Below are 527,392 nucleotides of genomic sequence, written 5' to 3'. Positions count from 1 at the left end.
GTGAATGTCCAGCAGAGGCTGCCGGGGCTCATTGTGGCAACAATCCCCTCAAGGGGTTTGCCTGGTGTTCCTGGTGGTATGGTCAACCAGACACATTTTCTGGCCCTCTTGAGCACCTTAATTGTTTTAAAATAAACTCTTTTTCTTTCTTTTTTTTTTTTTAAATAAGATTTTATTTATTTATTTGACAGAGATCACAAGTAGGCAGAGATGCAGGTGGGGGGGCGGGGGGAGCAGGCTCCCTGCTGAGCAGAGAGCCCAATGCTGGGTTTGACCCCGGGACCCCGAAATCACGACCGGAACTGAAGGCAGAGGCTTAACCCACTGAGCCACCCAGGCACCCCAAAATGAACTCCTTTTCGTCTAGACTACCTAAAGTGGACTGGTGATCGCACCTGGGAACCCCATCCCACACACCTAGGTTTCTTTCTTTCTTTCTTTCTTTCTTTCTTTCTTTCTTTCTTTCTTTCTTTTTTTTTTTTAATTAGTGTGTGTGTGTGTGTGTGTGTGTGTGTGTGTGTTTTAATTTCTTTTCAACATAACAGTATTCATTGTTTTTGCACCACACCCAGTGCTCCATGCAATACGTGCCCTCCCCAATACCCACCACCTGGTTCCCCCAACCTCCCACCCCCGGCCCCTTCAAAACCCTCAGGTTGTTTTTCAGAGTCCATAGTCTCTCATGGTTCACCTCCCCTTCCAATTTCCCTCAGCTCCCTTCTCCTCTCCATCTCCCCATGTCCTCCATATTTGTTATGCTCCACAAAAAAGTGAAACCATATGATAATTGACTCTCTCTGCTTGACTTATTTCACTCAGCATAATCTCTTCCAGTCCCGTCCATGTTGCTACAAAAGTTGGGTATTCATCCTTTCTGATGGAGGCATAATACTCCATAGTGTATAAGGACCACATCTTCCTTATCCATTGGTCCGTTGAAGGGCATCTTGGTTCTTTCTACAGTTTGGCGACCGTGGCTATTGCTGCTATAAACATTGGGGTACAGATGACCCTTCTTTTCACTACATCGGTATCTTTGGGGTAAATACCCAGTAGTGCAATTTCAGGGTCATAGGGAAGCTCTATTTTTAATTTCTTGAGGAATCTCCACACTGTTCTCCAAAGTGGCTGCACCAACTTGCATTCTCACCAATAGTGTAAGAGGTTTCCCCTTTCTCCACATCCCCTCCAACACGTTATTTCCTGTCTTGCTAATTTTGGCCATTCTAAGTGGTGTAAGGTGGTATCTCAATGTGGTTTTAATTTGGATCTCCCTGATGGCTAGTGATGATGAACATTTTTTCATGTGTCTGATAGCCATTTGTATGTCTTCACTGGAGAAGTGTCTGTTCATATCTTCTGCCCATTTTTTGATATGATTATCTGTTTTGTGTGTGTTGAGTTTGAGGAGTTCTTTATAGATCCTGGATATCAACCTTTTGTCTGTACCGTCATTTGCAAATATCTTCTCCCATTCCATGGGTTGCCTCTTTGTTTTGTTGACTGTTTCCTTTGCTGTGCAGAAGTTTTTGACCTTGATATAGTACCAAAAGTTCATTTTTGCTTTTGTTTCCTTTGCCTTTGGAGACATATCTTGAAAGAAGTTGTTGTGGCCAATATTGAAGAGGTTACTGCCTATGTTCTCTTCTAGGATTCTAATAGATTCTGAACTTCATAAAATCTATCTATGAAAGACCCACAGAAAATATCATCCTCAATGGGAAAAAGCTTATAGCCTTCCCATTGAGATGAGGAACACGACAAGGATGCCCACTCTCACCACTCTTGTTCAACATAGTATTAGAAGTCCTAGCAACAGCTATCAGACAACAAAGAGAAATAAAAGGTATCCAAATTGGCAATGAAGAAGTCAAACTCTCTCTCTTCGCAGATGACATGATTCTTTATATGGAAAAACCAAAAGGCTCCACCCCCAAACTACTAGAACTCATACAGCAATTCAGTAACATGGCAGGATACAAAGTCAATGTACAGAAATCAGTGGCTTTCTTATACACTAACAATGAAAATACAGAAAGGGAAATTAGAGAATCAATTCCATTTACTATAGCACCAAGAACCATAAGATACCTGGGAATAAACCTAACCAAAGAGGTAAAGGATCTGTACTCGAGGAACTACAGAACACTCATGAAAGAAATTGAAGAAGACACAAAAAGATGGAAGACCATTCCATGCTCTTGGATCGGAAGAATAAACATTGTTAAAATGTCTATACTGCCTAGAGCAATCTATACTTTTAATGCCATTCTGATCAAAATTCCACCGGTATTTTTCAAAGAGCTGGAGCAAATAATCCTAAAATTTGTATGGAATCAGAAGAGACCCTGAATTGCTAAGGAAATGTTGAAAAACAAAAATAAAATTGGCGGCATCACATTGCCTGATTTCAAGCTTTACTTCAAAGCTGTGATCACCAAGACAGCATGGTACTGGCATAAAAACAAACACATAGACCAGTGGAACAGAGTAGAGAGCAAAGATATGGACCCTCAACTCTATGGTCAAATAATCTTTGACAAAACAGGAAAAAATATACAGTGGAAAAAAGACAGTTTCTTCAATAAATGGTGCTGGGAAAACTGCACAGCAATATGTAGAAGAATGAAACTCGACCATTCTCTTACACCATACACAAAAATAAACTCGAAATGGATAAAAGACCTCAACGTGAGACAGGAATCCATCACACCTAGGTTTCTAAGCACGCTCGTGTTGTGCGGCCTCTGTCTGTGTCAGTCTCACTGGAGGGTTTCCGTATAGTTTGCATTTTCCCTTTCGCCATATTTTCCAGGTCTCAATTTTTAATGTTTTGGCCTCAACGATTTTGAACAATACGGTCTTTTTTGCTCTGTTCTGAAGCCTTGCTTTCATCTTCCAGAGGAAAAAATACATGAGGGGGTGGACATCTTTGTGTGTATAACCAAGACGAAACAAATGATAGACAGAAAAATGTGTTTCTTCAGTGACTTGAATGACAGCATCAGAGATCATCAGAGGCCGTGGTTCTAATTATCTTAGTGTATTTCACAGAATTAAATCACAGTTCTGGGTTCTGCTAAAGCATCTTTAATATCAAATGCATAAGGAAATACAGCTTTTTGAGGATTTTCTAAAATTTGAGGTTATCTTCTAGTTGGAGTATTTTATAGTATTTTCCCCACCTTTGGCACAGGGTGTGGCACATAAGAACAATTAATATTCCTTGAACTAAATTGTACTGGCTCCTGCTGGAGGGGAGGAAATAAATGCTTGTGATTCTGAGGATAGTGAATCAAAGAGACACTCAGCAAGAGACAGCTGTCAGGGGGACACCTACTTCCTCTATGACCTAGAAAGCTAAGGCTCATCGGGGATTCAAAATATATTAACTTTTGGGATGCCTGGGTGGCTCAGTCAGTTAAGCGCCTGCCTTTGCCTCAGGTCATGATCCCAGGATTCTGGGAGTCCCGGGTGGATCTCCCTGCTCAGAGGGGAGCCTACTTCTCCCTCTGCCTGCCACTCCCCCTGCTTGTGCTCTCTCTCCTGCTTTCTGACAAACTATAAATAAAATCTTTCAAAATATATGTAAACTCTCAAGAGGAACCACTCACTTGGATATAAGGTAAATGATTGTTCAAAGAGCAATGCAGGAAAGATTTTGTACTAAAATTAGGTGAGATGCAAAATCCTGGTCATTAAGGAATCTCAAGAGAGAATTTTTATGCATGTTATACCAATACTATAGCCTACGGTTTTTCCTGGGATCTTCCCATTGAGATGGAGTGTAGCTTTTTCTATTTTCCGATTCTTTCACTCTCTCATCTACCCCTTCATTCACTGAGCTATCAAGCGTTGACTGAGTACTTATTATGTGTCAGGCTTCAGGGATGCTCCTTGGTAGACTGGCCTTGCCTGAAAAGCTGCCTTGACAGCAATCGGGAAGGAGGCAGGTCAGGGGCGGGTGGGGGGCGCCAGCCGGAAGTCTGAGTGTTGGAGAGAAAGAGGATTACCCTTAACCTCTGGAAATGGAAGGATGAAACCACTCTCTGGAAAAGCTCCATGGAGAAAGATGAAGGAAATCCAGGGAAATGTTTGAGTGACAAGCAATGGACTTGGGAATTTAAAACAACTGAAAACATGCCTAGGTACAAGAAGAGCTCAGCTTTCTTTGTCTTTCAGTTAAATTCCATGAATTTATTATGTTCAAGAGAGTCACGTGATCTGAAGTATAATTTTGCCATCTGAATGCCATAATCATTTAATATTGTCAGTTTTCATCAAGTTCCTTCAGCAAGTAACATCTTTCTCAGGGGTGTAACAAAGGAGAGCAATTACTCCAGGTCCCCCTCCCTCTTACTCATTATTTCTACCACTTCATGGTCATGCTTCCAACACCCATTTGTGACTCTGCCCCGGATACGTCCATGCTATTAGAGATTGAACTCATCTTGGAAGAGGGTATATTAACAATGTGGTCTGCCTGTATGCCCCAAATGCCCAGCACCAGCCTCTCGATATTGACATGGAAACCAAGGAAAATTAATTCACTGAGCCAGAAGTTTTTTGCTTTTATTTGTGTCTAAGTTGGATTATACCATTCTCCTGCTCAAAAGCCTCCAATGACTTTTCATTTGACCTGGTGTCCCGAGATGCCCTCTAACCTCCTCTCTAACCCTGCCTCTTGCATTCTGCCCCCCTTACTGACTGAATATGCAAAGCTTTGTCCCATTTCAGGCCTTTGCACTTCCTGTCCTCTCTCCAGGGACATTTCCTCCCACACCTGCATTAGTCAGTATCTCTGCTCCAATGCCCCCCTATCAGCAAGGCCATCTCTGGCTTCCTTGTCGCAACAAGCCACCACCTCACCAGCTCCATTTCTCTTCATAGCACTTCCCTCCAGCACAGGAGACGTGTCTGCTGTCTGTCTCTCCAGCTCCTGAAGGGAATGCTTTGTTGATCTCACTGATGATCCCCTACACCGAAGTCAGTCTCTGGCACATACCAGTCTCTCAGTATAGATCTGAGAAACATATGACCACACGCAGGTTACTTTTCGAGGTCGTCTGCCAACCAAGTGAACTAAGCCAGAAAGTTCCAGGATGCTGGACCCAGCTCCACTTTGCTTCCCTCAAATCCGTGCCTTCCAATGTCATGAAGGAAAAAAAGAAAAAATGTTGACTGTTATATCCCGAAGGAATATTTTTTTTTTTCCTTTTTTTCCTTCCTGACATGGGGATGTATGGAATCATGCAACACAGAACCAGCTGCTCGGTCATTCCTAGGTAAAAGCTTGACATTTTCTGTGACACCCTTCTTGATTATGTAGGCGTATCACAGACCCACAGGCCGATTGCTTTAAAAATGATGAAATTACACTAACTTCCATCTTAACCCATTGCATTCTTCACTCATCTGGCTCCCTGAAGTAGAGCTGGTATTTTGGACAAGGGCCAAGGGAAGAGGGTGTCCACATGTCCTGCTGGGTGTGGTTCCACGTGGCTCCACGTGGCTCCACGTGGCTCTCATGGCTCTGCCCTTCAACCCACCTCACCCGCCTCCCACATTCTTCCCTCATGTTGCTCCAATTCTCTTGGAAACCATTCCCCACTCCCGTGAACCCTCTTTAAACTGTTACTTTATTTGGAAAACCCTTTGTTTAAGAACCAGCTCAGCCTTTGGATCAATACTGCATTAATCACTTGCGTTATGTCCCCCAGATTACCTTTCACAGTTGGTTTAATTTCAATTCCCAAGTCCATTTTATTTGAGAAACATGTTGGCATGATAGCAATTTACCATAGTCACCGCAGAGGCATATAAAGCAGAGTAGTGCTTCATCGACGTGTTTGCGGGAACACAGATCCTTAGACACGTGGGCCTCAAAACCTACAGATCTCACTTTCTGGGGACTTAGACACCTTGGCAGAGACTGGCGGAGAGACCTTAGGTTCAGGCTCAAAGTCTATTTCCTCTACTGTCGACAGGGATGACAGCCAGAGCTTCCACATTCCTCCCAAGTCTGTCCTGACATTTTGTTTTGAAGTCGCTGCACAGGGACCAACCTCTCAAAGAGAAGCAGAACATGAAGTGCCCTCCTTGATGTGTACTAAGAAGCTGGGAAGGTACCCTTCTATTGACACAGCATCGGATAGTTTCATCGCATTGTTGGTGTCATCTACACGCTGTGCTTTTAAAATCAGTTCACGTTACAAAGGATGAGTTCACGTTCAACTTGGAAAAGAATAGAAAAGTTTGCAGAGGCGTTGAAAGTATTTCATGGGCGTGTTACACGTGTGGCCTTGCCCGTGTCCCTGGAAAGCCCATCAGCTCCTGAATGTCTCCAGAGGCCCAGGAGAGATGATTGACTTTCAGGAGCTCACAGCTAGAGTCATGAAACAGGACTAGAAGTCTTGAGTCTCAGAGTTCCTAGCCTGTCTCTAAACACAAGACTAGCTAGCCTTCTTTTTGGAGTAATTGCTTTCATCGAATAATTTTCAAAAAGCCACCAGGGATGCTTTCACAGGACAAAGTAAGGAGGATCTACCCCACTTAAATATTAATCTTTGAGCAGCCCTGGTGACATGGGAATTTCTCAGAATGTTCTGAGGGGGCAGTGCCAGGAAGGTAATTAAAATTGCTGTCATACCTTTCGGCTACCGCCAAAGACAGGGGCTCCTGAAGGTCAATCAGTAAAGAGAGGTTCTATGCTTATAAAAATAGGTTTGGCATTCTTTACAGAATTACAAAGGGCAGTATGTGCTCTGGTTTAGAAATGCAGCTCATTGATTGAAAACTGCAGAGAGGGTGTGCCTGGCTGGCTCAGTCGGAAAAGCGTGTGACACTTGATCTCAGGGTTGTGAGTTCAAGCTCTGTGTTGGATGGAGAGATTTCTAAAAAAAAGAAGTAAATAAACTTAAAAAACTGCAGAGCAGTAACTTCCAAGTGCAACCATGAAAACCATGGGGGAATGTTAACCTAGATGTATAAAAATCTCGGGGGGGAAAAGCTCAGATATGGTTAGAGAGGCACGATTAGTGTATGTGTTGGGTGTTGGGCACGATGAGAATGCTGTGCGGGAAAGTGGAAGGAATCACGACTTGGGAGTAAAAAGGCCAGAATCTAAACCTTAGCTCCACCACTTAGTATCTTAGGGGAAGGTTATTTGACCTCTATGAGCCCTAGTTTCTCCATCCATAAAGTAGAGGCACTAAGAATAAGACAGAGTTCATAAAGAAGATGGCCCGTCACTAAGGAAATGCTGACTCATCCCTACAGTTAGAATCTCATCAATGCCAAGAGACAGGACTGGAGAGGATTCTGAAAGTCAGAGCTGTCTTTTCCACTTCTTATTTATATCTAACATTTAGAAGAATGTAGGAACCCTCTGAACCGAAGGGAATGGGACTCCAGCACCATTCTTTTGGAATCAAGTGCTTGAAAAGCAGAGTTGGTTTTTTGAGCACCAATAGAGTCCAGAAGTAATACAAGCTTTGGGAGAAATGAGAAAACCACAACAATCTTTGCAGTTTTCTGGGTTCCTTTTGTGCTCTTATAAGCTTAACAGTGTCAACCGATGTGATGTTTTCCATGTGGTGAATGAGTTTGAAGCCCGCCAAAGTCACCGCTGAGTGAAGTTCAGTTCAGGCAAGTTTCTAAAGGGTTTATGTGTTCCTCACAGCCAACTTGACTCACAGGCAAAGCCACAAGGATACAAATAAAAGGTGTTCTATGATTCAAGAACTAAACACCCCCATCTTGACATCTGGCTGTGATTGTGATGTACCTATTGTGTTCTGGGAAGGTAGTCAAAGGAGTCCCAGGCCCTTCTTGTCCAGATAGAGTGGATTCTCCGTGAACCTGTTCCAGCAAGCTTTCAATGTACTTTCCAGAATTCCCAGAGGATGTCACTGCACATTTATGCCACTATTGAGGGAATTTACCCATAAGGTCCTGTATAGATTGAGGACATGTCTTAAGAATTTGAGGCTACAGTTCATCCATCCTCACAACCCACACTCAAGGCAGTGATGCCATCAAGGTCTTGGTCATCCAAAATGACCAGATCACAGGGCGGTGGTCTGTGCATCTTGTGAATGTTGGCAATGGCAGCCTTAACACATGACAGGAAGCATGGCCAATAGTCTATCAGGTATGATGTGAGCTGAGGAAGCTAGTGGGTGACATCTGTCTCTTCCATTAACTCACAATCACTACATGCATTCCCCTTGTGGCTGGTTTGGAATCTTTGCAGTCACCATTAATTGACAAAATTCACACTCAAACTGAGCAGTGCAGCTGGCATAGACAGCTTCTGGAGAACAACTAGAAATTAAAGAGGATGAAGCTGGCAGTTGGATCAGTTAAGGAGAAGGTACGCTGGAGTCACTGGACCATATTCCTACCTAAAGCTTTTCAGTCCTGGGCTCTACTCAGTTAAGGATAACCGCCATCTTGTGTGACACTGGGTTTACCATGACACTTAGTATCTTCCCCCCATTTCAAATCCTACTCTCCCTTTTGTTTTGGTTGGGTTTTTTAAAAAAAGATTTTCTTTTTTTATGTGAGAGAGAGAGAGAAGGCACAAACAGGGGAAGTGGGAGAGAGAGAAGCAGACTCCCCACTGAGCAGGGAGGCCAATGCTGGGCTTGATCCCATCCGGGATCATGACCCAAGCCTAGGGCAGACACTCAACCGACTGAGCCATCCAGGCAGCCCCCTTATCCCCCTTTGATACAAGAATCCCTTGGTAAATGACCTAACTCTGAAAACTGCTTAGTTGCCATCCTTGATAATGTCTTTTTCTTTCCCCTCTCCATTCCCTTTACCAGCAGGTCCTGTCAACTCCATCTCTGAAATATATTCACCCTCTTGTCTCCATCTTCATGGCCACCTTTGGGTCCAGATCACCACTGTGTCTCCTGGATTCCTGTCATACTCTTCTCTTCAACTGTCTTCTCCACCTCCACCGGCTTCTTCCAATCCATCTTCCATCCAGCAGCAATACTCACATTTTAAAATGACAGTCACATCACATCCCTGTGATATGATTAAACTCTCATTGCCTTCTACAGCCAGAGTAAAACCCAGCCTCCTCAGGACAGCCAACACAGCTCTGCCCTATCTCTACAATCTCACTAGCTCCACTGCCCCCTTGTTCTCGCCTTTCTAGCGCCCTGGTCTCTCTGCTCCTGTCCACAGAGAGGCCCAAGCACTGCCCAGGACAGCAGAGAGCAGGCAGTATTTTACCATACATGTTGATGGGGAAAAAGAACAGGAAATAGGAACAGAAAAGTATCTTATAGCCAACCAATTTGTTTTCCTTTTATGGAAGCTACAAGAAGATACATGCTAATACGTTTTAGAATAAGTAGAAATCCTGCTTTGAAGATTAGCAAAATACAGGTTGCATATGGGCAAAGAGTATATTGATAGGTAAGTTCCCACTGTGATGGGGTGCCCTGAGCCTCTTCAAGCATTTGTGGTTGTCCTACAGCAAGAAGAATTTCCTCTCCTTCCAATCCAAGGATAGGGTCCTGGAGAAACTCAACTAATACAATTTAAAAAGGTCTCTTGGTCAGTATAGCTGTTTGCATTCAAAGGAAGTCACATTTGAAGCATTTCTTCCAGAATTCCAATTAGAGATTTAAAACATACCTGCACATAAATGGGAAAGCTTTAAATGGAGGTGTAGAACCATATTGAGGTTACTAAATACTGTTTGAGCCATCAAATAAATGTTCCATAGTACTTAGTTCATAACACATTTCAAGTTATGTCTGGGCTAGTTTGGGTTAATAGTCCCTTTAATTATTCTAACGAGGCTTACTTGCTTGCCAAGCTATAGTCTCATTCCATTTAACCTATTATACTACCATATATTTTTTGATGGGCTCCCTACAATTGGTGCTAAGGGAGTCACTTCTGTCCAGGGAAGAAGAAAGTTTATCTTTGTGATCTGAATTCATGCATTTATTCGGCAAAGATTTATGAGCACCGACTGTGTTCCTAGGCAGAGCGCTGGCAACACAACACAAACAAGACACAGTTTATACCCAGGTAGGGGTAAACAAGTGATTACTATGCAGAGTGTAACGAGCGACAGGCAGGCTTCAGGAGGGTTGTATGGAAGCTGACACACAAGGAAAAGTCAGCCTGAGCCTGGCATAGTGGGAGTGGGAGTCCCCAGCAGCGGAAACAGCCTGAGCAAGGACGGAGCCAGTGACCTTCCCTGGGTAGCTCACCTTGACCTTGTGGCCTTCTGAGTCTCTAGGATCCTAGATTCATCTTCATCTTTAGCCCAGGTAACCTTGAAAGTTCAAGAACCTGGGTTCCTTAGCTCAGGTAATTGAGGTCTACCTGGGCAGTCCACCTTGAGTTGTTCTCAGGTTTAAATTTCAAATGGGAAATCTTTGAGAGGCCACTCCCCTGCAAGTAATAATGTTACTTTTTGTGTAACTGAGGATAGATTCAGTTAAGAATGATATGAAGTGAAATGCACAGCCAATGAAAGTATAATTCAAAAAGAACTTATTTTAGTAACTGTATTGAATCACTTTAATCCTGGACTTAGGAAATAATTTGGGGCTTAAAGGGGTGACTTTAATTTTTACTTGTACTTTACTGCATTTTACTAGAGTTTTACTTGTACTTTATTGCATTTTACTACCAGGGTATAAACTGTGTCTTGTTTGTGTTTTGTTTCCAGAAACTTTGTTCTCTTCCATTGATGTTTCCTGAGGGCCTAGAATAGTGCTTGGTCCCTAGTAGGCACTCAATAAATATTTCTTGAAAGATATAGTGACTTTTATGGAGAAATTACATTCTCTGTAAGTTTCCTACATCATGGACTATAAAGGGTCCATGTACTCCAGTGAGAGGGGTTAGGGTTCCCTCAGAGTGAGCTACAATTGTTCTAACATTGCCAGTAAACCAAGGACGACATTGTTAAAAGGAGGGGGCTGTGGGGCTTCTGATGATCTAATCCAGGTTTTGGATAAAGCTCTCTTTTTTGGTGTACGTTGTCTATCGATGGCAGATGGACATGACTCTTAGTCTACAGTCCCAAGTGTTCTATAAATATACTTCCCAGCCTTATCTTGCAGGACTGGGAGGAAACTGGCCCTCACTCATTGTTGGGGATATTCACGCACAGTTGTGCCAATATCCTTGAGCCTTCCAAGGGTCAGACTGGCTACCAGTGAGAAGGCCATTGTTCCAAAAGCTTTAGTTTCCCTGGACGCCCCACACAGACATCCTCTCTGTGGTCCTGATGCCTTTAAGGGAGTGTGTGGCCCAGCTAATCACATGGTTGCCATGAATTTCTCTTTCAGCCTCTGGGATGCCCCTGAGTGCTTGAAGTCCCCAACCTCAGTCCTGAGCCTGTCCTCCCCTCTAGATCCCCTGCATTTCTCAATCTCAACCACTTCTGCTTTCTGCCTTGCAGAAAAATCTCCGAGGCAAAGAAATACAGTCTGGGCGTGGCATGCATGTAGAAGTGGGACAGAGAGAGCTTAAGAAGAACAAACAGATTGTCTCAATAAATTATTCTGCTCCGTGCAGTAGTGAGCGGCCGTTTCCATCATCCTTCATTCATAAGCCAGTGAAGAAAACACCTCCTGGAGAAGCCCATGCGTGGGGACACAATACCTGACTTTGGCAACATTTGCTCACTCTTCCATGACAGTAAATAGAAAGCAAGGAACGTTGGGCCCAGCACTCCTTGCTCTGAGCTCACTTTGGCTGGAAGGCAAGGAGGCTGTTTTTGCCAGCCCCAGTTTGAATGTAACTGAACTCCCCTGGCTTCTGGGCACCTTTCTGGTGTGTGAACCCTTCAACCTTCTGTCACTCCGAGGCTTTCTTCCATTCTCACCTCAAATCCCTAGGAAGCTTCTCGGAAACTTCAAAAGTCACTCACTCAGACACTGCTTTGGTGGTTGGAATATAAATGTTGAAGAGTCTTGACATTCTCTCTGGGGATCTTTAAAGAAGACTTCAAAGAAACAGCTCTCCTGCTTTGAGAATTTCCCACATAAGTAATAAATGAAAATAATTCCCCTTTCTATATGTCTCTGATCTCACCCTGAGGGATGGGTTTATTAAACAGGCCTGAGAGATTGCTAAGGAGTCTCTCCACGGGTCTCAGGAGCTTTTGTGGTCACTGGACTCACTGAACCTCTCTGAAAAGGCTCACGTGACAATATGTGGACACTGTCATTTGCAGGTCAGGCTTTATTTGTGGGGGAGGGGCGCAGGAAGGGGTGGATTTCACTATTGTTCCCCTTTCTCAAGTTTCAAATCAGTTTTTATAATAAAGGAAAAGTGCATCTTTCACAAAATTAAAATCTGAAACAATGTCTTACTTCTGGATGTGGCATCTTCCCTAATTCTACAGAGCATTTCTATTTAGCACACCACGTGTGGAGGGAACAGGACAATGTTGGAATTAAAAGGAAAAGCTGGGGGGCGCCTGGGTGGCTCAGTGGGTTGAGCCCTCTCTGCCTTCGGCTCAAGTCATGATCCCAGAGTCCTGGGATGGAGCCCCGCATGGGCTCTCTGCTCAGCAGGGAGCCTGCTTCCCCCTCTCTCTCTCTGCCTGCCTCTCTGCCTACTTGTGATCTCCGTCTGTCAAATAAATAAATAAAAATCTTAAAAAAAAAAAAAAAAAAAAGGAAAAGCTGGTAAGTTAGCTGGTGCCAACCTGTCTATCTAAAGATAAGGGGACACAATGGAAGGATTTTAACTTTTGTCCTATACCCTGCCATGGGGAAAGGATTGAGAAAAAATGAAGCAAACATCCTGAGGCTGATCCTCGGCTTCCTTATCACGAAAATGGAATCATTGTACCTATCTCACAGAGCTTTCCAGAAGGTTAAATGAAATCATACCTGGAAAAACAAAACAAAACAAAACATAGCCCAGTTACTGGCACACATGAAGTGCCTAATAAATGTTAACGGCGGAGGATACTACTGCGGCTCTGGCCCAGAACAGTGGCTCCCAGTCCCAGCTGCACATCTGAACTTTCTGGGATGTTGTTCCAAAAATACTCACGCCTGGGTCCAGCTGCAGACGTTCCCAGTCAATTGGCCTGAGGAGGGGCCCAGTTCAGGTGTGGTTGAGGAATTCACTAGGTGATTCTCAATGTGCAGCCAAAATGGAAACCCACTGCCCCAGGAGATCCAAGGACAAAGGAGAAACTATGTATCCTTAGCACTAGCCCATTACCAAGCAGGTGGTAAAAGGAAGAGCAAGAAGAAAACTTAGAACACCAAGGTAAGGTTTTCAAAGAAGTTTGAAAATGACATCTTTTGTCAATAGCAGGTTAGTGACCCACCTAGTTGAAATGAAGCAATTAGTAAGACTTCATAAGAGTCTTAGTAAAACAAGAGAGTGTCCCTCTGTCCACATGGCTAAGGAGACCCATCCGCCCACCACTGAAAGAAGACACACCCAGGTTAACAAGAGGGCAGCCATTTAATGCAGAAATTCAGTTAACAGAAAGAGACAGAGGTTAAACAACAGGTAAAACATCGAACAATACTGCATAGTGTCACAGATTAGCTCTTACGTGGTTGGTCTGTCTCCCTTAGGACCCGGATTCCAGTACGAAGACAGAGAAGAGACGCCAGTTGAAAATAAATAAATAAATAAATAAATAAGGCAACAGAAGGGGAATCTTCCTGTTGACAAAGAACATCCACGAATAATGCACGAATATTTGGTGCTGACACAACAAGACACCCTCAGGACAAGTTCCAAAGATACCGCATTAAAACTGAACAAGCGTGGTACGATGACAAGAAAATTATACTCGCTTTGTTATGAATCCTTTAGCAAATAGAAATGACTCTCAGGTAATTGTTATATACAAACTTTCTGAAATAAATGGCAATCATACAAATTTTTTTTTCCATTGCAATTTCCTCTGTTTTCTAAACCCAGAAATGTTCCATGGCACCGCTCCCTCCGTCTCACAGTCAAAGCATAGATAGTCATTAAAGCACTTGAATCCACAGTAGTCTTGTCCGTAGAAAGGTATGGAGGTTTTGCATGATTTTTTCTATCAGTCATCCAGAAAGGGCTGGCAGGCAACAGGTTGGAATGTAAAAAGACCGTTTTGTGCTTGGGATCCCGACTTGAACTCCACTCCGTTCCTCTCAGGAGCCGTCTGCATCGTGGATGGGCCACTGAGCAGGGAACTCAAGTGTGGACAGTCATACCGTGGAGTCCCTGCCAGACTTTAGATGTGCAATCTTGGTCCGGCTAATAAACGGATAAGCAATGCAGAGACCTCCAGCTGCCACAATAAAGCCTAAACTACACCAGGCACAAAAGATAGACCAGCTGTAGCCATGTTCCACATCATCAGGCAGGCTATAAATTAGCTTTGGGAGCCGGTTCAAATCATAGGAGATGCTGGCAGCATACGTGCAGAGGGAAATGGTGCAAAATATCCCTATAAATAATGCAAAGAGAACAGAATGATTGGTTACAGTGTTGCCTGCTACAAGGCACATGCCAGACAGGCCTTTGTGAAAACCAGGTCAACTGATGAGGTGGTCACTCCAAATTAGTAAAGGAGCTATAATGCTCACGCTGGAATTAACTTGAATTCGCTCAACAAACATTGGCAAAACCTTTATGCGCCAGACTGTACGCTAGGTATGGGAGGTGTACAAGTAAAGAACACAGGAGCATATTCTGATAACTTGAATTATTCAGGATTATCTTGCTTGGATGGTGATGTATATTTGAATTTATTTTTGGGTTTTGTTCTTAAAGCTATGAAATAAAAGTTCTATCTTTAAGGATAAGATCTTCTAGAATCACTCACATCTAAGATAAAACAGTCTTCTTTTCCCCTTGTCCTATACCTGATCTGACACATTTTTATATAGTTGCAAGCATCATATAATGTCTGTTTTGCTTTTCAGCTACCATTTTCATTAGTATTTGTCATGGTCCCTATAAATAATATTTTAAATGTGTTTCTCATGTGCTAAATTATGTTTTAAGGTTCAGAGCATGACACATGTTAAGGCCTCAACATATCACTGTATTTTTCAATGAATGAATAAAAGCTTTTGTTTTTTTCTTATTCATTATTTATTTGTTTGAGAGAGAGCACAAAAGGTGGGGAGGGGGAGGAGGAGAAGCAGGCTCCCCATTGAGCAGGGAGCCCGACGTGGGGCTCTGTCCCAGGAACCCAAGATCATGACCCTCACGGGAAGAAGACGCTTAACCGACTGAGCCACTCAGGTGCCCCCATAAAAGCTTTTAAATGATACAAATTAAATCCAGGATGTTGGGATTGAGGTAAAATAGCTGAGTAAGGAGAACACATACTTCAACCACTCAGAATACAGGAGATAATTTGGGTGACATAAAGAAAGCGGACCAATTTACTTTTTTGTACCAACACATGTATGTATAATTACCTGTCCTTCCAGAACACTAAAATCAGAACTCTGATAAAAATTTCCCAAACACAGTATTTTTAGTGTTTAAGTGACGCTCCAAGGATTTAGATGCTTCTGTTCCACCACAGTGGACCCCTATGGATGCTCCTTTGGGATGGCCAGGGGATCAGAATGAGGCTTTTGCCGGAGATGGGTCATGAAAGCAGAAATGAACACCTAGTGAAGTACTGGAGTATCCAGTTTGTTCCAAATCCTGTGCCTCTCTTCTTCATACTTTGGTTTATCCCACATACAACGGAGGTTGCATCTATTGGCTGGAAATTGCTTTGGGGATATATTGAGCATCTCTGTAGGTGACAGAGACAGATTTGGGGACTGAAAAGAGAAGGCCAGAAGTAACAGATTTCCCTTGATCCTTTTGATAGAGCTCTGGGGATCAGAAACACTAGCAGAAAAGCAAACTCAGAGAAGGCAGCAATTGGGAGGAAATAAAAACGACCTTAATGCCGTTTTTAAGTGTCAGAATTCCGCTTGCTCTCAAATCACATAAAGGCCCATGGCTTGAACCCTTTCCCAAATGTGCGTTCAGAAAAGAAATGTTTCAAATTAAAAGGACACTTGATCTGCAATAATTCGATATTTCCTACCCTTTGTCTAATTCTGTTTTTAAAATCTAAAGGGATTTTATTTTCCCAAAAAGGATAAAAATCTTATCTCGTGACTTCCTGCTCTAGATTATTATGGCAAACGTATCACTTTGAGTTCTCCAAAGATCATGATGGAAATAATTCTTTCATAAAGGAATGGACTCATCAAAAAATAATACTCCTCTGTTTTTTTCAAACCTTGTGAAGAGCAAATATTCCTACATTTACATCAGTGTTTTCGCTGGCACCACAACAAAGAAAATGTTTATATATAATAAGGTCTTTCTAAGGAATGCTGGTAATAGAACAATAAAGCAGTTAGAAAAAATTGATCTCTGGAGTATCAACAGGTAAAATATAATAACAGAACAATGACCCAATCACAGGAAAACAACTCTGTTTTGCATTCAACTGTCTGCACAGAGCTGAATGCCTAAAAGCAAGGCTTTTTACGAGTAATGTAGTTTTAATGACCTCTGAAAACTTGAGTTCAAACTAAGATTTTAAGCATCCTTTGATGTCCAAATGCACTAAGCTGAGAGGCAGGAAATGTGTATTTTGGTCCCCAGATCTGCTCCTAATCACTGTGTGACCTTGAAATTACCTAACCTGAGTCTTAGTTTCTTCACCCAGGGGGGAAAAAATAAAAATGGGGGACTTGGTTACTGAAAACCCTTACTGTGTCAAATTCTTGTGATTCTGTTATTCCAAAATAAGGCATGGAGCAAGAACATTCCCCCACCCAAACCCCACCAAAAAGAAGAAGAAAGCTGTGTATATACTATACATGCTCCCTTTGATTTTATACTAAACATTAATTTCATTAGCCCCTCTCCCCTTCCAGCTCCACAAAGGTGTTTTTGGTGAAATGAATTTCAGCGGAACACCACCAGTTCACACAGAATAGAAAAAGATTATAAGAAATAAGCTAACCTGAGGACTTAACCAAAAGGATGATTTTCTCTGCCCTCGGTGTCACGAATGATTGTGCCTTCCATCTGTGGACCTCACGGACACTGAGCTTGATGTCACTGATAGAAATTTCTGTCTCTGAAGGAGCTGCTGAAACTCCCTAAAGCTAATCAGCGGCCCACCGTGAGCAAGAGTTGGGCACTTCATGTCATGCTTTTTGCTACTGACCTCACCCTTAGAGCCATCTTGCCTCGTAAACCTGATTGCTCCTTTTTCTTACTTGTATCACTTCTCTCTGTTTATTTTATGGTGATATATAAGCATGTCTGTGCCACTTAAATTCTTTTTGGAAGAGGGCACTTGTCAAATCTTGAGAAAAACCTGCCTTATCTTCTGTTGTCTTTATGCGCTCTGCTTCAGGTCGGTGGGGAGGGTTACCATGAGCCCACAAACATGCCCCCATCCGCCCGCCCCCTTCCCACAGACTCTGTCATGGGGGTGCCGTTTGGTGACGTTTTTAATTCTTCCAAGACACTTTTGAAGTTGTTCTGAGAAAGAGGAAAGCAAGGAGTCACAAAAAAGCATATGCAAGAGTTCCTCTGTGTTAGACCCTCACGTCTCAAGAGTCGGCACACAGAGAGACGCCACAGCTGTTATTTGTGGGATGGGCAGGCCTGTTTCCGATTATTACCAGAAAACATACTGAGAGGAGAGAAAGCATTGTTTCCAACTTGCCCAACAAGATTTTGTAAAAGAGGATATTTAAAAAGGGGAGGTGATCCTCACTTCAAAGATACCAAGTGTAACTCAAATGAAGAAAACGTCTTTGTTGTAGCTGGATTCTTAGTCTTAAGTCAATGCTGATACTGAGGAATTCTCTCTCTCTCTTTTAAGATTATTTATTTATTTATTTATCTATTCATGAGAGACACAGAGGCAGAGGCAGATGGAGAAGCAGATTCCCCACTGAGCGGGTAGCCCAATGTGGGACTTGATCCCAGGACCCTGGGATCATGACCTGAGCCGAAGGCACAAAGGCAGATGCTTAACCAACTGAGCCACCCAGGCACCCTCCTTTTTTTTTTTTTTTTTTTTTAAAGATTTTATTTATTTGACAGAGAGAGATCACAAGTAGGCAGAGAGAGAGAGAGAGGGAGGAGGAAGCAGGCTCCCTGCCCAGCAGAGAGCCCGATGCGGGACTCGATCCCAGGACCCTGAGATCATGACCTGAGCCGAAGGCAGAGGCTTAACCCACTGAGCCACCCAGGCAGCCCTCCTTTTTTTTTTTTTTTTTAATTAAAAAGAATTTTTTTTTAATATACTGTGGAATTCTATTTTAGCTCTATATGCACATCTCCCAGTGCTTCTGTGTTTGCTTGGGCTGCCGTCACAAAGCATCAGAACTTTAGGTGGCTGAAACAACAGAAATTTTCTCACTGTTCTGGAGGCAAGAAGTCTGAGATCAAGCTATCAGCAGGGCTGGTTTCTTCCAAGGCCTTTCTCCTTGGCTTGTAGATGGTGGTCTTCTAGTTCTCTTTCTAATGTTTTCCCTCCATAACTGTGTCCAAATGGACTCTTCTTTTAAGGACACTGGTCATTTTATAGGATTAGGGCCCAACCTAATGATCTCATTGTACCTTAATCACCTCTTTAAAGACCCTGTCTCCAAAGACAGTCACATTGTGAGGTACTGACGGTTTAAACTTCAAGCCTAGGGGGGCTCCTGGGTGGCTCAGTGGGTTAAAGCCTCTGCCTTCGGCTTGGGTCATGATCCCAGGGTCCTGGTATGGAGCCCCGCATCCGGCTCTCTGCTCAGCGGGGAGCCTGCTTTCTCCTCTCTCTCTCTCCCTGCCTCTCTGCCTACTTGTAGATCTCTGTCAAATAAATAAATAAAATCTTTAAAAGAAAAAAAACAAAACTTCAAGCCTAGGGATTTGGGGAGGGACACAACTCAACCCATAACATCCTATGCATGTGCAATCAATGTAGGAAGTATATTTCTATTTCTTTTATGGGTCTTAGTAAGACTTTACTATTTTTAAATGTTAATCAGTGATTCTGCAATTAGTTATCAAGCATCTACTACATCCCACCCCGGGTCTGATCATCTTAGAGGTGGTTTAATGAGTCCTCGTTGATCACAGCTGTGATTGGTTTGATGTGGATGTGATCAGGAACCCCAGGTGCTCTTTCCAGTCCACTTTCCAGCATGCATCTCAGGGCAAGGTAAGAGACACCCCCTGGACTAAAGTTCCACATGGATCCTAGTAGTGCTGAGCACAGGGAGTCAACAAAACCAGCCAAACAAAACTGAGTTCTATAACACATTGAGTTCTACCGACCTCAGGACCGGGGCATCCAAAGTTACCCCCGTAAGACTTACCCAGGGGGCACATTAAACAAAAACCACATGTTTGTCGGTAGCAATCCAGTTCCTGCAAGGTATGCAGCGGGGGTACAAAAAGATAAATAAGGTACCACCCCTGCACTCAAAAAAGTTCAAAATCTAACGGTCCTTCATAAAGATCCATGAGGAGAGAGGTCACCTCTCCTCCATTCTTCTCCTAGGCTCTCCTTCCCTTCCGCTCACTCCCTGACCAGCCAGGAGTCTCCTCCAGTCCCCTGCAGCCAGCACTGATACTCTTTGGCCCAGCTTGAATCCCAGGCTGGGTCATGGTTATTGCCGGTAGCATCTTCAGGAGTGAAGAGTTACTGGTTCTGAAAAGCCCGGGATGCAACTACTTTTCTTATAATGTATTAAAAAGCTTTCCACCAATATTCTTAATTAGAAGATACAAGGATGTTGCAGAATTACAGGGTTGGAAGGGATTTTTTCGGATCAGAATGGAAGTAAATTTATGCAACCATCCCAGATCATCAACCCAATTTCCTTCCCTGAACTCCTTGAGGTGCCTGTGGCCAGCTGGCAAGCTGTAATTAGGGTAACTGGGCCCCCTCTTCTGACCCTCCTCCTTTGATGTGCTTAACAATGTGAAAGGAGTGGGAGCTGCTTCACCCCAGTTAGCCTGCTTGATAAATAACACAACTACAACACCCAAAGGCATAAACATTGATTTTTTTTTTTTTCCCAGTCCTTCAAAAGATGGCCTGCCCATCATCCTGGTCTCTTTGCTCTTCCAGCAAAAATGCCTCATGCTACTTTCACACAGATTGCTCAAAAAGCCATTCCTAAGTTGTCTTTCCTAAATGAATGGGCAAGAAACAGACAACACTTTAAGAAGTAAAATAGAAGATCCACAATGCACAATTACTAAAAAAAAAAAAAAAATCCCATCTTCCCCTGAAAGATCTCAGCAATCTTATTTAAAGCAAACCCTGACCTGGTGTGACATGAGGCTATTTATAGTCCTTATTGATCCTGCTTCGTGTGAATATTCATATGTTTTGCTGCAGAAATGTTAATGGATTTGATTTTAGACCATGCTGAGTGTGTTAGATAGTATAAGATCTATGCACCATATTTACCTTTCTAAAATAAAACTTAAAAATCCTGAATTCCAAAACACATCTGGCTCCCACTCAGGCACTAAGGTCCTGTGGTTTTAGGTCATAATCAATGGATACCCTAGATAATTCTATATACCTACTATAGTGGCTTTTTGTTTTTTTAGTTTTGTTTTTTGTTTCTTTTAGGTTTTTTTGTTTTGTTTTGTTTTGTTTTTTTTAATGTGTTGAAGCAAAAGAAGGGATAACCAACCATGGCTGTTGACTGTCCTGAGCTTTCTTGGGCAGCCTGGGCCCTGTCACCTTTCTGTCTGCTGTCACAGTACTCAATGGACAGCCCTGCCTGGGCAGGGGAATGGATCCAGTGGAGAGTGAGGACCCCATGAAGGGAGGCCCAAGCTATAACTAATTTTTGAGACTCCCAGTGTTTTAAAAGATAATAAAACAAGAGCAACAGTGACATAAACATTATACTTTAAAATGTTTACATTGAATAAATGAACACTTTCAAATCTTTGTATACATAACTAAAATTCTAATCATTTGGATTATAGCACCATGGCAATCTAACACAATCTGTCATCAAACGTTGATGGCAAATGCTTTCATAGGCCAACGGCAGATGAGCTGCAAGTGTCTTACCCTCTCAGTCCTCTGCCTATACCTCTTCTATATCGTGTGTGTGTGTGTGTGTGTGTGTGATCTCAGAGGTCACGAAGTCCAAGGGCCACCTCTGGGGCCCCTGAGGGATATGAAGTCCATGGCTGGCCCCGCTGGAAGGCCCTTTGTGAGGCCCCAGGGGAAAGGAAGGGGGCAAACACCAGCACTGCTGGCCCACATGTGGGTAATCAAGAACTGTCTGCAAGCAATAAGGCAGAAGGAGGAAGACTGTTTCAAAGTTTCCATTTTAACATCTCAAACTGTCACATCACTGACGCTCTTCATTGAAGGCTTGGCTAATAGTTCAGGCGGAGAATGGAGATGCCAGCACATTAGAAGCAGCTAAGTTTAGCATCAGAAATCTGTGGGAGAGATGCTGACAAGGGCTGCCGAAGACACTTCTGCTTAATTAAAATCAATTCTTTTAACCCTTTGCTGCTCATCTCTGCAAGCTACTGCACGTGAAGAGCCTCCAGCTAATTTATCTCGGGCAATGGATTCATGTCATTATATGGGGTTTGCAAAGGAAAGGTAAAGGCAGTATTTGAAACCGCAAAAAAATAAAACAAACCTCTCTAAACCCAACAGTAACGGAACAGATGAGCACGACATAGCAGATCCGCCCACGGCAAGGGCCTGCAGCTCTCCAACATTATTGAAAACCACCGAGTAAAACAGCGTAACAAGCTTATGGTGGGAGAGTAAATGGAAGCCCAGAAAACTAAGTTCTTTAATGGGATGATGGTTGTGAACTTCTTCTTCTTCTTCTTTTTTTTTTTTAAGATTTTATTTATTTATTTGACAGAGAGATCACAAGTAGGCAGAGAGGCAGGCAGAGAGAGAGAGAGGAGGAAACAGGCCCCCCCGCTGAGCAGAGAGCCCGATGCGGGACTTGATCCCAGGACCCTGGGATCATGACCTGAGCCAAAGGCAGAGGCTTTAACCCACTGAGCCACCCAGGTGTCCCTTCTTTTTTTTTTTTTTTTTTTAATGAGGCAAACTCATCAGTGAGATTTGATTCAGAATAAGAAAAAATATTTAAATCACCTAATTTTTCAGGTGGTGGGGACGACAAGAGGATTTTCCCCTTTATTCCAAAAATGTTGCTTGGCCAACCAAAGCAAAGAAAGCAAAAGAACGTTAGTTTGTATCTGTTAGTCCCTTAGGACAGGTCATCAAATGTCAAGTTGATAAGTTTGGGTTTTTTGAGGTTTGGGGGGGGTTTGGTGGTTGAGGGGTTTGTATTATTGTGGCTATTGTTTTGTTTGTCTTGTTTTTGTTTATCAGTTGCACAGGGGTTTTTGATGATAAATTCTGAGGATGTCTGAGCCAGTATGGCCCGGAGTTACAGTCCATGTGTGGATCAGAAAAGAGGGCTGAGCAGGGAAAGGCAGAGCTGGCAGCTGGCCACCTGGTGGCTAGCTCTCCTCCGTGCCCACCCCAGGTTCAACAACCACCCTCCGTTCATCTAAAACCAGACCGGCCCACGACCTTCTCGGGAGCTCTCACTACCCCTGGCTTTTATGGCCCAGTGATCTATTTCCTTGCTAATAATTGTTTATATCTAAGAGCATTCTAAATTATTTATGCTTTATCCATATTAAAGTATGTTTTTAAACCATCACTAAGGCTTTCTTGTCTGTAGCTCCCCTCATTTTCCTGACAAGGGGACGTGATGTGGGCCTCTCCAGGGTTGGGGGAGAGTGAACCTGCAGTCCTTTGACACAAGTCAGGAAAATGGGGGGCTCAACTATTAAGAAGGGGAAGAAGATGGACAAGATTTTTAATGACTCTTATGGCCCAGCAGAGGCTTAAAGGAATCTTCTGGGCAGAAACAGGCTCTCTCTGCTTCTTTGCTACCCTGACCCACTCATTCAGTCATTTGGGTTTTAAATGAGGCACCCGGTGGCTGGTCTCAGGGTTCAAATCCTCCTCCAAAACCTCAGGAACTAGAATTTTGGCCTCCCTGTGCTACAGTCTTAGTGTATTCACCAAATTCTGGAAAGCTTAAGTCAGTTTTCTGCTCAGACTCTACAGGGGCCATATGATTTCGGAATGCTCTGTCCGCGTGTTTACAACAATGACCCATGTTACTCACAGGGAGAGAAAGGCGCCCATGGCCATCAGAAGGAAGGGTCTCTGCCTGTGACTTGGGTTACTCAGGCCTCAGACTGGCTGACCAGAAAGCAAAGCGCCACCTACCTGTCAACCCTGAAAGACTGGCACACAGAAAATGGCGTCAGCCAATGGGAGTCAGGTACAGATGCCTCCAGTTAACCAACGCAGGCGTGCATGAGGGCCCTTAAGTGAGACGTGCTGGCAAACCCAGTCATGGTCACTTGAAAACTGAACTTCAGAGAAGCAGAAGTAGGCTTGTTCAAAATGGCTGCATATCCAAAGTCAAATTAGCTCTGATACTGAGTATGCTTGTGAAACTGTGCATTTGACATTCACTAATCACTAATACGTTAATTTTTGTTTTTGTGAAGGAGCAGAAGGAAAAGATTTCTTCCCTGTCACCACCTTTAGTATTAGCTGTCAGCTCAGCTCCTGACTCCTTCACTTGCTAATCAAAAAGACCACAGACATGTCTCCACACATCATCCTCCTTCCAATCCCCTGCTTTAAGATCAAGTCTCTCTTCTGCTTAAAACCTCCCAGTGGTTGGAGTGCCTGGGTGCTCAGTGGGCTAAATGTCTGACTTTGGCTCAGTTTAAGATCTCAAGGTCCTGAGATCAAACCCCAAGTCAGCAGGTAGTCAGCTTGTCCCTCTGCCCCTCCCCCACAGCTCATTCTCCCTCTCTCTCTCTCTCTCTCTCTCTCTCAAATAAATAAATAAATCTTGAAAAAAAAAAAAAAAAAAACACAAGGGGCACCTGGGTGGCTCAGTGGGTTAAAGCCTCTGCCTTCAGCTCAGGTCATGATCTCAGGGTCCTAGGCTCTAGTCCTGCATTGGGCTCTCTGCTCAGCAGGGAGCCTGCTTCCCTTCCTCTCTCTCTACCTGCCTCTCTGCCTACTTGTGATCTCTGTCAAATAAATAAAATCTTAAAAAAAAACAAAAACAAAAACAAAAACTGGTGGCTTCCATTACCCTTAGATTAAAATTCAAACCACTGTCTGCATCTCCCTGCTCTCTGGCCACATTGGTAGGTCTTCTTTCTGTGGCTCAAAACACACCAACCATCCCTGTCTCTAGGGCTTGGCATCCCTGCCCCTAGGGCTTGGCTCACCCCTAAGCACACTCCCAAAAGCCGGATGCTTTTCCTAATTCAGCCTGGAAATTGCCACCTCAGCAAGGTGTTCCCTGGGCTCCCTACTCCACCTTGTTTGTTTTCCTCACAGCTTTTATTACCATCACACCTTATTGTCTCCTTCTCCTCTAGACGAAAATGGAGAAGGATTTTGTCTCCCTTATTCATCGTGTCTCTAGTACTTAAAGTAGTGCCTGGTACATACCGAGTCCTCAGAAACTATCTGTGAAGTGAAATGAATGAATGTTTTGTGTGTAAAAATGACCCCAAAGACACCGTCACTAAGAGAAGTACTTGGAGTTGACTTTCAGCTCAGGGGGGTGGTTTTGAGGATCACTCTCTCTCCGGGCACGCTCCTGATAAACAATGGCCCATGCTCCCCAAGAGTCCAGGCCAGGGCTAGGGCCGGGCTGCAGAAACGAGGTCTGTATTAGGAACACTGTTGTCTTCTTTACATTCTCTATGACCCACCAAACCCAATGACCCCTGGCTGCTTTCCTCACAGGTGCAAGCAAAATTAGCAGAGCAAAGCTGACCACACGCAAAGCAGCCTTCCGTTCTGCCCAGAGAGGTGTCTGAGGTGTTCAGCGTACCTGTCATGAGGAAAAGGAGTCCGGCCACGTGTTGGGTCAAGCTTTCCTCCCAGAAGAAACTGACCGTGGCCACAATGCAGCCGCAGAGCAGGACGGCCACTGCCATGCCCAGGAAGCCAGCCGTGATTCTTCTCAGGTCTACTCTCGAGGTACAGACATTCAGAATGGGAAGCAGAAAGAACAGTTATTGAAAACTAGAGAATGAAGAGCTTTGCGTACATTGCAAACACTAGTCAGTGGCACAGGCAGTCTTGGGGTCTGCAGGCTTGGGGTTGTTTAGGGAAGTCTCTCCCCAGGTTTTCCACCAGAAGATAGATGGGGTCAGAGTCTACCTTTGCTGCGTGCACGGAGACATCTGCACCACGCAGACAGCAGAGCAGAGGACAATGCCCGAGTAAACCTGGCTCATAGATAGCAGTTACTTAGGAAACAGCGAAATATCTCCACTGTCGTTAAAAGAGCAACGGGAATGCAGCTTACCACCGCTGCGGGGCTACGATTAGCCCGGCTTTGGAGAAAGAGCCTACAAGCTATGCTGCATGGAAATATGGTTTTACCTGAGCACCACGGGTGCCAATTATTTTATTTGTCTTTGTCATAAAGACACAATCGTGATCCTTAGGACAGAAGCCCAGCCATTCCCCCACCTCCGATGCAAAACCAAGACACGGACCGATGACATGGACCCAGATATATTTTTACTGCGCTCGCTGTCCTAAAGCAGCACTCTGATTGCCCAACCTCTGCTCTTTTTCTTCTTCTATTTCCTTCCTTCCCTTTCTTTGGGAAACGAATTGAATTTTAAAAATTGTTATCTAAATGTCTGTGATCCTTCTTAAAACAGTAGATCCCAAGCATAGATGAGCTGCCCCAGAGGCCAGTCCACAGCTCTGGGCCCACATGGACCATTCCTTTCTTTTAAAGGGATTTCTCATTTCCAGCTCAGAGCATCTAAATGAAAGCCAGTTGCCTAGAAGAGGAAGTGTAGACACCTCAGGCCAAGGGCGGTGATCATTTAAAGGGGCTGAGTTTAATGTTAAGGGAATAAGTCATTTTGCAACATCCATATCTGAGCAGGGGAAATGTCGTCATAGGTCAGCCATTGTTGTCTCAATTTCCTAAATTCCCTGTGGTTTAAGTAGCAGTTCTATTGTCTACAACCTTTAAAAGGCGCGAGGTTCAGATATAATCTACATGGGATTTGCATTAGTACCAGGCGTGTTAAGCTTATCTGGTAAACCTGGTACACATCCACAAATGTCACAATCTTAGAAAGAGCTATGCATGCAAATGCTGGAAGTGTCTTTCCTCAAAAAAGTGTCTTTCTGAACCTCAAAAAAGATCAAGAGAACACTCAAATACTGCCTTGCTGGGCAACAGCAAACCACAAACTCCTCGAGTAAAGAGGTGAGGTTCTTTCTCAGGCTCCCACATTGATCTTTTTTTCACTGGTCTTAAAACCAGTGACTACAGAGCTTTCAGGACTGTTGATTAAGACAAAGAACTCCAAACACACTCATAAAAAATTCAGATGTAAGAACACTTAGACAAAACTGTAGCTTAAATCTGCTGAGAAATCCTTGTTAAGATCAGCCAACAGGAAAGAATTTTCAGGAAGTCGTACCATTAAGAAATAAGCCACATTTCAGACAATGATTTTCCAAGTCCTAAATTTGCCAAAACTAATATGTATAACATGAGACCACGGCTAAACTAGTGTCATAAGAACTTCCAAGTCCATGTTTGAGATTCAAAACAATATTTTGATCTGCAGATATTGCCTCACAAAATGAGATTCTGCTTGGTTTTCTGCAGTGGTTTTGGTCACCAAACAAGATCCCCAAAGTTCTTGCTGTTTATTTCATTGGAAAAGGACGTCAACCTCTGACTAGGGTCTAGTTTTTTTGCTTTCTGAGTCACCTATCACTAGGCAGCATGAATCAGCAATTTTCAGGCAAATATCAGCCCCCTTTAGTGTTACATTGCACGATCCTTTCTAGATTTTCACATTTTCCTGACTGTGGAAAAGAGTGGTTCCCTTTGTCGAGATATCCTCTGATGACAGACATCCTCTAAGAAAATTGCAACATACACTCATAAAGATATTTTAGCAGAAATACCAAGGCCTGAGGTAGACATGTGGCTAAAATGAATATTGTATCAACAAAACAAAATTGAGAGTACCTAAGATACAATCTCCTTGGTTTACCAAGACTAGTGGCAGAACAGGTCCCTGTGCCAGATGACCTGGTAAAGAAAAGATGCAGGAGGCCATCATGTACGGAGGCCATTTGTATACAGATGCCGCCAGGGCAGAAACACACAAGCCTCAGGCCTGATTTTCAGACATTCCATCTGTAAACAAGTTGTGGAGCATAGTGAAATGACTCTCAGAGTCTCTGACCAAGTTGGATTTGGCCCACAGGCCCACAAATGCTCAGCACATCTCTCGGTTCAAACCTGAGAGGGCTGGTGGGAATACTTTTTGTTCAGAAAGACACCATTTCCTCTCTGACCCTTTCCCAGAAATACTCACGAAGCAGGTGCCACTCATCTTGCTGAATTGTCTTGGTTAAATTGAAAGGAATGTTTCGTAAGCGGATTGGCTGAGAAAAGTGGTACTTGATAGCCGTGCATCTCTGTGCAATACCTTGAAGGAAATAAGAAATGGGATTTACTAGTCTGGGCATTTGTAACACCATTCTGGAGACCTAAGGCAGAGTAATGTGTCCCTAAACTGAGTTGAATGGGGGAAGGGATAGGAATCTCTTGATGACACACAGTAACACGGGCAAGTTGGAGCAGTGAACACCTAAAACATGACATGATTTTTTAAATCATGCTTCACTCTTGAATGTGTTAAAATTGATAAGGATCTAAACTCTCCTAAGTGTTTTTCAACACTGAGTTTGTGTTAACTAAACACAAAACTCCACAAGGAGAAACGGCCCAAAAGTACACAGATGGTTGGGGGAAATCAATTTAAAATTTTAAGTTAACCCAGATAAATTACATGAGCCTGAACTTGATCCAATCTCAAACTCTCAAATGGGAAGCATCAAAAAGATCATTAAGAAGTGTGTTATTTGGAAACCAGAAGACATCATTCCATGAAAACAACCCTCCTGTTGGTGGTTTAGGTGGTGATTCAGTGACCAGAGAACCTTCAACAGGCTCTTTAACCCCAGGGAAGCTGATGTATTCCCTTAACACAAATTTTACTGACCTAAATTCTGGTCCCCAAGAGAAAGAGTAATATTAAAGGTAGAGAGGGGGAAAAAATAAATATAAAAGTAGAGAAGAGAAAGAAAAAAAAAAAAAAACTCTCCCTACCTTTTCTGGTTGCATGTCCTAGGTGCAAAATTTTGAAATGGGCAAGAATACCCATTGCTTTATGTGGTACCTTCTTCTACCCTCCCTCCCAACCCAGGCTTTAATTGCATAAATAAATATGAGTTTATTTTTCCCCTGAAGTCTGAGTCCCATGATTCAGCCTGAGTCCTATAACCCTGGCAGCAGCTTAAAAAAAAACAAAACAAAAACCACACACACACACACACACACACACACACACCACCACCACCAACAACAACAACAACAACAAAAAACACCTCATAGATGCAAATAAACCTCTAATTGATGGGATTTGATGAACTATAGAAATAAAGCAAATTTTTTAGAGGGGGAAACTACTATTTGATGGATTATGAGCCCATCTGTGAAGTGTAGGCACCTATAGGATCATCTTCCCTAAAGAGATTTTCACACAGTAGTGTGCATCAAGAATCAATGGAAAGCTAGTTAAAAATGTAGATTCCTGGATGGACCCACCCAAAGATATTCTAAATCAAAAGATTTGGAGTGGGGCCAGGAAGCTGAACTTTAACAAACATCTCAAGTAATTCTGAGACAAGCAGTCCTTGAATCTCTTTTGAGCAACACTGCCCAAGACTCTCTCTGCTTTGGGGAAGCTTTTTAATTTTTTTCCCTCATGAAAGCACAGACTCTTCCAAAGTTCAAAGCTCTTTTATTTTATTCTTGTTTTTTTTTTTCCCAACATGAGCTCATGGCAGCAGTTATGTGGTCTAAGGCATAGGAATTAGCTGTTTATAAGTCAGAAAAGGCCTGTGCTTACAAAGAACAAACAATCTGGTATGAGAACAATAGCAGATACCATGCTGCAAATGTATTAATAGCTTGCATTTGTATTTTTCAAAACTGTCATTCCACTTGATATTTGTCTTCAGGGTGACCTTGGGGCTCCTGTAAGCAGGGGCTGAAGACTAAGGCAAAACTGAAGACATGCCCAACATACGCACAAAGCCCATCAGCAAAGACTGGGACTTATTAGCTCCAGGCAGCTAAGGACATTTCTGTCCATTAGCTTCACACAAAGCTAGTCAAACAGAGACTTCAGGGACCACATATGACAAAGAATACAGACTTTACAGAATTAGTTAAAGAAAGACACTAAAAACCCAACAGCAACAGCACAAAACAATACCAAACCCTGGGGAGGAGGAAGAATCTAATTTCCCGAGTTGCTACATAATATTATTTTAAATACTCAGTTTTTGGGACACCTGGGTGGCTCAGTGGGTTAAGCCTCTGCCTTCGGCTCAGGTCATGATCCCAGAGTCCTGGGATGGAGCCCACATCTGGTTCTCTGCTCAGCAGGGAGCCTGCTTCCCCCACCCCCTTCTGCCTGCCTCTCTGCCTACTTGTGATTTCTGTCAAATAAATAAATAAAATATTTTTTAAAAAAATACTCAGTTTTCAATAGAAAAGTACAAAACATGCAAAGAAGCAAGAACATACGGCCCAGGCATCAGGAAAAAAACCAGCCAGTAGAAACTATCACTGAGGAAACCAAGATGTTGGACTTACCTGACAAATACTTTAAATCAACTGCTTAAACTATGTTCAGAGAAGTAAAGAAAATCATAGTCGAAGAACTAAGGCAAGTATGAGAATGATGTCTCACCAGAGAATATCAGTAAAGTGATAGAGAGTATAAGAAGAAGGAAAAAAATAGAAATTCTGAACCTGAAAAGAATAATAGCTGAAATGAAAATTCCACTAGAGGGGCAGAAGAAATAATCAGCAAACTTGAAGATAAGTCAAATGAGATTATCCAGTCTGAAGAAAATAAGGGGAAAAGTGTGAAGAAAATAAACAGAGTCACAGAGATCTGTGAGACACCATCAATCATTCCAATGTAAGTATAGTGAGAACCTCAGAAAGAAGGAAAGAGGAAAAAGGGCCAAAAAGAATAATTGATTAAATAATTTTCAAAAACTCCCCAAATGTGATAAAAAACGTACTTTCTTACATCTTACATCTAAGTTTGATGAACTACAAGTAAGACGAACTCACAGCAAGCAGCACCCAAACACATCATAATCAAACTCCTGAAAACCAAAGAAAAAATTTTGAAAGAAGCAAGAAAAAAGCAACTAATCACATATAGGGGTTCCTCCAAAGAGCAGGAGAGTTTCTCATGAGAAACTATATAAGTCAGAAGGTAGTGAGATGATATATTCAAAGCACTGGAAGAAAATCAGTCAGGAATTCTATAAGAAGCAAAGTCATCCTTCAGAAATGAAGAAAAAATTAAGGCATTTCCAGTTAAACAAAAACTGAGAGAGTAAGACTCTAGTCACTAGACCTATCCAATAAGGAACACTAAAGGTGGTCTGAATGAAATGAAAGGACAGTAACTGAATCCACATGAAAAAATAAAGATCATTTGTCAAGACCATGACATGGGTAAACATAAAAAATGGTATAAATGTATTGTTTGTGTTTTCTGTAACTTTTTTTCTCCTATCTGATTTAAAAAACACAAAGCATTAACCAATAATTATAAATCTGTGTTGAGGAACATACAATGTAATTTGTATGGTAATAGCTGTGCAAAGGACAGGACACGGAATGGGGCTATAAAGCAGCAAAATTTTATATACAAATGAAATCCAGTTGGTATTAACCCAAAATAGATGGTTATAAATTAAGATGTTAATTATAATTCACAGGGTAACCACTAAGAAAATAACAAAAAAATACAAATAGAAAATAAAACAAAAGGGATTTTAAAAGATTACCAGAAAACATTTATTTAACACAGAAGAAGATAGTAATGGAAGAGAGTAGAGGAACATACAGAAAACACATAGCAAACTGGAAGACATAAGTCCTCCTTAATGAGGAATTACATTAAATCTAAACAGAATAAACATCCCAATCAAAAGACAGAGATTGGCATTATAAATAAAACAACATGATCCGCCTATATGATGTTCACAAAAGACACACTTCAGATTCAAAGACACAAATAGGTTGGAAATAAAAGGATGGAAAAAGATATGCCACGCAATCACCAAAAGAGATAGGAATGGCTATCCTAATATCAGACGAAATAAACTTCAAGACAAAAATATTTACTAGAGACAAAGGCATTTTAGAATGACAAAAAGGCCAATCCACTGGGAATTTATAAAATTGTAAACAGATGCAAAATCCCAAATCCCCCCCAAAATCTAGGAAGCAAAAACTGGAGGAATAGACAATTCAACAATAACAGTTGGAGATTTAAATATCCTACCTTCAATCTGGTAGAACAAGTAGACAGAAGACAAACATGGAAACAGAAGACTTGAACAACACTCTAAAATTAGACAAAACAGACATCTACAGAACACTCCCCCAACAACAGCAAAATACACATTCTATTTGAGCGCACATAGAACATTCTCCAAGGACACACCACAAATCTCAATAAATTTAAAATTATTAAACTCACAATGTGACAGAAAGTCACATTAAAGTCATAATGACCTATAAAGTCATATAATGTCAATGTTTTCTGACCATCCTACAATGAAATTAGAAATCAATAACAGAAGAAAATTTGAGAAATTCCCAAATTTGTGGAAATTATGTAACACACTCCTAAACAACCAATGGATCCAAAAATAAATCACAAGAGAAATTTAAAATCACCTTAATGAAAACAAAAAACAATGTCACAACATACCAAAATTTATGGGATGTTGCTAACATGCTTAGAGGAAAATTTATAGCTGCAAATGCCCATGTTAAAAAACAAGATGTCAAATCAATAACCTGTCTACCTTAAGAAACTAAAAAAGGAAAAGCACATTAAATCCTAAGCAGAAGAAAAGAGATTATATAATTATAGTAGAAATAAATGAAACAGAGCATAGAAAAATAGCAAAATAAGCAAAGCCAAAAATTGGCACTAAGATTAATAAAATTTACAAATCTTGGTCTCCCAGTTGGCTCAGACAGTTAAGTGTCTGCCTTGGGCTCAAGTCATGATCTCCAGGTCCTGGGATAGACCTGCCCATCAGGCTCCAGGCTCAGCAAGGAGTTTGCTTCTCCCTCTCTTCCCTGCTTCTACCCCCAACTTGTGCGCTCTCTCTGTCTCTCTCTCTCTCAGATGAATAAAATCTTAAAAAAATAAATAAATAAAATAAAATTGGCAAATCTTTAGTTGGACTAACCATAATAAAGAAAGGGAAGACTCAAGTTACTAAAATCAGGCATAAAATAGAGGACATTATCAATAATCTTATGGAAAGAAAAAAGGAGTTTAAGAGCATACTATTAAAAAAAAATGCCAACAAATTGGATTATACAGGCGAAATGGAAAATTTGTAGAATGCCACAAACTACCATAACCGGCTCAGGAAGAAATAGAAAATCTGAATAGGTCTATAATAGGTAGAGACTCAGTTAGTAAAGAACTCATTAAAAATCTTCCAATGATGGGTCACCTGACTGGCTCAGTCAGTAGAGCATGGATCTCTTGATCTAGGGGTTTGTGAGTCCGAACCCCACAATGGATATAGAGGTGATTTAAAAATAAAATCTTTAAAAAAGAAACCTTCTAATGAAAAAAAGTCCAGGACCATATGTTTTCAATGGTGAATTTTACCAAATATTTAAAGAATTAACAATCATTCATAAAATCTTCAAAAAAAAATAGAATTCCCAAATCATGGTAGGAGGCCAGTATTACCCCCCAATACAAAAACCAAAAACATCATAAGTAAAGAATAATTCAAAGTATTCCTTATGAATAAGTATGCAAAAATCCTCAACAGACACTAGCAAACTGAATTCAGCAACATATAAAAAGGATTGTACATCAGCACCGGGTGGGACTGATGTCATGAATGCAAGATTGCTTCAGCATAGGAAAATCAATTCATATAATAGACCTTACAGATAGAATAAAGCACAGAAACCACAAGCTCATCTCAAAGATGCAGAAAAAGCTTTCGACAAAATTGATACTCACCCACAACCCTACAAACCAGATTGAGAAAAAGAAAAGTAGGATTCACTCCATTAAGTAAGTGGAAAACTGAAGTTCAGAGACATCAAGGAACTAGCCTAAGGCCACAGTGCAAAGCAGTAATTGAGCTCTAAAACATGTGTTGTTACCCAAACTCTGTATTCTACTCGTGCAGGAAAATGAGAAATCCTAATGTTTTAGCAGTGCATCTTAATTCCGTGGGTGGTTAGAACTGTATTATTAAGCAAACTATCAATGTGAAGTGAAAAACACATTTTGTTTTCTGTTTAGTAACAACATACGCTCTTTTGGAAACAAAACTGATACCTAAACAAGGCTTCTGTCCATATATTACCCCCATCATTCTATAACAGTATTTGGAGATGGGCTTGGCTCTGTGGCTGACTCAGGGATTCCATCCCACCTGCATCTCACAGAAGCTGCTTATGGCTGGAAATGGGGTGTGCACTGGGGAGAAACCATTCTCTGAGAGTCCGAGGGGCTGGCCTTAGAACAACTTCTGTGCTGGGGAAATCACTGTGGACATTCTCAGGGCTCCTCTCCTCAGCCCCTTGCTGGGAACAGGCATGATCTCAGGAGGAAGACAGCAGAAAGGAGGTAGGCAGCAGGCCAATGCACTCTTGCTTCCCCGGGGGCATCTGGCTTGTGCCAGGAGTGAGGTAAGCCGCACACACAGAGCCAAATTACTTTTCCTTCCCCAGTGGCTCCCAGGCTAAATTTAAACTGCCAAGAGCTCTGAAATGAGAAGAGAGAAAGGAGTGTGGAGAGGAGCAAGGTCTGGACTGGACGGTAACAAGCCGTTCTCCACGATCCCACGCATCGGGAGCCCGGTGGTGAGCCCAGAGCTTCTCAGCTGAGCTGGCAAAAAAACAGTCTACAGCTCCCGGCTCCAGTCCGTTGGAAGATGATTAGAGACTCCAGGCAGGATTAGGAGAGGAAGTGGGAGTGAAGGACGGACCAGCAGCAATGTCAGAGGCCTGCGTTAGCGGCATGATTTCCTTGTTCTTAAGGACCGGATCCGCTGCTCCAGCAAAAAGTCGGAGAGATGCAAAGGGGTGAGTATTTTATTAAGGTCGGCTTCCTACAGCATACACTTTAAACTGACAAAATGAAACTAGACTAACATCACACAGGAAAAGACCTGGAGTTGCCTGACAGCTCACCAAAGACAAATGAGGTCGTTTTGATGAAACGACAAGTGTACGCGTCTACGCGGATGGTGGTAAAGACGGAGGTTCCCTGCGATGTTCTCTGAAAGAGTGATGCTGTGAAAGTCCACAAGGAGGCATTCGATTCCAATTTTTTCAAAGCCGTGCATGCAAACTTTGAAATTAACTGCCTTTCTGGGTAGAGAGAGCAGTGAAGCTGGCTCCCTGAAAAGGAACACAGAAAAGGATGAGCTCATAGCACCAGATGGCATCACACAATGGGGGGAAGAAACATGCAGAGGGTTGAAAAGAACAAGTTGTGATCTATATTTAGTGATTAATTAGCTTCTTAAAGGGCCAAGTAGAGCCACATTAATGATGATACAAACTACAGAAGAAGAGACATAAATATGTTGCACAGAGGTTAGGAATGGGGCTTAGGGTCTGGTGAATTTCTATTGTCTCTGGTGTTCAGAGCGAGGAATTGAATTCTAAGCTAAGTTACAGAAACCCATACGCTAGGTTAAGTGAGAGAAAAACATGAGAAACCGAAGATGCTGTAAGAAGTCCCTGTGTACCAGTCAATGACAAGGCAATAGGTGTGGTGGCTAAAGGCTGGGCAGTCAGACTTGGATTTGAATCCTGGCTGTGTGACTTTTGGCAAATCACTTAACCTCTCTGAGCCTCTGTTCCCTCATCTGTAAAAGAGGGGGAAGAATGGCAGATATTTTACTCTGTTATTGCAAGGAATGAAAGAGGTCATTCAAGGACGAAGCATGGGATGCAGCCAGTCACAGCACTCAACAAATGTCAGCATTTGGTTATGAAATATCTCTTGGCGTCTGCTCCCATTCGCCATAACAGAACTATTGCCACACGCTAACAGTCTGCACCCTAAATGGGCATCGCAGATTAACCCAAGTGTGCAGAGAAAGAGACAGACACAGGTAACGGCTGCCTGAACACCAGTCTGCCCAGGGGCTCGCAGGTGTCATCTCTGCTCATGCTCAGGGCAAGACTCCCACCACTTCACTCCTGAATGGCTGGCCAACTGGCCTCCTTGCCATTGTTCTCTCCACCCTCCAACCCACCCTCATGCCTCTGCCAGACAAATCTGCTGTGTGAAGATCTGGAGCCCCCGGGGTCTCAGCTGCCCATCTGTAACGCAGGATGTGGAAAACCTTGAAGATGTTTGCCATGTCCACCTATCATTTCCACTATCATGCACTTCCTATGTTTCTTTACATTGATTACTCTCAGCAGGACACAGTTTTACTTCCCATAAAGTAATTTTGTATTTATTGTAGAATTACATATTTATTTAAAAATAAAGTACCCAGCACATAGTAAATGCCACATAACAGCTTATTAGATAGGTTTAATGCTGTGCCCATGTACTGACTTCCACACTTGGGCAAACAGAAGATAAGAAAATCTCTGGTGCACACTTAGAGCAATAAAGCCTGAGGTTTCCATCCTCTGCCTCTGTCTTGCCTCTATCCAAGGACATACCATAATCAGACCCAGGCTCTAGACCCCTGTCATCTATCCCTGCCATCCAGCTAAAGCGCAACTGGTCCCCAGGGCTATCCCCATGGTGTATCTTGGCAAGGTAGTGGCCATTTCTTATACAGCTAGATGGCCATCATCTTGGGACAACCCCAGACACCCTGAGCACATCCGACTCCCCCCTGTCCCAGTTGAATGCCTTCATTCAAAATGCCTTCCAGAAGGAACGCAGCAGCCCATGCAGCTCCCTCAATTCTCTGGCTTTGTTGTGATGTCAGAGGCTGGGCCTCCCAATCTGGCTCCTGATCACTAAGTCTCTGTCATTTCATAATAGATCAGAAACTCTGCCTCCCTCTGAGTGTCCCAAGGTCCTGAAGAGTCGAGGCTGTGACTTCTTTCTGGGTCCCTGACGTTTAAGACCTCGGGTAGCCCCAGCTGCTGACAACAGCAGTATAATCTTTGCTTCATTCATCCAGCGTATGAAACGGTCAAGGAACAGTCTGCGTTGTTTCCTGGAACCCGGCAAAGGTAACCTGGAATTCCATACCCGGCCCGTGGGCAGAAAAATAAAGAACTTCCCACTGGCTCTGCCTGTGCCCCTCCTGGTCTGAAAGGCAAGATCCAACCTGGGGTCACAGGGCAGCGTGGCTGCCATATTGTCCTCAGATTTCATTTCAGAGGGAATCAGGGGCTAAGCAGACAAAAGAAAATGCTTTCCTCGTCGCCTCCTGTAGGGGGTATAAACAGCCTTCACTTAGATCAATGAAACAAATGCAGTGAGTGTAGTGGCCCAACACTGACTTTTAAGCCTCAAATGGACAAAACCAGTCCTGAAGTCAAGCCCTAAGGGCAAAGCCATCATCAGGACGCCAGAAATGAGAGGAGAGAGATTAAAAATTACAGACAGTGGAGGGGCACTCTTCCAGGAGAAATACCGAGAATCTACAAGTCACAGAGAGAATTTTAAATTGTCTAATAGCCACGCTACAAAAATAAAGAAGTAAGATTAATTGTATTATATTTTGATTTAATATACAATCAATATTTTGAAAATTATTAGTGAGGGGTTTTTTTTTAAGTTTATTTATTTTTTTAGTAATCTCTACACCCAGCTTGGGGCTTGAACCCACCACCCCGTGATCAAGGGTCCCACACTCTTCCAGCTGAGCCAGCCAGGAGCCCCTATTAGTGAGACAGTCTACATACTTTTTTCACACTAAATCTGTGAAATCTGGTGTTTTCCACTTACAGCACAACTCCTTCCCTATAAGTCTCATCCCAAACGCTAGTCTCATGTGACTGGTGGCCACTGTACTAGAAAGAAGAAAGCTCCAGATGGTGAAGAAGACTCCAAATAAAGTAAAAGCCACTGAGAGCAAGTGCTTGATCTAGGAAGTACTTGAAAGGTGTGAACGTCGTTTTGTGTTTAGACTCTCTCTGCACAACCTACTAGCCTGTTCTGCTACCCTTGTTTCTTATCAGTAATGGACAATCAGCTTCTCACTTGTGTGAAATTGTCTGTCTGTTCACTCCATATTCTCTCTGAAGCAAGACAACCTGGATTTGTGTTCTGGCTTCACCACTCATTAGCTGTGCATCCTTAGCAAGCTTCTAAACCTCTCTGGGCATCAGTTTCTTCAACTGTGATATATGGACAGAGGTAGTCTGTTTATCTCAGAGGAGGATTAAATGAGACACATCATACTGTTAGTGTTAGCTTCCATCATCATCGTCATTATTATTATCATTATTATTAGTGCTGCTACTGCTCCTTTATTTACCTGAACAAACACAGACCGCTGGACTATTCTTTAAAGGCAAGACTCTGGTGATTTCCTTGAACTGTAAACACATGAACTCTAGGGGCTAAAGAGGGAGGGTTCAGTGACAAGCCTGACAGATTCAGCCTACCACAGAGAGTAAACATCACAGGAAGTTGAAAATGGGAGGGGCATTGGAGCAAACCAGAACAAACAGTGCTCCAGAAGCATGATCTGGAACACAGGTGGAAACTTTCATGGGGTTAATGCAGTGAATGACTACCAGTTGGCTGAATTCATTTTTAAATTTCCTTTAATGGAGTTACTGTGTTATATCTACAATAAAAAGTAATACAACTTGGAAAAATCAAAACCAGGGATTCTCGGATTCTCAGAGCCATCATGGCACGGCTCTGAGACAAGTGATCGTGGGTGATCATGGCTGATCATGGCTGGTGATTAGCTGGTAGGACAGGAATTCATGAGTGGAGATCAAAGAGAGGATGAGATTTTATGTGATTTATGGGGGATTTCAGCCCAGCTCAGTGCACTCTGCTTCTCTCTCCCTCCCCTTTCTCCTTACCTTCCCTTTACCTTCTCTCTCTCTCTAGCAGGAGGCAGCTTCTATTCCTTCTTTTTTGCTCAGAGTTGCCAATGTGGGCAAGGGGGATGTGACTATCCCCCTGGCAAGAAGCCAGACACCCTACACCATTATCTTGTACCCCAGGGTCTGATTCTGAAGCTCCAACTCAGTACATTGTGGTATTTTCCTTCCCACAGGGGATACCATGTTACAGGCACAGCCCGACAGTTACTGCTAGTTACTCTTGGCTCTGGTCATGACATGCTGACCTCAGAGAGATCAATACAGTCTGAACAAAACCTGTCTTAATAGTACATGAGTCTAAAGCTGTTGTTAATACACACCTGAAGTTCAAATCTCCTGGATTCTGGAAGGCGTCCAGTCAGTGTAGGAAGCAAACGTAAGCTTTATTTACTCTCCAGTATGACTTTTTCAATTAGTATGGACATCGATGAATATGATTTTTTTTAATTGGGAGGGTAAGCCTGTATACTCCCAAATATGGGGAAAAACTTGGAAATATAGGGTTTTGGGTGTGTGTGTGTGTGTGTGTGTGTGTGTGTGTGTGTTACATTTAATATGTGCTTATAAGAAGCAGGGTCCTGGAGTAGAAAGGAGAATACTGGCTTTGGAACCAGCTGTGTGACTTTGAGCAATAAACTCAACCACTCTGAGCCTCCATTTCCTCATTTGTGAAGGAGAGATAATACAATCTCACAGACTTGTTAATGAGGACTGAATGAGATCCATATATACCAAGTGTCCTAATCACATCTAGTCCACAGAGACAGTGTCCTTCCACTCCCTCTTCCTGCTGTCTTTCTAAGAAGGACCAGAAAAGTGTGGGTCCTGACCTGAGGAACTGCAGCCTACACAACTTCATCCTCACCTCCAGCATCTGGAAAAAATTGGGGGGCCAAGTGTCAATCATTACCTTTTGCCACCAAAGTCAATTACACCATCATGTAATCTTTCTTTCACTCATTCATTTATTCATTCATTCAATAAAGATTTATTGAGCGAGTGCCTTTTAGACAGAGGACCTACTTTCTGAATCTAGAATATGGTTCCACAAAAATGAGAAACTAATGACTTGAAACTAAACCATGAGTCTGAAACAGGGAGGGTGAAGGGAGAGTGGAGGGATAGAGGAGAAAGAGAGAGAGAGAGAGATCTCCCACCTGCCACATGGGGACCCATGAATGCTGATGGCTTTAGCAATTTCCCAAATACTCAGAAAAGAGCAACTTGCTGGAGAAAGATGAGCCATTGTGGAGTGAGCTGACCGTGTTCCAGGGCAAATTATCCTTAAAAACAGAGCACCCTTGGCCCCTTCCAGGTGGCTTGATAGACTCTTTCTAATTGAGCTACACTTGCAGAAGTTTGTCTCCTTTATGAAAATAAACGTTGGATCAAGCTGAATTGACTAATTACCAGCGTAAATGGAGATTAGGAAAGCAATGTTTGGTAGAGCTAATTTATGATGGTAGAGACAAGGGTAATAGCTCTGCTCAAACTGTGAAAAAATTTAAACATATTTGCTACCATGAACAATGTTCTCGTGTCCCCTTCACCAGATGGGCTGCTGGATTTATGATGAGACGTGTCACAGATACACATCAAGATAAATGGAAACTGGGAGCCCTTTAGAGCCAGCCTTCGGGATCTATAGAGAGTGCCTGTTCCATTGCTCGCTCGATAATTGATAGAGCTGTCCTCCTGGGCCTTGGTAGGCTATTGGAATCAGTTTCAAAAAACAATATAAATTGATTTGAAACAATATTTTCAACGTTTTCCAAGCAATGATCAACTCTAAGCAACGATCAAGCAAAACTGACAAGTCTGCTTTCATTTCCTTTCTCTCCCCCAGCCCCCACGTAGTTCGGTGGACTGGCAGACCCCAGAGACAAGAAGTGAAGGGGGATAAAGTCTCCAAATTGAATGAATTACCGAGGATTCACTGGAAGGAGAGAGGAGCACTCACCACCTTCCAGCGGCAAGAAACTCATGGTAGAGGAAGAAGCCAAATCCCGAAGCCGTTTGCGGCAGCGGTAAGAAGACGGCAGTCCAGGCAGGACCCTCTGTCTTTGGCAGGCTTTGGCACCATTTCCTGTGTATGCTGATTCCTCCAGCAGCCCCACAGGCATGCTAAGTCAGGGCATTAATCTGTAGCCAGACAAGCACCCTTGTGAGGCCACCGACATGCTTGAGCGTGGTTATAGGAAAATGATAATCAAGCTTTTATTTATTACGTAGCATGTGACACTGTGTTCAGAGTGCCTCGCCACACATGCTTGTAAGTTACATAAGGAAGACATTCTGTTCCTTTTACAAATAAGAACATGGCACAGACCACTTACGTGGCCTGCCCATGGCCACATACCTAAGTGGTTGTGATAATAATTTACGGAAGGCTTGCTGCATCCCAGGCTCTGTGCTCAGAGCTCTACTCACATTTCCACCATGAGACAGGTGCCATCATTACCTCTGTTTTACAGAGGAGGAAACTGAGACTGGGTGAGCTTAGGTCAACTGTTTGCAGTCCCATGGCTAACAAGAAGCAGAGCTGGTATTGAATTAGCATCTCCCTCCAAAGCCAGTCTTTGATATGTTAACAGACTTTGTCAGATGAGAATCACTATGACTACACCTGATCATAGCCAATTAGGCCTCTTACAGGGACAAACACAAAGCCAGCAGGCATGTGCTGACATGGAGCATTGATGGGGCATTGCATTTATCACAGAATTCTTTTATACTTCCATCCCCTTTGCTCTCACACTGCCCTCTACCTACCAGGAAACAGAAAGAAAGACTCAAGGAGACCACTGTCCAAAGGGTTTCTTTTCCTGCTTGCTGAGCAGGTGGTCAGGCCTTGAAAACCCCAGACGGGGACTGAGGAAAAACAGGAGGAGGGACAAAGGAGTGGCTGAGGAGAGAAGAAGGTGGGAAGGATGGAGGGGGTGGGGGGAAGGACCACGATGGGTAGAGACCAGAGCTGGCATCGCTCTGTAACCCGAGAGCCCCGGACACACATGAGCCCCAGACTGACGGCGGAGGCGCTCACTACCTAAAGCCAGGGTCCCATTGCAAGGGAAAACCTCCCCCTTGACCAACCTCCCCCTTGATCCAGTTGGAACTGCCATCCATTTGGGAATCTCTGCGTGGGGAGAGGCCCGCCCCCACAGCCACACACTCCAAAGTGAAGTCCCCACTGCTCATCCTACCAGAAACTCACCCACCTACCCACACGGTTCCAGCCGTCAAAACAACCATCAGGTGCTTGAGCCCAGTTCCAAGGACAGCGTGCAGCCGAGCTGTACTTCTCTTTCTGACCACCTGTGCTGATCCGGTGCAGCCCCGGGAAGCCTCGTCTGAGGACACGGAAGATAGGAAGAGGAGCCGCGCCTCACGGCTGTCCCCACTGGATCCAATCACACACGGACCCGCCACATTCCAGCCCACATCTCATCAGAACATGCCCACGCAATGTTTCCAGCCCTAATTTTACATCAAGCAGCGTGAATGACAGAGACAGCCAGACGGGAAATTTTTAAAAAGTGCCAATAAGCAGTTTTGCGAAGCATCACTTCAATCCTCTATTTGAAAACACAGTGTTTGGAACCAGGGAGCAGGCAGGGCCTATCAGAAAGCACAAAAATTAAAAATTAATGTTCAGTCCCCCCGACCCCCACTTCACCTGGTGGGGCCAGCCACCTTGCCCTCTTTGGGCAGGGAGGAGGACAACCGGCAGGCCCTGAGCTGCTTATCTGTTCCCCACCCTGCCCCCAGGCCTTGTGCTCAGTGCGGCCTCTCCCACCAGCTACCAGCCCAGCCCAGCTACCAGCCCAGCTACCAGCCCAGCCTGAGCCCCAGCACATTAGCATTCCTGACACTCCCCACAACCCAAGGGAAAAACTTGCAGCTGCCTACTACTTATGCATCACCCTGGGCACCAGAAGCCTCAGCCTGTGCATAACTGACAAGGAATATGTTGATAAGGAATATGTTGATAAGGAATGGGACTGTTCCAAGTTTCTGAAGGATAACTAGGTAATTAAAAGGAAAACCTAATTTAAGAAAATCCTGGAGAAATTTTTTTTAAACTCTCTGGCAACATCCTTTCTGGATTATTCTCCTTTGCCAGAAGACTTCTGTTTTCCTTTGTTGGGTTTTCAAAGCCCGAGGCTAGATATCCAGTGTTCCAGGGATCCCACAGTTCTCAGCCTCCTAGGGCGGTGACTTTAAAAAGCCTTGGACCAGAAGTAGAAGTGTTTCCTTCAAGGGCTCCTGAGTACCTGTTCTCCCAGTCTAGAGACTTCCTCCCTGAGGCTAAGCACAGGGTCCTCTGAGGATCCCAGTGCCCCAGGCCAGCAGCTGCCCCCTCTCTTTTGTAGGGCAGCACAAAAGGACTGGGACAACATCATTCATTGCCAGGGGCACAAATGTGAAGAGAAGAAATCAGCCTCTGCAGGGCTCCCTGCTTCTGGCTGTAGGTCTTTCGCGGCTGACTGGTTTCCTACCACGCGATGAGTCAGCCGGCTGCCAAAAAGCACCCTGAGACACACAAAGAGAAAGGGACTCCACAACGTACACCAGGAGCTCCATCATTTCTTGGACCGGACCTGTCCTTCGTGCCACCTTGCCCTCCCCCTCCTGGAGGTCGGCCTAACATTAACTCAGGGCCCTCCCACCTGCTACCTTTATGACATCCTTGCTGTCTTAGTTCATCTGTAAAATGGGGCAGATCATATTGATTTCACAGAGTCTTCCTAGGACTCTAAGAGCAGGCACTTTTGTAAATGACCATCTTCAGTCCGCAGCTCCCACACTGCCCAACTAGGTCCGTCTAACTGAACCAGTCTTCTCCAGCCCGATCTGTTGACAAGTTTGTTTGACCTCGGCTGTGGGACGTTGTTATCTTCCCCCAGTCCAATCCCACCTCTACTGTGCATGAAAACAGACACCCTGCCCTCAGGAAGCTTAGAGTCTACTGCTAGACGCTGGCATTATTGAAATAATAGCACAAGTGATGGCAAATGACAAGACTAACATAAAGGGGACCCCAGGGCTCTGAGACCATTGAACAGGATGCCTGAGCCGTGAGGGGAAGAGGGAGCCAGTCCAGGAAGGCTGAGGTCTCAAGGATGGGCAGGAATATCCTTGCGGGGCAGAAGCAAGGGCATGGACAGGGCTTTGAAGAGGAAGGTCTGCAGGAGTGGGGTGCAGAGTGTCACTGGAGAGGAAAGTGGGGCTAGATCATGGAAAGCCTGAAGGTGGGCTGAAACTTGCTCTTTATCGTAAGCCTCAAAAGAAGTCACCACAGATTAGAAATGATAATTGAAGACATGATCAGAATTGATTTTTTTTGGTTTTTGAAACAAACAAGCATAAAACACTTCACCCTTGCCTTAGTGTGGCGAACGGACTGGAGGGGGCCGGGAGTCATCTCCGTGATGCAAATACAAAAAGGCTCCTACAAAACTGCTCTGGGGGGCGGGGGGACATATTCGGGGGGAGGGGGGAGTCCGAGAGGCCATCCTAGGTTGAATTTTAAAAGTCAGTCTGAATCAGCCAGGTCCTCGGTGGTGACATTAGGGGGAGGAATGGGCATTCCAGACAGAAGAGCAAAAAGCGTTAAGTGCAGAGGTAAGGAGCGTTTCCAGGGACTGACGGACAGGAGGTTTGAGGCTGCGGAGCATAAAGCGTGAGACAGTGAGTGAGGAGGAGGATAAGAAGCTGAGAGGAGAGGCTCGCAGAGAGCAGCAGCCACCGAACACCTTCCCCCCACTGCCCGGCCTCATCTGGGAAGTTATCAGGAGCCACAGAAGGGTTTAAGCAGGCCAACGATACGATCGAGTTTCATTTCAGATCCATGATCCTGTCAGTTGGGCCAAAAAAGAGATATGAGGACATATGAGAGCCGGAAAGAGTAAATTAACTAGAAGGCCAGACAGCCACAGGTTAAAATATTATGCTGATATTAAAAATGAGGAAATTTGCAAAATTCTTGTGACTTAATGCTGGATACAAAGCAGGATATATTGTGTTCTCTCAAATATGTCTTTGTGTATATATCTGAATAAAGATTGGGTGAAAAGAAATCAAACTTTCACAGGCTTATATAACTAAGTTGCAGGCTTATAAATGATTTTTGTTTTCCTCTTTGTAGGTTTCTGCATTGTCTACAATGAGCATATGTTTATGAAAGTTCATAATGAGGAAAATGTAAGGATTTAAACAACATAAAGTCAGCATGAATGGTCCTGTCAAACAGGTAGCAACGACTTCCATTTTGCTAGTGCCTGATATCCAGTGACCCTAAATCTTCAGCCACAAGATAATATCATTCTCTCTGTGTTCACAGAGAGGAAAATCAAAAACAGGGAGGCAAAAATGATTCATTTAACATGACACAAAGGGCTAGAGGAAGAGCAGATAGAAACCAAGGACATGTGTATACACTCTTGAGCTGGTTCAATTCTTTTTGCTGAGAAATTATTTGAACAGAGCAGATCATGCACAATCCAATAATTAAAATAGCCGAAATAATTAGAAACAGTCCAACAGACTGAATGATTATCAGCCCAAATCAATAAAGAAGAAGTCAATCTGAAACCTTGGATAAATAAGGCCGCAGGCTATACTGTTACAGGGACTGTCATTCCAGAATCCGGAGCTCAAGTAGGACAGTATTTTTCTGGAAGTGAGGAAGGGCCAGCATTAGTCGAGAAGAAAGCAGAAGGTGCTCCCACACTGTGTCCATCATCTCCCACGCTGATTGTTAAAAAGGAGGAAAAACCTAACCTGGGAGGCGGGGTGGGAACACAATCGCTGCAAGCTTGACTTCCATGCCAGAAGGGATGGCCCAGGCACTCCCATTTGTCTAATGACTGTTCATCTCAGGGCTTTTCCTCCACACCTCCCTATCGCTCTCAGGAGTTACAAAAACACCAACCATCCTGGATGAAGCCATCCACACAGCTCTTAGACCTTCCTGCTTCCCCCCTGCCCAGGATGGGCTCCTGGTCCTCCACCTGGGCAAAGGAGCTGTGGTCCCAGGAGAGCCCCAAGTCTGACTGCTTCTCTGACTGCACCCACAAAGCACAGCAAAGAGAGCCCCAGGAGAGACTGACCAATGTGATGCTTATTAATCAATTAATTAATTAACACCAGAAAAGCTTAAAGAAACCCAGTGGTATTTTGCAATATGCTTCCCATTGCCTAAAGCAACATTCTTGGCTTTGTCAGATGGTGAGGTGAGATTATGGGGAGGGGGGAGGGGGGAAGTAGGAGGCTTCCCAAAATTGCCAAGCTTGCAAGATTAAACAAGTGCAAATTAGTCAGTGTCCAAATTTATGCTGAAATGGAAGATACTGTACTTTGCAAGGTAATAAAGTGGCATTTCCATGTAAATACACAGCAAATGAATCACCAATTTACATTTTCTTAATCTACTACAAGTGGTCTCCAGGATCAATAGAATGACAACTAGAAGTTCAGCATCTCATGGGTCCTAATTGAGCCTTGCCAAGGCCAATCCCAGGCATCTGCTTTATCTAAAGGAGGGAATAATGGGCAGTCATGGTAGCGAATGGCGGGCAAGCCAAGGCTGTGAGCAGGATGATTGTGTGGGATGCCCTACAAATGACAGGCCATGCCTGTCTGTCACCCAGACACTGCCACAGACCTGTCCACCCGCCCTCCTGGTGACCCCTTTCTATTTCTGAGTCCTTCTTGGCATTCTTGCCTTGTCACAGTTCTCTATTTCTTTGTAGAAAGAATGGTCACAAACTAGACAACATTCCATAAATAGTACCTTCATGCTGTACTTCCGCAAGACTTGCTTCTTGCCACACAGAAAAGAAACCCCTCCAAAAGTGTCCTGCAGTGACAATCACGTCCCACAGCCTCTACCTCCCGAAACCTTGTCTAGAGACTATTCGCTCTAACTTCACACCTAATTCCTACCTGCTTCATCTATGGCACCCCTGTTCCTAGCCCATTAGAAGCAGCAAAGTGGAATATATAAAAGGTCAGCTACAGGCAGACCACAGAGGCAGAAGGAAGTGATATTTAGAAAAGCAGCCGGTGTTAAAAAAAAAAAAAAAAATCAGAGCAACCACAGTTTTTTTAGAGAATAGTAGACTGTGTTTTATTTAGTTTTGAGGCACACGGTTCTACATACCTCTGCATGCCCTATGGTACCTAAGTATTACATCATCATTCATCATGTTGACCTGAATCATGACGCAAAAATTAAATTTGGTGCTCTCTGTTTCAGAAGGCAAGGATGGGCATCACCCATTGAATAAATACATCCATCCATGGAGATGCACAGAAAGGTAGGTTTTAGCTCTCTGGAAAACTCACCCTGACTTCCTGATGCTCTATCTAAATAAATCATGAAATGTAATAATTTGGAAAACTCTTAGAAATCATGAAGTCTGACCCTTTACTTTGGAAAACTACCAAGAGGGATCTAGAGAGGTTTACGTGACTTGCCAAGGTCCCACAGGTAGCAGGAAGAGCCAGGCCTAGGCCAGGAGCTCCTGGTGCTCAAGTCTCCTCATCCCACACCCCCCACAACCCCGGCCCACCCCACGCTCCACCCCCCAACCCCTCTCCTCATTCCTGCCCCCCCCACCACCACCACATGGACCACCCCTGCTCTGCATACAGATGGTAATTACCAGCAGTTCCAATGTCCTTCCCCTGGACCACCTAGGCTTACTCAGGGTACATGTGTCCTTTTTCTCCTTGTCAAAAGCTGCTTTGAGGGAAGTGGAAGGAATGTGCTGTGTACTTTTAAGGTGTTCTTTTATACTCCGTGAGTATCTCATTCCTTGTCATATGGCTACTACAGAGACATTTCACTTACTTAATTTATAATCTCCCAAGGATTGTGTAAAACTGTTGTATTGCGGTTTGTAAAAGGAAACAAAGAAACAAAATCCCAAAAGAATGAAGAAACTTTCTAAGAAATATTTTCCCAAACCAAGAGAGCAAAATTAAGACCATTATGTGATGGCTCGCCTCTCCTTTTCTATGGACTTGCTTCTCTCCCATCTTCCCCACCACCATTTAGGGTAGGTTAGTTAACCTTCTTCAAACAGTTTTATTTTCCTCCTCTTAGATAATCTTCTAAGTAAGTCTTCCAAAGAGCCCAAGGTTTAGGACAGGGGCAAGGTGTGGTGTACCTCCTCAATACCATAGACCACATAGAGTCTGTCTTCTGGAAGTCACACTCTGGCTCCCTCGATAAGAACCAGCCTGACCTTGATGGAGATGATGCAGAAGATTGGCCTGCCTACCTAGTCTCTGGCTTGCATGGAAGGATTTAAGTAAAAACAACTGGTCCCGTCAAGGATCGGAAAGTTGCATGGCGAAGTGACCATTATAATCATTGCCATGGACGACCAAAGAGGTCATGAAGGTATATCCTTTCCTCTGCAAAGGAGGAAACTTGGGGTCAAGGCAAGTCATATCACGTTCAAATTTTCTGAATGAGGCTTTCAGGAAAATTAACTATTATTCCAGTTACAATATGTGGCAAGCCACTGAAAATATCATTTGAAGGGGGAAAAGAGAAACTGAAATGAATAATCAGGATTCGTAATATGAATTAAATTAAACTGATCGAATATAACTTCCGGGTATTTAACACAATGGATTATTAAATTCAGAGAGCATATCTTTAAAACTTTTGAACAAAATGAAGCATCACACATAATTGTAGACTTCCCATTGACTTCACATGGATTATGAGTATTAAATACTCTTTGAAGCAAAGAAAGAATAAAGCTGGAATTTTTCCTGTAGTAACAAAAAAAGTATATGATTTTTTTCTTTCATCAAAATCTTTTCAAAACTTCCCCAAAGACATTTAAAAATGAGCAAGTAAGGCAAAATTTAAATTGTATTATGCAATTTTCTAAAGGGTACTCCCTTTTGTTCTCTTTTATAAACTCTGACTCCAGTCCCTAAAACCAGATCTACCTTATTATTACCAATTCCTTATGAAATCATCTAAGAAGAAGAAAAAAGTAATACAGTTGAATTCTTCCAACCAAATGGCAAATATTGCTCCCACAGAAGAGACTTCCTGGAACAATATAGAAAGTCCTGCTTTCTCCTTTGAAATCCTCAGGAAACGAAAAAGAAAATTAAGCAATAAGAAAGCCTGTCACATTCAAAAAAGCAAAGAAAAGACATATGGGTGAACAATTTGAAAACAAGAAAAGGCTCTCAAATTTGGATTGTCCTAATGCTTGCTTACCTGCTTCTAGAAAGAACTGACCTTTTCCTCTCCTTACACTTTGCAGAGTTAATTAAGCTGCTGTTTTCTGGGCATCCTATAATTACAGCCAGTTAATGCCTGAAAAAGACCCACCAGGTTACACGGATCCAATCTCTGTATTTACCAATAAGAAAATGAGGCTCTGGAGAGGTGAGGTGACTTGCCCAAGGTCACAGAGTGAGTTAATCACAGAGTGGAGAAGATGCCCCAAGTCTCCGGACTCCCGTCTCCTCAGAAAACTTTTGCAAAATAAACTTGCTGGAAAGATCACTTCAGAACATCAGCAAAGCCACTGGTCTCTTAGAGAGCCACTTCTGCCAGAAAAGCCCTAGGGGAGCACTCCTGCATTGCATCCCCCATGATTCTGTTGGGGGGACGGCTGTTCCTAAGCAATGAGCCCGCCGCAGATGAGCAACCAAGAGTCTTTCTGGAGTGTGTTCCAGCTGTTCTGCCCTCTGGCAGAAGGAAGTATGTAATTGGACTTGCAACAGTTTTACCGGGAAAGAAAAGAGTATTTAATATACCAAAATTGTACAAAGAAATACTTGGAATGAACTTTGCAAAACACTATGTATGTACTGCGTTCCCAGTATTTCTAAAGCCCCCTACTAGGTCCTGGGAGAGAACAGAGACAACAGAACGGTTCCTTAAAGGTAGAGACTTCCTGCGGAGATAAGCAAGGAGACAAGAAAACCTCAATGATAACACAATCCTTTAGTTCGGGATTAAGAACACTTTCTGAGGAAAATCCCCCAGAAGGAAGCACCCTGTTAATTTTACACTGATTCTTTGAACACTTCAAAAGGAAAGCATAGCATAAATGTTTTTGTTTTTGTTTTTGTTTACATCTACTACTATCACTACTTTTTAAAAAATGCCAAGGACTTTGTCTTTTTGAATTAATTATTAGAGTCCGATGCTTTGAAAATGGAGAATAATTCTCCCTTCTTCTTAACCTTGAATTGAACAAAAAATGATGGAGTGGGGGACAAGAAAGCAAACCAGATAGGATGGCCGTGATACGAGTCAAGCCAATGCAATTTTTTTTAGCAGCCATTCTATGGAAAGATCGCCATGTGCCAGATACTAATCAGGTGGCACCTGTCCCTGGCCTTAAGGCAGGGAGACAAATGGACAAGGAAATAAGCCACAATACAATGTAGGAAGTACTGTCATAGAGGTATAGATAAAGCACACTGGGGTCTCAGCTAATAAAGTAATTAACTTTGCAGTGTGAGGGGCTGAGGCGCAGGTCAAGGAAGCATCTATGGCATGAAGCTTTCAAGGAAGAGAGCCCAGATGGACAAGAGGGCATGGTATTTCCAGCAGAGGAAACAGAATATGCAATGACACGGACAGTGAAGGGCATTTGTATGGAGAGAAGAGCAAACAGGCTGGGGTAGCCCGATCCTGATTTCACTGAGGAGTGGCTGGGTAGATCACTGGAAAGGGAGTTAGAGTTACACAGGGAAGATTATTTTATGACTTTTAGGATATGCTGAGAAGTTGAGACTTAGAGCTGTGAACAGTGGGAAACCATCCAATATATATATATTTTTTTTACCCTTATAACCATTTTTAAGTGAATAATTCCATTTCATTTAGTACACAGTATAGCCATTGCCCCTTTTTTCAGAATATTTTTATCAAGCCAATAGAAAACCCATTAAGCAGTCACTACCGCTTCCTCCCTCCTTGGTTTCTCTACGGATTGGCCTATTCTGGACATTTCTATAAACGGAATCATACAGTACATTGCTTTTTGTGTCTGGCCTCTTCCGCTTAGCCTAATGGTTCCATGATTCAGCCTTATTGTGGCACAAATCAGCATATCGTTCCTTTTTTATGGCTGAATAATGTTTCATTATATAAAATGCCACATTTTGTTTATCTGTTCATCAATGAGTAGGCATTTGGGTTGTGTCCACATTTTGGCTCATGTGAATAGTGCCGCTATGAACACTTGTGTAGAAAAGTCACCAGATAGCTGCTCATTTGTTCCTTCCTGCTTTCTTTTCTTTTCTGCCTGTTCTCCTGCCTTTTTTTTTTTTTTTTTTTGAACCTACAAATTGGCATGCAATCTGGTGGTCCAAATATATGTCCGCCCACATACCTTGCAGCTCTACACCATCTTCTGAGGCTTCTGTGCTAAAATCCTCCTAGCTCATCCCATCTGTAATGGTTCAGATTGTTTTCTTGCTTTGAAATGCCTGCTCTAAAGAGGCATCAAGCTTTAATAATCAGGACTCTCAGTTTCAAATGAGATGTCCAAGAGGAGCCTAGTAATTCCATCAGAAAATGTGAGGTGCCCTGGAGTGGGTTGGCCTGCTGAGATGACCGGGGTTCATCCCAACACAGTCTCCCTCCACCCACTCCTTCAAACCCAAGATCACACACAGCCACCAAACAACTGCTTCCTCACGTGGCCTTCTGGGTTTGCAATTTTGAAAGCAAACAATTCTTCACAGAAATATCATGGCTTATTCAAGCCCTAAAAGACACTAGCAACATGTCAAATTGGAATTGGTTAGTTTCTCAGGTTTTGAAACTGGGCCTCTACCAGCACATCAGGACACAGACAACAGCTGGGGGAGGGTTGCTAATTTTCCTTCTCAAGTCGTTATAGTGATAGATGCACTTTGTCGTTGTAATTACGGTCACTCAGGTACCAGTCAAGGGATGAGAATGAAACATATGATTGTCACTGTTGTTTTCCTACTGGAAATTAAAACGAGTCATTCTGTGGGGTGAACAGATTTTTATAAACCAAGCTGGCTTGGGGGTAGGTGCAAGGCCTATTCAGAATAATGATCTCCACAGAGCTCTTCTCTGATGTGCACAGAACTTCTGTGTAAGTTGCAGGCGGGGGTGAGGGGAAGGGAACAAATGTTGTAAATGTTGTATAACCAGGAAGCACTGAAACACTGCCCTCACCAAACCAGTGTGCATTGAACTTATAGCAACAGCACTATCAGACCTTAGGATACATCTATATCCCCTAAAATGCACAATTTTAGACATTTTACATTCCATTTTTTTTTAAAGATTTTTATTTATTTATTTGACAGAGAGAGATCACAAGTAGGCAGACAAGCAGGCAGAGAGAGAGAGGAGAAAGCAGGCTCCCTGCCAAGCAGAGAGCCCGATGCGGGACTCGATCCCAGGACCCTGAGATCATGACCCGAGCCGAAGTCAGAGGCTCAACCCACCTAGCCATCCAGGCGCCCCTTACATTCCATTTTTAAAAGTGTAATTACCAACAGTAATTTAGAAACAACCAGAAAGAATTAAAGATTAGAGATTAAAGAACCACAACTAGCTCCTTACAAAGGCACCAGGCTTTCCAGATACTTCCATGTGTCCAAAAAAGGTAGTAGAATATGCTATCTTCAAATATGTCACTTTTGCATAAGGATTATTATGAACTGAAAGCAACTGAGAAGTAGATTTAAGAAAACTTCTCTGCTCTCCTCCTTCCCCTCTCTACCACAAAAGATAGAAGCCAATCACCAGAGAAAATTCTAGACCCTTATCAGCCCAGAGACAGTATCAGATGATCGACATTTAAAAAAAAAAAAAAAATCACTGAAACTAGTCCTTGTTTATCCTTAGTTTTCCTCATATATTTGCCTTCCCACAATCTGTCAGTCCTAGAAACTCAAAGTCCTTTTCCTTTGTATGGTCTCTTCTTAAAAAATGTATTATTCTTTCATTATGATACTATAGAAGCTTAAGTTCTAACCACCACTTTGAGTTACTTATCTCTTAGTGCTCCCATGTGCATGAATCATGTACATGTTAAACTTCTGTTTGTTTTCTTTTATTAATCTGTCTTCTGTCAGTCTGATTTATAAGGTCCCAACCAGAGAAGCTAAGAGTGGAAAGGGAAAAAAGATGTTTTTCTTCCCCTGTACCCGTCAGGGCAGGATGTGGAGAGAGAACACTGTATATTTGGAAAAGCTAGTAGTAAGCTAGTAAAAAATCTGGGTTTTCAGTCCTGCTCTACCTGCACAATGATCACAGGTAGGACAGGACAGCATTTGGAGTCCCTTGTTGTGGCAGACACTATGATTGTATACACACCAGCCAAATTTCCTTAGCTGACAGAGCCCAAACCTTATTCACCTGTCAAGCAGCCAAATGCTTCCCTGGGGAGACTTGACCCTTCCCCAGGGCCAGGGGAAAACTTAATTGGTCTAAGGGAATTAGGATAATTCCATCCCATTTGCCAGAGATTGGTTTAGGAATGGTCATGTGACAATGGTCCCACCAATGACACCAATGGGAAGTCTGCTCTGAGACCTTTGGGAAATTACCCTTACTATAAAAAAAGGTTCACAAAATGGGGCATGGCCTCCCTTTCTTCCTAGGCTTTGAACATCACGGTGTAAGGAAGTGACTCGTGGCTCTGCTGTGATCAGGAAGAGACAAGCCTGAAGGCAAAAACACCCATGTTGGGACGACTAAAGCCCAATAGCACTGAATCTTTAATCAGCCCTGCATACAGGCTTCCTCCAGACATCTTGATATGGGAGATAATACGCTTTCCTTATAGGTTAAGACATTTTATTTGGGTTTTCTAAGAAATCCTTAACTGATAAACCCACCTATGTAAGTAGATGTTTATCATGCACTTTATTAATTGCATTTTAAAAAAATTAGACCCACAGCTCAAATTATAATGTTTCATACCTAATCAGAAATGCTGCTGTACCTGACCTTTTCAGAAATAAAAACAACTGTAGAAAACTACATATATGGTGGGGGGGACAGGAGGGGGAAGTCTGCCATTTTAACCTGTAAACAGAACTGGAAGCATGCTAACACAAAAACTCTGTCATAGTTTAGAAATAGAAACATGCTCTAAAATGTACCCCTGCCACAAATTTCCAAAATGAAAATCCAGGGCCTGTTAGTAAGAAGCACTCAATTTCCCCCATGGCATAATCATAATATTCTTGCAGAGTCATCTGTATGTGTGTCTTGGAGACTAGGGAATGACTCTGTTTAATGCTTCTCAGGGGCTCTCAGACATATTTATTTCAATAACCGTGCCACATTTGGAGGGCATACAAAACTGTGACCTTTTATATGCTTTTTCCTATCATTTTAAAAAATTTTTCCCAAATCAGGTGTGTTGGGACCAGTTCAGAAGACAAAGAGGTAATGAGTTCTTTATACATCTCCCAATTTTCCAAATCAGTGGTGGTGTCTGGGGAGGACTTTGGGGGACCGAAGCACCCATGCATACGATATCCGTCAGCCTCCCTTACAACTCTCCACCCCTAAAAAAATTATAGACGAAGCCCCTATCCCCACTGCCAGTCAGACTGGTGACTCCAAGCTTCTTCTATACAAGACAGAAGGGCCTCCCTGATCCAAATGATAGACTCTGTCTTATTAAATAAAACAAATTTAAAATGATGCTGAAGACAACATCCCCTCCCTCCCAGGCATTCTAATAAGACGCTTTCAGAAAGAAAAGGAAGGAATTGGCCCTAGTCTGCTGGAAATTGATGGGCACTGGAAGCATCATGAGCATCACAGCAAGAAAAGAAGGTGAGGATCATTGCTCAAAGTTCCTTTCAACTCTGTGGATCTTTGATTCTATATGTGCTCACCCATTTTCCTCCCACCAACCTGAGTTTCCTCCAGAAAGAAAACGTAACACTTGGGATGAAAAAAAAAAAAAAAGGAAAAAATTACAATACGACTTTGATGCTGCTTCAGCGGACATCTTCTGGCTGGATGTTATCTTTTACTGTTGAATAGCAAATGCTTTCCTTGTGTCTTTTGTTTTGTTTTGTTTCCACACTTGAACAAAAGACACTATTTTTCAGAAACGTTCATGTTAGCTGTCACTGTCACTTTCCTGCCACTCCTTACTTCAGCTTATCTCATTATTTGCTGAATACCTGTGAGTTTCAGCTTCTTCAACAGATACTTCCATTCTCTGAACACCCAGGTGTCCTCCAGTATGTTCCATGAGAAGAATGAAGTGACCTGGCCCAAGGGATTCTGAGGCATCAGTGGCATAAAACAAATACTGAGCCCCAGTTGGCCTCAGCTCTATTTTTGGTTTCTTCACCCCTACGGTTGTCTCCTGCGACATCAAACTGTCACGGCGATGACCAGTATCATAATTTCTCAATCACATGACAGGTGATCACTTCTGTTGTTTTTCAGGATAACTCCACTGAGTGCCATTTAAGGGGATGCCCACGCTTAAGACTCCATGACAACTGTAAACATCACTGTAAGCGGTTTTCAAAATTGTGAGAACTTAAGAAATGGCATTTAAAGTCAAATTTGTCACCTACCCAGACTTCCTACCTCGTTGCTCTAGGTATGGATAGGGAAACACAACCCCACAAGACGGGAGGACATAGAAAACCGTATTTTTCACTAAGCAGCCTCTTATCACCAACCACATTCGGTAACATTGTTGACTGACTGAGTGATACAAATGCTCACATCCCCCACACCAAATAAAAATTCCTTAAAATGTAAACAAAAGAGATCAGAGCCAAATATAGCCCTCCCTCCCCTCCCCACCCCGCCTCTTCCACTGTGATAGACCCTAAGCGGGCATTGGCAGATGGAAGCATCAGTGTTGATTTGCAGTAGAATGACCTGTTGCAAAGGGACAATTAAGCCTCCTGGAATTATCGATACATTCAGAATTTCCCACTTACAATTCTGGAACCTCTCCCCACGTACCTATATAGCATCAAAATACTTGGAGAAAACCAAAAGGAAACACAGTAGCACCTTTATGTCCTTTGAGGAGAAATTAGTGGACTGATTTTTACCTGTGAACAGAATATCAAAAAAAAAAAATCTGAACACTGGGGGACATCTAGCAAGTTATAGAAAATAATCCCCTGTGTCCTCAGTCATTTGAGATAACAGAAACTAAAACATGGCTTGTATTGTTCCCCCCCCTTTTTTTTTTCACTTGCTAATGCGTTCTCTGATGGGCGTTCCCAAGACATTATTGTTAGGTCTGCAATCAGTTTATCTGGCTGAATTTCAAGAAAGAAGGAGTGCAGCACAGAGTTTCCAGTTACCCTGCAGGAAACAAAGGCTGTCAGCCTCAGACACCGACGCTGAGTCGCTCATGCTCCAAGTTCAGTTACATCCTTTTAGTTAAAACTAGCAATAAGATAGATTAATCACTGCAATCACTTTTAACCACAGGGAAACACTATAAGAAAGTGAAAAAAAATCAACTGTCATAAATTTTATCAGCTTTTGAAGATAAAGCCCACTTTCTATTTACAGTTGCCTATATTTTGATAACAATCTTTACAACTAGTTGTGTAAAGCTTTAGACAATGTCAGTGTGGTGCTGGTTTTTTGTGGGTTTTTTTTTTTTTTTTTAAATAACAACTGTAGGAAAACTAATTTTTTAAGCCTGAAGCAAGTCTACATGGTTCAGATGCTCTTGGCTGAACTGCCTTGAAATGGTGAACTAATGTTTTACTCCAAAGGAAACCTATCTGCTCTTTGAAGTTTCTGGAGTCCTCAGTTTGGTTGTTTTCAACTTTTCCTTTCTATTTTACCAGTTGCTTTTGCAAGGGGCTGGCAAGCGAAGAGGATGACCAAATCTCATATTTTTATTCTTTTAGCCAGCAAATAGTACCAAAAAATAGAACTCAGATGTCCACGTAATTGAGTATGAAAGGACAGAGGAAGTTCCCTGGGAGAGAGGGTGAACAGGAGAAAGGTGGGCGGAGGGAATCAGGAGACAGCCACACCAAGGTCACAGCTGGCTTGGCAGAGGTCACAGATCAATAATCTGGGGTATACTGCCCTTCAGGTGTAACAGAGATGAAAGGCAAGTTCATCCTTGGTTAACGGTTGGGAAACCCTGTGACCTGCCTAAATTTCTTCAATGTTCCCACTCCCCCTGGGCTCCAGTTTAACATCTGGAGTCTCCCTTTCTCCCTCAATGGATCTTAACGTCCAGATGCTCCCCTAACAAAAGCTTATCGCCTACAGCAATCAAGAACACTTGCAATTACCGGTAGTCAGCCTGATGGGGTTTGAGGGCTTTTTCTGAGCACTGGAGAAGAAAAATCAGTAACTAAGGAAAGAAAAAAAAAATCACAGCAAGTTGGATATAATTGGATGTGAACCTTCTATGACATAACAAAAATTCTTCCCTTTTTTTTCCCCTCAAAGCCATTGCTAAATGTTATCCATGAGACATGGTAGATACAAATGTCATTGATTCTGGCAATTCTGATCCCAAACCACTTAAAACCCCACCCACTTTTGTTGTTTATAAATGACTTTTACAAGACAATTCCTATGTGCGGGTGGAAGGATTTAAGCAAGTGTCTTTTTCTGAGAGCAGAGTGGCGAGTAAGAATTTAATTTCTATTCAACATAACCTTCAGGAGCGTTAGCAATAGAATGTGTTGAATCATAAAGTACTACTCTTGGCTATGTTCAGCCTCAAAACACTTTGCAACAAAACCACAAATCTAGTCATTAAGAGTTGTGTAGTATGAGCTGGCAGTTGGTTAATCAAAAAGGGCTCATTTAATCCTGTGCCTAGTGTCAGAAAGGATACAGAAAATCAAATGTGTCTCTCTCCACTGTGCAAGATGAATGTGTGTGACAAAACAGTGCACCGGGAGGCCCCCCGTAAAGTTCAGCTGAGGGACGAAAAATCCCTCCTTTTTGGCTCAGATGAGAACTTGGCTCTGCTAATGAGCAGTGAGAGAAGCCCTCTTCAAAGTGGAGTGAGCACACGCCAGGGGGTATACAAGCAACCTTTTGGAATGTAGGGTGAAAATAGTTCAACTTGTGTTGATATCTGTTACCACCCCACTTCCAAATTTGCTTTTGTCTGTGTTCTATGATGCATATGTTCGTACGGTCCATGCACATAATTTAAAAATGAGTAAATATAAATTATAGAGAGTGAGGCTCAAAACCATTTCAGAGACCACTTGCTTTCCAAGTAAAAAAAGAAAAAGAAAGTCTTAATGTTATCCCCAGCACCCCCAAAGCTGACGAATTCCTTTGCCAGCAGCATCTTCTGGTTCAAGACAAGATCTGAAAACTGTATGTGAGCCAATGGGTCAGAGAGGAGAAACAGTGCTGGTCTCAACTGTCCTAGATCATCGGCTCTTGGGCGATAATTATTCTAAAACAAATAATACTTTGGTCTACAAATGAGCTGAAAAAAAGCATCAATCTACTTCTGTGTCAGGTAGAACTTGGTGGGTCCTGTACAGACTATTAATTTCATGGAAAATAAGCAACAGGGGAAACAGATAAATCATTTGCAGAGTAAAGAGCAGATCCAATGAATTCCTACCAATTTTCCTACTTTCTTTCTCTTGCAGAGAAGCAAATGACAAAGTATATGTGTCCCACTGTCTTTGATATCTCTGTTTATCTCATTAGATGAGAAATGCTTCTGAAACCACAAGGACAGGTTTTATTTCAGGTTTCAAGAATTCAATCCCCAATGATTTATACACGTTAACATTATGCATACAAAATTACCATCTTAAAAAAAAACAAAATTACCATCTTCACATTTCTGAAATTCTACCCCTTTAAATTTCATAAAAACAAAACCCTGCAACACTAATATTCCTTTTGTTTATTGCAGGCCATATGTAATATTAGGATTTGATTTACAGCAACAAGGTACATATATTTGAAACGTAATGTTAATTGCTTTTGAAGAAAATTTTTAATTAAAAAATTTTAGAAAATTTAAGTGAAGCCTAGTAAGAACAATTGGAACTTTTGATACAATTTCAATGACTAATTCCCATTCAAAATTAATTTCTCCGAAGTTCTACATAATGGATTCACAAGTCTCATCAATGTTTATTTATTAAAATGAGTGTTTTCAGTAACCGAAAGTAGCATTATATAATGTTTTCAACTGAGTCTCCTTCCATCTGTCCTCCTATTTGAATGTTCATCCAGTAGTTTAAACAGAAGAGCTGTACTTGGAACAGAAGGGCCGGCGTCCCCCAAAGGGCAGAGTGCTCTGTCACTCAGCACATCTCCTCCATCATTTGCCCACCAGTGCTATCAGCCCTCCCCATGTCCTCCTCCCGTACCTACTAAGGGTGGTTCCTACATTACTCACTAGAAACTCCACCACTTGATATGAACTCTATGAGGACAGACATTTGTATCCTCTACACCTAGAGCAATACCTGACACCCAATATTTATTTGTCGAGTGAATAAATCAGATGAATGAATGAATGAAGAACCTATCTGTAGGTCGCCTCTTCTCGTTTCCAGGGCTTCTTGCGTAATCCACGCCGCGTCCCCTGCTCTACTGGTTTTCCCTTTTACATGGACAGGTTTCTTACAAACCTCTAACAGTCCCAGTGGCACAGAGGAGCCAGAGCTCTGAGCTCTAAGTCCATTCTCCCAAGTTCCTGCAACTCGGCTCTCTCAACTTTCAGATCCTTCTGATTGCTCAGTGGGGGATGCCTTCATTTGCATACAGCACTCACTTTGACCAGGGCAGCAGCTTCCTTAGCATCAAAAGTTAGCTACAAGAAGGAACTATATGGAAGAAGCATTTAGAATCAACTGACCAAGTCAAACACAAAAGAACCCCATGGGCCACATCTTCCTCATGACTTGGCATATAACAGGCTTTCAATGGGCATTTATTGCACTGGATAGTAAACTATGGGAATAGCGTGTGAACCTAATCTCACAAAAGATTTTGCAGGTTATCCCATAGGGCAAGAAAGTAAAAATGTGGACTGGCCAATGTAGTGTTAGGAAGAGGACTTGCAGCTGGAAAAACACCTGTAATCAAACCATGCTGGTGAATGGTTCTTTGTCAGTCTGGTCGAGTAGCACGGGGTTCTAGTCTTGGCTCTAAATGCATTTATGAATAGCTCTGCCACCATTCTAATCAAAGGTCCTACTCAGAGGTCCAGTCTAGACCTTCTAGAGTCACTCTGGGCTAGAAGTGAACTAGAATCATAATGAAGGGTGACGATTAGATTTTGGTAACTTTTCCCAAATACTTGTTCCATCGAGATGGATGCTTTTCTGGCTCATGAGATTTCTCTTAAGCAGATTAAGAAGAGCTAGTCTGTACATTTCATTTCTAAACTAATTTTTCATTGTTTACATGGACTGTTTCTGTCTCTGCTACATCTCTCAGAAATACTCCTCTGGCCTCCAGTAACATGAGATTAAAATAATTCCAACTGTGAGAATGCTTTCCATATTACAAACTCACACTTTCTTCTCTGCAACTTTTACTCACCTCCAGGCTTTCCTTCTGAGTCATATGAAGAACAGTTCATCTCTTTTTTTTTTTCTCAAAAGCTCACTAAATACCCCAGGTGGTTCTGGGGTCCTTTCCCACCTCACCCCACTCTCCCATCTGAAGCTATTTTTCTTCTTTTCTGATGATTAAAATTGCTAAATGTTAAAACTCTTAAACAAGGTAATTCAGAGAAGAAAGTAAAAATAGACCATAAGACCCTATTTATCTAAATTTTTAAATTAGATGCGATGTCAACCGCTGGATACATATGACTCATTTAAGAAATTCATGCCACAGCCACTAACGTCAGATGCTGAAACAAAGGTAATGATCAAAATCAAATTATTCATGGAATTATAGAATTTTAAAGCTGTTCATTTTGCCTATTCATTTCATAGGTAATGAAATGGAGATCCAGAAGGGTTATGTAACTAGCCCAAGGTAGGCTAGTTGCAATGTTAAAAGTACTTGAAGCATTTCTGGCCATCTCCCAAACAACAAATTATGATCCTATCATGTAATGATATCTGTCATTCTCTCCAAACCCCTCATGTCATAATAATGTCAGCTCATTAACTTCCCAGAAAGCTAAATTTACACTGTTATTATTACAACAATGTTGAATTTTAGAACTAGAATATTCCCCAAAGAAGAGTCAGCTTTCCTAATACCATAGACAAGAAAACTGAAGGCCACTGAGGTCTGAACACTTCCTGGAGGGTGCACTGCACTGAGCAGTAGAGCTAGCAATGGAGCCCGTGTCTTCTGGTTACAGCCTAGAACCCTTCGCTCTTCTGCACAAATGATTAGCTAAACACTACCAATATGACAAAGCTGATATTGTTTTAATCTAAAACACTGCACTCATGATGAAAAAAAGCCAATGAATTTAACTAGTATGGGAATCTTATGGAAGTGTTCGGCTGGACAAACATTTGCCAGAAAGACTATAGAAGAAGGGATTTTGAACAATAGGTGGGAGACTGATTCAATGACCTCTAAAGTCCCTTTACCTTTAAGATTATTTGATCCTGGACTACCCCAGAGCTGGGCACCTCAGCTAGCCAGGGCACTTCCAGAGGTGGGGAATGTGCAGTATCCTGTGGGGGTCCCTCTCCTGCTGTTGGGTTAGACTCTGCCCTGCTGTTTCAGGCATTCCTCTATATGCAATTTACATGCAATCAACTACTGTAGGCATAGAAAGAGTGTAAGGCAATGCAGCTCTGTCATTTCCAAAGACAGACTACACTGCTTAGCTTTCAAAATTGCCTTGCCTAAATGAGCATTCCATAACGGAGCCTCCAAATCCAGCTTTTACAGTTTGTTCATGTACTATGCTACTATCAAAATTAATTATGCAGCATCTTCATGAGGTGAAATCAGATCTGGATGTGAGTTAGGAGAAAAAAGAAAAAGGTGCACTTCCCAAAGGAAGGTTACTGTATCTTATTCCCCCTAAAAGAGCTGGAGTCCTTCCATGCACAGACAGATTTCAGATGGCAGTCCCCAGCTGAGCTAGCCATGAGAAGGAGGAAGTTGACATGTATGAGAAATGAAGAATATGCCAACTAACAAGACTCTGAAGGCCAAAACGTTATTAACCCCCTCCTTTCTACGTAATCCCATTCCACACTGCAATTCCACACCAGTCTGTTCATTGGCTTTGCTGAACGGCTACTAAATACTAAAATGCAGTGATTTTAGACTTTTTCTTTTTCTTACAATAATGAGTCCAAGGAAAAGAAAAAAGTCCCCCCCCATTTCCAGAAAAAAAGAATTGATATTAAGAGTGGGGCTCTGAAAGTTAGAAGGAAACTTCACCAATGGGATTGTCACTTGAATATTTTTACATGAATGAGACAACCAAAAAAAAAAAATCAAACTTCTGATTAGCCACACATGGCAGCCAGGTGTTGCATAGATTTCAGAAGAGCAAATTGTTGCTCTACAACTCGGGACCAAAACCAAAACTACCAAAAAAGCAACCTAACAAGGTATCACACAACAGAGATTCCATGCCAAATCCAGAGAGAAGCACTTCAAAGGGTTGGGAAGCTTCTCTCCTCCCCACACCCCGGTGTGCCCAGACATTGAGGATGGAGTGTGGAGTCACCAGGAAGGTTGGGAAAAAGTAGATATCCTATCGGTGTTCAACTGCCTCTCCAATGAATTAATGCTATCTGAGGTCCAATCAACAGGAAACCCTGCACTTTGGGGTTGGGAAGAAGGTCTTGGGCCTTCTTAGCTTCCCTTTAGCCTGCCAGGCTGGGATGGCCACACCAGTTCCATCTAACGCCAACATGAGCACAGTATAAGAAGAAGCCCCTTGCCGCCTCTTCTGAGGCTTGCACCACTTTTCTTCCAAAGGTATTTCTAAAAGGAAAGCACAACTTGAGAGGTGCCCAGCTGGGAAGGGTCTGGGCTTTTTTATTGTTACCTCCGTAGGGGAGCCGTGTCAAGAAAATCTACACCTGCATTCCAAGTGAGGCAGGTGTACAAAGACAGGGAAGGACGAGGGGAGAGGAAAGGAAGGAGGGAAACCGAGGCAAAGGAAGGAAAGAAGCAGATAAAGGGGGGAGGGGAGCGCCTAAGGCACAGACTTGAGGGAAAGGGGAGGAGAGGGAGAGCAGGATGAGAAGGAAAGAAAAAGAGTCATGGAAAGAAAGAAGAGCGAGAGAGGGAAGAAGGGAGGAAGGGGGTCGTCAAGAAAGGGAGAGATGAAAGAATGAGCCGGGAAGGATGAAAGAATGAGCCGGGGAGCGGAGCGCGGGGACGCGGCGGGGAGGTGGCCGCGGGAACCGGCGCGCCCCTGGGGAGCCGGGGGCTGCGCTCTCCGAGCGGGCGCCCAGGGGCGCAGGGCGCACCTGCCGCTCACCTTTCAGGATGAGGGTGTCGATGTCCCGGTCGATGCCCAGGAAGTAGCACTTCCTCCAGAGGCCCGAGTAGGTGGCGAAGAGCGGCCGGCCGCACTCGGCGTCCAGCCCGCCAAGCCCCAGCAGCGAGCGCCAGGACTCGGGGTCGGCGCGCCCCGGACCCCCCGGGAGCAGCCGGCGCCCCAGCGGGGGCGAGTCCCGCAGCGGCAGGTGCGACAGCGGCATCAGGCGGTTCTTCTGGTCCGGGGGGTCGGCGCCCGCGCGGCTGCGCTCGCAGCTCTCCTTGTGGCGCCGGGGGTCGGTCTCGTACCAGTGGTCGGTGAAGATGGCCGTGACGAGCAGCCCCAGGGAGCAGAGGCTGAGGCCGAGGCTGAGCGCCGTGACGAGCGCCCGCGGCTCCATGGCTTCCCGCCCCGCCGCAGCCGCCGGTGGGCTCGCGCGCCGCCGCCAGACACAATGCACTTGGCCTCGGCTCTCCTCCGCGCTCCCTCTCGCGTTCCCCCACCTGCCCCCCACCTCCCTCCCGCGGCCTCTCCGCCCTCGGCTCCCGGCCCAGCTCGCTCCCGGTCCCCCTCCCCGGCACGGCTCCAACTGCCCTCCCGGCCCCCCGGCTCCTCGCCGCCCCTCCGCCCCCCGCGCCTCTCGCACTTTCTAGCCCTCCGCCTCCTCCCCAGCCCCTCGCCCGCCTCTCGGCGCCCCCCCACCCGCTGGGTCCCCTCGCCTCCTCTCCGCCTCCCGCGTCTGCTGTCCGCCCTTCTCTCCAGCGATCCCCCTTCCCTTTTAAACCCTCCCTGCCGCCCTCACTTTTCTCTCCTATCCTCCTCTCTCCCCTAACCCTGTCCCCACTTCCCCCTACTTTTCTTCAACTCTTCCTCTCTCTTTTCCCCACTCGTTTTGTCTCGCTGTTTGCGGACTCCGCGTCCCTTTATAGCCCTGCCCTGGGCTCGAAGCTTCTCTCCACCTACCCCTGAGCAGACTGCCTCGCGTCCTCTCCCCTCCAACGACCTTAAAAGACATCCACCGACATCAGACTCGGGTTTGTCACTTGTCCAAGTTGATTTTGATCAGTGTCCCGTTTTGTACCCAGAAGCAAATCCCATCCAGATCGGGCTGCGTGGTAAAATTTAACTCTTTGGAATCGTGGTCTGGAGCCGAAGACCCTTTCTCTTGACGCCTGAAGGATGCAGCCTCTTAGACCCCTTGGCAGCTCTCCGGCGGTGCTCTCTGCCTGTCCCTTGCCCACCGCCACCTCTAAGCGTTCTCTTTCCTCCAGCCTCTCTTCTGGAGGGAAGGGGGAAAAAAAAAAAAAGGCACCGAGTGTCACTGAAGCGTTAGAGAGATGGCTGGGGATTTTCTCCCACTTACCTTCAGCCTGCTCTGAGACTGAGTTCTTTTTTGTTTGACCACCTCCATCTCCGGGCAGAGTGATGGCCTCCTGGAATTTCTAGAAGAGCACAGGATCAATAAACCCTTGCGATGGCACCTGCTCTGTGAGGTGATTATTGCATTTGAATAAAGAAAGCCCCCGGTAATAAATCAAAGTAATGATTTTCTCCTGTGCAAGTTTCTGGCATGGAATGGGAGGGTCAACTAGAAAGCAATGCTACACCACAAAGTCCCCATCTCAGCTCCCTTCTGTTCTTTCAGGGCGCCCGCGCAGTCCATAGATGTTAATTAGGAGACTGACAGATTCACATTCACTAAAATGAGGAAATGTTAGAACCCAGGGTTACTGGAAGATTCAGCCGCTTATGCTGTGTAGTCTTACAACAGAGGTGCAAAACCCTTGTGCCACTTAATGCCCTTGGGGCCATGTCAGGGACAGAGAACCATGCTGCAGGAGCCCAGGATGCCAATCCTTGTGTTCTTATGCTATAAAATATTAACGATCAAGAGATTATGAGGCATTCATTAGATGCTAAATGTCATTACTCCATGATTTAATGGGACTTATTAATTAGTGCCCCACATCAATTGGTATTAATGGGATTTATATACTTCCTCTGGAATGACATCTGTAAAGGTGGAATGAGAATCTTGCTGGGATTTATTTTCATTGCTGTTTGTGCTCGGCGTCTTCAGAGCATGTATTTCCGCTGAAGGTTGTAGACCTCTTCTGAGCTGTTTAGTTCACAGATAGGTCACCTAAGCGAATCCTTCCGTCGTGTCGGACCCCTGTGCCCGTATCTGCTGACCTGACAGTGTGAATTATTGCTTGGGTTTTCTCACAGCTTCAGCAAGATCTATGGGGAGCTCTGGTCTAATTAAGGAAGACAAAGAATTATAATTTTAGTGTTTCTCTCACCTATAAGCTTTTCCTTAACAGGAAACGCTAAGCTCATCAAAGGAGTCTTATCTGGATTTACACCAAAATGACGAGACTTAGAAGCCTTCTTTTATTTATACGCTATAATGTGTGTAAAACCCTAGATCTTTACGGATACGCAGAGAGAAATACCTTTAACTGTAAGCCTACAGTTGACATCTGAAATTCACTCAAGTTGTCATGTGTCCTGCTATTTAAAAACAAAACAAAACAAAAAAATGCCTCTTGAGAGGAGGTGATTACAGACCTTGCAAGCCTCAAGGGCGATCGAAACTTTGGCAAGCCCTCACCCCATTTTCATACACCAATGCCCTACAAGACGTAAACAGCCTGCCCCATTTCAGAGCCCCTCGATTATCTTCACACAATAACCCTGTCCCCAACAGAAGTGGACGGAGGGAAACCTCTTTTTCAGGCACTTTTGTTTAACTTTAAAGAGCATAATTCTGCTTTATTTTCCTAGCCACAACTCTTTGATCATACCCTTCTTAGAGAATAGCATTATTTTCGAAGCTCATTCATGGCTCTGGCTAAGACCGGCCTCAGCATATAATCCAAAGGTTACTGTATGATGGATTACCCTTGATAGTATTTCATAAAAAAAGTGTCACGCATTACAAATATGGGCCAGCAGCATGTAATGAGAGCGCTGCCTCTGCTGGTGCAGTATCAACAGCCTCAGTGGGGATGGGACACATGATACGCATACAGGCTTTGCTAAAGCAACTGCATGGTGCACCATCCGTGTCCTTAAAACTTCTCTTTTGGATATTTCACACTACCAAGTGTCACCCACTAACCCCCACTCTGTTACAGGAGTGGGGGTACGAAGATGAATGGATAGTTCCCATCTTCAAGATGCTCCCAGTCTAGTGGCCAGAGACGGTCACATCAACTGCTCCATGTGCTGGAGCAGAAACGACAACGAAGTGTTGTGGGAACAAGGACAAAGAAAAAACTTCCTGCCCGGGGAGGCAGGCAGGCTACTTAGAGGTTTCTGAGTTAGCGCCAAAGAATGAGGTAAATTTCACCAAGAGGATTAGATCAGAGATATTGGCATTACAGTCAGAATAGACTGCTTTGATTTGTATATCTACTTCACAAGCTTGGTGGCTTTCCTATTTGGGGCCACCGTAAAATAAGAACTTTTTTCTACATTTTCAAATGGTAAATCTGACAGGTTCTAATGCCTGACAACAAGCTAAATTCTTGTAGGTGACTGGAAGCAGAAGCAGAAGCCAGAATACAGTCAGCGGATGAGGGCACTTAGCCGGGCAGAGACTCAGAATGATAGGAGACCAGATACCCCACCAGAGCTGTGTGGCAAGTCTCGGTGGTGGCTGTGCTGTGACCGCGCTGGTTCTTTGCCTGTCTTCAATTTCCGCTTTGTTGTCCCCAGGTCTGATCTTCCCCACGCATCCCCCGGAGAACCACAGTGTCCAAAAATGACAGGGTAGAGCCAGGGACACTGCCGTGTCTCACTGCCTTACTGAATTTCGCATGTCCAAAAGCAAACCCTTCTATCTCCCTGTGTCCAGCTGCTCCTCCCCGCTTCTCCTTCCTTGGTGTTGACAAATCATTCAAGTTACTCCAACTCAGTATTTTAGAATTATCTATCACCTTCACAAAAATCATAGGGATTTTTCCTTGGAAATGCCTTTCATAGCCAATCCTTCCTCTACATTCTATCACTTGCCATCACGATGTCTCCATCACTTTACAAGTGACTATCATTACAGCCTCCTCCTTGGCCCCCACGGTTCCGGGAGCAGCCCTGCCTGCCGTTACTTTGATTATGTCATCCTTCAGCTTCCAACTCTCCTTTCTAAGTTGGAGAGAATCATCCGCTATGTAACTCCGGAATCCTTCTTTATTCCCATAACATTTAAACTTCCCAACTGACATGTCCGCCATGTTTAAATATTTAGAAAACAAAATGTTTTTGTCTTCTGCAAACACACTTATCATAATATCTAGGAGCTTTGTGACATTCATTGTATTTCTCTTGGCAGTCAGGAGGTTCTTAAATAAATATTTCCTTATAAAATGTCTGTGTGTGGGCACCTGGGCGACTCAGTTGGTTAAGCCACTGCCTTCCGCTCAGGTCGTGATCCCAGAGTCCTGGGATGGAGGCCCGCATCAGGCTCCAGCTCCACGGGGAGTCTGCTTCTCCCTCTGACCTTCTCCTCTCTCATGCTCTCTCTCTCAAATAAATAAATAAAATCTTTAAAAAAATGTCTGTGTGTGTGTGCACATGTATGTGTGTGTATGCACACACGCACAGATCTCCAATCATCACAGAACTATGACAATGATTTATTGACATATCTATACTAAGCTACCCATGCTAACCATGAATATTTTTTTTTGCTCCAATGCTGAGACCAAAAGCAATATCTTCCCTTATTTCAAACATTTAGATTCCACAGGATTTAGACAATACCATTTCACCAAAACCACACTCTGGCTTTCATAACAAATGGGAATATATATATATATATATATATATATATATATATATATATATATGGATGGTGTCAATTATGTTATTAATCTACAATATGTCATTTCTACCAATAACTGAGGTTGAAGTCACCACCCTATATTGTTTCCGTGAAACAATTTCATTTTCATTCAAAAACATATATATAGTACCTCCCAAGTGAGTTATTGCTCTAGGTCCCACTGGTTTATGCAGACATGAAAAACACCACAGACTGTACCCTCAAGGAACACTAGGTCAGTGGAGAAGAGAGATAGAGACCAAGAGGCTACAAGGAAGGACTGCCTGGGATGAGAGCCATCACAGAGGTTCACACAGGAAAATCTAGTAATGAGGGATTCATTTCCGTTGGGAAGAATATAGGTAAGCCAAGTAGAATAGATGCTTTCTCAGTTGGGCCTTGGAGGAGAAGGGAGATTTTCTGTATGTGTGTCAACTCAGTCCAGGGCAAAGCCAAAAGTAAATTTTAGAAGCAGTGCCTACCACAGTACTCCTGTCTACCCCACGTATGTGGTTAAGTCATCTTGGCAGTGCCATTTTGTCACTAACTCAAAGCCTGGAACCATAAAATACCACAAAACCCCCAAAATAGATGGTGCCTGATAAGTTTCTCATTTCAGTGACACACCACAGAATGTCACCATTCTTTTTCACATTTCTGGATTAAGCTGTTTCCTTTTTGGAGCCTTTAAACACATATGGTGGGGAAAACGCGCGCGCACACACACACATTCAAAGAAACCCATAACCATGTTAAATCCCACTCGGAGTGGGATGTTTTAGCAGATGGTGGCTTATTAATTGCCATACGTAGCTGTATTCCCCGCCTTATCTGTGTGTGTGGATACTGGGTTTTGAAGTTGAGGTCTAATGCAGCTCATTTAGGCCATGTTTGACAACCAGCAGAGACTTGGATACAGCTAAGATACTCAGTCTCTCCAGTTCATAGCAGCCTGAGCCGCTGTCCACATGAGCAAAAGAGTTGGTGTTTCCAGTGTCTCCCCTTTTCCTTACCCTTGAACGTTCTTTCAGCTGGGTCTGCTCTAAGACACCAGGACCTGGGAACCACACAGAGGTGCTGGGGTCAGACCACCTGTAAATTCCAGACGGCTACTTCCTACCTGCTCACTCTTAGCCAGTTACCTAACCTCCCCAAATCACCTAAGTTTGGAAAAACAGGGATATCAATACCTACTCCACAGGATTCATGATGACCACATGTTAAATATATTTCCTCCCAACCCCCACTCCCTTCTCGTCCCTACTCCATTCATGTAAACATATAAACATGCTTCAGAAAACCCATGGCCTAATTATATTAAGCTCATATTATTTATATGTCATAAATACAAATGGCTGACTATATTATTAATGATGTGATTTTTTTTAATATTGCTTCTATTATTCTTGTAGGAGAGACAATCTATTGTTCTCATTTGTTCAGTTAACATTATTGAGCACCTATGAGCCAGGGAGAGAACATTCCAGGTAGAGGGAACAGCCAGTGCAAAGGTCCTGAGGCATGAAAGAGCTTTGTATTACTGAGGAACTGAAGAGAGACCACTGCAACTAGAGAGGAGGGAGTGAGGCCACGAGTGGTATAAGGCTCAGTTGCAGGGTTAGTCAGGGGCCAGATCGTATGTGGTCTTGAAGGCCATGCTATGGAGTTTGGACTTCAGACAAAAGAAAACCTTGGAAGAGTTCTAAGCAGGGAGGAGCATGAGTTAATCCACATTTTAAATGTCAGAAGACTATGTGAAAAATGAATTGGCTCTGGGTGTGGCAGACGCAAAAGCAGGGAAACCAGTCAAGAGTCTTATTACAACAGTCTAGACACGGCGTATTGTTAGTAGCTTAGACTAAAGAGACAGCAACATTAACAGAGAAGTGGGTGGAGGTCAATGTCACAGAATTACTATTAGTCCAGAGGAGGCAGGGAAGAAATCAAGAACCATGCCTCCATTTCTGGTCTGTTTGAACTGTGGTATCATGTATGGAATGTCAGGCGTACTTGGGGAGAAGTAAAAATTCTGTTTTAGACTTGTTAGGTGTGAGATGCCATTTAGAAATCTCATCTGGCTCTATGAGCCTGAGAGGAAGGGAAGGAGTCTGGAATGAAGATTTAGATTTTAGAGATGTCAGCATATAAGTGTTATATGTATGTTGATATTTAAATTCTCAGGACTGGATAAGACGGCTTAGGGGGAAGTGTAGCTCGAGGAACAGAGAGATTCAGGTCAAGGCCTCCTTGTAGGCACTTAAGCATCAAGACCATGCATGTCCCCCCAGCCAAGGCAGAGCAGTCCAGTAATGATGACACATAGAGAAACAACAGAGTCTGGGATGTGGAGTCAGCCAGACTTGGGCTCAAACTCTAGCATGTTGGGGTTTTGTTTGTCTGTTTGTTTTGTCTTTTGTTTCTTTGTGGGGAAGAGGGATTTACATCGCCTCTCCAAACCTCTGTTTCCTCATCTGTGCAATGGGGAATCCAAGGAGTAATTATTCTTCTTAGGGTTGCTATAGGAATCAAATCCACAGTGAATACAAAACACTTAGCGACATAGCGTAAAGCCTGACCTATAGGAAATGCTCCACAGATGAATGGTAACTCTTGTCATTTATCATCTCCAACAGTAATATTTGGTTACTGCTCCCATTTGCAAACCATAATCCCAGTTACAGTACAGACCATCACTCTCCGAAGGACTGTGCCTAATGAAAAGCCCAGAGACCTACCATAAGGCCCTGAAAAACATAAATCGCCTATAGTGTTGGTAGAATGATGGGCACTCAAAAGTGCGAGAAACCATTATGCTCTTTCAATAGGCTCTTCTGTTATGAGCCCATAAAGGAGGTTTAATGCTATTTTGTGAATAGCCAAAATAAGCTGCAGGAGTACAATAAGGTATCTCCATTTCTCAAGGTCTTTAAATGGGCTGGATAGAAATGCCTCTCTAGAAATCACTGCCCATAGTTGCTGCATTGTATGGGTACCAATCATGTTAGGAGAATGCAGGGTGTGCCTGGACCTTCCCCTCCCTCAGCAAGGGGGCCGAGGAAACCCAGAGAGGGCGAGAGGACACTAAGCCAGCAGGGGATAGCATCTAGAGGAGAGAAGTAAAAGAGACAGACTCCTTAGAAGGCCCGGGAGAAAAGAGCAAAGACTCGAGAAAGACTCGAGACACAGCCAAGAAGCAGCTGCTAGAAGTCGGAAGGAAGTTCTCTACCTATGATGAGAAATCCAAGCTTGGCTCACACGAGCTAGGTCAGCGTTCCAGATTCAGACTCTCAAGACCAGGAGATAAGGACTGAGTCAGATGTGCCTGAAAAGGGTGAATTCAACACGGGTCTGTAGGCAGCTGCCACCATCTCAGAGAGCTCACCATGCTGGACAACTCCTTTCTTACCTTCAATCTTGATTTGGATAACCCTCTTGAAATAGTTATTTGGGTCCAAGTAATTGTTAGCCAGAACACGACTAGCTGTCAGGAAGGAGATCCTCTGGAGAACACGTAACAATATGCTATATGCTTTAGGGTTGTCAGCATGCCAAGGATTTCATCCAACACAGTGGAGTGTAATCATCTGATGTGCATGGTGCTTGGAGAACCATCCCATGCTTTTGGAAGGAGTAACCAGGTCGGCAGGACTTGGCTCACACCTCCCCACAGCTGCACCTGAGCCCCTGTAATGAATGGGTGCCACGTGGAGCTGAGAGTCACTTGAGTGGAGAAGCAAATGAAACCTTGAGGACAAATTACCATCTCACCTCTGACTGCTGGTCTGGAGAGGTAGGACCTTGTCAGGGTCAGATTTATGAGGCTGATTAAAAAAGAGAGAGAGGAAACGCACCAATGGCCAAAAAGGATTCCAAGTAGGTAGCTTTGATGTATGAGTTCCATCTGCCTAATTTATCTGGTGTCTACAATCTGTATGTGATCAAGAGCCTTGGACTGTGTGAGTGGCAAGTCAGGGAGGGGGGGTGGCAGTAGGGGAGATGTGTCTTAGTGTTTTCCCTCCAGGTTACCATGTGCCCTTGTGAATCCTGCTAAGACAAAAACACACCAGAAAGGGAGTCTCTCCTAAGCATTCCAATTTTTAGCTAAAAAAAAAAAAAAAAAACCCTCTGAAGTTTTTTAAAACATTGAAGCTTAATCCCAATTTCAAGCAGTTGCTTTCTGGATATTGAGGGAAATTCTTTCATTTCTCAAGTTCTTTTACTGTCTGATTTTTTTTTTTTTTTTGGACCTGAATTTTGTGGGGAGAGTTGTCATTACTTACTTTTCCCACTCTCACTCAGCACTCTACCCTTTTCCATTTCATATCAGCCTCTTTAGCCAAGAAGCTCAGGTTCTTTGTGTCAATAAAACGGAACTTAAAATGGCTCTCATGACAGAATTGTTGACTGAATTTGTACAGCACCCTTTTAAATGTTATATTTGGTAGCAACGACAGCAAACTAGATATGGAATCTGGAAAGGGGGAGATCAACCCAGTATATAGCCAGGATCAGACCAAAGGCTGAAGTTCCTGGCAATTCAAAGGAAGCTTGGAGAAGAGGAGCTATAGAAATTGCTATCAAGAAGCAGTGGAAAAAGAGGCAACAATAGCAAATAGTACACAATCAAGAAATGTTACCTATGTACTACTATTCTATAAATCTATAGATTTATAGAATAGTAGTACATAGGTAACATCTACTATGTAGTAGTACATAGGTAACATCTACTATTCTATAAATCAATAATTCCCAAGCTTGGGTCAGTGTGGGTTTGGGTGCTTAAATTTGGATGGCTCATGCTTAGGAGAATGGCCATTTCCACGATTCCCCTGATTTTCTTGCCTACTACTACTTTTTTTTTTTTTAAGATTTTATTTATTTATTTATTTTAGAGGTGGAGGAGGGGCAGAGGAAGAGAGAGATTCTCAAGCAGATTCCATGCTGAGCACAGAGCTGACTTGCAGCTCAATCTCAAGACCCTGAGATCATGACCTGAGCCTAAATCAAGAGGTCAGACATTTAACCAGTTATGCCACCCAGGTATCCCTAAAGATAGAAATTTGGGAGCAAACAAGATCCACATACCGATGGCATGTTAAACCATGAGATTGGATGGTGTTACCCAAAGAGGGAATGTGGATAGAAAAGAGAAAAGGGCTGAGGATTGAAACAGGGAAAACTGCTACAAGTTGGGGTCTAGGAGATGAGTCGGAGCCAGCAAAAGAGACTGAAGGGAGTAACCAGAGAGATAGGAGAGTGTGGCATCCTGGAAGCCAAGTGAAGAAAGTTTCAAACAGGGGACAGTCATCAAATTCTCAAAGCTTCTGACTGGTTAAGCAAGATGAGAAAAGAGAATTGAGCATTGGATTTAGCAAAATGGAGGCCTTTGGTGACCTTAATAATAGCATTTTCATCGGACTGTTGGGTACGTAAACTTCACTGGAATGCATTCAAGAGGGAATGGGAAGAGAGAGGTTGGGGCAGTGGATATAGATCAATTTTCCAAGGAATTTTGCTATGAAATGAAGGAGAAAAAAAAATGGATACTGGGAGAGTTTAGAAGTGAGATTGAGAGAGGGTTTGTTTTATCGACGATGAAAAGATAACAGCCTATTTGCCTGCTGATGGGATTGATCCAAGAGAGATGGAGAAATTGATACCAAAAAAAAAAAAAAAAGAAGAAGAAGAAGAAGAAGAACAGAACTCCTGGAGCAAAGTCAGTGAATGGCCAAGAGTAGGTGAGTGGAGAGGCTGTCTTAGGTAGGTGAATGCAGAGTTCATCCCTAGTAACAGTGAAAGGAATTGAGGACATGATGACAGTTGCAGGAAGATGGGTGGGTGGATGATTGGACCTTATGGAAGTTCTCTGCTGATCTATATTATGCTCAGAAAATGTTAATGTGTTCAGAGGAAGGAGAAATCTTATAAATAGAGATGGCCAAAGAAGTACTGATGAGGAAATTGGGACTTGAGCTTTGAAAGATCTATGGGAGTAAATTGGTAGAGAGGAAGAGAATATTTTCAGGGATGGAAAACCACGTGCACCCAGATATAGTAACAAACAAGGTTATGTTTCTGGGACAGTGAGCATCCTGGTCCTGCTAAAATGGAAAGATTGTGATGAAAAGTTTAGGATAAATTTGGAAATATTGATTAGATTCAGACTGTAGAGGCTTTAAACAACATTAAGATCTTAGGCAATGAAGAAAAGAAGAATGATTGATGGAGGAAGGGAGATTAGGAATTAACTCTAGCACTGGCAGTGAAGTCAATGGTGGTGAGAGTCAGGATGGTGGCATTGGACACAAAGGATGAGATGCCAGAAATATTATGAATGAAAATGGTAAATAGGTCAACCAAAGCGGAAAAAAAGAGACACAAATCCTGGAGATTCAAGCCAAGATGATTAGGACAACGATGGATCTGTTGCTAAAACAAATAAACAACATTTAAATTAGTAAGTAGGTAAATAAATCAGGAGGGAGAATGGATTTGAAGGCTTAAGCTCTGGCCATTTGTGTTTGAGAAGACAGAAGGACATCTGTATGGAACTGTCCACTGGCTAACTAGACAAGTAGATTTCTCAGGTATCCACGTAGAGGTGACTATGCTGAGAAATCTGGTGGCTGGGGAGAGGGTACATGTAGAAAAGGAAAGCAGGGGCTGTGTCTGGAGGCCAGTGAGAGGCGGAGGACAAGGAACCACGGTCTGGCAGCCTGCTGTGAATGAGTCAGGAGAGCCACACAAGCCAAGGGCAGGGAGTTTTGAAAAGGCCTGGCCAGTGGTTAGAGAATTGTAGGCACATCCAGCAGTCAGTAGAGGGACAGAAAGGGTCTCAGTGGCATGATCCCTGGGGCCTTCAGTGGGTCAGTGTCAATAGAGAGGTTAAGGAAGGAATAAAATTTCCAGGTGAAGTTGAAAAAGTTGACAGGGAAGAAAGGTAACACAAGTTGAATAATTTTTGTAGAACTTTGGCAGTCAAAGGAGGGAGAAGAATCATTCTATAACTAGAGGCCAGAAAGATTAAAGCCTTTGAAGGCAGAGAAAGGTCACGTTTGTATGAAGAAAAGACATGGAGAAGGAGAGACCAAAGTTACCTCTAAGATGGAAATTAAAGAGATAATTTGAATAAAGAAAATGTATGATATCACTAATATTATTATTGCTTGCATTTTAATAAAATTTCATTTGTCACAGACTGATTTGATGTCAAATAGGGAATTAAAAAAAAAAAATCTATGAATATCTCATTAGACCTGAGGGAGACAAAAAAAGGTAGGTCCAAAGGTAGAAGTTTCCTTTTTCTACCACAACTTTGTGGTTGTGGTAGGACAGAATAATTCCTCTCCCTGCTTTTGAACCTAGGAATGTGTTCCCTTACATGCCAAAAGGGACTTTGCAGATGTGATTAAGGATCTTGAAATAGGGATATTATCCTGGATTTTCCAAGTGAGAGCAGTCTAATCACCTGCATTCTTAAAACCAGAGAGAGAGAGAGAGGTATACAATGAGAGCAGGGTTAGAGAAATGTATCATTGCTGGCTTTGAACACAGAGGAAGTCGACCACAAGCCAAAGAACGCAGAAGTCTCTAGAAGCTGAAAAAGGCAAGGAACAGATTCTCCCCTAGAGCTTTTAGAAAGGAACTTAGCCCTGCCAGTGCCTCGGCTTTAGCCTGGCAAGACTAATTCTGAATGTCTGACCTACAGAACTGTAAGAAAATAAATTGTCTTGTTTTAAGTCCTTAAGATGGTGGTAACTTGTTATAGCAGCAACTGGAAACTAATACAGTTTTCAGACAGGTAGCCTATAACTCACCACTACTTCCCCTCTTCCTTTACCCTGTTCCCTCTTTGGTCATCCTCCAAGGATCTACTGAATTCCAAAGAGAAGGTAATTGAAATTCCTGACAGCTGGAGATGGCATGCCTGAGCCAATCCCTCTGAGCTCCAGGCAGCCATTTTCTTCAGGCATGTACTTGGGCGGAGCACTCCTTCCCCCACCCAAGGTGCTGGTATAGCTGCCATCCAGGAATAGGAGAGGTTTGACAGTAAAGATAGCGGATGCTCCAGAAAGGAACAGAGAAACCTGAGTGCAAACGATTGTCTGTTACCATCACATCCAGTGGGTTCTTCAGATATGCGTAGACCCATGAGCAGTTTCTGGTCTCAAACAGCCGGGAAGATCCTTTCAGCATTCTGTTGACCTCAATCATAATGGATGTCCACTGGGTGTTTAACAGAATGAAGCATATGTAACTATTGCCCCAATTACCTAAACCCAAGTTATCCAGGCCCTAGTAGTTGCATCTGGACTCTAAATATTGACTCCGAAAAAGGACCCAAGTTTCTTGAGAGTGACTCTTAAGGCAGGTATATACTGGGTGAGTAGTATTGATTCCGAGGAGGAATTTACTATACAACAGGAAGGAAAGACATCAAGGGTAACCAGTAAAAATAAAAGGAGCTAAATTAATAAATCCAAGGGAATGTGGACAGATCGTGAATATTTACGGAGAAACAGCCCAAAACAAAAAACAAAATAGGAAAGAGTTTTGTAGGGTGACAGCCGTTAAGAACACTGATCGTGGTGAGCATTTCCTAAATGTTTGCAACTGTAGAATCGCTATGTTGTACACCTGAAATAAAATTCTGTATGCCTACTATACTTCAAGAAAAAAGAATCAAACCTTTAAAAAAAAAGCTATCATGACAATAAGGATAATAGGAAGGAGAAACCAAAGACTGTTAATATTCTTAACACTATAAAAGTTGAAAGGTGTCAAGAACACAGTTGGGCTACATGTGTCTAATTGGCACCATCTGGGGAGGAGATCTGAGTAGGGGGTTGGAGGAAGGGTGTGTTGAAGTCATAAATGAGATAATGAAAGAAAGAAATTAGTTACGAGTCTATAGGATTGACTTGGAGCCCTCCAGCAGAGAGTGCTCCTGGCCCAGAGACCTGTTTCCTCTCTGGCTGAACCAGCAAATGGGCATAGGTATTTAAAAAAAAAAAAAAAAAAAAAGGTGTTTGTATATAAACATTGTCTTGCTAGTCCTACGTGGAAGAAAATCCTCAGTACATAGACCAAGAAGCACTTTGACCCCCTTGTACTCTGTGACTTAACCTGCCTCACCAGTGTTCCAGAGGGTATGCCCACCCAGGTGGGTAAATCGAAGAGAATAGAGTCAGTGGCACTAACCATTCATTGTAAAAACAAAACCAATGTTCAATAATGTATGTGGGCTCATTTTCGATGTAGGCTTGCTTCAGGGTACCACAGGTTACAGCAAACAAATCCATTGATCCTGATAATGTCTTTACCTATGTCATTCCTAAAAAAATGGATGATGTGTGCTTATTTGTACATTTTTCAGGAATCTTTTCTAACTAGAGAAGGGGAGGGGCAGGTGTTCGTGGGTAGAGGGGCAATAATATGATAAATCTTTTGCAACTTTAAGATGCATTTTTGTTGACATTCCATGGTAATTAATATTAAGGTTTATATTTTAGCTTCCGGGTACCTTGTTAAAAGGTAGATAGTGAGAGGTGTGCGTATCTATATCAACTTGCATACACCCACACACATTTATAAACATATAGCTCCTCTCAACTTGACAAGTGAGTTAATATACATCTGTATGTATATTAACATGTGTAATATACATGTTACATGTGTAATATACATGTGTATGTATGTATATTAATATACATGTGTACGTATAATGGACCGGGGAGAGGAACCAGAAGCTCCCACCACTAAGAACCCACTGCCACCTGGTAATTGTATACCTTAATTGCAGGGAAACTGAAAAAACAAGCTAGCTCACATGACAAAGTAATCTAGTGGTCTTGGAGGAAAAAAACATATGAGTAAGCCTTCCCAAATAAATAAATAAATAAGCCTTGCCCATATTTATTAATGCCAAATCAGGGATCGGCAATAGAATAGTCATATGTCAGTACACATTATATGGAGTGATAGGTTATAGATCCAATTTTATCAGCACTCCTGTTTGCCAATTCTTTGCTTCTTTTTTTTTTAGAAAGAGAGAGAAAGCACACAAGCAGGCAGAGAGGGAGGCAGACTCCCCGCCGAGCAAGGAGCACGGTGAGGGACTCGATCCCAGGACCCCTGGACCATGGCCCGGGCCAAAGGCAGCGGCTCAACCCACTGAGCCACCCAGGCGTCCCTCTTCGCTTCTTTTTGAGGCTAACCTAATTTATGTCTTTTTATTCTGATGCTTTGACTGCTGGGGCTTTGTTGACCCTGAAGAGATGACCCCTTTCAGGGCTAACCAGTTCCTGGAGGGTAAAAACCTCACCTGGCTTTCATAGGCAGACCAGCCAATCCAGAGCCACACCTAAACCACCTCCTTTCCTGGGGTTCCACATGCTGAGCCACTGTATCCTGCCCTAATCACCCCAGCGCAAGATACCCAGCAAGTAGAGACAGCCCCCTCTATCCCAGAACTCACCGGAATTATTCCAACTAGCCAATCCTAAGCCTCTTTACCCTGCCTCACCTGTTTCTTCCTGTAGAGACCATAATAAAAGCTGTGTTTTCCCCTCGTGCCCTCTGCCTCCTGGATGACCCTGGTGCTTCCCTGTGTCACGTCCCCCCCTCCCCCTCCATGGCATGGCATGGCTTAGCTCTGACTCCTGGGAACCTTCAGAAACAAATTACTTTCTCAGTGGCAGTCATCTCTTCATCTATTGGCCTCCCCATGCTCAAATAAAAACAAAATCTGCATCTCAAAATACAGCCCTATGAAAAAAACAAACAGGTAAGCAAAAGGACACAGCCCTCTGGGTGTAAGCTCATGAAAACTGTGTTGATTAGTAAGAGATGAGGATTCGGGTGTTTGAGAGGATTAATAAGACTAAGGTGATAGTTCAGTCATAAGAAAAGTCAATTCTTTTACTCCAACCTAAATTTGCCAAATATTCACATTGCAAATTCAGTTATTTAGCAAATATTTATTTAGATCTACAGTGTATAAACTAGATCTGTACAAAACCATCTCTCTAGGGGCGCCTGGGCAGCAAAGTACAGAGAGCGTCTGACTCTGGATTTCGGCTCAGGTCAGGATCTCAGGGTCTCGAGATCCATCTCAGACCTCTGAGCCCTGTGTGGGGCTCCAGGCTCAGTGGGGAGTCTGCTTCTCTCCCTCTGTTCTCCCCCGACCCCATCAGGCTAGTTCTCTCACTCTCTCTGTCTAAAATAAATAAATCTTAAAAAAAAAAAAAAAAAAAAAAACCCTCTCTACTCTTATTTAGGTGGAACCCTTATGTAAGCAGCTGTAATTCCCAAGATCAGGAGAGAATAATTCATCTCTGGTGGGCCAGGACCACCTGAATCAGTAGAGATGCTCACTCTGCAGGTGCATCATGATTTCCCATCTGGGACACCTGGCAAGGAGGGCCACAGCAGAGATAATAGGACCATATGACCTTGGGTTCCTTCCAACGAAGCTGTAATAATTCGTCCTTTAAATCTCTTTACGAATATCTAGATTTTTACTCACACCTAAGTATGCTAATGGAGGGCATGTCTGCCATGTCTTTATAACACAATTATCTTTGAACGTATCCATGGAGTCGTCCAAAACTAATTGAGGGTGGAGGGTAGAAGTGTTTACTTGGTTTCATTTAAATTATTGTATTCTCTTAGAAAACTTCCCCAACTTGATCTTATAGTTGAGAAGACTGAGACCTAGAAAAATAGTGATTTATCTAAAATAAATGGCTAACTGGGGATAGAATCACTATCTGACTTCTACTACAATTGTACTCGAATTTGTGGTGTGATTTAGAGCACATCAACTAACTTTCCTAAACCTCAACTACTCTTTCTGCAAATATGGATAATAGTATCTCTTCCCAGCTTCGTTGCATTATTCAAGATGTGAAAAGTGCTTTGTAAACTGTAAACTAGGAAATGAATAATGTATATTATTAATAGTATCGTTAAAGTGATGGAATAAAAGGGCCAGATCAATAAATGGCTTGGACTTATAGTTCCACCTTCTCTCAGAAGACAGAACCCACATTCTAGAAACACACTGGGATGAAATACTTCGACCGGTAGCCTGGAGCTACTGTAGAATCTCTGTTTGTAATTATGGATTTATTCTTCTTGGCTACTGTGTAATCCCAGGATTACTTTGGGAATCTTGACTGAAAAGCTTTTAAATTATTTAATCTCCTTTTGCAAATATGTATTTAGTTACAGAAGTAATACATGTTAATTGCAAACTTTCTAGCAACACAAGAACGTAGGAAGCTCAAGCAATCATCCCTCCCTCACCTTCCCAAACTCCAACCCCCAAAGGCAACAGTGTTACACACATAGTTTTTAAAACACAGAAATGGTAACAAATCAAATATGTGTGTGTATATATATATGTATATATACATATATATATACACACGCGCACACACACACACACACATATGATATACGTATATATGCCCTTTGGTATGTTTCCTTCGGCAATCTATGGTGGACAGGCAGAATGGCTAAAATAAAAAACACAAGGGTGCCTGGGTGGCTCAGTGGGTTAAGCCTCTGCCTTCAGCTCAGGTCATGATCTCAGGGTCCTGGGATTGAGCCCCACGTCAGGCTCTCTGCTCAGCGGGGAGCCTGCTTCCCCCTTTCTCTCTGCCTCTCTGCCTACCTGTGATCTCTGTCAAATAAATAAAATAAAATCTTAAAAAAAAATAAAAAGCATAAGAAACAAGTGTGAGCGAGGATGAAAACTGTTGGTGGGAATGCAAACTGGTGCAGCCACTGTGGGCAACAGTATGGGGTTTCATCAAAAAAATTAAAAATAGAACTACCCCATGCTCCAGTCATCACACTACTGGATATTTACCCAAAATATATGAGAACACTAAGTAAAAGGATATATACAGCCCTATGTTTGTGGCAGCATTATTTACAATAGCCAAATTATGGAAACAGTCCCAGAATCCCTCGATAGATGAATGGATAAAGAAGAGATGGTACACGATGGAATATTACTCAGCCGTAAAAGAGAATGAAATCTTGCCATTTGCAATAACATGGAGCGATCTAGAGGGTATAATGCTAAGGGAAGTAAGTAAGTCAGAGAAAGAAAAACACCATATGATTCTACTCATATGTGGAATTTAAGAAACAAAACAAATGAACAAAGGGAAAAAAGTTGACAAACCAAGAAACAGACTCTTACCTAGAGAAAACAAACTCGTTACAAGAGGGATGCTAGGTGGGAGGATGGGTATAAGAGGTGAGGGGCATTACAAGTACCTATCTTGCTGAGCACTGATGTACGGAGCAGTTGAATCACTGCATCGTACACCTGAAACTAATACAACCCTCTGTCAGCTCCACTGGAATGAAAATACAATAAAACAAGTTTTTTTAAAATGGATGGTGGACATCGGTTGCCATGTAAAGCTGCCTGGCTGCTTTTCCCAGCTGCATACTGCTCTCCTGCATGCCCCCAGCATCATCTGTGGCGCCCTCCCATTTAGGTGGTTCCCAATTTGTCATGCCTATACACAATTCTGTAATTAGCTTCACGGTGTATGTATTTGGGGACACTTGTTGGAGTACTTTTGCAGAACTGATTCTGCAAGCCAAAGGGTAGACCCTTTGGGAGGGCTCAGAGAACCCAGGCTTGTACGTTTTCACTTGAAGTAACTGTGCTTTCCTCGCGCCTTCTTTACCAGCGACGCCTCGGGGCAGACAATTGTGCAGAAGCCCAAGACTGCGGCCGTCTAGAAGGTGCAGATCTGGTAGCAGGACCAGAATAGAGCCCGTTGCGTAAGAGGGGTTATCTGGCGTGCTCTGCAGAGTGACTCAGCCCTCACATCATGTGCCTCTCTCCCTGTCAAACTCGGTGTTCCTGCCGACTCCAGGCATCTGTGTGGATAATGAAACTTTTGACAACGGCAGCCTAGGGTTGCTTTAAATATACCAAGGAGGTCACGTCAGAGTTAGTGAGCAGTCATAAATAACTTCCTAATGAATACAAACAAGAGGACACCGAAACTCCAGTTCTGCAGTAAGGTCAGACTCATTCTCCATTTGAAGACGGAATATTGATCCCTCATCAGCCAGGCGAGGCTCTGGCCCGCCCAAGGCACACTTCTACCCAGGGGGCTGCTCACAACCCAGCCTCTCTCAGCTCCCACAGTCCCAGTCTATGCATCTCAACTCCAACTTCTGGGAAAATGCTGGAACAAATCCCAACTTTCTGAGTGATCTTCAGCTTCGAGACAATATTTTCAGGAGTCCAGTTGTATTTCCTGAACATTCATGGACAAATTCCTAATGCATCCAATTTTCTAGACCGACTATAATTCACCTGTTACGTTTGGACTCTGGGCTATGCTATAGTTTTCCTAAATCAAAATGTTTCTTATGCTTAAAAGTCTCCCTGGTGTTCCAAAGCAAAATTGGTTTCCTATAAAAACTTGGCATCACTATCATTAATTAACAGAAAGCAGAATGCCTCTGTGTGTTTACCTTCACCAAGTGTATCCATGCAACACATTTCTTTCCCAGAGGCACAGTTTATTCCTATAGACCCCAAATTAAGAATGTATTAAAAAAAATAAATGCATGTCTTTCACCAGCAGGGAAGTTTTGAGAAGTAGACTAATATATTTCATGAACAGACATCAGACACAGGGTTGTGAAAATTAAACAGAGCCTCTCACTATAAGAAAGTAAATTATGTTAAATCATCCACTTTATCTGAAGCTACTGTGCTGTGGCTTGATCCAATTTGCCCAACAATGGGCCAGCCAGTCATTAGCTGTCTGTTGGCCAGCTTTCTGTCTGATCCAACTGATTAGCGACACAAGGTACAGGTGTGTGTGCCCATATGCACCCAGGTGCATGTGATTTTATTAGTAGTTTTAACAATAGGTACTCCCAGAACTTTTGAGCTTGAAATTAGAATTCTTTGAAAGACTGGGGACTGGAAAGGAAGACTTTAACAAGGGTTCTCCGTATGGTTTCTTTTCAGTTGGCATAATTCGAGTCATTGTACATCGAAATCCGGGAACCATATTGGAGTATTAGTTAATTTCTACATACATGAGACGATTTCACGGCATAACGACTTCTGGGTACACCCCTGAAGGCTGGAGCCACATTTTATATTTTTGCCTCTGTGACTTTTATAACGAGGTGAGGTAGAATACCGAACATTAGACATTTGATGAACACTTGCCGACTTTAATTAGAGATGATCTCTTCCCTCCACTATTTATGTCCTGTGATTGAGAACATAAAATATTTGAATTCAAAAATCCTTCTCAGAACCCTTCAGGCTGTCACTCAGAAGACGTGGGAAGCGCGGTGGGACTCGCAGTTGAAGGAAATGGCCTCGTTGGCAGTTCTCTTTTCTTCTCCCCTTCTGTTGAAATCCAGGCCCGAGCCAAACGGAGCAATGCCATGTGTCCTGGGAGCTCTGAGTAACATCAATTCTATTAAACTGAAAATGGGACAGAGCCCAGACTTAGGCAGGCAGGAGGCTTGCTGGGGCCTTGGCAGCAAAGGGCAGGCAGGAACGGGCAGCGTGAGGCAGAGTCAAAGCCAGGCCAGATGCAAACTTAAGGTTTCTGAGTCCCGTCTGACAGGTGCTCCCGCCCAGGCCGGTACGGAGGCCACAGGGCCTGCAAGATCCACTCTTGCCCTCCCTCTCCCTGCCAGAGCCCTGCCTGCCCAGGGGGCTCCCCAGCCATGCACTTCTGCTCCATGCACTTCTAGCTGGGCACCCCGGCCATCCGTGTTTTTGGTAACCACCCCTCACCTCCAGTGATGATGTTTCTTCTTCCTCCTCATTTCAAGATTCTCCAAGTGCTTTTCTAGCATCGTGAGCATCATGACCCCTCAAGCTTCGCTTCAGGACTTACTCTATGGGAGTAGAGTAAGGGCTCTACTCCCTTGATGGGCTGCCTGCTGCCCCCACAGGCAACAGCAGACAGCCCATCATCCCAAGCTTATCCTTTGCCCTTGGCTTTGGGCTTAGAAAGGCTCAGACTTAGGCTCAAGGTGCAGTTGTCAAAAGGGATGGTGAAGTCAGCCCTGGTTCAGAGTTTGTGGATACACAGAGCTTCAGCCCAAAGGGAAGAACCCAGTAGCAAGAGATTCGTAGGGCAGCCTCCGTTGGGACAGAGGGGGGGAGGCGGCCGGTGGGAATGGTAGGAGAGGCAAGAGCTCTCGGGGCCAACGCCAAGACTGACATTTGTAGCCATGTCACCAGACACCCAGGCTGGGAATTGTGAACTAATCCTCAAGGTGAGGCCACCTGCCAGAATTGCTTGTGGAATGGAAGTAGACATGAGGTTGGAATTTTGTCCATTTTAAAGCCAACTTTAAGGAATTCAGGAGGATGAAACAGGAAGAGAGAAAAGATACATACAAGAAGGAAGTGATATGGATACTTCTTGGAGGAGACACAGACTTGAAAAATGACTATTTATAGTCTAGGAAGACAGACAAAGATCTTTTGTTTCCACTAAAAAGAACTGCATCTGAGAGAACTTTCAGGAAGAAAAAAAGGTGGCATAGTTAACAATTTTAGGTTTTCCAAACTAAAGAGAAAATGGTTATGATAGTAGCTATAAATTTACTCACAAACCAAGAACATTTCCTTTCGGGGGGGTCTGCACCTTGCTGAAGGAAAAAGAATAAATTTCCATTTCAGAACTCACAAGTTCCAAGTTAAACGACAACTTTCTCAATAGAGGAGGCCATTCAAAGTCAACGTTCAGACTTCAAGGGGCCTGCTGGTTATAAGGTCACATCTGAACCCACACACCTGGATCCCAAGACATCCTCCCAAAAGTATGTGTCAGTGAGTTCATTCTCGCCACTGCGTCATCCAATGAAGTCAAGGCAAGTACCAGGGCAGCAAATCCTTAAACATATGCTTCAAACCTGGATAACTGCCCAGAAGTAAAACACATCCAAGGATCTGATATTCTGACATTTAATAAAAGTTTGAATTATATTTGCAGTCTGCCATGAATTTTCTTGAGTTCAATATTTAATAAAACATGGGGCGCCTGGGTGGCTCAGTGGTTAAAGCCTCTGCCTTCGGCTCGGGTCATGATCTCAGGGTCCTAAGATCGAGTCCCACATAGGGCTCTCTCTGCTCAGCAGGAAGCCTGCCTCCTCCTGTCTCTCTCTGCCTGCCTCTCTGCCTACTTGTGATCTGTCTGTCAAATAAATAAAAAAAATCTTTAAATATTTAATAAAACAATAGAAAATTATTAAAAGTATCTTGTGCAATTCAGAAACTCCTGGATAGGAACCTGATTCTGGGGTCAGATTGAAAGAGATTAAATACCAGTTTAGCCACGTACTAGTTGCCCGACCAGCGAATTACTCAACCTACCTGTCCCTCGTTTTTCCTCACCAGCAAAGCAGGAATGATTACCAAATCGACTTAACATGGCTGTTGTGGGGATTAATGAATTATTATATACAGAGAGGTTAGAGCACTGCCGGGCCCGTAGTGAGCATTCAGCCTAAGTTAACCAAGTTTATTATTTTTTAAAGTGGAAGCAGGCTAAGGGCGACTGGGTGGCTCAGTCGGTTAAGCGTCTGCTGGGTCATGATCCCGGGCTCCTGGGATCAAGTCCCATAACTGGCTCCTTGCTCAGCAGGAGTTTGCTTCTCCCTCTGCCTCTGCCCCTCCCACTGCTTGTGCATGTGCACGCGCATGCGCTCTCTCTCTCTCAAATAAATAAGTGAAAGTGTTGTGGGGAAAAAAGTGGAACCAGGCTACTCGCTCTTCTCATTTGTTTGCTTGCTCATTTGTTTCAAGTAACTGTACAACATCTGCGCGTTTTCTCAGTTTGTTTCAAATATTCTTCCAAAGAAATTCTTCTTAGAGAGAAAAGAATTGTACTGATTGCAGATTTCAGCACAGGGAATCTGGGGTTGTGGGGACACATCTGAACCAAACAGGATCACAGAGAAATCTGACTTTAGGGCACTAGCCTATTTGAATTCCAAATTCAAGAGAATTTTCACGAATCACAGGGAAAGAAAGACATGGTGAACAGGTAACACACTTGAATTTCTGGTGGGTTGTTTCAATGAATGAGATTAAAAATGAACCATAGCCTTGATATGCAGCTAATAATGCGTCCTTTCTTCATGCGCGCCAGCACTGCGTCAGGGCAAAGTACTTGTGAAAATCATGCTCGCTAGCGACAAGTGTTCTGCTTCATTTTTCTATTAAATCTTGTTGGGGGCTTTTGTTTTTCTTCCTGGATCTCTGACTATTTAGGTAGAATAGGGTATAAAGGGTAACAAGGACATATAATAATAATAACTCCCATTTGTGGAGAGTCTAAATTGTGCCAGTCTCTATGCTAAGCACAATACATTTAATTTTATAAGAAGTCTAGGCTGTAGCTATTACTATTACACCAGTTTTACAGATGGCGAAATGGAGAACAGAAAGGTTATATAAGTTTTCCAATATCACACAGCTAATGGGCAGCTGACCTAGCCTTGAAACCCAGCTTTATCTGTTTCCAAAAGACCCTGCTTTTAACCACTGCTCTGCATTAAACTTTCTTAAAACCACAAACAGGGGGGCGCCTGGGTGGCTCAGTGGGTTAAAGCCTCTGCTTTCGGCTCAGGTCATGATCTCAGGGTCCTGGGATGGAGCCCCGCATCAGTCCTGGGATCAAGCCCCGCAGCGGGCTCTCTGCTCAGCGGGGAGCCTGCTTCTACCTCTCTCTCTCTGCCTGCCTCTCTGCCTACTTGTGATCTCTCTCTCTCTCTCTCTGTCAAATAAATAAATTAATTAAAAAAAAAAACAAAAACAAAACACAAACAGGTTAAGGACTCTGGGGCCAGAGGTGTGAATGTCTTAGCCAAATACCACCTTGTTCTTCAAAGGCAGAGCCTGGGACTTGTACTTAAGATTCCTGCCTGACAATTCAAAATGCTTTCTTCTGTACCTAATTACTACCTTTTTAAGAAAAGCAGTCCTATTCTAACTTGGGTAAACTTCTGTTTATCCCTTTACTGAATGCTAAAAAGAATTTCCCTTATGGGAATGACTTACCCTTCTTTCATAAACTCAGTCAATTCTTTTATAATCCAAAAAGAAGCACCACGAAATAAATCCCACAGGTTAGTAGTCCAAGCACTCATAATTTTTTTTTTTTTGTTCTTTCTCCTGCCTTCAAAATTGCCACTCATGCAACCTGTCACAGACTCTTCCGGGGACGGTGGCTGATGAAGGAAAAAAAGAGGAGAAGACGAAGACCAAATCTATTTTCTCAATCAGATCTAGCATTCACCAGATGATTGCAAAGTAAGAGATGTGGGTGACAGCAGTCACCTGATGAGGTCTAGCGTCCTATCTAAGACCCCATTGTGTCCAATCCATGTGTTAACAATCCCCGCACTACCCCAACCATGTGATGATTAGGCATTGTTCACCAAACCAGGCAATAGGACTGACGTTTAAGAAAAAAAAAAAAAAAAGATACCATACATGGAGAATGCAAATCTGATCACAGCAATAATAATGCTCTTTTTAGTTTATACAGAGATGCTACCCCAGCCTCTGTACGAGCTGTTTCACTCTATTAGCATCATCACAGTGAGGTTCCCACACTCACTTCTCTGTTAAGAGGGTATCCTCTCAAGAGAGGGAGGGGAAAGGATCCAGTTTAGGGATATAGGACAAGGGGCAATGGACATGGGATCTATTCAGTCTCTCTGGAATCACCAGCAGAGCAACAGAAGGACCCCCCTTAAAATTGTCCTTTTCACATAGTTAGTGTGACAAAATGTTGGTAACTATTGAATCTGGCGATTGGCAAAGGGGTCTATTGTTCTATTTGTGTGAATGTGAAAACTTCACAAAAAAAACTCATTTTTTTTTCCTCAAAGTAATCTTTTCCTTGAGAAGAATCTTCCTAGAGCCTTGTTGCAGTGAAGATGCCCACCCAGAAAGCACGGAGTAACAGAGGGCACTGGACTTGAACCCAGAAGCCCAAGACCTGTGGTAGTCCAACTGCCTCTCTGGCCCCACACCCTTGAGGGTCCAGCCTTCCTTGAATCCCAGTCTATCTTATATTCTCCTTTCCATTTGCTCTTGTCATACTGCTGATTGTCCTTGTCATATTATATTTCCTTTGTTTTCTCCCCCATTCTCCCAGGAATAGGAGAACTCCTTGAGAGAAGGGGTCACAAGCTATCTGACGTTGAATACCAACACCTAGTACAATGTCTACATGCAAACAACACTCAGTAAATACTTGCTCAGTCAAGGAAGAAAGCAACTGACATTGAGCTCACTTAGCACAGTGGCTGGTGTGTAATAAGCACTCCACTCGTTTAATGGTAGCTCCTATAATAATAATAATTCTTATTATTACTGTCATTTTTATTACCCACCTAGTGTATGCTGTCTAATCATCACCTGAAAGGTAATGCTCAGGAAGTTCTCAATCACACCATCACTAGGTAGCAGAATTCAAACTTAAAACCATCTGTCTCCAAAACTCATGTTCTTACCTCTGCATTATTCTGATCTATTTCTCGTGTCACTGACAACTCTAACAAAATCAGCCTGTAGATCAGCCTGCATGGAGCCTAAGGACCTCAGTTGTGGATTATCCCCACTGATAGGATGTCAGCTTCCAGAAGCTAGACACCTGGCACTTTCCATGGCTGAAAGGAAGAGTCATCAAACGGTTCCGGGCAGCTTAAACTCAATTTAATCCCTCAGTGAACAGAAAGAAACAAACAACAGTCCCTATAAGTTCATGTGGTTGAAATAATGTATATTTCACTGAAGTCAGCAGTTTTCTCCCCAAATATGCATTAGTGTTAGTTTACTGTGCATCTGCTCTTCTTCTTTAGACTGAGTTTAATCATGATGATATTAAATCATGTGGGTGCTGTGCACCCAACAGCCCAGCTTTGGGTGAAATGTGAAGAGAACACTGGACAAAAACCATTTCCCTTTCCTTTATCTGCATTTGAATTTCCCCTTTTCTAAGGAGCTGTGAACGGCAGCTGTCATATTGAGACCAAGTGTGAGGGCAGACGGGCTGTGCACGGCATGCGCTAAGAGATGATCAGTCTATTAGCTCTGCCTGCTTCGCTAACTTGGTGATCTCAGATGAGCCATTGTATGTCTTTATGCTTCTGTTTGCAGGGCCATAAATGAGAGAAACAACACGCAGAGGCAGTGAGATTGGGAGTTCAGATTTGCAAAGTACCCTGAAAACCTACATAAGAGTTAACAGAAAGGAATTTATTCTAATGCAGATCATGCATTATGTTAGACCCCACATTAGAAAGGTATTGAGAAAGCACAGATTATCTGAGCTTCACTCTCCCATGCCGTCCCAGCCCCCAGCTGAAGAGCCAGTGCCAGGGGTCAGAGCCAGCCATTCACAGTCAGAATGCAGCCTAGGGGTCCTTTTGGCTCCAAGAGATCCGCTATGTCCTCCTGGCCATGTAATTTCCCTGTGAACTCAGGCAGGGATCCAGGCTTGGACTTCCAGGACCAGCCATCTAGACATCTCTTTTCTAAATCTTTTCGGATCATCAGATAAAAGTATAAACGTGTGGAACAACCTAGAGGAAGCTCACACTTGTAGCTTCTCAGGACCTTAGAGTAAAACTCAAAATGACGTGCCTGGCAAAGGAAGGGAAGCCCTTAAGACAACAAAAATGTATCACTAACATGGTGATACAAGGTTAAAGGCAGGAGTGCATCAGATCCTAGAAGTTTGCCAATACCTAACTGTCAGTGTTTCACCTCCTCCTGCAAGTTTGGGACTTCCCTTAAAGAAGAGCAACATGGGGCACCTGGGTGGCTCAGTGGGTTAAAGCCTCTGCCTTTGGCTCAGGTCATAATCCCAGGACCCTGGGATCGAGCCCCGCATTGGGCTCTCTGCCCAGTGGGAGGCCTGCTTCCTCCTCTCTCTCTGCCTGCCTCTCTGCCTACTTGTGATTTCTGTCTATCAAATAAATAAATAAAATCTTAAAAAAAAAAAAAAAAGCAACATGAGAGATCTTAAAGAAATCCCAAGAAATCAGACATTTCCTTTTATGACAGCAAGCCTGCCTCCCACAAGCTCCACGCACAAAATAATAAATAGGAAAATAGTATGGGAAACAGGAAATAGTAGCATCAAAGAAGACTAAAGGTTCAGAAAGCAGAAGAGAACCTTCAGTTGGTTTAACAACTCTTTGACTCCACGGGTAAGTCTAGAAATTGTAATCAAAATGGAACCCTAAGACAACTTCCTGAAGGAGTCCATAAGCCCTTTCATGGTGAACAAAGGGGGAACAGCAGCTCAGGATGCCTGGGAGAGGTATACACCCAGCCCTAAGAGTTAGGGAACCATTGCCAAATCCCTGTTGAGGAAAAATTTGTCTTACCCTTGTGTCCTGGGCAAAGGGCTAAACATAACTAGTTGTGCAATGAGTAGACTGGATGAATGAACACATGAACAGGGAATCATCTCCATCGAGCACATTGAGTTCTCTTCAAATAACCCATTCATGTTTTTAAGTTTCATTCAAAAATCCTAACCAGATAGTGTTTTTAGCCATGAAAATCTGAATCTGACAGAGCCCAAGTACTACCTGACATCCACACCGGTGAACAGATCATCCTGAATTGGAAATACCTGCACACTCACCATCTCGAGGAGAGATGGTGAAAACACCACGTAGAAATGACAATAGCCAGTCTTCATGTTTCCATATTGGTCTCTAAACCTGGTACTCGGGCTCCTCACCTAGTCTGCCCCTCCTCACCTCACCTGAAATGCCACTCCCCACAAATAACACTCCTATTCCCTCAGTTTGCAGTAATCTGGTTAAAGTAATTTATATTAAATTATGAGCTGTAATCTTTCCAGAAGCATATGCATTTTTAAAATAGAAGATCCATTAACAAACTCCAATTGATCCTCAATGCAAAAGTTTTAGTTAAGTGTAGGCGATTTAAGAAAATATATATATTAAAACATCCTGGTCTTGAGATGCAAGTTATTGAAAGCAAATCAAGCTACTTCAAGCCAAAAGGAACACTCTGTTTCATTCTTCTCTCTCCTGTAGACCATTTTAACTGCTTCTTTAACCACATAGCCGAATAAAGTCATCCCATGTTCTAAAGATTCCATGTTACAGTTCTAGAGACATACTGCCCATCCCTAAAAACTGTTTCTAGTTTGTGGAAAGAAAATCTCACTGGTACAGCCTGGCTCCCTTCAGGGCCAGGGATGTGGGGGTAACTAGCTCAAACATGAATGCTCGGTTCCTACGTATGGGTGGAGAGTTACGTTAGTTGGTATCTTATTATCTGGATGGACATCCTAAAAACGATCTCCTAAAGAGGTTTTCCTTCAGGGAACCCTTAAAATCAGTGTTTTCTGAACTTCCCTGATGGTAGAATCATCAGATCCTCACCTTAAGAGTCTGAATTAATGGGTCTCAGATGGAACCTGCGACTGTCTGTTCGTAGTAAATGCATCAGATCATCTTTATTATGAGAGAAGCTTAGGAAACCCTTGATGACTCAAAACACAGAGGCTCCTGCCTATACAGAAGGACATTTGTGAGCTGTGCACCCAGCCCCGCCATTCCACAAATCTTCTCAAAATGTCTAGGCTTAAGATTCTCAATGAACCTACTCTGTCCACAATCAGATATCTTGGGAATCCTCTATCCTGAGTTATCTCAAAGTCTTGGGAAGTGATTGTTAAGAAGACTCAAAATTAGGGGTGACTGGGGGACTCAGTCGGCTGAACATCCAACTCTTAATCTTGGCTCAGGTCTTGATCTCTTGATCTCAAGGTCATGAGTTCAAGCCCTATGTTGGGCTCCATGCTGGGCTTGGAGCCTACTGAAGAAAGAATAAGAATAAGAATAGGAATAAGAATAAGAATAAGAATAAGAATAAGAATAAGAATAAGAATAAAAGGAAAAAGAAGAAGGAGGAGGAGAGGAAGGAGGGGGAGAAGAGGAAGAAGGGAAAGAAAGAGAAGGGGAGGAGGAGAGGGGAGGAGGAGGTGGTGGAAGGAGAAGGAAGATGAAGAGGAGAAGAAGAACAAGAAGAAGGCTCAAAATTACCCAGATTTCAACTTCAATTGGAGATAGGGGTCGATTCTTTCAATGCTAGATATAAGGCAAGGATTTATGAAAAAGAAACAGCTTTCCATACAGATTTCTCACTTTTCTTTAGAGATCAGAGTGATATGAAAAACTTTCTTCCCTTAATAACTTCAGCTGCCTTGGGAGTAGATGAACTTGGCATCTCTCACATTCTCCCTTCACTCCAATGCCATCATTACAGCCCACCTGGGGATTCTGGTCTCGGGCATTTTATCACAGAGCTTGGAAGATCAACGCCTCTCCTAGAACATCCCCATAAAGGGCTGATGGGACAGTGATGGATAGCAAACTACAGGCATAGATTTACCTGTTGTTTTAAGACTCAAATAATATGATCCTAAGGCATAATGATGCTGGGTTATCTTTAAGTGGGAGTAATCAAAGAAAGCAAGCCACTAGTTACAACTAGAGTAAGGATAAAACGACAATTAATGACAAATGCTAAAATCCTTTTCCTGGGTAAAGTACAGTTGAATTTTTAAAAAGAAGGGTATTGGGGCACCTGGATGGCTCAGTGGGTTAAAGCCTCTGCCTTCAGCTCAGGTCATGATCCCAGGGTCCAGGGATCGAGCCCCGCATCAGGCTCTCCACTCAGCAAGGAGTCTGCTTCCTCCTCTCTCTGTCTCTGCCTGTCTCTCTGCCTACCTGTGATCTCTGTCTGTCAAATAAATAAAATCTTAAAAATAATAATAATAATAATAATAATAAAAAGAAGGGTGTCACAAATAAGAAATACAAAAGGCCAATGAATGTACGAAAAACTGTTCCACTCAGTAGGTACACAAATTAAAAGAACAATGAGCTTCATTTTTGCCTATCAAATGGGCAAAGTTAAAAAAGAATAATCCTCAGTTCTGGTGAGGCTGTGAGAAGGGATAATACATTGCTGGTAGGAGAATGAACCGGTACAGTTTTCTCAGAAAGTAATTTGAGTATGTATTTTGAAAGCCTTTAAATAAAATGTATACTTGTTAACCTAGCAATTTGGCTTTTTAAGAATTTATCCTTAAAAAAAAAATTCAGACTGGTCACGAAGATTTTGGACAGGAGTGTTCATAACAACGTTTGTGCTCATGGCAAATGTGTGGAGGAAATTACACCTGGCAATAGCAAAGCAGTTGGGCAAACTGAGGCAGAGGTTCACACAGGATGCTGCAGTGTGAGTAACACTAATGAGGTACAATCATATTTATGGACGGGGAGGTATGTTGCCAACATATGAAGTGAAAAAAGTAGTTACAGGAGGCATGATCTCATTTCGTATCAAACAGTTGAGGTAGATCTATCTGAGCATGCTTGCCTAGTCCACGATCCATGATTCAGAATTAACCCATACCTAGAATCCTTACCAAAAGGGGTGCCCTGGGTCACCTGGGTGGCTCAGTGGGTTAAGCCTCTGCCTTGGGCTCAGGTCATGATCTCAGGGTCCTGGGATCGAGCCCCACGTCACGCTCTCTGCTCAGCAGGAAGCCTGCTTCCCTCCCCCCACCCCCCCACCCCCGCACCCCCCGCTCCCGACTGCTTCTCTGCCTACTTGTGATCTCTATCATATAAATAAATAAAACTCTTAAAAAAAAAGGGGGGGGTGCCCTGTTTTAATAACAACTTGACTTTGGCTGATTAAAGCGAGAACCCAATTAATAGCCTGGAATTCTCTAAGCAGCAATTGACAAGAGACACAAAGACCGTGTTCCCATGATTGTGAAGGATATTGTCAAATTAGGGCTGGCTGGCCATCTTCAGTCACCTGCGAATGGAATAGGAAGGAGAGAGCCTTGTCTGCAGAAAGGAGAGGAGTAGGACAGGAAAACAGAGAATGTGTGCTTTGTTACTTTGATGGGTAGAGAGAGGGGTCTCATTGTCTCCCTCTTCTCCCTACTTTAGAATAAGTCCCCTTTAGTTGAACTATCTTGAGTCATGTAAGAATAAATCTTCAAATTTAACATATTATTTCAGAAAGATGATATTTCAGATCAATTTTTTGGTCTCACTTTTGCTTTCAGTATTTTTTTTAAATTGTAATATGAAAGCCTACTCTCCAGCCAGGATTATGCCATTAACTGAATGACTACTGAATGTCATTCCACTGTCTAGATTCTGTGGATATTTCAAGCAGGAAATTCTGGGCTTCTTGGAAAGAAGAAGGAAAACTCGTGGGGATAAGACCAACAGAACTCCGTATCTGCCCACTTTGTAGATAGATGGCTCAAAACCTAAGTAAGAAAGACAAAATAATGACTTGTACTTATAAAGCCAACAAGTAGCAGCCTCGAGGTGAATCTTAGTTCCACGACATAGTGTGGGGGTGGGGAGGTTGGGCAAATTGCTTAATGGTTTTGTATCTCAGTTTCCTTATCTGTAAAATGGGATTAATTTTTATACTACTGTCCAACTGGCTGATGAAGGATTAAAGTGAGATGGATCATGTAAAGTTCTTAGCATTGTGTCTAGAACATAAAATAAACCTTTGTTTTAACTCCCAGAGCCAAGAGACTGTGGACTCTGAGAAACAAACTGAGGGTTTGGGAGGGGAGGGGGGTGGGGGGTTGGGAGGGAGTGGTGGTCGGTATTAAGGAGGCACGTATTACATGGAGCACCGGGTGTGGTGCATAAACAATGAATCTTGGAACACTGAAAAAATAAAATTAAATTTTAAAAAAAGAGAGAGAGAGAAAAAAAAAGAGGATTTCTCCCTTTCCAAGAGCTACAGTCCACCCCGCCCCACAACACACACACACCAGGGTTTCTCAAACTTCAGTGCCTATGAATCCCACCCCCAGATATTGCTAAAATGCTAATTCCATTCAGTAGGTCTAGGATGGGACCTGAGAATTTGCATTTCTAAGTAGTCCCAGTAAACCTATGGGCCACTCTGCCAAGCTGGTAGTGTTAACAATTCTGCCTCAAAGAAAACCTAACACATAAAAGCCTTTCATACCTGTTATCAGTGTGCAAAAGAATCATCAATTAACTGGGAAGCTTGAAGAGTGGAGCCTTTTGGTTACTTAGATGTTCTAGTTAAATTGGGGTTAATCACTACCACGTTTTCAGTCTCAGCTCCCAGAGCAACTGTTTCTAAAATATATTATTAGTTCACTTTTTTGGCTTTGGTGAGTCTGGGATATAATTTAATCTTCCTTTGATGATTTGTGAGGCACTTCAGGCTTTTACAAAGCCTCAGGTCATTATTTAGAACATTCATTCTCATTGCCCAGTTCCATAGACACGGGAGTTAGAGGATAAAAAATTGAACTGAATTTGTTCAGACTCAGAGCATAGGCTGAAGTCTGTGGGAACGTTTTCACGTGTTTCTACTAACTCTTTGGAGTAAGAGTCTTTTCTTGCTGTAAACTGAAACGAAGGGTGCTTTTTTGGTTATGGAAAGGGCCCATATGTTCTCTGCATCGATGATTTATACACAGTGAGACATTATCATACCAAGCCAGGGCCCCCCTTAGGCCGCCCTGACAGACCTTCTGTGGAGAGCGCTCAGGGAGACCTCCATCGCAGACCTCGAGGAACCCAGAAGCCATTTTCCCTCACCACTCACCCAAATTCTCCTTCCTCCCTAGTTTTGTCTTCACATAGAATGAGGGTAGCTTCCAAGCCATTTCTCAAATACATAGACTCAAGGCGGCTACTACTGAACATTCAGGAAACCTGTGTTTTTCCTCAGCTCGTGGTCGTTTTACAGAGGATTTCTGCTGCGTGGGGTGGTCATTTCTCAAGCTGTTTCAAGGACAACATCAGTTAGAAACCACATGGACCCTGTCTAGTCTTGCCCACCTATTTTTCTCAATTCAGTTCCATTCCATTCCTTCTCTACTATTCCCCTCCTTCCTTTCTTCTTTTCCTGGCTCTCCTCCCTCCCAGCCCTTGTGACTGAGGCATGACACTTGGTGGTCACACTCACCCAGGAGGCTACATCTTCTCTCCAGGGTTCACCCTTAGTTTCCGACCCTTGCCCTCTGAGCTTTCTCTGTTAACACTAGTTCCATTCTTGTAGGAAAACTTGGTCTCCTTTTGACACATTTAAGTCAGACTGCATCTCTCCTGGATGTTTCTCTGATCCTGCATGCCTGCTACTCTCAGCATATGCGCGTGCTGACCTCAGAGTGCTGACAAATGCTCCTTTTGGAGACTGAGACAGATCAAGTCTGACCCTCCCTTCCATTTTGGTCCACAGTAGGCACGGAGGTGAAGGTCTGCTGGAACCACCCTGCACCCCCACCCCTACCCATCCAAAGTAATCCCGAATCTAACCCCAGAAGCTCTGAAGGATGACGCAGATTTGTTGTACCCAATAGAAATATAATGTGAGCCACAGATGTAACTTCCAATTTTCTAGTAAGCTACATGTTTAAAAATAAATAAATAAAAAGGAACAGGTAAAACTAATTTGAATCATGTACTTCAATCTAATATACGAACAATAATATCATTTCAACAAGTATTTGATGTAAAGAGTTATCAGTGACACCAATGTTTTACATTCTTTTTTCCCTACAAATTTTTCAAAATCCCAGGCACATCTGAGTTTGGACCAGCCACGCTTCAGTGGCTCGGGATCTGCACGTGCCTCCTGGTTGCCACGCTGGAAAGAATGGACTGTGGATATTTAGTGATTTTCATAAAGGAGCAGGGTGAGAGGTTTTTCCACAGCCTATCATAAAGGCTACATCCTTAAAATCTTTTTTTAGATAATTCCCTGCGCCCAAGGCAACTCTGAGACTCTCTCTCCCTACTTACCCCCATCCCCTCCCTGCTGGGTCTCACTCTCCCTTTCCCCTCCTCCTTCAGAACTTGCCATGGGTGCCCAAGGGCCCCGATACCACCAGAAACTCTGCTGTGACTGCGTTTTCTTTTTCCAAAAATTCGTCCTCCCGGAAATGTGGTGAATCCAACTGTCTGTTTTGTTTGCTGATTCTTAAGCCGGCCCCGCTTTCTGGTGGGGGCCATGCCTGGGGAAGCACTGGGGCTCCCCAACCAGGAGCAGATGAGCCGTTCTTCAGATGCGTGGGGACTTCACCAAGGCAACGGAATCTGCCTGTGGTGAAAATGCTCCAGCTCCCCAGCCCACTTTCCAGAGCCCTTCCAGGACGGCTGCCAGCACAGCTCTGACGGGAGGGTTAAGGGCAAGAGCAAGGATTCTGCTCCAATGCAAACACCGGTCGCTCCCTGCAATGCCTGAGGACCTTGGGAATGAGAGGGTAGGGGGACACGAGGCAAGAGCAGCCCTCCCTAGACCTCAGTTTTATCACAGGCAGCTGTAGGGGCTACAGAATTCATCATGATCTGTTTGTACAGCTTCTCTGTTGACACCAATTACATCTACTCTCTGCTTCTCTAAGACTCAGATGTGCCATCCCCCAATGACATGGAAGTTGAGTTACAGCTTCCTGTGGTGGGAATGGATTTGTTCATGTTCCGTTCTATCCCCCCCGCCCAAGATTCCTTATGAAACACACAGTTTTACATCATTAAGTTGGGATGAGATGGCAAACTCTGCTGATAAGATTGGATGCTCTATCTATGGAAAATAGACTCGCATAATAACATCTAGGTAAGCAATCTTGACCTTCTTAAGACATTGTTGGAGCGACTGAATGAAGCCTTGGTAATACTCTATTCCCATGAAAGATATAATCGGATCATACAAGATCTACCCCAAAATAAGCCAAATTATCACAAGAATCAGAATTTTCTCAGATTCTGCAAAGTCATTCAGATCAGGAGAGACCTAAAGCTAATCTCTTGAACCCAAGAGTTTTCTAAACCAATGCAGTATGGCAGAAAGGAGTCATCCAGGCAGAGAATGGATTTGACCTGTGTTTGGTTCAGCATCTTTCACCACATATCAATCTCTCAGGGAAACCTTGGGCTTCAAAGAAATCTGACGACTCTTCATCAACCCTCTGTATCTAAACATTAAAAATATCTAAGAAATATCGATTGTTCTTTTCACTTTTCCCTGCCTGAATTGAGTCATGCCAACATTGAATGGCTTTTTAATATCTTTGACACGGTCCTCCTCCTCTGTCTGCCAATAATATAATGCATTATTTGGCTGGAGAGTTTTCTCATTTCTTTTCTCAACTCAGCAGCCAGAACTGCTTCTCTCTAGTTGGCCAAAGTTGAGGATGTCCACTCCTGCTGACTTTTGTGCCTGTTCCTTGCCAAAAATCTGTAATATTTAAGATTTTTAAAATTTTTCTCAGCTTTTTTGGGAGGGTATTATCTGTGGCCAGAAATTCAATGTTGCCTAAATTTGCTCTATGATTAAAAAGTACCTACCACAAGTCTCGACTTCCTTGCAATCCTCAAGAACTATTTATCAAGTGAGACAAGTTAAGCAAGAATTTGTATAGGGGCACATGCACCCGAATGTTTATAGCAGCAATGTCTACAATAGCCAAACTATGGAAAGAACCTAGATGTCCATCAACAGATGAATGGATAAAGAAGATGTGGTATATATACACAATGGAATACTATGCAGCCATCAAAAGAAATGAAATCTTGCCATTTGCGACGACGTGGATGGAACTAGAGGGTTGCTTAGAGAAATAAGTCAATCGGAGAAAGACAACTATCATATGATCTCCCTGATATGAGGGAGAGGAGATGCAACATGGGGGTTAAGGGGGTAGGAGAAGAGTAAATGAAGCAAGATGGGATTGGGAGGGAGATAAACCATAAGTGACTCTTAATCTCACAAAACAAACTGAGGGTTGCTGGGGGGAGGGGGGTTGGGAGAGGGGGGGAGGAGTTATTATGGACATTGGGGAGGGTATGTGCTATGATGAGTGCTGTGAAGTGTGTAAACCTGGTGATTCACAGACCTGTACCCCTGGGGAAAAAATATATGTTTATAAAAAATAAAATTTAAAAAAAACAAAAAACAACAATAACAAAAGAATTTGTATATACAACCCCATTAACTGAAAGAGGTCTTGTTGCTGTTTGTAGGTATAGGAGCACGTCCTTCTGGGTGTGGTACAGAGCGAGTTCATTTATGATAATTCTCTCTGCTGGTCTGCAGGATGATAATTTCAGAAAAGTTTAAGAAGATTGCCATGCAGTGGAAAAGGTGTCAATGAGTTGGAGCCTGCCACTAGCTAGTTGTGTTCTTGGAAAGTCACTCAATATCCATGAACCACATCTATCTTTGTCTGTTAAAATAGGAGATTAGATTAGATCAGTGGTTCCCAAAGCACAGGTCTCATTTTGGGGTCCTCCAAATCCCTGAGCTCTCCAAATCCATGTGTACCCCTAGTACTATACTATAGATGAAATAAAGGACATGCTTCACTCATATAAGTATAGTTATTTGTTTCAAATAGATGTAATTATTGTTCTGATTCATAAAGTTTATTTGTTTAATATTTTATTTATTTGAGAGACAGAGAGAGGGAGCATGAGTGGGGGAGTGGAAGAGGCAGAGGGAGAGGGAGAAGCAGGCTCCTCACTGAGCAGGGAGCCTGACACAGATCTCCATCCCAGGACCCCGGTCATGACCTGAGCCCAAGGCAGACACTTAACCAACTGAGCCACCCAGGCACTCCTAAAGTTTAAATTCCTGTAAATGATTATTGAATTCATAGGGATATATTGTCACTATGCACCTTCTCTATCCACGGATGTTATAATGTAAATCCTACTGAACGAGAATCCAAGATATGTTGAGGTCAAAAAGGGGTTCTCGCAATTGAAAAGGCTTAAGAACCTCTGTGGTATAATGGTCCGTAAGATCTCTTGCAGCAACAAAATTCTGTAGCTAAACATTTCTATTTTGACAAGGAGTTTGTCCATGTTCTAGTTCAAAGACCAATAAAGGAAATAACTGAGTGTGAAGTAAACTTGGAATAACTGTCAACTCCCACCATGCAGACCAGACCTCCCCTGGTCACCCTGCGCTCTAATTAACAGCAAAAGCTCTTGAGGAGGAGAGGAAAATTCCAGATGGGGGTTATTGCTGTCTTAAAAGATTCCTTGAGGTTTTTTTTTTTTTCCTCTTCTCTGTTGCATTTAACTGTCAGCTCACTTCCTGCTCTATGTTTCTGGAATAGTCAGTCTATATGAATTACAGCAGCCAAACATAAAGAAAGTAATCTACTCTCAATTATAGCCAAAGTGTTTTAACTTGAAACCAAGAAGTCTTTTCAAAACAGGCACATGCAAATAGTAAGCAAATTATACCCAAACCACAAACCACTTCTGGGAACATCTAATTATTTTTTTTCACCTTAATATAATGAGCCTTAGGATAATTCTGATGGTGAGAACTATTCTAAGGGTATAGGACTATATAATCATTTATGTAAGAAGCCAAGTTCAATAATTATAAAAATAAAAGGATATAATATCCTTTTAAAATTTTAGTTCCAATATAGTTAACATACAGTGATATATTCCTTTCAGGTGTACAATTCTATACATTACTCAGTTCTCATCACAATAAGCATACACTTAATTCCCTTCACACATTTCACCCATCCCCACACCCACCTCTTCTCTGGTAACCATCAGTTTATTCTCTATAGTCAAGAGTCTGTTTTTTGGTTTGTCTCTTTTTTTCTGTTTGTTTTGTTTCTTAAATTCTACATATGAGTGAAATCATATGGGATTTTTCTTTCTCTGACTGACCTATATGACTTAGAACGCTTAGAATGCTTTCTAGATCCATGTGTGTCACTGCAAACAGAAAAAGTCCATTCTTTTTATGGCTGAGTAATATTCCATACAAATTCTATTATATATATATATATATATATATATATATATATATATATTTTAACTATTCATTTGTCAATAGACGCACTTGGGCTGCTTCCATAATTTGGCTATTGTAAATAATGCTGCAATAAACATAAGGGTGCATATATATTTTTGAATTCGTGTTTTCATATTCTTTGGGTAAATACTGAAATTACTGGATTGTATGATAATTATATTTTTAAGTTTTTGAGGAACCTCCATGCTGTTTTCCACAGTGGTTGCACCAGTTTGCATTCCCACCAATAGTGCATGAAGGTTCCTTTTTCTCCACATCCTTGCTCACACTTGTTGTTTCTTGTGGTTTTGATTTTAGCCATTCTGACAGGTATGAGATGATATCTTATTATAGTTTTGATCTGCATTTACCTGATGATGAGTGATATTGAATCTGTTCATGTGTCTGTTCACCATCTGTATGCCTTCTGTAGAGAAATATCTGTTCATGTCTTCTGCCCATTTTTTAATTGGATTATTTGGGAGTTTTAGGCATTTTATATTATTTATATTTATATTTATTATATATATTTTATTTATTTATTTATTTATTTATTTATTTATAATATAAACTCATTATATATTTTGGATCCTAACCCTTTATCAGATATGTCATTTGCAAATATCTTCTCCCTTTCAGTAGGTTGTCTTTTAGTTTTATTGACTGTTTCCTTCATGGTGCAGAAACTTTTTATTTTGATGTAGTTTCAATCATTTAATTTTGCTTTTGTTTCCCTTGCCTCAAGAGAGGCATCTAGAAAATGTTGCTATAGCTGATGTCAGAGAAATTACTTCCTATGCTCTTCTCTGGGATTCTTACGGTTTCAGGTCTCACACTTAAGTCCTTAATCCATTTTGAGTTTGTTTTTGTATATGGAGTAAGAAAGTAGTCCAGTTTCAGTCTTTTGTATGCAGCTGTCCAGTTTTCCCAACACCATCTATTGAAAAGATTGTCTTTCCCATTGTATATTCTTGCTTCTTTTGTTAAAGTTTAATTGACCACATAATTGTGAGTTTATTTCTGGGCTCTCTATTTGGTACCATTGATCTATGTGTCTATTTTTGTGCCAGTACAATAATGTTTGGAATGCTGTGGCTTTGTAGTATATCTTGAAATCTGGAACTGTGATACCTCTAGTTTTGGTCTTCTTTTTCAAGATTGCTTTGGCTATTTGGGGACTTTTGTGATTCCATACAAATTTTAGGATTGTTTTTTCTTGTTCTATGAAAAATATTGTTGGTGTTTTGATAGGGATGGCATTAAATCTGTAGGTAGCTTTAGGTAGTATGGACACTTTAACAATATTGGTTCTTCCAATCCATAAGCATAACTATCTTTCCATTTGTTTGTGTCATCTTCAATTTCTTTCATCAGAGTTTTATAGCTTTCAGAGCATAGGTCTTTCATCTCCTTGGTTAAGTTTATTCCTAGGTGTTTATTCTTTTGGTGCAATTATAAATGGGATTGTTTTCTTAATTTCTCTCTCTGCTACTTCATTATTAGTGTATTGAAAGGCAATTGATTTCTATGTATTGACTTTGTATCTTGTGATGTTACTGAACTTATTTATCAGTTCTAGTGTGTTTTTGGTGGAATCTTTGGGATTTTCTATATATGGTATCATGTCATCTGCAAATAGTGAAACTTTTGTCTTTTCCTTAAATTAGAATGCCTTTTATTTCCTTTTCTTGTCTGATTGCTGTGGCTAGGAATTCCAGAATTATACTGAATAAAGGTGGTAAGAGTGGATTACGTAGCCTTGCTCCTGACCTTAGGGGGAAAGCTCTCAGGTCTTCACCATTGAGTATGATGTTAGCTGTGGGTTTTTCATCTATAGCCTTTATTATGTTGAGGTGTATTCCCTTTAAACCTACTTCATTGAGGGTTTTTATTATGGACGGATGTTGTACTTTGTCAATTGTTTTTCTGCATCTATTGAAATCATCATATAGTTTTAATCCTTTCTCATTAATGTAATGTATCTCACTGATTGATTTGTGACTATTGAACCACACTTGCATTCCAGGAATAAATCCCATTTGATCATGGTGAATGATTTTTTTAATATTGTTGGATTCAGTTGCTTATATTTTGTTGAGGATTTTTGCATCCAGGTACATCAGACATATTGGCCTGTAGTTCTTTTTTTGTTGTATCTTTATCTGGTTTTGGTGTCAGGGTAGTGATGACCCCATGAAATGAATTTGGAAAATTTCCTTCCTCTTCTATTTTTTAGAACAGTTTGAAAAGAATAAGCATTAACTCTTCTTTGAATGTTTCATAGAATTTACCTGTGAAGTCATCTGGTCTTGGACTTTTGTTTGTTGGAGTTTTTTGATTACTGATTCAATTTCATTGCTGGTGATTGGTCTTTTCAAATGTTCTATTTCTTCCTATCTCAATTTTAGGAGGATAGGAATATCTTTTAAAGAGATAAGGAAACGATAACTTGCTTATTATGTGTTCCTTGAGTGATAAACAATCTTATTTATCTTTGCATCCCTGAATACTAACATGTGTTTATCATTGTTGTTGTTAGAGATAAATATTTGTTAAATGGTGAATTTCCTGAATTCACCATTAAAAAAAAAAAAAGCATTAGAATTGGGAGAGGATCTTGATCACCCCACAACTAAAGATAGGATTAGAAATTATCAATCACAATTTATGAAATTAATATAAATGATACAGAATTGAAGATACTAATGTAAATGTTTTCTAAGGGCTTGGTGAAAAACAGGCAATAAGCCAATAAAACATATCACTGTAAAGTGATAGGTATCAATTTTCCACTATCTTAACAAATGACTTCTCGGGACTGATGTATCAGATTACATGTGGAGTTAGCAAACTACTGTGACAATATGAAGTGACTAAAAATGTCAGAGGAATGACCTATAGGGGCATTTTCTCCAATCTAAATGTGCCAAAGAGTAGTTGGCAGTAAAATTGTTAGAAAAAGAATGAAGAAAATGATTAAAAAGAGAGGTGGAGAGGTGCCTGGGTGGCTCAGTGGGTTAAGCCTCTGCCTTCAGCTCAGGTCATGATCTCAGGGTCCTGGGATTGAGTCCCACATCAGGCTCTCTGCTCAGCAGGGAGCCTGCTTCCCCCTCTCTCTCTCTCTGCCTCTTTGCCTACTTGTGATCTCTGTCTGTCAAATAAATAAATAAAATCTTTTAAAAAAGAGAGAGAGAGGTGGATCAAGGTGCTCAGGAAAAACTAAGTTCAGGAAAAAACAAAACAGCTGACTTAGAATGTTTCAAAAGAGAGAAGGCATTGGGGAGTTTGTGACACGCGGCTAAGTTGTTACATGACAACAGAGAAACTCCAACCAAGAAAGATTTACAGGAATAATAAAAGTGGAAACGAACATTTTGTTTTAGTAAACACAATTCTAGCCACTTTACTTTCTCATCTAATTCCATCTTCTCAATTCTGTCAGGTAGGTATGTGCAATATGATACCATTTTATAGATGAAGTTAGAGAGCTTTGCCCCAGGTGACCCAGCCAGAAAATGGCAGGACCGGGACTCTTTGACATGATTGATGTTCGACATTATATGGCTCCCATTAAGGATCCTAATGGAAACCAAAGGAAAAACAGATTTAAGGAGCAAGTGTAGAAGCACCTTTGACTGTGAAAAGTTCAGTGTTGACTTGTACTCAATTCATGAGAAAAGCATAGCTGCACACAGAAGAAAGTTGAAATGGTCCACTCTACAAAACAAAGGGTCTGAGCATCATTTTAAAAGGAAGAGAAGAGGGGTGCCTGGGTGGCTCAGTGGGTTAAGCCTCTGCCTGCCTTAGGCTCAGGTCATGATCCCAGGGTCCTGGGATCGAGCCCCACATCGGGCTCTCTGCTCAGCAGGAAGCCGGCTTCTTCCTCTCTCTCTGCCTGCCTCTCTGCCTACTTGTGATCTTTGTCTGTCAAATAAATAAATAAATAATCTTAAAAAAAAAAAAAAGGAAGAGAAGAAAGGTATTAGTAACAGAGGCCATGACATTGCAAGACACTATTTACAAGATTTTTGTACAAATTCTGCTGCTATGGCTGACAAGAACAGCCAAAGGCAATGATATATACAATCTGACAATCTGCTATAGTGAGGCAGGAAAGAGCTGACAGTTTGGGTCAACTTAAAAGAAGTCACAAAGAGGGAGTGGGAAAAAATTTACTAGATTTTGAGCTAGAAAAAAGCTTTTTGCTCAGATAATACAAATCATACACACACAAACTAGACAATACCACAAAACAGTGTGATATCAAGAAGCATGGAACTATTACTTGTGATGTAGACTATAAGAAATATAGGAAATCAGATCTTGGTACTTGATACCATTGTGTATTTTACCATAATTTTTTAAAAAGATAATCCTAGACCCAAATTTGAAAAGTATTTTTAATTAGAATTCAATTAAACAAACAAAAACCCGTAAGGTTTCATTGAATAACAGAGGAAGTACTGAATTGAAAATCTAGAGATTTAATATAATATTTTTAAGCAAATACCTTCACATTTCTAAAATGTAATTTCCTCACTGGTAAACAGGCTATAATAATAGTAGGAGGCTCTGAGGATCTTTGTGAACATTAAATGCAATGGGGTGTGTGAAAATTGCCAGTACTATTTGGTCTTCATCATCATTATTATTATTCCTGCCCCAGTCCTACTTAGCACCGTGACCTTAAACAACAGTAAAATGGAAGTGGAGATGGTGGGTTAGACTAGATTATCCCCTTAAACTCTTACATTCTTTGCTTATAAGAATCATCTCTTTCTCTTCAAAATTACATCAACGTATTTTGTAATAGATAAGCAATTAAAATATGTAAGAACACAGCATCCCCACACCTAGTGGGTAGAAAGAGAAATTAAACTGACAAGAGAAGCGAGCTGCCCATCTAATCCCATATATTTGTTGTAATAATATTTTATTTAACCAAAATATTCTCATCTAACATATAATAAGTATAAAAATGATTAAGGATATATTTACATTTCTTTCTTATTGAAGGGCAGCTGACATATTTTTACATGAGTTTCAGGTGTATAACCCAGTGATTCAAAAACCTCTATACTTTATGCCATGCTCACCACAAGCGTAGCTCCCATCCGTCAGCATGCAAAGCTATTAGAGTACCACTGACTATATTCCCTATGCCTTTTATCCTCATGATTTATTCATTCCATAACTGGAAGTCTGTACCCCAATTCCCTTTCACCCATTTTGTCCATTCCTCCACCCCCTCCCCTCTAGCAACCATCAGTTTGTTCTCTGTATTTATGGGTCTGTTTCTGCATTTTGTTTATTTGTTTATTCATTTGCTTTCTGCACATACAATTTCAAAAATGCCTCTTCCTAATGTTTGTCCAACTAACGTATAACTGACATCACATTAACTCCCAAGAGAGACAACCCAGCCGCACATCTTCGCATCCCAGATCTCTGAGTGATGCACACATTGCTTACATTCAGATATGGCTCCTCTTAATCCAAAAACCTGTAGTTTAAATAATCAGTGTAATGATCCCCTACACCTCCTTGACATGGTAGGGGAAAGAAAACAGTGTATCTTCAATTACAGGTCTATTTAGAAAGACCGACATGACAAGTACTGCAGCATATACCATACCCTGTAGAAGAACTTAAAATTTTGGCAGTAGAACCAATCTGACTGCTCAGGTTTTGCCCTGTACACAGATCACCCAAATTCATTATTCTCCAAGGCATGCCTGAAATGAATACAAGACAAAATTTCTTCTGGAGGTCTTGCCCCTTAGTGTCCCTTTTGTATTTGGTGTTTTGACAAGGACCTGAGGATTGCCTTAGAAACCTAAAAATCCCAAGCTTTTTGAGGTTGTCATTTCTCTGGCAAGTCAATACTTTTTTTTTTTTTTTTTTTTTTCATTTGACAGAGAGAGAGAGTGAGAGGGCACAGAGGGAGAGGGAAAAGTAGGCTCCCAGGGAGCCAGATGCCAGACGCAAACCCAGGACCCTGGGATCATGACCTGAGCCAAAGGCAGACATTAACTGATTGAGCCACCCAGACGCCCCACAATTCAATACTTTTTAAATCCTAGTCATCTACTGATTGGAGCCTACTTCTGTAAGTGAAAACTAGAAATCCTTTCTTATCATGTTCTTGATTACAGACCAGAGTCTTTTGCATATCTGTCCCTTAGCAACAGGTCTTAGCTCTCAGCTAAATGACTCCTCAGCTAAATGATAGCCCATCAGTTCTGTGCCCAAACTGAAGGCATTGGCTGACTTTTTGCTAGAGAATGAATTATTGCTTCACCGCCAGCAAATGTTCAGCAGGATAGTTTGGGAGAAGGGCTTAAAGGATCAGGCTTCCAGATTTCTCAAATTCCTCCTAAGTCCCATCATATCCCCTCCCTTGTCTCCCATCTCCCCACTTCTGCCAACAGTAACTTCAGCTTGGGGCACAGTTATTGGCTTTTGTAGTCCCGTGAGGTGCCTGATTATCTGAGCCACAGCAGGCTTGGGTTACCATTCATATCCAAATAGAGGAAAGGCATCACTTAACAAAGTTATATACTATTTCCTTCCTTCCTTCTTTCAGAGGGACCAATTTATGCTTAAGCTTTTTCTTTTTTTGGAAGATATGCAAGAAGCAGGCAACGTCCTAAAATTTTGATGAGTCTTCTAAAGCTCCAGTCTCAGCAGACATGTGGTCTGAGTCCAAAGAAATAACAGGTGACCCTTTAGCCATATTTTTCAGAAGAGCATAACAGTGTCAACTTTCCCGCCCTTGGTATGGAGGGTGCTCTCCATCCTGTGCCACACTTAGACTCATCCAAATCCTCACAATAGAGCCTATCCCCAGAAATGCCATATTCCTAGTACCAGTTCTATCCCTTTTTAACAGTTATAAAGGACAGAAAACCAACCCAAACTATCTTAAGATAAACAAAGGAAATTTAGTGGGTTGTGTGACTAGAAAGCCCAGGAGTAAGACTTCAAGCACAACTAGATCAAAGATTTTAAACAAGTCACCTGGACCCTTCTTAGTTTCTCATTCTCTCCCTTCCCTTGTTCTTGTTCTCACTCTGTGTCTTTCCCTCTATCTCTCAGAACTGCCTGTTTCATTTTATTTATGGTGGCTTCATTCTTCTGTCTTGTTATAGATGGACTGTTCACATGACAGGAAAGATGGCCACTGGCATCCCGTACATCCATATGACTCGTAGTCCATATATGTAATTTAACCAAGGGAACTCATAGGCCCTATTTGAATTCTATGTCCATCATTTGCATAAATCATTGTGGATGGGTTATCACAACGAACCAGGTCTAGGTACCTACTCACTCTGAAGTGATAATTGCACCAAAAATACTGGGTTAGAGGAATAAACGTTCCTCAATCAAAAAAAAAAGACACTGAGAGGAAAAGCACAGCAGATGTTCTATCAGTCTGAAATTCTTGTCTTCCATGCTTGAGGGCATTCCCAATATTCATGGGATCATAAAATACACTCTCCATTTATCTTTTTTGAAAAATATACTTGAAGAATTACAGATAACCAAAATTAAGATATAAGAAAGAAGATGTCCAGATACGTAAAAATACTGGTGTGGTCACTTTCCTCAGTTTTGACCCTAGAATTGGAATTAAGTTTTATTTGTGTTGTCAGATAGATCCTGTCATCCTAGAGTGAAACTTCTTCTTTTTTTTTTTTTTCTTGTCAACTTTGCTTCTTCTTGGCTTCTTTCCCAATTCCTAGAAATCTGATTTTCATCAGACATTTCAGATGACATCTCTTACTGGATTTGACCAGTGAAATATCATAGTTGGTACATAACTATTAGGATGGCTAAAATCCAAGAATACCAACAATATCAAATTCTACCAAGTATGTGAAACAACGGGAACTCTTATTCATTGCTGGTGGGAATGCAAAATGGTACAGCCACTTTGGGAGACAATTTGGCAGTTATTTACAAAGTTAAACATAGTTATACCATACAATCCAGCAATTTACCAACAATCCAAATACTTCTAGGTATTTACACAAATAAGTTGAAAACTTATGTTTATAGCAGCTTTATTCATAACCGCCAAAATTTTAAAGCACTCAAGACGTCCTTCAGTAGGTGAAGAGATAACAAATTGTGGTATATCCATAAAATGGAGTATTACACAACAATAAAAAGAAATGAGCTACATTTCTGTTTCCATAACACAACCTTCTGAACCAGACACACAGCAGAGAAGTACAAGTCATTGACACCTTGACGAGGATAATCCAGTGAGATCCCTGTTTTCTGCTATTACATTAAATTCAGGACAGCTCCAACAGCCCAACGACTACCCAGATTCAGTCCTAACCAGAAATAAGCTTGACGGACCCAACAGTCATACCTACTTTGAGGAAGGTAAAATGATGTGGGTTTTAGGATAATTTGAAAAGGGGAAAAAATAATCCTGAAATTTAGAGATTCTGAGGAAAGAGTCACCCTTAAATAATTTGTCCAAGTTACAGGGAATCCTGGGAAAAATTAGCCTAGTTCAAGGGAATTCCTGATCAAGAATCAGGCAAGTTGTATAGACTATCCCACAAGCACAACCAAAGATATTGATCTTGTCTTGATATAGCTATAGCTTCTCAGAAATACTGTTAGTTAATATTTCATTTCCCTCCAGCCTGGTATCTTTCTTCTAGTTATCCTTTAGCTATCCATTGCTATTGATTTATTCCTGGATTGTGCTGTGCTTAAAGTATGTGGTCTGTAGATTACAAGTTCTTGACATTTATTGAGACTTGTTTTATAGTCCAGCACATGGACAGTTTTTGTAAATGTTGCATGACATGCAGGATTCTATATATTTCATGAAATAAAACTCCTTAATGATCTGTGAAGCTATGAGAAGACATAGAAGAATCATAAATGCCTATTGCTCAGTGAAGGAAGCCTGTCTGAAAAGGCTGCACATTGTATGACTCCAACTATATGACATTCTGCAAAAGGCAAATCTATGGGGACAGTGAAAAGATCAGTGGTTACCAGCAGCTTGGGGTAGGGAGAGGGAGGACTGAATAGGTTGAGCACAGGGACTTTTGGGACAATGAAACTCCTCTGTAATAGTTAATACATATTATGTATTTGTCAGAACCCACAGAATGTACAACAGAAAGACTGAATCCTAATTTAACTGTGGACTTCAGTCAATAGTAATATAACAACATTGGTTCATCAAGTATAACAACTACACCACACCGATTAAGATGTTAATAATAGGGGAAACTGAGGCAGGCATATAGGACTTCTTATTCACTTTTTTTGCAAACCTAAAACTACTCTAAAAAATAAAGTCTAATAAATTAAAAAATAAACATAATCGGCTGAAGCATCTTTTGGTGTCAGAAATAAGAAAGTGTTCAAAAACAAAATGTGGGTATGTCAAAAGGACACAGGAGCCAATCTAAAAGAGCTTCCAAATCTAGCCAAGGCTAGATCAACCCATGTAACAAAATAAATGATGGTAGTATGGGCTGATAATCCAAAGAATAAAGTAAATATTCAAAAGTCCATACTGATGTATATAAATAAGTAAGTAAGATGACACCTGAGTGGCTCAGTCGGTTAAGCATCTGCTTTCAGCTCAGGTCATAATCCCAGGGTCCTGGGATGTAGTCCTTTGTCAGTCTCCTTGCTCAGCAGGAGACTGCTTCTCCCTCTGCCTGCCACTCCCCTGCTTGTGCGCTCACTCTCTGGCTCTCTCTCTCTGACAAATAAATAAATAAAATCTATATAAAAATATAAGTAAGTAAATAAAGAAGGGACAACTCTTCCTTATGGAAGAATTCCAATTAAGAAATATTTAAAGAATCAGGGGCATAGGAAATCACCATTAGAATACTACAGTGGTAATTGCTACCTGTCAGATCTTCTGTTGAATGCTCATATTAGTGGGTGAAAGTGAAGAGAAACAGGATATTTGTAGAGTCTCAAAATATTGCCCACAAATTATTTATTAATAACAATGGAGAAGACAGTAGCTGTACAGTAGAGAAACCTGACAGACACCACCTTCACTCAGTGATCAAAGTTAATATCACTAGTAATCAAATATATTGACTCATGTACCCACCAATACGGTGCACTGAGAAGGGTATGTAACACCTGTAGGACCCTTCCCAAAATGCATAATCACAATCATGAGGAAACATGGGAAAATCCCTAACTGAGGACATTCTAAAAAATATCTGATCAGACTCCTCGAAACTATTAAAGTCACAGAAGACCCAAAAAGGCTGAGGAACCGTCCCACATTGAAGAAGACTAAAGGCAACGAGGTCATGGCTGGTTCCTGGGCCAAGAAGGAAACACAGTGGGAAAATTGATGAAATCTGCATAAAGTCTGCAATTTAGTTATTGATATTAAACCAAAGTCAGTTTCTTAGTTCTGATCATTGCATCATGATTATGTAAGATGGGAGCATTAGTGGAAGTTGGACGAAAGGTATATAAAAAGTGTCTGTGCTGCTTTTGTAATTCTTCTGTAAGTCTAATCCCAGAACAGAGTGTTAGAGGCATCTGTCTGGCTTGGTCAATGGAGCCTGTGACTCTTGATCTGGGGTTGTGAATTTGAGCCCCACATTGAGTGTAGAGATTACTTGAAAATAAAATATTTGTTAAAAAAAAAAAAAGACAAAACTTAACAAAACAGAAAGTTAAAAATAATGGTTTTGGTGTTGTTCTGTGCTAACATTTGTTACCAGTATCTAAACCATTCCCAGAACTGGGAAGACTACTAACTAAAAGCTTTGCCTTTCCTCAAAGATAGAGTCCTATAAAACATGACAATCATGCTCATTGATGAGAAATCTGAAGAAGTTCTATATGTTATCATTTTTAAAGATTTATTTATTTATATAGAGAGGGGTGATGTGGGGGGACAGGGAGAGAGAGTCTTAAGCTGCTGAGCTCAGAGGATCCAGAGGTGGGTCTTGATCTCAAGACCCGGAGTTGACCACCAGAGTAGAAACCAAGAGTGGGAGGCTTAACTCACTGTGCCATCCAGGAGCCCCTGAAGAATTTCTGTATTTTAAATGTTAAAACCTAATGGGTCTAATCCTTTGCATGTTATCTTCCATCTAGCCCATGGGTTTGCCATGAGGACTAAAGAGGTCATTACATGTAAAACACCTACAAAGTGTCTGGCCCATAGTAGGCACTAAATCAAAAACAGCTGTTGTGATGGTTGCTATTCTATAAACCACGCAGAGACTATCGCTTGGTTTTAGAACTTCAGGTGACATAGATTAGTCTTTGTAATTTTCTGTACTTTTCAGATTTGCTTTAATACTCTTATGATAAAAACAATGGGCTTCTAGAAAAGAGTCATACCAGCTGTTTGTAATTTTTGTTAAAAAAAAAAAATTACACCTATAGTCATATAACTTTCCTCCCTTCCTACCTCCTCATTGCCCTCAAGAGAAGCCTGAGTCCTTAACACTAAAAAGGTCTGCTAGAACCTGCCCCTTCTTTCCTCTTCAGCCTCAGTTCTCATTCACAACCTCACAATCCGGCCGTAATTCATGTCTTTCAGCTACTGAAATTGCTGCTTTCTGTCTCTGCCAAGCCTTTCTATTCTGTCTCTTTCTTGGACACTTTTCTTCACCTTACTGTACAGGCTAACCCCTTCTCATCTTTCAGAAGTCACTTGTTGGGGTGCTCATTCACTGACTTCATTCACACCACAGAATTTTGTTGAGTTTCTACTTTCTGCCAGGACTCTGGGGTAGAACAGTGAACAAACCAGGGCCCTCTAATATCAAGGACCTAGTGGAAATCAGACAACATGCTCACATTACGTAGTTTGGGTGGACTTTAACACAGGGATGATTTAAGAAGGCGTAGGCAGGGTGTAGAGAAACCACAAGGGATGGTCACAGTGGACACCATTGGGGCTGAAGGGGCAAAGGGAAGAAGTAGCTAGTGGAGCCTGGAGAGAGAGCTTGGAGAGGCCGCTTGACAGGCTTGTGACTTTCAGTCAAGGCCAACAGCCTCCTGATGTGACCCCCTCACCCAGAGAGGGAACCAGAGGAATAAATTCCCCAACTCACCCCCACCTCAGTCCAATCTCCGGCTGGCGTTCCCCATTAGCAAAGCCCAACCTATTACCACAGGCAAGCACGACTGACAGAGACACAGTCTGCTGGGTCAGTGTGTAGGACGGAGAAGGCAGAAGATGTGTCTGAAGGAGCGAATGGAAGACCTTCAGCACAAACCTTGCTCTCACACAGTCTCTATTCTGGTGGAGGAAGACAAATAGTACAATAATAGCCAAAATTCAGCAAACCCTAACAAAGTGCCAGGCACATTCTAAGCTCTTCAGCAGCTGTAACTGACTTGGTCCTCACCATAACTAATGACCTCAAATTGACAGATGAGGAAACTGAGGCACAAAAAAGCCCTGGAGGCATCAAATCTCTTGTCTTCTTGGTCAGTCGCATTTTCTCCTTTTCTGTTGGAGGTCAACTCAGGAGCTAGGGCGATCATTCATCACAGTTTCCCAGAACTGTCCGTTTTCCCAGGATTTGGCATATTCAGTGCTAAAACTAGAACAGTCCCAGACAACTGAGATAGTAGGTGGCTGTGGCTTTTTTAAAGCATTTGTGAAATCCAGGTTCGCCCCCAGGATCCTACCCACTTCCTTCAGGTACGTGACAATCAGACATTCTTGATAGATGGACAGATGAATCCCTATAAAATTCAAGAACAGGGGCACCTGGGTGGCTCAGTGAGTTAAAGCCTCTGCCTTCGGCTCAGGTCATGATCCCAGGGTCCTGGGATCGAGCCCCACATGGAGCTTTCTGCTCAGCAGGGAGCCTGCTTCCCTTCCTCTCTCTCTCTCTCTCTCTCTCTGCCTGCCTCTCGGCCTACATGTGATCTCTGTCTGTCAAATAAATAAATAAATAAAATCCTAAAAAAATAAATTAAAATTCAAGAACAGAAAATAGGGCCGCTTGGACAGCAAGGTCAGTCACGCTTTGATTTCAGTTGAGGTTGTGATCTCGAGGCCGTGAGTCAGAGTCTGGCATTGGGCTCAGCACTCAGCAGGGAGTCTGCTCAAGACTTTCTCTCTCCCCCTGCCCTTCCCACCTGCTTGCTCTCTTTCTCTTTTTCTCTCTCTCAAATAAATAAATACATCTATAAGCAAAAACAATAGAAAAGAAACGTACCTAAGAGACCTAATTTGAAAAAAGACCTAGTCACATCTAAACTCTAAATAAACCATGGCAATGTTTTGGGAGACTACAAATTAATATTTGGGGAAGATGGAAAATGAAGGGAAAATGAATATTATGAGTAAAAGATAGAGGTTTTTTGTTTCTTTTTTAAGTAGTAAGATAAAGCACTAAGACTAACGGTCCTAGGGATACACTGAAATACAGTTACCAACGCGGGTGTAAAAAAATGTCAAAAGAGCTGGATCCAAAAGGAAAACACATTATAGAAAAAGAAAAGAAAGAAATAGGAGAGGGGAAAACAATATTGAGCATATTCTGTTAAACAAAATTAATACGCAATTATAAGTATTTGAGTATTCATACTATGTAAATGCCTTTTGCAAATGAGATTATAGCTTTGCTTGCAAACAGTAAGCATGCTAAATGAATGTAAGGTGCTATTATTTAAACAACAACCACAACAGCTAGTGGATGGTATTGGCAGCAATCCGTACAGAAGCCTCAAGCCTCCAGTAAGATACTGTCTATAAGGAAATGGGCACCGCTCACAGCACCTCCACAGCTAGACAGAGGTTAACAAATGAGAAATAAAGCTTTCTCTCTAAAGTCTCCTATGGATTGAAGTTGATTGGTTGGTTGGACAATAACATGGGGAGTTTCAGGGTAGATGTTCAGGGGACAGAGTCCTTGGGCTTATGATTGCCGGACAAAATTTCTTTGTGGGACAAGGGGCAAAGTCAAACAGAGCCTTAGCCCAAGTAGATGATGCTCCAGCTGTGGTGTTTGTAACTGTGAACACATCTGTGCTCCCACTGTCCACTCCAGTGCCCTCCTCCCCCCTCAAGCCCAGAGCCAAGGAAGCACAGGGACCACAGGGGAAAAACTGAAGTCACTGCGTGTTTAGATCAATTCTGCAGGACACAGCAAAATCCGAAATGGATTGTGACCTGCTGATAATCTTTCACAGCGAACTAAGTGATCATTGATTAAAAATAGCTTTGAACACGTATCACACATCTATTTCAGGCCTCGTTTTATTTGGAATGCAGAGAGAGCTGGAAGCCAGAGCTCCATGAGCAGCAGCTGGAAATCTACTCAGACATTCTAGCCAATTCACGTCAAGCCCAGTTGGCAAAATTAATGCCATTCTGCGGTCTCAGTGAAAGAGAGATTGTTAATTATGCCCCACTGCCCAGTGGTTTCTATTATGGACACATCTGGACGGAAAGGCTCATTTGAAATCCCCAATTTCACTGCTTCCCGGAGTCTAAACCAAGTTTAAAAATTGATTTGTGAGGATGAGAGTGGAGTGCACACAAACCACCTTGCCCACAGACTCCAGGTGAGCTCTAATGAAAGTCTGTCCCGGTTTCAAAGGCTCTTTTATGCCTTTGGTGCTCATATTTCCATCGGTGTTTCCTGCCAGTTCCTAAAATGCAGTATTTGGACAGGTTTCTCAGTAAATAATAAATAAAACACACACTCCCATCTCTGTACCTCAGGGCTAAGGAGTCTTGCGTCCATGTAACCTCCACCACGGCAGGCGCACATTCTCATCTCTCGGATAGAAAGGCAGGCTGGGACCTCGTCTGTTTTGAACAGAAAGCCTTCTAAGCAACATTTCTGCCCTGCATCAAGAGACAGCCGTTTGTTTGGAAGAAAACTTCCTTCCAGATGATTGCTGGCTCCTGTTTTTGCTGCAGGCATGGTAGGGGGTGCAGGCACGGTTGGAGGTGCCGTCATTGAGAAGAGAATGAAAACAGATCCTCTGTGAAACCCAACGTGCCATTCAAACCCTACAGGGCTTGAAGTTCTGCAAACCGGCCACTTGCTGTTGTGCTTAGATCTCAGATAGCACAGGTCCCTATGCTCGGTTCCAACTTCCTGGAGACCAGCAGTGTTCACAGAGCAGAGAGCAGCACTGGACCAGGTAGCAGCCCCAAGGTGGAGGTTCACCTTGCTGAGTCGGGTACCCTACGTGAGGTGAGATCAGAAGCTCCAGGAAGCTGTGTTCCCTTCCCCCACCCTCCCTCGAATGGCCTGATGACTACAGTTCATTTTGAATTTGTTCCTTTACATCAAGCCTTTCAAAGCTTCATCCTTAATAAATAGTAAATGCTCTTAGAAAGGGGCGGTCATGCCTTGTCCATCACTTACACCGAATGGTGGCTGAGTTTCCAGACTTCTCCTGACAGCAGGGATTCTGATGGAGGAAGAAAATTTCGACCAGGGAAGGTAAAGCAGAACTGTCCCCTAAAGGAAAGCAGCAAGACTAACAACATTGAAAATAGGCTCCTCTGGAGACTCTATTGATATGTTTGCCTGGAACTAACCTTGCTCAGGCTGTCCTAATTCACATAAATGACTTGGTCGATGGATCAGCTTGATAGAAATCAGTCTTTGATAAGACTGAGGAAAATCTGTCAACAGAGGGACTGAAAATTATAGAAAGCAAAATATAAGCTTAATTTTAAAAGAGTTTCTGAGCTACGGGGCTGCCTAACAATGGGCCAGTGAAGATGGAGACAGAGCTGCTCCATCCCTGGGAAACATTTTTTTAAAAAAGATGTTATTTATTTATTTATTTGAGAGGGAGAGAGAGAGCGAGAGAGCGCATGAGTGTGGGGGCAAGACAGAGGGAGAGGCAGACTCCCTACTGTGCAGGGAGCCCAATGCAGGGCTGGATCCCAGGACCCTGAGATCATGACCTGAGTCAACGTCATATGCTTAACTGAATGAGCCACCCAGGTGCCCCTCTGGGAAGCATTTAAATGACGTTTGCATTCATTCCTGACAATGGTGCCACAGAGGACAGTTTTGCCCTAGACAGATGTTGGAACTAGATCAAGCTGGAGGTCTATTCCAATCTAAGGGTCCAATGGTTTATTTAATCAGCTCAGGGAGACACGTGATTCTGACCAAAGGAGCCAAAGTCAGTGTGACATCACAACAGCCAAAGCAGAAATGCAGGTGCACAAGACTCAAGGATTAGGAGATCAGACCACAGCTCCTCTGCCCCTCTTTGAACTGCCTCGGGATGGAAGAGGGGACTGCAGACTTATCTGACCTAGACACAGAGATCCTTCAGAGGCAAGGTCACCGTGCAGGACTCCTGGCTCTGGAAACAGCCTCACCGTCAGCTGCCCACAGCCTACAGGACAGAAGGTGGTAACCGTAGGGTCAGCCTCCTACATTTCTCTCCCATGAAAACTATCCTAAGACTGTGAATGTTTCTTCCAGCTGGAGCTAGAGAAGCAAGTCAAAGAAGGGAATGACAGGTAGGAGTCAAATTTGGAAACTAGGTGGTATCCAGATTTACTCTACACCAAGGTTAAGGGTAGATCCCGGATTCAGAAACATAATGGAAGAACAAGTGATTTGGAAGCAAACAGATTTGCCTTCAAACTCCACATATACTATGAGATTTTCGGCAATTTCCTTATATTTTCTGAGCCTCAGTTTTCTTGATAGAGAAAATGGGGCTAACGATGCTGCCTTTAAGGAATTGTATGAGAATTAAGTTAGATAGAGTTTGGGGAAAAAAGAAGAAGCTAGGCTCATAGTGGGCAATCTGTAAAGGTTAATTACCCTGCTTCCTACTCTCTTTACACAGCAATTCTCCCCGCTGGCTGCAGAATCAAATCTCCTGGGACATGTTTTCGACCATTTCCAAGCCTGAGCTTCCCTTGCCTCAGAGATTCTGATGTAACTCATCTAGGATGAGATGCAGTCATCAATATTTTCAAATATTTAAAAAATCTAGGGCACCTGGGTGGTTCAGTTGGTTAAGCACCTGACTTTGGCTTAGGTCATGATCCCAGGGTCCTGGGATTGAGCCCCACATTGGGCTCCCTGCTCAGCGGGAAGCCTGTTTCTCCCTCTCCCTCTGACTGCTCCCTTGCTTGTGCTCTCTTGCTCTGCCAAATAAATAAAACAAATCTTAAAAAAAAAAAAAAAGTCTTCCCAGGAGATTCTAATAATTTCCCAAGATGGGACTACTGCCCAAGGATATCAGAATAAGTATCATCCTTGGTTTTGAAATTTTCTATTATGGTTTAGGCAAATATTTTACATCCCTAAGGCTTAATTTATTGATTATTTTAAGAAGGGGAGTAATATTCTGATTTTATAGAATTGCTTGAAATATATAGCAAGATATATTTAATAAAACTCCTTAAAGAAGTAATTGACAATAGGTGCTCAATAAATATTCATTTTCCCCCCTCTCTTTTCTTGTTATTAATCAGGGAACACATGTGTTAAAATATTAATAAATGAATAGGGACAACAGACATGACATAATACCAATCAGACAGTTTTGAAATTAAGGAATTCCTAACTCCCTTAGGCAAGAGTATCTTACCTATCTCTTTCTCCATAATGTTAAATCCTAGGATAGGGATGGCAAACATGGTGTCCATTTACCCCATTCCTCCCTTCCATGCTCATGGTGGACATCACTAGTCTATTATAACACCCTTTCCTATCAAGCCCCAAAGAGGTGTCAAAGTGCTTTACCTTACAGCTCTCTAAAGCCTATGCTAATAATTAATCAGAGCTGGCATTTGTATTGAAACAGATTTGCCCTCCTTATTTTAGGTCATTGGTTTCCTCAAACCTGCAAATGAAGACTGTTTCAGAGATGGTTAAGTAGGTTCCCTGGTAAGTGGAGAGTGTATGGCCAGAGATGAAGGCAGAACCTGAGAGTGGCCAGCTTTATGCAATCTGATCTACACTGAGCTAAAAATCTATGCTTTTTGGTGAGTTTAGGGAATGCGGTTGGGTGGGCGGTTGGGGGGAGGGAGTGAGTAAATACCAAGCTAGAAAGAAAGAGCTGGTACCTGCGTGGTGTTTGGTGCATTCAAGATGTGCTTACGTCCTACAATTTCCAGGAAGGGCTATCAGATGGTTTTCCAAACGCCAGATTGTTTCTTGGACTTGAAAATGTGAAACTAACTATTGCACTATTTCTCCCCTAAGGTGATAGGCAAAGACTCTGATGGGAAAAACTCATGAAGCTCCAGTCAGCGGGGGCAAGGCAGGGGGTGGGGGAGAGCCCGACATTGGTGTCAGCAGGCTTGTCACAGCTGAGACCTCACAGATGCCAAGGACTGGTGCGAATGGCTGGGGGCCTTCTCTGCTGTGCCCACCCAAGGACAGCCAACACTTTAACAAATGGAGGCTTCCGCTGATATTCCTTATTACTGATTAACCCCTTTGTGGGTGGTAAGCATGTTGGCTTGTCACAGAGCAGCATCAGCCCCTGCTGGGTGACCCTGTGACAACTCAGAGCTGACACCACAGCAGGCACAAGTTATGATTCTGATAGACTGATAGAAAGCCTTTTTTTTCAGGACCTTAAATAAAACTGTAACTTGCTACACTCAATCTTTCCCTTATTGTTTAAAAGACCAAGTGCTCCCCTTTGTGCAAATTCAGGGCTAGGAGCTGGGAAATGGAGAACTCCTGCCCATGCAATAGAGGGTGGGTTTTGTTCATTTTCATTTTTTACCTCCAAAAAGCGCTCCTGTCACTTCCACTTCCAGCATGGAGAAGTCAGCAGAGTGACTAATGTCACAGGGCGGTGACAGTCTTTAGGAAGCCATGCAGAAGCATGGACAGGGCCCCCGAGACCAAGGATTCGGGGCAGGGAGAGGAGAGACACCAGGCAAGAAGGGTGTGGGATGTGGAGCTGCAGAGTAGAAGAGACAGCTGGTGTGGTTGGGAGATGGAGCAAATAGGTAAATACACTGAGGATCGTCCGAGCCAAAATGCTCATTGCCAGAGAAGATATTTATAAACATTGAAACAGGAAGTTTAGGAAGAACTCTGAGGTGTTGGATTGGAATTGAGGTATCAGTGTGAACTTATGTTTTTATTATTGTGTGTATGTGTATAAATATATACAGATACACAGATATAGAAATAGTCACAGATATATATGTGTGTGTATATGTATATACATCCATTTACACACACTTACACATGTATAGTATATGTGTCCTATCTCTGTCCACTGAGTGAGCCTAAAAGCAATGGCACCCCAGTACCAATTAATAAATTGAGTGCCTAGATCTTGGTTTCTAAATATCCTTTATAAACAAAAACTAGACATCCTTGAGAAAATGGCTGATTCCAGGGCTGCAACAGAGAACATGTAAGTTGACCTTCAGTTATCATCTTAGATCAGGAAATGAGGAAAGGCTCAATGAACATGGGGATGTGCCAAAAGGACACAGGAGCCAGTGTGATAGGGTCGCATCTGGGGCAAGGAAACACTTCAACAAGAACAGTAGGAATGGATTACAATCCACTGAATAAAACTGGAAACCATGCATGCATATTCATATTCATACTGAATGAACAGTTGAGGGAAAAGAAAAGCTTCCTAACAGAATTCCCAACTCATTAAAATGGAAGAAGTGATGGAAATACTCACCATGCAGCAACCTTGATAAAGGTGGTCGATTCGGTCAATGGAGGGTAAGGGCAGTAGTTTGAAGTTTAACCGGGAATTGAATATTGACTGATCTTGGAATATGTCCCCATTAAACACTAATCAATTCCAGAAGCCAAAATATTCAATTTAAGGTGGAGAGACTCAACAGACAACAACATGATCGAGTGACCAAGGTTAGTGGTGAGAAGAGGTGACAACATCTGTCTCCTGGTGTGAGGCACTGGGGAGAACATGCGTCATTCCTGCAAAATTACTGCCCAGGATGCATGACCTCAGCATATATATCCTATGACCAAGTAATTGCAGTCCTAGGTATTTTCCCGAGAGAAATGAAAGTATATGTCCACAGAAATACTTGTATAAGAATATTGGGAGGAGTTTTCATCACAAGAGAAAAAAAAAAAAAAATCACAAAGATCCCAGGTATCAATTAATAGGAAAATAAACTGTGCTGTATTACAATGTAATACTACTGAACAGCAAGAAATACAAGTAATAACATAGAGGAATCTCTATGCTGAAGAAAGTGTTACATGAAAGACATACTATATCTTTCCATTCATAGAAATTTAAAACAGGTAAGGATGGGGGAGGGGATCAGAACAGTAGTTTCCTACAGGGGATGGATAGACAGGTGGGAAAGGGCCCCAGGGAAGAGAAAGGAGGGAACTCGCAGTTATGGCAAAGTTCTCTCTGACTAGAAGTTCGGGGTAAGCAAATGGAAGGATTAGTTACAGCTCATCAAATGGTACACTTAAGATTTGTACATTTTTTTGTGTATCAATTTTACCTCAAAGGGAAAGAAAAAGAACTATAAATGAATATTAAACTATAGCTATTGATATGTATACAGAAGTATTTAGGGGTCAGTGTATTTATTGACTGATGTCAGTGACTTACCTTGAAATGCATTCCCAGAATGAGATGGGTCAGTGGATGGGTAGAGAGAGAAACAGCTGAATGATAGAGCAAGAGTAGTAAAATGTTATCCAGTCTAGATGGTGGCTGTGTGAGTGTTCCCTGTAAATTTCTTTTATCTTTCCTGTTTGTTTTAAATTTTCCACAGGTAAGTGCTGAAAATATACTTTAAAAAAAAAGGTTGCTGTGGACTAAAATAGGAGGAATGGAGTCCCAGTGGTGAAACAGCATGATGCTAAGAGTTGGGTCAGCTGAAAAGCCGGGGCATATCACACCAAAGTAGGTCTCCCTCATGTGTGTGCTTAAAGAAACAAGATATAGGAAAATCTATGGGTCAGTTTTTCCTATCATCCGTAATGTCACAATCACGCAGTATGTCCTATCTATTTGACCACTAACTGAAAGAAGACTCTAGAACACCAAATCAACCTGATCATTTTAATTGTCTTCTTCTGAAAGTGTTACCAGTTAACCAAAGTGCATGAAAACAGCTTATTTGATACAACGGAATGTCCTTCCATTTCTGTGCTCTGTCAGTAGTTATCTCCCAGGAGTGTGCATCAGAATGGGTGTCTTACTTTTTGTGGTTAAAGTATTATCCTGGGGACACCTGGTGGCTCAATGGGTTAACTGTCTGCCTTCAGCTCAGGTCATGGTCTCAGGGTTCTGGGATCGAGCCCCGCATTGGGCTCTCTGCTCAGTGGGGAGCCTGCTTCCCCCTCTCTCTCTGCCTGCCTCTCTGCCTACTTGTAATCTCTCTCTGTAAAATAAACAAATAAAATCTTTAAAAAAATTAAGTATTATCCTGGCAACACATAATATATTACACTAAATATTCTGCTACATGTTTTGTGCCTCTTATATCCCTGGACAGCGTTCCATGTCCATACATATAAAACACATCTTCTGTAAAATGGGAACATGATAGTTATGAAGGCTAATTTAGTGAATAACTTACAAATAACCTAGAACAATGTCTGGCACATGGTAATTGTTTAGTTAATATTAACTATTGTTATTCCATTGGACAGGTGTTCCATAATTTGTATAATTTATTGATGTGCTGGTAGGTTGCTGCCCTTTTTTCCCTATTTAATACAAATAATATGGAATTGAAAAATCATATACATGTATCTTGATACATATAATATTACTTGGATAAATTCCTAAAAATGGAACTACTAGATCCCAGGAAATGTACCCTGTGCCAGTCATAATCTGTTTCTCTCAACCAAAGACCATGCTCCCATACTTTGCTTTGTGACCCTGGGGTGGGAATTTATAAACTGCCTTTCCCAGGCTGCCTTGCCAGCTGACTTCTTTTTTGGTTTCATCCAGGAAGATACTGCCTAATCAACCTCCAAAATGGTTGCTTCAATTTGAATTCCCACCAACAGTGTATGAAAGGACCTCTTTCTCGTTTTATGGAGTGTTTTATTGTTTTCTTTAATACAACCTTAGGGCCCCCATCCAGACCTTCTTAGTACGAATCTGGAGGGGTGGAGCCTGGACTTCTGTGTTTTTCTAGGAGCATCACAGGTGATCAGCACAGCCAGATAAGAACACTGTTCTAGATCTTTGATTCCCAAAGTGTGCTCCCTAGATCACACCTGGGAGCTTGTTAGAAATGCAGGATCTCAGAAACTACATTTTAACAAGCTCCCCAAGGAACTCACATGCACATTAAAGTTTGAGAAGAACTGCTCTATAAAGGATGCTCTCAGATGAGCAGCAACACAGCCAGATTTTGTGGGACCTAAAACTTGCATCATTTGGGAAACCTCTCTTTTTTTCTTTCTTTTTTTTTTTAACCAAAAGAGAATACAAAATTACAAACAAAAATTGAGTACAAATTGAATATTTATTTACAATGAAGGAATAAATCATAATAAAATACTAATTTCCAAGAGCTGGAAAAGTCACAAACATCACAGAGTCCAGGGGGGAAATAATAAAAAATGTTTACAAGTGAACTGATAACACAAATCTTTATTATTTTTCTAAATTTTTGGCCATTTCATTACACGATAAGCAATGGTTCCTGTCATCTTTCTACCTATAGAGAGAGGGAAAACATAATTCAGTCTGCAAGAAATGGTTTTTTATTATTGATCATTTAGGGAAGTTTTTCTCAGCTTCAAACTTGTTCACTATCACGTTAGATTTTCAGAGTTTTGTCAAATCTGGGATAAGCTCTATCCAGTTTCCTTCAGCTGTGAACTAGAAGAGTCATGGCATTTCAGGTTCCTTGTGCAATGGTTAATTTTAAATACCCTTTTCATCAATGATACTCATTAACCTTTTTGTAGTCCATGTCCTTAAGTGGACCGTTACTTTCATTTTCCTTCTGCTTTGCCACACAATTCACACAAATTTCCTTCTTCAGTTATCATTTTATCTATATTTTCTTTGCTATCATGCTATTTCTTGTCTTCATGATTTTTTAAAGTTTATTTACTTATTTTAGTGATCTCTACATCCAATGTGGAGCTCAAACCCATGACCCCAAGATCAAGAGTTCATGCTCCTCTAACTGAGCCAGCCAGATGTCCCTTGTCTTTGTGATTTTGGCCATCAGAATTTTTAGCTTCTGTTGTGATAAAGTGAAAAGCATTTTGAAGTTTCTGCTAGTGTTCTTCATTTCAGTTTAGAGTTTCTTCCCTTCATACTTAAATTTGAGTATAATCAACCATTCTGAAAATTGATACAAATTAATCTGAAATTAAGACATCTACAAGAATATGTCAAATACATTTTTAAATTGTGTCTACAATATATTGAGCTACATAATAGAATAACCAAATTACTCTTCTACTACATCAATTGCCTTACTGATGAATATAGGAGCTCTGTCACTAGAACCTTTGTTTCTTTGAAGCTTTTTAATGCAGTGTATCAATATTACATGCTTTGTCATCTAAAACCAGAATTCATCTAGACAAGATGAGTCATCTATGCTAAGAATTATTTTGAGATGCATAAAACCTGCAACCTCACAGACTTATATTTGTAGTATTATTAGAGGTTTTCGCTCTTACAAATGCAGGCATTCTGGTAAATTCTACTTTGAGCCCTTATCATAAAAAAAAAAGAGAGAGAGAAAAAAAACCCAGTGTGTTTATAATGGTATATGCTGCGTTACTGAGTATATTCTTGATGGAAGAACATTTCCTTTCTTTCCTTTTCTTTCTTTTTTTAGGCATCCTTTAGAACCAAATCCTCCATTTACCTTTATATGTTTGATGATTGCAAGATTTCTCGACAGACCACCTTCTGGCTCTGCACATTTCAAGCATTGTCTCCCTCCCCTTCCCCACATGCATCCAGGGCCAGGTGTTGTAGGATAATTTCATTCCATGACACGATGTGTGACTTTGTATCTTCATGCCACAGTAGGTGGTAGAGATATTCGTGGAAGCCATACTTACATGAGAAAGGCAAACAACAGTGGAACTACCATAAAGACCTATCATTAAACTCAAAGTCAACATATCCCCAACTCAGCTTCCCTTTATCTGGATCCAAAAAATGCCTGCCATCTCTTCAATGTCCCCCAACATCTAGGGAATTGTAATGAAGTGGGGGAGGGGTAGAAAGAGGCCGCTGTCTCAGCCGATTTCAGCCAAAATATTTTTCTTTTGAAACTTTGCAAAAATTTATGGCCATGTAAAAGACTTTGACGGGACCCCTCCTGGGGTTTTTGGAAGGAATTATGCAAGAAAAGATTCCTGAAACTTAAGCTTCATTAAGGTCATGGTCCATCTGTCCCTTCAGAGGACCACACAGGATCAAAAGGACAGAGCAGAGAAATGTCTTCAAAGATCCCTAGTAGAGGCTCCTTGTTACAAATACTGGGAAACTGAAGCCCTCAGAGGTTTTGTCACTTCTTCAGGACCACACTTATTGCCCTATTTGCCACACACCGGCACAGGATCTCAAGAGGTACCTTCCAATAACCATCTCATGTAAACATCTGGAACCAGACTCCTCAGGGCTGGGTAGCCAGCCAAAAGCCTTCCCTGCCTTCTTTCAACCAGTTAGTAACAGAGTCAGGACCAGAAACTTGACCCCAAATCCAGTATTCTTTTTCTGGAGTGCTTCTAACTTTGTGGTTTTTCCCCTGAAGATCTCCAGACTCTGATTCCCCTGAAGAGCTTTAGTCCTTCGGACCTAAACTGATGCCCAGGGTGTACTAAAGGAAATAAGTCATTAGAAGAGGTGTCACTCCAGATTTCATTTAGGCAAAGTAGCAAATAAATACCCCCCACTCTGTGATCAGTCTCACAGCCTCTCACAAGGTACTTGCCAACAGAGATATTTTGCTGACCCATTGAATCTCACGTGACAAAGAAAAAAAAAAATCCCTTCCATAAGTCATAGTCACAATGTATATATTGACGAGACGTGGTTTAGTACCAAATAGGCATTCTCTGCCTCAAAGAAAGAAGGATTACTGAATGCTGATACTGACGCTAATGTTAGTCTATTACAAGTGTTTCATGCTGTGGCTCTATTCTGATTTGTGCCTTGAGATAAAGATTTAATATCCCTCATTTAAATTACAGTATCTATTGGATTTTTATGGGCTGCAGTATGCTCCTATACTAACATTTCAACGCAGTCATTTCCACCCAAAGATTTATTTGATCTGACAAGTCACACACGTCACACAATTAAAACAACTGAAACATCAGCTCGGTGGGCCACATTCTATTGTCTTTATGCATGCAATAATTATTTCTTGAATGCCCCCTCTGTGACAGAAGCTGTCACAAGTGGGAAATAGGAGAGGCATGCGACGTTGAAGGGGGATAGAAAGATGGATGATACAGACGTATGTCCTCATGGAATTCCTAGACAAGTAGAAGAAATAGACACCTGGCAGCCCAAAATTTACAATGCAACACAGTAGAGTCTGAGACCACAGAGGAAGAGAATATATTTTTGGTCAGGGGAGAGGGAAATATGAGACAACTTTGAGAGCTGACATTTGAAGGAGTTCTCAAAAGACAACATTGACAAGAGAGCACAGAGGCAGGATATTAGAAGTAGGAGGTCCAAAAATGTACAAAGTTTTGGAGATGTAAAGAAGAAGTTTTAGGAGACAGCTAGCATTTGATCTGGGCTACACCCAGAGTGCCTGGGAGCAGGGAGGGGATTCCTAGAGAAAAGTTGAAATTCAAAGAGGGTAAGTTCTGTGTACCCTGCTTAGGAGAGAGGACTTGCTTCTGTAGAAAATAGTAAGATTCAGGCAGTGTCATGACATCATCAGGTCTGTGTTTAAGAAAATCAAGTATAGGAGGGATGCAGTTACAATGCTGTGTGGCAAAGGTCCAGGCAAGAAATAAGAGCCTGAGCTATGAAAATGCCACCGCTATAACTGGCAAAGGATCTCAAGAGGTACCTTATGATCACTACATTTGAAGGGGCATGTGCACCTGAATGTTTATAGCAGCAATGTCCACAATAGCCAAACTATGGAAAGAACCTAGATGTCCATCAGCAGATGAATGGATGAAGATGTGGTATATATAAACTATGGAATACTATGCAGCCATCAAAAGAAACAAAATCTTGCCATTTGCAACAACGTGGATGGAACTAGAGGGTATTATGCGAGCGAAATAAGTCAATCAGAGAAAGACAATTATCATATGATCTGAGGAATTTGAGAGGAAGGGCAGGGGGTTGTGGGGGGTAGGGAAAGAAAAAATGAAACAAGATGGGATCGGGAGGGAGACAAACCCTAAGAGACTCAATCTCAGAAACTGAGGGTTACAGGGGCAGGGGGGTAGGGAGAGGGTGTTTGGGTTATGAACACTGGGGAGGGTATGTGCTATGGTGAGTGCTGTGAAGTGTGTAAGCCTGATGAGTCACAGGCCTGTACCCCTGGGGCTAATGATACATTATATGTTAATAAAAAGGGAGGGGGTTAAAAAAAAGAGGTATCTTCTGATAACCTTCTCATGTAAACATCTGTAACCAGAAACATCAGGGTTGGGTAACCAGCCTTAAGCCTTCCCCGCCTTCTTTCATGCAGCAAGCTATTATTTACAACATAAAGTTCTCAGACCACTTCTGTAAGAAGACAGGTGTCTGGATGACCCAGATCTGATCCCTTCCTCCTCCCCCAGCCTAATGATCTCACGTGCCATCCACTTCGCTTTTGCTTTTTCTCCCATCAATGAGGCTGGATCTAAGTGGGCCAGTAAGTCTGATTCATAGACACAACAATGATGTAAGAGGCTTGGGACCTCAGTCTCAAAGCTCCTCCCTTTTAGGCCAAATAGGAAAACATAGAAATGAACTGACCCACTTGGAAAGAAAGTATTAGCTTATTAGTAAGCCACCAAGCACCCAATAATACCCCAAATGCACAGTTCACTGGTAAAAGGTAACTGAGGAAAAAAAGGCTAAAGTTTAGGACAAATGGGGCCTCTGCTCCCATCCCAAATGCATACATGGGGGCCTGAGCTCTCAGAATGCCCATGATGAGCCCTCAGAGCTGACAGCAAGTTCACTCTCTCAACCATCAGAAGGGCTGAGGTCTGCAGTAGGCAGCGGGAAAAAGGTAGAGTTTCCTACGGCTTCCCCTGCTCTAGAGAGAGAGAGGGGAAGAGAGCACTTAGCTCTTGTGTCTAGCCAGTGAAAGCCTAAGGAGAAACCAGAAGTCTTGCCTTAGTCACAACCATCCTTGTCACTCAGTGGCCAAGGAGGTCCCAGAAAGAGGATGCAGCAAGGCAGAAACAACCCCCTGCACAGTGAGAGGGGCAGAAATATTTGGTGAGAGGCAGTTTGCCAAATAAAACACAAAATGCAGGGTGCCTGGGCAGCTCAGGTGGTTAAGCGTCTGCCTTTGGCTCAGGTCATGACTTCAGGGTCCTGGGATCAAGCCCCGCATCAGGCTCAGCAGGGAGCCTGTTTCTCCCTCTCCCTCTGCAGCTCCCCCTGCTTGTGCTCTCTCTCTCACATACACTGTTCCTCTCAAATAAATAAAATAAAATAAAATTTTTAAGTGATTTTAAAAAATAAAATAAAATACAGAATGCCCAGTTAAATTTGTATTTAGGACAAACAACAAATAGCCTTGCAGCATAAGAACATCCCAAGTAGGGACCCTGGGAGGCTCAAGTGGTTAAGCATCTGCCTTTGGCTCAGGTCAGGATCCCAGGATCCTGATGGGATCCCACATCATGCTCCCTGCTCAGCGGGAAGCGTGTTTCTCCCTCTGCGTGCAGCTCCCCCTTGCATGTGCGCTCGCTCTCTCTCTCTCTCTCTCTCTCTCTCTGACAAATAAATAAATAAATAAATCAAATCTTTACTTAAAAAAAAAAAAAAAGAACATCCCAAATATTGCATGGGACATGCAGTAAGAAATGTGTTGTCCATGTGGAACTGGACACTCTACACTTCCATCTGATAAGTCTCATCCCCAGTGGAAGAGTCTTCCTTGGTGGCGGAGATACTCACATCCCCACGTCTGCTTGCGAAGCCCAGGGCTCTGGCCATGGAGAACTTTACCATCACGCGGTCCATCAGCTGACATTTGCTCGTGATGAGAGCGAGGAGGCCCAGAGAACTGCGAGAAACGGCCCCCAGTCCCGCTGCTCACGGAGGGCAGACCAGGCAGCAAGATACACCTGCAGATCCCGCCACCGGGTTCTTTCTCTTTGGCCACCCTAAGTCCCCTTTGTCCCTTGGCTCACCATCTCCTGGACTAGCTGAATGTTCCCTCAGGGCAAACAGAATTATTTTGTCATACCTTCTCGCAATGCCTAGCGCGATGCTTTACGAGCCCCACAGGGTCCTCGATACCGTGGAGTGCCGGGCCACGTGGCTAAGTTACCTGGACGGCTGCCACCTCTCTCCTGCCGGCCACCTCCTACGAGGTGCAGCTGCCCCAAGGGCTGCTGGGAAGCTGGCCCGGCCTCCAGCCAGGCGTGAAAATGGTCTGAGCCCTCTGGAGAGGCCATGAAGTACCACCCTCTGGGTAACCGACGGCCTTGTGGGGGGACATCCTCTCTGTGGGGGTAAGGCTTCAAGGAAAACGCAGCTGGGACCTGCTAGCTGTCGGGAAAGGCAGTCTTAGGTACATCAGGAGCTTCATCCTCCTCCACAGCAAACCTCTGGCCAGAGCTGCCAGCAAAGAACCAGCTGGACTTTGAGGATTTCTTTCTCTCCTTTCCCTTGCCTCCCTCTTGTGGACAAGCAGGCACGCAGTTAGCACAAATGCCGTGAGGAGAGGACGAGACCACCACCAGCGGGCACAGCCAGGCTGAGGTCTCTGCCAAACCCAGCCTTGTGGGGCGGGACACTGACAACTTGATCTTCCCCGAGGCGATCTTCCCCGGCCCACCACACTTCTCACAAATCACACCCCACTGTCCTCTCCCTGTTCCCAGCACCTGCGGGTTCCCATGCTCTCGTGACTGAGCCAGCCAGATGCCCCAAACACAGGCTTAAGCAGGATGCCCACATGCTTTGTGAGGCTAGTAATAGCATTTATTTAGTGCTTAGTAAGTACAAGCTTCTTTTTGCTAAGCATTTGACACACGTTGTCTCCTTTACATTCATAATCTTCACAGCAAGTCACTGAGGCTGAGGCTTGTGCCCATTTTACAGATGAGGAAACTGAGGTTGGGAACCATTAAACAAGACACAGAAGCTTTTCCTCTACATGGCAGAACTGGGATTCAGACTCAGAAAATCTGATACGAGCCTCTAGAAAGCCCTGCCCAAAAGAGGACTTTCTACAGTAATGGACATGTTCTGTGTCATCCAGAATGGGAGGCAGTAGCCACAAGCAGCTACGGAGTGTTTGAAATGGAACTACAGCAACTAAATTTCAAATGTTATTTAATTTTATTTATTTCTAACGTCAATAGATACAGATGACTCGTGGCTCTTCTGTTGAACAACACAGCTTAGACTATAAACCCCTCTGTTATTCTAACCACTCACTTTCCTCTTCCCTACACGCATACGTCCATGCCTACCCTGAGTGGGTTAGGGAGATACTCGGTTCACATCATTCCCTCAGCCCTCTCTTCACAAAGTAGACTCCAACTAGAAAATTGATAATTGACGTGTGTCTGTCCTTGTTGACACTATAAGGCAAGGAAAAGCAAATTGATGACATAAAAGACAGGAGCTCTTATCCTCCCTCTCCTAGTGACAAGTCACATAATTTCTCTGGGTCTCGGGTTCTGCCTCTTTACAAGGACAGAACTGTACTCCATGATCACAAAGCTCACTTCCAGTTTTCACCTTCTGCAGGTGGAAAGGGCTTCCAGAAGCCCTCTCTGGCTCTCAGGGGGGTACATTTAAACCAGGCGCCCCAGGTGATGAGTCTGGCACCAACAGTGATTACCTGGAGGCACAGTCAGCGAGCATGCTTGATTGTGCACATCTAACACTCCATAATATATGGGGTTCTTTTTTTAGAACCCTAATCAGAGACTCCATTTACATAATTAACATCTTTAGGAATAATTGCAAATGACACATCTGTTCACTATCACCTCCTTGGCAAACTATGTGTTATAAACACAGTTTCTTGAGCTCTGTAAACACTTGGTGCCTGTCCTTTGCTTTTCGTGTGCGTCACTTTCCATCTTGGTGAGAACCCCGCGTGACCTAACGCTGCATGGTTCCATCCCTTCTGCCCATGGTACTCAAACCAGAGCAGGACCTGCTTGCAGTAACTACCTGCCCTGACTGGCTACAGAGCATGAGCTCTTGACCTTGGCTTCCCAGACCAAGTCTTCAGAGGAATCATGAAATGTGATAAAATTCTACATGTCTGTGGTTGTGCATGTCTGTTCTGGGGATAGGGTTCATGGCTTTCAGTAGAGTTTCAGTGGGTTAGAGAAATGTGCCATAGACTGGGAGTGCCCATAGTGAGCCTGGACCCTCTCTGTTCCCAGAAAGCCTTGGATAGGACCAAACATGGCTCCTTTTTGGAAGTAAGGCCAGCTTTATGTGGGGCCTCACATGGGATATAATATAATGGAATCAAGAAGGCTGCCAAGGCTTCTCGAACTTTAATGAGCATATGTGTTAGTTGTGGATCTTGTTAAAATGCAGATTCTGATTCAGTAGTTTGGGGATGGGCCCAAGATTCTCCTGGTGGCCCAGCACACACACTAGGAGTAACAAGGCACTAGACCAAAACCATGTTGGCATCCTCTCACCTCTCCTGCATCTTCGTGCCGTGTAACTACTTATGACACTACTTAATTTCCTGAGATATATATAGCCCTGGGTATACTTTATTCCTAACTAGGACTTTCTCCCCAACTAATTTATCTGTTGCCTTGCTCTAGTGAACTAAGCTGAACAACGTGGAATCCACAAGGGCCCCCTTTATCCTTTTCCTTTCAAGACTAAGTCAGGCACAGCCCCGGTCAGCTCATTAGTTTTATTTCCCCTCAGCCCCACACTGGCCCAATTTAGCCCTTCGGAATGAGGTTGTTTCCCACAAATGGCATTCCTAGCTCAAATAGAACTTGGACAAAGTAAGTTGCTCCATCTATGTATCCTAAATGTGAATTTCCTTTTACTCATCCCTTTTACTCATCCAATGTTTTGTTTCCCCAATACTAGCTAAAGAAGCATGGGACTCTGATGTTTATTTTGAACTAAGAAGGTATTCATCTGAAGGGAGAAGGCTCTGGGTGGTCTATATGAAACAGGTTGCCCAGGAAAAAATCAGGACCCCTTCACTAATCTTATTCAAGGTGAACAATGGCAGAGACGCCATAGCAAGGATTGAGTGATGTAGTCCACTGAAAAATATGGCCACAATATTGTGCAACAACTCTCCTCATGGGGTAGAGTCTGCTTCTCTGCCTTGAGCCTGGGCTGCATCTTGTTTTCATCAATTGAATGTGGCAGAAGAGTTCCAGAGCCCAGCCCTCAAGAAGCGTTGGGGCTTCTTCCCTCTGAAATGCTGAACACCATGTAAGGAACCCAGTCTAGCCCACTAGGAGGGGAGGCTGCATGGAGAAAAATGAGGCACTGCAGGCCACACTCAGGACCATCTTCCAGAACATGGGTGAGGCCACTTTGGTTCCCCAGTTCAGTACAGCCACTTAAGTGAGCCCTGGGGGAAAATAGCAGAGGAACCACACAGCCAACCGAGAATGGTGGGAAAAAATACATCACTGTCATCGTAAGTCACTACATTCTTTCCATAGGTAGCTTTTATTAGATTAAAAAACTTATTTTCTATTTTGAATTAGCAGGATCTTTTTCATAGTGAATAGCGGTTGAGTGTGATCAAATCGAAGTCACTACATTTTGAGATGGTTTGTTATACAATAGTAGATAACTGAAACGGGTGGGATGCTGGCATAGACCATCTGAACACTCTTCAAATGGGATTCTGTATTTTAAGTAATGTTGGGCAGGGGGAGGAGGGGAGGGAGTAGATTAAGCTCCAGTCAAGCTTGTTCTTCTGGGTCTCTACAGCTCTGTTCTCCATTCCCAAGTCTGGTTTCTACACAGGCTTTTGTTGCCAACCTACCCTGTGAGAAACAACGAATGTCCTCCCCCACCGAAAGGTGACTTCGGATCTTTAGTGATGCTAATAGAACAGGGTATCCTGCTTGAACTGCCCCAAGGATTTAGATAGGCTCCAAGAAACAAGAAGGTCCCACCTCCCCACCAAGGTCCCATCTCCCCACGGCCACAAAGTGCTATGCCTGCGGGCTTTGAGATTTAGAGTGCGGCCATGGGGTGCCTCAGAGGAGAGCTGGGAAAGTGAGGTGACAATGGCAAGGATGGGGTAGTGTTCTCCGCACCCTGACTTCAAATCCATTGCAAAGGACTACTTTTGAATCTCATTAAAAAAAAAAAAAAAAAAAAAAAAAAGGAATGGTGCCAGAAGCTGAAGGAAGAACTTGAGGAAATGTAGGCACACACACTCTGCCTCAGAGCCCAGGAGACAGACCTGGGGATAGAATGTCTCCCTTCCTCACCGTGCCCCAGCTCCCGTGTACAGACCCAGCAGCTTTGGCTTCCTTGGAGGAGAAGACTATGGATGGACATACCACGGTCCCACCAGCCAACCCACACAAGGATAAGGGCCCCTCACAAAGGAGTCAATGCACAAAATGAGCAGCCAAGAGATGTCAACTCTTTGGGGAACCTCCTTGAGATAAAGAGGAGAGCCTCTGGGGAGAAGGAGAGGGGGTCTAGGGTGAGCACATGAGGCTCTGTCTGTAGCATCCGTGAATGTGTCCACACATGGACTCCCAGGCTGGTTGCACAGCAAAATTAAGATCTTTTTCAGTTTCTCTTCCTGATTGTCAGAGATTCCCAGGACCTGCACCAGATGCTCCGATCTCATCCAGGTTCTTTGTACATCCTCCCTTTCTGAAGAGCTGTTCTCCTACAGGTGTTTTAGGTTATGTACAAACTGAAGCTAATATCCCCAGCTGGGTTGATACTTCAACTAAGTTTGAAAATAAAGTTAGGGAATGAAAGTTTGGAGCTCAGAAGGGGAACTTAGGACTTCTTATCCAGCTACTTGCCTATTGTTATTTATGGAATATGGAGAGATATCATATACAGACAGAGAGAATATACATATAGAGATACATAGATATATATATGGTAATCCACGCACTATTTCACCTCAAGTAGGATACAGATTGCATTATATTCTTATTTCAAGAGGAGAAATCATGTATATAATGGACCAGGTTACAGAGAATAAACCAATTGACCCGATTCAACTAGTTTTTGTTATGTCTTGCTATATTGATTTCCTACAGCTTATTCCTTTTTAGTCATTAGGAGAATGCCATACAAACTGGTTGTTTTTTTGTTTGTTTGTTTATAAGATTATTTATTTATTTATTTATTTGTCAGAGAGAGAGAGAGAGAGAGCGCACAAGTAGGGGGAATGGCAGGCAGAGGGAGAAGCAGACTCCCCAGGAGGAGGAGGGAGCCCTATGTAGAACTTAATCTCCAGACCCTGGGATCATGACCATGGCAGATGCTTCACCGACTGAGTCACCCCGGGTGTCCCCATACAAACTGTTTTTCAGTGCCCAGTTCAACAATTTGGTAATAGCTAATGATATTGAAGAAAAGCTTCCCCTGTTACCCCACAATTCCACTCTGAGGTTATATCTTAGGCTATATACCCTAAAGAGAAAATCTCATACTTGGGTCTGAGGACACCTCAACAGGAATATCCAACATAGCATTGTCTGTGGTAGGGAAGAGTATGTTTATCAATAGGGGAGAATGAAATAAATTTGGAAAGCAATACAATGCCACAGTTAAAATGCTTGAACTAGACCTACCGATATCAGGATGGATAAATTGCAATATGATGTCAAATATAAAAAATTCAAAAGGATACTTATAGGAAAACCACAAGAGTTAATATTAAAAGCTCATCTCCAAAGAGTACTACATATTCTTTCTGTATATATTCTACATAGCGAAAGTAATTTTAATGAACAAGAAAGATAAAATCTGGTGTTGTGATAACAGTTCTCTCTGGAAAGAAAAAGAATAACACAGTGGAGTGGAAATACAGAGATTTGGCTACACAGCTACATTTTATTTCTAAAGAAGAAGGAAAGGAGAGAGATATGAGGAAGGAAAGAGAAAAGGTAGGGAACCAAAATTAATATGGCAAAATGGCAAATCTCTGTAGTTAGTACCTGAATATCAGTTACATTCTTTTTCAGTTTCCTTGTCTATTTAAACTCTTTCCTTTTTTAAATTTTAAAGATAACGGACAAATTACCAGCAAAGGGTCTCCATTCCCTCTGCTTTGACTAGAGGAACTTCCCGGGTTTGCTAATGATCCAGGTACAAGAAAACGCATCCTTGGTTTACACGCCACTCCTCATCTCTTCTCATTCTCATACCATTTTTCCTTACTCTTATATACATGCTTTGCCTTTGGTTGCTCCCCAATGACATTAGCCCCAGGAGACAGGATAAGAGGGAGAGAGGTTGGAAACACAAAAGCCAAGCCCTTGTAAGACACGAAGAAACACTTACTCGATACAGCCCACTGTGGAACGCTCAGTGTTTCTGTCACCTTGGGCATTCGGATTCATTCTGAGCATCTCCTCCAGACACAAGTCATTTAGCCAGCCAACAGGAGGAACAATTACTGCTGGCTTAAAAGATTGGTTGATTTCTCCAGCGTCTATTTGCCTGCAGTTCTGGCTCCCTGACAAATCAAGTCAGATCAATTTGTACCCTAAAGAGTAAATGGGAGGATGTGATTATTTTCCGGTTCAATAGAAAAGCATTTCATTTCAAAGGGCTGCTGCATAGCATTTCTTCTGAGATTTACTAGGAACAGGTCAAGTCCCTAGAGAGTAAATGATGGGTTCTCAGGAGGACAGCCCTGCGGTGCTGCTCACCTAAGCTTTGGGAACAGAGGCAGGATGTGGAGGTGAACAGAATGCATTCTCCCCTGAGAGCCTTCTACTGCCTAGTAGGTCCAGGCGGTTGTAACAAAATACTATAGATGATGTGGTTTGTCAACAACAGAAATGTACTGCTCACAGCTCTGGAGACTGGAAGTCTGAGGTCAGGGTGCCAACATGGCGATGTCCTGGGAGGGGTGCTCCTCTAGCCCTCTGATGGCTCTCTTCTTATTGCCTCATCCCACAGCAGAGAAGAAAGCTAGCTAGCTCTCTGGGCTCTTGTTAAAAGACCACGAATCCCATTCCTGAGGGCTCCATCCTCATGATGGAATCATCTCCCAAAGGCTTTACCTTCAGATACCATCACACTGGGATTAGGGTTTCAACATAAACATTTGGAAGGACACACATATTCGGTCCATCACACTCATGTTTAAGGAATATGTTTCTTGCCTCCTGAAAAGGAGTGAGTCTGTAAGAGTTAACGAAAACATGTTAAAGATTCAAGAGGATGGAAACCTAATTCTACTGGTGGTCAAATCAAGATCTAGAAAATTACCCCTGAAAAACAACCAAAAAAGTAGAAATGAACCTCTGAAGAACAAGAGGGAAACAGAGGGGAGAGAATATTCACACCAGTTTGGTCCTTGACACTTCGATACCCTTTACTTGCCTGGTAAGAGATTGGTTCACTGAGACACGGTGTTGGGATTAGAAGCCAAGTAAGAGAACCTTGGTTGGTTCTGGGTTCCTGTGACTGCGGGCTTCCCCTTGCCCTCTGCCTTCTCAGAGGTTATCTGACCCCTGAACTCAATCTTCAGTGTCAGATTCAACCCCTGCTCCTGCACTGTTTTCATTCCCTCACCGCACTGACGTTATAGCTGACATGGAGGTATTGGAATAATGTCACGGAAACATGTGGGCTTTGGGGGCAGGCCGCTCGGGTTCAGTTCTCAGCTCTGTGGTTTATGAGTTGTGAAACCTCGACAAATGACGTCAGCTTCGATTCCCTCATCTGTAACACAGGAACAGGAATAGCCCTTTCTTCACAGGCTTGTTACAAAGGACGGTGGGTATAAAGTTCTTCCACAGTCCCTGCCACAGATTAAGCACTCTACAGATGTTCATTATAATTATTGCTGTTATCATCTACCACCTTGGGTATGTGATGCTGGTGGGCTTCCTATGAAAGACTTCAAGATTTTTAAATCCAGATTTAGTGAGAATATGTCTATGACATGAGCATCAGGTCTGTTGGTCACAGTGGGCCTCTATCCTTAAGGGTGAGCTAGAAGTTGCCTCTAGGTCATTGTTATCCGCCATGGAATTATCATCCTTTTTCCATCGATCGCCATGGCAATCAGATATTTACCAATGCTCCCCATCTCCACAACCTCTACGTAAGGTCAGTTTATTCACGAGAACCATAGTGTAGCAATGTACAAGAAGTCAGAAGGCCAGAGTTTGGGCTCTTTCCATGGCAATAACCAGTTGTGTGGGGGAGATTTTTATCTATCATCTCTGCCTCTTGGTTTCCACAACTATAAAGTGAGGATCGTTTTTCATGTTCTATTCACTTCACCAGGTTGTGGAAAATTGAAAACACGAATGGGAAGGTATGTTGACTTCTAAAGGGTGAAGATGAAATGTAAGAGATCATTGTTGGCTGGTCATCGATATTTTGCCATCTGTGTGTCCTCGAATGCATGAACCTAACAGAGTCTAACACAGTAATGTCTAGAACACAGGAAGTACATCTACCAAAGACTGCTTAAATAAGCCTCATATCGGAAACAGCATATTTTTACAACTAGGCACTTCATACATATTATTGATAATAGTGGGTCCCTGAATCCAATTTAAAATTCTTCAGTATAAACTCTAGCATCTATCAGTAAACTGATCATGGCTGTCCCATACTACATACACTTAGCAAATGAAAAGCCTTCCATCCTAAAACAAGAAACTGACTGAGCACACTTTCTGGCAGGTTTATAGTATTTGCATCTGAATTTTATTTTTATTTAAAAAAAATTTTTTTTTTTTTTTTTGGACAGATAGAGATCACAAGTGGGCAGAGAGGCAGGCAGAGAGAGAGGGGGAAGCAGACTCCCTGCTGAGCAGAGAGCCCGATACAGGGCTTGATCCCAGGACCCTAGGATCATGACCAGAGCTGAAGGCAGAGGCTTTAACCCACTGAGCCACCCAGACGCCCCTGCATCTGAATTTTAAATGTCTCTTTTCATCAAGGAATGGTAAGGGACAAATAAATTTTCAGTTTGTTTCTTTTTAAGAATACAATTGTTAAGTATTAACCAATTTTGTGTTTCCTGACTCTATGGTGAAACTCCCTAGAACCATAGCCAAGCCGATTAAAAACTTTGCAGCAGCAGGAAATGACCGTGAATATTTTCTTTGGGCCTTTGTTAGGACTGGGCTCACACCTACTGCTACTGTTATCTGATGCATGGTCCCAACAGAAATGATGTTCACAAAGTAAATTGTAAACAGTTTATTTGCAACAAGCATTTCCTGCTGCTAAAGACTTTTGAGCACCCTGCTTCATATCCTTGGGCAATTTGGAAATGATTAATCACCACTCCTGCTTAAAGAATGCAAATCTAGGCAACTAGGGAAAATACGTTTATTGATATTAATGGGATTTATTTCAGATTTCTTTTTAAAGGGTACAGTCCCCATAGGACTGAGAGCTGAGCTCTCAGGACCTTTGTTCACAGGAAATCACTATGACCTTCTCTTCATGCCTTTGCTCATACTGTTCCCTCAGCCTGGATGTCCCCGTTCTCCCACTATTTCTTTGTCAATGTCCTTCCATACACCCCCTTGGTCTGTGGTACCTCCTTCCCACTCCAGCCCCAAACTAACTGCTCTTTCTTTGCGATGTCAGAACCATGCCCCTCTCTGCAGTAGTTCTTCTGCTTTGCTTTTAACTCCTCATCTCACATAGGATATTATGTTTCTTGAAGGACATGACCCCATCGTTCAGATTTTTATCTTTTTCTCTTTCAAAACGCATGCATATACAGCAGCTACATGACACTTTGCCCATAGTGAACACAAAATAAATATTAACCAACAGAATCCTAACAGTCATAACATACTCATTCAATAAGCATCTATTAAGTACTTTCTATGTGCAATGTTATGCCGGACTCTGCAACTGGAAGGGGATAACACGGATAAATAAGACCCAGTCTGACAGAGGAGACAGACATGCCAATAAAGATTATATTTGGTAAATGCTCAGATCAAAATGTACAAGATAAAATGGGTACACAAGAAAGGGAGAGACTTACTCTATCGGCGCCGGTGGAGGGGGTGGGGAGTGTCCAGACAGGCTTCACAGAAGAGGTAAGCCTTGGTCTTCAACAAAAAGCTTGAGAGGAATTCACCTGGAGCAAGGATGTGATTGGTCTGGAAGTCATTAAAAGAAAAGGGAATCATTTATGAATAAAAGTCCTTACTGTGGTAAGAATGATGGGGGCGACTAGGACTAGAGCCTGGGCATGCAGTATAAGTGCAGGGGGACGGGCTGGAGAGAGATGGAGCCAGATTGGAGTTCACTTTGACCCGGCAGGCAGGAGACCTGCCCCAGGTTTTGTAGCAGGAGAGAAGGTGGGCCAGAGCTGGGTTTTCGGATGATCGTGCTGGTGGCTGGCAGCTTAGTTGGCCATAGCTTCTGGCCCTTGTTTTCCTTTCCTGCCCTCAGCCCTGGGGCTTCACTGCTCACTGGGGAATTTAGAACAGAGGATGGTGAGTTCCGAGGAATTGTTAATTCCCTTTAATGGCATTTTTTCAGTCCAAAGCAGTCACATTCTGAGAATATAAATTTACTTCTGCATACTTTCAAATAGATAATCACAGTAAAATAAATGTTGTTAATTAGTGTTGGTCTTAAAGACTAACAGAATTTAATCCCCACCCCACCCCACCACTGAAATAGCATTGCCTTCATAAGGAGTCAGAGAGGAAGGGCATGGGGCAAGTGAAATGTATGAATAAAGCAATCACAGTAGTTTAATTAAGTGAAACTCAGCCAGTTCCTGTGAATGTGACCCCACAGACTTATTTTGTTTGTATTTCAAATCATCCTTTCTAGAGAAAGGGAAGAAGCGTGCCTAGTAAGAATCTTCCTACATTCCTCACGCCCCCCGCCCACACCGCCCAATACACACAGTTTTAGGCAAGCCTGATCTAAATGGAATCATTTTCCAGACCCACAGTAAGAGACAGCGCGAGCAGTTGACAGTGACCCTCTGAGTCTTTCTAACAGCCCTCAAAATGCTTCACAGAGCCTGTAGGGAGTAGAACTATCCTAAAGCCTCAGGAAAGGAGGAGTGGGGGTGGGGGAATGCTCTAATTCTCAATTGGTTTTACCACCCTTTGTTTAGTCTTAAAGAGCAGGGAGGGGCCTGGCTAGAAGCTAAGAAAACTAATTTCTCAAATTAGGCTCTGTTTTGGGGGATCATAACCTTTAGCAGCCCCGAATGGGAAGATCTCTTTCCAAATAGCCACTGTTTCCTTTTTCCAGTCCTTTGAGGGGTAACAATTAGCCTGTTCATTTCAACCCTTGACTCATCCCTAGCCAGTGAGAGCAACAGTTCAAGTCTGGGCTTGGGAACAGGACCTCCCAGGTTCTGATCTTTGACCCACAGCTTTCTGTGAGCTTTGGGGCATGTGACATACTCTCTCTAGGCCTGAGCCTCTCATCTGTAAATGAAAGTAAAAAAAGCATCTACCTTGGGGTGCCTGGGTGGCTCAGGCTGCTGAGCCTCTGACTCTTGGTTTTGGCTCAGGTCATGATCTCAGAGTCATGAGATTGAGCCCTACATCAAGCCCCATGTCGGGCTCCAAGCTCAGTGCCGTGTCTGTTCGAGATTCTCTCTCTCCCGCTCCCTCTGCCCCTCTTCCTGTCTACTCGCTCTTTCTAAAATAAAATAAAATAAATAATAATAATAAAAAAAAAAGATTTTATTTGTTTAAGTTGTGAGGATGAAGTAAAATAATGGCTGTGTCTGGCACTGAATAAGGCCTTCATAAATGTTAGCGTCATCAGCAAGTGTCAACAAAACCTTCTTACCTATTGCCTCCTATCTGGGAATACGAATTCATGGGAATTGGTTCATCACACTCCTTTAGAAATAGAATTGCAGAATCTGGGTTGCAAAACGTCAAAGAACATCAAATCTGATGTTTCTACTCTTCAAAGGAGGAGACTGATGTTCAGTGATCTGTCCTAGAGCTCTACCTCTTTTGCAGTCAAACTGGGACCAGAACCCAAGGTCCGCAGTTCTAATTAAGAGCTTTTCCACCATGTCATGCTTTCCTCTGTAAGGATCTGAAACCTCTCAGCCTTGCTGAGCACCTGAGAAGCTGATGGCCCGTTTACAGAGCTCCCAGATCATGCTCCACCTTGGGTTAGGGTGACCAGCTGTTTGAGTTTTCCCAAAATGGAGGGTTTCCTGAATCATAGAACTTTAAGTTTGAAAACCTGGACAGTCCCAGGTAAACTCAACAGTTTTTCAGCTTACTTAAGGCTGATCCTCAGAAAGTATTAATTTTTTCTTCTTTTCTTTTTTCTTTTCTTTTTTTTTTGGCACCTCCAAAGTCCTTTATTGCTCTGGCAAAGCCAGGAGATGCCCTTGGAGTGGGGTTCCAGTCCCAGTTTGGAGTCTCCAGGTCTATGGCACCCCTACCCCTGTTCCTGACTGGGGCAGGCGACCTCCTCTGATAGATTACTCAGTTCGCTCCCTCCGGTGTTCCCGGCCCTCCTTGGAGGCTTTGCAGCCCTTAGAGGGAGCCACCAATGGAACCGACATCACTAAAATAATGCCTGAATTCCAGGTGTCACAGACGGGAGTTAAACTTCGGAGGGGCTGGGAGTTAAGGTATCATTGGACCAGTCTGCTCACACACATACTGGCTGAACTGGTAGTACACGGCTGGAGGGACTACCTCCTCAGCCTTCTGAAGGACAACCTGGCTCTTATCACTTGGTCCCAGCAACTCTTGGTCATATACCAGGCAGATGGCACCCCTAGCCACACTGCCTATGATGAGGAACTTCATCACTGACCAAACTCAGGGCACCATGGTCACTCAGCACTGTGGGCAAGGACACTTGACTCGCCCAGGAGAATGTCTCCTGAGAACCGAGTTCTCTGTGTGAAGGTGACTGGCCTAGGAGAGGAAGACCTATGAGGAAGGGAGAAAGGAAGGGTCTGGCCCCTTGTCAACAATGGGAAGTCTGGTTTGCCAGAGAATTATATCTTCTTGGTGAAAAGGACGGTGTCTCAAAATGGATCCTTAGTGAGAAAAGAAAAATCAAAAAGTAAAGATGAACCACATCTTTTTTTTTTCCTTTTATCTAAAGGAAGAAAGCCAAAGGTTAGTTAATAAAAGCCACAAACAGGTACAGGCTAGCCCTGGTTCATTTTCCCTCATGCCCCCATCCTAGCTGAGGACTTGGGAGTGAGGCTGGAACTCCCTCTCAGACGCGTCCCTATTCCGGGGGAAAGAAACACGACCTGGGTCTACATCTCTAAGGGCTGCATGGAATGGGAGACCCTAACGGAAAAGAACATTTCCGACATGGAGAGGTAACACCCTGTGAGAGAGAGAAATGGAAGGACAGAAGAAAAACTACAGCCGCTAGCCAGCTACTTTCAGAATAATTGAAGGATTGAAGGCAACCCAGAAGGACAGTCAGGAAGCACAAAGCCGTATTTGAGGGCCCAAGACTTTGCTATGCGTAAACATCTATCACTGTCCCTCCAAAACAAAATGGTAATTCCCAAAATCTAGTGCTTCATTAAACTAGTAAAATAAGTGCCTTTCTGCCCCAACTTCCTTAAAATTGCATATTGGCAATATGGTCTTTGCTCAGTGAGTTAAACCTTGAAACATATGGAAGAAATTTTTTCCCTTTTTAGTAATAATAGTTTAGTGCACAAACTCCACCTGATGGTAAAAGGTAATAAACATGCTCACTGTTCATTTCTAATTCCTTTTTGGAAAGTTCCCACTTCTGCCAGACACTCTTTCAGATGATCTTGGGTAAATCACAGCCCCTCTCTGGACCTGACCCTTTTCCTGGACTTGGTGAGTTTAAAAGCTCATTTCTGTTCTTCCATTCTATGCTATGACAACATAGTAACAGAGATATATTGCTTATACTCCCAACACAGCTTTAAGGTTCTGAGCAATCTTAGACTGTACTTGGAACTGGTCATGAGAAACAGACCCAGAGCAAGGTGACTGGAACAGGTGCCTTAAGACTCTGAAAGTGGGAGTTTAGGAGTCCAGAGACAGACTTGCCCAAATTAACCAAACTAACCTACAAACACCAGACATGTATCAAGGGGGAGAGAGGTTACCATACACCTGGTCCTCAGCCAATAGCTTTACTGGTTTCTGTTGCTAATTCATGCATAAGTTATTCCTGCAGCTGGACCGAGATCATTGAACCTGAAAGCACAAGGTCCATATGCCCAGTGATGAAACTTGGCAGCAAGTCTGGGATCTCCTTCCTCAACAGGGCTGTGCCATAGATACCTTCAGCATAATATCAACTAGCTATAAATACATCTGTTGTTCATTGCCACCCCCATCAATAGCATATTTTTCCATATCTGTCACTAGTATTCTTCCTACTGCCTAATTAGGGCAATGTGTAGTAAACAAAATTTAATAGAGATGGAATCTTCCTGAAAGACACCTTTCATTTCTTCTTAAACACCCTGACATGGTTTTGGCTATGCCAGTTACCTCTTTCTGCTCCATGGTCAACAGGCTACCACAACCTGGGCACCCCAGCTATAACTGCCACTTCCATGCTATTATTCTCTAGACCTTTCTGGAACCACATTCTTTTTTTGGAGTTTCATCTCTCTCTCTCTCTCTCTCTCTCTCTCTCCTATTTTTTTCAGGGCCTTTACTGCCAACACACTAATGAATCTTAGTTAATTTAGGAGCTAGAAAGGGATTCTTGTACTTTTGCACTTTATGTCCTTCACTTTATTTTTTTAAAGATCTGTCCATCCTCTTAGAGAGAGAGAGAAAAAAACTACTCGTGTGCGGGGAGGGGCAGAGGGAGACGGAAAGGGAGAGAGGCAGACTCCACAAAGAGCTGGAACCTGACCCAGGGCCAATCCCACAACCCCGACATCATGACCTGAGCCAAAACCGAGAGTCAGACACCCAACCGACTGAGCCATCCAGGTCTGTCCTTCACCTTGGTAGGATGAAGCAGTTCTATAATAGTGGAAACAATGTCTCATCTAAAATGCTCTTCTAAAAGTAGCAGGACTGAGATTCCAGGTAGTCTGAATCTAGGTCCAGTTCTCCCACCATTGTGAATGGATGAGGCCGCACTCAGAGATACTTTTCTTAAAGATATGTTAGCATTTTTGATCTGATGTCCTCAGTCTGTCTCTAATAATAACTTATTTTGAGGTATGCCATCAAGCAAGAAAAATCTCCTAAGTCTTCATGACATTCTCTGATGGAATTCTTGGCTCACCATAGGAGATCTATGATATAAAATAGTGCCTGGCTCCCATTGCTTTTATCTGGAGGGTCAGTCACTGTACTATAGCAACACCGAATAATAATCATCTTTCATATCTGCTTGCGCATACTTCTCTAGATCATATCCCAGGAGTCTTAATAAGCCTAAGGACTTCTGAGGACATTTCCAGCCAATTGAGCAGAACATTTCCCAGACTGTCATATGAAGTTGTAAGATACCAGGACAATTCGAATAAATAATTGTAGACAAATAATTTCTGGCTCCCTAAGCCATGATGGCAGAACAGGATCACAGTGCTCCCTCCCCAGCTCCTCGAGGCTTTCTCTTGGCCACCAGGGTCCCAGAAGCCAGATGCCAGGCTGTTTCAGTTGGAAAGAAGTTTGGCAAATTGGCAAGTGCTGTGGTATGAAAGAGAAAGCAGAGTCTGGTTTAAGACGGTTTGGGGACATTTATCATTAAGAAAGACACAGCTTACGTCTTGGAACAAGTTGTTTTGGTTTTCTTTCCCCCTCTGTATACAAAGTACTAATGAATTACTTCTAAGGAAGAGTATGAGACTGGGGTGAGTGACAGGGAAACCATTCTGTAACTGTTCCTTTTGTCCTTTTCCATCCCCACTTCAGACTTCCTTCACTTCTTGTTCATTAGAGATAGGAAAATTATTTCATATAAATCTAAAAGAACCATTCAAAAGATAGATACAAGTATTTTGTAGAAAATCTCCTTCAATGATTATACAAAATATGAGAATGCTATGCAAATGGTCCAGAAGTCAGGGCAAGGGAAGAATCCGGTTGGTAGCAGGATTTGTTACCAACTAAAAATCTATGAGTCAAGAGGCCAAGAGATTAGCACAAAATGGGAGGTGGGGTGGAGAGTGTCAGTGGGTTGCTGTGGTCATGAGCAAAAAATAGAATCAAAAGGTCAAATGTAACAGGAAGGAGTGAGCAGCTCCCATGGGTCAGGACAGGTAAGGGTTAGGATTCCGGAGGTCAGGGCCATCCAGGGAGGAGCACTAGGAAGTAGAGAGCCCACCCCAAGTCAAAGGTTCCGTTGCACTTTACTTAAAAATCCTGCCTTGGTAGAACCCAACCTGGGAGTTAAGCCAGTGAGCCAATGGATATTTCCGATAAAGAAAGAACAGGAAACCAAGGGGGGAAAAAAAAACAAACACTAAACTCCTGAGGCAGACCAGACATTTAACATACTCAATTTTCACAACTCCTTGAGAGATAATGTAGGTCATCTTTTCCAGTTGCCTCACACCTTTTATGCATTTTGCTATGTTTGGACAGTTCCCTGCCTTATGAGTTCTGCCTCCCTAAAGTCAAGTCGGAAAATTTGCTCCCCTAAAGACCTTGGCAGCTAGAACACAGGCATAGAGCCTAAGATCTGCCATTAACATGTGCCCAGGCAACAGTCTAATAGGAAATGATGAACCAGAGGAAGGAGGTGATGCCTGGGACCCATCTGCTGAGAAGGGTGGCGGCCAAGGCATCCAGTTTTCTGGGGTTCCGGGTGGATTCCTGGCCCAGAAATATCAGTGCTGTCAGAGTTCCAGCAGAGCTGAGCTCCTGGCCGCTGACCTGTGCTCTGAGGGAAAGAAGGCTCAGCAGCTTCATTATTGGGTCATCCCTGCAGCACTTTCAGGCCTTGACCCCAGAAGCTTAGCTTCAAGCCTGCTTCCCTCCCTCTCAACTGCCCTGTGAGCCACCCGATATCCGTCCTGCTTAATCAGCTGGAGTCAGCTGCTGGTGCTTATAATCGGGAGCCCTGAGTGTCTAGAGTTAAGGATTGTTGCCGTCCCTTCTTAGCGGAGACCAAAGAGGAAGGAGGAGGAGAACCTGAGATAAAAGAAGCTAAGAAACCTGCCCAAGGACATATAGCTTATACGTAGCAGAGGCAGAATTTGAACCCAAGACTGTCTGACCACAAAGCTGGTGTTGCTTGCAATTTATTGGAAAAAGATCAAGGGAAAAGTACGTAGGTGGGGTGCAGTAGGGAACGGTCCTGGGAGTATCCTGCAACTCCAGCTACCTTTGGAGTTGGGATGCCTTTTTGTCTTTGTTGTGCTCTGTTCCTTTCTGACTTAACTGTGCCAGTAAACAGATGGGTGATACTAAAGATAAGCTAGCACGGCTGAGTCCCATTGCTACCTTCAGATATTGCCGTTCACAGTTTGCAAGGGGTGGGACCACTGTCTGTAGATTGCTGAGGAGGTGGCCAACTGTTTGGGTTTTGTTTACCACTGCTTTTGATGAGTCACAGAGAATTATGCATTATTCATAAACTGGTGGTTTGAAGAAAGTTCCCGCGTGCAATTTCTGCTCCTTGGCTCCTCCAATCCAGGACTGATATAAATAGCAGCAGGTAATGGAGAATACAGCCCAACCTATGCTTTCACACTGTGTGAACTAACACCCCGGGGAACTGGAAAGAGAGGCTGGAAGGGTGAGTTTTAATTCAGAGTCCTGCCACGTGTACTAAAAAATGATAACAGAGCATAGGCATAGATACACAACAAATTAGCAATAATCTTAGGCACCTGAAAATTCCAATATCCCTTAAGGTGAATAAATGAAAAAGAAAAAGGTCTCAGGCAAGTGCTAGGAGTCTGAACAGTTCTAACCAAAATGGAAAGTAGCAGAAATCTGTCCTAGAGATGTGAACCCCCATTCTTTCCTTTTTTTTTTTTTTTTAAAGGATTTTATTGGTTTATTTGACAGAGAGAGCACACAAGCAGAGGGGAGCAAAGGCAAAGGGAGAGGAATAAGCAGACCCCTGCTGACCAGGGAGCAAGAGGAGGGGCTCAATCCCAAAACCTTGAAATTATGACCTGAGCAGAAGGCAGCAGCTTACCGACAGAGCCACCCAAGAGCCCCCCCAACTTTTTTTTTTTAAGATTTTTACTTGTTTACTTGACAGAGCAAGAACAAGCAAAAGTAGGCGGAGAGGCGGGGGCGGGGTGTGGAGAAGTGTCCCCTCTGGGCAGGAACTAGACCATGTGGCGCTTAATCCCAGGACCCTCGGATCATGACCCAAGCCCAAGGCACGCGCTTAACCAACTGAGCCACCCACGCGCCCCTAGGTGCCCCTCCTCCTTTATTTCTAAGGTGTTCTTAATCCCTCCTCTTCTCAAACAGCTGAATTAAGTTCTCTCTCTCCAAACTCCATTCAACAACCTACTCATTCTCCTTCAAACCTAGATCCAAAAGACAGCTGCTTTAAGAACTACTCCTTCCACAGTCATTTGCACTTGAACCCAATCAAAATCTCAACTAAAAGGGTTGCATTCTGTGGTGGATATCAGTTGTACTTGACCAAAAACTCGTTTTATGTATCTTATGCCAAAAAACATAATATTTGATATATTACATAAACAGCAGGTAACCTATATTGTGGTAGTTCAGTTTGATGTGTCAAGTTGACTGGGGCACGAGGTTAAGCAGTATTTCTGGGTGTGTGAGGGTACTCCTGGGTGAGATTAGCATTTGAATCGGTAGACTGAGGAAAGCAGATGGCCCTCCCCCTGATGGGTGAGCCACTTGAAGGCCTGAGTGGAGTAAAAAGCTTCTAAGAAAGAATTCTTATTCTCTGCCTGCTTTTCTTTGATCTGGGGCATCAGTCTTCTGCCTTCAAACTCATACTGGAAATATATCGTTGACTCTCCTGGGTCTCTCGCTTCCCAACCACAGATCTTGGGACCTCTCACTCTACATAGTCCCATGAACCAATTCCTTAGATTTCCCTGGAGAACCTAAACTAATACATGCATGCATTCATTATAGTACTAGAAAATAATGGATACTCATGGACTTACCACCCAACCCAAGAAGTAGACGGCTATTGCTCTCCCTTTTCCAATTCTCCAGCTTCCTTACCAGATGTCCAGAAATGTCTTGAACACTTTTTAACGTTTTGATAGTTCCCCACTCTAGATCCTGCCTTCTCAACAATAAAGTAAAAGGAAATAAATAAAAGATTGTACTTCCCAGTCCTCCTTGTGCTAGGGTGTCTAGGGGGCTTGAGACTCTGCCAATCAGATGTACCCATGTTGGACTGATGGGGAACTAAAGTTTGTGGGGTTTTTTAAAATTAACATATAATGTATTATTTGTTTCAGGGGTACGGGTCTGTGATTCATCAGTCTTACACAATTCACAGCGCTCACCGTTGCACTACCCAAGGTCCTTCACCCAGCTACCCCATCCCTCCCACTCCCCTCCTCTCCAGCAACCTTCAGTTTGTTTCCTGAGATTAAGAGTCTCTTATGGTTTATCTCCCTCTCTGGTTTCGTCTTGTTTCATTTTTCCCCTCCCTTCCCTTAGGATCCTCTTATTTCTCAAATTCCTTACATCAGTGAGATCGTATGATAATTATCTTTCTCTAATTGACTTATTTCACTTAGCATAAAACCCTGTAGGTCCATCTGCATCTTTGTCAATGGAAAGATAACATTTTTTTATGGCTGACTAGTATTTCACTATATACGTATATACCACATCTTCTTTATCCATTTTTCTGTTGATGGACTTCTGGGCTCTTTCCATAGTTTGGCTATCATGGACATTGCTGCTATAACCACTGGGGTACACGTGCCCCCTTCAGATCACTGTACTTGTATCTTTGGGATAAATACACAGTAGTGTAATTGCTGGGTCGTAGGGTAGCTCTATTTTCAACTTTCTGAGGAACCTCCATATAGTTTTCCAGAGTGGCTGCACCAGCTTGCATTTCCACCAACAGTGTAGGAAGGGGAACTAAAGTTTATACAGGAAAGAGCCAGGGCATATTTCTATTCATATTTTTAGCATGAACTAGAACCAGCACTTTGGTGGCTTCCTGATCATAACAGATGCTATAGCTCCCTTGGAAGGTTATTTTGGAATGTGGAAGTACACACTGGGGTTATTCCTGGAAGATTACCTAGAATCAGTTTCTTTAACCTTTGTAACAATTCTTTAAGCTCTTTGTCCCTTAGCAAATTCCTTTCTGCTCAAAGTAACCAGAATAAATTCATTGACCACATCTAAGGAACTCTGGCTAATACAAAAACTGAACTGTAAGTGATTGCAAACAGCAGACTTCAAGGACATGAAGCTTAGATTGGCTCTCTGACCTAGCCAGATTTGAAGTTTTGGGGTATTATTAAGTGACGGGACACTAGTAGCCCATGATACGTAAGGTAGGAAAACAGCAACTTAAATGATTACCTTTTGTCATTTGGAACAAAGTATCTACCGAAGCCAAACTTTTGCTTTCCCTTTTGATTGCTTCCCTATAGACATCATTATGTGGTGCTAAGGAATAAAAGAGGCATGGGTTGAGAAAGCTCCCTCTGTTGCCATCGGTGAGCTTCTAAAAGGAAAGACAGGATTTAAAGAATTTAAATTCTCAGACCAAGACATCATTAAAGTTTCTAGGAGTCCTCTAAAATAATTTTTTATCTCATAGTCACAGGACTGGCATGGCCAAAAAGCAAATGCAGAGCCAGATTGAGCCAGCGACTGAATTTCACTGTAGGCTGAACCATACCCTCACTACATAGCTCATATGAAAGTCAGGAGATTATTTGGGAAAGAAGGAGCCACAAAAATTGGAAGGAGAGAATGTGGGAAGATCTAGATGATTCTGAGTACCCCTAGAACTTCACTGCATCTTCCTTACTGAAAAAAGCCGTCCCTCTTTCTACAGTGGAAGATGCTGGTCTGGCCCCTGCTTGAAGACTTTATACTGACCTCATCTGAGACAGCTGTCTCATACAGGACTTCTGGCTCTCCTCCTGCCCTACACCTGTGACCTTTCATTTCCACCTCACTTAAAACTAGCTCCAGATCAAGCATGTCCCTGGGGCCCAATTTAAAGTCAAACATGGAAGGGAAAGATTCACATGTCACAAGAATTGCAAGATTTTGCTAAAACTAATACTGACAAAAATCTGGAGACTATACTGGGTATTCCACCAGAGACATAATTTTATGGACCCAATTATTGGCCTGGATACACTAAACCAGAGATTCTGGATTCACTTTTCTTAGCCTGAGGCAATTACTAACTTGGTTAGTTGACTGAAATCTGGATCGTACTATGGTCTATTGCTGAAGGAAGCTGAAATGTGTGACTCCAGAGGTTCAGAGCGATAAGAATGCTGGAATGGTTTTCTCACATACATCTAACATATACCCAAACTAAGCCTGGAGAACACTCCCTTTTCTAAGGCACTGAGGAAAACATTAATGAAGAGAGAACCAGGATCTTGAAGAGTACTTCACTGAATTTCTTCTGTACTCCAGAGATGAAGGTAGGAGATATTGCTATTTAAAATAGTTGTCTGGGGGGCCTGGTGGCTCAGCCAGTTAAGTGTCTGCCTTCAGCTCAGGTCTTGATCTCAGGGTCCTGGAATCTATCCTTACACCAGGCTCCCTGCTCAGTGGAGCATCTGTTTCTCCCTCTCCCCCTCTCCACTGCTCATGCTCCCTCTCTCACACACTCTCTCTCTCAAACAAATAAAATCTTTAAAATTAATGAATTTTTTAAAATAAAATAAAATAATTCCCTGATTTCAGTAGGGTTGGTGGACACCCAGAAGTGCAGACATGACATAGTAGGATTTAACTTCCAGAGACAGAGGGGATGTGGTTATTATAATAGCAGAATGAGGGGCACCTGGCTGGCTTAGTTGGCGGAGCATGGGACTCTTGATCTTGAGGTCCTGAGTTCAAGTGTTAAGTATAGAGCTTACTTAAAAAAAAAAAATAGAACAATTTTACTTGCAGGGATATTTTGGTAATGGCTAATTGATCATGATGTTTCTTTTTTTTTTTAATTCAACAGAGGGAAAGAGGGATCACAAGCAGGCAGACAGGCAAGCAGAGAGAGAGGGGGAAGCAGTCTCCCTGCCAAGCAGAGAGCACGATCCAGAGCTTGATCCCAGGACCCTGAGATCATGACCTGAGCTGAAGGCAGAGGCTTAACCCATTGAGCCACCCAGGCGCCCCGATCATGATGTTTCTAAAAGTGAACTAGATGGGCAGCCTATGAAGAATGTACTTGAACTGTATAACTGAAAATAAACCTACACTTAAGTAATCATATCTAATTTAAATCATCACTAGAGAGTCATGGCCTATCTTTCAACATCTATACTCTCAATTCAGTAAATGAAAGGGAGAAACTTGGAGGAAGGCCATCATAAGAACCTACCTGAAAATCTTCCTCTACCCCTTCACCAAAAGTACCTGCATACATTTACCAAGATAATTGTATACTAGAGAAAGGGATACATCTATACTTTCACAAATTATTGGACATGGCTTTGAATTTGTCCTAAACCCCAGTGACCCAGAACATCACTGTTTCTCTACACACACACACACACACACACACACAGAGCAGAGCCTTATCTAGGGGGATCCAGTGATAAATGAAGCTTGAGTCCAAATCCACTTCCTGATGGGCACAAAGTTTCTATCATTCCAACCCTTGGTAATTTGTCCCAGTTCCTGAATTACAGCATGAATGAATAATAAATTCAGTAAAAGCAGAATCCTCAAATTGGCTTCCTGACCCAAAGTAAGCACTATTGGGACTGTCCCCTCCTTAAAAAAAAAAAAAAAAAAAAAAAAAAAAAGTAAACCAAAAGCAATGCTATGTTTTTAAGAATTCTGGGACTCTTCATGTCATCATCAAAGAAAATTAAGTGTGGTGATTTCTATTACATCCCCATTTAACTCACCTGCTTAACATGTGCAGTGAACAGATGGATATCAGAACTTGATAATGAATTATCAAAATCTGAATTAGTAACTTCTGTTGCTGCCCCTCTTCCTCTAGTTCCTCTGTCCTGGAGTAAATTGACACCATTCTGGCCATAATATGCACTGATTATGTCTACAAATGCTTTATTTCTGGGGCACCTGAGTGACTCAGTCATTAAGCACCTGCCTTTGGCTTGGATCATGATCCCAGGGTTTTAGAATCGAGCCCCGCATCAGGCTCCCTGCTCAGCAGGAAACCTGCTTCTCCCTCTCCCACTCCCCCTGCTGTGATCCCTCACTTGTTGTCTCTCTTTGTCAAATAAATAAATAAAATCTTTTTTAAAAAAATGCTTTATTTCTCTATCCTAAAAACCCTAAAATACCAGAAGCAATTTGCTTTCACCTGACAGGTACAGCACCCCATGTCCTGCCTCTGAGCTACATCAATTCTCTGTGTGTCTTTTACATGTGAGAAAAATGAACTTCTAGCTGTGTAATGTTGTTATTTCAGGTCTCCTGAACTACTGGCTAAACAAAATTCCCCGCAGAAATCCAGACAATGTCAAAATATGTACCATAGTCAGTGAATGTGGAAAGAAGGACTGGGGGATATTTGAGCCTTTCCTATTTAATGCCCAAGAATCAGAATTTAGAATCTGATTATCTTTCTCAAAGGCTGTTAAAAAGACTCTCTTAATTATAATAATCCACCTACTGGTGGTCCACATGCAGTCAAGTTAGTAAATGAATCAAACATTCTAAGTTAAAAAAAAATCCATCGAAGTGGTGATTGGGCTAAATTGACCAGTTATTCCATGAGACTAACAAGTCAATTCTAATCAACAGCCCTGAACAGATTCAGTCTGTGAAAGTCAACTGCCTTTGATAAACAAAATAGCCTCCTTTCTACCATGCAATAGCAATTTTTTTTAAGTTTGTTTTTGTTGTTGTTGTTTTTATGTAGAGATAGCCACAAATCTATTCCTTTTCTTCTGTTCTGGAACCAATACAGAATTAGCTGGTTTGACTGAAAGCTTAAGCTCTGTAGACCTTAGTAGTGAAAGAATAATAATACTACATTCCCCATAAGTTTCAGAGTTATGAAGATGAATGAAACTATATTGAGCCAATTTCCTATTTTATGTAAATCTAAGACAAAGTCAGAGTCATACAGGATTAGAACCATAGGCACTGTTTTTCAGATTCCCAGAAGAAATTCACTTTATCAACATAAACTTGGCACAATTTCAAAACACAACAACATCCATCTTAGCCCATTGACTGGTTGTAGTAAGTTGCGGTATTTTCCTTATTATTTTATGCCCAGAGCCACAGAAAGATTAATGTTATGACAGGTAAAACAGTGTGATATTTAGGCTTTCTCTGGTGGTGAATACTAAAGTTCTTTCCTAGCTCTAGCTTCCGGAAGACCACAGGAGAAGGTCACCCATGTGCTGTGGAGAGAGTCCATGCACTTTCCATAATGTTCAGTCTGCAGATTAATGTCCATGTTCAAAAGCAAGAAAGACAAGGAAAAACTGCCATCTGACATTAAAAGCCAGGGTATAGAGTGATGAATCAATTTAGAGAACATACTGTTTACGCATAAGAAAGAAGATCTGTACCCAGCTCTGGGTCAGAAACAAGCATTGATTTTATAGATGAGAAAGCAGCAGTGAAATATCACTTCCAAAGGGACCTGCTGGCTTCTGGATTTTCAAAATATCACCTCCATCAAAGAGTCTTGTTGAGAATGTCAGGTACAGGCTGGAGGCTACAAGAGCAACTAAGGCCCTTGAGAAGTTCTATTTCTGTGGCATCAGAGAAGAAGGGAGTGAATCCTAGGTGACACTGTAACCTGAATATCATGGGACCCTTTCAGTGCTGGCAGCATAATGAACACCTGGACTGCAGGTTATCCATTAAGAGTCAGATATGCCATCCCAAAATATGCCACTTGACATATTGATTATTTTGAACCAAAGGCAATTGAGAAGTAGATATAAGAAAAGTTCTCTATCCTTCCCCTATTTGTCTAAAAGTAGGACATAAATTTTTAAAGATACCCCTTTCCCTCTCATCAAAAAGACAGAAGTCAATCATTGGAGCCAACTCTAGACCCTTCTCAGCCTAGAGAAGAATCCATGTAACAAACTTTACTAACTAGCTCTTATTTTCCATTATTTCCCCTGTATATTTACCTTCCCACAATTTGCCCCCCTAGAAACTGAAAGTCCCTTTCCTTTGTCTTGTCACTTCTCTAAAAACGTATTGTCCTTTTGTTAAGATACTATATAAGCCCAGGGGCGCCTGGGTGGCTCAGTCCATGAAACGTCCCACTCTTGATTTTGGCTCAGGTCATGATCTCAGGGTCATGAGATTGAGCTCCACATCAGGCTATGCACTGAGGGTGGAACAAGCTTAAGATTCTCTCTCTCTCTCTCTCTCTCTCTCCCTCTCCCTCTACCCCTCCCCTCTGCTCACACACATGCGAACTCTCTCTCTTTAAAAAAAAAAAAAAAAAAGTTTCCTTAGGAAAAAAAAAAAAGATACTTATAAGCCCAAGTTCTAACCACCTCTTTGAGTTATTCATCTCTGAGTGTGCCCATGTATATGCACAATGCACATATTAGTGAACTTCTGCTTTTGTTTTTCTGTTGTTAATCTTTCTTTTGTCAGTCTAATTTGCAAAGCTCCAGCCAGAGAATCTAGGTAAGTAAAGAGAAAGAGAGTTTCCTCCCCCATGCTTGAATTAGGCCACCAGGAAGACAGCTATCATGTACATCTGAACAGTTACCACAAATCAGAAACTTGACTATGATTGAAGATACACATGGGGTAAAACATGAAGTCTTCAATGAATGCACAATCCAGTAGAGGAGAAAAACATGCAAGCTATCCACTAACATCTGGGAGTTTTCAGGCTTCACCTATCATCCCTGCTACATAGAAAATTCTGTCTTTCTCTACCCAGTGGGTCCTCCCTGGCCCTTGGAGAAGTAGACAGCTTTCCCAGACAGTTCCAAGACTTGGGGATGCTGTCTTGGAAAATGAAAAGTTAAAGGCCTAAGGAGGGGATCTGTTTATAAAAGAGACTGGGCAGATGTACCAATAAGTAGAAGACTGGAAAAGAGGAGAGAGATGGGGGAGGAGGTGGAGGAGAATGAGCACTTTGAATCTGGAGTGAATTGGAGAGGAAAGATAAATGGTCTTAAGAAATGCTGTTGGGTGTTCTGGTCTTGATTCCTTTTTGTATTGTTTGGTGACTATAAGGTAAGATAAGGCTTCCTTTTCATTGCTTTGGGCTACTCGGGCTCTTTCTTTATATTCTGTGTCCTTATAGAGATTGGACCATGTGGGACCTCAGGATCAGAACTCAAATTCTCCCTGGATTTAAACCCTCTATATCTGAGCCCAGAGGGTACTTTTCACCAAAGTTGCCAATGAACAATAGAGGTTGAACAGGCTTAAGCCATAATGGTTATTTGTAGAAAACTAGAAAGCCAAGTAAACATTGAGAAAACAAGATCATAATCAATGCTACAAAAAAATAAGCAAATGCATAGTGAGAGAGGCCAACCAGGGAACAAGTCTGGGCAGTAGAGCACCTTCTCAAACTGTAACCAAACACAATCACCTCCAGATATGGATTCTGGGGGCACCTGGATGGCTCAGTTGGTTAAGCATCTAACTCATGAGATCAAGCTCAGCAGGGAGTCTGCTTCAGTCTGTTTCCTTCCTCTCAAATAAATAAATCTTTTTAAAAAATGTGGATTCTGCTCATCATACCATTTAGGGTGGCTACAATGAAAGAACAAAAGAAAGAGAAAAGGAAGTAAGGGAGGGAAGAAGAGAAAGAAGGAAAGAAAGAAAGAAAGAGTTGGCAAAGATAGGAGGTGGAACCCTTGTGCACTGTTAGTAGGAATGTAAAATGATGCAGTTACTATGGAAAACAATATAGCAAGTCATTGCACTTCTGAATATACCAAAAAGAAATGAAAGCAGGGTTTCAATGAAATATTTGTATACCCATGTTCTTATCAGTACTATTCACAATAACCAGGTGGAAGCAACCCAGATGCCCACCCATAGAAGAATGGATAAACAAGCTGTGATCTATCCATACAATGGAATATTGTTTAGCCTTAAAAAGAAGGAAATTCTGACACATGCTACAACATGAATGAAACTTGAGGACATTGTGCTAAGCAAAATAAGCCAGTTACAAAAACATAAATATTGTATGATTCCACTTATATAAGGTAACTGGAATTCATGGAGAGGAAAAGTAGATTAGTGGTTAGCAAGGCCTGGGGGAGTGGCAAGGAAATGGGAAGTGGTCTTTTAAGGGATACAGTGTTCAGTTTTGCTAAAATAAAAGGAGATCTAGAAATTGGTTGCACAACATTGTGAGTGTACTTAATATGACTGAACAGTACACTTAAAAATGGTAAGATGGAGGGAGTCAAGATGGCGGAGGAGTAGCAGGCTGAGATGACATCATGTCCCAGGAGTTCAGCTAGATAGTTATTAAACCACTCCAAACACCTACAAACCCAACAGGAAGAAGAGAAGAGCAGCAATTCTAGAAACAGAAAATTGACCACTTTCTGAAAGGTAGGACATGTGGAGAAGAATCCGAAGCTATGGAAAGATAGACCATGGGGGGAGGGGCTGGCTCCCAGTGAGCAGTGGAGCAGCAGAGCACAAAATCAGAACTTTTAGAAGTCTGCTCCACTGAAGGACGTTGTTCCAGAAGCTAAGCAGGGTTGGAGCCCTCACGGGGACAGTGTGGTCTCAGATCCCGCGGGGTCACAGAAGGATCGGGGGTGTCTGAGTGTAGCAGAGCTCACAGGTATTAGAGCAGGGAAGCCGGCTACAGAGACGGAGCCAAGGAGTGAGCTCTCAGCTCAGGGTTACTTAAAAGTTTTTGTTTAATTGTTTGTTTTTAAAGATTTTATTTATTTATTTGACAGAGATCAGAAGTAGGCAGAGAGACAGGCAGAGAGAGAGGAGGAAGCAGGCTCATCACTGAGCAGAGAGCCCGATGCGGGGCTCAATCCCAGGACCCTGGGATCATGACCTGAGCTGAAGGCAGAGGCCTAACCCACTGAGCCACCCAGGCACCCCTCAGGGTTACTTTAAACCAAGATCCGCGGCACAGTCGGGCCACTGCTCTTTAAGCAGGGATCCCACAAGTGGCAGATCTGGGGAGACTCGCCTTCATCTGCTGGAAAAGCAGAGTGGCAAGATTCTGCTGGGTTTGGAGACTCCAAACAGGGCTGTGTGCCAGAGACAGAAATGCTCCGTCACAGGCCGGGTGAGCTCGGAGCATGGCCAGAGACCAGGGAGATGGGAGTGATTGAGCGCTTTTCTCCCAGGGCGCACTGAGGAGTGGGGCCCTGAGCTCTCGGCTCCTCTGGGTTGGAGATTGGGAGACTGCCATTTTCATTCCCATCCTCCAGAGCTCTTTGGAAAGCGTTCAGGGAACAAAAGCTCCCGAGAGCGAATCTGAGCAGAATACTTAGCCAGGCTCCTGGCAAGGGCAGTGCAATTCAGCCTTGGGCAAAGACATTTGAGAATCACTACAACAGGTCCCTCTCCCAGAAGATCAGCAAGAACATCCAGGCAAGCCCAACCTCACTGATCAAGAACAGCAGAATCCCAGAGGAGGGGAAAGCAAAGCATGGAATTCATGGATTTCTCCCCATGATTCTTTAGTCCTAGAAAGCTAATTAAATTTTTTTAATTTTATTTTTTTCTTATTTTATTTTATTTTTTTTACTTTTCCTCTTTCCTCTCTTAATGATTTTTAACTACTTTATCTTTTTTAAAAATTTTTTTTTATAAACATATAATGTATTATTAGCCCCAGGGGTAAAAGTCTGTGAATCGCCAGGTTTACACACTTCACAGCACTCACCATAGCACATGCCCGCCCCAATGTCCATAACCCCACCACCCTCTCCTGACTTAACTAGTTTATCTTAACAATACCTTCCCCAAAAAAATCTTTTTAAACCTTCATTATTATAGTCATATTTTATCCTTCATTGTATCTAACTTTATTTTTTGTATACATATAGGGTTTTTTCTTCGAAAACATTTTGGGATACAGTTTCTTCTAATAGATCAAAATATACCCTAAATCTAGCACAGGGCTTTGCTCTAGTCTCCAGCCTAAGGAAATTCTCTCCACTTTCTTTTTCTTTCTTTTTCCAACCAACTTACCTTATCAATTTTTTTAATTGAATTTTTTTAAATTTTCATCTACAGTCATATTTCAGCCTTTCATCATGTTTACCCTTATTTTTGTATATATATAAGTTTTTCTTTCTTTAAAATTTTGGGAGGTAGTTTCTTCTAAGAGACCAAAATACTCCCAAAATAAAGTGGGTAGCTCTGTTTATTCACCAGTCTAATTTATATATATATATATATGTATGTATATATATATATATATATTTATATACACACACACACATACATTTTTTTTTAATTTTTTAAACTTTTTTTAAACTTCTTTTTAACCCTTTTCTTCTCCCTCTGATTTGTGGTCTCTTCTGATTTGGTTAGCATACATTCTTCAGGGGACTTTGCCACCCTTTTAGTATTTTATTCTCCCATTCATTCATATATATATATATATGTATATATATATATAATATATATATATTATATATATATTATATATATATTATATATATATATAATTTATTTGACAGACAGAGATCACAAATAAGCAGAGAGGCAGACAGAGAGAGAGGAAGGGAAGCAGGCTCCCTGCTGAGCAGAGGGCCCAATGCAGGGCTCAATTCTAGAACCCTGGGATCATGACCTGAGCCAAAAGCAGAGGATTTAACCCACTGAGCCACCCAGGTGCCCCTCATTCATATATTCTTATCTGGATGAAATGACAAGGTAGAAAAACTCACCATAAAAAAAAGAACAAGAGGCAGTCCTTAAGGCTAGGGACATAATCAATACAGACATTGGTAATATGTCAGATCTAGAGTTCAGAATGACGATTCTCAAGGGGCTAGCTGGGCTCAAAAAAGGCATGGAAGATACTAGAGAAACCCTGTCTGGAGAAGTAAAAGACCTTTCTGGAGAAATAAAAGAACTAAAATCTAACCAAGTTGAAATCAAAAAAGCTATTAATGAGGTGCAATAAAAAATGGGGGCTCTAACTGCTAGGATAAATGAGGCAGAAGAGAGAATTAGTGATATAGAAGAGCAAATGATGGAGAATAAAGAAGCTGAGCAAAAGAGAGACAAAAAACTACTGGACCATGAGGGGAGAATTCGAGAGATAATTGATACCATAAGATGAAACGATATTAGAATAATTGGGATTGCAGAAGAAGAAGGAAGAGAGAGAGGGGCAGAAGGTATATTGGAACAAATTATTGTAGAGAATTTCCCTAATGTGGCAAAGGGAACAGGCATCAAAATCCAGGAGACGCAGAGAACCCTCCTCAAAATCAATAAGAATAGGTCCACACCCCATCATCTAATAGTAAAACTTACAAGTCTTAGTGACAGAGAGAAAATCCTGAAAACAGCCCAGGACATGAAGTCTGTAACATACAATGGTAAAAATATTAGATCGGCAGCACACTTATCCACAGAGACCTGGCAGGCCAGAAGGAACTGGCATGATATATTCAGAGCACTAAATGAGAAAAACATGCATCCAAGAATACTATATCCAGTTAGGCTGTCACTGAAAATAGGAGAGATAAAAAGCTTCCAGGACAAACAAAAACTAAAAGAATCTGTAAACACCAAACCAGCCCTACAGGAAGTATTGAAAGGGGTCCTCTAAGCAAACAGAGAGCCTAAAAGTAGTAGACCAGAAAGGAACAGAGACAATATACAGTAATAGTCACCTACAGGCAATACAATGGCACTAAATTATTATCTCTTAATAGTTACCTTGAATGTAAATGGGCTAAATGCCCCACTCAAAAGACACAGGGTATCAGAATGGATAAAAAAACAAAACCCATCAATATGCTGTCTGCAAGAAACTCATTTTAGACTCAAAGACACCTCCATATTTAAAGTGAGGGGGTGGAAAACAATTTACTATGCTAATGAACATCAAAAGAGCTGGAGTGGCAATCCTTATATCAGATAAATTACATTTTAAGCCAAAGACTGTAAAAAGAGATGAGGAAGGACACCGTATCATACTTGAAGGGTCTGTCCAACGAGAAGATCTAACAATTTTAAATATCTATGCCCCTGACATGGGTGCAGCCAACTATATAAACCAATTAATAACAAAATCAAAGAAACACATCGACAATAATACAATAATTGTAGGGGACTTTAACAGCCCCCTCACTGAAATGGACAGATCATCCAAGCAAAAGATCAACAAGGAAATAAAGGCCTTAAATGACACATTGGACCAGATGGACATCACAGATATATTCAGAACATTTCATTCCAAAGCAAAAGAATACACATTCTTCTCTAGTGCACATGGAACATTCTCAAGAATAGATCACACCCTGGGTCACAAATCAGGTCTCAACCAGTACCAAAAGATTGGGATCATTCCCCACATATTTTCAGACAACAGTGCTCTGAAGCTAGAACTCAATCAAAAAAGGAAAGTTGGAAAGAACCCAAATACATGGAGGCTAAAGAGCATCCTACTAAAGAATGAATGAGTCAACCAGGAAATTAAAGAATTGAAAAAATTCATGGAAACAAATGAAAATGAAACACAACTGCTCAAAATCTGTGGAACACAGATGTATAGATATGTATATATTATAGCAATACAAGTCCTGTTTCTTTCTCAAGAAACAAGAAACGTCTCAAATACACAACCTAACCCTACACCTAAAGGAACAGGAGAAAGAAAAGTAAAGAAAGCCTAAAGCCAGCAAGAGAAGAGAAATAATAAAGATCAGAGCAGAAATCAATGAAATAGAAACCAAACAAACAAAAAACCAGTAGAACAAATTAATGAAACTAGGGGCTGGTTCTTTGAAAGACTTAATAAGATTGATAAACCCCTGGCCAGACTTATCAAAAAGAAAAGAGAAAGGACCCAAATTAATAAAATCATGAATGATAGAAGAGAGATCACAACCAACACCAAAGAAACACAAACACCTATAAGAACATATTATGAGCAAATATATACCAGCAAATTTGACAATCCAGAAGAAATGGATGCATTCTTAGAGACATATAAATTACCAAAACTGAACCAGGAAGAAATAGAAAACCTGAACAGACCCATAACCAGTAAGGAGATTGAAGCAGTCATCAAAAATCTCCCAACAAACAAGAGCCCAGGGCCAGATGGCTTCCCAGGGGAATCCTACCAAACATTTAAAGAAGAATTAATATCTATTCTCCTGAAACTGTTCCAAAACATAGAAATGGAAGGAAGACTTCCAAACTCATTTTATGAGGCCAGCATTACCTTGATCCCAAAACCAGACAAAGACCCCACCAAAAAAGAGGGGCACCTGGGTGGCTCAGTGGGTTAAAGCCTCTGCCTTCGGCTCAGGTCATGATCCCAGGGTCCTGGGGTCGAGCCCTGCATCAGGCTTTCTGCTCTACAGAAAGCCTGCTTCCTCCTCTCTCTCTGCCTGCCTCTTTGCCTACTTGTGATCTCTGTCTGTCAAATAAATAAATAAAATCTTTAAAAAATAAAAAAGACCCCACCAAAAAAGAGAATTACAGACTGATATCCTTGATGAACACAGATGCAAAAATTCTCATCAAAATACTAGCCAATAGGATCCAATAGTACATTAAAAGGATTATTCACCACGACCAAGTAGGATTTATTCCTGGGCTGCAAGGTTGGTTCAATATTGGCAAATCAATCAATGTGATAAAATACATTAATAAAAGAAAAAACAAGAACCATATGATACTCTCAACAGATGCTGAAAAAGCATTTGACAAAGTACAACATCCTTTCTTGATCAAAACTCCTCAAAGCGTAGGGATAGAGGGTACATACCTCAATATCATCAAAGCCATCTATGAAAAAACCACAGTGAATATCATTCTCAATGGAGAAAAACTGAGAACTTTTCCACTAAGGTCAGGAACACAGCAGGGATGTCCATTATCACCACTGCTATTCAACATAGTACTAGAAGTCCTAGCCTCAGCAATCAGACAATAAAAAGAAATTAAAGGCATCCAAATCAGAAAAGAAGAAATCAAACTATCACTCTTTGAAGAGGACATGATACTTTATGTGGAAAACCCAAAAGACTCCACTCCCAAACTGTTAAAACTCATACAGGAATTTAGTAAAGTGTCAAGATATAAAATCAATGCACAGAAATTAGTTACATTTCTATACACCAACAACAAGACAGAAGGAAGAGAAATTAAGGAGTTGATCCCATTTACAGTTGCACCCAAAACCATAAGATACCTATGAATAAACCTAACCAAAGAGGCAAAGAATCTGTACTCAGAAAACTATAAAGTACTCATGAAAGACATTGAGGAAGACACAAAGAAATGGAAAAACATTCCATGCTCATGTATTGGAAGAACAAATATTGTGAAAATGTCTATGCTACCTAATGCGATCTACACACTTAATGCAATACCATCAATTTTTTTAAAAGAAATGGAACAAATAATCCAGTATGGTATCGGCACAAAAACAGACACATAGATCAATGAAACAGAATAGAGAACCCAGAAATAGACCCACAACTCTATGGTCCACTAATCTTTGACAAAGCAGGGAAGAATATCCGATGGAAAAAAAGTCTCTTCAACAAACGGTGTTGGGAAAATTGGAGAGCCACATACAGAAGAATGAAACTGGACCATTTCCTTACACCACACACAAAAGCAGAATCAAAAATGGATGAAAGACCTCAATGTGAGAAAGGAATCCATCAAAATCCTTGAGGAGAACACAGGCAGCAACCTCTTCCACCTCAGCCGCAGCAACTTCTTCCTAGAAATATCACCAAAGGTAAGGGAAGCAAGAGCAAAAATGAACTATTGGGACTTCATCAAGATCAAAAGCTTTTGCACAGCAAAGGAAACAGTCAACAAAACCAAAGACAACTGAAGAATGGGAGAAGATATTTGCAAACGACATACCAGATAAAGGGCTAGTATCCAAAATCTATAAAGAACTTATCAAACTCAACACCCAAAGAACAAATAATCCAATCAAGAAATGGGCAGAAGACATGAACAGACATTTTTGCCAGGAAGACATCCAGATGGCCTACAGACACATGAAAAAGTACTCCACATCACTCAGCATGAGGGAAACACAAATCAAAAATACAATGAGATACCACCTCACACCAGTCAGAATGGCTAAAATTAACAAGTCAGGAAATGACAGATGCTGGCAAGGATGGAGAGAAAGGGGAACCCTCCTACACTGTTGGTGGGAATGCAAGTTGCCACAGCCACTCTGGAAAATAGCATGGAGGTTCCTCAAAAAGTTGAAAATAGAGATACCCTACAACCCAGCAATCGCACTACTGGGTATTTACCCTAAAGATACAAATGTAGTGATCCAAAGGGGCACATGCACCCAAATGTTTATAGCAGCAATGTCCACAATAGCCAGACTGTGAAAAGAACCTAAATGTTCATCAACAGATGAATGGATAAAGAGGATCTTGTACACACACACACACACACACACACACACATATATAATGGAATACTGTGGAGCCATCAAAAGTAATGAAATCTAGCCCTTTGCAACAATGTGGATGTAACTAGAGGGTATTGTGCTGAGCAAAATAAGTCAATCAGAGAAAGACAATTATTATATGATCTCTCTGATAAGAGGAATTTGAGAGGCAAAGTGGGGGGGCGGGTTTAGGGGGTAGGGAAGGAAAAAATGAAACAAGATGGGATCGGGAAGGAGACAAACCATTAAGAGACTCTTAATCTCACAAAACAAACTGAGGGTTACTGGGGGGGGAGGGAGAGGCTGGTTGGGTTATGGACATTGGGGAGGGTATGTGCTATGGTGAGTGCTGTGAAGTATGTAAGCCTGAGGATTCACAGACTTGTACCCCTGGGGCTAATAATACATTATATGTTAATTAAAATAATTAATTTTTAAAAAATGGTAAGATGGGGGGTGCCTGGGTGTCTTGGTTGATTGAGCATCTGACTCTTGATTTCACCTTAAGTCGTGATCTCAGGGTTGTGAGATAGAGCCCTGAGTCTGGTGCCATACTCAGTGGGGTCTGCTTGGGATTCTCTCTCCGTTTCCCCCTGTGCACCCCCACTCACTCTTTCTCAAATAAATAAATCTTTTTTTTTAAAAAGGTTAAGATGGTAAATTTTATGTTATTTATACTTTACCAGAATTATATTATTTTTGATACAAATTCTGATTCTGTAGATCTGGAGTGGGGCTAGAGACTATGCATTTCTGAGGGATCTTTTTAAAATCCCAAAGCCTAGGGTATACCCCATACCCATTCAAATACAACCTGTGATGGCAGAACCCAAGCATAGGTGGGTTTTAAAGCTCCCCTGGTGATTCCAACGTGCAGCCGTGCTTGAGAATCTCTCTTCTCCACTGAACAGGTATTCACAAGTAGAATCCATCACAGTTCATTCTAATAATGAAGTGATTAGACAGCCCAGAACAGAGTTTCTCAATCCAGGCTTCACTTTAGAATCATGTGAAGAACATTTAAGAATATTTGTGCTTTGGGAGTGCCTGGGTGGCTCAGATGGTTAAGTGTCTGCCTTCGGTTCAGGTAACAACCTCCCGGTCTTGGGATTAAGCCCCGCAATAGGGCTGCTTCTCCCCCCAACTCCTGCTCTCATGCCCTCTCTCTCTCAAATGAATAAATAGAATCTTTAAAAAAAAAAAAAAAAGGATGGCTCGGTGGGTTAAATCCTCTGCCTTCAGCTCAGATGATGATCCCAGGGTCTTGGGATCGAGTCCCATGTCAGGGTCTCTGCTCAGCGAGGAGCATGTTTCCTCCCCTCTCTCTCTGCCTGCCTCTCTGCCTACTTGTGATCTCTGTCTGTCAAATAAATAAATCTTTAAAAAAAAAAAAAAAAGAAAAGAAAAGAAAACTTGTGCTTTGGCTCCAACATTTCCCACCTCCCAAGAGATTCTAATTTAATTGGTTAGGAGAGAGGCTCAGGCATTGGTAGTTTCTGAAGCTTCTCAGGTGATTCTAATTGAAAACTCTTAGCTGAGGTGCTGCCTGTTAACCCTGGCCTTCTGGTCACCCTGCCTCTCTGCTCTCTGATGTAGCCTGCCTGCTCAGACGCCAGACCTTGTCTGTCCTCTGTGTGAGTCCCAGCATCCCACACTCTGATGTTGTTCTGATTATCCATGTATTAAAGGGTGGCTGATGATGAAGGGAGCAGAGTAGCAACTGATCAAGTGAATCCAGCAGACGCTGAATGTTATCAGAATCACCAAGTCACTCCTTTTGTGCCAAATAGCTTCATGCCCGGGAAATTCTGATCTGTGGCCATAAGGAACGCATCTGTGAGGCTTACTTTAAGCCTCACAGATGCATGTCATTCATTACAAACGAAGTCAGGAGAAGGGTGATTGATTCACACAACCTTTCCCCCTATGGGGGTGGTGTGGGCAGGGCATTCGGAGAATATGGGTGTGATGGTTAATTTTAGGTGTCAGCTGATCCACAGGGTGTCCAAATATGTGTTTAATTATTTTTTAGTGTTTCTATGAGAGTGTTTCCAGATGAGATTAACATGTGAAGGGGTAGACTGAGGTAAAGCAGATGGCCTTCTTCCGTGTGGGTGGGCCTCATCCAGTCCACTGACGGCCTAAATAGAATAAAATCCTGAGTAAGAACAAATTTTCTCTCTCTGTCTGACCATCTTTGGGCTGAGGCATCGATCTTCTGCCTTCAGACTCAGACTTGGAATGGAACTTACACCGTCAGCTCTCCTGCTTCTCAAGGCCTTCAGACTGGGATTGGAACTCTACCTCAGCTCTCCCGGTCTGGACTTCTCTCAGCCTTCACAATCGTGTAAGCCAATTCTTTAGAGTTATGTATATATACGTATATATATGCTGCATGTGTTTGTATACATAGGTATGTGTGTCTGTGTGTATATACTATATCGAAATGTATTTAAGTAGACACTATATATTTATACATTATATATTTATAAATATAAATAAATATATATTTATGTATTATAAATATTATAATACATAAATATTATATTTATGCATTCATATATAATATATTAAAATATATTTATATATCTAAATATATTTAGATATTATATATAGATATATATATGCCCAACACGTATATATATATTTCATATATATTTTTTATATTTATATAAATATATTGTATATATCTAAATATAAATATATATATTTAGATATTTTATATATATATATACATATATACATACCCAACACGTGTACACATTCTATTGGTTCTCTCTCTCTGGAGACTTCTAATATAATGTGCCCTAGTAGTATTTCATTCATTCATTCATCATTTAAAAATACATATTTATTGAGAACCTACTATATGCTGGCCACAGTTCGAGGTGCTTGAATAAAATCAGCATGTCCGGGGCACCTGGGTGGCTCAGTGGGTTAAGCCTCTGCCTTTGGCTCAGGTCATGATCCCAGGGTCCTGGGATCGAGCCCCGCATCGGGCTCTCTGCTCGGCGGGGAGCCTGCTTTCTCCTCTCGCTCTCTGCCTGCCTCTCTGCCTGCTTGTGATCTCTGTCTGTCAAAAAAAAATTAAAAAAATAATAAAATAAAATCAGCATGTCCTCTCCCAGCTGTGGATGATAGATACCCTTTCCCAGGTTAGTATCAAAATCCAAAGACCGGTACCTTGGACACAATAGAAGATACAGGTTCTGTGCAGACTAGTGTCAGGGCTTATTAGCAGAGCTTTGACAATCAGGCCACGTATTAAGTCTCTAGCTGCCATCTGTAACGTTAGACCCAGAGCTTTAGGCAAACTCAGGGGCACAGTGTCACGCAGGGCTAAGGAGAAAACATACTTTACAAACATTGATTGCTTCTTGTTACACCTTGCTAATGTAATCTGCGTTGCAGATCAGAATTAGCATAATATTATGGGTAATGCCAGTAAAAATGGCCTGAGCTGCAGCGTTGTTTGCAGCTTTGGTTTTGTTCTTCAGGAAATTGCTTTAGGAAGGGCAGAGCAAGACCTTGTATTTTCTGGCCAGAGTTTTAAGGGCGAACAAGTTCTTTGCCCTTTCCTTTTTCATATTATAAATCATGAGTAATAGGCTACATCACTGCATCGTTTATGATTGCTCCTGGCCAAAGAACATTTAACAAAATTCTGTTAAATCACAGGGTTTGTGGGTTTGGTTTTGTTTTGTTTTGTCAGTTCCCTTTGACCTTTCAGATCGAAGCTGTGACTAACAACGTTTGTGCAAATTACGTTTGCGGTGTGCTATTTGTAAAGAACCGAAGCCATGGGCTTTCTAGAAATAGGTGCTTACACACTACACATAAGTACAACTCGTCGGAGTACTAGTTTTCTGCTGATTACATGTTGGCCTCTCTCGTCTGCCGTATTGTACTATAAATCTCTTGCGGGCAGAGGCCTTGCCTGTTCAAGAGGATATATTTCATGCCTGCTGAGCTGTTGGACTTCTTGTGGCTTTTTGATGATTGTTCACTGACTTCCTTTAATACCGAGAAAGACGGACTCCAGGAGGGACCTCAGCCACTGATTCTCCAGGCAACCAAGGATGCAAGGGGGTCAATGGCATTTTCTAGGCCTGGGAAGGATTTCCTGTTGGGGGTTGGCAAGATGCTTGAATCCCCTCTGCAGCCTTCACCTTGATCTCAATCTCTGGGCACTGGACATGGCTCATTCTCTCACACTCCCCTGCTGGCAGACAACCCACACTTGGATGTCTGCTTGGACATTTTGAGCTGAGTCCCCACTTCAGTTCTCTGGACACCCCTCACCACAAGATCTCTGTCCTGAAAAAAAAAATTTTTTTTTCCTGTCTAGGGTATTCATTCTCATGTCTACTCAAGAGTAAAATAGGATCATTGGCCAAAGTCTTCATTAAATGTGTAATGTTTCCAAATTTGGTAGGACCAAAAGATGAAGCTGTGGTTTTTTGTTTTTTTTTTTTTGTCTCCAGCAGAGAAGCAAGAATATGGAGATCACTGTGTTCTTGACCCACTCTGACCCTTTAGAAAACCATTTGTCTCTATGAGGTAGATTGGCGTTGACCACAAATAACCCTTATTAATCCAATTTTCACTTTTTCCTGATTTTAGACATTTCCATCATTGCTATCACACCTCTCCAGGTTAATTATAGAGAAAAGCGATGAATTTAAGTGCTTAACTCAAGGATGGTTCAAATTTTAAACTTGCAAGTACTTGAGATTAGGAAACATGAATTGCATGCAAGAGAACTTTATTTTGTGTAACTATTTTTGTGTTTTCCTCAATTAGAGTATCTTCATTCTTTTTCTCTGAATATAAAAATAATATTTTCACATTATAAAAAATTTAGGCCATATAGGAATGAATGCATGAAGAAGTGAAAATTCTTTATGATCTCACCATCTAACGATTTCTGTGAATCTTCTTAAACTGAAATATAGTTTACACACCATAATATTCAGCCTTTTAAAATGAACTATTAAGAGGTTTTTAGTATATTCACAAGGTTCTGCAATCGTCAGTACTATCTAGTTCCAGAACTTTCTCATTATGCCAAAGAAAACCCCCTACCTATCAGCAGTCACTTCCCATCCTCTGTCCCCCCAGCCCCTGCAACCACTAACCTGCTTTCTGTCTATGGATTTCTCTACACTCTAGACATCTCTTTTTAATGGAATCATACAACACGCAGTCTTTAGTGACTAGAGCCTTTCACTTAACATAACGTTTTCAAGGTTCACCAACGTTGTAGCATGTATCCGTATTTCATTCTTTTTCATGCCTGAACAGCATTCCACTGTCTGGATATACTACATTTTCTCACCCCATTTGTCATTTTTTGATGAATATTTGGATTGTTTCCACTTTGGGGTATTATGAATAATGCCGCTATGGACACGGAATGTACAAGATCTTGTGTGAACATATGTTTTCAATTCTTCTGGCCTAAGAATATTTTAATGAATAACTTGCAGACTTTTTCTATGCATATCCATATTTACAGATAAATATATGGTTCTATATTGTATTATTGTTCCTATTTATTCCCCTTTACTATAGGAGATTCCTATAGGCAATCAGATGGCTGCCAAATGACTTGCAACCTAACTATCCCTACCTCCTCATCATGCCCAACATTTTCTTGCCTTGGCCAATGGCCTGTGAGTGGATATAACATGCACCCCAATCAAGCAGAAGTTTTAGGACCATTGTGCATCTCTGTGAGCTTTCTCTTTCCCTCTGCCACAAGTAGGAGATTCAAAATAAGTCAGACCCAGTCTTGTTCCGGGTCCCAGAATAAGAAGAGACAGGAGCTGAAATGTAGCTTACTGTAGTCATTAACATATATATGAAAGAGGAATAAATTATTATTTTAAGCCACTGAGATTCGGGGGCCATCGTTTCTGTAGCAAAACTGCCTAATGCATAAATAAATCATTTATAGCTTCTTTTCCCACCTAAGGACGTAGTGCGGACATTTTTTACAGATGTGAACGTGTAATAGTGATGCTACCAAAACTGAGATCCAAACAGATTAACTGACTTGTTGCAGGTGACAAAATGAAGAAGCGAGACAAAGTCAATTTTCTATCCCTGTTCTGATTTGCAACCTGGTTTTCTAATCAAAGTGAAGAAAAGGGTAATCTCAGACATTTTGGGGAGATTATAGGAGGCTTATAAAGATCCTCCTGCAACTGCATTTTTGTTGGGCTGAAAATTCCCAACTCACTCATGCTGTGCTAATGAGTTAATACTAATTAGAAAATTGTATAAAGCTGAAATATGTGTGTTATGCTTCTTGCAAAAAGTTTTTTGAAGCAGGAGAGTATGTCCTAAGAATTAATCCTTATTCTTTATCATTGCAGGCTTTGTGTCTGGGATGGCTTGCTACTGACAAATAAGTAGTTTTCTGCTTTCAATTCATTTTGCATGCCTCACCAAACTGCCACTCCATTTTGCATGATTTAGCACAATTGCCTGCCTTTGCCCCAGAGGCTGGGTACGTAGCCGACAAGGGGCTGTGGATAGAAAGGAATCTTGGCCAGCATCTGCCCACACTCCGTCTGGTTTAGAGCAGTACTTTCATCTCTTCTTCTATCTTAAACTCATAAATAAATAACAGTTCTGCATGACTTATTTTCAGAAAGAAAGGATTTTGGTAAATTATCACTAATGTTTAATAATATCTGACCCCCTTACAATCACCACAGTTGGAGGACTTGGTTTTCAGCGCTGATGTCTCTTAGAAGGGACAAAATAGCCACTGGTGGGCTTGAGAAACCTAAACCCAACAGGCCTATACAGGAAGAGTTTTCCTTCCTTATATTATACTAAATAGGCAAAACTCTGTGAACAATAACTGGTTTCCGTGCTTTAATAGAGGTAACAACGGGGCGCCTCGGGGTTCAGTCAGTTAAGGATCCTCTTTCAGCTCAGGTCATGATCCCAGGGTCCCGAGATTGAGTCCCACATGGAGCCCAGCATCAGGCCCCCCACTCAGCCGGGTGTCTGCTTCTCCCTCTGCCCCGCCCCCCGCTTATGCTCACTCTCTTTTTCTCTCAAATAGATAAAATCTTTAAAAAAAAAAATAGAGAGGTGGGTTACCTGTGTGGCACAGTCGGTTAAATGTCTGCCTACAGCTCAGGTCATGATCTCAGGGTCCCAGGATCAAGCCCGCATCAGACTCCCTGCTCAGCGAAGAGTCTTCTCCTCCCTCTGCCTGTCCCCCGCTTGTGCGCACGCACGCACACACACACACACTCTCTCTCTCTCTCTCTCTCTCAGATAAATAAAGATTTTATTTATTTATCTGAGAGAGAGAGAGAGAGAGAGAAAGCATGAGAGGGGAGAAAGTCAGAGGGAGAGCAGACTCCCCATGGAGCAGGGAGACCAATGCGGGACTCGATCCTGGGACTCCAGGATCATGACCTGAGCCAAAGGCATTTGCTTAACCAACTGAGCCACCCAGGCACCCCTAAATAAAATCTTTTTTTTTTTTTTAAATAGAGGTAAGAATGGCAGAAGAAAGAAGTTTTTTTTATCAATGTCTTGTTTCTCAGACATATATATTTACACATAGAAACATGGGTATATAGCATACTCCCAGAATGCTACAGGTGTTAGCTTTTTTTACCACATCAATTTTCTATTTATTATGGCATAGACCTTTAGAGATCATATTAGTCTAATCCCCTCAACTTATAAACAAGAAAAATAATACCCTCAGAACTTGAAGGGTATTTCCTAAACCCCCATCTCCTGACTCCTCACCCAGTACTCCTCTCACTCCATGCCACCTTCTTAGCAAGTGTATAAGCAAGAGGCAATGGCTCAGACCGGTTCAAGATGGGAATAAGATGTCACCATTGAATCTGCTAGAAAGCTGAACCACCAATGCAAGGTGCCCTCTCAGTAAGCAGAAAAAACCCTGTCAAGGACTAGAAACAAAGAATTAAAGTCTTCGCTGGGCCCACCACAGGCTTTGTCTGATGGCAGAGTTATGACAAAGATTCTCCAATGCTCACATTGCCCTCTCCACCTCCAGTGGGACAAGGGCTGGTCAGAGACAGCATCCTCAAAAGCAGTAGAACAAGCAGAGAGGCTGCTGTTGTTAAGACAGTGTGGATATATTAACCGCTGAGCCCAGCAAGATCTGGGCTTCCTCTGTGAGAGGAAAGAACAATTGTGGTGCCTCTGGTTCTCGTGAGGTTAACGGAATTCTCTTCATCCAGCCAAGACCCTTCAGGGCCTGGAGCCAATGGGAGATCAACATTCTCTGGCCAGATTCCCCACAGTGTCCACATTTTGCCATGACCATGTCCTTTGGAACTGGGAGAAAGGTCAGAGGAAGCAAGATTCTGACACAAGGGGGCAGAGGAAAAACTAAACTCAGCAAGTGACCCCGAAATACAACTACGGACTCTGATCCAAGATCAGGCTTCCAAGGGGGAATTAGAAATGCCCTTCATGGGAGGCTTACATGGGACTTAGTCTATTTGTTTTTAAACCACCAGGTTATTCTTAGGCACAGTGTTTCATAAGGTCCCCAAGATAAGCCAGTGTTTGGAAGGTCAAAAAGCTGAAACACCCAGGCTCAGTAATAGGACTTATGGAAAAAATTAGGTCATCCATGGTTCTAAGGCCCCAGAGGGCCAACAGTCTAAATGGTTTTCTTTTTGAGCTTTCAACAATTGCTGGGGCAATGGGGTGGGAGAAGCCACTCAAACTTTAAGACAATGTGGAAAGCAGACCTGGTGTGAATAATCTTAATAGAAAGATCTTTTTTTCTATAAGTAGGAGGACTTGTGCATCAGTAGAATTTTTGGTAAGAGACCTCTACATAGATTATTCTTGGCATTTTAAATTTCTTTCCCTTTTCTCCTTTCCCTCAACTCCCCCAAATAGCCTCTGCTCACTGAGAAAACAAATTCAAAATGCCAAATAAATCTTCACTCTTACTAGAAAACTCCAATGTGCAGGCATTCTGTCACTGCTTGTTATCAAGTGATTTGTTTCTAAAATGTAATTTTTTTCTCCTTTTTTCCTTCTTTCAAGCTTCCCCCACCTTTGGTGCTCCCAATCAGCTGTTTTTGAAGACTTACCTATTAGGCAGGTCAAGGAGAGTTTTATCTGCATACTCCGCTGGAATGCAAAAAGGGAGGTTAAGTGGCAAGATCAAGGACACAGAACCAGCCAGGAGCAGAGCAAGAGCCCGGAGGCCCTACCACCCAGGGTTCTGTGTGCCTCGTTATTACACAGCCTCTCCAAAACCCGTGCTGAGACTGAGGTTCCTTCAGCTTTTATTGTCACCATTAAAAATATTAATGGGCCAAGAATCCAGAAGCCCAACTAGAATCTTCTTGAAATACCTTACCATGGTTGAGGCACATTCAGTGGGACGCATCATTAAACTGCACTGCCCATGGACCAAGCAAGATAAAAAAAAAAAAAAAAAAAACAGAACCCTACTTGTGAAACGAGGGGTGTACTCAAGGGCATCCCCATTATGGTCACCCCTCTATTAACATGGTGCCCCCATTCCCTTAGCACATTGGTGTCAGCCTCATTATTACCAGAGGCAGAAATTATATCTGAGATGTTAAGATATATTGAAGTGCTGGCTTTTCTTCCCCGGGAGGACATGGGTAAAGCACTCCTCTACCTCACCACTCCCTTGCCTTCTATACTTTACAATTTTTCCTCCCATATTTGTGATGGGAGCCCACTGGGGACCACCAAGGGTTGGATTCAGAAGGATCCTTCTGTTCCCAGGAAGCCAAGCTAAGTGGGCTCCAGGTGTGACCCTGCACTGGGCCCTGAACCTAGGAGAACCTCCCATAACCATTGTCAGCAGTTGGTCTTCCTGACCATGAACGTGCACTGAACGTGTCAGAGCTGCTGCCTGAACCTCACGAGTCAGGGCAAAATGGGGCGTGTTCCCGGCCCACCCAAGCTTACTAGTAAGATATCTAGCAATATAGCAACACGACACCCGATTTAGAGCACAAATCTGGTGCTCTAAATCAACATTTGGACTGTTCACGATGAGAAACCGGGGGCTCTAATTTTAAATTCTAATTTTAAGGATTCATACTGAGATGTTTGTTACCAAAGTAGAAAGTCCTCAAAGGTCGATCCTGGATGACATTAACCTGAATCTACCTGGTAATAGCATGCAAAGAAGGACACCTGCTTTCTAATCTCATTTCCATCTGTAGCTAGCCTTGTGACCAAGTCACAAGGCTTCTCTCGGCTGTGGGACTTCCTTATCTAGGGAAAGGCAGTGCCTCCCGTTTGAACCACAAGTGCTTGGAAATGACATTACGCAACACGAGTGAAAACACGCGGTGAAACGGGCAGCTCTGTGTTCAAGAGGGAGACAATTATTATGTCTTTCTTCACTTGTGCTAGCATCATGCCTTATGAAAACTTGAGGACTTGAAAACTGGTCGGCCAGAGCCAATGTCAGCCAGATTTTAATCATCCCCAGCGTATTCTAAAAGCTGTCCATTCTAAGCGTCGTCATATGGTATATTTCTTCTCTTTTTAACACCAATAATATATTTGTCTACGTCTTCATAGTGTGTGTGTGTGTGTGTGTGTGTGTGTGCCCGCACACTTGTATCCTTATCTAAACCTTTCAATGACACAGGAATCCGTTTTCAAGGAATTTTTTTTTTTTAATGTATTTCCTGCTAAGGACGTCTTTTATTCTCAGACCTTCTCTCCAACATCCACCTAAAATTAAAGGCCGTTGTGCAGGCAGCCTTTTCTTTAACCCTGTCTTGTGATGTTAGGGATGGAAATGCACGGGAATTGCTGAGATGACAACTGTTTGGTTGGGAAGCAGCCCGGGCTTAGAACACAGAACAGAGGCCTCCATTACTCAGCCTAAAACGTGGCCATGGCCTCTGTATGTAAACAAAACCAAACAATAAACAAACAGCAGCAACTACAAAACCAAAAACCTACAGATTCTCAGCAACTAATTTGCAGTGGAAAAAAGAGAGAGAAAGATGAATAAAAGAGATTTAAAAAGGGACTTGAAGTCCTATTTTTTTTTAAAGATTTGCTTATTTATTTGAGAGAGGCAGGGGAGGGGAGAGGCAGAGGGAGAGAGAATCTCAAGCAGACACCCTGCTGAGTGGGAAGCCTGACATGGGGCTCAGTATCACGACTCTGTGATCACGACCTGAGCCAAAACCAAGAGTTGGACGCTTAACCAACTGAGCCAGCCAGGAACCCCAAAAAGAGACTTGAAGTCATATTGATACATAACGTCCATGAAAAGGACACTTTACCTCTGTAGTATCCTTTCCCCAAACCCATAACTTCAGTCTAGATAATGAAAAAACATCAAATAAATCCCAGCTGAGGGAATTACTAAAAACTACCTGATCAATATCAAAGTCATGAAAAACAAGACCAGAAGCTGTCACGTATTGGAGGAGTCTGAGGACTTGTAATGACTAAACGCATTGTGGTGTCCTGGATTCGATCCTGCAACAGGAAAGGGCCTTAGGAGGAAAACTAGGGAAATCTGAATAAAGCCTGTAAGTTAGTTAGCGGTAATGGACCAGCGTTATTCTCAGTTTTGACAAATCCGCTGTAATTATGTGAGAAACTGGGTGAAGGGTACATGGAAACTCTCTGTACTCTGTTTGCAACTTTTCTGTAAATCTGCAATTACTCCAAAATAAACAATTTATTTTAAAAAGGAGAGAAAGAGAAATGTAATAAACATTCCAAACAAGATTTATTTGAATCTGGACCAAACTATTTAAAAAATCCGTTCATGAGACAACTAGAAATTTAAGCACTGGGTATTTGATTATATGAAGAAATTGTTAATTACTTTTAGGTATGCTAATGGTATTATGGTTTCATATACATATTTTTTTAAGGAGTCTTTATTTTCGGAGAGACAAACTAAAATATTTATAGATGAGATAATATAATGTCTTGAATTTGCTTCAAAAATAATACAGAAAGAGAGAGTTGGTGGGGATATCAAACAAGCATGAATAAATGTTGAAAATGGGTGATGGGTATATATAATTCATTACTCTACCTTACCTTATTTGGATATGTCTGCAGTTCTCTAGAATTAAAAATATTAATTCCAATTAAATATAAAATTATAAAATTCATTATATATTCTAATTAATATAAAAATATTCATTTGGAAAATCCATAATCCTTTTGGGTTTTGGTCATTTTGATCACACAGCATTATCTCTGCTGCTGTACTGGCCACCTCAACCACTTTCCAGTTAATTTCCATTCAGCCTTCTATCCTCACCAAACCCACAGGCCACCTTCAGGGTCAAAGTCCCCTCTGGATGCGTCCACTCACATGGGCTTCTGGAACTTGCTCAAGGATGCTGGAACATCATCCTCCAGCTGCGAAACCACCCCACGAACCTGAAAAGGTTTTCCTGCACCCCGGGAGCCATAGGGGCCACAGAGTCCCAGAGTGAGGAAATGGGGTGTTTATCATGAGTCTTATGGCAACCCCATCCTTCAGCCAACCCTAGGAACAGAGAGATTCCTCTTCTCTCTTAGTGATGATTTTGACATTTTCATTCCTTTCAACCTCAAAGCAAATTGAATCTGAACGGAGATGAGCAGGAAGAGAAGTGACGACAAGTCAATGCTTAATTTTAATGCGGAACTTTTTTCTTCTCTAGTGCAGAAGTCTTATTAAAGAAACAGCAGGATGCTGACAGGAAACTGTTTGTAAGTAGAAATAACACTTATTATAACAAGTCAGAACAGCAGGCAGATAGGTTTGTTTGTTTGTTAATTATATCTGGTTTTATTTTCTAATGAGTGCCTTAAGAAAGGGGGGGAATCATTCTGACAGCTGTTTGAAACCAACTTTTAAATCCTCTTAGAAAGACGATAGGGAACGGGAGCATCAGATTCTATGAAGCAAGAGGAGGTCTCCCCCACCCCCTTTTGTAGATCAGATCCGTGAAGCTTAATGACTTCTAATCCCGTGAACGGGTATCTAAATTCCTGCTTTAGCTGATGCATGTGTCAACAGATAGAGAAAGTTTTTGATCAAGATATACATAGAATGCATATGTAATTTGCCCTCTTAATGAAGAGTAATCTAGAGGCCTCCTCTGTGTATGACATTCCCAGAGAGAACAAAGTAAATGTGCCTTTAGAGGAAAGTGTTAACTTTATCCAGATTAACTTGAACTAAATGCCTACACACTATGAATCACAAAAGATTGATAATTTTTAAAATGAGGACTCAAATGAGAAAGGGGAGAAGAACTATTTGGGGGGCAGGGTTGGAAGCAAATTAGCTGGCAATAGTGTTTTTAAGTCGTCCTCGGGGTAAATTAAACCATCTGCTTTTTTGCCAGAAATGAGTAATTACTAAAAGGAGGCAGTGGAGTTCACATCTTGGCATTTTTATCCAGAGTTAAGATTTCACATCATACAGTCGCACTCTTTTCTTTTTTTTTTTTTTAAGACACTTTATAGTGTAATAGTAAATTACCTGCAAAACCAATCGAGGATACCTTGGAGATCAGATGTATGCAGGCAGAGAGGTCTGAATCATTTAAAGTATAGAAAAAAAAAAGAAAAGAAAAAAAAAGTGAAGGATAAAATACAATAAGGGAAAAAGCAGGTTTGACTAGATGATCCAAATCATCATCTCGGTTCCCAGAGGGACTGCCCTCCCTCCTTTTCCCTCGGCATATCCCTTGCCCCAGACCACCTTCACTACTCTGCTTTGAAGGATGCCTCCTACAGAAAGCCCTTCCTGGCTAACTGACTGATCCTTTCATTCTACTCGTTGCTCCAAGAAGCATGTCTGTATTTCACATTTGTCCCTTTTCAGCTTGTTTTATGTCATTATTAAAGTGTTCCTCTGCCTGCCTGTGTGTCTTTATTTTATCTACCTGCTTCTGGAGAAGTTCCTTTTTTTTTTTTTTTTAAGATTTTATTTTTTATTTATTTGCGAGAGAAGTTGCGCATGCGTGTGCAGGAGCAGGGGCGGGGCAGAGGCAGAGGGAGAAGCAGGCTCCCCACTGAGCCAGGAGCCCCATGCAGGGCTCAGTCTCAGGACTCTGGGATCATGACCCGATCCCCCGACAGATGCTTAACCAGATGAGCCACCCAGGCACCCTGGAGAAGTTCTTTAAGTACCCCACTGTGTCTTCCCTTTTTCTGGGTATTTCCCAAGGGTACTGCTCACTGTTTGCAAAGAAGACTCAAGGACATTGCCTGTGGACTTTGTAGCGCCAGTATCAAAGGTATGGCTTGGGCTTGGGCTTTGAGTCCCCTCTAAAAGTTTTGGAGGGAAAACATGCAATTATATAAATAATTTTAATTAGATTCTTTTAAGCGTCTTCAAACCTGTTGTTTTGGGGTGTTTTTGTTTTTAAGATTTAATTTATTTATTTTAGAGAGAGAGCACAAAAGCACACACACGGGCAGGGGGAGGAGCAGAGGGTGAGGGACAAGCAGACTCCACGCTGAGCTAAATCTCACAACCTCAAGATCATGACCTCGGCCGAAATTAAGAGTCCTCCACTCAAGGGACTGAACCATCCAGGTGCCCCTAAACCCGTTTCTTTATCTGTTCTGTAAGGATAATGTGAAATTCCCCTCCCCTCTCTCCCTTAAAAAAAAAAAAAAAAAAAAAAAAAAAAAAAAAAACCTGGCTCTTCTTATTTTCAGTGAATCAAGGGTTTCTTCAGGCTTGCCTGAATTTCACGAATAAACTCAAAAAACCCACCGGTGGACTTGATGCAAGGCTGGGTCAGTGCCGATGTGGAGCTCAGGGCAGTCCTGCCTCCTTCTCCAAAAGACTGGCTTGGCCACATTCTCAAGTTAATGCGATGACTAGGGCTTAGGGAAATTTGGCACAATAAAGAGGTCTGAATTCCTTTAGCCACTGACCGTGGAGTCCTTCTGGAGAGAAAAAAGGAAATAGAATTATCAAATTCTCGAGTCCGTGGAATTCTGGCAAATCACAGCCAAGTTTCATTCAAGGTGGGAATGAAGTGAAGTAGGGCAGGAGGTTGGGAACTGGTTTCCTAGGGATGGAAGTAATGATATTTTGAAAAATTCTCCAAACGGAATTTTTCACCCTCTCTTTACTAGCATCCAGCCCCCTCAGGAGCCTCTCCTGAGGCTGCTTTAGCAAAGACATTTAGGCTTGCCCTTAGAATTTCATTTATGTTGGGATTCGGGAAGGGAGGAGAACTCAGTGGGAAGAAACACATCCTTTCTGGCACGGCGCCAGGGAGAGCAATCCGGTCTGCAAAATGTCCCTTCTTAGCTTTCACTCCGCCCGCACCTTGCAAACCTTCTCCCCAGAGTTTTTAAGAAAACCAGTGGAAGAGGTCGTGCTGACAAAGAGAATAACTCTATGCAAAAAAGCTGAGGTATGGAGGTAAGAAAGAAATCAGGCTAAGGGTCAGACAACTAAAGAAAAGCGGCAAAAGGAGAACTTGCCATGCACAGCCCCGGTGATGTTCCCCAGCTGCCACATCATGGTTATGCTGGGTAGCGGGAGAAGCCCAGCAGAGAGAGCCGTCACCAAATGTCCAGAGAGGGAGTTCCAGCCACATGGCCAGCACTCATCAGCTATGGCCTGGCTGCATCTTGCTGTGCCTTCTAGAGCTTGGTTCCCCCATCTGGAAAGAAGTAAGGGCTGCCTTCATAGGCGTGAGCGTGCTTTAAGGCTCTGCTCTCACCATCTTGAAATTGCTGAAATTCACCACATTTTCATTTTGCCCTGGGCCCCACAAATGTTGCCACCGCTCCTGAAAGTGAAGCTGGGGTCTTAGTGGTCCTGGTTAAACTAATTGTTTCATTTCCCTTATTCGGCTTTAAGTTGTCTGTAAAAGGATCCTATGAAATCAGTGAGGAGAGGATAAAAACTAGAAAAAGCACACATTTGACAATAAATACGCCGTACTGGCAAATGATGTGGTCTTAATCAATCAGCGGCTCCAATGAACTGATAAGGTTAGCTCTACTCCTCCATGTCGACTAATTGTCATAAGATACGGAGTTACATACTAGCCCCTGAAATCCATACTGAAAGTATTTGAATCCTCTGGCTTTCTCACTGCCAGGGAATGCTCATTCTAAACCGTAATTCTCATTGAGAAATACGACGTAGAAAAGGTGTGGTTGTTTTGGTTTCTGGTCAAGATTATAGTAACATTCGTAATAAAAAACTTTTGCTAAAAACTGACTTTGAGTGGGGATCTTTCCTGACTCCAGGATTTCAGATTTCAGATTAGGATCCAAGTCAGGATTAAAGTTAGGGGTTAGGATTACGGTTAAGGGTGGGGATTAGGGTTAAGGCAGAGTACCTGACCTGAACACTAGAATCTGGACAGACTATTCGTGTATATAAATAATACATACACACGTACCCACACTGAGATACAAGAGCAGAAGGAAGAAGTCTCGGTTAAGGGCCAATGAGACTCAGAGTCACAGAATGTTGTAGGAGTTCAGGGGAGGGGACTCATAGGAAGCAGGAAACCAGTTCAAGCTATCATGGTCCCCTGGGTGGCAATGGGGTGCACCCCATTGTATCATCTGCTATGGGGTTCCATAAGTTTGGGTGTCACCATCGAATCAGTGACTGTGTGGTGAACACCCATTTCCAGGAGGCAATGGCTAGTTTTATGGAGATACAGAGGTGACCAAGTTAAAGTTCTGGCCTCCAAATCGTTCCAAGCCAAGTGAGTGATGAACACAGAGGTATGACTGAAGTCTCACCATTGAGCCACCAACCCCGCCCCCTATCAGCTGAGTGACAAGAGGACGAAGAGAAGATGAGTCAATAGAATTCTCTTTGCATTATTGATTGAGACATTGAGTTGAAAAATGAGAAAAACATCAATCAGGGAAATCAAAAGAAGCAGTCTTCCATCAGGAGAGGTGCTCCCAGAAAATGCGGCTAAGGGGAGAGGCTCTAGTTTTATGCATTAGCTCCCTGTCTGACATTCCCAAGATTTTCCAGACCCTATTTGCTCAGGGCTACAGTCATAAAAAATAATGTTAGCTACTTTTCTAGAAGTAAATAAAGATACAGTGTAATTTTGTCATGCTTTAAGCAACCCTGGGTTTTTCAATCCCAACAGATAGATCACTGAAGAATTCTTGACTTTATAAAATCTCTCACCACAAGATGGCCTTAAAAAGTAAACTCCCATAGCAGTACAATTTAGGTACTTGCAAAAAGAGAATTTCTATGCAACACTGAAGCAGCACAACTTAAAATCAGGTAACCTTGTACTTGATCCAAAATCATAAATAAAATAAGAAACAGTCATTCTTCACCAGCATTATTCAATTGAGAAATCTGGACGAGCAATCTAAACCATCTTCCCATCAGTGGCCATATTATTAGACCGCAGCTTTCCAGTTTCCTGTGTGTTGACAGGAAGCTGGTCTCCTTAGAAAGAATAAGGCAATATATACCCGCAGGATCATTTCTTCAGCCCCATTAAATATTACCCAGGCCCAGTTTGTCTACACACAGCTGCTTCCTCTGCAGGGAAAGTCTGAAGTAACAGATTGGCTTACAGTGATTTCCAGGCAAGTTCTAGAATGGAGACTTTAGATGCTGATTGGTGAGCCCTTAGAAATTAAGAAGTGATCACTCAGAGTCAGCCTGAGTTCACTGAAAAAAATAAACAAAAATAAAAATGATAAATAACATTTTTTTCTTTTGGAGCTACTTACTATATCAGTAAAGCTGAGGAGTGCTATAGATGAAACTCGAATTTCAGCAATGTATTCAATTAAGTCATGAAATTGTCAGGGACATAGTGAAAAAAGAAGTGTGGGTTCAATGAAAATGCAATTATGTGGATTTGAATTTTCTTGAGCAACTGTACTCAGTGGTTGATGAATAGACCCTTGTGAACCTGTGGGGAGGACCCTAATGGTGTATCCCAGGGCTCTCTGCGGCTCTGCATTTTATAAACATCTGGAATAAAGATTTTAAAATCCTCATCACCAAAATCACATAATATACAAAACTGGAAGGCTAACATATTAGATAGAAAAATCTGGATTCAAAGAGTTTTAGTAAGGCAGAAGAAAAATCAAAACCAACAAAATATAGTTAATAAGGGATGAATGTAAAATTCTACATCGAGGATTCTATATAAGATGAAAGACAAGATCTGGCTTCACAGAAGGATGTGTGTTGGAGAACCAGGTGTTTCAACTGGCCACAGGTTTTATATGGGCCCTTAATGAATCATGGGTATTAAGAATAACAACAAAAAAGCAGATAGATTCTTGGCAGATAACATTTATTTTCTCCTTGGTTATCAAGGATTCTTATTTTCTTTATACTATTTGAATTTTCCAAATTTTCTACAGTGAACATCTGTTATTTTTATGAACAGAAAGAACTACTCTTAGTATTTGAAAATATTTAAATGGCTGTCTGTGGAAGTTGGAGCAGACCATTCTGTATAGTTTCAGAGGCTAAAACTAGGAAAAATGACTTGACGTTACAGAAGACAACTTTAGGCCAAGTATCCAGCTTACAGTGGAGTGAGTGCCTAACCCTGAAAACGTCCGTGTAAATGCTGGCTAATTACAAAAGTAGCATAGCGGGGCGCCTGGGTGGCTCAGTGGGTTAAAGCCTCTGCCTTCAGCTCAGGTCATGATCTCAGGGTCCTGGGATCGAGCCCCGAATCAGGCTCTCTGCTCAGCGGGGAGCCTGCTTCTCCCTCTCTCTCTCTCTGCCTGCCTCTCTGCCTACTTGTGATCTCTGTCTGTCAAATAAATGAACAAAATCTTAAAAAGAAAAAAAAAAAACTTAAAAAAAAAAAAAAGCAGCACAGCATAGCACAATGGTTAAAAACTCTGACTCTGCCAAACTGAATGGATTTAAATCTTGACTGTGCCATTTACCACTCAAATGACTGGAGCTAGGCATTCTGCTCTCTCTCCATTTATATAAGATGCATGATGGTGACAGTATTTAAATCGTACTTTCCCATATGGTTGTTAAGGACTAAACGCATTCATCCATATAAATGTTCTTAAGGCAGTAACTGACCTGTGCTCAATAAACATTAGCCGCTATTATCTGTCATGAGTCATATGGAAAGGATTTCTGCTTTGCTTAAGAAATTACACTACATGATTAGTAATATTCCCTCCAACTTAATGACCTGATTGTTCTAGGTAGCAGAACACCTTTCCTCAGGTGGTACTCTCATTATCTAAGCCTGAAGTGAACAGAATCCTAATAATAACAAAATCATTCTAGGAGAGCTAAAGATACAACAAAGGAGGATGTGCTCAAAGGCTATACAGAATCTCATAGGTTTCATTACCAATAATAGGAAGTAGGTCCAGCTGCCCTGGATGTATAGACCAACTCCATGAACTAAAGCCTTAATGATGTACCAAAGGATAGGACATGGATGAAACAGCCAGAAGAAGAGAGCCAAAGAAATTAGAGAAGACAAATGTCTGTATTCACTCATTCATTCATTCATTCATTCATTCAAGAAATGAATTTGCCAGGCACTCTGCTGGCTCTATACACAGAAAACCAGACACAGTCCTTACCTTGATAGAGTTTCCACTCAGCAAGAAATGTATTTCAACCAAATAGTCACATCAATTAAAAAAAAAAATTACAGCTGTGATCAGTGTATGATCAGGGCCACATGGTAGAAATTTGCCCCAGGCAGAGAGGTCAGGGAAGATAGCACTGAGGAAGCCATGACTGAGCTGAGATTTGAAGAATGGATGGAAGTTACAGGGTGAAGAAGGGGGAGGGCGCTCTGGGCAAAGAGTAATTAGTGAGAGGCAGCACACTGAGTAAAAGGAGCTGAGAGAAGGCCCGAGCGGCTGGAGGGCAAAAAGCCTGGCAGTGCATGGTTCGAAATAAAGCTGGATGGGTGCAAGTCATGTTAAGGAATACTGTATCCCCAAATAATGGGAAACTATTCAAGTAAACATTTTTAGGTGGGGTGACAGCAGGACGTGAAGTTCAGACGAAGAAATCCCTCTGGATACATTGTAGGAGGTGAAGATCAAACTGGCTGCAGACAGACACATAAGGAGGTTTTCACAGATAAGAGATGATGGCAGCTTGGACCAGAATAATGGGAATGGAAGTAGGGAGAAGAGTATGGGCTTACGAGAGGTTTAGAAGGCAAAATTAAATGTGAAGGCTAAGGCAGAGGGAAGGGCCATGGTGACTCTAAGTTCTGGCCTGCTTTACCATTCAGTGAAACAGGAGCCACTGACAGGATTGGAAGGAAAGTTCAAGCTTTTGGTTTTGGATGAGTTACATTTTGAATGCCTGGGAGATTTCCAAATGGAAATGTTAAGTAGGAAGTTGGACATGTGAATCCAAAGCTCAGAGGAGAAGTCTAGGCTGGGGAAACATTCTGGCATGAATAAAATATGGAGTAAGAAAAAAAAAAAAACATGTCTAGGATTGAAACTTGGGTATTTTAATATTTCTTGACCTGGGAAGAATAGATAAAGCTGCAAAAGAGATAGTAAATGGGCTGTCAGAGAAGATAGAGGAAATGAAAAGGATCTTGTGTCAGGGAAGCCAAGAAAAGACTGTTTCAAGGGTAGGGGGGTGGTCATCAGTGCAGACTGCTTCTGAAAGGTCAAGGAAGGTGAATGACCTTAGCACAAGCCAGCACAAACAGACTGTTTGGTTGGGTTGGTGGGGCAGGAGCCAACCTGAGAGTGACCTGAGGATTGAATGAGAAGTGAATAAACAGAGCCCGTAAGTACAGACATTCTTTCTTTAAGTCTCTGGAAAGAGGAAAAGAAAATGCAATAGTCTGAGGAGAACATAAGGTTGGGATAGTGTTGTCTCCACTCAACCTACCCCACTCCCAAAGGGAGGCTTAAGTATTCTTTCAAGCTAACAAGAAGAATCCAGTTGACAAGAAGAGATTGAAAATGAAAATATATGAGGGATAAGGGATTGAAAAGGATAGATGGCTAGGAGACTTGCCTTTGGGTCAGGGAGATGAGGCAAGTAGAAGTGCCTGGTGGCCAGGTGGTTACAAATGGCAGGAACTCTGTCAATGGTATGAGCGCACTGGCCAAGAGTGAAGCCCCTGGCGTCAAAGCTCCATGTCGCTCCCTGGTTTAGGATTCCAAACACAGTATTTATGAGAAGTTGGTGAGAGACTACCAGAGAAAATCTATCTCATCTATCTCAGAGACTGGGTCCTCACCCAAAACTGAAACAGTAGCAGCCCCTAGGGGTGAGCGTTCTCAGCAATCTCTCCTGAGTTGAGATCCAGACCAGTCATTTTCTGAGGAAATAACACCAGGTATGTGTCCTCAATCAAGGCCCAAAATTATTTCCCAAAACCACAGTGTTTGACAAATAAGGGAACTGAGCTCCGATCCTACTGTGGCTCATCTCAACCAGAATAGAAGAATTTGAAATCTGCCTGCATTCGACTTTCCAGTGTTTTTGTTTTGTTTTGCTTTTAAAGATTTTATTTATTTGAGAGAGAATGAGAGAGGTTTTTTGTTGTTTTTTTTTTTAAGATTTTATTTATTTGAGAGAGGGAGAAGGACAGAGGTTTTTTTTGTTGTTTTTTTTTCCCCAGTGTTTCTAAAATGCAAAATATCTTCATGGCATGAAGCCATCATCTGAGACGATGTCCCACCCCCAGGTCTCGCAAAGTTGCAGCTGGAAAGGAAATACACTTGGGAAGGAAATCTTGAGTATCTGCTGGGTGCCAGGCTCTGCGTCCTTGGCCTTCTTGGACCACTGTATAATTTAATCTCTACAATACTCTACAACATGTGGATCTGAGCTTCTACCCGAGATGAGAGAAATCTGCTTAGCTGCAAGCTCCAGGCTGGTTCCTCTGATCTCCCTGGTGGCCTTCACATATGACCCCAGGCTAATGGGGCCCGCCAGGCCCTGGATGAGGTAGGTGTCTGAGTGGATGGCATTGCATTTCCCTAGGCACTTCCATACCTCTCCCAGCCAACCCGACTGCTGGGAAAGCTTTGTATTTTTATCTTCTCAACTTTCCTTTTTTCCAAGTTGTGTTCCAGACAAATATTTGTGGTCATTGCCCAATAAAACAGAAGGACACAAATGTCATGGGCTGAGGGGAAAAAGAAAAAAAAAGGCAGGGAGGATTTTTCTGCCTACTTACCAGGGACCTAATACATTATTCTTTTTTAAGCCAACAATCTCAACCCCAATGCCCACTGCCAAAGCCCTTCTCATCTCTCGGGAGACAGAAATGGAGCAGACCCCTGAGAAGGGCTTCCAGGAGGAGGTGAGGTTTCCAAGAAATAGGAGGTAAATCTCCCTGCTCCGTTTCTCAGCTGTATATTCCGTATGTTTTTGCCACTAAGGACACTTAGGATTAAGTTTCCTTGTCACTTGTCCCGCTATCATAATGCAATACCTCCTGTGAGAATATCTCATTATTCAGCTTTGATGTTCTGGCTTTCTATCAATTTTTCTTGGTGTCTTTTTTTCCCAGCTTCATAGTCAGGTGATAGCAAAAGCCTAAGTAGAATGCCGAAAATTGATCCCTCGACTCATAAAAGCAGTCCCTAAACAATTTGCTCCTAAGAAATCAGCAGCTCCAAACCCAGAGGACCTACACTGCACAGGGCAAGTAAACACAATGCGTCCATAACCACCCCCCGCCCCCAGCACCCTGAGGATTGCTGAAGTGGGTCAGAGATTCAGAAGGCGGGAGAGGAATTGCTACTTCCTTGCCTCTCCAACCTTTGTCCCCCTGCTCTGTCTTCCCCCACACTCCTCCACGGAAGATCAAGGAGACTCTCTTCCCACAGGTCAGCACAGGCTGGTCCCCAACTGAATTCAGTGATGAATCAGTCAACAAAAATTTATTGAATATCAGCTACACGGGAGACTAGATTCAACGTCCTTTCATTACCTGTATTCTGTGTCGTTCATTAAGAATGAGGAACATAACACTTTGAAAACACGTATTGTAGAAATGCTGAATGATAGAGGTGACTAATAATAACTCATCAGCCTGGGTGGAAAGCAGATTTCACTAACATGGATAAAATTACCTGAGGAGTACAATGCATCTACTCATTAGAGTGAGTCAGCACCCACACACTTGTGCTATTTGTAAAAGTGATATTCTTTATTCAGCTTTTAAGTCACACCTGGCATTCAAAGCCTATCTGTTTCTCAAACACAAGGCCCTAGAAAGCTTTTCCTTTTGAATATACTGTGGCATTGTCTTATTCACCAGAGTGAGTTCAAGTTATGGGCTCTTTTCTCCAACACGATGAGAGAGGAAGAAAAACGTTGATGTAAATTTATTGTGGGTTCAGTTCATTGACTTATCCATTCCTCCAGTGATGTCAGGTACCGAGACACCAGGGTGAATAAGACACAGCCCTGCTGGTGAGATGCTCACAGTCCAGCAGGCACCTACACAAATTACAGCAATTAAGTGTTACGGGCGCCATGACAGGAATCTGTAGTCATTATCGTAGGGAACCCCCCCAAAGCCTTACAATGGTTCTAACCATGGAAGGTCATAAAAGACTTCACAGAAGAGATGAAGAGGGATGGCTTGGCCAAAAATGCATGACATTTCAGGTTCTCATCCAAGCTCAATGCATTTGTCATTGCGTTCTGTTCTATACATCCTGTCATTAAGTGACTAATCTTTCTAGAAACAAAAGAATTTGTTATTTCTGGCAGTAATGATAGACACGCTTAGGAGCTATGGCATTCACTCAGTCAAAATGTGCGAGATGTTTTTAATTAAGGTTTGTGGTCTCTATATTCTTCTGCAGAACAATCCACAATTACTGTCAGACTTCTTAGTCCTCAGCTGACTCAACTCCCAACATGAGAAAGCAATGATCTCAACCCATTCTGGAAATATTTTCTAGCCCAGTAGCTACTAAAGTCACACATTCTAGAGTTGTGACTTCACCATTTAAAATATACATGGTGAAATTTGAATCAGCTCTGTAGTTTTGTTAATAGTTTTGTACCAACGTCAGTATCCTCATTTTGAAGAATGTACTATGTTTATAAAGATGTTAAAATTGGGGAACTTGGGTGAGGGAATATATAGGAAATCTCTGCATTCATTTTGCAACTTTCTGACAAATTTAGAATTAGCTCAAAATAAAAAATAAGTAAATGCATGTGTGTAAATATGCATGCATGTATGTACGCATTTACATTTTTATGAGATCAGATCTAAGTCTTCTTATATCTGTCTTCTAAAAACACTTAATTGTCAATCAGATAAACTAAATATGGAAACTGAAAGCAGGTATTTAGAAACTTTTATAGCAATTTAACATTTTCACAATATTTAAGCATATGATCATTTTCTTAGAAATTTTTTTATTGCATTTTTAAAGTATCGATCTACATTAGTTAGCATTCCCCAGGGAAATAGAACCAAGAGGGGTACGAGTGTGTGTGTGTTGTGTGTATGTATATATATGTATATATATATCTATATATATATAGAGAGAGAGAGAGAGAGAGAGATCTATTTCAGGGAAGAGTTGTAGTCCAAAGGCAGTCTAAGAATTTCTCCTTGCTCATGGAAGTTTTGTCTTTATTCTGGTAAGACCTTCACTTACTTGGGTGAGGCCCACCCATGTTATAGAGGTAATCTGCTTTACTCAAAGTCTGCTGATTTTCATGTTAATGTCATCCCAAAAAACACCTTCACAGGAATATCCAGAATAATGTTTGACCAAATATCTGGGCACCATGGCCCAGCCAAGTTAACACACCCCAAAAAATTAACCATCACATAACTCCATTGGAAATTGGAAGTTTAAAAAAGGAAAAAGAAAAGAAAAAAGAAAAAGAAAGAAAAGAAAAACCTTTCACTGAAGATAGCTTGAGAAGCATAGTATAAAATAACTTTAATAGTTGGGGCACCTGGGTGGTTCAGTCAAGTGTCTGCCTTCGGCTCAGGCCATATCCTCAGGGTCCTGGGATCAAGCCCCAAGTCGGGCTCCCTGTTCTGGAGGAGTCTGCTTCTCCCTCTGCACCTCCTTCCCTGTTTGTGCTCTCTCTCTCAAATAAATAAAATCTTAAAAAAAAAACAAAAAACTTTTTTTTAAGTCTACCGAATAGTTGCACTAACAAAAAATATTCAGACTAAGAATCCATTTCATGTAGGAACAGGGGGAAATACTGGGAGTAATGCCCTAGCTGAGATGTGGAGGAGAATAGAACCACTTTTTTATTTTCACCAATGAACCTAAGCCCTTAAATTGCAGCTTGCCCCTTGATACAGTTTGTATTACTCTCATCCAGAGGTTCCCCAACCTTCTCAATTCATAGCATCTTAGCAGCTCAGTTGTTTTTTTTACAGAGCCCCTAGCTCAAAAGAAATACAACAGAAACATTGTTTATCCAGTAGTTAGGTCCCAACAATCCAGCTGTTTGAAAAATAATAAGACACATAAATTATATATATAATATACACATATATATATGTGTGTGTATATATACACATATATATATATATATATATATATTTACTTTCAAAAGGAAGTATATGCCAAGTGGACCCTGCAAGCCTTCCTCTCTTCTTCCACACTGACTTTCACTTGGTACTTGCATTTCGTAACAACTGCTGGAAACCCAGCTTCTCAGAGACGAGATGTCTTGGAGAAGAAGGGAGCACAATCTACTTTTGATCCCATGAATGACCCTGACCTCGTCGTTCCCATGGTGTCCCAAAGGGATCCATATCCCCATGTTTCCCTCCACACTTAATGTCTGCCGAAATGCCCTTGTGACTTTGCTGTGGTGTCTGGGGCACCTGGCATGTAGTTTGGGATTCATGGCTCTATTCTTCTCCCTTTTTGAATCTGTTCTTTCACTTGCAAAACCTAAGCATCTACTTTAAGTGCCTAGCGACCACCTCTATTAAACCTGGGGTTAAGCGTCTGCTAACTTTTACCTCCACATTATGGCTCTGACCTCCCACTGCTGCATTCCTCCCTCTGTCTTTTGTCTGTGATGAGGGCTATAGATGGAAGGCCTCCAACGGCTAGGCACCCCAAACAGGTACCTCAGAGAGCACCGCAAACTCTTTTGCTCTGCTACATATTAACATAAGAATAGTTTTTAACTCTATTTTTAACAATTAGATCAAGACTGAAAGCAGAACAAAAACAGGTATACATTTGATACCTTTCTCACTAATTTTTAGCCATTCTCAATCCCATCTTTATCTAATCCTGATTTTTCTATTCGATTATGTTTATTTCACTCACCCCCAAATTCCTCTAACTCTAGTGAAAAGTCCCTTGGATCATATAAGTGGCTCTAACGTAGTGTCTTCGGGCTCAGGTGTAGCTTGAAATCAAGCGCCTTCTCCCCCCCCCCCCCCCCCCCCCCCCGGCTCCAAATCTGGGTCAACACCATCTCTTCATCATTGAGGTCATTGTCATCATCATAATATAAACTATTTATCCTGTGTGGCTGGTGTCAAGAGTTAGAATGGTGCCCCCTCCCACCCCCGTCTCCTGTTCCTAGTGTTTTCCTGGTTCATTGCTCACAGGCAGAGGCAAGAGAGGGATCCATCCATCTCTTATTTTACCTTGTTGCTAAAAGATTGTCTCTCCCTCTTTCTCTCTGTTTATGAAGATCTTCTAGGTTCTTTTCTCTCCTGTTTACTACCAGTTACATACAGTTGGTACAACCTACCTCTGGTATGAAGCTACTGTCTTATAATGGAGACTATATTCCCTCGCTAGGGACAAAGCCAAGCTTACCAGAACACACTATTTAAAACCTCTTTCGGGGGGCGCCTGGGTGGCTCAGTGGGTTGGGCCTCTGCCTTCGGCTCAGGTCAGGATCTCAGGGTCCTGGGATCAAGCCCCGCATCGGGCTCTCTGCTCGGCGGGGAGCCTGCTTCCCTTCCTCTCTCTCTCTGTCTGCCTCTCTGCCTACTTGTGATCTCTGTCTATCAAATAAATAAAAAAATCTTTAAAAAAAAATAATAAAAAAAAAATAAAACCTCTTTCGGGGCTAAGGGGGTAGGAGAAGAATAAATGAAACAAGATGGGATTGGGAGGGAGACAAACCATAAGTGACTCTTAATCTCACAAAACAAACTGAGGGTTGCTGGGGGGAGGGGGGTTGGGAGAGGAGGGTGGGGTTATGGACATTGGGGAGGGTATGTGCTATGGTGAGTGCTGTGAAGTGTGTAAACCTGGTGATTCACAGACCTGTACCCCTGGGGATAAAAATATATGTTTATAAAAAATAAAAATAAAAAAATAATTTAAAAAAATAAAAAATAAAACCTCTTTCATGGGCACCTGGGTGGCTCAGTTGTTAAGCGTCTGCCTTCCGCTCAAGTCATGATCCCAGCGTCCTGGGATCAAGTCCCCACATCGGTCTCCCTGCTCAGCGGGGAGCCTGCTTCTCTCTCTCCCACTCCCCCAGCTTGTGTTCCCTCTCTCACTGTCTCTCTCTCTCTCTCTGTCAAATGAATAAATAAAATCTTTAAAAATAATAATAATTTTTTTTAAAATAAAACCTCTTTCATTATAAGCAGCACGCAATTTTGGGTAGCGGCACAGAGGGGTGTCGCTCTCCAGGATAGGCATTTCCTGCCAGAACACAAGAGAGCAGTGTCCTCCGCCGCCACTCCCGTTTCCCCAACCTGAAGTTGAACATCCCCCTGCTTTCTTGCTGGAACTTTTTTATAAACCAGGTGTCGACACATATATTGGATTCTTTATACTTTAATCCATGTCCCATTTTGAAAAGGTTGACAGAGATGGGCACATTATTCCTTCAACTCTAGCTCCTTTCCGATGACCTCAGGGGGATTAGCGGGTTACCTGTTTGGAGCAAGGTTCCCAGAAGCCACCTCGCTGTGTTTGGAATCCAGCTGGCACACGGCCTCCCGTGGGAAGGCTGATGAATGATGTTCAGCCAAAATTAAAAGCCTTGTAAGAGTACAGGCCCCTGAGCCAGAACAAAGCAGCTGAATGATTGTTCCTTCTGGGGACAGAGGTGGGAGCATTTTCTTGCCCTGCTCGTGGGGATAAAAGTGAAGTCCAAACTCTGGGTAACAGTGACTCATTATCATGAAAGGGCCTTCCTACTCTGGCAGAGCTCATTACTTGAGTGGTAAATGAAGGATCACTTACGGGGTGCCTGGGTGACTCAGTGGGTTAAAGCCTCTGCCTTCGGCTCAGGTCATGATCCCAGAGTCCTGGGATCGAGCCCCGCATCGGGCTCTCTGCTAGGCAGGGAGTCTGTCTCCCCCTCTCTCTGCCTGCCTCTCTGCCTACTTGTGATCTCTGTCTTTCAAATAAATAAATAAAATCTTTAAAAAAAAAAGAAGAAGAAGAAGAAGAAGAATTAGAAGAAGAAGAAGAAGGGTCTCTCACAGTGAGAGCTGATGGAGGTGGAAAAGTCCAGCGGAATCCCTAACCATGACCCGCATTGTGGAACGGGAGGGAGCATTCTGAAGCGATGAGAGAGACCAGCCCACCCCCAGATCGCCCTCGGCCACGTTTTCTTCCTCCCTGACTCATCAGATTTCTTCGGGGAAAGCCTGCAGAGAAGGGATTAGGAAGCAGGCAAGGGAGCCAGGCTTTTCTGGCGTCGTGGGCATTTTGATTTCAGATTCTGCAAATCTTCGAGAACAGACTGTGTGCTAGCATTCTAGGCTCGAGGCCAGCAGCTCGAAGCACATCAGATGGTCGGCGCCACCGGCAAGAGACCCAAGGACTTTCCTGAGGGCTGCCCCTCTCCGGAACTTAGAAGATGTCAGCACAGGTTTGCCTTCTTGAAACGTGCAAATGTCACCAGCCGGGAGTGGCAGATGCCAAGAGGCGTCTGAAAACAAATCTCCATCTGGTAATGGGTTAGGCTTCCTGGTACACAGATGAGAATAGTTTGAAACAAAGTGACGGAAGCACCGGTTTGGCTTTTCACATATTGTTACAGGCTCTGGGTCATTTCCTGCCTTTGCAATTTATTTCCTCTCCAGGTTCAACAAAACCTGCTGAAAGATAAGAAAGAGGTTAGGGCTTTTCTTTGCCTCGGGCCCAGTGAAGGGGCAGCTCCATGTCAGTGAACTTGTTTCTCTGCAGGGGCAGCTTCTTCCCAGGCTCCTGCCCGCTCACGTGGAGCCTGGGAGTAGCGAAGCTTCGAGAATAGAATTAATTAGGGAAGGGAGCCATCTCCAGTTGAGTCAGATGAATCCTCTTGTTCCTCGAAAACCATAAGGATTGGGAAGGAGGGATGATGCCTTCCAGAGGGGACCTCTCTACTACCGTGACTCCACACAGGGATGCAGCCCCCCTGAAGGAAGGAGGCAGAAACCTCCTCCACACGGCTGCACCCCAACCTCCTGGAGGCAGCCAGGGAGCCAGATGGATACTGCAGACCGGGACATTTGCGGCAAGAGTGATGACCTGCTTTGTTTTATTTTACTAGAATTCATTTCCCACCTTGTGCCAAAAAAGATTGAAGATAGCAACAGCTGCCTTCCTGGCAACATTTTTGTGCTCATTTTGGGCATTTTGAAGGTGATGTGAAATCCTTATTGCAAAATCTCTCTGCAGTCCCCAGGACACCCTGGAGACCCTCTGCCATTCAGGGCGGGGACCCTCGCAGGGGCCAAGGGGAAGCCCCTTACTCTGGGGGCTACAAACTTAAAAAAGCAGAGACTGCAGCCACTGCTGTTCCTCTGAGTCTGGAAAGGCTTGTCTCTCTGCAGAGTGACCCACGGTCACAAGTTCCTTCTGCAAAGTCAGTTCATGCAAATCTTGCTGTCAGGAGGAAGCTCCTGAAGTCTGTTCCTGTGTCCAGAGCCCATCTCCCTCTAGACTGAGAGGTCCGAGTTCACAGCCTTCAAGACACGGGTAATTTTCACCCCACGCCTCCTTCTAGACACAGCCATTGTCGCAGTAAGCGGTCGGTCAATGCCAAGGAAGTGGCAGCTGGCGATCCCTGTATCCTGGTGCCCCCAGTCCCCAGAAACAAAATCCAAATCTCCCTCCCCTCCCCCTCTGCCTTGACAGGAGGCCAGGTGATTACCGCGGCTCAGGAGAGAATCCAGCTGACCTTTCCAAAGCACGCCGTCTCATCGGGTGTCCACAGAAACTGTCTCCTGTGACCTTCACAGAAATGTTTCCAACATTTAGGAAGTTCCAGGGGAAGGAAGGAAGTATCGAGGGACAAAGTTGGCTCTGTAAATAATGCAGGGTCAGAAATACCTGTAGGGTGTGATTTTCGAACCAAGAAGACTTCTGCCCAAGGGCCCCAACCTCACCCCACGAAAGAGCACTTGGCGGATTCAGGCATTGTATTTCCGTGTTAAATGTGACCTGGGACTGGGAACTTTGTAAGCCTTTGCCTTTCAACTTTAGAGGATCTGAGTGCACAGGTCTGGCAGGGAGCCAGGAATCTGTGTTTTTATCAAGCCCACCTTCTGACGCTGGTACAGGGGGCCTGTGGCCCACACTTTGGAACACTATGCTGAAAAGAACTGTGGGTCATTGTCACATTAGAATGGATTAACTGGTAATACAGGACAGTGTTGCTTGTGGATTGCAGGCCAGGCTTTGGCCCGCTGTGTAGCCATGGGCAAGACAATTTAATCCTCTAAGACCGAAGGCCTCTGGACCAATTGGTGATCTCTAAAAATCGAGTTGGGGATGGGTTTCTTAATGATGGCCCACAAGTCTGTGAAGAAGCATAAAGCCTGGTCCAAAGGGTCATGGCCGCCAAGCCTCCTCCAGCATGTTCTAAATACTTAGTGAAGCTCTGTGGTGCAGAAAGCCCCAGAGGCCAAGGAAGACCCTCTTGCCCCCAGAGCTGTAGTCCTGGCGCCTGAGGTCTCGGGGTGCCGGACCCACCAATAGATACTTCTTTGCTCCCTGCCATTTCCAAATAGGGAAAAATGAAAGGGAGAAGATTAAATTCATTCCATGCTTTGTCTGTGTGAGAAAGCCGACAATGTTGACTCCATCTTTAGCCCTCGCTCCTATTCATGCCCACACAATGACCTCTGTCCAGGCTGCATGTTCAGGGCCCCATGGAAGCTAATGGATGCCCCGACCGGAATGCGGGAACATTCATTCTTATCTTCCCTAGAGTAGTGCAGGCCCCACTTCAGGTAACAAGTAGAGATGAGCAACACACCCCAGGTCTCACTTCAGATAACTACCTTGTGACCTCACCACCATGCCCCTCACTCCATAGAAACTGGGGGTTAGGGTCCAGATGAGCAGAGAACAGCCGTGTGTGTCCTGCCCTGGGTTGTCTGTCCGTCCTCCCACCTGCCTCATCTCCCCTGTCAGTAAACTCCCCTGCCTAAAACTCTCTGTAAATGGTATGGAGTCGCTTGCTTCGGCTCTTGGTCTGAAAGTGCCTCGTCAGACTGACCCTCCTTCACCTTCAAAGAATATCCATTACCTTTTAATTCTCAAGTAACCTTAGTATTAATAGTTCCATTTTGAAGATGAGAGAACTACAGACTACAGAGGTTTACTAACTTTCCTAAATTCCCAACATCATGTGGCTATTGAGTGCTTGGGTATTCAAGATTTTATCTATTTATCTGGTACAGAGAGAGAGAGCGAGCGCACATACAAGCAAGAGGGAGGAGCAGATGGAGAAACGGACTCCTGCTGAGCAAGGAACCCAGTGCAACGACGGGCTCCATCCCAGAACCCTGGGATCATGACCTGAGCCGAAGGCAGACGCTTCACTAACTAAGCCATCCAGAGGCATTTGTGTACTTACTGACGTAAGAGCCCTCCCTCCACCCATCCCCCCACCCCATCTCTTCTCAACCCAGGGCAGAAATGCACAAAACCTGGGTCAGCCAGCGCCCTGCCATGAAATAAATGGTACCCCCCGCCCCTCCCCGCAAACGTCAACATCCTAATAATAGAGATCATTCCGGGATGCTGGGCACCCCCTAGTGGGAGGAATGAAGAGAGAAGGCAGCCGGTGTCGATGCTGTTCTCAGTCATCCATCCACCCCCAGCTTCCTGCCCCTGAGCCACCTTCGCCTTCCAGGCCTTTCTCACCGTTCTTGGAATGATTCATTCTTCCCACGATGATTGGGCCTTTTGCCCCATAAAGCCCTCCCTGTCTTTCCAGACATAATGAACTAAAATTAAGCAGAAGGCGACTCAGGCAGAACAGCAGGGAAAACTTCCTATTGGGAGAGCTCTTGAAACCCTGAAATCCCTTATAAGGCAAACCGATTAAGACCCAACTGCACTGGGCAAAACAATAGAGAATATCTTGGAAAGATATTTTTGGAAATGAGGAGGTTAGGGAAAGGCTAGCTTCCTGGTTTCAAGATATATGCTAATGCCCACATCTGACACCCTTAGATTTCAGACTTACATTAATTCCCTGTGCTGTCTTACCGCCTTCTAAGGTCAAGAGAACACCCAGCATTTACCTATTTTGGAATAAGCAGATAAAGCCCTGTCCCAGCAGAGGGATAGCCTGTCTGTGGACTGGGCACATTCCAAACTTTTGTCACTATCACTTAACTCTTTAAAGACCAGGGCCTTAGCGCCCCACAACAGGGCATGAGCCCTATCACATTATAATCAACAATTTTCTGAATACCTACAATATACAAACTCAGGCAGGCTGATCATAAGAATCAGCCTTGTGCGTTTTTAAGATCTGCCTGCATCTACTTTAGTTCTTCATCCAAGAAAGGATCTTAATAAAAAGACAGAAAGAGCTAACATAGTTGAGTCCGTGCACTAAGAATTCGGAGTATATTCACCATCCATATTTTAGCTCGATACCTGATCATTTCGCTGGGAAGGGGTTCACCAATCTCATCCTGGGGCCCAACGCCTGTCGTTACAATTACACAGAGCACCCCACCTCCCTGCAGCTTTGGTTGCTATGGTCTGACCTCCTGGATCCGAGCCATCAACTCATCAGTGCTCATTCTCAAGTTGACCTTCTCTGATAAGTTCCCTGAAAACTTACAGTTCCTAATGCTGGCAATGCCAGTGCAGGAGCTTCACGGCTATGCTTCCTGCCTCCTCTGGAGCCTCGTCCCTCGGACAGTCTAATCTCACAACCACTGTCAGTGTCGATCGCTTTCATCTTTTCAGTCATTTGATGATGTTCATCTCCCTGACCACCAAGAACTTTGGAAGACTCTCTCCTTCAGGCACATCCATTTTTGGGTCCAGACTCACCAGAGGCCTCGCAGAAGGCCATGCTGTGGAGGGTCAGAGGACAAACTACACAAGTTCACTGGACATCTGGGAGAAAGAAGGCAGGGGTCAAGGATGCTCCAGCTTGGTCAGCGTCACACGCCAACAGCAGAAGCTGTTGGGATTCCTTCCTGCCTAACTTGGGCTTGATGAAAGGCAGGCGTTCTTTGGTCTGGAGACCTCTGGCCTCATTCTGAATGGGACACTCAAAGGGCAGAGCAGGGTTCTCAGCTGGCAGGAAGGACACACGGAGCGCCTTCCTGGGAGACACCAATGCCATGGTGACTTAGCTGAGCCACCTGGAGTGCTTCTGTCAGTGTAAGCTTTCCCGCACCGTGCGAGCTGGCCTTGACTTTGTAAGAAAGGGTAGCGATGTGTTTATGTGCTCAGATGAGAAAACATGAAGAGAGAATGAGGATTAGAAGGAATGAACATGAATGGTGGCTGCGTTGGGGGGGGCAGAACAGACGCAATCCTGAGCAGAGGCCCCAGCGCTGACAGATAAGGGGACTTTCACTACTTCTGTTTCTGTTTTCGAAGAAATAAAAGCCAAATTGTAAGTCTAAAACCATAGGTGCATTCATGTGGGGAGAGGAGGAAACAAGGTGTCGCGTTCCAAACAGATATTAGCGCCGCAAAAAAAAGAAGCCTTTTAATCTGCTAGTAGAAGTGCGTCTTTCCTGAGAGTCACCATTGATTAAACACCAAAGAGAAGGTGACAAAAAATTCTATTTCATGCAGACGTAAGAAGCAATCATTCAGGCTGTCTCTAGTGAGCTGGATTTCTAGCCCTGGAGGCTTTCCAGGAAAAAGTGAAAGGGGAGCGACCTGAGCAGTTATGGGAAATTCAGGTGCTGTTTTGTCAGTAAAGATGAGGAGAGGGTGCTTCCGCTGGTCCAGAGCCCCACAACAGATCCATGGCTGTGGAGCTGGAAGGATGCCCTGAGGGGAGGGAGCCCCTGAATCAGCCCTTTGGAGAGCAAACATCGAGCCCCCTAAACAGTGCTTGTAGGTAGAAGGACAGGTAGAAGCTCTCTGCTTCCGTGCCTACAGCAAGGTCCAGATGCGTTATCTGCTAATATCCCTGAGGGAAAGGAGTTCGGCGCCGGCTGGAGAGCTCCCAGGAGGGACAGGTATGCAGCTCTTGGATGACGTCCAAAGAAACCAGGTGAGGGCTTGAACTCTGGTGAGGGAAGCGGGGTGTGTAAGACCTGAGGAAGCTGGGCAGGAGTCATTAGGCCTACACTCAGGCTGGGGAAATTGGGGTGTGGTGCATCCTGGAAGGGTAGTTGTGAGCATTCCAGAGCCTACATAATGTTTATGGAAGAAGCTTCAGTCAACACAGAATACAAGTCACTTTGGCTGTCCTCAAGCCATTTCTGCAGCTGAGTTTCTGACTCCTTTAAAAGCTCCACCTAAGGAAGCTCTCAATAAAGGCAAAGCTAAGAGGTAGCTATCGATGGGGGAGACGCCAAATCTGTCGTGGAGCGCCCAGGATTCCGTGCAAGCCCTTTGACTCGAAGTAAACAGCTATGTTTGTGAATCAGCAACTGAAGTTAGAGGGAGCACTCTACGCCATCAACTGAGTTTTTCTTCCCTCACTTTTGAGAAAGGCGAGAGACCACTCTACAGTATCCTTTCCGCTCTTTAGTTCCTTCTTGTCCTTTCTCCCAGTTATTTCCAGTGCTGTGCTGGATGGAGCCCATTGTACCCCCTCCCGACTCTGTGTTCAGTTAACGTCATGGCGGCTTATAGCCGGCCATGATGGCACTACTCGTGCTAGGGAGATCGGCAAACTCTACAAATTAGAGCTTTATATTTATTTCTGGAGAGCCAGATGTGAAACATTTACTGGTGCACCATGCCTGTCACTGACAGTTTGTCCACGAGAGAAAGGGCAGTGAACTGAGGGTAGGAGTTTGGGAACGGGAAAGTCAGGGAGGACGAAACCCAGAGGGGTTAGGAGGAAGTGGCAGATGGCCAAGATTGGTTTTACCTCCCTCCCAGATACACAACCCCACCCCGAACACAAGCCTTCAATTCAATATTTAACAGTTGTTCAGTGAGAACCTGCTCTGTGTTTACAACCACACATAGACATTGTCTTCTGTTGATTTGGGGGGGGTATCTACCCACTTGAACATTTTTTGAGGTTTGTGGTGCAAAATACAATAACATAGGTGTAGAATGTTTTTCCTATAGTACATTTTCCTAGAATGAAAGTGTTTCTCATAGATTCAATCCCACTTTTCCTCTTCCAACCCCCCCAAACACACACTCACAATAGTGTGTGTCCCCTGCTCCTATATGTGCTTCCCATTGACCTTTGGATTCAACATCTTAAGTCCTGTAAAAATCTGAGCTGGGTGATTATTACTCCCTCTAGAGGAGAATTCTTTAACTTTGATGTACATGCAAATCACCTGGGGAATCTTGTTAAATGCAGATTTGAGTTCAATGGGTGTGGCTGGCGCTCCAAGAGCCCCCACTTCTAACAAGTTCAGGTGATACGGAAGCTACTATTCTGCAGATCATAGCGTTAGCAAGGCTCTAGACTGGACTGATCCTTTATTCTGCCTCCCACAGCTCTCTCTCCCTTCTACCTCTTCTACCTGAAGAAATCCCATGAATGCCTCTAGAAGCGACAGCCCCTCCCAGGAGATTGGACCAGGAGTGGTAGCATAACCAAACAACCAAATTTATATGCCAATATGGTTAAATTCTCTTTCAAAAATCTGTACTAGAGGGATGCTTGGGTGGCTCAGCTGGTTTAGCAGCCAACTCTTGATTTCAGCTCAGGTCATGATCTCAGAGTCCTGGGATGGAGCCGTGAGTGGGGCTCCACGTTCAGCGGAGAGTCTGCTTCAGGATTCTCTCTTTCCTCTGTTCCTCCTTCCACTTACTAGAACTTTCTGTCTCTCTTTCACATAAATAAATAAATCTTAAAAAAAAAAAAAAAAAGATTTTGTACTAGAACGCTGTCCCAGTCTGGGATTCCCCCCAGAGCAGAGCCAGAGCTAGAAGTTTGCATGTAGTAATTTATTTCGGAATCTCAGAGAACAAGCATGCAGAATATGGGAAGTAAAAGAAGGAAGAAAAACTAACACAAGGATGTGTTATTGAATTAACACATGGTGAAGGGCAACAGGTGCTCAGTCCTGTGGGACCTGCTAATGGACCTTCTGATGATGCATCTCAGTACTATCTCCATTTATCCAGGCTTTCCTTCAGAAAATATCGATTAAATGTTTGATAACCCTTTATTTTCCAGTTTTCAAGTGATGACTTGGTTCTCTAACATCTTCTAAAAGACCCCAATAAATTGTATTTTAGTATAAATGTGAGTCATGGATTTACATATATTTAACATACTTCAACCCATTGCTGTTATTATTCTAAGTGGTGCTCCAATTATCCCATCTTCGGTCAATAGGATATTGACTTATTTGTGTTGGCTCCTGAGTCTTTTTGGTATAACCCCAGTAGTCTTTGATAGCTTCCTTCTTTTCTGGTATAAGCTCTTCTAGAGCCACTCCATCCAGTAGAACTTTCTGTGATGATCAAAATGTTCCATGTCTGCACTATATGATGCCCTAACTACCAGCCACATGTAGCGATAAATACCTTAAATGTAGTTAATACAACTGAGGAACTGATTTTTAAATTTTATGGAATTTTGATCAATTTCATTTTAAATAGCCACGTGTGGCTAATTGCCCCTGGACAACACAATTCTAGAGTTTACCTATTTGAATTTACAATTGAAGAAAGCTAGGTACAGAGAAGCAGAAGGACTTGTCTATGATGGAATTCAATCTTTCCTTTTTTAAGATGTATTTATCTGGAGGGAGAGAGAGTGTACATGAGAGAACATAAACAGGAGGAGGGGTGGAGGGAGACTGAGCAAGGAGCCCAATGAGGGACTCCTTCCCAGGACCCTGGGATCATGACCTGAGCTGAAGGCAGACACCCAACCGACTAAGCCACCCAGGCGCCCCATCAATCTTTATCCATAGAATATTGCAGGAAGTCAATGCATCTGAATAATCTGGGGAAACTTTGTGAAATATTGATCTCTGAGCCCCACCTCCAGATGTTCTGATTCATTATGTATGAGCTGGAGCTCAGGAATTTGTTGTTTTATTATTGTGATTCTGATGAGCCGCTAGGTGCAGGAGCCACTACGTGAAATAGCCAGGATGTGACACTTATGTTATAGCTACGGTTCATTGAAAAAATCACTCCAATGAATCAGCTGTACATCTTTAACACTTTCTAGTCAGTTCTAGAACTTCTCAGAGGACCATACCACTCTGCTAGTTATGCAATCAAGAGCTACAGATTCTCACAAAGGCTTGCCTCTCTCTGGCTTCAACACAGGTCTTCTGGCCTTAGTCTGTTTAGGCTACCATAACCTAAATCCCATAGACTTGGTGACTTACAAACAATGGAAATCTGTTTCTCTCAGTTTTACTGGGAAGTCCAAGATCAAGGCACGAGCATATTCAGTGTCTAGTGAGAGTCTGCTTCTTATATGGTTGTCTTTTCACTAAGTTTTGTTTCTTTTCATTTTTGACTTGATTTTTTCGATTGAGGTGAAATTCACATAACATAAAATTAAACTTTTTAAAGCATTTCAGTGGCATTTTGAGGCCTCTTTTATAAGAGCACTGAAGAATCCCAATCTTTTATAATGAGCTGCAAGCAAACTTGCCCAACTTTGCCCCAGAAGGAGGCATGATCTGTGGGATAATAGTGCAGCAAACTAACCTTCCCTCTGCTCCAGAGGGAAACACTATCTCTATCTTCCAAGGTGTTCAGTATGAAAACATAGTCCCCAACAAAAGGCTGCCAACGTCTTTGCTTAAAGACACACAGAAACATGAGAGACCCATGGAGAATAGTGTACACCCAGAACACTATTTTTGGTCTACCCTTAGCATGGTGAACCCCTAGAACCTGATCCGAGACTAGAGTACTGATATAAAAGCTCTTCCCTCCCAGCTATGTTAACTTGGGACTTGGCTGTGTCCCTTGGCAGGAGGAAATAATGCAAAGTGGTTAGAAGAATAGTCTCTAGGGGCCCCTGGGTGCCTCACTCAGTCAACAATGGGACTCTTGATTTTGGCTCAGGTCGTGATCTCAGGCGGGTGAGATCAAGCCCTATGTGGAGTCTGCTTGAGATTCTCTCTCTCCTTTCCCTCTGTCCCCCAACCCCCATCCTAGCTCTCACCCGGCTCCACCCCTGTGCTTACGCACCTGCACACACACTCTCTCTCTAAAAGAAAGAAAGAAAGAAAGAGAAAATGAAAGAGAAAGAAGAAAGAAAGAAAGAAAGAAAGAAAGAAAGAAAGAAAGAAAGAAAGAAAGAAAGAAAGAAAGAAGAAAGAAAGAGGAAAGGAGGGAGGGAGGGAGGAAGGAAGGAAAAAAGAAAGACAGACAGACATCTCTGAAGTTAGACTGTCTGGGTTCACACCTCAGCCATGCCACTTACTAGCTGTATGTCAGTGGGAAACTTAATTAGCCCCTCCATGCCTCAATTTCCTCATCTACAAAATGGGAATACAATAATATCCACTCCCAGATTATTATAAAGATTACATGGAAAGTGTTTGACACAAGTTACAAAGCAAGTCCTCCGCAAACACCAACCATTGCTGTTATCACTCTTTAATTGTTAATGTATTCTCATGACTTTTCCTATCATGGTGGACCTACTTGTTCATATGGAAGCCCAGCACAGCCCGGCTTCTTTGGGTTGAGTTAAAATTCCCGATCCTGGCTTACACCTTCCCACGGCCACCTGAGAGTGATCTGACACCCTATTGGGTTTGCGCTATTCCACTGGTGGGCAAACTATAGCCTGTAAGCCGAATCCAACCCGCCACCTGTTTTGTTTTGTTTTTTTCCAAAGGGTTTTGTTTGTTTGTTTTTTGACACATTACAGCATACACTCATTTACATATTATCTCTGACTGCTTTGGTGCTACAGCTCAAGTTGGATGGTAAAGCTGAAAATAATTACTATTTGGACCTTTAAAGAAAAAGTTTGCCAATCCCTGCTCCATGCTATTCGGACTGTATCCCAGCCCCATGCAACAATCTTTTGATGAATTATCGATTACCAAGGAGACCATGTAAGGTTGGAAATGCACCACTGTTGCTTCTTTTCATTAGAAAAGCAACACCAGAGGACTGTTAGTAGAGAAGGGGGCAACAGTGTAACCTTTTAAGAGTAGTGATTTATGTTGTTGTCCTTCTCTGAACTGGACTATTTACATAGTCCATCACTTGACTAATGTCATTCAACAAGCAAAACATCAATAAACTTTGTGTAGGGTTATTAGTTTGAAAACAGAGGACTATTTCTAAAGGAAACTTCCCTTTATTAAAAGCCTTTTATCAAAGAGTACTCTAAATATAAATTGGGCTTTCAAATAAGAGTAAATATAGATGGAATGGATCACTTGCATTTTCTCTATAAATATCTTTGACATGTTAATAACCACCTAATGAAGACAGACATTAGATGAATATTTATGATGGTCTTGGTTGGTGAATACGATTCATGAACTGTGCATTTAGTACTGGACTTCAGAACGGAGTCCTGAGATATGTGTAGTCATAACTGAATACACAAGGAATGACCACTTACATTAGACCCTCCACAATGAGAATGCCCGTACCCACGTAGAAGTTTCAACATCTTTCATGAAATACTACTTCAGGGCAGAGAGACAAAAAGTTCTTTGAGAAACCCAGCTCTGATCAAGGAACACAGATGCTTTTATTATGATCAGAGGTCCGGCTTCAACAAACTTCTGGAAACAGCCCAGACCGAAAATCCCAAAAAGACTGAGTGGGGAGGGAGTGTTTGGTAATTAGGGTTGTTTTTTGTTGTTGTTATGAAGACAAAACAATATTTTTTTAATTTTAAAGAAAAATGTCCTATATCTTTGTTCCTAAGACAGCTGTTTTCATTTTTGTTTCTTCTGATGTGGACTCCGTCCAAATGCACACACATGTTCACAAACAGCTAACAGAGTTTGTCGTAACAGAAACAACGTTTCGATATGCACAAAGGGTGAGGATGGTGGAGGTATCAATAGTATTATTAGAGCTACAAGTGCCTCTCAAACCTGACTGCATATTGGCCTCACTGAGACGGTTTCTTAAAATACTAACCTTCTGGGCCCACCTGTCAAGCATCCTGATTTAATTATCCTGAAGTGGCCTGCAGGTGTTGAGTTTTACTGAAAGTTCCCCAGATTCTGCAGATTCTTAAAATGCGGCCAGGTTGGAAGCCATTCATCTAGCTGGCATCTTCATTTTACAGGTCAAGTATTGAGGCCAAGAAATGTCCTTCAAGCCTGCTGCCCTTGCTCCAGCCAAAAAAGCTTCCCGGGGACCCTGACATCACAGCAAATATAAAGCCGGAATGAAGACCTTCTGTGGAAAGGACGATGCTTGGGGCTTTCCTTGGTTGGGCTGATGTGGGCGTGTTCCAGGGTTCTGAGAAGAAGGATTTGGACCTTTCCAAGGACAGAATAAAACTTTCTTGAAATAGTCCAGGTCTACCTTCTGTAAATAGGAGATGTGTTATCATGCCTTAATTGGAGCTGTACTTTTGGCCAAGTTAGTACTTAATGTCCCAATGTCTGGGATTGTGTTCCCTCAACTATCCACGTCCCAGTGTCATAGTCAACAGGTGGAGAATTCCCCGGAGAGCAGCCTCCAAAGCTGGAGACTTAACATGCTCCTTCCGCTCGGTTGTGGTTCAAAATGCCGCTGGGCTTCCTCCCCCTTTGGGAATTTCCTCTGGAGCCGTAGATTAATCATTATGCTAATGTTAAATACTTTGAAAGTTGGAGAAAGGAAGGGAATTTTTTGAAGCACTTTCGTTATTATATCTTAGGAGAGATCACAAACAGCTGTTGGGGTTGACCTGCACTCAAGTTCTACTGTGCAATTTGTGTGATATCAAATTATATATATGTATATGTATTTTTTTCTATTCAAATCTTCTTTAAGATTCTATGTACTTTTGGGGCGCCCGGGTGGCTCAGTCGGTTAAGCGTCTGCCTCTGGCTCAGGTTGTGATCCCGGGGTCCTGGGATGGAGCCCCTGCATTGGGTTCCCTGCTCTGTGGGGTGTCTGCTTCTCCCTCTGTTTCTGCCTGCCCCTCCTCCTTGCTGGTGTTCACTCTCTCTCTATCAAATAAATGAGTAAAATCTTAAAAAAAAAAAAAAAAGATGTATATGTACTTTTGCCAAAACCTCTGGTTTCCCATAAATATCCAAATACATCAACCATCACCCAGGCTGTTTGTGTTTCCTCCCAGACTTAAGGGCCATTCTGGGAAAAGACAGATTAAAACATTTTGCCCTTGGAATGTGAGTTTGACTGAGATGTTATTTAGATTTTTTAAATAGCCTAAATGCCTGGGGTGATCTGAAAGGAAACGCCGCAGAGAGTCATGTTGCCTAAGAAATAGGGCAAGTCCTGCTCACTCAGGCATAGACTGAAGGGAAAAACAAAGTCCTTTCTCTTATCCTGAAGGTCAAAACTTCTTTGGCTTCTCTTGTCCTAGTCTCTTCCTCTGTGTCCTCAAGGGTTTCTAAATAATAAACCGCTATTTAATAACTTTTTTATATTAAACTTTTCCTGTTCAGATGATGGTGGGCTTTCTCCCTCCTGTTCTGATCCATACTGACACCAGGCCCTTCCGAGACACTGAGCTCCCCAAGAGCACAGGATGGTCATTGCTGCAGGGCTGGGATGAGGCAAGCAAGGCTCATGGGTTCTTGAAGCTGCGGGGTTGTCCAAGTTCAGGGAGGGCACGTGAGGATGGCTACCTCCTTGCACGCGGAGCCCTAGGTCCCTTGCTTGCCTCGCCCTAGTCCAGACCTTGCTGTGCGGTTTTCTTTTTCAGAGTTCTGTCCAGCACATTCCAGAGAATTCATCTACTGAAGCCCTTACCGCCGCCCCTCCCCCCAGCCGTGATGGTATTTGGAGGTGGAGCCTTTGGGAGATAATTAGCTTGATGACAACAGGAGGGTGATGCTCTTATGATATAATTAGTGCCCTTATAAGAAGAGGAAGGCAGAATGAGAGCTCTCTCTCCCCCTGTATTCGCCCAGGAAAGGTCACGTGAGCACACAGAGAGGCCAGGAAGTGGACCTCTCCAGGAACCGAATCTGCAGGTGCCTTGACCTTGGACTTGCCAGCCTCCAGAACCGAGAAAGAGATACCCGTTGTTCAAGCCACCCCATGACCACGCAGCATGTCCTGAAAGGCTGAATCACCTTCTCTGCCTCAGAACCATCCCTCTCATGCAGCTTAAGCAAACAGTCAAGTCTCTAGGCAGGGTAGCATGATATTTGAAAGCCAGACTCTAAAGTCTTGTAGACCCAGGCTCAATCTTAGCCTTACAGCGACACCAGTCTAGTCACTCCTTCTGCCTCAGTTTCTTTAGCTGTGAAATAAGCAAAATAATAATACCTACTCCATAGGGGTGTGGAAAGGATCAAGTAAGACTGTGCACACACAGACTTAGCTCAGTGCCCTCAATAGCTGTACTGTTAGTAGTAGGCTGAAGTCACTACCCACTATATTAACCCCAAATTCCCCCTAGTCTGAGTCACAAAATGATGAAATGGAGTCAAAATCCAGTAGGTCAGTAATTAGTCACTCAGAGAGGGTTGAAAGTCTCAAAGTTGAACGTTGCCTCTCTCTGTCCCAAGAGCCAAACAGCAGCCAAAGTAAACAAGGTTTAGGAAGGAATGTAAAAAACAGGGAAATGGCATCGATCTCCTTTCCCATCAAAGGAGATTAGATTAGAATAAATACTCAATCTATTCTTTTTTGTTTCCATTTCAAAAAGTCGAAACTTTATTCAAACCCCATTCATTGAGAATGTTTGGTGCCCCTTCCAGGTTCCAGGAATCATGCTAGTTAGTAAAGATATAAAAATAAGATACCCTCTTTGCTCTCCAGCCGCTGAAGGTCCTGAGGTACAGAGATAAGCATGCAAACAAAGCAAAGGTTGTTTTGAGTGTGGGTTACTCTCACTGAGGTGAACTGGGCTTAGCAGGAGGGAGTGGGCAGGGAGCTGGCAAGGTCAGTGAACCTTTTCCACAGGAGAAAAAGGTACTCTCCATTATCCATATTGCTATAGCCCTGAGGAAGTGGAAAGGGAAGCATGGAAGCTAATTCCTGTGATAGAAATAGTCTCACCGTGGCCCAGTCGCAAAGGTTCACCATCTGGCTTGCACAATTCCTTTGTATCTAACATTCAGTTCTCACAAGCTGATAGGAACCAACTTCAGAACATCCCCGTGGAGGTACTCTAAACCATGAGTAAAATTGCTCTCAAACTGTATTGAGCATAATTTAATTTCACCTTGATAATCCTGGAGAGTACTTCATGGCATTGTAGTTCCTGAGAGTCAACATGGGGAACATTAATTACTCTTGAACTGTGTCTGTGCCGAGTTGCTAATCAACAGCATTGTGGTAGCTAGCTTGCAACACTGAGGGGCTGAGAAGGGAAAGATGCAACAGAGTGTCTTGTAAGTTGTCAGTGGTATGGTTTTACTCCTTAAGCAGCTCTGGAAGGACTCCAGTAGAGGCTATCACCTTCCTTAGGTAAATTTATTACTGTATAAATAGTAATAACAGCGACAGAAATCATAATCATTTCCTTCCAAAGGAATAAGGCTTTATAATTTTCAAAGTGAATTGGACTTTCACCTTGAAGAAAATAGAATAGAGGCTTTATCTCCAGAAACAAATGGAGTGTATAAAATTCCATCTTTCTCGTCAGCCCCGTGCTACTGACTTCTGAATAACGTTCCAGTTGTATGTATCTGGGACTTGGGAAATTTTCCTAGCTCTTGGGAAGGAAGTTAACTAAAACATATGACATCTCTGGCAAGAGTCACAATTTCACACAAAAACTTTCTTGCAATAACTTCACATATTGCTTCCCCTGGTGGAATCACCGTCTCTAGGGAAAGCTTGGGTCTAAAATGACAACTGTTTAATGGGAGTGAGAGCTGAATGCTAAATCCAGCACATTCCATTTCTCACGAAGATGTCTTCATCTCAGAATCACTCGTATGGATGACGTTATGACAGAGGGAAGTTCTTCCAGATTTTTTTCTTCTTGTTTGTAGAACACAGAAGCATTTTTAAGCTTCTTGAATGAAAAAAATAAGCAAATATGGTTACTACTCCTGCAAGTCAACAGTGTCTCCTGTAGATAAAATATTACGGAGTATTTGCTATTTACGTGAAATTGGGGGGTGGGGGGAGTTGCCACTGCAAAGAGGGTTAGCAGAGATTGGTGGTTGTAAGATTTCTTCCTGAATTAGACTAGTTATGGGAATCGATGCTTTCAAATTTCAAAATGTGCTAGATATGGCAAATATATATATGCCTTAAGGAAATAAAAGCCAGATAGGTATTTGTTGTGCTTGCTAGTAGAGGAAAGTAAAAGCATTTGAACATTAAGGGATGAGGTTACCCCTTATGGTGGTGGCGTATGCTCTTTGTGGTCCCGTGCACACAAGGGCCGGTCTCTGCACTGCAGACTTTCTGATGTTGGACTGCAAGGTGTGCATGCGAAAGATTTTCAGGACGCATTTGTTGATAGTCACAGTGCGGAGATGGTGTGAAAAGGTTGGGCAAATGCCTACTGTAGGCAACATGTTCATGACCTAAAGGAAGGGGAGAGTCAGAGCGAGGAGGGTGAAGGTCTAAGTTTATGAAGCTTCGGTCCCGTCAGCCACACTGAGGAGTGACAGGGGAGGCTATTCAAGCCCTCTGGCAGCCCCAGAGACTTTGAACTGTCAGGATGAATAATTTGCTATGAGCTCAAAATCGCAAAACCAATAATCAGTCCTGATTTTGCTACCGTATTGACTAATTATTTGACTATTTACGATTGACTAACTATCTATATCTTGTGGAGAATTTAAAGAAAACCTTCATGGTGTATATTTTCGTGAACCCAAAAGTTACTTTCTTCCATCTGTTGAAAGGCTGTGAGAACACAAATGTCTCCCTGTAACAATTTTAACTAGCACTTTCCCACAAATGAGCGTGTTCAAGAACCCCTGAAAAGAGTCTAATAATCAGACGCCAAATGTATGAGGTAGTAGGAGGAAGAAAGAGACAGTATGGAGAAATACCAATCCACAGATAACCCGTAACGCAATCTCTTAAATTAGAACATTTAATTTCAACAGCTACACCATGAATTCCATAGCATGTTCTTGCTCTTGGATAAAATCAGTGACAAAAAATGAGATGGTCAACCAATAGCAACAAAAAGATTAGGAGAAGCAATGAGTCTGTAATATCCCCGAGCCAAAGGAGCACTAATCCCTGAATAGTGAAAGGAACATGGCATGGTTTTGGGATTAAGATATAAACTGATGTTGGAATTCCTGTTGTCCACTTAGAAGCTGTGTAATAACCTTGGGCAATTACCTAATTCCTCTGGGCCTTATTTTCTTCATTTCCTAAATGCGATAATTATACCAGGCATAAGATTTTTTGAAAGACTTATACTAGAAGCTCAATTCTAATTATCATCCAAAAGGCCGAAGAGTTTGCTGTGTGATTGTCTTTGAAGTTGTGAGTGAGTGGATATGGATTTCTCTAGCTGATCTGTGCCAGGGGATATGACTGTGCCGGGAGACAGGAAGTGTTGGAGGTGTGCGAAGGCTTCCACCTCCCGTTCTCCATGTGCACGCTTTCGTCACCACTGGTGGAGTCGCCTGGCTGTGGTTAAGTCTTCACTGAGATGGTTTGCATGGTTCTCGTTCCCATATGGAGAAGAAAGCCTTGGAATGCTTTACCACCGCCCCACAAGTCACCTGAGGGCCAGGCATCTTATGGCAGCAGGAGGTCTTGAGGCTGACACCGCAGGTTCTTCCGCATGTTCTATGTATCTTGTCCTGACAGGCAGGACCAGGCCAACATACACTGAGGATGCTGAGTGCTATCTCCATACCATGGACTGTTCTAAAGGCTTTGTGTAACTGAGTTCATTTCTCCCTTCAACTCTGTGAAGGATTTTACAAGACAAGACATAGAAACTGAAACACAGTTTCCATTGCTTGCCCAAGGACCCACAGCCATATTGGTCTGGCTCTGGGTCCATGGGGTGAACTATTATACAACCTGGCCTAAGAAGAAGAAATGAGATAACATACATACAGCTCCTAGCACCATGTCTGGCTCTTGGAAACTGGTCTGTCCAGGGGAGCCGGTGTAGCTATGGTGCATCTAAGACTTTGTGAACTCTTCTTGGGTGGCCACCTGAATCTCTGTTGGAGCTGTTCACAGCCCTTCATGTTCTGACTTATCAGTAGATAAAGTCACAGTGCAGATTTTGGGGGCCCTCCTGGTTGAATTCTTTCAACACACTGCAAATTTCAAACAGCTCAACAGATCAGCCAACAGGACCAGCAGTAACTGTTATTCATCCTCTGGGTAATTTGGCACCTAATCTCACCAAACTATTGAGAAATCTGCTTTCTTGGCAAGTAACTTCAGAACTGGTGAATCTTGGCAAAAATGTGACCATCATTTAGGTTAATAAATGTTTCCATGTGATAATCATCTATGTGAGTTATAAATTTGGTTATATCATTGGAAAGGAAATTCCTTTCTGTTAATTGTGTGTGGGAGCAGGAGGGATGGGAGGACAGAAGTGAAGTTAGTAGGTTAGTTCACAGTATCATTCTGCAAATATCTCAAGTGGGGAAGGAGAAAACCATATGGCAAATAAAGGAACTATTAAGGACAACACAACTGTATTTTAACTGGACATATTTTTATCACTATTGAATCCATGTCTTGCAGTTTTTCTGAGAAGTCAACTATCAAAGTGACTGTAAAGTAATTTCACTTTGCATCAACTGTTTTGTAGAGGAAAAGAACAAATGTTCTTGAAGATTGCTACCAGATGGGCTAGGATTTTAATATCAGCCTTCATACTTACCAACTGTGCAAACTTGGGCAAGTTACTAACCAATCTGAGCAGAAATTTCCTCATATCTAAAATTCACCCAACAAATTTGCTGTAGGGTCTAAAGTATGTAAAATTTTTGTCACACAGGAGATGCTCAATAAGTGGTAATTAATGTTATTATCTCTAGTTTTTCTTTGAATAAATTTCTGTGACCCAAATGAGGGAGCTTATTCAAGGCATATACCTAGATCTTTATTAGAGGGATTTTTTAACCCATAGGATACATATCAAATTGTTTACTTGAGCAGAAGAAATTCTAGAGTGAGGAATTAACTTTCTAATGACTAGACAAACTTAGTTGAGTAAATTCAGGAAAGAAAAAGTAGGGCGGGAGACTCAGAGGTTGTCTTTCTCTGTCTATTGGTTCAGTTTATTGCTGTAAGCTTCTTTTTTGGGGGGGCAATGGAGACATGGTGATTCCATTTCCATAGAACTCTATATTTATTAATATATTATTTTTATTTTAATTATTTTAAATTATTTTTTAATTTTTAAAATTATTTTTAAATTATTTACTAAGTAATTTTTTAAACTCACTACCCAAGATCATGAGTCGCATACAGAACGCTCTACAGACTGAGCCAGCCAGGCACCCCAGAACTACATTTTGAAATAGGGACAATTGGATTTAGAAAATTCCTTTTGTACAAATATAACTCATTTACAGCTAGTTATTCAAATATCCCGTGACAGAAAAATAAAAATGTGGGACTTTCATTTAATTAAAGGCTCCAGTATACTCTTCCCTGAAAATAGTTGCTCACATTAGGAAACTGTTCTCTTTCGTGTATTAAAACAGCATCTCATAGGAAGACGGTAATTGATTAAGAAGTAACTTGCTGATATGAAATTGCTGACGTGATTTCAAAATGTCTTTAAGATGAATCCAGCTCAACGAGGCTTATATGCATAGATTGGAGAAATAAGGAGCTTATCATAGGATTTTCATAGCCACCTCAAAATGGTAAATGAAGATAAATTGCAGAAATCAGAACTATGTGTTGTAATCAAAGAGGAACCTTGCCCACAGACTGAAACAAACTTGGAAAACAAGTGAATGGAAGATTAAACAATGAAGTCTGAGTAAGATTACTTGTTCCCCTGTGATTAAAGCCCAACAGGCTCCATGAGTCAAAATGTAAACACATACTAGTTATGGTGGACCTCGCTGGTTTACACTTTGGCAAGCCATAGCTGCCTCAAATTTACCATTGAAAAGGTGTCTTTGGGGAAATGAAACTAGCTAATGCCTTCTTTCAAGCATGTGATCTGTTATTCATGATAAGGAATTCCTTCGATAGGAGTAAGCCTTCTTATAATATTCCAATGACTTTCCTACATTTTGAAAAAATATATTCATAATATTTAATACCCTTATGTTTTTCATACCTGATTCACAGAATATTCAAGAATTCCCCGCTATATGCTTAATTTTAAGGTCTGAATTTTGAAATGCCTTCCTTTTTCTGAGATGGCAGCTTTACTAATCAAGGTACTACCAAACATATGGATGGACAAACAAACACATACCAAGAAGCACAAATGAGAGGAACCTAGGTATGAAACCAGCCAATAATAGTAAAGCTGATATTTATTCAGTTACTTACTGTTTGCCAATATCGAGCTAAGCACTTTGGAAGAACTATTTCTTTTTTTTTTAGATTTTATTTATTTATTTGACAGAGAGAGATCACAAGCAGGCAGAGAGGCAGGCAGAGAGACAGGAAGGGAAGCAGACTCCCTGCTGAGCAGCGAGCCTGATGCAAGGCTCAATCCCAGGACCCTGGGATCATGACCTGAGCCGAAGGCAGAGGCTTTAACCCACTGAGCCACCCAGGCACCACAGAACTATTTCTTTTAACCAGCAATCCTAATAAAACAAAATCCCAGTATCCCAGATTATAAGAATAAAGGGTTTTGAAAAATCTTAATTGTTGATAAAGAATTAAATCCCTAAATGAGAACAGAAAGCGTTTTGCAGGTGATTTCTTGGTAATTTGTAAAACTGAAGCTTTCCTAAAATTAAGTGTATACTGATGCTTATGAATCATGCACTGCAAGTGTCTACAGTCAAATTTTAAGTGGTTTCTCTGCTTTATTAGTTATTTTTATTAAAGCTTATATGAAACTTCCGATTAAAGTTCCAAATGTAGCCAAAAAGATAAAATCTTTTCCCTATTGTAAGTTTTCACTGAAGTACACTGTCAAGAGAAACAAATGCTAAGTCTAAAAGATCTTCCATGATTTGGACTTTTCATTCATTTTTTGGGCTGTGTTAACTACCTCCTGTGCACCACACCTTGGGGACACAAATAAGACAAGAACTCCACCCTAAAATAATACCCAGCCTATTAAGAGAGGCATGTAAACAAACCACAGCAAATATAAAACACAGTACATCACATAATAGGGGTAGATAGAATGGAGGCCCAAAGGAGGAAGTAGTCAATTTTCACAGAAAAAAAGGAAAATTCTAAGAAACTTTCATGACAAAAAGGGTAGTTTTTAGGGGCACCTGGCTGGCTCAGTCAGTGAGCATGCAACGCTTCATCTCCAGGTTGTGAGTTTGAGTCCCACACCCGGTGTAAAAATTACCTTTAAAAAAAGACAATGTGGGGCACCTGGGTGGCTCAGTCAGTTAAGCATCTGTTTTCAGCTCAGGTCATGGTCCCAGGGTCCTGAGATCCAGACCCACATGAGCTCCCTGCTGAGCGGGGATTCTGCTTTCCTTCTCCCTCTGCTCATCTCCCCACTGCTTGTGCTCCTACACTCTCTCTCTGTCTCTCAAATAAATAAATAATTGAAAGAAAAAAAAAGATGATGTACTAAATGTAGAGGAAAATCAGTGGCTTTTGGTAGTTGTTCCAGGTACTTATGTGTTCAATCTACTTTTTTTGTCAAAAGATGAATTACTTAAAAAAAAAAAAAAAAAGCATAGAATTCTATCTCAGTCTCCTACCATTCCATACTATTTTATTTCCTATTCCTGACATTCTGTTTCTCCCAGGACTTCATTTTTTTCTTTTAACTAACTAATCAGATAGTTTTCCTATCAAATGAAAATTCATCTCAGCACTTATAACACAACCTAGTGACATCACACGTACATATAGGAGACAGGTACGAGCATGTTTATTCCCACATTGTTTATAAGAGAAAAATATGGAAACCATTTAAAGATGCATCAGTAAGAGAATGGGTAAACTGTGGTCTTTTGACACAATGAAATACCATGTAACTGTTTAAATGAACTGGAAGACGTGTATTAATACATGTTGAGTAAAAACTTGAGAAGTGTAGAATATATTGTTTTATAAAGATGGAAAATGGACAAAAACCATTGCTGTTTATGGATACATTTATAGCTTAAGCATAAAAAAACACAAAAATTAAACCTCAAAAAAGTCAGGGGCATGCGGCTGGCTCAGTCAGTAGAGCATGTGACTCGTGATTTCAGGGTCATGAGTTCAAGCCCCACATTGGGCATGGAGTCTACTCAAAAACAAAACTGAACTAAACTAAACTAAAAACAAAACAAAACTGCAAAGGATGCCTAGGTGGCTCCATCGGTTAAGCATCTGGCTCTTGATTTCAGCTCAGGTCATGATCTCAGGGTCTTGGGATCAAGTCCCTCATCAAGTTCCCTGCTCAGCAAAGAGTCTGCTTGAGATTCTCTCTCTTCCTCTCCCTCTGCCCCTCCCCCCCACTCGCACACTCTGTCTCTCTCTCTCTAAAATAAATAAATAACTCTTTAAAAAAAAAAAAAAAACAACCCTCAAAGTTCAGGCTAGGTGTTAACTCTGTCAAGAGCAGGAGAAGAATGGGGGCAGGTTGGTTATAGGGACTTTACATGTGTAAGGTTTTAACTTGGAGGGGAAAAGGAGAGGAAAAGAATAAGGGAGGGCGGGAGAAAATAAGGAAAAGAGAGATCAGGAGCAAATAGGCAACATTTTATTATATGACTGAGCTGGGTAGGAGATCTATGTTTTGTTTTTTGGTTTTTTGTTTTTGGTTTTTTTTTTTTTTTTGGCTACATTATTCTCTGTACTTTTCTGTATGTTTGAAATATTCTTGGGGTGCCTGGGTGACACAGTCAGTTAAGCGTCTGCTCTTGGTCTCAGCTCAGGTCAGATCTCAGGAGTGTGATCTCAGGTCATGGGATTAAACCTCAATACAGGCTTCACACCCAGCCTGGAGTCCGCTTAAGACTCTCTTTCCCTCTGCACCTTTCCTGCATGTGCACACACGCACACTCTCTCTCTCTCTAAAATAAATAAATAAATAAATAAATAAATAAATAAATCTTTAAAAGAAAGGAAATAGTCTATATTAAAATGAAGGACTGGTAAATCTCTATAATAGTAATCCACAACGTTACTGACCAAATCTAATAAACAGTCAAAAATTTTTAAAGTAAAAAATAAGCAAACCGCACATATAATTTTTAAATGCTAGTAAAGGAACTTATTTGCTTCTACGGGAGATAATATTTTTACATAGCTTTGCTGCTTCTCTTCTAGGGCATTCTCAAAAAAGACGTGAACGTCTTGGCATTATAAAGGAGGTACTGGTGCTTATTAGCTTTTCTGCTGCAAACCTATCTATGGTAGAATAAAGGGCTCCTGAGAGACCAACAAAAGACTAACAATCTGTCCAACACTTATTTATGTTTCTTTTTTTCTTAGGTCCTCTGAGGATTTTTAAGAAAGAGGTTCAGAGTTTAGCAGGCCTCCAAATGAAAAAGCATAATATGAATTCATTTGCTAATAACCAAATGACTAGTTCCAGAGGCAAAATTAAAACCTCAGCCTGGTGAATAAATCAAGGTCAAATTTGTAGTGAGTCTCTGACACCAAAAGAGGATAAAGATTTGAGGGGCTATATGCAGGGAAAAGGAGCCAGGGCTGGGAGGATGGAGACCTAGCCCCGGGATTAACTCTGTCACCAACTACACGAGTAGGGTGACTTTAGAGCAGTCACTGTACCTCTCTCTGAACCTTCATGTCCTTGTCTGTAAAGTGAAATACTGGATTTGATCATTCTAAGATCCTTTCTAGGTCTCAAAGTCTATAATTTCGTATCCTAAATCATAGCAAGATATGAGCCCTTGGTTTAAACCATGGGTAATAAAAAAATTCACATTAGAGATTTCTGCGAGACTGATAAATGAGGTAGAAATAGGTCTCTAGACCCAAGCTTAAGCAAATCATATCCCCCCACTCCCCAAAAGAGGAGGTAGGGTTGGAGAATATATGTGATATAGAAATTAACATGAGGTTTTGTAATCTGTGAGAAATCATGGAAAACTACAACAGATCCAGAAAGTGGCAAGTGTGAATGCAGCCATTCCATACTGCTTTTCTGAAGCTGTTGTGTGTAAGGCACAGTTAAGCACTAAAGGATGCAGTCCTAGCCCTCAAAAATCTCAAGGTTTTTGTAGGGAAGATGGAAAAACAGACACTAAGTATTGTTAACAGAGGCATGTACGATATGTCAAACTCAGATAAAGCACATCATCCTCACTAGGGAAATCAAGGAAGACTTCCTAAAGGAGGTCAGCTTTAAATTCAATAGTTTAAATAGATAAATAGGAATTAGGTGAGGAAGTCACAAGTAGGAACCTCACACGAGAAAGCAGAGATGTGATATGAGAACATGGTTACTTCAGTAAAGAGCAAGTAGCACGGTATGGCCATAATTCAGAGTAGAGATATATGGCAGGAGATGAGAGTGGCAATTTAGGCAAAGGTCAGATCACAAAAGGCATTGAATGTCAACAGAAGGAGTTTAGATTTTTATTAGTGGTAATGAGGAACCACTTTAAGCCACGGATAGAGACAAGAAACAATGCAAATTTCAGTTGAATCTTTCTGAAAGCTCTGGGGATGACAGATTGTACATGTGAGAGACAAGTCAGGGGGACCACTTGTAAGACACCAATACAGTAATCTAGGTGACAATGAGGAGGGCCTGGGGGATGGGTAAATGTTCTGATTCTCAAAAGGGCAGATTCTGGACACTATAGATTGGTGAACTATATTTTCCTCTCTAGAAAACTCTCCAAAAATCACCCAAAAGGCCATTGAGGTGCCTTAGAAAATGCATTGATCGCTAGGAACTACTAGCAGTTCGCCCAGAGGCATCCAGACCAACCTTCTCTCCTTTGCAAGCCAGATTGAGAGATCGGAGAAGAGTTTGATGGTCAGTGCACCATGACCTCTCCACACTAACCCCACCCCATGCTTTGTTTCTGCCCTTACCCTTTATCACAATAACCTCGATAAAGGTTTCTCTGTAAGGATTGTTAGGACCTCAGTGAGGCCCTCACAATTCAGAGATGGGCCTTTAAAAAAAAAAAAAAAAAAAAAAAAAAAAAGGCCAAATAAAAGATGCTGGGACCTGCAATTTTTCCCAATTTCAGAGGCTATGGCAGCCAACCACTCATGAGCCTTGATACTCTGATATGTCAAAAATTCAACATGATACTCCAGTTGAGAACCTAACCAGGCTGTCGAAGCCAATTAATTTTGTTTCATATTGATTATTCTCAGCGTTAATCCCTACATCCATTTGTACCCATTCCCAATGGATAAATATGGGTTCCCAAGATCCTGCCAGCCTCTCTTCGATTCCCACCCTTGGGGGTCTTTGCACAGCTGGTTCTTCCCTAGAATGCTCTCTTGCCATGCTTAACCTCTCTGATTTTAGGCCCCAGCTGAAGGCTTTCTCTGGACACCTGACCTAAAGCTAGGATGCCCCTTGGTTTCACCATCTCTGACCCTTGTTTTCTTCCTTTAGGACATTCATTACAACCGGCACTGATTTCTTGTCTGCTTCGGTTTGGTTTTGTCTTATCAGTCTCCCACAAGAATTAGAATCCCCTGAGGGCAGGGACCAGGTCTGTCTTATTCATCACTGTATCACCAGCAGGTAGCATGGTGTCTGGAACGTAGTAGGTTGTCAATTAATATTGAATGAATGAATGAATCTGTCTGCCTTGATCCAAAATTGGCTCATATAGGACTCCAGTTTGCTTCCTTAGCCTCTCCACTTTGCTTTGGGCCCCAACCAGCCACCCACGTTCTCACCCATACAGTATCCTACTTCACCCTTCACCTCCCCTGGTTCAGCACTTCCAGCCAGAGCTCTCCCCTCAGGCAACACAATGAACAATCTGTTTGTCTCAGAGCCATTTCTCTCACTGCCTCATTGATCAGCTAGAGCTGTTAACCTCAGCTGATTCTTGCTGCCTCTCCTTGACAAGAAAATAAATAAATAAAAATAAGCAACAGAAAACAGCCCAAATCACAGCTGCCTTGGGATCCTTCAGCCAATCCTTGAGTACTGGCTCTAATCACCAAATTTACATCAGGCACAAAGTTGGCAGTGTGGCTAATATAATGGTGAATCAGTGTCATGATGATCTGGAAAATCACAGCTTTGGTCAATCACATCATTGAAACACTATTTTCAAGCTTTCACAGTCGAAGGGGGAAATATTGAAAACTTAAAGTATGCCCAGACGAAGATGATAAGTTTGTAAACTGTTGAAATAGGAATGGAGGGCACCTGGGTGGCTCAGTGGGTTAAGCCTCTGCCTTTGGCTCAGGTCATGATCTCAGGGTCCTGGGAAGGAGCCCCGCATTGGGCTCTCTGCTCGGCAGGGAGCCTGCTTCCCCCTCTCTCTCTGCCTGCCTCTCTGCCTACTTGTGATCTCTGTCTGTCAAATAAATAAATAAAATCTTTTTTAAAAATTAAAAAAAAAAAAAGAAATGGGAATGGAGCTTAATATGTGGATTCTGAAGCCAGACAGAGTTTGAACCCTGGCTCCACTACTTACTATGTGATACTTACAAATTAATTAACTTTGTGCCTTGATTTCCCCAGCTGTGAAATGGAGCTAATAATAGCACCCATCCTGTAGAGCATTATGAGGATCAAACGAGTTGATATGTGCAAAGCAGTTAAAATACTATCAGGCACATATTAAGTTTCACTGTGTCACTGCCTGATAGTATATGAAGCATGGGGAAGAAACTGGTACGGTATTTGATACTTTATTCCTGAAGACCCTGGCTACTGAGAGTGGGGTCTGAGGATCTACAGCCTTGGCTTCGCCTGGGAGCTTCTTGGAAATGTAGAATCTCAGGCCCCAGCTTGGCCTACTGAATCTGAGGGGGCACAACAGGAACCAAGTTGGGAGGGGGGAGAGATACAGCCAGTAAGATGCCAATCCCATAGAACAAAAATAGATTTTTTCATTCTTCTCTCTTCCTCTCCCACTCCCCCATCTCTCAGGGTTTTTTCCTTTTCCCTCCAACTCTCACTCTCTTTCTCTATTTTTTTAAAATTTCCTTTAATAATGTATTTAAAAAGAAGAAGAAGGAGGGGAGGAGGAGGAGAAAGAGAAGGAGAAGGAGAAGAAAGAAAAAGGAGAAGAAGGAGAAGAAGGAGAAGGAGAAGGAGAAGGAGAAGAAGAAGAAGAAGAAGAAGAAGAAGAAGAAGAAGAAGAATGGGACACACCAGCCAGAGAGAAGCAGAAACAGCTTGAAGTCTGTGTCCCCTACCAACTGCAGCACCATCCAGGCCACTGCCCCAGATCATCACATGAAAGAAGCCCCAGACTGATGCAGCCATTGGGGCTGTCTTCCTTCACCCACCAGAGAGCAAAGCCCAAGAGTCAGAAGTAGGCCAGCAGAGGGCTGAGGTTGAGATGGGGTGGGGGGGGTGGGCCAGGCCTTCTGCCAGGCAGGAGCTGTACTGACTCCTCTTCTAGCTCCTGAAAGGAAGAACTTCCCAAAAGGTACAATCCCAGCTTGAGCAGCTCACTGTGACCAACATAGCCATTCACTGGAAGGTCCTTACTCTGGGCCAGCCTCCATCCACCTGGGGGAAGTAGGAGGAAGCAGCCATGAAGAAAAAAAGAACCTTAGGCTGGTTTAGTTGGTAGAACATGTGACTCTTGATCTCAGGGTCACGAGTTCAAGCCTGACGTTCGGTGTAGAGATTACTTAAAAAAAAAAAAAAGAAAAGAAAAGAAAAAGAAAAACCAACCTCAGGCCACATGCTGCATGGAGGGCTTCACACTGAAGCAGCAGGAAAGAGTGTGTTTGAGCCCCAGCCATGAGACGCCCCCATGGGAATCCAGTCAAACATAAATGGCCCATAAGATCCCCAATAAAAACCTAGTTTCTGCCTCATGGAGAATTGTCATATGAGAGAGGACACAAAGAAGTTGCCAAACAGACTGCAGAGATGTGCCAAGGAAATGTGGGAGAAATGGCTTCAGGTTTGACTCCTCTGGGACACCATCTTATTTTGAGGGGCCACAGTAAGAGAATCTTTGGCTGTGATGGGAATGCTGTGGAAAACCAAGACCACTGAAAAGGAAAACAGTTTCATCTCGCTGATGAGATGAAGGAAATATGTTGTTGTATACAGTTTTTTGAATCATTTTCAGTGCATTTGAGTTCCTAACTGGCATATAAGACACGATATGTCAGAGGCTGTTATCTTTTTCTTTTATTAGTTTCCTCAGACAGAACCTAATACACTTGTTGCATGCATTAGGTGCTCAATAAATGAACAGAATTTCAGGAGATGCTCATCTCACCAGATGTAAATTAATTTGACAATAATCAGATGATGAAGAACATTAATATAAAGTAAATCTATGGCATTTAAGGACCAGAGTCTGCCACAATCCTCTGCTTCCTGTGTTAACTAGGTACTTACACAGAAGGCAGCAATGGGAATTATCAGGCAAAAGAGTAAACAGATAAGGATTAAAATTCCTGTGCCTCTAATTTGCTATGTGAGTTCTGCCCTTAAGTCACCTAACATTTAGTAGGGCTTCAATTTCCTCATCTGAAATGAAGGTAGAAGACAGGAGTTATTACAGCAAATAAGAATTACGGGGCTGAGCATTAAAGACATGACTGGGAAGAAATTCATTTCTGTCCTGTTTCCTGGCAGAGAAATCCCTGGTTTCACGTTGGCAGTGTCCCAGACTTCCCTTAGTTGTCCCTCATACCTGAAAAATAAAAAAAATTAAGGTGGTCAGCGAGGTCTGACTAATATTAGGAAAAGATTCTAAATCCATCAAGATTCACAGTCAAGCTACCCCTCATTACAAACTCCTAACCTGCATTTTAATATAGATGGAATTACACAGAACTTTTCTGGGATGGAGTAAATGCTAGCTTTAGAGTATTAAGGGGTTGGGATGAGGGAGCAAGATTTGGAACCAACTGGTACAAGTACCCATTGGTGTAGGGTATCCAAGCAGTGAAGGTCCCTCTCTGCCAAGTGAGGCGATGCAATGGTAGTATGGAAAACAAGGGATCCATATTGCCCTGATCCCCTTCTCTTCACCAGACAAGGTCTCCCTATATCTCGGTCCATTCGAGCTGCTATAACAGAATACCATAGATTAGGTGATTGTCAACCACGGAAATTTATTTCACACAGCTCTGGAGGTTGAGAAATTCAAGATCAAGATACTAGCAGATCTGGTGTTTGGTGAGAGCCCACTTCCTGGTTCACAGATGGCGATTTTCGGCTGTGTCCTCACATGAGAGAAGGGGCAGGAGCAGCTCTCTGGGGTCTCTTTTATAAGAGCACTAATTCCAGTCAGGATAGCTTCTCTGTCATGACCTAATTAACTCCCAAAGGCCCTACCCTCCAAACACTATCACATCGAGAATTAAGTTTCAGCATATGAATCTGGGGGACACAAACATTCAGTTCATTGTACCATTCTTGAATGAGTAAAAGAGGTTCATTTTCTCCCAAGACTCCTCATTACTAAACCAAGGGTCAAGAACAATAAGTAAATCCATTGCTTATTGTTCTAAGACTGCTTGGTGGCTTAATCTTGGTTCAAAGAGAATGAGACCAGCTGATGTTTCAATGTCAGAACGGTAGCAAAAAAAAAAAAAAAAAAAAAAAAAAATCTGGTGCCAAATATGGAAGTTTATTATATCCATAGTGGGGTGGAAAGCAAAGAATCAGCAGGAACAAAAGTAACACATATGCCCCCAAATCTTCAGTTATCTCATGATGAGTCATTTGCTGAAAGCAGTGGTTCAGGAGGGCTACGCCATATTTTGAAACTATGCTAAGTAACGGAGTGAAGAGGATGAGAAAGGAAATAGAATCTTATCAAAAAGGAAATGAGCCAAGCAAAAGCAAAAGAATTTCTGGAATACTTGTGAAGTAAATCTATTTAGAAACCTCAGAGCCCCATAACCATTTGGGGGAGGAGAACCATGAATGTAGGCCCTTTGTGGTTTACCATTTACAATTCTGAAACTTGGCCAAGTCCAGTCAGAACTCCAGAATTGTATTGTTTTAGACCTCTAATATTATTGGAACATCAGCTTATTGTTGAAAAAACGACAATTCAACTGAGCAAGATGAAGATCACGTGAAATCAAATACATCATTTAGAAGTACATTGATTTCTAATGCAAATGTTTCCATTCCCAGATGGAGATGATTACCTGCCTCAGGAATATTATCCAGATGATGAAAATTGAGGCCAAAGACGTAACTTACTTTATTGGTAGGTGGTTCTTCAGGTGGCTTCGGGAAATAAAATCAAACAACTTTTCTACCTACAGTGAGAGTAATTTACATATATTGGATTCTCTTTACCATGTAATTATTAGGTTTCCTAATTTACTGCTTGATTGTTAACTCTTCATTTCAAAAACAATATTAGCTTCTCCAACAATATTCATCCATTCTTTCAAGCTACAATTGTAGAAATTTCTTCACTCCTGAATTCCACTAATTGCCATTAGTTACCATTAAATTAGTAGATTAAACTTTAAGATCTTTTTCAATTGAAACGTTTGTTAATCTAATTCTGCCATTCTCCTTAGGGGACTATTAACTCAGAAATATTTGTTCTTTTGTGTTTGTATTTCTGTTTACTCTTCTCCTCTCTCAAGTTAATCATTGGGGAACTTTGTTTTTCCAACTTTGAAATGAGTACATGTATCACATAAGCTTAATATTTTTTTTTTAAGATTTTATTTATTTATTTGACAGAGAGAGATCACAAGGAGGCAGAGAGGCAGGCAGAGGGAGTTGGGGGGGGAGCAGGCTCCCCACTGAGCAGAGAGCCCGATGTAGGGCTCCATCCCAGGACCCTGAGATCATGACCTGAACCGAAGGCAGAGGCTTTAACCCACTAAGCCACCCAGGCGCCCCTAAGCTTAATATTAGGAAAACATATTTTAGCACCTATAATAAAAGTGACCTATTTGCAGAAAGAGAAAATGAACTGGTTTAAAAGCTTTCTTTGTTTTTACATATAAGCTATAAAATAATTATTAAAAAGTAAAATTCAGTCTCTTTTCTTCACTGAAGATCAATTCCATCAGGGTCTTAGAATTACTGAAGTCAAAGTTCTTACTATTTAGTGACATCAAATTCTCTGATGAATAAGCTTCTGTTCAATGTTTACATTTTTTAAACAAGAACAGTGTTCCAGATTTCTTATATATTCATTTATATTCATCATGTGATACTGGAAACCGTGTGTATTACATTATATTACAATGAGTCATTGCCACTAGGCCAACAGGAAGTAACAAAAAAAGCCAAAGAAACAATGTGATCTTTTCAGAATTAACTGAACGCTAGACATTTTTTAACATAGCAGCATTTTCTTTCTACAGAATAGACAAGAATGCCAACAGACATACGTGTGTGTGTACTATATGCATAATACATAGCATATAATTATATACACAAAGGCATACATATGTAGATGTACCCATATGAATAAACACATGTGATTAAATTCCAACACAAATACATTGCTCTCCTTTCCTCAGTTAAAAAAAAAAAAAAAATCTGGGGCGCCTGGGTGGCTCAGTGGGTTAAAGCCTCTGCCTTCGGCTAAGGTCATGATCCCGGGGTCCTGGGATCGAGCCCCACATCCTGCTCTCTGCTCAGCCAGGAGCCTGCTTCCTCCTCTCTCTCTGTCTGCCTCTCTGCCTACTTGTGATCTCTATCTATCAAATGAATAAATAAAATATCTAAAAAAAAAAAAATCTGTATCTTAAGGTTGAATTTTAAAAGCCGTTATAAAAAATCATCTTCATACAGTATATCTAATCTATATCTAATATGTGGTTCTTTGTCTATTTCTGCATCTAGTATGGTTTTTCTTACCAAAGTTTAATTTTCTCTCAATTTTAACACATCACAAAGATGATCACATATATTTCCTGCATAAAATTTCTTTTCTTTTAGCAAAAGATAAACTATGAAACAATAAGCAGATTGATTTAAAAATCAACAACCTTTAAAATGAGCTTTTAAAAATGAGACTCTTTTTAATCCCGGTAAATTACTGCATTGTAACTGATCCTTTTGCACAGTGTTTATTCAATGTAGAAGGGTATGACAGTGTAATCACTGTCCTACAAATTATTGGCAATAAAATTAGATACTCATTTCTGTTTTACATTTTTTTCCAAATTAAAAAAAAATTCATTATCCTTATCCCTACGTCTCAAATTCTGGTAGCATCTATAGATCCCTAACTCTTGGCAGGTGATACCTCAGACAAACATATCCCTTAAAATTTATATAAAGGAAGAGACCTCCCAAACCTTTCTCCCTGTCTTACATTATTTCAAAAATAAATTCAGGGCCCAGCAGTATGCATTTATGGTTACTAGAATTTTTTTTTAATTTTCAAAGAAATCATCAAACTCTCGAGTTGATTATACTTAAACAACAGAATCATGGAGTTTTAGAAAACAATCCTTCATTTTACCTCTGATTACCTCTGACTTGCCCAACAACACATAGCTCAGCAAACAGAAGGCTTGCACCAGAATCCAGGTCCCTTTCCCAGGTGGGTAATCCCCAGGGTGCGTGCTTTAAAATACATATAAGTAATGTGTTGCGATCTTTATTGAAGAGAAAATGAGAATCAGCAGTCTAAAATACCATTCAGTTCCACAGGATCCCAGGCTATTCTAGCCCTGTTCTAAACAGATAGAAATTTGTAGATTTTATAAGCAAAGCCAAATTTTCAAATAAGGGAATAAGGCAAAAACAGCAGCATAGGAAGTATATGTGCTAAAAAAAGAATGTGCCTGTTCTTATCTCAGAAATACTGCATATACATTTTCTTAACTTGAGAAGTCAAGCTAAATTTGATTAACCACATTTCTACATATCACATGAGCCTACCACTAGTATAGAAGAGGGTGGAAACCAAAAGAAATGTCACAGATTTCATGGTGTGATTCGGTTTCTTTCCAAATGACACTTTCTTTGAAAAGGCATATATTTGGAATTTGCCTTTTAGAAAATGCTTCTTTTCAGGTGCCTGGGTGGCTCAGTCAGTTAAGCATCTGCCTTGGGCTCAGGTTGTGATCCCAAGGCCCTGGGATCAGCCCACACGGGCCTGAGTAGGGAGTCTGCTTTTCCCTCTCACTCTCCTTCTGTGCTGTCTCTCTCTCAAGTGGATAAATAAAATCCTTAAGAAGAAAAGAAAAGGAAATGCTTCTTTTCCATTTTCAAATATAATTCTAGTGTAATTAATCTAATCTGCATTTCAAAGTTCTTGAGCTGAGCTTTCCACCAAGCATGAGATCTCTCTTTATGGACCAGAACAAAGAACAGTATATTGAACACAATCCAGAACAGTCAACATGGTGATAGCCATAAGATGATAGAGCCTCCATATGTCATCAAAAGCATAGTCTTTCCAAGACAGCTTATCAGACATCTGTTTATCCTTGTCCGTGTTCAAGTGCCCAACAGACATTTTGTTGCCATACAAATCCTGCAAAGTAAACAGAAACTGTGCTGAGAAAAACCAACAGATAAGAAAAAAGATGAACTTTTATGGAAGGTGAGCCTGAGGATGAGGTCTACTTAAAATGCTTGCATCCAGGGGCACCTGGATGGCTCAGTCCATTAAGCATCTGCCTTTGGCTCAGGTCATGACCCCAGGGTCCTGGGATGGAGCCCTTCATTGGGATTTCTGCTCAGGGGAGAATCTGCTTTTCCCTCTCCTTCTGCCTGCCACTCACCCTGCTCCCGTTCTCTCTCACTCTCAAATAAATAAAATCTTTAAAACAACAACAATAATGGGGCGCCTGGGTGGCTCAGTGGGTTAAAGCCTCTGCCTTCAGCTCCAGTCATGGTCTCAGGATCCTGGGATCAAGCCCCACATCGGGCTCTCTGCTCGGCAGGGAGCCTGCCTCCCCATCTCTTTCTGCCTGCTTCTCTGCCTATTTGTGATCTTTGTCTGTCAAATAAATAAATAAAATCTTAAAAAAAAAAATAAAACAACAACAACAACAAAACCACTTATATCCAAGGCAACCATATGAGGTAGAGACAGTTAATTGCTTACTTAAGGCATTTCAAATTCCGAACTTTATTAACCCAAAGTAAAGTGTTTACCCTGATTTGACACTAGACATGACACTGGGGAAGAAGAAAAATGGGGAGCCATTGGCCAGTGTTCTTAGTTCTCCATAGTCCTGTGTTTCAGAAATCAATAGTTGCTGTATTTACAGGGAATGCATCAGAGATTAAAATAGCAGAAGGAAATGGAGCTGCTGTTTGAGGAGGAACTAATCTGATTCAGAAGATTTGGAATGATGAAATTCAATCAGACTTTTATGTAGCTGTTCCAGAAATAACGCCCAAGCTTAATCCATTAGAGAAGGAAATGGGAAAAAAAAAAAAAAAGATTTCCAAGGCTTACTTGGAATTCCATTGCTTGTGACATCCCCAAAGTTCTTGAATTATTTAAAACTGGATATGAAATTAAGGTAGATGAAGAAAGGGAGAACATTTTCAAGACCAAAATAGCAATAGTAGATATGGCAAGTGACCAGATAGCTGCCAATCTGCTAGCACTGGGTCTGTTACTAACGTAGGCACAGACTGCTGAATTTGGGACACTTGGTGCTAGGTCCTTTCCCTGGAAGTCTGTGACCAAAGATGGAGCCATTGTTGCCTAAAGTAACAAAAAACAAAGAAAGTAACAATGAAGCTGCCTAGAAGTATTGTGCTATGAAATTTTCAGTGGCTTAGGAAGCAATAGAAAATTCTGAAACTGTAATTTAAGTGTCTTGTTATTTCTTGATCATCATACTTGAAAATGAATTTTAATGCTGGAAAATCTTATCACACTTTCAAAAGTAAGAAAAGAAAATGTTCTCTATGTCTGGGGAAAAAAAAACAGTGTCTTGAATTATTAGATAAGTTTTTGTTCTTTCCTTCAACTATTTACATGAATTATTTGGACTTTGTATGGATGGAGCTTTGAAATATTCAAATTCCTTGAAATATTTTATTATATAAGGTTCCTATTTATTAAACCCTGTAGGATGCACTTTTCTGGGGAAGTGAAGATTCAATTCAATTATCATTTCTTCAGTACAGAGAGTCCACAGAGCAGAGTCTGGGGGATAGAGGAAGCGCAAAAATTAAGTAAGCCAGTCTTGAGAGATTTTACCCATCAGGGAAAATCCAAAGTGATAAAATACTTGTAAACCACAAGTTAGAGAGGTCCTAAAAAGAGGTAACTGCCAGAGGTGGCTGGAGGAAAAGCTTCAGGCAGAAGCTAACATTCCAGATGAGTCCTAAAGGGCCAACTGAGGAGTATCACAAGTAGGGGGGCAAGGAAATGAGGGGCTGAGGTGTCAACTTGACTCCTGCTCTCTTTTTCATTTATAAAATCCCTTTGAGGTATGATAATCACACAGTCATCTTCACGCCATGGTGCCAGCTCCTTTGGTCCAAACTTTGGTGCTGCCTCCCCACTGGGCAAACATATTCTGACACTCCCAGGAGCCCCTTTTCTGTGGGCTGCCCTGCACTCCTTCTCCCAGAGAGACTCCCCTGTTCAGCAGTTGTGCCGTTCACAAGCAGCCCAAAAGAAGCAGTGCAGATTACCACTCACAATCTCATCAGGACCCCCAACCCATAGCCATTCCCCCTCTTTCTCAAGTCCTGCCTGATGAAAGATGCTATCCAATCCAGCAACCTGGCCACGCATGTGACCTCAGCTCCACTTTCCAATGCTTTCATGACACCCCAAGTGATAGTCCTTGACTTGGGATGAAAAGCTTTTCCATCCAGCTTCAGATCTCCCCTGTCCCTCACTCACAGTGACTCTTTGTAGACTCTGCTATACAGACACACACAGACATAGACAAGCACACACACACACACACAGACACAGAGGCCTCATATTGTTTCACCTTTCTGTTCTGTTTGTGCTTCCCTCTCTGCGTGGAATACAAGCCTCTCTTCCCTGGGTTGCCTAAATACTTCCTACTCATCCTTCAAGTCCCAGCTTGCATGAATTTTCTTTTGATAAGGTCTTATTCTTTCTAATATAGCCTTGTAGCCTTTCTAAACTAAACCCATTACTCAGATCAGCACAACACATCAATCTTGATGTTTTGTCCATTCAACAGAGGATTCTTCCTCCTTTGGAGTGGGAGAGGGATTAAAGGTACGAATATTTATGTTGTTGTTATTGTTTGGTGGGATGGCTAAAATAACAAATTTTGACACAAACTCATCAAATTATTGCCACATTAATCTATCCTGCTTTGTTGGGACAACGCTGAAGTTGCCTAAAAGAGGAATGATAAAGGATCACAGCAGACACATGAACAGGGCAATGGCAAAAAGAGAAAATTCAAGGAAAAAAAGAGCAATAGAAGGTATAATTAACTGGCTCTGGAGAAAATAAGAATCAAGAGTGGGTATGAGTTTGAGTCTTAGAAACTAAGAGGAAGATAATATCTGTGATGGAAACTGGAAGGTTCAAAAGGGGAAGGAATTTCTTTTTTAGAATTTGTTTACTGAAGTGTAATTAACACAGAATGTTATATTAGGTTCAGGTGTACAACATAGTGATTCCACAACTCTATGCATTACTCAGTACTCACCATGTTAAGTGTAGTCACCATCAGTCACCATACAATGTGAGTTCTATGTTATTGACTATATTTCCCATGCTATACCTTTCATCTGGGTGACTTATTTATTCCATAACTGGAAGTTTGTGCCTCTCAATCCAAAAAGGGAAGGAAATTTGATGGCACAGCAGGACATCAAGCAGATGTACCACAGCAAATTTATAGCTATAAAACTCAAGGGGGAAAACATCCTAGGATAAAGATAGGGAATCATTTTAGAGATTACCAAAGACATGAGAATAATTTAAAAAGAGAGGGTAAAACCAGAGTTCAAAGGCCGCGGCCTTGTGGGACACCTACAGTCACAAAATGAGGGAAGGAAGTGAAGGTAGTTTAAAAAAAAAAAAAAGGAAGAGTCAGAAGAGGGAGTGAACCAGGACAGTACAGTATCCTATCAGCCAACGGCAGAGAGGGAAAGAGGAAGCGAGGTCATGGGGCGCCTGGGTGGCTCAACTGGTTAAGCCTCTGCCTGCCTTCAGCTCAGATCATGATCTCAGGGTCCTGGGATTGAGCCCCACATCGGGCTCCCTGCTCAGTGGGGAGTCTGTTCCTCCCTCTTCCTCTGCCCTCTGCCTGCTTGTGCTCGCTCTCTCAAGTAAATAAAACCTTAAAAAAAAAAAAAAAAAAAAAGGAAGAACAATCAACATTATTGGATGCTACCAAGGAGTGAAGGAAAATGAGGACCAAAGAAAAAAGCCATTCAATTTGGTGACTGGGACATGACAGTGGTGACCTCAGAGAACACAGCTTTCAAAAGAAAAGCAGGAGAGGAAACTAAACCACCGACAGCCAAGAACAAATGGGAGTGGACTTAGAGCCACGGTGGTGTTTGGAGGACCACTCCAATCCAAAATGATAGTGATAACAGATGGAATATAAAATGGGAGAAATGTTAGACATGTTCACACTTAAAAACACCTCTGCAGCCCAGAAATGGAACAGAAACAATATGGTGAGTGGCTGGATTCTGCCAAAAGCAAACAGAGGCATTCAGGAGCAGGATTCATTCAGGGCTTCGGAGGCTAACCATCTCCAGGTGAGGCAGAAGACCCATCTGAAACCAAGGGCTGGGATCAAAAGTGAGGAGCTGCCTAGGGCTACAGGCTTGTACAAACCGAGCTATCTGGGGGGCGGGAGGGAGGAATCAGACACAGTCTCATGGCCAAAATCCGATGCTGGAGAAGAGATTGGATGTACAATACTCTACGATAAGACCAAGGTCTGGCCCGAGAGTCCCAGAAACAAGATGGATATAACCCCAGAACTGCTAAATAGGGAAAGTTGAGTTCAGAGGGACAGAAGAAGGAAGAAAGGGAGGAAGGAAGGAAGGAAGGAAGGAAGGAAGGAAGGAAGGAAGGAAGGAAGGAAGGAAGGGGGAGGGAGGAAATCAGTGCTTAGAAAGAATGCCCAAAATAGAAACAACAACACTGAGAAGAGTTCGCTCCAGACAAAAAATGGAGGGTCAGGTTATAAGACAAAGAAAAGAAATTGGAGGTTTATATCTTGAAATATTGAAAGACGTTTAAATATGGTGGAGAGGACAGCTCTTGCTTTGTGTCTCCAGCATCAGTTTCCCTTTTTCCTAATGACAACGCTCCAATTTTCCTTGGAGAACCAGACTCACTCCCTGCCTACATGCATAGTCTAACCCCCAACTAAGATGATTGGCTCAGAGATGAGCATGTGAGCAAATCAATGAATTAGAACCAACACTTAAATTTTTGTGGGTAACAACACTAAACATGAAGCAGGTTTCCTCTGGGTATTGCTGAGAGACTAGGATGTAAGCCTGGAGGTTCTGGCAGACTTTTTGTCACCACACAGGGAGATCCCACCTAGATATGGAGCCAAGAAGACAGAGAAGTATCTTAGAGAGATGGAGAAAGCAAGACCAATATCTAATGACCATGTTTGATATCCTGGATCCAGTCATATTTGTTTCTTATCAGTTGAGTGAGCCCATGAGTTTCCTTTTTTGATTAAGTTGGTTTGAATTATGTTTCTATTATTCTTACCTGAAAGATTCCTGACAAAATAAAAACCAAGAGGCCCACAGCCATTTCTATTAGCAGATAACATGAGCAGCTACTTAGAAAAAAATAAGAGAAAATCAACTGAAAAACTTTCAAAAAACTAATGATGCAAGATCAAAAAAAAAAAAAGTCAACAAACATCATTTTAAAAATAGTGTGATATGAAGAAAAAAAACAGATTCCGTTACAATAGCAACAAAATTAGAAAGTAATCACCAATAGCACCATATCTTGCAGTATGTGCAAGAACTACAAGAAAAAGGGGAACCTGGGTGGCTCAGTCAGTTAAGTGTCTGCCTTCAGTTCAGGTCATGATCCCAGAGTCCTAGGATCGAGCCCCGCATTGGGCTCCATGTTCAGCAGGCAGCCTACTTCTCCTTCTCCCTCTGCTTGCCTCTGCTTGCTTGTGATATCTCTCTCTCAAAAATAAATAAATAAAATCTTAACAACAACAAAAAAAGAGAAACTTATTATTTTTTTTAAAAAGTACAAGAAAAAGATACAAAACTTAGACAAAGACCTGAATAGGAGGACTTAATGTTGTCAAGATAAGAATTGTCCCCAAATTATTCATAAATTCAATGAGTTTCCAATAGAACAAGAATTGATCAATAGCTCAATGGAGCTGAGTAGAGATCCCAAAGACAAGCTCAAGTATATGAGAATTTGGTATGTTATAGGAGTACTATTTCAAAATAATGAGGAAAAGAATGAACTCTTCAACAAATGATGTTGAAACAGTTGGCTATTAGAAAAAAATTAAGTTACTTGTTTACATCATATGATTTATTAAAATAAATTCTAGGTGGATTTAGGTAGGAAAACAAAAATATTATCAAACGGTTAAAAGAAAATATATAGAAGACCATGTTTATGACCTTGGGGGTAGGAAAAATCTCCTAAAACAACATGCAAAATGCAAAAGCCATAAAGAAAAGGATTGGAAAACTAAATAAGTTTTACTTTACTAACACTTCAAATCTGTTTAACAAAAGAAACTAAATTAAATCGAAATTCCAGTTGTAGACTTGGTGAGCACATTATAACGAATATAGCAAAGGACTTGCTCTTCTATGTCCTCAAGATAAAGATACACATAGGGGCACCTGGGTGGCTCAGTGGGTAAGCCTCTGCCTTCGGCTCAGGTCCTGATCCCAGGGTCCTGGGATCAAGCCCCACATCGGGATCTCTGCTCAGCAGGGAGCCTGCTTCCCCTCTCCCTCTGCCTGCCTCTCCACCTACTTATCTCTCTCTCTGTCAAATAAATAAAATCTTAAAAAAAAAAAAAAGATGCACAGAACAGAAAAATAGACAAAATAGGCAATTCACAAAAGAGGAAACATACAAGATAAACATTTGAAAAGATGCTCAGTTTCATCAGTTTGGGGTGGGGGAGGTAGAGAATACAAATAAAAACCAGGAGATACCATTGTTCCACACATTTGACTGGCAATAAACAAGACAGATCAATAGCCAGTGTGGGCAAGCATTCCAGGAAAGATGTGCTCTCTTCTGGTCAAGCTCTTTTGGAGAACAATTTGGGCAGTGGTCCTTCCAACTTTAGATGCATCTCTCTTTTGACTCAGCAATCTCATACTTTGGTATCTGTAAGGGCCTACTTAGCCAGAGTGAGCCATTTTGTTGTTTATGCAGTAAACTTAGATTGAACCTGCCCCTTCCCCCAAGAGGAAAGCGCTTAGAAACAGAACTGGTGAAATACGGCCAAATAGCCCCCGATAATGGAGTCCAGATTCAAGGATGTGTCCGGCCAGATGGAAATGTCCAATCCAGGGAAAGCGCACGTATTACCCGCCAGGGAGTGTGAGCCCCCGCCTTTTGGGCACCAGACGAAGGCGCCAATTCTAGCCAAGGTCATAGGCTGAATTAGATGACTATCATGGGGTAGAATGTAATTCAATTGGCCACCTGTGTGTGGCCAGGTTCAACCACATGGCCTTTACTCTATAAAAGTTAGTCTATGAGACTGGGAGTCATCGCCTCTTTGCAAGAGACGGCCCTGGCCAGTCAGTGTGATTCTCGATGCTTGGCGCGAAATAAAGCTTTGCTTGACCTTCGCTTTGTATCAGTCTCGTCCTTTTGTCTACAGACCCTTTCAGTATCCACCTTTCAAAAATAATACTTGCCAATGGGCAAAAAGAAAGCAGGGACAGGGTTGCTCAATAATGTATTAAAAACTTACAGCAACCTAAATGACCATCAGGAAAGGGACAGTTAAATAGCGAGGCATCTAGTTACATAAGCATATGCGGTGGTTAAAAAGAATTAGAACACATAGACACAGAAAAATCTCCAAGAGACAGGGCTAAATTAAAAAAAAAAAAAAAAGGAATTGAGGAACAATCCACACTATAGGATATGCAAAATTCTCCCTCTCTCTCTCTAAATCTCTGTGTGTCTGTGTATACCGACACACACAGATGTATATAAATACATAATATACTGGTAAATAATGTAGATATATAAATATCTGAAAAGATACATTTCAAATTGAGCTCAGTGTTTGCCCAGTTCAGGAACCTGAAATGGTGGGAGGTGGGAGGAGGGGTGGGAAGAAAAATGTTTTATTTATCCGTAGTGTGTGATTTTTTTTTTTAAGTCCTTATAGTTTTGTGAATGTAGGTCTTCTGTCTGTTTAGGAAAAGGCCTTCCCCTTTCTAAAGTACTGCTCCGCGACAGGCATTGCGGGCCCTGCACTGCATTCCAGACTAGCCACATTCCTGGTGAAGCTGTGAGTCAGCCCAGGGCGCCCCGGGGCCAGACCCGGGTACAGCAATTCTGTGCTTCGCTCCCATGTCACATTCACAAGGACCTACCTTGGGCAAATCGGTTTCAGTTCCTTTCTCGCCTCCAGCTCGTTTTGGGAACAGATATCACAGAATGGGGTGAAAAGGAGGGTCGAGCGAATCCCCACTCTGAAAGCTGTCTCCTCCCGCCTTCTCAGGGCGTCTGGGAACCAGCCAAACCCGCCTGGCAGCAGGGAGGGGGAGATCTCAGGGAAAATGCTTGTGGACTTTGGGCACTGACTCACAGCAAAAGGGCAAGCTGGGGATCCCACTGCTGGAAATTTTTCAGTGCAGTCAAGTGTTCTCTGGCAATCTGGCCGACTGTACAGATTTTCTTGCACTCTTTTTGGATAATTGTTGGACCCTTCACGCGGCAACAGAAGCTCTGGAGAGATGAGCCATAGACCACAAAGACAGGCTGAACTGGGTGGGGGAACCCTAGTGCTAGGAGCAGCCTCCTAAGGAGAACGCCATAAATAAATTCCTTACCGACCAGTCAGGGGCATCAGAAAAGGAGAGGAAGCGGGCATGTATAAAACAGCTGTGTAATTTCTGAAGCTTACACGGTACGACCAACCTTATCATGCTACTTCTTAGTCGCTGGGTTCCCTCCTCCTTTCTCCTCTTATACCCCAAAATAATCTAAAAACAATCATCAAACTGGGGGAAAGGCAAACCATTCTGGGAAGGAAAAAATAGCAGCTGCTCTAGATATCTTTTTCAGAGTTTGGCTAAGACTGTTTAAGTTATTTCTCATTTTCTTTTCTTTTGGCTGCCTTGATAGCCCTTCAGGATTTCAGCTGGCTCCAAGCGCAGCTCAATAAAGATTATTCCGGAGAAGTTTCATATTCCTAAGATTCCTTACATTTCTTTCTTTAATTTAGGAAATGAGGTTGAAAAGGCTGAAAAACAGCCCAGATTGCACCATTTCCTATGCAAGTATCTTGCAAAGCAAGCTGTGCCTCCCCTTCCAGCAAGAACAGAGAGAGGCAGTTCTGAATGGAAGGTGGGCGGTGGGTCCTCTGGAGCAGTGGTAGGACTCTTTGCCTTTTGATAAGGCCCAGCAAGCCCACAGGCTGTCTGAAAACTTTTTGTAAAGGAGGGAAGGAGGGGGGACAAAAGGGAGGGAGGGGGGACCTCTGTGTGCTCAGCCATTGAAAAATGCAGCAACTGCACTGTGGACTTCATTCACCAAACGTCTCCTTCACATCTGTGGGGAGCCAGGCTGTGTTCTAGATGCTGAGGGTAGAGCAGTGAAGACAGCCAAGGGTCTGATCCCTTCAGGGCATGGCTGTGCAGGGGGCTGCCCCATGGGGACGGCTGGAGGAAACCCTCTCTCCCTGGCCGTTTCCTCTCAGCTGGGGCATGCTGTTCCTTCCCTCCTTTGGGCTCTCCAGTCCCTTCCTGCCCAGCGTCCTTGGTTTATTACACCCTTTACCTTTCCCCTTTATAATCACGTGGCCCTTTGTAAACATCAAAGGAAAACAAGCAGGACCGGGCCGCGGATGAAAACGCCACCCATGACTCAGAGGAGGATGTTTTTCTATTTTTCATTCTGACAACTCTCCTCCCGGAAGAATCTAGGAGCCTCTTCTTTATAAGAATAGTTTGGGGGCGCCTGGGTGGCTCAGTGGGTTAAAGCCTCTGCCTTCGGCTCAGGTCATGATCCCAGAGTCCTGGGATCAAGCCCGGCATAGGGCTCTCTGCTTAGCAGGGAGCCTGCTTCCTCTTCTCTCTCTGCCTACTTGTGATCTGTCTGTCAAATGAATAAATAAAATCTTAAAAAAATAAATAATTTGTCTTTCCTTTAAGTAGAGATTCCTCGCTGCTGCTGTTGTTGTCAAAGTCTACTTAAGTTCAGCTGTCCGCTGCTTATCGGCCTACAACTCACCTGGGCCCTCAGTGTAGCCTGGCAATCATTTCTTGTTTCCTAACGCAGCTTTGGTGTTTTTCATCCTTCCTTTATTCTACTTAAAACAAAACAAAAACAAAAACAAAAACCTCCATATTCCTCAGAGTTCCCTACCCACGCCCCATCCCAGGCTCCACGCCTGCGCAGTCAGCCTCAACAGATGACGGCGCTTGGACTTTGGAGAGAACATAGGAACCATCCGAAGAGGACTCCTTTCCTTTCCAATCATCTCACCTGCGCAGACTGATTATTTGTGTCCCCGCCCCCCAAAATTCATATGCTGAAACCTAATCCCCAAGGTGATGGTATTTGGAGGTGGGGGTCCGGGGGAGGTGATTAGGTCGTGAGGGTACAGCCATCACGGCTGAGATCATCGCCCTCGTAGCAAATGCCGGGAAGAGCTCCCCTCACCCCAATCAGGACACAGCGAGAAAACAGCCAGGAAGCAGGCTGTCAGGAGACACTGAATGTACCATGCCTTGATCTTAGATTTCCCAGCTTCCAGAACTGCAAGAAATAAATTTCTGTTGTTTATCAGCCACGCAGCCTATGGTATTCTGTTCGAACAATCTGCCCTGCAGACATTTTCTCCATCTTGCACAAAGAAAGGGTGTCCTATCAATTAAAGTGAGCCCCTGAACCACATTTTTGTAGCTATCCCCTTTCCTCTTCTCAGAGACAGCACCCCATCAGTTATCCACCCCCCCCTTCTTCCCCTCTGCTGGATCCTTTCCTTCAGTCCAACACAAGACCCTGGCCTTTCCTCATACGAATTTCCTGATAAAAGCTGGTCCAGAAACATCCAAGGACAGATAAATAAAAGGAACCAGGATAAGGGCTACATAAAAATACTATTGGATCTTTTGGAATCACCCTTTATGTCTCTCACCTTCTATATATATTCTACTTTCTGAGAAATTTTTTCAATTATCTGATCTTTCCAGTGAATTTATTTCACCCATCATACTTTTCATCCCCAGGATTTCCTCCTATTTCTGAACATTCCTATTATAGCACTCTTGCTCTTGTTTTAGGCAGGTAATAGCTTCTCAAATCTCTGAAAATACTAATTAGAGGTTTGTTTGTTTTTAATTTCTGTTCCCCAAATTATTTCTCTGTGGGCTCTTCATCATTAGGCATATGCGGCTGAGCACACACGTTTATATTGCTGCTCTAGGTCACACTCCTGAACTCCAGGTTTATATCTTTAATTGCCTAATGAATGACTCTACTTGGACATTCTAAAGACACCTCAAAATGAATTCCTATTTTCCTTCAAAGTTTTCTCCACTCCTTACCCAAAGGGTGATTCCAAAATCCCAGATCTGATTATCTCACTCCCACGTTTACAACTCTTTCCTGGGGCGCCTGCCTGCCTTAGTCATTAGAGCATGTGACACTTGATCTAGGGGTGATGTGTTTGAGCCCCGTATTGGGCATAGAGATTACTTAAAAGACCAAAAAACAAAACAAAACAAAACAAAACCCAAAAAACAAAACAAAACAACAACAAAAAAACTGTCCTGCTTTCCCCTTACACTCAGGGATAGATCTAACCTTAATAGGGCTGAGAAAGCCAACAAGATTTGATTTAAGCTCCCTAGTCTGGTCTGATTCTCTTCTCACTCCCTTACCCTCCACCTCTGTACTTGATGCTCCAACAGGAGAAAAGCCAGTGGTTTCTTGACTCTGTAGCTTTTAAAATATTTCCTCAGATTAGAATGTATTGAACTGCTTCCTTCTCCAATCTCCCTCACATGAATGTGAGCCTCTTGGGAGCTGGGACACTTCCGTGTTCTTACAGCAGGCACTCAACAAATATTAAATGAAGGCATGAATGTATCTGGAAAGGACTTATGGCCTGTTGCATGCTCACTTACTAGCAATGGCCAGTGAACATGGAAAAATGTTTAACCTTACCGTTAAAAAGGCACTCTGAAACAAGGAGATAGAATTTTTCACCTAGAAATTGGCAGAATTACTAACAATAATACTTAAGGCTAGCAAGGGTGTGGCAAAATGGGTACTTTGATACAATGCAAGCATCTGGAAAGCATTTTGGCAATGTGTAACAAGTCTTAAGATGCTTAAACCATGTGCTCTAATAATTGCACATCTAGAGATCTATTCCATCTACTCAGAGACAGAAGTAAAATTTATACATAAAATATTTATCATAACATGTTTTTTTTGTTGTACTCTTATATGCCCGTATGTCCTGTAATGGGTCTGTTTTAATTTAAAAAATCAGCAAAATGTTAGTAAAATACTGGTAGGGTTAGAGTGGGGATTATAGCTTGTGGGAGTCAACCTCCAGGACAGCCCAGTGATTGTTGCTTCCTGGTAAGTCACCCCCCTGTGTAGTTTCCTCTCACACTGTTCAGAGTTGATCGGTGTGACTAATCAAAGTTGACAGAAGTGATGACACACAACTTTCCAGATTAGGTTATAAAAGACTCTATAGCATCCATGTTCATCTCTGTCTCTTTGCCTCAGATCATATGCTTTTAGGGAAAGCCACTCGTTATGTCATGAGGGCACTCTGTGGAGAGACCCACATGGGAAGACATTGAGGCCTCTCGGCAAAACCACACAAATAAGTGCCGAAGCCCAAGTTGAGCTTCCAGATGACTACAGCCCTACTGACATCTTGACCACAACCTTCTAAGAGAACCTGAGTCTCCCAGTTAAAACTCCTCCTGGAATCTTGATCCAGAGAAACTATGAGATAACCAATGTTTATTGATTGAAGCCGCTCCATTTTGTATAGGATGATTTGTTTTCTAGCTTTTACCAGGACTGAAGCGTTTCCTTGGGATATGGAATTGTTAGTTCTAAAACCAGAGAAGTCTGAACAAACTGGGATAGTTGGTTACCCTACTATCTTTTAAACACAGCTTTATTAAGATATAAATCACATACCTTAGCATTCGCCCATTGAAAGTTCAGTGGTTTTAGTATATTCAGAGATGTGCAACCATTACCACAATCCAATTTTAGAACATGATAAAAAAAAAAAATCCTGGGGGGAAAAAGAAAGAAAGAAAGAAAAGAAAAGAAACCCTGTCCTCTTTAGCTATCATCCCCAATCCTCCCAGCCCTAGGCAACCATTAATCTACTTTGTCTCTAGGCACTCTAGTTTTGAGGGTAATTTGTTAGGCAGCAATGGATAATAAACACAAGGGTATGGAGAGTGGGATAAAGGATGCCTGCTTTTTCATTACTCTTTTACTATATACTTTTCTAAATCACGCAAATTTTCCACACTAGGCATGTTTTCATTTACTCTAAGAAGAAGATAGTAATATTCTGATTTATGGAAAAGCTGATTAAGATTTCATGGACCAGATGCTTTCTCCACCCAGCATCTTTTGGCTCTCTGTTCACCTGGTAACAACATTACCCTTATGCCCCCCTTAGGAAAGTGCCTTTCCCCAACTCCAGGTTGTTCTGAGATGGTCGCCAATCAAAGGACAAGGTGGATACTTGACTCAGGCTAGGACAATCAGATTTTGTTTCCCTGTAATTTGAATCTTGAATAGAGGCACACAGGCACAGAAGGCATTTAAAACAGTCATCAGGAGGCAGAATACTGGAGAACAGGTTACGGAATTTAGATTCTAAGATCTCTACAAACTTCCTGGCTCTTCTTTCTTCTTGGGCATTTAGTTATTCCTTTGATTCTGTAAGTTGCTCTTCTACAGCTCCATAAATCTCTCTTTTTTAAAAAAATTTAAGTTAGTTTCTATTGCTTGCAACAAAAAAACTCTGACCAAATAATAATTAAGACTATGCGTGGAGAAGAGTGCCCTTCTACTTGTTAGATAAGATGCTGTCCCATTCATGAATTGTTTAATAAGGCCAGTTAGGTCTTCAAAAAGAGAGAGAGAGAATATTTATAGGGAATGGAGGGAAGTTTACCCCCTCAAAAAAAAATCCATATATCTATGACTCCAGCACAAGGTTTTTATATTTTCATCTTACTTAATGGTTCAGCTCTATGAAGTTAGTATCATGGTATACATATCATCTTACATTTAAATTTTGCTACCTAACATTATACCTGCAAAAATTTTTAGTATCTCTATAAAGTCTTCTATACATCATCTTTAATGTATGTTATTTTCTTGTACTGGCATATCATAGTTTATTATCTCTCGATCCAGTGGTTGGATATTTGAGCTTATTTTAGTGTTTTGCTGGCAGACATCATGTTTAAAATGAACAATTTCACAACAAGCTTTGTGTGTTGAGTTCTTTCTTTCTTTAGGATAAATTTACAAAATTGAAAAATGGATCCGCTATGGATGTTATCCTTGTTCCTTTCATGCATTTGATGTTTTGCTTTGTAAAGTGAAAGGTGCTTTTGTGCTACAAGTACTTTTCTGTTTTGTATGTTTGGATTACCATTTATAAGATAGTCTTAGATTGGGTGAACTCAACAAATAGAATTTACTAGGTTATAAATCGTGCTCTGTGTTATGACTGTTATACAAGTATTCATGTGAGTATAACTTTTTAAATAAACCTCTTATTGAAAATACCATAAATAAATAAAATGGTTCAAATCATAAGGGTAGGATCTCAATGAATTTTCACAAAGTAAACACACCCATGTGACTGACATAAAGATCAAGGAGGACTACTAACTCTCTAGAACCCCCTTATGCTTCCAATCTCCAATCAATTACAACCTCCTGTCAGATAACCAGAGTCCTGACTTCTATCACAGTAACCTAATCTCTTCTGGTTTGTTGGGTTTTGTTTTGTTTTGTTTTTTGGATTTGTGCCTTTTATTTTATTTTTTAAATCTAATTTTATTTTTCAGTGTTCCAAAATTCATTGTTTATGCACCACACCCAATGCTCCATGCAGTATGTGTCCTCAATACCCATCACCAGGCTCATGCTATGCCCCCAACCCTTTTTTTTTTTTTTATATTTTATTTAGTTACTAGAGAGAGAGAGGGAGAGAGAGAAGCAGACTCCCCGCTGAGCAGAGACCACCCCCCCGCACCGCCCCCAGCATGGGGCTCCAAGTGCAGAGTCTGCCTGAGATTCTCTCCATCTCCCTCTGTCTGTCCCCCAGCTCTTGCTCTTCCTCTCTCTCTAAAATAAATAAGTAAATATTGGAAAACCCCCCACAAAAACCCAAAAAGGCACTCTCTCTAAGAGCACATCTGCACTCAAACTTGCAGCCCGGCTCCATACTCTTTGATGACTGTGATAGCAGGGTCTTCTAGAATACGTTTCCCCATCTCTGGCAAAACCTGGTGAATTCCAGTTGGTGTTCAAATTACCCTACACAAAACATTTTTCACTCACTCAAACATTTTTCACCCCCTCCCCTCCAAACCCCTCAGTTTGTTTCTCAGAATCCACAGTCTCTCACGGTTTGTTCTCCCTCTCCAATTTCCCCCAACTCACTTTTCCTCTCCTTCTCCCAATGTCCTCCATGTTATTCCTTATGCTCCATAAGTAAGTGAAGCCATATGATAATAGACTCTCTCTGCTTGACTTATTTCACTCAGACATAATCTCCTCCAGTCCCATCCATGTTGATATAAAAGTTGGGTATTCGGGGCACCTGGGTGGCTCAGTGGGTTAAAGCCTCTGCCTTCGGCTCAGGTCATTATCCCAGGATCCTGGGATTGAGCCCCACATCAGGTTCTCTGCTCTACAGGGAGCCTGCTTCCTCCTCTCTCTCTCTGCCTGCCTCTCTGCCTACTTGTGATCTCTGTCCGTCAAATAAATAAATAAAATCTTCAAAAAATTTGTTTAAAAAAAAAAAGTTGGGTATTCATCCTTTCTGATGGAGGCATAATACTCCATTGTGTATATGGACCATATCTTCTTTATCCATTCGTCTGTTGAAGGGCATCTTGACTCTTTCCACAGTTTGGCGCCTGTGGCCATTACTGCTATGAACATTGGGGTACAGATGGCCCTTCTTTTCACTGCATCTGTATCTTTGGGGTAAATACCCAGTAGTGCAATTGCAGGGTTATAGGGTAGCTCTAATTCTAATTTCTTAAGGAAATCTCCACACTGTTTTTGAACCTTAAACAAATGCACCATGTTGTGTACTGTTTCTTTCACTCAATACGTTTATAAGTCTCATCCATTGGTAACAGCAGTTCATCCATTCTCATTCTGTGTATCATTGGATTGCACAGATATATATAATTTATGTAATTATTCTACTATGGGTGGACATTTTCACTGGTTCCAAACTTTGGCCACTGCAAATAGAACTGAAATTGCTGGCTTCTAGGTTATGCACATATTCAGTTTTCTTAGGAACTGCCAGTTTTCCAAAGTGGTATACCAATTTACATTCTCACCAAAAGCATTGAAGAGAGTTCCAGTTGTGTCACATCTTCTGATTTTAACTTGTACTTATGCTATGTTTATTGGTCACTTGGATATTCTCTTTTTTTGGAGTACCTGTTCAAGTCTCTGACCCATTTTTAGAATTCTAACCAATAAATATATAAGGAATGATTAGATTGGAAATAATTATTTTGTTATCAGAGTAATTGTTAACTCAGGAAAGAATCATCAAAAGATGTTAAAAATTAGTGAGTGTAATTTAATGAAAAACAAGATGTTTATATAGTCTCAAAACATCTCCACTTATAATACTTTTAGTTACAAAGAGGAAAATGTAATTTTACAACAGAGGAACCTGATAGACATCACCTTAACTGGGTGATTAAAGTCAACATTACCAATAGTGGGACAAACCAACACCATGGGCCTCCTGATGTAATACACTATCACAGGCATAAAACCACTTCTTTGGTATTCCTGCCAAAAATGCATGATCTGAATCTATTCATGAGGAAACATTAATTGAACCCAGTACAGGTACATTCTACTTAGTAACAAGATTGTACTCTTCAAAATGTCAGGGTCATAAAATAAAAAGTAAAGGTAATGAAGTATTTGGGATTTTAAAAGACGAAAGTGACATGATAACTAATGTACTGTGTTTTCCTGGATTGGATTCTGGACCAGAAAAAACTTTTTTTGTTGTTGTTATAAAAAAATAGTATTAAGAAAATTGGTGAGATATAGTAAGGTCTATAAATTATATTAGATAATATATCCCAGTTTTGGTAATTTTACTATGTTATATAAGAGGATTGTCCTTTAAAAATACACACTGAAGTATTTTAGTGATAAAGAGATATCATGTCTTACTCTTTAATGGTTCAGGAAAGTAATATAGACAGAGTGGCATTAATAAAACAAATGTGATAAAATGTAAATAATTATAAATCTTTGTGAAGGTGTTATAGGAGTTCTTTCTCTTTTTTGCAACTTCTCTAGAAGTCTAAAATTATTTCAAAATAAAAGACTACCAAAAAGAGAGGAAATTCCTAGTGTGTTAAGAGTTTTAAATCATGAATGAATGCTGAATTTTATCAAATTCCTTTTCTGTATCTACAAGGATGAATATATATATACTTTCTTTTATACTATTAATTGCATGTATAATGAGATTTTATGCTTGAATGCTTGAAGTAAGCACAATTTTATGTTTAATATATTACTGGGTTTGTTTTGCTGATATTTAATTTAGAAGTTCTTCATCTTTTTTTTTTTTTAAAGATTTACTTATTTTACAGAGAGAGTGGAGGGAGGGACAGAGGAAGAGGGAGAGAGAATCTCAAGCAGATGCCCTGCTGAGTATGGAACCTAAAACGGGGCTCAATCTCATGACCCTGACATCATGACCTGAGCCAAAATCAAGAGTTGGATGCTTAGCCAACTGGTCTACCCAAGTGTACCCAGAAGTTTTTTCATCTTTGATAACAAATAGACTGGTCTGTAATTTTCCTTTCTTGTAATGACCTTCTCAGGTTTGGGGATCAACATTTTATTGACCTCATAAAATATGCTGATATTTCCTTTTTCTGTTCTCTGAAAGAGTTTATATACAATTGGTGTTACTTCTTCCTTAAGTATTTGGAAGAATACACTGGTGAAATCATCAGAACCCAGAGATCTATTGTATGTTGTGTACCTTTACTAATTTTCATCTCCTTATTCTTTCAGACACTCACAATATATTAAATCCTCTTGCTGTGATTGTAGATTTATCCATTATTCCTTGCTGTTTCTGCAGTTCCTTTGCCTTACATATTTTGTAGTTTATTGTTAGTTGTATACAAAATTAGAATTGTTATAGCTCCCTGATAGGTTAATATTTTTATTGTTGTGAAATATCACACTTTATTTTTAATAATGCCTCTTTTCTTAAAGTCTACTTAAAGTTTACTTTAAGGTATAGCTATACCAGCTTACTTTGGGTTCGTGTTTGTATAAAATGTCTTTCTTTCTTTTACCTTTACTTTTCTGTGGTATTATTTTTATTTATTTATTTATTCATTCATTCATTCATTCATTCATGTCTAGGATTTTATTATTCTCCCCAATATACCTGTTTTGGAAGATTAAGACAAAAAGGTGCAAACTCACATTAAATAACCATGGTGATCAATCAGTTCTACTAAATCTATTTTATAAAAGAGATAGCAGTGGGCACAAACCAGAATAAGTCAGGGAGTCCCACTAGGAACTGTAAGAGAACTTGGGAAGATATACACATGCCCAAAATACTGACCCTGTCCTGACCTCTCTCTGTTTAAAGGACAGAGCCCAGCACCACCCCCATCCAGAGGCACTACAGCTCCAAACTGGGACTATGACCACGGAAATCTGATGGAAGCAGCTGGTCTGAAGGGGCATGGCACTCTCTTGGGTACTTCTGTGGTATTATTTTAGATTGTAACTTTTATATCTTTTGAAAAAGAACATATATATTTATTACATTATTAAATATATATTTATTTTTTAAAGATTTATTTATTTTAGAGAGAGAGAGAGCATGCACATATAGACCCTGCATGCATGAGCAGGGGTGGGGCAGCAAAAGGACAGGGACAGAATCTCAAGCAGACTACGTGCTGAGCATCGAGCCTCATCTCACAACCCTGAGATCATGACCTGAGCCAAAATGAAGAGTCAGATGCTTAACTGACTAAGCCACCCAGGCACCCCATATATTTAAAAGCAGTATGGAAATCTTTGGTTTTTAGTGAAATATTATGACATTTATATTTATGGTAAGTAATGATATATTTGGATTCATAGCTAACATCTTACAATTCTGTTTTCTATTTACCCTACTGGTTACTTGGTCCTTTTTTTTATCTTCTTTCTTGCCTTCTTTTGGTTTCATTAACTATTTTTTAAAAAATTATTATACTATCTTCTATTTATGCATTATGTTATTTATACATAATATTATTATTCTCTTAATAGTAACCCTAGAGTTTATAATATGTACCCTTGACTTGTTTCAGCTTAGTATTATACTTTTACTACTTCTGAGACAAGATATCCTTGCTGGCATCCTCTTCAGAGGTGTATACCATTCTGATCTGTTATCTGGGAGTAGACATAGATCTTTACCTTTTCTGGAAACTGACTTTTGTCTGGTTCTCTCTCCTTCTGGGTTCAACAGATCCAAATTCTCCTGAAGCCAAGGCATCCCCCCACCTTTTTTTTTTTTTTTTTTTTGGAACACTTTCTCTGCCAGATAGTTGTGTTTTCTATCTCTCTGAGGCTTTAGAAAATCACCATCTCAACCCTCCCTCCCTCCCTCCCTCCCTCAACCCAACCAATTTCCCTCTAGGCTGGAGAAGGGAAAAATATTTCTCATTTTTCTATGATAACTTTATAGACAAGAGAATGAGATACAATTTCTTAATCAACTATCCTCTCATACCTACTTGTATTGGGTTTTAAATCTAATCGTAATCACAGTATTTCCATGGGAAATTAATTCCAAGTTACAAACACTTATCCTTTAGGGAACTTCGAAAACCCAATCTATTAATTACATATATTATCTGTATAAAAGAACTTTGTTTACTTCACTTTATTTAGGGAAAGGAAAAATTGCAGAGACCATTACTATAGGAATACTCTGGTCACTTTGCTTCAAAGTTTTGCTTCAATACTACATTTACAAATGAGTGAAAATGAGGGAATATATGATCTCTTACCAAACTGCAAGATATTTTTGTGCCTTTAATTGTCTTCACTAGGATTCAAATGACATAGAGATAGAGGAGGGTAATAATAGATATAATTCCCTGAGGTATACTGTGGAGTTAAAAAGGCAGTCACATATACATATGTAGGTAAGTTTTATTTTAAAGAATTGTATTTTGAGTGTTACAGTACTTAGGCCAAAGAACCACAAGACAGTGGCCTGGTTTAATAAAATATTACAAAGTTTCATAGGAAACTCTTCAGACACGATGTGGTAGCAGTTTTGACTAAACAGTTGCTGCTTTTACGAAAAGTAACTGTACTGATTCTTACATTTATGTCATTCCTCAATACCCAGCTTTTGGTTCTGAGGAGAGACAATGTAGTCCAGACCTCTTACCACTCCCTATGCGGTTTAGCTTTAATCCTGGGCTCATAGAGACCAACATTTTTCTCAGAGGTTTCGAGTACCCTGGTTGACTCAAGGACCAAACACCTTTTACAAGACGGACTAAGGGTAAATTAGACCCAAAGTAATTTGTTTTTCTCCAGAGCCCTTTCCTGATCCCACAGTTGGAACACCCTTTGTGTTTTAGTTTCCCTGGACCACCGTTCCCAAGTGTAGTCCGATAAATATTGGAATGAAGGCAGAATGACAACAAGGTATATTGTGCGTGGCTATGTAGTATATCATAAGAGGAAATGTTTTTCCAAAATAATTCATAAGTTTGGCCTGGGATCATCTGAAAACTGGAAATGATCTACAACACACGTCCATAGTCATAAAACAAATTTTTAAAATCTGCTGTTACTCATAAGAGATTTTCCACACTTAATCATTCAAGAGCTGATTATCCAGAATGTGTAAAACACAAACCCGTTCTTTCTTTCTTTTTTTTTCCCCCCTTCTGCTGCCCGAGTTTTGGTCATTTCACAGCTCATTACTATTCTCTCTCTGGGAAAATAAAAGCAAATGTAGCTCCAACTAGTATTTTCAACTTTCTATATAAAGGTTTTGCAGGGAGGATAATAATTATTGGTTTATGCACCACTTTTCATTACTAAGCATTTGGTTAGGCTCCACTGGGCACTAGGGAAGAATTTTAAAAGTTCAAGACGTTGTCCCTGCTCCTAAGGCTCTTAAAATATAATTGGAGAGACAAGGCTTGTGTACAATACAGCCAAATATTAATGCAAGGCAGTATATATTTAAACAATAACATGAAAGGATTCTGGCCATACAAACACAGTGTATGAGAGAACTTCATTTTTTTTCTACTCTTTCTCAGTACCTAGTAGGTAGCTTCAGCATACTCAGAAGAATGAAATTCATTTTGATAAAGTCATCATAGAATATAAGAAAAACTTATAGACCTACAGAACTTTATAGAGCATAGTATAGACTGACAAAACTGTCACAGAATTTCTCAATAAGGTAGTGAGACTTGAGTTAAATACCATAGAATGGATGGAATTTCAACATGAGAAAAGGAAAAAAAAAAAGAAATTTCTGCACAAAGGAAAAAAAAATCCAGAATTCCAGGGTTGAAGACCCCTATATACTTCTAAGTGAAATATTTCAAGCATATAAGGGATACAAAATAATAATATGAACTCACCTTTCCCACCCAATTTTTTTTTAAATAAATTACTTTTTTTTTTTTTTAGAGATTTTATTTATTTATTTGCCAGAGAGAGAGAGAGCGCGAGCACAGGCAGGTCGAGTGGCAGCAGAGGCAGAGGGAGAAGCAGGCTCCCCGCCGAGCAAGGAGCCCAATGTGGGACTCGATCCCAGGACGCTAGGATCATGACCTGAGCCGAAGGCAGCTGCTTAACCAACTGAGTCACCCAGGCGTCCCTCCCACCCAATTTTGTCAATATTTACTTTTTGCATTATTTGTTTCTGATCCACTTTTTCAGGGGGGAAAATACAGATTTGGCTAAAGGCTTCTGCCTATGCTTTCATTATCCTTCTTCCCCAGAGGTAACAACTCTCCTGAATTTGGAGTTATTATTACTGTGAATATTTTTTAAATGTTTATCACACATAGAAATATGTACCATTGTTTCATGGGTCTAAAGTTAATGTAAATGGTAGCACGCTTTATGGATCTCCTGCCACTTTATTGTTTTCGCTAGATATTTTATTTTTTGAGATTGATGCGTATTATAGTTCCAGTTCTAGTTCACATATTTTAACTACCAGATCATATTCCTCTCTGTGATCATACAACAATTTACTTAACCACTCTCAGGCTGATGAACATTTAGTTTGTTTCCAATTACTTTTCTGTTATACACAATACTTCCCTGAATATTCATTTACACATTTAAGGGAGTTTCTTGGGTATATATAGTGAAGTGGAATTGTTAGATTGTAAGATAAGGGCATCTTTCGTTTTAATAGATATTGTCAAATCGCCTTCCGATGCAATCGCACCAATTTCGTCTCTGCTCAGTAATGCATAAGAGTTCCCATCTCTTCCTTATCCTGCAATTCTGATGACCACGTCACAGGCATGGCATGGCCAGAGGACTCTGGAATTGATTCTTTCTGGAACCTTGCTGTTTGTGTCGGTGATGCTCTGAGTTAGATCTCTTTATGAACCAAGTCCAGGCTGAGAGGAGATATGAGTCCTTTCAGAGAGAACTGGGAAAGAGTAAAGAAAGAATGGCTGAGGATGGCATGCACATTTTTACCATTTTTACATCTCCAATATAGAGCACAACCTGAATTTCAGTCAGCAAGGCTCAGCAGATGTTCAATTGACTGGAACTAATCATTAATCCTGATCTGTTTCTGGCTTTCACTTCTCTAAGTTTCAATTTCCCCATCTGTAAATTATGGATGATAATAATTTAAGGAATCATTCCAAAGGTAACATGAGATAGAAATGTGAAAACATATAGAAGCTCTAAAAAGCAATGTAAATTAAGTTATAAAAGATTTGAAAGCTGTTTTTGTGTCATGACTCCTTAGTATGAGCAGATAACATTTTAGCAATTCGGAACCATTGCCAAATTTCCCATTGGCGTTTTTCTTGTGACCCTAGCAAGTCCTGGAGTCCCGTATATCTGAGCCTCTGCTCAGGATCACAGTAATTTTAAAAACCTATTCCAACCTTTATTTACCTTTACTGTTCTCAAAGAACATTAGAGGAATCCATTTATGGTTACAGAGCCCCCCTTGAGTTCCATTCTATTTCCTCTAGTCTCACATAAAACCTTCAAACTCTTTCTTTAGAACCCAGTTTATTAGGCTTTGGGTCATCTCCCTTCTCCCTTTCTTCCAACACTTTAAAGGTTGACTTAACTCCTTTCTGGCTAACTTACCCCCTTCTCTTCTCACTTTTCCACTCATGTCTACAATCCACTCACCTTAAATTCCACATCGCAAATGTATCAAACTAGGACAGGCTAGAAAACCCTGCCTGAGAGAGAATAGATATTCTTATCTTAATAATCATCCTGGAATGTAAGTTCTTGTTACAGCAGTTAGTAACACTATTTTCACTTTGAGTGTTCTAAAAATAAGGTTCATAAACATTTTCTGCTCCTTATAAGTTGTTCTTTTATTTTTTTTTCCCTTCAGAAGGGGTATGCAGAGGAAGAGAGAGAGACTCTCAAGCAATCCTGTCGCAGGGCTTGATCTCATGACCCTATGATCTCATGACCAAAGCCAAAATCAACAGTCTGATGCTTAACCCACTGAGCCACTCAGGCACCCCTAAATGGTCCTTTAAAGAAGAAGAAAAAGAGGAGGAGGAGGAAGAGGAGGGAAGGGGAGGGGGAGGAGGAGGAAACAAAAGAGGTTGCTCACCACTACTCTCAGACTTTACACTTGGAGATCCCATGATTCTACCATCTTTATTTCTATGGCTTGCATTTATACATCATGATGTAATCACATTTTGCACTTCCTCAATCTATGACTGTCCTTGTGATGTCCCCTCCTTAATGCCCTTTCATCTCCTCAGACTCAATATGCTTCAAAGTGAACTCACATTCATTCCAAATTTAGCTTCCCTCAGAACTTCCACATTTCCATTGCTGGCATTTTAAGAGACATGTTTATTGCCCAGGTGTAGTATTATCAGAAGAGGAAGAGAATGAGGCCAGAGAGACTAATTAAGAGACTTGCAACACATACCAGAAAACAGACTGCATTCAGATTTGCAGACATGGTGTTTTGGATTTATTTGGAGTGACTGGAGAGTGCTCTCCTTAAGTGAGAGGTAACCCTAAATATTGGCATCAGCAACCTAAGAGTGTTATACTTTCTGGTATTAACTTTCATATGGGGACTGGGGAGATGGGGTAATTGGGTGATGGGCATTAAGGAAGGCATGAGATGTAATGAGCACTGGGTGTTACATAAGACTGACAAATCACCGAACTCTACCTCTGAAACTAATGCTATACTATATGTTAATTAACTGAATTTAAGTAAAAAAATAAATAAAAGTTCATATAAACATTTTCAGATATTGGTTCCCAGTTAGCAGTTTTGAGGCTGACACAGAGAAAGACTGCCTGTATGCAGCACCACATTTATGCTTGAAAAAGGCTATTCACAAGTTTCATATAGTGGCTTAGCAATTTATTAACAAAAAACAAAGCAGCAGGGAAATGTTCATGAGTTTCCTTCCTTTTATGATACCATCAACACATGTTTAAACTATTCTGATGGTATCAGATGTTGAGCTGGGAATGTTCATACTACCAGATGAGTCCTGATTTAAATATGTATGTATATATATATATATATATATATATGAACATATATATATATATATGTATATGTGTGTGTGTGTGTGTATATATATATATATTTTTTTAAAGTATCTTTAAGCAACCCAGATGATCAGATTCCAGATGGAAGTTTTGACTCTAATACTGAGAAGAGGCATACCTTGATCCAAACGGGCTTTGTTATGGGCTCAGACCCAGCAAATGGATCCATCCCTGGGGCAGTGATCTGAGTCAGTCTGAGATTTGGGTTAGCTTTACATCACCTTGAACTATGAGCAAGGAGTAAGGAAAATTGGAAAACTCTTGGCATGTTATTCGGATTATTTAACAGCTTTTATTTCTATTTTTTGTCTGTTTTGATCAAGAAAACAAAGCTTTGGTCCAGGTTTAAACCAAATTAGAGATTTTTTTTTTCCGAAGTGATGAACTTTCTAGATCTATAAGCAGATTGATTTACTACAGGTTTTGTTGGAAGTAGGGGTTGGAGTCCTCTTAAGGGAGTAAGAGTAACTAGAATAAAATAAAACTTCCTAAGGAAAAAAAAAAAGAGGCCAGCAGGATAACACTCTGGGCAATAATCTACTTGGGAAACAGGGTTATGTAACCACATTTATTCTGGACCAACTTGAACTGGTCCAACAGTGGCCTCACTCTGTATTTGGGAACAAAGGTACAGGACAACACCCTTTAACTGGGAGAATATAAGGGGAACTGTAGGTTAGATATTATGTAAAAGAGAACCAGGCAAACACTATGCTCTAATCAATCATGGATAAAAGATTAATAAAATCAGGATTTTCATCAATAAGATTATCTCAGCAGCTCTTAGTCTCTTACCCAACCTTTATTCCACCTGTACTTCCTTGTAATCCTTTGATACTTTGTTGCCTATTTTTTACACAGTCTGCACCCCTCCACAATTAGTTAAGTCTAAAAAGGCATCAGTTACCTATAGTGCTAGCCAAAGCACCCCCTTGGAATCCTGGCTTCTCAAGAAGACTGGAAGTTCTTGTCTATCTAAACAAGCTTCTAGGCTTTGGTTTGACTTGTGTTTGCAAGATGTCACCTGGAAGCAATATTGGGTAGAGATACTCTGTGCCCTGTTTTGTTCATGGTGTTGTTATATATGGCCTGGTGATAAGAAGATGATATCTGGTCTGATCAACGGCTGGCAAGGCAGGAATGTTACAGTACGATTCACGAGACCAGTCTCTTCACCTGGAGTTTTAGGATAAGGAGGGTTCAAGAGCACCTCTCATGATCTGATGCAGAGGGGAGCAAATATGGATTTTGGAGATTTAAAAAATCAGGACCCAGGGGCCAGGTTGAACTTGAGGATTATATAATCTGAATGGCATCCCCTGACGTTGAGCAGTACCGTGGCCCTGGGTTTTTTGTGTCTATAAAAAAACGGAATCAAAGTGTAGCCTATAATAGAGTGTTCAGATAACAGGTAGTTATAATCTCCCCATCGTCAACATTGACCAGACTGCATCTGGCATATGGAACTCACTTCCCAGTGCCAGAGTTTAAAAAGATATTAACAAATTCAATGACTTCATAATGAGGGAGTCTGGATGAGACGTATGAAGATGAGAGTGTATAACAAAAAGTTGAAGAGGATCTGGGAGAATATAACTAAGAGGAGACACAATTGCAGAAGAGGGACTATGAGCTTCAATGGTTAGATTAGCACTGACCTCCATCATGACAGAGCTGATATAACTTTTCTGTCTCCCTCCTACTTAGTCTCCTTCTGGCATTTAACACAGCTTGATCACCCTCTTAAAAGTCCCTCCTTTGCTGCATTGATATCAATTGTACTAGTTCAGCAGGTGGAAAATTGAATTTGAAATGCAAAATGCACCTGTGAAGGATAAAGAGGAAAGGGAGCCAGAGTAGGAAATAAGACTCTCAGACTGCAGTGCATGCCTTAATACTTGTGAAAGGAGAGAAAGAAGGAAGAAGGACTGGGTAGAAAGAGCCTCTGTCTGTAGGGATGCTCTGAGCCTAACTCAGTGATGCCAATGGGGTACCCCAGAGCAAAGATTGCCCTTTAGAAGAAATTGCATTGGGCAAGAATGGCTGGTTGTGTTCAGTCATTGGTTGGGAGCCTCTGGGGAGACCGAGACCTCCCCATGAAGGCTGTGATGGATCCCAAAGGCATGGAAGCTAGAGGCTGTCTGTGGTTCTCACTCCTTACAACATGTGCTTCTTTGAAGGGAGTCCTAAGTAGTGAACTCCTATGGCTCCCCTATCATTCCATTTCCACATACCATATTGGAGCCTACCCTTCCTAGTCTCCTTTGCTAGATTCTCTGCCTTTGCTCACAGTCTAAATGTTGGGGGTTTCTAAGAACCCATTTTCTGCCCATTCCATTGATTTCCTCTCTGAAAATTCATCTCAACTCACAATTCAAAAACATGACTGAATGTTGATGCCAAGGCCATATGTTAACTCAGACCGTCATTTTCTCCTACCTGGACCGCTACAATGGCCTCTGAACTATTCTCCTAACTCATCTCCAGTCCTGCCACCTGAGTCCAATTCATTCTCCACCTGCAGCTGGTGGAGTATCTCTAAGGAACAAATGAGATCATGCTACTCCTGTGCCGAAAATCCACCAATAGCACCCTTTTGTTCTCAAGAAGAGATGCAAATTATTTAATACAATTTCCATGCTCCTTAATGGACTGGTCCCTGCTTACCCCAGTGGCCTCATCTATTATTCTCCTGAAACAGAACTACCTTCGTTTCTTTGAATGTAACCACTATACCGTTGGTATGGAGTATACCTTCTTGCTTGACTAACTCTCTATTTGTCTTTTAAGTCTGAGCCTAGAGGATCCCTCCTCTGTGAAGACCTCCATAACCTGCAAAGACTAGATTTGGTCCCCTCCTATGTGACCCCAGGATCTATGTGATAAAGAGCAGGTGGTCTCTTGGCTGTACATATACAGAGAGCAGTGAAACCCTCTCCAAGCATTCGAAGTAAGAGGGACAATATTCTACATATCAGAACTTGTCTCAGGGAATATTCTATATGAGATAGAAAGGAATACTAGGATAAACAGTTTGCTGTGGGTGACAGGACACAATAGATAAACATTCTCAATCCAGTCACCCCCACCTCAGCCCAACTCTAGACATTGGGAAATATGTGTGGCTATTTTTGTGGTTGATGTCAGTGCGGCTGGGAGCAATGCTGAAGCAGAGGACAGCCCCACACAAGGAAGAATTGTCCTACCCAAAATGCTAATAAAACCTCCACTGAGAAACATGGTGCTGGGACATATGCAAATCTGGGAGCAGAATTGAATTGCTCAGAATATCATGGTGGAACCTGAAAGCTGACACTGAGGACATCCATCTCCACCAGCTCCCATACAGAACTCCTCTTGACCTGTAAATAAATGTTGAATACATGCCTTAAAAAAAAAAATATATATATATATATATAGATAGATGTATGAAATTTAAAAATATAAGTTGGCTTGAAAAAGAGCCAAATTATTAGCCTAAGCAGCACCTTATATCTCCTTCTGGCTCTGCTTCCCTGCACCTCAGTACTCATCTCCTTGTAACGGAATTATCTGAGAATTTGTCTGCAGCCTGACTTGAATTCAGGGATCATGCCCTATTGCAGTGTTGGAACCCAATATAGTGTTTGGCACCTAATAGATAATAAATATTCCTAAACTTTGATTCTCAACATTTAGAAATTAACAGATAGGAAACAGAATTATTTACTTTGACCCAACCCTAAAATCTTGCCCCAGATAACCCTAATACCTCCTACTATGGCAAATACTATCATCCTCTTGGGACCTTCCCATTGGAAAGTCTGTATGTCACCCATTGTTTGCCTGCTTCCTCACACCACCAAACCTTCTTCAATTCCACCTTCTAATGATCCTTGTGTTCTTTCTTTTCTCTGTCCTCAGCATCCCTGGCCTTAAATCAGGTTTTCTTATAAACCTGATTTATCACATTTGTTTCCTAATACCTCTATTCCCAACCCCATGACTGCCACCCTTCAAAATATTCTAAAATAGGGGCTGGGAGACTGGCTTAAATTCGTGATGGCTAAAATAGGGGCTGGGAGACTGGCTAAGGAATATACTTGTAGTGATGAGCATCAAGGGATGAATGGAATGGTTGAATCACTATATTGTACACCTGAAACCAATGTAACACTAAAAAAAAATAGTTACACCGAAAGGTAAAAAAAAAAAAAGTTCTAAAACATACTACAAATAATAGTAATTAATACTTTGTGGGCTTGTTGTGGTCTAGGAGCTGGTGACTTTAACACGTATTTTATTTATTCTTAAAAATTTATTTATTTGAGAGGGAGAGGGTAAATGAACACGGGGTGGGGGTGGGCAGGGCAGAAGGAGAGAATCTCAAGCCAGCTTCCTGCTGAGGACAGAGCCTGACACAGGGCTTGATTCCACAACCCAGGAGATCACAACCTGAGCTGAAACCAAGAGTTGGATGCTTAACCGATTGAGCCACCCAGGCACCCCTTAACATGTATTTTAGTTTTGACTCCATAACAGCCCCATTTTGAAATATCTTCCCAAGGTCATTCAGAAGGGGACAAGGAGACAAGATAGGAATCCCAGTAGCCTGGCTCAGTGCTGTGCTAGGCTAGGTTGTATAACACCCTGGAACTTTCTGTCACTGCTTCACATATGTCTGGGTCTGATTCTCCTCCTCTTGTAGGGTCTTTTTTGAGCTAAGGCTTGCTCAGTATTCCTTTCCTAGAGCTGTTTGCAAACTGAAATGTGAGTGGTGATTATGAGGTCAGTAAGCCGAAGAAGTGGATCTGATGGGTGGTTAGACAAGAAGTCCTGAGGCGAAAACACAGAGTTGGTACAGATACTAAAGAATCCCTAAGCCACAGACCCACAAAGGATGGGCCAAGAGAAGGGTGATCTGGATACACTGTCTATTTTAGCTTTTACCTGCTCCCTACAGTGTGATGCTTACATGGGTGGGATCTTTAAGGGGCTAGGGCTAGGTGGCCAGCCTGGAGTGTATGACTTCCCCTTCATTTCTCTGGCTAACTGCAACACATTCTTTAAGATATTTCTTTAGGAATCTCCCTGTATCTTCCTGTCTGCTTTCCTGCCCCTTTTCTGTGCTTCTCACAGTTTTGTGAGACTGCAAACTCCCCAATGGCAGGCACTGTGGTTTTCTTCTCTGTATTCTATACCACTAGAATTTAAGAATTGTTGACTCTAAATGCATGACAAGGAGGCAGATTTTAGCTTAGCATAAGAGAAATTTTATTTTATTTTTTTAAAGATTTTATTTATTTGAGATGGGGGAAGGGGCAGACGAAGAGGGAGAAGCAGATTCCCCACTGAGCAGGGAGCCCAATGTGGATCTGTATCCCAGGACCCTGGGACCATGACCTGAGCTGGAGGCAGATGCTTACCTGACTGAGCCATCCAGGTGTCCCAGCATAAGAGAAATTTTACAAAGTATACCTAAAGCAAAGTATAGATTAGTGATTAAGTATAGATTAGAGTATAGATTGGTGGTTAGTATAGATTCTGGCCCTCTGGGGGGCCCTGCTAAGCGGGGAATCTGCATCTCTCTCTGCCCCTCCCCGCCTTGTGCTTGTTTGCCCTCTAATAAATAAATTTAAAAATCTTAAAAAAAAAAAAAAGTTTCTGGCCTTCATGTCTTACCGCTGTTCAAATTTCAGATTTTTGTTACGTTGAGCCAGCTTAATCTGCCTGTACCTCAAAAAATTATGATAATAAAACTTATGTCATCAAGTTGTTGTGAGAATTAAATAACACATAGCAAGTACTTGGCTCAGTTCCAGGCACCTTGTAAGCACCTGGTAATGTCAGATATCACTATTGTTTTTATTATTGTTATGGTCGCTCCCTAGCACAATCTCAAACACAGTGAGTGGCTTTTGGAAGCAGTGAGTTTCCTTTTCCTGAAGGTATACACATAGCAGTAAATTCAGGAGAGATGCTGTAGAAGCAGTTCTTGAAAAGATTAGATGACTTCTAAGGATGCTTCTAATCATAGAAAAGGGAAGCTATTTCTCAGATTCAAAGAAAGTGTGATCATTAGTGTTACTTCTAGCAAAGTTGAGGAGCATTGGGAAGAGGAAAAACAAAGACATCAGATTTGGCATCTGCATGTATATATTACAAAGAACAAAATATTTTATTCTTTGTGAGCAGTTAATTGCAAAAGCCCTTTTATTTATGCTGTAACCCACATGGCAAATCAGGCCCTTACATGAAAATCAATCCTTTTTCAAAAGGAATAGCTTGGTCCTGCCAAAATGGAACCAACAAAACCTTAAAGACTCGTTTGAGCCCTACCGAAATGTCTTTCCCCTTTGAAAGAAATCTATTAGTGATGCAAATGCGAAGTTATCTGCACAGATGATAATCCTAGTAAACAAAACAGTGAAACCATTACCAGGTTCTCATGCTGAGAATTTGGCTTTCCAGCATTAAAAAGGCAGAGAAAGAGAGCAGAACTGATTCCTGTTTGGGATAGTTTATTAGGTCTGCTTATCTGAATCCTGGACTCATTATTCTCATGTTTTGCTTAAAGAGGCCAAACAATTCTCCAAATGTGGACAAGCTGAAGAAAGACCTGCAGTCCGGGTCCCCAGCAAGTGCCGTAAACAGAGAAAAGCAGGAACGGAATAACATTTATATTTAGGAGTTTAATTCTCAAGATACCTGAGCCTTAAGGTGAGATCTAGCTAGAAGAAATCCAATGATAAGCACTCACGTGGTAGTAACTTAAGAGATGAGCACATATTACTGATGCTTTAATTCAAAATTAGACAATTGGGGGCACCTGGGTGGCTCAGTGGGTTGAAGCCTCTGCCTTTGGCTTGGGTGGTGATCCTGGGGTCCTGGGATTGAGCACCCTATTGTATGGGCTCTCTGCTCAGCAGGGAGCCTGCTTCCCCCCCTTTCTCTCTCTGCCTGCTTCTCTGCCTACTTGTCATTTCTGTCAAATAAATAAAATCTTAAAAAAAAATAGACAATTGGAAGGCTACTTGTATAGGTGAAGAGGTGGTCATTTTCCAACATCTTCTAGTCAATACCTACTCAGATAAACAACTTATTTGAGAACTTAACATGCAATCTTACTGGAGGCAAAAGGACTGAAAACATAAAAATGTATGAGACAGTTAACTGTAAGTATAGTGGCTTGACTATTATTTGATTATACTTATTTTATTCTTAAGTTTGACAAGACCTAGTTTCTCAGGAGCCACCAGGCAATTGGGAACACTAGTGGTCAGAATGTGTGGTGCCTATGGATATTAAGAAAGTATTTCTGAAGCAAAACTCAAGATAGTATCATCCAAGCGGCCATCACGTATTTGGTTAAAGCTTTTGGAAATACCTAGTGGGCAATGGGCAGTTTCTTGAGAACAGAAAATTAACCCTCCACTTCTTGGACAAGTATTAACAGTTGAGCTGGTGTCCACATAGATCGGATGTCATGCTCACAATCTGGGTCTCACGCCGGGTGGGGCTTTAGGTGGGTAAACTAAAGAGCTTCCGCCTCATCATGTGTTTACATTTCAGGTGCAGGATGAATCTTGCTCACGCTCCACCCTCCACCACCTCTCCTTTGTAAGGTTGCTCCACGGCTTGCACTGTCCCCGCCCGGGTCTTTGATAATTCAGCGTCTCCAGAGAAGGTCAATCCCTGCTTCAGTTCTGGACTCTATATGCTTGTTTCCCACGCCCTCCACTCGGACTGGTGGGCGGCCGCTCAGCGTGTTTTTCCCCCCGAGTTTCCCACGCCCTATCCACCCCACATGCCTCCTGGCTGCTCTCCAGTCCTGCCCTCTTTTGCACCCCGGCAGGCCAGCTCCAAGGGCTCCTGTCCGGTGTCAAAGCAAGCACTTTCCTCAGGGCTACCCCTTCTCCGCAGTCCCAGAAAGTCTCTGGTAATCGGCTGTGTCCTGTGTGTAGGTGCTTCTGAAAATAAGTTGGGGACACTGGCTGCCTTGCAAATTAAAACTACACTACCTGCATAGGGTCGGGACGTGATACAGCAACGTCCAACTTTGCCGTTCGGGAAATGAGAAGTGAATACGAGCTACTTTCTCCCCTCACCCCCCGTCCTTCCCCGACCCCCAGATCACCGCGGACCCCGGGGCAGTCACGCCTGCCCAGCAAGACTCGGCGGCTGTCAAGTGCGGGTCGGCGGCCCGGGAACGCGGCGCGAGTTCGGGGTCGGGTGCTGCAGTGCCGCCCGCCCACGCCCGGCAGGCGCGCGGAGCCGGAGCGCGCACGGAGCCGCACGCGCGCGGGGCCGAAGAGCGCTCCCTCCGGGATCGCGGCTGCGCAGTCGGGCGGGAGCCGGGAAAAGGGGGAGGAGGGTGGAGGAGCCGGAGTAAGGGGAGGGGGAGGAGCGGCGAAGGCGGAAGCCATGTTGGAATTGCACCCCGAGCGAGGGGCTGCGAGTGTTCTCCTCTCCTTGTGGGTGTGACCCGGGTTCGGCGCGGCGGCGGGCTGCGGGGGCGGGGACGGTTAGCCCGGGCGGCGGCAGCGGCGGCGGCGGCGTGAGAGGAGCGGCGGCGGCGGCGGCCGCAGCGTGGAGCCGGGCGATTGTGACCGCCGGGGGAGCAGGGGGCCGGCCGCGGCTCCCACTCTCCGTGTGGCCCCCTGAGCGCCCCCCCTCCCCTGCCCGGGAGGGAGGCGGGGGGCACCCGGGGCCCGCCATGAACCCCGGCTTCGATCTGTCCCGCCGGAATCCGCAGGAGGACTTCGAGCTGATTCAGCGCATCGGCAGCGGCACCTACGGCGACGTCTACAAGGTAAGGGCGAGGGGCCGCGCGCCGGCGAGGCCGCGGGGTCGGGACCCGCCGCGGGGAGGGCGGGGGGCGCCGCCGCCGTCTGGGCGCCCGCGTCTGCGCTTCCCCTCTGCAGGAGACGCGGGCGCCCGGGAGCTGGGGGGTGGGGAGGAGCGGGCGCCCAAGGCGTCGCTGCCTGGGAACGAACAAAGGGCCAAACGGGTAACCCCGAGACCTCGGAGCCCTTACCTGAGCGCTCCGCTTGGACGCGCGGTGCTCGGGAAGGGCTGGACGCGAGCCGGCCGCTCTGCTCAGTACAGCGCGGAGAGGGTCTGGCCGTTTGTTGCATTGGCGGGGTCAGTGCGACGAACCAGACCGCGGGGGTTTGGCGTATGTCAGACCTGTGTTCGTCAGACGGACCTGGGACGGTCCGCTGTAGGTCTGGCACTGCAGACCACCGGACGGGGCGGCAGTTACTACTCGGGGCAGCCTCCACCCACAGCCCCCCAGCCTTTCACCTCTTAGCATCCGCGTACCATCTTCTTTTGATTTTCCGAGTACTGGCTTTCGTTTGTAAAAGATACCTAGTTAGTATGATCACCCCTGGTTTGGAGGAAAAAGCAACTTTGTTTCTTCCTAATCTAATTGGACTATGATGCGTCATTAAACTTGCTTTTGTCGATGACACATAAAATTCAGCCCCCCCCCCTTTTTAAGTGAATTGAATACTCAGGAAAGTATTTGACTAGGTTAGAATTCAAAGTCCATTAGTAGTGCAGCATTCCTGTTGTAGACGGACCCCTTCTAAATGTGGGAGATAAATCACTGTTCCTTGGCCAGTTCAACTCTTGGCCTCGCAGAGACTGCCAAGAAGCGAATAGTGCCAAATGTGGCGGCATCTTGATTTAGTTGTGTATCTTCTTACTGGTGACTGAAGTGGAGCTCGTCCTGTTTCACATAACATCTGAGGATGCAAAGAGAAAATTTTACTTTGGAAAGTTTAGTTCTAACTGAACTTTCTGCCCATGTTTAGGCGATAGGGTTTTTGCTTTTACTTCAGTGCAAGATGTATGGTGACTCACAGTGCAGCAAGGATTCTGCATTAGTATTGTTTTGTGTATGATTTTGCTGCCTGTCATCATTTGTCTCATCAGTTTTGCTTATAAGATAACACAGGTGTTTTGTGTACACCTATTAGGTATAAGGTACTGGACATCGAAGTACTTGGGTTGTAGCAGGCAGGAAAAGGTAGACATATTCCTAAATCTTACCTGGAGTTTATATTGGGGGAGGGGGGAGAGGAACACTAAACAACCACTTAGATTATTTTATTGCAGTTTATTTTGTGCTGCCCAGGAGAAAAGAGGATTAAGATTAGGGTTATGAGAGCATGTAACAGGAGGAGCTGATCTCCTTTTGGGAGTCAGAGGCAATGGGGAGAGAAGATTATGCCAGATAGAGAGAGCATAATCTGTGAAGGCTGTGAGGCCCCAAGGAACAGGGGTAAGGATTTGAAAGGCCTCAGTGGCTTGAGCAGCCAGAGAAAGAGAATGGCCCTAGATCATACAGGCCCCTTAGGTCTTTAAGGCGGACAGTTTTTTCTTTAGGACAATGGGGAGCCATTGTAGGGTTTTATGTAGAGGAGTAAAATTGAATTTAAAAGATCTACCTGTACTGTGGTGTAGATTGGAGGAGAAAGAATAGTTAGGCAGCAGCCACTGCAGTAGTCCAGATAAGAATAACGACTGCTGTGTTTTGGAATTGGTGGTGATTATGAAAGTTGAAGTGAATGGATCCAAATAGATCAGAAGTGTTAGGGGAGTCTAGTTATATTCAGTTGAAAAGTTAACTAAAACTTTACTAGTGGCTAAGTCTTAGGTGGCAGTGTGTACAGTAAGTTCTTTTCGAGTTCTTTACAAAAATAATTGGTTGTGTATTTACTATATTTAGAAAAAAACAGCTGGTAGTTAAGCCACATGATTAAAAAGTAAAAAAAATTGGGGCCTGTAATTTCCTAAGGACATCTAAGTGCAATACAGGTATAAGTTGATTACTCTTGTCATCTGTTTAAAGTAATGATAATGAGAACTAACATATATGGAGTGCTTATTATTTGCTAGGCACTGCTCTTAAGATTTTTTCATGTATTAATTTACTTACTCCTTATAGCAACCCTGTGAAATAGGTGCTGTTATTAACTCCATTTTGCATTTGAGGAAATTGAGGCACAAGGGAGTTGTAACTTGCCCAAGTTCATAAGCGGCAAAGCCACAGTTTGAATCTTACACTTTAGAGACTGAATTTTTTATTTTATTTTATTTTACTTTGAGAGAGACCACGAGTAGGGGGAGGTGGAGAAGGAGAGGGATGAGTAGACTCCCCGCTGAGTGGGAAGCCCCACATGGACTTGATCCCAGGACTCTGAGATCATGACCTGATGCCAAAGTCAGATGCTTAACTGACTGAGCCCCCCAGGAGCCCGGAGACTGCATTCTTAACAGTAGCACTACTGACTCTGTAAAGATAGGATATGGGCATATAACATAAATTTCTCCAGTGGAGAAATTAAGGCACATCTTTAGTTCAGTATGTGAGTTGTAGCCATACTCTATATTAGAGTGGATCTTTAAGTAGTAATTGGAATACCTAACTCCTGCTGTGCAGCCAGGCCTCATTGTTTTTGTAGAGTCTGCCAAGTGGACATCAGATAATAGACGCTTGATCCCCACCTGCCAGACTCTGCCCATACCAGGGGCCCAAAGCAGAGAAACTCCATGTGGTTTTGGCAATATACCCCCTGCTTGCTAAATAACTAACCCAAAGCTTAAGCTGTTTGTATTTTTGTCTGTAATCATGTCCACGTGTAAAGATAATGGATTTTTTTATATTTGTTTTACTGTTTTAGATTTTTCTTATTTATACAAATTGTGTTGATTAAGGAGGAGTGCATTAGAGGGTTTGTTTTCAAAAGCCAGTATGTATAATTTGCTCCTTAATTTGTGTTTAGGTGCTAAAAATGGAATGATCAGATTAGGTAAATAAGTTAGAGACCTAATTATTTATGGTCACTCTTAGAAGGTGGGTGTTTCAAGGGATTTTTATTTTAAAAACTGTATCCTACCCAGTGTAGTAATATGCCTATCCAGGGTGTCATGGCTAGTTAAAAAGCACTGAAGTAGAATATGGAAGATCTGGAATTTATTAGCTCTGTGGCCTCTTAAAATCATTTAGCCTCTCAGCTGTTTTGTTGTGAAGGTGTTGTTATCATTATATGCCCTTCTGTTTATGGTGTTAGATAAATGACTTGAGTTTTAATCACCCAGTAAGTTTTCATGTTTTCAAGGCCAAAAAATATAAGTATATATTTTCTGTGCAGTATCTTAAAGTACATGGAAAATATAGTTTTAAAAAAGTCATACTTTTAAATGTCTTGTAACTGTATGGCTTTCATCTGTGAGATGAAGTGTTTGTAGCCAGGGTTACCTAGGGACCTAGGAAAAGACTAGAGAGCTCAGTGGGTGGGCCCCAGGAGGCCTGTGAAGCCCTCTGAAATTAATAGGTTTAGTATTGTGTGTGTGTGTTTTTCTGTAGAGATAGCTTTATAGCATTCATTACATTTACCAAAAAGAAAAGAATGAATCATCTCTAGGTTTGTCATTTCAAAGAGTTCTCTTGGAGAAATTTGGTGGTTCTGTACAAGATCACATGATCAGTATCTGTTAGCATTAATAGGATTTTCACACTCATTTTTCAGTTGGATTCACCTTATTCCTACCCCAGGTCTTGATGTTTTTCTAGACCTATTGCTGGAGATAAGCTGAAGATATTAAAGCTGGAGATGGGGTAAGGCAAGGGTGTTTGAAAGACCAGCTCTTACTACTGTGTTTCTAAGGAAGTATCTTGTCTAGTCTCACGACTTAAGCTTGATCCCTGTGAATGACCCCCATGCCTCCAGCTTGTGCTTCCTCCTCAGCTCCTGAGCCCATTGTCTACCTGACCTCTTCGCAGACTACATCTGCCTCCAAATGGGCCTTTCCTTGTATCCCACTTTTGTCAAAAGCTCCAGTTTTGGATAGCTTGCTAAGATTTGGGACCTTGGAATCATTTTTTATTCTGGACAGGACCTGGTAGGCATTTCAAAATTGCTATGAGTATACTGAAGATGGAGAAGTCACATGGTAAAGAAACCTGTTTAATGTTGCTTAATCCAGCAAACTCCAAACTTACTTGACTGTGGGATTCTTTTTCTTCGTAATACATATTGCTTGTCCTTAGAATTAGTGTCTTGTAGAGAACATGCTTTGGAAATGTTGATACTGATTTTATCTGTATGTGTTTGGAAGCCATTCCCCACGAAGCAGAGGCTGCAATGTTGCTAAGCTCCAAAGCCATTCACATGGTAGTCTATGTAAACAAACTCTCTGAAGGCCGACAGGAGAAAAATGGAAGATTGGGCAGTGAAATGAGGAAATTAATTTGTTCAAGTATTTAGTGAATTGTGTTGGCTTATTTGTAGTTCTGTATCTTTCAAGGTGTTCTGATTAGTATCATCAAAGACTAATTCTTTCATTGTAGTCAGTGTTTATAAAACAGGAAAACTCCGTTCTGAAACCTAACTTCTGTTGAAGAACATGAATATCTTAAAGCATTTAGAAAAGAATGGCTGAAGGTAAAGCATGATTGTCTGGGATTATGCTTATTTTTTTGCTTTCAAGGAAGACGAAGTCTAGAGGGACCTGAGGAAAGGGTCCTAAACTTCAGAAAGCTTGTTTGAGTATTTAAGGTAAATTAAGGTAGAATTTTCCAGCCTCAGTATTTATTTGGGATGGAAAGTGACAGTGGAACAGATTGTGGGATCATTTCTCCTGAAAGCTTTAAAAAAAAACCCAGAAGAACAGATTATCTGACTTTAACATGGATCTGATCCCCTAAAGGAAGTGCTCACCTCCAGGATTTGGTGTGTATATGTATTTACCTGTGAAAGAACATCTAATAGGTTATTTTGCATGGAGAGTGAATAGTTGTTGGTTCTCTCTTAAGAGTACATTGAACAACCGTCCTACACTGAATAGCTATAATATGGAAGGAAATGTGTTAAAGACTGAGAGGAAGAGAAAAATGACAAGACTTGGTGCTTGGTATTTATAAGGACATAAAATGTGTACCTACTTTAAGCTATCATAGTTTGAGATCAAAACCTTGTTGATTTCTTCTTTTGTAGCATGTTAACCCTCTTACTGGCTGAAAGATTGTCTAGACACTCCATAATCTGGATAACCGACCTCTACATAGTTGAGCAGAGTGGTTTTAGAGCTGGGCTCTGGAGTCAGACTGCTTGGTGTGTTCACCACCGTTAGCTTACTTTACTTACTTTACTTCACCACCATTAGATTACTTTAATCCTTTCCTTTGTGCCTCAGTTTTTTCAACTGTAAAGAAGAAATGCTTAGAATAGTGTTTAGGACTGTGCCTGACACACAATACTCTGTAATTATTAATTGCTGTGGTATCACTTATTATTATATATTTCTCCTGCTACTGTCCTTGCTTCTCATGCTCCTGCCTCAGGGTTTCTGTACTTGGTGTTCTGGGCCTGAATTCTGCCCTCCTCCAATAGCTGTATGGTTTACTCCTTCATTTCCCTTGGGTCTCAGCTCAGGTGTCACCTTTAAATGTGTTTGTTCCTTATCACCCTGTAGGAAACTGAACCCTACTCTCATTTTCTGTCTTTAGCAGGGATGAATCCAGATTTTGTAGGGCTTGAAGTTTGTGTAATTTTGGGGGCTCTCATTAAGTAAACAAGTAAATGAGAATAAAAAGTTTGGTATGAAAGTGAATATTTACTTAGAGTGAAAAAAGATGTCCCAACAAGATGCTGTAACCTTAGAGTCAGGTCCTTTTCGTCTGAAGTTTCTTTAGGCATTTACTCAGAATTGCTCTCATAAAATGCTCCCAGTTAGCATCCTGGCTGCTACTGGTCACCTTCTATGGCATTCTGCATGTCCCAGTAATTCTCAGCACTCACAGAGACTCATGTGAGTGAGAGAGGCCGAACTTGGAGATCTGTTAGCTTTATAGACAGTTTACCTCTGCTCTTCACCTCATTTTCATTTTTATTATGACATCTGTCACCTTCTACTTAGTTGTGTATTACCTTTTTCTTCCCACTAGAGTGTAAATCCAGGAAGCTGGTGGTTTTGTTTTGTTCACTGCTGTGTCGTAGACCCTGGAAGAGTACCTGGCACATATTAGACTCTCAGTACATATTTGTGGAATGAATGAATGAACTGACTTGAAGGGGGACAAACCATATGCAACATGAGTTTAGAGAAGGGAGATCATTGTTTCTGGTTGGGAGAAATCATAGCAGGTTTTGCAGAAAAGATGGTATTGGGCTTAACTAGAGTTCTGCCAGTGGAGGGTACAGAACGATTTGAGCACTGTGGATTATTATTAGGCCTAAACTAAATCAGCAGGCTTAATGTAGCTTTTGCATATTAAGTGATGTCATTCCTATTTTGTGCATACGAAGATAACTCTGTCACTTTAAACTAAAGACCTTAAGTGACTAGTGAATATTTGTAGCTGTTACATATTTGTTTTATTTTGTTTTTTTGTTTGTTTGTTGGTTTTTTGTTTCTAATAGAATTGGGCTTTTAGGAAAGATTTTGTTCAGTACCAAAAGACCCTATATTCAAGAGATGAGAACATGTTTGTTTTTTGCTTTAGCTCTGTTTTTTAGCCTTCTTTGTTCTGGAAGATGCCACGTTTCCGAGTTCCAGGCTGCCTTGACCTGAGATTATAGGTTTGGATTCCTAGTGTGACAATGTATTTTTTACTTTTGTCCTTAAACTCTGTGGAAGAATTTTAGATTTGACTATGAATTTTAGTTATGTTCAAATAAGATATTTATTTTGTTTGATTACAGTCTTCTTAGAAGTTTGAGATGGTCATCCATCCTCTCCTGGTCAAAGAATCTTCCTACATTGCCTGTAGACTAAAGTACAGTCTTGTAAGCCAAACATTCAAGGCCCTGTCCTTTTTGCCCCCTGGCCTCTAAGAGTAAGTTAAGTTTAGGTGGCTGGGAGGGATCAGGGAGAGAGGGAAAGTAGGCAGAGAAGGGAATGGGGGGGATGTTGGTATTCCCAGGTGTCTATAACTACAGAGGTGGATAAAGTCTTGGAGCCTAACACAGAAGGCTTGTGTTGGGGAGCATGGAGAAGTAAGATGTACTAGATAAGATAGGGCCACTTTATAAACTTGGAAACTAGATAAAGTCATTTAGATATGACATGGTAGGATGTTGAGAGCTTTTTTTTTTTTTTTAAAGATTTTATTTATTTATTTGACAGAGAGAGACCAAGCAGGCAGAGAGGCAGGCAGAGAGAGAGAGAGGAGGAAGCAGGCTCCCTGCCAAGCAGAGAGCCCGACGCGGAACTCGATCCCAGGACCCTGAGATCATGACCCGAGCCGAAGGCAGAGGCTTAACCCACTGAGCCACCCAGGCGCCCTGGATGTTGAGAGCTTTAAAGGTTTCTATAGAAGGAGTAATGTTGGAAGGGCTCAGGATCATTCTGATAATCATGGTAAGAATGGATCAGAGAGGAAAGATGGAAATATCTGCTAAATAGAATCTGCTATTCTCAAACTTTTTGGTCTACGGCCGTACCACCCTGAACGCTGCTGATCTCAAACTTTCTGGTTTCAGAGCCCCTTTATACCATTGAGAACACCAAGATTATGTATGCTAGTTATATCTGTTGCTATTGACTTTATTAGCACTTACACCTGAGAAGTTTAGTACTTGGTTAACTAGAAGACAGATTCTCAATTCTACTTTTTTTTTTTTTAAAGATTTTATTTATTTGTCGTGGAGAGAGAGAGAGGGTGCATGCGTGCAGGTATACGCACAAGCGGGGGAGCAGCAGGCAGAGGGAGAAGCAGGGTCCCTGCTGGCAAGGAGCCCGATGTAGGACTCGATCCCAGGACCCTGGGATCATGACCTGAGCTGAAGGTAGATGCTTTAACTGATTGAGCCACCCAGGTGCCCCATCATTAGTTCATTTTCCATAAAATGTCAGATATCTAAGCATGAATAACCAATTCGTCAGTTCTTTCAAATAAAAATGGTCTTGTATGGGAAAAGTGGCTAGTTCAGTTTGCAACTGAAAATCACACATGCTGTTCTTTGAGCCCACCATTGTACTTTGGTATGCAGTGGAAGTGTTTTATGTATTTTCATAAAATAGGATAACAAATGTCTTGTATTAAGGGTTAGGAGTTAATAAGATTAATAATGTTTGTGCTTCAATAAGGACATTCTTCAGTTTCTTCAGTGAAACTGGCTCCCCCCCCCCCTTTTGAGTGCATGGCCGTGAAGAATACAGTGATTGGTCGTGCATTTTGGGGCCACTGCTTTGATTGATGCCAAGGCACCAGCAGTTTTATCACCATTGCTTTTGCTCTATTGTGCAACTATCAATACGGTAAAATGGGGCAAATAACATTTTCATATTGTCATGAAAATCATTTTGACCTTTCAGACCTTCAGGAAAGTATCCTAAGGGCTCTCAGGGATTCACAGAATTGTGCTAGCTTATATGGAGTAAGCAAAGGGTGCGGCAAGTGATGATGGAGCAAACAAAGTGAAAAGCAGTAGAGAATGGAAAGGAAGGGATTGATGAGAATCATCCTGGAGAAACATATGATGGGGCTTTGTGAAGAAATATGATGGAAAAGTTGATTTGAAGAGAACTTCAAAATTTTAAGCCCAACAAAGGAGCACATAAAATAATTTGTTCAAATAAGTTAGTGGGAGATTGATGTTAGCTACAAAGACAATATTAGAAAATATTAGAAAATAAAGAGGTATCTGTGAGATTTTGTTTAATTATTTTCTTGCGGTAATTTCTTTAAGGAAACACTAATGTAACTTTTCCTTTTTCTGTGGACTGTAACAATTCTTTAGCAGTGTCTTTAGGACTAATGGAAATTGATAAGGGTCAGTACCGTTCTCTCAGCTCTTACTGATGGATTACCAGGAAGACCTGCAAAGATGTCTTCCTGTCAAACAGTGCTACAGATTTGGAGGGTAACTGATGTAGGAATTAGTGAGTGGAACACAATATGGGCTGGATAATTTTACTGTGGCATACATTTTTTTAAAAGATTTATTTATTTTTTAGAGAGAGCACCGTGAGATGGAGAGGGACAGAGGAAGAGAGTGTCTCAAGCAGACTCTGCAGTGAGTGCAGAGCCCAGCACAGCCTTGATCTCATCACCCTGAGATCATGACCTGAGCTGAGTCGAACACTAAACTGAATGCACCACCCAGGCACCCCTATCATGGCATACATTTTTAAGATTTTCTTGTTTTGTTCTTATTATGACATATGTATTATGTGTACATATACCTTTTTAAATAATAATAATTAATTTAAGAAATAATGATTTAACTCTCAAGAGCTAAATAGTATTTTGATGTACTTTCTTCTGTCTTTTTATAGACAAATATTTTATAAAACTTGTGTGCTGTTATATATTTCTAAAATAAAATTATAGTTTACTTATGGTGAAATGGATCTTGTTTCAGTTAGAAGAGTTTTGACATACATAAAACTGTGTAACCCACATCCTTATTAAGGTAGAACATTTCCTTAACCTCAGAGTTCCCTTGTGCCCCTTCCCAGTCAGTCTCACATCCCTCTTACCCGTAGCGATCACTGTTCTGATTTGTTACTGTAAAAGCTCTTTTAGAATTTCATGTAAATGGATTACAAAGGAATTGTCTTTGCACCTTTGAGGATACATACATGGGGATATTCTGGACTCTGTTCTCTTGAGCTGTATGGCTGTACTTCTACCAGTGCCTCACTATCTTGCTTACCATTGCTTAATGGATAGTCTTGGATTCACTTGGACTCACTACTCAGGTAGTGAGTTCTCCAGCTTTGTTCTATTTTTTCAAAATTGTTCCATTTATTTTAAGCCCTTTGTTTTTTCCATATGAATTTTATTTATTTATTTATTTTTTTAAAGATTTTTTATTTATTTATTTGACAGAGAGATCACAAGTAGACAGAGAGGCAGGCGGAGAGAGAGGAGGAAGCAGGCTCCCTGCTGAGCAGAGAGCGCGACGCGGGACTCGATCCCATGACCCTGAGATCATGACCCGAGCCGAAGGCAGCGGCTTAACCCACTGAGCCACCCAGGCGCCCGTCCATATGAATTTTAGAATCACTTTTCAAATTATATAAAAAAGTCTGCTGGGATTTTGTTTTAACTTTTTATTTTGAAGTAATTATAAACTCATAGGAAGTTGCGAAAAGAGTGCAAAGAGGTCTCGTATATACCGAACATCCACCTTCTCCCAATAGTGACATCTTTTTATATGACTGTAGTGCATTATCAAAACCAGGAGCTTGATTGCCATGGTGTAATTAACTAGACCTTAGATTTCACCACTTTTTGCATCCTCTCATTTTCTTTTCGTGTCTTTGTGCATAATTTTGTGACATTTTATCACGTAGATAGCCTGCTGGGATTTTACTGGAATTATGTAGGATTTGCAGTCAGTTTGTGGAAATTTGAGATCGTAACAGCATTGAGTCTTCTGATGTGTGAATATGTTATTTCTCTACATTTAGTTAGATCTTCTTTATCTTACCAATGTTTTGTTTTTCTTTTAACTTCTAAATTTTATCCCTAGCTTTTTCTTCTAATATTGTAGTAAAAGATAGCTATTATGTAATACTTCTTTAAGATGGTATGGTAATCAGAATGTGGGGCACATATTCAGTTTTTATTAAAATCTTTACTGTATTAGTGATCTCTGACTTCCTTTCACTTGACCTTGTATATTTTAGCTCTGAGCATGTGGACTCCTTTTAAAATTGGCAAAAGTGAAAAAAAAAATAAAATGGGAAATGACTATTAAAATCTCTTCACTTTAGCTTTCTTGTCTAAAGAAAACAAAGTCTTTAAAAACCCAAGCTATTTTTATATATGAGATATGTGTTTTTGTGTGCATATTTTGCATATTTCATGTTTTTTTGAACTTATTGAAGAAAAATAACTTAAAGTTTGCTTCATCCTTAAGTGAATAATCAACACTGTGCCAGATTGTTTAGGAGATCCTAAAAAAATTCTTTCTGATTTTGAGGAGTTTGTGTTCAGATTGAGGAAACAAAATATGCCTAAATGGAACATTTAAGGAACATTTCTAAGGCAGGATTTTAACTATTAAACAAGCAATGACATATTATAAATTCTGTAGAAATTCAGCTTAAGGCTAAGATGAGCTGGAATTAGCCTGGTAAAGACTTCCTGGAAGAGCGTATCTTGACCTAGGACTTAACGAAATATTGGGTTTGCATTTGTAGAGAACTGAGGGGAAAAACAATTCCAAAAAAGAGTAAATATGGGTAAAAATACTGCTGGGCGTGGGGGCGGTGCCTGGGTGGCTCAGCTGGTTGATTTCAGCTTGGGTCATAGTCTCAGGGTTGTAGGACTGAGATGTGTGTCAGGCTCCACACTCAGTGGGAGTCTGTTTAAGATTCTCCTTCCCCCTGTCCTTCCCCCTGCATGCACTCACACTCTGTCTCTCTCTCAAATAAACAAACAAATAAATCTCAAAAAAAAAAAAAAAAAAATACTGCCGTGGGACCAAAGTGGGCAGAGGTTACAGACAGTTATTCTGACAAAGTAAGGATCCATATTAGGAAATGTGATAGATAATGTTTCAGATACCTAAGATACACACAAATGAATGACAGCTGAAGAATATGAATTCATTTGATTTATAATATAAAAATTTTCCAAATTCATTAGGGCCAATCTTGTCTTTCTAACCTGCTTAAGTCACTATTTGGATGGTATTCAGTGTATTTTCTTATATTTCCCCCTCTTTTTCCTCTACTGAGTTGAAAGTTACACATTTTATTTTTACACTTTTGGTGGTTTCCTTAAAATTTCAACATGTGTAGTGAAGTTAATCAATATTTCTGTTTTGGGGATGCCTGGGTAGCTCAGTTGGTTAAGTATGTGCCTTCAGCTCAGATCATGTTCCCAGAGTCCTGGGATTGAGCCCCATATTGGACTCCCTGCTTAGCAGGGAGTCTGCTTCTCCCTCTGCCTGCCTTTCCCCCTGCTTGTGTGCACACACGCTCGCTCTTTCTCTTTCTGACAAATAAATAAAATCTTTTAAAAAATAATAATGTAAAAAAATTCTGTTTTCTTTCTGGTAAGTACATGGACTTTAGAATGCCTAATTCAGTTACCTCCTTCCTTTTTGTGTTGTTTCTTATTTTGGTTCTACTTTGTTTTATATCTCCATGATTAGTGTTTATTAACTATTTTATACAGACAGTTCTCTTTTACATTTACCCATATGTGTTTTTTATTTCATTGCTAACCATTGTGTCTTGGCATTGTATTCTTGCATTCTGGGTTCAATATTCCTCCTGCTGAGCATTATTTGGAAGTGTTCTCTTTTTCTCTCTTTTTTTTTTTTTTACCTTCTTTCTCTTTCTTTTTCTTTCAAGTAAGGGATGGTGTAAGGTGAATCCAGTCTTTTTTATTTCCTCTCGAAAGTATCATTATTGTGTCTTTACTTTCAAATCAAAATTTATTGTGTTATAAAACTCTTAAGTTGACAGTTACCTTCTCTCAGAACTTTGAAAATATTCTGTTGTCTTCTGGTTATCTGTTGCTGTTGCTAAGAGGTCTATTGTCATAATATACAATGATAAAAAAAAAAGTCTGTTATTGTTTTTTGTAGCTAATCTATTTTTTCTCTCTGATTGACTTTTTAAAAAGTATTCAACAAGAGAGAGGATATTTCTTCTGTTTCATCATGTCCTGTAATGTCATGATTTTTCCAACTCTTTATCTGTGTCTTGTATTATGGTTCATAAATTTAGTATCTTTGTGTCTGTGTATAATCTCTTGTTGCCTTTAAAAAATCCTTTTTTGGGGGGGAAATAATTGGAATTAATAGGAAAATTGTAAGAATAATGCAAAGAACTCTTTTACACCTTTATCCACATTCACCAGTGGTTAACACTTTGCCACATTTACTTTATCACATTTTCTCTGTATGTACATACTATTTTTCTAACCTGAACCATTTGGGAGTAGGTTGGAGACATTATGCTCCTTTACCCATAAATATTCAATGTATATTTCCTCAAAATAAATATAGTCACTTCAATAAAACCACAGTACAGTTATCAAAATCAGAAAATGTTAATATTAAGACAATACTGTTATCTGATTTATAGAGTTTATTCAGATTTCTACCAGTGGTCCTAATGATGTCCACAACAGCATTCTCTTTCTAGTCCAGAAACCAATCCAGGATCATACATCACTTTTAGTTTCCAAGACTTTTTAGTCTCTTTTCATCTGGAATAGTTTTTCAGCCTTTCTTTGTCTTTCTAGACACTGACACTTTATAGGAGTACACATCATTTATTTTGTTGAATGTCCTTCATTTTGGTATATCTGGTGTTTCTTTTGTTCAAATTCAGTTGTGCGTTTTGGGCAGAAATGTATGTAAGTGATGTGTCTTCTCAGTATCAGGAAGCATGTGATGCTCACTTGTTCCATTATTAATACTAGTTTTGATCACTTGGTTAACCTGAATCTGCCAGGTTTCCTCAGTATAAAGTTATTATATTTTCCTTTTGTAGTTAATAAATAATTTGTGGGGAGATATTTTAAGACTGTAAAGTATCTCCTTTCTCATATAATTTGCACCATTAGTTTTAATGGCCATTGATGAATAATACTTGAGTTATTACTGTCATGGTGTGAAATGTGCTTTTCTAATTCCATTAATTTTTTCTGCATTTATTAGTTGACAGTCAATTGTGATGAAAAGCTTTTACTTTATTTTTGGACTTACAGATTTTTATTAATTTTTTTTTTGTTAGGTTCTTATTCATCACTACCATTTATTTTGATGTTCAAGCTATTTCAGTTTTGGTCATTTGGAGTCTTAGTTCAGGCTGCCAAAATAAAATATCATAGACTAGGTGGCTTAAGCAAGAAAATTAATTTTCTCATAGTTCTGGAGACTGTCTAAGTCTAAGACTGGGATGTGCCAGCACAGTTGATTTCTGGTGATAAATTCCTAATTTACAGATGGCCCACCTTCTCACTAGAGTGACATGGCAGAGAATGACAGAAGCTCTCTGGGCACTAACCTCAGCATGAGGGTCCCCATCCTCATGGCCTCATCTAAACCTAACCATATGCTGAAGCCCTGTGTCCAAACAACATCACTTTCATGGTTAGGACTTAGGCATACAATTTGGTGGGTATGGGATGGAGCACACTATAGTTTTTTTGTTTTGTTTTAGAGCCCAGTGTGGGGCCTGAACTCACAACCTTGAGATCAAAACCTGAGCTGAGATCAGGCGTTGGATGCTTAATCAACTGAGTCCCCCAAGTGCCCCTTTTGTTTTTTAAATTTTAATAGTTCTATTTCTGGAAGCCCTGTTTTATTATTTTTCAAGTCTGTATTTTTTTTTAAACGTGGTTTCGTGTTCTTAGAATTTTGATTCCTTTTTTCTAATTTAGATTATTTTAACATACTTAACATTCTCTTTCAAATTACCATTCTGTCTTCTCAGATTTTGAGGATTTTTAATCTTGCTGTTTGTTGTTGTGTTTGCTGACTCACTTATGGTAGATTTTTATTTTAATTCTGAATTCATCAGGTTTTTTTTCTGTAAGAATTTTTTGTGGCTCAAATTGTGGGGGTGTCTTTCCAAAACAGTTTTGCTTTTGCTTCTTCCAGGAACCTCATGAGTCTCTTTGGTCTGAGACTGATCTTTATGTTAATTTCTCTGTTTGCAGTTCCCCACACCTTATGGATAGTGCACATTTGAACCCCAAACCCAAGTGAGCAGCTGGGCTCTTGGTTTTGAATTCTTAAGGGACTTTTTTCTTTCTTCCTATTCAAAGCCCAAGCAGAAACAGATTTTTGTTATCCTCCTCCTGTGCTTGTGAGTTGCTTTTTTGGTTTGTTTTTGTTTTTACTTTACTGAAGGCATAGTCCTTTCCAGGCCTCTAGTTTTATCTAGGGTTCTCTGTTCCAATACATTGTTTTGAGTTGTACCAAGATCTGTTCACCTGTCCTCAAGTAATTTTAAAACCTTAGACATTTGGTTTGCAGAGGCTAATTTCTCCTCTTCCCCATCACTTCTATTTTTATCTTTGTGCTACTGTTGGTGGAAGCCTCAACCCTCCTTTTCCATTTCCTTTCATTTATGGTACCCAGGGTTTTACTTCTGTTTTTTGTGGGCTCATCTGTTTTTAGGTTTACAGAAAAATTGAACGAAAAATGCCGAGTTCCTGGGGCGCCTGGGTGCCTGGGTGCCCCGGTGGCTCAGTCAGTTAAGTATCCAGCTCTTGGTTTTGGCTCAGGTCATGATTGGAGGTTTGTGAGATTGGGCCCTGCATTGGGCTCCACCCTGGGCATGGAGCCTGCTTGGTATTTTCTCTCCCTTTCCCCCTCCTCCCTCTCTAAAAAAAAGGTACAGAGTTCCTATATACTCCATTAATATCTTGCATTAGTGTAATACATTTGTTAAAATTAGCGAAACAATATTGATCCACTGTTACTAACTAAAGTCCATTACATTAATGGACTTCAGTTAAGTTTACATTAGGGCTTGCTTTTGGTATTGTATATGCTATGGGCTTGGACAAATGTTTTAGACATGTATCCATCATGGTATTTTATAGAGTATTTTCACTGCTTTGAAAATTATCTGAGTCAGCCTCTGCCTCTACCCCCACCCTCACCCCACCCCTGCAACCACTGATCTTTTTACTCTCTCTGTAGTTTTGCCTTTCCCAGAATGGTGTATAATTAGGATCATAGGTATGTAGACTCTTCTCTTTTTTTTTTAAGAATTTATTCATTTATTTGAGGGCGAGTGAGATAGAGTGATAGGGCCCCAAGATCTAGATAGAGATAATCTATCAAGAGATAGAGTAGGGCCCCAAGATCATGACCTTAGCCAAAGGCAGATGCTTAACCCCCAGAGTCACCCAGGGCCCCCACTATGTAGACTTTTCACATGGCCTTCTTTCACCTAGCAATATGCATTTAAGGTTCCTTCAAATCTTTTTGTAGCTTGATGCAGTTCATGTGTTTTTTTATTATGGAATAATATCCCAGTGTATGATTGTACAATAGTTTACATATCCATTTACCTATTGATTAATATCTTAGTTGCTTCCAAATTTTAGCAGTTATGAATAAAGCTGTAAACATCTGTGTGCAGGTTTTTGTGTGGACGTAAGTTTTCAACTCATTTGGGTAAATACCAAGGAGTGCAGTCGCTGGATCGTGTGGTAAGACTGTTTAGCTTTGTAAGAAACTGCCCAGCTGTCTTCCAGAGTGCCTGCACCATTTTGCATTCCCAGCATCTAGCAAATCCTGTTCCTGTTGTTCCACATCCTTGCTGGCATTTGATATTGTCAGTGTTGTTGGATTTTGGCCATTCAGATGGGTGTGTAGTGGTATCATTGTTGTTTTAATTTGCAGTTCCCTGGTGACCTGTGATGTTGAGCATCTTTTCATTTATTTTCCATCTGTATATCTTTTTAAATGAAGCGTCCCTTCAGATCTTTTGTCCTTTTAAAAATTGAATTGGTTGTCTTATTGTTGAGTTTCAAGAGTTCTTTGTATATTTTAGGGATGCCTGGGTGGCTCAGTCTATTAAGCACCTGCCTTCAGCTCCAGTCATGATCCCAGTGTCCTGGGATTAAGTCTTGCATCAGGCTTCTTGCTGAGGGGGGAGCCTGCTGCTGCTTCTGGCCGCTCCCCCTGCTTGTGCACACCCTTTCTCTCTTTGACAAGTAAATAAAATCTTTTTTTTTTTTTTTTTAGATTTTATTTATTTATTTGACAGACAGATCACAAGTTGGCAGAGAGGCAGGCAGAGAGGAGAAAGCAGGCACCCTGCTGAGCAGAGAGCCCGATGCGGGACTCGATCCCAGGACCCTGAGATCATGACCTGAGCCGAAGGCAGAGGCTTTAACCCACTGAGCCACCCAGGCGCCCCTAAATAAAATCTTTTAAAAAAGTTGTATATTTTGGATATATATTCCTTATCAGCTATGTGTTTTGCAAATATTTTCTCCCACTCTGTGGCTTGTCTTTTCATTCTCTTTGTAGTGTCTGTAGCAGAGCAGAAGTTCTTTTTAATTTAGCGAAGTCCAGCTTATCAGGTTTTTTGTTGCTGTTGTTGATTATATCTTTGGTGTTATATCTAAAAACTCACTTCCAAATCCAAACCAAGGTCACCTAGATTTTCAGTTGTCTTCTAGAACTTTTATAGTTTTGCATTTTATATGTAGGTCTTGGTCCATTTGGTTAATTTTGGGAGAAGTATAAGGTCTATATCTAGATTCTTTCTTTCTCTAGGTTGATCCTTCCTTTCTCCTTCCTTATGTGGCTGTCCCCACATGTGTCCAGGTGTCCAGTTGATGCAGTACCATTTGTTGAAAAGTCCATCCTTTTTCCATTATTGCCCTTGCTCCTTTGTGAGAGATCACTTGACTGTATTTGTATGAATCTGTTTCTGGGTTCTTGTATTAATTTGTTAGCGCTTCCTTTTTTCTTCCTTTTTTTTTTTTTAAGATTTATTTATTTATTTATTTGACATACAGAGACCACAAGTAGTCAGAGGGGCAGGCAGAGAGAGAGAGAGAGAGAGGGAGAAGCAGGCTCCCCCCTGAGCAGAGAGCCTGATGCAGGGCTCGATCCCAGGACCCTGGGATCATGACCTGAGCCGAAGGCAGAGGCTTTAACCCACTGAGCCACCCAGGCGCCCCTTTTTAGAGCTTTCTAATGAAGAATCACTGACTGGCTGGCCTAACCAATGAAAGTTTATTTTCTCAAAGTTCTGGAGGCTAGCAGTTTGAGATCCAGGTGTCAGCAGGGTTAGTTCCTTATGAGGATTCCCTCCTTGGCTTATAAATGACTGTTTTTTCTTGTCTTTTTCCATGGTCTTTCCTCTAATTGTTCATATTCAAACACAGGTAGTTTGAGATTAATAGAAAGTAGAGTCACATACATCAGAGGGCTAGGGGTGGTAAGTACTGGGAGACTAGTGAGTCTAGTTAGGAGAATATATTTGCTGTCTGTAGAGTCATTTTCTTGAGAGGTTGGAATGGTTGGCAAAGAATCCTGATTGCAGGTGATTCAGAAGCATGAAGTAGGCATTGTTGTTATTTCCAGTTTATAGATGTGGGTACTGAGGCACAAAAGAAGTCAAGAATAGGCCCAAAGTCATCCATCTAGTAAGTGGTAAAACTGGGATTTGAATTCAGGTAGTCTTAACTCCAGAACCTATGCTTTGTAGTCACTGTTTGCTCTAGAGAAGTAATTAAGACCAAAATATGTCTTGAGAAACTGTCTCCAGGGTACAAATTAAATATGATAAAAATAAGGGAACCGCTGAAGATGTTTGAACCAAAGTGTGGATAAGGAGCTACTTCGTGGCAGGGACCACTTAATCCTGTGGTGGATAGGTGGGTGTGATGTAGTGTGGACATTTAATCTTTAGTTTGATATTTCAGATTATCTGGAATGTCTTGTACCCATCCAAGAGTGAATGGTAATGACATAACTTCACTTAACAACCAGGGAAGTTTTGTACATAGATGGCTTAGAAGTTGAGTGAAGAGAGATGTGGAGTTAGATTTTGGACAAGTTGATTGAGATATAATATATATTTAAGCAGAAAGGTGTCCCATCCTCTACCCTTGAAGTGGTAGACTAGCTGATTTGAAGGGACAGGTAGCGACATATAGTTAAAGAGCACATTTGAAAACTGGAGCTATTCAGTGATGGGAGCATAGATAAGGGACAGCTTTTGTCCTTAATTTTCAAAGGAAGAAAACCTCTTTACTAACTTTCTTTTCACTTTTAATGTCCAAGGAATTAAAAATTTGTGGTTTCAAGCTTTCTTTTGAGGCATATTTAAGTGAATGAATGAAATATGATACAAAAGACCTGTAAGGTAAGTATACATGTTTGTGGAAGTTACAGTCTTCAGGAAAAAGTTTGGTATTACAAGTTACTTTTATATTTTTTATATTTTTATATTTTTTAGTTGAAACAGGTAAGAATAATGGAGTAAATACAGGTAAAGATTACCCACTGTTGTTATCAGAGTTTTCTTTCAACGTGTGTACATCCTTAAAATCCATTTTAAATCCTTTAAAATCCATTTTTGGATTCCTGTTGTCCTTACAGTGCCTCAGGAATAAATAGATGACTTATGATCTCTCACTATCCCTATGCAGTCCTCTCCCTCCATGTCAATCTTATGAGGTGACAAAGTTGACAGAAATAAGAAAGCATTGAAAGTGCTGAGTGATAAACTGGATAGACTGTGTCATTATTAAAATCTGTTCATTTTTCCCTTCTCTGTTGCATGCTCTACCATCCTTTCTCCCTTCAATAAAAACTTAAACCCCAAACCTTCAAAGAGCATGAAGTAGAGACTATTAAAGCCTTGTGCAGAAACCTGCCACATACACAGTTATGTTAAGTTTTTGGAATATTATTCAGCTTGAACAGTAATGTCAGTCATTGTCATTTTTATTTCAGTCATTGTGTTGACATTTTTCTTTTGGGGTCTCCTATTTCTGGTTAGTGGTATGATACTGATTCTCTAACACTACCGGAGCAAGAAGTTTTCATTTAGAATGTTGAGATTTTTTTTTTTCCCTTCACTAAACTGTGGTTACATGAGGTTCCGCAAACTTTTTTTTCTTCAAAAACCAAAATTGAAGGTTTCTGTTAATTACTGGGCAGGGTTGCTATTTTTACGTTAGATTTTAAATTGTTTGTGTTGAGATTTCTTAGCTGTTTCTACATGTTACCATGCAATATTTGAACTAAAATTTAAAGAATATTTCTATAACAACTTTTATAGGAAGTGATCACATAAAACATGAAATTTAATTAGACTATGTTTTACAAGAGTTTAGGCAAAGTATTTTAAAAATATAATTTAACTGATTTCGGTGGTTCTTAGAAAAGTCTGGAAACTAAGCTTATGGGTTATAATTTTTTTTTTAGCAACAGTGTTTGCAGGAATTATTTATTTACTAGATATGAGCAGCTGTTTTGGGAGACAAATACCTTTTTATTTATCAGCCAAGATTTAAAGTCACCTTTTTAAACTCATCACATTAAAAAAAACATTTAAATTGTTTAATTCTTTAGTTAAGATCATTTGTTTATTTTTTAAAGATATACTTATTTACCTGAGAGAGAGCACACACACACACACACTCGCGCAGCAGGGAGGGGCAGAGGAAGAGGGAGAAGCAGACTCCCCATTGGACCCTGAGTTCATGACCTGAGCCGAAGGCAGACACTTAATTGACTGAGCCACTCAATTGCCCCTCTTTAGTTAAGACTTTTTAAAAATAAACTTTATTTTAGAATAATTTTAGATTTATAAAAACAAATCACAAAGATACTAAAGAATTTCTGTGTACTATTCACCCAGTTTTCCCCTTTTGTTAACCTCTTACATGACTGTGGTACATGTGTCACAACTAAAGAACCAGTTAGTGTGTCACTGTCGGCCAGACTCCACAGCTTATTTGGATTTCAGTAGTTTTTCCCTAATGTCCCTTTTCTGTCCCAGGATCCCTGCAGGATAGCACATTACATTTAGTCATCATCTTTTAAAGCAGAATTTTCTGGTCTCTGGCAGTTTCGCAGACGTTTTCTTTGTTTTTGATGACCTTAGCAGTTTTGAGGAGCGCTGATCAGGTATTTTGTGTGTGTTTCTCGGTTTAGATTTGTCTGGTGTTTTTCTCCTGGTTAGACTGGGTTATGAATTTTGGGGAGGATCAAGTATCCATGCTATTAACATAACATCACTAGTGATGTTAATTTTTGTCACCTGACGGTGGTAATATTTTTTAGGTTTCTGCACTTTATATAAAGTTTTTTTTTTTTTTTTTTAACCTTTCTACGTTGTGCTCTCTGAAAGCAAATCACCAAACTCAGCCTCATACTTTGGGAGTTAAGCTCAATCTTTTTGAGGGAGGAAGTGACTGCATAAATTACTTGGAATTCCTCTGTATGGAGATTTGTATTTTTGCCCTTTAGTTATTTCATATCCCATAGATTTATGGATATTTATTTTATACTTTGGGTTATAATCCACTAGTCAGGTTGTTCACATTATTTCAGCTTAGCCATTGGGAGTTCTTTTCGTTGTCTCTTGTGTCCCTTTGTTGACGGACATGGTTTTGTTTTTAGCACTTCCTGACTTTCTGGCAATATAGGTGTACAGGCTCATCTTGTATGTTCCCTGCCCCAGCCTTATAACCAGACATTTCTCTAAGGATCCTTGGTTCTTTTTAGTGGAAATAGAATAAGAAAATGATACAGGCTCTGGATGTATTTATTGTTACTGGTGTGTTGTTACTTCTAGGCCCTCTCAGTGGATAGAGCCAGGAAATTACTAAATTCTTGTAGTACTAACCTAACTAAATATAAATATATATATGTAAGTAACCTCTGTATACATACATATATATAATTATTTCTGTCTCTAACAGTATCTGTTTTAAGCCACGTGAGTTTATACTGCTGTCTCCAAATCTAATCTACTTCCACACGGTTCATGCTAGCCTTCCTTCACTGCTTATCTGTAGCCGCCGCCTCCACGAGTGAGAAGCTTCGCTCCCACCATTTGCCATCCATTTACGTATTTGTTCAGCCTCAGTGTATCTGTGTAGCTTTTAAGGAATTGTCACAGCTCTGTAAGTTTTCAAACCAAACTGTTGTCATACTTTTTAAGTTGCTAGTTCACTCTTTGAAATAATAATAGTAATTATATACCACGTGTGAAGTGTTGGTAAGACCCAAATTGGTAGTAAATTAATCCGTGGTACAATGTAGGAACTGTAATTGTCCCTTCTTTACAAATGAGAAGAGAGGGGCACAAAGAGCTGTAGTCCACGAGTCCCCAGCTTGTAAATGGCAGACAGCAGTGGAACCCGGGCGGTCTGCCTGCAGAGTCCACGCATTTGGCTGCACTGCCAGCAGTAGGTGAGTGAACATGGAGCTATACCTCTGTCATGTTGGTTTCTGATCTTTCAAAAAGTATTATTTTTTGCCAAGGAGGGTCGGAAGTAATTCAGCGATAATCAGAAAAATCCCCAGAGTCTTCCCCTGAACAAGAAAGGGGACAGTGGCTAGAAAAGAGTAAATTTGCTTTAAAAGGCCACTGTGGAGAAAAGGATCTTATACTAAAGAGAGAAGGTAGTTTGTTTTCTTCTGGTTTTTGATTAGATTGTGCTTGTGAGGAGAGTAGTTGATGCTATTGAAAATGTTCTGGAATTAACAGCTTTTTTCCCCGCTAAACCACCCCACCACAATTGCCAGAAGATTATTTTTTCCTTCTGGTAGAAGCATGTGGTTCTCACCCTCTTCACATATGTCTCTTGTACAGAGGGGAGAGGAGTGGGTCAGGATTGCAGTTAGCAAAGGCGTTTAGCTGGCTGCTGATCAAGAACCAAATCAGTTGAAGAGATTTCTTTATTAACATGCCAGAAACATCTAATCTATTCTGTTTCACCAGAGCCTGTTTAGCACTTGGGTTTATTGGTCAGTTTATATAGAAAAGCTTAGTTATTCTGGAGCCTTGTTTTCAGACACTGCTGTCCCCATCTTCCCAGCATCTGACTTAAATTGTAACAGCTTTGTTGAGAGAGAATTCACATACCATACAATTCACTCATTTAAAGTATACAATTCAATAAGTTGTACAACCAGTCTGATTTAAATGTGAGTCTTAAAATCAGAGACAAGATGTGATAGTTGGAATTTATTCTTCCAAATGTTGATTTATAATTCTGTTTTTAATCTTAACTGCTATTACTAGAAACCAAAGGTGACTGTTTCTGCCTGACATTATTAACTTGTAAAGATTGGAGAGACATTAAACCCTGAAATTATCAGAATGTGGTTTAATTCTCATTGAAATAATGCACACAGTTGCCTTGTTTCACCATAATTCCGTTTTCCCTTCTCTTCTTTACTGTCTCTTTTTCTCCCATTTGGCTTTAAGGGTATTTAGTCTCATAAACCCTGTTTCAACTAAGTCATAATTGAGTCAAAACTAGATTGTATTGATTGCTTGTTTACCAGTAAGTGCAAAGGGAAAAGATCTTTTTTGTGTGTTCCAATAAGTCCCATTTCTTTAGTGTGGAGCATGTTAAATTTCTCCTGTTGCCTAAGCAAAGTCAGATCACTTAGTGTAGAAAGTGTAATTTTAATCATTAATTTTGATGTATCTTCAGTTGGACCACATGATTCTTAAATGATGGCGATACATTTGGAACTGTTTGAGAACCATAACTCTAAAAAAGCACCCCACTTCCTGGAGGAGTTTGGACTTTACCAAGTACAGGCTGTCATTTGACAGAAAAGAAAATCTGGTTGTGAACCATACCCAAGTTAGAGGCCATTGCACTTGGCTTGTGGGGTTGCGCATAGCCTCTTGAACTTCTTAGTTCTTCCAAAAATTGTTGGCAACAGTAGTCATGATTCTTTATGAATTTAGGTCTTAATTTTGGATAAGTAAATTAGCATTAATGAATTACCACTTACATAATAATGGTATCAGATATGTTGTTTTTGCTTTGCTATTCTTACCAATACCAATATAAAATAGTCTCACCACTGATCCTGTACTCAGTTCAGTCTATCCTCTGTGATGATCTGGTCCCCATCGTCAAGGCCTGAGGATAATGATGGAGAGAAATTAAGGTTGGTTCTGCTCCTGGCTCTCTTGTTACTTAGGTAAATGACTGTGGTTTAGTTACTTAACCACTCAGGGCTATAGTTTTCTTCTTCTCATCCAAGGAATTTAGCCTGGGTCTTTTACTGCCACAGTGTACTCTTTGATGAATTTCTTTTTAGGCTAGGTAAATCTGGATGTCAGGATGCAGTTTCTGCTTTTCCTGAGGGGAAGAAAACATGTATAATCAATTGCTGGGTCTCTTTGCTGGTGACTTCAGGCAGGTAGACAGAAATTAGTTATACATAGTAGACATTGAGAAGGTGGAAAAAAATCTTTAAAATTATTGCAGTGGCTGTTTGGTATCTGCCAAGTAATACTGCTTGGTCAGACAGCCAAATAGGAATTTATAGTCTTGACCTAGATTGCTGCATTTGAATTTAAGCTCTACTGGTTTTTAGCTTTGTGACTTTGAGCATCTAATTTAACTTCTCTATACCTCAGTTTCATTTGTAATAGGGGAATGATTAATAATACTACTTACTTCAGAAGGTTATCATGAGGTTTAAATAATAAAGCACTTAAATCTTACTATAGTACTCAGCACATACTAAATACTTCATAAGTGTTAACTGTTACTGTGAAAGTATTTGTTCCTGTTTTTGTTTTTTCCTTTATGTAAGCTCGGCGCCCAATGTGAGGCTTGAACTCACAACCCCGATATCAAGAGTTGCATGCCCTACCGATTGAGCCAGTCAGGTGCTTCTGTTTGTTCTTGTTCTTTGTTGTTACCTAAGTTTGAGCCTGTAGTCATTCATTTATGGGTTTTTTGGTACTGTCAGCCTGACTCAGTTATATTTTCTTTACAACATCATCCCCATTTTTGTTTTCCCTGCTGCACAGCACTAATCGATCTGATGTTTTCTTGTTTTTATGTCCCGCAACTGGAATGTAAGCCTTGTAGGATCACTGGACCTTCTCCATACTATTCCTTGTTACATCTCTAGCTTTTAGCATTGTGTCTGGAACAATGTAGTCACTCAGTAAATATTTTGGAGTAAGCCATTAATTGCTGCATTTAGTTCAGTGTATATATCCAAGGGAGGGTGGCATTGACTTTGCAGCCAGGTTTGGTGGACATTTTGGCCTTCTCAGGAGCTATTTTGTGGTCTTTTTTCGAGGTCTCTGACCTTCTGGCTATCAATGTATTTTGCCCCTGGAAATATTTCTCCTCTGATTTGATTCTTCTTCTTTTGTTTGGTACATTAGTGTGGTTTCCAAGTGTTTGTTTTCTGGAACATTAGATGCTTAAAATGATACTTAATGATAATTAAAAGATTAAAGGATTCTGTGATCAAATGAGTTTGGGAATTGATACTATTCCCTTCTTCCACTTAGAGATTTGCATTATATATTAGCATAGTGAAGGCTCTGAGAAGTCCTGTAGTAGATGTACTTTTAACTTTATTTTCCTAAATTAGTTGATCATGAACCTGACAAATTCATTTATTTATCCTTTTACCTAATGACTATAATATCCCAGTTCCACACAATGCAGTTTGGGAAATGCAGGGCTAGCTGGTTTACCCTCACTAGTTCCTTTCCATGTAAAATTATAATTTCAGGAAAATTAAAATTAAAGTGAAATAGTGTGAAAGTACTTTGAGAACTCTCTAGAATGCCGTAAGGCATTACTTGTCAGGCATTTAAACCTACTCCTTTTAGCCACCATGTAAATGTAGTAGCAGATATCCTTGGAATCTGATGGCGTTCCATTTCCCTTTCTGGAGACCTCACCTTTTTTTCAGTGCTAATAATCCCACTTCTTCTTACCCATAGAATTACTTTTTGAACTCTGGAAGACTTCTGTGCTCATGTGTAGAACAGAGATACTTGGTATACCCCAAACTGGATGAATGATGAACCCCTTGCTAGATCAGAGTTCCCTCGTTTAGTACACTTTCTACCAGTCTCATCTGGTCTTCCAGGGGAATAGACTTCCAGAATTCTAACATTGTAGTTTTACCATATATCAAAGACATAAAGTGTAAGCTAATAATAGCTTTGTGTTCCGACACCTAGTACCACACCTGGCATGTAATTGGCTCCCAATAAGTATTTAATAATTGAAAAAGACACTGAAATCATTCGCCATTCTCTTTTACATAGTGAAATGGACTCACCTTTAAGAGAGGGAATGTAATTTGGTATATTCAGTTTGGATTGTGCACTGTAACTGTGTGGTATCATTTTAAAATAGGAAAAATGCAGGCAGAACATCTGCATTTATGCCAGCAGTAAGGGAGTCAAATCTACTGGCCATTTCTCTGTGCTCTGCTTTTAACTTAGATCTCAAATAACAGCTTTCACTAAAAATAGAGGTCATGAAGACTTGCTTCTTGGATGTAGATGTCCATTTTCTAGTACTCTCAGGAAATTCCCTCTCAATCTAAGGCATTAAAATTATATAGAGTATACCTTACTTTTAAAAATTAATTTTTAATTATTGTCTTATATTTAAGATGACATTGGGCTTTGTTCATTTATGTACAACTTTAAGTAAAACAGTATAATGACATCAAAATTTTTGGTTCTTTTAAGCACATTTAATCATTTCTAGAAGATTTATTTAATGCCTATATATGTTATATGGTATGGATATATTTCATTTGAATGAAAAATAATGTAAAAGAGCAATGCTACAACATTAGTATTAATAACTATGATATATATGTTTCTGTAATATCATTATACCACATAGCTCTTATGCATTTCTTTTTTTTTTTTTCTTTTTTAAGATTTATTTACTGAGAGAGAGAGAGAGAGGAACAGTGCTTGCATTTGTGCGCACAAGGTGGGGAGACAAAGGGAGAAAGAGGGAAAGAAGCAGACTCCCCACTGAGCACGGAGCCTGGTAGGAGGCTCGATCTTATGACCCTTAAATCACAACCTGAGTTGAAATCAAGAGTCGGATGCTCAAATGACTGAGTCACCCAGGTGCCCCAGCCTTTATGTATTTGAAATGACTGTTTTGTATATTTTCATTTAATTGCTAGGTAAGAAAGTTTCACTTGTGAGAAGTTAGAAAGCTTTTCAGGTTTGAAAAATTTTTTTAAGTTTCCTGTTATTAAAAGTACTAAGTTATAATCTTTAACCAAAGACCTTTTTTTTTTCTTTTTTAATTTTTTTAAACTAGAAATAGAGAGGGAGAGAGCATGAGGGCTGCGCAGAAGGAGAGGGAGAAAGAGACTCCCTGCTGACAGGGAACTCAATGCTATTCAATGCAGGGATGGGTCCCAGGACCCTGGAATCATGACCTGAGCTGAAGGCAGATGCTTAACCGACTGAGCCACCCAGGCACCCCCAACCAAAGACCTTTTAAAAGATGATCTTTTAAATACTATATTTTTAGGGGCACCTGGGTGCCTTACTTAGCCCATGAGGGATCTCACTCTTGATCTCAGCTCAGTCTTTTTTTTTTTTTTTTAAGACTTTATTTATTTAAAGAGAAAGAGCACAGCCAAGGGGAGAGGCAGAGGGAAAGGGAGAAACAAACTCCTTACTGAGTGGGGGAGCCTGATGCAGGGCTTGGTCCAGGAACCCTGTGGTCATGACCTGAGTCTAAGGCAGATATTTAACTCACTGAACTACCCAGGTACCCCTCAGCTCAGGTCTTGATCTCAGGGTGGTGAGTTCAAGCCCAGCATTGGGTTCCATGTTGGGTGTGGAGCCTACTTAAGAAAAAAAAAATGTCATTTTCATTATAAGTAAATTAATGCTTGTGTCTTGAAGACAAATTCTATTTTTCTTCATATACTTGTGTGTTCTAAAATGATGTAATAACGATTCTTGGCTGTTACAGTTTAATGAATATAATGTCTTCAGTAGAATTTGTTATTATAATGTATGGCACAGAACCAAACTTTATGTAGATACACAGTTTTAAAAAAATTCTAAGATTTTTTTTTCAATTATTACCGGTTGCTTTGTTGTGATTATATTACTCTAAATTATTAAAATTGGGCGCAGGTTGTTGCATGAATAGAATTCTTGATTCTGGCTGTTTGTGGTGTATCATGCCCATCCATCTAGGATTCTTCTACCTCTTTTACTTAAATAATGCAACTGGCCTGTTCCTGAACTAGAAATCAGCCTTCTTGTTAAAAGACAGATTAGTAGGCCTTCTCCCATTATTCTAAATTACTGTCCTCCCACCCAGACCTAGGTGTAACTGAAACCAAAGAGATTAGCCAAAGTTCTCTCTGATATAATCAGAAAAACCCAAAGAATATTGGGCATTAACCTATGTAGCATTTTGTGTCTCAGCGACATGGAGAGGTTTTCACAGTACCTTTAGCAGTAGAAATGCCTCTCTGCTAATTTCAGTGCATCGTTGGAACTAGCACTTCGAAACTATCTGCTTATGAACTATCGACCCTCTTAAAGCTATTCCTTCCCTTAACCACACTGTCTTTATCTTAGTGCCTTTGAATTAGAGGTTTGTCTTCACATTTATTATAGTATGTGGTAAGTAGGCATTTATATAGACTAACATAACCACCCATCTGGATAATCTGTCTGTCCATAGTGTTAAATTGCTCTGTCTTCTTTAGTTTTTACCTCTGAGTTTATCTCAGTATCTACTTTTTCTTCCGATTTCTGCTCTTCCCACTAAATTTTTCTGGATAAATTCACAGACTGGCTTAGTGTTTATACTGAAACATTGAATCCAGTTTCAAGTGAATCTTTATTGAGGCTTAGCAGTATTGCTCATCTTTGAGTCCCTTTCATATTTCCATCCAGTACCTATTTTCAAGCCAAATTTCATTTACTCAAGACTCTGCATTTGGTTTTTAAAAATTAGGCATAAATTCAATTAATTGTACATGTATGGAATACTAACTATGCATAAGCAATACTCTACTATATCTTGGGTATAAAAATATGAATAAGACATTCTGGGAGCTCACAGTCTTAACAGGGAGGACAGACATACAAATAAGCATAACAACTGTGGTTTTAAAGATTTTGTTTATTTATTTGACAGACAGAGATCACAAGTAGGCAGAGAAGAGAGAGAGGAGGAAGCAGGGTCCCTGCTGAACAGAGTGCCCCATTCGGGGCTCCATCCCAGGACCCTGGGATCATGATCTGAGCCGAAGGCAGAGGCTTTAACCCATTGAGCCACCCAGGTGTCCCACAAGTGTGGTTTTATTTTAGAAGTGTGTTCTAGGTTCTGTGATATGGTATGGATACAGATTCTGCCTGAGGATGCCAAGAAAAGTTACAATGTTGGAAAACATTGTAGTTTCCTTTTTTCTTTTTAAAAAATACTCTGTGGAGGTATAATTGACATACAGTAAACTGCACATGTTTAAATTGTGTGATTTAAAATGTTACATATGTATATACCTGTGAGCCATCACCTCAGAATAATAAATATATGCATAATCCTCAGAAGTTTCTTCATGCCCCCAGATATTCTTCTTTTTGTCCCTAACTAGTCTCCAGGAAACACTCATTTGCTTTTTGTCAGTTTAGGTTAGTGTGCATTTTCTAGAATTTTAGATGCATGGAATCATAAGATACGTGCTTTTCTGTTTGGCTTTTACTTAATTGTGAGATTCGTCCTTATTAAGTTGCATGTATCAGTAATTTTTTATTTTTTTTTGCAGAGTATTGTTCCTTTGTAGGGATGTAACACAATTTGTGTATTCACTCATGACTCTTATTCATGCTATATTTGTTGTATTTAAGAAATAACTTGCCAAACTCAAGATCACTAAGGTTATCTCTTATGATTTCTTCCCAAAACATACTTTTAGTATACTTTTAGTTTTAGTTTAGTTTTAAAACATGCTTTCAGTTTTTCCAGTTTTTAGTTTACAAATCCTGAAAATTACCCAAGACTTCTTAATACAGACAGTATTAATAATAAAGACTGTATTAATACAGATTTACACAGTTGTGTTTCTTAAAAACAAGAAAGAACAAAAAATAAAAAGGTTAGGCATTCGCCCCAAAGAATCAAAAAAAAGGGCAGAGTAAACTCATAGGCATTGGAAAAAATGTAAATAAAAAGGAGGGGCAGGAATTAAATAGCAAGAAAACTTTTTATTTTATTTTATTTTTTTTTAAAGGTTTATTTATTAATTAGAGAGAGAGAGTGCGCGTGAGAGAGGGAACACAAGCAAGGGGAGTGTGAGAGGGAGAAGCAGGCTTCCCACTGAGCAGGGAGCTTGATGCGGAGCTCCATCCCAGGACCCTGGGGTCATGACCTGAGTCGAAGACAGATCCTTCACCAACTGAGCCACCCAGGCGCCCCAAGAAAACATTTAAAAAGTTGATTAATAAAACCTAAAGCTGTATATTTGAAAAGATAATAAGAAAGATTAAGTTTCTAACAAAATCACATAAGACATAAAAAAGAAGGCGTAAATAGTTTTTATTAATTATTATTAGGAACAAGAGAGGGCATACCTACCAATATAGGAAATATTTTAAAATATTTGTTAATATTTTAACATTCATAAGGCAATGTTATGAACGGTTTATGCTAATAAAAGTGAAGTCTTAGATGCAGGGATTGTAAAATCAAGACGGTCTAGGCTGGAGACTGTTAGTGTTGCAGAGAAGTGATGATAGTGGCCAAACTCCACGGTGTGAGGAGTGGAAACAAATAAAAGGACATTTATGATTCTGTGAAGGGGGTGGGGAATGGTAGAGAAGGGTTAAAGTGTTAGGTTGAGATATATTGTGGGGCAAGTGGGACTGTCTGGTTGTGGGTCTTGAACTTATAAGAGAAGTCTGTGTAAGGGGTCTGCTTATTTTGCCACAAGATTGGGTTCTTTTTTTTTTTTATGATTTGATTTGATTTATTAGAGAGAGAGAGAGAGGGAGAGAGCACAAACAGGAGTACCAGCAGAGGGAGAGGGAGAAGCAGGCTTTCCATCAAGCAAGGAGCCTGATGGTGGCGCTTGATCCCAGGACCCTGGGATCCTGACCTGAGCTGAAGGCGGACGCTTAACTGACTGGGCCACCTAGGCACCCCAGGGATGGGGTTCTTGTTTTTAAATTCACCTGCTTGTTTTTCTTTTTATGAGCATGCCTTTAAGTGTCCCAGAAATAAAAATACCTTTTTTAAAAATCAGATTAAACCCTCCCCCATATAAATATTATTTACCCAGCTCGATCTTAGATATGAGAACAAAGAGCCTACTTAGAGAGTAGTCTCTTGTAATAAACACTAAAACGTATGCTTGTAACAGGAGCCCTTAACTTCTTGGCACAGTTTCTCTGTAAGTACTCGTATTTCTCTAAGTGATGTGGCTGCAACTTAGATTCTGATTCTCTGGAAGTCACTGCCAGGCTTATCTGACCCGCTTGTAAGGAGCTGGAGCAGCCTCTACCAGAATATAGCCCTTTTGTCTTAGCTTTCACTTAACCAATGAAGTTCCTAAAATGGTTTTTAAATGATCCACTTTCACTTATGTCAGTGAGGTGCAAAATGTTAACTTCTATTTCCTCCTTCTGGTCCTAAGCGAAACTTTCAGCCACCCAAAAATGGAAGCAAGGTGATTCCCATGTCCTTTTTTGTTGTATTAGAAGAGAATGTGGCAGGTACTGGAAGTGGGCTTCGCTTGTACGCTTTCATTCCTTGGCAGGTTCTAAGGCTGCTGTTTAGCAGTTTTAGCGTAATCCCAGCCTGACCTGCACTGAGCTGGCTGTTATTAAAACCTTTACATTGTCAGAAGTATTTACTCCCTGTCAAAGTGTTTAGCCCTCTTGCTGACTCTGTTGACCTATAGAGTGCAACTGTAAACTTGAACAAGGTGAACATTATGCTTTTTTGCTACACAGTACGACATGAGTTTTCAAAGTTAAAGCTGTTCTTTAGTTTTAATAGGTTGGTTTAAAATTTGTTGTGAACACACAGACAAGTGTGATTTTGTGATATTGATGTTTCACACAGTGATTATTTTGTTGTAATTTCAATTACAACAATTACAACGTAGTTTGTCTTTTCCTTGAGATGTCACTCAGTCCAGTAAATTCTTTTGACCAAATATCAACAAGGTCACCTTTTCAACTTATTATTTCAAATTTAATTGTTTTTAACTTACTTTTTGAATAGGGGATGTATGTATTTACATGGTTCAAAAATCAAAATGCTATTTTTTAAAAAGTATTCTCTGAGGAGTCTTGGTTCTGCCTATCCTCATCCGTTCCTCCTCTCTAGCCTAGTACATGTCCTTATTTTTACTAATTTCTGTGTATTCTTCCAGATTTTGTGCAAATAGCTATTTCAAATATATATTTTTATTTCCTCCTCCTTTTAGTCGAATAATAGCATACTGCTGTTCCTCACCTTGTTTTCTTTTTCAGGTTTATACCTTGGAGCCCTCTCTCCAAATCTGTACATAAAGATAAACCTTTTTTTTTTTTAAACTGGGTAGTATTCAGTTGTGTATAGATGCCACAGTTTATTCAACCCATTCCCTGTAGCCAATTACTTGAATGTGTTCAATCTTTTGCTATTACAATTTCATAGTCAAAAACCTTGTTTATGTGTTATTTTTTGTTGTGGTGTCTTGTATATTAGGTTCCCAGAAAATGGGTTGGCTAAGTGAAAGAGTAAATGCATCTATAATTTGGAATGTATTTTTATATTCTCTTTATAAAAAGGTTGTACATTTTTCCACCAGCAATGTGTGAGGGTCCTTGGAGTATCCATTTCTCTACAGCTTGACTAGAGAGTAGTTGATTTCCATCAGATTTTTGCCCATTGGATAAGAAACACTATCTCAGTGTATTTTTTGGTTTGCGTTTATGTTTTCATGAGTTAGGTTAAACATCTTATCTGTATGTTTAAAGACCATTTGTATTTCTTTTTTCATGTAGTCCACTTTTCTATCAGATTGTCTTCTCTGTTTCTAGAAATTCTTTATATGGGTCTGTTTCTGGACTTTCTATTTTGTCCCATTGGTTTCTCTATTTGCCACTTTGTTTTACCATTGAGGCTTTATGAGAAACTTTTATATCTGTTAGAGCTATTTTCTCATTGTTCTTGTTCAGAGTTTTCATGGTAATTATTGCTGTTTATTTTTCAAGAAGATCTTTAGAATCTGTCTGTCTAGTTCCTGGAAGGAGAAACAAGTTGGCATCTTTATTGGATTTGTGTAAATTATAGATTACCTTAAGAGTTGACACATTTGTGATGTTTACTCCATCTCCAAGAATACAATTATAGCTTTTTCTTCATTCAATTTCACTTTCATTTTTTTAAAGAATGATTCTTTTTATTTTATTATTTTTTTAAGATTTTATTTATTTATTTGAGAGAGTGTGAGAGAGCACAAGCAGTGGAAGGAGCAAAAGGAGAGGGAGAAGCAGGCTCCCCACTGAGCAGGGAGCCTGATGTGGGACTTGATCCCAGGACCCTGAGATCATGAACTGAGCTGAAGGCAGATGTTTAACTGACTGAGCCACTCAGGTGCCCCTCTACTTTCATTTTTAAAGGTATTTAACGTTTTCTTCATAAGCTTGCATGTAAGTAAAAGTATACAAATATTTTATTGTTTTGGTGCTATTGGAAATGAGACTTTTCCTCCTTTAAATCATCTGTTGTTGTTTACATACATATGTATTGTCTGTTGATTTCTGTACATTCATTTTATAGCCTACTATCTTAACTGATTCTCTTAGATTGTGTTCAGAATTTTAAATACTGTTTTAAAGCACATTTAAAAGAGTTGGTAGGTGTTACATAGCTCACTTTTTTTGTGGGGGGTGGGGATGCTAAAGTCTTGGTTGAGAGACCTTATTTATTACGCTATACATTTTTCCTGGTATAGTTACATAGTATGATGAACCCTAGCAAGTTGAAAAAGAATAATTTCTTTGATTTGAAATGTGAAGGTTTTTATTTGGTGAATGTGTTAAGGGTGATATGAAGTCCAAACATTCACTAGTATGTGATGTAATTTAGTTAAGTCAAATAACTGAGTTGGTACATGTGCTTTTGAATAATTTAGTAATATTTTTTATAATATATTTTCATAATATATCTCATAGAAGCTTAATTGGGTGTAATCAAGTTCTTATTTTTTTTCTTTATACAAATATTAAGTATGAGGAATCGATAAGACTTCACTAGTTTGTTTCTTGGCAGGTTTATAAGAAGTATAGAGAGGGATAGTATGTTTGCTGAAATTATTTTATGAAAAGTGCTCTGGTTTTTGAAAAATTTGGGGCTTGAAGCTAAAGCATGTTGTTTTGAGTGAAAAAATATTCCCAGAGTTCAGAAACATAAACTGAATTGTCTTTTATTTTACCCAGGGGGGCTTTCAGTATAAAAATACTTGTATTTCCCTTCCTTGCTTATCTGTCATCCTGAACTTTTTAAAAGGCTCTAGTCTTATGGATACTATACTTTTCAAGTTTTAAATAAAGCATATAAGGAAATATTTTGAAGAGTAATTGAACTCTCAGTCCTTTTTTTTCTTGTTTTCTTTTTTAAGATAAAAGGGGAAGGAATTATTTGATCAAGTGTTTTTCTTTATAATAGTGTTCTTGGGTTTCCGATTCTTAGATGGGTGTGAGAAAAATAAAGAAAATTGAATATTGGAGTAAGTATAGAATGCCACGGTAGATTTTAGTAAAAAGTCTTAAATCACAGTAAAATCCAATGGCTCTTAGTAGTGAGAAAAGAAGTCAATTGTGTAGTCTAGCCAAGTTGAATTATATAATTTCTTTTTTGTATAAGAGAATAGTTTCAGAGCCATTACATTTTCCTTTTTTGATGTAACATAGTTATGAAAATCTGATGGCTGACTGTATGTATTGATTGACAAAGTGAATAAAAGCCAGTATTGTCAGGTATGGAAAAAGCTACTTGCCTTAATAAAACCACTATGAGTTAAAAATATGTGTGAGCATGTATTGTTTGGTTAAATCTCTTTTATATACTTGTTTTAGATTTGTCAACATTAGGCTATCAAGTTTCTACTCTTAATCTCTGTGGAATTTTTCACACATAAGACCCTTGCGGATGAGACAAGTTTATTGCCCATTATATTAGTGCTTCGTTATGAGTTGGTGTTATTTTTTGAAAGGAAACAATGGCATTGATCTTTTTTTTTTTTGGACTGGATATTAGAATAGTAGAAAGTTGTTTACTTTCATGAGTGTGTGAACTACTAGTATTTGCTCTTACTGCTAACTCAACTGATAGATTCTAATTGCTATCACAGTAGAATCATTCCTTTGTTTTATTTTTGCTTCAGATTATTGAGAGTTAAGAAATAAAAATGTTTTGTATTTGTATGTGTTTATACTTCACAGGCACAAAATCTTGGCCAAAAAGCATATATCCTACATGTAATATCAGATCACAGTTGGGTCATCAGAGAATCCTTACCCGACTTCCTTTTACCTAAAGATCTCCTCATAGTTTTTCGTACAGCACAGTATTATGTTTCCAGCCCTGTATTTGTTTTTCTTCTACATTAGACCATCTTCCCCCAAGAGCTCATTATAAAGAATGTCTTGCACAACTCCTGGCACTTAGTATTTGTTAAATGAAGCAATTGGTGACTTTATAAGCATTCTCTACTGTTTTCCTCAAAAATGAAATCTGGGCACAAGTGAAATTCACAATTAAATCTTTAATTTTATACATGGCAATTGAAAGTGTATATGGTATCTACATAATGAATATTCATTTTCAAAGAATTTTTTTTGAGTAACATTCCTGATTATGGTAACTTGTTGCTTAAGAGCATAGCTTTCTGGAATAAAGACAGTCTGGGCTTAAATTTGTTATTTTCTTGGAGTGCCAGTTAGGGATTCTATAAAATAGGTGTAATAATAATGGCCTACCTTATAGGGTCATTGTGGAGTAAATAAGCTATACACATAAAGCTTCTGGCACAATCCCTGGCACATAGTAAGTGCTTGGTAAGAGGCAGTTCTTTTGTGTTTATTGCTTGTGTGGTATCATCAACATTATCATTTTCTGAGCAAGTACGTTGGCTCATAACGTTGCTGTAAAATAACATAAAATTAATATTTTGCTGCATTAGGGTGCTAAAAATATACTGTCGATTATGAGTTAATATTTTATTGAAGATAACCTAGCTTGTTCTAGTAATTAGTAAATATACTTTTTTGAAGGTTATAGGATATTCATAATCATCAAAGATTGATTATACTTTTTGAGCCCTTATGATATTAACATACATAAAAGAGATTGCTGGTTTTCATCTGCTTCACACTAGGAATTGCTGCTAGAGTGGAAGTTGGCAGGGATGACTGAAAGAGCCTGGTGTTGGTGTTGCAAAACTGTTGAAGAGGTAGATCATGATCCGAAATGAGGGCTCTGACAAAGTAACGTAATGCTGTCAATCTCGTGAATTGTTGTTTGCCTTATACTGTTTGATCTTTATTTATTTTTAAAGGTTTTATTTATTTATTTGAAGGGTGCCTGGATGGCTCAGTCATTAAGTGTTTGCCTTCAGCTCAGGTCATGATCCCAGGGTCCTTGGGATCAAGCCCCACATAGGGCTCTCTGCTCAGGGGGGATCCTGCTTCTCCCTTGGCCTCTGCCTCTCCCCACTGCCTGTGTTCTGTCTCGCTCACTCGCTCTCTCTCTCAAATAAATAAAATCTTTTAAAAAAATAAAGATTTGGGGTGCCTGGGTGGCTCAGTGGGTTAAAGCCTCTGCCTTCAGCTCAGGTCATGATCCTAGTGTCCTGGGATGGAGCCCTGCATTGGGCTCTCTGCTCAGCAGGGAGCCTGCTTCCTCCTCTCTCTCTCTCTCTGCCTGCCTCTCTGCCTACTTGTGATCTCTGTCAAATAAATAAATAAAATCTTTAAAAAAATAAAGATTTATAAAATTTATAAAAAATTTTATTTGTTTGAGAGAGAGCAAGGGAGCAAGAGAGCAAGCATGAGTTGGGAAAGGGGGAGGGAGCAGGAGAAGAGGCTCTCCACTGAGCAGGGAGTCCCACATGGGCTAGATCCCAGGACCCCAGGATCAAGACTTAAGCCCAAGGCAGAGGCTTAACTGACTGAGCCACCCAGGTGCCCCAATATTTAATCTTTAAGTATGTTTACTTTGAAATGCTAGGATTCCTACCTAGGAAATGCATATGGTTTAGCAAAGTTGCATTCCTTATATAAATCTTTCAATGAGAAGTCTTAGGGACATTCTCTTGTTTACATGGGAAACCATTAAACCGAAATCTTTGCTTTTTTTTTTTTTTTTTTTGACTCCGTGCATGATATGGTAACACTGTTTAAAGCCTTCAGAGATTGAGAATCAACCAACACTTTGAATTTTTTTAGCCTAAATCATAGATGAATCACATCCTCAGTTTTTTGTGTATAGTTTTTTAATGTTGTATATGGATTATTGTAGTGCTTTAAAAAGCTACAGCTTTTTAACAGTTTCGCTTTGGTGATAGTAAAAATCATTCCTGTAAAAATTATTCTTCCCGGGGCACCTAAGTCGCTCAGAACACTAAGTATCTGCCTTCGGCTCAGGTTATAATTCCAGGATCCTGGGTTTGAGCCCCGCATCTGGCTCCCTCAGCCTGCTGCTTCCCCTACTTCTGCTCTCTCTCTCTCTCTCTGTGTCAAATAAATAAAATATTTTTTAAAAAATTATTCTTCCATTACCTTTCTCATGAACATGTGTGGATATCCATTTTACTTCTGTTGTTTCCTTTCATTCATGTCATTTATTCAAGTCATTAATTTATTTGAATTTTGCCAAACTGATATGCCAAAACATATTTTTTTATTTTAACTTAACATTCTTTGATTTTTACTGAGCTTGATAATTTTTTGGTAATATTTATTATTTATAGTTCTTCTACAGAATGCTATTTTGTATCATCCTTTGCCCATTTCCTACTTATTTTGCCATGTAGAATGCATATTTTGTAAGTGGTCAGATATGTTGCTACTTTTTCTGTGATTTCCAGGTTCATGTTAGTTTTGAGAGTCTCACTCTGTGATTATCAAAATGCATTATCTTTTTTCTAGTACTTCAGTAATTGCACATTTTATATTTAAGTCTTAAAACACCTTATTTAATTTTTGTGTATAGCAAGAGGAGTCCAGTGTTTTTGCCCCATCTGAATGGATACTTCTAGAATGGTCTTTTTACTACTGATGTTGAATTTTTATCTTTATTGTTTTCTAAATTTGGACTCTTTTTATTCCATTGATATTTTCTATTCATGTGCCAAAAACATACTTTTTTAATTATTGTGACTTTTTCATATATTTGGTATCCAAATGTATTTTAGAATGCTCTTTGCATATTTCTAGACAAAATTCACAATTTGTACTATGGGATGGCATGCCCTTTGCTCTTTTAGGTTGTGAACATATGACTTTTTAGACTCTGATACTCTGTGCTTATACAGTAAAGCTTTGGCCATACTGCCCTCTGACTTATTTCCTGTGATTATTGTCACTGTCACTGCCTCTTACCTTTTCTCTTGGCTACTCTGCTCTCTCAGCTGCTTACCAATATGAGAAGCCACTTTATTGCCTTCTTTGCCTCTGCTCTTCAGTATTGGTATAGAGCATCTAACCTTTTGTCGCTCACACTAGCCAGTGAGAATGGAAACGATTGTATTACATCAGGTTATGACTTTGGATTTCTTCATTCTCAGCCCTTTCATTGTTGCTGGCTGCTTAGAGTGAAATGCCAAATACACCTTTTTTTAAAAAAATCATGCTTTTGGAGCTGTTTCATTTGTTCAGATTTATAAGAAGTCTGTTCTTATACTTGAGATACTATTGTATAATTATTATGATGGTATGTTTGTGTCATGCACAGTTTGAGATAACGTACTTAGTTGCTTTACTACCCTTGCTCTAGCCTTTTGGCTAAGTCCCTCAGTGTTGTAGTAGGATATACCATGTCAACATAATCGGACCAAGTTTGGAATTCACTGGCTTGATTAACTATAGCAGTCTCTTATGTTAGATAACGGCTTCATGTAAGTTTGCATTTCTAAAACAGATAATTGTAAAAGATGATTTTTTACTTTATATAATGATTATTTGGTTTGCATAAATGTCATCTTCCTATATACACTTAAGCTCCTGCTTGATTTTAAATGCCTTTCTTAACAGAAATTGGAAAAACTATTTTTTTCTGAATATAACTAGCATCGTTCATTTTAAGCAGATTCATGTAGATTTCTCAGTATTTTCTTGGTTTATCCAAATTTTGAGAAATCACTTCATTGAGTTAAGACAGTGGAAAGGTACAAAAATCCTATACTGTGTCTTTAATGTTAGATATGTATTGAAATTGTTTAAATTTTTAAATAAGATTTTTTTCTGGTTATAAAAATATTTGTCTGATCATATTTAGGAAACAGAACATTGTAACAAAGAGAATAAACATCTGCCCTGCTGCAAATTTAAAATGAAATTTTATGCATTTATATGTAGGTTTGATTAATAATAGAATAATAGTTGATAGTAGATACTTAGTGTTTGACTATTCTGTTCTAAGCACTTTATAAGTACTGAGTCTCACAACTACCTCATTATTTAGTTTACCTCATTTATTATCTCCATTTTACAGATGAAACCGGCACATAGAGGTCGAAGAACTTGTTCATCGTCATACAGGCTAACAAATTTATTATGTGTGTATTTATAATAAATGATGGAGATAGGACTCAAACTTCTGGAATATATGCATAACCACTATCTTTATTGCCTTTGTATATATTCATGTTTGCATGCATACCCATATCATGTTGCCTGCTTACCTGTTAATCTTAATGGAATAAGGGTTTCTGGAGGGATTATCCTAGATTGTCCCTGGGGTTAAGGGACAAACAAACATAAATAAAAGGAGGATCCTTGTGAAATGTTCACTTTTCTAATTTAAAACAATAGATTGTTAAAAAGACTAGAGTTGTGAATTCATAGATACTTGTTCTACACTATGAGTTTCCTATTCTGGGAGGATAATTAGAGAGATATTACTCAGCAGTTTTAATGGATTCACATTCCATCTGACTCACAGAAGGTCCCTTTCCAGGCAAGACTGACTTTGAGAGACAGTCTATCCTATGAAAATGTTGTACCTGAAGATTATATCCAGTGGCACCGGGGAGATCAGTTCCAGTTATTTATTGTTCGTGATCTGTGTATCTTGCTACTGCGATGACTGTCTGGTTAGTCTTCTCTTTTCTCTTTGGCCTCATGACCACATTTTCCCTTGTCTTATTCTGTGAACTGGTCTTCTTTTTTCCATAATCTGCTCTTATATTTCTTTTTTTCTGTCCATCTGGCCAAGCTGTTTCATAACTAACTTGAGGACTGAACTCAGGTCCAGCTTCATTGGAGAATGGCCCAGCTCCATTGTGGCCCCTCTTTTGAAGACTGTTCTAGACAACTCTGGGTTGAAAGTGCAGTAGAAAACATAGCTGCTTATTCCTGAAAGTAACTGCTTAAGCAAATATAATGTGACTCTTGACAGTTTTGGCTCTGGACACCACAAACTGGAAAATGTGAGGTAAAATTTTAATCATTTTTGTCTGTTCCCATTAAATTACTTCAGTTTCAGTGATCATCATTTTAGGCCTTCTCTAGTGTCATATAGTCTTAGTTTGTCCCACCTTCCGGGGCTCCTCTGTCATCCTCTGAGATTGTGGTAATGTAACTGAAGTAAAAGCTGTGCGGTAACAGAAGCAAGTGAGATGCATTTGAAGAGCTTTAGGAACAGAGGAGAAATGTGAAAAATGTGGTATTCATATTGGGGGTTCTTCTGTAATAATAGGTAAATTTTTAGTGAAAGGAGGAATAATGGTAAAAAAAATTTCATGTTGTATAATATGTCTCTAATATCGCTAGGAGTGCTGTATGAAAATAACATTCATTGATTTGATGAAGCTAAGTGAGTTTGTTTGTCTTATAAATATATTTAAGTTTGGAATTCTGTATCATAAAAAAAGCATATGTGTGTCCCTCTCATATCACTGATTTTGGTGTTGTATGTTTTTTACATATTTTGGATACTAACCCTTTATTGGATATGTCATTTGCAAATATTTTCTCCCTTTCAGTAAGTTATCTTTTAGTTTTGTGATTGTTTACTTCTCTGTGCAGAAGTAATTTTAATTTTGATACAGTCCCAATAGTTTATTTTTGCTTTTTTGTTTCCCTTGCCGTAAGAGACATATCTATAAAAACGTTGCTACAGCCAATACAACCAATGTTAGAGGAATTACTGCCTGTGCTCTCTTCAGGTCTTACATTTAGGTCTTTAATCTATTTTGAGTTTATTTTTGTGTGTGGTGTAAGCTGTTCAGTTTTCCTAACACCATTTGTTGAAGAGCCTGTCTTTTTCCCATTACATATTCTTGCCTCTTTTGTCAAAGATTAATTGGCCATATAATTGTGGGTTTACTTTTGAGTTCTCTGTTCTGTGTCATTGATCTATGTGTCTCTTTTTGTGCCAGTGTCATACTGTTTTGATTACTTCATAGCACATTTGGAAATCTGGGATTGTGAGACCTCTAGCCTTGTTCTTCTTTTTCAAGATTGCTTTTGCTTCAGAGTCTTTTGTGGTTCCATACAAATTTTGGGATTTTTTTTGTTCTTGTTCTGTGAAAAATGCTGTTGGTATTTTGATAGGGATCACATTAAATTGGTAGATGGCTTTGGGTAGTATGGACATTCTAGCAGTATTTATTCTTCCAGTCCATGAGCGTGGACCATCTTTCCATTTGTTTTTGGTCATCTTCAATTTTCTTTCATCAGTGTTTTATAGTTTTCAGAGTACAGGTCATTTACCTCCTTGGTTAAGTTTATTCTTAGGTATTTTAATATTTTTGGTGTAATTGTGAATAGGACTGTTTTCTTAATTTCTCTTTCTGCTACTGTAGAAATGCAGTGGATTTCTGTACATTGCGTATCTTTGGCCTTACTTCACTTGTCAGTTCTAGTAGTTTTTTGGTAGAGTCCTTAGGGTTTTCTATATATATAATACATCATCTACAAATGATGAAAGTTTTACTTCTTCCTTACCAATCTAAATGCCTTTTATTTCTTTTTCTTGTCTGATTACTGTGGCTGTAACTTCCAGTACTATGTTGAATAAAAGTGAAGAGAGTGGACATCCTTTCCTTGTTCCTGATCTTAGGTGATAAACTCTCAGATTTTGACCACTGAGTATGAAATTAGCTGTGGGTTTTTCATATATAGCCTTTGTTTTGTTGAGGTATGTTCCCTCCAAACCTTTGTTGAAGGTTTTTATCGTGGCTGGATGTCATACTTTATCAAATGCTTTTTCTTCATCTCTTGAAATGATCATATGATTCTTTCTTTTGTTGATCTTATGTATCATGTTGGTTGATTTGTGACTATTGGACCACCTTTGCATCCCAGGAATAAATCCCATTTGATCTTGGTGAATGATATTTTAAAAATATTGTTGGATTCAGTTTGCTAGTATTTTGTTGAGGATATTTGTATCTGTATTCATCAGAAATACTGGCCTGTGGTTTGTTTTTTTTGTTTGTTTGTTTGTTTGTTTTGTTTTGTTTTTGTTTTTTTGTCATGTCTTTATCTGATTTGGTATCAGGATAATGCTGGCTTCATAGAATGAATTTGGAAGCTTTCCTTCCTCTCCTATTTTTTTGGAATAGTTTGAGAAGAATAGGCATTAACTCCTCCTTAAATGTTTGGTGGAATTCACCTGTTTAGTTATCTGATCTTGGGCTTTTGTTTGTTGGGAAGTTTTATTACTGTTCAGTTTCATTGAGGTAATCTGTTCAAATTTCCTTTTTCTTTTTGATTCAGTTCTGGCAGGTTATGTTTCTAGAAATTTATGCATTTCTTCTAGGTTGTCTCATTTGTTGGCATATAATTTTTCATAGTATTCTCTTTTAAGCCTTTGTATCTCTATGGTGTTGATAGTTATTTTTCCTTTTTGCTTTTTTTTTTTTTTTAAGATTTTATTTACTTATTTGAGAGAGAGAGAACACAAGTAGGCAGAGCGGTAGACAGAGGGAGAGGAAGAAAGGCTCCCTGCTGAGCAGATCCCTGGGATCCTGACCTGAACCAAAGTCAGACGCTTAACTGACTGACCCACCCAAGCCCCTCATTTTTCCTTTTTCTTTTCTGATTTTGTTGAGTTTTGTTGAGTTCTCTTTCTTCTTTTTTATGAGTCTGGGTTTACCAGTTTTGTAGCTCTTTTCAAGGAACCAGATCCTGATTTCGTTGATCTGTTCTATTATTGTTGTTGCTGTTTTTTATTTTCTATTTCGTTTATTTTTGCTCTAATCTTTATTATTTCCTTCCCCCACCCCCCTTGGTTTTAGATTTTGTTTTCTTTTTCTAGTTTCTTTAGGTATATTTAGGTGGTTTTTGAGATTTTTCTTGCTTCTTGAGGTAAGCCTATATTGCTAAAAACTTTCCTCTTAGTACAGCTTTTGCTGCATCCCAAATATTTCGGACCATTGTGTTTTCATTTTTATTTGACTCCCAGTATTTTTTTAATTTCCTCTTTGATTTCTAGTTGACTCATTCATTGTTCACTAGCATGTTATTTAACCTTTATGTATTTGTGTTCTTTCCAGATTTTTTTTTTTTTTCGGTTTTCTAGTTTCTTAGTGGTGTGGTCAGAAACAGTGCATGGTATTGAATTCAGTCTTTTTCAATTTATTGAGACTTGTTTTGTAGGCTATAATATGTGATCTGTTCTGGAGAATGTTCCATGTGCACTTGAAAAGAATGTATCCTGCTGTTTTAGGATGGAATGTTCTGAATATATCTGTTAGCTTCATCTGGTCCAATATATCATTCAAAGCCACTGTTTCTTTATTGGTTTTGTGTTTTGATGATTTATTCATTGATGTGGGAAGGGTGTTAAAGTCCCCTACCACTATTGCATTACTGTTGATTACTTCTTTTATGTTTGCTGTTAACTGCTTTATGTATTTGGATATTCCTATGTTGGGTTCATAAATATTTACAGTTATATCTTCCTGTTGGATTGTTCCCTTTATGATTATATAGTGTCTTTTGTCTCTTGTTATAGTTTTACTCTTTGTTTTAAAAAGTCTGTTTCGTCTGATGCGAGTATTGCTACCCTTTCTTGTCATTTATGTTTGCGTGATAAATGCTTTTCCATCCCTTCATTTTCGTTTTGTATGTGTCTTCAGGTCTGAAATGAGTCTCTTGTAGGAAGCATATATATGGGTCTTGCATTTTTATTCATTCCATCACCCTGTGTCTTTCGAATGGAGCATTTAGTCTGTTTACATTCAAAGTAATTATTGACAGGTAGTTCCTCATGCCATTTCATTACTTGTTTAATGGTGGTTTTTGTAGTTCTTCTCAGTGCCTTTCTTGGAGAAGTGGCCTCTTAACCTTTGGGTTATGGACACTTTTTTGAGATGCCTGGTGGAAGCTATATAATTTTTTCCCAGAAAGAGACATAAACATGTTCTCATTTTGCGTTCAGTGATGGGGGATTCTTGGTTTCCTTGAAGCCCATCCTTGGGCTAAATCCTGGGTTTAGTAAAGGACAATTAGCTTTACATACTTCTATAACCTTTAAGAACAGTTTATGACAGTTTATAGGTACTTGACAATATTGAGTTAATAGAAAATGCTAAATTTTGTGCCGCACATTTAATAAATGTACTGTATTTCCTTGATCGGAAAAAATGTACACTTTTCATTTAACATTTATCCCATTATCTGGAAAACTCAGTTTTCATTCCTCAGGGGTAGTGGGTTGTAAGGTATTACTCTGCATTTGCATAAAATAAGCTACATTTAGGATTTTAATCATTGATGTCCTGGAGCCTTTTTGTCCTAGTGAGATTATGAGCATCTCTTTCCAACTCCCTGTTCAGAGATTTCAAGTTGGTAGCCATGGTGGGAGTGTTTACAATGCTGAAATACCACCAATCAAGGCTTGCTCTTCCCTTTCCCCCAAGCTGATTTTTAAACATTTACCAGCATGCAGCTGATTTTAATTACTCATTCAGCAAACATTTTTTTGAGAGCCTGTTGTGTTTGAGACACTGTCCTAGGTGTCAAAGATACAGCAGGGAATAAAAAGCATTTACTTAAGTGAACATCATTTTCTAAATCTTAAATTTTCTAATGAAAATGAAGAAGAATTGGGAGTTCCTTTTAATCAAATCATGGTGGGAAATTTGGAATCAAAAGCAAATGGATTTCCTTACTGTAGAATCTAAGAATCTTTTAATGTACTTTTATGCATTGTTAATTTCTAGGAAGAGAACATAGTGAGTATTATATCTTTCAGAAATACTATTCTGCTGCTCTGAGTCAGTCACATCCCAGACGTTAGGAATTGGTGACTAAAGGGCATTTACTCAAAAGAGTGTAGGTCAGAATATGACTGGGACTTCTGAGACAGACCTTCCCACCATCTGTTTTATCGGTGGTTTATTTGTAGGTTGTGGATTGAATTGTTTTATTGGTGGTGTCCTGATTCATTCTGTTATAACTTCATTTCTAGTAATTAAAGGAAAAAGCATTTTCTGTAATGAGAAAGCACTGTTCTTGTTACATTGTTATTAATTTTAGAAAAATCTTTTTTTTTTTGATCTGCAGTCCCTTCTGTGAACTTCCGCCACCAACTTCTCTCTGTGGCTAGATTTCTCCTCAGCAGTGGGCAGCTCTTGCTCCAGAGCTTCTCCCTATAATGGGAGTCTCTAAATAGAACCTCCTTCATCTGCCACTTCACCCTCATTAGGCTGTAATGTTTCTCAGAGTGTGGTTGATGGACTGTTGCATCACAGTTGCTTGGGTAGGTTTTAAAACTATAAGTTCCTGGGTCTCACCTCACACCTCTTGATTCGGAGTCTGTTATTTGTGCAGCCCATGAATTTATGCCTTAAAGCACGTTTATATTTCCATGTTGAATTATTTAAATTCCATTTTTGGGTAGGTGTATATATTATTTGATACTGTTGTAGGGCTATTGGCATTTTGGCCAGAACTGTCACTGTGTGGCACTTTTTGGGCACAATAGGACATTGAAAATCCTTGAGTCCTACCTACCAGATGCCATTATCATCCCCAGTTATTAGTGCAAGCAGAATGCCTTCACACATTTCCGGACACCTCCTTTTTACCACAAAGGGCCAGTGTCCTCCCTAATCACATCATTGCTATATCCTACTTATGTTACTCTAGAAGTTACACTTAATAATTTAATACATATATCTAATCTAAGCCATCACATTACTCACTAACTCTACACTCTTCCTAAACAATAAAAGTTCCTTAGAGCACTTTTTTTAAGCTAGGCTCCATGCTCATAATTTCCAAAACCTTTTCAGAAAAGTTTAAATGGGTGGGCCTTAGCAAGAGTCTCATTCATCACTGAGTCCTGGGGCTGGGGAAACCAGGTCCTTGATCCATCCAAGGTGATGTGAATTAAACTTGGGTCTCTCAAGTTCTGTAGCTCTTCAGGAGGACTGTGGAATGAGACCCTGGGACCAGCAGAATGGCAGAGCAACTGGCTTCCCCAGGGAAGAGAACATCTTTCTCTCTAGGTTGTAAAAGGGAGGGTTTTATGTGTATTGATGGGGACAAGGAGAGCCTGGCCTCAAGGAGTCAGCCAGCTAAATAAGGAATTACAAAAAGAAGACAACATTCTCAGCCCAGCAAATGGTAGACTTTCTTTTCTTCAGTTCTTCACCCTCCCACCTCATAATACGCCAAAAATGGTTAGTTTATCCTGGTGTATTGCTGGGATTCCTGCAGTGACACTCTCTGTATCTTGTCTGCCTGGTTGTCCTTTGTTTCCTCCAAAATAATATCTTATTTCAAAATGATTTTCTCTTTGATTGGGAAGATAAATTAGATTAAAAAAATAAATAAACTCGGCAGGGAGCCTAGTGCGGAGCTTAAACTCAGGACCCTGAATCAAGACCTGAGCTGGGACCAATGGTCAGATGCTTAAAGGACTGAGCCACTCAGATGTTCCCCCTTAGAGCACATTGTCAATCACACCTTCCCATTTACATGCCATTTGTTTGGTATTTGAGTTCTAACTAAAAATTTAATTACTAACTAAAAGGTTTCATAAATTAGACATTATTATTATTATTATTATTATTGCTCTTTACAGTCTCAGTGTGTGTTTAGATTGATCCAAGATTGCCAAATTACTTTATTTTTCTTCCTTTTTGCATTTAGACTTTCCTTCTGTGTCTTTTTTTTTTTCTTTTTTTTTTAAATCTTGAACTGTACCTTTAGAAGAATATATTCTATGCCTCTTGGTGGTTAAACTCTGTTTTTGTTTGTAAAAGAGTCTGGGGTTTCTTGTTTTCCTGTTTTTTTTTTTTTTTTTTTTTTTTAGTTTTAGTTTTGTTTTTTTTTTTTTAAGATTTTATTTGTTTATTTGACAGACAAAGATCACAAATAGGCAGAGAGGCAGGCAGAGAGAGAGGAGGAGGCAGGCTCCCTGCTGAGCAGAGAGCCTGATGTGGGGCTCAATCCCAGGACCCTGGGATCATGACCTGAGCTGAAAGCAGAGGCTTTAACCCACTGAGCCACCCAGGCGCCCCTACCTATTTTTTGAATGATGTTTTTACCTAGGTGTGCAATTCTAAAGTGACTTAATTTCTCTCAGTTCAGTATTATTTTGACCTTTATTACTTCTCTGAGAAGTCTAATTGTTTATTCCTTTGTAGGTAGTCTGATTCCTCTATCTGGTTTTAAAGATCACCTCTTTGCCTTTGGTGTTTTGCAATTTCATATGATGTATCTGGTTGTATATTTCTTTTTTATTTATCCTTCTTGTGACTTTTAGTGTCTCCTGAATACAAGGTCTTCTTTTCGTTCTGGAAATTTTTTAGTCAGTGTCTCTTGAAATATTGCTGTTTTCTCCATTTTTTCTCCAATTTTTTCTGAAATTGTAATTAGATGTATGAGATGATTTGAAATGATTTTAAAATGTCTCTTAATCTTTTTTTCTCTTCTTTTTCTTTATTGATTCAGGCCTGTCATTTGGTTTACTAATTCTTTCTCTGTATCTCCTCCAATTACGTTTTTAATTCCAAGGATTATGTATTTTTTTTTTTCCAGAAATTCTATTCAGTTCTTTTTTTCCTGTCTCCCAAGTCATTTTTTTAATCTCTTGTTTCTGGCCTATATATTTAATATTTTCTTTTATTTCTGTAAATCTTTAAAGCAAACTTAATTGTAATTTTATGTATTATGTATCTGTTAATTCCAGAATTTGAACTTCTTGCAGATTTAATCTATTTTGTTTTGTTTTTAATAGCTTTTGCTGCCATTGTAGTTTGTTTCCTTTTGATAATTTTGTTTTAATCTCATATTTGGCTAATAGTGATATGTATGTAGCTGTCTCCTGGGAATCACACGGGTTGAAGGTGTGTTTGACTTCACACAGAATTTGCTTCTCTCTCTGACAAGTGCCTTTCATTACCACCAACCCAGAAACAGCTTAAATTCATGTATTGGCTTGAGGCTCCTCATCCTTGCAAGAAGTGCATATTTCTGCTTAACTGAGAACAGGCTTGCAGTAATTTTCAGTGGGCTCCATTCCAATGAAGGCCTGATTCATACAATATTTTGTTTGTTTGTTTTTTGTTTTTAATTTGTTGCCTTTGTCAACAGACATTCCCCCATACAGGCCTACCCATTCACTGAGGCGTATAACCTTTCAAGGGCATTGCTGGTTTTATGCAGTGGTCTCAAGTCCACCTTTTATCACATCTAATAAAAATCAAAATTCAAGTCTCTGGATTCCAAATTTAAGCTGAGATCATGGCTTTAGTTCTTGCTTACCACTCTGATTTCATTAAATAAACTCGTTCAACAGATAGGTTTGATTAATTACTTTTTTCTCTGTTTTTGCTGCCTGTGGGTTTCTTCTGAGTTCAGTGCATTTAAAAAAAGATTTACTGTATCTTATCTGCCATATCTAGGTATTTGTAATGGGAGGGATTCCCATACTTCACCTAACATATTTCCAAAAGTAAAACCTCAGGTAATTTTTATATGCACTGGAGTTTGAGCACCACTGGGCTAGAGATACTGCTGCTGTTGCTTCTGCAGTGGGAAGTTGGAATTTGGTTACCTGAACCCTTAGGTTTTCCCAAACTCAGTGCCACTGTTAAGTATTAACTATGTTATTAGTTAAGTTGACATTTGTAATCTGTGATTTAAAAGTGTTAATGATCTAGAACAAGCCCATTTGAAAAAAAAAAGTTTATGGGGTGCCTGGGGTGGCTCACTTCGTTAAGCGGCTGCCTTTGGCTTGGGTCATGATCTCTCTCTCTCTCTGTCAAATAAATAATCTAAAAAAAAGATTTTATTTATTTATTTGACAGAGAGAGCACAAGTAGGCAGAGAGGCAGGCAGAGGGAGAGGGAGAAGCAGGCTCACCACTGAGCGGGGAGCCCAGTGCAGGGTTCTGTCCGAGGACCCTGAGATCATGACCTGAGCTGAAGGCAGACACTTAACCGACTGAGCCAGGCAGGCACCCCTGAACAAGCCCATTTTGAACTGTAAATTAAACCTTGAAATATAATTTATTGATACATTGTCTTTTATCATTCACAGACTGTTCTCTGCTATATTCAATCATTAGCTAAGTGCATTAAGAAAAAAGCATGATAGTCTCAATCTTATTCCTTTTTGAAATAAGCATCATATGGGGCAGCTGGTTTGCTCAGTCAGTTGAGCGTCAATACTTCTGCTCAGATCATGATTTCAAGGTCCTGGGATTGAGACATACAATTGGGCTCTGCACTCAGCAGGGGGTCTGGTTCTTCCTCTCTCTCTGCCCCTCTGCTCATGCTCTCTGTTTCTCTCAAATAAATAAAATCTTAAGAGAAGTGAGCACCATATAGTCCTAGAAATTTAGATCTTTAATCATCTGGTTTCAGGAAACAAAGAGCCATTTAAGGTAATTAAAGAAAAAAGAGGCTATTGCAAAGATATATCTGATACGGAACTGGAATGTTGTCAGGAACTCAAGGCAGCTTTGGAGATCTGTTCCTTTCTCATGAGCTCTTACAGTTTTTTCTGTGCATTTGTTCTGTTCTCTGCTCTTTGACTGTCTCCTCATTGTATCTTTCCTACTTCTTCTAATCTTCACTTTTCCAAAGGTCTTGATTGCTAAGACACAGGCACAATTTTATGGCCTAGTTTTCACACTGGGTTAAATTGCATGGTGGTACTGTTTTTCAGTATTTCCAAGTTCAAACTTTTTAAAGCTGCGATATCCAATACAGTTGTCACTAGCTACACATGGCTATTAAAATAATGTGTTGGACCTGTATGCTGTTAACTATAAAGCGCTGGTGAAAGGCACACAGAGAAAACCTAAATAGAGATTAGTGTTCATGGATTGGAACACTCTACATAGTAAAGATGTTAGTTCTTCCCAAATTGATAAATAGATTTAATGTAATTCCAAACAGAATCCCAGCAGGATTTTAAAAAATATATAGACAAGTTGATTCTAAAATTTATAGGGAAAGGCTAAAGACCTAGAATAGCTAAAGCAACTTTGAAAAAGTTGGAGGAATCACAGTAATTGATTTTTACAACTCTCTCTAAAGCTGTAGTAATTGAGACTGTTTGTAGTAATAGTAAGGGATAGACATAAGATTAGTGTATCCATATAGCATCCAGAAGTAGAACCACAGAGGTATGGCCAGCTGATTTTGACAGACGTGAAAGGCAGTACAATGCAGGAAAGATCGTCTTTTCAAGAAATGGTATTAATTGATAAACCCCTGGCCAGACTTATCAAAAAGAAAAGAGAAAGGACCCAAATTAATAAAAATCATGAATGAAAGAGGAGAGATCACAGCCAACATCAAAGAAATACAAACAATTATAAGAACATATTATGAGCAGCTATATGCCAGCAAATTTGACAATCTGGAAGAAATGCGTGCATTCCTAGAGGCATATAAACTACCAAAACTGAACCAGGAAGAAATAGAAAACCTGAACAGACCCATAACCAGTAAGGAGATTAAAGCAGTCATCAAAAATCTCCCAACAAACAAGAGCCCAGGGCCAGACAGCTTCCTAGGATAATTCTACCAAACATTTAAAGAAGAATTAATTCCTATTCTCCTGAAACTGTTCCAAAACATAGAAATGGAAGGAAAACTTCCAAACTCATTTAATGAGGGCCTCAGCATTACCTTGATCCCAAAACAAGACAAAGACCCCACCAAGAAGGAGAATTACAGACCAATATCCTTGATGAACAGGGGTGCAAAAATTCTCACCAAAATACTAGCCAATAGAATCCAACAGTACATTAAAAGGATTATTCACCACGACCAAGTGGGATTTATTCCTGGGCTGCAAGGTTGGTTCAACATCTGCAAATCAATCAGTGTGATAAAATACATTACTAAAAGAAAGAACAAGAACCATATGATACTCTCAACAGATGCTGAAAAAGCATTTGACAAAGTACAACATCCTTTCTTGATCAAAACTCTTCAAAGTGTAGGGATAGAGGGTACATAACTCAATATCATCAAAGCCATCTATGAAAACCCACAGTGAATATCATTCTCAATGGGGAAGAAATGAGAGCTTTTCACCTAAGGTCAGGAACACGGCAGGGATGTCCACTATCACCACTGCTATTCAGCGTAGTACTAGAAGTCCTAGCCTCGGCAATCAGACAACACAAAGAAACAAAAGGCCTTCGAATCGGCAAAGAAGTAGTCAAACTCTCACTTTTTGCAGATGATGTGATACTTTATGTAGAAAACTGAAAAGACTCCACTCCAAAACTGCTAGAACTCATACAGGAATTCAGTAAAGCGTGAGGATATAAAATCAATGCACAAAAATCAGTTGCATTTCTGTACACCAACAGCAAGACAGAAGAAAGAGAAATTAAAGAGTCGATCCCATTTACACTCACTCCCAAAACCACAAGATACCTAGGATTAAACCTAACCAAAGAGGCAAAGAATCTGTACTCAGAAAACTATAAAGTACTCGTGAAAGAAATTGAGGAAGACATAAAGAAATGGAAAAACATTCCATGCTCATGGATTGGAAGAACAAATATTGTGAAAATGTCTATGCTACTTAAAGCAATCTACACACTTAATGCAGTACCATCAGTTTTTTTCAAAGAAATGAAACAATCCTAAAATTTATATGGAACCAGAAAAGATCCCAAATAGCCAGAGAAATGTTGAAAAAGAAAGCCAACATTGGTATCACAATTCCAGATATCAAGCTCTATTATAAAGCTGTCATCATCAAGACAGTATGGTACTGGCACAAAAACAGACATAGAGATCAATGGAACAAAAGAGCTCAAAAATAGACCCTCAACTCTATGGCCAACTAATCTTCGACAAAGCAGGAAAGACTGTCCAATGGAAAAAAGACAGTCTCTTCAACAAATGGTGTTGGGAGAGTTGGACAGCCACATGCAGAAAAATGAAACTGGACCATTTCCTTACACCACACACAAAAATAGACTCAAAGGGGATGAAAGACCTCAGTGTGAGACAGGAATCCATCCAAATCCTTGAGGAGAACACAGGCAGCAACCTCTTCAACCTCAGCCACAGCAACTTCTTACCAGAAACATCGCCTAGGGCAAGGGAAGCAAGGGCAAAAATGAACTATTGGGACTTCATCAAGATCAAAAGCTTTTGCACAGCAAAGGAAACAGTCAACAAAACCAAAAGACAACTGACAGAATGGGAGAAGATATTCACAAATGACATATCAGGTAAAGGGCTAATATCCAAAATCTGTAAATAACTTCTCAAACTCAACACCCAAAGAACAAATAATCTAAGCAAGAAATGGGCAGAAGACATGAACAGACATTTTTGCAAAGAAGACATCCAGATGGCCAACAGACACATGCAAAAAGTTGAAAATAGAGCTACCCTACAACCCATCAATCGCACTACTGGGTATTTACCCTAAAGATACAAATGGAGGGATCCAAAGGGGCACGTGTACCCAAATATTTATAGCAGCAATGTCAAATAGCTAAACTATGGAAAGAAGCTAGATGTCCATCAACAGATGAATGGATAAAGAAGATGTGGTATATGTATACAATGGAATACTATGCAGCCATCAAAAGAAATGGAATCTTGCCATTTGCAACAATGTGGATGGAACTAGAGAGTATTATGCTGAGCGAAATAAGTCAATCAGAGAAAGACAATTATATGATCTCTCTGATATGAGGAATTTGAGAGGGCGGTATTTGGGGGATAGGGAAGAAAAAAATGAAGATGGGATCGGGTGGGAGACAAACCATAAGAGACTATTAAACTCACAAAACAAACTGAGGGTTGCTGGGGTGGGGGGAGTAGGGAAAAGGTGGTTGGGTTATGGGCATTGGGGAGGGTATGTGCTATGGTGAGTGCTGTGAAATGTATAAGCCTGATGATTCACAAACATGTACCCCTGCAGCAAATAATACATTATATGTTAATAAAAATGAAAAAAATAGTACAGGAAAAAAAACAGTTTTAGAAGAGTTGGACATATTCAGGCAAAAACAAAAAACAAAAATCTCAACCTAAATGCTCCACCTTAAACATTAAATCAAAATCTAAATGTAAAACTTGTTTTTTTAGAATAAAGTATAGAAGAAAAATCTTTGACTTGAGATTAAGCAAAAAGGTTTTGGACATAAATGAAAACAGTTGATAAATTGGACTTTATCAAAAGTATAAACTCGTGCTCTCTATATTAGTTTGCTAGGACTGCCATAACAAAATACCACAGACTGGGTGGTTTAAACAATTGAAATTTTATTTTCTCACAGTTTTGGAGGCTGGAGGTTCAAGATCAAGGTGTTGGTAGAGTTGGTTACTCCTGAAGCGCTCTCCATGGATTGCCGGTGACTCCTGTCTTGCTGTGTTCTCACATGGTCTTTTCTCTGTGTGTGCACATCTGTGGATCCCTTCCTTTTCTTACAAGAACACTAGCCTTACTGGATTAGAGGCCCCCCCACCCTGCTCTTTTCGTTTCGTTTAACCTTAATTACCTCTTTAAAAAGCCTGTCTCCAAATACAGTTACATTCTAAGGTACTGGGGGCATTAAATGAATTTTATGAATGAGTGCACACAATTCAGCCCATAACACTCTGGGAATGATGCTATTAAGAGAATGAAAAGACGAGCTATAGGCTGGAGAAAAAATATATTTGCAAAAATAAATTTGCAAATTTGCAAATTGATAAAGAACTTGGATCTGGAATATATAAAGAACTCTCAAAACTCAACAGTAAGAAAATAAATATCTCAAAACATAGAAAAAAGACCAAAACTCATTTCACCAAACAATAGCAAATGAGCATATGAATAGATGCTTGACATCATTAGCTATTAGGGAAATGCAAAATGCCACGAGATACTATTGTACACGTGGTAGAATGGCCAAAATGGAAAGTACAATACCAGTGACTGGCAAGGATGCAGAACAGCTGGGACTGTCATACACTGCTGCTGGACATGAGCAGTGGTACAGCTACTAGAGAAAGAATGATAGTTTTTTACAAAGTTAAACATATGCCTGTCATAAGACCCAGTTTCACTCCTGGGTATTTTTGTAACCTGGACTCAGATGTTCATAGCAACTTGATTCATATTTGCCAATAACTAAAAGCGACTAGTCTGTCCTTCTACTGGTAGTGGATAAACAGTGGTATATCCATACAGTGGAATACTGTTCAACCATGAGAAGGAATAAACTGATGGTAAATGCAGCCACCTGATGAAAGAAGATAGTCTCAAAAAGTTATATAATGAATGATTTAATTTATATGAAGGTCTTGAAAAGACAAAACTATAGTGGCAAAGATCCAGTCAGTGGTTGCCAGGGGTTAAGGTAAGGCAAGGATGTAACTTCCAAGGGAGTTTTTGCAATAATGAAACTTTTCTGCTTCTGGCTGGTGATGGTGGTTACCCAAATCTATACATGTGTTAAAACTACCAGAACTTTATTTTTTTTAAGTTGATTTTTTTTTAAAGATTTTATTTATTTGACAGAGATCACAACTAGGCAAAGAGGCAGGCAGAGAGAGGGGAAGGGACGCAGGCTCCCTGCTGAGCAGAGGGCCCGATGCGGGGCTTGATCCCAGGACCCCGCGATCATGACCTGAGCAGAAGGCAGAGGCATTAACCCACTGAGCCACCCAGGCACCCCTAAAGTTGATTTTTTTTCCAGTTATAGGCTAAATAGATCCTGGGTGGTAATGTACAGCATGGTGACTCCAGTCATAACAACACTATATTGTATATTTGAAAGCAAATGAGCATTCTAATGAAAGATGCTGAGAGAATAGATCTTAAAAGTTCTCACCACAAGGAAAAAGAATTTTTAAGCATGTGTGGTCATAGATGTTACCTAAACTTATTGTGGTCATCATTTTGCAGTATATACATATATCAAATTATGTTGTACAACTAAAACTAATAAATTTTAAGCGTAGTTATATCTCAAAAAAATGAAAACTCCCCAATTTAAATATTTTATTGCATACACAAACTTCTGTTCTTCAGCTGTACTAGCCATATTTCAGTTGATAGATAGCTACATGTGGCATGGAGCTACTCTGTCGTACAGTGTGGATATAAAACAGGTCCATCAGTGCAGAAAGTTCTCTTGGACAATGCTGTTTTAGAGTGGGGGTCAGCCAGTTTTTTCTCTAAAGAGCCACATACTAAATACAGGTACTACATATGGTCTCCATCTCCATCCAAGTAAATAATTACAGGTACTGCATATGGTCTCCATCTCAGCTACTCAGCCATTGTATTGTGAAAGCAGCCATAAACTGTACTTAAACAAATGAACATGGCTGTGTTCCAGCAAAACTTTATAAAAAACATCTATCTCAAATTAAAAAACCAGACTCTTTTTTAAAAAAATTTTTATAAGATTTTATTTATTTATTTGACAGAGATCACAAGTATTCAGAGAGGCAGGCCGAGAGAGTGAGAGGGAAGCAGACTCCCCACCGAGCAGAGAGCCTGATGCAGGACTCGATCTCAGGGTCCTGGGATCATGACCTGAGTCGTAGGCAGCGGCTTAAACCACTGAGCTACCTAGGCGCCCCTAAAAAACCAGACTCTTAACTATAGAAAACAAAGGGATGATTATCAGAGGGGAGGTGTGGGGCGGGGATGGGTGAAAGGAATTAAGAGTATATTTATCAGTGAAAAGCACTGAATGATGTATAGAAGTGTCAGGTCACTGTGTTGTACACCTGAAACTGATGTAACACTGTGTATTAACTATACTGGAATTTAAGAAAATGGACATGTTTGCTGACCCCTATTTTAGAGAATCTGGCCTATATCTTTTTCGTGTCAGCTCAGGGTTTACTGGTAGAGTGACTTTATGCTTTATCATCCAAATTAAATAAAAATTTAATTTTAGGAACGAGAATGAGTAGGCACTGTTAGAATTCCACTAGGACAGTAGGCATAAACTAGGAACGTCCTGAGCAAATGAGGGACGGAGGTCACTGGATCAGTCTTCCTGTATATTTAGTTGCCCTTGTGGTAGGCTCACACCCAGTTCAAGTAACTGTGGAAAAGCAATCCAGACTATTCCTTCAGCAGGGGCTGTGGGTTACCCATTTCCCTCTGAAAGGGAGTATTTATATGGGAGGCACCCAGAGGCTTGGCCCATCATATACACTCAAAATAGCCTGTGTTTTCTGTCCCTGTGCCTTTGCTCATGCTTTTCTTTTCTTTGCTCTTTCCCATTGCTCTTCTATGTTTGTTGTAATCCAGTCCATCTTGCAAACATTTGCTTAAATGGTAATCTCCTTCATAAAGCCATCCCTGTAACACTCTTTTCAGACTTAGAAGTTAGTATTTATATTTTATAAACCTCAAATGGCATAGTGCCTTACATCAGGTCCCCAAACCTGACTGAACATCAGAAACACATCAGTAGCTTTAAATACAGATACATGGTTCCTGTCTTAAATCTGTTGGTTGAAAATCAGTGGTGGTGTTTTTTTGTTACTCTTTTGTTTTTAAACTCCTAATGTGATTCTTATATAACTAACCAGCTGGTTTAGTATTTGGAATCTGTTAATTTAGACTTACATGATTTGATATAAACACTGACTTTCAGAATTAGGAACATTAGAAATAGTCTTTTTTCACTTTCTTGTTTTTAAGTTGGGGGGAAGGAATTGGGAAGAAGACAGAAGGGAAATTACTTGCTGAGCTCCTACTGCTAGTTACTGGCAGAGCCGGGACTAAACTTTGTGTATCTTCACTTTCATTTCTGAACCTTTCTTCATATTAGTGTTGCACAGACCCTTGTAAGTAGTAAGCTTTGAGTACGTGAGGGTGTTTGGTACATAATTGATAGATTATTTTATTGGTAGTGACTGTCTCTAACTCACTTTATATTGTATGGTAGCACAATTTTTTGCCTTTTAATAATTGCTTCTTGATGTTATTTACTCCCACTTTCACACTGAAGAAATACTTTTCTGATAGTTCGAGATAATACAGTAGTCAGCATGAAATCATCTTGGAAAAAATTCTTTCCCAAATGAGTTCTAATATGAATGGCTTCTAAAGGGCTGACTGAACCAAACTGACTAATTAGCTTTGAATCATAATGGTTTGCAAGAGCCCCTCTAAACTGAGACGAGTTCTAGATACGCAGGACTTTCTTACCCAGGCCCACTCCCATTTGGGAAAGGTTACCCAGGATCTGTGGGAGTGTGTGGTTGTGCGATGCCTATGCCAGAGTAGCAATAGGGAAAAGGCTTGTGGGAAGTGATAATAACCTGAGTTGTGCTTTAAAGGATTATCTGGGAGTTAGGCCCAGGAAGGAGTTTGTGTGTTTGTCTGGGCAGTATGTTCCAAAGAGCAAACGTATGGCTAATTTTGGGAAGTGGCAACTTGTTTAGTTTGGGTGCAGCATAAAGTGCAAATTAAGAAGTGACTGGAAAGACAGACTGGGGCAAGATAGTGAAAAGTTTTATTGTTGAAATGCTGTATTTTTCAACTAGACAGCCACATGCAAAAGAATGAAATTGGAGTCCTCTGGACACTATATAAAAATTCACTCAAAATGGATCATAGACCTAAATGAAAGAGCTAAAATTATAAAATGCTTAGAAGAAAACAGGACAAAAATCTTTGTGACCTTGGGTTAGGCATTGGTTTCTTAGCTGTAATACAACGAGCAAAGCGACACAAAATAGACAAATTGGACTTGATTAAAATTAAAAACTTTTGTACTTCCAAGAATACCAACAAGGAAATGAGGACAGTCCGTAGGATGGTATTAAATATTTGCAAATCATGTAACTGATAAGAGACATGTCAGGATCTATAAAGAATTCTTCTAAGTCATTGATAACACAAAAATGAGCAAAGAGGTGAATATGACATTTTTCCAAAGAAAATATTCGGATGGCCAATGAGCAGATGAAACGATATTCAACATCAATAGTCATTAGTGAAGTGCAGGTCAGACCTCAGTGAGAGATAGCACTCCACATCCACTAGAGCAGCTAAAATAAAAACCATAACAGCAAACATGGGCAAGAATGCAGAGAAATTAGAACCCTCCTATATTGGTGGTAATAATATAAAATGGTGCAGCCACTTTGGAGAAAAATTTGACAGTTCTTCAAAAGCCAAACGTAGAGTTACCATGTGATTTGGTGGTTCTACTCTTAGATCTGTCTGTACCCAAGAGAATTGAAAATAAAAATGAGTACACTAAGGGCTGCTGGGTGGCTCAGTCAGTTAAGTGTCTGCCTTTGGCTCAGATCATGATCCCAGGACCCTGAGATCAAGCCCCACAACGGTGCATCAGGCTGCCCGCTTCTCCCTCTTCCTGCCCCTACCTCCCCACCCCCACCCCACTCATGCTTGCACTGTCTCTCAAATAAAATCTTTAAAAAAAAATGTGTATGCCAATGTTCATAGAAGCATTATTCATAATAGCTAAAAAGTGGAAAAAACCTAAATATCTTTCAGCTGATAAATGGATAAAAAGAATTTCCATACAATTGATTATTATTCAGAAACAAAAGGAGTCGAGTACTGATACATGCTACAGTGTGGATGAACCCGAAAATGTTATGCTGGGTGAAAGAAGCCAGTCACAGAGGACCACATTTTTGTATGATCCTATTTATATGAAATGTCCATAATAGCCATATCCATAGAAGTAGAAAGCAGACCAATAGTTCTCGGAGTGGGAGGGGGTGGAATAGGGAGTGACTGCTGAGTGATCTGGGCTTTCTTTTTGGAGTGATGAAATGTCCCAAAGTTAGTTAGTAGTGATGGTTACGTAACTGTGAATATACTAAAACCACTGAATTGTATGTATTGAAAGGGTGAATTTTATGGTATGTGAATTATATCGCAATAAAAGCTATTATGAAAAGTGCTATATATTTAGTGAAAAATTTAAATTCTCTGACAAGGAATTTTAATTTTGTCTTTAAAGCAATGATCTATATTCCTGAAGAGTTTTCAGATTAAGAGTGACATGATCTGAATATCATTTTCAGAGCAAGTCAAGAACCACTGGTCAAACCAGTGAGGTGGCAGAAGGCTCAGAGGTCTAGATGCTTAGAATATTTATCCTTAGTTTTCTGCCCTGAGCAAGTCTGAGAATTTTATGTTATTGATACTGAATTTTAACTTTAGAGGCACCTGGTGACACAGTCAGTTAAGCGTCTGACTCGTGGTTTCAGCTGAGATTCTGATCTCAGGGTTGGGAGATCAAGCACCGTGTTGGGATGTGTGCTCACACGGAGTCTGCTTAAGACTTTCTCTCCCTGTGTGCTTTCTACACTGCCTGTGCACGCTCTCTCTCAAATAAATCTTAATAAATCTTAAAATTTTTTTAACTTTATACATGGCAATATTTTACATTATTTACCTTGGTCTCATTTTCTTACTAACAAATTGCTCTAGGTGATGGCTAAGAGAATAGTAGTTGCAGGGTGGATCAGGTCGGTTAAGCCTCTGCCTTCGGCTCAGGTCTTGATCCTGGAGTCTTGGGATTGAGCTCCGCATCCGGCTCCTTGCTTATTAGCAGGGAGCCCGCTTCTCTCTCTGTCCCTTACCTCTCTCTCTCTCTCTCAAATAAATAAAATAATAAAAAACGAATTTATTTATTTTATTTATTTTTTTTTTTTAAAGATTTTATTTATTTATTTGACAGAGAGAGATCACAAGTAGGCAGAGAGGCAGAGAGAGAGAGAGAGGAGGAAGCAGGTTCCCTGCTGAGCAGAGAGCCCGATGCGGGGCTCGATCCCAGGACCCTGAGATCATGACCTGAGCCGAAGGCAGCGGCTTAACCCACTGAGCCACCCAGGCACCCCAATAAAAAACGAATTTAGACACTATTAATTTTTGTTTATCTCAGTGAGTAATCTTGACCATTAAATTTAGAGACAGCAAAATATGGTTTAGCCAAAATACCAAGATTCTTATGAATCATAATGCTTTAAAGACTTTTCATTACGGGGCTCCTGGATAACTCAGTTATGCATCCGACTGTTGATTTTGGCTCAGGTCTTGATCTCTCAGGGTTATGAGATTGAGCCCTGTGTCAGACCCCACACTCAGCAGGGAGCGTGGTGGAAATTCCCTCTTGCTCTCCCTCCTGCCCCTTACCACACACTCTCTCTCTCACTCTCTGAATACATAAAAAGTAAAATCTTAAAAAAAAAAAAAGTGGAGGCGCCTGGGTGGCTCCTCCTGGGTTAAGCCTCTGCCTTCAGCTTAGCTCATGATCTCAGGGTCCTGGGATCAAGCCCCGCATTGGGCTCTCTGCTCAGCAAGGAGCCTGCTGCCTCCTCTCTCTCTGCCTGCCTCTCTGCCTACTTGTGATCGCTGTCAAATAAATAAATAAATCTTTAAAAAAAAAAAAGTGTATAAGACTTTTCATTAACAAGGATATTGATGCAGGAAAGCTCAGAAATTCAACTTGCTTAGGGTTTTTATCGTTTTTCTTCCCTTTTTATTAATTACCTTAATTCTGTCGAGTAAGTTACATATTGGAAAATATTTCACTAGGTAAAAAAGATTAGTAATTATTTTGGTTGTTTTGGTTTTTTGTTCATTCTACAAAATTGTAAGTTTAAAAACTCTTGTTATCTTCAAGAAAATTCTGGACAAAAAAAAATTCTGGACTGATTTAAATTTTGAAAAATTATAAGTCAAGCCCGTAGTAGTAAATATGACATTAGTCTGATAAGTGCTACTGATACGTTTCTTACTTTCACAGTTTTTCTGTTAAATATGTGCTGGTGTTAACTATTAGTAAATCTATTTTTACAAGAGTAGTACATTGTGTATAGTAGCCATTTTGGACACTTTGTGTAACTTGCGTTGTCTGTAGTGCCCTCTTGTGGTCAATTAGGAGCCAAATTTCAGCTAGAAAAAAATCATCCTGGCTTTCTTGGAGTTCATCTTATCTCTGCTCTTCCATAGTGGAATCAGCCATACTCTGAACTTCTTTTCAGTAAACAGAAAACAAAACCATGGCAAGATTTTTAAGTGGAGAATTGAGAATTGGGGAGAGTAGCATCTTATTTTATTTGGACAAGTACTAAAAAAGATGAGGGTTAGAAGACAGAGCATCTAGACGTCAAAGTTCATGCATGAAGTGTAAGGAGAGGCAAGCAGTTGTGATAGTGTTTGAGGAGATTTGTGAATCATGTTTATGTGATATGCCTGAATATTTTACAGGTACACTCTGTCCCCCTTTTCACAAAATGCTCCCAGAATGATGTTCTGATTTTATTTCTCTTTCATCGTGTGTGTGTGTGTGTGTGTCTTCTTATCCTAGGGAAGGGAATGAATACTTATCTGGCACTATATTTGAAATACATATTTATTTATTTATGTTTAGAGATTTTATTTATTTGACATTAAGTGAGAGAGAGGAGGAGCACAAGCAGGGGGTAGGCAGAGGGAGAAGCAGGCTCTCCACTGAGCAGGGATCCTGATGCAGGGCTTGATCCCAGGACACCAGGATCATGACCTCAGCTGAAGGCAGACACTTAAAGGACTGAGCCACCCAGGTGCCCCTGAAATATGTAATAGAAATTAAGTTTAGTTGGAATTAACTGTTCAAACCTGTTTTGTACTGCCAGTAATAAGTTGGTCATGATAAACATTCATTGGTTATGGGAATTTCTTTCAGAAGGAATGAATTTTCCCTGCCAATTTAATTTACATTTTTTTTTTCTTAATTTGTATGGGGAGATCTTTTAAAAAAAAATTATTTAAGTAATCTCTATACACACTGTGGGGCTAGAACTCACAACCCCAAGATAGAAGAGTCACATGTTCTTCTGACTGAGCCAGCCAAGCAACTTGATATGGTGGAGAACTTTTAATACCTTTATTCTTGGGGGCGCTTGGGTGGCTCAGCCTCAGCTGCTAAGCTTCTGCCTTTGACTCAGGTCATGATCCCAGGATCCTGGGATCAAGCCCTGCATTTGGTTCCCTGATCAGCAGGAAGCCTGCTTCTCCCTTGCCCTCTCCCCTGGCTTGTGTTTCCCTCTCTTGCTGTCTTTCTGTCAAATAAATAAATAAAATCTTTAAAAAAAATACCTTTGTTGATCTTTGAGTTAAAAAGTTAAATTTTATATTGCAGCAGTGGCTCTGTCCCATATCTACCTTCCTAGATTGCTATATGATGTTTTTAATACTCCGGTATTCTTAGAAGGATTCCACTGTTAACGCTGTTACCATTCCTTGTGGGTGATTCACTGATCTTCATCAATCCTTTCATAAGAGTATTGTGGGGTGCCTGGCTGGCCCAGTCAGTGGAGTGTGCAACTCTTGATCTTGGGGTTTTGAGTTCAAGCCCCATGTTGGGTGTAGGGATAACTTAAAAAAAAAAAAAATATTGTGACTAAGAGTAATCCTGCCCACAAGACTGTATCTTTCTGTGATCAGGGAATTGTACATACTGATCTTCATTGCTTGATATGAAAATCAAGTTTCAATTAGCAGTTTAAATATTATGTAACAGGTATAATGGTTTGAAGCATTTTGGAAGTTCTGATCCAACTGTAAAACATTTTAAGTTGACAACTACTGCCATATTCATACAAATTGAAAAGATGGCTTCTGCTTACTTACACATCATTACAGTTGTAAATACCAGCAATCAAATATTATGAATTGATTTTTTTAAAAGATTTTATTTATCTGTTTGAGAGAGAGAGAGAGAGAGCGCGCATATGCCCGCAGGAGGGTGGGGAGGGGCTGGGGGGGGGGAGTTGGGAAGCAGACTCCCACTGAGCAGGGAGCCTGATGCGGGTCTCAATCCCGGGACCCTGGGATCATGACCTGAGCTGAGGGCAAATACTTAACCAACTGAGACACCCAAGCGCCCCCCACATTCTAAGATTTTTAAGTTTAAAAGTTTAAGGCTAGTTAATCAATTCAAAATTTTACCTCACCTTTGAATGCATGGCAGTAGAGTATAATGCTTAAAAGCTCAGACTCTGAAGTCAGGCTTGTTGGGTTGGAATCTTGCTGCTATCACTTACTAGCATTATGGCTTTGGCAAGTTTTTTTAACTTCCCTGTGCTTCAGTTTCCTCCCCTGCAACATGGATATAATAGTTGTACCTACCTCATAAAGATTGTCGTGGGGAGAAATGCATTACTGTAAAACATTTAGAACAGTGCCTGGCACATACAGAAGTCTCTCTGTGTGTTAACTTATTATTACCATTATTAAATTTACAGTTGAATTAATGTTGACATTCATTGTGAAAAATATACTATTTTGTAATAGAAAACCCATCTGCAATTCTTGCTTTAAAAAAATGTTTCTGTATAACTGAAAATAAACAGTAAACTAAAATTACATTTCATAAAGTTTTTTATGAAAGCTCTTTTTCACAGTTATCTTTTCTTCTCTTTTAGGCACGGAATGTTAACACTGGTGAATTGGCAGCAATTAAAGTAATAAAATTGGAACCAGGTAAATTGAAATTTAATGTTTCTTATTGCCATAAGCACTGGGTAACTTTAAAGCTGATTTAAATGATTGGTCAGCATTCTCTGTTCTTTTTTTTCCTCTCTCTCTCTCTCTCTCTCTCTCTTTTTTTTTTCTCTCTGTCTCTCTTTTTTTTTTTCTCCGATTGTTCTTAACATCTGGAAAATAGACTGGGGTTTGGTCTTTCCTCCTCCTCTTTAAGACCTATAGACACATGGCCCAGTTCTTCCTTGAGAAATAACTCTTAACTGGGGGAGGGAGGCGACCTTGTGTAAAGTCTTTATTCCTTCTGAACTCAATTGAGCTAACTTGTCACCAGTCACTAGTGTTGTTTTTCCAGATAAACCCTGTCCTGTGGTGAGGGCAGTGTGATGCACGGGAAAGAGTTGAACTGAGATTGGGGTGCTTGGAGCCCAGTGCTTTGTGTGTCCCACATTCTTGCTGTGTGAACTTGGTCCAGTAACTTTTCAGAGCCTCAGTTTTCTCAGTAGACGTAGCCTTCACATTTTATGGTTCATTAATACGGTATTGTAGTTACCTTCCAACTTAAGCAGCTTATTGTAGAGCTTCTAGGATGACTCTTTTTTCCCTGCTTCACCTACGTTTTTTCTTTCTTTCTTTCTTTCTTTCTTTCTTTCTTTCTTTCTTTCTTTCTTTCTTTCTTTCTTTCTTTCTTTTAAAGGATTTTATTTATTTATTTGACAGACATACAGCAAGAGAGGGAACACAAGTGGGGGAATGGGAGAGAGAGAAGCAGGCTTCCTGCTGAGCAGGGAGTCCGACATGGGGCTCAGTCCTAGCACCCTGGGATCATGACCTGAGCCAAAGGCAGACGCTTAACCGACTGAGCCACTCAGGCGCCCCATCACCTATGTTTTCTCTCTGGAATCCCCCACCCCTTGCAATGTCTTTCTGAGTAACTACCATAGTCTTGTTTACTCTCTCTTAAAAGTCCTTTCTCTCTTTCTGGCCACAAGCAAGCGGTTGTGCTAGTGCCTAGACTGAGTTCCACAGTGGTGGTAGTGCCTTTCTGATGGCTTCCTCCGCTCCAAACTGATGATACACGGATTTGGTAAAACAGGTTTTATCCTTGGTGTGAGCAGAAACCCATTCCATAGTTTGTTTTTGTGTTGTTTTTAAAGGTGGGCAATTTTTTCTGAAAAGTCCAGACAGTAAAATATTTTAGGCTTTGTGGGCCACATGTGGTCTCTGCATACAGTTTTCCCTCTTCCCTCCCCATCTCTCTCCTTTTTCTCTCTAAAATTAAAAAAAAAAAAAAAAAAAAAAAAAAAAAAAGAATTCTTAGCTAAGAAACCATTCTTAGCAAACCAGGCCACCTGCAGCTGTGTTTGCCCACCCCTGGTTTACATCATCAGTAGACTTTTTAGAAGTGCCATTAAGATGAAATTTAAGGATTTGTTGACAGACTATGACCAGATCACACTCAGATATAATGAATAGAAAAAATACTTCCTCGGTTATACATATTTACAGATTTTGTATAGTACAATTAACACTTATAAGACAGGTTTTTCTTTGAATCTCCTGTTTTAAGGGATATTTGAAGTTGGTGAAATCTGAGGTTTAAAAAAAAGGAAGATTTGGGGGTTTTATTTAAATTCAGTTAATTAACATATAATGTATTACTAGTTTCAGAGGTAGAGGTCAGTGATTCATCAGTCTTATATAATACCCAGTGCTCATTATATCACATGCCCTCCTTTAATGTCCAGCACCCAGATACCACACCCTGCCAACCAGCAACCCTCAGTTTGTTTCCTATGATTAAGAGTCTCTTATGGTTTGTCTCACTCTCTGATTTCATCTTGTTTTATTTTCTCCTCTCTTCCCCCATGATCCTCTGTTTTATTTCTTAAATTCTATATGAGTGAGATCATACAATTGTCTTTCTCCAATTGACTTATTTTGCTTAGCATAATACCCTCTAGTTCTATCCACATTGTCGCAAATGGCAAGATTTCAATTTTTTGATGGTTGCATAGTATTCCATTGTATATCTATACCACCTCTTCTTTATCCATTCATCTGTTGATGGACATCTGGGCTCTTTCCATAGTTTGGCTGTTGTGGACATTGCTGCTATAAACATTCGGGTGCACGTGCCCCTTCGGATCACTACGTTTGTATCTTTAGGGTAAATACCCAGTAGTGCAATTGCTGGATCATAGGGTAGTTCTATTTTCAACTTTTTGAGGAACTTCCATGCTGTTTTCCAGAGTGGTTGCACCAGCTTGCATTCCCACCAACAGTGTAGGAGTTGTTCCCCTTTCTCCACATCCTCGCCAACATCTGTTGTTTCCTGATTTGTTCATTTTAGCAATTCTGTCTCCCTGTGGTTTTGATTTGTATTTCCCTGATGCTGAGTGATGTTGAGCATGTGTTCATGTGTCTGTTGGCTATTTGTATGTGAAGTTGGTGAAATCTGAGGTTAAAAAAAAAAAGAAATACGATTTGGCATTTGAAGTAGGGCCTTCATCTGTAATCTTTAAGAAGTGGCTATGTTATTTGATGAAATTGTCTCTAACTAGAAGTAGTTTATACATACACCATTCCTTCAAGTCAGTTTGGTGCCTTCTCCTTCAGGTCTTCCCTGCCCCTGGTCTGAGTAAGAGGACTCCTCTGCAGGAACAGCTCCCTTGTAGCATGCACCGCAGCTGTATTATCATTCTAGAACTGCCTTTCTTTGTTTCTGGGCTTTCACCAAGTTTGTGTCCATAGCACTGAACTTTGTTCTGGTGTATAGTACTCATTCAGCACCTCTTAATGTTTCCTTTAAAAAATTAGGAACTTGAAAAATCTTACTGTTCATCAAGTCATTTGTTTTCTGATTAATGCAGTGTTTGTGTTGGTATGTTAATCTTGAAACTCTCATGCATTTATTGATTATTGTTATAAAAGTAAAACTACAACTAAAAGAAGAAAAATAATATTCTACCATCAGAGATAACAAGGGTATTATTCAATATGTGCTATGAGATATATCCTTAAATTTAGTTAACATTGGATTCCCTGCTTAACTCTTCATCGAAGCCACCTGAATTTTAGCATTTAATTTCTTTGTTTTAATGTCACATATCACTTGTTGGTAAGCTTGGAGTATACAGCCTGGTGGTAAAGAGCAGGAGTCTGAAGCTCCGATACTTTGACTATAGTCCTGGGTTGACCACATCGTTTAACCTGTCTGATTCTCCCAAGTGGAAGTAATAATAGTAGCTTCCTCTTGAAGGTTATCGTAGGGATTAAGTGAGCTAATATAGCTAAAGCCCTTAAAATAGTGCCTGGCACAAAGTACTATAGTATGTAACTTACTACTAACAGTATTATAGTTTTCAAACTATGACCAACCTTGTTTGATCTATACTTATTACCCTCCTTCCCCCACTTGTAATTTTGAATCCGATCCCAAATATCCTATCATTTGCCATCACTATTTGCCATAGTGACCCAGCAGTTCCACTCTTGTGCATCTGCACACACGGCTTTCGTACACCAGTTCGTGGTAGCATTATTCATGATAGTCTGGCATTGGAAACAACTGCCTGTCAACTGGTAAATGAAAAGACAAAATACGTTCACACAGTGGAATATTTTATTCAGCAATGAAAAGAAACAAACTGCTGATGGATACAGTGACAAATGAACCTAAAAATGTGCTATGTGAGAGGAGCCAGACACTAGAGACTGCATACTGTGTGATTGTATTTATGTGAAATGTTTAAAAGATGCATATCTGTAGAGTCAGAAAGTGTATTAGTGGACTGGTGTGGGAGAATGTAGTGATTAACAGTTAATGGACATGTGGGATCTTACTGGGGTAATATTCTATAACTGGTTTACAGTGATGGTGGCACAACTTGGTAAATTACTAAAAAAAAACCCTGTTGAATTGTACACTCAATCTGGATGAATTATGTGATTTTAAAATATGCTGTAACAAATGATAAAAATACATACCACATTCCATTGTTCTCTCTCAACAGTATTAATATAGCTTCCGAGCAACAAGTAAGTTCCACTTACTGCAGTTAGTCGATGTGTCTCAAATTTCTTTTATGTTTGTAGGTTCCTTCTTTTTATCCTCCTTTTTGTTTTTTATATCTCTTCTTTTTCCTTGAAGTTTTTTGTTGAGGAAACTTGGTTATTTGTTGTGTAGAATTATTCTGTTGGTTTGGGTTTCGCTAATTGCCTCCTTGTGGTATTATTTACTCTGTTCTTCTCTGAATTGGTAGTTAGCCTCAGAGGATTGATAAGATTCAGATTTGATTTGGAATGTGGTGAAGGGAGACAACTTCATGATGGCCAGTCTACAACTTTTTGAAAAACAAAAACCAGATCTGAAATACTTTTAAGTGTGATGTAATGAAGAATTTGCATCTAAAGTTTGTTATTTTGTTCCTTTTTTTTTTTCCTTAACAACTGATACCTAATTTGAACCTAAAGCTAAATTAAAACTTATTCAGACATGAGGACAGATTCTTTTGTTTAAATGTGAATTTAGGGGCGCCTGGGTGGCTCAGTGGTTAAATCCTCTGCCTTCGGCTCAAGTCATGATCTCAGGGTCCTGGGATCGAGTCCCGCATCAGGCTCTCTGCTCAGCAGGGAGCCTGCCTCCTCCTCCTCTCTCCCTCTGCCTGCCTCTCTGCCTACTTGTGATCTGTCAAATAAATTAAAAAAAAAATCTTTAAAAAAAAAAGAAAAAAAAATTCTTTAAAAAAAATGTGAATTTAGTCTGCATATGTCACTGGAACTTCCAGTCTTACTCATGTGGCTTTATTTATTTATTTATTTATTTTTTAAAGATTTTATTTTAGGGGTGCCTGGGTGGCTCAGTGGGTTAAAGCCTCTGCCTTCTGCTCAAGTCATGATCCCAGAGTCCTGGGATCAAGCCCCACATGGGGCTCTCTGCTCTGAGGGGAGCCTGCTTTTTCCTCTCTCTCTGCCTGCTTGTGATCTCTGTCAAATAAATTAATTAATTAAAAAAAAAGATTTTATTTTATTTTAAATGATCTCTACACCCAGCATGGGGCTCCAACTTACCACCCTGAGGTCAAGAGTTGCACTCCACTGACTGAGCCAGGCAGGTGCCCCCATGTAATTTTAATTTATATTTGGTTTTCCCAGTCATCCTTTAATTAACCAACAGACTATAATTTTTAAGTTTTTATTTGAATTCCAGTTAGTTAACATATAGTATATTATTAGTTTATAACATTTTAAAACTTAAATAGCAAAGATTATGTTTGGTCATTATAATAAAAGTAAGAAAAATACAATTAAATAAAAAGGAAACTAAACATCATCATTCTACCAGCTATATGAACACTGTCAACTTCTGGTGATTTTTCTCCAGATTTTCTTGTATGTTTATATACATACATCCATATGTACATATACTATATATGGGGACACACACAATTATGTAGACCGTAAAGGGCTGGTTGGAGTTCAGAGATTGGCAAGGATACATACTACTGAGCTCAGCTTAATTTGCTTGCCTATCACTGAGCCAGGGAACAAGCATTGCAAAGAATAAATAAGGATGCGCTTGAGTGGGCAGCGCTCCAAGGGTATCCCCGGGTCCTCACAGAGGTGGTCCAAACTGGTGTTGGTGCAGTGAGTAATTTGTCAGCCACAAAACCTGGTTTTTGGGTAAAAGAAAAACACGAGTTCAATTGCTAGAATTCTTATACTTTGTGGAACAAGGTAGTGTTCTAGCCTTTTGTAGGCTGCCCATTCTAGTTTCTGGAGAAAATGGAGAAAAGCTTTGATTATTTGTAAGATAAAATCAAAACAATCTCATGACAAGCCAGTTGGTCCTTTTTTAAAACTTTAATTTCAGTATATTATAACATACAGAGTTATACTAATTTCTGGTGTACAATATAGTGATTCAGAAATTCTGTACATTACCCACTGCTTATCATGATAAGCGTATTCTTCTCTTAATCCTCTTAACCTATTTCACCCATCTTCCACCCACTGCCACTTGTAACCATCAGTTTGTTTTCTATAGATGAGAGTGCTTTTTGGTTTGTCTCTTTTTTTCTTTGATTGTTTCAGATCTGTCTTTTTCTGTGTTTGATCTAGATCTTAAGTATGTACATAGTCTTAGAATTAAGTCTGTATCATCTAAGTAGCATGGATAGGCTCTGAAATGCTGGCAGGGAAAACACAACTGTCATACTGGGTTTGTTTTTTCTGTGTCAGAGGAGGTACAGGGAGAATTTGGCAGCATAATTCAAGCGGGCCCAGAAATCTAGGAAACGATGATGTGCAGAACTTGATTTGACAGGAATTTACTTTCTTATTAGTGTTTTTTTCAGATGGTGGAATTTTTTTCCTGAGATTCACATATCCACGTAACAATAACAATAATGGTGATAAAAGTCACAGAAGCCACTTTTTGAACATTTGCTTAGGGCTGCATGTCAGACTCCATATTCTTCATATATGCATCGTCTCAGTCCTCACAATAATACCTTGCAGTAGGTAAGGTATTATTATCCCCATCCCACAGATGTAGAACAGAGGCACGGAAAGATTAAATAATTTGCCTTAGGGCTATGTAACAGTGGAGCAAATTCAAATCCAGGTTTATGTTTTTTCTAGAGCCTATGCTGTTATGTGTATTGCCTTACAGATGCTTCATGGGATGTTCAGAATAATTCCTGGTTCTCCAGCAATGCTCTTTGAAAGTTTGCCTCTCTACTGTAGAACCCATATTCATTTATTTTTAATTTTTTAATTAAATTTAAGTTTTTGCATTTTTAAGGTAATTGTAGACTTTAGAGAAAAGTTGAAAGAATAGTACAAAGAATTTCAGTATTTCACCCAGTTTCTCAGTACTTGATTTATTATGTTTACTTTATTCTTTCCTACACTAAAAGATACCATCTTCCCCTGAATACTTTAGTGTGTATTTCCTTTAACAATAAAATGTCATTGTCTTACTTAACAGTACTATGATCAAAGTCTGGAAATTAATGCTGATGGCGATGTTATTATTTAACCCACAGACCTTACTCAGATTTTGTCAGTTGCCCCAATAATACCCTTTAAAGGCAAAAGAAAATCCAAGATCATGTGTTACATTTAGTCTCTTGAGTTTCCTTTAATCTGAATGAGTTCTTGAGCCTTTGTTTTGGTTTCTAGGTGCAGTTCTTGCTGCTGAAGCGTCCTTGTTATTAGGCTGCCTTAAGGGATGGATATACCATGTATGTGCACACGTAAATACACATTTACCCATACCTCCCCTGTGCCTCTACCCATCTCACTGTCTAAAACCAATACTAGTCTAATAACACAGGGTTCATTCTCTCTTTTTTATATTTGTAACTCTCTTCTCTAATAGGGAAGAGCTTAGTTTCCATTAGCCACAATATATTGGCTATTTCTTTGCTTTATCTTGAATACAAAAGTAATTTCCGAATTGTTAATCCATGCCTCTGTGAGAAATCAGCTACTAACTAAAGATCATTGTTTAGAGTTCTGTTTATCTTTAGAACATACACTGTTCTAATGTCTGGTTCCCCACCTCCCTTACCCTCTCAAAAGTGTTTATGTTATTCACTTGCTATCTCTATGGTGTATTAGTTTCCTAGGGCAACCATAACAAAATACCACAGACTGGGTGGCTTAAAGCAATAGATATTTATTCTTTCACAGTTCTGGGAGGTTGGAAGTTGGAAATCAAGATGTCAGTAGAGTTGGTTCTTTCTGAGAGCTTGAGGGAGGGTATGTTCCATGCTTCTCCTCCAGCTTCTGGGGATGGCCTGCAGTGCTTGGCATTCCTTGGTTTGTAGAAGGCTCCAGTCTCTGCCTTCGTCATCACACAGTGTGCTTCCTGTGTCCAAATTTCCCCCTTATGTAAGGCCTAAGGCCTAAAGGCCTCGTCTTGACTTGATTACTACAAAGACCCTATTTCCAAGTAGGGTCACATTCACAAGTACTGGAGGTTAAGACTTCATCATATCTTTTTGGGGGACACAGTTCAACCCATGACATATGGCAAGTTCATTTGTGTCTGAATTCATTTTGGGGATGCCTCCCTCATCTTTGATTTTGTTTTTGTTTAGAGTGTTTTTAAAGTATGTGAAACTTAGACATGATTCTAAAAGGCAGAACTATACAAAAAGGTATATTTAGGGAAGTATTCTACTTGTGTCTTTTTTACCCTATTCTAACCACTGTCTTTGGTCTTAGGTTTTCCTTTCCATGTTTTCTTGTTGTAATGTTTCTTTTTTCCTTTCATGAAAGGTAGCATACTATAGGTACCTCTTTGAATTTTGTTCTTTTCACTTAGCAGCATGTCTGAGAAATCACTCCACACTAGTTGCTAGAGATCTTTCTCATTCTGCATAGTGCTCCATCATATATACATACCATAGTTAATTCAGTCCCTGTCCTATGTGGGAGCATTTAGGTTGGTTCCAGTATGTTGCATTTACACATAACGCTGCTTGTAAAATTTTTGTCCTCCATATTGATAAATGCTACAAGGAGGCACCTCAGAAACATGCTATAATGCAAGAAGCCACACATAATAGGTCTCATGTTATATGATTCCATTTATATGAAATATACAGACTAAGTAAAACCATAGAGACAGAAAGCAGATTTGTGGTTGCTGGGGAAGAGGGAGGGAATAGGAAGTAACTGCTTAAGGGTATAGGGTCTCCTTCAGGGCTGATAAAAATGTTCTAGAATTAGAGGTGATGGGGGCACAGCATGATGAATGTACTAACTGCCAATGAATTGTACAATTTGTTATATGGATTTTACCTCAAAAATTTGTCTTATCCACATAATTAAAATAGGATGTTGGTGCTTTGACATTTCAGCCCATGGAATGGGCAGTGCATCTTCAAATGCTTCCCTCAAGAAACCCTGAGGTTTATCATTTTAATGACAGTGTCTGTAAAGTATACTTTGTCTCCTCACACTTTCTTTTGGTTGCTTCATCAGACTTAAAAGTAATTTTCCTTACCTTTTCTCTCATTTTGTAGAAGTTTGGATTATGTTTTGTTTTTCTTTAACACGGGAGAAAGCTGAGGTCTAATGATGCTGGAGCTTTTAAGTATCCGTGTGGGGAACTGGGGGTGTGGTCAGGGATGGGAGTGGGTCATAAAGGGTGGAAGCTAGAAGGATATTAAGGCCAGATTGTCTACCATCTTCTGTGTTATGCCAAAATGTCTGGAGCTGTGAGTCATAGAAGGTTATTAGGGAGAAGACTAATATTTATCCTATGTTTTAAAGATAACTGACAATAATGTGGCAAATGTACTGAAATGTAAGTTAATACTGGAAATAGGGAGACCAGTTAAGAGTTATATGGAGAAGGGTGTTAGGCTTTGGGTTAACTGCAAAAGAAAGAAAATCCAAAATAAAGTGACCTAAGTAAGATAGACATTTATTTCTCTCCATATAACAGTTGTGAGGTGAGCACAGGTTGGTACTTTAGTGCTGTTCCATGAGCTTATTCAGGGATGCGTGTTCCCTCAATTTTACGTCATCATCCAACAGTGCACACATTCATCTGCTGTTGTTAATCTAGGTCATTGGTGTGTCCATCTTTAGCAGGCGGGAAGAGTCATTTTAAGGCAAGCAACGTTTCTTTTAACAAGTGAAGTTGGAAGTCACCCACCAGTTCTCATTTTCCATTGCTGGGAACTTGCTTTCATGGTCACACAAATTCATGAGAGGGTGGGACATGTAGCCCGGCTGCTACATGTCCAAGAAGGAAAGAATGACTACTGGAGGCAAAAATAGCAGTCTACCCGAAGAGGCAATTTGAGTGTTACGAGGATTTGCACCAAGGTAGTTATAGTAGGGTGGGAATTAAGAGATATTTAGGAGGTAGGATGAAAAGAGAGTATATATTTCTATTCATTTGAGACATGTTGATTATGAGGTGTGTAGAGATTGTGTAGATATGTACAGTTGTCAATTTGATCTAGAGATCTGGAGCTCAGAAGAGAGCTACCCTGTCTCCAAGACCTGGCTGGAGGCATGGATTTGAAAATCATTGTTCAGGTGGTAGTTGTAGTTGGAGAGTTACCAAAAAGAAGGAAATGCAACTTTAGAACTGATAAGAAAAAAAGAACTGATAAGAGGCCTTGGATTAGGGCCTAAGAATGATGTGGAGCTTTTGCAAGAGTAATTTTAGCAGAGTCTTGGGGTGAAAAATAGATTGTAGTGGGTTGAGGAATGGACGCAAGTCATGAAAAGGAAACCAAGCTGAGACTACTCTTTGAAGAACTTTGGCTGGGAAAAGCAATAGGGAGACAGGTTTAATAGGGGAGAAGGTTAAGGGAAAGTTTTTACTTTGAAGTGAAGTTGGAGCATATGTGTAGGCTAAATGGGAAGGAGTGGTGGTAGAGATGAAGGTATCAAAGAAAATACAAATGATGAAGCACCTTTCTGAGAGGGCCCGGAAGAGATGGATCTGGAGGTACCTCTTTTGCAAAGGAAGAGAGTAGCTTTTGTGGGATGACATCTTTGTAAAGGGCCTGGAGCGGGCACAAATATAAATTAGCTTTAAGGTTGAGGAGAGGGTAGTAAAAGATCTCTACAGTGGGTCTCCATTTTCTCAGATGGAGGAAGCTTGATCCTTAACTGAGATGTGAAGTAGAGGCAGGTGGGTAAGCTATCTGAAGAATAATGGAAATGACTTTTTATTTATTGTTGTTTTAGGATCCACTGTAGGAAACAGAAGAAGAAACTGACTAGTTACCAGCAATGTGGGGCTGTTGCAGAGTGTTACATGCCTAACTGAAGTTAGAAATAAACCATTTTTTATTGTTTCCATTAACATAGCTATGTTACTGTTCAAGAACTATGATTAGAACATTACCTGAAAACATGAGGTCATCAATTTCCAGCTATTAAAAGTTTCTATCTTCTCTAGGTATTAGAGTTAAGGGGAAATTAGTGTTAAGGGAACTAGACAAGGTACTGCTCCCAGGTAGGTAAACCTGTGTCTTTTAAGAACTGCTCATTAGTGAAATTCCTGTCCCTGTCATGTTAATTATGCATCCATGCTACCTGTTCTCCAACGTCTCAGAGGATAACAAGCATATATTCATAATTTATTTTCAGCCTTACTCATAAAGTGGGTAAAAAAAAAAAAATCTCAGTAATACTAAAACAAATGTTTAATGAGAGGGAGAAGTACTTTTTAAAGAAAAGAGAAATGTCACTCCATAATCTCATCCTTTTGCATAGTCCTCTTGATTCCAAATGTGTCATGCAAACCAGTGACTCTTTATATTTAACATGAAATGCTGCTAACACAAATTTAATATTTATTGCAGTCTCATATACCAGTATAGAAGAAAGTCTAGTTTCCTTTTAAGACTATTGCTTCTAACAAAGCATACGTTTCCTTGATGTGTGATAAATGGAAATTGTAGTCCCAGAGGTCTTCACAATAAAATATTGACCCACACTTGTTATCTCTTGTCTTTTTGGTGATAGTCATTCCAGCAGATCTGAGGTGATACCTTGTGGTTTTGATTTGCATTTCCCTGATGATTAAGTAGCCAACAGGTACCTTTTCATGTACCTGTTGGCTGCTTTTATGTCTTCTTTGGAAAAAATGTCTATTCAGTTTTTCTGCTTCTTTTTTCAGACTTTCTTTTCTCTTAACTTCTGTGAGTTCTTTTTGATGTGAACACCTTATTGGTTATATGATTTGCACATACTTTCTCCCATTCCATAGATTACCTTTTTGTTGATTGTTTTCTTTGTTGTACAGAACATTTAGTTTTTTATCATAAAAAAGACAAGAGATAAATGTTAGTGAAGATGTGGAGAAAAGGGTACCTTTGTGCATTTTTGGTGGGATTATAAATTGGTACAGTTACTATGGAAAACAGTTTAGAGGTTCCTCAAAAAATTAAGAATAGAGGGGCACTTGGGTGGCTCAGTCGGTTGGGCATCTGCCTTCCGCTCAGGTCACGATCCCAGGGTCCTGGGATGGAGCCCTTTGTTGGGCTCCCTGCTCAGCGGAGAGTCTGCTTCTCCCTCTGCCCCTCCCCCCAGTTTGTGCACTTGCGCTCTCTCTCTGTTTCTCTCTCTCTAATAAATAAATAAAATCCTTAAAAATATTTTTTTAAAAAAATTAAGACTAGGAATTCTATACTGTCTTGCAATCCAGTTTCTGGTATATATCCCAAGGATATGAAAACAGGATATTGAAGAGATACCCACACTCTCATGTTTACTATAGCATTATTTTACCATACCCAAGATTTGGAAACAGTCTACATGTCTGTTGATGATGAATGGACAAAGAAGATGTAGGCTGTGCATACACAATGGAATGTTATTCTCTCACCAGAAAGAAGGAAATGCAGTCATTTGCAGCAACTTGGATGATCTTTGATGGCATTATATTAAGTGAAATAAGTTAGACAGAAAAACACAGATACTACATGGTATCACTTACATGTAGAATCTTAAAAAACAAACCAATAAAAAGTCATACTCATAGAAACACAGAGTAGAAGAGTGGTTGCCTGGTGAAAAGGGGTGGGGAAATAGGAAGAGGTTGAAAAAAGGGTATTATAAAAACGAAACAACATTAGCTCACAATGCAAATTCTGTATATTGTTAAGAAAAACAGTAGAAAACAATAGTTGCACTTAACACCAAAGCCCCAGAATATATGAAACAAAACCAACAATTGGAGGGAGAAATAGACAGTGAAACAATTAAAATTGGAAATTTTAATATCCCACTTTTAGTGATTAATAGTACAACTAAGCAGAAGATCTATAAGGCAATTAGACCTATTATAAAGCAATTAGACCTCATAGACATCTATAGAGCACTCTACCCAGTAGCACAGAACACATATTATTCTCAAGCATAATAGGGTATTTTCAAGAATAAACCATAAGCTAGGTCATAAAACATGTCTCAGTGATTTTAAAAGAATAAAAATCATATAAAGTATATTCCTCAAGAGTAGTATTAAGGTTAGAAATTAGTGACACAAGAAAATTTGGGAAATTCACAAATATATGGAAACTAAACAACAGTGTTTTAGTTAACTAATGACTCAGAAGAAATCATAGGGAAAATTAGTACTTCAAGAGGAATAAAAATGAAAATACAATATATAAAAACTTATGGTATGTAGCCAAAGCAGTGCTTAGAGGGGAATTTATAGCTGTCATGGCCTGTATTTAAAAAGAAAATTTAAAAAAAAAGTTTCAAATTAATAAGCTAATTTCTACCCTAAGAAATGTAAACCAAAAAAAAAGAAAGAAATTTAAAAATGCCAATTATACCAAAGACAAACATAAGGGAAGAAATGATAAAGATAAAATTCGAGATAAAGTATAGAACAGTAGAGAAAATCAGTGTAGCTGAAAGTTGGTTCTTTGAAATGACCAACAAAGTTGATAATTCTTTAGTTAGTCCAACTAAAAAAAAGAGAGAGAATACTAAAATTACTAAAATCAGGAATGAAAGAGGGGACATTACTGCTTATCTTAGAGAAATAAAAAGAATTAGGAAAATATTATGGATACCTGAATGCCAACAAATTAGATAATAGGTGAAATAGACAAATTCCTAAAAAGACACATCATCAAAACTGATTCAAGAAGAAATAGAAAATTGAATAGACCCATAACTAATTGAAATTATATTAATAATCAGAAAACTTTTCACAGAGAAAAACCCAGAAACGTGTGGCTTCACTGGTGAATTCTACCAAATGTTTAAATGAGAATATCAGTCCTTCACAACTCCCTTCTATCCCAAAAAAGGGAAGGAATACTCCCTTACTCATTCGATGAGGTCAGTATTGCCCTGATATCAAACCAAACAAAGACTTCACAAAAAAACTATAAACCTCAACAAAATCATAGCAGATCACATCTAGCTATCAATGTATAAAAAAGATTGTACACCATGACCAAGTAGGATTTATCCCAGGAATGCAATATTGATTTAACATCGGAAAATCAGTTGCTATAAAATACCATATTAATAGAATAAGAACAGAAATCATCTCAACAATGCCCAAAAGGCAGTTGACAAAATCCAAAGTTCATGATTAAAAAAAATAAAACAGATAGACTAGAAATTGAAAGGAACTTCCTCAACCTGATAAAGTGCATATATAAAACACCCACACTTAATGATGAAAGACAAAGATGGCTTTCCTCCAATATCAAAGGAATTATATTTTCACCATATTTTTTCATCAGTGTGTATCTTCCTAGGACAGTTAGGCAAGAAAAAGAAATAAGAGGCATTGAGATTGAAAGGAAGATGTAAAATTATCTGTATTTGCAGGTGATATAATCTTGTATCTAGAAAATCCTAAGGAATCACCTGAAGTATTACTACAACTGATAACAGATTCAGTAGGGTTACATGATACAAGATCAATATACAAAAATCAATTTTATTTCTATACACAATGACATTCTGAACATGAAATTGTAATTCTAATTACAATAGCATCAAATTAAGATTACATGCTTAAAAACTAAGGTTAAAATACTTAAAATTCAGGTGCCTGTGTTGCTCAGTGGGTTAAAGCCTCTGCCTTCGGCTCAGGTCATGATCCCATGGTCCTGGGATCGAGCTCCGAATCAGGTTCTCTGCTCAGCGGGGAGCCTGCTTCCCCCCCCCCCACCCCCGCCTGCCTCTCTGCCTGCTTGTGATCTCTTGTCTGTCAAATAAAAAAATAAAATAAAATACTTGAAATTCAACAAAAGAAACAGAAGATTTGTTCACTGAAAACTATAAAACACTGGTAAAGGAGATCTAAATGGAAAGACATCCCAAAGTTATAGATAGAAGACTTAGTATTCTTAAGATGGCAGTACTCCTAAAATTGATACACAGATTCAACACAATTTCTATCAAAATCCCAGCTTGTTTTTTTTTTAGCAGAAGTTGACAAGCTGACCCCAGAATTCATATAGAAATGGAAGGGACCCAGAATTGCTAAAAAGAGAAAAAGAACAAAGTTGAAGGGCTTACTTATAATGCTCCATTTTAGTATTACAAAGCTGCAGTAATCAAGACAGTATGGTCTTTTTTTTTTTTTTTTTTAAATATTTATTCATTTGTCAGAGAGCGAGCATGCACAAATAGGGGGAGCAGCAGGCAGAGGAGGAAGCAGACTCCTGCTGAGCAGGGAGCCTGACATGGGGCTCCATCCCAGGGCCATGGGATCATGACCTGAGCCAAAAGCAGATGCTTAATGACTGAGCCACCCAGGCGCCTCAAGGCAGTATGGTCTTGACTGACATAAGGATAGACTTGTAGATCAGTGGAATAGAATTGAGCATTCAGAATTTAATCCTTGCATTTATGGTCATGATTTTTTAGAATGTCTCCAAGACAAGTCAATGGGAAAAAGAATATGTTTTTTTTTTAAGTAAGTGATGCTGAAAATGAAGTTGGACTCCTGCCTCACACCATACACAGAGATTAATGCAAAATGGATCAGAGATCTAAATGTAAAGCTAAAACTATAAAACTTTTAAATGAAATCATAGGAATAAATGTTTACAATCTTGGGTTAGGCAGTGCTTTCTTAGATATGACACCAAAAGTATGACAAAAAAAAAAAGATAAGTTAGATTATATCAAAATTAAGAACTTTTGTCCTGGAAAATGACTAATAATTAATAGTGAAAAGATCGTGTACAGAATGAGAGAAAATATTCGTAAATTATATTTCTGATAAGGGACTCTATCTAGAATATAAAGAACTCTTTCAATTCAATTAAAAAAAGAGACACCCCCCTCCAAAGAGGCAACCCAGTTGAAAAACAGAGGATTTGAACAGATACTTCCTCAAGAAGGAATGCAGATGGCCAGTAGGTACATGCTCAAAAGATGCTCAGTAGCAGCACTTGTTAGGAAAGAGCAACATTGAGATACCACTTCATATCCATGAGGATGGCTGTAATAAAAGAAAAGACAGTAACAAGTGTTGGTAGGATCATGAAGTGATTGAAACCTTCACACATTGCTGGTGGTAAGGTAAAATGGTGCAGCCACTTTGGAAAATAGTTCGGTAACTCTCCAAAGTTGTTAGTGTACATATGACTTAGCTTTTCCACTTCTAGGCATGTATAGAAGATAAGTGAAAATCTGCATTTACACAGAAACCTGTACATGAATATTCAGAGCAGTATTATTCATAATGGCCAAAAAGTAGGAAAAAACTAAATATCCATCAACTGCGAACGGATAAGTAAAATATATATCCACAGTGGAATATTATTTACCAAAAAAAAAAAAGAGAATGAAGTATTGATAAATGTACAGTATGGATGAATGTTGAAAAGTTCATGCAAAATAAATTAGTCACAAAGGACCACAAGTGGTCTAATTCTATTTATATGAAATGTCCATCAGAGGCAAATTTGTATAGAGAGAAAGTAGATTAATGGTTTCCTAGGGTTGAGGGAGGAGTGTGGGAGGAATGATGGGAGGAATGAGTGGGGAGTGACTGCTAATGAGATTTGAAAAATTTCTAAGATTGCAGTGATGGTTGTACAGTCCAATGAATTGTACACTTCATTTGGGTGAATTATGTCTCAATAAAGCTGCTAAAAAATAATATCCATTGCAGTATTAATACTAGAAAGCAATGCTTATTGCTATATTGATACTTAAAAGCAGCTAAAAATAGAGACTTGGGCTCTTATCAATTATAGGTATGTAACTAATTATACTAGTAGGACTGCTGGGACAGCTGATTTTTTCACTTTGCAAAAAGATGGAGAAAAGGTGGTAACTAGGAAAGGGTTGAAAAAAATGCAAGAATAGGAAAAGGGTATGATGTTTGGAATTGAGAAAGAAGTCTCCTAATGGAGTTGCAAATGATAAAATATCTGTGAAAAGAGCATGGTATGAGTTGGGAGCAAAAATAAAGAAAAGTAGGGAAGAAGAGTAATTAACCATGCTGTCCTTTGGAAAGCTCTGGAGGTTAAGGTATCCTAAACTCCATAACCAACAACCTGGAGGGAAGCAGGAAGAAGGGCACCAAGCAGAGAGACTCAGGATGGACCTCAGGAGGAACAGTTGGTGTTGAGCAGGTACTTACCATAGAGGATGTTCTTGTTTAGTTTTTATGGTCGGAACTTGAGAAACTGTGAAATTTTGGTTAGCCTTTGTTTTTTATTTTATCTTTAACATGCACTTGTACTTACTGTACTTTTCCAAAACCATCAGCTCTGAGTTGATGACCAGTTTTTCTCATTCTGCATGGGATTTTGTCTACTTTTAGTACTGAAAATGCCATGTTCCAGAAGTCTTTTCAGTCTTGGACAGAGAATGTTAGTCACCCTCGTTTTAAGATCTGCTGCTGATTTCTTTTCTTTCTTTTTTTTTTTTTTTTAAAGATTTTATTTATTTATTTGACAGAGAGAGATCACAAGTAAGCAGAGAGAGAGAGGAGGAAGCAGGCTCCCTGCCGAGCAGAGAGCCCGATGCGGGACTCGATCCCAGGACTCTGGGATCATGACCTGAGCTGAAGGCAGAGGCTTAACCCACTGAGCCGCCCAGGCGCCCAGCTGCTGATTTCTAATAGCTTTTTTGCTGTGTGTGAAATACACAGGGACGAGGGAGAAATACACATTAAATGTATTTATCAGTGGTAAAATTCAGTTTGGAAAAAAAATGAACTATAGAACCAAGAATTAGGGAAATGCTACAAAGTATTTGTTGACTCTTCTGTTGTTAAGACCTTGATAGTTAGGCACTGGAGCTATCAGCAACAAGATGTGGTCCTTGTCCTAAAGAAACTCACTATCTAATAACAACAGTTTTTGAGGAAATGACATCTTTTCCTCAGCAACAAGGGTGTGTTTTTAGTAGGAAACAATTGAAATAATTATTGGTAAGAATGTGTTGGTCGTGAAGTCTTCACAAGACTGTAAAAGGGCAAACTTCATTTTCTTTACCATGAGATTCCCAGTGCTTGATAAATTGCCTGACACCTAGTAAACACTCACTAAATATTTATTGGATAAACCAAAATAATGAGGAATATGTAGAGACTTGACAGAGGATACCTTAGAGATTTCTTAGAGATGCATTGGTTTAAACCAGGACTCTTTGTTTTTTTGCTAATACATAGCTAATGATTCTAACTTCGTGCCAGGCTCTGAATGAAGTGCTGTTTGTTGACTCATTTAATCATTATATTAGTGTCCCTTTGTTTAATAGATAAGGAAATAGAAGCACTGAATGTTTAAATAGCTTGCCCTAATAGTGTAGATCTTGGATTTGCACCCTGGCCTTGGAGCTCTAGAGCCTGCTTTTCCCCTGCTCTCAGGAGCTGACAGCGGTATGGAAACTGCTCTCAAGTTCAATTTCCATGTTTACTTAACCTAGAGCTGGTAAATGAAAACCTTACGTGGTGGAGCCTCCACTTAACAAGCTAAGTAATTTCTGTGCATGTTAAATGAGTACATGCACTTCACTGGGGTAAGATATAAGTGTTTCTTCAAAACATGTATATCTGCCTGAATTGGATATCTTCTGTGGAGAAATTAATGCATAATAAACAAACCAAAAGATAAACCAGCAAATAAACTCCTCTTTCTAAAAAACATCACGTAGACAGTTTAATTAGCAAGTTGTTCTTCACACTCACATGAAATGGAGACGGGAATCTCAGGTAATTAATGAAGAAAGTAAAATTTGCCTGCCTATTTATCAGGCTGGAGTAACACACAGATTAAAGCCTCAAACAATATTACTCCCAAGAATGGTGCTGTTGGAAAGTGTTGTAACAAACCCTGTCTATGAGTGACAAAGCTTGCTTATATCCTGAGAGACTTTATTCTTGAAGATCGTGGACCAGCAGAAACATGGCTGTGTGTAATTATATCAGCAAGAGTAAAACATTGCACTCTTGTCTGGAGAATCTTAAGTCATTTTGACATAGAGAAGCAATCGTTTTACAGCCGAGATGCACAGCTTCAGATAAGGGGTATCTGGATGTAACACCAGCATGTATCTTAACTTGGTACTTGCTAAGGAAAGAGGATGTTGGGTTCACTTTGCAGTCCAGTCCTAAAGTAGGGACCCATTTACGTACAGCTCTGCTTTGCTTTGAGCCTGTCATAGCACTACTGCATGTGAATTTCACCTACACTCCGTTCCTCCCCAAGTCTTAAAATAACTGTTATCTTTTCCTTTGTTTTGTAAGATGGTTCAAGATTCCTCTTTTGTGCAGTTTTCTTTATTGCAGTGCATCAGTAAATCTGAATATCAGACTAGAGATTTATTCCTGTGGTCCTTAAGCTGGTTGGGCTAGCACCCTGCCAACTCTTGGAGACTCATTTTAAAAGAAAACTAAAAATGAATCAGAGCTCGGCAGAGCTTGGTAGTAGAACAACTACCTGCATTGTGGGTCTCTTGAGTGTCTTTTTTTTTTTTTTCTTTGTGTGTTTTAAAGTCAGTTTTAGAGCCATAAGCAGCTTTTTAGAACTTCTTTCTCATTGGTTGTCGGACGTTTCACAACTTTGAAAACTTTTCTCAGAGAAAAGATGTGTTGACCGGGAAGTACTGTTTGATAGTCTCTTAAGCCTGGCTCACATTTCCTGCTGTGTGGAAGGAGGCACTGCATTTGTAATGGGCCCAAACTCACATATCGTATTTGTGGATCAGATTCCTCTGATTCTTAGCCCATTGTTTAGTTTTTCCACACTAAAAAAATGGGATTTAATTACAGTTACTTCTAATGACTCATTTGTGCTATTGCTTGCAGTGCTAGTTTTTAAAGTAGAATGTAAATGCAGATAACACTGATTAATTAGGTAGGAACTCAGGGGAAAATCTCATTTCTTCCAAATGGGGAAACTCATTTCTTTTCCAACACAATGAAAAGTATAGAGATTGATGAGCAGGGAAATTCATAGTAAGAAGAATAGGATTTCTGTTTTGTTTCCATGAGAAACAATTACACACAACATTTATTAAATGGAAGAACAAAATTTTGAAAGTGCGAACGGCACTGGGAAGACCCTCACTCCACTAGTTTTTCATGGCTTTCTGAAGTTACATCTTACAATTTTTTTTCCTGTCTCCTTTTTTTTTTTTTTTTTTTTTAATTTTTTTGTTAACACATAATGTATTATTTGCCCCAGGGGTACAGGTCTGTGAATTGTCAGGCTTACACACTTCACAGCACTCACATAGCACATACCCTCCCCAATGTCCACATTTTTCTGTCTCCTTTTGTCATTAGTATTTTTCTTTCCTGAGAGGTAGGAGAGGTGCTTTCTTCTTTTTATTTTCATCATAGAGTGGAAGACACCAGGGGAATTACTGATCCGGTTCCTTTTCCTGTCTCCCTGGAGCGCTGTAGTAGTCCCATACGGCCTGTTGTTTACTCTGAGCGTTTACTCTGAGCCGCACTGTTTGTTGCCATCATGGAGAGAGTCATTGTTACATCATTTAGGATAGTTACTTCTCAAAGATCAATCATGGAGTGCTTAGCCGCTCTTTAATATATTCAGGGCATGTTGTGGGCTTGAGGCTGACTATACTGGACAGTTTAGGTATTTACACGTTGAAGGGTAATAATGCTCAAAAATAAAAAAAACAGCAGAGGACTTTTTATTTAATATATCTGCCATTTCCTCTTCATTTCCAGTCCTGAGTGTCTGTTCAGTGGATTTAACTGTATGGATATTTATTTAGTACTCAGTTCAGTTAGAATAGAAGATACAAAGACAGGGATCCTTCCTGCCTTCAAGGAGCTTGTTACCCTACATGAAAATTAACTGGAGTGTTTATGTAGCAGCCAGACTACAGGGATCCACTCTGAGCCAGGAGTGTCTATTTATGAATTCTGTTGGCAGGAAGGAATGGGTGTAGCTGTGACTAGAAGAACCTAATCAGTTCCCAGGTCAATGAATAGCTGGCTTTGACTCTTTGCTCTGTGAAATGCTCTAGACAGGGAGTATCTAGGCAAGATGCTCTGTGAGAGGACACTAGTAGAACAGAGTAGCTCATATATCTTGATTCATTTAGTGGGTTCCGTAGAGGTTGCGAGGTTCATTTCACTGGTATAATTAGGAAAGGAACAGTTGAGCTGAGCCTCCAAGGCTGGCTAGGACTTTGCTACCTATAGGAGAATGGAGGGTGTTTCATATGAGGATGGTGTGAAAGCAAAGGTGGTGTTCGCCTACTAGACCTGTTTGGGAAATAAGATAAGTGATATGCTCTGTTTGGGTATAGTGGGAGATAAGATGTGAAAAGTAGATTGATGATAGTTTATGGAGAACTGTATGTAGTAGCCCAAAGATTTAGACTTTACCCTGTGGACTGGGGGATTTTTTTTTTTTTAAACAGGTTGGTAGCGCGATCAGTGTACAGATTGAGAAGAGAGACCCTGGGGGTAAGACCTATTATGCATCCACAGTTGAGTGGCATGGAAGGCAGGGCTGAGCGCATGAGATTTGAGGGTGGAAGAATAGGACTGAAACATGACTGGTAGTTTACTAGGGGAAATGGGGAGGAACGGTGTACACCCAAATTGAGGTTATGGGGAGAATAGTTTTGCTGTATTGTTTTGTTTTTAGGGAATGCTCTTAAGTTTTATTCAGCTGTGGTTTATGCCTACATAGCCTCAGGACCAGGAGCCACTAGAAAAATTGTATTTTTAAGTCAAGCCTTCTGAGAGAAAAATAGACTGTCAGTTTCTGTTGGAAACTCTTTTGATATGCCAATCAGGACATTTTTGATCTCTTACTGTTTAGTTGGAGCAAGGAAATTTCTTTTTGATCCTGCTGAACCCAAGGTCAAAGTTGATTTCTAGCAATTTATGCAAATCTAAGTGATACTTACCTTAAACATTGTTAATCATGAACACTTAGGAAAAGATGGCCAAACAAATAGACAGACTGTATTTATTTTCATTAGATGACATATTTAAAGAGTCAGAATACTAATATTGCTTTCATAATTATTTTTTTCATTTACATTGGAATATCTAGAAGACCATAGGATTATTAAATACTTCCTTTATATTTCTGTGTGGTACTAATTGTGATTTGAGTTTTCCTCCCAAAACTAAAAATTGGTTACTTTTTTGTGGTTTTACAAAAAACTATTTTACAGTGTTATAAATTGTAAGTGCTTAAAGTCAATTTCCTATCTTTTTAAAATCATTTGTTGGATTTTATGGTCCTCTGGTAGTTTAAAATGGTAATTGGATTTCGGTACTTCTTGGTACTCTGGTAGTTTGAGACAGTAATTGACAGCTTTTTAAAAAGAATAACAGCTCTGGGAAGTGAGCCATGGATTACTGAAATACTGTTAATTCCATTTATTGTTTCTATAATATGAAATGCAGTTTTATAAATTATGTATTTGGAAAGGTACCAGATAACAAAGGTAAATTAAAATTAGCTATGAAATACTTTTACATATAACACAGATGGACATTTTTTGTGTTTAAAGTAGAATGGAAGCAGGAAGTTTTGTGAATGAAGTACCCATAAGATGGGCATGGGAAATCTCATTTGTTTCCTATAGTCTTAAGTTTAAATTTTTCTCTCTGGCCATAGGACATTGTGTGTGCACATGCATGTATGTGTGTGGTAAAAAATGCAGATTTACCCTTCTTAGCAAATTTTTAAGTGTACAGTACAGTATTGTTAACTATAAACACAATGTTGTATGGCAGATCTAGAACTTTTTCATATAATATGATTAAAGCTCTATACCCATTGAACAATAACTCTTCATTGCTGTCTCAGTTCCTGGCAACCACCATTCTGCTTTTTGTTTCTGTGATAGTAGACTACTTCCCATACCTCACATAAGTGGCGTCTTGCTGTATCCGTCCTGTGACTGGCTTATTTCACTTAGCATAACGTCCTCAAGGGGCATCCATGTTGTTGCATATGACATGATTTTCTTCTCTTTACTGGTTGAACAATATTCCACTGTATATATCCCCACATTTTCTTTATCTCTTTGTTCATCAGTGGACTTTTAGGTTGTTTCTACCTCTTGGCTATTGTGAGTAATGCTGAAGTGAACACGGGAGTTCACATACCTCTGTGAGATCCTGATTTCAATTCCTTTGGGCAAATATCCAGAAGTTGTATTGCTGGATAATATGGTAGCTCTGTTGTTTTTGTTTTGTTTTGTTTGTTTTGTTTTGTTTTGTTTTGTTTTGTTTGAAGAGCCTCTATTCTATTTGCCATAGCACCTTTATCATTTTACATTCCTAGCAGCAGTTTACAAGTATTCAAATTTCTCTACATTTTCTCCAACAATTTTTTTTCATTTTTTCTTCCCCCCCCCTCCCTCCTTTCCTTCCTTCCTTTCTTCCTTCTTTTGCTATTCTAACAGGTGTAAGTTGATACTGCATTTTGGTTTTGATTTGCATTTACCTGATGATTAGTGATGTTGAACATTTTTCATGTGTCTGTGGGCTATTTATATGTATTCTTTGGAGAATCTATTCAATTCCTTTGCCCATTTTTTAAAGATTTTTTTTTTAAGATTTTATTTCTTTATTTGACAAAAAGATCACAAGTGGGCAGAGAGGCAGGCAGAGAGAGAGAGGGGGAAGCAGTCTCCCTAACGAGCAGAGAGCTCGATGCGGGGCTTGATCTCGGGGCCCGGAGACCATGACCTGAGCCAAAGGCAGAGGCTCAACCCACTGAGCCACCCAGGCACACCCTGAATTCATTTGTTAGTGCTTACAGTTGTCTTATGGAATCGTTAGGGTTTTTATTTACTTATGAGATCATGTCAACTGCAAACAGATAATTTTACTTATTCATTTCCAGTTTGGATGCTTTTTATTTCTTTTCCTTATCTCTGTGACAGAGGATATTTAATGTGATCCAGGGTAGATAAAGAATCAAAAAAGATGAGAATTCTTCTGGGTATATCAATTGTTAAATGAGAGCGACTTATTTTAAAGTAATGCCAATTACAACATGGTTCTCCCATGTTTATTTATTTTTTTTAAAGATTTTATTTATTTGACATAAAGGGATCACAAGTAGGCAGAGATGCAGGCAGAGATGGGGGAGGGAAGCAGGCTCCCTGCTGAGCAGAGAGCCTGGTGCATGGCTTGATCCAGGACCCCGGGATCATGACCTGAGCTGAAGGCAGAGGCTTAACCCACTGCCTTCAGAACCCACCTAGGGTTGTTGTTTTTTTTTTAAGATTTTATTTTTTGTGACAGACAGAGATCACAAGTAGGCAGAGAGGCAGGCAGAGAGAGCGGGGGAAACACTCCCATGGTTATTTATTTATTTTTTTTTATGACTATAACTTTACGGATTTTAAAAAATTGTTTTTGGTTGTTTTTTCAATTGATTTTGGTTTGCTTGCTTTCCAGGAACATAATCATATATACTACAAATAATGAGAATTTTGTATTTTTACTATTTACCCACCTTATTTTTTTTCTCTTGTGGATTTCAGCTGCTTAGTACTCAAAGAATAATTCACTGATACATTAATATTCACTGTTCTATTATGTGTTAGGAGACACAGTGACTAAGTACACATACGGTATGTTGGGTATGGTAAGTGTTATAGAGAAAAACAGAACAGTAAGGGTATTTGTAGAGTTGTGATTGCGGGTTGCTGTTTTACATGGGGATATCAGAGACAGTCTCACTGTGAAGGCAGCAGTTGGGTAGAGCCCTGACAGAAGTGAGGAAGCAAGCCCTCTGGGGGGAAAAGAGTGGTTTAGTAGTCTGAATAGGAAGTGTAAAGGCGGGGCGCCTGGGTGGCTCAGTGGGTTAAAGCCTCTGTCTTCGGCTCAGGTCATGATCCCAGGGTCCTGGGCTCAAACCCCACATCCGGCTCTCTGCTTGGCGGGGAGCCTGCTTCCTCCTCTCTCTCTCTGCCTGCCTCTCTGCCTACTTGTGATCTCTGTCTGTCAAATAAATAAATAAAATGTGAAGTGAAGAGGGAGAAAAGTAGGAGAAAAAGGTAGAATTACAAATAACAATCCTACTGCGTAGTAATAATAGCAGATAATAGTAATGAACATGTGTGAAGACTTGTTCTAAGTATTTAACTATTCTTTCATCGAATCCTTAAAATAACCTTAAGAGGGGGAGACACTGTTTTCTCCTTTTTATGAGCAACCTGAATTCAGAGAGAGAATATGAATGAATTTGCCCCAGATCATACAACTAGAAAGTTGTGAGATCAGGTTTCATAGATCAGTATTTTGATTCCAAAAGTACATATCCTTAATCATGACACTGTGCTAGATATGGGGAGTTGCTAAAGTATGGTGAGTCCAGTAGCCAAGTATAGATTTGATGTTTTAGAAATAAGGGAATTACTGAAGGTTTGACTTTAAGCCTTTACAGTTATTATAGTACAAATTTTATGTCCCCTCTAAGTTCCTTAAAGTCAAGGAGAGTCTTGTTCATTCTGAAACTCTACCTCTAGTCTCTAGCACATTCTCTTATATATTATATTGGCTGCTTAGTGTATGGTGGTTGTTGAATATATTCTCAAGAGAGATTATGCAAAGAGTAACTATTCGCCTTTATCCAAATTAAAGCATTTAGATATTTTCATAAATAACATATATACACAAACATACACTCACATATCTCTTCACAGAGTTATAAGCTGGAAGGTAAAACAAGTTGAGAAAACTTGCTTTTAAAATCTTAAGAAATAATTAAAAGCATTTTTTTAAAGATTTTATTTATTTGACACAGAGAGAGAGAGAGATCACAAGTAGGCAGAGAGGCAAGCAGGGAGGGTGGGGAAGCAGACTCCCTGCGGAGCAGAGAGCCGGATGGAGGGCTCAGATGGAGGGCTCGATCCCAGGACCCTGAGATCATGACCTGAGCCTAAGGCAGAGGCTTAACCCACTGAGCCACCCAGGCACCATGTAGTTACTGTGCTAAATTACTGTTGATAATGCAAAAAATTATTTCATTATATGACGTTGTCAAACCATGTCAGCTTATTAGGGTTGTGAAGATGTTAACATTTAGAAGAGAGACCTAAAGATGACCAAAGGAAAGTAAGAAAGCAAAGAAACAAAACAGGAAATAGGAAACAAAGTAAGAAGACAAAAGGAAATTGAGGATGACTTGTAAATTTGTGCTTACTTTACAGGGGACAGAAAGGAAATAGGATACGCAGTTTACAAATAGACTAAGACTTGATTCCCTGAATGTTGTTCTGTTGGCTCAACTCCCAATACAGATAATCTTTAAAATTTTCCCGGTTGGGTTTTCAAATAACCTCTACTTCTTTAGTGTGAAGAGACATGTCAGCTGCCTTCATACAATGACCTGGAATTAGATGCATAACTTGTTACACAGAGCGAAATGACAGTTCTGCCTCGCAACCATTAGTTCTGTTTTGACAGCTTTACCATATTTATCCAAACAATAGTACTCGTGTAATTATTTTTTTAATATAATTTTATTTTATTTTTTTCAGTGTTCCAAGATTCATTGTTTATGCACCACACCCAGTGCTCCAGGCAGTATGTGCCCTCCTTAATACCCACCATCAGGCTCACGCTATGCCCCCAACCCCCTCCCCTCCAAACCCCTCAGTTTGTGTCTCAAGAGTCCAGTCTCTCATGGTTTGTTCTCCTTCTCCGATTTCCCCCAACTCACTTCTCCTCTCCTTTTCCCAGTGTCCTCTGTGTTATTCCTTATGCTCCACAAGTAAGTGAAGCCATATAATAGACTCTCTCTGCTTGACTTATTTCACTCAGCATAATCTCCTCCAGTCCCATCCATGCTGATGCAAAAGTTGGGTATTCATCCTTTCTGATGGAGGCATAATACTCCATTGTATATATGGACCACATCTTCTTTATCCATTCGTCTGTTGAAGGACATCTTGGTTCTTTCTACAGTTTGGCAACTGTGGCCATTACTGCTATGAACATCGGGGTACAGATGGCCCTTCTTTTCACTACATTTGTATTTTTGAGGCAAATACTCAGTAGTGCAATTGCAGGGTCATAGGGTAGCTCTGTTTTTAATTTCTTAAGGAATCTCCACACTGTTTTCCAAAGTGGCTGCACCAACTTGCATTCCCACCAACAGTGTAAGAAGGTTCCCCTTTCTCCACATCCTCTCCAACACTTGTTGTTCACTGTCGTGTTGATTTTGTCCATTCTAACTGGTATAAGGTGGTATCTCAATGTAGTTTTGATTTGAATCTCCCTGATGGTTAATGATGATGAATATTTTTTCATATGTCTGTTAGCCATTTGTGTGTCTTCTTTGGAGAAGTGTCTGTTCATGTCTTCTGCCTGTTTTTTGATGTGATTATCTGTTTTGTGTATGTTGAATTTGAGGAGCTCTTTATAGATCTTGGGTATCAGCCCTTTGTAGTGTCATTTGTGAATATCTTCTCCCATTCTGTGGGTTGCCTCTTTGTTTTGTTGACTGCTTACTTTGTTGTGCAGAAGTTTTGATCTTGATGAAGCCCCAAAAGTTCATTTTCGTTTTTGTTTCCTTTGCCTTTGGAGACATGTCTTGAAAGAATTTGCTGTGGCCGATATCTAAGAGGTTACTGCCTATGTCCTTCTCTAGGATTTTGATAGATTCCTGACTCACATTGAGGTCTTTTATCCATTTTGAGTTTATCTTTGTGTATGGTGTAAGATAATGGTCAAGTTTCATTCTTCTATACACAGCTGTCCAATTTTCCCAGCACCATTTATTGAAGACTCTTTTTTCCACTGTATATTTCTTCCTGCTTTGTCGAAGATTATTTGACCGTAGAGTTGCGAGTCCATATCTAGGCTCTCTACTCTGTTCCACTGGTCTATGTGTCTGTTTTTGTGCCAGTACCACGCTGTCTTGGTGGTCACAGCTTTGTAGCAAAGCTTGAAATCAGGCAACATGATGCCCCCAGTTTTGTTTTTCTTTTTCAGCATTTCCTTAGCAATGCGGGGTCACTTCTGGTTCCATACAAATTTTGGGATTGTTTATTCCAGCACTTTGAAAAATGCTGGTGGAATTTTGATCAAGATGGTATGGAAAGTATAGATTGCTCTAGGCATTATAGGCTTTTTAACAATGTTTATTCTTCCAGTCCATGAGAATGGAATGTTTTTCCATCTTTTTGTGTCTTCTTCAATTTCTTTCATGAGTGTTCTGTAGTTCCCCAAGTACAGATCCTTTACCTCTTTGGTTAGGTTTATACCCAGGTACCTTACAGTTCTTGGTGCTATAGTAAATGGAATTGATTCTCTAATTTCCCTTTCTATATTTTCATTGTTAGTGTATTAGAAAGCAACTGATTTCTATATATTGATTTTGTATCCTGCCACATTACTGAATTGCTGTATGAGTTCTGGTAGTTTGGGGGTGGAGTCTTTTGGGTTTTCCATATAAAGTATCATGTCATCTGTGAAGAGAGACAGTTTGACTTCTTCATTGCCAATTGTTGTCTGATTGCTATTGCTATTGCTAGGACTTCTAGTGCTGTGTTGAACAAGAGTGGTGAGAGTGGACATCCTTGTTGTGTTCCTGATCTCAGAAAAGGGAAGGCTGTCAGCTTTTCCCCATTGAGAATGATATTCGCTGTGGGTTTTTCATAGATAGATTTTATGAAGTTGAGAAATGTTCCCTATCCCTATACTTTGAAGCGTTTTAATCAGGAATGGATGCTGTATCTTGTCAAATGGTTTTTCTGCATCCATTGAGAGGACCATGTGGTTCTTCTCTTTTCTCTTATTGATTCGTTCTATCATATTGATTGATTGTGTAGTTATTTTATTGAATGTTTAGTTCTAATTTTATTAAAAAAATGAGTGGGTAGTTTATTTTCAAAATGCGTATGTTAATGTAAGAAGAGTAGCATTTATAAATGTCCCCAGTTTACACCAGTGAAAATAATTAGGTATACCAAAATTGCAGTCAGTTAGATATGCATTTGACTTAAGATTATATGTTATTTTGTTGAAGAAAAACTCAAGAATTTTATGAAATGTTGGAACTACAGTGATTGTCCGTTTATGTCTAAAAGGCAAGGAGGTATTAAGGATTCTTTGTTTTATTATAGTTTTCAGGAAAAGACCCACCTCCATGACATTCAAGTTTCCTCTTTTGTTCTCACACATATGACTAAATATAGACATTTGCAGGAAAGCATTATATACCAAATAGAAATGCCTATAATCTGGTTCTGTTCTCTATTAAATAGAGGGACAATATCTTGTTTGTTAATCTACGAAAACATTTGTGAAGCACCTATTGCAGTTTGGACAACCTTTTTTAACAAATGGGTGGTAATTATTGTATCAGCATAGGATAATACTTACTGTAATAACTAAACTAGAACATATGAGTGGCTTAACATAATGAATTTTATTTCAAGTTTATGTACTAGTTTAGTGCAGATGCACAATGTGTTGGATGACTTTCTTCCTTTTAGTGACTCAGGAACCCAAACTTCTTGCATTTCCTGGTGCCTCATGGTGTCATGTAGTTTGCTAATAGAGAAATAAAGAGTGGAACAAGGACACAATACTTTTGCTTACTTTGCATTGGCAAGAACTAGTTTCTTGGACACCTTAGTGTTCACCCTGAGGGAAATGTTGTCTTTGACTAGATGATTGCCTCCCACCAATAACTTCTACACAATGTAGGGGAGAACACAGATTACTTGTGAATGGCTAGCCAGCTCTGTCACAATAATAATAATGTTGATAGTAATACTGTATTAGTTTCCTGTGGCTACTGTTAACAGATTACCACTAACTTGCTGGCTTGAAAAGCACACATTTATTCTCTTAAGAGTTTCGGAATTCTCAAGTGCAAAGTGAGTTTCACTGGGTCAAGATCCAAGTGTATACAGGGCTGCATTCTCTCTGGTGACTCTAAGGGGGAATGTGTTTCCTTGTCTTTTCCAGCATTTAGAGCTCCATTCCCTGCACTCCTTAATTCTTGGCTTCTTCCTCCCATCTTCAAAGAAAAGCATCTTGCTTCTTTACCTTAAACTCAAGTCTCCCTCTGATTCCCTCTTACAAGGACACTTGTGATTACATTTAGATAATTCAGAATACTTTCCCCATCCCTTAATTTCATCACATTTGCAAAAACCTTTTTACCATTATGAAGTAATATCACAGGTTTTAGGGATTAGGACCTTTCTACCTTTGGGGCCATTTTTCAGCCTGCTGCAAAGAGTTAACATATATTGAACATTTACTATGTGTTATGTTTATTCTGAGAACTTCTCAAGTCTTTTCATTTGTCTGTTTACTTGGTTTATTCCTGATCTGCTCTGCTTGCAGGCTTGCTGTTTTTCTCAGTTAGGGTTTCTTTCTTTCTTCCTTTTTTATATCTTCCTTCCATCCATCCCTCCTTCCTCCTGCCTGCCACTTTTTGGAAGACGTGTTCTTCACTTTAATGTCTAAAAATTTTAACAAAAATCCTAGACTCTCAGAATGGGATATTATCTAGAGATTATCTAGTCTAACCATCCTGGTCTGCTAGGATTTGGGATGGAGGTACCTGTTCATTCTTTGGTGTGTATTTCTCTGGGGCTTTGGAGAAAGTACTTTAAATCTATTGAGCTCTTTTAGATTATTGCTGTATAGAAACTCTTTCCTTTTTTCCTGCCCAAATCTGGCTTTTTCAGTTAACCTTTAAAATTGAATTGTGGTTTTTTTTTTTCTTTGCATCCTTTTTTCCCACAAAAATGTTGAATTTAACTTGGCCATTCTCATAATCACAAAGAAAATGACTTCATAGGAAAAAGGAGGCCCTTTGTTTGGTTTAACACCATTTTCCAGGACTTAAAGCCATTCACATGTTTTGTAAAACAAAGGAGTAGCAAATAAGCAATTAATTATATAATATACGGTAATAACTGGTTGAAATTAAACCAAAAGCAGACATTCTTGGTTTAGAATCAGCATATAGAGGAATTATGTCCTATCATAGATTCATTCAGGCACCAGTTTTATGGATCACGTATTAGTTGTTAGGGATACAAAGATGATTAGGGCATAATCCTGTCCTAGGGGATATAATATTCTAGTGAGGACATAGACACAGACATTGACGCATTATTGTAAGGGGGATATGTACAAGGATGTTATGTTTATAGTTGTAACAGAAACCACAACTCAAGGTAATTTAAACAATTCAGGGAATTTATTGATCATGTGTTGGTATATCGGAAGCTTACAGAGACAGAGGAGTCTTGCTACAAAGGCTCAAGTAAGCCTTCTTCCTTCCCCCTTTTTCCTGTTTCTCCTCAGTGCTTTCTACAGATCAACTTTATTCTAAAGCTGGCTCTCTTTGAAGTTGTGCAGTGACCATCCCCAGAAAGAGAGCTGCTGTCTTCTGACCATCAAACTAAAGTCCTGCGGTTCGTTCTGACTAGATGAACTTTGATCTTCTGTAACCCCTTCACTGGTTTGGGGAAAGTACAGTGGGGAGCGAGGTGAAAAAGAAAAATTTAGAACTTTCCAAGTATTTAGTATATCCCTGAAAACTGGTATTAGTCTTACTTGGTTTTATTATTTCTAATCAGATTTTTAAAATTATTTCTAATTGGATTTTTGTTAATATAATGAAAATCAGGAATTCTTAATGGTGCGAAGTAAACTCAGAAGAGAATCCTACTTCAGTGATTTTCTTCTGAAATTTTGGAAGCATAAATATTAAATTTCCTGTTTTTCTTCCTTTGGACATCTTTGACATTGTATTCATTTCATTGCAGAAATTAAGAACCTGACATACTGTCTTTTCTCTGTTACTGCTTCCCTTGTAACTGGGGCAGTAGGGTGGGTTTTAACACTGGGTTCAAATAGTTCATGGCTTGGCCACTTTAAGTTTCACTTACATTTATAGTAGGAAAATGTCAAGGCGAGGAATGTCAGGGCTTGATGACATAATGACCTGATTCGATTTGAGCTGTGACTTAGGAAACCGGTTTCTTTGCCACCAATATACATTTGGTTAGGCTCTTCATAGTATATAATGCTTCAAAAACTGAATTAGTAATGCACAACTACTTTGATTTGAATGTAAGTACTTGCATTTGTTCTTTCTGTACAGTCTCTGGTTCACCACATTTGCATTCACTGCAGTTCTGTTTCTCTCTATCACAGTGTTCTTTCAGGAGCCAGAGCATGTGACACTGCTATAGGATTGCCAAATCTTATTTTGAAGAATTTGGGCATGAAGGGAATAGAGGAGAGAGATTATTTACTAGTAGTCCAACAAGGCTAAATAGAATCACATTCTGCATCCCAATACAGTTGGAGCAAGGCCCTTGAATCCAGGAGAAGCCTGTGTACGTGGGCCATCTGGTAATCCAGTACTGCAGGAGTGTAGGCCTCTCAGCTCAGGAGCCTATGGAGGTGTATTCAACACTCCTGGTGGATAAAGGTTCCTGCCCTGACTTAAAAGAGAATCACCTCCTTGTGCTTAAATTGTATAAAATTTCCTTTATTTGCTAATAAAGGAAAAAAGCCTTGTGTGTTTTCTGGTGAATTATATGATGATTATGTCCAACGCATAATATTAATAATAGCAAATGGTTTTGTAGCCCTTACTGTGTATCAGGCACTGTTCTAAACATTTTACATATATTAGCTCATGTAACTTCTCCAACAGCTCTGTGAGACAAGTTCTTTTTATCCCCCTTTTGTGGAGGAAAAAATTGGCACAGAAAGGTTAAGTAAGTTGCTCAAGCTCCCACAACTTAGTAAGGGACAGAGTTCGTATTTAAATCTAGATTGTCTGGGACCAGAGTTTTGCTTTTAGTCACTATACCTTCTGTAAAGACTGTAACTGTAATTAAATATAACATCAGTAACATTATTTATTATGTTTTGAAACAAGTTGACATTTTGAAACTTACCTACTAAATATTCAACATGCTTGTTTTTTATTCTAGGAGAAGACTTTGCAGTTGTACAGCAAGAAATTATTATGATGAAAGACTGTAAACACCCAAATATTGTTGCTTATTTTGGAAGCTATCTCAGGTACATTGTTTGTTTCCCATCACCTGATTCATTTAACAAAATAAAATCAGCTCTAACTGCATGTTTTGTAATTTTCTTCATGCTTTGAAGATAACAGGACATTTTCACATGAATGAAATTTTTATTTCTGACCTGTTTATGTTAATTCTGTGACCAATATTGGAGTCTGTGATTTGTCTCTTGTACTCTTGGGAATTCTGGTTGTGGTTTCAGTGAGGAAGCTGGTGAGTAAAAATTAACTTTTATGGTTAGTCTTCCTGTGGTAGACTAGAGATCTAAACATGCCATTCCATGGCCCCTTATTTCTGGACTTGGATGGATTTAGAAAGTCAGGAGCACCTCTAACTGCTAGGATTTTAGTAGACACTTTTTCCTTCTTTTGTGCTTCTAGCCTCAGGGTACTGTATCATCCTGTCCCTTCATTTTGACCAAAGGAATAGGAACTCTAATTATTTCACTGACTTCTTACTTTTCCAGGTCGTAAAGTTAACTTAGACCATGAATTGGTGCCCTCTTTGGTTTGATAGGACCACGCCAGTTTCCCCAGGTCTTAGTCCATAGGGGATGAACCCAAGGTTAAATCTGTTTTTCCATTCGCTTCTGTGTGTAGTTATGAGCTGAATGCTATGACCTAGTTGTTTTTAAGGTTACTCCCAAAAGGAGGATTGGAGAATGTTTTCTTTCTTTTTTTTTTTTTTTAATGATTTTATTTATTCATTGGAGAGAGAGAGAGAGAGAGAGAACTTGAGAGAGGGAGGAACGTCAGAGGGAGAAGCAGACTCCCAACTGAGCAAGGAGTCTGATGCAGGACTTGACCCCAGGACTCCAGGATCATGACCTGAGCTGTTGCTTAACCAACTGAGCCATCCAGGTGCCCCAAATATGTTCTTATGTATTAAAAAAAAACTGTTAACATTTTATTCTGATATACTGTAAAAGATAGAAAGAAGTAGCTTATTGCAGCTTCCCTTGTCTTGTGGTCCAGGTGCCAAAAATCCCACTTCTCTCTTGGGGTGCAGGCACAGCATATGGAAAAGACAGGACATTTCTGCCCTCCCTTCTTTCCAGCTTGTGAAAAGCCAACCAGACCAGCTCTTCTTGATTCTAACCTCTCTTGAACAGCTTTGATTGCCCCACCTTCATCAAGATTGAAGAGTAGGTTTAATGGAGACTTCAGTTATCATGGGGACAGGTAATACTCCCAGGTCAATGACTGTTAATACATTTTAAATGGGTTCTATAACAGCCAATTTAAAACCACTTTAATGGTGAGTGTTTCAAACAGTAACCTAACACAGTTTCTGCATCAATTTTTATTTTATGGACAGACCCAGCACAGGCAATTACTATCTCAGGTCAAAGAAACTGTCTCTCTCTTTTTTTTTTTTTTATTTATAAAGAATTTATGTATATGAGAGACAGAGTGAATGGGAGAGACAGGGAGAGAGAATCTGAAGCAGACTGTGCTGAGCTGATCCCAATTGGGGCTTGATCCCCTGACCACAAAATCATGACCTGAACCTAAACCAGTTGGGTGCTCAACTGACTGAGTCACCCACCCAGGCATCCCAGAAACAGTCTTTTAAAATCAGTTAAGTTTGTGATAAAAATAATCGATTGTGCCAGTATGTTAAAATCATCACTTCAGAGCAATTTTGCTGTTACTGGTCCTGATGAAATGACCTACTTATCCTCAGTTGAGAAGCATAACAAAATGTTTTTCTCCCCCAAGAGCAAGCAAGTCTTTGATCTAAGAGTATTTCTCAAACATGGTCTAAATCTGCTGGAACTATGGGACCATTCTAAGCTTAATGTATTGTTCCAGGATAGCCCCATCCGTTTATATGGCAACCTTGGTCTTTTTGCAATTGAGACAATAGCGTATTCAATAGTTAAGAGCCTTTGAGTACTGAAGTCAGATTGTTTGAGTTGGTTGAGTCATGACTCCATCATTTATTAACCTAATGACGTATAACAAATTACATAACCACTCTGAGCCTCCATTTTCTCATGTATAAAATGAGGATAATAATAGGTACATTACATGATAACTATGAGGATAATGGGTAAATACATGTAAAGTGTTAAGAACAGTGGTTAAAATATAATACTCCATAAATACTAACCCCTATTACTACTACTTTTGCTACTATTATTATTACTCTTTCTTAACCGTTTTTAAGTGTTATCATGTTAGTGTCTCATTTGATCTTTTCAACAACGCTGTTACTAATACTACTCTGGTAGATACTACTTCCATTTTATAAATAAGATGCTTGAGAGAGTTTAATATCAAGTATTATTTTACAATCTGATTTCAACTTTTTGACAGAGTAGAGTTCTAGTTCTTTCTGTAATACTGTGCTCATGAATGACATGACTTTTGATGTAGTCTTTCTCTTCCTTGCCAAAGAACTGGAAATAAACTGCCAACTCCCCCCCCCCCCCACCACCACCAAAAAAACCCCACAAAAAACCCTAACACTAAACTAAAACTGGACATTGGACTGTCTAGGTTACTTAGGTACGAGTCTTCCTACGCAAGTTAGGCAGCAAAAGATTTTTTCTTGTTACCCACCAAAATGTGAATTCTTCTTGAGTTTGTATCTATTTTTGTTGATAAATCTTGGTTTTGGCTTGGGACAAATAGTGCAGCTCTTTACACACTCATTATTTTTACTTCTAGACATGCGTCAAGAGAGCCAGTTAGGTTATGCGTAACAAAAACTCTACTTACTTTTAGATTCAGGAATTGTGTCTTCTGACTATATTCTGAATATCCTTTTTAAAGTAAACTTTTTATTGGAGCATAAGGTACATACAGAAAGTACACAAATTTATGTTTTGTGTATAGCTAGATGGATTTTTTTAAAGGGTACTTTTAATCCAAATATAAGCATATGCAGAGCCAATTGCCCAGAAACCAAAGTAAAATGACAAAATTAAAATCATTTTTTCGGTAGAGCTATCTGTGTTAGTTTGGAGTTGTATGATCTAACGCAGGAAATGCTGGTTTAAATAGATTTTATTCTGTAACTGGCATAGCTGATGAAAGTGATAGAAAAGCAAACAGTAGTATGACACAGAACAGCAATTAATCCTCTTTCTCTAGCTCTTTTTTTCTCTAGTGATTCTTCAATTCTTTCCTAATTAAAGTTTAGACTCAGCCAAATTTAGAGTGTGGAATACTAATGATTAGACTTGCAAGGTGTCAGAGCTGGAAGGAACTAAGGGTTTTATCACTAGGCCCACTCTTTTTACTGATGAGAAAATGGGGTGCTGGGTCAGTGACGCCTTTAAAGGTCATCCAAAAATGGATGGATCTAAATCCAGCTCTGGTTTTAAACTAGGATTTAAACCAGGCTGTATAGATCCCTGGTTGGCTGCCTTTTTGGTATGCCATATTACTCAGCCCAGGAAGGCCAGATTTCATCTCAAAGGGAACATGGTTTCTTGGATTCCTTCTCATTACCAAATGATTTTACAAAAGACAATGAGCTTGTTTTTTCAAACTTGATACAAACCCCCTAAAATATATAGTGTTCTTAGCAACTTCTTCCTTGTTGTTGCCATTATGCCTATTATAACAAATTTAGACCAAAAATTTGAGGAAATTGAGCTACTGTCGTTTTACCATTAATAAATTTCCCCTTCAAAAAATCAAACTTATCCTTTGAATTTACTGAATAGATGACCAGCATATAACTCAGTTCAGAAGCCTCTTTTATAATAGGGTAGCTATGCTCATTTCCTGAAGAAATACTGAAACTGAGCTCCTGAAAAACAAAATACCCAGTGTTATTCTTTTTTTTCTTTTTTCTTTTTTTTTTTTTTAAGATTTTATTTATTTGTGAGAGAGAGAGAGAGAGAGTGAGCACTCACAAGCAGGGGGAGCAGCGGGCAGAAGGAGCAGCAGACACCCCACTGAGCAAGGAGCCCTACGTGGGACTTGATCCCAGGACTCTGACGCTTAACCACCTGAGCCACCCAGGCGTCCCCACTAGTGTTATTCTTTTTTTTTTCTTTCCCACTAGTGTTATCCTTAATAGGGCATTCGCTGCTCATCTCGATATCATTAAAAGCGTTAAGTACCTATACTGTACAACAAGGACTGGATAGACAAAACTTCTCTCTGAAGTTTACAAAAGTAAATAATCCTGGTTTGGTGTGAATTTTTTCTGTAGATTTGAGTTTATTTATAAAACAACAGATTAAAATCATCATAGACCTATTCTTTATTCCTAGTAGAGCTTAACTATTGCTTCTTTTAAGTGAATGATGACTCTTAACTTCAGGTTTCTGCTAAGCATTCCTGGCCCAACATATCCTTTCAGAACATATTCAGAAAATTGAGACAGTTCTGTCCAGTTTGAACTCTTAAAGTTGCAGTTGAAAAACAACAAATGCTCCTCAAAAGATAAGCCAATAGATCAGAACCGTACAGTGAAAAGTTTCATTTGGATCAGATATTTTATTGTTTTTTTAAAGATTTATTCATTTGAGAGAGAGCATACAAGCAGGGGGAGAGACAGAAGGAGAGGGAGAACCATGCTCCCTGCTGAGCTGGAAGCCCAACATGGGGCTCGATCCCAGGACCCTGAGATCATGACCTGAGCCACGCAGGTGCCCCTGGATCTGATATTTTAAACCTTTGAAATCAAGAGCACTAGTTTGGATGAGCATGATGTATCTCATAACATTTGTAAATCACCACCATTATTCACAAAGTGTTTTTACATTTCTCAGGATGTATAAAGGGCTATACTGGTTTTTGGAGATATGTAAAGACAGATAAAACACAGCCCTTGCCTTTAAGGAGTTCATAATCTAATAGAAGAAATACACATGAGCAAATAATTACTTTTGTCAAAGTGAGGGAATCAGAGAAAGCTCTATGAATAATGTGATTCCTAAATATTGGATGTTAAAGTATTATTAGGTGTTTACTGTAGCATGTGTATGTGTGGAGAAAGTTGTAATTTCTAGAAAGGAAATACATGTGTGAAAAAAATCATGAGTTACGTAGGAGATGACTGATAGTTTCATATTAGAGCTGAAAGGGAAAGGGAGTAGTTGCAGTAGGTAAGGCCATGGAGATTTGCCAAAAAGACACTTTTATCCCTTAATTAGGATGTGTAGGTATTGAGGATACTTGCTGAAGGCTTAAACACAGAGTATATATTTTGTGAAGGATGGACCTGGTGTGTAGGGGATTGAGAGTAGGCTCATTGTTCATTTTATTACAGTACACTTGTTACGGTAATCCAGGAAAGAGATGGCTATCTCTTGAGTTACATAGAAACTGGGAGAAAATTTTTTCTAGAGCTAGAGGTGAGGCTGGAGAGGGAAAGAAACCACAGGATCTTAATAAATGGAAATGCTGTTTTGAATGCGCACACTATGGAAATACAGATTATAATTAAGTTCACTTTATAACCAGTTACCATCTTTTTTTTTTTAAAGGAAGCTTTGAATTTTGGAATGTATTAGATTTACATTAAAGTTGTAAAGATCGTACAGAGAGTTCTTCTCCGTGTTCCCTAATGTTGACATCTAACGTAACCATGGTCTATTTGTCAAAACTCAGAAATCAACTTTAGTACAATACTATTAGCCAAACTAAGATACTTCATACTGATTTCACCAGTTTTCCACCAGTGTTCCTATTTTGTTTTTAGTGTTTTGGTTATACTTCCACAAGCATCATTTGTTTCCTTCAAGTACAGTAGGAGGAGGAGTAATAGCAACTTCTAACCCCCTCTATGTGATAGTTAGCAATGTCCCTGGCCTCTACTGGATGTCAGGAGCACCTCCCCGGTTGTGACGATCCAGAATGTCTTCTACATTGCCAAACATTCCTTGAGGGGCAAAATCACCCTCAGTGGAGAACACTGCTTTAAGCAAAAAAATATGGTGGAACTCTCTTATGAAAATACCTTCTTATACCAGTATTGCTAGGGTGTTTCCTACAGAACATTTGGTCTGAGGGATGCTAATATGTGATTTGAAACAAATAGGTCTATGGAATAAATAATTTGGGGAAGTAGTAAACTAAACAAAATTAGAGAAGTTTCTTCTTCCTCTCCTTTTTGTAGTAAACTAAACAAAATTAGTTTTATTTCTTCTTCCTCTCCCCTTTCCTCTTTGCTCCTTTTTATTTTAAATTTCCTTCTTCCTCCTCCCCTTTCTCCACTTTCCAACTTTCTCCATCTGCATTCTTCCTTTGTTTCTTCTCTTCCTTCTCCTCTCCCCACCCTTTTCTCCTTTCCTTCTCTCAGCTCCTCCTGCCTCACTGCAGGATTTCTTAGAGCCTTTAACCTATCAGTGGCGTTGTTAATTTCCAAGAGAAGACTATAGTATGTGACATTTCTAAAACTGGTTTAACTGTACATTGATTTTCTTTTTTAATGGAAAGTATATTTCACATAGATTTGCTGTCCAATTACCCATTCTTTGGAAATTACTAGGTTGAACTGGGGGTTGTTATGTATAATTGTAGATAAATCAGTCACCTTGTATCCCAGAATACAGAACTATCCCTCATTGTTAAAGGGGAAACAGATAGATTAATTTACCTATAACCTTTGGAATGCAGTAGTTTTTGCATGTCTGTTTAAAAATACACCAGGGGCACCAGGGTGGGTCAGTTGAACATCTGACTCTGGCTCAGGTCATGATCTCACAGGGGTCTTGAGACCGAGTCCTCTGTTGGGCTCCACACTCAACCGGGAGTCTGTTTGAGATTCTCTATTGCTTCCCCCTGCTCATGTGCATTGATAGTTCTGGTGAGGAGTTGAATTATTTTGTTGAACATTGTAGAGTAGCTATTGTCAAATGCTTTTGTTCAGCAAGATAACCCACAGTTAAGTACAGGGATCAGGGGACTGCAGTGTGGGGCCATGGCTAGCTGTCCCATCTCAGGGAGAGTGATTTGGTAGGTCAGTTTCTAGCAGACGTTCTGGAGTGTGGATTCTTGGTGATCTTGCTCCCATTTTATTTTACTTTTTAAATTACGTTATATTTGGGCAAAATATATAAATGTTATGTAAATCTATACTTAATCAGTTTTAAGTCTGTGATATGCTACAAAGTATGGGAAAATTAAAAAGTATGTTTTAGAAATTATAAGGTTGTCAGTTCAGTGAAATAGAATTAATATTAGAATGTTAGTTAATATTAGAATGTTAGTTCCTATATGCTCTAGTAAACATTGAATTAGAAGATTAAAATCGTGAACTTCCCCCTCCTTTATTTATTTTTCTATTCCTTACAAGATAGACAACTTTACAGAATAAGAGAAAAGAATTCTAAGGATATTTGATACCTATGCTGATACCTCAAATATTTACCTCAGTGATTCTTTAAATTCAGATATCCTGGGACAAAGATTTTAGAGTGTATTGGCCTTCATAAAATGGGCCAATTGACTTGAGTCCTTTTCCTATTAGGCAGATGGCTTGGTGAATGACCAAAAGCAGATGCAGATTTGTCATCACAAGAGGGACATTCATAGAACAGATGGAAGTTCTTTTTCTGATAGACTCTAAATGTTCAACCTTTTTTGATAATACCAGACTTAACTAAATAGAATATTATAAATTGAAAGTATCTTAGGCATCTTAAAAAGTAGAGTGTATATATAGTATACATTTTTTCAAATCCTCATTTTTTTTTTTTCTTTGTAAGTTTGGAGAGTCTTTTCATAGAATGACTAGAAAATTGTTTTTTTGTGGGCTTTTTTAACCTTTTTTTAAAGATTTTATTTATTTATGTATTTATTTACTTATTTGACAGAGAGAGAGAGGGAGATACAGTGAGAGGGAACACAAGCAGTGGGAGTGGGAGAGGGAGAGGCAGACTGAGTAAGGAGCCTAATGTGGGGCTCCATCCCAGGACCCTGGGATTATGACCTGAGCTGAAGGCTTAACGACTGAGACACCCAGGCACCCAGAAAATTATGTTTTAAAGCAGCATGGGAGAAGGGGATAGAACAGCATCAAGTGGAGGATGATGTAATATTGAAATATGTAAGAAAGCAGAGAACTCGTTTCCTATGTCCATTTTTTCCACTGAGGAGAATTGTTTTCAAATTGGAAAGGGTTAGAAAAGCGTTAAGAAGGGATTGAAGCATGAGATAAGTGAGATAATTGTAGAACAGCTAGACACTTTAAATGAATCTAAGCTTTTAGATTTATGTAAATTATATCTTATTATACTGAAAAGTTAGCAGATGGGATTGGTACCCACTATCAGTGAGTATCTTTTGACGAATAGGAGAGGTGCCAAAATATTAGTGATCAGCAGTGACCAATTTGCAAACGAAAAGAAAAGGTGATTTCTACAAAGTAGACTGTTAAACTTGATGTCTGTCATCAGCTCCCACTAGGATAAGTTATTAATCAGATAATTAGTGGACACTTAAAAGAAAGAAGTGGTGATTAGCATGACTTTAGTAGTAAGAAGTCATGTCAGTCAGTCCAATCTCTCTTGTTTTGTTTTTCCTTAAAGAAGAAAATGCCAGTTTATTTATACCTTCATTCAGTTCCAGGAACAACTTAGGTGATTTCCATAAATATACTAGAAGAGGAATTATTACAAAAGGAGTAGAAAACAGCATACATTTATTGGGTTTATATTCTGGGTCCTTTAGTAAGCAATTTACATGTTATTTCATTTTTATCCTGAGCAGATCCCAAAACAGCCATCTCCCCAGTTTTTGTAAGATGTGTAAGAAGTCCTCAGTACCTGTTCGCTAAGCACCGGGGACAGGTATTTTACATGAACGATTCATTTGGAGCAGATGTGAAGATATGTTAGAGCAGTGGTTCCCAAACATTTTGCTATTAGAACCCCTTTTATTTTACACTCTTAAAAATTAATGAGTACCACAAAGAACTTTTGCTTATGTGGGTTTTATCTATTGATACTCACTGTATTAGAAATTAAAACTTCAGAAAATTTTGGAGCAAGAATACATAAACACAGATTGCAGTAGCTGTCAGAGGGATGACATCATCATCATTTTGTCTAGTTTCCGGAAAATTCCTCTGGATTCTCATGAGAATACAAAGAGAAAATAACTTCTTAGTGTTATTATGAAAATGATTTTACCTTGCTGAACAGCTCTCTCCCCTCAGGGGCCCAGACCACAGTTTGAGAATCACTGTTCTTAGAGGAAGGATTCAACTAATGGAGAGAGAACAGGCTGTGGTATCTTGCATCTAAACATATCACATGGGAGCTGAAGCACCATTCTGAAGTTAATTGGTTGGTGGACTTGCCAGTCTTACACCTCAGTTTAAGGAAAGGTGGACAGGTGCCAAGTGGTAACTGTAAGCAGTCTCTACAGAGTAGCAAGTATATCATCAGAGAAAAAAGTATTTCTAACATTCCTTAAACTCATTAGTACAATCACTCATACAGATCAAAATAGCTTAAAAGCAAAGCCCTTGTAGTAACTGTCTCTGGAAGGTAGACTCCTGCTTAGGGGGTTTCCAATCAACCACTTCTGGAGCGTGTGGGCAGCAGCACAGAGGGGTGTTTCCAATTAGAAATTTGTGTCACACTGTCTGTGCTCAAGTGTTTTAAGTAAAACAATTGGAGAGCTAATAAGATGTATGTCAGAAACAAAGTGTGTGAATCAAGACTTTTTTTTTAAAGGAATGAAATTTAACAAATAAGGACGAAGTTCTCTGCATATTTTTAATGAACCAGGTAAATGTGGAGCTGGAGAAAATCATCCGACTACTTTCTACACAATAAAGATCCAGAGGTTTTAGTTGACTTCAGCCTTGCAAACCAACAGTTTTTAGAGCAGTTGCTAAGAACCTGAAGATAGCCTTTAACCAGGTGAATAGAAATATAAGTGTTCTAATAAAGGAGATAATCGTTAGATTTTCTGGGGTAGTTAGACTTCTCCCTGTGTATCAGTCACTAGTCATAAATGCCTTCATCCTTTTGGATAAGGCCACACATCTGCCAGCCTCCGGCGTCCATTCCAAGAATTATTAAAACCAGGCCACTGGGCGGCTCTTACTCTAACTATACCGTCATGCCTGGGTTTCATTAGTATGTGGACCACCTGGGAATTTTAGTTGCTAAAATGACTTCAGATTTCTTCTGGTCTTCATGATATCCAGCTTTGCCTCTAGAGTTAGAGTGTTTTTTCCCTTTTCATAGTTTGCTGACCTTCATGCTTGGATCCTTGTGTTCCCTTGTTACATGCTGCATCGTCCCATCACACTCACCCAGGCCCGCCTCTTAGGTCTGGTTAATCTCATCACCGCCACTATGTGTGATTTGCTCCTGATAACAGCAGCACTGTTTATGTTTATGCAACTCTTGGAATAATACTTGATTCTGGATGCCATGTTTTGAAAGACATTGACAAAGTATAGACCATCGAGATGAAGGTAACTAAACTGAGTGTGCAAACCAAGCATTGTTTTACAGTGTGACCCAATCTGTTCTCGCTCCCTTTCCTGCCATTGTCTTTTCAGCTAGTCTGGCTTCCACTCAATAAACTACCCACAGTTTTCAAATTTTCATTCTCTGCTCAGACCATTTCCTGTCTATATGATGAATTCCTATTTAAACTTCAAGACCCAACTCAAATATTTCCTCCCTAGTGATTTCCCTTGACTTTCCTAGGTATTCTTACCTCTGGGTTCTCATAGAGCTTTATACATGCCTGGATTGTGTATTTAATCAAATTATAATCTAATCCAAGGTTCTTTTCTGTATAAGAATATATGGTAAATATTTTAGTCTTTGTCTTTTTCTCTCTGTCACAGTTACTCAACTGTGCTGCTTTGGTACAAAAGTAGCCATAAATGGGTGAGACTGTGTTTCAATAAAACTTTATATGGACACTAAAATTTAAATTTCAGGTAATTGTCATGTGTTAAGAAATATTCTTCTTTTGATTTTTGCCCCCCAGCCATTTCAAAATATAAAACCATTCCTTGTTCCTGGTCAGTACAAGTCAGGCAGCAGGCTAGAATTGGCGCACGGGCTGTGGTTTGCTGACTCTTCATCTAATCCATATGTTTATTCTTTCAGTCACTTTTGCATTCATTCATTTAGGAAATATTCGTTTACTGGCTCTTTTAGGTACTGTGAGTGCAGTATGAGATAGACATATTAAGGCAGAATCTTCTGCATTCAATTGAACTTGTTAAGTTCAAAGACTTTTTTTTTTTTTTAAAGATTTCATTTATTTGTCAGAGAGAGAGAGAGCACAAGCAGGCAGAGTGGCAGGCAGAGGCAGAGAGAGAAGCAGGCTCCCGCTGAGCAAGGAGCCTGATGCATGACTCGATCCCAGGACCCTGGGATCATGACCTGAGCGGAAGGCAGCCGCCTAACCGACTGAGCCACCCAGGCGCCCAAGACTTTCTATTCCATCTCTGTCCCTGAAGAATAGTATATTTCTTGGTCATTTTGAGATGAAGTAATGAAGATTGAAGATTGAACAAGGAATAAGCTATTAAATCTTAGCTAATCATTTCTCCTGTGACTGTGATTATGTTATCTTGAGTGTGAGAGAGAAATGCTACCTTAACACAGTGATAATTTTTTTTTAAGATTTTATTTATTTATTTGACAGAAAGAGAGATCACAAGTAGGCAGAGAGGCAGTCCGAGAGAGAGGAGGAAGCAGGCTTTCCGCTGAGCAGAGAGCCCGATGCAGGGCTTGATCCCAGGACCCTGGGACCATGACCTAAGCCAAAGGCAGAGGCTTTAACCCACTGAGCCACCCAGGCGCCCCTTACAGTGACAAATTTTAACAGATTGTTTTAGAAAGACCTTTATTGAATCTAGATGTGAGGGTAAAGTATACATTTTGTCTGTTTTGTTGATGACAGCACTATTAAAAGTGATAAGCTTTGAGGTATATTCTGTAATGAATTTTCTACATAGTTTTTGGTATGAACGTTTTAATTAACATTTAACTTTTATAATACTATCTTGGGGTAGATGGGTGAACTATAGGGGAGGGGAAGCTTTAACTAAATGGAAATTTCCTATCATTTGGATGTGCCTGATGACATTATTTATATCCTGAAAATGGTGTATTTTTAAGGATTAAAACCTTGGGTTGAGTTATAACATACTGAGTAATTCTTTTACTCATAGAGATTAACTTTTTTCTTACTTAGCACTTTGCACTTATGTGGTTTTTCAAGGTTGTATGGTACCTTAAAATACTTGTTACCTCACCTAATTTTAATCATGACAATGTGATACACGCCTATTTTCTCTCTATAGGCGAGATAAACTTTGGATTTGCATGGAGTTTTGTGGAGGTGGTTCTTTACAGGATATTTATCATGGTAAGACAAAAGTTATGTTTTATACACATTAAGTAGAATTTCTTAAAATATAGTTATTTACTATATTAAAGCATTAATGCTGTTTGGAGGAAAGTTTGTTTTATTATTGTTATTTAGATACGTAAAAGAATTTAAGATCTTATGGATGAAAGGAACATTTGCATTATAAGTTGCAAAATTATGTGCAGTTGAACTATTAGCTAATTCTGAAGAAGACATTATATATGGTTAGTTCAAAATTCCAAACTCATATTTGTAAGAAACATGTAAAGGCCTTGATGGTTAAGCCAAAAGAATATCCAGTTAATACATGAGTAGTATTAATACAAAGATAATTGATTTTGCTCTCATGTATTCAAGAAACATCAATTAAATTATTGACCTTTTTAAATACTAGATTCTGGGGAATTAAAATTATGAAAGCCTTTTTTATTGAGATTTCAGTGGAGTATGTAGGAAAGATTTGTAAAGTACATTAACAGTGTTTACGGTCTTTCCTTTCTCTCTCTGTCCCATTCTGCTTCTGTGAATGAGTTACTGTCACAGACTGCAGAGTAGGTATATTCTTTTACTGGAGCTGTGCTTTTTGATTAATGTAAAATAAAATACTGTTTTAATAAGTCATATGTCAATTTTACCAGAAAATATTTTGGAAAATTTTTTCATTTTTCTTGATATGGGATTCGGGCTCACATTTTCCCATTAGGGTCTCTTAAGTAATTTTGGGGCTGATGGTAATAAAGCAGTTGTTAAAAGACTATTTGGATAGGAATTTTACTGTCTTTGTTTACTTCACTTTACTGTAAGTATCTTCTTGGTGTAGATTTTACTTAACCATAAAGATTGACATAATAGTATTAAAGTACTACTAACTACAGCTGGAATGAGAAAAAGGAAATGATAGATTTTCTGGAATTATTTTCGAAAGCTTAATGAAGAAAATGGGCTTTTAATTGGTCTTTAAAAGATACATAAACTCTGGGTAGAAAGAAGAGGTAGAAGTGCGTCCTAGGAGATGAAACAGCAGTACAGTGCTGTGAAGGTGTGACACGTGAGATTACTTTCATTGGTGTAGGGTCTGTATTTGAGGAATAGGGTCAGATACAGAGAGCCGTGAAAGCCAGGTGGGAGAGCATGGGAACATTTCTGCTTTATAAAAAGTTACTTCATTTCTGAGAATATTTTTTTTAAGTATGGCTGTTCTTTATATTTGAGAATTTTTTTTATTAATGACATTTTGATTTCAAAGATTCAGTGAAAATTGAGAAATACTTGGCATTATTTTGCATTGCAGGACATATACAGTATTTATGGAACTATTCAAAAAGCTATTTCCCTTTTTTGTTTTAGTTGGGACTAAATTTATCTACTATTTTTTCTCATACTTATTCATTTAATTTCCTTTGTCCTGAAGTTTTTTTCAATTGGGTCTTCTAGGGGTACACACTCAGTCTTTGACCCTCATTTTTCAGTCATAGGTTAAGTGGGGCATAGACCGATAATTTTCTGTCTGCATTTTGAAGATATTAGACCTGTGTCCTCTAGCTTCTATAGTTGTTGGTATCTTCTGTCACTCTAACTATGTATTAGTCCTTTTCAGGTAATCTTCCTTTCTAATCGATTTTAGGATTTTTTTTTTTCCCTCTTAAATTTCAGGTGTTTTTAGCAACTAAACATGGATTTATATTTACTTCTCTTGCTTAGGACTTAAAGTGCTTATCAGAAAGGATTTAATTTATTCATCAAGCCTAGACAGTTATCAATTATTATCTCTTAAAATCTTTTTTGATCTCTCCTTTCAGAATGTCAGATATACATTAGATTTTCTCTGTGTCTCTAAAACTCAACTGTATATTTTGCACTTTTCAAGCCCTCAGTAGAGCACTGAAGATTCACATAACCATCTTATAGTTCACTGATTTTACAGCTGTGTTTAGTACATCCATTAGGTTTTAATTTTTGGTGACTGTATTTCTCATTTCTAGAAAGTATTTGGTTCTATTTTAAGTCTCCCTTCATTTTATATTTGTGTCTTATTCTCTTATAATTTTTCATTACTTCTTGTACATCTTTAGTTTGTTTTTCTTTTTAAAGATTTTATTTATTTATTTGACAGAAGAGATCACAAGTAGACAGAGAGGCAGGCAGAGAGAGGGAGGAAGCAGGCTCCCTGCTGAGCAGAGAGCCCGATGCGGGGCTTGATCCCAGGACCCTGAGATCATGACCTGAGCCAAAGGCAGAGGCTTAACCCACTGAGCCACCCAGGTGCCCCTACATCTTTAGTTTTTAAGCATACCTTTCTTCAGTCTTTCTCAGATTGTTAAGTAATTCCATCAGATATATATACTTTCTTTGAGGTGTCTGGTTCTGCTTTCTTCATGAATAAGAAAGAAGACCAGTTTTTTGTTACAGAAATATTTTTGTCATGATTGTTGTCATTCCATTTCAACCAAATGTTGGAAGTAGCAAAGTAATATAAGTTTATTAGTCTTGATATATTTATACTGATCAGCTGCTGGGTCAATGGAAGAAAAGATAATTTTACAACACCCTGGATATTCTCAAATATCTGTCATTCTGTCATTCTGTGGGAGTAGTGTACTAACTTGGGTTACCTCACCTAGTGACAGAGAAGTTCTTCTTTTCTAATAACCCTAATGCTTGTAGGATTTTGCTTTTTTATATGTGTAATACAAAGCATATTTTGATCTGTCATGCAAAATTTGCAAAGCCTGCTTTTTACCGTTATTTCTGGTTTCTTTTTTTTTAACTTCTGCTTTCTGAAATATCACTAAATCAATTTTTATAATTTGTTTTACTGCTCTTATATCCATCACTCCATAGGATTTTTAAAAAATTTAAATCTTCTTACAAGAGGGAACTGTATTAGTTGTCTATTGCTATATAACAAATGATCCCAAAATTTAGCAGCTTAAAACAGCAAATACTATGTCCTAGTTTCTGAGGGTCAAGAATTCAAGAATGATTTAGTTGGGCAAGTCTAGCTCAAATTCTCTCATAAACTTGCAGGCTTCACTATTAACTGGGACGCCAGCCCTCTGCGGGCTTGGGTAGGGCTCAGGAATTCACTTTCACCTTGATTCACATAACATGGCTTTTGGCAGGAAGCTTCATTCAGGTCCATGGCTCTTGGCAGGTATCAGTTTTTTACTATGTGGATCTGGCCATAGGACAGCTTGAGTGTCTTCACGATATGGCAGCTGGCCTCCCCAGGCATGTAGTCTCCGAGAGCAAAGAAGAAGCCATAAAGCCTTTTATGTTGTAGTCACAGAAGTTGTATACAGTCCCTTCAGCCATATTTTGTTCTTTAGAAGCAAATCATTTCTGTCCAGCGCTTACTCAGAAAGGGAATTAAGTTCTAACACTTGAGGTGGAAACTATCAAAGCATTCATGGACATGTTTTAAATTACCACAGGTGTGTGAAGGGGATACATTTTGAATTTATATTTTTACATGAGTTTCTTCTCTCCTTTTGTTTACTTTTTCTTTGAGGAACTAACATTAGAACCTTTCATTGTTCCATTATAATGCATTTTTTTCTCTATTTTCCATTGAACATTTTCCCTCTTTAATATTGTTCTTTTGACAGTTTTCCACATTCTTTTATGTCATTCGTGGTGAATTTCTTCCCACTTATTTAATAATTTTGAATTCTCAGATCATTTTCAGTAGGAATACCATATGGCTTTTGAGAATGGGTTCTTCCATGGTGGTGGTTATGGTGGTTTTTTCTTTCTGTCATCCCAAGACCCCAGTGTATCCAGTATATTTGAACCCTAAACCTGAGTGAAGAGGCCTGTGGTGACAGAATCTGGAAGATATTTTTCCCTATCTGGATCCTGTCCATGATACAAAATCCTTGGTCTTCTTTTCCTTTCTACCCTTTTAAAGTGAAGATGTAGCCCTTTGAAGGTTCTGGTTTTATGGGCATATTTGTTTTAACTGTTCCTCTACAGATCAGTGGCCTTTTCTTCTGTTCTGTTCCCCATGTAGGGGATAAAACTAAAGCGCCAGCTTACCAAGATTGACCTTTTCTTTAGAGATAACTAGAATATTTCACATTTTTACCATTCTGATTTTCATTTCCCTTTTTGTTTTTGGCTCCTGGGAAAGTCTCTAACTTTTTAACATAGCTAGGCATTTAAAAGCTTATTTAAAATATTCTTTTCTGTCATTTCTAGGTATTGTTTTCAGGCTGTTTGCCATATTGTGGAAACAGAAATAGAAAGGAGGCCCATCTTACTGAATGAGAAGGGCTTACAAACCACAAGAATTAGTTATATGACTTATCTTCAGACATTCAAACCCAGACTTGTCCTTAAGAAAATCTAAGTGAAATAGATTTCTCTCTTACACAATTGTAAAATACAACAAATACCCCCCAAATAAACATTTTTTGAAGAGGTTACTATCTAGCAAAAGATTCCATCGTTAATTCAATTTTTAGAATAGTCTGTCCCACCCAATGTGGAGAGACTTCATTCTGAAGTGATTTAGTATGGAAAAAGAGAAAACTACTTAAATGTCTTCAGTAGTGGATAGATGCTGAGAAATATTGTTTAAATATTATGATTGAGTTCTATGTATTGATACAGAAAGTTGTCAGTGGTAAGTGAAAAAAGGTTTTAGAATTGTATGTGTACTATGATTCCATTCATATTCTTCTGGGAGATCTATACATACATTATTTAAAATATGTCTCTACATAAAATTATCTGGTAGGCCAAATTATTGATATTGCCTATTATTGAGTAATAGTATGGGTAAGGAAGAGACCTTTACTTTCCAAACTTGTCTGTCGATTGGATTTTTATAGTGAACATACTAATTTTATAGCTATAAAGCTAATAACCTTAGGGGAAAAAATACTGACTTAAAACTAGCTGTAATTCAGGGTGCCTGGGTGGCTCAGTTGGTTAAACATCCGACTTTTGATTTTGGCACAGGTCATGATCCCAGGATTGTGAGATCAACCCCTGCTTTAGGCTCTGTGCTGGGTATGGAGCCTACTTAAGATTCTCGCTCTCCCTCTGCCCCCTCCTTTCTAAAACAATTATTTATTTATTTGAGAGAAAGTGAGTGAGAGAAAGCACAGAGGGGGAGTGAGAAGCAGACTCCCTGCTGAGCAGAGAGCCTGACATGGGGCTCAGTCCCAGGACCCTGGGATCATGACCTGAGCCGAAGGCAGATGCTTAACTGACCGAGCCACCCAGGCCCCCTCTCTTCACCCTTCTTTAAAAAAAATAAAACAAAACAAAACTAGCCTTAATACATGCATTACATATAAATTTTAGAAAAGTTTAATAAAAACTAGCTAGCTAAGCCTCTTCTCCATGATTTATTTCTTTAAACATTTAAAAGGTAATATTGATCAGTGAGGTGCAAAAATGATAATATAATTAATTTCAGAGACTACTTCAGTCCTTTATTCATTCCACAGCATTTATTTAGCAGCTTTCCCACGCCAGGCACTGTTCTAAACACTGGGGCTACAATAGTGAGAAAAATCAGATTTAAAAAATCCTGCCCTCATGGAGCTTACATTTTACTACAGTTGTTTAGGTATATCAAAGCTATTGCTTAGTGGAACCTGTAAGACTTTATCATTTACTGAAAAATGTGCTTTGACTAAATTCACTGATACTAATTTTCTTCTCTTATAGTAACAGGACCTCTGTCAGAACTGCAAATTGCATATGTTAGCAGAGAAACACTACAGGTAGGTCCAGTGCAAATTAAAAAGTACCATTCTTTATTGGATTCAGTGTTTAATTATTGTGCATTATCTGTTAAGTAAAGGTTGAGCATTCTAGTTCGATAAACTCTTGGATTTTAACATATTTTTAATTGTGTAGTAAACTAAAATTATATTTGCAGATAAACACTATAAACCCTTAGTGTGATAATATGACCTTCTAAAATTTAAGTGCTCTGGATTTGTTATTTTATATTTTTATATTCCTCTTAATACCAAAGAAAGGCTTGAAAATTAAGCACTCTTACAGGAATTGAAACTTTCTAATACTAACTGCATTTATACTTTTTAAATGTTCTTTCAGACTATTTACAGAGTTTACTGGAAAGTATTTGTCTCTAGAAAATTAGTGGTTCCTGCTGAGCTTTGCCTTTTTCATTTTCTTGATTCTTTTGTCTTTTTAGGCTATTTCAGTAAAATAATGATTACCACTAGGCCTTCTGTAATGAGTAAATAAAAAGCAGTTTCTGCTTTTTATTTCATTAATTCCATTAATCACTTTACATCCCGAAATATGCTCTGTAGTAAAGTCTTATTAATTTTTGTGTTTTGTTTTTTGAAACTCCAGGGATTATACTATCTTCACAGTAAAGGAAAAATGCACAGAGATATAAAGGTATACATCATATGTTTAACCTAATGGCATCTCTCGTTTTTAAATACTCGGCTCAAACTGTTGAACAATTGTCTTAATCTCTTTGATGAATTTCTTACCTGAAATATTTAACTATAATAAAATTGAGTGTTACTTTTAAGAGTTTTATTACTTTTGTTTTTTTTAAAGATTTTATTTATTTGTCTGAGAGAGCAGAAGCACAAAGAGCTGCAGGCAGAGCAGGCAGAGGGGGAAGCAGGCCCCCCGCTGAGCAGGGAGCCCAATGCAGGACTCGATCCCAGGACCCTGGGATCATGACCCGAGCTGAAGGCAGACGCTCAACCAACTGAGCCACCCAGGCGTCCCGAGTTTTATTACTTTTCTGTAGCAGCTTTATTGAGATACAATTCACATACCATAAAATTTACCCTTTTAAAGTGTACATTTGTGGATTAGTGTTATAATAACCCGGATTAGTTTATCTGTAGTTACGTTTTTGTAAAAAGCAGATTAGGTCGTCTGCTTCCATTAAGTTAGGGTTTTTAGAACATATCATGCTTCAAATATTATAGTAAACTTTGGAGGTCTTAAAGAACTATCATTAGTAATGTCTCAAAATGGATAAATTCAACTGTACCATTTTCCGATGGTCTTTGATTTAACTGGCAGAGGAGAGCAGGTGCACTGGATATGCTGGGGTTAGCTCTGTGGTAAATTTGGTGCTCTGGCAGGACTCCTGAAGTTATTTCTAAACATTCTGCAGTCTTCCCAACTTAGTATTTTCTCCTTTCATTTATTTTTCTTTTACCTTCTTCCTTGTTCATCTTTTCTTCTACTTCTTTCCCCCTTTTGTTGTCTGAAGTTTTCTTTGACATAAAGGTCAAAGGGGGGCGGGTATCCTGTTGCTCTTTGAGTCCCTGAAAGCTATGGACCCTCTTCTCAGAAAATGTCCTTATGCCCAGCCTTCATATTTTGCATAAAATTTCAGTGGACTGTCAGATCGGCTGCTGAGATCCTTTACTTTAAGTATTTTTTATAAGCCACTTAAAAGACATAAGCAAAGAGCTTTGGAGTTCATAGGGAGAAGAGATCATAACATAAGTAAATCAAGAAAGGTAATGTGTCATCAGCACCTAGATGATCTGGAAAGTCTGATAGATTTTTGTCAGAAGTGGAGGTTGGAGTGCCTTCCAAGCAGAGGGAACAGTGAAGCAAAGATACCGATGTCAGAAAGTGTGGGGTCATTAAAAGGGAGCATAAAAGTGTGGGGAGCATAAAAAGCCTTACCGTTTTATTGAAGAGAACGTGTGAGAGTAACAGGAGATGGGCTTGGCTCCATTACACGCAGAGTTGTGTGCCAAACTTCAGAGTTTGCGCCTAACTGGGGAGATTCAGCCCATCACTATTATTTCCACCCCTGTCTAAGCCACCGAGTTATTCTTTCTCACCAGCACTTTTCTAGCAGCCTTCCAGGTGCTCTGCTTGAATGTTTCTATACTCCTCCAGCTTGCAACCAGAGTGATCTTTTTATTTTTACTTAATCATTTGTGTATTTATTTTTAAAGATTTTATTTGTTTGATAAAAAGAGAGAGAAATTGAGAGAGAGATAAATAAATAGAGAGAGAAAGAGCCAGAGAGCACAAGCAGAGGGAATGGCACAGAGAGAGGGAGAAGCAGGCTCTACACTGAGAGGGGAGCTAGATGCGGGGCTCGATCCCAGGACCTCAGGATCATGACCTGAGCTGAAGGAAAACACTTAACCATCTGAACCACCCAGGCACCCCCAAAGTGATCTTTTTAAATCACAGCTCATCACTCTTCTGTCTATAAACCACCTTGGCTTCCTACCATACTCAGTGTAAAATCAAGATTTTTTTTTTTTTTTTTTTTAACTATACAATCCTGTAAGGTTAACCATGATCTGGCCCCTGATTTTCTCTTTGACCTCATCTCATGCCTCTCCATTTCACTCATTCGGTTTCAGCCACACTAAACTTGATGTTTTTGGAATATGTATTCTGGCACCAAGGCTTTGTGTTTGCTGTATCCTCTTCCTGGAATGTTTTTCTCCCAGATTTTGGCATGGCTCTGCACCCTCACTTCATCCAGATCTCTGCTCAGATACCACGGTCTTTAAAGTACTTATCTCTTTCTGCCTTTGAATCATTGCTTGTGTCCATTCATTCATGTGTGTGTGTATTCATTTTTAGATTTTCTTTCTCTCCTATTCAGTGTAAACTTCACGAGAGCTGGAACTTTTATTTTTTACTGTATTTGTTACTACAACCCTAGAGCTTAAAATAGCAGTTGGTTGCTCAGGGAGAGAGGAAAGGAAGGGTGGAAGGAAAGCAGCTTCAAAGGCCGTAGATGCATGTGTTGTGATATAGACTATAATAGGAAAATTTACCTGGAGCTGGGGAGAGACCAAACTGAGCACTGTGGCAGACATCTAGGTAGCTGGGGCCCAGATCAAGTTAAAATCCGTGCTGTATCGTCGGTTAAGTGCCCAACTCCTGATTTTGGCTCAGATCATGATCTCAGGGTTGTGAGGTTAAGCCCCATACCAGGCCCTGCTCTGGGCCTGGAGCCTGCTTAAGATTCTCTCTCTCTCTCTGCCCCTGCCCCCTCCTCCCTCTTAAAAAAAAACTCCTCGCTGTAGTTCTTTGTCCCTCCTTTTTCTTGTTTCTCCCATTATTCCTTAGTGCTGCAGTAATATCAGGTGCTGCAGTCTTACATTATGGTTTCCTCTTTTTTTGGATGGAAAGGGTTTCCTAGTATTTTTCGTTTAAGCCTATAATTACGTGATTGATTTGATTAAAGAGCCTGCTTGCTTTCGCTTGTTCATTTAAAAGTTATAGAAAAGGCAAAAAATAAAATTTAAAAAGGCTGTGCATCTTGGGACACAGTATTTCTACCTCTTCTAAAAGCTTTGAGCTTATTGAAGTGGTAACTTGGGCTCAGGTCAGGAAGTAGGAGTAGCTAAAGTGCAACTAGGTCATTGTAATGGGAAAACACTGAGTTATTTCCTCTCTGTGTAGGGAAAAGCCCAGTTCTTCCCTACTGTGTGCTTCTTTCCTGAGTCTACTTTACTTCCTCACACAGAACACTTCACTTCTGACACTTTTGGTCACCAAACGTGTGTTGGTTTCCCCCACAACAAGCAGTTCTCTGTGACACCAGCTGGGTGTCCATACCATTTAACTCAGTTCTGACACTGTTTCCTGGAGGTAGCATCAGATCCCACAGATACGGGCTTAGTCCCACAGGACTGTCCCTTCTCCCATCACACACACACACAAACACACACCCTCCAGATAATAGGTTGCAAGCCCAGGTTATCAGCTGTGCTTCTGAGCATCTGGCTGTATAGCTCAGCGGTTCCAAAGACCCCCTTCCTGGGTTCAATTAATTTGTTAGAGTGGCTCACAGAACTCAGGAAATTGTATACATTTACCAGTTTATTAAAGGATTTGGTAAGAGATACCAATGAACATCCAGATGGGAGCGATGCATAGGGCAAGGTATGTGGGAAGGGTTGTGGAGATTCCATTCCTTCTCCAGACATGACCCTCTCCTAGGACCTCCACCAACCTGGAAGCTCTCTAAACCCCATTTTATGGAGGCTTCCTCTTCAGGCGTGATCAGTCATTAACTCCATTTCCAGCTCCTCTCCCTTCTCAGGAGATTGTGGGGCAGGGCTGAAAATTCCAAGCTTCTAATCATGGCTTGGTCTTTCCGGTGACCATCCCTTATCCAGGAGCTGTCCAGGATCCCACTCATAGTTGCTTCATTAGAACAAGAAGACACTCCCGTCACCCCGTGAAATTACAAGTGTTTCAAGAGCACTGTGTCAAGAACCAGGGTCTGAGATCATACAGTAGAACAAAAGATGCTCCTAGCGCTCTTGTCACTTCAGAACTTACTAGGGTTTCCAGAGGGCCATGCCAGAAACTGGGGGGAGAAACCAATCTATATTTTCTGTTATCTCACAGTCATGTAGACGGTGACATTTTGATTTGGTGGGCCCGTGGCTAGTTGTTTATCTTCTGAACAGGCCTAAACGGTGGGCAGACATGTTAAGATAGACAGCCTCATGTACTAAGCAGCAAGGTTCAGTCTTAAAAACCAGCACCATTTTATCAATGATCAATTCCTATGAAGGGAAATTTGTGGATTTTTTGAACAGAAATAAGTTTAAAATGTAATAGAAGGAAGTGAAAATGCCAATATAAGGTCACATTTTAGTGCAGTCACAGTGTTTAATCAGTAAGAAAATAACATTTAGATGAAAAATAATACATGATTTTTATTATAACATTCATATTGTGTTAATAGCATCCTTTTGCAAGGTGGAAATTTTGTAAGAATAGTCAGATTGACTAAAATGTGGATGGTAAGTTTTCCTGTGAATATAATGATGTGTTGGGGATACTTTAGTTGGGGATACTTTAAACTTTTAAGTATTTCTAGGTCTAAGGCTGCTACTTGTGTTTATTTTAAATATGAAATTTGGTCTATTATATGTTGTGTCTGAAAAAATGTTTCTTACTTTAAAATGTTCTCACTTTGAAGGGAGCTAACATTCTATTAACGGATAATGGTCATGTAAAATTGGGTAAGTAAATTAAAATTTTGTCAATTGTTCCAATTTATTCAAGAACATAATAAGTTTGTATTTTGCTTTGCTAGGACTAGGTTTTTCCCTCAGCATTTCTGTATTTTTAGGGGAAAATCTCATTGTGGGGCATATGTAACCTCTCTGTATCTCGTTCCTTTTCCCTTAAACAGGGATAAAGTCTGATCTTCACATATGACAGATTTGTTGTAAAGATACAATAAAATAATAATTCTTTAGAGATCCTTTTACCTATAACCTGAGGAATGTGACTTTTAGTAAGAATAATCTGTACAGAATTACCTTGTGAACAAAAAACAAGGTAAACAAACCAATCCAAAAAATCAATTGCAACCAGCAATCCTACATCCTTTACATTAGCTTTTAAAATAAAATACAGTATTACTTATATAAGAATGTAGTACTGATGTTGGTGGTTGCTTTATTTCAAACTGTACCTTTTGTTTTGTAACTTTTGATTATGACTGAAATAGAGTTTAAACCCTAAATAAGTTTGAAAGTTTAAGACTGCAAACATGTATAGTATAGTAGTTTTTATAAATAAGATCATAGCTGTTAGGTGTTAAATGAAGTATTTAATAAATAAGAAAATTATTTTGAATTACATATTACTATAAGATAAATCAGAAATTTTAAAAACACAAAATTGTTTTGAACTGTAGCCTGCAATACAACTAATCAGATTTAAACGTATATAGCTGAAAATTAACACGTAATAAAAATTTTCCAAACCTCCTCTAAAGATGAAAAAGCATTTATCTTAACTATTGATGGCTTAGTGAACAGTTTCTGTCAGCAGTTTAATATTTTGTGTTAATATTATGTGCCTTCCTGGCTAACATCCTATATAGATCTTGGTTAATAAGGACTTAGAAATGACCGTTAAAAACTGGAAAATATTTAGAACTCAGCATACTTAAAGAATAGCAACAAATTCTACATAAAAACAGATTTCCTGATAGTGATTGGTGTTGGTATTAGACTGTATTGCTGAGGTGAGAGTTTGTAGAATATTCTGTTTGGATGTCTTTTCAAGCTAGGGTAGATTTGCCAGTAGATTATTAGTTTGTTTGATGTCAGTCATCATGAATGTGGCAGGAAGTGAATGGAATATATTACTACTTACCATCCCTTCCAGTGATTTTCCTTGAATTTTAGGTCCTGGGAATTTGAAATTATATTATTAAATCTGGCAGCTTAAATTTTTTCAGCTGTTTCTCATCAAAATCATTTGATCTTGACTTATTGTCATTTGATTCATGCAGGGATATATGGGAATATATTTGGCTGTGATACAAACTGACTACTTTGTGATATCTTTGTGCTAACCCATAAAAGTTAAAAATTTTAATGTGATGTTTAAGAATATCTCATTTCTATGAAATTAGTTTAATGAAAAGAATTATTAAAAGTTATTTCTCATGTTACCGTAAATAGTTTTACTTTCCCTCAGCTTTCTTTTCTAAATGTTTCTTATTTTTTTAATAGCTGATTTTGGAGTATCTGCACAGATTACAGCTACAATTGCCAAACGGAAGTCTTTCATTGGTACACCATATTGGTAATTGTATTTTAATTGACATTTTAACTTTTTGTTATTCTATCATTATTGAATACAGCATTTATTGAAAAAAAAATAGACTGGCCAAAATTTTTAGCACTAAAACAGATTAAGACTGGCCAAAATTTTTAGGACTAAAACAGATTAAGAAGATAATCGGTAGCTTAAGCAATTTAGGCATGTACACTTGTAGATGGATTACACAGCCAAGGAATATTTTATCATGTTTATTTTCATTAAGAGCAAAAGGCTTTAAAAAGATGGATAATGGCTTTCGGGAACCTTGATACAAAGGAACTCTTACTGACTCTCTGGGGTCCAGCATGGTTTTTACACATACTTAGTAAATGTTTGTCGAACTGATTTCCAACTCCAGCTTCAGAGATTAAAAGCTAATGTTATTTCTCTTCTAAGAAAGTAAGAACTATCTTGGGAACTTGTGAAATTGTGAATTAGGCAAAGTAAATTTTGGGACAATTCTCACACTTCATCTCTCTCTCTAGTATCATGTCTTTACCACATGAATTCTAGGGATGTAGAACAGAATGGAATCTCTTGTCCAAAGTGACTAAGATTGGCAGTTACTCAGTTAATAAAAAATGTCTGTTCAGTGGCACATCTCAAAATTTAATACGTATATACCTTAAATATTTTATTTTAATTTAAGGTATATCAGTGTACTTTTTTTTCTTTGCCATGGGACCTTTTCTTTGGCTCACTAATTAGAGTTCTGTCTTAAGAATATAAACAGTACCCACGATGCCTCAGCTGTATTTCTTGGGTTGTGTTTCTCTAAAATGCAGTGAGAACTTGGACGTATAAAGCATGTGATTTGTTTTTTTAAGTCCGATGTATGAGGTATAAATTCAGCCTTATTCCGTATGCAGTTCTCTCAAGGTTGAGAAACTTATATACTGTGGTAGTGAGAAATACTACCATAATCAATATAAAAGATAGGTTTCCAGCACCCAAGGAAGTATTCTTTTGTCCCCTTTTAGTAAATTCTGTTCCCTCGTCCCTAGCCTCTGTCAACACCCAGTGTGATTTCTGTCTCTCTAGTTTTGTCTTTTCCCCGAATGTCATACAAACGGAATTACACAGTCTGTAGCCTTCCTAGTCTTTTGCAGTTGTCATATTCTTCACCTAATTTGCCAGGTCTTCTGATTTTATCTTTAGAAACTTGTCTTTAACAGGGTTTTTGGAAGCATTCACTTTAATTTTCATAACTCTTTTCAACTTCATAACAAACCAGTTTTTTATAACAAATATTATTATTTATTGTATTATATAACACATATATATAATGAATAAACAGACTCAGAGATGAACTCAGTTGACAGTGGTAAGCATACAGCCTAACTGGCAGAAGTAGAAGTACACCAGCTGGACAATTTCACTTATATTTTATAGAGGAGTGGAGAACATCATCTAACATGGCAAGCCAGGCATATCAGCTTTATGCACTTTGATTCTCTGCAAGTGCATTCCCCCCAGCAAGCTGGAAACTAGCCAGCAATAATAGGAAAGTGGGAATGATAGCTGTCAGTAGTAAGAAAGATAGTTGCACATCATCTTAAGTCAGAGAGAACCTCTCAATTCACCGTTGTAGCTTGCCATCACTACACAGCTGTAAAGTAATAACTGATATACTTTAAAATTACTTTTCTTATAATAATTTGAATATTTTTAAGAAGTACTTTAGGATTAGAAAGATTTTAAGAATTAGCACCTTGAAAACTAAAGGGTTGGGGTGTGTGTGTGTGTGTGTGTGTGTGTGTGTGTGTTTAATTTCACTGACTTATTTGACTTGCCTGAAATCATACTAGGAAGACAGATGTGTATTTGCTACTTATTTAAATCATTCTTCCAGGGCGCCTGGGTGGCTCAGTGGGTTAAGCCGCTGCCTTCGGCTCAGGTCATGATCTCAGGGTCCTAGGATCGAGTCCTGCATCGGGCTCTCTGCTCAGCGGGGAGCCTGCTTCCCACTCTCTCTCTCTCTCTGCCTGCCTCTCTGTCTACTTGTGATTTCTCCTTGTCAAGTAAATAAATAAAATCTTAAAAAAAAAAATTAAATCATTCTTCTGATATTAAGAGTTGGTTATTTAAAAAAAAATTTTTTTTTAAGATTTTATTCATTTATCTGTGAGAGAATGAGTGAGAGAGAGCATGAGAGAGGAGAAAGTCAGAGAGAGAAGCAGACTCCCCAAGGAGCTGGGAGCCAGATGTGGGACTCGAGCCTGGAAGTCCGGGATCATGACCCGAGCCCCAGTAGCTCACCCAACTGAGCCACCCAGGCGCCCCAAGTGTTGGTTATTTTTAAAACTGTTGTTTAGGATTTAAAATATTTATATTTGAGAATTAGTATGATAATTTAAATCAGTCAAATGCAAATTTATAGAAATATAATTAGAATAAGACTATATAGGAAAGTTAAAAAAAAGAAAACTAAGTTTGGGTCACTTTCCTTTAAATAAATACACCTTTAAAAAGCAAACACTCATTTTTATAATTTCCACCATTATAATAAAACTGAAAAACTGCCAATTAACTTTATAGTAAATATGAATTAAGTACTAAATTAAGATTATTGATGTCCCAATAAATAGTTTTGGTCACATGAAAACAGAGGCCAGATTGCAATTTGTTGGTGTAAGTAGGTAGAGCTAAAAATTGTAGAACATTTATTGCAAGGTGTTATTTCTCTGTAAAATTCTGCAGAATTGTACAGAGGAAGTGATGGGAGATATGGACAAATATGGGATGTGTTGCTATATTATAATTGGTAAAGTTTTATAAACCTTTATAGTTAGTATAGCAAAGTAACCAAGGAGTCACCAGTAGGGTCTTGGGATGGAGAATCTTACAAAGTCAAGATCTTGGAAGAGATCTTTAATGTACTACCTATTTTTCAGATATCAGGGCCTAAATAGGCCTCAGCTTAGTTTCAAGTGCCTCTGATGGGAATATGAAAGAAAATACAATAAATAGAAGTTGTTTTTTATTTTCTTTTTTTTCTCTCCTGGAATATTTCCTTCAGGATGGCACCAGAAGTCGCAGCTGTTGAAAGGAAAGGGGGTTACAATCAGCTCTGTGATCTCTGGGCGGTAGGAATCACTGCAATAGAACTAGCTGAGCTACAGCCACCTATGTTTGATTTACACCCAATGAGGTCAGTGTGTCATAATTGAAGAACTCTATACTCAGATTAAGGGTAATCCCCTCCCCCTGCCCAGTATTTGTTACATCATGAACAAATAATATTCTTAGTCTTGCTCTACGTTATTAGTAGTAATAGTATTATTTAATAGTAATAGATTTACATTACTGTGAAATCTTAAAATGCTGTGTAATTTGTTGTTGATTTTTCAGAGCATTATTTCTAATGACAAAAAGTAATTTTCAGCCTCCTAAACTAAAGGATAAAATGAAGTGGTAAGTATTTTTGTGTTATTTACTTTATAATCATGAGTAAAAAAAAAGAAATAAAACTTAAAATTCTGTAATTTTCAAAATTTCTTAGGTCAAATAGTTTTCATCATTTCGTGAAAATGGCACTTACCAAAAATCCAAAAAAAAGACCTACTGCTGAAAAGTTATTACAGGTATTATTTTTGCCCTGAAATACGTCTTTTTTCAAAAAATAAAATGTTTACTCAGATTTCTAATGAGTGTTTTGTATTATGTTACTTTTATAGCACCCATTTGTCACACAACCTTTGACACGATCTTTGGCAATTGAACTTTTGGATAAAGTGAATAATCCGGATCATTCCACTTACCATGATTTTGATGATGATGATCCTGAGGTAGGAATTGTCTTTACCAACTAGTATATTTAACACATATGTATATAGGTATGTGCATCTCAATCAATTTTTTGAAGTTCCGGGTCTAGTTTAAATGAAAATCTCCTAAGGAAATAATTAAGTCTTTGACTCAGCCTCTCTTAGGGAAGTCATGTGCAGGGGTTTTCTTACTGGCTTCTTATGGGTGACTGTTTTCTGAAATGGCAAAGCACAATCATCTAATCCACTTGGTGAAATTACTATAGTTATTTCAAAGTAGTCATTTCAGATTATGTTGCCAAATGAATCGTCCACTATAAGAGAGAACACAAATGGGAAGCACTTAAACCAGTTGTTAGAATATACTCAAAATTTCGGTTTGGTTTTCCTCTTTTAAAAAATATCCTTGTACTGTACCTGATGAATTATTAGTAGTTAAAAAAAGTATAGGATTGCTCTTGTTAGTGACTAAAACCCTAATTATCCACTATGGAAATGTTTAAAAATAAGCCAGTATAGTTGTTAGGGAGTAACTAATGATAGAAGCATTGATATCAAAGGAAACCTCTCTTCTGTTGGCATATTTAAAATTCCTAGCTCAGCTAGTAATTGTGGCACCTAACATAAACTTAGTAAATGTGACATTGCAGAATTTTGTTATTGGGTGTGTAACTGCTGTGGATAGCCTTGACCCTGCCTCACAGGCTTTTTGGAAGGTACTTAAAATGGTATAAATTTCATTGGTGGTACTGCGGGAATGATAGCTGTCAGTAGTCAGACAGTTGCACATCATCTTAAGTCAGAGAGAACCTATCAATTCACCATTGTTCTAGCTTGCCATCACTACACAGCTGTAATTAAATGAGCTATCTGCCCCTTTTGTTCAAGGTTTGTAAAAGAGTTTGAAAACAAATGAGAATGAATGTGTTTTGTTTTTTTTTGCAAAAAAACTTATATAGATTATTTACTTGATAGAGTTTTCTTCTCCTACATGTTTATCCATTTACTATGAACAGCATTCTAAGATTTAATAATTTTACAATTAACCATTTAAACTGGGAAAGTAAAACTGTTCTCATAGGCAGTCGTAGATTTTATTCATGTTTACTGATGATAGTAATCTGTGTGACTAACCTGACATGATACCTATTTTTGCTACTATATATTGTGATCAGAAGTACAGGGGTTTTTCCCCAGCTCTCCTTCTAATTCGCTAGGCACCCTAATTTTGAGTCTCAGTGTTCTGATCTATAAAATGAAGAATAGTACTAGGTTCATAAGTTAATTTTGAGGACAAAATAAGCTCAGGTATATGAAAGCGCTTTATAAACTACGAATCACTGTATGTGTCAAGTTTACATACTTCCGTTTTGAAATGACTTTTGCTACTACTTTTCTACGTCAGTATTTTCAGTATTTGGGTCTTTTAGATTCATATTTATTTCCTGAGATGTGCCTATACTGAGAATAACTTGGGTCCTGTTCTTGATCTGCCTTTCGAATCTGATCATTTGAGCTCAAGTGTTTATGAATTATGTTTTCCACGAAGATATGCCTAAGAGTGTATCTCCTTCAAAGGTAATAACTTCAAGGGAAGCGTTTCACACGCAGAAAAAAAACCTGTTTGGTACATGAAATAGATGCTGGCATCACCTCTTAAGGTGAGATCTTAAAGTGTGTGGGATGGAGTTTCAGAGGCTTTACAGATAGGGCCCCTTGTGCTCCCCAAAAGATTGAAGGAATGTCTGTGATATAGCAGTGAGAACTCATCACCGCTCCACCTCTCCACCCACCCTCCCCAGCCCGAATGTTTCTCTCTGAGTGTGGCGATACACAGAGATTTTAATACAGTGAAAGGAAAGAAAATAGAGCACTACTCCTACAAGGAAAAAAAAACATAAAGGGGTGAAAATTGTGTTTACTAAGTAAAAGGACCACAGATCACAAATACCTTTAGCATCAATTCATTTTATTTATCTCATTATTTTTGGTAAAAGAACTTGAGGCAGATTTTTTAAATTAAAACAATTCTGTTGTGCAGCAAGGAAAGCTGCAGCTTTTGAACCGCTGTTGAATTACTGAAACACTCAATTTTATATATTTATATATATTCAACTCAGAGAACATTTATTGGGAAATTGCTGTGGACAAAATATATCCATAATCTTAGAAGCTCCCAGTTTATAGTTGCCTCTTTTTGAGGGGGAAAAAAAAATCACAGATTCATTATATTTTGTCCCATTTTTATATAAAATGGAGTATCTCTTTCACGTTTCAGTAATTTTGTGGACCAGGCTGTGACTTGATTGTCAAATGCCACATGTCATTGATTTTGGTCTTTCCTAGCCTCTTGTTGCTGTACCGCATAGAATTCACTCAACAAGTAGAAATGTAAGAGAAGAAAAAACACGCTCGGAGATAAACTGTAAGTATATACTATACACACTTCGTAATTTAACAATGAGAAATAAGATTTCAAGTTGTAATTTAGTTACAGTTATTTTTGCTTCATTTTCTTCCGATTAGTCTTTCTTAGTAAATCTTTTTAAATGTAGAGTTTAATTAAGGCAGAAAGAATTTGCTTTACCTTGTTCCCTGGGGAATTTTGGCAAGAGAGGGGATGTCGGATGTATTTATGTTGTTACAGTCTGGGAGGAGGAATAAAATTCCTCGACCAGGCAGGACAGGATAATCGAGGCAGTGTCTCTTAAACTGGTGGGTGTGTGACTCACCTAGAGAGCTTGTGGAAGTAGAGTTTCCCATTCCGTGGATCTGTGGCTGGGCTTGAGGTCCTTCACTTCGCACAAGCTCCCGAGTTCTGTAGGTGTTTATGGTTCCAGGGCCACACTTTGAATAGCAAGGAGAGGTGTAGAGATCTGCAAGCTGGCTCAGCATCTGAATGACCTGAGCACCTTTAAAAGTGGGTTTCCAGCCGCACTTTTCCATAGATCCTGATTCACTGGGTCTTGAGTCAGCCCAGGAATCTTTTAAAAGAGCCCCCAGGTATTTCTTACGGACACCCTTGTTATGGGCCCACTGAGACCATTCATTTACATGGCATCTGTGCTGTCAACCAGCCAGTGAAAACTCTGCCAGCGGGAATCTGCAGTTCTAGTGCCTAAACTTCTTTTTTCTTCTTGGAAGCATTAATTCTCTGTGACTTAGAATGCTAATTTAGTGCCATGAGGCTTCTGGGAACAGTTTTCCATGGGTTAAAGATTTATCCTGAGAGACCTGATATCCAGAATGACTAGTGAAGTTAGGCAGTATGGTAACTTAAGATAACTACTGGAAAGAAACTTTTCCCAATTTTTAGCTAGGTTAGTAATGATAATAGTACGTTTCATACTTTAAGATGAAGCCATCTCTTTGTCTGAAAAGCTAAATAAGTAGTGGCAGACACTATCACCATTTAATAGAAAAAGAAATGCAGAGATGCAGAGATTTGCCTGTGGGATGAAGTCATACACCACGTTAACAGCAAGCCTGGGATCTCTCAACTTCCAGCCCAGTTGTCTTTCACTAACACTGCTATGTTTCAGAAACCGCTTCATCATGGCTTGTGGATTTTATACTGCAGATCCTTTGCAGATTTTCCATTGAAACTTTGGCTGGACCATACACTTGTGTATTAAGTTCTTAGAAAAGCTTTGTGCTGGTGCTACTTGAAAATGCTCTTAAAAGAAAGAAACTCTTAACTGAGCGTTGCTGGGGAGAGGGGGGTAAGGAGAGGGTGGTGGGTTATGGACATTGGGGAGGGTATGTGCTACGGTGAATGCCGTGAAGTGTGTAAACCTGGCGATTCACAGACCTGTATCCCTGGGGCTAACAATACATTATATGTTAATAAAAAATTAAAAATTAAAAAAAAAAAAAAAAAGGAAAGAAACTCTTGAAAGAAAATACCTTGCATTGTACAAAAAGCCCAGAACTGGGATTTGGTACTTGTTTGCCAGCAGTTGGTTGTGTGAATATATATAAGATTACCTTTTAGGGCCCCTGAGTGGCTCAGCGGGTTAAATCCTCTGCCTTCAGGTCCGGTCATGATCCCAGGGTCCTGGGATCGAGCCCCACATCGGGCTCTCTGCTCGGCAGGGAGCCTGCTCCCCTCCCACCCCCCACCTACTTGTGATCTCTGTCTGGCAAATAAAAAAATAAAATCTTAAAAAAAAAAAAAAAGATTACCTTTTAAAGCTCCATCTGAAGCCAGATGATTTAAATTTGCTAATTTCCCTCCAAACATATTTTTCTGGAAATGACAACCTTAGTATATAACACACACACACACACACACACACACAATTATGTAGTTATATGACCCATATATATAAGCATTTCCTATTTTCTGATATACAAAAAGCAATTACAAGATGTCTTTATCATTTCTTTAATAATACAGATGGTGATCAGAGATATCTATGTTGTTGATTTAGAAAACTTTTTATTTTCAGTACTAATGAAAATCTAATATAAAGTATTTTTATCTTGTTATCCAGTTCTTTAAAAAAATTATATTATCAGGCTCTTTATTCCAAAGGGCAGTTCTTTCTGAATCATTCTTTACAAATTTGTATTAGTGATTCTTAGCTTCTAACTGCATAGGCCTGAATAGGCTACATGAAACTAGATGCCAGTACTCCTGTTTTTCTGAGGTTCTGATATGCCCTTCCTTTGGTGGGAGCAGGTAAAGTGTGGTAGACCTCTTCCCTTTTCCCCTGTTTGCCAGTAAGAAAGGTGTCATGTCCCTCTAGTGTGTTGTGATAGCAACCACCACTTTTAATAATTTATGAGTTTGATATTTGAGGCTTTTAAATCTTATACATATTCTAATATCTGCTTTCTTAGAATATTTTATGATTTTATGTGAGATGTGATAGAATAGATAATAATGTTGTTAACTATAAGACAGGCTTTGGAAAAGTTATTTTGATAATGTTTTAATGTTCACAGTTACTTGGTATCTCCATGCAACCAAGGTTTTCTCCTTATTAAACTAAATGGTGTTTAGGCAACATTCATCTGAAAATGGACACATTTGCAGAAAAGGTGTCATTCTTTCCCTTTTGGGAATCCTCTCTGCCTTCAGTTAAATATGATAAGTAAAAACTTCCTTTAAGAAATACATGCGGGGAAAGCAGGCCTGTTCACACTGTTCACATGTGACAATAACACAAGGCGGGTAGATCCACTAACTATCCTCTTGCAACTTTATTATAGATTTAATTTTCCTAATTGATGACAAATGTAGGTAAAGGCTGTTCACTAGGCTTCTGTCAAGGTGAAATATGTGTATTAATTTTAATACCTTACCAAAAGTTACCTTATGGTCCTTGTTGTATGATTGTGTATGGACAGGTATGAAGAATCCACTATTGAAGAAGCCTCGTTTGGAAGCGATAGGCCATCACTCTGCCATATTCATTTGGTCACATAGACCAGCCCTGGTCATGTGGGAAGGCACTACACACATTTATGAACACCAGGAGGGCAGGAATCGTTAGAGGCCATCTTGAAGGCTGGCTTCCAAAAGTACTCTGCCTCATTTGCGGTCTACCCACCTAAATCCCAAGTTTAGATTGCCTTTAGTTAGTGCTGGGTCACAGTAAGGTAGCAAGTTAGATCCTAACTGTAATTTTGCTAATCATCTTTTTTTTCCCTTTCTTTTTACTATGGAAGAGGTCTAGAATTAACAGATTAAGCTTTAATATCCTACCTAGACTTTATTGGGCTTTTTTCAGCCAACAGATTTTTCATTTAAATCTTTGGATTGTAATCACTATATGATAGATGATAAAATTAAATGTTTTGCCATAGAGTAACTTAAAAGTATTACGTCTTTAAGAACATAGATACAGATCATGGCTTTACTTCTTTTCTTTTTTAGTTGGCCAGGTAAAATTTGATCCACCCTTAAGGAAGGAAACAGAACCACATCATGAACTTGTAAGTAGTGTAGTCTTGGAATGTTAACACTGAAAATAAATATTTTAATTAGTCTTTGTGATATTGGTACTGACTAAAAAAATCTAGTTATTGATATTTTCAAAAGCACTTGGGGAAATAAAAAGGTAAGTAATTCTGAAATTTATAAAAAATAAATCTGTGTTGCTGAAATTGAATATTCTCAAAATTAGGAGAAACTAGTTTTATCATTCTCTGATTACATGTTTTTAATGTTGGCCTCTTTTTTTTTTTCTTCCATTTTTGTTTCACAGCTTTTGAGGGGCTTTTTAATATATATTTTAATATATATATTTAATATATTTAATTAATTAATATATTTATATTAATATAATATATTATAATATATAATATATAATATAATAATAATTAATACATTTAATATTTATATATATTTAAATATATATATTTTTTATATATGCATTTATTGGGATAAATGACACTATTTTAAATTAGGATGTTGGGCCAATAAAAACACATCTCACTGAATTTATGGGCAGTCTTTTAAGAGTGTAAGCCAGTTTTCTAAACATCAGGGTAGAGTCAGATCTGGACTAAAACTCAGGAGAGTCTAGGCATACACAGTAGATCAAATCTGTCATTCATTTAAGGCTTTGCTAACTACATGAAGTTCTTTTCATGATTCTTTTTAATGTTTTATATATGCCTTCCAGGCATATGATAATATATTTTTAGAAGCAGTCTTAGAAGCAACATGTTTTGCAAATATTTGAGATGATAATATTCTATGGAAGAATAAAAAGTAAGACTTAAACAACAAAATTAATCTTAATGAAATAGTTTCCTGCAGCTCCAGATTGTAGGTTTCATTTTTTTCTTTCCTATTCAGTAATGAGAAGGAAGTAACTGTGAATAAGTACTAAGGATTGAAATGGGAACTTTCTTCTTAAATTTAACGCTTATTTTTATCCCATTTGACTAAACGCATACGTACAAAGTGTATCTTTAGCCTTTAAATTATGGAGTTATTCTGATTCAGTATACCAGCATGGAGGAAAGGAGTGTTAAGTAAAAATTCTTTAAGTGATTATATTAAAATACTTAAGCCCAACATTTATGTAGAGGATGAAAGAAGGTTAAGAACAAAAAGTAATCTAGTGATGTTTATAACTGCTAATAGTATTTTGTTAAGGCAGTTGGAGTTTTCTGTTTCTATTTTTAAGTTGGCATTGCATGTATTTAAATTCTGTACTAATTTAATAACTGCATCACAGAGCAAAGTTGTTGCATTATTGATATTTTAGAAGCTCCTTGATATGATTTGACTTCACATTTGCCTTAATAAAATTATGTTAGCAGGACTTACCTCACTTGTGACAGTTTCCCTTTGTGACTTTGTGGCTTTTAGTCTAAGTGTAAATAACTTGGGTTTCTTGGTCTCTGCTAAACAGCCCGACAGTGATGGTTTTTTGGACAGTTCAGAAGAAATATACTACACTGCAAGATCTAATCTGGTATTTCTTATCTTCTGATTTTCTTTGTCAGCATTGTTTAGTCTTAATTGTTTTTGGTTTTTTTGATCAAATATTTTGTCCAATTTTAATGAACCAGTTTAAGCATTATTTTTTAAGTACCTGCCATTTAGCAAGGTTCCTTATATTGATTATAGCCATTTTTTTCCAAATCAAGTTAAGTAGATTTGTCTACTCAAATATATTATAATAAAAAATTTTAAATTTTTCCTTTTTTAATGAAAAGTACTCGGTTTTCTCATATGTATTTTTTTTAAATTACTTCTTCATACAAAAATGTTGAGTTTTAATACTGTGACTTATTTTAATGAACTAGAAGCCATCCACATATATATGTGCGTGTGTGTATATATATATATATACACATATCCATTCATATATATTAAACAACTTTTATATATTATATATTAATGTTTCCATATAATTTTTAAAAATAGCATCCCTAATTAACAATGAAATGAGTCTCAGATGAAATTTTAACTTTGTAGCATTAAGTAATATCCAGTTTTCTCAGGCTGAAATTGGGATTTTTAAAGCCTCCCTGAAGTTATAAATATTAAGGCTGTGTTATCATTAGGTAAGAAAAGAGTAAAATTAACCCTGGTAAATATTAAATAAATACTACTTTTAATAGTTGCTATTAAATGTTTTTTTTTTTTCCTCTGTAGCTAGCCAAGGCTCCAAGTTGCCTCCATATTTACTCCTAGATTTTACTTTTTGCCTTTTCATTGGAATTTTCCTTCTCTTCCCTTTCTCTCTGCTTTAATAACGTACTTCTTTCAATTCTGGTTGGCTTAAATGATTATATACATTCTTAAATCTATGCCTTATAATATTTGTAGAAAGCGGAGGAGACTATTTACACATAATTTCTCTGGGAGGAAGTTGTCTTGATGGGCAAAAAATATTTGGGCATACAAACTTCCAGCCATGCAACAAAATATGCAGTGGCTTGCCAACAGGTGGTGACTGTTAATGACAAGAGGCTAACATATATAATACGCGCTATGGAAATCAGAGAAATGCTTTTGGGTTAATGTGGCTTATCTGGCCTCTGGAAGGGACTAGGACTGATTTCATTGTAGGAACCATTATAGATTCTTCAGGAGGAGAATGGGCGGATGCCTCCAATGTTTCATGGGAATTGATATGGGAATGGTCATCAGCACGGACCACCGTTTTGAGAGATGGCAGATAAAGAGCTGAAATTCCAGAAGTGGCCATACTACTACTAGAATTATGGGATTAGCTCAAAAGAGGAAGATTGAAGTCATCAAAGAAGAAATGGTAGATGGAACCATGAGACTGCATATGTTCACTAGTTAGGGCTGAAGGAGGATGGAGTGCAGAAAACAGTTTACCATGATGGGTGATCTCTGTGTTTTGCGGTTAATGGTAGAACCAACATGGGAGAGAGGGAAGAAGCAGTTGAAAAGCTGGAAGAATCAGTACATGGACTGTCAAAAAAGAAAGAAGGATGCATCAGATGATCCAGAGAGGACCAGAAGGTGTAAGGATTGAGAATTAACTGTCCAAAGGGGCAAGAGAGATGAAATGTCTGAAGAAAACAGTAATTTTCAGATTAAAGATTTTTTTAGAATTACACATATGTAGGCTAGAATGACAGTGAAATTCGTTGTGGAAATAAAACCACAGAATCAGAAGTTTAAATTGACTTACTTATCAATATTGTCTAGAAAAAATAACAACAAACCCAGAAACATAGTCTAGAATTACAGTTACTCCTTTCTGTGCCCTATGTTTCTGGAACTAGCCTAGTAACCCAAATAAGCTGTCTTGGTTCTGTTCCCTGAATTGCCCCTACCCCCAAGTCGTCAGGAGTTTCTTATGATAGAGGGCTTTAGGGACAGTCAACTAGTTAGATAGTCCTGGCAGAAGAGGGATGAACGACATATTTGTCACATTCTACAGTTTATAAAATCAGTCTTCAAAAGTTCACTTTTGATGATAATAAAAGCTAACATTTATCTACAAGTTTTTAAACACAAGACATTCTAATCACTTCAAATATAATAACTTAAAATCCTTATTTTACAGAGGAGGGGATTTAAGGTATAAAGAAGTTGAGGGGCACCTGGGTGGCTCAGTGGGTTAAGCCTCTGCCTTCGGCTCAGGTCGTGATCCCAGAGTCCTGGGATCAAGCCCCGCATCGGGGTCTCTGCTTGGCAGAGAGCCTGCTTCCTCCTCTCTCTCTGCCTGCCTCCCTGCCTACCTGTGATCTCTGTCTGTCAAATAAACAAATAAAACCTTTAAAAAAAAAAAAAAAAGTTGAAATTGATCTTACCACCCAGCTAAGTGATGGCCAAGGTGGGGTTTGATTGAGGCAGCCTGGCTCAGGAATTCAAACCTAACACCATTGTCCGTGTTACCTCTACCCCATGGCATCAGGTTGTTTTTTCCATGAATACTGAGCTCGCACTCATGATCTCTCTTTTTACTGAACATATATATGTTCCATAGTTATTTTTTTATTGTGGTAAAATAGACATATCTCAAAATTTACCACTGTAGCCGTTTTTAAGTGCACAGTCCAGTGGCATTAAGTTCATTCATATTGTTGTGCACCCATCACCGCTATCCACCCCCAAAACGTTCTCATCTTCCCACACTGCAGCTCCTTACCCATCAAACAAGAACTCCCATTCCCCTTCCTTCCAGCTCCTGGCAACCACATTCTATTTTCTGTCTCTTTAATATACCTTATATAAGTGGGATCATACAATATTTGTCCTTTTGTGACTGGCTCCCTTCATTTAATATCATGTCACATCTTTAAAGATTCATCCATGTTGTTTCATGTACCAGAATTTCCTTTTTAAGGCTGAACGGTATTCCTCTGTGTGTGTGTGTGTTTGTGTGTGTATGTGCGCGTGTGCGCGTGCTCATCTGTACCACTTTTTTTTTTTAAGATTTTATTTATTTATTTGAGAGCGAGACAGTGAGAGCATGAGCGAGGAGAAGGTCAGAGGGAGAAGCAGACTCCCCATGGAGCTGGGAGCCCGATGTGGGACTCGATCCCGGGATTCCGGGATCACGACCTGAGCCGAAGGCAGTCGTCCAACCAACTGAGCCACCCAGGCGTCCCTCTGTACCACATTTTGTTGGTTCATTCATCTGTCGTGGACAGTTGGCTTGCTTTCACCTTTTGACTGTTGTGAATAGTGCTGCTGTCAACATGGGTATGCAGTATCTATCGAGATTCTACTTTTAGTCCTTGGGGCATGTAGCAAGAAGGAGAACTGCTGCATCATGTAATAATTCTACATTTAATTTCTGAAGGAAACACCATGCCACTTTCGTAGCAGCTGTGTCATTTTACGATTCCTACCAGCAGTGCACAAAGGCTCCAATTCTTCCACATCCTCATCAACACTTGTTATTTTGGGGATGTGTTTGTGTATATGTCTGTGTCATGACAGCTATCCTAATGGGTATGAAGTGTCCATAGCTATTTCAGTTGCCTGATTTCACCAGTCCTAAAACTTTAGCACTGTGAGCAAGATTTCCAGCTGTTAGAAATACTTGTTGCCACTAGAAACCTGATGAACCCAAAATGTCTGGCTGTCATCTTAGTAGGCACTTGGCACCAAGATGACAACTATAAATCTTTTGGGACCCAGAGGAAGCATTTACCCCCTTTTTTTTGTTTGTTTGTTTTTAAATATTTTATTTATTCATTTATTTATTTATTAGAGGGAGTCCACACACATGTGCAAGGGAAGGGGCAGAGGGAGAGGGAGAGAATCTCAAGCCGACTCTATGCTGAGTGCAACCTGTGGGGGGCTTAAGCTCATGACCCTGAGATCTTGACCTGAGCTGAAACCAGGAGTCCAGACCCTTAACCAGCTGAGCCACCCAGGCACCCCAAAACATTTACCCCTTTAAAGACTTTGCTGCTTAAATGTCCTGTACCATCAGTGATTTCTTATTGTTTTAAGTGGTAAGGGTCTTCATTTTTATAATTTTGTAAGTGAATTGAGACTATTACATCTCAATTTTCATTATTACAGTACAGAGATTTGTTTTAATTAGATAATCATAATGTATGAAACCAGGAGAACAAAGCTTGATTTCCAGAATTGTTAGTAAAAAAAAGGTCTGGAGATTTTGAGAAGATGCCAAAGTTAAAAAGCCTCACCATGATACAATAATTAAATAATACGAATTTTGCTTCTAGAAGAAAACATAGGCAGTAATCTCCTTTGTTGCCTTAGCAACAGTTTTCTAGATATTTGAGACAAGGAAAACAAAAGCAAAAATAAATTATTGGGACTACAGCAAAATAAGAAGCTTTTGCACAGACAAGGAAACCATTGGCAAAACGAAAATGTAACCTGTCGAATGGGAAAAGATATTTGCAAATGATATATTCAATAAGGCGTTAATATCCAAAATATCTAAAAAAAATTCACAACACCAAAAAAAAGACTTATCTGGTTAAAAAATGAGCAGAGGACCTGAATAGACATTTTCCCATGACAGCAGATAGCCAACAGTCACATGGAAAGATGTTAAGCAACACTAATCATTAGGCAAATGCAAATCAAAACCACAATGGGATATCACCTCAAGACCTGTCAGAGTGGCTAGAATCAAAAAATCAAGAAATAATAAGTGCTGGCAAGGATATGGGACAAAGGAGCCCTTGTGCACTTTATTAAGTGGGGATGTAAATCAAATTAGTGCAGCCACTGTGGCAAACAGTGTGGAGGTTCCTGAAAAAAATTAAAATTAGAGATACCAAAAAAATGAAAACACTCATTTTAAAGGATATATGGACCCCTCTGTTTATTGCAGCATTATTTACAGTAGCCAAAACGTTGAAACTTAAGTGTTCATAGATAGATGAATGGCTGAAGAAGATGTGGTAGACACACATACACACACACACACACACACACCCTGTAATATTAATTACTCGGCAATTAAAAAAAGGATAAGACCTTTCCATTTGCAAAACCGTGAATGGACCTAGGAGGTGTGCTAAGTGAAATAAATCAGAGACAAATACCATATGATTTCACTCACAAGTGGAATCTAAAAAAGTAGTGAACAGACAAGCCAAAAAGGGGGGAAAAAAAAAAGCAGAAACACACCCCTAAATACAGAGAACAAGCTGGTGGTTGCCATAAGAGAGGGGGTGAGAGATGGTCAGAATGGGTGAAGGGGAGTGGGAGGTATAGGCTTCCAGTTACAGAATAAATAGTCACGGGGATAAAAGTGCAACATAGGGAATATAGTCGGTGTTGTAATAACTTGTGGTGACAGAAGGCAGCTGCAGTGGTGGGGAGCACTGCGTAATGTATAGAGGTTTTGAATCACGTGTTGTACCCCTGAAACTAATGTGATATGTGTCACCTCTACTTCAATTAAAAAGAAAGAAATGGAAACATATCCTTAATCATTTTTATATTTATTACATGGTGGAATGATAGTACTTTGGATATGCTGATTCAATAAAATATATTATTTTAAAAATTAGTAAGAGTTTGGCCCATAACCATAAAATGGATTTATCTGATGCAAAAAAATCCTGTCTTCAGATTAGAAGATTACACATCTATTTAACTGATGGCCAATTTTTTTCTAGTTTGCCTAATTTTACTGGATATTTTAGCCCATATACCAATGAAAAATATACTTAAAGTTAACTATATGCAAAACACTATATTATTTGCTTTGGAGGAACATAAATAGTAACATAATCTTTGCTCTGAAGAAACATAAGTTATGCCTGAAAAAGTAAGAACAAAATATTTTAATTCTAATTAAAAACATCAGAAAGATAAACCCAGTAGATCATTATCAGTAAACATAACAAAAGTACTTTAAAATTACCCCTTAATTAGGTTGAAACTGAAAAGTCTAAAAAGTTTAATTTATTCTGAAAAAGTACAGTAAATACTAACTTTGTTTATTTCAAGTTTGTTAAACTGTTACTTATCATTAAGCTTTGGTGGTGTGGTTACTCTTCTTACCTGATACTTAATAAAGACAGTTTCTAAGGAGAATTCATTTCATAGCTGCACAATGATAACACATTTTCTGGAATGGCAAACCTACCCTGCTGATCTTTATTTCCAAGTTGGACATGTAAGTCATGAATACTGCTTAGTGCTCATCTGTTAGTGTTCTGACCTCACTAGCTTCTCTATTTTTTAAAAAATAAAATCTTTTTTTGATTTGTCCATGATTCAGTTGTTTTTTACTTCTATAAATTACCATATTAAAAAGTGTCTTAAAATGACTTTATTCATATTATAATTTTTTCATTTTTTGATGAGAAAAAATACTCTCCTTTTGTGCTGTTCTCTTTTTTGTTGGTTAAAATAAATTGCTTAAGTATTTTTTATGTTTCTGTAGCCAGTTGTATCAGTTCTATTAACTTCTGCTGTTTTTTTCATCAGGTGTAGACTTTGCAACCTCCTAAGGGGTTTATTAAAAAAACAGTGATAAGAATTTCTTGAGCATGTATTTTCCTTTTCTGCTGTTCTATGTTCTGTCCTTTATTTTTTTTTTTTTTTCAGTGCTTTCTGTGCTTCTCCATTCATTAAAACTGAAGTTGGGCTTTTTCTGACCTAAAAAGATTTTCATTGCGCTAAAGTGACCACCTTCAATTTTTGCTTGAGCATTCAGGTTGAATCTATATGAGGAGGCCATTGTGTGTTTTCAGTCCTTGTTACTTATTTGACTACCGTGTAAACATTGTCATTCGTTAATAAACTGATGTCTCATTTGTGCTGCTCATTTTTTTTATATCTCTCTTGGCATGTTCAAATATATTCTTATTTAGCTTACAAAGGTTTCCTGTATTTTGCCATCATGTAGGGTTATCTTGAGTGCTTTTCCAAGCATGATTTTGGTAGCATTTTTCTGTTACAGTATAGCTTCCAAGTACTTCTTGACAAGCATTTTAGATCAATCTTTCTTAGACTGTTTTGAAGATATATAAATAGATACTGACTTTGCCCAAATTTTATTTTTCTTCCTTTCCTTTTTATTTCTTCTTATTTTTCTTGAATGATTTACTGTCTGAATTCTGGCATATAATAGGGTTCTAAGTAAGTAATAGTGGAGCTAAATGAGATTAAATGCTTATAAAAGGACTTAGTATAATTCTTTTACTTGATGACATTCCTAGGACATTGTTTTTGTTCCATGGTTGCTAAAAACATAACTTGATTTATGGAGAAGGAATTAATAAAGAATCAGCCCCTTTTAATTTTTGCTTTCCTGGTAGGGCTTGATACATGATACACTTAATCATCTGCCATGGATGTATCTACAGCTTCTTCCTAGCCTGAATATTGTTCTGCATATGAACCTATGTTCAATTTTTCTGTTAAAATACTACACTAGTTATTTTAGATTCCTTTCTTACCTTCCTAAGTAGTCTGCTAATTTCAGTTGATTTTTTTCTTAAAAATCATTATCATCAACCTGGTAGTTGTCATGTATTGTAAGGTGACTCTTCCTACAACAGCCAAATCTATGTTCATGTAACAGAAACCATGGGCACTCTACACAAATGCACGCTTTTAGAAGCCATCATTTGATAAGGGCTTAAGAGATTCTGTTGGCTAAAGAGATTGCTGGTATGATAGAGGTGGTATAGTTACCTATAGCTGAAGAAAACAAACTTGAATTTAGAAGTGCATTCATTGAGATTAGTCCTTCTCTTTCCCGAATGCCAAAGTTTAAAAGTTCCTGTACAAAGTCATGACCACTTCAATTGTGCGGCATAATTCTGTGGCAGTCTTATGATAACAGTGCTATCATCCTATTAAGATGCATTATTATCAGTTAGAACAGGTATCCTTTTTCATTGGAATTTTTGTGATACCCATGTGAGAGTTGACTAATCTTATTTGTGATTTTTATCTTTTCTGTCATTTATTATGTAAGAACATTTATTACGCATGGAAGCAAATATTGAAGAAGACAGAATTTGAGTCTTGTCTGAACCAGGGTTTTGGTTTTGTTTTTCATCAGTTATCTTTTTGACAGGTGCTGGAGTACTTAAATGTTAAAGTGCTTTTTACTTAAATGCACTGTATTGCTTAGAATCCTTATATCGCTGGGCTTCGTATTTTTGTGACCTAGAATTTGTGTATCTTAACGAGGCTGAAGTGTTAGTTGTCTCTTTACAGGAAATTAAACTGTCGGTGTTTAAGCAAGCATTTATTTTAAGGGCCTAGTTAGTGTGTACTAGGTACTATTCTAGATCCTGGGCTGTTAGGGAAGAAAGATGGATTTAACAGTTTCCCTTTGTTTGAGGAGCTCACAGCCTGGCTCCTATTTTTATAGACTGGTAAATGAATTAATTAAAAGGCAGTCTAAATGCTAGACAACTGGGTATTAAATGATGTGGAGACACGGAAAAGGTTGCACCTTTTCCTGCACAGTGTTGGAAGGCTAGTCAAAGGAGGTATCAGGATTTAGCAATATCTTGTATAATTTTGCATTTGGCAATATCTTGTATAATTAGAAAACACTTTAAGTACACTATATTCTAGTGAAAATAAAATTCATTTAAAATGTTAAGTAGTCCCCCTTCATTATTAAAACCATGCTTGAAATACAGTGACTTAAGGGGAGAGGAAGGGAAGCTTTACTTTGTACTTTACATTGTTGTTAGAAAACTTTTTTTTCCCTCAAGAAGGCATTTGAGTTGAGGAGATATATTGTTAGTCCCTTTAAATTTCAGTTCTTAACTCTCTACAACGTGTAGCATTCAGTGGAAATGTTTAGTTAAGGATACTCGTTTTGCTACTTAACTCTCTAAAGAATTACTAAAAACCCTTTAAGTGTAATTACAACCTTGTGCATGTTCATCTATATAATTTACTTAAAAGGAGCACCCTATTCTATATCTTTAAAAAATTATTATCTGTGGGGCATCTGTATGGCTCATTCAGTTGAGCAGCTGCCTTTGGCTCGGGTCATGGTCCCGGGGTCCTGGGATCGAGCCCTGCATCGGGCTCCTTGCTCAGCAGGGAGCCTGCTTCTCCCTCTCCCTCTGCCTGCTGCTCTGCCTACTTGTGGTCTCTCTCCATCTCTCAAATAAATAAATTAATTAATTAATTAAAATTATTACCTGCATGAAGCAATAATAGAAATATGTGAATGTGTGTATATATACAGCATTATTGCAGATCTTACATACAAGGTCAAGATTTTTGTTGCTTGTTCTCTTCTGTAATCATTTTTGCTTCATTATAGCTCGATGTCAAATGTCTTATTTGAGCATTTTTCTTTCTAAAAACTGATTTTTACAAATTTTAATTACAAAAGCAATAACCATAAATGAAACTTGCATATATTACTCAGACAAAGTCCCAGAAAAATACTGAACTTAAATAAATATGTAAACCACAACTACAGACTTCTGACATCTTTTATTGTTGGAAGTCCTACTATGCCTTTTTTTGTTAAAGAACATATAGCAATACAGATTTATTTGCAGTCTGGGTCTTCTCTTGAAATATATATATTTGTGTATCATGATTTGTAATATACTACTCTTTTGCTTAATATGTTATTTTATACTCTTAGGATCTACAGCTAGAATATGGACAAGGACACCAAAGTAGTTACTTTTTGGGTGCAAACAAGTAAGTAAAGTTCTTTTTAAATTAAATTTAAATTCAAGAATAGTTAAGTTACTTTATGTTTTAACGTATTCTATTTTGTATTTATATTGTATATTTTATTATATATAATACTTAATATATGATATATTTTAATACTTCCAGAAGTAAAGTCTGGTAGGTATGTTTTATAATATGCTTTTAACTTTTCTTCATTGCTGCTTTGCTAATCATTTAGTCGGTAATTGTTCTAATGGGGACAGTCATCTTAAATTTTTTATATCAAGCTACTTTGTAGACCTTACTTGTTAGAAAAAATGAAGTACATTCCAGCTAAAATAATGTATGTTTCAGGATTCTTTTTCTTTTATTTTTAAAGTGGGCCTGGTTATTCCTTATAAAACTTGCGCTGGCGCATATTCCAGGTGTGCAGCTCTGAAAATAGCTGCGAATATTCACACTGTTTAGAAATCTCTATCCTGACTTTTAGCTGTTAAGAGCTTTTCAAAAAGTAGATAGTAGTTAAAATGTGTCTAGGGTCTTAAGCATTATCAATTCATGCAGGAAGTAAATCCAACAATTATTAAAGACCTCCTGTATGCCAGGCACTGTCTGGGTGATGCAGCACTGGGGTGAAAACGCAGCTTGCAAGGTGTAACAGTTTAAGTTGCTCGCAGTCCTGAGTCAGCGCGGTAAGGGGGGACAGGACTCTTGCTGTTCCCAGTAGGTTCTCATTTCCTGAGTTCATGAAGAGATTATCATTTTGAAATCTAATTTGTAAGGAAATACTGTTTAAATTGCCGAAATCTCCCAGCAATGTAGGTATTAATAATCACAACAACCTAAAATGTCAGCATATGATTTCACTTACATTAGAGAGTTGAGAAGTATACATACACCCATACTGTAAGCACTTGAGAAATGGTGACTAAAGAGTAGCTCAGACTTAAAGATAATGCAAAATCATGTCTCCCTCCTTTTTTTATAGACTAAATGTTTAAATACCCTATCTTTTCTCAACACAGAGAAAAGACCTTGAATGACAACCTAAAGAAATGATATTAGTTTTGATTTAGGCTGAACTTCAGTTAAATACAATGAAGTTGGTTTTTTTTTTATTAACCTAATTTAGGTTTCCTAAAATGGTAAAAAATAAAAATAAAATAAAATTTTCCTAGTAGAAAAATGAAATTTTATCTTAAGAGTTAACTATATGCTATTTAAAATCTGTCCTGATTCGTTGATGGACAGCAAAGAAAGTTTGTCTTACAGTGGTTAGCAAATAAAAATTCTGGAGTGCTTTTTATGTTGTTGTTTGGTTTTTGGTTTTTTTTTTTTGTTTTTCGTTTTTTGTCTAAATTTAAGGTCACGGGTTTTAAGGACCTGGTTAGCAAATTTTGGTATATTTAAGAGACAGTGGATAATTTGGAGAAATATTTCATTTATCCTTTTTTTGGTTCATTTTAAATATATTTTTTGAATTATATACTTGCAAAAATGCAAAAAAAAAAATGGCCCATCACTAAATCTTTTCCAGACTTCTTAGTTCCCATTGTCTAATTTCTGATTGTTAGACATTTTCATAGTATATAGTTACTTTGGCTAGGTAAAATGTTAATAATTTGCCCAACCTTCATTTTTTGATTAATTGGATCCCTGCTTAAGGAACTGTATTCTATATAACGAATCACTGGCAAGGTAGGTTGGCCAGACATTTGACCTTTGGCTGTGCTTCGTGTATAGGTATATACATACATGTGACATGAGCATGGATGTAGCACTTCTCTTACTGTACTGATGTCTGCTTTATTCTTGTGACTAGGCAGTGTTTTAAAACTCATGGGATTTCCTGCTTTCTCCATAGGTGATCAGGCAGACAGATTTCCATTTATGGGTTTCTACCTATTCCAGACCAAACAGGAACTTAAGATAGTTTTTTGTTTGTTTGTTTTTTTAACAGAATGATATGTGTTTTGACTTACTGGGTTTTCTTTTCTTTTGAATGCTGTTATTATTGGGATCAACTTTTCTGATCATTTAAAAGCAACAAAATGCTATTTTTTAAGAAACAGTTATTTCTGATTTTTTTTTAATGTAGAATAAAAATTGTAAAGATGAATTCTCTTCTAAAGACTTAAATATTGGTGAAAAGTGTAACTGAATTACACAGTTCCTGGCACAATTGAGTGTAGTAGTAATAAATGCTAGATCTGGAGTCAGAACGCTCTGTTCCTGTAAGCTATGTGACTTTGAGAAATTTATCTCAATTTTCTCTAGTAAAATGGGGATTATAATAGTCCCTGCCTTGTAAGGTGCCAAGGGTGAAATGTAGTAATCATTGCAAAGCATTTAGGACAGTTGGAGTTTAATAAATATTTACCAATTACCCTTATGTGTAGTGCTTACTCAGTAATTTTGATTGTAAGAACAAATAAATATGAGTGAATAAAACTGCTCTTTGGGTTTAAAGAAATAGGAAGTTTGTTTTATCTTCAAATATAATCAGGACAATACTTAAAGATTATTTTGAGCCATTTAGGCAATTTCAGATTTTAGCAGCATGAATTTCTTAGCTAATTTGAATATGCTAAATATTTTGGCTGTGGTTTTTACTTCCCTGTATCAGTTTCTTCACTTCACCAGTTAATCTATGATTGCATATTGTTGCATTTTCAACTTTTCATCCAGATTTCCAAATTATGTTAGATTGATTTAGTAATTCAGTATCTCTGGGCATCATTTTTGTTTTATTTTGTTCATTACTTTCTGAAATTTCCATAAGAATCCACGTGGACTAGTAAATAGTGATACTGTTTATTGTATCAGTGTCACATTCTTCTCTAGGGCTCTCAAGATACAATATTTACTGTAAATGAACCTCTTAGCAAATTTAGCCATGTTTCATTTTCTCTATTATAAAGCCTGAAAAGCAAATTGTCTATCTTTCTTTTCATTAAAACCTCATGAATTCTATAGCTTTATTAACAAAATATCTGCAACACGTAGTAGGAGATTTACAAATAAATAAAAAATTTACGTGAGTCCCTAGCCATAGGTTAGCTGCTTTTCTGTGTTCTTATTAACCTTTCTCTCTTACTCTTGGAGAATCTAACACTCTTAGGAAGATCCTTTTTTAAAAAATGGAATACCGGGGGACCTGGATGGCTCAGTGGGTTAAAGCCTCTGCCTTCGGCTCAGGTCATGATCCCAGGGTCCTGGGATCGAGCCCCACATCGGGCTCTCTGCTCAGCGGGGAGCCTGTCCCCCCCCCCGCCTGCCTCTCTGCCTACTTGTGATCTCTCTCTCTGTGTGTCAAATAAATAAATAAAATCTTTTTAAAAAAATGGAATACCATGTAAGTTCAGTTAAATATGGTAATTGAAAATAAACTACATTTTTAATTTTCCTCTTAATTATTTTCAAATTTGAATATTCTCTACTGGATAAAGAGGTACCCCCCCAAAACTGTTGTCATGTGTTTAAAAAAGAAGTGTTTTTTGTATCTTCTAAAATGATATAAAAACCCACTGTACACTTCGGAGATACCATGTTTAACTTAGTAAAATAGTTTTTAAAGCAGTGGTTCTTCAATTTTTGGTCTCAGGATCCTTTACAATCTTAAAAATTACTGAGGACTCCAGTGAGCTTTTGTTTATATGGTTTATAACTGTCAATATTTATAGTATTAGAAATTTACACTGAGAACTTTTCAAAATATTTCCTTATTTAAAATAGTAATATACCTGATACATGTTAACATAAGTAACATGTTGTGTGTGTGTGTTAAAAGTTACTCATCATTAAAGACCAATTTAAATGCCACTTCTTTATGATACCTTCCTTATAGCACCACTTGATTTCTCTCATGAGACTTAGAAGCAGCAGATAATTGTGATAATAGACTCTATTTATGTTGGTATAATTCAAAAAGACTTTTTGTTGAGGCCCACTAATAACATTTTTTATGAAAAACAGCTATTTTTCTGAAACAAAGTAATAGTAATAAAAGTGGCATTGTTTTTTTATTTTTTTGCGAATCTTTTTAATATCTGGCTTAATAGAAGACAGCTGGATTCTCATATCTGCTACTAATCTGTTATCATGCATTTTTTAATCTCTGGAAAACTCCAGAATTTCATTCTCAATGAAAGAACAAGAATGCAAAAGGTAAATGATTTTTTGTATTATATGTATTATGAAAATAGTTTTGTTCTTGCAGACGCCCTACAGGAGACCAAGGGAACTCAGAGATCCTTAGACCACACTTTGAGAATTGCTAGTTTAAAGAAATGTTGCTCAATCATAATTTAAAAAATGCTAATTGAGCAGATACTATATTCTAAATTCCTATTCTAAGCACTTAACCCGTATTCAGGGTATCGTCAGATAAATACCTGGATGTAGGTGCTGTTACAATTCCTGTGTTACAGATAAGGAAACTGAAGCACCACAGAGTAACTTACAGAAGGCCACATAGCTTACAGGGATGGAGGCAGGACTCAGATTCAGGCTGTCTTTGCTTCACAACCTGGCATCATTTTGCTCTCCTGCTTCTAGTCAGAAGCTCCTGCCTTCCTCGAGCTAGCCCTTGACGAGCTTTGTGAGTTAGGTGATAGATTTCACTGAAATACCTCAGGGTTTTTTTTTAACCTGCAAAATAAGATTTGCAATTAGTTTATGGCTTTCCCATGTCATTTAAACTTAAATTAGAGCTTTATTATTTGTTAATACTTAGGTTGTTAGTAAGCTGGCCTAATTAATATATTTAAAGACCAAAATCTATTCTATTAATTGCTTAGACCAGGTAACCATACCTCTCAGTTTCTCTGGTTTTATGTTTGGATAATTCTAAGCACAGTTTTTTCCAGTATATATCGGAGGGGAACATAGTTAGAAGGTACTGCCTTACAGCTTTTGAGGAGAGTAAATTTCTGTTGACTGACTTTTACCTCAGTAATCTGTTAGTAACCACATTTCTCCCTATCCCACTGGCTTTATGAAAGCTGCAGAGTGTTTACGCTTGCAGAGTGTAACATAGGAGGTAGGAGATATGCTGCATGAACTTGCAGTTGAAAGAAGTTAAGGGAACTCCAGGAATGCCACGAGTGAGCTCTTACATTCCTGAATATCACAGTTTCATAAATTGCTCCTAATGATAAAATCCTCGCACCTGGTCTGATACAGGCTTAGTCTCCCAAAAGTGTAAATGTGTTTGCCAGTACACCACTGGAGAACAGATCCGTCAGGTAAGTGAGTGTCTTCTGTGGAAGCAAAGTGCTACTACATTCATGTATTCACATCACATGCATGCATGCTTTTGCAGAGATCCAACATGTTGAGTTTCATTTTGTAGGATTGCCTGAGAGCATGTTTTTTTAAAGTGTGTCACCTTCCTTATTTTAAGAAAAAGAAAATATAATTTCAGGTGTCAGGTAAAATGTTCCAGGGAAAATTTGAATCCTGGAAACCCCTGACTATGACCCTGCAATTATGGTTTTGTCAGTCCTATTGTGACATTTCATGGTGGGTTGTCCTCTGTTTGAATTGGTATTTTCCAATAAACATTAGGATTTATTTTGTTCATTTCAAATACATGTATAAAGACATTAGCAACAGAAAATACAGACATATCATTAAATATAACTTGATGTTCTATGGTATAGAGATCATTGTAGCAAATATTAGTAAATAGGAAAAAGTAATTTAAAAATTTGTGGATAAGGTTAAAGTGATGAAAATAATGTACTTGGTATTCCTTTGCTTATATATTGACAGTATTTTTTGTTTTTGTTTTAAGGAGTCTTCTGAAGTCTGTTGAAGAAGAATTACATCAGCGGTAATTTTGATTTTGAATTAAACCTAAAATACTTTATGTTATAGATGAGTAAAGTCTGTTTGCCCCTTCTCTGTCATATAACCTAAGGTTGTTTTGTTGTTGTCTAATTCTGAGTTCTGCAAAGCTGCACAAATAGAATTCTGTCTTCCAGTAGCCCTTCCTGCATTTTCTAAAATTTTCTCTTAAGCCATTTTGGTAAAATCCATTTAGTGACAGTGGAATTATCCTTTGTCCTTAGAGGGCATGTGGCACATTTAGAAGATGATGAAGGGGATGATGATGAAACTAAACAGTAAGTTCTGTTTCTGTTTTTGATTAAAAAAAAGAAAAGGTGTCATTTGACTTGATTTCATAAATCTGATAGCTTATACTGCCAGGAATTTTAATATCATTAGTAGTAACACAGTATTATAGGTTATACCATAGTTTCTTGCTCTTTCTTTATTCTAGTTGTGTTAGCTCAAGGAACATTAACAAAACACCATAACTGGTGGTTTAAAAATTGATCTCACTGTTCTGGAGGCTGGGAGGCTGAGGCTCGAGCTGCAGGCCAGTTTAGTTCCTGGTGAGAGGTCTCTTTCAGGCCTGCCAGATGGCTGCCTTTTCTCCATGTTCTTACTTGGGCTTTCCTCAATCCATGCATGCAGAGACAGAAGTCTCTCCCCCTTTTCCTGTGAGGACCTCACTCTTAGGACTTCGGTTAACCTTCCACTAAACACTAGAATATGAGCACAATTTAGGCAAGTTGTCTGCCTCTCTGTAACAAGAATCCCCTTTCCCCCCATTTCCAATAATATGGGCATCATTTCCATCTAAGACCTCAGCAGGATGGCCTTTAATGTCCACATTCTACCAATATTCTGTTGGTGACTCTTTATGTATTCGCTAAGAAGATGGAAACTTTTTCCAGCTCTCCTTTCTGGCTACTCATCAGAATCACTCTTAGTGTCCCCATTTCTAGCTTGTACCTTAGAACTCTTCCAGCCTCTACCTATTATTCAGTTCCAAACCTGCTTCCATATATTTGGGTATTTGTTATAACATTACCCCACTTCTTGGTACCAAGCGAGTCTGTCTTAGCTTGGTCTGCCATAAGAAAATACCGGGAACTGAGTGACTTAAGTAACAGAAATTTGTCATGCTCTGGGGTCTTGGGTGTCTAAGATAAATTGACTGCCCATTCAGTTCCTGGTGGGGCCCTATTCATGGGTTGTAGACAGCTGCCTTCTTGCTGTGTCCTCACATGGTCTTCTCTCAGTGTATACACAAAAAAGAGAAGGAAAGAATAATCTCCTTTCCTCTTATAAGGTCGTGTTGGATCAGGACCGTACCCTTAGGACCTCCTTTAACCTTAATTACCTTCTAGAAGCCCTATGTCCAAATACGATCACATTGGAGGTTAGGGCTTCAACATAGGGATTTTGGTGGACAAAATTCAGTTCATAGCACTGGCTGATGACAAAGAACTTTGAAAGAAACTAATTGACAAAGGTAGTAAATATATCTTGTAATTTAATGTCACGTAATTGGTAGATGCTATAATTATTACTACAACTACAAAGAGGCTTGTACTTGGTTGATTAAATTTCATCTGATATGTTTTAAATAAACAGTGGATATAAGTGGTTTCTTTTTTTTTTAAGATTTATTTATTTATTTGTTTATTTGTATGACAGAGATCACAAGTAGGCAGAGAGGCAGGTGGAGGGGTAGGGGGTGGGAGGAAGCAGGCTCCCCACTGAGCAGAGAGCCTGATGCGGGGCTTGATCCCAGGACTCTGGGATCACGACCTGAGCCGAAGGCAGAGGCTTTAACCCACTGAACCACCCAGGCGCCCCATTATATAAGTGTATTTTTAAAGAGGGAATATTCTCACTTATGTAAGCATTGATACTTAGGTTTTTTTAGATTTTTTCCCCCCTTTAAAGAAAGGTGCAGTTTCATGGTAGAGTAGCACCTGACTGGCAGCGAGAAGCATGGAGGCATAGGTTTTCCTTTATACCTCACTATCTGTGACCTTGAATCAGGTCACTTAGCCTCTCTGGGCTCCCCTTTCCTCATCTGAGAGTTAATGCTCGATCATCTTTTAATTTTTTTGTACATCTAAATGCCAGTCCTGAATTGCAATGAATTTTAGCTTCAGTCAAATAAATTCTACCTAAAATTTTCCAGCAAATATGTGTAGCTTTTGATGAGCTTCATCAGAGATATTTCATATCTAACAGTAGTAAAAATGAAGCTTACATTGTAATATATTTTTATACCATATCATTTTGCTATTTTTTCCCAAACTAATTGCTGCTTATGTTTTTTAATAATTACCTTCTAATTGATATAAACTGGAACTGAGTTATCTTTTCCTGTTTTAATTTGAAACCAAGAAAGCGTATCTCTTTAATTACTTCCGAATAAAACTTCATTCAGTATAACTTGAACATTCCACAGAATATTTGGAAAACACTCATAATCTCAGAAAAGAGAACTTGTTTATGCAAATATTCTTCCATATCTTTGAAAAATTAATTATATTTTAGTACTAATTCAATTCTGATTCTAAACTCTCATGTTTTTATAGTTCAACCATGAAAGCGAAAGTTCCACCTCCTTTGCCACCAAAGGTAAAGCAGGTTTTTCAATTTGAATTATGTGTGTGTGTTTGTTGTGATTGTTCTGCCACCTTAATACTGGATTAATATTTCCTCTGTAGCTTATTTTCACTTGGGATCCACCAAAAAAAATCATGAATAAGTTACTAACCAGGATAGAGATGACTGTGATTATTTTTGTCTTTTTTTAATTATCCAACTTGTCACTTACTGTTTATTCTAAATAATAAGTTCTAGAAATTTGTACATGAAAATGATTAAGTTAACGGGTTAGTATTATTTCACCTGGTTAGAAATCTCACATTTTTTTGTAAGATTTTTTTCCTCCAAAATCTATGATCTACTAGTAACTGATTTCTTGAGAATGGGTAAAGGATAATGATTTATCATCATAGATATGTAACTGTCAGAAGGTACTTTTACATTAAAAGTACAAAATAAGAGAGTAATTTTCAAAAATTTTTTAGCAACAAAATCCTTTTGTTACGATGTTAAAAAACATAAAATATTAAAATTACTCTGATAGTTTTTTTTAAGACAAAATGAGTTGATATAGGTAGTAAAAATTCATGAGTTTATATGCAGAGCAAATTTTAATTATAAAATTGAACTCTTTATAAAATGAGCTATTCCAAGGTTTGAAATCAGGGGTTATAAAAGAAAGTTGCAGTCTGATCAGTCTTGGCAACTAATATATTACTGTATTTTGCTTTCATTTTATGCTTTTGAAAAAATCATAATTCACATAGTACTTGCTTATTTAGTTTTACATTAGAATTTCAAAAAGTGCTGAGCAATCTTCCTAATAATGGACACATTTATAAAAACTTATAAAATCTCCAAACTATCGGCAGACTGGAGGTTTTTTTCATTGACTGCACAGAAAGTTTCTTAGCCATTCCATATTGCTTGTTAGTATTCTCCAGTATGATAAAAATTTTAATCGGTATCTTCTCCTGCCCCAGTCTGAGAGATTAAACATTAACGTAAAATCCATAGTCATCTAAAAGAGACAGTTTAGCCTTATAAAGAACTGAAATCTGATTAGCCTGAATATTTAAAAAGAGAATCATTTAAATTGAAGGTCAGAAAAAATAGAATATTCTTACTTAGCAAGTCTAGGTAGGAAAGCTTGTGAAGGAATTAGGGGCTTTTTTTTCTGCCTGAGAAAACACCTTATTGTACATTTTAAGGATGTATGTAGGATAATCTGAATCAAGTAGTTGAATAACCGTGAAGTTTAGCTAGTAAACACAATTCAAAAAATGTTTAATATTTTTCCTTTGGAATGAAACATGAATAATTTCATGTTTAACCATTGGTCTCCTTTTCTGTATTATTTCAGCCTAAGTCCATATTCATACCACAGGAAACTCATTCTACTGAGGATGATAACCAAGGAACTATCAAGAGATGTCCCACGTCAGAGAGCCCAGCAAAACCATCCCAAGTTCCGCCAAGACCACCGCCACCCAGATTACCTCCACAAAAGCCCATTGCTTTAGGTAATGGGGGTAGGGAGGGTGAGATAACCACGTTACCAGGGTTTAGTACTGCATGAAAAAAATGGAGGGTATCTTTCTTTTAAGAGAGTATTTGAAATTCCTTTGAGAGAGGGGAGAAGGAAGACAATGACCATAGAGATGTTTTCTGCTTTTTGCCACATGATTTGAAGTGTTTATATGGCAGGATTACCTGTGACCCATTCTGGGATTCAGATGTCCTTGTTTCTCATTTCTTATCTAACCTCTTCCCTCTTGGAGAATTGTGAATGTTAAATTCATCATTTATCTTAGCGTGGCAGCAGAAGAAACAACTCTGAACAAACAAGGAAAGTGTGTTTTGGTTGTAGGCTTTCTTGTGTTTTAGAAAAAGAAGAGGGTACTCTGTCTAACTTCTTCATTTTATTTCATTTAATCATTTTTAGAAAAATGATTGTCACTCTTGATAGGTATTTGCCTCCAAATTAATACCAGAAGATGCTGTTTTAATACTATATTCTTGCAGATTATGCACAATCAGCGAAAAAAAAAAAGAAGGAATTAAAAAAAGAACTACTAAAGTTTCCTGGATAACATAGTGTGAATTGCCCCTTTCCTGAAAGTAGTTATATATATCTTTGTCTTTTACACAAATACAAGTGCTTAGACATAACCTGATTTTAAATTTGTTTGTATGAAAAAAAAGATACAAGTAGCAGAACATGTGTATCAGACTTCTTTGAGTACTAAGTATTTCTGATTGGGCGATCCCAAGTGAAGACAGAAACCATCCGAGAGATCGGATTTTTCTTTCCTAGTTGATAATTTTCTGAATAAAAGTTTTCATGAAAATTAATCCTTTTTAAATATATTTAAACATCTCACTGAAGGAAATGGAGTGAGCTCCTTCCAGTTAAATGGTGAACGAGATGGTTCATTATATCAACAACAGAATGAACACAGAGGCACAAACCCTTCAAGGAAAGAAAAGAAAGATGTACCAGTAGGTATTTATATTTATAACCTCTACTTGTTCTTTTTCTTTCTCATTGTTAAGTTAGTTTTGTTATTGTAATTAATGAAACTTTAGCAATTACATATTTTACAATATGGTATTTAATATAATGAAAATGGGTTGCTTAAATCTTAAAAAAAAAAAAAAGCAACTTTGCTGTGGCAAACTTGAATGATGGCCAATTGGTTATAATCGTGTATTATAAAATGTGACCTGCATACAGATGACTATTCTCATGGTGATGAGATTGATTCTCACAAAGTTCCTTTTTCAGTCTCAAAAAGTTATGGAAAGTAGGACATGGACAGATGAGGGAAGCTAGGACTTACTCAGGACAGATTTTTTTTTCTTTTTAAAGATTTTATTTATTTATTTGAGAAAGAGACAGTGAGAGAGAACATGAGCGAGGAGAAGGTCAGAGGGAGAAGCAGACTCCCCATGGAGCTGGGAGCCCGATGTGGGACTCGATCCCGGGACCCCAGGACCGTGACCTGAGCCGAAGGCAGTCGTCCAACCAACTGAGCCACCCAGGCGTCCCACAGGACAGATTTTTAACTGTAGATTACATAATTCATGGTATTACTACTCTTACTCAAAGAAAATACCTAACAAGGAGGAAAAATTATTTTCTAGTAGATATAAAATATCACTTCAGGAAAGATGAAATTAACCTTAACAGCTATTCGTGTTACAGATAAATAAGTGTTATCTATCAGGGGATTAAAAATATTTTAACGTTTGTAAAGAATCTCTTCATCATCAGATGACAAATGTCTGTCATCATAGAACTTAAAGCAACAAAAAATCCTTAAAATCCCCAATTCAGCAGATGAGATCATGAGATGAGATGGTATTTTTTAAAAGTTTTCATGTATACTAATATTTGTTTTTATAGATATTTATAGTGTATTTTAAATGTTTATGTGCATATAGCTATGATTTTAGGTAGAAAGCACACTGCTAGAGGCTTTTGTACTGTATCTGATAAACTTTTTTTTTAAATATTTCATGATAGGGGTGCCTGGGTGGCTCAGTGTGTTAAGCCTCTGCCTTCAGCTCAGGTCATGATCTCAGGGTCCTGGGATTGAGCCCCGCATCAGGCTCTCTGCTCAGCGGGGAGCCTGCTTCTCCCTCTCTTCTCTGCCTGCCTCTCTGCCTACTTGTGATCTCTCTCTCTCTCTCTCTCTCTCTCTCTGTCAAATAAATAAAATCTTTAAAAATAAAAAGAAAAGTAAATGTTTCATGACATAATATGATGTACCATTTTTTATTTTCAGTTAAAGCATTTAACTGGGATTATCCATTGTAATTTATGAAATTTAGGTAGGACGTTGTTAACAAAAGCATAAAATGCCCTTCAGGAATAAGTTTTTATGAAGTCTGTCCAGCTGAGCAGGGCCTTTTTGTTTTCATCAGTGTAAATTTTAGCAGCCCTGTTAATGTAGTGGTACAGATATAAAACCTTACACCTGTAGTGCGGTGTAAGAACCTTTGAGAGATGTAGATGTGTTTTATGTATGCGTTTTTAATTCACTCTATTACCTATTTCAGTAGGATAAGGAACTACTGTTCTGTAGTAGTGAAACTAACAGTCTCAGTAATTCTGAAATATGTCCATAACTGTGTCATAGGATAAACAATATCCATGATATATTAAAACATGATTAGTTTCTGTAGCTTGAAATTATTTATAGCCAGTTCTGTCAATACTTAATATAAATCTTACAGTTACAACATTGAGAACTCACTAATTAAAAATGTTTTGCCAGAGTAGGTGATCTAACATAATTTAAGGATAACAATATAAAACTAAGTACATAAATTATTTGCAAAATGGAAAAACATTGTCAGAAGTTAGTGGCCATGAGAGGCTGTACATCCTCATATACCTATCTGCAAAATAAAATTTCAAATAGTCTTAATTTAAGAAGTGTCTAGTAGTTACAGAAGTAGTACTACATAGAATATTTCATTTGTATTATGTATACAAAATCGACTAATAGCGTTTCAGTTAATTTTTGTCACATCACTTAGGTAATTTTGATTTAGATTAGAAAAAATTAGGATGTCATTCCTTAAAATATTAAGATTAACCTCCAAAGAATTCTAAACTTTCATAAAATAGAGTTTAAAGTATCATTGTGGGACGACTGGGTGGCTCAGTTGATTAAGTGTCTGCCTTTGGCTCAGATCATAATCCCAGGGTCCTGGGACCTAATCGACTTCGCTCAGTGGGGAAGGAGTCTGCCTCTCCCTCTCCCCTGCCAACTCCCCCTGCTTGTCCTCTCTCTCTCTCTCTCTTTCTCTCTCTTTTTCTCTCTGACAAATAAATGAATAAAATCTTAAAAAAAAAATGGTCGAGTTTATCTTGAATTAGGAAGGACTACATTTTAAGAAATAAAGTATCCTGGGGCGCCTGGGTGGCTCAGTGGGTTAAGCCGCTGCCTTCGGCTCAGGTCATGATCTCGGAGTCCTGGGATTGAGCCCCGAATCGGGCTCTCTGCTCAGCAGGGAGCCTGCTTCCTCCTCTCTCTCTGCCTGCCTCTCTGCCTGCTTGTGATCTCTCTATCAAATAAATAAATAAAATCTTAAAAAAAAAAAAAAAAGTATCCTCTCTCTCAAAGAGATTCCTTCTCCAGGGGACAAATCATATACTTCAGGCACGTAGCCCCTTGGAAAAATATCTGGTATTCTTGAGCATGTTGTAGGTGAAGGATTATGCTGTTTTTACTCTCCTTATAATTATCAGTATACTTTGACCAGTGATTGATACATTTGAATTCATCAAAATATAAAACTTCAGTTGATGTTGTAAACAAGGTTAAGATAATCTACAGACTAGGATAAGACATGTGTAATGTATTTAATAGATAAAGTATTTGCATCTAAAGGGCCTGGTTGGCTCAGTCGGTTAAGTATCTGCCTTCAGCTCAGGTCATGATCCCCAGGTCTTGGGATTGAGCCCCACATTAGGCTACTTGCTTAGCGGGGAGCCTACTTCTCCCTCTGCCTAACACTCCCCCTGCTTATGCACTTGTGCATGCGCTCGCTCTCTCTCTCTCTCTCTCTCTCTCTGAAAAGTAAGTAAAGTCTTTTTTTAGAAAAAAAAATTTCAAATCTAGATTACATAAAGAACTCCAAGAAATAGATAATAAAAACATAACTCAGTAAAAAAAATGGGAAAAGACAATTCACAGAAGAGAATATACAAATAGCCAATTCACTGTTTTTCAAATATTCTCAATCTTCCTGACAATCAGAGCCATGCAAATTAAGGAGAAAACATTTTTATTGATCAGTTTGATAACATTAAGTGTCTGTGAGATCATAAGGAACCAGTGCTGTCCTACATTGCTGATGGGTATGATATGAGATGAGTACTCAAAGTTTGGCAGCCAGAATGTAGGTACAGCCCTTTTGTTCCAGTAGTTTCTCTTCTCACAGTGTACCCTAAAAAAATCATTCACATATTGCATAGTAAGGTACATGCAAGGGTGACCATTTCTGCATTTTTGTTATAGTAAAAAATGGAAAATAACTTAAATATCCAATAATAATTAGAGAATAGCTAAATAAAGTATGTTATATTCATACTGTGCTACAGTTAAAACAAATGAACCAGATCTATGTACTGATATGAAGATCTGTCCAAGACCCAACATTAAGGCAAAGAAGAGGTTGATAAAACAGTACGTGACTATTTATGTTCTAAAACAAAAAGTGTTTTCTGTAGGTAATCATATATATATACATATATATATGTATACACACACACATATATATACACACATATATACATACATACATACACACGAAAGAGGTATGAAAATATACACAAATACATGAGTACATATAGTTACCTGGAAGAAAGGCTTGGGAGGGTACACACTAAATCAGTTTGGGGGAGGGGCAAGTACCAGGAGTAAGTGGACTATAGAAGGGTTATAGGGAACTTCAGCCTTACCTATATTGTTTCGTTTTACAAAAGGAAAGGGTTCATGTATTTTATTTTGATACATGTGTTTGAAATACAGTATTGTTATACCAAACAGCAACAAAAAGTGTATTCATGCATGTATTCTTTTTCTAGAAGCCTATTAGTAATGGTCTACCACCAACACCTAAAGTGCATGTAAGTATAAATATCAAATAGGTTGTTTTCAAGCTAAATACAATGAAAGGTAATTGCTTGGCTGTGTATCTTTGGTTAGATTTTCTACCTGTTTGAAAGAATCTCCTTTATTAATTAAAAAATAATTTGTAAGATTGCTAACTTAAATATTATTACATCTGAAAAGTAGCTTTACAAAATAAAATTATGGTAAATTACACATTTTAAAACTCCTTTATTCCAAAATTTGTTAATATCTTCTTTGTAGATATTTTTGAAGAAATGTAGAAAAGGCACATGGATACAATAGGACGTACAAAATGTAGACATGACACATTTTTCAATTGTCAAAAACAAAAGTTTAAAACTAGAAGAAACATTAAAGGATCATCTGGCCCAAACTCTGTTTTGACCATGAGTAAAACTGAGACCCCAGAATGTTTGCAGGATCTTTTCCTAGGTATACTCCTGTGTTCCACTCTGTCCTGGTTGGTTTTTTTGCTGCCTTAGTATTAAAATTATGTTATTATATTATAAAATTATATTAGCTCCGTGTAATTGTGCATCAGTATAAATAGAACTGCATATTTTCACCACTGCAAACCTGTAACCTAAAATGTAGTATGACACTAATTTAGAAGGCGTCTGCTGCCTTTCTAGTCTGTAACCTCTTGACTCTCCTTTTTAGCCTTTTTAGTTTCTACCTCCACTTTGTAATTATATAAAGATCTAAATATTTGTACCTTATTTTACAAAATAAAAGTTTTGAGAGTAAAGGGCTCCCAAATCCAGCAGAGACCCTCAAACAGCAGGGCGTGATTGCCTGCTTGGGTACAGTGCAGGGCTGTCAGGTCAGGTGCCGCTAACAGGGAAGAGCTCGTAACCGGAAAGCCAGGTCCTATCAGCCGTCCAGACTAGCTTACCGGCGGGGTTGGTTTCATTGTTTGACACCTCATTTTGTCACTTTGATTTTTAACGATTAGGCAGCACCTCTACATACGAAATTTTGGCAGTTATCTTGAAGAATAATGAACTAGTTAAATGATAACAATTTCTGCCCTACAGCATAAAAACATTTTTTATTGACCTTTTATCACCTGCTGGTATTGCCAGGTTGTTGTTATTTGGTCCTAAAATCTTAATGATATTGGTTAGTAGGTTTCTTTGAGGAAAAGGAAATCTCAAAGTTTATGATTTTATTTTTTCATGTTAGTATTTTTAATCCCTTATCAACTATAGCAATGCGTTCTGTCTCTGGGTATTGTCTCCATATTTGTGAAGAAAACATTCCAGCCATAAAATGATGCACAGTGCTCTTCTCATCAAATATTTTTGTATTCTTCCCCCCCGCCAAGTTGTTGGTAGAAAAGGTGATTAAATGAATAAGCTTTCTTGTATTTATTTATTCTAACCTGAACAACAATTTCAAAATTAACATTTTATTCAAATGATCAAAAAAAGTTCAAATGAATGATACTATATTTCCTTATAAGGTACTTATTATATAAAAGACTTATAAATGGGCTAGATAAATATTAACAAAAAGAAATAAAGCTTTTTATTGACCATCCAGGGAGAATAAGCACATTGCTTTTTTTTTTTTAAAGGGGTACAGACCCATGTTTTGAAGTACACAATATGAATTTTGAAATCAGCTATACTTCTTTCATGTTTTAATGTTAAGTTTAATGATTAAGAACATTTTAGGTCATGAAATGAAACTTTTCACCTTTGTAGAATTTATGATTTCCTTCTTATCAGGGAATATTGTATTACTTAGTTATTCTTTGTTTTTCCAGATGGGTGCATGTTTTTCGAAGGTTTTTAATGGGTGTCCCTTGAAAATTCACTGTGCAACATCATGGATAAACCCAGACACAAGAGGTAGTACTATATGTTTCTATGTTATCTTTTTTACTGTTTTTTAACCTGAGGCCATGAAAGCATTCAGTTTTCTTCATGTTCAGAATACCCTTCTGAAAATTTTTTTGTTAAAATTTTTAAAAATTGTTCAAGGTAAATATGTTTCTCCGTGTTAGCAGTGTTTGAAGTGACCTGTAACACTAAAATTTCACTGTGTGGTCCCCATATCAATAGAGTGAAACCATACACTCTATGCCACCCTGATTTCCTCCAGAGAAGTTTTTTTCTGTAGCTGCACGTTCAGTATCTTTGTGGTTTAGGTATAGCTGTTGTTAAAGGAGTTAACTGCCAAGAGTCCAGGGTGTAGTGAACACTCTAGAGGGCCTCTCCACCTTAAAGGGAGTCATAGTAAGAATCGTTGTCATTAGTCACTGACAAAAGACTACCAGCATTCTCTCACTATATATCTTAGAATCTGTGTACGTAAGATCTACACGAATACATGCCTGCACGTCTTACTAAATCTTTTAAAAATCCAAGGTAGAGGAACTTGTATTTCCCAAGTAGGGAGAATGACATTAAGAGAGGTTCATCGTTTTGTCACCAGTCTGGGGTATAGCTGCACTTGGAATCCTGTTCATTTGTAGCATCGGACTACAAAGCTTATGCCTTTAATCTGCCGGCTCTAATCCTAAATACTGGGCAGTATAGGAATGCTCTTGGCATTCTCAGTTGTTCTCAGCCTACTTCAGTTTAGTGTGGAGAAGTTCTTGACCTATTGGTTTTTATTATCAAAAGCAGCTCAGACAGGACTGTGGCTAAACTACCATGTCCTAGCAGATACTGAGTACCCTAGCAGGTAGCCAAGTTTTAGTTACCTTTTTGAAAAGGCAGTAGCCAGATCCTGGTTTGTTGGGGTTTGTTTTTGTTTTTGTTTTTGTTTTTAGATCCTGGTGTTTCGATGACACTGCTTATAATGGTAGCTCATCTGCAAAAATATTTTGTATCAGTTCTTCTGTATTTATATTCTGTACATCAAATGTACATGATGCTCTCTTAAAGGAATTGTAGTAAAGAAGCTACAGATTCTCTGCCAGTCCTCAGCACCCTCTGATATGTGAGGAACCCTAGCATTCCAGGCTTCAGAACCTCTTTATCATCTCCTTTGAGGCTGGTATTTACATATAGCTCAGCTCATTGAGGTAGAGTGTTTAGCCACTCAGTTGTATTACACTATTTTCACTGCTTAGCCATCACATAATTCTTTCTTCGTGTGAATACATATTTACTTAATTTCTATATAAATCCTTTTTGAAAGTATTTTACATATCAAAACCGGTGAATTACTTTGTCATTTCAGATCAGTACTTGATATTTGGTGCCGAAGAAGGGATTTATACTTTGAATCTTAATGAACTTCATGAAACATCAATGGAACAGGTGTGTTATTTTGTATTGTCCCCTTTTTAAAGTTACATATAGAGAGTAGGCAAGAAATAAGTTACAATTCTAGGATTTTCTGCTTCTTGTATCCATAAGAGCTTCACAGAGCATATTGTATTTGTCAGGTCCCGAGGACACATTCGCAGGACTAGTCCTTGCCCTGCAGGACCTCATGATGTAATAGAGAAAGAGATGTGGCAGTCACTGCAACACTCTGCTGTCACCTTAGAAGTGAGCACAGGTTGAGGCCACAGAGGTGCAAGTCACTAGCCTCTCCTCTGGGCAGGTGAGAAGAGACCGTTCATGGCAATGAGCGGAAGCTTCCCAGACAGATAGAGGGTAAATAGGAAGGCGTGGAGTTGTGAATCAGCATGGCAAGACGGGGAGCCGTTAACAGTCTGACTGGAGTATAGGATAACTGCAGCATAGGAACAGTAGATGGAGGTGGGTGGGGAAGGCGGCTGCCAAACCCCTGAGCTTGTGTACCATGCTGATGACCAGGTCCGCATTTTAGAACTCTCTGCAGAGTGATGAGAGATGGCAGGAGAGATTTTGGTCAAAGGGTGAAGAAGTGTTGAGTCGGGGCAGAAGTGGAGAGGACAGAAAGGGGTTTGGAATTGTATGGGGACATTGGTTATTGTCCCAGGAACTGGGGGAAGCTTTTGGCATTTAGTAGCCAAGGGCCGGCAAAGCTAAACAACCTGCACAATGGTAATGATGGTGTTAGTAGCCGATACCTATATAAAACTGACTGGACGCCAGATACTATATTTACTTTTTTTAAAAAAGATTTATTTGTTTATTCCAGAGAGAAAAAAGAGAGAGAGAGAGGAGGGGCAGAAGGAAAAAATATCAAACAGACTCCCCGATTAGCGGGGCTCAGTCCCATGACCCATGAGATCATGGCCTGAGCTGAAACCAAGAGTCAGACGCTCAGCCAACTGAGCCACCCAGGCATCCCTGCCAGATACTGTTTTTAATGTAATGAACTTAATCTTCACAACAACTCTCAAAGATAGTTACCATCATGGATCACATTTCTGTTGAGAAATCTGAGGCTCGGAAGGGATTAGTAACTTTCAGAGATCGCACAGCTACTAAGTAGCTGAACTGGGTGGGATATCAACCCAGGCCAGCTGGCTCCAGAGGCCTTATCCTTAACTGCTTCACCACAATGCCTCCCCCACCTGTGGGGCTCTTGTGGAGAAACACCAGACCTAGAGAAAGATTAAAGAGCGGGAACTGTCATATTAAATGACCTCTTCAGTATGGAAGCTCAGGAAAAATCTAGGTTGACTCCAGGTCTCCAGCTAGTGAATGACAAGTACCACCTGTCAGGGTATCGTGTGCAGAAGGGGAAGTAGGTTTGAAGGGCATGATAGTGCATGAAGTTTGGTCACGCGGAGTTTTGGGTGCCTGTGGGATGTATAACTGATTGTCCATTATCAATATAAATTGATTACAAATACAATGGAGAGAAAAAAATCTGTAAGTAATGGTATTTTCTTCATAACCAAACATTTCCATCTTTTCTCATTGCAGCATTTTTTTTAAAGATTTTATTTATTTATTTGACAAACAGAGATCACAAGTAGGCAGAGAGGCAGGCAGAAAGAGGAGGAAGCAGGCTCCCTGCTGAGCAGAGAACCCAATGCGGGGGCTCGATCCCAGGATCCTGGGATCATGACCTGAGCCGAAGGCAGAGGCTTTAACCCACTGAGCCACCCAGGCGCCCCTCATTGCAGCATTTTTTAATCAGATTTTCTAACAAGATCCTAAACTGTATGATATACTGTAAATCTTTCAATCTGGATGGAAGTGGTATATAATGAGGTGGCTGAAAAATATTAGGAACTAGAGAAAAATGGAAAGGGTCTTGTATAATTGTACTTACAATTACTAATTGTAATAATTAGTAAATAACTCAAAGGTAGTGATATTTTTCTTGGATATAATAAGATTTAAAAATCACCTTATAGGTAACAATATTAATTGTAAGGAACAAGGCTAACTTCATGCATAGGTGGGGTAAGCATTTATTCGCCTAATTCAAGGGACAGTTAAGTGAAGGTGCCCACCAGCCCCATCCGGTCCCAGTCTTCAGGAAGTCCCCTCCTGAGATGCTTCAGCACTGGAAACTACACTGTTTGAATAATATAGTCTGAGCTACACATGCCTTACAAAGTGAAACCTTTTCCCTTGCAGAGAAAGCCTTTGAAAAGTAGGGAATGAGAATATGTGCAATCCAGTGTTTTTTTATCTTGCTATGAAATTATTAGGTGGATTTTCTCCGTTCTCTAGAGGAAAGAGACCAGGTGGCATGAGTCTGTTAGACAGGGGAAGATGCTGGACGGAGAGGAAATCACACCAAACAGGGTCCTGATTTTAAATTTTTTATCTGCTTTGATTACTCACAGCTAACACTCACTGAGTGCTCTGCATATGCCAGTCTTCCACGCCCTTTTCTTGTTTAATCACCACAGCCAACTCTGTTAGGTATAGGCGCTCCATTTTACAGATAAGAACACTGACTCATAGAGATCACATTATTCAAAGTCACAGTCACTGAGAAAGCAGGTATCTGAGTCTGTGCAAACTGTAGAACCTATTCTTCTTAACTACTGTATACCTTCATTAAATGGATTATTTCACCTAGAGCCTACTTTGCTAGAGGAACTCAACATTAGAAATCTAGAAAAGGTTTAGGGTTTTATTAAATGTGGCTAAAAACAAAAATCCAGTGCGAAATCCACTTAATAAAACTTTGCAATATACTTTCTCATTGTTCCTGTGTTGACAGTTTATTATGCGAGGAGTTTTTGTCTTGCCCTGGTACTTTGTATGTTTGTATTAAACAAGCTAACTCACTTACATTTACAACTAAATCATCTCACAATAGACCATAGATTTAATAGTAGAGAAATACTTTTGATGGTTTTTCTCAATGAAGATAAACCCAGTTCAAGACAGTATTAAATATAAAGCAACTTTTTGCTGGGCGCCTGGATGGCTTAGTTTGTTAAGTGGCTGCCTTCAGCTCAGGTCATGATCCCAGGGTCCTGCGTTCGAGTCCCGTATCGGGCTCTCTGCTTGGTGGGGAGTCTGCTTCTCCCACTGCCTCTGCCTGCCACTGTGCCTACTTGTGCTCTCTCTCTCTCTCTCTCTGTCAGATAAATAAAAATCTTTAAAACAAAACAAAAACAGTTTTTGCTACTTTGATAACATACTGCTATATGGCTTGTAATAAGTCACTGCCCCTCATTCTGCCTAATTTTCTCAATGTAGCCAATGAATTCCCAATTCTATTGTGGATTTTTTATGACTAGCATAAAATAGGAAATGTTTATGTCGTTTCAGTCTGAGACACAGCAATAGACACATTTTTCAAAATTAAAACTATGGCAAAAATACAGCATAGAGAACATAGTCAATAATATTGTAATAACATTGTATGGAGAAAGATGGTGACTACAATTTAACTGTGGTGAGCATTGGATAGTGTATAGAATTGTCAAATCACTATTTTGTGCGCCTGAAATCAATACAATGTTGTATGTCAACCATATTTCAATAATAATTATTTTTAAAACTACATTGCCATGTCTTATTTGTTTGGAGAAATTAGATACTTTATGTGAGTATATTTTGCAAATAAAAGAAACAATCAGATTTTACATGAAGTAGCTTTTACTTTGTTCTTTCCCTTTTATTATTACCTTTTCTCCTTTAATTATCCAGGGACATCATTGTGACTTTGTGCTTTAATAAAGTAAAGCCCTTAGAGGCCTTGGTATGTTTCATTTGTCCCTTCATTCTCTCCCTTCCCTCCCCACATCCCAGTCTATTTTGGAGTAACTGAGTAGGAGCTGCCAGAGCAAACCCGGCGCTTGGGTTAATTAAATCAGAATGCTTCATTATATTCCTCAGTGGCTCTCAGACTTCGGTATGCCTCAGAATCATGTGGAGGGGCTGGTTAATACTAAATTGCTGGGCCCCCTTTCAGAACTTCTGCTTCAGTAAGTCTGGGGTGAGGTCCAAGAATTTTCATTTCTAATAAATGCCCCCGTGATGCTAAGAATGCTGATGTGGATGGAGGGACCATTTTGAGAACCACTGGGCTTCATAATTATATGTATTAATGAGAGCAGTTACATTTTTCCTTCAAAGAATATGGACTGTGTTCCATGGATTCCCTTGTTTTTGCCCTAAATACTAATCACTTTCAAACTTCCGGAGCTGCCTGTCAGTTCTTATGGACTGTTTCAGAAATGAATTCCATATCTGTATTCTTAATTATTTGTACATTTTCATCTTCTTCCCTCAACCTTTTTTCCTCCATACCTGGTGTTTTGATACCCTATGTTCCACTGCACCATGATTCTTTTTTGTGTCTCTTCTGCTAGAGAAGCTGGGCATGTCCATATGCCTAGATATGAAAGTATCTAGAGAAGTACACAGGAAAGTTAATTATTTAACCCCAGAACCAAAATAAAGGAATAGACATTTGGAAATGTCCTTTCTCCCTTTTGCATTTGGGATTATATAGTTCTTAACCATAAGGGAGACTGGAACTAATCAGATCATGTTGAGACTTAGGTAATGAAATTTTATCGCTGATTTACTTATTTTTCTCCCATATAAATATCATCTTGTTTTAAATGTCTTCTAAAATAAATGTCTATTAAAAATAAATTTCTTTTTTAAGACTAGCCCATTGATAAGACAGGTTACAATAGTTAATTATGTACATATTTATATTATTATTTTATCTGTTATCTTTTGTAAACTTTGCACTTTTTTTTTTTTTTTAAACCAGCTATTCCCCCGAAGGTGTACATGGTTATACGTAATGAACAATTGCTTACTATCAATATCTGGTAAGTCTTAGTTTTTACATATCTTAAAATTATTCCTATTTATGTTACTAGCTTTTATTATCATGGTTATTTTTCTTTACAGGTAAAGCTTCTCAGCTTTATTCCCATAATTTACCAGGGCTTTTTGATTATGCAAGGCAAATGCAGAAGTTACCTGTGGCTATTCCAGCACACAAACTCCCTGACAGGATACTGCCAAGGTAACTGTACATTTACTTATGTGTCATCCTTAGGGGTAGTATGTTAATTAATTCTAAATAACAGTTATACTACAGAAATTGAGAAAAGCACTCAGTTTGGGTTAGTAGAAATCATTTGTAATGAAAAAACTGTGAGAGGTAATATATTTTCACAAGAACTGGAAGCACCTCTAGAATTTTAAAACTGATTAGTGTTTTTTACAAGGTTAAAACTAATTTTTTTCTATGATTTGCTAGTAATTTTCCATCCCATACAGTGCTTTTGACATACTGTGTTAATTAATTTGAATAAAGTGAATTTTTTTCAAAGTACAATTTCTAAACTTAGAAAATCAAAATGATTTATTAAATCAAGGTTTTCACATTAGAAAATAATTACTTAGGGATGCCTGGGTGGCTCAGTTGGTTGGACGACTGCTTTCGGCTCAGGTCATGATCCCGGAGTGCCGGGATCGAGTCCCGCATGGGGCTCCCAGCTCCACGGGGAGTCTGCTTCTCCCTCTGACCTTCTCCTCGCTCATGCTCTCTCTCATTGCCTCACTTTCAAATAAATAAATAATTAATTAATTTTTAAAAAGGGAAAAAAAAAAGAAAATAATTACTTAGGAACTGAGGGGTTTTGCTTTTCTACTTTCAGGAATATTTCATTTTGCTCTCTCTTCCTTTGGTTATTATCATGTTGTGCCTCATTTGTTGACCAAAAGGTCTTTGGAGTCTAGTATAAATTGTATTTTAAGAAAACATTGTACTGTAGCCATTCTTCCTTTACCATCTCAGTTGTAGAGCAACTAATCTACACCCTTGGCTTTCAAGTACCTTGAAAAGCTGTTGTTTTCAATTGCTGAGTTTACAGTAGAGTTAAAATTTGCCCCATTATGCAAAAGACTTTAAACTTAACCTTTTTGATGAAAATCATTTAAAAATTATACTTCTTGCTTTACTGTCTTCTTAAAAGATTACATTGAGTTTGACTGGATCTTTTCATAATGACTCAGAGTTGCAACTCTGGACTTGATTTATGATACTTACATTATAATATCTACAACTGGAGTTAGCTATTACCAGCCCCAAGAATGGGGTCAGGGAGTTTCTTTCTTCAGAGAGTGTTTGTCTGTCCCTCTTTTTCTCCCAGCTGCCACTTGGTGCTGTTGATTTTCTGTCTTCTTATATAGCACATCTCCACCTAGTTGTCTAACTTGATAATCCTAAATTCCTCTGGCCATGGAAACTGACCACCAAGCTTTTAAAGTATATGTAAGGAGGGCACCTGGGTGGCTCAGTCGTTAAGTGTCTGCCTTCAGCTCAGGTCATGATCCCAGGGTCCTGGGATCGAGTCCTGCATCAAGCTCCCTAATCACTGAAGAGCCTGCTTCTCCCTCTCCCTCTGCCGCTCCCCCGTTCATGCTCTCTCTCTGTCAAATAAATGAAATCTCTAAAAAAAATAAAAATATATGTGAGGTACAAGAGCCCTCCAAGGAGTATAAAGCACATAAATTTTAATGTATTCACTTATTTTTATATTATTTTATCAGAATAGAGACATTTGGAGCTTATTTGAGCTTATTTGTAGCTGTGTTCAATTTTTCAAATTTTACTGAATATATCAGATGTGCAGAAAATTTCCTAGTATACACATGAGACAGAATTGAATGATGTATTACCTCTTCCTTTAAGGAATTTCCGTAGAAGAAGATGCTACCTCTAAGAGTACTTTAGATCTGGGCTGTTATGTCACGTAACTTTGTGATAGTCAGTCTTCAGTATTAGTAACACTCAGCAGTATGTCCTTCTCACTTTCTCCAGTTTTGTTATCAAGAAGTCAGTTGTTGTAAAATCTACTCTCACTTCTCTCATTTACTGGCTGGAAATCTGAGAACTTCTTTTGCATGATAAAATTTTGTGCGTGTATTAGTACCAGCTCTTCTACTGTAAAGTGAACACAAATTAAACTTCCTTTGAGCATCTTGTAATGTCCTGTGGTTCTCATTATAAATCTAGGTACTCACTGTCTGGTACTGTAAAGCTGCTTTAGTAAAGAGTAGGCTTTGGGATCTAGTTAGACTTGGTAAATCCTGCCTTGTTCACTTAGTAGGTTTGGGACCTTGAATAAATTATACAACCTCTCATCTGTAAAATGGAACCAGTATACCTATCTTGTAAAGTTGTTTTTAAGATGATAAATTATGTATGTATAGTATTTGCCATGGTTTCTGGCACCTAGTAGTGCCGAAGATCTTAGTAAGATCTCTTACTAAGCAGATCTGTTGTCGTCATTGTTGGGCATGGTAATTTGAACAATGTCTGTAACGTAACCTAAAATAGCTTACAATAAATAGACCGAGAATGTTGGTTCACTTCGGATTCTAGTTAGCTGGGTGCTGGTAAATAAATTTTACTGCCTTATTGTAAAATCATGACTTAAAAGTAAGGTAAGTCTATATAGATCACTGGAGAAAATTATAAAATTTTGATAATATTTCAGTGTGCTGTTCACAGCTTTTCTGAGTAGTTTCATTATTGTTAACCCTCAGTTGTACTTAGTAGTTGATCTTGTATTGACTGCGTAGTATTCTTTACAGTCTTTCAGAACCTTGCAGTCAGTTAATCCTCCTGGGTTTTGACAGATTCAGTAACATAACCTGTTAAGTAACCTTGGGACCCAGGGGACAATTTCCTAAGTGCGGACCGGGAGCATTAAGTTTGTTGCAGTGGAAATCTATCAAGACCTTGATTCAGATTTTTTTTTAAACCCTAAAAAGCACTTTGGTTCAAGCAGTTTACTTAATTTAAAGGTATGGGGAATTTTTGTTTTGTTTTAAGCTATAATTTCACTGTATGTAAAGGGTATTTTTATAAATATTAATGTAATGCATGAATTGGAACATAAAACTCTTCCCAATATTAATATAGTTGACAGGAACAATAGGTGCTTTAACCCAAAATTTGAAATCAAGGTATTCTAGATCATCATTGTCATTTAGTGCCGCAGTATCTGATGAATTTGTCATTGTTTAGGTCCCATAATATTAACAAAATTCTAATTCACACAGATAATGTACTTACAAGTGGTAACATTTTAACAACTTCTCTTGCAAGCTCAGAATACTTTTTAGTGAAACTGATCCAGAATTATAAAAGAGAAGTAGATTTCTTTTTTTGAAGTTGAATCACTATGAACACAACAGTTAGACTTAAGACACTAGATTAGAATTCTTTCTTCCTAGAATTGCTAACTGTATGACCTTGAGGAAATTATTAAATCTAACCCTCAGATTTCTATGCTGTGACCTATCTTGTGGCATTATCAGAGGGACTGACACAGAACATGTGAAATTCATAGCAAACAATAAGGTCTTATTTGTAAATGTTAGCAATAGTTATTAAAGATTTTTATAAATATAAACATCAGCATATAAAACATATTAAAAGCTAAAGTTACAATACCTCAGCATTATATGCTTGGTTATTACTCAGCTGCCAATTGCACGGTGACAGGAACACCCAGCAAGATTATTCTGAGCTTGTTTGGAATGGTATTGAGCATCACATGCATTCTTTACTCTTATTACCAGCAAAGCACAGCTCTGTTTTGTTTTGTTTTGTTTTAAAGACATGAAGAACAATGACATCTAATCTGTGGCACATTTACAATTGTAAAAGAAGTTTAAATATGTGTACAGAAATGGGGAAGTATAATTTGACATTTGCACAACCTTGCACTAAATCTGTTTTATCAACTTTCATTATAAAAGACATTTGAGTTTATGTATACTTTTTTAATTTAGTTTTAAAAAATAATTTTAAATGGATTTTTACATACTAAGTTTGAATCAGATATTTGCAGAACCCCTAAAGGACCTTTGCCAGAAAATCTGTACTCCATTCTTCCTGAGTAGGGAAATAAAAATGTCTAAAAAAAAGTTCTTAAAAATTGTTATAGTGGTAAGACATTTTACATAGCTTCAGCTTATTATATGTGCTAAAAATATATTTCCTCAGTTTATGGCTTATCTTTTTACTTTCTTAGTGGTATCTTTTGGTAAACCAAAGTTTATATTCAACAAATTCATTCAACAAATTGCCACCTGTAGTTTGTGGTGGTAGGGATCCATCCAGGAAAAAGTATCAAAGTTTATTAATATTTTCCTGTTTAATTTGTCCTTTTTGCATTTTTTTAAAGAAATCCCAAGGTCTGTTCTTCTAAACCTAAATATTTTATAGTCTTATTTTTCCATACTTTAATAAATCCTTAATCTACTTGGAGTTGGTTGGAGGAGGGATGAGAAACAGAGCAAATGTATTCTTATTTTTAATAGATGACCTAGTAGATTTAACAACTCATCCTTTCTGCACTGATCTGTAATGATACCATTATCATATACTAACTTCACCTACATGTGTTATATATTCATTTTCATTTACATTTAGGAAATTTGCTGTATCAGCAAAAATCCCTGAAACCAAGTGGTGTCAGAAATGTTGTGTTGGTAAGTAAACTGTTCCATAACATGTAGCTCTCCTGCTTTGCAGCATAGATAAGAAAACAGTGTGAGGCTCGTTTTTAAATATAGTATAAAACAGTACTTCTCCAGGGCATTCTGCCAGTTACAGTTTATTTTTCCCCCTTAAGTAAAACAAATGTCTTGGCCATTCAGTCTCCATGTAAACTAAACCTAATACAGTACCTTGCGCGTAACAGTTGTTTTGCAGATAATTTATTGACTGGATAAATGGAGAAAGTAAGATGACTTTTATTACAGCACTTTATCATACCCTGTTCTCCAGGGGTCCTGCTCCTTATCCACTCACATGCTGCTCGGTGATGGCTTAAGAACTGCATTTATTCATTCAGCATATATTTTCATGCCTTTAATATGTAAAACCTTATGCCTGTGACGTGAAAGTTGTAGTCTCCCTGTTCACACACCACGATCCTAAAGTCTTCTTCCTCCCCCATCACAACCAGCTGTTTTATTTGCCTGTGGCAAAAGCAAAAAAGAGTTTCCTTGCCTTGCCTTAAAAACCTCTGAGGCTTTGTTACTTGTAAACCTCTATTTCGAGAGTTGAGTAGTAATGTCTTCATGTCGCTAGAACCAAAGCATCACTTCCCTCTGAACATTACCACCAAAAGCACCCTCAGTCACCTGTCCCTCGGTGTGCTGTAGTCTCTCAGTTTGGCGGCTTCTCCCCAGATGTACTGTGGGGCCTTCCTTCAGGATCTTGTTGCCGCACCTAGCCTCCCTGCTGCCGTGAGACCTAAAATCTTTCTTCCCACCGCCAGACCCCTTAATAACCACCTGTTTTGTCTGTGCATAAGACAAAAATCCTGCTCGTGGTGGAGGAGGTTCCAGCTCTTACTGAAAATGTTTTCACCCTGCAGTCTAATTAGGAAATTGAACTCCGGCCAGCTATCGTTCGTTTGTGTTCAGAGCTTGCGACTGCTGTTGTTAGGACTTTCTGTATGATAAAAGAACTTACATATACTTTTTTGCCTTGACAGTGCGAAATCCTTACACAGGCCATAAGTACCTATGTGGGGCACTTCAGACTAGCATTGTTTTATTAGAATGGGTTGAACCAATGCAGAAATTTATGTTAATTAAGGTAAGCATGAAAAGCAACCTCAGTCATTCTTAGTATATAAGCTTCATTAAGTTAATTTTCCTGTTCTTTCAAAAAAACAAAAAAACATAGTTTTCTTTTTTCCCCGTTTCTTCTCAAGCTAATTTCATGACTTTGTTTTGTGTGGCAGGATAGTGAAAAGCTGCCTGACTGTAAGGTAATCAGTTGGCCAGGTAGAAGTTTTAGAAGAGACTAGAGAAATAGTTCAGGGAAATGGCAGTAGGAGTGAGAAATAGCCTCTCACAGACAGTCTTGTGTCCAGAACAGGAGGTGTGAAGAAGCACTGGGGTGTTGTTTGAATATATTCCCTTGTTGACCCACTCCATCACAGAGAAACAACCTACAGGTTGGCATTTGGCCTAAGAGGACTAGGGATAACCATAGAGAGAGGGAACTTATTTATTTGAGTTCTATGCTTAACTGTTAATTTGCCCAGGCCTTCCCATGTGTGGGTTGTTTTGGGGGTTTTGTGTGTGTGTGTGTGTGTGTGTGTGTGTGTGTGTGTGTATGTGCCTAAGTTTCTCTAGAATCTTTAATTAATGAATATTCCTTAAAATATTTAATATTACTCAGCTGTAACTTAAAATTGGAGGAAAAACTAATAAAATGGTTCACTCACACCAGGGAAATACGAATGAATTTTTTAAAACTGATTTCTTTGCTATTTAATATAAATTAAGTAGTCTTATTTCCTGAGCATTTGAGATCTCCCTGGAACTTGGAATTGGAGTGGATTCTTCCTAAATTTTACAATACAGCATTAAGGTATTTAAAGTATAGGATTCCTGTTATTTAAATTTCTATAAGTGATTAAGGAATCTGGTTTTAATTTCATACCACTATTTATTAACCTCAACATTAAGTAGGGCTAAAGAAATGGAAAAATAGCTTCAAGAGATTTGAACTCATTGAGGTGCTATTGCCACAAATCACTGAAACAGAAATTGTTTAAACCAAAAGCTGAAGGGGAAAAGTAAGTAACCGTATAAACTGTCTAAAGCAGAGCTTCTGGATACAGCCCATTTATGGCAAAAAACTATTTTGTTCTTAGCTCCTCTTTGTTCTTGCCTATTTGACAAAAGCACAACTTCTCCTAAATGGGAGTGGTCAAGTGCACGCCATTTGATTTTTTGCAACCCTTCCCTTCCCTGTCTTCTTCCTACCTTTCCCCCTTTAGTCTATTTTAGATATATCCTCTCTATTCCTTTCATTCCTAACCTCTGTCAGAATGAAAAATAGTTTCATTATATCAGTGTTCAGAGATAGAGTCTGATTAAACCTAAGGATGAATGAATTTTTTGTGTTACCTGATATGTTATACCACTTATCCTAACATAACGGAAGACCGTTTTCTCTGTTAAAGGGGTTTTAGGTATGAAGAACATGCAGGAGAAAATATATACTTAGAAGACATGGGGAGCATAAAAATTACCCATCCACATCTTCTCTTTTCCACGACTTCTGTAGTCCAGGGGAGCCTGGCTCTGACTAATTTAATGAATCCTGTTGCTAGTGTTCTAAGATACTATAAGTGACTTAGAATACAGTCTCCCTCAAGACTTCCCACCTTCCCATTTTTCTTAAACTCCCTGAGCAATCTGTAGGCTCTTATCCTAAATCTTAACCCAATTCCCCTTCTCCTGTCTCTCTCTTCAAGATATTGTGGGTATTTTGTTTCTGTATTTGACTTTATTGTGACTAGTGTTTGTGATGTTTCTATTCTACAGTCTTAAAAGATGTGTTCAAAAACATTTTTATCCTTTCTGTAGTCTTCCTTCCTCTTAATGACATTTTTGACAGTTTTTGCTTCATTAGACTACATTTTCATCAAAAGTAAAAGTTAGAAATTAAAGGCCAACAAACAATTATGTATTTATTACAAACCAAGCACAGGGCTTTTTAACTACAGAGACAAAAATAAGATATAGTCACTGGCCTCAAGGACCAACACCATTAGTAATTGGATTTAGAGCTCTTAGACAGGAGTTCTCTTCTGTTAATGACTTAACAATACATTATTAGAAGCTAAATAGAATTATTCACAATCTCTTGGTTTTCTTATTTGCTGACAAAAAAAGTTAAACAGAGGCATTTTTTCCTGCTTTACTGCTCTTATCACATTTCAAAGAGAATTATTTTAAATATTTTGCCTTATTAAAAATCTAACTGATTTTAGGCAAAGCCTATTCCCCAGGTAATGGAAGAGCTTCTAGAGAGGGGATTTGATGAGAAGTGTCTATATCCATGGGGTGGAGGTGGTCTGGCAGTCCCAGGGAAGGAGGGGATATGGATGGGAGCAGCAGGTGCACAGAGAGCTTCACCTTCTAGGTGCGAGGACCACATTGTATTTTCTAACACTTTGAGAATAGTAGTTATGGTAGCCCCAGACTTCATTATCTTTAGAATTTACGAGTTGCTAGATTAGAGAATAAATTCAGTAGCTTTGTTAAATACTAATAATGTTAACCTTTTGGGAAATAAAATGAAAATACAGCCCATTTATAAGAGCAACAGAAATATAAATATATTAACAATGGGTTTATTAAAGTATGTGTAAGACTTGATATTTTTTGGAAAAACAACTTTTTATTGTGAAGCACCTTAGAACACCCCATTCATGATCCCCCCCCCAAGTCAGCTCCCTTATTTTCCATTTTTACTGTATAAGCACGCTCCCCTAAACATGAGAGTTAATTTTACCTGATTTTTCTACAGCATGTAAGTGGAATCATACAGTATGTATTTATTCGTATTTGGCATCATGTTTGTGTCATTGTTGGGATACAGCTGTAGTCACTCATTTTCATTGCTCTAAGTTCCCGTTGTATGAAATGCTGAACATGCCGTCATTTTATCTGTCTACTGTTGATGGGCATTTGGGTTACTTCCACTTTTTTGTTACTTGAACAAAACTGCTGTGAACATTTTTGCATACGCCTTCTATCCACATGCACACTTATACTGTCTAGAACGTATAACCAGAGCATTATTGCAGGGCCCAGAGGAATGCGTATCTTCAATGGGAACAGATAATGTGGTTAACCTGTGTGGCTGCACCGTGTAGCTCATGGTCCAATCACCTCGTGAGTGTTGGGTCCACGGTCAAAGGAACGAGACTAATACAAAGCGAAGGTCAAGCAAAGCTTTATTTTGCGCCAAGCATTGAGAATCAAACTGACCGGCCAGGGCCGTCCCTTGCAAAGAGGTGACCCCTCTCTTTTACAGACTAGCTTTTAAGGGCAAAGGCCATGTGGTTGGGCCTGGCCACGCACAGGTGGCCAATGAGATTGTAACACAGAGAAAGCTGCACAGTCCTGCTAGGTCACACATAAGTGACCAATTGAATTACAATTTACCCTATAGTAGATATTTGAACTAGCCTATCACCTTGGTCAGAATTGGCACCTAAAGGGCGGGGCCCATACTCCTTGGTAACTAGGGAGACCGTATGCGCCCCCACTGATTGGTTACCTCCACCTGGCCTGACCCACCCTTGTATTTGGGCTTTGTTACCTGGGACTGATTTCCGGGACTTGTTTTTAAGTAAGTTCCCTGAAGGGGGGTGGTGGGCAGGGTCAGGATGGAGCTGCTCCGGCTAAATAGGCCCTTACAGTGAGCATTCGACTGCTCCTCTCCTGGTGACACTTGTTACTGTCAGTCATTTCATTTTAGTCATTCGGGTGGATATATAGAGTCTCTTGTAGTTTAATTTCCTGATCACTGATGATGTTAATGGTCTCTATCTATTTTTCTAAACTTACAAAATATGAACTTATTTAGTCCCCTCGTAGCAATATAAAAATAATTTCGAAGTTATGTAAAATTAAAATTGTTTGCATTGTAACTGTGAGTTTGTGAATAGTCACTTGAGCTATAAGGCTAAATTTCTCCTATTTGTGGGTTTTTTTCTGTCCACTTACAAGAGGAGTGTTGCTTGCTAATCATTTCAATGCTCTTACCCATGTTTGCTTGATTGGATAAGAAGACGGAGAGTGCATAGAAGTGGGCGGCAGGAGGCTCTTCCACAAAGGGGTGGGCAATGCTAGGCCAGTCACCAAATTTCTGGGTCTCTGTTTCCACCTCTGAAAAGTGAGGGTTGAACAGATGATTTATAAGTTCCCTTCCAGCCCTAATGTCCCCAAATTATGTGATTTTTGACTTAAAAAAGATTTACGGTGCTAATTTTTCTGCATATCCAAAGTTTCTGTGACAAGAAGCAAACTTTTTAGGAGAGAGTTATGTTCTGTATTTTCATAGAGCTAAAAATTATTAATAGTGTTCTCGTGAAATTATTTGATTTTTATTTTCCTTTGTTTAAGATACTTTCGTTTCTCTCTCCAGCACATAGATTTTCCCATACCGTGTCCACTTAGAATGTTTGAGATGCTGGTAGTCCCGGAGCAGGAGTACCCTTTAGTCTGTGTTGGTGTCAGTAGGGGGAGAGACTTCAATCAAGTGGTTCGATTTGAAACAGTCAATCCAAACTCTACCTCTTCGTGGTTTACAGAATCAGGTTTGTGATTTTTACTGAATTATTAAGTCCAATATATTTGATTTTATAAGTAATAAATTTACCATATCTCTTATTAGGCAAAAACAGTGCATAAAAATCCAATCTAGAATAACTTATTAAAATGGAAAAAGAGAAGATGGCTTGCTTTAAAATAGCGAATTTGTTTGAAGCATTTGAAACATCATGTGTTCCCCCGACCTGAGTGTGCATCGGAATCACCCAGAGGCTTGCTGGCCCCCACTGCCAGAGCCCTTCATTCACTAGCTCTGGAGTGGGGCCCGTGAATTTTCATTTCTGTGTGTTCCCAGGTAGCGCTGATGGTGTTGATACAGCAGCCACACTTTGAGAACTACACATATACACATACGTCCAGGCCTAGAAAAGTTGATTGAAATAAAAGGAAAAACTGCATTGAGTATAGTTTATTTTCCATTATGCTCCTGTAATTGATACATGGGTACTGTGCAATAACTTTAATAAATGTTTATTGATCTGTAACTAGGATATAAATTATAACTAAACAGCGATTTCTGAAATATTAGAGGGTACTTGAAAATAATTCTTTTATATAAGTTGTTTCCTTAAATTTTGATCTGTGTTGTCCAGTTGCATAGTAGATCTTTCCTTCATAGTATCTTAGGAAATATTTCCAATTAATGAGCTTTTTACAGAAAGTTGGTGATAGTTGAAACCTTCAGTTTTGTTGTTATAGTCAGTACATTAATAAAACTTGTGTTTCATGGTAAATAAATCTGACTGAACTTTTACACTTCAAAAAAAGTGACCTGAACAATCTTTTTTTTATGTTTAAAGCACTGTTTTTACTACAGAGCTCTTTTTGATGTTTTTCCCTTAAAAATAACATCGTACAATGTTTTGCTATAAAATAGTGGCTATTTTAGAAGGCACTTTTTATGTATTTAGAGAATTGGAGGGAGGAGCAAGGGCCAAGAGGGACGGGGAAGTTAGGGAAAACCTTAACTGGGCGCTGTGTGCGGTGCAGAGCCTGACACAGGGCTCAGTCTCATGACCTGAGATCATGGCCTGAGCCAAAATCAAGAGTCACACTTAACTGACCTAGCCCCCCAGGTGCCCCTAAAAGGCAGCTTTTAAAGGTTTTGCAGAGACCCTTTGTCAGAGTCTTTGGGTTCTTAGAGAAATATTAAGAAGTCAGTTTGGCAATAGATACTGATTTTTCAGGAGTTTGTTGGAAGCCTGAATGTTCACAGAAGGAAAGAAATTAAGTGTTGAGGCTTTTTTGGCAGTGAAAAAAATCACAAAGAGCTACAAAGATCAGATTTGCAGGAGGCCTATTCCATGTTCTTTCAGCCCTGGTTGGTTACAGAAGTACCAGGTCTAAAACACATTTGAACGTCTGAAATACGGCAGTCCTTGCTGGGATGGCCTAAGACTAAACACTATGGGAAATAGAAAATGGTAGACTATAGATTATCAGACTCATTCTGCAGGAAATACAAGGCCAGAAACAAAGGCCTATAGCTCAGCATTTTCAGTTTTGATGTTCATACGAAGTTTGGGATATCCTACTTTTCACTTTATGGCAAATCATTTAAATATTCTCAGTTTGTAAGAACTTTAATAAATCATTATAATAGTAATGCCTCTTTGCATTTTGGTAATACTTCACACTTCTCAAAATACTTCAGTTTTAATTCATTTGTACTTGAAATAATTTGTTTGACTTTCATTCATTCACTCAATAAGTATTTACTGCACGTGGTACTGCGCACTTCCATATAGTAATGTACAAATCCTAGTCCCTGGCCTTCTGAGCTTAAAAGCAGAAATCATTCATAACCGTAATGTGGAAGATTAGACTCCTGATTTCACATAGTAATGGAAATAATGACATCACCGGTAGGAAGGACAACGGTTACAACGGTCAGCCCTCCACCGAGTGCTCACTTTGTTTAGTGCCGCCTTGGAATTTAGACCCAAGCAGACTTGCTCAACCACTGCACATGTATAATTAAAAATTTAAATCCATTTCCAATTCAGTGATGTTCAGAATTCTTATTTTTACATCTCTGTGCTTTCAGTGTTACTTTATGTATAAGTTCATTGAGTTTGTTTGTGTTACAGATAGCCCACAGACAAGCGTTACTCATGTTACCCAGCTGGAGAGAGATACCATTCTTGTATGCTTGGACTGTAAGTTTTTATTTATGAGCATCTTATTTTAACACATTTTTTTAAGCTTAGTTTCTGAGTGACTTTTCCCCCACCTTCTTTAGGTTGTATAAAAATAGTAAATCTTCAAGGAAGATTAAAATCTAGCAGAAAATTATCATCTGAACTCACCTTTGATTTCCAGATTGAATCAATAGGTAAGTGAAAGTTTTGTGTTTCTTGTTTGATTACAGCAAGAGCTGCTTAAAGTAACTTACCTGATAATTATCTGAAATTATAGAAAGATATTGCTAAGGACACATGTTTTTTAAAGTACAGAATATAATGAATATGAGGTCAGTAGCAGTCTTCACTTTATACATTCTGTGAAATAGTTTAATAACTGATATAATCTATAGTTAATGGTATCCTCCTTAGAGATATGACATTTCTTTCTTTCTTTTTTTTAATATTTTATTCACTTATTTGACAGACAGATCACAAGTTGGCAGATAGGCAGGCAGAGCGAGGAAGGGAAGCAGGCTCCCTGCTGAGTAGAGAGGCCAATGCAGGGCTCGATTTCAGGATCCTGAGATCATGACCTGAGCCAAAGACAGAGGCTTTAACCCACTGAGCCACCCAGGTGCCCCGAGATCTGACATTTCAAAATAAATAAATAAATATTATTTTTCATAACACAGTTATGAGTTCCCATTTCCTCCAAATTCCTGTAGAGTTTCCCTGTAAGTACTTTAAAATTTAGGACTTACGGTACTCTCTTGTATTTTTGCTATTGTATCTGCTGATCAGAGCATTTTAGGCATCTCCATAAGGAGATGATGGAATCTCTCTGGCATTCTCACATTTTGTTTGACTAAAGTATTTTCTAAAAAAGGATTTCATACAGTATCAGTATTCTAAAATGATTAGATTCCAGAAGAATTGGGTAAGAATGATCATATATGAGATCGTGCTGAGAAAATGAAGGAGAGCTAATTCAGTATTTAGCTAGACACAATTTTTTTGGTCTTCCTTATCAGGGAAAGATACTTGCACCTATATACGTTGGTCGAGGGTAGGGCCAAGAGCAGATAGTTCATTTGTTTTAATCCTAGATCTGTTTTTACTCTCTCCTCCAACTAGAATGTCTCTCTGCCAGCAAGCAAATGCTGATGGTAATAATGAGGGAAATCTCTTCAAGATGTTAGAAAGGAATCCATGCTTAAAAACATGTAGCCAGGGCCAAAAAGCAAGACAAAGAACAGAAACTCTAAGCAGTATGCAGGCCTGAAGCCAACAGACATGCTGGGCTCCTGGGGATAAAGAAGACTAAAAGTATCCCACAGAATATGGGAACCAGATTCCTTGCTTGAGGTGCCTAGTAACCAAGATTCTCCCCACTGAGGTCTAATGGCTTTATAGGAGATTTTTATCTGCCCTTGAAAAAGAGAGAGGTTCCCTATCCTGTACAAACTATTTCAGATTATTGAACAAATTAGTGTTTAACACTGATACTAAAATCAAGCAAGATGAGTACAGAAAACAAAATTTTCCAGTCTTACGAAAACAGATTTTGAAAAAATTTAAACGAAGTACTAGCAATTAGAATTCCACATCATTAAATAATAGACTTTATCTCAGGAAAGCAAGGATGGTTCATTGAGCATCAGAAAATTTGTTTATGTAATATAACACTTTACATTTCAAAGTAAAAGGTCACATAATTTTTCAGTAAATACACAACACAGAATCCAAGTTATTCGTGATTTAAGAAAAAAACCCAGCTTCTTAGAAAATTAGAAATAGAAGGAAATCTTCTTCATCTAGCAAAGGTTATTAAAAAATATATATACTTCAGTGGTCAAACTCTCCCATTAAAGTCAAGAACAAGATAAGAATACCTGCTGTCCTCCTATTTCAACATCATCTTATAAGAAAAGACAAGAAAAGGAAACTAAGAGGATTAGAAAGAAAAAAGTAAAAGATCCTTTTTTGCCAATAGTACAATTATCTATATAGAATGTATAGCTCTTTAAATAAACTACTGAACCAGTAGGAGAATTTGGAGTTTCTGGATGTGACTAACACAAATGAATAGCTTTTCAGTGTGCCAGAAATTAAGAAATTTTTGATAGGAAAAAAGATCTCATTGACAATGGCAGTAAAATAATGTGGAAATAAATATAATCCAAACATGTTTAAAACAATTATCTAGGAAATTCCAAATTATTGTTTAAAAACATAAAAGAACAAATGAAGAACTATACCATGTCCATGGATAGACGGACTACGAGAAAGGTTTCAGTTCTTTATAAGTTAAACCACAAAGATGTTTTGTGCCACTTGATAAACTTATCTGAAAATTTAATGGAAGAACCAAATGCCAAGAATAATAAAATAAATAGTAAAATAAGTAAATAAAAATAAATAAATACTTGCCCTCCTGAGTATTGAAACTTTGACAAAGCCATAGTGATTAAGACAGTGTGAGATCAACACAGAGATAAATAAATAGAACAGTGGCACTAGAAGAGAAGGCTCAGAAATGCACCTACATGTAAATGGAAATTCACAGCATGATATGTCAGTGGAAAATGGTAGACGTTCAGCAAATGATGCTGGTACAATTGGTTATCTGCAGGAAACAAAATTGGATGTTTTCCTCACTGGATATACACAATAATGTGTATTTAAATATGTAAATATTAAAAACAAAACTAATATTTTTATTAAGTACATATGCCTGTGTCCCAGTAATTCTTTTTCTAGAATTAGAAAATTTTGCACATGTATTCAAAAAGAGGCACAGAGTGTTTATTATAGATGGTAATAACAAAAAACTAGGAACAACTTAAATGTTCATCAGATCACATGTATGAAAGTTGGAAACGTTTAGTATAAAGTTTGATATTGTGTAGTAGTAATAAAAACAGGCATGAGAATGACAGACACTAAATTTATAATAGTAATTATGTCAGGGAGGAAGGAAGGACTGGAATGGGATTACAGGGGGTTGTAAATGGATGCCAGCTGTATTTGGTTTTATTTAAAACAAAAGGCAAATATGGTAAAATGTTAAGATTTGATAGTTACGTGGTGGATACATAGGTTTCTGTGCTATTTCCATATTTTTCTATATATTTAAAATACCTTATTTCAAATATTTCCATTTTATCAAAACAAAAATTTTAATAAACAAAACAATATTTTTGAAGAATTTTCTTTTTTCTTTCCTAAAAGATGAATAAAGTCTGTCTGGTATATGTATGTTTTAAATTTCAAAAGTAAAGATGCCATATAAATATGGAATAGCTGACATTAGTTATTAAATGAAGTATTACTATGCAAGATAGAGGGACAAAATGATGCTTATTGGTTGAACTTTTGTACTATTAACAGTAACTGAGCTGTTCTTGCCTGCTAGTTTGCCTACAAGACAGTGTGCTAGCTTTCTGGAAACACGGAATGCAAGGTAGAAGTTTTAGATCTAATGAGGTAAGTAATCTTTTAAAAACTGTGTACATTACGGTTGCCTGGGTGCTTAGTTGGTTAAGCCTCTGCCTTCAGCTCAGGTTGTGATCTCGGGGTCCTGGGATTGAGCCCCACTTCCTGCTCCCTGCTCAGCAGGGAGTCTACTTTTCCCTCTGCCCATCTACCTGCTGCAGCTCATGGTCTCTCTGTCTCTTTCTCAAATAAATAAATTAAAAACATCACTTGGAACAACAGCATGGATGCTGATTCTTTCTGTCTTGAGGCACCTTTCTACTTTGTATTTCAGAAATAATGACCAGAGTGGGCTTATAGGTAAAGGATTGCACATTACTTTTCAGCCACTATGTCTCCTGTCTCTCTTAGCCTGATTCACTTGACATTTGTAAGATTCTTTGCCCCCCCCTTTTAATAATAGATACCTTGGTAGAGACATGCCAATTGTATATTCTGATTGGTTTAAGATTTTATTTATTTATTTATTCATTCATTCATCTTTTTTTTTTTTTTTAATTTTAGAAAAAGAAAGCATGAGAAGGAGAGGGACAAAGGGAGAGACGATCCCAAGGAGGTTGGGATTTGAGTGCAGAATCCAACACAGGGCTTGATCTCATGACCTGAGCTGAAACCAAGAGTCAGGCTCTGACTGAGCCACCCAGGCACCCTGCCCCGTTTCTTCCTACCTTAATTTAACCTCAGGAACAGTTTAACTCCCAGCTCCCAAGTCCTAGGACATACTCAGTTCTGCTCAGCATTTCCACCAGAAAGCGTTGAGCTTACAAATGTGAGCAAGATAGGGTACTTTCCCCGAGGAATATCACAGGCAAGTGAAATCATCAGAAGTTTTCTCAGGACCCCCAAAACCAACCTCAATAGTATAACTTTCACTTGAGCTTTAGAGGGAAAGGAGAACCTTAGGTGCCTCAAGCAAGAAGTAGCTCATTTGTGTCCTAAACTATCATTCTAAGCTCAGAGTATTTCTTCTAAGCACGTGGACGTTACAGCAGAGTGACCATGAGCATGGGTTCCAGAGTTGAAACTCTGGGTTCAGTTCTCCACCCTGCTGTTTTGTATATCCGTAGCCGTGGCATATCACTTAACTTCTCTTTGCCTTTACTTCCCATTTGTGAATTGAGGATAACAAAATGGTACTTACTTCATTGGTTATTAAGATTAATTGAAAGGAAGCATATAATGTGCTCGGCATAATTCCCAGCTTACAGTAGGTATTCAGGAAAAGAGGGGCACCTTGGTGGCCAGTCAGTAGAGCATGCATGTGACTTTGACCACAGGGTTATAAGTTCGAGCCCCATTTGGGTTGTAGAGACTACTTAAAAATAAAATCTTCGAAGAAAAGAAAAACTTCGTAGATAATAGTTTCCTAGTAGTTATTCCCACAAGAGGGCTTCTCAGGAAGATGTTTTAAAATCACCTGGGGGAATTGAGCAGGGAAATAAGAACAATCTAATAAATACTAGGCAGAGAAAGAAAGACACTGTAGGCAGGATACCAGAGAGCAGTTTAAGAAAAATCCAAAAAAGCACCTGAGCTGAGGGGCTTTTTCTTTTCTTTTCTTTTTTTATTTATTTTTTTTAAAGATTTTTTAAATTTATTTATTTGATAGAGAGATCACAAATAAGCAGAGAGAGAGGGGGAAGCAGGCCCTCTGCTCAGCAGGGATGCTGAGGCAGATACGGGGCTCGATCCCAGGACCCTGAGATCATGACCTGAGCCGAAGGCAGCGGCTTAATCCACTGAGCCACCCAGGAGCCCCTCTTTTCTTTTTTTAAAGATTGTAATTATTTGAGGGAGACAGAAAGAGCACAAGCAGGTGAAGGGGCAGAGAGAGAGGAAGAAGCAGGCTCCCCGCTGAGCAGAGAGCCCTATGTGGGGCTCCATCCCAGGACCCTGAGATCATGACCTGAGCTGAAGGCAGATGCTTACCCCACTGAGCCACCCAGGAGTCCCTGAGGGGCTTTTTCAAACTGTGCTGGCAGCCCTTACTAAATACTGCTTCTCCGAAAGTGTTGTGTCCTTCTAATAGGCAAACCCCAAAACACATGGAAGATCAGTCATGGTGACCCACTGTTACTGTAGTGAGCATGTTGGATTCTTCAGGTGTGCTGGGTTCCGAAAGAGGTTGAGAACCGCTGGTGTTTCCAGAATAACTAATTGTGGAGATACTAATAGAATACTTTTAGTTTGGAAAGCAAATTGTTTTTTCAGCCTACAAAATTGTGGGGAGAAGTTACTGCCATTATAATTTGGAATGTTTTGCACTCAGTAAGCAACAAATCGTGGGTTTTTCTTTCTCCCGTAGACTTATCTTTAACTCCCCAACTGGTAATGGGTCACACTGAGGACTTCTTAAAGGATATCTGCCATCAGCAAATACTATTTCAGGAGACTGGGGGAGATACAGGAAAGAAAAGTCATCTGTAGAGCTCTGCCTTCGCTAGGCATTGTACCCACTGCTACTTCTGAGAGCCCTGCACGACACTAGTGCAGGGCAGAGCTTTTCCCTCCTGTTTCACTGAAGACAGAACCATTTTCAGCAAATTACTACTTGGCCCGTGTCCTAGCCGCTAAGTGGAGAACCGGGATTCAAATTCCAGTCTTGAGTTTGTCCCATCATACTACAGTGCAGCCTTTGAAGTAAAAGGACCAGATCTAAGTGGCTTGCTGCTGCAGTGGCTTTGCTGTCAGCATTAACAGGACCGACAGCGGTTTCTGATAAATTTTTCCCTTGAGGTCTATAATTTAGTAAGTAAATAGTTTTCCTACTCTCTTTTTGATTAATTCAAAATTAGGCACCTTTTTCCTAGACTAGCAAACTGATGTGTCTGTGTGCTGACTTAACAGACTAACAGTCATGCAGGGATCTATTTTCATCTGAGGAATTATGTTTCTTTTCTATAGAGTTATAAATTAAATGCCCATATAAAATTTTGTGCCTTTAATTCCAGAAATTAAGTTTATATTTTAATTGAACAGGTAACACAAGAAATTTCAGATAACACAAGAATTTTCAGACTGCTTGGATCTGACAGGTATGGAAAGAGGTTGTATTAATAGTACTAAATGCGTTTTATAAATCCAGCATGAAACTGATTTCTTTTTCAAGGGAATTGAAATTTCTACAGTAATATATTCAACGTTGTATTTTTCACACTAAAGAATTCACAAGTCAGGAAGTTATAAAGCCTTTGAGACTGTGCCTGATCTTCTAAGTAACAGGAATATATAGACCTGCCGGTACTTATTTTGCATTAAATGTGCTGTCTAAAGTATGATTTACAGCACAAGAAAGAGGAAATACCATATGCTAACAAATAAATCTTTTTGGTTATAGTGCCAAATAGAATTTTTGGGTTCTATTCTGATACACTTTCTGATTCTTGAACAACAGGTTGTTCTGTACTTCGTGAGAATTAAGTTCCCCCAAATTATTCCAAATACAGGTTTTCCGCACCTCTGGCTCTTCAAACAACACTGGCTGAGCCGTGGGAGACAGTGGGCAGCAAAAGTACTTCCTGGAGCTGCAACTGGTTCTTTAGTCATAGTGATTTGCAAGTCATTTTCTACCCACAAATCGAACAGCATTTATAGAGACATAAACTGAAGAAGCAATGGAAAATGTTTCTGCTTACATTAGTTTTCAAGATAACTTTTGTATGTTTGTCCCCTTTAGGGTCGTGGTTTTGGAAAGTAGGCCAACTGATAATCCCACAGCAAACAGCAATTTATACATCCTGGCGGGCCACGAGAACAGTTACTGAGGACGGCTGTGCTTCAACAGCTACTGTGAGAAACAAGCGAGCATGACTGCACCGTCGTCGTTGAGTGCTTTGAGGCTGTACAAAGCCTCTGTCACCGGGCTTCGGTCACTTGTAATTTATTGTGGCATGAGACAAGATGGGGAGAAGTTTTGTTTTAAGTGGTATGGATAGATTAGCGTATTGAACCACACAAGTGCTTAATTCATTGTTATGTAATCTTTGTACATACAGGCAGTATTTTTCTGTGAAACTTCATATTGCTGAAGACATACACTAAGAATTTATGTAGATAATGTACTTTTATGAGATGTACAAGTAAGTGTCTTATCTGTACAGATGTAAATGTTGATGAAAATGCAATGGGGTTAATATTTTAAGAATTCTTAGTATATTCTTAGGTGTGGCTGTATTATAAAATGGGATGCTGGCAATGAAACCGTACATTTAACACTATTGTATTTTTATTATATGTAATTTAGTAATATGAATACAAATCTTGTAACTTTCAAAATTGTAATGGAGGCTATAATCATTTTATAATCTTGTTTTTAATTTTAATGCAAGTACACTGGTGTTTATATTTGCACAAAGTATTGATATGTGATGTATTGTCACAAAAGTAAGCTGTGACACTGTCAATATGCATTTGGCTCCACAACATCTTTTTTAAATGTATTTGGGTGGTTTTCTGTGTGAAACAACCCAATTAACCACCTGTTGTAGTAACTGGTCTTTTTATACTTAAGCAGAATCCTGTAAGATTGTTTGTGCTTAAAAAACACACCTTTGAAAAAATTTTGAATCACAGAATAGCGGTACCGTGATATAACACTGCAGTTCTCTGAATTACAGTTGCACAAAGGATAAATGAGCGTTATTAAAGACCCCACACTAAACATTTCATAGAATCACATTGAAGAACTATAACATTCCATAGAGGGGAGTGGTTCAAATTTCTAGTGAAATTTTTTACTTTGGTTGGCCTTATTTTATGATCATTTTCATATTTCTTTTGACTTAGAGTATTAACACATGGCCAAAATAATTTAGTTACTACCTCATATAAACAATATAATGGTTACTACACATCGCAGGAACTTAGTTTTGGTTTAAAGTCATTTTTGATTGCTTTTTTCCAATGGAATATGTATATACCAAGTTTTAGCAAAATGCACACTTTGGCTCTTTTTTGGTATATGTTCTTTATATTTTAATGTGGGTATATACACTAGGAACAAACTAAATTGTGATTTATGGTCTTCATTTATTTTAATTGATAATGCTTTTAAATATGTTTCTGATTGTACATAGTGTAAAATAAACATGTTTTTTAACATGCGGTTGTACAGTAGCTTGTCATCTGGCTTAATCTCTGTATAGAGTAAAACTGAAATTTATTAAGGAGAAAAACAATTTTTTAATTATTCTGCATTGACTCCTACATACCCATTCTGGTCCCTCAGATCATATTTTTATTTGATCTGTCATCTCAGTTTCTTAAAGGGGTATCTTTTACAGACTCTTCAACTTTTTGATCAGGAAAATCAGTGAAACATTCATAGTCTTAATGGAGCAGGTGTCAGCAAACATACCTCAGCCTAATCCTGCTCACTGCCTGTTTTTGTAAATAAAGTTTTATTGGAACACCATACCACATACTCATTTATGTGTTGTCTGTGGCTGTGTTTGCACTATAGTGACACAGGTGAGTGGTTGCAAGAAAGTCGTATGGCTTATAGAGCCTTAACTATTTACCATCTGACCCTGTATAGAAAAAGTTTGCCAACTCCTGGGTCACAGAAAGGAACAGGAGAGTGTTGGGGAATGCAGTTCTAGAGACTGAAGAAAGGGACAATTAGGTGAGAAGAACTGGATGGTGGATTATGAGGCACCATTTCTCCTTTTGCTACTGCACTACCCTTCTCTGTGACTTACGTAGTTTATTGACTCTGCAACAGTTTCCTAATCTAAAAACATGACTTCGAAATCAGGTGTTGTCAACAGTTGTGTATATATATGGCTTTTCCCCAATAAATACATTGTCACTGATCTTAGCATTAATGACTGAGTAACGGCTGTTTTAAAAACACATCTTTGCTAATATAACAATATCATCAACTTATTGAAAAACAGAGACTCATAGAAAAGATTTTCAAGACATCAAGATTCTGTTCTTGGCATTTGTTGACCAGGTTGTTGGTCCTTTTTCTTGGTTAGTTTTTTCTAATTTCCAAATCCTGTAAATTATATAAAGGGTCACACCTCAAAAAATTTAACAATTTAACTGTCAAACACTTGGAATTATTCCTGGAAAATATACAAGTGGTTTATGTGTTACTCATGGGCTCTTTAAAAACATAGACCCCTGTAATCAATCTTTGGGGGCCAAGCCCAATAACCTGTTATTTCTATAAAGTCATGCAGATTATTCTGATGTGCAGTCCCTATATGGAAAACATTGGTGGACCTGAATTTAAATCAGTTTTCTGAGGGTGGTCCAAGGCTCATACACCTCAGAATAATCTTTGATGACTCTTAAAAATGCATATTTTATAGCTCCACCTAGTAACTTTTGATTAAGGATCTTTATTCGCTCAAAAGGAAAAGAGCTACTCACCTAAATGTTAGAGACAATATACTTCATTGAAGTTCAAGCTGTCTATCTTATTAGCTAGTTTCTTAGTAGTGTTGAAAAGAATGAGATCAGTTGTTTCTGGACCTGCTGGCTGTCATTCAGGTTATGCTGATTTCAGGAGAGATCGCGGAAGAGAAGACAGATAGATAGCAATTTTTACCATTACTAGAAGAAAGATGAAAATGTGTGCTATACAAAATAATGGGTAAGCACTCAGAGTATTGCTCGAGGGAATATAGTAAGTGCCCCGTGCATATATCTGTGCTAGGTGTGATGATTCTACATGCTTTACATAGGTTGTCTTACAGAAGCCCCAGAACAGCCCAGTGGGGTAGGTATTGTATTGTGGTTTTTTTTTTAAGGTTTTAAAAAAATTTTTTTAAAAGTTAACATGTGCATAAAAGGAAATTGAAAAACACAAGAAGCAAAGAACAAAGTCAATGCCACTTTACAAGTAAAGAAACGGAGGCACAGAAAGCTTAAATAACTTGCCAAAGAATATAACTAATAAGTGGTAGAGCTATAACTTGAACCCAGTCCACTTTGTTCAAATTGTATACCTGTAAGTACTATACTAAAGTACGAATTACACAGAACACAAGTAGTATATCCCCTGCCCTCTAATATACATGAAGCATTTTTTTTCTCCCCGAAATTAGATTTATTTTCTTGAGGAGTTGGATTTCAAATGCTGATTTTCACAGTCTCTTGCAAGAAGAGAAATTAACTTCCTATCTTAATTTTGTGGCTTTACCAAAAAGCATTTTCTTTATTCAAAGTGTTGTTTTGTATTAGAATAAAAGGATTTGCATAAAATTACAGCTAAAGCTTATTCAGTAAGTGTAATCAAAACTTATTGCAGACTTCTTACTTTTGCGAGCTAGTTATTTAACCAACTTATATATTGCAGTGTACCCAGGCACCTCACTGGCACTGGAAAAAAAATGGAAAAGGCATCATTTGCAGTATTCAAGAAGCCTACTTGGATGAAAAAAATAAAGGTACAAAAAAGACTGCACATAATTATACTTTGGGGGAAAAAGAAAGCCTTTGTTTGGAATGAACCGTGTTGTTAGATGAAGAGTTTAAGGCGCGCCGGACAAAAGGGTAGCAAGCTGTACGCTAGACTAGGGTTCCAGGACCTTAAGGATAAACGTAACTGAGCCGTTTAGCGACCCTGGAGCACAGCAACGGGCACAAAGCTAGAAAACAGGGTGGCGCCTGACTGTGGGGAGCTTCCCAACGAGAAAAGGAGCGAGAAGCTCCACAGTCAAGAGTTTTCGGAACTGCAGCGATCGGACACACGCCCGTGGAAACAGGCCGCTGGGTTTGTGCCTAGGTGATCCCTTGTATCCTTCCTGAGAATATTTTCTATAGCATGATGAGGGCAGAAAGGAGGAGGTGTGAGTTCATGTAGATTTGAGTTTATTGGGAGGATGCTTGGTCTTGAAAGAGAACGGAGACAAAGGTGGTTTCTGGTTTTATTTCCAAAGCACTTGAAGCAAATGGAAAAACAAGATGAAGAGTACAGCCACCTGAAGGGAGAGGGGGAAGTGTGCCCACCCTGAACCCCGCGCGGTGGGGAGCGCGTTACTGACGCCGAGCAAGCATGTATGTGCTCGTCAACATCCAGTATTTTTAAGTTCACATTTGGGAACGAGAGGGTAAGCTTTGGCAAAAATGATCTCGTCCGGCGTGAACACGTTTACTTCGATATGACATTCATCACATGACTGGTTCGACTTGCTGCCCGCTGGGTGGCCCATCTGTCTCCTTCTGAATCCGCTCAGATACCACCCCGCCCCCTCGCGCGCGCGCGCCTGCTGAACCGCGAACGCGGCAGCGGTGTGTCCCACAGCTCACAGCTGCCTGTCACGGCAAAGCCTCCACAGGTTTGTCGAAAGGCTGTGTGGACCGTAAAGCAAGACTGGGACGTATGATCTGACAAACTGAAGGTCTCCGCCCGGGCAGGGAAGCGGCCTCGTGTCACCGTTGACGCGAGCTTCCTCTGAAGCGCTGTTGAGAACTTGGAAAGGAACCGGACTTGCTACAGTCACGGCGTTCATGGAAAAGTAGTTTGTTTCCCGAGCGCCTTCCAGGGCGTCTTCAGGGCTCCGGAGCAGAAACCGCCGCGGCGTGGGCACCCGGGACGTCACGGCTCCGCCCGGAGGCTGCCCCTCCCGAGGCCCGGCGGCGCGGCCCGGGCTTCCCGTGCGGCGTGCGCTGGGGGACCGCTCCGGAAGCCGCCCGGCCCGCGCGCCCTGAGCGTCCGGTTGCCCCGGAGACGCCGCGGCCCTTCGCTCCTCAGTTGCTGGGCGGGTGGCGATCGGCTCGCAGGGACTTCCCCCGGGTCCGGACCGCTCCGGGTTGCGCGAGACGGCGTCGCGGCCGCCCCCCGACCACACCGTAAGTGGGGGTGCTGACGGAGAGAGGGCCGGGTCTGCAGGACGCGCCCAGGTGAGGGAAAGTTCCTGAGGGCAGGGGAGCGGGTTGGGGGGGAAGAAGGTGGGTGGCAGGCAGGGCGGAGGCGAGGGCCGGAGGTGACGGGGTGCTCCCGCCGGCCGCACACCCCACCTGCTGCGGCTCCCTAGGGGCGAGAGGGAGGTGCGGCCCGGGGGCGGCGAGTGCTGAGGTGGTGGCAGAGGGGACAGCGGGGGCGCACCCGCGTGCTGGGAAACCGTGTGTGGCCGAGAAGCCGGACTGCCTTTAAAGGGTCAAGATCTCTTTAGAGGCCTGGAAGTAAGGTGACTGTGCCAAGCTTCCAGATACGTGTACATGTGAAATGCGATGTTTTAAGCAAAATGAGTTTCTTGGGTTATGTGAATTATATGGTCTTCTGGTTTCCCCGGGGATGCTTTTAATGACTCTGATTGTACTACCGCCAAGACGTTTATTAACAGGTGCATGTACTTTTGAAGTTCTGTAATTCAGCGTTATGTTCATAAGACAGATGCAGAATGCGTTTGCAGCCCATTTTCTTGATCAGTTCTGTTAAATATGAATGCTACCAAGTTTGGGTGCACTGGAAACAACAGTAAAACAACATCGCACATTGTGACTTTAAGCCTGAAGAATTGAACTGGGCTTGGCCGGTCTTGAAAATGTCTCCTTGCTTCCCTCGATCCTAACACCACTGTTTACACCAGTTTCTTATAAATTTAAGATTAGGAGATTGGTGAATTTTTTTTTCACCCCATTACTCTCCCCTTCTTAATTTTGTTTTTCTTCCCCCCCCTTGCGTTCCATAGGCGTGCTTGAGCCCTCAGGCCGTGCTTTGTGATAAAATCATGGAAAATAATCTGCCTCCTAGTGTTTCCTCTGTTTCTGTGTGCATCATTTCCTTCTGACTAAGGAAATTAAATAGGAAACTCAAAGAATTTAATGATCCACTCAAGTACCTTATCTACTCGAATATCTTTCTGTATTTACCAGTGGGTCCAAGTCTATATCTGTTTTTGCCTTTGTACACAGAACTTGATTAATTTAACAGTCAAGTGTTTGGTAAATTTTGAAGTCAGGAGGCCCCATAGCCCAGAGGTACATAGGCTCAGCTGAAGGTCACTAATGACTATGTACAATATTTCCAACCAGTTTCATCTATTCCCTGTCAATGGCTCTATCACTGCTTGATCTTGATTTGCTGCCCAGATACTGTATTAACCATCAAAATGTGATTATTTCCTTTGCTGAAAATAGAAAATTATTTTTCGAATTAAGTGGCAAGGTTCGAGAATAAAATTATGTCAGGACTTCAACAGGGTGAGCACCTGGCACGTGCCAGCCACTGGGTGGAGAATGCAAGTCAGGTGTGATGAATAATGTGGAAAAAAGGAGTGGCAGGAGTTGTGAACACAGGATGTGTACAGAGAAAGAGCTTGCCTTTAGGAATTGGGGAAGGATGGGGCGCCTGGGTGGCTCAGTGGATTAGAGCCTCTGCCTTCGGCTCAAGTCATGATCCCGGAGTCCCGGAGTCCTGGGATCCTGGGATCGAGCCCTGCAACAGGCTCTCTGCTCAGCGGGGAGCCTGCTTCCTCCTCTCTCTCTGCCTACTTGTGATCTCTGTCTGTCAAATGAATAAATAAAATCTTAAAAAAAAAAAAGGAATTGGGGAAGGATAAAAGAAAGGACATTTGAGTTGAACTGCAGAAGATGAGGATTTGGGGGTCAGACCTTCTCAGCAGTGACATAAGCAGAGACAGATCTGAAAGTGTTTGGGAAAGAATCTCAGAAGCAATGTGGGAAAAGTACATTGGGACCAGAGTGTAAAAGACTGTAAGTATCCTACTATAATCTTTTTTTCATTCTGTGGCATCAGAGGCCATAAGACACTCTTGAGGAAGGATAGTATCTGATTATCTTGATGTTTGAGAAAGATGTTTTTGGTGTATTCAATGTAGATATGCAGAAGAAAAGTGAGTTATGACACTTCAGTCCCACCAAATGTAGATTTTTTAAATAGTTTAATCTTAACATAATTTCAAACTTGCAGGAAAAGTACAATGAACTCCCATACATCTACATTCATTAATTGTGCTCCATTTGTTTTATCATTTCTTTTCTGTCTCTCCATATATAAACACATGCACATTTATTTTTTGTACCTTTTGATAGTGTTACAGATACCATGTGCCTTTACCCTTAAGTAGTTCAGTGTCTATTTCCTAAGAATCAGGACATTTTCTTACATAACCACAATACAGATTGCCAGAATCAGGAAATTTAGTACCTCGTTCCACAGTCAATGGTTAGATTTCACCAGTTATCCCACTATCACTCTTGACAGTTATCCCATTCTAAGATTCATTTTAGGATCACACATTACATTTCCTTTTCATATTTTTTTAGTCTCCTTCCTTCTGGAACAGTACCTTGACCTTTATCTTACCTTTATCTTTTATGACCTTACCATTTTTTTAAAAATACAGGGCAGTTCTTTGTAGGATGCCAAAGTTTTGTCTATTTTTAAAATTTTTTTATTTTATTAAGATTTTATTTATTTGACAGAGACAGAGATCACAAGTAGGCAGAGAAGAAGGGAAGCAGGCTCCCTGCTGAGCAGAGAGCCCACGTGGCGGGGGAGGGGCTCAGTCCCAGGACACCAGGATCATGACCTGAGCTGAAGGCAGAGGCTTTAACCCACTGAGCCCCCCAGGTGCCCCAGTTTTGTCTATTTTTTTCTCATGATTCGATTCAGGTTTTGCATTTCAGGCAACAGTAACACTAAGGAGATGCTGGGTCCTTCTCAGTGGTGCATTGTCTTTTCTACAATTTCATGTAAATGGAACTATACAATATGTGTGTTGGGGGGAGTTGTCTGACTTCTTTCACATGGCATATGTCTTCAGCTTTTTTTTTTTAATGCTTATCACGTAATAGCATGTATCAGTACTTTCCTTTTAATGTTGAATGAGTATTTCATTGTGTGGATTTTCATTCATTGATTAATGGATATTTAGTTTGTTTTCAATTGAAGCTCTTATGAATAATGGTACTATAACATTTGTATGCATATCTTCATATAGGCATATATTTTTATTTTTCCTGAGTAGATACCAAAGAGTGGAATTGCTGTTTATGTTTAACTTTTATGTTAAATTTATGTTTAATTTTTAAGATATTACCAAACTGTTTTCCAGTGGGGCTGTGCCACTTAACATTCCCACCATTAATGTGTGAGAGTTCCAGATTCTATACATCTTTATCAATCCTTGATATTGTTAGTCTTTTGGATTTTACCCGTTCTGGTGGATGTGTGGTGGCATCTTATTTTGGTTTTAATTCATATTTCCTAATGACTAATAGCATCCTTTCATGCACTTATTAAACATCTGTATATCTTCTTTGGTAAAATATCTCTATTAATCTTTTGTCCATTTTGGGGGTGACTGGCTGGCTCAGTTGGTAGAGCATGCAACTCTTGATCTTGGGTTTATGAGTTTGAGCCCCATATTGGGGGTAGAGTTCACTTGAAAAAAATCTTTTGTCCTTTTTAACTTGGGTTATTTGGCTGCCTGTTGAATTATAAGAGGGCTTTATGTATTGTGTATACAAATCCTTTAATATTTTCTTCAGTCTGAGGCTTATTTTTTCATTTTCTTAATAAAACGATTTTTTTTGGAGAGCAAAAGATTATAATTTTGATGAATTCCATTTTATCAACTTTTTCTTTTATCATGCTTTTAGTGTCATATCTTAGAAATTTTTGCCTAACGTAAGATCAGAAAGATTTTTCTCCTTTGTTTTTATTAGAAGTCAGTAGTAGTTGCAGCTCTTACATTTTGGTATGTGATTCATTTTGAGTTCATTTTGGTATATTGCATAGGTATCTAAGTTTTTGTTTGTTTGCTTGTTTGTTACATATGGAACTCAATTTTCCTAGCATCATTTGTTGAAAACATTCTCTCTTCATTGAATTGCCATGGCATCTTTGTTGAAATCAATTAGCTATAAATAAAAAGGGTCATTTCTTGATGCTCTGCTCTGTTCACTGATATATATGTGTCTTTACGCCAATACCATATTCTTTTGATTTGCTATAACTTTATGGTAAAATTTGAAGTCAGGTATTATAAGTCTTCCCAGTTTGTTTTTAATTCCAGGTTGCTTTGGCTGTTCTGGTTACTGTGCATTTACATAGCAATCTAAGGTTCAACTTGTTAATTTCTACCCCCAAAAAAGTCTGTTGGGGTTTTTATAGGGATTGAATTTAATCTGTCAATGAGTTTATTCAGAACTGACATCGTAATTGAGTTTTCCAATCCATGAACTTGATATTTCTCTCCTTTTATTTATCTCTTCTTTCATTTCATGAGCAGTATTTTTAATTTTCAGTGTAGAGGTCTTACACTTCACTTGTTAAATTCATTTCAAAATATTTTATTCTTTTGATGTTATGATAAGTAGAATTAGTTTCATTTCATCTTCAAATTGTTGCTAGTGCATAGAAACACAATGTTATTGTATTGATCATCTATCCTACTACATTGCAAACTTGTTCATTAGTTCAAGTTGTTTTTTCATAGATTCATTAGGATTGTTTGCTTATAGTGTCGTGGCATTTCCAAATAATGACAGTATTAGTTTCCATTTCCAATCTGTACAACCTTTAATTTCTTTTTCTTGCTTTGTGGCAGTGGCAAGAACTTCCAAAACAATGTTAAATAGAAGTGGTAAAAGCAAAATCATTTTTCCCAGTCTTAAGGGGAAAGCATTGTCTCTCCCCCTTAAGCAGGTTAACTCTACATTTTTCACAAATGTCTTTGAAGAATTTCCCTTCTATTCCTGGTTTGTTGAAAGTGTTGGCTTTTGTCAAATGCTTTTTTCAGGTCTATTGGGATAGTCATGTAGTTTCATCTTTATTCTGTTATTATGGTGTTACACATAACTGATTTTTAGATATTAAACCAACCTTGCATTCTTGAAATAAATTCCACATAATCAGACATATAATCCTTTTCATATATGTCTGGATTTGGTTTGCCAATTATTTTGTTGGGGATTCTTGTATCTATATTCATGAGAATAATGGTCTGTAGTTTTCTAGTAATTTCTTAGTCTGCATATCAAAGTAATATTGGCCTTATGGATTGAGTTAGGAAATGTCTCCTCTCTTTTATTTTCGGGACTAGTTTGTGAAGAATTAGTATTAATTCTTCTTTTGAATACTTGGTAGAATTCACTTTTGAAGCCATCTGACCCTTTTCTTTGTGGGCGTATTTTTTATTATTATTCAATTTCTTCATTTGTCACTTTAAAGTCTTTGTCAGCTAAATAAAATATCTGGGTCCATTCAGAATCCATCTTTATCGTCTTTTTTCCCCCCTGAATATCAGGCACACTCGTTTTTCTTAGTATGTCTCATTATTTTTTTAACTGAAAACCGGACACGTTAGATAATTTATCCATGCTGGATTCCAATTTTCTCCTGAGGGCTTTTTTTTGTGGGTTTGTTTTTTGTTTTTGCAACTTGCCTGTATTCCAGAATCTATCTCCTTCCAAGTGTGGGACTGTTGATGTCTGTGTTCAGTTTTTTATTTTTTTAGCCTGGCTCTCTAGGATTCACCATTGTCTGCCCAATAATTTGGGCAGCAGCGGTACCTAAATAACTCTAGCCATCGTCTTTCACCCTCTTCTAGTGGATCTTTGTGTGGGTTGGAGACTGCATTCATTATGCATTCATAGTTCAGTCAATCCTCAGATCTGCTTCAGCCTTAACTTCCTTCAGGGCCTTCCCTTATCTTCCCTATGCATTCCTCATAGTTTCCCAGTCAGCCAGAGATATGCAAAGCCAACCTAACCCTTCTATGGTTCTTTCATTTCCATGATCTTCCCATAAATTTTTGGCTAGTCTGTAGCTCACCCCTATTGGAACCACATCCTTAGGTTTGCAAAGCTGTGGGTTTTTTCCTGTTTGTTTCCTACTGAATTTGTAAGAATTTTACTGACAGTATTGTCACAGGTTTTCAGCCTGTCTCAGGTTTGAGCTATGTCGAGTACATTTTCTCTTGGAGTAAGGCTTCTGGTTCATGGCCAGTTCACAGTGGTAGAACTACTGCACCTGCTGAGTTGAGGGACAGGGTAGAGGAAGAAAGGCAGCAGACCCTGGTAAGAAGCCACAGACTCCCACTGTACTTAGTGGAATTCTAATTTATCATGAATAAATACTTCTCAATTTGTTTCTTGCCTTTGATTGATTTCCAGAGCCTACAAATTATTATGGGTTAATTTTTGTTCTGGTTTTAGTTTTGTTGTTGTTGTTTTTTTTTAAATTTTCTCTGGTCTTGTGTTTTAGGAAGAGGATTCACCAACCTCTTTACCCCACAGTAGTCAAAGTCAGACCCCTGGTGCTTTTTCATAGGATTTAAAAAAAAAAAAAAAAAAAAAGGATTTCTTATATAGAAACCATTCTAAATTCTCAGTCTCTAGGTAAATTTTTGTAAACTCTGTTTTTCTGGAAAATTATCCATTTCAGGGGCACCTGGGTGGCTCAGCAGGGGGCCTGCTTCCCCACCACCGCCCCCCCGCCTGCCTCTCTGCCTACTTACGAACTCTCTCTCTCAAATAAATAAATAAAATCTTTAAAAAAAATAAAATTACCCATTTCATAATTATCCATTTCATCTAAGTTCTCAGATTCATCTTTATAGATGCTTTATAGATGCCTGCAAAGTAGCCTCAGTCTTTACTCTATCATATTGTTTTATATTATAATTTTTATGTGTACAGTGTTAATCTGTGTTTCTTTCTCTATGTATTATGTTTGATTTTTATTTCTTACACTTCTTCGGGTATATTCTTAACACTTCTAGTTCCTGCTTTCTTTCTTTCTTTTTTTTTTTTTTTTTAAGATTTGTTTATTTATTTATTTGACAGACAGAGATTACAAGTAGGCAGAGAGGCAGGCAGAGAGAGACAGGAGGAAGCAGGCTCCCTGGGATCATGACCTGAGCCTCAGGCAGAGGCTTAACCCACTGAGCCTCCCAGGCGCCCCAGTCCCTGCTTTCTTATTTAACTTTTATTCTCTGGTTTGTCTGTTTTTAATGGTATATTTTACTCCTCCAACTATTCAGTTATCAATGAGTTTATTCTGCTTTCTTCTTTCCCCTCCATTTCTTAAACATATTTTTAATTGCATTACTTTCTACAGTCAGCAGTAGTGTGTAACAGTGTAGAAACATAACATTTCTAACATCTAGAAACATTTCTAACATTTATATGTTATTCTTCCACCCTGTCCTCACCTTTGCTATAGCCTTCAATGAAGTATGTTAAACGCTTACTGTAAATCTCTTCCTGAAGTTTTCCCAATCAGCTCTTGGTTGAAAGTTATCACCTTGTAGATTCTTTGAGAAGGTTCATGAATACAGTATTCCTGGAGGTCCTGCATATTTAAACTGTATCTATGACTTTGGTACTTGAAGGACAGCTTGGTTGAATGTAAAATCCTGGCTTTCACTTTTTTCTCTTGAATTTCTTCAAAAGGCTGCTATATTTTTCTGTGGCATGGTATATTCTCTTGACAAGTTTGATGTCACTCTCATTTTCCTACATTTCAGTTTAGTCTTTGTGCGTACAGAATATTTTCTTTGATAGTTTTATTCAAATACATCTTTGAGTTGATTGTTCTGATTCCATTTTCCCAACTACTGATGGGCCTTTTCAGTATGTATAATCTGATCTTACTTTGTTGCCAGAAAAATTTCATAGTTTATAGTTTCAACTATTGGTTCTGTTCCACTGTTTTGTTTTCTTCAGAGACTCTGGATACATATGTCGGGTCTTCTTTGCCTGTCTTCCATTTCAACCACTTTCTCTCTAAACTTTCTTACTTTGTCTTTGTCTCTTCTGTCTTTTGTATCTTTCGTCTCTTCCTTTGTCCCTTATTTTGTCTTTTTCTTCTCTTTCTTTCCTAAGTTCAATCAACTCTTTTTTTTTCTTTTTCTTTTTTTCCTCTCTCTCTCTCTTTTTTTTTTTTTTGGTTTGGTTTTGTTTACTTCTAGTCTTATTTGAATTTCTGATTCAAAGTGGCTTCTCATGGAGCATCTGTGTGGCTCAGTCAGGTAAGCTCTGCCTTCAGCTCAGGCCATAATTCCTGGGTCCTGGGATTGAGCACCACAGAACCTGATTCTTCCTCTCCCCCTGCTTCCCAGCCACTTGTGCTTTCTCTCCCTCTTTCTCTCTCAAAAAATAAAATCTTTAAAAAAAAAAGTGGCTTTTCATATCTCCAAATGAATGTTAGAAGATATTTAAATCAGTTTGGAGTATTGTGTTAGTTTTCTTCTGCTTCATTGTTAGGTTTTTTTGGAATGATTTTTATCAATGAAAATGTCCAATTCTCATTTCTATTTTCTTCTAATAGTAGATTTATTTGGAGACTGCTTTTCTCTATTTTATAATTTCCTAGGCATATTTTGTCCTGTAATAATTAACAGTAATCCTAGCTTAAGAAAGTCCTTTCTGTCACTGTAACAAAGTACAGCTTCTTTAATGAGTAGCACTCTTTTTTTTTTTTTTTTTTAACTTAGTGGTAAAGAGATTTGCATGTCCTTCAGTTTTGGGGTTCTCTTTTGTCTTGCAGTGGCACAAATTTATCCCTCTTGCTTCTTTTTCCTTTCCTTTCCTATCCAGTCTCTGACAGAGATCGGATAAGTCTCTGACAGAGATCGGATAAGCCTCTCCTTTCCCTCTTGTTCAAGATTAGTGTCCCACTAACTGATGCTCCCTCAGTTTCCATGACTTTTACATCCCTTCCTGGTGGCAAATGCTCTGATCTACCAGGACACACTTAATATTTTTACACTTGTGATGTATTTTCTCTTCAGGGGATGGAGGGGGAATGATTTTAAGTCTATCTTGGGCCCTTCGTTTCCTCTTCTCTCTTCTTTACAGTTTTTCCAGATCCCACCCCATTCCTGTATCTGCTCTTGCAAAGGCTTATAGTGGAACCTTAAGAGATATCTCTTCCAGAATTTGGAGTTTACTTTTCTACTTAAGTTTTTAAATTCCTCTGTCTTCCTGTTATTTTGCAAGCATTGCATTTATCTGGTTTTATTGTTCTGGTTGATTTCTACAGCTTTGAGAAAGCTATGTGAAAAGATTTGATTTAGACAGCTGCCATTATCCTCAGCTCTCTTGAAGTTCTCCACCATATACATCTTCACAAGCCATTTAGGTATAATGTGGAACAGGTTTGAGAACTTTGAGTAGGGGTAGAGGATAAGAAAGAAGGCAATTTAAAACAAATGGATTTTGAGATGATTCTATTTGTGTAGAGATAGTCATCAAACAGATAGTTGGTCTGTACCTCAGGTAAGATATTAGGAATTACTGCTTCTTACTCTGGTAGAGTCCCTAGTAAGCTGCGATTAGATCCATTAATCCCTTTGAGGAATTTCTGCCTTGGTCTAATTCCTGCCTGCATGCTCACACTCATCTTCCAGGAATATATAAGGGCTTCAGAAAACAGGTACTATTTAGATGTTTCCAGATAAAGTACTATTTTCTGGTGCTTTGTTTCATCATATTCAGAAGTTTGGTTGATAGGACTGTGAGAGATCTAAATATTAGTCTGAGAACTCAATCACTAATAAGCCACTTGGGGAAAAAAAAGAAAATCTTAGATCAATAGATCAAATCATCTACCTACAGGGAAATAAAATAGTACAGACTTAAATATCATAATTAATCTTTTTGGCATATTCATAGTTTATTCCAGTAACCATAGGGCTTATCAAGCTGGTTAAATTCATAAATCCACAAAGATTTATACCAATAACTTTCTAAAGCAAATTCCTAGTTTCTACTGTTTTCTTCCCTGTCACTTAAAACTAGGCTAAAGAACAAATATATGCATGTTTGTATCTAAATACATTTAAGAGAATAATATCTATGTAACAATTCAGTATAACTAATAGAGTTTTCAGAACTTAATCTGTGATGAATTTTCCATGTTTTTAAAGTGTGTATGCTTCCGTTTTCTCCCTTTCATAAGAGGGAGAATAAAATCTACAAAAATATATATATAGCATTGTAGAATAGTTTAGTAATAGTCATTTACCCAGGCAAACACTTTTCTCAGTTGTGTATTTCTGTGGTGGCAAGTGAGTGTAGATGATTTCTTTCTCATTGAGACAATCTACAGATGGAAAAGATGTTAGTGAAGGAAAAGAAAAAAAAAAAGGAAAGGGTACTCATTTGAAACATGAGAAATTTAAAAAGTGGTCAACTCTTTCACTTGACATTTTGTTTTTACTAAGACCCGGATTGTGCATTCTTTTGAATTAACTGAGAGGCAGCATAACATAATGATTCAAGTTGGCATCTCTGGAATCTGACTGACTGGGTTTGAACTCCGTATTTAGCTTCATTTTGCCTTGATTTTCTCATCCACATAATTGAATAAAAATAGTACTTGCTTACAGAGTTTTTGATGCTCCCTTCAATTTTGCACCTGAAGGGAATGCCTCACTCACCTCACTAAAATCCTGGCCCTGAGGTCTGTTCTGCAAATCAGGAAATTAAGGCTCAGCTATTATTTGACCTTTGCCCGAGATCATGTGCCTATTCAACACAAGAGATTTCAAACTCAGAAAGCCCTAACTCTGAAGCCTCACTCTTTCAACCCTTTGTTGTCTCTGCCAAATAAGCTTATCTACTACCACTTGGGCAGGTGGGAGCACCAAGCAACACGATGGGATTGCCAACAGAGGTGTTCCTAAAGGACAATGCTAGTAATGGAAATGAGGAGAAAAGAAGACAGATGGATTGCTAAACCCTTTTCAATGGTTATAATATAATAAAGATCTAATGTTAAAATAGGAATTGAAATAAGATGCTTTGGACAGATGGCTGAGGAACCTACTAAGTTAAATGAGAATTTCAGAATACAAGTGTTCATTGACATTGTCAGAGAAGCCATTTTTCTTGAAGTTAAGGAAGTAGGGAGGGAATACAGTGTGTTTAGGACTGTAGCATGGTATGAATGGGAACTTCCAGGGACAATATCTAACAAATGATATGTAACAGTGGTTAATGACAATTAGGCATGTAGTTAAAATAAATTTCAAGACCAAGGAGCTCCTTACAGACGGCATTATTAATTTTTATAGAGTATGACCATTCACTGCCTTAGTGGGAAAGAGCTATGTTAAGAGGTTGGACTTTACCACCTGCAAATGTAATGCTCAAACAGCAGTAGGCTGCCAAATATCTACTGTGCTAGTCAAACGATTAAACTTTTAAAAATGAAAAAAAAAAAAATAGTACTTGCTTCATAGAATAGTTGTACAGATAAGATGTAATTTTCATAGGACAATGTTAGTTAAGTATTTTTAGTTCCTAGACTCATTTATTTAATAATGTTGGCCTTATTTGTTATTTAATATGTAATCTGATCGCCACATAATTCATGAGTGGGTGAGGCAGGACAGAAAAATTAAATATTTCCATGGAAATCTAGATGAAAGAAAGCATTCATGAAAAATTAGAGAAACCTGTCTTCTTCTTTTGTGCTTTTTATTTTCTTTGGGAAATTTAAGGATCTGTTCTTTCATACATGTAAAAGCTAAGAGCAATAAATGATGTGCTAAAAAGATGTTACTCTTTGTAATGGCTGCTTTGTTCTACAGTCCACATTCACTCTTTCTTCTCTCCACCAGGGGGAAGTATAGTACTTTGTATGTGTCTTGTTCTCAGGTCTTTCTAGTTCTCCAAATCCCAGAGGTGAGGAGGGAAAAGGTAAACACTGAATGTGAGAGTATGAGATGATCCTTAGCTGGATTTTACAGCACCATATTTTCATCATTTACTTGAGGATAATGAAAATAGACTAGACAAGGTTTCTTTCCACAAATCCTTTAATTCAGCTGAGGTAAATGCAGACCTATTATAAGAAATATGTGAAATCTTTGCAGTAGCTGGAAGAACCACATAAAGCCGACTGAATTCCCAAAATAATGTTCAAATGTTTTTTGAGTATATTTAAAAGTAATTGATGGAAATAAGCCTTTGGCACCCTGAGTAAATCGGTTTCATGTACGACAAGACTGGGAGAACATTGTCCTTGATCACTTGACTAAGCTGAGTCATCTTATTTTCCAGGTGTAACATTGTGTTGCAAGTCAATCAATACAGTAATTTAAGTCCTGTCAACTATAATGGAAAAGTATGAAAAATTAGCCAAGATTGGAGAAGGGTCCTATGGGGTTGTATTCAAGTGCAGAAACAAAACCTCTGGACAAGTGGTAGCTATTAAAAAGTTTGTGGAATCTGAGGATGATCCAGTTGTTAAGAAAATAGCACTAAGAGAAATACGGATGTTGAAGGTAGGTTGACTTTCTCTGTATATCTATAACATCATGGTACTGGAAGACCTATGTATGCCAAAATTACAATTTCAATGAATTTTAAAGTGATTTTTTTTCTAATTGGACTTAAATTTCTTGGTATCAGCAACTATGGAAAATAAATTGATTATTACTTTGGACTTTGGCAGTTCTGATATTGAAATACCTCTATTCTGGTTGGTAAATATTCACTGTCCTAAGTCCTTCAGCCCAGTGTTTGCCCTCCCTGTCCCCTTTCTTGGCCTTTCTCTGCCCATCCCCCTCCCAGATCCTTCTCCCCACAAACGCAACTATAAGAACATCTCCTGGCACAGGAGCCCACAGGACTGTACCGGTGCCCCTGTAGGCATCGAGATGGAGTGGTCCTTCCTGCTCTCCACTGGTTCTTAGGCATATTAAGTATCTCCCCCATCTATGTATACACATTTCCACAAGGATTTTGTTAGTTGTGTTGTTTTGTTTTGTTTTAAGTAATCTCTATGCCCAATGTGAGGCTTGAACTCAGGACCCATAGATCAAATCACAGTCTCTACAGAATGAGTCCTCCCAGTAGGTACCCCTAAAGTTGTTTTTACTCTGAAAGGATTTGACCTGTAACATTTGTAGGTCTTCAATGTAAATGCTTTCCTATCCTAGAACTCTTCTGTTTAGACCCATAAAAGAACTGGGGATGCTTCTCATCCAGCATCCTTATCTTATCAGAGAGGAAAGTGAGGCACAGACAGCACTTCTCAAACATTAATGTGGAGAATTAATGTGGGAATTCCCCAGGGGACTTTGCTAAAACGCAGATTCTGAGTCAAAGGTCCATGGTCAGCCCGAGATATGGCATTTCCAGCAAACTGCCCAATGGCAAAGAAGGTGCTGGTAGACTACACTCTAAATAATAAAAGTGTGATTTCCTCAAGAACACACAGCTGACATTTACTTCCGACGTGGGTCATCTTTTTTTAGGAAAACCCCAGAAATCGGTTTTTAGGGGAAGATAATAATGATCATATTATCTGTCCTTCTAAGTATTATTTGCAGTAGGTTTCCTCAAACTAATAGTAGTTTAAAATATAAGTTAGTATACACGGGGTTTTCAAGAGCACATCCATCATGAAAACCGGTCCGCTGTTACCTCACAGCCGGCAGAGGGCGCTGGTTAGCCAGCCAACTGTCCCAGCGAGAAGCTACAGGGTGTGTCTGAACTCGCTGTGCGTTGTTTTCCAATACTAGCAATGCTTTTTATCCACCACCTCCCTCCTCTTCAAGACTGCAAGGAAGGTTAACGCTCAGGGAGTACCTCCCGGGTCACAATGCCCAAATGTAAGAATGGACATTAAGGTAAAAAGTAGCCAGATTCCACCTCAGCTTGGTGCCTGGTGATGGTTCTCTTAACGTACCTCTTGCCAGCTTTGATATGTCACACGCCGCAGGCCCTGAGCAGACTCGTTCCGTGATAAATTTACCTAACCTTCCTCACATCCTCCTATTATTTATTTAAATGTGATTTGATTTCTGTCCTCCTTATTACCTGCTTTACTTATATAAGGCACTGTTTCTCTGGGCTAAGTTGATTTCGTTTGCAAAGGGGATACAAATTGCTTATCTACCCAAAGACAGATTTGACCAGGCTAGCTAGCATCTACGAATCCCGAACTCTCCTGGTAAAGACACCGTTTCACTTCCGTCGTGTGGTTTTCAGTGTAGCACAAAGCCCCTGGCTTACCTGTGTGAACTGTTTGCTCCATTTTGCGTTTCTGCTCTCGGCAAATCGATTTTGTGCTCTAGGCATATTTTTAATATGTAATAGAGTCCTTTTACCCAAACTGTTGAGCACATAGTCGCAAGGTAATTTTTTTCCCCCTCACACCATGTTTACAGATACTGAAGTAAAGGATGCTATCGGTCTTGGGCCTGCAAAATATTTATGCAGCTCTCACTATATGCAAAATATTGTGTTCCCTCTATATAGATATCCCCCCTGAGTAAGTAGTATAGGGTTTGAAAAGTGATGTATCTAATACACCAGGGAAAAAACAGGAAAGATGAGTTCTATATAAGTGGGAGTGATCAGATATCCTGGTTTATAGCTTTTGTCCCAGAGTCCAGTCTAATTAGCACCCTCTTTCAAAAGCCTCCTGGTTTGTATGCTAAATTGTATGGTCACCCTAGACTTAGGCAGGGTGACCATATCCCTGTTTGCCTAGGACAGTCTTGTCTAATACTCCGTACCCGAATAGGATGGTAAATTATATACTCTATGGTGGGTTATCTTACATAATTAGAATTTTTCCTCTGGTTTACAACATTAAACAGAGGCTGCCTGTGAAATGTTTCATCTTGAGATAGAATTTAATACATAAAAGAAATCTAAGCATAAGAGAAAACAACAGAATCAGAGAACAGAACTGAAAATATAAACAAATTAAAAACATACTTTAGGGACTCAATAGGCAATTTAATCAAATTTGGAAGTTGGGATCTAGTATTTCTGAGAGCCAACACTAAAATCCAGACTCTGTTTAAACCTCTTGACATTTATATTAAATCCGTGGCAATATGCAGGCTAAATGGGGATTGATATTTTTTATAGCCTTTTACTCAATAACTCCATCTCCTCAGTTTTTTATCCAGGTTCCTTTATGACTTGGATATTTAGAATTTTCACTAAATCCATAAAGTATTTATGGTATCAGTACCTATATTATATGTTGTGTGCTTTACTTGCTATCTCCGGAGAGATTCAAGCAGTTTAATTACCATCTGTTACAGGTACATTAGAAGGAGAAGAAGAAAAATGTCTCCTTTTTTTTTTTTTCAACCTTAAGTGTCTATGATTCTTACTAAGAGTAGTTTCTCTTGTGAGTAACCATAATAAAATTATCCACAAGAGATGCACAGAGAATGATAAACAAGGCCTTCTGTTGTTTAAACTGTAGGGATCTGAGGAAAAACTATCAGGAAAAACAAATCACTGAACTTTTTTTCAATTCCTTTGCAGCAATTAAAACACCCAAACCTTGTGAACCTCATTGAGGTGTTCAGAAGAAAAAGGAAAATGCATTTAGTTTTTGAATACTGTGATCACACACTTTTAAACGAGCTGGAAAGAAATCCCAAAGGGTAAGTAATCTGGAAACTGAAGCTCTGTATGGCTACTCGATTTCATTATATGTGAAATTAACTGTAGCAAATTTCAGATCTGAAGCACACCTCTCTTTCTACCAAGATGTATCTTCTGGCTATCGCCTCCCATCTTAGGATGTGCTCAGAGGGAAACAAATATTAACCTAGAGTAAAAACATTAGGAAAACATATCAACTGCAGATAAAAATCATAATACATTTCAAGGCTAACTTGTGTACAGGCTTACCTCGGAGATATTGCAGATTTGGTTTCAGATCACTGCAATAAAACAAATATTGCTATAAAGGGAGTCAAATTTTATGGTTTCCTAGTGCATGTAAAAGTTGTTTACATTATATGGTAGTCTATTAAGTGTACGATAGCGTTACATCTAAAAAAAAGTATATACCTTAATTTTAAAATATCATATTGCTCTAAAAATGCTATCATCTGAACTTTCAACGAGTCATAATCACTGATTGCAGATCAGCATGAAATACAATAATAATGAAAAAGTATGAAATATGAGAATTACCAAACACAGAGATTCAAAGTGAGCAAATGCTATTGGAAAAATAACAACCTTTCCTTCAGGATGTATTTAGCAGCAAGGATTCTCTCTCTCTCTCTCTCTCTTCCCCTCTCTGTCTCTTTTTAAGTTTTATTTTTTAAGTAATCTCTATACCCAACATGGGGCTCAAACCCATGACCCTGAGACCAAGAGTCTCACACTCTTCCACCTGAGCCAGCCAGGCACCCCCACAGGGATCTCTGAACTACCCACTTTTCACTCTTTTTGAGTCTTAAAAGTGTGTAAGTGTATTTTTAGTCTTATAAGTGTATACATGTGCTTTTGGCCCACCTGAGACTTGGATTTACATAGGGGAATACAACTAGGAAGAGTGCAGAACATGCAACCCTTTTTTATGAAATGCCAGGTACTTCCATATAATAGTGATTAATTTAAGACATCCACCTGCCTCCACTCCCTTCCTACTTGAATAACAGCCAAGAGAGTGTAAACCCTGCGAATAGCAAACTGAGGTAAACAACCAGACTGCATACGTACCAACCCTATTTGAGCCCTTTGTTTATTGGGGGTAAATTCACAGTTTGGAGCAAACACTGGTGTGAGATATGAGACAATCAACCTAGAGGACATGTGGGATGAGCTGTGGGGTGGTGAGCTGAAGATCAAGAGACATGAGGACTCAATTATCTGATTTAACACCAAGATGGTGGAAGTGTACTGCTACCTGTCCGATGAAACCTTTGGTGTCCTCTACTTTTTGGATAAGAAGAAAAGCACTTGTTAGATCAACACTTGAGTACTGAGTACTGACACTGCGTTGGACTTGCTCAAGAAAGAAACTGCATGTATGTGCAGCAGCCGAAATTGGCATCACCTGATTAAACTTAAAATGACCTATTCCCATTCTCTAAGACCCTCTGAGTTCTACAGTAAGTACAAAGAGTAAGTTAATTAGCAATGTGACAGAAACTGCCTCCCTGCCAGAGGAAGGATTTTCCTTCCCATTGCACTATGTATAATGGAATAATCCTTCCTTCAAGAAGCTTAGGATCTAATGAGGAACCAAAAATACAAAGAAACAATTATAAGCAATTATAGCATTATAAAACTAACGGGTTTACCAAACTTCAGCTGTCCACTCCACTTCTGGCTGATAGGAGCATGTTATACACACCCATAAGTCAGACTTCAGCTTAATTTTAGCTTTATTGAGGTATAATTGACATATAAAAGGTTTGAATTTCTCTCCCAGTTAACTGTTCATAGAAAATTTCCCGTAAGACAGGGTGTGGTTTGGTGGAAAGATGGCCGTGAATCATGAGTACTGAGAAGTACATTAGTGAGGGTTGCACAAGCAGCACGTCCCAGATTATCCTTTCTTTGAAATGGCTTCCTGATTTCAGTGGGGATCATGGGATCCCTGGATGACAGAGGCCAAGTGGTAGTTCTTCATGTCAAGAATTGCGGTGACAGGCAACAGAGCCATAGTGATGATCAAAATGGTTTAATTGATCATACGTTCTCTCGAACCAAAACAGATGGGCAGATCACTAAGGTTCTATTTTTCTATAAAAACTGGTAACTAGAGGCTTAACTTGCGTCACCACAATAGGCAGTTCACAGAACCTGGGCCTTGTGACTTAAGGGAAGATGGCTTTCCTTGAGGAGTGGACTGGCAATAACATCACACATCTGCACTTAATTCTTCCTCTTAGCCTGCCCCAAAGTACTCTGTAGCCATTCACCAGAACGCGTGCTGGGAAAAGAAAAATAGCCTATCTTTCAGGAATTGATGGCCAGGCTCTGAGGTAAAACCAGTCACCAATGACCTTGAAAGCCACTGAGGTCAGTTTGGGGGTAATGGGGAGCAGGAAGCAGGAAGAGTGGTGGTGAATGAAATCTTGACTCAAATCCACCTCACCGTAGTCCTAGTAGGTCCACAAATCCATCCTTGAGATTATTTCCCCCTTTCCTAACTGGATAGTTGAGAGAGATACACCAGCAGATGGAAGAAGAGCCAGCTGGCTCTGGGCCAAGGAATGAAAGCTACCATGGTAGGAAGAGCCCAGTGGAAGGGGCTGCTGTGCTGCGTTTTCTTTACCAAACTAGAAAACCAAAAGCCATACTACGCATCTGGGGAAGAGCAGGGCTTGACGCTATGAGGACCTTGAGGAGGCACAGCTGGGAGGTAGGTGAGCTTGATGCGTACGAAAAATCCTCTCCAACGCTCATATCGCCTCAGATCTTTGGATCTCCTCCTCCTCATTTTACTAATGAATTTCTGGCGTTCAACTTCGATTGCCATCGGCAACCATTAGCCAGGTTTCAATCACCAGTTTAGCAATCAGCTCGACTCATTGCTAGCTGCTCCAGGTAGTCTGGTGAAACTGGAATCTCTAGGAAGTGCGCCCATAGTGTTACAATCGGCCCAGGCTAAACTCTAGTTCTTCCTCTCTGGTCCTACATCAGTGAAATCCATGCTCACAGGCATTCCCCATTGTAAATTAGCAGCATCTCAGAGTTCTTTTTGCCGTGTAAACCCTTTCCTCTGTTTGACTTTGTAGCAGGCCCCCTGAGACACGCTCGACTGTGACTTTAGTTAAGGTTTGGAGACCTCTCAAGGTCTGAGAAGAATCCCCGTGCGGCACAGCTACTCAAGTGAGAGCATTAGAAGGTTCTCGTCAAGGCAAAACCAGCCTCATCATTCGAGTTGGGGGACTGGTTTGCCTGAGACGGGATGGTTGGTGGGAGCTGGGGTGCTTTCAATTTCATGAACACTCCCGAGGGTCACATTTCAATTCTTGAGGTATAGGCAGCTCTTTCTCAGTTAATTCACTGAGAAGTTAATTAACCTCACATAAGTTAAATTTGTGTTGTCACTTAGCACCCTGAAGGATTATTCTCCGTGTTTGATTCTTCAGTCATTTCACGTTATTCTTATAGGTCCATGAAGCGAGTCCTATAGATACAAGCAATAACGGGTTCTGTTACGGTAAGCATTGAAACTTCCGGTTTCCTAACTGTGCATTGAGCAAAGATATTAGAGCCCTAACCCCGTCCTTCTTAAATTTGTCATTAAGTTAGAGCCAACCCGCCCCACTTCTCTTGTATTATTTATGTTTCCCATATTGTTCTGTCACGTTCAGAGACAGGCTTGCCTTGAGTAGGCATTTTATTCCAGATGATGACAGCTGATTTAACAAGTAGTTCATCTCTGGGTGCCCATCTACCAGCTAGTTGAGTCCCTAATGGTAGTTAGTGATTAACTCAGATAGCCAATCCCCAATCCCCAAGGCCTTAGTTCCTGGCCCACATCCACTTCTGGTATCACATTCTGAACGGTTCAGGATTCCACAGGAGAATTCACTCCAACTGGCTTAAGCAGAAAGGGATTTATGACAGGGTGCTAGTTTATAATTTCCGAGAGTGCCAGAGAAACGCGCTTAGTGAAGTAGCTACTAGATACCAGGTACCACCCTCGACCCCAGAGCTACACTAGTGAACAAGACAGAGTCCCTGAACTGAGCCCTGAAATGAAGGAAAGCACAGGGAGGGGTTAGAGAATGCCTCGGGAGGGGAGGAGAAGGAATAATAAACACAAAGATCTGGAGGCGTAAACAGGCCGGGCCTGCTCAGGGAACGGAAACCAGTGGGGCTGGGGAGGAGTATCTGTGGGAAGACGGGAGGGGACAGAAGGGAAGGAGGTTAACCCAAGTGACCACGTGAAGGGGCTGGCAGACCTGAGACAAGGTTGGCTTGTAGTCTCAGATAGCAAGGGTTTACTGAGGACTCATTTTGTCTGGGGTATGGACAGTGGACATCAGGTTTTCCCATGGTCAAGTCATATAACGAATTAAGGCAAAGATGAGGAGTCCTGATGGCAGCAGCAGAATCCCTCCAAGTGACAGAGCACAGCCCCTGAGCAGTCCGGTCTGAATTCCCCCATCGTGACCCCCTCCTTCGTCTTGTGCCAGGACATCTAGTGTTTGCTCTCAGGCCTTCACTGCTCCTTGCGGTATTTGTCTCTGCCCTCACCCAGCGTCTAATACTTGAACACCGAGGGGCGGCTGACTTCTTCTGAAGCTTTTATTTCACCCCAAAACACTTTGAAACCTGCTGCCTGTGGCTGAAACGTGTTGCAATCCTCTATCTTTCTGGAATGAGCCCGGTGTGAATCTGTCTTCTCTCCGATAACTATCTTCTCTTTATGAGATCGGTGGTATGTGTTTGTAGCCGGTATTTTGGACAGAAGTTGTGTTTCCTGTGATGGAACCTGCCTTCTGGGAATCGGAGCTCTTCTGTTCAGAGCAGAGCCGTGACTCATCCCGGGAGATGCCACGAAGCAAACGTTCCTCTTCGACAGCAAGAGTTCAGGACTTTGCCACAGCATTCGTTCATGTCCAAATCGATGTTATTAACATAGAAACTTCAGTTCCACCAGTCTCTGAACCTTCACCCTAACTCGTTTCCTGATTCCAGGACTTGATCCCCCCGTTCCTGCAGTGCTTGGATCCCCCCCAGCATTCCATGTCCACGTGCATCGGGCTCATGTTTCGCTCGCAGGCTCTTGCAAGACCTGAAATCCATTTCCCTTCCCTCCACCGCCACCGCTCTAACCAACATCACCACATCTCACCTGCATTGTTAAGTCAGCTGCCTCATAAATCGTCCTGTCTCCACTCAGCGTGCAGAAATCCACTCTCCATATTCTGCCACTTGTCTTCTTGAGTCCTTTCAATGACTTTCCTTTAGACTACCTACCCAGATCTGTAAGGCCCTCCATGACTTGGCCCCTGCCAGCCTCACCAACCTCTTCACTCATGCTTTGGCCACACTGGCCTCCTAACTGTTGCTCCCACATACCCGTTCTTTCTCACCTCGGGGCTTTTGCCATTCTCCTGGGGGTCTTCTCGTCCTTCTAGAGGGTTTCAGGCCCATCCACTGGCCTCACCTGATCTCACACCCTCATTTCCTAAACCTATGGAGATATGAAAACCCAGACTCTCAGGAGATAGTCTTAATGAACTTACGTGGCATTGTTCCATCTGTACACATGAGAAAAACTGCAGGCACAAATAACTTACCCAAGGTTCTAAAACTTGGAAGCAGCACAGCTGGGATTTGAACTCTGCCTCATAGGGCTCAAAATGGCTTTACTCATCTTTTTCTTATAAAAACATTAAAGCAATGTTGTCTGTGGCATGGCTCTAGGCGAAGAGGGGAGAAAGATCAGGTTTATCAGAATTCAGGTAGGGGCACCTGGGTGGCTCAGTCAATTAAGCCTCTGCCTTCAGCTCAGGTCAGGATCCCGAAGTCTTGATTTTGAGTCCGTATTGGGCCCCCTTCTCAGTAGGGAGCCTACTTCTCCCTCTGCCTCTCCCACTCCCTCTGCTTGTGCTCTCTGTCTTTCTCTCTCTGTCAAATAAATAAATTAAATTAAAACAAACAGCCTTAAAAAAAAAGACTTCAGTGCAGGAAATAGAAATGGCTCTAGACACTTCTAGCAGAAAGAGATTTAATATTGAGAATTTGGGGCTTTCACAATATTAGTAATACTTAATAATTAGAAGAGCTGGAGTCAGAGGGCTGCCACCAGACCACAGGATATCAGGACTGTGCCACCATAACTGTGACCTGAAGTCAGAAAACTGCCCTGAGGAGAATCCTTCCACATACTGTTGTTGTTTCTCAGCAAGTACCGCAGATTTCCTCGGTGAGCTCTTGTATCTGGTTCGATGCCCAAGTCACACACGGGCCATCCCACGCCTCTATGAGACCAGCATCACCTGCAGGATGAGTTTAATTTTTAAAAAGGGATCTAAACATATGATTTAAATTTCCAAGTATGATAAAACATTAAGGCCGAGTGATGGCTATGTTTGGAATATTAGATCATTTTAAACTTTTTAATTAAAAAATTCTTACAGTAGACACTTAGCAAAAGACATCTTGTGTTTCAGATTTTCGAAACTATGCAAACAGCCACCCCATCCCCACAAACACAGTTGAAAAACAACGCGTGGGTAAAAATATGTGCAGCACATATGCAGACTCTGGTATATAATGAGTCTTCATGAATCAGTTTTAAAAAGGGTAAACAGACCCCAGTCAAGAAAGACATAAAGACCATGAACACGAAATACTCAAAAGAAGACACGTCATGTCCAATAATCATGTGAAAACAAAAGTCGCTAATAGTGAAATGTCAACGAAAACCAAAATGAGCTATCTTTTTATTTTAACCACAGTCTGACGAACAACAATGGTAAAACCAGATGTCGGCAAGACAGTGAGGAGATAGGGACTTAAACGCACAGAGGTCCGGTGGGCAATATGCAACTGAAGGCGCCATTATGGGACAGTGATGTGAACCATGGAAAGGCATCAAGAGAAAGTTAAAGGGAATGTAATTGCTATAATTTATAGAGATGGTGACACCAAGTAGACTACTCCCAGACAAATGTGAATTGCCCAGATCTCCAATTCCCCAGTGAAAAATACCTTCCAGTATTTCCAGGATCCTGCAGGGACAAGAAGCACCCAGCCTCTCATTCTCATGGGACACAGGTTCTCCCTGGCCTCCCTGGCTGCGCACCTGCCTGCTCACCAGGTGTAAGAAACTTACACAACTGCAGTACATACTCGAGTGTGTTTCCAAATTGCTGGAAGTCAGTCTTTAAGTATGCTTTCCTTCCTGCAAAACCAGGTTTTAGGTCTATCTGAAGGTCACATCTGCAGGATCAAAATTCAACATGTGCCTACCACTGGTCCTAGAAATACCACTTCTAGAACTTGCCTTAAAAAGATAATGGCACAACTGTAGTAAGATGGATGATTATACATATTTTGTTTCTAGGAATGAAATTGAGTCAACCTAATTGCTCACCAGTGGGAACTAACTAAGTAGATTATGACACATCCATGTAATGAGACCACAAAATAGACGTAAACGCATTAGTACTTATACCTCTACACATATATATGCTTCCTGAAAGAGGAGGGGGGAAGTTGCAGAGAATGAAATGTGTGACTAGCCAGCTGTGAGAGACAGTTCTTCATGGATATACTCTTTAAATTTTAAATTTATACTCTTTAAATTTTGAGCCATATGAATGCATTTATTTAAAATTAAAGGAACATCTGTGTGGCTCAATCTGTTAAGCATCTGACTCTTTTGGCTCAGGTCATGATCTCAGGGTCGTGAGATTGAGCCCCACACTGGCCTCTGTACTGGGCATGGAGCCTGCTTAAGATGCTCTCTCTCCCTCTCCCCGTCTCTAAAAATAAATTGAAGTTTAAAAGTAAATGCAGAGGAAAAAAAGTAATAAATGCAGAGAGAGACACAGAGAGGGAAAGAAACAGAGGTGCCTGCCTGAAGAGAAAGTTTGGGGTAATAAGTTCTGAGTCAACACTTTCTACTCCTTTACTTTGCAAGACTGTTTGGATTTTTGTGATGAGCATATACCATTTCTACAGATATCTAAAATTTTCTAATTACGAAAGAAAATTATGTATCTATAATGAAAACACAGTAAACCAACTTCCATGAACACGTGCAAAAAAAAAATATCCCCAGCACCCTTTGCACCGTGTTTGTTGGCCACTGCAGGCCCTCACCCACTGCATTTCTATCCCCAGCTCCTGTTCCTGGCTCCCCTTCTTAGGAGTTTTTATTTCCTTTTTAATTTTCTTTCCCCCAGAGTTGCTGATGGAGTGATCAAAAGTGTATTATGGCAAACACTTCAAGCTCTTAATTTCTGTCATAAACATAACGTAAGTAACATTTTCCAACATATTTGTTAATGTCTTCTTTTCTTCTAAATAGCTCAGGGATCGCCTTAAAGAGCTAAAGATGGAGGGAAAGGAAGAAAGTCACAAAATATGGGAAACATAATCCATGGCTTTTTTTTTTTCCAATTTCCATGAAAACCAAATATTCCTTATGAATTAGAAGCTTGTGTGAACTCAGTGTTCCTTCCGCCCATGGCACTTGGTTTGATTTTGTTTTTATGTTTTTTGAGTCTTTTATTCTCCAACAGGGCCCCTTCCTCTATCCTTTAAAAAATATATATATTTAGCATTAGTTTTTTAGATCCATAGTTCTCAAACTTGAGCATGCATCAACACCCCTGGAGGTCTCATTAAGATACGGTTTGCTGGGTCCACCCGCAGAGTTTCTGATTCCATAGGTCCAGGGTAGGGCCCCAAGAATTTGCATTTCTAACATTTGCCCAGTTAATATTGAAGCTGCTGGTCCAAGAAACACACTTTGGATACTACTGTGTTCTAGAAATCATTGCAGCTGATTGCTTTGTATGTGTCATTTAACTTGTTCTTTCACCTGTATTTCCAGTAAATTAGTACTTGTGTCTAGAGACTTGATCATTTCGGGTTCAGTTTTTCAGACAAGAATATTTCATATGTAATGCTGTACATGTCTTCTTGCATCAACATCATGAGGCATATGTCAGCTTGTCTCACTTTTGATCATCTTGAAATAGAGTAGTGGGTTTAAGAGCTATTAGTTTGATCCTCTCCACTATGAATTTCCTGATCAACCGTTGTACTTGATGACTTTAGCCTTCATTGATGATGACTGCCTGTATCTAGTATTTCATTAGGGTTAAAAGATGGTGATTTTCAAATTCTATTATCTCTTCTGCATTTATTAATTTTAATTCTATGGAGAAGAACCCACCCTGATGGACTCTGGCTACTGTTAAATATAATATTCAGAATGATAAGTTCATATCTTAGCAGCCTCCAAGAGTGAACAATGAAGGTTTTAGAGGAATGTAGGCATCATTACAAATTTATAGATCTTATACATTTGATGTATTTCAATCCTTTGCAATCATGGTTCTCTCTGATGTTCAAATTGCCCATCTTGGGCCAACGGGAGCTTCTTTAAGTTGGTTTCTGGGGAATCATTGCTGTAATGATAGTTTTTAAAAAATAACTCTAGACCTTTTGAGTTGGTGCCTAGAGAGAGGCAGTACCTGGGCAGGGATACAGGATACCAATATGGTCAGTTTTGATGCCAGCAGAATGTCTATCATAGTCTAGGACTGCTGGAAAAGAATGCAAAATCATGGAAATAAATTTCAATACTTAGAGGAAGCTTCCCTTAGTTTTAAGAAAGTCAATGAAGAGTTTGTTAGGAACAATCAAAAGCTTACATTTTCTATTAATAAAGTATTGAGCTGGGGCACCTGGGTGGCTCAGTCGGTTAAACATCAGATTCTTGATCTCAGCCCAGGTCTTAACCTCAGGGTCGTTAGTTCAAGCCCCGCATTGGGCTCAATGCTGGACGTGGAGCCTACTTAAAAAAAAATAAAAATAAAAAATATTTTGTTTACAAGATACATAAGCCTGGTTTTCATGATGCAGATGCTTTCAAATACATACTAAAGATGACACTGAATTAAAACCACATCTCAGGGCACCTGGGTGGCTCAGTCAGTTAAGTGCCTGCCTTCAGCTCAGGTCATGATCCCGGGGACCTGGGATTGAGCTCTGCATCGGGCTCCCCACTCAGCAGAAAGCCTGCTTCTCCCTCTCCCTCTGCTGCTCCGCTGCTTGTGCTCTCTCACTCTCTCTCCCTTTCAAATAAGTAAATAAAATCTTTTTAAAAATTAATTAAACCACATCTCTGTTGCTTTCTACCATGTTATCAGAAGTCTTAAAGCTTACCTCAGGTTCTTGTAGGAGTCTTATGGGTAATTAAAATGATTTTTTGAAATTTTGTATACCATAAGTGTTTGTCCTTTATCCCTGTAGTCAGACACTTTCCTCTGTACTGGGTTATACACTTGAATGCAGTGTCTGTGCTGATTTCTCTTTGTATCTCCTCAACACCTAGTATGGATCTCTTTATATAAAAGGTGCTCACTCAATAAATATTTATTGAATAACTGGATGAATGAATGAATGAGTCAAACAACTTACCTACTGGTTGTGACTTACTATTCCCACCAGACCCAAACATTATTAGAGCTCAATGCAACTGCCATCATTTCTCTCCTCAGAACAACAGGTTCTGTATCTTAAGTTTTAAAGCCTCCTGTTGATAATCCATGACCTCTATTAAAAAAGGATAATTTTTCAGATGAACTTCCTTCCTCCAACATGGGAATTATTTCTGAACTCTGGTTATGCTATGGTTAGCCTAAAGCGCATGCAAAGGAAAAAATTTAGGTCAGATGAAAGCTGTTACAATACTACATCTAAAATCTTTATCCTCTCCTTATTTTTAAAGGAACCCTCATGATATTCTCAATAGAAAAGGCAATCTGTCCCAATGGCGTTGCTGAAAATTCACAGCTTTCAACCTATGGAGACCATGACTACCTTATTCTCTCCAGAGTGGTGATCCTAACCAAGACAAGGAAGGTTAAAGTAATAAGGGAATAAGGTCTTATTAATAGAGACCACCTGGAAGCTCATTAGAAATGCAGAATCTCAGGCCCACCCTAGATCTGAATCAGAATCTGCCTTTTAACAAGATCTCCAAGAGATTCATATGCTCATTATATTTGAGAAGCACTAGACTTAAGAAAGTCCAGTTCTTTCTTTTTGTTCTTTCTTACCCTCTAATATTGCTAGAATGAGTTAACTAAAGTGACCCATTTCGTGTCATTATGAACTCGTGGATTTGTGTATACCTGATATATTAGACAAAAAGAACTTCCTCTCAAAATGACAAAATTGCAGTGACTTCCAGGATGTGCATATCAGGCTGCAACATCCATCATTATCTGGTTAATACTAATGTTCTGGTTGTGAAGAAGGAGGTCCTTTTCCGCATGCTGTATCAGTACCCGTCTCTAAAGCTCAAAGAGGACAACCTTTTGAGATAATAGAAAACTATTATTTAGGAGCGTCTGGCTGGCTCAGTTGTTGGAGTGTGCGATTCCTGATCTTAGGGTCATTAAGTTCGAGCCCCACATGGGGTGTAGAGATTACTTTAAAAGTAAAATCTTTAAAAAAGAAAAGAAAAGAAAACTATTATTTGATCAGGTTGTACAAGAAGCAATTTGTGAAAGTTCTGGAGTTTCTTAAAGTTGAGGGTCAACCTCTTCTTGTTGACTTGCGAGCCATTAAAAATGAGATTACACATTAGCCAAAATAACCCAACTTGAACAATATTTTCTAAAAGCTGTGTATGCAACCCAAGTTATTTTAAAATTTAAAAAAAAAAAAAAAAAAAACCTTCTGTCACACTGACTTGCAGGTTTTTTGGTCTTTGGTGGAAAGCAAGCTGATTGCCAGAGGCACCGTGAGTGCGCACTGAGAACAGCTTGGCAGCAGAGAAAGCAAATGCGGTATGACTAAGCGTCTGCCGTTCTCCGTGCTTGACTTCCTACTGTTCCAGGCAGTTTTGCCCTCTTTTGCTTTCTTCAGTATCCTCTTCCCCTCTATCAGTAGCTTCTCTTACCTGTACCTATACCAGTAATTTTTCTGTTTCCTTGGGAAACATCAGTACTTGATTTGACTTTGTGGGTTTTTTGGTGGAAAATAAATTGCTAAAAATTTCACATGGATTTGCATTAGATCCAAAAATTGTATTTAAATAGGCCAAAAGACTAGTGTCGATTTAAGTCTATTTCCTTGATAATGGCGCACGTAGTCCAGAAATTTTAGAATTTGATGCAAACTCTCTTGGGACATAACCCGTTCCTAGTAAGTCACCGGCTATTGTCACTATTGTCACTAGGACTCAGAAGTGTTAATCTGAGTTTCGTAAATGTGTTGCTTAAAAGGCAGAACCTCAAAACTATGTTGGTTTATGCTATAGCGATGTATTTTTTAAAAATCAGTATCTAAGGCCTTAGGACTTTAAAGAGGCCTAGACGTTTCTTCTGTTGGTCATACAAATTATGAGATAGTTGTGAGACTAACTAGGAACAAGCTTCTACTACCACTGCCATTTTTGTGATCTAAAATGAATTTGGGACTCAGCCTTTCCTCTTCCCAGATAGCTACCCAGAAGCAAAGAAAAATTACTTCAGAATTGTCAATGTGGCAGGAATATATAAAGGGACTGACAGAATACAGAGGAGTGAGGCAAAAGGAGCCAGTTACTGTGACACTCAATCCAGAGACCCTATCAGTGGCCACCTGCCGTCACAAGGTAGTGGCAGGAATGAAGGAATTCACGCGCAAGGACTATGGAAAGGACAGAGCTCTAGATGAGGGCTGAGCACCATCCGTTTTGTCGGTTTGCTTGTCTGGGAGGGGGAAGAACTGGAAAGATAAAGTGCTGAAGAATAGGGCCTGAGTTGTGTTCTTGGAGGGCCTCCACACCATGGAGCAGCCACTTCTGGAAGAACAAGGAGTGAGGCTCAGGCAACCTGCTTTACCCCAGCGTGGCCCTCGCACGTCCAGCAAGGAGCACGTGTTCCATTCAGGGCCTTTACAGCAGTGCAGCACATTGTGAGGTCCCTGCCTGCAGAGGAATACTGGGAGCCTCTGTGAGGGGAGAATGCTTCACGGGGGGGTCCTGCTCTCCCAGGAGGGACCCCGGCCGACAGCGCTGTGCGGTCATCTCTCAGGAGAGCTACTAATGCTCCCAGCTTAGCTCACTGCTGAGGAAGTGGCACTGGTCCTTGTCCCCTGATGCGGAAGCCTCAGCATCTCTTGAGCAGTAGGTGACCATACCTCCCAGCTTACCCAGGACAGTTGTGGTGTGGTCCTGTTGTCCCTGCGTACTTAACTAGCAGAGCTCCTTTCACACATCCCAATTTGAGCAATAAATAATATGGTCACTCTAGTTATAAGTCGATTTTTTAAGCACTTTTTTGGTTATCATACAAATGTTTTTCCAATTTCTCAAATCTGTAATACTTATTCAACCTGAATTGGGATTCCTGGGTGGCAGTTCTTATCAGAGGTACACTGAGTCTAATCTCATCTAGAGTTTTACTTCTTGCAGTTTAAGTAGAGCCCATAAAATGTGGAAGAAATAATTGCATGACACGGCCTCCTTAAAAAAAAAAGTTTTCTTATCCAACAATTAGAATTTCAATTCCTTCACTTATATAGCAGCATTCTGACTTTTTTCTTTTGGTGGGATAAGATTTACAAGTGAAAATTTTCCAATTAAAGTTTTTCTAGAAAGATGAAGAAAAAGCATCTTTATCTCACAAGCTGTGTTTATCATCTAAACTAATATTTAATGTTTATTATCTTTGTAATTTGATGACCCAGAGAAATAATCAAATATTATCTTACAGTGTATTCACAGAGATGTAAAACCTGAAAATATTCTAATAACTAAGCAAGGAATAATCAAGATCTGTGACTTTGGGTTTGCACGAATTCTGAGTAAGTAGGAATTTTTCACTTACCCATCCAATTCAGATGATTATGAAATGATACAAACTCTTACTTGTTTTAGATATTGAACAGGTGCTAAATGTGACACTGTGATTATTCAAAGAGGAAAAGTTCACTTTTACCTTTTACCCAGTACCTTAGTGCGCTCTGCAATTCCACTCCACTCCATTCCAGTAGAATTCACTAGATGTCATGTTTATGTGCTTTGCCTCACAAAGGAAAAGAATTATAAGATGCATTTCTGCTCTTCATGCACTTATAATCTGAAGTAAAAGAAACAAAACACAATACAGGATGGTTCACAGTGAAGTACAAAAGCAAGGGTGAGGTGGTTCCCTGGAGGCAGACATTACTGTGTCCCAGAGACATCAGGAAAACCCTGTGGGGTTCGTAAGACTAGAAGACTAAGCGGAAAATTCTGGAGAGCCTTCAGAGACAGTGTAAGATAAAGGAAGTCATTCCACACTGGTGGGGGTGGGGGTTGGGAACCAAAGGGAAAAGGGAACAAATCATTATTCCTCCCTGAATCTAAAACTGTATGGGAGGCAAAAACCCACTGCAAGGTGGGTGTACACAACCACTACTCTGGCAGGACAGACACAGGGGGCTTCACTGCGCACCTGGAAGTTGGCTTCAACCTGAGGTTACACTACAGAAACCCTCACTCCTGCCCCCCTCTCTGGGTGGGCCAACACATGTGTTCACTAAGCCGAGGGACCCTTGGGAGTTGAGCTGACGGTCTGAGCGCACAGTGGAAGTATTCGGGCAGTTGGGCCTTTGCTGCCTCCAGAGTGAGGAGTGTTGTGGCCTCGGAGTTACTGAAGCTTGCCTGAATGCCTGACCTGCTCCACATGTCACAGGAATGTGACCCACCTGATCTGGCTGACGCATTTGCAGTTCCAGGAGATGCCTACACTGATTACGTGGCGACACGGTGGTACCGAGCTCCGGAACTTCTTGTGGGAGACACACAGTACGGTTCCTCCGTGGACGTATGGGCCGCTGGCTGTGTTTTTGCAGAGCTTCTGACAGGCCAGCCACTCTGGCCTGGAAAATCAGATGTGGACCAGCTTTATCTGATCATCAGAACACTGGGTAGGTGTTGCATTTTATGGCTTACAGAGCTGCTCAATTGTTAGAGAGATAGAACGTCACTGTACCGAACAAGAGCCTTCTTGCTCTTCCTAAGTGCTACTCGGTTGCTTGTGCTGGGTTGTTGCCAGAACCCAACCATTTTCTCCATGTGGAGTCATGACTCTGCTCAGCAAGGGGCTCTCAGATGCCTTTTCGAGTCAAGTCAATTAGCCTTGGAATAACTATCCACTTACTTTCCATGTCAGGCTAAGACAGGGACAAGGATAAGAGTCATGTGCATAGAGCAGACTCGAAGAGATATTTGATCAAATGTCATTTCTGCCCACTGCAAAGGAGGGCTTTCCCCCCTTTACTCTAGAGCAGGAGTCAATAGACCTTCTACAAAGGGCCCGATGATAAATATTTTAGGTTTTGTAGGCTATACTGTCTCTGTTGCAACTTCTCAACTCTGCTACTTTGTATAGCACTTAAGAATTTATTAATTACTTTCACACACTTAATCTCTCCCAGTCTTAAGAAAAACCCATTAAGGATTATAACATTTTTAATTGCGCCTATGTTACAAGTGAGGAAACTGAGGCTCAGGGAGCTTCCATGATTGGCTTGAAGTCATATAAATGTTAGATGCAGAGCAGGAATAGGACTCAAGGGGCCCCTTCCATAAGCTTCCACCATGTGTCAGCATCCGTGGGCAGTTGGAAGAGGACGTGACCCAGAAGGTTGGCTGAAGCTTTACACGAAGCAGCATGGACACAAGGAAAGTGATACATTTACACACCCGATGGTATTTATTAATCCCTGCCCCAAGCCTATCCTGACAGCCCAACTCCTGGGCAATGGAAGCCCTGCTCTTTGGTCTGATGCTGGTCCCTGTTTGGTTCCAACACATTCTTTCTGAGAATTCTACAGCATGAAAAATGTAGGGTAGAGGATCACCACAGGCCACACATTAAGTATATATTGTTTGACTGATTGCTGAAAAGGACTGTGGAAATTTACATTAAGCAGACATGAGACAGACCTGAGTTTGAATCCTGCATCTGTCCCTTAATGACCATGTGACTTTAGACAGGTTATTGAACTTCTAAGCCTCATTTCGCTCATTAAAAATAACAACTACTGTGAGATAGTTATGAGATCTGTTGTAAAGCCCTCAGCATGGTCTTCTTGCCTCATCTTCTGGCGGGGGCTGAGTGGCAGACAGAGCCACACATGGCAAAGAGAGTTGCATGGGAGGATCGCCCCTTCCCTGAGGAGCCTCGTTTTTGCAGCGACTTGTTCCTCCCAAATCTGGAAGGAATGATCAGGCTTAGTATTTCTTGTATATCTGGACTTCAGAAGTTAATCTTTTAAACACTTTCATTTTTATTAAATTTGTCATGAGTTACATGGTTTGTATTTTGCAGGAAAACTAATCCCAAGACATCAATCTATCTTCAAAAGTAACCAGTTTTTTCATGGCATCAGTATTCCTGAGCCAGAAGACATGGTAAACTGCTCATTCTTGGATATTTTATTATTTGTGTTGCAACTTTCTTTAAAGGGGTATTTTTTTTTAAGTATCTGTACTTTTGGCTCCTGTTTTCCTTCTAGCACATTGACACAGATCAAAGAAGTTATATAAAACAGCATAAATTAACCAAGAGAATGCTTTAAAAATCTACTTGCCCTATCTAGTCAAGGATTAACTTAATGTTAAATTTGAAGTGGAGATATATTTAGTTCCTTACGAAAATACCTTGATCCTTTTAGTCAAAATACTCAGTACCTTTCCCTGAAGTAATTATCTGTTTAACAGTACTTACTGTAGTCTTTATTTTGAAAACATGCATTCTCGATTTTTTTGGCTTATAAAACAAAGCTCAAGTCCATAAAAACAGTTTCTCGGTAATGGATATTTTCAAGTGGAAAGTCATTCTACAAAATGATCTTCATTGTATCCAAAATCAAAACTCCAAACCGGCTTCTCCCTCTCCCTCTGCTTGTCATTCCCCCTGCTCTCTCTCTCTCTCTCTCTCTATCAAATAAATAAATAAAATCTCTAAAAAATAAAATAAAATAAAGTACTGTTGTAGGATTTCAGGGACACTTGGAGCTCACATTTACCAAGCATCAATTGTAAGGCATTGTGAAATTTAAAAAATAATTCCAGTTTTTGTCTTTTAAATCTTATACTATAGTGTAAAATTATATAAAAATAGAACTTTTTAAAAAGTCCTTAAAAGGAATTATCTAACCTACTAGGGGAGGTCTTTCTCCAAAGTGTTCTTATTTCTAAAATAGTCAGAATAAACATAACTTTGTTGTCATGTAAACTGAAATTCTTTATTTTGTTTTCTAGGAAACTCTTGAAGAAAAGTTCTCAGATGCTCATCCCATGTCTTTGAATTTCATGAAGGTACTTAAGAATCAATTATAACCATTACTGCCTGCAAAATGTAATAATTGAAGCTAGTAACTCTGGGAGGGATTGACAACAGGGCAGATAATGCCAAGTAGTCACTGAAAATAATAAGGAACTATAAAATAATTATAGTTAAAGAAATCAGTAAGTGAAACACTAATCTTTCTAACATATCCATTAAAACTAGTCAAAGATAGAAGAGTAAATTAGCATTTGCTGTGATGAACACTATTACTTCTTTTGCATTTATTAAGAAATTTAACTGTTAACTCGGTAAATTTATGAGGATGAAGGTCTAGAACTGTACTGTCCAATATTGTAGTCAGTAGTTATATATTACTATTGAACACTTGAAATATGGCTAATTAGAATGAAGATGTACTAGATTTCTAAGAAAATTGCTATAATAAAGAATATTAAATATTTCACTCAGAAGTTTTATGATATTAATTACATGTTGAACTGATTACATTTTAGATACATTGGGTTAAATAAACTTTAAAATCGTCATTTTAAAAAAATTGGTAGACCAGGCAAACTCAGAAACATGCAGACACCAGATATAGCTCTTTCACTAGGCCTGAAAGAAATAGTCAAACAAAGCACAAATTCTAATAAAAAGCAGAAGAAATTCACCTATGACTAGTCTGCCATTCATGCTTAACCAACTGACCCATGCTAGAAGATGTGACTCTTAAAACCACTGTGGATACTGAAAGCTCTTACTGGGATACGGATGAAGATATCAGTAACCGTGTCTATTTTTAGCAACCAATTAAGTTCTATCTATAGCAGTGGTTTCCATATTACTCATCAAAATGACTACTCCTCAAAATGGGCTTTTCAAAAATATACATTCCAGTATCTAACCTCAAGAGTTAGAGAAGCAAAATCTCTGTATAGGACCTTGGAATGTGTATCTTTAAACATCCCCCTAGGTGATTATGATCCACAGCCTAGCTCAGAGGTTACCTGATCTAGAAGGTAGAGCCACCTGGATGACCTAGAGTCCATTGTGTAGACTAGCCATTGTGCTAGCGGTGGTCGCCGCCAAGGTGCTATCCAGGGTGCTGGATTCCTTTGGTCTGAGTCCTCCTGAAAGCCTGACGTCTGGGCCCTCAGACAGCACTTACCAGAACTTTGCTGGCCCTAAGCTGCCTTCTCTCTGTCTCCCTGCTCTGACCTGCCTTAACCCAGCACTCTGCGTGCCCTGTCCTAGACCTCCAGTTTCCCAGCCTTGTTCTGGATAGGCCATTCTGACCCACCTGCGCTTCAGCAAGACCTCCTGCGGCGAGGGCGTCTGTCTGTCCAGCTCCGCAATCCCAACCCATTCTCAGGTGCCGGCCAAACCTCCTGCTGGTTACTCCTCTAACCAAGGACAGAGAAAACTTCCTGGAAGGCAATTCCAGGGCAGAAAAACTCCAAGGTCTAGGACAAACCCTCTGTCATCAGTTCCAAAGGTGACGTGCCTTATTTGTCTGCCCACTTCTGGATGAAGCTCGTTTTGTCACTCAGCCATTTGATTTGTACCTGTAATGTCTGACCGCACACCCAGGGATTCTCTAAGTGCATCAGGGGTTGCGCTGCTGCACGGGTTACACCCTATCTCCTAGATTCCTGCTCCAGGCTAGATGAAGAAAGGCTTTCTTTCACTAACGGCAATTGAGACATCTTTAATAACAAATAAGACCCAGGTCCCATAACAGGTAGTCATCCCATGGGACGAGGCCATCCTCCATGCAGGCGTCTGCTCAATGGGTGAAGTACCAGCCAATGACAGTGCCGAAGCCGGGGGTGGCATGGAGTAGCCGATCTACAGCAGAGCTTGCGCGTTTCTCTTTAGTAGGTTTTAAATGAGACAGCAGACACAGTATTACTTATTTCTCAGTTGCTTTCATAGCGGTAACATCTTATCACTCTATCAGTTTAATCTGGCCAGAGAAGAAGTCTGTAGGCTCCTGGAAATATTTTTAAGGCTTTTCTGTGAAATCTGAAGTTTCAAGAAAAGGATCTTGACATGTACTTTGCAGTTCCAATTTCTTTCTTTTTTTTCTTTTAAGGTTTTATTTATTTATTTGACAGAGATCGCAAGTAGGCAGAGCAGCAGGCAGAGGGAGAGGGGGAAGCAGTCTCCCTGCTGAGCAGAGAGCCCAATGTGGGGCTCGATCCCAAGACCCTGAGACCATGACATGAGCTGAAGGTAGAGGCTTAACCAACTGAGCCACCCAGGTGCCCCCGCAGTTCCAATTTCTTATCCCTCATCTTAAAAACCTTTCTCTGGTTGGGGACACTCTGATCAGGGAACACCTCTGAAAATTCATCGGCCTCCTGGTGTATAGAAAGGTATTAATCTAGGCAGCCAATAACTCAGAAGCCTCAACTCCACCCAATTCATCTCATTACTTCTAGAACTGACAAAATAGGAGGTCATTCTCGCCCAGGTCCCATGGAACAGCTCAGCATTAGCAGCCTCTTTTTAGAATCTAAAAACGTTCTTTAAAGTAAAAACCAATAGGTATTTAATAGACTGTATTTCAAGAGATTGAAAGCCCGTTAAAGAAAGTTGATGAATTCAACAAATTATTGGAAATTAAACTGATAGGACTTAGTTATAATTCAGATCTGGGGAGTAAGTAGAGGAGGGCCGCAACCATGAGATATCTGTTCCAGTTTCCTAGAGCTGTTGTAACAAAGTACCACCAGCTGGGTGACTGCAAGCAACAGAAAATTTATTCTCACAGTTCTGGAAAGTAGAGGTCTCAAACCAAAGTGTTTATAGGGCCATGCTCTCTCTGAAGTTTTCAGGGTGGGTCCTTCCTGGCCTCTACCAGCTTCTGGTAGCTCCAGACATTCTTGAGCTTGTGAAAGCAGAACTTCAACTTCTGCTTCTGTCTTCTGGTGTTTTCTCTGTGTCTGTCTTTGCACTATCTTCTCTCTTATAAGAACACCATCCCATTGGGTTAGGGCCCAACCTGTTCCAGTATGATCTCATGTTAACAATTTACATTTGCAAAGACCCTATTTCCAAAAACAAGGTCAACACGATACAGTTCTGGGACTTAGGGCTTCAACATGGTTTGGTGGGAACACAAGTCAATCCGTAACAGTGCCCTTGAGATAGAAGTGTTAAGTAGGCCACAGCATATGTGGGTCTGGAGTTCAAAGGAGAGGTCTGGACTAGAAATATACATATGGAAGTCTCTGATAAACCTTAGTAATTGAAGACTTAAGAATCAGTGAGATTATCTGGAAACAGAAGGGAGAAAGGAGAACCTAGGACTGAGCCTGGAGGAGTCCCACCCACCCACTGTAAAGAAGAAGGTAAACTAACACAGGCTGGTTTGAGAAGGGGTGGTCACGAGGTAAGAAGAAGGAAAGGGAGGCATCAAGAAGCCAAAGGGAGATTCAAGGAGGAGGATGTGGTCAGTAGTGTCTAACATTGTGGAGATGAGAACATGATCTACCCACTAGATGTATGAATAACAGAAGTCACTTAAATGGAATGATGGAGGCAAAAGCCAGAACAGAGTGATGAAGAAATAGACTACCACAGTTTATACTCAGAATCTTTGAATATCAGTCTCTCTGTGCTGGTTATAGTCCCGACAGTGTTAGGGTTTGAGGAGACAGACCCCAGTAGCAGTTATACTTAATTCTGGTAGGGATCATCAACATGGGCGTGGGTGGGACCTGCTTGGAGCAGGTGGCAGCTCTGGAGGGACAAGTGAACTTGAGTATGCCGAGCAGGACTGTTTCCTAAAATCGGGTCCAATCAGACATGGCTCTAAGGGGCAGGTGAGACTGTAGGGGTGGTGGCATTCGCAAGGGTCTCAGAGACCTGTCAGCTGGGGCTAGGGAGGCACAGACACCACAGGGCAGCCCCTGCTGGGGCAGCCACAGTCAGCATAATTATCTGGACACCCAAATGCCTCAAAAATAAGTCTGTTATGTTGATAAGTGTTAATTCTCTATTATGGTCATAAGGCAAGAAATTTCAGGGCTCCTGTGCCTCGATGTTCTAAGGCGGTTCTAATTCCTTAGGGATCACGATCTTTCTCCATGGGAAAAGCCCCATTCTCGGGCCAAAGAGTATCAGGGCTTCTTGAAGAAAATCTCTGCGACAGGATTCCACCAACCCTGCTGCTGCCAGAGTCCTCCCCTCTCTTGGAGGCAAAGCTAGAGGCTTGTAGTAGTCTCTAATATAAAGGGTCATGATGCTACCTTTTCCTTTTTGCCTCTAGTTATTCTTACATAAATATATATACCAATTATCCAGGTTTTAGATTTGTTGCATTACAAAGACTTTATTTTTTTAATTTTTTAAAAGGTTTTATGTATTTATTAGACAAAGATTACAAGTAGGCAGAGAGGCAGGCAGACAGAGAGAGGAGGAAGCAGGCTCCCCACTGAGCAGAGAGCCTGATGCGGGACTTGATCCCAGGACCCTGAGATCATGACCTGAGCCGAAGGCAGAGGCTTAACTCACTGAGCCACCCAGGCACCCCGATTATGAAGACTTTAAAGACAGATACTTTAGCCATCTCCCTAAACCGGTGGTTCTCAAACTTGAGCAGGTATCAGAATCACCCAGAGAGCTTATCAAATGCAGACTGGTGGACTCCCACCCCAGTGCTTTTGATGGAGCAGGAACTGCATTTACAAGAAGTTGCTCCGGAATGCTAATGCGGCTGGTCCTGGGATCACACCCAGTATCACACTTAACGTATCCCACAAACTATTTGCTTTGACAAGTAGTGAAAAGATGTCATTGGTAAAAACACCTGATATATGGGATGCCTGGGTGGCTCAGTTAAGCATCTGCCTTTGGCTCAGGTCATGATCTCAGGGTCCCCGGATCACATCCCATATCAGGCTCCGTGCTCAGCAGGGAGTCATTTTCTCCTTCTGCCTCTGCCCACCACTCCCCCTGCTTGTGCTCTGTATCTCTTTCTCTCTGACAAAGTCTTTGAAGAAAAAAAAAGGAAAGAAACACCTGCTGTACTTGTAGCCTCCTTCCAGAGACATTGAATGTTCAATTCCACCCTCAAGACTTTGAATGGCAAAAACAAAAAAAGTAATTCTAGTTATTAATGAGTTTCAAGTACTTGATAATATACAAACCTGAAAATTTTCTTTTTTTTAAAGATTTTATTTATTTATTTGACAGACAGAGATCACAAGAAGGCAAAGAAGCAGGCAGAGAGAGGGGGAAGCAGGCTCCCTGCTGGGCAGAGAGCCCAATGCGGGGCTCAATCCCAAGACCCTGAGATCATGACCTGAGCCGATGGCAGAGGCTTAACCCACTGAGCCACCCAGGTGCCCCAAACCTGAAAATTTTCTAAGCTCATATTTGCTCTAATAAGTTATTCAGTTTCAGGTCATAGTAACAAAATAGGCCGCTCTTTTCACACTTTATTTTTTTCCAAAGGAGTGTCTAAAGATGAATCCTGATGACAGATTAACCTGTGCCCAACTCCTGGAGAGCCCCTACTTTGATTCTTTTCATGAAGACCAAATTAAAAGAAAAGCACGTACTGAAGGAAGAAACAGAAGACGCCAGCAGGTACCTCTGTTCAAAAGTTAAAGCGCTATAAAAATGATTTTTTTTTTCTTTTTCTGCCTTTCAGCGTGAGACTAGGTGGACACCAAGACCTTTCTTTGCACTGGTTTAGTTGTATTTGTTTATCTTAATAAATTTTGGTGATTGATGTAATAAAACCATAAAAACTATGAAAATATACTAATTTGTTGCAAAATCTTATTCCAAATATACTTGAATCAAAGTATTGCTCAACTTTTTGCTATGCTGATTGGATAGTTCACCTTCCAGATCACAGACGCAAAATACAGCAACTTCGTACAATAAAACCCCCAAAAACAGCAGGACTGAGTTTGAATGTTACCAAGGAATTCCAGGACCCTCTGTCGCCTCCAGACACACCATAAAGAAAACTCAACTCTTCCCTTCTTCTTACTGATGGCAGGCACCTAAGCCTGCCTTCCCTAGGCTTTTCTTCAAAAACCAAGGACAAGCTCTGGCAGATACTAAGAGATGAAACTCAAAGGCCTGAGAACCAAATCCTATCCTAAAATGTAGCCAATATCAATATCATAGAACAACATGATGAATATGACAAGCCTTAATTCTGCAGTTTCTCGGTTTACTATTGCTTTACTTGGTTTCAGAAAAACTTTGAAATGAAAACATAAACCCCATGGAAGTAGATTTGTTTTGGTTTGGGTGTTATTTTTTATCTTGTGTCCCAGCACCTAAAACAGTGTCTGACCTATAGAAGGTACTCGGTAAATATTATCCAAATAAATAGCTGAATGCCGCTTATTAATAAAAAAAAAAATGTAACTTTCGAGTTAGCAGACGAACAATCATCCCATTCTGTTTGCTTCAGGGTCCACCTTGGATCTACTTATTGGTCATTTATCTTCTTCTTAGCATGTCTACCATAAAGGAAGAAAGCAGGGGTTTATTTTTCAACCTTTTGATCATTAAGATCAAAGTTTATTGAGAAAGATCAAATTAATAAGATGACATGTTAAGATGATTTTCAAATGTTTACTACATAGACCATTTTATCTTCTACTGTTTTAAATTATGTGTTTGCAGGTCAAACCCAAAGCACTCTGCTTAACCAAAAGATTAGGGTTTGCTCAAGTAAGTCTGAGCCAGCTGTTCGAAATGCAGGGTGCGTTGTGTGTAAAAACACTGTCCCCTTGGAAACATCTCACCAGATTCCCCGCGCTTGGCCTGGGAAGGTGAACCGCAGCACCGCCCCTTCCTGGCCCCTGGGTTCCTAATGGCCGTTCTCCCGGCCTGGCCTGGAGGGTGGGGTGGAGAATGCTGCCCTTCCTGTAAGTCTGGAGACTTACACAGCTGTGTTCCCCATTCCTTAATACCCGGTAGCCCAGCTGATACAGTTCAGGGACTTTATTTCTCCAAAAGGAAAAGGAGCACAAAGAGCAGCATAGACCTAAATAATCTCATTTGCAGAACTTAGGTCATGTTCTCTGTCCTTAGTCAACTGCATCCTGTCCGCACTTCATGAGGAAGACTTACTAGAGCCCCCGCCACTGAGACCATGCCTAACCCTCTCCCGCCACCAGGTGAACTCTCTGGACAGCAAGGCCAAGAGGAAGGCAGGGATGTCTTTCAGGTTCTGGTTTTCTTTCAAAACATGGGCCTCTTCCCTAAACGTCTTACCGTTATCAGAAAATAAACTAAAAATTCAAAAAGATCTTTTCATCCAATGTGCTTTCACTTTGTGAGTTCAAATTCCCCCCTGGATACCAACTTCTAGATCTCTGAGTGAGTAATCCAACAATTTCCTTAACACTAAATATTGTTTAGTATTGTTAGTAAAGAGGTATTAAATCTTTACTGTTTTGCCAAATATCCTAAAATTAATAATTTAAGATAGGTAGAATGTAGATGCTCAGAAATTATTGTCTAATAGCTGGTGGTATCTAGCTTTTAAACACTGACTAGATACTCAGAAATGAACATTCTGAAATAAATCAACTATATCCATGAGAATCCTAGAATAAGTAATAGAACCTAATTTTCAAGTATCAGAATATCACAATTTTAGGAAAGGTAACCCTGTTTGATTTTTTAATTGATCTCTTCTGACATCTTTGTATCATATGTATCCTTTTTGTTTTACCATCATTAAATCAAACTATACAAATAGGAGTTCTTTTCCATTTACTTTCTTATTTTTGTCTTGTTCTGCTATTAGAATCAACTGTTGCCTCTCATACCAGGAAGCCACATCTCCCCCACACCTGATGGAAGAAAACAAGTCCTCCAGTTAAAATTTGATCATCTTCCAAACATTTAGGAAAATGTTCTTTCAAGTGGAAAGTAATTTAATATGTACACATTTTTGTACAAGAGAGATAGGGATTCTCAGTGTTTCAAATGCAAATGAGCCATATGAAAATTAAGATGCCTTCTAGAATTGTTTTGCTCTGATCATTACTGATTCCTCTGCCCATGCTTTTTACATGCCAACTTTATCTTTTAGAACATTTTCTTTAAATGTTAGAGAGTCTGAAACTGCACATATGGAGGAGACATTTTCCATTTCATCAGAGCAGCCCTTCCAGAGGCAATTTAGAGAATTTGTGGGCTTGTACGTTGATTTTTAGAAAAGAGTTACATATGTCATTTTGGTTTACCTGACTACATAATGTCTTAGAGCATTACCAAATAGCTTGCCCAACTGTTTGTGTAAGGAATGACATTATGTTTCTGCATTTTAATTCATACTTATTGTAACCAGGTCTGTTGAGTAATGCTGGATTTTATATTGGTGTAGGAAGGGAACCTGGAAATGTCATGTAGGTTTATCCCTCGATTCCAGGGAAGACTCTACTTTCTCTGTCTCATGAGACATCGATGATTCCAATTTTAAAGCAAGCCAGAGAAAATTCCATACATTTACATGGCAAATAAGGAACTACGAGGAATTACCATCCTCAGGACATAATACCCTGTGATAATTGACTGCTGACTCTAATGCTGTCCTTTAGAACATCGTGGTTTCTTTTTCTTTTTCCTGGCTTGATCACCTCAGTGCCTAGATGTATCCTGTTGGGTGTATGTCCTAAATATTTGGTTCAAGGTCAATACACTTCCAAACATTTGAATCCATAGCCTCTGTGAACTTGTGCAGCCCTAAACTTGTGTATCAAGATCAGGTTTGTAAATGCTTCCAACAGCAAAAAGATTATTTTTCAGTTACCTTCTTTGTGTCTCCTACCAAAAAAAAGAAGCAAACAAACAAAACACCACCCAATAGGTGACCCCAGTTTACATTGGGATATTTTCTCGAGTAAACCTGACAGATACACCTACATACACACATATGTACCCATCTATATATATATATATATATATATGTTTATAATTAAAAGTTTTGAAACAACATAGTAGATGCCTTTTATCCTAGACATGGAAGAATGATGCAGTCTGTTTAAAGGGCTTTTCGTTTGCTAGCAAGGAACTCATGTAAAATAATATGGGGTTGTCTATCGCTGTCTGGCATAAAGGCACAAAATAGTGATGTTTCAATAAATATTAAGATTATTGCATTAACTCTTTTCTGCTCCTGGGTCTGGCATGCTTACCCGAACGTTGTTAAATTTTGCAAATACACGTAATTCCAAGAAACACCAGGTATCTCCCACCTACACCAAGCATAAATTGTTTTTAGGAAAACACAGTACCATCTTCTGTTCACCTCTAAAAGTTTATTGCACCTATAAACATGGCCATGGAACCTTCTAGAGAATCTTCAGTTATTTGGGAGGAGCATCTCTTAGAAATTACGGTATCTCAACAATAGTTTCCTGCTCACTGGAAGGATGTTCTAAGTGGGCTTATTTGGCCATTTAACACGCTTAGTGTGACTATAAGCTTCTAAGGTGGTCTTCTTGTCATCTTATCATCAAGAATGTGCCTCTTCAGATTTGTAGGTTTCTTGCATTTTTAATTAAATGAGGCCACAGGAACAAGGAAAATGAGAAATAAAAGATAAAAGGCAACTCTGCTGAAACATTTCTTTTTAACTTTCACAGTGTTTTTACCAGGTAAGCCTTCTCATCGCCAGGCTACTCCTCCTGCTCCAGCTCTCCTGCGTATCTACATAACACACACACGCACACGCAGAAATTCAGAATACAGCACACAACTCCACTTCCCATTTTGCTTATAATCATGCTTCAGACAGCAATGGACTTTTTGGCAAGGGTTGATAGGGTGACTGTCTTTCCTTACTTTTGCTTACATTTAAGACTAACGCAAACTGGCATTTTTCTCTCTCAATTTTTTTTTCCATAGACAAATCCATCATTTAGAGATCACGGGGTGGGCGGGGCGGCAGGGGGAGAAAGCATCTAATGCTTTAGGAAAATGCTCTGCTGCAGTCCTTTTACCATGAAGAAAATCGTCTGAGTTAACACTTGCACATTGGCCCTTTCCCTGGGCAACCGGCCTCTGAACCACACAAGCCCACAGACCTCAACCTGCAACTCTACTCTGTTTGAAGTACCTGTTTCTCACTTCGGAGCTGCACACAAACTCCCTTGCGTTTCTCAGCCGCACGGAAGACAGCTGCGCTGGAACATCCAGTGCCCAAATTAAGTACTGACTTCTGTGAACCCTATCAGGCTCTTCACAGAAGCCCACACATTTCTGTAACCACGTGTTTCCTTTACATCCTAGTAAGGTTTCTGGCTCACCTGTGACTTGTCTCACCCGTGCCAGCTTCCAAGCTTTTAAATTTATTATATACAGCTCTTTCCTGCTGCCATCCAAATACTGCGCCATCGTGGTAAGCGGCACCACCTGAATGCACCCCTTCTCTCCGCCCCGGGCGTGATCTCTTCACACCCTGATTTCCCCAGACCTACCACATTGTACCTGAGAATCTCCAAGCAGTTCGTTTTGTTTTTTTTGTTTCGTTTTTAGAGCACTTTATAGAGAACCGAAAATGTAGACTTTAGTTCTTTGTGCTTCTGCTGCTGCTTCAGGGAAGAAGGAAATAACACCACAGAAAAGGACGTTTCATTAGACCTTTATCAGCCCTGGAAGGCTATTTGCTGGGACTCTGCCTTTGAACTCCCTTTCAGTCCTAGTGATATTTGGATGCACTTATTCCATTTGCCCCCAACCACAAAGCCCTTCAAGGGGGCCACTTTGTTTTTAAGATTTTATTTATTTGGGAGAGGGAGAGAGCACAAACAGGGGGAGCAGCAGAGGGAGAAGGAGAACCAGGCTCCCCGCTGAGCAGGGTGCCCGATGCGGGGCTCAATCCCAGGACCCCAGGATCATGACCTGAGCCGAAGGCAGGTGCTTAACCGACTGAGCCATCCAGGTGCCTCATGGGTTCACTTTTTGAAGATTATTTTAACTAGACTGAATGATTAAAAAGTTGTATTCAGGAGGCTTTTCCTGCTTTGGCTTAGGGAGATAATTGAAGAAGGGGTGCAAAGAAAGTTCTCGAACAGGAAAGAAAGAGATGAGCAGAGAGCAGATTATCCCCCTTCTCAGTCAGCCATATCACTGCTCCTCATTGCTCTTGCAGATCTCCCAACTCTAAGACCTAAGAAAATTAATGTTATTTTGAAAATTCTCGACTCTGAAGATTTCTTACGGCTCTTTAGCTTACTTGTCATAGAATTATAGTTTTTCAAAAAGATGATATTTTCTTAATCATTTGTCACCACCAATGACTTCCATTCCTGGTTTTGGAACAACCTGAATGGCACAGAATTCTCAAAACAAAACAAAAAAAACAATACAACAACAACAACAGCGAAAAGACCAAAAATCTCTTTTTGTTCATTAAAACATACTACCAAACTACCAGAAGAGGAATGATCCTACAACTGCACAAACCTTAAAATCTTGAAAAAACTGGGGAGTCAGTATAAGATATTAGCTGAATCACAGATTCTGATTTATAATGCATATGTATGCATTACATAAAAATTTGTGATGCATGCAATTAAGACAAAGAAAAAAATGCCATACAATAATAAGGTAATGTTTTGGGGGAAGTGTATGTAAGTGTGTATGAGTGTGGGTGTTTGTTTTCTACTAAAATCATGAACTCAACAACTTCATTCTTGTTCTGGTAGAAGACAAAGTATGAGTGGTAGGTTAAGGAATAATAGACTTAGTATTTGGTCTGGGCGTTAGGACACCAGGTTCTTGACTGGCTTACAATTCTCCGTGTAGCCTTGTCACAATGTGTAACTGTTCTATGCCTTCATTTTCTCATTTGAAAAGTAGAAGAGATAAGTTAGGTGTTTTCTAGGGCTCCCATTCAGCTGTGGACTTCTGTGATTCTCCAAAACACATGGCATTTCTGTGCTGGACGTTACTCCCATTAGAAGAGGCTTTCCAGAGATTGTTTCTCATTAACAACAGCAAGATAGATTTTGGGTTTTATGATCTAACCAGGGGCTAGATGGATCTCTCTCTCTCTCCCTCCCTGTCTCTCATCTCTCCCTTGATTGCTTGCTTTCACACTCACACAAACACACACACAACCACTCCTTCCTAGTCCTATCACTTCAATAGTAGTTTGCAGACAACTGTCTAGTGGAGGTTCAATTTTATAAATTTACAAATTTTATAAACTAAAGTGGATTTTAAAGCTAATTGTCACTAAATTAAATTTTAATGTAAATAAAACAGGTGTGCTTTTAAAATGCAGAGTAATATGTAATCATTCTTTGAAGTTTTAATCTAACTCTAATTAGCTGGGAAATGACACATATGCTGTGAAACACTAATTTAAGATATCCATTAAGGCAAAGAACATTGAGGACATTTCTAACTTCAACAAAACTTTGAATGCTTTCAGTAAATGGTAACTTAAGGGAATTCTACAAATATATCTGAATTATACTCGTTTTATATTTGAGTAGCAGAGACTCAGTTTCAGTCTACTTTATATTTAACCTGTAATCTACTCAAGCTGAGAATTGGTTATCCTACTTAATAGGAGTAGAAACAACTTGTATTTATTAAAGTTAAAATTTTCTTTTCTGTTGGGAACACTTGTCACTGACTATGTCTCTCAATACTGTCACATTGAAGATGTTGTGTCTACTTAGGATTTTAGAATATATTAGTATAGAAGCAGGTCTATTACAAATCACATGAAACTGTAGCTGTAATATTAATTAACACAATAATTAGCATAACAGCAACTTATACTATAAAAACAATTCACTACAAAGCAGTTTTAGTTATTATTATGTTAAATATACACAATATTTTTAAAATTTAGCTTCAGATATTTATAAAACCTAAATATGGGCTTCAATACTTTGGTGATCTTATATTTGTATATATAACTTAACCTGAATGTGTTCTTTAGCTTATTTTAATAAAAGTTAGAAATATTTCTGTCTCCTTATTTCTATTCAACTCACCTCTTAGTCCATTGCCATATACTTTGTATTTAAATGAGAAAAACTGTCGTATTCACATATAAATTTCAGAACTTGTGGGACGCCTGGGTGGTTCAGTCTGTTAAGTGTCTGCCTTTGGCTTGGGTCATGGTCCCGGGGTCCTGGGATCAAGTCCCTCATCGGGCTCCCTGTTTGGCGGGGGGCCCGCTTGCTTCTCCCTCTGCCTACTTCTCCCTCTGCTTGTGCTCTCTCTCTCTCTCTCTCTCTGACAAATAAATAAATAATCTTTAAAAATAAATTAAAAAATTTTTTTTCAGAACTTATTTCATTTCCTCCCAGTTGCACTATATGAACAGTTGATACAGCACCTCTTCCTTTTTGTGTCTTAGGTTGGCAATTTTCACAAATGGAAAAACTAAGAAAATCTTTTCCAGTCCAACCCAGTAGATGTTTATCCCCGAGAACATTTACTTTGAAGTTGTTAAGTTTCTTTTTCTTCCAACTCATCAAAATATTTCTCTGGCCCTTCCCAATACATAAACTACAAAACACAAAATTTTCTTGCAACTGCAATTCCAGGTCATCACAGTAGTTTCTGTTGTAGGTTTCAAAGGTTGAAGCGGCTCAAGACCAAACTTAGACCAGAGATCAAAAGAGAGAATAACAATTAGTAAAATAAGGAATGAGGTCATTGTTTAAAGATGCTTCAATTCTTTTATTTTCTCTTGAATTAACCTTTCTGCTGTCAGTATTTTTAGTAGTGCTATGTTGGAAGAGTGCAGAAGATTCTTTCCAGTGCTGACTGCAGAAGTTTCTCCCATCCCACGGGCCTTTTGCAATGACCCTTTGCTATTCCTTTTATCAAGAGGTGAAGTCTCCCTCCCTCCTCCCTACCTTGTGACCAGTGACTTCCTGAGACAAACAGAATGCAGCCCATGTCCCACTGTGCCATTTTGGAGCTTAGGTCTCTTTAAAAGGCCTGGCAACTTCTGCTTTCTCTCTCTGGGTAAGCCAGCCACCATGCTGTAAAGAAGCTTAGGCTAGACCTCCAGATGACAAGATATGGTGTGAAGAGAAAGAGGCCACCAGAGGAGCACCAACGGGCCAGTAAAGCCTTCTTGGACCTTCCAACTCAGTGCAGCCACCAGCCGAATATAGCCAAGTAAGTGTCAAGTAGAACAGCATAATGGCCCAGCTGTGCCCAGCTCACCCACAAAATTATGAGAATAAATTGTTTTAAGCCACTACGTTTTGGGGTGATTTGTTTTGTAGCAGTGGATTACTGAAAAGAGTATGCTGTTCAATTGTATATCACTGAAGTTGAGAAGCATGTTCTCAAATAATATGCACACTTAACGTAAGGCAGGGATCTGATGTTATTTAGCCTAGAACTATAAATACACTGTAGGGAATCTGAAAACCATTCTTACCTCTCTCTCTTTGGCCCCTCTCTTTGGATATTATTTATTTTAGTCAAAGCTACTATGCTTCTAACGAGGACATCATCTTCTCATAAAACATGTGTATCCTATGGAGGAAATCTAAAACAACATAATGAAAAAATGACCCAAACATTGGATTTTACAAAATACATGAACACATTCTTGGTAGAAATTTACCTGATCTCTTTCAAGGAGAGGAAACTTTAAGAAGAGGAAACTTCCCCTCTTCTTGTAAGAAAAATATTCATGTCTGTGTTAGACAACTGGGTAGGCGCCAAACTATTCATTTTCTATCTTTTGCCCCAAAAAAGAATCAATCAGTTTTGGGTCCTGGTGGGTGTTTTTATCCAGTGCTCCTCACGTACCCTCCGGTTCAGCAGACCTCGGCTAGCGATCATCTCTGCTCTTAGGGAAAAGGCTTATCTAATTGCAGGAAAAGGTCTCCTCATTCAAAAAGGTCTCTAGCACCTTTGAGGATTCAGGATGACTGGTTTCACTGTCTTTCCACATTTTCCTTCTCTCTGAACCAGAAAGACATCTGACCACAGGTCATATTTTGGCTTTGCCACTTCCAGGTCATGACCTTTGATCATCAGTGCCTCCAACTCTACAGTGAGCATAACACTGACCTGAAATGAGAATCTTAACACCTGAGGTTGTTAAAACTATTACATGAAACGATGATGTTAATGTGCTTTGTGACAGCAAGATATATAGCGATCAATTATTACTTTTATTACCCTCTAGAACTTTGGGAAGGTATTAACTTCCACAGTTATATGTGGTCCTTTGAAAGAAATCCATAGAATATTTTTTAGTTTGACTATTTCACTTATTATTTTTAAATTGAAGTATGGTTGACATACAATACTATATTAGTCTCGGGTGTACAATAACAGTGATTTGACATTTATATACAGTTCGAAATGTTCACCACAGTAAGTGTATTACCAGCTGTCACCATAGAATTCATTATAATATTATTACTATATTCCCTATGCTGTATTTTTCATCCCCCTGATTTATTTATTTTGTAGCTAGAAATTTATACTTCTTGATCCCCTTCACCTGTTTTGTCCATCTTCCACCATGCTCCCCTCTGGCAACAATCTAGACTTTTTTTTTTTAATACAGTGGTTGCCATGTTACCTCCCAAAAAAGTATGAGACCTCGTCCTCCTTAACCGTTCATATCTTCCTGTAGTGGCTTTTGCATTTCCAACATGAAAAGACCCTTATCTTCCAGCAGACAAATTGTCAAGTTTTTCTTTTTTATATCAGTTGAATTTATTGACATTATTTAAAATGTTTGCTCATTGTCTAGCAAACACTATCAAGTTATCAAATGCTGGACAGACACAGAAGAAAACAAGCCCTCAAAGGAATATACAGCCATCAAGAAGAAACAGCCTGATGAGGTTAACCACAGTTTAAGACCTCACCAGAAAACTTAGAGAAGACACCAACATCAGCACCATGAGATAATCTGACCATAACGCCAAGAGATTTCCTGAGGGGCTGGAATCATCAAAGATAGAAAAATTGGCTGGGGAGGTACAACTATATGTTGATGAAAAAGCGTTTTAGGTATGGGAATACACAAAACAAATTGAATATCATGTTTGTCCAGCATGATTAGCTATTAGAAACTCAACTAGAGAAAAAAGCAAGACACTTTTGCTAGAGACACAAGTCTTAATGTGTGTGTTTTGGCAACTGAAATCCTATGAACAATTTATGAAGCAGTGAGGAAGTACTGTGAGTGAGGAGAAAATTCAGTCTTAATTTTTGAGAAATGCTTGCAGTGAGAAGAAAAAAAAGGAGAGAAACTGTCAGAAGTGCATCTAGGGGAAAAATGTATTTGTCACTTGTCCTGCCACCATCCCCGTCTCAAGAGCACCTTTCCACGGTTCCTCCCTTCCTCTTTCATAATTATCCTCCTTTCTAGCCACACGTTTACTTTTTCTTGGATTTGAATCCCTATCCTACGTCATTCGTTTCTTCCTTCACCAAGCACCCATCACATCACTTTCTGCTCTGCCAGAAAAGAGCAGAAATTGCTCCATTATCCAATTTCCTTCCTCTTGGATTTGGCTAATCTTCTATTACTTGTAATTTTCAGGTCAGAGAACATCATACTGTACTTAATTTTACAAGTATAAGAACCCCCTATAAAACATTAGCACTACCTTATATAAACTCAATTTGAAAATAATCTTAGATTGAATTCAAATAAATCTCTAAAATGTATTTGTTTTAGAGGGACAGCTGGCTGGCCTGGTCAGTAGAGCATCTTGATCTAAGGGTCATGACTTCAAGTCCCACATTGGGTGTAGAGCTTACTTTAAAATAAATAAATACACACACACACATTTGTTTTAGAGACTGACTCCTGACTTCTCTTTAGATGCCATACTCTTCATTCTTCCTTTAATGTGATCACATTTAGAAGAAAAATCCCTCACCAAAATCTATTCCATCAAATGTTCCCTCTAAATCACAGGTTCTCAGCCAGGAGTTGGCTTCAAGGGATCCACTGGAGGTCCCCTCTTCCATTTCCAAATCCAGATTCTATAATGTAATTCAGGGCTACTGTTGCGCCAAGCTCTAGAAAGCTCTTCTGGGTTAACATCTAGACAGCTCCTAGCACTTCCAACCCGGGACAAAGCACCTCTTCTCTCTTGCCCTGGTACTCCCCAGTTTGCCTTTCCCTGCATCTAGAGCCTTTCCAGTTGAAATAGAGCAAGAACATGACTAATTCTGCCCAGAGGCTGACTGGCCTAGAAGAGATAAAAATCTCTTCCTCATTCTACTTAAATATTTAACATTTAGAAATGCATCTGGGTTCCAGAGTAATCCCACTGAGAAGATTAAGGAGATAAAGTTCCAGCTCGGACTTTTATGTGAATTTGTTTAAAGGAATAGCTTTCCCAAGAGCTGCTGGTTATCAGTAAGCTAGAAAATGGGCGTGTGGGCTGCGGTGGGTGGCACTACTGAGCGGCTGGAGGACAACATCAGAGCCCCCACTCTCCTTAGGGCTTGGGAGGGGCGGTCACCACAGGGGGTAAGAAATGGAGGTGAAAAGAGGCCAACAGCAAACTGTGGGCTTCAAAAATGTACTAGTGCCACTCCCAGCCATCATTTCTTACAGAGCCGCGCAGGCCAGGAGCAGTAGCGTGGGCAGGGCTGTAGAGCCAACGCTGCGGCAAACTGCTCTGTGCTGAGCTTCCTCTCTCGTCTCTCTCCGGCCCCTCAGTCTGTAATAAGGAGTAGCCAACTCGGTGCTTTTAAGGTTCCTTCTGGCTATGATCACTGGTGAAATGATATAGACAAACAGCTGTCACCATTCTCTTGTCCTGTACCTGTGTCCTCCCTCCCTCCTTTTCTCAGGTCTGTCACAGACGGACTAGAGAGGTGAGGACAGAGCCAGAGCCCAGCTAGGGATCCTGCTCTGTCTGCTGCACAAGGAAGGGACTAGTCCTGTGTCCTTCCACCACCTTCCCCGCTCTGCTCTAAGGTCTCCTTTCTCCAACCTGTCTGCTACAGAGAGCCAGCTCCGTGGGGACGAGTGCAAAATCCTGATGGTGCAGGTGCTTTTGCAAGAGCCCAGCTGTCAATTTTTCAGCAAACCAAAAATATATAAGAGGTATTAGAGCGTTTATGTGATTCGACAGTGGGCTTGGTATTGGTTTTGTTATTGCTGTTGTGTTGTGTTGTTTTGTTTTGCCTTTGTAAGCACCTCAAACTCCTTGTTGCCACAGATTAGAGCACACCATGAATAGATAAGCTGGATGCCGCTCTGAAGAGGAGGCATATTGTATTTGCCCAGTAAGTGCACAACATGCCCTTTGATCAATAACATCGACAAGGAGGAATACGTATGGCTGAAAGGCAGCTGTTAAGTACAAGTGAAACTGAAACTCCAATTTTCAAATTGCACAATTCCTAAGGATTAAAGTAAGTCTTTGGCCAAGATCCCCAAGAACACTCCATCTAGTTACATTGCTAGGAGATTTTCCAGGGCTCTCAGTATATAAAATCCTAGAACATTTTTTACAGTATTTTTATTTTATCTCAACTTGTTAACCATCAGACCCTATCTTCACAAATTTACAAAGTGTTTTTGTTTGTTTTTAAAGATTTTATTTATTTCTTTGACAGAGAAGGAGATCACAAGTAGGCAGAGAGGCAGGCAGAGAGAGAGGAGGCTCCCTACTGAGCAGAGAGCCCGATGGGCTCAATCCCAGGACCCTGAGATCATGACCTGAGCCGAAGGCAGAGGGTTAACCCACTGAGCCACCCAGGCGCCCCTGTTTGTTTTTTAATTGTCAGAACTTGGAGGGGTTTTTTAAAAAGATTTTTTTTTAATACATTCTACTGGAATTCACGACCCCAAGATCAAGAGTCACATGCTCTACTGACTAAGCCAGCCAGGCACCCCTTAATTTTCAGAATTTCTAAACCCACAAGGGAGCAATAATGACCAAAGCAGTTGGATATTTTAGGAAATTTGATAGGATCAAAGCAAGAGAGAAGCATTAAGTAATAACAGAAATCTCAAACCTTATGTAGTAGAAAGGAAAGAAATATTTTAAATCAATATTCTAAATATAAAGAAGCTATCATACTTGAAATACAAATCATTGATGCATTACGGAGGCAAATAACGGCTTTACCTTAAAAATATATCATTTATTTATTTGAGAGAGAGAGAGGGTGCAAACCCGAGCAGGAGGGTGGGTGGGGGAGAAGCAGAGGGACAGAGACAAGCAGGCTCCCCTCTGAGCAGAGGGGCTGATGCCACATTTGATCCCAGGACCCTGGGATCAGGACCTGAGCCAAAGGCAGATAGCCAATGGAGCCACCCAGGTGCTCCCATGGCTTTTTCAATTAATCCTTAATTTCACTGATTTATACATGTGTCTTGTATTACATTATGTATTATCACTTCTTTTCTGATGACCTTTATGGTCTTGGTAGATTAACTGGTCCAAGGGAACTAAACTACAGTGAGCCCCTCCCCAGATGACACACCAGATGCTTTGCACCTGCTCTCTCACACTCTCCCAAACACAGGAGCAAATAGGGACTGTTAGCCCCATTTTACAAGTAAGAAATCTCAGGTTCAGAGAGGTAGCCAGGAACTGGCCGAGCTGGCTTTAAAATTTTCAGAAAACTTCCACCAAACTTTTCACTTATTCTTGTATTTAAAGGTGGCAAACAGCGATGCCTGGGTGACTTGGTCCTTTCAGCTCAGGTCATGATTCCAGGGTCCTGGGATCTAGCCGCTCATCGGCTCCCTGCTCAGTGGGAAGCCTGCTTCTCCCTCTCCCACTCCCCCTGCTTGTGTTCCCTCTCTTGCTGTGTCTCTGTCCAAAAAATAAAATCTTTAAAAAAAAATAAATAAAGGTAAGCATTAGTTGTCTGAAGCCAGGTCCCTTACGCTGAGTCATTTTCAAATTTCACTAAATTCTTAAATCATGACACTTGTAATATCTCTAAGGCCAATTCTAACTAAAGTAACCATGTAGAAACGTGTCCTTAGCTAACTGGCTAGCCCCAAACTATAACAAGCTGTTGTCTCTTTTGGGTCCATCTCATCCCATTTGGTAATGAAGGCATCTGTGTATTCCTCCCCTGCATATGCAAGGCATGGCTCTAACCAGTGATGAGACAGAAGTTACCATGAAATATGAAGTCATATGAATGCTACGCAAAAAGAATGCAAATCAGAGTCCTTGATGAGAGACACACCAAACATCTGATTTTACAGATGAGAAAACCAAAGCCTTGAAAGAGTTCAAGGCCCCAAAGAAATGTTAAACACAGATTAACTGGGTAGTCAAAATTGTTATTAGGGGGCGCCTGGGTGGCTCAGTGGGTTAAAGCCTCTGCCTTTGGCTCAGGTCATGATCTCAGGGTCCTGGGTTAGATCCTGCATCAGGCTCTCTGCTCGGCGGGGAGCCTGCTTCCCCCCTCCCCCGCACCCCCCCCCCAGCCCCTCTGCCTGCCTCCTACCTACTTGTGATCTCTGTCAAATAAATAAATAAATAAATAAAACTGTTATTAGTTTATTTACCTACAGGTGTCTCCTTGTTGTCTCATTTGATAATGGATTTGAAGCAGCTTCTATATATAATAATTATAACATAAAATGGGGAAACAATTTCCAAAAGCAAGAAGGATGAAAATGTTCTAAAATCCAATTGTGATGGTTGCACAGTAATAGCATAGTAAAACCATCAAATGTTATACTCTAAAAGGGTAAATTTTATGATCTATGAATTATTCCTCAATAAAACTTACTTTTTAAGAAGAGTAGGGCTATATATAATTTAAAATTATTTATTTACTTGAGAGAGAGAGAAAGAGCTCAACTGGGGAGGGGGGCTCCATACCAGGACCCCAAGATCATGACCTGAGACAAAATCAAGAGTCAGACGCTTAACAGACCAAGCCCCCCAGGCACCCCTATATTTACTTTTTAAAATAGCAGAGAGGGTAAGACCATGGAGTAATGACTTTTTAAATTTTTTGTATTTATTTTTTATAGTCTCTCATGAATTCCACGTCAGAGTACTGTTGGTGAATTGGCCTGCATCACGTTAGCTTAATGAATCTAGAACATCAATCTATTGTCTCCATTTCTCTGTTGTAGATTCTCAGCCACTTTTCAAAGTTTCTACTGGAGTTTTCAAATAAGACTCTGGAATATATTTCAAAAGAGAGTACATTTTTCCCGTGAGAAATTCTCTAAGTAAACCAGAGGCTATAAACGAAGTGGGCTTGCTGAATTCTATTAAGAAACAGAAAGTTAAATCTATTATTCTTTATATACAGGCATACATTTATCTATAAGCATAGGTTTCAAGCAAAATCCTTTAAGATCAGTACACACAAATCGACCTAGGAATTTTTCTTCAAATTTATCATAGGATATAAAGAGCTCAGGAAATGGCTTGAAAGCAAAAGTATCATTTTAGGATGATCATTACGTATGTCATGAAAAGGCGGAAACAAATCTGAAAGTCCCACAGGAAATTTTAGGGTATAGTGGAATATTGCACAGCCCTTTAAAAATGTTTTTATTTTAAAATCTGTATTATTTTTCCGATTACAGAGATAATAACAATATACATGTTATTTTAAAATATTAAACCTCCAACTATTTCCCCATAATTCCTCCTCCTAAGATAATCAGAACTATGTGCTTGGTGACTATCTTGTTTGATCACCCCTTAATAGGACTTTGCAACTGCTTTGTGCGCTTTGTAATGAATCTTTGTACATCAGTTCCTGTACCTTTGCCCCACTCGTTTGCTATTTTTTTTTTAACATTGTTTTTAAAAGTATTCAAGACTTAGGGCGATGTTTATGATACGGTGTTACTTGAAAAAAAAAAAAGCAATATAAAACATTCCATATGGTATGATCCTAACCTGGGCAGGGGGTGGGGGGATGGTAGCAAAGATTATACACACATTGACATAAAAGAATGAAAGAAATACAATACATTATTAGTAATAGGCCTAAGTGGTAAGATTGTTACTTTACTTCCTTCTACATAAAATTTTATAGTTTCTAAATTGTCTATGATGAGCATGTTAAAAATAGCATTGGCTTTTTCTATTTCCAAAAATAATTTAGGTTCCTTGTAAGCAATCTGGAAAATGCAGATAAACCCAAATAAGAAAATAGGAAGTTGCTCATGATCCAACAACAGAGATAATAACTGTCACCACTTAGATATATTTTTTAAACAACTTTGTGTGTGTTTTACAAAAATGAAATTGTACTGGTCATAATTTTTGCCCTTTGTCACTTAAATATTTTGTCAACATATTAATAATTTTATTAAATAATTTTCTACAAAATGATCTTTTTGCTACCCAAGACTGTAATGCATACATAGGATTTAGTTACTGCCAGTTTTTGCTTTCGTAATTGATGTACTAAACATTTATAAGGATAAATCTTTGTGTATATATTCTGTACAGTATCTTCATCTGATAAATAGCTAGAAATGGAATTACTGAGTTAGACAGTCTGCAAAATTTTAGTGCTTCTGCTAGTTATTGCCAATACATTCTTCAGAAAAGATTTAGCAAGTCTTCTCCCCAGCAGTGATATGAGAATGTGGTCATTTTCCATACTTCTGGCAGAGGCAGGTGTTATTTATCTGGAAACTTTTATTATTTTTTTCTCTTACTAGGAAAGTAAACAAATGTTTATTATAGAAAATTTAAAAGGGGCACTTGGGTGGCTCAGTGGGTTAAAGCCTTTGCCTTCAGCTCAGGTCATGATCCCAGGGTCCTGGGATCGAGCCCTGTAGAGCCCTGCATCCCGCATCGGGCTCTCTGCTCAGCAGGGAGCCTGCTTCCCTTCCTCTCCCTCTGCCTGCCTCTCTGCCTATTTGTGATCTCTGTCTGTCAAATAAATAAATAAAATCTTTAAACAAAAAAAGGAAGAAAATTTAAAATGTACAAACAAGCAGAGAGAAGAAAATGAAAGTCATCAACCACTGATTCTTTGTGTAGGTGTGTATCCATATGCATATTACATATATACTTAATAAAATCAAATCATGTAATAAATAACACTAATATTTATTAAGCATTAACTATTCATTAGACCTTACGCTATGCATTTAAATTACCTTATTAAATGCCTCTATAAATAGTATTTTTTAAAGATTTTATGTTTAAGTAATCTCTACACCCACGTGGGGCTCGAACTTAACAACCCCAGATCAAGGATCACATGCTCTACCGACTGAGCCAGCCAGGTACCCCTACACAGTATTTTTAATAAATAATATGTACATTTTTTAAAAAGAAAAACTGAGAGATTAAGAAACTTGCCCTTGGTAATATAGCTAATATGTGGCAGAGCTGAGATTATACTTTCTTTTTTAGAGTCCCTGTTCTTTTATTCATTAGGAATCCCTAGAGGGGTCTGTATTCCCTGTCACAGAGGCAGTCAACTTTGCTAAAAGCATAAGTACTGACCCAACCCCTTTACTTAAACAAGGCTATTACTTTTAACTAAAAGGATGTGTGTGTATGTATGTATGTATGTATGTATATGTGTGTGTGTGTGTGTGTGTGTGTGTGTGTGTGTATATTTACACATCAATAAATGAGGGAGGAAGGGAGATAGAGGGACAAAGCTCCCTTTGACTGGTTCCAAATAACCTATGTAAATACTATTCCCTCCAAGAGGTGAAGTCCAGTTTCACTCCCCTTGAGTGCGGGTTACACTCAGTGACTCTTCCGAGGAATAGAATATGGAAAGGGACAAAATAGTAACTTGACAGTGGAGAAGCCCACAGCCCCCACCTGCCCATGTGATCCAAATTAGCATTACCAGTGATGTGCTGTACTCTCAATCTGGGATGAAGAGAAGGGTACTTCACCTCTACTATCCTTTCCACAACCCATAATCCCAGTGTAATCATGAGAAAAAACATGAGATGATCCAAAGCTGAGTCAATGAAATGCCTGACCATACTCTATGATAAAGTGTCAAGGTTGTGAAAGACAAAGACTAGGAAACTGTCACAGAGCAGAGGAGACAGGACTCTGTGCAACGTGGGAGCCGGACTGGATACTAAAACAGCAAAAGGACATTGGTAAACAGCAAAAGGACATTGGTAGAGAAGCTAGTGTAACCCAGATAAAATCTGGAATTCAGTGAATGGTAATGAACCAATATTGGTTTCTGGGCTTTCACAGACATGCCATGGTAATGCAAGACGTTAACATTAAGGGAACCTGGGTCAGGATATATAGAAACTATAAGTCATATCTGCAACTTTTCTGTGAATCTAGAATTATTCCAAAATAAAAAGTTGTCTTGTTGTTGTTTAAAGCACACTTGCCTCAATATGAGCAGCCCCTGTGGAGGCAGAGATAAGGTCCCAGCCGTGACAGACTTTTCACACTGTCAGGGTCTGAACCTGTCCCCTCCCTTGTTGTCCTTGCTTCCCAGGGAGGGTCCTGCGTCCAGCGGGAGTGAGGTGGAAAGGAAAACTTAGACCAGGCAGGGCAGGCAGATCGCGAGGGCCTGATCCCAGGACTCCAACCTGTTTCTCTGTTAGTTTTGATTTTATAGTTCCTACAAGACTGAAAGGCCTCTAGTCACTCCATGGTTTAGTCCCTTCCTCTGATCTATTTCTAACTCGCTTATTAGCGAGGAAAGGAGATGTGAGCGAAGTCCACTCCTGGCTTGACTTAAGCAGCATGGAAGTCTGGAGTTGGATGCTTCTACCTGGGTGCCACCCAGCATCATAAATGGCCCTGGAAAAGAAAAGTGTGCTAAGATCTCCAGGTCTTTCCAAACTGCACAGAATGGCTCCGAGAAGAAGGGTGGAGAGAAGAAGGGTCATTCTGCCATCAGTGGGGTAGGGACCAGAGACCATACCATGGACAATCACAAGTACATCATGGAGCGGACTTCAAGAAGCAAACCTTCAGGCGCTCAGAGAAATCTGGAAATTTGCCTTAAAGGAGATGGGAATGCCAGGTATGTGCGTCGACACCAGGATCAGCAGAGTATCTGGGTCAAAGGAATAAGAACGTGCTACACGGTATCCACGTGTGGTTGTCTAGGAAACATAATGAGGATGAAGATTCACCGAACTCCACACAGTGGTTACTCATGTACCTGTCACCACTGCCAAAAATCTATAGACAAGGTGGATGAGAACTAACCACCGATTGTCGAAGTCATAAAACTGCAAGGAAAAAAAGAAGGAGCGAGAGAGCGATCACCAAGTACCTAGTTCCTTATCTTTAGCTGGACTATCTCTGCAGTATTTCTTTAGATTATGAGCTGGGGCTGTTTCCCTGGTTACAGAGGCCAACTCACGGGGACAAAGAGCACAATGGTTGAGTCAGTCCAGGAATTTGTAACGGCAAATGCCAGGCTTTCGTGTGAATATGGTATTTGTGTCCTAAGCATTTGGAAGAGACTGCCTGTTGACTTGCAGACTACTAGAGCTCTTTGTAATCTGCTGGTCACTTGTTTTTTCACTTAGTAAATCATGAACATCTACTATGCATGTTATTAAATACTCTTCTATAAATCCCTTACTGATGTGCTCTTCTCAAAACAGCTAAGATAAATTAAGGGACACATATCAAAGGAATACTCTGAAGTTGTTTAAAAGAATGAGGTCACAATCCACATGCTTATATTGAATAATCTCAGAGAGGAGAAGGGAGCTGAGGGAAACTGGAAGGGGAGGTGAACCATGAGAGACTATGGACTGAAAAACAATCTGAGGGGTTTGAAGGGGCAGTGGGGTGGGAGGTTGGGGGAACCAGGTGGTGGGTATTGGAGAGGGCACGGATTGCATGGAGCACTGGGTGTGGTACAAAAACAATGAATACTGTTACGCTGAATAGAAATAAAAAATTTAAAAAAAAAAAGAATTAAGTGTAAAAAGTCAAGAGCAGAGCAGTGTAGTAGCAGTATGCTACCATTATAAAATACATATATGCATACAAAATTTATTACATAATCTAGTTATACATGTTTACATATACAAGGAAGAATGTCTCTGGAACGATTGAAAGGGAAATTGGAACAGTCACCTTCAAGGAGGAAACTCAGTGGCTGGAGCATTAAGAGTTAAAAAAAAGAGGGCGCCTGGGTGGCTCAGTGGGTTAAGCCGCTGCCTTTGGCTCAGGTCATGATCTCAGGGTCCTGGGATCGAGTCCCGCGTCGGGCTCTCTGCTCAGCAGGGAGCCTGCTTCCCTCTCTCTCTCTCTCTGCCTGCCTCTCCGTCTGCTTGTGATCTCTCTCTGTCAAATAAATAAATAAAATCTTTAAAAAAAAAAGAGTTTAAAAGGTTTATTTCTGTATCTTTTAAAAATTTTGTAAGACAAAAAGTATTTACTTCAAAGGGATAATTTTTAAAAATTACAACATCATAGTTAATGCCTGCCTAGTATGTATATTAGGATGTTTCTAATTATTGCTATTACATGTGATGCTTTATGCCACATCTTAGTAGCTAAATTTTTGCCTATATTGATGCTTGTTTTCTTCAAATAGATTTCTGCAAACGAAATTGCTGATTCAAAAGGTGAGAACATTTTTAGAATTTTTGTGTTTTGCTAAATTCTCCAGAAACAAATTAATCTACGTATTTCTCTATGCCATCATTTATTTCCCCTTACCCTCAGTTACAGGAAAGAGGTTTTTGGTTTTTTTCTTTTCACTTTGGTAGGATAAAATATAATGCCAGGGCACCTGGGTGGCTCGGTCAGTTGGGCATCGGACTCTTGGTTTCAGCTCAGGTCATGATCTCGAGGTCATGAGATAAAGCCCTGTGTTGGACTCTGTGCTCAGTAGAAAATCTGCTTGAGATTTTCTCTCTCCCTCTATTTCTGCCCTCTCTACCTCTCTCTCTCTCTCTCTCTCTCTTTCTCTCAAATAAATAAATAAATCTTAAAAAAAGAAAAACCTACAATGCTATATACATATATACACATATGAATACACACATATGTATACATACATATATATATATAATTTCACAAGAAGCACACGGATGATATGCTTTCCAAGTTCTTATATATATCAGTATGTCTTCATAATTTTTAAAAAAGATTTTATTTATTTGACAGAGAGAGATCACAAGTAGGAGAGAGGCAGGCAGAGAGAGGAAGGGAAGCAGGCTCCCTGCTGAGCAGAGAGCCCCATGTGGGGCTTGATCCCAGGACCTTGGAATCGTGACCTGAGCCGTAGGCAGAGGCTTTAACCCACTGAGCCACCCAGGCACCCCTGTCTTCATAATTTTATCAGTTATAGATTTTAAAGTCAGAATGGTTTGAAGGCAGGCTCCCACTATACCTTCTAAAGGTAATGATCCTAAGATTTCTGATTGGCATTGATGATCTTAAGCCTGATGTTGTCTGACTTGGACCCTTTGTAAATTACCAGATTTCTTTTCTCCCCTCTGGAAGCTTCTGGAGTTAGGGCTTCATATTCGTTTGCTTTTGCTAGATTATGCTGCATAACAACCTCAAAATCCTAGTGGCTTACAACAAATATTTGTTTCCTGCTCATGTTACGGGGCCGTGGTTGTGGTTTGTCCACAGCAGCTCAGCGGCAGGCTGTGGTTTGAGAGCAGGTTCATGTGTCTTCTCACTTAGGGAGCCAGGCTAAAGGAGCAGGTGCTCTATGGGGTATGCACAGAAACAAAAGGCCTGGTGGAAACTTGCAATGCCTCTAGAATCTTCTATTCAAGAGCAGTGCAGGACACATTTGCTCGCAGTCTGATGCCCAAAGAAAATCACTGGAGCAAGGCCAAGTCTGCCTGTGGGGAAGAGACGGAGTAAGTCTTCTCCTCCATGTTCTGAATTTTTCCCTAGGAAGTGTCCAACCATGAATTCAGCCCCTGAATTTTTATAAAAAATTCTACTCCTACAAAGTAATTTGTGGGGAGCAGTCTTTACTAAGGATTGGAAGAAAATGAGAAGACAGAGGTGGGGTCTTTATAGCAGCTCCAGAAAACCCCAAATTTGAATTCTGACATTCATGGGTATAAAAGTCCTTTTACTCCCCTTCCACAGAGGTCCTTTCCCTCCCGCTTCACCCCGCGTGGCAACCAGACATCCCGCTGTCTTCTCTCTCCTCTCCATCCTCCTCTCTCTCCTCCCTGCCCCACTCCTCAGTTCTTGGAATTTGGGGATTAATATTTTGGAACTTGAGCAGGAAGTGGGTGATCTGACAGAAGAAGATTAAACATGCCTGTTTCAGTTATCTTTTGCTGCATAACCACCCCAAAACTCTGAGGCCAAAAACAACAGCCATTTTATTATCTCTCACACTTGTGTGGGTCAGCAAGCGCTCAATGGGGTGAGGATTTCTGTGGGCCCCATTCGGGGTGTCTCGCACTGCCGCTGTCAGATAGCGATGCACCTGAAACAGCCAACATGGCTTCATTCACGCACCTGCTTGGGGGAGGCTGAGGTGGGGCGCTGGGCCTCTCTCTGTGTCCCCTGGTAATTTCAAGGCCTTTCTCTCTCCATGTGGTCTCTCCACAGCAGGCTCCCAACAGAGTAGCAGGACTTCCCAGATGTTTGCTTGGGGCTCCAAAACAGGCAAAAGCCGAAGCTGCCAGCCCTTCTTAAAGTCTAGGCCCAGAATGGACGGGTGTCACCTCTGCCACTTCTATTAAAGTGAGTCCTGGGTCAGCCCAGATTGCATGTGGCAGAGGACTGTCACCCAGGAGCAGGAATAAGAAGAGGCCTATGGCGTGGAGGCCCATCTTTGGAGAAAGATACCATAGTGCTTGAGACAGTAGTTAAGAACATGCATCTCTCCGTTAAGTGTGCTTCTGAAGTGGTCATAAAAGCTAACACTCACTGGCTTTAAAGTACTGATATTAGGGGCGCCTGGCTGGCTCAGTGGGTTAAAGCCTCTGCCTTCAGCTCAGGTCATGATCCCAGGGTCCTGGGATCGAGCCCCGCATCGGGCTCTCTGCTCAGCGGGAAGCCTGCTTCCCTCCCCCGTCTGCCTCTCAGCCTACTTGTGATCTCTGTCTGTCAAATAAATAAATAAAATCTTAAAAAAAAAAAAAGTACTGACATTAAACTAGGTATTTATTACTTTGGTTTTGATTGCCGATTGCAGATTTTGATCACTTTTACTCCTTGTTTCCACCTTCCTCCCCCTCTGAAAAGATTCAGCATTATTTAGTTCCTCCGTTGGTTCCCTTTATGCCTTTAATATACTTACACTTGCAAAATCAATCAACCATACTCCATTCCTAAGGTGGGGGAGGACACCATCGCACCATCACCTGTCCTGCTTCTCCCTAACTTCCATCCCCAATAATTTACGTCTTCAGGGTTGATAGCATTCATTCACAGTGTTCCTTAAGTACCCTTATTTCCAGTGCTTCTCCACAGGGAGAGAAGGTTCATGTGTCTAAAAGCTCAAAAACCACAGGCAGTCATGAGAGGCCTTTGTGGACCACTGTGAGAATATGGATCTGAGTCTGAAAGAGATAAGAAGCCTTTCAAATCCTGCTGTCCTCAGCCCTGATGGCGATGCTTTCTTTAAATGACAGAAAGGAGGGGAAGGAGAAGAGGGGAACGGGAGGCGTGTGGCCGCGTTCACCCACCACACCTGCAGCAGAGAGGGCAGCAGCTAAAGGTGGGCGACCTCACCAGGAATAGTCTGGCAACCAGGGTGCCACTCACTGCACTTCTAAGTAGAACGATGGGATTACAATTCTTTTTTCCAAAGAGTTGCATGTAAAAAAATAAAAATAAAAAAAACCAAAAACCAAGTCTTTTACACTCACATGATTGTGCCTTTTGTGGGTGGGAAACCGACATTCCCACCATCGACCCTCTTCCGTCGGTAAAAGCCCAAAGTGCTTTTGCTGCGGGGTGCAGGTGTAGACACCCAAGGCAAGCGAGTGCGGCTGGTGTGGACACTGAAGATGTATCTGCTAGCTGCTCCCTCAGACGGATTTCTCTCCTTTGTGCCCACTTTTCCATAATGCCTCACGACAAATTCTAGCCTGGTACTGAGGTACAGGGAGAAGCTACAGAGCTTTCCTGTGGACGGGATGGAGCACCCAGGAAAAGAACAGTCAAGACGTCACAGCTACAGGGAGGAGAGTGGAGGCAAACGCTAAACATCTGTAAACAGGAGACCCCAAAATTCAGTGATTCAAACTACAGAGAACCTCTGTGTCACGGAATAGCCCAAGACAGAGCTCCGCAGCAGTGGACATGTCATCTCCTCACAGACACTCAGGGACCCGTGCAATGGCCGCTCCGCCACCCCTGACACGCCGGCTTCCAAGGTCGGTTTAATCGTCAACACTGAAGCCAAAAAGAAGAGCGAAGAGGGAAAGTGGAGGGCTAGCAACTTCTTTGACGTAAGAGAGACGGCACTTCCCCACATCACTCTTCCTCCCCAGTTAGAGCTTAGTCAGGGCGCCTGTGAGGAAGGAGGCCGGGCAGGCACGTCCTGGCTGTGGCCTTTTCTCGGTGCTGAGGGACCTCTGCTGCTGCGGTCACAGTAGTGACCGGGTGACACCAGCGGGGTGGTAAGCAGAGGGCAGAGCCAGTGCAAGGGCAGTGGGGCTGCTTGAGGACCCCACAGAGCGGCAGATGATAGGAGCCACATTCAGGGACTCGCCTGAGGCGGCAGCCTTTGGACTCTGGGAAAAGAGCTGGGGAACACTTGGGTGGGAATTAATTTCAAGCAATAAAGTTGCTGGGGATTTATCATCCTAATTGGAATGAGGAACGATTTTTTTTTTTCCCCCTTTGCTTTTATGGAGAGGCAGTGCGGTAAAATGGAAGGTCAAGTGGAAGGAACAAGGGGCTGGAATCAGGAGACTTGGGTTTAAATCTTAGTTCTACCTGTTACTTAGTAACTTTGAAATTAGAACTGTCTGGGTTTGGGGGCTGTGGGGCACCTGGCTGGCCTAGTCGGTAGAGCATGTGACTCTTGATCTCATGAGTTCAAACCCCACCTTGGGTGTAGAGATTACCTAAAAAAAAAAAAAACAGAAAAACAACAACAATAACTTAAAAAAATGTGTCTCATTTTTAGTTTCCTCATCTGCAAACTGACAAGACCCTTCCTCCCTAGCTTGCAAGATTGAGACTCAAATGAAACAAGATTTTAAAGACCTCTGTAAAATATAAAATATTATGCAGGTGAAAAAGTTGCTCATGATAATAAACTTAGCTGGTTTATCTTGCTGTAAGATAACATAATGCAAGAATCTAAACAAACAAATAAAAAACCACAAAACCCCTGGTCCTTTGGCGATCTCTCCTCTGCAGGCAAGAGCTCCGAGTTGAATACAGTAGTTCACACTGCCTCAGACCCGTCTGGAAATGAGGGGAGGTTTGTCTGAAAACATTAATCAAGGGTCATAAATCTGAAGGAATTGAGATAGGAGCCTCATTGCTTTCCTATTTTTGCCATTTGGATATGTGATCAAAAAGTAGCCAATATCCACATAGCACCTTCTTGAGTCTCTAACAAACAGCCTTGCTTCTACAGGACTTGTGTAAGGAGGGAACTTTAGGACACAAGGACCTCAACCTGCATCTCTGGCTTCAAGCAACCATCTCTAAGAAACAGAACCTCTCCATAAATTCAATTTAAAGAAGGCAAAGGAAAGAATGCTTACCAAATAAAGCCCAAACCCAAATGCCACCTCTGAAGAATGAAAGAAAAAGACATCAAAAAAATTTTTTTTTTCAGAGAGTTGTTTTTAAATGACTCTCACATCCCGGAATTATCCTATCGTGGACTCAAATTATTATCATAGTCAGCCATCTAGGTAAACTGTGAGAAAGGCCATTTGTCTCTGTCTCTCCAAGTTTTGCACACAAACACATTAGCATTCACAAGGCACTTAGAACTGACAGACATTTGACTTTCTCCCTTTAACTCAGGGAAACCCCCGGTTTCAGCAGAAGAGCTGAGGCACTCGTTTTCTTTGAGGTGTAAATGACTGGTAAAGCATGGCATTTTACTTATTTTCATGTTTAAGATGGGACATTTTAAGCCAAAGGAACAGATCTCTATTTGTGAAATTTCAGGCACCAGTCAGCTGAGTGCTTAAGGGCCCAATTTCCCAAAAGACCCAGATTTTTAGAAACATATAAATAAATAAAAACTAAATAAATAAAAAAAAACCAAAAAGTCCCCCCAAAATCCTTGTTATAAACTTGTACTTTTGCCAATTTGTTCAAGGAAGAACGGTATCTTCTGGTTTTAATTTGCATTCAATATAAGCTTTTCAAATGTGTTTTTGCCACTTGTATGTTTTCTTTTGAATATTGCTTATTCGAGTCCTTCAGTAGCTCAGTAGAAAGAGCACTGGGCAGGGAGTCTAGAGACCTGGGAATTAGCTCCAGCCCACGCACCTCAGGCCTGTGTTTCTTCATCTATTAAATGAGGGTGACTGGTCCTGATGACCATGATCTCCTCTATGAGCTTTAAAATGCATCACTGACCACATAATGACCAGGTTTCTATAATTTTTGCTTAAAAATAACCAATCACACAGACAAAAGTAGAAGCCAGAGCCAAAAGTCTTCAACTGCCCTTCCAGGCTTAATAAACAAGAATGATTCACATGTAGCCTGTACCTGCATCAGCCCAGCCAATCGGCATCATCTATAGCCCCAAACCTCTTCCGGCTAATTTCAAGGTGAATTCTTATCGGAGGCCTCTTTTTTACCTCAGTTATGTTTACAGAAATTAGTTTAATAATTGTCCTTCTTAGACACTATCTACTACATTTTCCTCAAGTGTGAGAACAAGGCTACATTAGATTGTATCTCAGTTGATTAAGTACTATATACAATCTTTAGCAGGCACTTGGATGTGGTTTGAGGGATGGATTCTTCAAACAAAACAAGTACCTGCCCCTCATCTGATAAAATGCGGACACATCGATAGAACTGGAGGCTACAATACCACGATTCGGGTTGAAAATATAATTACCTAGAACCCTGTTTTGGAGCAGGTAGATAGGAATTACTACGCCCCATTCAGATTCCCCTCGCATAGATTCCACCTAGCAAAGAAGCAGATAAGGAGTTTTAGATGAAAAGGTGCAAAACCTCTACACTACTTCCAGTAAACCTACATGGAACTAGGCATATGCTATCCTGAATAGATTGTTTCTTCCTGATTTTTGTTTGTTTGTTTGTTTGTTTGTTTTAAAAGATGGTTGGAAAAATGTATTACACTTGCCTGTTTGCAACAGCCTGGTCCCAGAATGAAACAAAGTTAGAGAAGACTTTGAAAATAAGGAAGTTAAATTCTACTTAAAGCTACACTATCCAAGGCTGTGCTGGCCAAGCGACCACATGAGCCCTTGAGTTATGGAAGGTTTTAACTGAAATATGCTTAAGTGTAAAATACATACTAGATTTGAAAGGCAGTGTGAAAACAGAGACTGTGAAATATCTCATCATTAATTTTCTATCAATTTTGTGTCAAAATATTTTGGATATGTTGGGTTAAAAAAGTTTTAAGCATGTACTTCTAATAATATCTGTATTTTCTGACTTGTAAATCATACACATATACCCACAAAGCTAAATGACTATGCTTTAGAAAATATTTAGTTATACTGATACAAAAATTTTGTTCTTACTAAAAATATCATTGCTAGCATAGCAATATAATTAGTAAGAGCAATGTAATTGAATATATCATGATTGTAATATTTGGTTTAGCACTTTGCAATAAAGCACTTTGTAATATTTGGTTTTATGTTCAGCTTTTTTTTTTTTTAATACATTCTTTTAAAGTCTGTCAAAGCTAAAAGAAAATACTTCAAAACAATATGTACTTGGGGCGCCTGGGTGGCTCAGTGGGTTAAGCCGCTGCCTTCAGCTCAGGTCATGATCTCAGGGTCCTGGGATCGAGTCCCGCATCGGGCTCTCTGCTCGGCGGGGAGCCTGCTTCCCCCTCTCTCTCTGCCTGCCTCTCTGTCTACTTGTGATCTCTCTCTGTCAAATAAATAAATAAAATCTTTAAAAAAAAAAATATGTACCATGTATTATTAGATAAGCTCCTAAGTCATTATACTCATTTTTAATCCTTCTCTAACAATTATATTAATGTTTTGTTGAAATTTGGTCAGGAAAATTTTCCATTTTCCTTAAAGTGAATTGGTTATTCTTACAGATTAAGTTGTCAAATTCTTATTTTAAACAAGTGTATTTGAAACCTATTGAATCTCTTCATTTGTAAGATTTTTAAACACGTTAGAAAACTCTGGTTTTTTTTTTTTTTAAGTTTTCCATGTGTGCACATATGCAGGTTTTTACTGAAGGTATGATTATATGGTTTGAGGTTTTAAAAAAATCACATAATGATGGAATCCTTTCCAAGTATACTTTTTCAAAATAAATTCTTCAAAGTATTTTGAAAAAAAGCAGTTACTGTACTATCTCTTTCTAAAATGTCACCTGTGTCTTGAAAAGTTGGTCTGGTTTGTTTTTCCTAAAAAATATCTAGTAGCAAGCTTAAAAAATGACTGAAGGCCTTTTGTCAACACGTGAAAGACAATGCTTGCACTTTTGTAAAAGAAAGATAGGTAACTCCTCGCCAAGGCTGACAATTCTTTCAAGGACTTTGCCTGTAGATAATTGGGAAACCTTTGTCTTCTGGTTATCTCCTGAAACTGTTCAGGCACGGTTCTTGGTTGAAAACAGTAGAATCTACTTTAGCTAGTTTGAGCAGAAAGGGATATAGTCAACTAAAAAGAATAATCAGAAGGGCTGAAGAAACAGTTCCTTGAGTGAACTTCCAAAGGTCCCACCCAGAGCCGGCTCCGCATGGGATCTGCACTTGTCCCTACTGATTCCAGAACTGTATGCCCGCTTTTGCCACAGCAAAATGATGCCTCGCACACCCCGTCTCTTCGTCTGTATAATTCAGCTCCAAATTAAAGTCTCACTCATGGGAGCCTTACCCATGGACCCTAGATCAGAAGTCTGCACCTTAGGGGTGCCTCAGTGGCTCAGTTGATTGAGCAAACAGCTCTTGGTTTTCGGCTCAGGTCATGATCTCAGCGTCCTGGAATCAAGCCCCACTTTGGGTTCTGCACTCATTGGGGGAGTCTGCTGGAGGAGTTCTCTCAATCTCCCTCTGCCCCTCCCCTCCTAAAATAAATAAAGAAATCTTTTTAAAAAATCTGCACTTCAGAAAAAGTTTGGAAAATATAGTTTTTCACATTTTATATTGAGAAGTGAGATTTACATTCTGGGGAATTATCAAAATGTGTAGAGACATTCCTAAAGACTTTGGGTATTGCCAGGGGTGCCTGGCAGGCTCGGTTGATAGAGCATGTGACTCTTGATCTCAGGTTTGTGAGTTCAAGCCCCACATTGGTTGTAGAGATTACTTAAAAATAAAATATTAAGGGGCGCCTGGGTGGCTTAGTCAGTTGAGTGTCCTACTCTTGGTTTCAGCTCAAGTCATTATCACATCTAGCCCCACATTAGGCTCCGAGCTCAGTGGGGAGTCTCCCTCTGATTCTCTCCCCCATACACTCTCTCATATAAAGATATAAATAAATAAATCTTAAAAATAAAATAAAGACTTTGGGTAGTGTCCCAAAGGAAAAGATGTTTCCCACATTCCCTACCTCATTACAAAGTGTTACAAATATTCTACTACATCCACTTCAGAAGGCTTACCTGGGCACTGGGGGGGCTGAGTCCCTGCGAAGTCCAACTCTTGGTTTTGGCTCAGGTCATGATCTCGGGGTTTTGGGATCAAGCCCCACATTGGGCTCTGTGCTCAGCGGGGAGTCCACTTGGGATTTTCTCTCTCTCCTTCTGCACCCCGAAGCTGCTTGCGCCAGTGAGCCCGCCTGCGCATGTGCGCCCCTGCGACTGCGCACACGCAGGCGCACTCACTCTTCTCGCGCCCAACTAAATAAATCTTTAAAAAAAAAAAAAAAGAGTGCCTGGGTGGCTCAGTGGGTTAAGCATCTGCCTTCAGCTCAGGTCATGATCTCGGGGTCCTGGGTCTGAGCCCCACATTGGGCTCTCTGCTCAGCGGGGAGCTGCTTCCCCCTCTCTCTCTGCCTGCCTCTTTGCCTACTTGTGATCTCTGTCAAATACATAAATAAAATCTTTACAAAAAGAAGTCTTATCAAGGCTACAGTATTCTGCAAACACTCTAAAATGCTAAAACTCAAAGAGTGAATGGAAGCTTCACTGTCATCAAACTATTCATATCATGGAACATCCTTTCTCTCAGATGTGGCTGAGTGAGGGTGCCCGCGTTGGCTTCCATGTTAAATAGTAGAAAGTCTCATTTCTTTCTTGTTTTCCAGGCCAAAAAAAAAAAAAAAAAGTTCTGATATTTTCTCTCCATGAGATCTCATATACCCCCTGAGCGCATGTTTTTGCCTTTGGAGAGGCCTGCCTTTGAGACCAGCAAGTTTCAAAGACCAGTTGGTTTTTCTGGACCACAGCAAAAATGAGAAAAACATGGACAAAAAAATAAGTCTTCCCTGGGTCACCCCTCGGGTCTCTTCCCTCCTAAGGAGCTTTGTACTATCACAGTGCTATTATTGCTCAATAAACCTTGCTTTGCTGCCCACCAAAAGAAAAAAAAAAAAGTTTCTCCTAAAGCCACATTAATGCAAAAGTGTCTCCTTTATTTGGGGATTATTCTTCTGCTTTTTTTTTTTTTTTAAGCTAAAACGTCTTTTCATTTATAAAATGATGGGCATAGGACATGGTAGTATTGATTGAGTCCTTTCTTGGTAATAACAACTACAAAAAAATAATAAGTCAATTCTTTTAAAATATTTTCAAATTAAATTTCTCTGTGAGGATAAAAAAATCTGAGGTTTCTTGTCCTAGATCATACAGTATTTCAAATTGTTCCTGCAAAAAGATTGGAGAAATGTGGGGGGAAAATTCAGAAAGCTGCATAGTAAATGTAAGTATAGGAAGATATTCAACATCATGTCATTAGGGAAATGTAAATCAAAACCACAAGGAGATGTCATTTGACACCGACCAAAACAGCTATTATTTAGAAAAATAAAATAAGGAAAGGGAAGGAATATTGGCTGGGAAATAGCCTTCCTGTCCTGCTTCAGAGAATAGCAAATGGTGCAGCAGTTGTGGACATCAGTTTGGTGATTTTTCAAAAAGTTAAACCTAGGGACACCTGGGTGGCTTGGTCGATTAAGCATCTGCCTTCGGCTCAGGTCATGATCCCAGGGTCCTGGAATTGAGTCCCACATCAGGCTCCTTTCTTAGCAGGGAGCCTGCTTTTCCCTCTGTCTGCAGCTCCCTCTGCTTGTGCCCCATCTCTCTCTCTCCTCCCCACCCCCCTCAAATAAATAAATAAAATCTTAAAAAAAAAAAAAGAAAGAAAGAAAAAGAAAAGATAAACCTAGAATTACCATATGATCCAGCAATTCCACCCAAGGTATCTAGTCCAAAGAATTGAAATCCTAAATGAAAACAGATCCTTGTCTACTAATGTTCATAGCACCATTGTTCATAATATCCAGAAAGTGGAAACAACCCAAATGTCCATCAAGAGATAAACAGATAAAGAAAATGTGGTGTATACCTACAATGCAATATCATTCAGCCTTGAAAAGGAATAAGAATTTTTTTTAAAGATTTTATTTATTTATTTGACAGAAGAGAGATCACAAGTAGGCAGAGAGGCAGGCAGAGAGAGAGAAGAGGAAGCAGACTCCCCGCTGAGCAAAGAGCCTGACACGGGGCTTGATCCCAGGACCCTGAGATCATGACCTCAGCCAAAGGCAGAGGCTTAGCCCACTGAGCCACCCAGGCACCCCAGGAATAAGATTCTTGATACCTACTTCAACATGGACGAACCTGGGAAACATTACACTAAGTGAAAGAATCCAGACACAAAAAGACAAATACTGCATGTTCCACTTCTGTGAAATACCTAGAACAGTCAAATTCATAGAGACAGAAAGTAGAATAGTGGTTACCAGGAGCTGGAGAGATATAGTTGAATGGGTACAGAGTTTCAATTTGGGATGTTGAAAATTTCCAGAAGTGGGTAGTGTCGTTGGTGACACAACACTACGAATGTACTTAATGTCACTGAATTGTACACTGAAAAATAGTTAAATGATAAATTTTATGTATATTTTACCACAACAAAAAAAAAAGGCAAAAAAAAGGAACAAAATTGCTGTGAAGTGTGTAAACCTGGCATTCACAGACCTTGTACCCCTGGGGCTAATAATACATTATATGTTAATAAAAAATTAAAAAAATTTTTTAAAGGAATAAATTACTGATCCACATAACAGCATGGATGAGAGACTTGCTGTCCCAATGACATTATCTTGGATAAAAGAACCCAGATACAAAAAGAAGAGTACATAGTGCATGGCTCCATTTACATAAGTTCAGACAGGTAGGTCCATCAAGCAGTGGTGATACAAATCAGAAGAGTGGTTACTTGGAGTCAAGCTCGGATAAGTAAAGAGCACAAGGGAATTTTCTAGAGTGATGAAAATGTTTTGCCTCTTGATTGGGGTTCCAGAGGTGTGTACGATCGTCAAAACTCATGCAATTATGCATCCAGTATGTGTGCATCAGCTCTATGCAAAGTGTATGCCAATTAAAAAGAAAACATTATACAAATGGTATAATGAACTAAAATAGAACTGAATTAAAAATGAATAAACGTTTAAAAATAGAGTTGTGGAGCATTACAAAATAAAGTGGTACAATGCAATACTGCCTCAAGAATTTAGGTTTTCCTGAGTTGCCAGAGCTCATCTCTTCACTGCTTGCTCAATGGCTGTCAACACGAAAAATCCACAACCCCCAAGAAGAACTTAAAGTATTTTTTCATTGTGTTTTGTTTGTTTGTTTGCTTTAGCCATTAAGACAAGTGAACATTCATCAGAAAAGAAGCTGAGCTGGAAAACACTAATCTCAGTTCCAGAGTATTGTTTTCCCAAGTGTCTCCATGATGGTCCATGAATTCTTGAGAATCCCCTGATTTTAGAAAAACGCTCCTCTCTTTACTGGTTTATACTCTGGGGCATTCTATTCCATGAGGTTTTAATTTAGAGAAAAACAAATTAAGTCAGAAAAATATTCTGCCTGGTCTTCTGCTGAAAAAGGCCCAAAGGATGGGTTAAATCAACAATGCAAACTAGAATGTAAATCGCAACCAAACCTTCTGGGAACCACACCCAACTTCTTGGGTAGTAAGGCAGAGCCTGGGGAGACTGTCAGGGCTGTAAGAAGGGAGGGAAAGAGAGAAGCAGAGGGAGAATCACACACTATTTTAAGAGCTTTACTCTAATTATGTCATTTAAAGAATGTAAACAAGAATATGGAAAAGAGAGTCAAAGAGAGGTTAAAAAAAAAAAAAATTCTGGCCTATCTTTCCCCACCAAGTGCAAAGTCGTATCTTAGCAGAACCTGACAATGACAGATTCCAGGAAGGACTGGGTGGAGGTGGCTGCCAAGAACAGTCACCTCCTAGGAACTCCAGCACCTCCTTTCCCTCCCAGAACAGGTGGCTGGGCTTTGGCAAAACTTGTCTAAACAGCCAGTAAAAGAAAGTGTGTGTTTAATTTTGGAGAAGAGACCTGCTGTTTTACATGATTATTTTTAATTAGTGATTTTCTGGGGTGGATTAAATTTGGAAATAATTGCATCTTGGGAACTAGTTAAGAACCTCAGATTGTAAACGTGGGGCTGCCTCAGGAATTCGGGGTTGGGTTGTCACCCTATGACCAACTGCCCATCCTGAAAACAGGCATCCTTTGTCCACATAAGACATCGTGGTCTTGCAATTTTTTTTCGAGCTCTTCTCTGCCTGGAAAGAGAATCCCATCTGGCCGACTTCTCTCTTCAATCCATTTTCTTGTCTGAAATATGCAAAACACAAATGCATGAGCCACCAAAGCAGCAGATTATGTCGCCTGCATGTGGCAGATAAAATTGAAACATGACAAGAAGTTAAAATTTGCCCCTGGGAGAAGCATGTAAAAACGGGCTTTATTTGCATAATGACTTTGTAAAAATTTTAATACGTCCAAGATGTGAAGTCAAGTAATTATGGGGGGAAAAAAGAAAATTGCCAGTTTGGAAAATTCAGTCATAAATATAAAAGAAATAGTTTAAGGATCTAAAATACTGTATGTTTTTTATTTTTTTAAAAAGATTTTATTTATTTATTTGACAGAGAGAGACACACACAGCAAGAGAGAGAAAGAGAGCATAAGCGTGGGGAGTGGGAGAGGGAGAAGCAGGTTCTCTGCTGAGCAGGGAGCCCGATGTGGGGCTCGATCCCAGCACCCTGAGATCATGACCTGAGCCAAAGGCAGACCCCCAACAACTGAGCCACCCAGGCGCCCCAGGATCTAAAATATTTTAAGCTGAGAGCACACTTTTTATAAAGCAAGCACACTGAACTTGCTTTATAAATAGAAAAACATAAGATATGTTTTATACTGTTAAGAGTCTATGTCTAACCCAATTTACACAGCACTTTCGCACCCGTTATGCTCTCTAATACTTATGACCACGAGGTAGGAAGAGAACGTATTATTAGATTTATTTTACAGATGAAGACACTGAAGCCAAGAACAGTTTTGCCTCAGTTCATATATGACCTTTAGTTGGAACCCACAAGCAGGTTTTGACATTCAAAATGCCTGGGCTGTTGCCACGATACTCCACGGCTTCTGTTCTCCTCCTGAAAATATTATGAAATGAAATAATAAGTTAATCAGAGAGCAAACTCTTTAGTTAATTATATTTATCAGTACAAATTTAGAAAGGCATTATAGGGTGGCAGTTAAGAACATGGACTGCTTACCACTGCTTCACTGTGCTACATGGGGTAAGACACTAACCCTTTCTCTGCCTCAGTGTACTCATCCTTAGAACAGAAATAATAAGAGTACCTATCTGATAGCGGTTCTAAAAGCAATACTTGGGTTGATTGATACATGTTAAGCACGTGGTGCAGTGCCTGACTCACAGTAACCATTTCATAAGTGTAAGGTATGTTTCTCTTTGCAAATTAATTTCTGTTTGGGTTACTCTGGCATGCATTGAAGTATTAATTATTTTCAATAGTTGTATTAAGTTTGCAGATTAATTTGATGTTTAGTTTACTCTGATAAGCACTGAAATATTTTAAGTAGCTGTGTGTGTGCTGTATTACACAGATCCTAAAAACTATACAAATTAAAGACTGAAACCAAATATCTCATTTTACCATCTCCAGCGTGCTCTTGCCAATTATGAGTAAATGTCTCTTTTATCTGTTTAAGAATCAGACCTCAGAGTCAATTAACCTTAAGTCATAACAAAACACAGTAATTTACACCTCTTTTGAATCACCCCAGTCTAAGAATCATGGAGACTTTGATATAACTCTGAACAGGCTTTGCTCTTTCCAAAGTAATGGTCAAAGTCACATTGCTTGAATGCATTTACGGTGGAGACCATTATTTAGATATCAGGTCCCTTCTGGCTAATGTTAACTAGCAGACTTTGTTCCTGCCCTCAAGAGTCATATAAAAACAGGCAAATACATAGTCAAGAATCACTGAGTCTGCTTGTCAGACAGCAAGATGCTCTCAACATCTTCCAGAGCCTGGTGGAAAGAACACAGCAACAGCTTAAAGGAGATTCCATCAGGTAAACGGGGGACTATTTGGATATTCGAAAGAATGGTGACTGTAATTTTAGCACACCGAATTTCCAAAGTCTATGAACCCATGGTGTTGGGGGAAGAGAAGAGAATAGAGAGAAAAGTAGGGCAAAGCATAGGAAAGTTTTTCTGTATAGAAGGGTTCCAGATAGGGGCGCCTGGGTGACACAGTGAGTTAAGCAACCGACTCTTGGTTTCAGCTCAGGTTGTGATATCAGGGTTGTGAGATCAAGCCCCGTGTGGGGCTCTGTGCTCAGCTCAGTCTGCTTAACACTCTCTCTCCCTTTTACCATCCCCACCCTGGACTGTGTCTCTCTCTCTCTTTCAAATAAATAAATACATCTTTAAAAAAAAAAAAGATTCCAGCTAATCAATCAACAAAATGAAACAGCAACCTACAGAAAGAAAGAAAATATTTGCAAACCATGTATCAGTAAAAGGGTCAATATCCAAAATGTATTAAGAATTCATAAATTCAATAGCAAAAAAAAAAAAAAGAACAAAAACAAAAAACCATCAACCCCATCAAAACTGGTAGAGGAAATGACTAGACAGTTTTCAAAGAAAAAATGGCTATCAGGTACATGAAAAGATGTTCAGTATCACTCATCATCAAGGAAGTGCAAGTCAAAACGACAGTGAGATCTCACCACACACCTGTTAGAAGAGCTTTTGTCAAAAAGACAAGAAACAACAAGTGTTGGTGAGGATGCGGAGTAAAGGGAACATTTGCACACTGTTGGTGGGAATGTAAATTGGTTCAGCTACTACAGAAAGTAGTATGACGCTTCCTCAAAAAATTCAAAATCCAACTATCATATTGCTGATTCAGCAATCCCACTTCTGGATGTATATTCAAAGGAAATAAAATTAGGATATTGAAAAGATATCTGCACTCCCGTGTTGATTGCAGCTTTATTCACAATGACCAAGAGATCGAAGTGTCCATCAATGGCTGAGAGAATAAAGAAGATGTAATATATAAATGATGAAACATTATTCAGCCTTGAAAGAGGAGGAAATCTTGCCATTTGTGACAACATAGATGGACTTTGAGAGCATTATGCTAAGCGAGACATGCCAGACAGAAGAAGACAAATACTCTAGGATCTCATCTAGATGTGGAATCTAAAAAAGCTGAGCTCATAGAAAGAGTAGAATGGTGGTATCAGGGGCTAGGGGCTGGAAGAAATGGGATAATATTGGTCAAAAGGTACAGACCAGCAGTTGATGATGAATTAAGTTCTGGGGATCTGCTGCAAAGCGTTGTGATTAACAATAGTGTATTAGATACTTCAGAGTTGCTAAGACAGTCATAAAGTTTCTCGCCACAAAAAAATGAAATGATAATTATGTGACCTGAAAGAGATGTCAGCTAACACTACTATGGTAATCATATTACAATATAGAAATGTACCAAATCAACACATCGTACACCTTGTACTTATAGAATGTATGTCAATAATATATCAGTTAAAAAAAAAAGGAAGAACGCCAGCTAATAAGTGTTCAGTAGATGATGGAAATTTACCACATTGCAACTTTAGTGTTGTAATTAATGCTGGCAAGAAGAATCTAAATCAGTGATTCTCAAATGTCAATGTGCATTAGAATCAATTAGAGGCGTGTTAAGACACAAATTACTGGATGCCACCCCCAGAGTTTAGAATGTCTGGGGGTGGGGTTGGGGGCTAAGAATTTTCTATCCAAGTCCCATATGATGCTGGTTCCAGGATCACACTTTGAGAACCACTGGTTTGAGAACCCATTGGGTGATGGATTGTTAAGGAGCAGGGTATTCACAAAGAATATTTAAAGTAGGGGCACCTGCGTGGTTCAGTGGGTTAAAGCTTCCGCCTTTGGCTCAGGTCATGATCCTGGGGTCCTGGGATCGAGCCCCGAGTTGGGCTCTCTGCTCGGTGGGGAGCCTGCTTCCTCCTCTCTCTCTGCCTGCCTCTCTGCCTTCTTGTGATCTCTGTCTGTCAAATAAATAAATAAAATCTTTAAAAAAAAAAAGAATATTTAAAGTAAACATTTAAAAGGAGGGGGGAGGGGCTCCTGGGTGGCTCAGTGGGTTAAGGTCTCTGCCTTCGACTCAAGTCATGATCCCGGGGTCCTGGGATGGAGCCCCACATCAGGCTCTCTGCTCAGCGGGGACCTGCTTCCCCCTCTCTCTCTGCCTGCCTCTCTGCCTACTTGTGATCTCTGTCTGTCAAATAAATAAATAAAATCTTTAAAAAAAATAAAAATAAAAATAAAAAATACAAGGTGGGGGGGAAGAATCAAAGTGAGCCAACACCCTTTTCTGGCTAAGTTCAGATACTGCTCATGTTGTTATCTGGTCCTGGAATCACAGGATCTGAAGAGGGCAGACCTTCCCTGAAATACCAGGCAAGATCCCATTGAAATGTTGTAAGCACTTTAGGACCAAGAGATCTGATTTTACTTTTGTTATTAACAGACTTGTTTGATCTCAAGCAAGTACTTGATTTTTCTTTAGGCTCTATACCTCTACTTACAATATTAGGCTTTCGAACAAAATGTTTCCCATAAGCCCAATGGCAGAGCATCCCGAAGCCTGAAGAAATTAGGCTCAGAGAAATGGCTGCCTTTTGTGGCTTTGAAGTCAGTAAGGAGCAATACAGAGATGCCCATCTCTAGCAAAAATTATTTTTATAACATTGCATCAGGGATTTCTTTTTCTAAGAAAGTTGCTTGTCTTAGCATCTTAGCAATATAGATTTTAAAAGAACGTGAGAGAAATGTTGTAAGACAAGTTTAAAAAAAAATCAATGTTGCTGCAGCCACTCTGCTTTCAGGGGCAGTGTGGGGAGGAGTGGGGTGATAGTAGCTAGGAATCACTTTACTCTGCAGAAATAAATTAGCTCTGTTCTTTGGAACCAGTAGTATCTTCTTGCTAGATGTAAAACCATAAACCACTCTTAGGAAGCTTTGTGTGATAATGAGGTAGATTAAGAAAGACCAAATCAGGAAATATGTTTCTTTGCTCCTGACAATCTATAGAAGACAGCTGGTTTAACACTCGATGCAGTTTCGACTGGCCCTGGGCTTATCTTCTTTAGAGTCT

The 527,392-nt window shown here is 40.0% G+C and overlaps 3 protein-coding genes, 1 non-coding gene and 2 pseudogenes across 15 annotated transcripts; 3 read left to right on the top strand and 3 right to left on the bottom strand.

Moving 5' to 3' along the window:
* Window positions 1-13,457: 13,457 nt before the first annotated feature.
* On the bottom strand, window positions 13,458-63,267 carry TMEM178A (transmembrane protein 178A). Its single transcript, XM_032881990.1, has 4 exons — window positions 62,750-63,267; window positions 27,487-27,600; window positions 24,951-25,088; window positions 13,458-14,458 (listed from the first exon to the last, which is right to left on the bottom strand). The coding sequence occupies exons 1-4, from the start codon at window positions 63,147-63,149 to the stop codon at window positions 14,217-14,219; spliced, it is 894 nt and encodes a 297-aa protein (XP_032737881.1). The 5' UTR covers window positions 63,150-63,267; the 3' UTR covers window positions 13,458-14,216.
* A 78,019-nt stretch (window positions 63,268-141,286) lies between these two features.
* On the bottom strand, window positions 141,287-141,644 carry LOC116881901 (annotated as a pseudogene).
* An 84,041-nt stretch (window positions 141,645-225,685) lies between these two features.
* LOC116881887 lies at window positions 225,686-226,792 on the top strand (annotated as a pseudogene).
* A 20,097-nt stretch (window positions 226,793-246,889) lies between these two features.
* On the bottom strand, window positions 246,890-246,964 carry LOC116881902. The gene has a single exon (XR_004385520.1). It is a non-coding gene; the product is annotated as a small nucleolar RNA SNORD59 (small nucleolar RNA).
* An 11,813-nt stretch (window positions 246,965-258,777) lies between these two features.
* On the top strand, window positions 258,778-446,387 carry MAP4K3 (mitogen-activated protein kinase kinase kinase kinase 3). 10 transcript variants are annotated; one of them, XR_004385506.1, is made up of 35 exons: window positions 258,779-259,194; window positions 322,949-323,006; window positions 355,932-356,022; window positions 368,289-368,353; window positions 374,039-374,094; window positions 374,699-374,746; window positions 379,299-379,341; window positions 380,851-380,923; window positions 383,961-384,092; window positions 384,293-384,355; window positions 384,444-384,525; window positions 384,619-384,729; window positions 387,055-387,133; window positions 390,593-390,651; window positions 392,082-392,144; window positions 401,739-401,797; window positions 405,905-405,940; window positions 407,571-407,609; window positions 407,848-407,901; window positions 410,185-410,227; window positions 411,561-411,720; window positions 412,587-412,699; window positions 416,802-416,843; window positions 418,622-418,706; window positions 420,046-420,125; window positions 424,945-425,005; window positions 425,088-425,205; window positions 429,634-429,692; window positions 430,706-430,809; window positions 435,169-435,340; window positions 437,444-437,512; window positions 437,596-437,688; window positions 440,870-440,965; window positions 443,954-444,009; window positions 444,651-444,706. XR_004385506.1 is itself a non-coding variant. In XM_032881980.1 (35 exons), exons 1-35 carry the CDS (start codon window positions 259,099-259,101, stop codon window positions 444,736-444,738), a joined length of 2,721 nt encoding a protein of 906 aa, XP_032737871.1. In that variant the 5' UTR covers window positions 258,780-259,098; the 3' UTR covers window positions 444,739-446,387. The 10 variants fall into 10 exon arrangements, 9 of the variants coding, with proteins under 9 accessions (XP_032737880.1, XP_032737873.1, XP_032737871.1 ...); XM_032881980.1 differs by having other exon boundaries at window positions 258,780-259,194; window positions 440,895-440,965; window positions 444,651-446,387; XM_032881982.1 differs by lacking the exon at window positions 407,848-407,901 and having other exon boundaries at window positions 440,895-440,965; window positions 444,651-446,387.
* A 2,512-nt stretch (window positions 446,388-448,899) lies between these two features.
* Window positions 448,900-491,600, top strand: CDKL4 (cyclin dependent kinase like 4). Of its 3 annotated transcripts, none has more exons than XM_032881978.1 (10): window positions 448,900-449,037; window positions 461,972-462,195; window positions 465,206-465,327; window positions 473,563-473,635; window positions 479,098-479,188; window positions 480,098-480,295; window positions 481,702-481,784; window positions 482,637-482,693; window positions 488,128-488,262; window positions 490,454-491,600. In XM_032881978.1, the coding sequence occupies exons 2-10, from the start codon at window positions 462,028-462,030 to the stop codon at window positions 490,553-490,555; spliced, it is 1,029 nt and encodes a 342-aa protein (XP_032737869.1). In that variant the 5' UTR covers window positions 448,900-449,037; window positions 461,972-462,027; the 3' UTR covers window positions 490,556-491,600. The 3 variants fall into 3 exon arrangements, with proteins under 3 accessions (XP_032737869.1, XP_032737867.1, XP_032737870.1); XM_032881976.1 differs by lacking the exon at window positions 448,900-449,037 and adding an exon at window positions 449,718-449,779; XM_032881979.1 differs by lacking the exon at window positions 448,900-449,037 and adding an exon at window positions 449,813-449,830.
* Window positions 491,601-527,392: the final 35,792 nt, after the last annotated feature.

The sequence above is a fragment of the Lontra canadensis genome, unplaced genomic scaffold, assembly GCF_010015895.1.
Source record: "Lontra canadensis isolate GAN:19392208 unplaced genomic scaffold, GSC_riverotter_1.0 scaffold78, whole genome shotgun sequence".
Taxonomy (NCBI): Eukaryota; Metazoa; Chordata; class Mammalia; order Carnivora; family Mustelidae; genus Lontra; species Lontra canadensis.
The sequence above is the reverse complement of the archived record's forward strand: the minus strand, read 5'-3'. Positions and strand labels throughout refer to the sequence as shown.

Excerpts from the sequence above, each read along its gene's own strand:
- TMEM178A (XM_032881990.1), bottom strand. The coding sequence starts at position 63,149 with ATGGAGCCGCGGGCGCTCGTCACGGCGCTCAGCCTCGGCCTCAGCCTC. Across the intron at positions 27,601-62,749 it reads CGACACCCTCATCCTGAAAG|GTATTGCACAGAGATGCACG; the intron begins GTGAGCGGCAGG and ends ATTTCCTTCAAG. Across the intron at positions 25,089-27,486 it reads AGATGAGTGGCACCTGCTTC|ACCTGAGAAGAATCACGGCT; the intron begins GTGAGTATTTCT and ends CCTCGAGAGTAG.
- MAP4K3 (XM_032881980.1), top strand. The coding sequence starts at position 259,099 with ATGAACCCCGGCTTCGATCTGTCCCGCCGGAATCCGCAGGAGGACTTC. Across the intron at positions 392,145-401,738 it reads ACACTGCAAGATCTAATCTG|GATCTACAGCTAGAATATGG; the intron begins GTATTTCTTATC and ends TTATACTCTTAG. Across the intron at positions 425,206-429,633 it reads CCTGACAGGATACTGCCAAG|GAAATTTGCTGTATCAGCAA; the intron begins GTAACTGTACAT and ends ATTTACATTTAG.
- CDKL4 (XM_032881978.1), top strand. The coding sequence starts at position 462,028 with ATGGAAAAGTATGAAAAATTAGCCAAGATTGGAGAAGGGTCCTATGGG. Across the intron at positions 473,636-479,097 it reads ATTTCTGTCATAAACATAAC|TGTATTCACAGAGATGTAAA; the intron begins GTAAGTAACATT and ends ATTATCTTACAG. Across the intron at positions 488,263-490,453 it reads GAAACAGAAGACGCCAGCAG|AATCAACTGTTGCCTCTCAT; the intron begins GTACCTCTGTTC and ends TTCTGCTATTAG.